Source organism: Colletotrichum aenigma (genome assembly GCF_013390185.1).
Source record: "Colletotrichum aenigma strain Cg56 chromosome Unknown KSG_Cg56_contig01, whole genome shotgun sequence".
Classification (NCBI taxonomy): domain Eukaryota; kingdom Fungi; phylum Ascomycota; class Sordariomycetes; order Glomerellales; family Glomerellaceae; genus Colletotrichum; species Colletotrichum aenigma.
Window position 1 is genome coordinate 6,136,685 of NW_023500907.1, and position 517,945 is coordinate 6,654,629.

A 517,945-nucleotide genomic window follows, 5' to 3' on the forward strand; every position below is an offset into this window, starting at 1 on the left:
GCCTCGGCTGTGCGGAAATCGACCGGAAATCGTGGCAAGGTTCCAGAAATTCATTTTTGGTGTTGTGCACACAAATGTGTTCTCTCTCTCCCCCTCAGTTCTATCGCCACCTCCTTGCAGGTTGTATTAATAACGATACTACCGAATCATCGGGGGGTATCCGCTTTCTCGGGACGTCGCGGTGCGGTTATTGCGATCGTGCGCCCGTCTGCACATGGCCTGTGGCGAAAAAAAGGACGGTCAGACATATGGGAAGGGTGTTGTCTCCGCTGTAATAATTCGAGCGGCGGAATTTTGATTTTGTAATTTAGGTCAGGGTTCACCGTTCACAGCTCAGGTACCCTTTTTCTGCACTGCAGGGTTGGAATTTGTGCGCGCTATTTCCATTTAGGGGTCCAATGCCAGTGGTTCAATTTGTTGTGCGGTTCCATCTTTGGTGATTTGTTGTTTAGGGGTCCTGCCTGCGCGCGTTTGAGGGGAGGATCCTTGTTCGCTGGGGGCTGGGCTGGGAAGGGGTTTTTTTTTTTTTCAGCATTGGTGGTGGTGAGGCTAGGGAAGATTGCGGTGAACCCTGGGTCTTGTCTCCGCCTTAGGGCGAATGGATCCATGTGAGACAGCAGTCAGAGGGCAGAGGTTTGGGGGCTATGAACTCGGGGCGTGCGATTATGATGATGGGATTGTGGATTTGAGTAGACGAGATGGGGATTTTGGTATGGAGATTGGGAGGTGGTTTGGAGTCTAGACGGTTTCTAGAAGGTGTTTTGGATGGTGGTTCTTTTGGGTTGGCGGTTAAGCAGATGGGGGGTTTTGTCTTGTTTTAGAAGGTGGTGAGTTTTCCTCTCTTCCAAGACCGGGGCAAGATGGTTTTTTGGGAAGGAGGGAAGATTTTGAGATTGGGGATGGGCTGTTTACCTCGAGGCCGAGGTATTCGTATGGGAATTTCCCTTTTCGAGGGTATTTCTTTGCTTCTGTGGTGGGTGAGTGGCATCTGGCAACGGGACGGACCGTTTGACTGCTTTTGCGTGGTTTTACGGTGATGCATGTGAGATGTTGGCTGTATGACTTGTCGAAGTTGTATTCCATCTGGAGCTGCGGGCGTTCCTCTGAGGGTTGGATCTCCAGTACAAGCTGGTGAGGTAGTTTTCGCTGAATTATGTCCAAAGTGATTGGTGTACCATACAAGGGGATGTGAAAAGAGAGTTTTGGGGAGCATTAGGGGCCGTTGAGTGGTGTAAGGATGCTAGTCAGATTCCTTGCTGGATGGACGGATGGCTTGGTGTTCTTCTGCCTTTCGGTCTGTTCCGGTGGTGGCGATGTGGAGATGTGGCGGGCGGGATGTTACGGTGAGTTGCGTGCGTCTGGGGATGAGATAAGGTGTGTGAGGTGAGGTGAGGTTGGGGAAGATGGTGTGATGGCTGTGGGAGGGTTAGGTGAGTGAGTTATGGTGTTTCTGGGAGTGTGTGTGTGTGGCTTGATGGCGTGAGGTTGCGAAGGATGGCGTTTGATGGCGACATTTGGGTTGGGGATTGGGGTATAAGAAGGCGTGTCTGCTGTGAATTTGGAGAAGGGAAGTCTTGTTTTCTTCGGTGAGGTTGGAAGGAATGTGATGAGGACTATCGACATGAGGCTTTTGGGGCCGGAGAAAGAGGAGGTATGTCAAGGGGGCTGGCTAGGTCGAGACATATCGACGACTATTACATCCAAAGACGCCCGACTTACATCGACAGACAGATTCAGCGGGTCGACTGAAGGAAGAGGCTCGACCCGATGTACACACGGAACAGGATCCGGAGCGTTGATGGCGGTCGACGTCAAGTCAGCGAGGCCAAGACGACGGTGGAGGCGACCGCTGTGTCGAAGAAAAGATGAAAGAGAGGACGGGGCTCCTTGGTTTCTGACGCCGACAAGGATGAGCCGGGTTGATCTGCGGAATATTACCTGGAAGCATTCTCGCTGTATACATGGTAAATTAAGAGCCATCTACATCAATACTCCAGGTTGTGACGAGATCGTCGTCTTCGTCGGCAGTTCCACCGACAGCTGTGGTGTATTCGACGGGATTATCCAAAGAAGACGGATGGGAGATAGCGCCGGTGTGGACCTCCGGTCGGGGGGGATCTGCCTCGGTGAGGTCTCTGCCATGCGTTCGCACGCGACTTCACGGGTTCCTAAACCTGTCCGCAAGTCAAAGAGGGTACTGCAACAGATCCAATGGGTTACGGAAATTTTGCTTGACGGACTTTGACATCTGTCCTGCTTTATAAGGAAGTCAGCAAATGTGCATGGCGACAGAACTATGGGTTCTGAGCACAGGACGGGAGATACGCATATAAAAAGGATTTCTCGATGCTCAAGCCTGGAAACTCCTCCAGACAGAATCTGAAAGGCTTCCCAAAGTTTTCTTGATTATCCTCAGTCAACTACCCATCTGCTGTTCGACATCATGGTTGTGGTCCGCATGACGAGAAGCTGAGATCTCGGATTGTACGCTGTGACTGACCAGACAATTAAGCAGCGGAAGATCAAGGAAGACGACCAGGTGGGTTGCAGTCGGCGGCGCATTCTCATCAGCGAAGCCTTGGGGGTTATTCCATCCGGGGTTTGTGTTTGACAACGAAGAAGACTGTTTGGTATCGCGAATTCTCGCGACGAGAAAAACAATCCAGTGAGTTGCAGCGATATTGAGGGCTTATCGAAACTGGGAACATACTCATATGGATATGCAACACGGCTAGTAAGCTCTCGATAAGCATCGGCTCAGAAAAGCATGCACGTTAGGGATGTTCACTCCTCGCGTAGATTGAGGAAACGGACTCGGGCCGATGAGAATGGGGCGAGATGAGGCCGGGCTCAGCTTTCAAAAATCGAGGACTTCGATATCTACAACGAAGCGGGCTTCGATGAGAAAGGGGCGTATAAAAAGGACAGAAGACGCGCTTTCGCAGCTGGATCTCACAGCAAGGACAGAATGGAGCCGAATGATAGATAGGCGGTGTTTCTTACATTATGGCCTGAACAGTTGGCCTGACATAGCCGGGAATCGAAAGTCTACACCCGTGGGATCCAAAGCAAAACCCCATAACCCTGATTGCTTCTCCCCGAAAATCGCCACGTATTCGACTGACATTTGGCCAGGATACGCTGGGGGTGCTCGGAGACGACAACAGAAGAGGCCGGAGTCTCTCGCGGGTGACGATGGGTAGATCTGATCGGCTGGAGAACGCATCTCAGTGGATACAACGAACAGCGCATTCTCCCAACAAGGCAGAAAACATGCTGAATTTCGAAGAAGCGATTGCGGGGGAGAGAGAACAAAATCTTTTGGCTTCTTCGCATGTTTATATAGCCTTAGGGGTCCAGCTCTTTGGTTCAAGGAAGGGTGGTCAATCATCGGACAACGGAAGTAGTTATCTTGGTTCTCTCAAGTACCACGATGGGGTACAAACGCCATTCTGTGGCTTGCGTTTAACGAAAGACCTCATTCCGTCTTCAATAAGACGATTGATCAACGTTTGTACATATACGATTGTTATCGAGCGCTTGAAGCGAGACTTGTTGGACCACCGAGAAATTATGCCTGGGTGGTTGCGCCGAGCATAGTGCATTGCCTCTTTCTGTTGTCAATGATGCAGTTACTATAGTTTTAATACGTCGTGATCTTGTTCCGTTTGTTTGCTTATACTACAGAGTCCGTCGTGGATACACAGACGACAGTCACAGACGGCGCTGGAGGCATCTGCACTCGCGCGGTTGAATGCGCTGATACGGACAGGCGTGGTAAGCCGAGTGTGCCCCATCCCGCTTGACTGAAAGCCTCTCACCACCGTGACAGCGTTCCTCGACGCTTCCTATCTCTCCGCGTTTGGTTTCAGAGTGCAAATTCTTCGGCTTTCCTGTATCGTTATATGCCATCACGGGACCGGCGAGACCAGGGACCGCTCCCACCCCTCCACCCCACGCGCCTCGATGACGGAAGGGCCAGGCGCGCCCAACGACTTCGGCAGGACCAAAGCATTGATCCAAGATGCGATCCTACGATGGGTATGAATAGTCACCGGTCTCCCGTCTGTTACCAAATCCAGGCCGTGATAGGAAATATAAAAGCCACTAACGAGAACCACGGGCTTGGCAACGAACAGCCATACAATATAAAGGCTGTTGGCCAACGGCGCTGCCTGCCATGAACCGCAGTGTATGTGATCCATCCCACGTTCGCAGACCATATTTGAGCTTGCCATTCCTTGGTTTTAGATGCCGTCCTCCAACTGTCGCCGCGTATGACAAAGCGTTCGTCGAGGATACATGACTGACACTGACAAACAGCGCCGGCTTGGCCCCTCCATTCGTATAACATATGATCGCCTGATGTCATGCCGTAGGAATGATGAAACCTTAACAAGGCGTTCCAGTCAAGACGCACATGGTTTAGTGGTGCGTTGATCTGTTGCTCTACCAGAATAATTGTCGAAACCATCTCATTCTTATATCAGCACTCAAGGGAGCACACACCGCAGCAGAACCCCACGAGAACGAGACACACCGAATGCAGCTGTTAGGCATCTCAAAGTAGTATAAAAGAGAACCCCACGAGCTAGAGTCGCCCTTTTCCTCCCCAGCGGAATGAACGGGAGCCTGAACAACCCTCACCTTTGGAAGCAACCAGTGTCTCATATCCAAGTCGATCATCCCAATACCATAGATCAACTTCACACGTAACATCAAAGACACCGTCATCGTTTCATAAGACGAGGAATCCTCGACAGCCAAGGACACTAGATAGAACCCAGGCAGGGCCGGAGATTGTCCATACTCCCGGAGGACTTACATGGAATCCGGGACAAATCGCATGCAGAACCCCTTCCCAACTCACCACGAGTCCATCGTCAAAGCTTGGATACCGCCCCATTCCCCTGCCTCAAGATACATACCTTAAGTCACAACCACACCCATATTTATATTCTTCTCCAAAAGGCGACAAGCTTAACAAAACGCTACTTTGTATTTTTCCGCCACCATGAATTGCTCCCCTACTTCTAAGAACGATACAACTTCCCTCCTCTCAAACCAAATCCATATGTACAAAACTTCAGAACGCAAAACGCTGGCTTTGATAAAACTCGCTTTGTCCTGACCTCCACCTTTCTCTCATCCTCTGCTGAACACCCTCCTGCCCATCGAAATTACAGAAAAAGAATCAACGTCAGTTGACGTCATGGTGTTAAAGTAATGTAATGATATATAATACCCTCCCAAACGCCGGGTATAGCGAACGAATCTTGCAGCCTCCCATGTCCACGGGGCCCAGTTCTATCCGGCACGTATGCTCTCGCTCTTTTTGTAAAACCTTCCTATCCTGTTTGACTCCAATGCTTCATGTTGAATAATACTTCCCACTCACAAAGACCCATCCTAACCGGTCTTCACCCGACTACCAAGTCCCCCGAACCTCTTCACCGCCTTGGGACTTTCCTCAGGAGACGCAGTGGCCTCTTCGTCCGGTTCTGGGGTGTCTTCCCTCTGCAGGCGACTTGGTTCTTTGCTGGGCTCCCTCTTACGGTGCGTGAGGGCGTTGAGCTTGTCCCGCAGGAAACCGCTGCCTGCTGACTTGCGACGGCCCTCTGGCTCCGCTCCCGTTCCTGATCTAGACAGAGATCTAATCGTGCCGTTGCCGGGCTGGTAGTCCGGCGCGAGACTGCTTCTAGACGACGGGCGGAGGAGCTCTATGCCCAAGCCTTGAGGGTTTCGGCCGTCTGACGGCGTGGGAGGCGTCATCATCAGGAAGCTGGGAACGGCCGGCCCTTGCATGCTCGATTCGCCCGTTCGACGTGATCTCGAGCTCGCGACGCTAGAACTCCTACTTGTGGATCGCGGGATCGGGATGCTACTAGCTGAACTACCGTGTAAGGACCTTGGTGGAGAGCGCGAGTAGTCGACGGGAGAATTACCATATAAGCTCGAAGAGTCGTCGCTGTTGTTGATGCTATCAGCGTCATGCTGTGACGCGGAGGACGGTGCAATGAGGGACGACCCGCTGGCGAGCTCTCGCAGCTTGCTGGCCTGGGTGTTGCTGGGGCGGTGCTTGAACTTGTTGCCAATGATCGCGCCCGTGTGCGAGATCAAGGCTTTGATGACGGCCTTCTTGAGCGCGAGGGCAAGGTCGAGGTTGGACCAAGTCTTATTGCGCCACTCGACTGCAGGCATGCGGAACACAAAGTCATGCACGTCTTCCACGTTGCGGTTGTCCTTGCCCTTGTAGCTGAGGCAGAGAACCACGGAGGGCATCTTGATGTGTGCGAACGTCATATAACTGCTCGCGCGAGACATCATCTTAGTGAGGTCGTCGGACGGCTTGTTCTCCTCTGCCTTGGACTCCTTGCGCAGGCCGAAACGGGACTTCTTGCTGTCGCCCGCTACCGAGCTTTCCTTGGACGAAAAGCCCGTCGAGGTGCGGCCGATTCCGGGACGAGGAGCATTTGATTTCAGAGATTCATATGACGGCTTCTTGGCGATAGTCTTTCCTGTGCCCACGGACCGGAACAGACGGAAGCTGTGGCCCTCTCCAGTGTTGACTGAGAGATTCTTCTTAGGCGTGCTACCAACAGACTTGGACGGGGAGTCCGAGTTCAAAGTCGGGTGTAGACGCAACTCGAGTGAGCCAGGCCTGGTGTTGAATCCATCCTTGTCACTAGCCGTAAGACGGCCAGATCCAGACATGGAGGAATCGTCCTCGTCTTCCTCATCGGCGGGCGTGTGCTTGAGCATGAAGGGCGAGTCGTTCTTGGCTTGCTTCTCATCGCCGTCAATGCCAGGGAAGATGTATTCGAATATACGCTTTCCGACCTCCCGTTCCAGCTGAACCTTCATAGGGAACAGGTTGACTTCGAAGTGATCCATGACAGGAATGCCGGCAATAGCTTCAAGCATGTACCAGTAGACTCGGATCATCTCCCGGTTGCCCAGCTCGCCTGCGCTCTTCTCATCACCAATGTACGGGGCGATGATCTCTGGGTACATGGCGTCAGGCAAGAGGTTGAAGCCGAATACCTTGCCGACCCGAATCAAGTTGATATGCGAACCATCAGCGTTATCGGTACGGTCGTACTCCACATCCTTGAGCTGCAATTCGACCAGAGGTTCCTTGTTGTCACGAAGCATGTGCCAGACCGTGTCGCGAGCTGTGATGCTCCATCTCAGCAAGGCGTTGCTCTCGGATGCCGTCTCGTATCTGCGCTGCGAAGATGTAATAGCCTTCATCATGAAGAACAATTCGTCCTCGCATGCTGCCAAATCACGCTCCAGGAGAAGTCTGTCCTCCCAACCACGTTCGTCCATGTACTTGGAATAGATCTGGAAGTGTGACTTGATGTCTTGCAGTGATCGAATGCGCTCTTGGAGCTTCTGCACCATTTCGGGCGTGCCACTGAGATCACTGAAATCGGAGGCCAGCATGATCTTCTCCAGACGCTCGCTTCGTGTCTTCTCCAGAGGCTCATTGTACATAAGCAGGTCCAGTACAATGACATACATGGCGTAATAGTCTCCGGAGTTGCAGAGGGCACGGGCTTGGGGAAACTCGACCCAAAGGTTGTCCATCTTCTGTTCTGCATTGGGCTGCGATGAATCACTAGAGCCTTCGGTGTTGACTTCGTCGTTGTACTTCAGACGCAGAGTATTATACTTGTCGTATCGGAGCATCGCGGATGTCTTTTGAACCACACGATTGAACCCGAAAGGATCGGTCTCGAAGTCGAACATGACCTCCATAGGAACCCAGGGAGGCCAAGAGGTCGAGGACGGCGTTCCATAGCGACTTCCGGCATAGGAGGTGACCATCTCCGAGAAGTAGGACTGGTGCGTGACGAAGAACTGGGTGCTATCCATGTTCACAAGGAATCGTCGCTGCACCAAACCACTGACGGAATCTGAAATTCTCATCTTGTCCATGACCTCAACAACCTTGAGTTCCATGCCCTTGGATGTGAGGATGACCACATTCTTCTTGTTCTTGTCGCTCTGCAACTGGATCTGCGGCGCAATGAGGCGGACGTGGTAGCTGTTTTGCGGTGTGAATTCGTCCGAGATACCGCTCGACAAGTCCTCAATGGGGACGTTCGGTACGTTGTCACCGCCTTTGCCGTCTGCGTTGACATACTTCTTGCCGTCTTGGAGGATCTTCTTGATGCGGTCCTCGATGTCTTGCTTGAATTCGCGCTCTGCCTGGTCGAGGTCTGGAGAGGTGCCTGTTGTCGCGCCACCCGTGGGAGTCCGGTTCTTGCTGGCGTTGGGCTTGGGATTCTGTTTGGCCTTGTACTGTTCCTCCACAATATCCAGGATAAACTTGACCGCTGGACGGGACAAGTAGTAGACGAATCCCCGGCGCTGACTGACTTGATGGATGTAGCGAAGAACGATGTTTCGCAGCGTGTTGTTCCACTTGAAATGAAGGTTGTGAATGACGAAACGGTTGTTGAAGTCGCTCTCAAACTCGGCACCAGAGGGGATTGTCAGCGAATCTTCTTGCTCAAGATAGATCGACTCTTCAGACTGGCTGCTGTCGTTTTCGCGCTTGAAGAATTGGGTAGTGTCCGTGGGCTTGTTCATCTGCCGAAGCATGTTTTGAAGGTACACCTTCTTCTTTTGCAGAATGGCGCCTTGTTGTTGCAAGCTCTCGAACGCAGCAACAAGCTTAGGGTCTTTGGCGTCGTCACGTACAACCTTCAGCTCAGCTTCGCCCAAGTTCCGTCCGTAGCTTTCTATTTGGACTTCCAGCTGAGCCAAGCGTTCCTGGATAAGTTGTGTCTGAACTCGGCGAGGATCGTCGTCGTGACTCATAATGCAAAAGTGCGTCGGCTCATCACCAAAGGGGCTCTTGCGATCGGGATCTCCAGAGACAACGCCTCCAATGTCGGTTTGCCGGAAGTACGTAAGGCGAGGTGCATATGCCAAGGGCAGAATCTTCGTATCCGGGTTGGGTTCCGTTGGCAAGATCCAATCCAGCTCGACGAAGTCATCCATGTCAATCCAGCTCAGGTCGTTGTCAGGTATCGTGAAGCGTGACAAATCGGCGCTATCTTCGTGCTGGTTTGTTATCAGCTGTGATATGGATCCTTTCTTGATGGCCTCGGTTGTCGTGCCTTTGATGCTTGCCGACACTGCTCGTACATCAGCGGCTGCCAGGTCAAGCTGAGCCGCATGAATCTTGATCCCGCTAGTCTTGCCTTTCGTCTTTCGGCCCTGATCCCTGGTATTGAATTCTTCACGTCTCTGGTGAAGATCCAACATGAAGCTATCGAAACGGACTTTGAGACCCGTTGCAGAAACGCCGCTGTCAGAAGCATCTTCAACGTCCTTATGCTTGTAGATGTGACTGATAAACAGCGGTGCCAACAGCAAATTATACTTGATGGTCGATAGGTGCTTGCCGAACTTCTTACTGTTCCGCTCTCTTCCCGGCCACAGCGACCCTTGACGGATCGGCAAGGCCATCGCGCCACCAAAGAGAGACCACCATGCGAAGAAGTGGGTGAAGAAACGGGGAGTGCAGTGCACAGTGTTGTAGCTCCGGGACGACTCGGGGTTTGAAGACATCCAATCGCGGTCGACGGGTGCTCGGACAGCAATCGAAAGATGGATATGTGAACTTCGGAATCCACGGAAGGCATCGTACGGCTGGTCTTCAGGTTTGACATGGTGAGGAGCACGCAGCACGACGTCGTAGTGCGGTCTGAAGTCGAAACTTCGTTTGCCCTCCACAATTGCTCGCTCGAACACGAGTCCAGCCATCCACTGCACCTTGCCAGAAAGTTTCATAACGACCTTCTTGAAGGAAGCACCAGACTTATAGCCGTCTTCGCTCATCAAACTGTCGTCTTCGCCCGTGCGCCGGGCAGCCTCTCGGACCTGGTGGCTGTAGTCTGGAATGGCAAGCACATACTCGCCAGAGTCGACAGTCATGAAGCGCTTAGGGTTGTCATCAGCATTGATGTTCCACTTGACGTCGTTGCGCCAGCACATGATAAATCCTGCGCCGTTGCCCGTCACGCAGTAAGGATCGCGCGTGCCCTTCAGTGCCAGGTGCATGTCACCGTCTCCCCTCCAGGCGACGTGTATCCTGGAGTGGAAATTGAGCCGAATCTTGTCCCAAAATCCGACTCTTTCGGACGGGTCAACCTGTGGCTTGGTGAAGGACTCAATGCCCATCATCATATCTTGTATGGCTGGTTGGTATGCTGGACCCCACGTAATTCTGGTTGGCAAAGCCGTGTTGATGTCCACTCTCATGTTCGAGTAGGACTTGACCGGTCCGATAGTCCGTCGGACATCGATGGCAAAACCGCCCTCGCTTGCCACCCCAGGCCCGTGGCTTCGCGGCGGTACAATGTTGACCTTGATACGGCGGGTTGTTTCCATACCACGATACTCTTCCGCGATTACAAAGTTGGTCTTCAATGACATTGCAGGTAACCTCGTGGATTGTCCTGCCTTCAGGCTCGGAATGTGAATGAGTGGGAGCGGGTAATCGCGTAAGGATATCCTCGCCTCACTAAGGTCGATCGAGACATGCATGGGAACCAACAGGCCGTATTTCATGTCCTTAGGCATTCCCTTTCCAACGGAATGGATGAAATCTGGCAGGTCCTTCATAGCGAAGGTAGGTTTATCGATGACGAACTGGAGATCGGTAATGAGGGCGGACATCAGTGCTGGCCTCTGGGGCACCTCGAGGATGTTCTCTGTGTCCTCCAAGTCGTCGGGCAGCTGATCGGGACCCCAGAACATGCCGCGAATCTCCTTCATGCCGTTCTTCGCCATGGAGTAGAATCGGTCGATGCGCTTCTTCCAGCTCTGCGCGTTGTACGCATCCAACTTCTCTCTTGCCTCTTTCTCGGCAATCTTGGATGATCCGGTGATACCCAGACCACCTCCATCGGGGTCGTACCGCGGCGCTCTACCTCGTGACTGGCTTTCGCTCCCACGTCTCCGCCCGTCTGCACTTTGACTTCTTGCCCACGAGGCGCCGTTGTACTGACGCCCTCTGTGGAATAGAGAGCGGGCTCGGAGTTTGCCAGATTCTTTCCTTGACTCTTCCTCGCGAACCTTCTTCCTCTTGACCTCGAAAGCCTCTTCACGAGCAAGACGTTGCATCTGTTCAATTCGGCCAGCACGGTAGATCATTCCCAGCTTCCACTCAAAGGCACCATCTTCCAGTTCAAAGAGCAACGAACGGGTTCGGACCGAGACCTTGGGGACGTTTTTCGGGCCTCCAGGGACCTTGTCAAGAATGTACTCGTTAGTTCCTGTCTTGAAGCGGTGGTGGAGCTGCTTGATCGACTTGAGGGTGTTGATGACATTGTCAGAGATCTTGTTGACCTGAACCTCATGCGGCACTGCAAATCGTATGGCGTCAGAGTTGATGTCGATCATCTTGTCCTCCTGGAATCCGCCGCTGGTAAGCTTGCGCCGGGATGTCCTCCAGTCGATGCGTCCGCCCTTGATGCTGACCATTCTAGCCCATGTTGATCGCATTCTCGGCGGTTGGACGTAAACGCGAATCAGCTTCGAAGCCAGGTATGGGGCTGACCATCTGTGTCGACCAGCTTCCACGCCGTACACCTGAAGCATCACTTGAGGGTCATTTGGAAGCTCGGCCTTGACTTGAACCAGAGCTGCCTTAATGTCAATGGCCACGAGCTCCGGAGTGATGGTCGAAAAGTCACTCATGTCGACAAACGGCGACTCTGGTGACATTGGAGGAGACAGAAGATCGCTCCCCTCTCTTCTTGGCGTCGTTGGCGACATCATTGGCGAAGTAACATCTTGTCCCGATCTCATAAACGCCTTCTTAAGGATCATGATGGCTACTCCGACAGAGTAGTGTCGGAAGAGAGAGTACTGCAAAAGGACTGTGCGCATGCCGGCGTGGATGTGGAAGACTGGGCCCTGCTGATCGCTGAGAGCCTGGAAGGCAACCTCGAAGCGAGGCATGTTGACGAACGGCTCCAGTTCCACCCGGTCCTCTGATTCGACAATGTAGGCTTCCAGACCTCGGACGTGAATGGCGACTCTGCGTCCATCTCCTGGGTTTTGCTGCTTCTTCCTCGGTGCAGGGGAAACCGGATGCTTGAGGAGATCCGAGTCGGGGTGGACGGTACGGCTGTTAGCCCTACGCCTGGATGGCCGCCGTTGAAGTCCGCCGTCAAGTCTTTGCGCCCGGTACTCCGCTGAGAACTCATCGAGCTGGATGCACACGCCGCGCGTGTCATCTGAGATATCCTCGTCGATGCCAGCGACTTCCACGCTAAAATCAGATGCTTGAAGTTGAAATTGCAGCAACCAAGATGGCATTGCGCGAAGGAAGTTTTGTGGTGGCTTGCTTGAAGTTCTGGAAGTAAATCGCTTCTCAGACTCGGCATTCATTCTCAACTGTCGCACAATCTGTCTGAGACCATCGGTGATCTCAGGTCGCACCATCTTGATAGCAAATGTTTGCAGGTTACCTGATGCCACAACGTGAACATCAGGTGTCGCACTGAGCTGCACCTTAAGCTCGAAGGACTCGGTTTGAATGAGGTCGAATCGGTTACTCGATGACGTCTGGTAGTATAACTCGTGTGACTGTATCCTCATCGTTGAGGCTAGTGAGTAATGCAAGTCCTCAACAGTAGAATGGAATGATTCCATGTCAAGTGAAATCGATGAGATTGAAGATATGATTAAGTCAAAATCGTCGGGAGCTGCGTGCTGGTCGACTGCTGGCAGCGCGACTCGAAGAACGGGCTCGTGCATTGTAAACTTGATGTTGGCTTTTGGCAGTAATCGTGATATGAGTACGTGCCGTGGCTGACGGTCGCCGCGGTGCCTTTTGGGTTTTGGTTGAAGCATGGCGACGAGGATTGGAAGGTGACGCGGGTCGAGATCCACCGATGGCGATGTCACTACGGAGTTGGCAAAGAGGATGTTGGCATTCCTCTCCTCGGCGCCCACGTCCTGTGCCATCTCGACTGTCTTGGACGGCAGGGTCGTCTTGACTGTGGTTGTCGCCATAGGAATATACAACAGTCTCTCAGGCTTCCCGTCGCCGTCGTCCAGGCCAATAGATATGGACAGCGCTGCGGCGAGAGCCTCATGGGCGATGTCCTTGGACGGAAAGTACATCCTGTGAGACGGCGATTTGGGATCTAGGCGATGCAGATCGATGCCGACCTCCTTCATAGAGGCATTGAGCAAGATGGGCTTGGCGTTGGGCTTTACCGTCTCCACTTTCTTCGTCATGCCAACAAAGCTCACCGCGAATTGGACCTCCTTAACGCCCCTCAGGATAGAGCTGATGAATTCTTTCGAGTCGGACACGGTCTGAATCAACTCTTGGTGCGTGCTGCCCGGCTGAGCAACCTCGTGGATCACCTTCTCCATGAAAATGTCGGCCGGCTCCTCCAACGACGGCGTGCGGGCCGCCGACTTGCACTCCTTCAGTCGGTCGGCGCATAACCGAACCTCGTCGTAGGGAATGTGGACACGGCCCAGCTTCAGAGCAATGGCTGCATCTCGTAGTCCATCCAGCGCCTCATACAAAAACCCATGAATGTTCAACGTCGCATTATCGAGAATTTCGAGAGAATCCTTGCCCATTGGTGTAAACAAAACGCTGCGTAGCGTCATCATCCACTCTGCCTGTCGTTGCTTGTTCTTGGTCTTGTCATTTCGAGACTGGAAAAAGAAACGAGCGCGGTCGACCATCTTGCGCCGTGTGTCGACAGCCACGGTCAAGCTTCCGAACTGCACATCGCCCACGTCGACTACCTTGATGGTAGAGTTGGTAGCCACGACATCAACCATACGCAGCCAATTCAGCTTGCGGTGCGCCCTCTTTATCCTGTCCTTGAGCTTCATGAGGTGTTTCCAGGTCTCGCTCCGGGGCGGTGGGCCGCCATTCCGTCGTATTAAAGGCACCTTCTGTTGCTCCGCCTGCTGTGTATCGGAATCCTCCTCGGCATCGGTACTATCGGAATCGCCGGGGCTGTCCTCGCTCTTCTTCCCGTCGAGCTCGCGGATGTCGACGGTGACGACCAGCTCGCTGACCACAATGCTCAGCCATGTGGGCTGGGCGAAGGTCGGGCGGTGGACGTTGAGTCCCAACCCCCGAATCTCAATCTTGAATCCATCTCTCGGTGTATAAGCGAGTCGGCGGAGGGAGAAGTAGCCTATCCTCTGAATCGATACTCCGGTAAGGATGCGGACGACGGCGAAGAGAATGAAGGAGGAGAGGTAGAGTAGGACAATGACGCCGAAGATGAAGGTCGGGTTGAGCAGAGCCATAGTGAGCCCGCGGTCGATTCGCGCGATCGAAAGCTCGGTTCAGTATCTGTACCACCACCGCCGCAACGTTAGTCCAACAGCTCCCGGAACGGAGTGGGTATGGAGGGGGCAACGGAGGGACAAGACGGCGGACACGGAGGACAAAAAAGGAGGGTAACGTGCCTGGAGAGAACCAGATCTCTATGGAATCCCGCACGTTTACTTCCGCCTCCAACGATCCGAGCGCGCCATGTCGTGAACCAGTCCTTGTGTGTGGGTATTTGGGGTGCGTCTGCAGGAGTGGTTGATGATGTAAACTCCGCGGTTGCTCTCTTGCAGGAGCAGAGTTCCGGCGCCCAGGCGGTTGCAGTATTTGCCAAGGGATATAACGAGCTAGCTCGATCGTTCGGTCGTTCGGTCGCAGGGCGGGATGGCGGGGAGAAAAGAAGACAATCGGATCCCTTGGGAAGGTCGGAAGGGAGAGGGAGGGTAAAGGTTGCTGACCCCAAAAAATGGCGGCGATGCGATGAGGTGCGGTGCGGTGCGTTGCAGTGCGGAGAGTACTTTCCGTTGGGGAAAAAAAAGACGACGTATCCGTATTGCGGTTTGTGTGGCAGTCCAGTCGGATAGCAGAGGGTTGGCTCAGAAAAGCCCAGCCCGGCGGGATCGGTGATTGATGCAGCTGCTGCAGAACGAGTGACGCAGCGCAGCCAGGAATTGTTGGATGGATTGGATTGGCAAAATGCGAGCGATGCCGTCTAAGCCCTTGTCCTCTGTCTTCTTGGTGACCTGCTCGGCACGACACTGACGCTGCCACACACCAACACGTATTCAGTACGGTAAGCCAAGGAGGTACTTGCTGCTTCAAATCCACCCTTGACAGGGAACCCGTCTGTCCCAGCTGGCTGTCAATGTCTTGTCGATACGATTAAATGATGAACGATAACGGGCGGGTTGCTAGCCAGCAAAACAACGCGGCCTTCTTTTTTCCGTTTCAATAGCAACAAATAGTAGAACCCAAGAGGGGATTGGTAAGGTAAGACAAGACTGACTGACTGTCCAAACTTGGAGAGTTGGAGCCAAGACAAGCAAGGGACAGAACAGGAGAAGCGGCGTCGCGTCGGTGTGGTGCATGCAGTGAGTGCAGGGCGACGGGAACAGGGCGGCCTGGCCTGGTCTGGTTTGGTCTGGTCTGGTCAGGTTCGCTCACTCTCGCAAAGGTTTAAGGAGGCGGACGGAGCGGCGGAATCCAGGAACAGGGCACTTGGGATTGACGGGTGGTGGAAATGAACATCACCAAGTCCACTCTCGCCAGGGGTGCTCCAGTCGCGGTACTTCTGACATCGCCTGTGCATCACCGCGCAGCAAGTACCGCCACGGTGTCACCAGCGAAAGGGACGATGGCATTCACCACTTCTTCTAAAATTCCCACCCCCAGAGATGGTCCTCGCTTGCCGGCTAGTTCCGGCTACTACGGCACCTCATTGGATCGCTGACTGTTCAATGTGGACCCCCAATCCCGGCTCACTGAGTGCGAGAAGTACGTACTCTCTTCACCCGAGGTGCAGCACCACCCGTCCGGCATGGCTTCATGTCGCCGCCTTGGATTTATTATCAAATGCGTGCATCCCATCGCTGCATCAGAGGGCCGTGCATCGCGGACTCAATGCGCTCCTGCATTGGTTGGGACGCCCTGGCGCCGAAGCTAGGGCTGCTCCTCATCCTTAGCACGTGCAGCAAGCGCCTCCAATCTCGAGCGTCCGTCATATCGGACGCCGACTGAGCCAGCCTCGGACGGGGAGCTTCGGACCAGGATAAGCCGTCTGAACCAAGATCTTGCTCTTGTGATTGAGTTGAGATAAGCACTTTACTTAAGAGGGTGCCAAGCCATCTCGATCATCCATGTATTTGACTACGCGTATGCAACTCGGAAGTCATTCCATCCGCTCGTGGTCCACCGGCCCTTCCATCGGAGAATTGAGCGGCAAGGACCAACTGACAGCGAAACACGTGGTGAATCGCAATCCCTCGCCGAGTCATGCTTACTGGTCTTGTAAGTTGTAGGTCCACTGCATCAATTATATGATGTTTTACACATAGGATCTTCGTCGACGACTTGTTCATTGGAGAAAATGCATGGCTCGTCTCATTCGATGTCAACCAGCTACATAGACTGCCACCTTCTTGACACGCCTTGCTGTTTACGCCTCGCAAACTCCTTTTCGGACCACCGCGATCATTCACCCGTTGAAAGACTTCGTCGCAGCTACCCGTTCAATGTTGCTAAATCACTAATGCCATCGTCAATTTGGAAAGAGTAGGGATGAAGAGCGGGTCCCCGGCCAACCCGCCCATCACCAGTTGGTCGCGAACCACGGTTGGCCACCGCGGACAGACTGAGAAATAGAGGAAGCGACAGGCCTCCTGCATCATTCACTACTGAATGATTAAACCCGACATTGAGGTCCAAGTCGCCGTATGAAACGCTTGTCTCCCCGGTAAGAGGCGCAGTCTCCGCGACGCGGTGCAGAACTTCGTCTCCAACGGCATCCTCCAAATGTCCGTTGTAGTCTTTTAAGCAAACATGCCCCCAGTCAAGTTGCGGGGCCCATAGAATAATGAATAGCCATCCTATGTTGCTCTTTCTGTTCCTTGCTATGATGAATTCGGCACGGCTCTCATGAAGGACGTGACGCCGTTCAATATAGACGCGCCGGCTGGGTCCGGTACGCCGCCAAGACATTCTAATCTCCCATGCCTCCAATACTGTGTTCAAAGGAAAAAGTAGGAAAGAGACGCCTTCATACCTAGGTATAAGAAACCTAGGTGGCTGCACATAAAGGGGAGCCTCGGAATATCGTGGGAGGGAAACTAGGTTCGGCTGTGCAGGAAGAAATTGACGCGGAATTGTAATGATATCTCGAGAGTGGTCTCGGTAGAAAGTCGCTCCTGTATCATAAGTTGACAGTGGAACACTTATAAGAACATTCTGCTGTCCTTTATAACTGCAGTTCAGTGCCCCATAACACTCGCCCTGATCTCCAAATAGCAGGGGAAGAGTGATTTTCAGCCCGAAATTTGTCATGGCAAATTCTCTGTGATGCGGTTGGGCGTATGGCTCGTGATCTACGTCCCGCATAACGCGACGACACTTTCCAAAGGCTGATGGGAAAGGCGCTAGTGTTGTAACGGAGTGCTGCCCCTGGGCATGATATCTCGGTGTCGATGAAGGCCAGTTCCAAGCAAAAATGCTTTGATCCGGGGATACCTTGATGATTTCTTCTTGCAGTCTCCGGAATGCGTCGATCTCTTCACCATATAAGAGAGCCATGTTGATGTCGAAGAGCCCCAGGAGACAGTAGGCCATGTCTTCCGCTCGGGTTGTCTGACGTGTGGATACCCACGACATCTTCTTAGCAGCGCATGCAGTATCGATTTTTCTTGGATCGCGAAGCATAGCCGCATCTATGCCAGTAGCATGGCTAATTTTCTTGCAAAGGCTGGTTTTCGTGCCGAAATGTTCCCATGTCGCATTGAAGAACATCACGTCTCGGGGTGCAAGCAGCTCTTGTAACGTCCAGCCTCGGGTGAACCATCGACATTCAAACATGTTTGTGATAGGAGTCATTGCTGAGAGGTCTTCCAGATATGCAAGACAAACCGACGAAGCCTGGTACCATGAGAACATGGAATTAATGGCTTCGAACAACTCGGCGCTGCTTTTCTTGCCAATGTAATTGGTATCGACCCAGATGTACCCATGACCATTTGTCAGAGCGATCCAATAAGCGTATTTAATCTTCTTGAAGCCGCTCTTGGCCTCTATCCGAGCTTTTTGGGCCGAGCCTCCTTCCTCCCATTGCGTCCATTCTTGGTGGCTAACTTCCTCTTTGCCCCATGTATGAGAGAGAATGGCGTACGCGGGGCGTTGTGAGTCAAAAAACTCGTGAAGACGAAGGGTGCTGGCGTTAATGAGTCTCATGGTCAAGATGTCGTCAGGCGATGTAGTGTCAAGTAGCAGAGAGACCAAGATGATGCAAGCTGAGGGGAACAATCAGGCTGCGTCTGGCGTCGCGAAGTTATGCCTTCGTGGCCAAGTGACCGATTACGTCTCATCACCTTTGCCCAATCATGACTGCAGCACACCCTCCTGCACCGGAAAGCTTGGCTAGGAAATTGTCCAAAACTGCCAATGCGGCGCGATTGGGCCGTGCTTCTCGACATGAGGGAAGAAAAAGAGGCTTGTGGTTCAAAATAGCATGCAATTATATCATTTCGGTCGACTGCAAATTTTGATTGCCCCTGAATTTGAAGCCTTTTCCGGGTTTGTTAGCCACAGGATCATTGTCGTCGCTGATAGGATCTTTGACGGTGATGTCTAGCTAGATGATACACTATGTTCAATCATGCGGAAATGTTGCCGAAGATGTTGTACATGTATTGTTACAGTCTAAATCGTTGGGTATTATGTACGCTGATGAACCGATTGCACCTAGGCCTTAGGACTTGATGGCTTCGATAAAGGCTCTGGAGATCGAGGGGGTTCTGCCGCCTTCGCAGCCCGCAGCTCGGCAATCTTGTCGTCGATCAGAGCAATCTCGGCATCAATCTTGAGCATCTTCTCGTCGAGCATATCGCGGTACTCGTCGTCCGACAGCTTCTTCAGCGGGCTCCAACTCGATTCAAAAAAGCTCTTCTTCTCCTTGGCATCTGGGGACACTTGTTGTGTCCTGTTTACGATGGCCTGGCCTGCTCCGCCCACTATTGAGAACACGATGATACCGGGGATGATGTTCTTGGGACCACCTGCTAGCGGTTAGGAAGTTCTTCACAATGACAAGAGATGCCACTCACGGATAAGGCCGCCAACCATGCCAGCAGTGCCTCCAGCAACAGCACTGGCTTTGACCTTGGATGAGTCGGACAGTTGACCCTCACGGCCCAGGTAATTCAAAGCTACTGACCTAGAGACTAAAAGTTGATTAGCATATGGACTCGAGGAATGCGACAGGAATACTCACGCCAGTAACTGGAGCCGAGGGCGAACCATTGGATGCCTGATGCTATCGCAAACAGGGCTGGGGTTGAGTCGCGAATGATACCAGCAGCAATACCACTGAACAGACCAATGGAGCCTTGGAATTACAAGTTAGCGAGTACTTCATAGTGTGATTGACCATTCAGATGATAACCTACCAGTCAGAGCACCAACTTTCAAGGGCGGTCCCATGAGATCAACAAGCTCGGGGGGTAGCAGTCCACGGCGCTGCCGCTGCCGCCGCCTCTCCTTCACATCGTCTTGCGCGTCATCTGCCATATCGATTTTGGCGGCAGGTTGCAGGAAGCCAGGGCCCGGACATCCAGCGACAACGCAATGCAGGGGACGACGCGACGAGTGTTCTGGAAGCTTTCCCCACGCAGATATCGATTATGCAGCAAACGAGGAGATGACAAACAAGCGAGGGGCCGTTTCTAAATGTTTCGGTGCGGCTCAAAACGTTTTTAACCGTGCACTCCGGATAGATGCAAGAGCCGGCCGACGTTGTGGCCCAAGCACTCCCCCAGCAGTGCTACAGCAGACAGCGAAGCGCTGGAGTGAGGTCGACCGCAGGCTTCCCCTCCCCCCCAAGACTCCGGTTGCCCCTCTCGCAGCAGGCGGATTGTTCAATCACGGGTTTGCCCGGCTATGATGGTCCGTGCTATTTGGCGGGGCGCTAGGTAAAAAAGCTGCGCTAAGCCGCAGCGGGGCTAGTGCCTCCCACCTCCTGGCCACTGTCGAGAAAATTGTCCAACCCTCACAAACTTTCGACCACTCTTTCTGCGCGGGTAAAACTTCACCTCTCTCCGGAAGACTACCGCCTCAGCATACCATACAAGCTGGGCCATATCTAGTCTGCCGCGCATTCCTGACGCAAATCGCCAATCGACACTCTCGACTCCGGCGCACGAGATCCTCCCTCCCACGGCGGCATCTCGACCTGCAGAATATCCCTCGGATATCCAGCCTCCGCACCACTACCAACACCCCTTGCGAACAGCCGCCTCGTTCGGCTACCACCATTCCCCCGCCTCGCGCCTCGATCTGAATCGTTGCGCGAAGCCCCCTCAACACCGCAATCATGGGTGAGCTACCCTTCGTCGAGGACCGTCGTGTCGCCTCAGACCCGTGCTGGCGCTAACTCGTCATGTCATCATAGCTCCCAAGAAGAAGGAACAGCAGAAGATGTCGCTTGGCGACTTCCTGCAAGACCAAAGTCAGTCGCAACCCCTCGACAAAATTTTCCCCCGTTCTCCGAACCCCGAAGCAGCCCACAACCCTTCGAACGACAGGATTCGCCGCGCAGATTATGGACACGAAATACTGACATTGTGCAGGCTACGGAGGATCGTGGGCAGATGAGGTCGAGGATACTTTCAGTGAGTTTTTTTTTCCTTCGGGCGCCAACCACATGCAGCAGACAGTCTCGCTAACCTTTATGCAGCCGGTATGCGACAGCTCCCCGTCTCAGCCTTGCACTCTAAGGCTTTCCGTCCACTGACATGTGTTTGCAGGCACTCAGGCACTTCCTCCTCCTGAGCGGGCTGGCTACCGTCCCTCCGGAGGTGGTTGGGGCAGCGGCGGCGGCGATCGCCCTGAGCGCAGTGAGATTTTATTCCAACTACCTCTACGTCATTCAACCCACATGCTAATGATATTGTAGGGGACTACGGCGGCTACTCCTCCATCCGCGAGAACCTCCCCCAGACGCTCCCCGACAAGCCCCCCTTTACCGCTCACCTGGGCAACCTTTCCTACGATGCCACCGTCGAGACCGTCACCGAGTTCTTTGAGGGATGCAACATTGTCAACGTCCGCATCATCGAGGACCGCGAGCAGCAGCGTCCCAAAGGTTTCGCCTACGCCGAGTTCCAGGACCTCGAGGGCTTGAAGCAGGCTTTGACTCTGGACGGCCAGTCTTTCCAGGGCCGTGTCATCAGAATCAAGGTCGCCGATCCTCGTAAGCATGCCCACGCGACGACACAAATATCTCGACCGTTGCTAACACATATTTAGCCCGTGGTGGCGACCGCGGTGAGTCTACTCGCGATTTCGGCGACTGGACCCGCAAGGGCCCCCTCCCTGACCTCCCCGGCCGTGGTGGAAGCGACCGCCGTGGCTCCGAATTTGGCGAGCGCCGTGCCCCGCGTGAGCCCCGCGAGCCCCGCGAGGATGACGGCAAGACCCGTGACTTCGGCAACTGGGAGCGTAGAGGCCCCCTCTCTCCCCTTCCCAAGGAGGAGCGCGGTTCCCGCGAGGGCAGCCGTCCCCGCACCAATGATGGACCCCGCGAGTTCCGTAACCGGCACCAGTCTCCCGCTGCTTGGGGAGAGGGTCAGCAACCCCGCCAGGACTCTCGTCCCCCCCGCCCCGAGCGTACCCCTACCGCCGCCGAGCAGGACAACCAGTGGAGATCCAAGATGCGTCCTGACGCGGCTGTCAAGTCCGGTAGCCAGTCTCGCGATGGCAGCGAGGCCCCGTCCTCCCCCGCCGCTGCCCCTGCTGCCCCTGTTGGCCGCCCCAGGCTGAACCTTGCCAAGCGCACCGTTTCCGAAGCCCCCGATGTTCTCTCCCCTTCCGGCACTGACTCCAAGGCCAGCCCCTTCGGTGCCGCCCGTCCTATCGATACCGCCGCGAAGGAGCGTGAGATCGAGGAGAAGAAGCAGCAGCAGGCGAAGGAGAAGAAGGAAGCCGACGAGAAGGCCAAGGAAGAGCGCCGTCTGGCCAAGGAGGCTGCTGCCAAGGAGGCTGCTGAGAAGGCCGAACAGGAGGCTAAGGCTGCTGAGGAGGCTGCCCAGGCTGCCCAGGCTGCCGAGGAGGCCCCCGAAGCCGCAAAGGAGGATGAGAGCAAGGAGAACGGTGCCTCTGACGAACAGAAGGTTCCTATCCGATCAAAGGAGCCCAAGGAGCCCCGCGAGGCGGCCAAGACCTCCCGTGCCACTGAGGCCAGCAGCTGGAGATCGGCATCTTCCGGAGGTGCCCGTGGTGCTCCCACTGGACCCCGCGGTGGTCGTGGCGGTGCCGGTCCTCGTGGTGGCCGTTTCGACAACGCCCGCCCCCCGCGCTCCAACGGCGGTCCTGCTGCCCGTGAGCCCTCCACCCCCGCCGCCGACGGCGAGGCCCCTGTTGAGGAGGACGGTTGGACTACGGTTCCCAACAAGAACCGGCGCAACGTTGGCCCTCGCGGCACTGCCTAGAGGGCTTATGCGCCTCCCACTATCCTTCAGCGTCCAGTTGGACATGATGGGGCAAAGGCCGCATACATTGCGGATAAGCTGCGCCCAATTGTCTGTATGCCGGGCCTAGACGAGTTTCCTCGTCACATATACCCAGATGACTCGTACGATTCTGACGAACGACTTCACGCCATGAACCGCATCATCGGAGCTTGAGGGGGGCCACGATCTTCCGATTCTTCCTGATATTTTGCTCTTCTCACCCGCGAAGGAAGAAACCTGGCTCATCCGGATTGCTGAAGGAGAAGAAAACCAATCACTTTCCTTTTCACTCTCACACACTCAGCACCCTCGACGGTCCTTGCTCGGATTGCCTCTCCTCGAGGCAACACAAAAGAACAGTCTCCTCGACTCTCAACGACTGGAGAAGGCGCGCAGCTCGCACGCATTCATCGGAGTTTGCGAAGTGGTTACAAAAAATAAGGGCTCATGGATGTTGGAAGGGAAAGGGGTGTCATGACCAAATGTCTTTTTTTTCGTCGTATCTTTTTCTCCTTTGTTGTCTCGTTTCCCCCTTCTTGCTGTCGCGCTCAGAAAAGTTCGGCCTATGGGTTTTTTCCTCTCTCGACTCGCCAGCAAATCCTCGATCCGACAAGGGATTTTCTGCTCCTAGTGACGTTAAAAAAGAAGGAGCATTAGGGAATCACAAATCACAAACACCAGTTAAAACTACTCCTCTCTATCGCCGCCTTCCTCAGATCCTCCGAATATCTCTTGTCTCGGCCCCGAACCCACCTGATGCAGTGCTACGAATAGAGCTTCCTTCGAATTCTTACCAGACACGCACGCTTATGAGTCCTTTCTCCCTGTCTTTTAAAACGGTTGCCCACTCTCCCCTCCACCCCCTTTTTCTTGTCTCCTTCCTTCGATACCACAAATTCATGCAAGCTTGTGTTTTTGAAGCCGGAAACGCTTTTGCCAACTGACGATTTGAGAAAGAGTGCACGAAGAACACGACGATGAGCGCGGGAAAAATCGTTGGTGTGCTTTTCTATTTTTTCCCCTCCTGGTGTGACGAAAGAACGATTGGACGAGGGGGTTCGCGAGAAGGAATACGGGAGGTGGGCTTTTGCTGGATGCGCAATAGATGATAGTGTTGAATGGGAATACAAAAAGTTGCAAATTTTAAACACTGAACTTTGGTGCCTCTGGGGTTGTATACGATGATGCAAAACGCTCGTGAATTCTATCTACTCTCCTTTCTAATCTCTTTTACAATGCCTACAACTTTTTTTTCGCTACCTCTTCAACGTCTTCTGCTTCTCCGCATCACGCGCCACGTTCCTGCCCTCGACCAACAAGCCCTTCTTCCTCCGCACGCCGTCCATGTACCGCTTGGCGACGTTCTCCTTGTCGGCCAGCTCGCCGAGGTCCTCGAGGTCGTCCTCGGTGAAGGGCACCCAGAAGGGGTCCTCGTCGAGGACCTCGTAGCCGGCGAAGATGAGCTGGGGCTGGGCGGCGCCGCTGGTGCGCTTGCGCATCTCGTCGGCAAACCCAAAAGACTCGGCGACGGGGAGGACGGACTGGATGGTGAAGAAGGGGGTGCCCTCCTTCATGGCCTCGGAGAGGACGCGGCCGCGGCGGCGGGTGAGGACGTCGTAGACGCGGCCGAGGACCTCGGTGGAGGCCTGGATCTCGACGGAGTACATGGCGAGCATGAGGCGCGGGGACCAGTCGAGCATGCCGGAGCGGAGGGAGGCGGAGAAGGTCTTGATGATCTCGCCCGTGAGGCGGGGGAGGCGGTCGCGGGCGAGCGGGTTGGGGTCGTCGTCGGTGGTGTGGATGGTCACGTCTTCGAGGAAGACGGCGATGCCCTGGACGGGCTCGTGGCAGAGGGGCCCCTGGGCGGTGGCTAGCTGGAAGGCGTAGGGGATCTTGTCGGCGACGTGGGAGGGGCGCAGGGTCTCGTCTGCGAGCGGGGCGGAGGGAGCGTCGGGGTTTGTTTCGGCGCCGGCGGCGGCGGAGGAGAAGATCGTGGAGAGGAGGCCGTCCTTGGTAGAGTCGATGAGGAGGTTGGGACCGGTGCGGCGGGGTCCGAAGGCTGCGATGCGGTCGATTGTGGCTTTGAAGGGCTCGCGATGGCGGCCTGTCTCGAGGGCCTTTTGGAGCTTCTGCTTGAACTCGTCGAGGGACATAGTCTTTGCTGCGGACAGGTCTGTGTCGGCCTCGATCTTGTCCTCTGCGGCGGCAGCCTCGGCCTCGTCATACGCGGCAGCCTTGCGGTCCGAGTACATGCGCTTGATGACGTCGCTGTTCTTGAGGAGGAAGTCGGTCACGTCGGCGGGGAGGGGGCGGACCTGGATGCGGACGGAGACCTGCTTGGAGGACGTGGTGCCGACGACGATGCCGCGGCCGAGTTCCTTGTTGGCGGGCGGGCGCATCTCCTCGACACGGACGATGGTCTCGCGGTAGGGCACGATGGGGGCGCCGGCCTGGATGTCGCAGCGGGCGAAGCGCTCCTTGAGATCCGTCAGGCAGCGCTCGAGGTGCAACTCGCCGGCGGTAAGGATGACGTGCTCGCCGGAGCTGAGCTGCTCGTACTCGGCGCACGGGTCGGACTGGACGAGCAGGCGCAGGCCGTGGATCATCTTGTCGAGGTCGGCGGGGTTGACGGGCTCGAGGGCGACGCGGACGATGGGCTTGCCGAGGGTGGCCACGCCGGCGAGGTTGACGGCGCCGTCAAGGGTGCTGCAGAGCGTGCCGTTCTTGAGGAGGTGGCCCTCGAGGCCGCCAATACCGAAGACGACGCCAGCGGGGACGGATTCGAGCGCCTCGAGCTGGCGGCCCATGAGCATGTACAGCGCGGTGACGGTTATTTGTACCGGTTTGGGCTCGGCGTCCGGGTTGGCGGGGGAATACTTGGGCGGGATGACCCAGAGGGAGTCGCCGACGGTGAGGGTGCCGGAGTACATGCGAGCGAAGCCGATGAGGTGCTCCGGGTCAACCTCCTTCTCCTCGTTCTCTGGGGTGTAGTCATCGAGGTTGACCTCTTCCAGTGCTTTCGAGAGATCGTTGACGCCGTTTTGGGCGTTTGTGGCCGCAGCCTGTGCGCGTGCTGCTTCTGCGCGCTTCTTGCGGGCGAGCTCGCGTGCTTCGTCGGCGGAGAGCTGGCCGCGGCGCTTGTTCTGAGGCAGTTCGGACTCGGGGATGGAGACCATCTTGGAAACATACGCTACCACAGGGTCCTCCTTGGCAGTCTTGAACGAGACCATGGCGGACTTGATCTTCTCGTTGATGGCCTCGGCGCCGGGGACGTCCTCCAGCATCTCCGGAAGTCTTTCCGCTTGCGCGGCGGGCGGCGAGGGGAGCGACTCGACGACGGAGACCAGCAGAGCGGTGGACAGTGGCAGCCAGGAGGCAAATACCGTTGTCAGGAGCAGTCTCGGGTCTCTGGCACGCATGATGTGCGGCGGGATGCTCAGCCCCAGCGACTTTGTAATCTTCTCCAACAATACCGGATCCCCCTTGCCATGATCGCCGCCGACCGTCGCCTGATAAACCGTCCAGATGGGCTCCAAGACTAGTTGAACGAACATGGGTTTCAAATTTCTCCCCTTAAGATGCTTCTGGCCCAGGATCTTCTTCGTCTTGGGGTCAAGGTAGAAGCTGCCCCACAGGACCTTCTCCATGACGTCCCTCTTGATGCCCAGCTTCTTCTGGTACAGGCCCGCAAATTGTCGGACGGTGAACGCCCAGCCGTCGATGGCGCTGCTGAAGATGACGTTGTTCTTCTCCGGCGCAAAGTACAGATCCTCGTCGTCCCGCTCCTCGAAATGCAGCTCGCCCGACTCAGTCATCTGCTCGGCTCCGGTGTCCTTGGACGACGCCGCCTGCACGCGCTCGTCCATGCGCTCCCTCCAGTTCAGGTCCTCCTCCATGCGCTCGCCCTGGAAGAAGCTGCCGAGCACCGCGTTGACCTGCTCGAGGATCTTGCTGAGGTGGGTGTACGCCTCGCCGGGCGACATCTTGAGCTCCGTGACGAGGCGGTCGATCTTGTTGATGACGAGCAGCGGCTTGAGCTTCTCGGTCCAGGTCTGCCGCAGCACGGTGACGGTCTGGCTGCAGACGCCCTCGACGGCGTCGACGAGCACGACGGCGCCGTCGCACAGGCGCGAGGCCGTGGACACCTCGCTACTGAAGTCGATGTGGCCCGGCGAGTCGATGAGGTTGATGAGGTACTCCTTGGCCTCCGGGTCCGCGTCCGGGGCGGAGCGGCGGAGCATGGAGAAGTAGAGGGAGATAGCGGAAGACTCCATGGTGATGCCACGGAGCTGCTCATCCGGCCGGGAGTCGAGGTAGCGGATCTTGCCGGCGAGCTTGGGTGAGATGATGCCGTTCGTGGCGAGCAGAGCATCTGTGAGAGAGGTTTTGCCGTGGTCTACGTGCGCCAGGATGCAGATCTTTGTTAGGTTAGCCATAAAGAGGTTCGCGAAGACCACGTCCAAGGGGGATCACGTACATTACGGACGTCGGCCGCATGCCTTTGCAGGCTGGCCAGCTTTTCGGGTGTAACTACGGGCATGTTGGGCGGTGGTTATGTGAGAAAAGTGAGGTACGGAAGTGAGGTTGAAGGTGGGGTTGGGGTATCAAAAAAGATCTATAGACAAGAAAGCAATGCCGAGTGAATGAGATGAGACGGTGAAGTAAGAAGAATCGGGCGCCGTATGTATATGCCAACGTCGTGTGTACAAGCACCACGGTGAAAGTCGATGCGACTGGGCGTTGAGCAAGGATAGTCGTCCGGATGGCAGTGATGATGAAATCCAGCGACTAATTGGTCCAGGCCCGTGACTAATAGGCCGCCGCAAAGAAGCACAGCAGACACAGCTGATTCGCCACTTTTGATGCTCTCGAACGTGTGGCTGCACGGCACAGGGCAAGATGACTCTTTTCTATCGTTGCTGCAGGTTAGGTCAGGCAGTTGGTATGTGTGTGATGTGATATTGGAGCGTATCAAGTCAAACTCAGCCCCCCTGCGATGGCCGATGAGTGATGTTGTACAGTGTATGTATCTAATGCAACTTTTTTTCTCGCCCGCCATTGTCCAGGCGGATCTCCCGTCAGCAGCAGCAGCAGAGCACTGGTCACCGTTGGTTGCAATTACCTCAGCGGTGGCCGCCCGAGATTTGCCCCACCGACCCCGCCAAAACACCGGATAAGCATCTTCGCCCCGCCTATGCATCATCCGAGCGCCATCGCTCTACCGAAGCGGTATCATTCGCTTAGGGTTTTTGGCACCTTGTCGTTTTTTCCCGTGAGTGAACGGCCACACACATCCCGCAGAAGGTCACGTATTGAGGGGGCATTTTGCTGAGGTTATCGCGAGCGGACATCAAATTTTGCCCACCCCCACTCCCACCCTCCCTCCTCCCCCCCGAACGAGACAAGCGATCGCTCCGAGAACGACCGCCGCACCGCCTACCTGTCCTCAACCACCACCCCGCGAGCCGACAGACGACGAGCAATTTTGCCGTCCTCCTCTTTTTTTTCTTTCCCCCTTTCTGTTCTGTTCTTTTCCAGGTAACGAACCCGGAGAAGGATCGAACCGACACCGACCACCAAAAAAAATGAGCGGCTACCAGAACGGAGAGCGGCCCGTCCGCACCATGGACGACGACAGCGACGTCGAGGAGGAGGCCCTCGTCAACGACTACAAGGAGCAGGTCCAGTACGAGGATGGCATCATCGGCGAGGACCTCGAGCAGGTCAACAGCCTGACCATGGCCCAGCAGACGGACGACATCCAGTCGCGTCTCGCCGCCGCCGCCCAGCCCCTCGACTTCTCCGCGCCCCTCGAGGTCAAGTTCCAGAGCTACGACAGCTACTGCTCGCTCTTCCACTTCATCCTCAACTCCGAGGGCCCCGTCGACCTCGAGCCGCCCTCTTACTACTGGGCCTGGGACGTCATCGACGAGTTCATCTACCAGTTCAACTCCTTCTCCTCGTACCGCATGCGCATCGCCCGCCAGGCCTCCAACGAGGAGGAGATGCAGGTCCTCAAGGAGAACCCCAACACCTGGGGCTGCTACTCGGTCCTCAACGTCCTCTACTCGCTCATCCAGCGCTCCCAGATCACCGAGCAGCTGGCCGCCATGCGCCGTAACGAGGACCCCATGGCCGTCGCCGGCGAGTACGGCACCAAGAACCTGTACCGCATGCTCGGCTACTTCTCCATCATCGGGCTGCTGCGCGTCCACTGCCTACTCGGCGACTTCAGCCTCGCCCTCAAGACGCTCGACGACATCGAGCTCAACAAGAAGGCCATGTTCGCCCGCGTCATGGCCGCCCACTTCACCACGTACTACTACGTCGGCTTCTCCTACATGATGATGCACCGCTACGCCGACGCCATCCGCATGTTCAACCACATCCTCGTCTACGTCAGCCGCACCAAGAACTTCCAGAAGAACGCCCAGTACGACTCCATCACCAAGAAGAACGACCAGATGTACGCTCTCATCGCCATCTGCGTCGCCTTCCACCCCACCCGCCTCGACGACACCATCCACTCCGCCCTGCGCGAGAAGTACGGCGACCAGCTCCTCAAGCTCCAGCGCGGCGGCCCCGAGTCCCTGCCCATCTTCGAGGAGCTCTTCCGCGCCGCCTGCCCCAAGTTCATCTCCCCCGTGCCCCCCGACTTTGACAACCCGGAGTCCAACATCGACCCCGTCGAGCACCACCTCGCCATCTTCATGGACGAGGTCAAGACCAACATGATGAGCCCCACCGTCAAGTCCTACCTGCGCCTCTACACCACCATGGACCTCAACAAGCTGGCTGGCTTCCTCGAGGTCAAGCCCGACGAGCTCCGCTCCTGGCTCCTCGTCAACAAGCAGCGCACCAAGCAGCTCCGCTGGACCGACGGCAGCCTGTTGGACGGCGACCTGGTCAACGTTAGCGACCTTGACTACGCCATGCAGGGTGTAAGTAGACCCCTCTACGTGCACGATTCTCAAATACAGCAGCAAAGCTAACATGCGATTTTAGGACCTGATCCACATCTCCGAGGCCAAGGTCGGACGCAAGCTGGTGGACTGGTACCTCCGCAACCTCTCCCGCACGTACGCTTGAGCGATGGCAGAGAACTAGGGCCCTATACAACCAGGAGGCAAGAGTGATGTGCAGCTGGCCACATATTGGAAAACAGGGGAGAGAGACAGCTGTGTGTTGAGAGGGGGCCGACCAGGTTTGGGCAGAGAGAGTCCCTATGGTGTCTTTCTACCAGACCTGCCGTCGGGAGGTGAAAACTTTTGATCTCCTCGTCACTGACGACACTTGTGGTCGAGGCAGACGAAGGGGAGAGAGGGGAGAAAAGCAAAATCATGGGATGGTAAAACGAGGGAGGCCCGGAGGATGGGATGCTCGCATTGTTACGGCGTTCAGGCGTCTTTGCTTCCTGGAACACTGGGCCTGGTTGGCTGGGCGGGATGAAGTGAACCAAAGGGAATAATTAGAATTGAAGAGTACGATCGATGTCCATTCCGAATCAATTCGAGGCCTCAGGGAGAAGCGAACGATGTGCGGAAGGCTGAGACGGAGAAAAAAGGTTGCCCCAGGGCCAGGGCTCCCTGGTGAATGGGACAAGATCACTCATGTAGAGCTCGTCGCGCCGATCGAGGCTGCTCCTACTCGGGGAGTTTCACTGGCTGCAGGCGGGCAATGTTCCGTAAAGAAGTCAAGTCAAGAGATTCAGTCAAGATCGGTCTGTGCCGTGTGCCTCGTACCCTCGAAATGAGAAGGCTTTGTGATGAGGTCGTCGAGCGCAACCTATTTTTGTCACCTCGACGTTGTGCCTTAGATTACTTTTCCCGCTTGAAAGCCTCTGATGTGAAACCTGGCGAGAGAAACACGCCAAGGCCTGCGCCTGGGTACGTTTGCAGTTTTGATTCAGTTTTTGTGTCCGCACATGTGCTTCTGGGAATGTGCGGTCATTTTTCAATGCCTCCAGTCGCTGCGGTGTTGAACCTTGACACCCGCGGCGGTTGAACGGGCTGAAGTTGCCACGGGAGGGGGAAAGCCTGCAGCGTCCCCCGAGGCGGGGAGGGTGACGGGAGTGAGGGGCTATCCTGGCTCCTCGTCCGGGAATCTCAAGGCGGAGGCTGAGATCTAACCGTTCAGATAGAAGCGTTTGCCAGATCCCACAGACGACCGCCGGCCCCTTGACCCCGCGGTCTCCATGGATGATGGAACCGCCTCCCGCACTCCCGATGGCCGATTATCTTGCGACGATGAAGCGGAGCCCGCGGGGAATATGCCTTCCCATTCAGGCATTGTGTCCGTCCTCACGCCTGCGTCGGCAGACCGGGGAAATGATCGGGAGGGACGGGCTGATCCGCACAGAAAAATTGGAGGCCTATATTCCCCAAGGAACATTACCTGGTGTGGTTGAACATGTGCCACTTGCGTGAGGCTAGCGGTTTAATGTTGAACGGTGTCTCACGTTATTCGCTCTAGCTGTCCTAGATTCTTGCTCTTATGTCTTGGCTGAGTTTCTGCGAGTCAGATTTGTCCTGCGTGTGTGCGTGTGCTTGTTTCGTTTGTCTCTTGCAGTTGCCAAGAGTTTATCTCGAGGTGTGATCTGGGAATCCGACAGAAATGCAGATCACGGGCGCGCTTGACGTCGTCTTCTGGGTTGACTGGGGTGTTGGCGGAGACTCGACGATGGATGAGGATGTTGTCGCTCGGCTATTACAGGTGCATCGGCATGCAGGATGGCGAGCGCGCAGGATTACGTTTAGACTTACGCAAGCGATCGCGGAATCTAGAATTGAGGTTGCAGATGTGCACAATCTCCGCGCTTGGCTGACAGGAAGCACTGTTGATGGGTGGTTGTCGGCTGTAAGTCAGATAGGAAAGCTGCACGAAGGGAGCAGGTGAGAGGTCGAGCTTAACGAAATGGCTGACTGTGTGCCACACAGCAACGTTAAAGCTGCGTCAGGGCCGCTTTGATAGACCTCACACCGCATCTATTGTCACCGTAAATGCCATCCGAAGATGCGACAGCGTGGCGCGCGATTAGCCCTCCTCAGCCCACGATATGATTTCAATTTCACGCTGACAATTAGCCGGTTTGTTGAACCGTTATCTCTCAAGGCTTGGAAATGTGCCGTCGATCAGCGGCGACAACAGACATAAACGGCGCAAAGACGTCTGAAATTGACATCAATCATGAAGTCGACAGCTCCCACCGGCGGGGTGAAAGTTGATAGATGACAAGCGACGACCGCCCCCGACCAAACCCGTGGCTCAGACAAGCCATTTGGCTGGTCGGTTGATTGCAAGCCGATAGGGGACCTTGCTCGATTTGTTTCGGTGAGCCTGCAAGGAAAAGCGGCACGGATTGTCTCTGCGCACCTTGTCGGTGAGAGGTAACACAGCAAGTGTGAGACGTTATCGATGACAAGGACGTGCAGGCCGGAAAATCGGGACTGATTTCTGGGCAGACCAATGTGCTGCGAATGGCATCATGGGCCATGGCAACCACAGGAATATTCCAGATGGCGAGGAATGAGCGAAGATGGGCACCCTCTTCACTCTCAGCTTGGCATGGGCTGCCTCTTCCCGACCGCTTGTGGGTGCCGGCTTGGTATCTTGGAAACACGTCCCTTTTGGCTTTGCGTGTTTCCCTTCTAGGGCTTGCGGTCTTGTCTCGACAGTGGAGGGCGCCAGGGAGCCAACCCCTCGAGTCGAACCCCAGTGACCAAGACGGCTTCCTGCGACGTCGATGGGTCCTGGCCAAGATATTTGCGCGCCGAAGAAGAGGGTAAGGAAGCGAGCCGCCGCCCACCCAAGCCCATCAAGCCCTGCACGTCGTCGGGTCACAGAAGTGGAAAGAAAACCAGGGCTAGGGGGCACCAAAGCAGCACAAAAGATACAGTTGTCTTGGCTCGGGCCTTGGCGTTGGGCACGAAGTGTGGATTGGCTGGGCCGGCTCGCGAGGTTGGCTGACGGGGCTCTCATCAGAGGCATGCCGGCTCATTAACGAGAATGAAATGAAAAGAAGCAAGGTTGGAGTTGTGAGCCAGAAGAAGCGGTTTAGGGCGGCGCGCACACCGACTCGAGGTTGCTGTGAGGACCGCGGTGGACGACAACCTTCTCATCCATCCTGGATGCTGGGAGCCTGGGACCGACATGGTTGAGTGGTCTGCCAAGACCGTGTTGGAGGTTGACGAGTGGACGAGAAGAACGAGATGGAGGGTCGCGGTCGTGATGAGTCGAGCAAGTGAGCAACGGGGACAATCTTAGCACTCGGAGAGCCGTCTGGGCAGACGTGGGAATGCGTCGGTCCAATGCGATGTTGAGTGTGCTTGTGCAGTAGCTGTGCTTGGTGTTTGGCGATGAAGCCCCCGGAGGACCTAGAGGAACTCGGAGGGGCCCGCTGGCTGCGACAATCCGCTTGGCGCAGCAAGCTGCCGCGTGCCGCCGCCCACGTTGGTGGGATTTTTGGGTTTCGGGGGTTTGTGAGACGGGAAACATGGGAATGTGGGATGATGGTGAGGAGGTTTCGCAGAGAAGATGGCGACAGAGGGCAAGGCGTGCGTAGGCATCATGTATGTCCCAGTCGAGGCGTGCCACGGTGTAGCATTCGCCGAAATGCCTGGTTGAAAGCGTGGTTCTAACGGCGTCTGATGCGCCAGACACTCTGTAAGGTGTCTGTAGTCTAGGTACCGTCCACGTCGGCGTACGTCAAGGAGGGCCACTGACAGAGGCACGCCGGCCCCCAAAGAGCGCCGTCATGCCATGTCATGTCATTGCAGGCGCCGACAGCACCGTGGTAGCAAACACCGGGCAGACTCGAGAGCGCAGCAGGCGCCGGGGTGCGGATGGCGAATGCTTAGGTATCCGTACGGATAGGTATGGGCGAATATCCGAAGATTCGTTCATTCCGTCGGTTGGAGTTGAGTCGAGTCAGTTCTGGTCGAGCCGTGGCCGTCTCGATAGAGGGTGTAAGTGTGCAGCAGTCCGGCGTCGAGAGGACAGGGATGAGGCAGTGGCGGGTGCTTGGAAACGGGTCCCGAGAAGCTTGAAAGGCAGGCAGATGTGTAATGAGAGCCGTTAGAGGCACTGGATGATTGGACTCGGTACTTGGGTGGTCTTGGCGAGTTTTGGGTGGTGTTCTCAGGTTATTTTGGGGCTGGCGACCGGATCCTGGGACTGGGGAGCTGTCTAGGCGGCCAGGGCATGCGGTCCGAAGGTCGTGAGGGATGAGATATGAGATGAGATCGCCGGAGAGTTAACGTGCCTGGCTGATCTTGTGTCGGGCGGGTGCTGTGAATGGTAGGGTTTTCCTTGGAAAGAGGTCCGTTGGGATGGGTGAAAGTGGGAGACGAGAAGGCGATGGGCGATGATGTGGTTCGGTCTCGTTCTGAAGCAAACGGAAAGAGTGTTCATCGGGCCTTCCTCCGTGCTGTCGTCCAGTACCATTCTCCATTCCAGGAGGGCAGGATCAGGTGCAGCAGGTGCAGCTGGACCAGCAGGTGCCTGGCTGTGGCCCTAGCTTCCCCAGCTACACCTCACCTTGCCTTCAGCTGTCTTGGAAGGCACCTACGGGCAGGTACTTGCTGCGATACCTGCCTCGTGGGCAAAGTGGTTTCCTCTTGACTTTCCATGCCCTTCATTCCTAATCAAAGTGAAGTGCTCTTTCCTCCAAAGGCTATTATTTCTTTTTGAAGTCGTAAGTAGAGAAGGTGCCATGTCCCGAGGTAACAGTCGTTCTTTCCAATTACATACCGCAGTACTGCACACATTCCTAAAACACTCTTGCCTCACCTGTATCCTACCTACTTCTAAAGTGTAAGGCAGGTGTAAGGAAGGTAAACCCCTGCCTTCCCTCGAGACACCCAGTGCCTGCTTCCCGGGCCCCTCCCCTCCATCTCGTGCCCCGTCCTCCATTCCCCTCCTCCACCCTTCCGCCGTCATCCTTGGATCCCTCACCTCGCCCTTCCCCTTTCAGCAGCAGCACCACCATCCTGTTTGCATTTGCCAGTGTTGGTGTTCTCCCCTCCCTATTCCCCCTCCCCTGGAACATTCCATCCTCTCCACCATGCAGATGGCAGACTTCACCTCAGCATCAACACTGTGACCCAGGCTCAGGCTGTCTGGGTCTGGCCAAGGGACCGCAGCGCACCCCTCACATATCCTTGCTGCTTGCTGCTACGGCTGCTGCGTTGCTGCTGGTTGCATGCCCTCCACGGCCCACGGCGCTGTGCGTCACATTCAAGATGTGCACCCTCGCTCCGCCTCTTGCAAACGAGGAAAGGGCAGGAAAAAAAAAGTAGAATGCCCTTGTACTTAGATGAGAGAGATCCTCCGCATGCAAGACCTGCTTGCCCTACAGACACAGACACCCGACTTATTCTTTTTTGCACGTCCACCTACCTCATGCCCATCCAGGTGTCTCTGTGACGGACGGCTATTTGCTTTTCCTCTCGCATCATAACGTAACCGACGCATGCCCAGACTTTTACAACACCATTCTCGAGCTTCTTCTTTTCCCAGTTGTCTTATCCTCTCCCCATTCCACGCCGTCCGCGCCGCTGCTCCCCGCAGCCAAGATACTGGACTCCTTCTCCGGCGCATGTCTACCACGAACTCGGGTCCCGAGTGTTGCGTACCTTTCCGCTGCATTCTTCCCGCTTGGGTACTTCTTCGGTGGCTCCATCTCGTTTAGCCAAGCTCATCTCTGCGCGGCGCACCGTCGACTCGACAGCTGCCATCCCGGTCAACGATCACCTGCTCACCCCATCTTGTCGGCCTGGTCTGGTCTGGTCTGCTACCCAAAGTCACAGCAGCAGCAGCAACCCAAACCATATTTCCTGACCCTTGGGACCTAGGAGACGCGCTACCGCCACGCCACACCCCGTCTCGTTAGAACTCCCTCTCCTGTATCGACAACAACACCATCTCCAGGCAAATCTGCGCCTTGTGAGGCCCCGCCAGCCTTGGCATAATCGCCTCTTACATACGCCGAACCGCTTCCATAAAAGAAGACGCTCCGCAGCCAAACCCACGCGCGCCCACGATACCAGCCCTGTTCAGCTTTGCCGAATCGCCAACGCCGGAGTTTTTTTTTCTTTTTCTCTTCGCCCAGTCTTTTTTTTTCGGATCCTCCTCCTTCGAAAATTACCTTTTTGTCGACCAGCCTTATTACACAGAAGGTTTCCCGCACATGGCAAAGCAAAAGTAAAAGCCAATACCACATCAGACTTCACCTGAATCAGCATCGACCCGTGCCAACAACCACAACTACCGCCCTCTGCCTGTATTCGTACCGTCGCACCCGTCCGAGCCATCGTATCTTGCCAGGAGCACACAACGGCCAGAAACGCTCTGACCGTCTCTGTTCGATTCGCAAGCCAGTCGACAGACGCCCCTTTCCTGCTTTAGACCGTGTAGTCAGTCCACCATCAGCCATCTCCGCGCGTAAATCCACACCGTTGGGGCTATTTCTTTCTTTCAGCTGGTCGGTCCACGGAAGACGTCTCGTTTCGCGACTGCGATCCACTCTTTTAGGGGTCCAGCCGAAGTGCGACTTTGCAACCAACATCTGCTGGCCGCGAATTGCTCCCTCAGTCCCTCATGCTGACCGGGTTTCCACAGCTGTCGTGAAGCCTACCGATGCGGCCAACGGACAACTGGCGTAGCGTATTCCTGCTGCCCCAAAGCTCAAAAAAGAAGAACAAGAAATCCACAAAAGACACACCCTCGCCGCCGCTGCCCCCGCCGCCGCGCAAGATATCTTTGCCAAAACCTTCACCGCCACCGCAGACTCAGAACCCTCCCCGACGACACACGATGTCGGGTCCTAGCCCCCGTACGACGCTCCCCGTCCAGAGCCCCGACTCGGCGGACATTTCGCCCAAGACCCCGTTGCAGCCCAAAGACAAGTCCAAGGCCGATTACTTCTCTCTCGAGTCGCAGAAGAAAGAGGAGGATGCCAAGGGTGGAGATGCTGGAGCGTTGAGCCGTGCTACGACACTCTCGAGCTTTGCAAGTCCGTCTTTGGAAAGCGCAAAAGGAAGCTTCTCTGCCGAATCGTCCAGGACCGAGTCGTTCGCCGGAAGGCATAGGGGGTCGTCGATAGGATCGCTGACGTTTGCACCGGTTCGGAACCTATCGCTGCCGCAAGGAGCCAAGAGAACAACAGACAAGGAGCGCATTAGAGCGTCGTCTCCTGCTCATGACAGGTGAGCGCAACAATTTCCTCGCTGTCTCTCGTTTAAAATGCACACTCCACCAGAGACGTTGGACGTTGAGGCTCCGAGTTGGGGCAGCCGAACCTTTTGTAAGGTCGAGCAAAGATGGGCAATGTCGCTGGCAAAGTCGGATGCACAAGCTGCAGTGTGGCTTGGGAGCCAGTCTAGCTCATATGCTTATGCTGCCTTACCTACCGTGATATCTGTATACCTCACGCAGTGCAGCAGCTCTTCCAGTCGATTGGCAACATGGAACGAATGAAGACCCTCCTGGGTCCAGTCACAGCCGACGTTTCCGCGGCATATCTGCAAGCCAACTTGTCCTGGCTGGCACAAACAACAGTACATGAAGGATGGTTTGGACTCGTAGTGTGCGGCCGTCACTCACACGTACCCACCTCTGATGACTTCCCAAAGCAGCAGTTGGGCAGCATGCTTGATGCGGGGGAAAATGCGACTGTCGACTGGCTGCCCATTGAAAGCTGCCAAAGACGGGGGATGCGGGATGCGGGTGCTGACTCCAGTGTCTGACGGTCGTGGAGCTGGCCCGGGAATGGTGGGGTTCGACGACACCGCCGCCGCCGCATCCCAAGTCTAACCTTAGTCATGACGGCGTCTCTGCGGGAAAGGACCCCTTCTTCATGCGAAACAAGCATCAACCGAGTTGCCAATGTTGTTGCTAGGACGAACTGCCTGGGATTGCGCCCACTGCACAAACAACAAACAACAAAAAATATCCAAGAGGCGGAGGAGGAAGGCGTCATCGTCTACGGTGTTGAAGCCTCTCGACCATGGCCGCACGGTTTATCCCCCTCCATCCGAATGCAGCGGCCAGCAGAACGTTGCAATCTCCCACACGATCACACGACACTGCTAGAAGAGGAAGCGCTGCAATTCGCCAGGGCTGTTCATCATTGACCCCACTACCCCGCTGATTGCGCCTGTGCCTCTTCGTTTACCCTTCACAAAGGAGGCCGAGGAGGCGCCAAAGTCGCTCATCCACAGCCACGCTTGGCCCGGAATGAGCCGTACCCAAGCTGGAGGGGGAACGGACGCTGTCAGTGCTGTGTCGCAATCCATCCAGCCAGTTTCCCTGCTTTTGGCGTCGGCTGCCTCCAAGCCTCTGTCTCACCACCAAACGCAACACCCAAGGCGCTTGTCGATTTTTCTTCCCCAATCCTGGCCAGTCGCCGTGTCCATTTTCACACTGCACATCTTTTCTATCGCGTCTTCGTCAAACAAAAACTTCGTCGCACAACTCGTTGCGGGCTTTGCTTCTCGCTGACATCGTTTCTTAATGGCAACGCTAACTCAAACCCCCACGCCGGACAGGTTCCAGACACATGTCGCATTCGACAATCTGCCGCTGGGCGAAGCCACTAAGAACAACACGCCGTCGCTGACGTTGAATGTCAGACATAAGGGGTACCAGGCCCAGAGGAGGTCGCGCACATTCATGGTCGGCGTCGACGAGCACTCCTATTCCGACTATGCGTTGCAATGGCTGCTCGACGAGCTTGTCGATGATGGCGACGAGATTGTGTGCGTGCGCGTCATTGAGAAGGAAGTGCGCACCGATAACGATGCGTACCAAAAGGATGCCAATAAGGTTATGGAGTCGATTCTGAAGCGCAACGGCGCAAACCGAGCCATCAGTGTTGTTTTGGAATACGCCTGCGGAAAACTGCACTCGACCTTCCAGAAGCTGGTGAGTGGCCACGCTGAAATCTCCTGGCGAACTCACTGGAAAGCGCAAAGCTGACGAATATGAACTCAGATCCAAATCTACCAACCTGCTATGCTCATCGTAGGTACCCGTGGTCGATCACTCGGAGGTCTCCAAGGCCTCGTCAACACCCGAAACTCCTTCTCCAAGTACTGTCTGCAGTACTCCCCGGTTCCCGTCGTTGTCGTTCGCCCGACCGAGAAGCGAGAGAAAAAGAAGAATAAGAGACAAAACGACTCGGAGCGACAGACATATGTCAAAATGCTATCGGCAACGGGGGGCAAGCATGAGGCCGATAGCGAGCGCAGCAGCATGTACGAGGTCGAAATCAGGCATACACCGGACGAGGAGGCCCACCAGGTGGCGAAGGCACTTGGATTGCCTGCTTCTTTCGATCCCACCATCAAGCCAATCGACCCCAATTCGTATCTACAGCCAAGAGGGTACAGCAACCTGTCACAGACTACGTCTGCAGCATCGGCCAAAGCACCGCCTAGCACGACTGGCGATAGCGACGACGACGACGATGAGGAGGAAGACGAATTCGAAATCGTGTCCGGCGACCAGCTCATCAACTCGAACCAGAAAGAGAGGCTCCACAAGATGGAGGTCGGTGAGGCTGCCGCTCTGCTCCGCGAGAACCGGAAGTCGAGTCTTGACTCTACCGGAAATGCAGAGGATGATGAGGATGACGACTCGAAGGAGTCGCGCACTAGTAGCACCGGTTGATGCTACGGACGGGAATGCTAGCGAATTGATGCTGGTCTCTAGGGAATGAGATCAAAAGACGTACAGGAATACATCATCTACGGAGAGGCGTTTTGGTTGCCAACGTGGGCAGGGTATTTTTATTCCAGAGGATGCGTTGCAAAGGTCGCCCAAGATGACCAGGTCGCGATAGTGTTTGGCGTAGGTCTCGTTATGAAGAAGCCCACGGGTAGATACCCAATAAAAGAGAGAACTGACCAGGTACCATTTTATGCTTCCCCATATCGTGACGCAATGTAGCACTGCTCAAGCGGCCTCTCAACCAACCTGCATAAGATGCGAAGGACAGCTCCCCATTAAGCTGCAGTGAGTGAGTCTTTCCTCCACGTCGATTGGCCACTTGCAGCAGCCCGGCGGGGCCCTGGGTGGCTTCACCCACCAAATGTGGCTGTAGCTCCAGCTAAGGCCAGGTCATCGTGGCTGGAACAAACTCCGACAAAGCGTGACGAATACGATACCTTGTCCTCCCAACGCCCGTCTCAGCAACGGTTGTCCGAACAGATCGACAACATACCGCAGACAATGTCGACCCCAGCCTTGCGAATCCCGCGTTGAAATCTCACCTCGAAACACACACAAAAAAAAAAAAAAACCACACAGCTCGCCGACACTAAGCGATGCTGCATTTGTCGCAATCCGAGCACGACGACGAATACTACCACCTCCACAGACACATGTCCCACGCCCATTCGATCCCGACAGCGCGCGAAAGCCCCGCCACAAGCTGCCCCAGATGCACTGGTTCCGCTTCTTCTCGTCCGCCTGCGACGAGGACGCATGCGCGGCCGTGGACCCCAACGCCGCCCCCTCAACGCTGGGGCTGATATTCTCGCTGTCGCCGTTCCTCCTCACCTTCGCCGCCGTCGCGACGGTCGCCAACCGCTCCATCTTCCCGCGGCTCGCCCGCGTTCACGACGCGCACGACGGCGAGGACCACTACCTGCCCGCCCACGCGCCGGCGACGCTGCGGCAGGCGCACGCGGAGCACGGGCAGAAGAGCGCGCGGCGGCGGGTCGCGGCGGGGGTGTTCTGCGTGACGGTCGGGCTGGCGACGGTGCTGGGTGAGCTGATCCTGTGCGAGGTCTCGGACGTGGTGGGGACGCGGGCGCGGGAGGTCGGGTTGAGGGTGACGGTGCCGACGCTGCTGGTGCTGCTGGTCGGCGTGATCCCGTTCCTGGAGATCCAGAGCGTGGTGGCGGGGGCGGGGTGGAGTCTCCAGAGGGACGGGAGGGGCCGCGTGCCGAGGGTGGCGTGGGGGGTGCAGGGCGCCGTGTTTGCGGGGTGGCTGTTTGCGTTTTGGAGCCTGGGGAGGATGGTCGGGCTGGAGAAGACGCCGGGAGGGGGCGTGTTGAGGGCGTGTCTGGAGCGGATCGGGGTGATTGGGATCTCGCTGATGGCGATGCTGAGCGGGTTCGCTGCGGTGTCGAGCCCGTGGCACACGCTGGGCGCCGTTAATGACCGGCGCAAGAGGCCTGTGACGGAGACGGATATTACAAGGAAGGAGGCCGGGCTGGAGGCGACGAACGAGATGCTGATTACGAAGAGACACCGGCTGCAGGCGCTGGAGCGGAAGGCGCGCGACGCGGCGGCGGCTGCGGCAAGCAGCTCTTCATCGGGCGGGTTCATGGGCAAGATGCTGGGCGCCGTGAGGGGGATGAATGGCGACGAGGCGGAGATGAAGGCGCTGCGGCTGGAGATTGCCGGGCTCGAGACGATGGAAGCGAACCTGGGCGCGAGCCTGGGCATGATGCGCAGCCGGCGAGAGGCGGACGAGCGGGCCAAGACGGCGTGGGGCAAGGTCCTCGCGGTGCCGCACTTTGTCTTCAGCCTCTACTGCCTGTACCGCATCCTGGCGACGATGATGGCGACGCTGCGGCGGGCGTACTACCCGGCGGCGAGCTTCAGCTCCTCGGACCCGATCAACCGCTTCCTGGGCCTGCTGGCGCGGCACTGGGACCCGAAGCTGGACCAGATCGCGTGGGCGCGGCAGATTTCGTTCCTGTTATCGGGGGTAATTCTCGCGGCGAGCGCCAACAGCGTGCTGCAGACGTTCCGCCTCTTCAGCAAGTGGATGCCGGGCTTGCTGTACCAGGCGCAGGCGAACCTGGCGCTGGTGATCGGGCAGGTGGCGGCGGTGTACGTGATCAGCGCGGCGTTGCTGCTGCGGAGCAACCTGCCGCGGGAGATGGGCAGCGCAGTCGGGGATGCGCTGGAGGGGGCGCTGGAGCCGCGGTTTGTCGACTGGTGGTTTGAGGGGTGGTTCCTGGGAAGCTGCGCGGTGACGGGCGTGGGAGTGTGGATTTCGAGGAAGATTGGGCGGGAGGAGTGGGATGACTTCGGGAGCGAGGAGATGGGGGCGAAGAGGATGTGAGGACATGAGGGATTTTAGAAGAATTGTCTTGATATTAGCTTTATGAGGAGTCGGGCGTGTATTGTTAGCGATTAGGGATATCATGGGACCATTGTAAAGTATCAATGAGCTTTTATCATGAACTTTCTGTTTTTTATTTCGATGACATGCAGCATTATAACCAGGTTCGCCTTTTCCCATCTTACAATCATCTCGCAGACCTACACAGCCATCATATCCACCAACTCAGCAAGCCCCTCGTCCTCACACCCTCCTCCTTCTCCTCCATCCCCATATCCCTCCTCCAAGCCCTCTTCACCTCCTCCAACAACCCCTCCTTCGTAAACACATCCACCGCCACCGCCGCCAGCCCCTTGCCGACCTTCAAACTAATCTCATACGCCTCCCGCGTCCCCGCCGCCGCCGCGAACTCGGGGTTATGCGGGCCCTGCCCGCCCTCCCCCGGCGGAATCGCAAAGCCCACACTCAGACTCGGCATCGCGTAGCTGATATCCCCCTGATCCGTGCTCGCCATCGTCCGTCCGCGGATCTCGTCCACGTCCTCATCCAGGGGAATCTTCCCCTTCCCGTCTTTCGTGGACAGCGCGTTCCACGCGCGTGTGTAGCTGCGCCCCAAGGGCCGGTTCGGCACGTGGTCCTTGTAGCTCCCCGTCTCGGTGACCTTCAGCTTCGCGCCCGTGGCGAGCGCGCCCGCTTCAAAACAGCGCTGCACCTGCGCGCGCAGCTCCCTCAAGCGCGCCTGACTGTCGGCGCGCACGACGAAATCCCCCGCGGCGTACGCGTGGATGATGTTCGGCCGCGCGCCGCCCGAGGTGATGTTGCCCTGGATCACGTCGCCGGGCATGGTCTGCTGGCGCAGCGCGGAGAGCGCGGTGTAGGCGGTGACGAGGGCGTCGAGGGCGTTGATGCCCAGCCAGGGGTTCGCGGCGGCGTGGGCCTCGCGGCCGAAGTACTCCACCGAGAAGGAGGTGTAGGCGGAGGTGCGCATGAGGGAGGTGTCGGCGACGATGCCTGGGTGTGAGATGAGGTTGAGGTCGACGCCGTGGGCGGCGTAGGCGCCGGCGCGGAGGAGGCGAATCTTGCCGCCGCCGCCTTCCTCGGCGGGGGTGCCGTAGAGGACGACTTTGCCTGGGAGGGAGGGGTGGCGGGAGAGGTAGAGGGCGGTGGCGAGGGCGCCGGCGACGGAGGCGGAGGCGATTAGGTTGTGGCCGCAGGCGTGGCCTATGCCGGGGAGGCAGTCTGGGAGGTGTTAGAGGGGATGGAGGGAGTGGAGAGGAGAGGGGCGTACCCATCTCGGCGTTGAAGGAGACCACGGGGCCTTTGCGGCCGGTGTCGTAGACGGCGACCCAGGCGGTCTCGATGCCGTAGGCGGAGGGGGTGACGGACCAGCCCGGGCGGGAGCGCATGAAGGCTGTGAGGGTGTCGTGGGCGATGAACTCTTTGTAGCCTAGTTCAGGGTTGTCGTGGATCTTCTTGTTGACGGGCCAGAGGTCTTCGGCGAAGGAGTCTACGATGGCGGAGATTTCGTCGAGGGGCGTCGAGAAGGAGGTACGTTTGGTGGATGGTTTGCAGTCTGATTGGGAGATGAAAACGAAGTCATCGTCGTCTTCTGCCTCGATGGCATTTGGTGGGATTGGAGTTGCCATTTTGAGATGCGTGCGGTTGCGGTGAGAATCTGAGGGTGCCATCTTGAGACTTGTGCTTGAGGTTGGTGTGAGATGGAAGTGAAGGATGAGAGGTGAGGCTGGTGATAAGAGTTGCGACACGACGCGAATGAGAGGCTGGTGAGGTGAGGTAGCTACCTCGGTGGGTTTGGGTTCCCCGAGCGGAGGGGCTCCGACGCCGGCCGGTTATCTCCCGGGGTCCAGCTTGAATCGCGGGTGGCTTGCGATTGCAAGCTGCCATTCTAGGCTAGCGCTCTCGCTGCTTGTAGGAGGGATTAAGAGGCCTGTGCCGGTGCTGTTGGAGCAGAACTTATGGGTTGCCGACAGGTTGTGAAATTTCCACTCGTTGAATTCGATGCGGTTGTCGGTTCCGACTTACACCATTGGAGGGGCGGGTTTTTTTTTTCTGTCGCAAATGACAAGATTGATGTTATGTAGCCGATCAAAAGTCTTTTCTTTGAGAGACCGAGACGCCTTATGGGTGTATTGGCCGCCAATCAGGACTCAAGATTTGCTTGCATTGAAGGTCGTTCAAGGTTTTGACGAAGATGCAGAGTCAGTTTGCCTTTTCCCATTTTATCAGATACTCAGATTTTCAAAGTGATCCCAAACAGTTCGTTTGGTAATCCATGCTCAGTGTAGATTGAACACCTGCAACTCCTCAACTCCCTGCTCAACCCTCGCCACCGCCTGCCCGTACATCAATTCATGAACGCCAAAATGCGTCTGAAATGGTACCCCCTCCGCGGTATGGCCGGTTGGGGTTCCCGTCGACGTTCAGCATCTCCCACCACTCAAAGAGGTACTCGGGGCCCGTTTCAGCCATGAGAATTCTTTCCAAGCGCCCGGCTTTCTCAATCCTAGCGCAAAGCACCCCTTGTAAGCAGAGAATGTTCTCTTCGAAGTTGGAACAGGGTGTATAAGTAAGCTTCCCGCAGGCATTGTAGACGTCTAGAAAAGCAAGACGATGGGTGGTCAGATAGAAATCACCAGACAGGCCGTCGTTTGGGTGGTATTCGGCCCCCCAATCTGGAACCCAAGAAGGAAGCCCGGCAGTTGTTGTCTCCCGATAAGCTTGATTTGCGCAGTGGCTGAGAATATCCAGGTTCTTGCAGTAGCTCATAATCTCCCGCGTCGTCGCCTCGAAGACTTGAGCAGCAGTGAGGGCGTAGTCGATCGAAGCCGTTCTGACGCCTCGCGATATGCCTAACCACCCAAAGACTTTGTCGCGGGGGTCTGTTGCTCTTCTCGTACGAAATTTCGCAATCACCTCGTCGAACCGCAATTTCTCTTTCTGCAGGTTGGCTCGAATACTGGCCAAGTCCAGCAGCGTTTCCATTCCAACAGTGATGTTGGCGGTGGTAGTAATGAGTGATTTGTTTCTTTCGAGGGCGGAATAGCAGCAACGTCTTACAAATACGTGATTCCTGTAGCTTGCTGCTGCTTTGAGCAGATCGGACTCCGATAGCAGCCGCGGGCCGTACTGGTATGTCACTTGTCTTGCAAGAACAGCCTCTTGGACCGTCCAAACGCGCGACCACCATTCGTTGTGGAGAAAATGATACATCTGAAACAACTGAACGAGATCGTGCTTTAGATCTGGCCAGTGCAACTCGCTGTCGGCGGCATATTTTTCGATAATAGCCATAGCTTTGAATCCCACCGACGTCGCTGGACCGAGCCATACCACGACTTGGGTTGCGCTTGAGTAAATGTCACTCATCCATCGGACTTGCTGATTACGCTCCTGGACATTCTCCTGATCGATGCAGAGAACGTCCACCCAGAGCATGCGTGCTCGGTCAGGATATCGAAGATGGCGCAGCGCCGCCTCGAGGTTCACGGTGACATTTTTGACCGTCTGTTGAACTGTAATGGTGCGTGTGTCGCTCGAGTCACCCCATACATATGAAAGAGCTTCATAGCCATCGGGGCTGTCCAAGGATGTCGTGTGGAGTTTACAGATGATACCGTCCGCCTTGTTACCGGCGAGCAGCCTGAGGAGGCGGACTTCGCGTTTAGTGGGGTCTAGTACAGTGTACATCGGTAATTGTAATTGCGAAAAAAAGTCGGAAGAAAAGCCTCAATGAAGGGATCGACAATCGTGTTTGGTCCAGAATCAAAAGACAATATGTTGAACGCTTGGTTTCTTATCTGGATCGACAGTTCTTCACCGTTGCCTGACTTCAGGGCAAGCCGTCACCGCCCAATATAAATTTGGAAAATTGCCAGGCATCAACGGTGCGGCGCAGACGGGCTGTAATAAATGTATTGGCTGAAAGTAGGCGCAGCTGTTTGGGGCACAGCAAAATCGATTACTACTGGTTGGTAACCGGGTACAACGGGGTGCCTACCAAGGGCGCGTGTTGGCACCGTGTGTTCTTGACATTCTAGTAGGCGAAAGGTGGAAGAACCCAAGCATCCATGGATGTTGTAGAGCTTTTCGAGAAAGGACTGATCCCTAAAATTTCATTCAAAACCTTGGGCTCCGGGTGCAAGTACCTACTTTAATGGTTTCCAAGATCTCAAGTTCATCGCGTAATTGACATTGTAAACCATAGGGACATAGATTCGACACAATTTGCAAGACCGTGTACAGCGGTATTTTATACTGGATTCTGCTGTCTGGGAGCATACCTCTCCATAGCTACACGGACGGAGCTCTACTTGCATTGGACACGGTCTGTTCCATTACCACACATCTTTACCTTTTTAACTCAAATGCCACTGCCATCGTCCTGGGTGTCGTCTCTGTCGTCTTAACGCTCTGCATCGTTCATACCTACATAATAGATGACAGAACTCTCCGGGCCATGCGCTAATGGCTATTGTCTTAAGTCGCGAACCACTTCATAGAACCCTCAGAAAACTTTTCCCAAGGTGATGGGGACAATGCAGGCCTTGGGTGGTTTGAGAAAGAACTTCGAGCACTCCATAGAGTATGCAAGGTCTAATATCGCAACCTCTGGGACTCGCAAAAGCACACGAGCCACCGCGGCCATTAGTTCAAGATGAACGACTTCATGAACTCCAAAATAGAGTGGGTACGAGTGGTTTAGATCATGAAAGTACCTCGGGTGCCCAGAGGAAGTAAAATGAACGCAGTAAATGCAGAAGGCCTTTCGAGCCACGTGCTACACTACAAATCCTTATCCTGTCGCAAATGACAAGATCGCATCGATGCAGCCAAGAGCGAGAGATTCCCCTGTAAGACCAATAGAACTGTACTCCATGTTCTAAAGCAGGTCCTTGATATGCTCATATTGGGGAAAAGAGTGTAGTCCGAATACAGCATCCTCCCAATACGTCGATCGATGTCGTTCCCTCGCACTTTGTACGAGCTTCCTATTTAATCCAGACTGAGCGAGACAAGGGCGCCTGCTACATACCAAACACACGTGCATTGAGGTCCAGTAGTCATGTGTCTCGGTCCAAAAATTGTAATCGTCAGATTCGAGGGAAACATCCGTTCAGCCCCGCGACTGCAGCAGTGTCTGACCTCGGAACGTTTTCCATTGGTTCAAATGCAACCCTGGGTACGTTTACCACCTTTGTTACCAAACTGCACGACATGCGGTTAAGGATGATTATCCCTGTTTTAGTGAGCTCATGCAGAATGGACGGCGCTGCAGCAGCCCCAAACGCCAATGCCGATTGAGAGACACACGTTTGCCTAATCGGGAAGTCAGAGGTATCTCGACGAGACATCGCGGGGGATCGGGCGGCAGCCCCAACGCTTGGCGGGGGAAAGTTATAAAATGGAAGTCGACTGCAATTGACGTTGGGTTGAGAATGAAAGTTTTCTCGGCATCAGTAAAGACAGCTCGCCTTGGTCGTTTCGCAGGAGGGCCGATATCTTCTCAATTGTTTGGTCCCCAAGAATCCCGCTTGTTCTTGTCACCGCAAAATATGCAGATTTTGGGGACGGTCTTGCGAAGTTTGGCGCGGATGGAGACCAAACCGTATCCGCTGGACTTGGTCAAGGGGCTTGAGAAGTAAGTCGGCATTATCCGCCACCGCGGTTTTGCCTCTGACGATTATCAGATACTTTGACAGTCCGGAATACTCCGACGTCACGATACGATGTATCAAAAGAGACTTTTACGCCCATCGCGTCGTGCTCGCCAGCCAGTCCAAATTCTTCGCGGACGCTTTTCCGGATAGCGACATCGATCCCGCCCTGCTGCTCGAGGGATCAACGGTTCTAGGAAACGCGAATGCCCACCAGAATCCCCACTGCCAGCAAATCATCAATTTGCAAGATGAGAACCCGCGGGTTGTGGAAAATGTTTTATGTTTCATGTACCACGCCGACTATCGCGACACTCCATGCCTCAACGTCACGCCTCCGCCTGCTGATCCGATCCTGTTCAACCTTCAAATGTCCGTTGCCGCGGACAAGTTCGAAATGTCTTGTTTGAAGCGCTGTGCGGTGGAGAAGCTGAGGGATGCTTCTGAGAAACTCTGGAACACGGATGCCTTCGTCAAGGCGATAGCGTATGCCTACTCGGAAACCTCGAGGGTGGATGTTATGGCGAGAAGTGTCTTGGCTGAGGTGGCAGCGAGACATGCGTCTGATTTAAGTCAGATCATAGCTTTCAGGAATTTGCTGGATGAGTTCTTGCAGTTCAACGTCGACTTTACAGAGGCGGTTGTTAAGACTGAACCAGACATGAGTCAAGGGATGCCGTGTATGTTTTGTGGGCTGGTTGGAGATGGCTGCAGATGTGTGAGTGGATGGTCTACTTAAGTATGGGGCGTATCTATTGAAATCAGATGTTGATGTTTAGTCTGGTCATCTCGAGAAAATCATGCGTGTCTGAGGCAGACTCGATTCATGGCTCGAAGGGAAGAAGGGGTATTCGGGTGTCAATTTGGCTGCTCCTTGGAATGATCGCTATTACAGGCACTCAGTGGCAGTTGACCATCGAAGCTTAAGTTTACGGGAACAAAAAAATCACATACTGTTCAATGATTATTGTTATTCTTTTGAAAGCTGGCTTCGTTAACTCGGTGGCTGAAGTGGGAACAGGTTATGATGTAACCACGTTGCTTCTCGACTACCGTAGCCGGTCATGGATATGTATCATGAGACCGCAGTATAAATAAATGAACCACCTCGATGTTACAGACATGAACAGAAAGCCGTATAAAAAAGGGCAACTGAATATGTCGATAACAAGAGGCTAAGCTCGAAAGTACCACGGAAGAAAATGGAAATAAAGGACCCTTGCTACATGTACAAGGGTCCCCTGACTTCCTTCAGCTATCGTCTAGATCAACTCTGAACCTAAGGCACCTTAGCTTGAAAGTACCATCTTCCCCTCAACACCTCTCGGCAAAAGACGAAAAGGCCTCTAAAACGAGAAAGACCACCAAGACTGACGATGCCAATAGCACCGCTCCGCAACTTTTCGACATTCAGAAGTGCTGCGGCTCATACCGTATGCGCTGCAGCAAGATTGAAGACCAATGGCCGACAGATGACGACATGAAGCTAGACGTTTGGGCCGGGAAGCACGGACTGCTCAAGGCTGCCTGCGACTTTGGAGCCTTCGAAGGCACGATGATCATGAGTGAATCTGAGGAACTGCTCGACGCCATCTGCGACCTCGACCAACCCGAGGAAGAAAATACTGGACTATCCAAATACAATCAAGATGATTCGTCCGAGAGCAGTGAGGACGATCAGCCCACGAGATCGAAGAAACGAGCGGCACAGGGAAACCTCAGTGGCGCGCCCGCCAAAAAGACCAAGACCGCAACCAAAGCCTGTCATCGGATCTACTACCGCATGAGAGTTGCAGACACGGGCACCGGGGACGTTGATGATGACACCAGGTCGGGATATCTCGACTTTTCCGGGGGCGATCATTCCGGGGCAGGGTACAGCCGCTTTGTCGGGGTTGCCAATGATTTTGGCTGGTTGTCAGGGAAGATGGAGTTCAACGGCAAGAAGGTGGCGAAAACTCCTCAGAAATGGCCTACATCATGGAGCAGGCTGGTCTGTCTCGTCGGCTAGCCCCCGCGGCGTTGGTAGAAACACCTGACGTTCACTTATGGCGGCTACTGGATGGACGGAGATGCGGTTTATACTGAGCTGACCCCGACAGCTGGAATTTAGGGAGGCGAAGCGTAGGAGAGTTTATGTTTTGATACTGTTGCGTGCGCTCCGGGTTTTGATGCTGTCATTTATCTATCTCTAACAATTACATACCTGCGACCTTTTCTCTTCGCACATGAAACTCGATTATGCCTGTTTCAGAGAAATAAACCTCCCAGTCTTGAAGCAACTGCCTCATGATCTCTGGCTGTGAGGCCGCCAGGTCCTTGGTTTCACCTGGGTCACTCTCAATGTCATAAAGCTCCCATGTGCCAGTGCCATGAGGCGGAGGCAACAGCACAGCCTTGTAAGTTCCTCTCCGTATCGCTCGCATGCCGAAAAGCTCCCATCCAGCAACATCCTCACCCTCGCCATATACCTCGCACGTCTCGGAACCAAGCATCGGAACCCCGGACTTGCCTCGTGGAGTGACTACTTTACGACCGCGAAAAGTAGTGCCAGGATGTGACACGCCGGCCAGATCCAACATCGTAGGCAGGATGTCCATGACGTTGGTATAGGAGTGGCTGATGCCTCCCTGCGTCTTCACAAGAGGAGGATACCGCACGATACACGGACACCGTATGCCGCCCTCAGTGGTACAGGCTTTGAAACCTCGCGAAGGTGCCGCGGCCGCAAGAGCCCATTGCGGCCCATACATAATGAAAGAGTTGGCGTTGCCCATATTCTCGTACGAGTTGTCATAGAATTGTCGAAGTATCTCCTGGATGTCAAGTGAGCCCATGATGGGCATGAATTCCATAGTTGAGCCCTCAGCACCGTTATCAGACATGAAGACGATGAATGTGTTGTCGAGCTCGCCACTGGCCTCCAGGTAATCGATGACGCGGCCGATATTGTCATCGAGCTTGTCCACCATGGCGGCATAGATTTCCATGGCTCGAGATGCCACGGCTCTATCCTGTGCACTTTTCTTATGCCATTCGACGGCTCCAAGATCGTCTACGGGGGCTGGAATTACATCTTCCGGGACTAGGTGTAGTTTCTCGAGTTGGCGCAGACGTCGATCTCTGAGAGCCTTTGGTCCATCGTCATACAAACCACGGTATTTGGCATTCTTCTCTCGTGGTGCCTGCAGTGGCCAGTGTGGTACAGTGTATGCTAGATATCCAAAGAAAGGCTTCTGTTTCTCCTCTTCCGTGCGCTCATCTAAAAAGCCGAGCAGGCGGTCGGTGAAATAGTCGCTTGAATGAAAGTTCTCGGGCAAGTCTTTGCTGCGGTCGATGAATTTGTCGTTCTCCATCCAGAAGCCAGAGCTCTTGATGAACGGAGGAAGTTTTGCGTCAAGCTGTGGCTCATAATTGTGGTGGTTCCCAGCGCCAGGGAGAAAGGAAAGACACTTGCTGAAACCACGACTAGAGGGCGAGGTTTCGGCAGTCATGCCTAGATGCCACTTCCCCGAGCACAGAGTGAAGTAGCCGGCATCCTGAAGTATCTCGGGCAAAGCAGCAACTCGAAAGTTGAGATAGCCTTCGTATCCTGGGTGACCGTCGTACTTTTGTCGCGAACCCATCATGAACTCGGCCATCTGGCCTAGTCCAGCAATGTGGTTATCTGTGCCTGATAGAAGCATGGATCTTGTAGGTGAGCATGCCGGGGCAGTATGGAAGTTAGTCATACGCAAACCATCCTTGGCAAGACGCTGCAGGGCCGGGGTGGATATCTCAGAGCCATATGGCTCCGTATCGCTGAACCCCAAATCGTCAGCGACGATGACGAGAAAATTGGGTCGCTTGGCTGGTTACATGGTTGGAGGTTAAAAGAGAATATGTAACATTTTGTGAAGAATTCTTTTGTGAATTTTTGTATAACTAGGGATATATGAGAGGTCCCCCTTACTCTAACTACCCCCTATATATTTAGTAAACTACTTTTATCAACTACTACTACGTTATAGTAATTATATATATATCCTTAAGTTCTTTTAATAAACTACTATATTTTAATAATATAAAATACTTAATTTAATTAACGTTATATAGCTTATTTATTTTAAAGGTTATTTTAATATACTTAATTTTATTTTATTTTAGCTTAATTATATATTATTTTATTAAAATATATTAATAAAACATAGTAATATGTTTAATATATTATTAAATTTTATATTAAGGGATTAAGTTATATATATAAAAATCTATATATTTTATTCTAGGTCTTTTAAGTAATTATAAAGGAGTTATTATTACTTTTAAAATAGTAATAAATAGTATTAATATAATATAGTAATAGTATCTTAATATTAAGAAAGTAATAAGTTATAGTAGTATAAAGAGGGAGATACTTACTCTTTATAATTAAAGCGATTTACATTCTCTTTATATACCCCTATAAGTGTTACGGTCAGCTATCCAACAGTAGGGTCTGCTAACAAAAGCTGGGGATTAACACGTTATAAGAGTACACTAGGGTTATAGTCTGGGTTATAGGTTGTAGGCTGATAGTAGATTAGGTCTTTAGAGGCTAAGGTGATCAGTCTTAGACTTAATAAGTAATTTATAGTGAAGGTAAGCTGAGAGTATCTGTGAGGATAAATACTAAGTTGATTACTGAAGAGCTATAGAAGTCTGACTATAAGCTAGGCTTAAGGTTATACTATATATAAGTCTAATTCTAAACATATTCCTTTATACCTTAGGTCGATCTGGATCATTCCGATCCAGAATGATTGTTTAGCCCCTAAGTTGTGTTGGATCATATTGATCTAATATGATCGTTATCTTATCATCATGTGACTTAGACTATAGTTCTTCTGTTACTGAGTGAGTCCCTGTTGTTCCTGTGATCCTGCAGTATAAATGTCCTGTCCTAGCCGCCCGACGCCCAAGTGGGTCGCTCAACTGTTATCCATGCATAACAGTGTTACGGTCAGCTATCCGACAGTAGGGTCTGCTAACAGAAGCTGGGGATTGATACGTTCTAACAGTACACTGGGTCGTGGTCGTAGGTTGTAGTTCGTAGGCTGTAGTAGATCGGGTCTTTAGAGGCTAAGGTGATCAGTCTTAGACTCAACAAGTGATTCGCAGTGAAGGTAAGCTGAGAGTATCCGTGAGGATGAATACTAAGTTGATTGCTGAAGAGCTATGGAGGTTTGACCATGAGCCAGGCTCAGGGTCATACTATATACAAGTTCTGAACAGTACCCTTTACTTTATCACTGATCCCTTACCAGGTACCAGTGAGCGCTCATTAACTGTTGGTGAGCGCTCAGTAACTTCAACTGAGCGCTCAGTGATCCACACTGCCTGCTCAGTCTTATCTTATTATCACGTGACTTATACTATAGTTCTTCCGTTTCTAAGTGAGTCCCTGTTGTTCCTATGATCCTGCAGTATAAATGTCCTGTCCTAGCCGCCCGACGCCCGAGTGGGTCGTCCAGCTGTTATCCTTGTTTACAGGTCGTAACATCAGGTCCCCTCTCTAAAGGTCTTGCCCTCAAGACCTAACATAAGTAGGTCGTTAGTCCTAGGTTGGGGATCTGTCAATCATGCTTCCTGATTTATGATGCTGACACTATGTCAGGTTGCGTTTCTGAAAATCCTGCGATTTCTACTCTTCGTCGTTATTATCGTTCCCTTAATATTGCGGAGAACGGGTTTGAAGTCATGCCTTATCGTCGCTGTCGGTCTAAGGGGTTACGCTGTAAAATGCTGCCTAGCTCCTTAGTTTGCAGAGAGTGTGTCGCCGTGGGTGGCACTCGTCATTCGTGCAATGCTTCCGACAACGCAATCTGTTAATATTTATGTAGTCCCTGAGGCCTGTTGTGTTTTGTTTATGCTAATTCATATATAGTGGAGCGTTTGATAGTTAAGTCTCAGCGTTTAGACGATGAGGAGGAAGAAACCGAGGAACTGTTTCGAAAGAGAATGGAGGTGCTGCAAAAGGCGCAGGCTGAAGTGAATGAGGCGCTTGCGAAACTGGATCGTGTCCGCAAGGCTAAGCGAATAGTGTTCAAAGAGGGTCGCAAGGAGACTTTGGTGGTGGCTGAAGAGGAGGGGGCATTAATTCCTTCCCCTGTTGAGTCTTCCTTGGTTCTTAAGGCGCGGTCGGTAGGCGCTTTTGGTGCGATAGACCTAGATATCATCCTTAGCGATTAGAACCTAGGCACTCCAAACTTCTTATCGGAGGCGTCTTAGTTGATTTCTGGTGTTCCTAGGCGGATAAATAGTTTTCCTTATTGCAGCTGGTTTACTTCAGTAGGTGGTCTGGTGAAGTGGTGTGGGTGCTTGATCTGCTTATATCTACTGTTCTTTTTAGCTAGTATAATAGGTGTTAGTGTGACTTCTCATTCTTAATGTTATTGCTAGTAGATCGTGAGTTCTTCTGCTGCGTTAGTGATATTTTTAGCTGGTTCCTATATGTTGTCTTTATATCTATATCCTTTCTATTTGACGAGGTATCAATATCCTTCTGGTTCCTTAAGATGATCGATAATTCGTTCGACTTTATATTCTGGTTCGTTATCTTCCACGATGATGATATTATTTATCTGTGATCTGCGTAGTGCTGGTTTAAGAAGTGAGATGTGGAATACTAGGTGACACTTCATAGTTTCTAGGAGTCTGAGTTTATAGTTAACTGGTGAAATTACTCGTGAAATTTTGAAAGGTCTAAGTTTTTTATAGTTGAGTTTGTCGTTTGGTCGCTTTGTTTTGATGTTTCGCCATATGAGATAGGCGCTATCTCCCTCTTTTAAGGTTGGTCCCTCAATCCTTTGTTTGTTGCTGAATTTTGTCATTCTTTGTCGTACGAATTTGAGTTCTTTGCGTGCGTTTTCCTGGATATCCTTGATTTAGCGTATTGAGGCGACAGCTTTCACTGCAGCTAGGCCTGTTCAGGGTTCTCTATAGGCGGTTGGTTTGAATCTATAGTTGAGGTAGAAGGGGGATTCCTTGGTACTTTCTCCTATTGCGCTGTTATAGGCGAACTAGGCTATTAGTAGCAATATAACCTAATTGTCTTAGTTGTAGTTAACATAGGCGTGGAGGTAAGTTTTGAGGATTTAGTTGATTCGTTCCGTTTGTCTGTCGGTCTGCAGGTGGAATGCAGTGGATATTAATTATTTGATGCTAAGGTGTGACATAATTGATTTCCAAAAGTTGGAGGTGAAGATCTTGTCTCTGTCTGATATAATTTCCTTAGGTGTTCTATGGTTGGCGATGATATACTTGAGAAATATGTAGGCGTATTCTTCAGCGTTGCTTGCTTCCTTGTATGGGATGAAGTAGGCATACTTCGTGAGTCGATCCACGATAACGAGAACGCTGTCATAGTGTGTTCCCATAAGAGGTTCTTGAGACTTCAGTAGCTTGATGATGAAGTCGAGGGATATGGATTGCTAGGCGGTTTGCGGTACAGGCAAGGGTTATAGCATGCTGTACAGCTGATGTTAAGCAGGTTTGCTTTTCAGGCAGACCTCACAGTCCTTAATTGCTTTTGCCACTTGTTCTCTGGTGACCTTTTCTCTATATTGTTGTCGTAGTTATTTCTAGGTCTTTATGATTCCTTGGTGACTATGTGCAGGGCGAGCGTGAAACTCCATAATTGCTTCGTCGTCTAGTTTGTTAGGCGGGTGTTACGGTCAGCTATCCGACAGTAGGGTCTGCTAACAGAAGCTGGGGATTAATACGTTCTAACAGTACACTGGGTCGTGGTCGTAGGTCGTAGTTCGTAGGCTGTAGGAGATTAGGTCTTCAGAGGCTAAGGTGATCAGTCTTAGACTCAACAAGTGATTCGCAGTGAAGGTAAGCTGAGAGTATCCGTGAGGATGAATACTAAGTTGATTGCTGAAGAGCTATAGAAGTCTGACCATGAGCCAGGCTCAGGGTCATACTATATATAAGTTCTGAACAGTACCCTTTACTCTATCACTGATCCCTCACCAGGTACCAGTGAGCGCTTATTAACTGTTGGTAAGCGCTCAGTAACTTCGACTGAGCGCTCAGTGATCCACACTGTCTGCTCAGTCTTATCTTATCATCACATGACTTATATTATAGTTCTCCTGTCTCCAAGTGAGTCCCTGTTGTTCCTGTGATCCTGCAGTACAAATATCCTGTCCTAGCCGCCTAACGCCTGAGTGGGTCGTTCAGCTGTTATCCTTGTTTTTTTTTTTTTTTTTTTTTTTTTTTATTAACGCCATGGCGGCAAGGGCGCAGCCGCCCTTGCGGCAGACCTCCCGAAGGGTATGTGGCGTGGAGGGCCGCAGGATCTAGCTATCTACTGTGTAGTACACGCCTCTTCCTAGCGTCCTCCAGATCTTGCCCGAGGGCCACTATGTGTTCTATCCGTCCCTAGTTCCCACTGGTGCCCTAGTTCCGTTATAGCAATCTGCTGTCCTGATAACTATAGGTAGTCTGTTGTTGAGAGGATAGGTTAAGTCCTATCTATTAGTAACGCGGGCAGATCTTCTGGAAGAAGTCTGTCACGTCAAGGAAGGCCTGGAAGCCTTCATAATCGGTGATTAGCCCCTTAAAGTAGCGCTCTAGAGAGCCTATAGGTCCTAGAGGCTCCCTTCGACTATAAGGGTGGAGGATAGGCCACCGTTGCCTCCTCACTAGTGTCTTACGGCAGTAGACCAGGTGGTCTGCCTCTTTAGCCTCCCCGCAGGAGCAGGAAAGCAGTGCTTCTGTGTGGTTAAAGCGTTGATGATACTGTTCGAAGTCTCCGTGGCCTGATCGTGCTGCTAGGAGATGATGAAGGGTAGCTCTTGGTAGAGCTAGTTCAGGAGGGCAGCCAAGGGTGGCCTTAAGCCCCAGCTGGGTATAACAGGGGGGTGCCTCTTTCTTCCACCATTTTCTATGCTGGTGTTGTTTGCGTTCTTGAGCAAGCCGCTTGATCCCTGATAGGGTCGGCAGTAGGCCTCTGGGGACTGGCAGCGTTGTGCCCTCCTTAGCTAAGCTGTCAGCCTCCTCGTTTCCTTTTATCCCTTGGTGCCCTGGGGACCAGTGGGTTTGTATAGTATATATCCTGGCTGCTGCCTGGATCTCTAAGAAGGCAGCTTGTGAGGAGTCTGGGATGTTGCCGCGTATCCCCTGGATGACACTGGTGTTATCAATACAGATATGTATAGGCTGGCCTTGGGAGGTAGGAAGGGCCCTTTGGAGCCCTGCCCTCGCCCCCTCTGCCTCGCCATCAAATACTTCTGCAATGCTGAGACGGCCGCACCCTTGGGCTATCCGTTTGTTTCCGCGGTAGATAACAAAGCCGAATCCCGTAGCCCCATTAGTGGCTTTAGAGCCGTCTGAGTAGATAATCGTATGGTTATCTGGCACAGTCTTAACCCAGTTCTGAAACGCTTTAGCTGCCTTCTCCTTATCCTGGCCAGCTGTAGGGTCTTTTGATCCTGAGAGGTGCTGTGGCTGTAGGAGCATCGGCCTTGGGCACTTAGGTAGGAGGGCTGCTGTTCTTTGAAGCCTTGTTTCCTGCCGCCCTAGCTGTGGAAGCCTAGGGACTAAGGGGTTGTGTTGGTCAACCTTCTGTAGGCGTGTGGCAAAGCGTAGGCGGGCTGCCTCAAGGGCTACTTTTGCTGTAGGCAGGCCAGCATCTCGGAGGAGGCTGCTGGTTGGTGTAGTCCTCCAGACAGGCAGGATAGCCCTTGCTGCTGCTGTGATAACCTTTCTAACACTCCTAACCAGGCCCTTCTGCCTCGTACTGACAGTAGTTACCTGGTTAGTGGTGCTGCTGCTAACTGCAGTGGTGCTGCTGTTCCTAGCTGGCTTACTTAAGCCTGCATACCAGGTCTCAGCTCCGTATAGGACTGTAGGAAGGACACAGGCAATAACAGCTTGGCGTGCTGCAGCTGCTGGGAGCCCTCCTTTTGTGTTTGATAGGTGCTGTAGGAACTGGGCTACCTTCTTTGCTGCCGCTACCTTTGTATCAACATGGTGCCGGAAGGTGAGTTTCCTATCGAACCAGACCCCTAGCCATCGTACAGGCTTAGTTGAGGCCTTGATAGTTAGGTCCCTTGCCTGTATATCTGGTAGGTTATTTGACTGGTTGTGTTTCCTGCTAAAGTGGATTGCTTCACATTTAGCCGGGTCAAATGTAACCTTATTATCAGTGCCCCAGTCTAGGATCTGAGTTATCTCCTGGCTAAGGGCTGCAGTGTTTCCCTCCAGGGAAGGGCCAGTAGCCAGCAGGCCTATATCGTCTGCATAGCTAAACCGTAGCTTCTGATCGTCAGCTAGGATATCGGCTATATATAGCAGAAAAAGGATAGGTGATAGTGGCGAGCCTTGCGGCAGTCCGCAGGATAAAGGGAAGTCCTCTGTGGTAGTATCCTCTAACCTTACCCGGGCTGTGCGGCAAGAGGTGAAGTTGAAGATCAGTCTAATCAGACTACTAGGCCAGCCCTGCTGTCGTAGCTTAATAGTAAGTCGATTTCGTAGGACAGAATCAAACGCCCCCTTGACATCCATTGTCGCTAGAGTTGCAGTAAGCCCTGAGTCTAGAGCTCTTTCGATCTCATGGGTTAGACAGGTTGTCAGGTCGACTGCAGCCCTCCCTGGTAATGCCCCAACCTGCTGTGGGCTAGCAACTCCTTCCAGAATGGTGAGATATGCCATCCTCTTTGCTATCAGCCGCTCTAAGCCCTTGCCTAGGCAGGATAAGAGGGCTATTGGGCGCCAGGATCCAGCCTTTGAGAGGTCTGCTTTTCCCAGCTTCTGGATCATAACTACCTCTGCTTTGCGGAAGGTCCTAGGGAAGTAGCCTATCTGAACGCAGGCCTGAAAGAGCTGCTGTATAGGAACACCTATCAGGCCCCAAATGGATTGTAGTAACTTTGTAGTAATCCCATCAATCCCAGGGGTTGTAGCCTTTGTGAGAGTTGCCTGGCGTACTTCCTCAATGTTGACTATCTGCTGCCAGGGTATTAGACGCCTTGGAACTATAGGAATAGCAAATGGGTTCCCATGGAAGTCGTCTGTAGCGTCAAATCTCTCTAGTAGGGCCTTCCGTAAGGCTTGGGCTTTATCATAGCTGTTGTTAAAAGCCTGTCCATCTACCAATAGAGGTGGGGCTTTAACAGCTAGACCAGACTTACGCCAGCTAAGTATCTGATATAAGTTCTGGTTAGACCCAGCCTCCTCAATCTTAGCAGCCCAATAGGCGCGTTTTGCCTTCCTGACTGTGGTCAGAAAGGCCTTCTGCTCCTCTAGGATGGGCGGTGGTATTATTAGCCCAGGTTCTTGGGCTTGCTGACGCCTAGCCTCAATAGCTGCTTGGTGGGCCTCTGAGCACTCCTCTGTCCACCAGGGGGCTCCCCTGCCCTGGTTAGTCCGTCTCTTCCCTACAGCCTGGATAGCTGTAGAGAGGAGGCTGACTAGTTGGGTAGCTAGGGAGTCTATTTCTGCTGAAGTAGGTGTATCCCCTAAGGTAGGCAGGGCTAGGATCCCTACTTTCACTAGGTCGGCTAGCCGGAGTAGGGATGAGTCTGAGACCACAGGGTGGCTAGTCTGACACCTCAAGTCCTGGGTTTTGCTTATAGGTATGGTCGTTAAAATAGCTTGGTGATCAGCCCCTGGATGTAGGTGTGGGCTGATGCAGGCCTCTGTAAAGGGGATATTTGAGAAGCTGAGGTCGAGTATATGCCCATGGGTATGGGTTGGAGCCCCAGCTACCCCAATAAAGTTAAGATTACAGCCTTCAGCCCACTCTGCAATATCGTCCCCTCGGTTCCGGCTTTGGGAGCCAGGTTCCCAGGAGGAGTGGCGAGCATTGAGATCCCCAGCAATAAGGGCTCTCTCCGGCGGTTGATAGCTTAGGAGGGTATTTGTTGTGTGGTTTGTGGGTTCACCTGGTGGTCTATAGACGTTTGCAATAGTAATGTCGCCCGCTTTGATCCATAGGATATCCCTTGATAGGGTAGGTCTTTGCTGCTGTATTTGTAACCTTAGACTTTTGCGTGTGTAGGTCATAACCCTAGGCCTTGTGTCCCTGCTGTTCCAGAAGTCAACTGGTACGTAAGAGTTATAGCCTGGGTGTGTGTTGATTTGCATCTTATCTCTATAGCCTATCCAGGGCTCCTGGATCAGTACTATATCGATCTGATCTGCCCAGCAGAGCTCTAGGAGAGCTGTATGAGCTGGGCTGATCTTCCCCACGTTACACTGGGCGACCCGTAGTACCCGTGGGGTAGCCATTTTGAGCCTACGGCTCTGAGTCGAGATCGAGGTGGGTATAGGCATTAATAACGTTGTAGTCAGGCTTCTGTGTTACCCTCTGGCTTCTGCTACTGCTTGGGAGCGGGCAGATAGGGCGGTTGGTAAGGGGGAGGGCTTCAGAGTCTTCAGCCTCATCCTCATCCATACTATTGCTGCTTCCAGCTATGCTAGCAGTATCTGCAACAACAATTGAGTCTTGTGTAGGTGTGAGGGGTCGAGGGCGCTTAGATGTAGTGCCCAGCCTGGCCTCTGCTTGCTGTGTGCTGCCTAGGGAGCAGGCCTGGCTAGCTAGGAGGTCATCTGAGGCCTTGCCACCAACCTTCCGGATCCCTCGCAGTTCCTTATAGGTAGGTATAACAAGTTTTCCATTAACTAGTAGCGGTCTGGCTGGGCAGTTGGCATGGCTTGCTGGGAAGGGCCCATAGCAGTTAGCACACTTAGACCTGGCTAGGCAGATCCTATCCTCATGCGAATCTAAGGGCATACTGCAGTTCTCACAGAGGGGTTGCCGGGTGCAGTAGCGGTTTGAGTGGAAGCCCTGGCAGCCAGAGGAGTGTCGTTTAGGGACCTGTTTCCTAGGGGGGAGCAGACGAGCTGGGCCTGACTGGCCGAACAGGCGGAAGCCTTCCTTAACTCCCTGGGGGAGGGCAATAATCAGGCTTTGCGTAGCTGTGGCTAGGTCAGGGCTATCTCGGGTTGGGCGCCAGGAGAGGAGTCTTTGCTTTGTCTGTAGGAAGACCTCTTCCTCTATTTCAGATTCAATACCCATCCTACTTCCATCTAGGCTTGTGAAGTATAGGGGGCAAAAAGGGATGGAATACTGGTACCATCTTGTAGGCACTTCTACCTTCTCAGCTGTGAGACAGTTCTTAATCTCAGGGGCCCTCTGAAGGAGTAGGGCTTGTATCTCTTTGTTCTGGGGCCTCAGCGAGAAGCCAGTAGCAGTATGGCGAACCTCAACTAGGTCTTGTGGTTGTAGGTTGAGCTCTTTTGTAACTACCATTTTTACTGAGTGAGGGGCTAGGGTTCTGGAGGTAGGGATATGTTCGGCAGGAAGCCTAACCAGTAGGCGGAGATCCTGGGTCTGTTTTGGCTTGTTTGCGTAGTTGGTGGCCTGCCGGCCTGTTGTTCGGCTCGGCCGGGGGCCGGGGCCGGGGCTGGGGCCGGAGAGGGATCCACCTTTAGTGGAGCCTCCGGCGGCCAGGGCGTACGTTTTTCCGGGGCTGGTAGGGGTGGGTCCAGAAGTTTCTGTGGTTGCAAATCTGGCAAAAGAGTCGATGAGGTCCTGGGCTGTAGCCTTCAGACGTGCTGGAGCCGTCCCAATAAGGGCATCTAGGCCTTTTGCGAGGAGGTCCAGGGCCTCATCTCGGAGGGCCCGACCTTCCCGGGCTTGCTGAAGAGCGGCAGTGGCCGATTGTGGCCCTCCTCCAAGGGGCCGGATAGGGGGGGGCGTGAGGCCCCTCGGACGCGGGGGTAGGGAGGTAAGGGGGGGAGGGGTCTTCGGCAGGTTATGCATAGAGGATAGGAGGCCGTTAGGGCCCTGCGAGGCGCCCGCGGCTGGCTCTGAGGCCATCGCGGGCGAGAGTAGGTTGTAGGGGTGGATTTGGTGGTGTTAGTGGTAGGGTGACGAGCTCAGCGCGGCACTAACAGTGGGTGCCGGTGGGGTGGTGTCGTGCGGGAGCGAGTGTGTTATCCTTGTTTACAGGTCGTAACATCAGGTCCCCTCTCTAAAGGTCTTATCCTCAAGGCCTAACATAAGTAGGTCGTTAGTCCTAGGTTGGGGATCCGTTAATCGTGCTTCCTGATTTACCTATGATGCTGACACTACGTCAGGTTGCGTTCCTGAAAATCCTGCGATTTCTACTCTTCGTTGTTATCGTCGTTCCCTCAACATTGCGGAGAACGGGTTTGAAGTCATGCCTTATCGTCGCTGTCAGTCTAAGGGGTTATGCTGTAAAATGCTGCCTAGCTCCTTAGTTTGCAGAGAGTGTGTCGCTATAGGTAGCACTCATCGTTCGTGCAATGCTTCTAACGACGCAATCTGTTAATATTTATATAGTCCCTGAGGCCTGTTGTGTTTTGTTTATGCTAATTTATATATAGTGGAGCGTTTAATAGTTAAGTCTCAGCATTTAGACGATGAGGAGGAAGAAACCAAGGAACTGTTTCAAAAGAGAATAGAGGTGCTGCAAAAGGCGCAGGCTGAAGTGAATAAGGCGCTTGTGAAACTGGATTATGTCCGCAAGGCTAAGCAAATAGTGTTTAAAAAGGGTTGCAAGGAGACTTCAGTAGTGGCTGAAGAGGAGGGGGCAGCAAATCCTTCCCCTGTTAAGTCTTCCTTAGTTCTTAAGGCGCGGTTGGTAGGCGCTTTTGGTGCGATAGACCTGGATACCATTCTTAGCGATTGGAACCCAGGCACTCCAAACTTCTTATCGGAGGCATCTTAGTTGATTTCTAGTGTTCCTAGGCGGATAAATAGTTTTCCTTGTTGCAGCTGATCTACTTCAGTAGGTGGTCTGGTGAAGTGATATAGGTGCTTAATCTGCTTATATCCACCGTTCTTTTAGGCTAGTATAACAGGTGCTAGTGTGACTTCTCGTTCTTAGTGTTATTGCCAGTAGATTGTGAGTTCTTCTGCTGCGTTAGTGATGTTTTTAGCTGGTTCCTATATATTATCTTCATGTCTATATCCTTTCTATTTGACGAGGTATTAATACCCTTCTGGTTCTTTAAGGTGGTCGATAATCCGTTTAACTTCATACTCTGGTTTGTTATCTTTGATGATAATAATATCGTTTGTCTGTGATCCACGTGGTGCTAGTTTGAGGAGTAAGACATAGAATACTAAGTGACACTTCATGGTTTCTAGGAGTCCTAGTTCGTAGTTAACTGGTGAGATTACTCGTGAAATTTTGAAAGGTCTGAGTTTTTTATAGTTGAGTTTGTCGTTTGGTCGCTTTGTTTTGATGTTTCGCCGTATAAGATAGGCGCTATCTCCCTCTTTTAAGGTTGGTCCCTCAATCCTTCGTCTGTTGCTGAATTTTGTCATTCTTTATCGTACAAATTTGAGTTCTTTGCGTGCGTTTTCCTGGATATCCTTGATTTAGCGTATTGAGGCGACAGCTTTTACTGCGGCTAGGCCTGTTCGGGGTTCTCTATAGGCGGTTGGTTCGAATCCGTAGTTGAGGTAGAAGGGGGATTCCTTAGTACTTTCTCCTACTGCGCTGTTATAGGCGAACTAGGCTATTAGTAGCAGTACAACCTAATTGTCTTAGTTATAGTTAACATAGGCGTAGAGGTATATTTCGAGGATTTAGTTGATTCGTTCTGTTTGTCTGTCGGTCTGCAGGTGGAATGCAGTGGATATTAATTGTTTGATGCTGAGTTGTGATGTGATTAACTTCCAGAATTTAGAAGTGAAGATCTTATCTCTGTCTGATATAATCTCTCTGGGCGTTCTGTGGTTAGTGATGATATATTTAAGAAATATGTAGGCATATTCTTCGGCGTTACTTGCTTCTTTATATAGGATGAAGTAGGCGTACTTCGTGAGTCGGTCCACAATAATAAGAACGCTGTCAAAGTGTGTTCCCATAAGAGGTTCTCAAGACTTCAGTAGCTTGACGATAAAGTCGAGGGATATGGATTGCTAGGCGGTTTGCGGCACAGGCAAGGGTTGTAGCATACCATAAGGTTGATGTCGAGTGGGTTTGCTTTTGAGGCAAACCTCACAATCCTTAATTGCTTTTGCCACTCGTTCTCTGGTGACTTTTTCTCCATATTGTTGTCGTAGTCGTTTCTAGGTTTTCGTGATTCCTTGGTGACCATATGCAGGGCGAGCGTGAAACTCCATAATTGCTTCGTCGTCTAGTTCGCTAGGCGGGCTAGTACTAGATCGTCCAGCCATCATCAAGAGTTTGGTTGCTGGCACTAGGTCTCCGTCGTTGTTTCCTTTGAGAATCACCTGGGTTTCTTCAGGTACTGGAACGTTATAGTCCGGTCGTCAGCTAAGAGCGTCAGCTCTGCTATTATCTGATCCTTTGCGGTGGATGATTTGGAAGTTGAATTCTGATAGGAATTCTGACCATCTAATCTGTCGTTTATTCAACACTTTTGAAGTCGTGAAGTGTGAAAGGTTCTTATGGTCTGAATACACAAGTACTTTGTGTGTGGTTCCTGAGAGCTTAGGTCTCTATTCCTTGAAGGCTTCGATGATTGCCATAAGTTCCTTATCGTGAACCTGATAGTTGAGTTCAGGTCCGTGGAGCTTGCGAGAAAAGAAGGCACACAGGTGTAGTCGTCCTTCTGAATCTCGTTGAGATAATTATGCTCCTATCGCATAGTCGGATGCGTCAGGTTCTACTTCGAACTGTTTTGTTAGGTCTGGAATGCTTAAGATAGGCTCGCTGGCGATGAGGTCCTTAATCTTCTGGAATGCTGTTTGTTATGGTTCTTCCCATATAAAGGGCGTGTCTTTGCAGCTGAGGCTTGTGAGAGCTGCGTTGATCTTGCCATAGTCCTTGATGAATTTGCGGTAGAAGTTGACGAAACCTAGAAATCCTTGGACTTCCTTGAGGTTGTTAGGTACCAGCCATTCCTTAATAGCTTTGACTTTGTTTTCTGACATACAGACTTTTCCAGGGGTGATAGTGAATCCGAGGTATTCCACCTTCTGTGTGTAGAATTCGCTTTTCTCAGGTTCAACTAATAGCTTAGCTTCTTAGAGGGCTTATAAGACGTGGTGTACGTCTTCCTTATGTTTCTCAGGTGTCGATAAGAAGATAAGGATGTTGTCGAGATAGACTACTACGCAGATGTCGACGTATTTGCGTAAGACTTAGTTGATCATATTTTGGAATGTTGCAGGGGCGTTAGTGAGGCTGAAGGGCATGACGAGGTACTCGAAATATCCTTTTCAGGTTCGGAAAGCGGTTTTCCATTCTTCTCCTTGCTTCATTCTGATCAGGTTATAGGCTCCTTTGAGGTCGAGGGCTGTAAACCAGTTAGCTCCGTAAAGGAGTCGTCTCATTTCGTCGATAAGTGGTAGTGGGTAGCAGTTCTTGATCGTCATTTCGTTTAGCATGCGGTAATCGACGCATAATCGTAGTTTTCCGTTCTTTTTGGGTACGAACAGGATTAGGCTTCCTGCTAGTGACGTTGAGGGTCTGATATATCCCTTCTTAAGATTTTCTTCAAGGTACTTATCTAGGGCTTCTATCTCTGTCTGGTTGAGTCTGTAGATTTTGTTGAAGCGTGGTTCCTTCCCTTTTTTGAGGGGTATTTCGTGGTCGAAACTGGTGTGTTCGGGCAGTCTGGTTTCTAATTCGGCTGCAAAGAGTTTCTCGTAAACTCTGTATTCTTCTGGGATAGACAGAAGTGGATCGTTCTTCTGTTTGAGATCTATCGTTGTTGGTGGTTATGATATGGCTTCTTTTGCCTTGAGGTAACAGAGGTATCGTTTTGCTGTTCCTTGTCGTATTGATTCGTTTGAGGCCTGACTCTTACAGGGCTGCTCAGGGACTGAATTATCGTGGTCCCAATAGAGTTAGCCTTTGCTCCAATCTATCCGTGGGTTGCTTGTTCGTAGCCAGGGTAGTCCTAGCACTATGTCGTATGTTCCTAGATCGGCAATATCGAATTGGATTCTTTCTTTTCGATTCAGGTAGCTCATCTTGAGGGGCGCAGTCTCATTATAGATAGTACCTCCTTCGTACTTGAATTCTTCTCCTTCTGCTGTGTGTAACTGATATGGTCGTTCTTTTCCTCCCTATTGTATTTCTAGCCTATTGATGGCTTGGGGGGCAATAAAGTTTGCTTCGGCTCCGCTGTCGATCAGCGCGAGTGTTGTCTGCTGGTTGATGGTAACTTTGAGTTCGATATTACCCTTATGTCCTTGTGACATTTGATGAATAGATCTTATGTTTGTTGCCTGTTGTGATCTGTCGTCGGTAGGTGAGTCTAGTTTTTTGACTGCTCTGGTTGTCCTAGGTAGGTGATTTGCTTTCCTTCTCGTCGTGCTTTTGCGAGGCTGTTTTCGCAGATTCTGACCTGTAGGGGTCTAGGTCCGTTTTTTGCGATTCTCTAGGTTTATGCCTTTTCTTGGTAGTGAACTTAGCATTCGTCTTATTAGCATTCGTCCTATTTTATGCTGTCGTTATGTTGACATCTTATAGGGAACTGAGGACTAGGTCTGAAGACTGCGAGGTTATCTTCAAATAGTACTATAGTCCATCCGATCATAACGGAGGTTGAGTAGATCTTATGGATAGGTTCGTCGTTATGTCTTCTGGGGTAGAACTGGTAATCGTGTTTTTCTCCTATGTGTTCCTTGCATTTGTCGTGGAAGCACTAGGGCCAGAAGAGGGTTTGGTGAAGCTGGTGGTTGCTTCTCAGTGCGGGATGATCTTTCGTGTGTAGCTGAGGGGTGTAGCCTCGGTCTCGTTAGGCTGCTGAGGTGCTATAGAAGTGGCGTTGTTGCTTGTCTTAAAGCATATTGATTTTTTGGTATCTCAGAAGTCGCTTGATTCTTCCTTCCTGGTCGTCAGGTTCCTCTTTAGAGCTGGAGTCGTCCATACTAGGGGTGAACCTATAGGTTATCTCTGTCTGAGCGCGTTGTCAGGCAACGTCGCGAGGTTTATCTGAGTCATAGGAAGAGCTTTCTCCTTCTCTGAAAGTCCAGTTGTTAGTCATACTGAGGAGTTGTTGTTCCATCAAAGGATTATGTTGGTGTTCTGGTTCTTCTTCTGATTCTTGTTGTTAGTATAGTCTTACTTATCTGTCGTCTTCTTACTGGATTAGCTCTATTTCCTTCTGGATTTGTTGTTCTTCGTAATAGAGCTGCTGGCTAGTCATGCGGGGGATGATTGGTTCTAATCGCTGAATTCGTAGCATCTCGTTGAGTTGTTCAACTGGTTTTCTAGCCACTTTGCTGTTGCTGGAATGCATCATTGCCAGGGTCCTAGGGCGAGTGTCTAGGATGGTCATATCATAACCAGACCGTCTAGGGTTGCTGTCCCTTAGGTAGTGTCCTGATATTTCTTTGTCTTCAAGGTGAATTCAGCAGTTGTCGTCATAGCATCTGGTCTATAATTAGGATGTATATAGGGCTTTTGTAATTGTGTTGACTTGTTGAGGTTGTTCTGCCACTGGTTTCCAGGGAAGCTTCTTAGGCTGTTCGCAGTCTTTAGCGATATGGCCTTGCTTATTGCAGTTGTAGCACTTAGGGTTCCAAGGTTTTTTGTTGTTAGGTTTGGTCATTATGCTGAGATCTATAGGTCCGCTGTGTTGTCTATAGGCGGTGCTCTGGCGGGTGTTATTCCAGTTGTTGCAGGGTCTGTTGTCGTTCTGCTGGCTGTTGAACTTCTGTTGAGGCTGCTATTAGTACTTACGTCCTGAATTTAGGTTTTATCGTTTCTCTCCTCGTTCCTTTTGTCGTTTATAGAGGCGGTTGTCAACCTTAATAGCATGTTCGACGTAGGCGAGGAAGCTAGGAGGTGTCTCCAGTTTGGCTATTTCGTCTTTTACCTCGTCCTTAAGTCCTTGATAAAAGGCAAAAACTTTGCTTTCGTCGGTCATGTGGAGTCTTACAGCTAATCGCCTAAACTCTGCGGCGTAGAGTATAGCTGACTTGGTTTGTCGTAGGTGGGATAGGTCTCATTCAGCCTGTCTTCGTTTATTGGGGTTAAAGAAGAGAGATTCTAAGGCCTTGACGTAGCCTGTGAAGCTGAAGAAGATATCCTTGACTTCTTAGCTGTATTTTTCGACAGGGTTGTTAAGCTATTCCTATTGAAGGGGTTCGAACCAGGCAAGGGCTCGTCCCCGAAGGAAGGTGGCTGCGTGTACAACGCGTTTAGTGTCGTTCTGGAAGGTGTTTATATGGAAGGCCTGGTAGGTTCGAACTTATACCAGGTGTCCTTTGAGTTGTCCTGGGGTCCCATCGAAAGTGGAAGGCGTGTTGAGCTTGAGGCGTTCTCATCCTTCGACTAGGGCGGATATGATGTTGGCGGCAGCTTGGAGGGTGGCGACTTCTTTCTCCAGATCCTGATTCTTGCGGGCTTGTTCCTGGAGTTCGCTAAGGGCCGCAGCGTTCTGGTTGAATATTTCGCGCATTGCCTTGAAGTCGTTGTTGGTCTTGTTGAGCTGGCGCTTAAGTTCTTCAGTGTCGTCCTTGCTGTCTGAGTCGTCCTTCATCTTCTGGTCTCCTAGTTCCTGGGCTAGGTTTTAGGTGGCTCGTCCTCCTGAAGTAGACGAGGATCCCAGGGTAGGCGACTTGACAGAGGCGCGGGAAGACATTGTCGTTTGTTACTGTTAGTAGGAATTAATGGTCAACTTACTGAACAGGAGCAATCAAAGTGTTACAGTCAGCTATCCGACAGTAGGGTCTGCTAACAGAAGCTAGGGATTAATACGTTCTAACAGTATACTAGGTCGTGGTCGTAGGTTGTAGTTCGTAGGCTGTAGTAGATTAGGTCTTTAGAGGCTAAGGTGATCAGTCTTAGACTCAACAAGTGATTCGCAGTGAAGGTAAGCTGAGAGTATCCGTGAGGATGAATACTAAGTTGATTGCTGAAGAGCTATAGAGGTTTGACTATGAGCCAGGCTCAGGGTCATACTATATACAAGTTCTGAACAGTACCCTTTACTTTATCACTGATCCCTTACCAGGTACCAGTGAGCGCTCATTAACTGTTGGTGAGCGCTCAGTAACTTCGACTGAGCGCTCAGTGATCCACACTGCCTGCTCAGTCTTATCTTATCATCACGTGACTTGTACCATAGTTCTTCCGTTTCCGAGTGAGTCCCTGTTGTTCCCGTGATCCCGCAGTACAAATGTCCTGTCCTAGCCGCCCGACGCCCAGGTGGGTCGTCCAGCTGTTATCCTTGTTTACGGGTCGTAACAAACAGGTCGTAACAATAAGTAGCTATAAAGGTTTCTCTATAAGCTATTCTAGCTTTTAAATATTTCCCTATGAGAGTTATATAGTAGTTAATAAAGTGCACCTCTAGGCGGCAAACTGCAGAAGAAAAGTTAGAAGGGAAGAAAGAGAGAACATGCGAAAATAAAATTAGTTGATCTTGTATAGTTCAACTTGTCAAAGAGACTTGAAAACTGAAGTATGACGTAGTTGTTGTACTACTCTGCGAAATTCACGGCGGTCGAATGCTTCCTCAAACACAATGGCGGAGGAAACCGCGCAAGTTGAAGTCAACGATCTCTTCAGAATACAATCTTATCAGCGGGGGTTGAAGTGATGGTATTTGGGTATCAGTATCTTGACTTAGCGGCAGTATTCGTGCCGAAGAGAATACATATGGGCCTGCCGTCTTGGGCAATCCTTGCTGCACGGAGGGCTGCATGATCCTTTGCTGATAAGGATCTTCAGCCAACTACAAGACCTGCCCCTCACATCCGCTGCGACTGGCTGACGACCGACTTCACGGATTTAAGACGACATACTTGCACCGTCCGTTTTAAATTATTCTCTTTTTGATGAGTTGGCATGCAGCCAAGAAACGTCTGGGGGCTTTTCTTGGATCGGAACGCTCTGCATTGTTACAACTCTCCTAGGCATACGGCAGAATCGAACCACGGGGAGATACCCGCACTCGTGATTACAAGCGCGATATGCGCGAGATAATCGCGAGATTCGTACGGTGATTGAAAGCCTGGAGTTCAAAAATGATTCAAACTCAGCATAATCATCATCAGAGCTTCCTCTACATTTCCCTGTCAAATCTGACATCCCGGACAGCAGCTCATCCTACAATCAAGAGTTGTATATAATGAAGAATCGCATTGTTTCCCTCTTTATCTTAGCGGTGCATGCTTCCATATGTGTTGCAGAAGCTATCGTAAGTAATACTCAATTGATGTTTTGGAATCGATCTCATGATCTCCAGTGCCTAAGCATTGTCGTCGAATCGATAGAAAACTTGCAGAATACTTTGATAGATGGGCGGATAAACTCTGTTCAGTTGCTCGCAAAACACCTTCACCGGGTTGCACAGTACGACCGCCGAACCCCTCGTCTTAATCCGATTCCAGTCCTACACACAAACGCCTTCGAAGATGCCGAGGCTTCTGATGACTACCAAAGTGGCAACAACGGCGGCATTCGCTCTCTGCTAGAAGGAATTCCCTTCACTGCAAAGGACAGCTTCATGATGAAGGGACTGCCAGTCGCAGCTGGGTCTCCAGCATTTAGGAATCTTACAGCCGGTGTTGACGCCTTCACGGTCGGAGCAATTCGTTCCGCGGGAGGCATCCCTTTGGGAAAGACGAACATGCCTCCGATGGCTAATGGTGGTATGCAACGAGGTCTTTATGGAAGAGCTGAAAGTCCGTACAACTCCTCTTACCTAGCAGCAGCAATGGGCTCTGGATCGTCAAATGGCTGTGGGGTTTCAACAGCTTCGAGTATGGCCGTCTTTGGCTTGGCTGAAGAGACCGTATCATCTGGAAGATCACCAGCTTCCAATAACGGCCTTGTTGCATACACCCCATCACGAGGTATGCTTTCCATCAGGGGCAACTGGCCCCTGACCTGTTCGGCAGATGTCGTCGTTCCACAAGTGACGAGTGTCAAGGATCTCATGGCTGTCTTGGACGTAATAGCCGTTACCGACGAACATATCGAAGGTGACTTCTGGAGAGGGCAGCCCTTTGTGGACCTTCCCAAAGTTGAAAATATCAGACCTACTTCGTTCACCACTTTGGCGAACGCGAGTGCGTTACGTGGCAAAAGGATCGGTGTCCCTCGAATGTTCATCGGCGGAAATGACCCTGCAGCGCAATCTATCTTTCTTCGAAATTCAATCCGGGCACTGTGGGAAGACGCGCGCGTCACTTTTGAGTCATTGGGTGCTGAAGTTGAAGAGGTGGAGTTTCCTCTTGTTACGAATCATGAGGTAGCCCCAGCAGTCAATGAGGTCAATAGCGAATATCCCTTGCCATCGTACTTCAACGGCAGCGCGAGCCCGGGCGATATGGATGCGTATGCTTGGGATGACTTTCTACATATGGTTAATGACACCAGCAGTGTTACAACACTTGCTGACGTTGATCCGGCGCTCATCTTTCCACAACTTCCTGGAACCATTCCCGACCAATACGGCAACCGCTTCGGCAACAGAACTCAGTCTAATGCACGCGCTGTTGAAGCAGTCAATCGCACAGGCAAAACCATCGACATTCCCGGTCTTGCAGCATGGCTCCAACGTCTAGAAGACCGACGTGAGCGGGACTTGGAGGACTGGATGGACGAGAAGGGGCTAGATGCCGTTGTATGGCCAGCGAATGGCGATGTCGGGCGTGAGAGAGCTGAGGTCGACAACGAAGCAGCTGTTCCCACGTGGAGAAATGGCGTCGCAAGATCAATTGGTAACTTCGCGATTCGGCAGCTTGGCGTTCCTACTGTAACCGTCACCATGGGAGCCATGAACGACACTGGCATGCCTGTCGGCCTCACATTTGCGAATAAATCCTACGACGACATGTCAATCATAAGCTATGCCTACGCCTTCGAGCAAGCTCACGACAAAGTAAGATTTGTCCCACCTCGAACTCCAGGGCTTCAGACAGACCTGATTCCTTTACGACGCGGGAGAAAGATTCGTGGCTTTCATGCTGCCCCTATATTGAGCGCCAGTGCTTTGAGAATCGATGAACAGAAGATTTTGGTCAAGGGCACTGTCAAGCTGGAAAGCTGCTGGGATTCAGATGCCAAGGTGGAAGTTCATGTCGACGGCGTGCCTGTGCTACCTGTGCCATTCGAGGGTAGTGAGTGGAGCGTCACTGCAAACATCACCCTACCGTTTCAAGGGACCTCTCCGTTCGGTGAGGTCAATGTCCCGGATGCAAGTCTTGCTATGGTCGTCGTAGTTGCCACTGCGCCCAACGGTCGGTCTGCGGGCAAAATGCTCTTCGTGTAGGGGTTCGCTGATGGCATGGCGGTGTTGGTGTTGGAGAGTGGCCCGTCTTTTGTACAAGAAATTAGTCTTTGGAGAAGAACTGGAATCGGGGGCGATGATGATATCGGAATACGCAAAATAACGAACAAGCAAACTGCCAGTCTCTGTCCACAGTCCAGCTTAAGGCGGCAACAGATCATACCAAAATGGTTCGTTCCCCGCGGGAGATATCTACCCGATATGCGCATCTCCACTTTCGTTGACTCGGTACAGTTTCCAGCCACCCAGCGCTCCGGTTACGCTGGGGTTGCCATCAGTTCCCCGGAGAAAAGAAAAACTTCAACGGTTCGTTGCCGTGATCCTTGAGGCACGTGGCTACCGGCAGGCAAAGCTGTCAAGCTGATGTCTACTCGTAACACGATGTAACAAAGCTGCGCTGGCAGTTGTGTTCGATCAAGCTCCATGTTTCGACAGTTTCTCCTTACTTAACACCAAAAATCCTCTGCATACACGCTCAGCACGAAACCGATAAGCAAAAGGATAGTGAGTAACAAGAACGGCTTCTGCCAATCCCATCAAGTCGGTTCGCCGCCGGGGATTCTTTAGCGGGGATGTTACGGGGTAGGAAATGACCTGAGATAAGACCATTGGAAAAGACCAATTGCCGATCGTCGGATGTGCCCCGATATCCGGTCTCCACTCCCCTTGCTCATAACAGAGACGTTGACTGATAAAGACTCACGGCTTCCCAAATCTCAAAAAGAGAAAGAATTTTCTCGGGTTCGTGCCTGAGAAAGAAGCCAACCTTCGAAGAAGCCTCTGACGGAGAAGCTTCACTGTCACATACATCGAAATGGCTGCAACCGAAATAGCCTCCGATCCAGAGAAGCGGGCCGCCTCCGACATCAACCCCGCTACCGGCCCCTCTCCCGGAGACGATGATCCGATCTCAAAGCACCACATCACCGATGAGACTGGCGACCTCGCCGCCTCTGCTCTTAGTTCTGCTCCACTATCCGAGGCCGAGTCGAAGGCTGTACTGCGCAAGATCGATTTAAGGTACTTAGTTTGTGTAACAAATGGGTTAATCACGCTTACCCGGGCGTAGGATTTTGCCTTTTCTCTGCATCACATATGCTCTGCAGTTCATCGACAAGACTTCACTTGGGTACAGCTCTGTTTGGGGAATCATTCCAGACAACAAGCTTCATGGTCAACAGTACAGCTGGGCGAGCAGCATCTTTTACTTCGGATACCTGGTTGCGGAATATCCTGGTGTCGCTATTCTCCAGCGCTTCCCGGTCGCAAAGTTCCTAGGTGCCAACATCATTCTTTGGGGAATGATCCTTATGACTACTGCAGCATGCAGCTCCTTCGCCGGTCTCGCAAGTGTGCGCTTCCTTCTGGGTGCCACCGAGGCTACCATCAGCCCCGGATTCGTCGCCGTTACCGGCATGTGGTGGTCCCGTCAAGAGCAAGCCGGTCGCTCGGCGATGTGGGTCTCGTTCCTCGGCGTCGGCAGCTTTATCGGCACCCTGCTTGCGTTTGGAATCGGTCATATCACCGGATCACTGTCTCCGTGGAAGTACATCTTCCTGATCCTCGGTGCCATGACCGTGGTCTGGGGCGTGGTCTTCACAATCTTTGTGCCTGACAGCCCCGCCAAGGTCAAGTGGTTGACGGAGCGGGAGAAGGTCATTGCTGTGCAGCGTGTTGCCGAGAACAAGACAGGCACGGGTCGTAGCCGGAATTTTGTCATGGCCCAAGTTGTGGAGGCGGCCAAGGATCCAGCAGTTATTCTACTTGGCCTCATCTCGTTCGTCAACGCCATTGCTTCGGGAGGACTGGCGTTTGGATCCTTGATCATCCAAGGTTTCGGCTTCAACTCACTGCAGACGACCCTCATGAACCTCCCGCTTTCAACGGTTCAAGTTGTTGCTCAACTTGGCGCTGGCTTCTTGACAAGCAAGATCTCTAAATCTAGGCTGCATATTGGCACAGTTGCCATGATTCCTCCCGTAAGTTCGCTATTTCAAGGACGAGAAATGGAATAGTTGCTAACGTATAAGTTGCTTAGATCATTGGTACATGCCTGATCAACCAGCTCCACCTCGACAATAAATGGGGCCGTCTGGTCGGAGTTTGGCTTCTCGGCGCTTACCCCGTCGGCTTCATGGTCATCCTTGGCCTCCTTTCTACCAACATAGCCGGTAGCACCAAGCGGTCTGTTGCGTCCGGTTGGGTCTTCGTCTGCTACTGTGTTGGCCAAATCGCTGGCCCCCAGTTCTTCAAAAGCACCGAGGCGCCAGCATACCACAACGGAATCGTGGCTATGTTGTGCGGATTCATTCTAAACCTGGTCATGAATCAGATTCTCAGATTCATCTACGTCAGAGAGAACAAGAAGAGAGATCAGATGCTCGAGGGCAAGTCCGAGGAGGAGATTGCTGAAATGCAAAGGGAAGGCGAGGCGCTCGGCTTTGAGGATGTCACCGACAAGCAAAACGTAAGTGCGACTCACAAACTCTGGAGAGCAGGCATACTAACGTCTTGGCCAGCCCATGTTCCGGTATGTTCTGTAATAATGGTCATTGAACCATGCAGTGTGACGCGTCACTGTATGAAAAGTAATGTTAGAGCAAGTAATGTGAACGTTGACAGAATGCCATTTCATGTACGGATCGGCCTAAAGCCCAGACCATGTTATAATAAGTACATATGTGCAAATGAATTTTAGGCAACCAAGCTGATTACAGTACTGTGAATCAGTAGTAGCGAGAGAACTGCCTGACGTGTCTCTTCTTGCCAAAAGCGGTAGACTCGGTTGTGCTGTTGATGCCAGCTGCCAAAGTAGCGTCCAACTCAGTGACAACGCCAGTGTCCACAGGCTTGCCCAAGTTGTTGGAGAAGGGCCTGACAACATCGCACCTCAGAGCCTGAGCAGAGCTCATTCTCTCCATGTGCGTGTTGTTAGTCTGCACAAACAACCTCTCGCGGCCCTCGGGACCAGTGAACGGCCTCCACTCAGCAGCGCCCTTCTCGCGGTCGGTGTTGGGGTCCAGGTTCTTGATGAAGGAGACCCAGTACTTGCGGAACTGCGAGATGATGGGCGCGTTGATGTTGAAGTACGAGTCGGGCGCAGATCCGTCGGTGCGGTTGGGACCCCAGAAAGCGTACGTGTTGACGGTGTGGTACGCACCAAAGCCTTCGGCCTCGTTCTTGGGGTCGAGAACGCCGTATCTGTAGTTATAGGTCGTCACCTCGTCGCGGGCCAGGTAGTTCTGGATGTTGCGGACGATGCAGTGCGTACCGACGTCGCCGATGGCGTTGGCGGCCTGGCGCCACTTGACTCCGGACTCGGGGAAGACAGGCTGGGCAACGTCGATGTAGAGGTCATCCAAGATGGCCAGGGAGCTGTTGGAGAGGGAAGGGTCCTGGCCGAGGAGCCATGTGTTTGCCTCCTCAGTGGAGTTGGTGGACTGCGGCGCGGAGTACATGGTTCCCTCGTTGGCGCAAGAACCCCAGATCGTGGGGACCTTGGTGTACTTGCCGGCCTCGAAGAGGTTGACCATGCTGTCGGAGAAGAGCTCACCATCGATTCCGGGATTGAACCAGCAGCTGGATGAACGGACCTCAGATTGGTTGAGAGCACGCAGGCAGGACAACGAGTCGGTCGCTTCGGTGCAGTTCTTCTCCTTGACGAGGCAGTCGTACTGGCCCTGGCCCTGCTCCATGGTTCTCATCGTGACCCAGCCACCGGACTCGGCAATTCCGCCGGCGAAGAGCTTCTTGCCGCCAGTGTCGGCAGCCATGAGAAGGCCGACGGCAGAGCCACCAGCACTGACTCCATCGAGGACAACCTGCTCGGGGTTTCCGCCGAACTTGTCGATGTTGGTCTGAACCCACTCGAGAGCCTTGATCATGTCCTTGACGCCGGCGTTCAGACCACCGCCAGAGCGAACCTTCTCGCTTTGAAGGAAACCATACATACCAACGCGGTAGTTGGTTTGAACAACGATGACGTTGCCGTCAGAAGCAATCTCGCTGGCGTCCCAGTTGGCGTTAGAGTTGGAACCGAAGCCACCGCCCTGGATGAAGAAGACTACGGGCAACTTGGAGTCGACACTGGCACCGGAAGGGGCAGTGACGGCCAGGTAGAGGCAGTCTTCATCAACCGTGAAGCGCTCATAGGTTCCCGTGACAGTCCAGTCAGTGGGTTGCTGAGGCGGGCAGATGGGGCCGTGGGCCGTGGCATTAACGGTGCCGGTCTGGACCGGATCGGCCGGGGCGGCGAAGCGCAGGTCGCCGACCGGAGGAGCGCCGAACTGGATGCCCTTCCAGGTTGTCACACCCAGATCGGCATTCGTGACGGAACCCTGAAACTTGGCATATCCGACATCGACAAGAGTGTCAACCGCCTGGACACCAGGGACAACGATGTTTGCGGCGGCAAGAAGCCAAGCCAGATGGGATCCTTGCCACATTGTTGTGGGGTGTCAAATGCTGAAAATAGTGAATGAAGATCAAGCAAAGCTTGGACAATGAATGGAACGGTCTGCGATAAGACCTGAAGAAAAGAATGTAAGTAGTGCTAGCACCACGAGTGTCAGAATGCAAGAAGTTGTAAGGTTGAAATGATACCTCCCACCGGCTGACGGTAGATCTGCTCTGGTTATATGTGAATTCATATTGTTGGATTACGGATATTGAAGCTCGTCGGATTCACCCCACCAACCGACCTTTCAGGAGAGTTACCATCGTTAAGGTTCCGTCTACTGTGCTGTTAACCCCTGTCCGAGTCATTGTTTCCCCTTATGTGAAACATTGGTACAGGTTGCAATAGGAAGAATGGGCGATGGAGCTCCGCTGGGTAACGAAATACTCGGGGTGTCGCTCCGCAATCCGGTAGATGATGCTCCGCCAGGAAGGGACCGATGCCTATTAGATGGGACGAACACCTGGGTAGCTCCGGATCTGCAATGAGGAACACCCATAGAACACTGTTTTACGCGGTACGCGGCTTTTTCAGGGGCACAAGACCGGACGCCCGGACAATTGTGAGAGTGCGGTGACTCGCCGATTGAGGCGACAGCGGGCGCGACTCTCGGATTCGCAGTGCGCCTTATGGTTCCCGACAGGGGAGACCCGTGGTAGAACTCTTGCCAAGAGCCTCATATTGAATAACTTTTCTCTAGCTAGTCAGAAGTTTCCTCTGCGCTACTCTACAAATCGCATGCGCCTTTAGGCTGTTATGGGGCCCCGCGCCGTTACACTTTCTTGGTCTTTTGGCGCAGCTCATTCAACCGCCGTGTCGGCGCGCAAAGGGGCCTGCTCCGGTTGTGCCGAATCGCACCGCGAACATTCGGTATCTTTCAATTCTCCATTAACTCCGGACTCGGGCATTCAGCACCTCCCTGGATTGAGTGTGAGCAAGAATTCACTGAATAAATACCAAAGGTCTGCCACTTACAAGAAGAGATCTGGTCATCGTAGTCGCCTGAGTAGCCATCGCTGGCCTCACCCAGGTTGTAGTTGTAAGAAAGGGTTACGCCACGATCATCACCCTTGTTGTTGCAGTCGGTAAACCTGAAGCACCATGTCAGCGATGACTTTGCTTCTGATTGGCTCGGGTTCTTACTTGTAGAATTGGCAAAGACCACCGGTGTTAGTGCTCAGGGAGCTAGTCTGGTTGTCGTACTTGTCCAAGAAGGCCTGGGTCTTGTTGTAGCTAGAGAAGTTGACTAAGAGCATTCCTTCATCAGTTCCGAGCTCATCGCCTCGACGGGTCACGTCTCGTCGAAGACTCATGCTTACCGCACTTGCCGGGAGGGGCTCCCCAGGAAAGGCACTCTCCCCTAAACCCAGCATCAGAGCACTGGAGCACGAAGATGTTCTCAGGCGTGATAATAGGGCGCGTTCCGTTCGGCTGGCCGTCCACAGGGACCGCCTGGCGCTTCTCATTCGCAGTCGCAGGGCCCAGGTCGATGAAAGGTGCAGTCATAAACGCTGCGTAAGCCTCCGGGTGCGAAGACTTGAGCTTCTCGGACAGAGGAACCACGGAGTTCTGCTGCACGGCCGGAGCAGCAATCGCCATGGAGGCGAGGGCGAGCGTTGTGAGAGTTGTGAGCTGCATGATTGATGAGATGAGACTGTAACGAACGGTTGATTGTTATGCACGCCGATTGTCAAAGTTGACAGTAGATTGTCTGGTCTTAAGTTGGGAAAGCGTGCACACATGAGAGGAACTACGGACCGGCCTATTATACTCGTCCGGAGGTTTTTCAAAACGGGAGGCCCTCTTCGAACGACATTGTCTGCCCGGTCATCCCCGTCCAGAAACGGCCCAGGGCGAATTAGGTTTGTACCTTGAAGTGAAGGTTTCCAAGTGACCCGTTGATTGTCCTTTAGCCGATACCATCATATAATTTGATCGGTGCAGACAGCGATGATCTCGGGATTCCAAGGTTGGCTGTGCTCGCTCCCGAGGAGGCGCATAACCCAACATCAACTTCCCAACTCCCTGGAACCTGGGAGAGTTAATGAAGAATATGGAGTTGAGGCCCTTTGTGTCGCACCCGGTTCATCCGAAATATTGTGCTTTGCAGATTGCCTAAACTCTATTTCTCATTGGAAATAATGGTGGTGCGACCCCCTGAATCGTAATCCGAGAGTTCTCTCAGATGCGCGGAGATGTCCTGGATTGTTTCGAGATCATCTGCCAGGCTCATGGTTGCTGCTTAATATGAGCTTAATGATGCTCAATAATATTCTCAATGATGTCGGAGAATATTCCCATCTATTTGAGCATAGGGGAATCATCAATCGTAGCAAGCCACAGGATGATCGTTGCGGCCAGAGTACTGTTCAACGTCTCAGTCTTTGATCTGCCCTGATTATTGGTCAACTAAATTTCCGCTTGCCGTGATCAAAGCCACATTGAGTGTCGACATCACGCGTGGAGATGCATCAAATGACCCAATCCGGCAGTTGCGCCCATTCCTGAGTGGCTGGGATTTAGTGGTGAACAGAGAAAAATCTCATCGGGAGGAAGAAAACGTTTAGTATTCGCCTATGCAAAAAGTCATCAAACAATGCCAGCTGAAATTTAGCACGATTAGTTCTTCGGAAAGATTTGCGTCTCTCAAAAGGTGAAAAGGAAGATGAACTCGGACTCTTAGTAAACGGACACCATCGTCTTGGAAACCAGTTATTTGGATTCCTGATCTTGTCAACCGAGATCATCTGATAAGGTGCATAGAAAATGTTGGTATCCCGCGATTGAGTTTGATAGTCTGCGCCTGTTTCTTTTACCCAGCCACAACACCGCCGTCTTAGGAAGGTTGCTTCACACCACATTCCACATTGACGTCTGACGGGCGGGCGGATTCTTGAGGCCGAACACGGCGAATCGGGCCCAGACCACCCCCGCAATCTCGGCACCTTGACAAAGAGTGGAAACGCCCCCGAAGGCGGGCATCCTTACAACGCACACGCCGGATGCTGCAAGTACTCGGCTTGTGCAAGACTGCCGTTTCTCGCCGTTGGGGCGTGCTTGCTGACAATTGTGGCCTGACGTAAAATCCGATTGGGGAGCGGGCCGCACGCCATATGCGCCCTCTGCCACGAGGTCGTCAACTTTACCGCGGGGCCAGAAGCGGAACGCAATTCCGCCTCATTATTCCCACGGAAAATTAAGAAATGCTGCAGGACTCCAAGCCTTGAGATTCGAGCTTGAACCTGGGGGATCAGCGAAGCGAGACCGCTAGTGAGCAATAGTCGCCCTGTCCGTCTCAGTTGTGATGGGTTGCACTTCTTCGTGGGCCTCCGCAATTTGGGCCCTGGGTTGAACGGATCGATGCTGAGCACAGACCGGGACCGTAGGGCTGGTGTACATAGATCATCCGTTCTTGACGCGGATGGGCTTTCTGTCAACTCGGCACTGCCTGGCAGACAATGAAGCTCATCGTGGAGCCGTCGGGTGTCAATGAAAACACTGCTCAAGGGCGTTTGTTGTTTCGTTGTATGACTCTGTCAGTCGTGTCATTTCGGCATTCCATCACAAATGCCGAAGTCTTCAATGGGTTCTAGCTTCTCTGTTAGGTCTGAAACTAGCAGCCCCTCGCCTGATCAACCAGAAGGATGGGCAGTGGCTGGCCTCGCGAGGCATTCGGAGCATCCGCTAGCACGGTAGCGCCGCATGCGTCCAGAGCCAGGGAGAGTCCGGCAGCCTGGAAACGCGCTCTTGCCTTTGTGCAGCCATGTCGCGTGGGAGGAGCGGGAAAGGCTTACCACATAGAATCAAGAGGCTTTTCGTCGATGAAGAATTTCGCGGCGCCACATACGCTCGGGATCGAATGCTGCGTGTCGGGTGTTCAGGGGGTGCGATGCGATGTTCTGTTTATATCGGACGTGGGCTCCCGCTCTCCTTTGCGGAAGAGCGCGAATGCCGTGAACTCGCTACGCCAACGAAGGCCAACTTGTTGCCAAAGAGTTCCGCAACGACAAGCTCTCCAACATGAGGATTCCCCCGATCAGTGTCATCTTGGCTTGGCCACGACCGAACTACACGAATCCGGAGACGAAAGGGCCAGGGTTGATGATCATTGAGTTGGTGTTCTTGCTCATGGCCTTGACATGTTTGGGATTGCGGATGTACGTCAGACTTTTCATGATCCGCAAGACTTGGTGGGACGATTGGCTTATGGTGGGAGCCATGGTAAGCTCGTACATCTCGAACAACATGCAAAATGAATCATGGCTAATCATGTGGGATAACAGGTTTTTTGCATTGGCGTGACGATCTGCGTTATCCTCGGTTCGAAGCCCTTCACAAAGCGATGAAGAAATATTCAATGCTAATTGCTTTCGATTAGCAACGGAGTTGTACGGCTGGAATTTACACGTATGGGACGTGCCATTGTCTGAAATCAGACAGAGCCGTCAGGTAAGGGGCGTCAGCATACGACGGAACTCCTAGCTCACTGACGCAAACATCACAGATCTCAATGGCGGCGCAGACTCTATTTCTCTTTGCCTCCGGCCTCTCGAAGCTTTCGATTCTCTGCAGCTATCTGAGGATTGCCGCCCCCGGCACCTGGTTCTCCCGCCTCACCTGGGTCACGGGCATCCTTGTATTCCTCTTGACGTGGATCTTTATGATCGTCTTATGGACTCAGTGCGCGTAAGTCACCCGACCTGAATAGCCGCGCTCCATCTAGAAGTTTCTAATGCTGATCTTGGGGCCTGATGCAGACCGATCTGGCACTATTGGACCCTCTTTGCCGACTGGGGCAATTGCATCCCAGAGTGGCCCCCGCTGGCCGGCCAAGGCATCACGACCGTCATGACCGACATCGCTGTCTACCTCCTTCCGATGCCTACACTGTTCAGACTCCAGATGCCAATGATACATCGCATCAGCTTGGCGGCGCTCTTCGGTCTTGGACTGTTAGTGGTTATTGCGGGTATCATGCGTACGTACTGGGTGCTGTACGTCGAGATCACCTACGTCGAGGATCCGAGCTACGACCTTACATGGGATTCGTACAATATCTGGATCTGGACAGCGCTCGAGGCCAATTTTGCCATCATTTGCGGTTGTGCACCTGCCATTCGACGACTGTTCACTAAGGGTGGAAATCAGAGTCAGTTCAAAGTTGGCAGCTCTGTACAGACAATTGGCTCCTCGGGGATGAAGAGAAAGAGGGGCAAAGGGGGCTCAGGAAACGACTTGGAAGGACATGGGCTCTCAGCTGTCGAGTCAAGAGCGGATAATGACAACGATGCGTCTGTGACGGAGCTGGTACATCTGGAGGGGGAGGATAAGAAGATGTGACGCATTGGCCGTTTAGCAGCCAGGAAGACAACTGTTTATGATAGTTATATTCTGTTCATAGTAGAAGCAATCACAAATCATCTGTCATTCTCTCCATGTTCTTGGCTACAGTGGTCATAATAAATCTAAAGGTCGCTGTTGTTTCTTTCAAATCTAGCTTGCTGGACCTGACCCTGTTCAACGCCACTCCCACTACAAAGTGTGAACATATTGTCAAGCCATCAACAATTTCGATAGGTTTCTTTCACAGGGCTTTGCCGTTAAGATATGCGGAAGGCGCGCCGGGAATATCGAACATCTCCCGTAAGTCGTGAAGAGCCTTCTGTTGTGTCGGCCGATGGTCATGAACTACGCAATCTGTAAGGTTGATCCGTCTCAGCTGTCGAAAATGTCCATGCTTAACCGAATCGGCAATTTCTCTCAGACCAACCTGGACAAGTTCCTCAAGAAGGAACTCGCCGACGCGACTAATCTCCAAAGTCTCAAGGCATTGCGGAATCATGCTGCCGATGTTGTTCATAATGAGATGGTTCTGGTTATCGGTTCGAGAGGTAAAGCTGTGCGTATCGATGCCCAGGTTTCGAAGCTTGGAAAAGTCCTGCAAAGAAGTGATTGTTTCGCTCTCGTCCCAGTCAAAGAAAAGTTGAGTGCTGTGGAAATCAATTTTGAGAGTGCGTAGCTGGCGATGGAGATTCGGGAGGTCCAGCTTGGTTGTGTTACTGGGCTGGCTAGCTGCAAGATTGTTCTCGTTCCTGAGGAGATTGCACACCATTTGCGGTTTCAGGAGGGGTTTCCTGGAAGTTACGGTATCCAATTGTTCCCCGCGATACTCAAAATATGTGATGTTTGGAGTCGCTGTGAGAACCTCTGTCATGCTTCTCAAGTCCATCGAGCAATTGGTGAGTTTTAGGCTCCGGAGTTTCACAAGCTGACACTGCGACGGAATCTTATAGGACATTGAGTTGTATATCTCCAAGGTAGAGAGCCTAGGGGCACCTTCAAGGATAATCTGGTGGGCTTTGCATTTTCGTGCTTTAGCGGACCGCATCTGGATCTTGAGGTGTCGAAGATTTAGGAGTAGATCATTACATCCCAATGGTCGCTTCTCAGTCCATTGTTGAAGGAGGTCAAATTTCCAGTTGTGGCACAGGTTCATATCCAACGATGTCAAGGTGGGTAGGTATGTAAGAAACACCTGGCTGATATGCTCCAGGACATGATCGAACTGCATCCCGATACGACACCTGTTCCACCCATCCGGCAAATGCATGCCCAGAGCTCCAGCCAAGCGGTTGATCCAAGGGTCTTTCGTCATATTCTGTTGCTCCTTCGACCAATTGATGTCGTCGCTGCTGCTTTCGTACAAGTTGTGGTGAAGGTCTGCATGGCGCACAAGATCGGGGCGGGAGCTACCTTCATAGGGGTCAAGAGCTTTCAGAAAGGTGACAGCCTTTGAGGGGTGATGATCGTGATAGTAGCCCAAGTATAGCATACAGCCTGCCGCATCATGCAACTTGCGACATGTCCGCATCAATCGAGCAAGAGCGATTCGGCATGCGAGAGAGTTGACCGTCGAGACATCGACTGAGAGGTCGTATACATGTTGCTCTGTCTGTAACGGGAGGACAAGCTGGCGGCAAATTTCGACGATAACCTCTGGCGGGCAATCCGTAAAACGCGCCATGTTTGGTCAAGAAAGGTCAAAATCTGATCTAAGTTTCCGGGCAAAGATCATCATAGACATCTTGATTTTATGAATCATTGTTGGCTGGTACGGGCATCTTTCTTCTAAATATAGCCCGACTCCCGTGAACAAAGGAGCAATAACAGCTTCGACAATCAAATGATTAAACAATACTAAGGTAGCAGAACGTGCTTTCCATTGTTGAAAGACGGCATGCGGTCAATGTTTGTTGTCAAATTGATGACAATCATGAAGAAATGATCCTTCGCTTTGTGCCAGCAGCACCTGAATAGAGGCCCAGGGAGGCAGCTGGAGCTGACGGTTATGTTTCTCAGGAACGAAACTTGAGACCTTCGTATTATAAATGATATTTCAATGGTTATGCTGAGACATGGAGATAGGATCAATAGCACGAAACACCAAAAAGGGAACCCGTGGGATTGTATTATGTCAATCGTGGTGAGGATTTGAGCCTCACGCGGGGGTCGAACCCGCAACCTTGAGATTAAGAGTCTCACGCTCTACCGATTGAGCTAGCAAGGCGGGTCAGATGGTAATGCGTTAGTTCCTGAAGCCAGGCAAGATCATTCGCTAGCGTCAGCTGAGGGCTGGAATCACGCCTGATCTGATTGCGATCTCTCAGATCTACATTCCAGAAACCTGAGGAGTAATATGGAACCTTTCGAAGAACATTATGTAAAGCCCAAATTGGCAGGTGAAATGTGACTGTCAGTTTTCTGACTACACCACTCATTTACTATTGGTGGCTGAGTCTTTCCGTCGAAGTCTGATGACAAGGTTCATGCAGGGGACTTTCTGTATTGTCATACTGACTCTATCAGCACTGGATAATTTCTCTAGAGAATGTCAACCTGCATGGTACTTTTTACGAGACCTGATTGGTTCCCTTCGAATTGAACTGGTGTTTTGACCTTTCCATCCATCACTCAGCTTTTGAACGAGCGGCCTTCTCTCCTTGGTCCTGTCGCCTAGGATTCGCCTGCCTGGGCAGACAAAACGGAACTGGGGCGGCTATTCCGTGTCCTCGCTTATTAGCTGGGGCAACCATGATAAGAGATAGCAAAGCGAGCAGAAATTGCGAAAGTCTTTGGTAATGTGGCGTTTTGGCCGCCGCGCTTGAACGCAGTCATTTCTCATACCGCGAGTCGTTGGAGGTTAGAAACAGTTCGTGTTCTCCGTCGAGACGAGCACCAATCGCTGTCAAGGGAAGTCGGGAATATCCCCGCTGTCCCTGTCCCGTTGGTAAGCTCTACGTCGTAGGCGAGGAATGATAGGATGATCCGCGTACCAATCAGACGCCAAAATCAATTTTCGTCAGCAACCATTGATCCACCCGCTGGTTCCCCCTTCATCTAATTGCTGAAGCCCAAAGCCTCGCACAACGAAACTTGGGCAGGCTTTTTCTGTCTACAGCTGACACGTGCCGAAGTCCTGTTTCGACCCAGGGACACCCCGTCTTGCCTCTGGCACAGGCACAACCCGGTGAGCAGCAAGCAAGCTGTATTTTTCGGCAGTGAGAGACGGACTCGCAGAATGCGAGCCTTGTCCGCTTTCATCCCCCCTTGAAGTGTCTCACTTTGCATGCCCCCATTGGCTCGCCGTCAGCGAGCTGAGCTGACATGACAGGGTCTAGAATCCTGACGCTAATTCCTCTTGTCAATATCCGAGCCCTAACAATTAGGCTCTTTGACAATTTGATGATCTGATTTGATGCGCGCTGACCGCCGGGCAAGCAAGGTATTCTACCCCGTGCTGCGCCGAAACAGGAGTCTTCCCCCCCTCAAGAGAGAGATGCCACAAACGGCTGTCTGCAGCGGTTTTCCCTCTCGCCCACCACGACCCCCTTGCGCCAACCGGCTCGACTCGACACAGCTCGACGAGGGGGAGACTCTTCACCCGCTCTACCGCTCTCAGCAATGAACCCCGGCCCCAACGCCAAGTCGACGGCTGCCCAAAATTAGCGCCATGTTGGATCGGCCACAGAACCAAGGTTGCTGCTGCTCTCAGGTGACATGAGCACGGGATGGCGCGCACAGGGGAGCAGGTTGTTATTTGGTACAGCGACCGGCCCCCAAATTAGCAGCAAAACTGTGACGCAGGGAGCGGAAGTGACACCACCACCACCACCACCATCATTTTGCTGCTCTGCTACTGTCTGCTGCTGCTGCTTGCTGCCCACCGTGTGGTTCCTGGCCGTCTGGCGTAAAACTATTGAGCGGCCAATTCCCACAGCCTCCTCGGTCGCTGCGCCTGGTTCGTCCTTTCGGCCCCTCCAAAACTTGAAACACACCTCTTCATGATCATCAGAGCCTCTCCATAGGCCACCTCGGACTTTTTCTGATTGTCCCTTTTTTGTTTTCCTTTCTCACACAACCCGCGCCCGCACCTCTTGGTTCCTGGCTATATTCAATTAGGGGTGAACGTGGCCTTGGACTGGAGGGTAAAGGCAAAGGTACCTGAGGGCTAGCTGCGGTTGAGACCGGCCCGTTTTGTACCTTTCTTTTCTCTCCTCTCCATGTGCCTGTTCGAGTTGGACAGCGAGCAACAATGACAAGAAAGGGCCAGCCAAAGGTTCGAACCGGCTGTCTGACCTGCAAGTAAGTACCTGCTCTTTCTTCGACTACCCTCGAACTCTCGGCCCTCGACTCGGTTCCGCCCGGCTGCATCTCAATTCCCGGTGCCCCAAAAAGCCCGCATGACGTCGTTTGCCAGACCCGACGGTCTGGAACGGTCCCGCGCCATGACGGAGAGTCTCCGAGACGAGGTCGCGGAGGCCGGACGGGCGACCGGTTCAAGTTGCCTCTCGGTCACTCGGCCTGATCGGGGAGTCCGGCTCACGTGCTCGGTTACTTCATCCGATTACCAATGAACATTCCCATTCTAATTCGTACGCTTGTCTTCCCGTAGGTCGCGCAAGGTGAAGTGCGACGAGGCAAAGCCCGCTTGCCTTCGATGCACCAGCACCGGCCGCAAATGCGATGGCTACGCCGTCGTCGTCCCCAGTAACCGCGCCCTCGCCCGGGCCCGGTCACGGGCGACGAAGTTGAACGCTGCTCTGGCTCAGGCATCGGCTGCTTGGGAGGGCGACATGGACGAGGAGAAGATCATGGAGCACTTCCGACGGAAGATCGCGCCCATGATACCCGGGCATCTGGAGGGAAACCTGTGGACCGACATCATCCCACGCATGAGCAGGACGGAGCCGGCGTTCCGAGAAGCGATGGCTGCCATCTCAACGCTCATGCCTGGCATGCCAGACAACGCCTCTGACGACGGCAATGCACCTGGGGTTCCTGAACCTTACACCCGGCTTCTGGGCATACTCGGGGGAAACACCCGCAAGCAAAAGCCCGGAGTAGACACGCAGGCAATGAGTGGCCAGTCAAGAGCCCCTTTCAACCTAGCAGGTATCGTCGACTCCCCAGCGAGCTCGTCGTCCACCAGTCTACCATCGACAGGCCGCCTCTCGAACACCCCGCTCCCGGATGGAAACCGAGCAGAAACATCATCAAGTTCGTTCACGCCACCGCAACCATACAACGACGAGGGCGAATCAGATCCAAAGGAGAACAGTGAGGTTAATGTCACTCTGTGTGGCTGCCTCCTCTTCATGTCCGTGGACTTCTTGCGAGAAGGCCTTGGAGCGGCGATGGAACAACTTGCTACGGGCATAGAAGTCCTCAATAACGTGGATTATAGCGAACTGTCCCAAATGACCATCGAGGACGTTCTTCCCAAGTTCTATCGATTGAGCATCATCCAGATGTGCTTCTACGACAGACCTTGCTTTCCTAACCTCAACCTAAACCATGGACCCGCATCGAGATATAATCTAGGTCCTTTCGACAAAAGCTTTAGTATATACCGACCGCAGTCCGCGATGGACACAATCATCCTAGATGCCATCAGGTACATCCGCTCAGCAGGCCCCGAATCCTGGACAGATTCACGCCTAAGGGGCCCAGTCATGAGCGACGAACAGACTGCCATGTGCAATGCGTTTGACAAATGGCATGCCGCCTTCACGGCCTTTATCCGCGAACCACGACTCGGATCCGACCAACCCCTACCACCACACGCCGAGATCATCTGCATGGAGACTGAGATGAAGTACTGGGTCGCCAAAATGTGCATCAGCGTGTGCCGGTTCTCGGACGAGTCCGCCTACGACTCGTTCAAGACCCACTTCAGACGGATCACAAGCCTCGCCCAGGAAATCCTCACCAGGTGTCCGGAGCTTCCGCCAGACTCGTCGCTGTACAGCTTCAACTTCGAGATGAGCTATCTCCCACTAATGGAGTTCGTCATCTCTAAGTGTCGCTGGCTCGACATCCGTTATCAGGCCTGGCTCATTGTCTGCGAACTCGCCACCGGACGCAGGGAGCCCGTCACCCTTGGGAACCTGCACCTTGTTGGGCAGCGCATGATAGAGCAGGAGCACAACGTCAAGATACAGGAGGTAAATCGGGAGAACGCACCACTGTTCTCGCTGCCGGCCGAGGAGATGCGCGTAAAGGACTACAGCACCGATCAGCGGTTCGCAGATCTAGCAGGGCCCGTCGACGGCGATGGCTCGAACACAGTGCAAGTACCGTACACGCAGCGGTTGATGCTCCGGTGTGGCAGCTATGAGCTTGACGAGCTAGCAAGATGGGTGTCTAGGGGCGCCCCCTCACAATAGCATTATTCATCAGTAACGAAACGACTCATGAGCAAATAGCCCCTACTCTTTAGCAAAATCAAAAAGCAGTAGACTATCTTGAAAAGACGTGTTATCCTGGATGAGACATCGTCACTTGTTTTTGCAAGGCCAGGCCAAGTCTGAAATCTATCTCTCCAGGTTGTGAACCCGTTGCGCAAACCCTCTTGCGCAGGTCTACCAGGTCATTCAAAGTATACGATCGTTACGGAGAAAGACACCTGATAATCGTTAAAGAAGCGATCTCTCGCAGATGCACGTAGAATATCGCATCCACTTCCATCTTCCCGTACCAACCCGACAACACTGTCTTTGCATCCCAACCTCACAACACCGACATCATGGCGAAATCACAGAAGCATGCAATCACTGGTGTCGAGGACATCGTGGTCTACAAGGGTGACCTGATTAGTGAGCTGAGAAAGGCACAACACATCCTGCGGGATATAGTCCGAGACAGCCGTTGCTGTGTCTGCTGGGATGTTCTGCAAAGGACTTATGTCGGACAATGCGGACATAGCATCTGTATGAAGGTACGTGTTTCTCAAGATAACGTTGGGCTTATATGTTGACTGGTCTCTTCTAGTGCGCATCGCCAATTGTCATGGCCATCAATGAGGAAATCCAATTGGCAAAGTGTCCTCTATGCCAAGAAGTCATAATCCACTTCCACTTACCAGAAAGGGGAGGACCTCCCAAAATTATGCATTCGTACACAGTATGTTTTCTATCTTTGAAACAAGTAGTTCTCGATGTCTTGAGACTCCAGCTGATGCTGTGGTACAGATAGATCACATTTACGAGCCTTTGCGTCTGTGGGCGGCGGAAAACATGTCCACGGAGACTGGAGAGCTTATGACAAGCCCAGAGATTGTTCCGAGAAGACTGGAGCACGGGGATAATTCCCAAGACGACGAGAACGGCGAGTCTACTGGAGATGTTTCGAGAAGGCTGGACCCTGCGAGAAAGTCCCAGGACGACAAGAACTGCGAGTCCACTGACGAGACGATGGAACCGTTCCACTGGGTTGCTCTCCTCCTCATTGTTGGTACATTTATATTGCCGTAGCTCAAGGAGAACCATGAGACTCAAACTCAAAGAGCTAGACGAGACGAAAATGGGTTGAAGACCTCAAGGGTGTCATCGAAATGTTCGAAAAGCTTGATCACTTTTTCAACGAGGTGGCGAGTGAACCTCTATGGCTGTGGACATAATCACCTTGATCACTACTCGATCTTGCTTTTCCCTCACGTGCCGCATCGAGCCCAAACTCTTCTTCAAAAGCCATCAATCAAACATAGGAAATTCTAGACTGCGATAAATAGATTTCCATCTCTTCCACTTGCAATCGGCATCATGGCCACAGTCGGGAAACACCTAGCAGACCTCAAGGCCTCTAACAGTCTCCACGGGCTCTTTGCGGAGCTTGTGGAAGAAAATGATAGGCTCCGCAAGCTACTCGACGAAACGATCGCAAAAACCTCTTGCTACATCTGCCTTGAGGTTCTGCAACCCATGCATACTCCTCACTGTGGACACAGCATCTGTCTACAGGTAGGTGCATCTAATCGGTCCGTCTGTGGCTTACTGGCTGATCGCTCCTAGTGCGCACAAAAGGTTTGCTTTCTATGGCCAGAAGGAAAGCATAGGGCATCATGCCCCCTATGTCGAAAATGCATTCATTATGAGAGTGATGGACAGAATCCCAGCTTAACATCCACAAGTGCGGTATGCTACACATCCAGTGCTCATTAGCCTTTCGGGGTGTATAACGAAACTAAGAAACGGTATAGATAAATGACATTTGCGAACACCTGCGACCATGGTTTGAGGGCGAATCAAGCCAAACTACCGGAGTTGGAACAAGCGTGACAAAAGCTTGCAGTCACAACCTCATATGGCGAGACATCACGAGGCGCTTGGCAATAAGTCTCCTAATTGTTCTTTGTTGCGTTGCTGCAGCAATCATCAAAGTTTTATTTGAAAGTTCAGAGACTTCGTCATGAGCTACCAACACAACCTTTCTCATTGGAAGAACAAATTACGGGAAATGATCCGAAGTAGACTACGCGCGAAACAACAGTGCTAAAGCAATTCATGCGAAGTTGTTTGGTGCTAAATATATACAGCGGATCTATAGGCCAAATAATGTGGTTTCTGAGAATCGAAAATCTAGATAGTCACAAACATAATACGATCCTCCTTTTCAAATCTCCCCCTTCAACGCCTTCAATAAGCCATCAGCGGCATGCTCGCCCAAAGCATCCAAATTTCCCATGCCCAGAAGCTCCAGCATGCTGATATTGAATCCAAATGTAGCTCTCCACCAAGACCTCATCTCAATAGCGACCAAAGAATCCATGCCCAAGTCAGCCAATGAGGCTGATGTCTGAATCTCATCGTCACTACGAAGGACAAGACTGAATAACTTCCTACCAATCTCATATGCCAGAGTTTTAGCTGTATTCGGATCCTTGAGAGCCGCCTCATCGTGCCGAATCGTCGCCAAAAGCGCCTTCATCGTGTCGCTGCCAGCACCCGCCCCGCCGTCGCCGTCGCCGCTGATATTGCGATAAGCCGCCATCCGCATGTCTTTCTTCCACAGGGAGCGGTTGTTGGGGCTGTTCAGAGGTATCGTAGACGCAAGACCAAGGACGAAGTTTCTGTTTACCGATGAGCTTCGGCACATGATCATTGCCGCGCCGACAGCTTCCAAGAGCTCTGTTTCTTTGATCATGTACGCGCCGGTGGCGAGCATGGCTCTTCGGAGATTCTCATTGTTGGAAATGACACCGATGTCATCGACAGCCCCAACGTCGATGGAGACGACGGGAAGGCCCTTGCTGAAGCGGTATTGAGAGAATGCATCCAGAAAAGTGTTGGCGGCGGCATAATTGGCTTGGCCTGGCTGACCGATGACACCTGAGATGGATGAGAAGAGAACGAAAAAGTCAAGGTCGATGCCCTCCGTAGCGTTGTGCAGGTTCCAAGTTCCCTCGACCTTCGGCGATGCTGCTTGTGTCCACTCATCAAGAGTCATCTTGTCCCATGCCTGGTCTCGCAGAACCATAGACATTTGGAGGATGCCCTTGAGGTTCGGCGCGTGCTTGACTGCTTTTTCAACATCCTCGGCTGAAACGACGCTGCCCTTGACCAGGGTAACCTTTCCACCCATGCTTTCCAGTTCACGAATGAAGTGGTTATCCTCATCGTTGCTGCCGGCACTACGAGAGAGATATACCAGGTGTCGTGCATTGTGCTCTACCATCCAACGGGAGACGGCGCGACCAAGGCCCCCTAGACCGCCCACCAAGAGATACGAGGCGGACTCGTCGAGCTTGGCAGAAGTTCTCCTCGTGACAGTGCTGGTGTCCATGTTGAGAGCGGCATCGGATGAGTCGCGAATGGAGATGACAATTTTACCCATGTGCAAACCCTGTTGCATATAGCGGAAAGCCTCCCTAATCTTGGATGCACTGAAGATCTCAATAGGTCGAATGGGAAGAATGTGGCCGGCCTCGTAGGCCTCAACAACGGATTTCAAAAGCCTGAGAAAAAATTAGAAAAACACCCGTCAAATCTGGTCGTTTGACTTACTCTTTGCAGAGGTTTTGCCTCTTGAAGCAGATCTGATCGAGATCAACACAGCAGTAAGACCTATTGGCGAGGAAAACATCCATGTCAAGCTTTCCACAGCCGAGGAGATCTCTCTTTCCGATCTCTACCATCGTGCCGAACTCAGCAACACATCGCCATGTAGCGTGCAGAAGATCGCCAGAGAGCGAGTTAAGCACAACGTCGATTCCCTTGCCTTGGGTGGCACTACTAATTCCTTCAACAAAGGAGGTGTCGCGGGAGTTGAAGATCCGGTCTCGAGGCATGTCGAAAGTCTCTGTTAGGTACTTGACCTTCTCGTCATTGCCGACCGTGACGTAGATGTCGGCACCAGCCATGCGTGCGAGCTGAATGGCAGCGATACCGACTCCACCGCAGGCGCTGTGAATGAGAACAGACTAGATTGTGGTCAGTAGCCGTTTTGTAAGATAATTAATCAGACGAAAACACTTACTTGTCCACGCTGAAGTCGTCCGATGTTGAAGAGTGCGTACATAGCGGTAGCGTACACACAAGGCATTGTCGCAGCATCTTCAAGAGACAGATCATATGGAATTTTCTGGCACAGATTCTCGGGAATTGTGACTGAGGTTGAGAAAGACCCGCGGCTGAAAAGGAAAACCCGATCTCCGACTTTGAGATCTTGGACCTCAGGACCAATTGCGGAGACGATGCCGGCGGCTTCAAGCCCAAACCCCTCTTCGGGAATTTCAACGATGCCATTGGCACTGAGGACATCCTATGTTAATGTTAGAGATCGACACAGAGAGGGTGGAAATGAAGTAACTTACTCTGAAGTTGAGCCCGGCAGAGTATGTCTGAACCTCCACTAGATCACGCTCGAGCTTCTGAGCCTCTCGACGAACCCAAGTGAGCGCAGCCAAAAGGCCCGGCTTCTTAGTTTCCAATACCACGCGGCCGGAGTCATCAGCCGCAAGGAGCTCATCCTCCAATGGGAATGGCGCGAAACGCCCAACGTGGACGACATTGCCGACGATTGAGTACTCATAGTCGGGATCAGGTTCCTCGTCCTCATTGACACAGTCATTCTGGAACTTCTCAAAGACTTCGGCGATACGGCCTGTTGAAGCTTCAAAGTCGTCAACCTCGCAAGTGGCGAAGCGAACAGACAGCTCAGATCTCAGAGTACGAGCGGTCCCGAGGACCTGGCTATATGAAGGGTCTTCGCAAGCCATTTGACACAAAGAAGTGACCCAGAGCAGCCGCGATCCGCTCGTGTTAAGTGTGTCCACAAGCTTCTTGAAAGCGTCGTATCGTTGCTGATCGAGATTGTTGAAGAAAGGCGAGTGCTGGTCGAGAGCAGCAATAACATCTTCACCTGGAGGAACCTCATCTCCCAAAATACGTCGAGTGACCTTGTAACCAGAAGCATCAAGAGCAAAAGCAAGCGGGTCAGATTTGTCGCTTCTCGCGATCTCCAACAGTGTGATGTTGTTGACTGCCGCAGCGACCTCGATGCCCTTGTCGTCAATGGGCTTCACCACCATGAAATTGTTGCGACGCAGCGACTCCTGCTCGGAGTCAGGCAAAACAGCCGATGTACCAAGACCAGCCTTTCTCAGTGCAGACTCCCAGTGTTCAGTGTCTGCATAGGGCTCGTTGACTCGGCTATCCTTCTGAGCGCTCCACCACCATGGAAGGACGCCCAAGATCAGGTTGATCCACTTCGAGCTGGAGAACATTTCCGTGAGAAGAAGACGGCCGCTTGGGCGAAGCAACTTCCGAATGTTGGAAAGCGCATCAGTCAGGGCGGGCGACGCGTGCAGCACATTTGTTGCGATAATGACGTCGTACTGCTCGTCGCCGAAGTTCTGTTCCACCAGATCGCGGCTGATATCCAGTGGCGCGAACTGCATGTTGGGCGTGAGCTTGAACTGCTCCTTGGCTGCATTCACCATGCCGGATGAGGAGTCGCTGAATGTGTAGCTCGAGTACATTACGCGTCCATCTTCGAGCGCTAGAGTCTTCAAAATGTCTGCAGTGTGGGCACCCGTGTCACCGCCGAGTTCCAGGATCTTCAAATTGGGCTTGCTGTGTGAGATCTGCCTGACCAGAGGGGAAAGGTCGAAAGCCAAGTCCCGTAGTAGGTTGACGTGACTGAGGCTGTTGTCCTCAATCAGCAAACCTAGAGGATTGTCCTGGCCTTGGAAGATGGTGGTGATCCGGCTGGCTACTTTGACGATAGCGGAAGCTACTCCAGAAGCCGGGGTATTCTCCAAAGCGAGAGCCTTGTCCGTGATGACCTTCAACAAGTCCTCGCTCTCCGTTCGCGGACCCTTTGAGATCTGTTCATTGACCCAGTCGAGATACAACTTCAAATGCGGAACCGGAGTTTGGAGGCCTTGAAGCTGTGCTTGAATGTAGTTCAAGCAGGCCCAAGTAATCTCGTCCAGAATAGTCATGTAAGCTGTACGGTTGTCATCCGTCTCAGAACGCTTGACGAGAGTGGCTTCATCTTGAAACTCGACGTGAGGAGTCCATTGATATCTGGCGGTGGGATGCGTGTCCTTGGCATCCGCAGACGTCTCTTGGCCAGGAAGAGGAGACAGGCAAGCACCTTTCATCTGCAGAACGGTCTCGCCAGCAGAGTCCATACAATCGGCGCGCCCGACGATGGCGCCAACGCCATTAACGCTAGCTGAAGAAGAGATATCGATGTCGGTCTCGGTTCGGTACACCTTGATCTCCTCGATCAGGGTAGGAATCACCATGCCATGCTTCTTGGTGTAACCCTTGGTGGCGGCTAGACTGAGGATCTGAAGACAGGCATCCACGAGGATCGGGTGAAGATGGTATCGGGCCATTTTGCTGGGGGACTCAGCACAGAACTTGGGGCGGTAAACCTTCGCTGCCGCAGTCGGGTCAACGGTACCCGTCTTGATGTCTTGCAAAGCCTGGAAGTTTGGCCCGTAGCAAAGACCAGCCTGTTGCATCATGTTGTACGCCTTGCGAGACCCAATATTCCGTGCCATGTAGGGAACCTCCCCAGCAGCGTTACCTTCATTGCGCTCGAGAGCTTTGACTTGCCCAACACAATGTTTGGTCCAGGCCAGCCCGTTGTGAGACGAGACTGTAAACTCCCACCACTGTGCGTCGAGAGTGTCCGTCAGACGGTGAGGACGCATAGTTGTGATGAGTTCGACGGGCTTGTCATCAGTGACAACCAGGGCGGTGCTAACAACAACATGACGGAGAGCATAGCCATCGTCAACGCCAGTGACCTGTCGTACTGCTTCAGCAGCCATGGCCATGTAGCCCGCAAAGGGGAATACGATGTCCTCGACGATGACGTGGTCGCGGATCCAGGCCGAATGCTCAAGATGAAACACATTTCGCCACGAGGGTTCAATATCGGTGCTCTCGGCAATTCGTACACCTAGGAGCTCATGGTATGGGAACTTCCGGTGACGCCACTCCTTGGACAACCGGGATTCATACCAATAACTTTCCTCATGATCCCAGACGTACCTCGGCAGGTCAGGGAGATAAGTCGGTGTCTCTTCCCTTGGCATCAAGTTCTTGAAGTCAATGCTCACGTTGAGTTGGTGCAGCTTTCCGATCGCGGAGAGATAGCTTTCAACGCAGTCCTGATTGCGCATCATGGAAGAAATGTACGGATGAGAAACATTATTCTTTGCCATGATTTGGCGCAGAGGACCGCCCATGGCGGCATGGGGACCAACTTCCAGGAATGCTGGCTTACCAAGATCCTTGTTCTGAAGAATCTTGGAGACAGCCGTCGCGAACAGAACGGGGTTCTCTAGGTTGCTCTGCCAGTACCGCGGACCAAGTGTCTGACCCTCCTCAAGTAGATCGCCGCCGACACTGCTGTAGAAAAGACAATCTCTGTTGGGGCTTTGGCTTTGAACACCTTTCAAGAGCGCCATGTACTGCTCGCCGACCTCAGCCATGTGGTGGGAGTGGTAGGCCTTGTCCACCTTCAGCAGCCGGGCAAGAACTTCTTGTCCGTTCGGTGGGGACTCCTTGATCTTCTTGACAACTGTTTCAACAGCATCGGTGTCGCCCGAGATGGTGACACTGCTGGGAGAGTTCTCACATGCAACAGTAGCTGTGGTATTCTCAAGGTAAGGCTTGACGTCGTCCCAACCGAGACCAATCGCCGCCATAGCTCCCGCTTTCTTTTGAAGCTTCGCTACGAAGCCGCGGTAGAAAGCCACGATGATAGCATCTCGAGCCGTCAGAGCATCTGCAGCATAGGCGGCAGCGATCTCACCACTGGAGTGGCCAACAACTGCGGCAGGTTTTACGCCGACCGAAGCGAGACTGTCGACCAAGCCAACCTGGACCGCGGTGCAGAGGGGCTGAGAGACCTCAGCAAGGTCAAGGCGACTCCTCTTGCCCCTCTTGAGGAGCTCTTTCTCAATCGAGAATTCTGAACTACCGAGAGCGTCTTGTAGGTAACCATCGAGCCTGCGAATAGTCGAGCGGAAAACGGAGTTGTCTTGCTGAAGGAGCTCGCTACCCATCGCGGGCCACTGAGCTCCCTGACCAGTGAAGACCATCACAATTTTGGGAGCCTGTTGTGGTGCTCTAGATGAAACAGAAGGAGCAATGCTGCCGCCTTTGCTAGCAATTGCAAAGCTTCGGTATGAGTGGTGTTCTCTTCCGTTCGCCAGCGTGTATGCGATCTGGTCGAGCTTCTCCGCGTTGTTTTGGACGAAGGACTGATACGTTTCCGTCATCTTCTTCAGGGATTCCGAGGAATTGGCGGAGAATAGAAGCAATTGGGGCTCACTGGTGTCAACCGATGGCTTGGTGGCAGCGATTCCCTGTGATCTGGCTGATTCGAGGATAGCGTGAGCGTTGGTTCCCCCAATTCCGAAAGAGTTGACACTAGCTCGTTCGTAGCCATCTTCAGGCCACGCAAGAGGCTCAGCGGCAATCTTGATGTTGCGTTCCTCGAACGGAATATTAGGGTTGAGCGGGGTGAACTTGATATTCGGAGGAATTGTTCGGTTCTCGAGGGCCATTACCGTCTTGATGAGCGAAGTCAGACCAGAAGCTCCCTCGGAATGACCAAGATTAGGCTTGACGGAGCCGATATAGACGCCATTCTGTGAACCGCCGAAAACACGAGCCACAGCGCCCACTTCGATGGGGTCACCAATAGGAGTACCAGTGCCGTGGCACTCGACGAATGTGGTGTCTGAAAAGTCAGTGATACCAGCTCGGGCGTAAGCCTGTCTCATCCTGTACAGATATTGGTCAGCCTTAGAACAAAGTGATACGCGCATTGAATCCAAAGGGTTACTTACAGAGCCTCGTGAGCCTCAGTGCTGGGAAGCGAGATACCATTGGTTCGACCATCGAACTGGAGACAAGGTTAGTCCTCGGAATGATCGCATGACAGTGTTGGAGCTTACATTTGTGGCCGTTCCCTTGATGACCGCACGTATAGGGTTTCCATCTCTAAGCGCGGCGTCCAGGGGCTTCAGATAGACGGCGCAGACCGCCTCGCCACGGGCGTAGCCATTTGCCTCCGATGAGAAAGTCTTACACGAGCCATCTGCAGAGAGGACTCCCTGCTCTGTCATTGCCTGCGTCATACCAGGCGCTAGAATGAGGTTGACACCGCCAACGATGGCAGAGGTGCAGTCGCCTCTCTGTATAGCAGTGACCGCCTCGTGAAGGCCGACGAGAGCAGCAGAACATCCGGTTCGAAGGGTCATGCTTGAAGAATATCAGTAAACCGTCGTGAAGTGTGCAATCTGTCAGCATGAACGCACCTTGGGCCTTTGAGGTCCATCTCGTAGGCGACATTGTTGGAAAGCATGAAGTCACCATAGCCGGCAACTCTGTAGAGACCGTGTTGCTGAGTATCTTTGGCGAACATTTCACACCAATCCTCTCCAAAGCTGCCGACGTAGCATCCGATGAGTTTGCCGCGATAATTGGCCTCGCCGGCATCTTCGATACACTCTCTGGCTACTTCACTCATCTGGCGCTGATGAGGGTCCTCTCTCTCAGTCGCTCCTCGAACGAAGCTGGAGAAGGCCCCATCGCTCTTGCTAATGTCGTAGTCGAGGAAGTAGCCATACTCAGTTTTGACCGTACCAGGTCTGCCCGAGGGATCATAGAATGCATCGACATTGTAACGAGACTCTGGAACACGAGTTCGCGCATCTCCTTTGGCGAGGAGAAAGTCCCACAACTGCTGCGGCGTGTGCAGGCCACCAGGCAGGCGACACGCCATACCGCAGATGGCAATCGGCTGATCATCGCGGCTGGCGGGAGAATTGAGAGGGCGGTTGACGTTGTTGGTCCCATCAACTGCACTGCTGGGAGAGGATCCGAAGTGCGATGCATGGCCGTTCGAGGGCTCAGCTGTGGCGGTTGTACTATAGCCGTCTACATGACCAGTGCAATCGACGCCATGGCCGTGGTTGTCATGACTAGCTGCAGTGGTCCTTTCGGACCCAACCGTGTAGGTTCCGTTGATTGCCATAGGAGCCATTGCGAAAGACTTTGAGTATGCAGGGGACTTTAACCTGTCGCTGAAAGGGTGATGTGGAGCGTGTGAGAGCGAATGTAGAGGCAGATGCTTTGTGTCTAAGGATAAGTCTTCTGGGCCATACGACGCACTCCAAACGTCTTATAACTTCTAGAAGCGTATGTGAAATATCATGAACCGAACGCTCGATACAGTTCGACTTTCTCCGCGATTGCTCCAACATCGTCTATCCGGATCACATCTCCAGTCTGCCGTGATGAACCCGGAACCCTTTTGGTGACCGGTCTATCTTGCCATTCCCCGGCGTGAGACGGTGGAATCCTGCCCAGAATGCGCCTCATATCTCAGACCTGAAGTAAGCAGCATCTTGGCGCAGGCGTCTCCTCTTCAGCCAGGACAGACAACAAGAGAAGTCGAACAGGTACTGTGCAATTTCTCTAGAGACGAGCGCAAACTCCAACAATCGGACCGAGGGGGAAACGGAAACGGAATCCGAAGTGTATAAACCCAAAAGCCCCCAAAGCGTCAAGCGGCGGTGCCGAAACAACGTGAACGGGAAAAGGGCTGTGAGCAGCGGATCCCGTCACCATCAACAGGTAAAGTCTCCGAGAATTAGGCAACAGACATGGAAGGTCGTTGAAAGGAGAATACTAGAAAATGCTTGGAATCGCAAGGTGTTTCTTCAGAAAATGCGGGTTCCGCGGGCCAGTTACGCGGCCGCTGATAAACAAGCTGTGCAAGCGCCAACGTGGGATAGTTTTCTTGGCGGCATGACCGTGAGATGCGCCCAGGCTGAAGGATCATGACGCTCATAATTAGTCAGTCAGCTCGTCGCACTCTCAAAGGTACCTAATTGCGCCTTTTTCTTATGCCCAGACTCAAGGATTGCGAGAGCCAGGTTTTATACGCCTCATTGTGCCATCATGAATCAAACTCTCGTATGTTGCGAGAGGAGTTTAGCCGGTCTGCGACGGACGGACGAAATACATCATATTTCGGGTTCATTTTGGTCTCGAAAACAAGTAGCAACGGGGTTTTCGAATAATCCAAGCATGAGATGTACGATCTCCAGCTGTGTAATTTACATCAAGGGGGCTGGGCATGCTTGGCACGCACTTGATCTGACTGCTGCAACTTCAGATAATCAAGCCTTATCCCCAAAGACACTTGTCTTAACGCCGTTATTTTGGAAATCCCGTGGGGGTTATGTGTGACCAGAAACCAAAGGAGACAGCCTCATGCAAGTCTCAGACAAATTGGGCAATGATCATATTCACTCAGCAAGGGGCAATTGTAGCTATTTTGGTGCTCACTCGATAGTTGTTAGCGACAGGGCTTAGCGCAGTGGGACATGTAGGGCGAGAATTGGCTGGGCACATACCCATCATTACATGACATCTTACTCTGTCGACTCACATACATGTACACCACTCAGCAGTGACGTGTTGGAAGTTGGTCCCATCTCATCGCGAGAAACATGACCCTGTTGGAGCAGCGCGGAGAAAAGGGCGGGGCGTCCCGCCAGTGGCTTTTCTACAAAAGATCCAAATTGTTTGGCGGCCGACAGATCAGGCAGATCAGCAACGACGCCGACTGGGGGCTCGTTCGTCTGAACGGCTCCTTCCTCGCCTACCCCTCCAAATTGGGAATGATGCCCTTCAGAGCGGCAGTCGGTCGATCAAATAGGCATCTGTCGTCTCAACAGTTGGATGATTAGACGCATGCCGCGCCACAGCCGAGACGCTAGCTGGACGTCTTCTTAGGGTGGGCCATCGAGTACTAGAGAGCAACACCAAAGTAAAGGGAATGTTGGTGTGGCCCACAGAAGGATATCTGCAATGCTACCCACGAATGTAGACGGCGACGGCGTGCCCGCCGGAGTTCGCACTGTCACAAAGCCGCCAAGAAGGCAGCCAAGACACCACTGTATGCCCCCAACACAGCCAAAGATCCTGTCTCTTCCTAGAGCTCCGTCTCTGATGCTTCTGCCTCGAAGGATTCAGTAAGTGTTAATCCCTTTGGACACCGAAAGGGCCTACTGTAGTGTGATTTGGTGTGAGCAGACTCCACACGCGGCAGCCAGGAGCTATCTGAGTGGCTAAAGCTCTCTCAAATGTGCCACCTCGTCGGCAGCAGGTCGAGCCGCTGTGCCTACGTCCTTCTGTTGGCCTTAGGGACGAGATGCCGTACAACTTCCAAAGCTTCTCTGATATAAGACGCGGGTTCCAAGTTCCGCGCGGTTCCACAAGAGGTCCACGCAAGCCGCTAGCCATCACCGCGTTGCATTTCACATACAATTAGAAGACGAGCGGTGAATGATAGACGCACTGGACCTTGATACTCGTTGGCTGGTTTACCGCCTGCATCGACCTCGGCTACGTCACCATGTCACAGAAAAAACGATCGAGGGCCGGCTCCGGCCCTGTCGAAGTGAGTTGCTCCTTGAACTTTCTTTGTCGCATTCGCAAAGGCTCAGGCAGAGCGCATTCATGCTACTTCGCATTCGCATGCCATTTCATATTGGCTAACAACAAGCAGGACAACACTTCAGATACCCGAGATCATCTAGGTAAGTGGAACGTTATAGCCCAGTGCTTAGACCTAGGCACACTGGGGATTCGGGAATCGAAGAACAACCACCGACGGGTAAAACATGATTTAGCGTGCGACCAGTGTCGAATCAAGAAAATTCGCTGCGGAAAAGAGCGACCCAATTGCTCCAATTGCACTCGCATGAATCTCGATTGCAATTGGTCTGGTCACGGCAAGAAACCAAATCAAACTGTTATGCTGTAAGTCAATTCTTTTTACCTGCCCCTGTCAGATTGGTGGATCACTACCCTGAGAGCATGGACATGAACCCAAGTTGTAGCCCTGATTCCAGTTGATTGACGCTATGTAGGAACAAATCTATTTCCAATATGGGAGAGCGTCTTCGGCTGATCGAAGGCAACATTTCCGGCATACAACGCTCTCTTCAACGGCTTGACTCAAGCATGACAAGTCGCCTTGGATTAGCCAGCGAAGACGTTGTTGCATTCACAGGTACCGGCTGCAGCCCACCAAGAGGTACATCCAACCATGGCAGCAGCACCATCAGCAGCAGCAGCAGCTCGGTAGTGTCTGACATGTCCTCTCTTGGGTATCATATCGTCCGCGACGCCCAGGGATATGAACGCTGTATTGGGCCGTCTTCTCTATTGTCACTAATCCACAATATTGATGAACTTGCAATACCAGAACCTGAAGGCGCCGGAACCAATGCGGCGGCAGCCCGCGAGATGATCAAGGAACTCGGCTACAGCACGGGCCAGCCACTGTATTCAAGCACACATGACGCCTCAGCAATCAAGGCTCCTCCGATGCTGATCGTCGAGGCCCTGATTGAGCCTTATTTTGAGTCGATCAACTCCCATTTGCCCATCTTCACCCGGGAGGGATTCCGCCGCCTGATGGACGCCTCCCGTGCGGAGACCAACCCCGCATACAACCGGCCGTTTGCCATCTGTGCCAATAACATGGTACTATTGACGCTTTCAGCCAAAGCGTTGCACTCGCGGGCGAAGAGCACCTCACCATCCAACCTAGAACCAATCACGGAATCAATTGATGTCGAGCTTATACAATCTTTCATCGGCAATGCCAATCGCGCCATGGTCCAGGTTGAGCAGCTTCTCAGCCCTCGCCTGGTGAACGTCCAAGCTCTGCTGTCTTTGGTGGGTACAAGGGAGCCCTCTGAAAGCTACTTCGCTGACATTTGAGCATAGTGTTTTGTCGCCCAAATGTGGCTTTCTGAGGATGTTTTCAATCTTGCATTGACTTTGGCAGCCCACGTAGCCAAGTCCATGGGCTTGTACCAGCCACAAGCGTCCTCGTTGACAGCATCCAGCCTAAGTTCTGAAGAAGTTCAAGAACGAAGGAATGTTTTACAGTGTCTGTACTGTCTTGATAAGGCAGTCTGCTGGAACATTGGTTCGTTGCCCAGCGCCTCCACGGACGTGGTCACGACAACAGAGTCGATGAGGCCGTCGGAAGAGCCGCCCTCCCTAATGGACGCCAAGTTTTCTCTTGCGCAAATCGAAGACGACCTGTACACAGTCTTTTACTCCAGGAACGCCGCTATGCAGGACCACATCGCCATAAAAACCAGAGCCATCCGAGAACGACTAGAGGAGTGGAGAACGGCTTATCGTCTTGAAGAGCAAGACAGCTCATTCGACACAGGCTCTCCGTTTTGCTCAAAGCTAGAGCTGGATATTCCCCTTCATTTTGCCCGGATGAGATTGATGTGGCCTTTCGTCAGAGAGCCAGAGGCAAGAGCCTTGCTTCTTGATGACTGTCGCACAAGTCTCCAACTTCTCCAACAACTTTGGAACTCAACGTCGAACCACGATCATTACCCTAGTTTTGCATGGTAAGAGCTCCTTCATACCAAGGTGTTTAAGAGTAGGGGCTAAAGCTTCGCAGGCTGATTGTATCCTTCCCCACAAACGTCATCTTTCATTTTGCTAGCCAGTTCGAAGATCCACAGTTCCCAATGGGTGACCTCGAACTGCTAAACTTTCTCTTAACATCACTCCAAAATGTCTCCATGTTCGCGACAGAGAATTCTTACGTCGTCCGATTTTGCAGCTTCGTCAGAATTCTTACAAGTCTCGCCCATGATATTGTCGACAGTCGAGACGCAACTTCTTCTCCGGAAGTGGTGCTTCACACCATGGAGGCTTCGCCAACACAGACACAGAGTCAAGGGGAATTGGAGAATTCAAGACCCAGAGTCTTCGATGGACAAACAGTCATCAACACACAGGATGCTTTGCATCTGCACGAAGACCTGGATACGCTGATGACTATGTGGGAGAATGGTACCAACGCCTTTGCCGGCTTCTCCAGGACCAATGATCTGATGGTATTTGATGACTTTCCACCAAACGTGGACAAAGGGCTGTGGGATCATTACAATCTTACAGGCGATATTCATGCTGATCGGGTACAAGAGACGGATTTGCTTCACCAAGAAGAGTTATGACTAGTTGCAGATTACCAGAAGCGTGAATTTTGAGGACTGAGCGGGCGCGTCGGTTTGGCTTCGACTAGGGTTCTATGATTGATTGAATAGAATGACATTTATCATCTGATGTATTCATTGTTTTCGCGGAATACCAATTGTACCATTGATCTCAGCAAATGTACGTGAGCTTCCTTCCTCTTAGCGATTAGCTCGGAGCCTGATGCTTCCAATGAGGATTGAACAGGGCCCAGCGCTCATTGCTCAATGGGTGGTGCAAGTTTCAATTGGAACGGGCTCCGTGCTCCGGTCTTGCCTATTTTTAATCCAGGCATATTCCATCACCTGGAAAAGGCCAAGAAACGGACGAAATCCTGCAGCCCAAACCTTCTTTCAGCTGGCTCCTTCGGTTAACCAACATGGGCATGATCTACTGGCTTTGCTCGAAAGCATCGCCCCGAATTGCACATTGTACCTCATTGATTGTCGAGAATACATGTACTGATGACGCATTTCTATTGGGTCATGTTGATTGACCAGCTATTGCAGAAAACTCCCGAAACAAGACTAACACTCAAAGTACGCAAGATGGAGATTAGAAAAACCGGTTGCTGTCGACGCTTCCATAATGATGGCTCCACAGCGCCATCATACCCGGACGCCAACGTTGTCGACCCACGGGTATTCATCCTGCTTCTTACATTTACCTAGAGGGAACTCGCCCGCAGCTACACCCGTGCCAAGTTACTATTTTGCCTTATGCAGTAGGGTGCTCATTGGCCAAACCACCTGGTAGCACGCTCACAGGGAAATGACTGAATCGTAGGTCCTTAACCGGATCAGTCTGAGATAATCAATAGAAGTTGAAACGTTTGAACAATCTAAAGAAACCTAACGAATAAAATCGCGAGTTGACAAACTTCATGCATTCCTCCATAACTCTAAACCAATATCTAAGTTCCTCCCGAAGCCTTGAACGACGTCGGTCTCCTACACCTCAAAAAGACTCTTGTTGAGCATGTTATCGTCAATGGGTCTTGGGGGTTCAAGAGTTGCAATGGTCTCTCTTGTCTGCCGGAAATGAACACTTCCGTAGCGGAGTAAGTCGGCAAAAGTGCCTGGAGCCTGGTCTTTGCCAATATTCTCTGGCAAGTCCCACAGAGTGCCGAGGTGAGGTGAGTGAGTCAACCCTTTCGCGCGTGTAACTTTCTGCAGACTGGCACTTGTCAAGATAGTCCACACCACCTCCTCAGCCAACTTGTACTGCTCAGACTCCAAGTAGCATCGCTCGCCATCGACGGGCATAGCCAAGATGTCCAGTAGCTTTTGGCCACTCCCGGCAAACCCGAGAATCATCTCACCGGGCCAGTCTTCGCAGACGGTATCGAAGACGAGCACTTTGTCGCACCAATAATCGGTCCCAGAGAAACCATCTCCTGCGTCGTTGGTGAGGCACAGCCGAACCCATGCCAGAACCTGCCAGATGTACTCCATGGCAGTCTGAGGAGAGACCTTCCAATCCCAGGTAAGGTTCGCATTGTCTACAACTTCAAAAGTCTCGTCCTTGGCGAACTCGAGCAGAGGATGGCTCAGCATGCCGGAAGACTCCTTGCGCCCGGTCCAAATGTGGATGATCAGGTCATGCCAGAGCTTGATGAAAGGATCTCCTTTCCGCGCAGCAATGAAGTGATTCGCCCACACTTGGTCGTAAATGAGCGGAAGGGCAATCTGGTAAGGTGTGTTGGGGTTGACGAGTTCGTCCCAGCAAATGCGGTCAATGTGACGGATCAATATGCTGCCCACGTCCATGCATACGCCGCCGTAAGTGTACATAGCGGCACCTCGTATGAAGTCTGCACTATGCTGCCCAGCCCATGGTCCTTTCATCGTACGATCGACGAAAGCATTAGGAAAGAGGTCGGCAGGAAGATACTTGAGAACATAGTTCGGCGACTCCGGTACGTTGTCCAAAACACGGACAGTCCAATCCGGCCCGCAGATCCGGACCCAGTCAACCACGTTGCGCCGGGCCCAAAGGGGTGCTGTGTTTGTCTGTCAGCGATTATCCACACGGTAAGAAAGTTGCATCATACTGTTTATCAGACCGGTGTCCCAAAAGGCCCATATGTTTTTCTCAGATGTGACGGGAACATGTTGACTGAGTTGCTTGAGGATCTCGTCTTCGGATCTTGTATCAACGAAATCAAAAATTTCCAGAGAGTCCCGGTACTTCTCTGGGATGGAAAACTTGCGCTCGTTGCTCAGAGACCCCATGATTAACACATTCGCATAGTAGCTAAGACATCAGTTTCAGCATCTTGAGAATCGCTCCCAGCAGAATAGCTATTTATGAAGTCCCGACACGAAATGTTTGATCAAAGCCTTTGCAATCGAAACCCGCCCTCCGTGGTCTCCTCGGACCATTAGGCACTGCCCCTGGTCATCCCGGAAGCCGATGAACATCGTGGCCAGATGAATCCGTGCCGGCCTGAGCCACGGAATGCACCTAAGACAGGCGAAATTTCTTTGACTGATTACTGCGTGAGACATGGACTTGGCGGATCGAAGGCTTGGTGCCGATAGGCATGCCAAGAGCCGGTGGGTGGAATCCGTCATCCGGGTCAGCATTCGCAAGCTCGCACTCGCTTAACCCATTTATCGTCTCTGGGCGCCAATCCAAGTGATCGAATTTCATGGCTTCTTCGCAAGTTTTGTCGGCTGGATTATGACATAATCCGAATGCGAATGCGCGAAGTCGTGTGGGAGGCTGGCTACGAATATTACGGTTTGCAGGGCGAAATGGACGCGGTTTCTTTAACGCTGTCATGGTCTGGTATCTGCATCTACATGAGCTGGAGCTGCAGACCACTTGATAATAATTTGCTCGTGGCAATGAGTACATCATAAAGCTTTTCGTTCGGAAGGTTTCGCTGCACATTAGAGCAGCACAGCCGGTGCATCCCACTCTACCTTAGCAATATTATTCAATCTTTCTTGCCAAAACACTCACTCGAGGGCGGCAAACCACACGAAAAACTCGACTAGGGCGCGATGGGGTCTTCTCATATACGGGAGAACTCAACTTCTTCGGGAGTTCGATTGAAGATGGAAGAACCGAAACCAATGTCGGCGACGAGGGCTTACATCGTGCGTTCTTTCTTCCTCACGACGAGAATATGCCGTACTGACTCACACAGCGCATCTTCACCTACCTGGGGCCCAAGGAGATTGTTCTTGAGGCTATTGCCGTCGCCGCTGCAGCGGTGTCAGGTTCCGGACTTGCCCTTGTGAACCTTGTTCTTGGACGATTGATTACGGTCATCACGAACTATATCTCCGGTCTCTCAACCAAGGAACAATTCATGGAAGATGTCACGAAGCATTGTTTTTACTTCATTTACATCGGTGCAGGACGTCTGGTCTGCACTTACATTTACATGACGCTTTCGACCTACTCGGCCTTCCACATGGTGCGCAATTTGCGCCGTCAGTTCTTGCGGGCGGCGCTCAGCCAGAACATCTCATACTTCGACATGAATTCGAACTCCATCTCAACACAGGCATCGACCAACGGAAACCTCATACAATCGGGCGTTGCTGAGAAGTTAATGATATGCTTTCAAGCCATGAGCACCTTCGTGTCGGCCTTCATCATCGCCTTCACATCGTACTGGAAACTGACGCTGATTTTGCTCTGCGTGCCCCCGGCACTCATGATCGTGATCGGCATTGTGGCCACGCTGGAGGCCAAAATTGAAACAGACATGCTCAGCATCTTCTCTGAGGCTTCTTCGTTTGCGGAGAGCCTGATATCGACTCTTCGTACGGTGCAGGCCTTCGGAAGTCGGGAGACGCTTATGTCCCACTACGAGACGTTTCTCAACAAGGCACAAAAGATGGGCGCGAAGAAGAGTCCGTTGTATGGGGTCTTGTTCAGCATGGAATATTCCATCATGTACTCGGCAATTGGGCTTGCCTTTTGGCAAGGAACCAAGATGATTTCGCGGAATGAGGTGGCTGACTTCGGGACAGTCTTCATGTGAGCCATCTTCAAATCACACTAAACTGTTTATGAATCTAACCTCGGAGCAGTGTCATCATGTCCGTCATAGTCGCAACACTGACTTTCACAATTATTGCGCCCTATATGATTACATTTCAACGAGCTGGGACGGCTGCGACCCAACTATTCTCTCTCATAGACAGAGAAACTCAAATGGATCCCTTCGATCAGTGGTCTGGGGAAAGGCCGGCCGATGTATTTGTGAGCGGAGAGATTGACATGCAAAACATTACCTTCAGTTATCCTACCCGCCCAGAGGTGGCAGTTCTGGACAATTACACTCTCAAGATCCCCGCCGGGAGAGTCACGGCTCTTGTGGTAAGTCCAGGCACTAGTGTTCACTATGGCACATCTTATGCGTGGTCTTCTGACGTTCACTACGACAGGGCGCTAGCGGATCAGGTAAAAGCACCATTGTCGGTCTTCTGGAGCGGTGGTACGAGCCCTCCGCCGGAACAATCACATTAGACGGGATTCCTATTGAGGATTTTAACCTGACATGGTTAAGAACGCATGTCAGACTTGTTCAGCAAGAACCGGTTCTTTTCAATGGGACTGTGTTCGAGAACATCGCCAACGGACTAGTGGGGACTAGATGGGAGTATGCTTCAGCGAAGGAACAGCAAGAACGAGTCGTAAGGATCCAAAGCCAGCCAAATAATTCAATACTTCGGCCACTGACTCGGAGTTGCTGCAGGAAAATGCCGCCAGGCTAGCCTTCGCCCACGATTTCATCACAGAGAAGCTTCCAGAGGGCTACAGCACTATCATTGGTGAGCGAGGGGGTCTTCTTTCGGGCGGCCAGAAGCAAAGAATTGCTATAGCCAGAAGCATCATCTCTGAACCCAAGATTCTTCTCCTTGACGAGGCCACCAGCGCACTGGATCCTCACGCTGAGGGGATTGTCCAAAAGGCCTTAGAGAGTGTTTCAAAGGGTCGCACAACTATTGTCATTGCTCACAAACTGGCAACAATTAGGAAGGCGGATAATATTGTCGTCATGAATAGTGGTCGCATTGTCGAGCAAGGAACTCACCAATGGCTTCTGAAGAAGCGGGGAGTTTATGCGCGGTTGGTCCAAGTCCAGGATCTCACGGTCCATGCGAAGGAATCGTCGAGACAGTCGCAAATCGAGTCCACTGGGGCTATCATCGACAAGGAGACTGCTCTTGAGCCTGGTCTGTTGTTCGAGGCTGGTATCGTTGAGCAGCGGCAGCCATTGGCGTCGGAAAGTCAATACGACTTTGACCAAGTCCGCGAAAGAGGTTTAGTCAGTGGTGTTGTGTCTCTGATGAGAGAAAACCCCGAACTAAAATGGTACTTTGCGGTCATTGGGGTGACATGCATTCTTGGCGGTGAGCTTCTCTCAAATTTACATGTTGGAGTTCATACTAACATTGGTTGCGCTAGCTGGTGCGTTACCTGGCCAGTCGATATTGATGGCTCGAGTTATGGATGTCTTCAGACTCGAGCCTCATAGGTTAGGCGAGCGTGGCGCTTTCTACTCCCTCATGTTCTTCGTCTTGGGTCTAGGGACCTTCGTCAACTACTTCACTCTCGGATACATCACCAACGCAGCCTCTCAAAAGATGCTTGTGAAGTATCGGAAGGACCTGCTTAACGGTCTCCTCAAACAAGACATGGTGTTTTTTGACCGTCCAGAAAATACTATTGGGTCTCTCACAGGAAGGATTGATACCGTCGCCCAGGCCATGTTGGAGCTCATGAGCGTCAACGTCGTGTTGATCGTGATTACGATCATAACGATAATTGCTTGTGCAACTTTGTCTATAGTCACCTCGTGGAAGCTCGGTCTTGTCGGAGTCTTTGCAGGTCTTATTCCTCTTTCGCTGGGGGGATACGCTCGCATTCGTTTGGAGATGAGGATGGACCAAAGTAATCAGAAGCGCTTCTCGGAGAGCGCCGCAATCGCATCCGAGTCGATTCTGGCAATTCGAACGGTTTCCAGTCTCGCCATCGAGGGCCGCGTTCTTGATCGCTACACAGAGGGGCTGGATCAAGCTATTCGCCAATCCATTTTGCCTCTGTTCCACATGATGCTGTGGTTCAGCTTCACACAATCTGTGGAGTACTTCATCCTGGCCCTCGGTTTCTGGTGGGGTTGCACGCTTGTCAAAGACTCGCAAATCTCATTCTATCAATTCTTTGTCAGCTTCATGGGCGTATTTTTCGCTGGCAATCTTGCCAGCACCTTGTTCTCTTATACCAGCAGTAAGTCGGGAGATTCCAATGACATTTGACCAAAGACCGGCGCTGACACTGCAACAGGCATCACCAAAGGGAAGGGGGCCACCCATTTCTACCTGTGGGTGAAGTCATTGCAACCAACAGTTCAAGAGACCCAGGAGAGCCGGGCAATTGTGCCACAGCGGGCGGTCGAGACTATCGACATGGACAGCGTCAAGTTCAGCTATCCTCTACGTCCGGACGTCCAGGTCTTGAAGGGAATCAATCTCAACATTCGGTCAGGAGAGTTCGTGGCTTTGGTCGGGGCTTCTGGCTGTGGCAAGAGCACCATCGTTTCGCTCCTGGAACGTTTTTATGACCCGACTTCCGGCAACATCAGGGTTGATGGGGCTCAACTTATTGATATGAACCCCGATGCTTACCGATCTCATGTCTCTTTGGTGCAGCAGGAACCGACGTTGTACCCGACTAGCATCCGAGAAAATGTGCTTATGGGCTTAAAGTCGGATCCATCAACCACTAAAGAGTCTGAAGACAACGCTGTCGAGAAGGCACTTCGCGCAGCCAACGCTTGGGACTTTGTCAGCTCCCTCCCCGAAGGTGTCAACACCCTATGCGGCACAAACGGATCGCAGCTTTCTGGAGGTCAAAGACAACGCATTGCCATTGCTCGCGCACTCATTCGAAAACCTCGACTTCTGCTCCTGGATGAGGCTACCTCAGCACTTGACACTGAGTCTGAAAAGATTGTGCAGAATGCACTTGCCGAATCAGACGTGGGCAATCGAGCAACAGTGGCAGTTGCACATCGATTGAGTACAATCAAAGATGCTGATCGGATTTATGTTTTCAGTGGTGGGCGCATCTTGGAGCAAGGCACGCACAGTGAACTATTGAGGTATGGAGGGCTTTATAAACGGTTGTGTGAAGCGCAAAGCCTCGGATCATAGTTGTCCATGAACATGACTCTCATCAGCTGGAAATGGCCGCAATCACTTTTAGACAGACTGTAGATATATAATATATTCCCCATTAGACGTTTTAAACTAGATTTTGAAGAAGACGTGTTGCAATTGAAAAACGATAGTACAAACACAGCTTCAGCGATGAGCCTGGATCTCGGCAGCTGTCGGAATGGAAAATTAGTACTTAAGTGACATTTAAATTATTATACTGTACCTTTCTTCGGCATCGGAAGACCGAGTGTTGAAATATCGGTACTAACTTTGTCTGGTTCATCCGTCTCTACTCCATCATACGAGCCTGAATGCAATGTCAACATTCTTTGCACCCATTCAATGTCCTAGTAAGCTCAGAAGACCCCCACGCAGGTGGACGATAAGGCTCACGAAAGATTTACACAAAAACGTTCGTTAGTTGCACAAACTTAGTGAACAGAAGATCAATAGATAACCAGTGTCCCCGCGTGTCTAGGGTAATGCACAGCTGCCCGATAAACATTCTTTCGATGCACGATAATCGAAATTCCCCACCCCCAAGAAACCATCAGCTTACATGTAGGATATCTAATCTGAACAAGATTTGGGTGCTAATGCAAACTTAAGATTCTCTATGCCTTGAGGCTTGGAAGGATGGAGAGCCTTGGCCACTAAACTGATTCATGAATTGCTCGATTCAACTCCTCCTCGGTTGGAAGATTGACGATGACAAGGTACAAGACATCCTACAAGGGTTGTCAGTTAAGTTGCCGAGAGGCCCATGGGGCTCCTCACCTTTTGCAGTAGACTCATCCAGCCGCTTTTTGAACCTGATTTTGCCTTTTTCTTCTGTTTGGTCGTCTCAGAGACAGGCTCCGCCTCGTCAGGCTGTCCATCCATGTCATTAGTTGGCTGACTGTAGTGACCTCTGCCAAACGTCTTGCCCTTGGTAGACCAGTCTCCGCCGGTGACGAATGCGACAATATCTCCGCTAGCAGCCGGGTGAGTCGGGTCAGCGTATCGCGACCGAAACTCGGGCCTTGGAAGGGAACTGGCAACCGTAAACGTGGGGTTCCTTTCGATCCACTTGACCTGCGCGCGTCGGTCCATGAAGTCGTCAAACCAGATCTCGCCACGATCTAGGGCATTCTTCCTTTTTCCATTCGAATGTGTCTTCATCGCTTCGGCTGTCTGTTCGGGGGATGGAAAGAAGAGTGGCGCTGGTTCAGGGGAGTAGAAATCCCCGCTAGAAGGTTGTGTCCTTCTCTTGACCTGTGCTTGCAAACTCTTCATGATGGCGTCCGTTGATGTCTTTTCTTTCAAATTTCTCATTCTCTGGAGGAAGTCGACGTCTGCATTGGGCAACGGAGCACTGATTACTCCCCCGTCAAAGCCCACAGGCGTCATCAGTTCATCGCTTGCATCAGGCTTCCACGTTGTGATTAGGCAAATCAGCCCGCGCGGCATGAAGAAGTCCTTGTTGATATGGTCGAGGAACTTGGCAGACTTGCTACGGCTCTGAATCTCCATGGTAGCGTCCGTGGCGAACGCGACGGCGACGCCCACCAGAAGCATGAACGGTTCAGGCGTGGCCATACCTGCGAGGCCGGCCAGATTCATGGCATAGAGGTACGGATTCGGTTCCAGAGCCTTGTTGAAAGTGTCGACAAAGTCGAGGAATGACCCCTCATCAATGTCTGCATTGGCTAATATGGGTGTATAAGCTCGCACGAAGCCACGAGCACGCTTCTTTGGTCGCCTTTGAGGTACGACAACTGGCAGCTCTATCCTTGTCGAAGTATCCCTCCCTTCTGACGGAGGGGGGTGTCTTTTCAGGAAAGCCTGGGCAAGATCAGCCGGCTCTTTTGATGCCTTGTTCTCCGTCGGTCCTTGAGTCCTTATCTGATTTGTCTGATAATCTTCGTCGTCGCGTCTCCAAATGCTTTCGTTGATTTGCTCTGGCGTAATGATCGATGCATCCTCAAGCTGCCCATTCGAAATTACTATCTGGTTTGCTTCTGATTCCTTCCTGTCGCGTCGATACTGCACAACCTCTGACACAAGACCGACGATAGAAGCTGCGACTCTGATGATGCCGTCCACGGGATCATTCTTGTTACCGATGACTGAGTCCGACTGCTTTTTCTTCTTTGTCTTGTTTTCACTCATTGCATCCTTCACAGCCTGCGTGGCTGCCTTCGTTGCCAGCTTCTTCCCCTGCTTGAGAAGTGCAGCGTGGCCCATGGCTGCGAATGATTGGTAACAACGAATAGCAATCGAGCGCAAAAGGATGAGATGGTTAAAAAACCTTTCGGGGGGTGAAACTTGGAAATTCAGCTCTAAAGGTTTTTCATAATCAACTTGGATCTCAGTCACGTTCAAAGACGGAAGCCCCCGCGGTCGCTGGCCTGAAGACATAAATCCATTGCGGCTGATGTACCCCATGATACATGTCTTACATGGCCGAATGAAATAGGCGCTCTCACATGAAATCCACCTTGGGAGGCTGCATACCCAACCCCAACGGCGCCTGCGTGAAAGCTACATCGGCTATGCTTAAGCGAAAGCGACACCAAACGACAAAGGTTGGGGCTATCACTCTGCCGCCGCAGTAGTACTTTTACATGAGCCCTGATTACGAAGGATCAGCTGCATGTCGATCCCTTGGCGTCTGCCTGTCTGCCTGTCTTATTTTTGCGAATGCGGTCTTGGCGACGTACCATGAATTCCAGAGTGATTCTGGGGGCGCAGCATTTAAGGAAGCGAGTGCGATTGCAAAGCCCTGGAAGGTAAGACATCTTGGCGAGGGAGAAACTTACGGTTTCCGCCAGCCAAGTACGGGCCATTGAGACGCATGGTAAGCAAACATTGGTGAGACAAACAGCCAATGTTGCATTCGGCCACGTCAATCAGCGGCATCCGGACGCCGTCTCCGGGGACGGCGGCAGACGGACAGCTCTGTCCAAATCACAGGAACAGAGGATATGGAAGTACGGCTCACTTCTCATTTACGAAACGTATGATCGGCGACGGGAATCTGCTCAGAGGCCTGAACAACGGGTCCCGGATGTCTAGCACCACAGGAAGGGCCGTCATGGGCCATGATGCGACTCGATTTTGTTCTCGCTTTTACAGCTGTGGTTCATCCAGTCACAGCCTCTAGTCTTGATTCATGCCCTTCCACTTGAGTACGGTCTTGGGTGGACTTCCTGCCAAATAGCTAATGCCACTAAAATCCAAACGCGCTGTCTTTTTTCCCAGAACCCAGTATTCTCCGCGCACATCTGACGCAGCTTGATGCGACCAAGACACATAGCATCTTCAGGTTCTTTCAGCACATGTAGCCTGCGACAGCAGTTAAAAGCTTTCACAAACAAACTTACTGTGCTGGAAGGATTTTCAGCACTTCAACTTAAATATTTGTGTTTTGAAGCCCCTGTAACCTCAGACTGATGGATTGCTGTGGTAATCCAATCGTCTGAAGTTGAGGGAGGAAAACATTTCCGAGAAAACGCACCCAGATAGCTTACCTCGCACGATGTGTTTGTATCCGATATGGTTGGAACCCTGCTACATGGTGCTGTGATAATACAGTCAGACCATCACACAAACCTCATGGCTTTCGTCACTTGGCTATGAGGCTGGATCGTCTGTTCAAACACGTGTTTGTTTTGTCTAGTCTCTCCTGTGGCGAAATAAGGTGATTTGAATAGTTTGAACCTCAAGTTGTGATCATTTTATTCGTCTATAGTTAAAACATTAGGATAGCTGCCCGCCAAGTGCCTCTCTAATTGAAGATCTCTCTGACATATCTTTCCCTGGGCAACTCCTGCTCCCATCTATCTGTGTCTTGCGCCATGCTCTTGCCGCTTTTCTTATCAGCTTCGTACAGCATCGGACCCAAGACATCAAACACGCCGTCCGACATCTTCTTCCCCCCGCAAACATAGACCACAGCGCCTTCGTCCCATCTCTTCATTAACTCACCCCGCTTCGCCTGTATGCTGTCCGTAACGTACTTGAATTCGGCACCCGGATCACGGCTGAAAGCGCGGTGAACCTTGACAACACCGAGGCTCTCATAATGATTGAACTCGGCCCGATACATGTCATCCAAGTTGGCGCCACGGCAACCATAGAACAATAAAGCTGGAGCCAGCAGTCCCTCAGCCTGCGCTCGCTCCTGCACAAACCCACGGAAAGGCGCCAGACCAGCTCCCGCCGCAATCATGATGATGGGCGTTGTTGAGGGGGATGCCGGTAACCGAAACTCGCGGGGTGCCGGGAACAACGAAGCATAAAGAAGTTGTCCGACCGAGACCGCTGTCAGGAAGTTGGTTGCAACACCGCAATCTGCGACGCTAAGCGTGAGGTCGGTGTGATGAGGGTCCTTTACTGGCGAAGACGAGATTGAGTAGGTCCTGGGGCGCATCTGTGGCAGCATGGAGAGGAACCTGGCGAAGGGTAGGTTCACCGAAGGAAATCTTTCGAGGAGATCCAGAACTGATATATGCTTGGCTCGGATTTCCGCTTCATAGAGGTCCTCAGCCAGGCCGAGGAGAAAAGTCTTTGTGGCCTCGTCTAGCACATCACTTCGACTCCCAGAATCACTCGCCTCAGTCGCATCAGCCAACGCTTTGATGTTTCGCTGGCTGGCTGCTTGACCAAGCTCAACGTAAGTACTTAGAAGGTCTCCTGCTGAGACTGGCGTGTCGACTGGTAACCCGAGGGGTCTGGTACTGCTGATGATCAGAACCGCGTCATGATCAAGCTGAAAGCGTGACAGGGCACGGGTCACCATCCTCTGGCCATTCTTGGGAAGTATCTGGAGACGATCGCCAGTCTGAAATCGAATGTCATCCGGCAGTCTGAGGGTCAGATGATGCTTCTGCGGGACATCGGGATGTGAGAGTTGTTGCGTCTGAGTGACTGCGGCTCGAAAGAACCCTCGCCGAGTGGCGAGTCTCCCTGGAATACCAGGCTCGATCTTGACAGTCATGTCTGCTCCCACGGTTTCCACTGGCTGAACGTTATACTTCTCGGCGAGTGCTGGCCAAAGGTTTTCCATCGACCATCTCTCAGCATCTGCAAAGAGATCTGCCGTTGCCATGTCGGAGAAGGTGGCTTCAGTGAGCCGTACTGCTCCAGCCTTCTTCATCATGCCATTGACAAGAATGGGAACCCTGTTGTGCGTGGCTACCCAGTCGCTGTGCCCTGCTTCAAGTCAATGTGGAGCCAAAATAAGGGTCGATGAAGGATATTCATACCTAAGCCAAATACGCTATAGCTCACTCCCTGAAGGTCTCCGGTTGCAAGGCCGCTCAGCCATTTCACAAAGTCGTCGGCGTTGTCAGAGGGGTATCCATTGTAAGAGGCGGCGATGATAATGACTGGCTGATCCTTTGGCAGCTTTCCCACTGCGTTGTTCATTTCTGTCACCGTCAGGGCCTCGAATCCAGCCGCCACCGCATCATCGGCCAACCAGCGGGCGAGTGCCTCGCCGGTGCCAGTATTGGAACCATACAAGATCGTCATTGGATGCGCAGGCTCGGTTCTAAGCTTTGGTCTCTGAGCATTGGGATTGGTCTTCCGTTGAGTGGGTTGGCTTTCCTGTTTGAAAAGATCCCCTGGCTTTTTCTCGTGACGCAGACGTGCCTTCATCCTAAAGCCATCAGGCTTGATGGTAAGCGTTTGAAGGACCTTGAGCTTGTAGTTTGGGTCATCCATCTCGAAGTCGAAGTACTGCAGGAGCATGGCCATGGCCTGGGCGGAGTTTAGCCTGTTAGTTATTGCGTTGATAGACATAAGGGTGGGTTGAAAGGTGTACCATCAAAGCCTCCTGCCAGGCAAAGGCTCTCCCAATACAAGCCCTAGCTCCGTTTCCGAATGGTTTCCACGAGTTTGGCGGCAACTTGTTGAAGCAATCACGCTGCATTCGTTCAGGCTTGAACTCCTCGGCGTCATTACCCCATACGGCGGGATCGCGATGTAGCTGATGCAACACAATAACGATCGGATCCTTCTTGTTGACGACATACTTGCCACCTAGAACCTCGCCATCCTTCAAGGGACGTACATGAAATCCAGGTGCAGGGGCATGCAGCCGTATCGTCTCCTTCAGAACGGCATCCAGGTAAGGAAGCTTCTGGAGGTGTTTCAAGGTCATGGGTTCGCCAGCTTTGAGGATGGAGTCGACTTCCATCCGCGCCTTGGCCATCTTGTCCGGGTTTGCCAGCAAGAAGTGAAAGGCGAACGATAGCAGACCAGATGTTGTGTCATGCCCTGCGATTAAGAACGTGTGCAAGTTCCACATGATTGCGTCGTCGCTAAGCTTGTCGCCAGTCTTTGGGTCCACGCCGTGAATCATCAAGTCAAGTAGAAGCTTGGAGTCGGGGTCTGGACCTGCGGAGCGGCGCTTACGAATGATTTCCTTACAGATGTCAGCCATCGTCTGGATGTCGGCCCTGTACTGCGCGTCGGCTTTGAAGCGCATTGCGTTGATGGCATCCGGGAATTGCGCTTTCTTGTCTGACTCGACGAGGACTCTGGAAAGACTTTTGACGTAAGCGTGCATATCATCATTCAAATAGAAGCTATTCAGTCTGTAATCCATAGCGCAGAGAGTGATCGTGTCTACAGTGAGACGGGTGAAGTCGTCAACCGCATCTATTGAGGCTTCAGGACCATGTCGTGCCCTGTATTTTGTGTCAGCAACAAACCGCAAACAAAAAGACGGTACCCAGGGACGTGCCATTTCAGACACATTTGTTCAATGATGTCTTTCATACCATCAAACATGTCATGAATCTTGAGGGGGCTGAAGTTTGGGAGGAGGATTCGATGTGCGACCCCCCACTCGTGATTTCCGTGTTGAGCTGTGAAAAGCCCGTCGCCGCCAGCGTCTCGAAGGTGGTGTAGGGCTCCGTATACAACTTTACAGAAGCGCTTTTCATCGCTGAGTTCATTGGCGAGCTCTTGAGAGCCGACGATAATCTCTCTTGTTGATCCAGTATAAAGCTGAATGATGGGTCCTGTTATTTGTCAATTCAGAATCGGTCTCACACGTGGTCCCAGGAATGGAAATAATACCATAATCTCTCATAAGATCTATCACAGACTTTAGGGTGTCATTGATGTCGACATCCAGCACACTGCCTATCAGGGGTATGGCTAGAACTTGTCAGTACGGATCATGGCAGATTACCAGAATTGTTCTTACGTGGAGGGCCAGGGATGGGGACGATGCCATTGAGCATCTCCTGATACGTTGGCTTTTTCCTAAATAGAAGCTGAAGTGCCCACTGAAACCAAGACATCTTGGGCTCCTGAAGAATTGCGGATTTGGACACAGATGCAGACTCCATGATGACTTAAATCAGTACTCAGTTGAGGAATTGAATATGATGGACATGATGCAGAACACTCATGCTCCAGGCAAGCCTGCTGGGCCCTTAAAAGACCCCTAAAATGTCAATTGCAAATTAAATCTTTTGACGAGGCACGAATAAACAGTCTGACCATCTTTCGATCGACATTCGAGAGCGGACTGCCCGGGTCCAAGTGGGGTCCGGAATCCGGGCCCCGGTCCGGCCCGGAAACTGCTGTTCAATCCGTCGGAACGCGGACAGCGGACAAGTGTAAGCTATCATGTCGCCGCAGATCAGATGCAAGCAAAACATTGTAGGATTTGATCCTTCTAGCTGTCGGACTCCGAGCCGCTCAAACCAGCTGGCCGCGGGGACGTTCTGCAATAAACCATGAGGTAAACTGGGTATTGTGCCTGGATTCGGGATGCATCCTCCCGGCACGAACACTAGGTTTTGATAAATGTTCCCATCGTAAGATATTTTGGGAGCAGCTTGTAACGGATTTATTTTATCATCTGAACAGACCAACTCACTCGTCATCCCGTCCGCCGGTTCATAAAGTCCCACAAACATGGCAGCTCCCGGAACCAAGACAATCCGCAACTTGAACGGTACTTGGATTGTGGTATGCTAATGCCCATTCAACTGGTACCACGATTATATTCTAACAGGATGCAAAGAACAGATCGCTCTCGGATGATTTGTCAGACACTTTGGCAATGGTAGGCAACTAATGTTCGCGTCCGTCAGAAAGCCCCTCTAACCTTTACCCAACTGCAGCAAGGTCTGAGCTGGATCACTCGCAAGGTCCTCACCAGTGGCGGAATCAGCCTTTCCATCACGCAGAACTCCTTGACATCCGAGGATTCCGGCGACGACCCAATCTTCAGCATCCACCAGGAACAGACAGTGACCCCCGGCAACTTCAAGAGTGAGGATAACTATGTTCTCGACGGCGTGGATCGCGACCAAAAGACGCAGGCTTTTGGAGCTCTGGTCACAAACGTCAAATTCGTTTCGATTGACAAGGTTCAATGCGGCGACCTTGGTGGGCGGCTTCGGGAGTCTGGGGTGACTGAGGTTATTGAGGAGTTTAGCAACAGCAAGAAGGGCGCTTGGTCGACGTTGACCACTTGGGCCTTGGAGGATGTTGATTCTCATAGACGCCTGACTCAGTCTAGCACTACTGAGAAGAACGGGAAGAGTGTTACGGCTCGATTGGTTTATGATTTTGCGAACTAGGGTTTGCGAAGTTGTGCCTGGTCATTCGTACATGCCAGTTTCGGAGCGTCACCCGGTTGCGTCTAAGTCAGGCACTTGATAGGCAAATTCCTCAAAGCTATCGTAAATCAGCGGAACCTGTCATTTCCTGTGAAAATCGTGATCTTGATTTATCATGTCTTTGCTATCACCCTTGGTGTCCTCTTGTTACCATCAATTATCCGCCCGGATAGCCAGCGGTCTCCCCCGAATAGCGAAACTTTGCCTTATTCATCGTGGCAACCCCTCAACCCAATCCGATGCAACTACTAGCAGCCAGTAACACATTGTTCAGGGATGAATTCGCAAATGTCACGCAACATTTAGGTATGATAAGATTCACTTGGAATCATACGCTGAGGATATTAGTATCCTATTGAAAATGGACTTTGCCGCGCTTCTGCTGTTTCACCCAGATCTACCTGTGCAGAAAAGAGAGTCATGATTACCCGGTGCCTCATTCAGCCAAGGTCGAGATAAAGGTCAAGCGGAGATAACACCACCAATACGTTCTGCCCTGGATGTTAAGCATGGCAGAGGTGCAGTCAGCCAAGTGATTACGGCCCGTAGCGCTAACTGCAAGAACGGCGACCCCGACAACTCGGCACAAAATTGCTATCATGGATATCGGAGTCCGGTGAGCGGATTCCAAGCACCAACGCACAGACTGGAGTCTTCCTAGCTCATGGATAAGAAACAGATTGCACCATCTGGCAATCATATAAAGCCAGCCTTTCACAGAGAGTTGAGACGAGAAGCCAACACCATCAGCCATTGCAATCTCATTCCTCTTTGAATTACACTTTACACTTCTTGAGATCGTCGTCTACACAATGAACTCCACAGCAGACGAGTCGGTCTTCACGCAAATTGCGCAATGGAATCAAGCGCAAGAGCTCAGAGCTCCTAAGATGAAGGACGTCTTTTACCGCAACCTTGAAGAAGCTCTCGACATGCGACGAAGCCAGCATAATCTCATAACTTTGCGAAAACGTAAAGATAACATTGACTTTTCTTCAAACGACTTTCTCTCTCTCGCTACATCCGGACAGCTCCGTGAGGCTTTCCTCGAAGAGCTTCATCGGTACCCCAATTTCACTGTTGGCAGCACTGGCTCTCGTCTCCTAGACGGCAACAGCGATTATTTCGAGGATCTCGAGGACGAGATCGCTGCCTTCCACGGTGCTGAGCGTTCTCTTATCGTCAACTCCGGCTTCGAAGGCAATTCGGCAATCTTCTCATCCATTCCCCGGCCAGGCGATGCGATCGTGTTCGACGAGCTCGTGCATGCCAGCGCCCACGAGGGTATGTCGCGCTGCATGGCTAAGGTCAAGGTCTCCTTCAGCCACAACTGCGTCGACTCTTTCCGTGAGGTTTTGGAGATGGTGCATGAGTCCGAGCCACTGATTCAGCGAGGACAGCGCGTTGTACTCATCGCCGTTGAAACGGTCTACAGCATGGACGGTGACGTGTGCCCGTTGAAGGAAATGGTTGAGGCCGCAAAGGAGGTTTTGCCAAAGGGAAACTTCCAATTCATCGTCGATGAGGCGCACGCCACTGGAGTCGTTGGTGATAAGGGAGTTGGACTTGTTTCGGCACTAGGCCTCCAGAGAGAGATTGCCATTCGCCTACATACCTTTTCTAAAGCGTTGGGGGCTTCTGGCGGTAAGTCATCTCCAGCCACCATTCGAAGGCTCATTTCTGATTCTTGATCGTAGCTGCCGTACTCTGCAACGATACCATCCGGACCATGTTGGTGAACCACGCCCGACCCATCTGCTTCACCACAGCCGCATCATTCCCTACCCTGGCTGCTATCAAAGCAGCTTACCGACTCCTCGCAGATGGGAAGACAGAACCGGTAAGTGCTCAAAAGCTCTTGGTATCAGAGCTTTACAACTTGACTAACGGACGAAAGTCTCGTATGCGACTTCAGGAACACATTCGGCTTTTCTACAAGTCGATCACTGACAATCAACACTACAAGGATGTCCGTGACGCTGGAATCATTGACATTCCTCTGGCCGAGGAGTGGGAAGCACAGCCCATTCTTTCCCACATCGTTGCAGTCCTCACAGAGCCGCGTCACAACTACTTCCTCTCAATTCACCTCCAGCTTCTGCGCTTCTGGGCTTTCCCCGTTGACCCCCCTGCAGTGCCAAAGGGAACCAACCGCGTTCGCATTGCATTTCACGCCAGCCTCACCGAAGAACAGGTCGTTGGACTTGCCAATGCTATCTGCGAGTGGGCCAAGGAGATGTTGGACATCAAGAAGAGTGGGAAGGAGGGTGCGCTGCCGACAGCGGCTCAGCAGGTGTACAAGATTACGTCCCTGACTCCTCGCTTTGATCAGTACTCCGTCGAGTGAGGTTTGACATGACGCGCGGTACATCCTTTTCTTTCGCGAGGGTCACTTTATCAGTTTAGAATGTTAGAACGTCTTCTGTTTGGAATTTAGATTCATCAAACCAAACGTATGGTGGTCGCAGCTACTAGTGATCTGCCTTGCGCGCGAATACTCAACGCGAAGAGTGCGAAATTCAATCGAGGACTATAGTGTCAGAGACTCAAGCCGCTCTAAAGGTGACGACAATGCTGTGAGATGAATCGTCCAGTTCTCGAGTCGTTACAGAAAGTATGTCAAGTTTGATCTAAGAAAAGCCTATCTTGGAGTCTGAGGACCGGAGAGTTCCCATCTCAAGGCTATTCATCAACGGTCTGGTGAGGATGAGACTTCGTGGCCAGGCAGTTTCTCATAGCGAATCGACTCCAGTAAATGATTGAGCGAGAATGTGATATTTTGTGAGTTCTTTAGATAAGTCTTTCTTCCGCTGCGATGACCTTCGACCTTTCGCTCGCCGGAAAGTGTATTCTAGTCGTTGACTCGTCCTCCGGAACACTTCACCAATATTATTGGATTTGTTTTATTTGGGAAGGCTTCTGGGCAGTTGTACCATTGACAGACTCACATGAGACGTGAATTTACTTGCTTCTAGTGGAATGCGAGCGCCATGTTGCAAGTTTTGTGTGTTCTAGGTCGTAGTTGCTTGGTGCACGAGTACAGTCTGGTGAATGAACCTGATGCTGTGCTTGCTCAAAAGAGAACTAACCCCTCGGAAAGGAAGATGGAAGCAAAAATCATTCAAATTCTGCATTACTGCCCGGAAAAGCAGCCGCCGGAGTAGGCAATCGTCGCGGAGGATCGGGCCCCATTCCCGGAACGCCGGGGCTGACGCGACCGGATCCCGGTATCCGGCATCACCACTAAGCGTCTAAGAGGACGTGGAAGGGCAACAACAATAAAATACGGTGAAGACCCCATACTTCAACCTGTTATTTCTGATCTATCACCATCGATTCAACAGAGATTACCATGCAGAACTTCACTGGCAAAGTATGTTAAGACTCTTTGGTGGGCTTTCTGACTTCTGACCAATGTTAGGTTGTATTCATCGCGGGAGGATCGACTGGACTCGGCAAGTCGATCGCCGAGATCCTTGTCGCACGCGGTATGGGAATGCCGTAACAACTCGAGTATTTTTCTAATAAGAATTAAGGTGCTCACGTTACGATATTTGGTCGCAGGCTCCAAGTGTTGCAACAGACCCGAGAGGAGCTCTTGCAGCTCGCTATCAGCCCGAAGCAAGAGATCAATGCCGTCGCGCTTGATCTTATGAATGCGGCACAGGAAAGTTGAAAAGTTTTCAAAGATATCAAGGGCCTTTCTTAATACGTCCAGCAGGTCGATAAGGTCTTCAGGGAGCAACCCCGTACTCCCGATGCGCTGTATTGCGTCGCTGGGGGCTGCGTTTCCCAACTTGGCTTCTTCACAGACCTCTCTAGCCAGCAGCTTGAGCAATGCATGCAAAACAACTACCTAACAAGCGCTTTCCCAGCTCATTCGCTTCTCAAACTGTGGATCGACGAAGACAAGAAGAGCTCTGGAAACGAGGGACAGAAGACGCGGCAGCTTATCTTCATTAGCAGTGCAGCTGCCCTCTGCAATGTTCCTGGCTATATTGCTTATGCAGGTGCGCGAGCATTCAATTCGTTAATCTCTTCTTGAGATTGTCAGACTCACATGTGTACCATCAACAGCCCCCAAATGTGCCCAACGGGCACTCGCTGACACCCTCCGCCAAGAAGCCGCCATCTACTCTACTGCAACCTGCCAGTACAAGGTGCACTGCGCTTTCCCGAATACCTTCATGACGGATGCGTTTCTGGACGAGCAGAAGACCAAGCCCGATCTCACCAAGCGGATCGAGTCGTCTGATGGCCCTATTGAGAAGCTTAAGACGAAGATGCTTTCGGCTGAATATGTTGCAGAATACATTGTCAGAGGGGTGGCGAAGGGGGATTTTGCTCTCGTCAGTGACTTCGACACGGAGGTTCTGTGGAGCAACATGGTTGGCTCATCACCCAAGAGGGGCTTTGGCTTCGTCGACTCTATCCTTGGGCTGCTTTCGGGGTTCTTGGTCTGGCCGATTTTGAGATACATCTGGACGCGCATGTGCACCCAAACTCAGAAGAAGAGTGTGTGACGCAAAAGCACAGAAGATCAAGTGATGGAGATTCGGTTTGCAGAATGGCCGGGGTTTGAAGTTTTGTTTAAATTATTATGCAGCTGGTGCAGTGGAATAGGTAGAGCGCTTTGATATTTTTTAATGTCCGTTTTCAAGCTGGTTGCGCAGAAAGTCCCCAAGTATAGTCATATGTTTCCACGTAAACGTGCAGCATGCAAACCGCACAGAGCTGCAGGATAGAACTTAGGCGACGGTAAGCTTGGCCCGCCAAGCTTTCGCCTTCCCAGATGTCACCTGACTAAGCTGGTAGGATCCAAAAGCTAATCTCTGTAGGCGCCGCGGGTGCTGTCGGAATTCCGAAGAGGTAATCCGCTAACACATCCTCACCAAGGATCCAACCGAGTATCCTTAACTATTCGCAGCGGCGTCACTTTCCTGCGTATGCGTCGACCCAACACATAATGACCATGAAGACGACTGCCAAGCTCGCCGTCCTTATCGACGCCGATAATGCCCAGCCTACTGCGGCCCCCGCTCTGCTCGCTGAAGTCGCCAAATATGGCACGGCCTCTGTGCGACGGGCCTATGGTGACTGGACCGGCACCAGCCTCAAGGGCTGGAAAAACCAGCTCCTCACACAGTCGATCCAGCCCATTCAGCAGTTTGCGTACACCCAGGGAAAGAATGCGACGGACTCCGCTATGATAATTGATGCTATGGACCTACTCTATACGAACCGCTTCGATGGTTTCTGTCTCGTTTCCAGCGACAGCGATTTCACACGGCTAGCAGCGCGCATCCGCGAGTCCGGTCTGGTTGTGTACGGCTTCGGGGAGCATAAAACGCCCAAGCCTTTCGTCTCAGCATGCGACAAGTTCATCTACTTCGAGAACCTTGCCTACGATGAGCAGCTTGCAGTGCCACAAGAAAGGGCCGCCATTGTTGAACCACTCAACAAAGAAGCTTCTTCAACGACGGTCAAGAGTGACATCCGCCTGAAGAGACTGCTGCGAATGGCGGTTGAGGCTGCGTCGGACGACGAGGGTTGGGCCAATCTGGCCAACGTGGGCGGACACATCACCAGGCAGTTTCCGGATTTTGATCCACGCAGTTTCGGATATCTCAAGCTTAGCGATTTGGTTATTGCTACCGGTGTGTTCGATATCGATCGTCGGTGTCCTGGAGAGGGAAAGGCGACGGTCGTCTACGCGCGTGCCAAGCGCTCGAAGCATGTAAACGATGCCAGAATGACGAGTCCATCGGAAACCCTCATCTAAGTCACTATGTGGTGGTCAAGAAGACTAGCCTGGGTTGGGGTGGAGGAAAAGAAGGGTCCTCATGTTCCTTTTAGTCATAAAGTCTACCATGAAAATCTTGGTTGACTCTGCCACATCTTCTTGACCAAGACATATTTCGATGCATTCGCGCCGAAATCGTCGGAAAAGGAACCTCATGTCAATGCAGAATTCCGCGAGTATTGAGTAAGATGCTTGATCAAAATGGCAAGCCGTGTTTGCAATGACTTCCAGGAAAGGAAGGCTCGTTCAATCAACTTTGTCCGAGCAAAGCATTGGACGGGCAGGATTGACCCCGTCTACGCAGCAACAATACGACTTTGATGGCGCCTGAATTGCAATCTACTAGAGCGTTGAGAAACAAGTTGAAGACTTGTTAGGATCAAGCGCGCACTAGTACGCCTGAAACCTTTGGTCACCGACCAAGATTCACTAACAATCACGATACACATATGCCACTCAGCTGAATGAAGACATGCATCAGAGTTTCAACAGATGCAATGCATTCTAATCGGAGGACGTATAGCACTTGTAGTAAGGCCATCTGTTAAATTAGACCCCAGATGTTGTTCTGCAATCCCAGTGGTATACCATCACAAATCTCCCTCTCAAAGAATAGGGTCAAACGTCCCGACAATCGACAACACGACGAGGAAAGCCAGAAACACCCCAAGGACACAGATCTTAAGCTCCGAGGCCATATTCTCTTGGATCTCTTGATCATCGAAGTTGTAATCAATGATGGAAAATCCCTCATGAAGAACGGTCAGATTTTGTCCGTTGGTCAACAGGCAGATTTCCCTGAAGATCCATTGGGACAGCATAGGATTTGCCGGGGTGAAGAGGTACTGGGGGGGGGGGTATTTCACACCACTGAGAGCAGTTGTTGTTGACGTGAACTGGGTTTGGGTAGCAACAAGCCACCATTTGAGGATCGGTCGCGCCGGGGCTGGGTGCCAAGAGGGCCGCGGCAGGTGTATTGTTCCGCCATTCAGGTAATGAGGGGATCATCTCCAAAGAGCATGAGCCATTAGGGGAGGCCATTTGACAGAATTATTGCAAAAAGAATGGCGCGTGGATTTCGTAGACTAGAGAAGCAGGCCAAGAGGACGTGTTTTTGTAATGGCTTCCAGTAGAAGATGACCAGCCAAATATGAGTTAGACAATGGCGGGATAGGTGACTGATATAGACCAAGGTGCGAAGGCCCACGGCAACCGTGAAGGTAAGGGAACTGGCGCCCGGGAATGTAGTATGGTTGTGTCTGGGGCTTCGCCAAGATGGATTTCGCAAAACATTGCTACAGATGTTAGCTTTGTTTGGAAGTATGTATGAAATCTGTGGCAGTTGCTTATTCTCCCTACAATGCCTCTCTCCAAAGACGTCTAGAACATGCTATAGATGCGATCGTTTGGTGCCGGTTAGTTATGGTAACAATTCTGTCTTAAACCCTACTTGCAGTGGCAGGCAGAGGCAACTAGCCCCACCAAGACGGCAAAGTCAGATAATAGCATGGCATTCCATTTGAAATGGGAGAGGAAATGCGAGTGGTGACTGTTTGAGTTGCCTTTGAGTTGCCTGACTCCGCTTCTCACAGTGGTGTAAAGGATCACAAGATTAATACTTCAAGCTCACTTTCTCATATGAACATCTTATGGCCTTGAACCAGTGTATTTCCATTTGATGTAGGGTTTCTCTTGTGTTTCTTTGTTTTGCATGTCTGTGTCAGCCTCCATCTTAAGGCGGTAGTGTAGTAGAGATTAGCGGCAACCATGGGAACGAGGTCCGTTATCTTCCAAAGTTTACACGAAGAGTCAAACATTCTAGATCGTTTGGCTACGCTGCCTCCACTGAATTGATGTGGAGACGCTTCGAGGCCCAAAGAGATGAAACAAAAGGGGTAATAAAACGGCAGTAGAAATGACGGCGACAAAGACGACAACGAAGAAGGCAGCGGAAACAAAGAATGGCGAAGCATAGCAAGACCCTGAACTCCCTTCCCAGCCCCTCCCGGGAAGCCGCAAATTAAGAAGCAATCTTGAGCACGGATTCAACAGTGTCTTATTACAGCTGGAACCTATGTGGGCTACGGAAGGGATAATGAAGAGCGCGTGATTGAGTGGGTTTTGGTACATTGCCTTGTCAACTTGATAGATCATGCATCTGACCAAACAATCATGCGCGTAATCTGCTCCTTGTTGAAAACCACAAATTGTCACATGTCGAAAGACCTGAAACCAATCGAAAATACTTCACATGACTATGGATCTTCTCTTCAATGAAATATTTCCCAGAACCTCATCGGCCTGAGCACGCCTTGCGTCAGTTTCAACTCCAACACACTGGTGAACTTTGCAGCAGTCATCAATAAAGTTGGGCCAAACGCAGCACTACAAAAGAAAAGATTAAGACAGTACAAAGAACAGACTTTCGTGATGCCGGAGGTTGGTTTGGTACTGAGGCATGATGATTTTCGTCCGTTCTCAAGCATAGTAAAAATACTTGTGGCAGCCTAGCATATCTACAAGAGATGCCGCGTCCGCATCCCAACTCGTAAACCCTGCTTTGTCGAATGATGCATGGCGCTTTCAGTCACCCCTACTGAGTTTGTCCGCAGGCAATTTTGGAGAGCTCTTGACAGATGGGTCGATCGTAACCTCAGTCGGTCAACTTCCGTCTCCGCCACACTTGGGCACCGCAGAGCCACCGCCAGTCAGCCAATGGCAGCGCTTCAGCCGCCCGGCTAGCTCAATCGGTAGAGCGTGAGACTCTTAATCTCAAGGTTGTGGGTTCGACCCCCACGTCGGGCTCAATTCCCGTCAGCGGTTGACATGCGTGGTCTTTTTTGTTTTTTCGCCTTTTGGCAATTGTTCTTCTATGCAAGCATCTTGCTCATGAATTAGTTTTCATGCGCGTGCGTTGGTTTCTCGTACGACACGGCATTTGATAAAGTTCTATCTGTCGAGTTAACGCTTATCTTCTCTCTCATAATCCTACTTATATTTAATGATCCTTGACCTCTACTGGTGTGTTCTATGTCCCGTGCCGACGCCTTAGATTTGCTGAACTGGGCACCCACTATGAAGATATCCGTGGTCATCGAAATGCGTTGCGTCTCTTCAGAAGGTTTTGTTTTAGAGAAATTATATCCTAGGATGATGCCTTCCGCACAGTGAGGAGTTCGTCGGGCAGCGCTTCGAGCAATATGTCTGGCTAAACGTGGAAGCCGGTCGGCCGTACTTTTCAGAGATAGTACAGTACTCCATGCCGCGAGGCATCCATCTCTCCAGATGCAAACGAAGCTCGCACGCTTCTCGACATATGCGACATGGGTCTGCTGACTGACGCCGTTGCCTCGCGGAAAGAGAAACGGAACCGTGCCGTCTTCTGTGCATCGCATAGAAGTGGTGATTGGTCAGGCCCAAGCAAGTGCTCTCGACTTTATTGAGAAAGTCCAGTATACAAAGATGTATATCAGTTGGAAGGCCGCTGAATGTCAGGGTCGTGCTCATTGAGAGATGGTCGTTATTTTCTGATTTGTCTTCTGATACAAATATGTTCGGAAGCATTGAGATGGGGTGGTTGTGCTGAACACTGAGGGCTCCACTGTTGTGCATGGATTCAGACAACACGCTTCTGCCGCAGTGACTTTCTTTAAGATTCTTTGACCTGTCCAGCCAGGCGAATTGAGACATCAACTAAGTTGGATAAGACGACAGGTGTTACTGAATGACAAAATTTTCAAGTTCGGCAAGTTTGTGAGGCTGCTGTTGTCGTGGCCAAAAAGGTGCCAACTTTGATGTTTGTGAGCAACACAGATATATGGGAAACAATAATCACCTTTTAAAACAATCATGGCCGTAGACCTCGCTGGGCTGCCTTCTACTCACCGAAAACGATTCCGTTACCCCGCATCGTGTAATTCGTGGGTGTATGGCAGGGCAAAGCACACGATGAGGCGTCGAGGGCTCGGCCCAATATGTGGCAGTCACGATAGTTGTACGCCCAACTATCACGTGTGTAAGCCCACGAGACCCATCCAGCTCGCCACCACAATGGCCTAACAGAATGTCTACGTGTAAAATGAGGCTCTGTCGGTATTATCGTGAGCTTTTACAACAATACGTAAAACATCACGACGATTTGCCGGAGATGCCAATGATCAACCAGTAATACTTCGTAAGGCAAAACTATCATTATGTACATACTGCAAGGCTAGTTCCACGAACCAGGAGTAGCCCGCCGCAGGATGAGACAGGCGAGTGGCTGTGCGAGATCGCCACCTTTGTATCTGCCGGAGAAGGCTAGCGGTCCCCGCGCCCGATTGACATCGTGTAACATCAACGGCCAAGCGGAGGGCGAGGCTTCGTCGACACACATGACCTCTTTTTGAGCTAAAGTACCCCACACTGAAAAAGCCTTGGAAGTGCACTTCGAAATGTGAGTTGCGATACACGATTTATCAGCCGCAGCCGTGTTGGTGACTTACCAGTGACGTCTCAGAAGTCTTCCGGGCGATTGTAGAGGCGTCTGCGAGCCTTCATGACTTCATCTTCCGTCATCCGAGACGTGAACACTCCGACAAGCTCGTAGCCAGCCATGTTGATCTCCCTAATGGACTTTCTAGGGTTGTAGATGAACGTTGTTTCCCCAAAGAATCGCACCGCAGATGGCTTGCGGTCTCTCGGGTGACTTCGCGATGACTGGAAGTATCTCCTGTTTGCGTCCTCGGCTGTGACGCGTCGCTCGTACTCGGTGACCTGCCAATTACGCATGTCTTCGAGATATCTTGTGCGCGGCACGCCCTCCTCGGCTTCGCGGGATTCGTGATCTGCAGGACGAAGGGTTAGCTTGTTCAATGGAAGAAGGGGGCGAGGAGACGAAAGACACACAAAATAAGCCGCCGGGCTCGGTACCCCAGTACTTTCGAATTGGAGAAGCCTTGGCCTTGAGACACGAGCGACGCGTTGTCGTGGGTGTATAGACGCGGTAGTATGCCATCGTCGCAGGCAGGGCAAGACGTGGAAAGAAGAAAGATGGTGAATATTTCAGGAAGTTAGAGGCGTAATGAAGCAAATTTGTGCTTTGCGGTGAATTTTAGGACGTAGAACAGTAGTCTTTGATTCAAGGGGGAGAAAGAAGGGTTAATTTCTGAAGTCGTTGTTTTTGCGCAGTTGACAATGACGGGTCGTTGGCACAAACAAATGCTAGCGTGGCGTGGACGGCAACAATTGGATTGTTCCAGAGATCAAAGACACATGAGAGGAACTCTTGGCTCGCTGGAAAGGAAACAGGCGTTTAAGTAATGTTATTTGGCTGACCGCTCTTCCCATGCTTAACAAGTGAATCGCAAATTGCCTCAATCAGATGGAATTGAGTCAGCTGCTCGACTTCCGTCCCAGCTCCCGCAGAACAATGCCATAGTAGTGAATGCTCAACGCTTGAATGCAAATTCTCATACGCTCATATCTTCCTCTCCTGTAACTCCCATCGCTAATCAATCCACGATCACCCGGACATTCCCTTAGAGCCAGCCAGATGATGACAGTCAGACGGTCTCTTCAGTATCTTGATCTGCACCCCAAGCGAACTCTTCATACCCTTAGGCGTCTCTGACAGAGGACCGCTTTCGTTCGTCGCCTTGCGCTCCTTATCCACCGCAGGGAGATCATCAATCCATGCTAGTAAGCGGTCTTCTTCCTCAGGCTGGAAAAATTCGTGACATTGAGGCGTATCCGAGAACCTTACGCGGGTTTCTCTGGGCTTTATTTGAATATCGGTGTACTTGTCGAGGAAGTCTGCATTTGCATCTTCAACAGCACACCGTCGATGGTAGGCCATCACCTGTTGATTCCTTCTGTTTTGAAGCACAAGACGTGGGTTCAGACCAAGCTGCTGCTCTGATGATCCAGCATCTGTATTCCGGTTAGTGAATAACGGCTTTGACTTAGTTTCGAAAGGGGGCTTACAGTAGTAGCCCCATCCCACTGTGGCTACGGGACTCTTCCCCAAGGGAAAGTCGACAGCCGTTGTTTCAAGTGAGTGTGCCATTTGGGCAAGCCTTTTGGCGATGAAAGTTGTGACAATGCCAAGCGACGTAGCAAACACGATGGTATAGATCATACTTGCACAACGGCAAGTCGTCTTTGCGTTTTTGAGGTGTGCGTTGGTGCTGTAGCGACTGGAAAAGTGATTTGGATGGTGATATGAAGATCAATGATAGAAGCAGGATCGTTTGGATTGTTTCGATGGACAGTAAAAGGCTGGAATCCGAGACAAACGATCTTAGGCACCCTTCGACCCAGCGTTGTAATAAAGGTTCATGTTGCGCTTCATTTCTATCTTGCAAAATCTGATTTTAGGAATGTACTAGCGGATCCATGGTCATCGCAGAGGTTAATTGCAGTGCAGCCCAATCATTTGCGGCATGGACACAATGGTGTCGCGCTGAAGAGCCCGCATCCGAGCAGGTCACGGACTTGACGCGTATCGGAAATACGTGGGCGGTGCAAGCATAACTTCGAATCATCGCTCAAATTACGGCTCAAAAGAAGTGATCGGGTGGTTTCCTAGCACAGGATAACTTCCTGCTTGTGTATTCTTGTTGATCAAACTGTCATTATTACTGCGCAAGAGTAGTTTCATTGTTAATCGGAGATTTGGTAGCAAATTGTATCTGTTGAAGGTGACTACTCGTAAGGACCAAGATGGGGTGACCTCTGATGAGCGTGAAACCGCTACGGGTAAGAAATCAATATGTTGAGTTGAATTAGGGCTTCACAGGGTTTTGGTTGAGGTCAAGTCTTCTTGGGTTTTCATTTTTGGAAGAATTCTTTTGTAAATACTTGTTTGAACGGGGATACATGAGAGATTCCCCGTACTCCAACCACCCCCTATATGTCTAGTAAACCATCCTCATCAACTACTGCCCCATCGAGCTACAGTGCTGCCTTGAGTTCCGCCAATAGGCTCTCTTGCTTTGGATGGTTCAACCGGTTTACTTCGCGATATTGGGGCTTCTTGGGTTTTCAATTGTCAGGCTGTTGTTTATCATCAAACTTAGCAGCAGAGGATATGGCAAAACTCTCCATTAGCGTTAGCAATGAAAATGTTTATCTACGCGTTGACTGCAGTCGACTATGAATAGGTTACAGAACTTGAAGACCAAATAAGCTTCTTTCGGAGCCATCAAGCGCTGCCGGTGGGAGCCGTGACCTTCGGCCTCGTTTCTGCCGACCGCCGAATCGCGATCATAAGTTATTGAATACTGAGCACAAACCAGGGCCTGATCGACGCTCACACCATGCACCCCGTCGCGAAACAGAACATGGCCATTTCCCGTTCGGTCCTTGGCCCCCAAGATCAATCACGTTCGCCTTGGCAATTTCTACAACATGGCGGCTTCTGGCGATGGGTTTGCATCGGCTCTGGGATTGAGCTCGTATCTGCCGAATGAGGGGTTCTGGCATGCCAAGGCGGACTAATTCAACACTTTCTTGTCAGGACCGCTCTCCACAATTTGGTCTCGGGAATCTTGTGCTTCAGTCCGAAGTCAATCGGCTTTTTTCAGGCCCAATACCAAATGACAAGGCAGTCAATAAGTTAGACTGCAGAATGTCCCGAGTTTCCAGCGATGCCAGAGGCAACAACGCAGACTCATGAGATTAAAAACCGCGGGGGATGGCGGATCGTGCAGGAGCCCACTTAATAGAGTCTGCCATTCCATACGACTGGTTTAATTGTCTGCCCCTAATAATGCGTGCGGTCAATTAAGAACCGAGAGCCTAGACACCAAACCCGATGCTTCCAGACTCAAGAACCTTGCCTACACTTTGAGTCGAGAGATGAACTTCGGATGGCGTTCTTCTCCTCCCGGGCTAAGAGTGGGACTTTGACTTCGTGAGACAATTGTAGGTGGCTTAGGCCTAAGGTAAAAGATTTTGTCAATTTGAGACGTTTCCCCTGGATGGCGACATATTCACCGTACTGCCAAGGATTCACATTTCGTTGGATAGAGTGTCACGCTTCTCGATCTCTGCGAGGCAACTTGAGAGCCAAGCCACATCCGTCATTTAAAGGCACGAATCGGGGAGTGCAAAAGAAGAAAGAAAACAAGCTTACTCTTTATTCGGCGGACTGGGGTTTCATTCGCATAGAGAGCTGCCAGAAATCAACGACCACGACAGCCAAACAAGCGCTGCTGGACCGCCAATGAGCGATGCCAAGCCCCCAAACTGGTGTAATGCCAAGAGGCAACATGTGAGCCAAGGTACGGAAGTTTCAAAGGCATGAATCAGGAAGGTCAAGAATTTAGAGTAAGCAAGCCACCAAGAACAAACTAGCAGCTCATCTGTCTGTTTGCCCCTGTCAAAGTTCCATTCGTGTAGCACTCGACCGACCTGGGCGCCCTAGACTGGCGTACAGCTCGTGAACACCTGAGTGACCCCGGGTGATCCGGAGCCCACGGTGAGCCGCGCCCAAGCTCGTGGTAAATGAATGCGGAGGGTGCATTACCGGTTCAAGGGGCCGGCCCAATTTCGTCCTCCAACGAAAGTGCTTCTTACGGGCGCATCTGCTGAGACTGGTGCGCATCTGGGGAAGACAATTGTGCGTCTTCGCCGTCTCCACTAGATCGCAAAATGATATAAACAAGCCGCCGTGTCGTCTCCCGGAAGTGGGCAGAAAGACCATCACCCACGATCCTTCACACCCCCTTACCTTTCAGCCGTCTGGAATCACTAATACAATGGCCAAGTTTTCCATTCTCACGGCGGTGCTGGCGCTCGCCTCCTCCGTCACCGCCCAGTGCGGCTCCGGCACCCCGGACGCCCGCGTCATCGGGTCCGGAAGCTCCTTCACGGCCACCAAGGGCTCGAGCAACGTCTACACCGGCTCGGACTACCGCGCCGCCATCCAAGCCGCCCTCGACTCCATCTCCTCGGGCCAGCGCGTCTCCGTCATCGCCTCGGGCTCCATCGGCGCCAACACCATCACCATCGCGAGCGGCAAGATCTTCGAGGGCTGCGGCACCATCAACGTTGCCACTCGCTCCGGCCGCGGCGCTATCGAGTCTACAAACACCCAGGGCGTCCAGATCCCCTACCTCACGATGACGGGCAACCCGTACTTCGGACTGCGCTTCAGCGGAACAAAGGATCTGACCCTTGGCGCAATCACGATGAACCTCAGCGGCGGCCTCGGCATCCGCTTCGACCGTGACTTGGCCGCCAACTCCAACGTCAAGATGGGCGTTATCCGCGTCACCGGCGCCGGCAGCCACGCCGTCGAGACCTGGAACATTGACGGCCTGACCATCGACCAGGTCATCGCCCGCAACGTCGGCGAGTCCGGACTGCTGCTCCAGAAGACGACCAACGCGCGCGTCGGCCTTGTCGACGGCAACAACGTCGGCGCCAGCACCGGCTACGGCACCCTGCGCTTCGCGAACAACAACGGCCAGAACCCCAACGGCAACTACAACACCAACGTCTACATCGACAAGGTAGTCTCCCGCGGCGGCGGCCGTGGCGTCTTCTGCGTCTCGCAGTCCGGCGCCGCCGTCATCACGTCCGTCGACCTCGCCAGCAACGGCAACAACGCCATCCTCATCGAGAACTGCTACAACCTCTCCATCCGCGGCGGCACCGTCAACGGCGGCGGCGAGGTTCGTCTTGCTGCGCGCTCCGAGTTCCCCAACAACCGCGACATCTGGATCACCCTCAAGGTCGACGGCACCACCGTTCGCGAGTCGCCCTGTGGTGAGAACACCAACTGGACCCTAACCGGCAACGGCGCGAGGAACATCTGCTGAGCGTAGGAATACGCGAATCGGACTTTGTCTTCATTTCATTAGTACATTATTCCTTTTTTGGCTTCGAAGCCATTGTCCATATTTCTTTTTAGCTCTTGGTGGTGCTCGGTCGCATGAAGAGGCTACAAAAATACTGAGCGGATCATTCTTTGTGATGGGGAGTAAACGTCTGGCTGGAGATCGAACATGAGTTTTGCTAGTCAGAATAAATGGTTGCTGCCACTGAATCAGCATGCTTCGCTTCCGACTTAGGGTCTCTTTCCTTTGTGGAGGTTTCATGTGTTCTCCAGCGAGTTGCACCAATCATCGTCATCAAGTCTGTGGACATGGTGGACTTAGTGTCGGTCATCTCGGGCCGATGCCTAAATCTCCCACTTGCGGTGGATCCTTGAATCATTTCAAGCTTCACAGCGGTCGCTGAGACCACAGAGTTGCATCTTTCAACAGCCTCCGCGCGGGAAAAGATGTTGGCTAACCTCGTAAATCCACGACTGGCAGAATCTGGCGTCATTCCTGTGCATGCGCTCAACGGAAATGGTGCCGATCACATCTGAACAAGGAAACATTAACCACCTCTCGCGCTCTGCAGCTAGACAAACTGTCAAATCGTCTTAACAAGCTTAGGACTCTCCGCATCTACTCCGCACGGCCACTCAAAAACAACATGGACGTTGCGCCATGTCAACCAACATAGCTCGGGTCTTACCAGCCTCCGGGACCGGGCAAGGTGTTTAATCTTGCCTCATTCGGCAGTTCGAATTTTCGCATCGCTATGAAGGTCGTCTGATAAACCCCAGAAAGCAGCAATCAGCTGGTTTGGGGCCCCGCAATGAGACAGCTGGGGAAGCTGGGTCAGTCCGTGTTGTTCCGACGCAACGTTCAATCCATATAAGACTTCATGATGCCAACTTCCATGATATTTTCTACACGCGCGAGAAGGCTCGTTTGTTTTTTATAGCCTTTGAACTCGACAGGCAAGATGTTGGCCCAAATCAAGAATGATCCCCTCTACCAGGACCTCAACTGGCGCCTGATGCTCATCGGCTGCGTCGCCAACCTCGGCGCGATGGGGTTCGGCTTCGACAATGGTAAGTTGAAACAAGTGTTGATTGAAACCAAGTAGCTGACATTGTCAGGCTGGTGGGGTGGTGCGCTCGGCCTATCGCAGTTCCAAAAGAAGTACGGCGAATATGACGACGCTCTCGGCCGGTACGCGATCCCCGCTACGAAGACGTCTGTCGGAACGGGTACGGGTTCGGCTGGTATCATCATCGGATGCATCCTCGCGCCCTTTGTCACTTCGAGATTTGGTCGCAAGAAGTCCTTCTTGGTCATCTCTGCTCTGATGGGCACCGGCGTTGTGCTTGAGTCGTCTGCAGTTACGTCCTTCTGGCAATTGGTGGTTGGGAGAATTATGGTCTATGCGGGCATGGGCCTAGCATCGAACCTGACGCCCATGTACCTCTCCGAGTGCTCTCCTCCGAGGATTCGAGGTAAGTGAATAGCCAATCAAAGAGAAGGTTGTTGAGCTGACGGTGAATTAGGTGCCTTTCTGGCACTCTACAGCTTCTTCCTCTCTTTCGGTGTCTTCATGGCTGCGATTGCAGTCTATTTGTCGCGCACTAGGAATGATCAATGGCAGTACCTGTTAGTATTCATACGGACTCAACGACTGCCATCAGTTGCTAATTAACAACACAGAATTGTGATCTTGTGCCAGCTCTTCGTCCCATTGGGCTACGTCGTCATGTACCCATTGTTGCCGGAATCTCCCCGGTACCTCATCTAACGCGGAAAATACGAAGAAGCCGAGGAGGTTCTCAGGAAGCTTTCGAACCACCCCGAGACGATCGCACAAGAGGTACAGCTCCTCAAAATCCAAGTCGAGGAGCAGCGCGAGCTGCACAAGGCCACATCTCTGAATGACTGCTTTAAGGGCGTAAATCTGCGTCGCACAATCATTGCTATGAGCGTGCAGATTCTCCAGCAGGCGCAGGGTGTCTCGTTCATCCAGAACCTTCATGCAGCAGCTTGGATTCCCCGACTCCCTGCGAACGAACGTTATGGTCACCGGATGCGGTTTCGCGGTGCATTTCATCACGTTCTTGACTTTTGATAAACTCGGCCGTCGACGATCGCTCTCTCTGGGCGCGGTGCTGCTTGCTGGCATGATGCTTGGTACTGGCGCCGCGACTGCAACTGGGTCTGCTGGTCACTATTCTTCGGCGGTTGCCAAGGCTGCCGCCGCTCTGCTTATCCTTTGGTAAGCGATGATTTCTCTGCCGAAAGTTGCAGAATATTCTGATTGACCGGAAAATAGGTACTCGATCTACGGAATCACCTGGGGCCCTGGCTGCTGGGTTGTCGCCGGAGAAATCGGCACCGGCCAGCTCAGAGAAAAGACTCTGTTCCTGACTTCAATGGGCAGTTTCCTCACATCGGTACCGATCAACTTCGTCAACCCCTACGTTCAGGCCAAGCTTGGCGGCGGTGTCACATTCATTTACGGTGCCTTCTCGGTTGTCGCAGCCATCTGGGTGTTCCTGATGGTTCCCGAGACCAAGAACCGCTCGCTTGAGGACTTGGATGAGATGTTCCAGGCCAACGTTAAGACGAGAGAGTTCAAGAAGTACGTGTCGACTGGCCTGGGTGCCCAGATCACCATGGCGGAGGATAAGGGTGCCAAGAAGATGGAGCTTGAGCAGGAGGAGGATGCGTAGAGCGGGATGTTGTTGTTACAACTAAAGATCAATGCCTGAAGGGAACCACCAAGCTTTGAAGGCATATCATGCGTTGGGAAGTTCTAACAGTTATCATCTTCTAATGAGCGTGTAGGTATGGAAGGTTCCATTATCACCACCCTCAATTCGATGCAGCGCAAGGAATAAAAATGAACCTTTCCATCCCCATAGGTAGAGAAAACAAAGCTTTTCACGGCGATAGGAGGAGTACTGTGTTGAGCTCTCTACTGTCTCTGAACAATTGCATAGTCTATCTCTTAAATGAGGGAGGGCTTGCATCCATGTTCAGCGCGGACATGTTGGTGACACTACAGTTAAGCCTCTTTCAACATTTCAATTGATTAATGGCATGAGTTCTCAGTAGATCGATCAAAATGAACCATTGAACCAGTTGTCCCTTTTTCTACGCAGAGCGACTTTCAATCGACTCCAAATGTGGCCAAGACATTGAATTCCAACTGTCAGATTCTGTATCTCTTGGCTGGCGTTTTTCTTGTTGGTTCCCATTTCAGCGCAGAGACAACCTAACGAAGGCCCCATGCATGAATTTAAGCCCCCAAAGCCCCCTAAAACCAGCTTTGTCTGCAGTGTTCGCTCGGATCCTGTGAGACAAGGGTGGCTATTCCTTCCTGTTTAATATGGGGATTGGCAGGGCTTGCCGAGGGGGCCGGAAATTAGTACGATATCGGCCGCCGCTGACAGTGCCTCGCCCGAGCTTTGTTACAACGTGGTCCCAATTAAAACACACCGCATCTTCAAACGCCGACGACAACGACCATCACCAGCGCAGCCCCCCTTAACTCGGATATCAAGCCACACCACACCCTTCAATAGTATTCAACAGGGGGAATAAAGTGCCAGCCACCCCTCGCTCGCTCTCATTCGCAAAAGCCCGCTGGTTTGCTTTTTTCGCCCCCCTTCTCGCGCCCACAATGCCCGGCCTCCTCGCCACGGCATTACAATCGGCAACCCTCAAAGCGTCCGCCAACTTCACGGCCCAGATCGTCAACCAGCACCGGCAGGGCGGCGCCGTGCCGCTCGATGTCCGGCGCATCTTCGAGTTCGCGACGTTCGGCTTCATCCAGGGACATATGAACTACTGGTGGCAGCACTTCCTCGAGGACCAGTTTCCCAACTCGGCGAGCAAGGCAGCGGCCAAAGCGGCGGCGTCATCATCGTCGTCTATCGAAAAGGGGGAGGAGAAGCCGGACAAGCCGGAACTGCTCGTCGTCGGCGGACAGCAACCACCCGCGGGGAAGAACTACTTCAATGTCGCGCGTAAAGTCGTGGTCGACCAGACGCTGGGTCTGTTCATGATGAACTCGGCCTTCCTCATCATCACGTCGGCGCTGAGAACTGGGAGCGCGACCATCACGTACCAGATTTGGAGCGAGAGGATCTTCGACTTGATCAAGGCGGCGTGGAAGCTGTGGCCACTGGTGGCGTTTTGCAACTTCTGCTTTGTGCCTGTCGGGTACAGGGCGCTGGTGGGGATGACGGTCGGCTTCGCGTGGAACATGTTTCTCACATTTTTCCTGTCATGAAAAAGGCTGGCGGAGGCGGGGCGGTCATCATTTGCATTTGCATGAAAAGGCATAGACTTTTGTTTCTTCTTCTTCAGCTACTGCATAGCCTGTATTACAAGACTTCTGGGGTAACAGCGGCTCTGGTAAATGTATGGTTTCTACGGCAAGATATCCTTTTTCACAATTCATCATGAGCTTCAGTCTTCTCAGCTGCCTTCGCAGACGTCGAAGTCGCGTCGCCAGGCTTGGGCCCCGGGATGGTGAAGACGATGCGGCGATATGAAACCAAGGCACCGTCCGAGACCTCGAGGATGAGATGCAGGTGCTTGTAATCATTGGGGTGGCGATTACGGCCCTCGGCGCGGAGGACTTCCTTCGACGGCATGGTGACGGTGATGATGGGCGAGGTCGTATCGCTAAGTTCAAGCCTGCCAACATCCCGTCCGGGGCTGTTGTTGTTGGAAGAAGGCTCCAGGTACTGCCACCACTTGTAGGTCAGGCCTCCTCCGTCCGGATCGCATGACTCCCTCGCATCTAGCCCAATCTCCTGCTCCTCCTTCACGATCATCTTCACGACCCTGCGGGATTTGTCCCCGTTGAGTACGATAACCGGGGCGTGAGGGGCCTTGGCAAACTCGGAGCTGCCGCTCCACTTCATACGCGCGGCAAAGTCGTTCTGGAACGCCTCGCGCCATCTCCAGACAGTCGCCTGAGCGCTCATGATGGTCTTGCCCGAGTCCTTGATGACGTCCACGCTGTCCGCAAAGTGTCCCTCGCCATATGTCACCGGGCCGTAACGGCCTCCCCATGAACCCCATTCAGGGTGCTCGGGATCCGAGAGGCCGTTGGGGATGAGGTACAACAAAGAAGGCGTGTCTCCCTCGACAATGAAGTCGGCATCGGGGTACTTCCCGCCCAGGGCGCCGACGCTCTGGATATTCTCCTTGATCCAATCGGTCGACACAACATCCTTGCTGGCGAGACTAGGGAAGTTATAGTATTCCTCGCCTGAGATTCCTCCCCAAGCAGCCAGGGCGTAGCGGTTGAAGTGCTGGATGCTGGCGATGAAGAAGAGCTGTGGGAAGTTTCTCCGGATCCAGGAGCCCGTGTCGTCCTGGTCGGAGATGCTGTAGGCGCGCAGCTTCGAGACGAACTTATCAATCTCGTCTTGTGACCTCGTCGCGTTGACATGCCACAGAGCCTGAGCGAGGACAGATGCACCGCCCCAAACCGGAATCCAAAGGGGTTCGTCCGAGGCATCGACCGCCTTCACCAGCCTCTCGGAACCGTCGCTGTCCTTGCCCTCACCGACGCCATCCATACCGTACACAGGCAGTCCAGAAGTGATGAGACCCCTCACATAGCTGACTTCAGGCCACCCGGATGCATGCTTCTCCAGGTTGGGCAGCACCTCCTCGTAGGCGTCGACGATGTCGTGCATCTGATCCGGGCGGGTGGTGTCGTTCAACCACACGCTCGTCGTAGCCACGAGGCCTTCCACGCGGAGCTCATTGGAGTAGACGAGCAGTCTCACCAGAGACTGTGCGTCGTCGGGCTCGTTGGCGATGTCGCTGAGGAGGAAAACGCGGGGCTTGTCGGGAGTTGCGGCCGTGCACTTCTCGGCGGCCAGGGTTGAGCCCACCGAGGACAGCAACACGGCTGCCGTTGTCAAAGTCCGCGGCAAGACCATGATGTTCAATGAAGATGATAGTATCTTCTTGATCTTCTCACTTTAAGTAACTGTAATCGATAATTTTGAAGAGTGAAAGCGTATTCGAATACGACGTGTGCCTTTCACTGTAACCACCGACGACGGAAGCGAGCGCTTCAGATTACCCCTTTCGGCGGGGCGTAACATGCCTGTATGGGTCGATAGAGCCCCTCAGCTTTACGTCACCAGCATATGCCGAGCACGGCACACGGCGAGTTGCTTCTTGGGTGAATCATTTGTTCGAATTCTCTACAATAAACGTCTTCAAGCATAGCCAGGTTCCCAATCGCTGGCGGTAGTGAAGCTCTGGGCACTATTTCCCAACATGTTAACTGAGACTGCGGGAATGACCCATGTCGCGGCGAGGGATTCTGACGCAATGTAAACAAAATTGCCCGGACAGGGAGTTGGTTCCGGAAAGACAACATGACTGCTGTCAGTCTCCCCGAGTCGTTTATCGTAGATTCTAGACTGCTGGACATAAATGTGATTCTCGATACACCACTCGGTGTCCACGGGAAGCGCGCGATCGTGCGGTAGCGTCCCCACAATCATGCTACACCCCGCATCTGCATCTCTGAACTTCAAGAAACTCACTGTAGCGAAACAAACTTCGGTGCAAGCGATCATCGCCCTGCGCTTATTCACTGATAGATCGAATCGCAGTGTTTAGCAGCACGAAGACTTCAGGTAGAGCCTAACATGAGATGAGGATTTAGGAAGCAAAGCATTATTATTGATGAATAATGAGAGGGGTATCACAGCGTCGCTCCAAAAAGTCTAAAAACTCTGCTTTGAAATGTTGAATTTCATCCGTGGCCCATATGAGCCTATACCAGACTCTTCGGAATAATCGGTCCTTGCCGGGAAAGAGGAGGGGATTCTGGCACCATTGCCACTTCCCTGAAATCTAACAAGCTTTGGTGTCCCTGATATCCTCTGAACAGTTCTTCGTGATACAGTTGCTGGGGGCTCGTAACATCTGAATCAGTCGTTCCTGCTCTTGAAGGTTGGCTGGGGTCGGTTACGTGAATCAAGTACGGTTTCCGGGTAGAGATGGAGGAAGTGTCGCTCCGTAGTAACAGTCTAGGAGTGAAGTGCTGGAAGAATTTTCTCAGCGTCGGCATGGAGCCGCAGATGATGAAGAGATTTGTTTCGACAAAGCTGATCATTCCAACGTCAGAATCCATAGGTGATATCAGAAGGAGTGGAAGGACGTACCTCCAGACGTTTGCGGGAGCACTATCCCACGACGGGTCGCTGCTTCTGAGAAGTTGTGGCAGGAGCACTAATTTGATGATGGAAGTCGATATCGTCCTGTGATGTTTGAGCCATCAAATCTAACCAAACGCACCCCTGAAATCCACTCACATGGATCCAACTGCAAACATAGCCATGGCCCCCATCTTCTGGGCCATTCCCATCCGGAGACTGCATATCATCAGGATCGGCAAAACGAACAGCATAATGTCGGTGACAATATTTGCGATGGAGTTCGACATGTAGAGCGGATCGGCGTCGATGCAGGTGCCCCCGGATATCTTGATATCAAACCCCTTTCGTATGGGTTGGCACCGAACGATCATGACGAATGCGACACCCGCTGTGGTGGTGGCAACGAATAAAATCGAGGCCCAGACTGCAGCACGATACTTTTTCTGCGGAGAAAGTTGAAGGTAGAGTACGAGAAGCGACAGTTTGGCGAATCCATTACAAATCACGAATAGAGGGCCAGCGACGTAGGTTATCTGGTGTCGCATCAGCTGCCTTGTTCACATGTAGTTGCAGGTCGTTGCGCGGGCTTTTCTCACCGCGAAGTATGTTTGGAATCGCGGTAACGGCATATCCCATGCGTGGGCACACATGCCGCCGGCAGCTATCGAACCTGACATCGTCATTTGATTAGCAGTTCTGGTCATTAAACAACATCATGACTTACCGACGTATGCCGCCTGAATAGTGACAGATGCCACCTATCGAGTACCATCATCAACCCGAGCTCACAAAACGTCCGCGGAGCACAACTCACCCAAGAAAGACACATGAATGCTGCGTACCTCGTCAGCAATTCATTCTTCATCATGTATCTCATAATGATGCTCTTGATTCGTTCCGCGCGCCAGCTAAACTTTCACATGCGCACATGACCCCACACACACTCACCATCGTCCACCTGGAAGCCGTTCGACAGCCAAATCTTTGTGTAGAGTCTCTGTAACAACGCGATGAGAGCGATCGGACCGCCGATTCCGAACACCAGGTAGTGTTCCAGCACGAGCTGCTGCTGCGGGTGGTCGAAGTCGACCACGTAGCCATCCGGCGGCTTCAAGAGGGTCACGGTGCCATTCGTGACCGGAAATTCGGACATGGTGTTTGCATTGAAAACATGGCCTGCCTTTCCCCAACGCTTCTAAGGTGCGGAGGCGAGCATGAGTCTATATCTTGTGGGATGCGGTTGGCCAGTGCATCCACCATCGGTGAAAGTTTCCTGGGCTGCCCCAAGGCCTCGGTCGAGTCCCCACTTGATGGGCAAGTCGGAGGGTTAAAAGCTGCCATGGGACTGATTCATCCAGTCGTAGCCCCTTGCCCACAACCTTACGAGGAAAACGGCCGAGCAGAAGTTTTCCAATTGTTTAGACGTCAGTTTGGATCCCCATTTGCTACTGATTTTATCCCATGAGCTACCAGACGATTTGCCCTTCGGCACTTGTTTACACCACACAACAAGACACTGCATATGATTCACCATACTTCATTCACTACATAATACCTGATTCAAGACGCCCTGACCCTATCCAAGCTCTGCTTAGAGTTCACAAAACTCAGATCAAAGGTCTTGGCGCACGTGTCGTGGCCCTCGTTGTCCTTCCCAAGAGAGGCTACAGTTTCGTTCACGGACGACAGACTGCCTTCCAGTCTAAACATTGAGTTTCCCAAACAGCTCAATCATTCGTGGAAATTCCAAGGCAAACTCTGTGAGGGTGTCTGATTGGTGCACGAGACCTCTGTGATTGGCTCTGACGATTCTGTCCGGACTCGGGATAAGGTTTGGTGTGTTTCTTCCACCGTTCCGTGTTCTGGGGCTCCCCGGTGAACACGGGCGCGTGTTTTCCTGTGAAGCGAGGGGGAACTATGAGATGAGCTTGTTTGAAGACGAGAGCCAAGTCGAAACTCAAAGGAGGAATCGTGTGCGGTCCCGCAACGCCCGCGCGCGGGGTACGACGGTAAGTCGCCTCGGTGGGAACATGAGCCCAGCGTATTGCTGTACGAACCCGCCGGGCCCTCATACGAAGTTTTAGCCTTCGTTTTGACCGGAGTTCAACGACGGAGGTTAATTCAGATGCGATCGTAGAACATCCCTGCTACTGAGACGAACAATCGACGGGGCAGTTCGAGCAGCATGTCTGCCTGCCACAAATCTTGGCTATTCCTCGCACACATGCAGCACCCGCCTGTCAGTCAGGTTGAGACGAAAGAATGGCGATGTGCCGAGCTGCATGGATACATGAATACCAGCATCAATAGTACCGGCCCGCCACATCACCAATGTCAATATCATCAGTTGGATCAGTCCAAGATCAACGATGGTCACTTCTCAAATGATATCGTCAGTTTTTTCTGGCTGGGGAGCTACTGCTGCGGATTCATCAATCATGTCACCTCTTCCCCTGGCGCAAACACCGTGTCTATTGGATATCGTATTCGCAGCCGACGGGATGTCGCGCCTTCTTACGTCCGCAGTTTTGCACGGACAAAACGGTGTGACCCTGACGAGTCCCCCGGGTATCGACGTGTGACGAAGGCGGTGCGGTGCAACTACCCGGACGCTGGATATGCAACACAAGATCTCCGCGACCAATCCGGTGCGGGCTGGGTGACGAAGCGGCTGATTGCGATTGCCCTGGCGGAGAGTAAGTGCCACGGCCCTCAAAAGAAAGCAGGGTCGCATGGGGGTGGGGGGGTCAAGAAACGATTATCTGACTACCGGCTGGGCATTCCACAGCGATTGGGAGAACCAAAAGCACAAGACGAGACCAGGTTGAAAATGAGAGACACCGCAGTTGCAGATCCTCTTGGAAACTAAAAGAGAGTTTGTCTTTGCAACCCCATCAACGCTAACGGTATTTGGTAGTTGGAGGTATTGAAGAAGTGTTTCAATTAACCAACCTCTCCAAGCATCGGAAGAGTTGTCATTCATGACTCGTCGTCGATCATCAACTGTTCAATCTGACAGTCTGCAAGTCTGTGAAACGGATGTAGGACCTTGCATCGTGCAGTTGCAGTGCTTTCACCGATGCATAGTCCCATGGAGCGATCCATACCAAGCGCCGTCAGCCATGCAGAGTCCCGACTACCATGCACAAGTCGACATTGACAGCGGCCAGGCTTCCCCTCCATGACAGGAAACTAGAGCAAAACGAAGCCTCTTGGATGTCTTGTTTTTTCTTTTCTCCACTTAGAGCGGGAAATCCCTCCACGGGATTTTACAAGCCTAAACAACTCAGCGGACAGACGCCTATCCGTCCGCCCGCATCGTTCGAGAGACACGGCAAATCCCAAGAGGCGGTTTTGAGACTGACAGCCACCCCATATGGGCACGTGCAGATCCTACGGGCGTAGTTCGAGGCGATATTGATAAGATTTGGACTCCAAGTCCTTGGTTCGGGGTCTTTTTGGGGGTGAGGGTGGTCGCACCGCAATTATTGGGGTCTTGTTGGAGCAATTCGGGGCCATGGTGGGTGGCATCGCCTTCGATGGCGACGAGAGAGATAAGTCGTTCAACGCACCAGAAAAGAGATTTGAATTGAATATAAAAGATCACGTACATCTCTTCTGTTTAGCGAAATAGCATTCTGGCCATCCCTTCCCAGACCATCATCTAGACGGCAGAACTTTTCTGGAACACCACACTCTCCCGTCCGATTACTCCGGCCTCCTCCGCAAATCTTCGTCTCCTCCCTGACCCCTGCCCAACCTTATTCCTCCCCAGACCCCTCTTTCACACGTGGCAAGAGTCAGTCCGGCTCGAGCTCGGAAGCCATGAAGTTCACCGTAGGCCAAGCCATCCTGGCCCTGCTCGTCCCAGCGGCATTGAGCGTCGACATCACCGGCGGCCGCAGCCCAAAATGCGTTTGCGTCAGTCTCACCACCACCACACCACACCATCCTACGCTTCAATCTTTCTTTTCACGTGGCATTGTCGGGATTTGACATGTTGCTGACAACCGGAGCAGTGTTCCGCCCTCGCCAAGGACCCTGAACTCGAGGGCAAGGTGCTAATGCCCGACACGGAGACGTACGACCAGCGGCTGCAATCGTACTACTCTGCCAACGCGGCACAAGCTGCTTGGTGCATGGTTCTCCCGACGAGCACATCCGATGTTTCGCGCATTGCCAAGGTTATCTCTGAACACCAGTGTCCGTTTGGTATTCGGAGTGGTGCACATTCTGCCTTCAAGGGGGCCAATGGCGCGAAGGACGGGATCACTGTTGACTTTGGTGAGTACTCAGCTATGCTGGTGATACCCTGGAATTTCACTAATACTGTCTCTAGGCAACCTGAATACGACAAGCTACAATAATGTGACCGAGATTGCTTCGATAAATCCTGGTTCGACTTGGGAAAAGGTCTTCACTCTGCTCAAGGGTGAGAATGTGACTACAGTTGGCGGTCGGGCCTCGGTCGTCGGTGTTGGAGGGTTTGTAACTGGCGGTGGTGTAAGATCTTCCGTTCTTTCGAGGCTTATTGGCTTTTATGTCCGAAGTCTATTGCTAAACACCTTTGCAGTACTCCTTCCACACCAATGCGTATGGCTTCGCATGCGATACGGTGACCAACTTCGAGATCGTCCTCGCCAACGGCACTGTAGTCAACGCCAATGCGACATCCAACCTAGACCTGTTCAAGGCTCAAAAGGGCGGCTCAGGCAACTTGGGTTTCGTCACCAGAATTGACCAAAGTGAGTCCATGAAGAGGCAACACTTGTGATACGCAGACACTGACACCCCTCACAGAAGTTGTCAACTCCACCGATATGTGGGGAGGTCTCCGGGAGTACGACGAGACCAACAGGGACAAGCTCTTCCGCGCCTACCTCAACTTCGCTGACAAGATGGACCAAGATCCCGCAAGCCAGAACATCGTGGGAATGTCGTACGGGACTCATCGGACTGTTGGACTCCGGGCAATTTTGACCAATAGCGCCGGCGTCGACGATGCTCCTGCCTTCAGCGAGTACGAGAAGATCAATGTCACGAGCAACACTTCTCGAGTCGCAGCCGTTGCTGAGATGGTCCCTGAGTTCACTGGACCTACGCCACTGGGCCTGTAGTAAGTACAACGGTTGTCGTTGTTTCAGATCGTATCCATACTGACCTCCTCATCTTAGTGCCAACTGGTTCGTTGGTCAATTCCGCAACGACGTCCGCATGATGAACTTCGTCTACGACGAGCTCCAGATGTTAGGCAAGCACTACTTGGACCCAGTGGCCGAAGAAATGGCAAAGAAGACGAACAAGACCGTAACGTATGACGTTCTCGGACAGTTTCAGCCATTCACGCAGTCCATGGTCAAGCACGGCCAGGCCAACGGGGGGAACATCCTCGGACTCGAGGACGTGGTGGCTGATGGGCCGACGAGCAACTGGCTGCTTGTGCTGACCTGTGACACCCTTGAGCTGCAAGACAAGATGCTCCCATTCATTCTCAAGTTCCGCGAGAGTATTGATGCGTACGCCAAGTTCATCGGCGTGTTCAAGGACTGGAGGTACCTCAACTATGCTTGGGGCGACCAGAACCCGATTGCCACGTACGGTGAGAAGAACGTGGCGTTCCTCAAGGATGTCGCCAAGAGGGTGGATCCGGATGGCGTTTTTCAGAAGCTGAGAACCACGGGTTTCAAGATTCCGGTTGATGCGAAGACTACGCATTGAATCTGGCGACAGTGGTGATAGATTGACGGCCTCTGTTTGATGCTTGTAAATGTTTGTCAGATAGGATGTAGTGTATAATTCTAGTGCACACCTTTGTGCAATCCTAACATTTGAAGAGCCACTCGCAGAAGGAACTCAACTGGCCGCCCTCAATACCCTGCTCACCGGCGTCTGAAGTTCCACCACCTTCTCTCCCCAGCCGAGCTCTCATCCGAAATCTCATTCACTCGAGTATCGATCCCCTCCTCCTTGCTGAACCCACTAGCGGTGGCAGAGTCAGTCGGCACAACACCCAACTTAGCTGCCTCCTCCGCCGTGAACGTCCCATACTTGTCCTCCTCATCAAATTCTCCCAAATTCGGCAACGGGAACGCGAGATTAGCCAGGTAAAACAGCACAAAGGAGATGAAGAACCCCACGAAGAACGCAATGTAGTACAACTCATACACCGCATCGGGCGCGCTCTCGTCCTTCTCCGCACTCACAATCAGCCCCCCGATCGTGGGCGCCCACCCCGCGATCCAGCACGGGATCACGCGCCAGTTGACGCCGTGCCAGTACCAGTAGTCGGAGCCCTGCGGGTGGAACAGGTGCGACAGCTTCACCTTGCGCGCGCGCAGCACGAAGAAGTCGCAGACCATGACGCCCATGATGGGCGCGAGGAAGACGGCAAAGGAGTTGAGCACCGCGACGAAGGTGGCGGCCTGGTTGATCAGCTGCCAGGGCTGGATGATCCAGGCGGCGAAGAAGGTGAGGAGCGCGCCGCGGCGGATGTCGATGTAGCGCGGGAAGAGGCCGGCGAGGTCGATGCCGCCGGCGACGGCGTTGGAGCAGACGTTTTCGAACATGGAGGTGAAGGCGAAGCCGAGGGCGAGGAAGAAGACTGCGGCGCGGGCGGCGGAGGAGCCTTCGCCGTCTGTGGAGGGTTGCAGTTAGTGGATGGAATGGGTTGAGGGCGTTTCCAGGGGGGAGCTTACGATCCATCATGACCATCAACAGGTCGGGAGGGTTCCAGTAGATGGTCCCGTAGATCTTCTGACAGGCTGCGGTGGTGACCAAGCCGCCAAGGCAGACAAGCACGCCCGTGATCCAATAGACGGACACCGTGCCGATGATGTAACCTTTCTTGTCCTTTGCGTAACGCGAGAAGTCGCTGCTGTTCGTCATGCCGGCAGCCTTCTGTCCGATAGCTTGGTTGATGCCCGCCATCATGAGCCACGAGACGCTCCAGCGTGAGCTGGTAGAGACGCTCTGGCCTTGGTAGAATATGGGACCGACACCCTTTGCGACGGTGAGCGACCAGATGAGCAGGGCGATCATGCCGGCACCGCAAGCGACTGATGAGATGAAGAAGGGCTTCTTGAAGCGTTCGGGTCGGATGAAGAGGAACGGAATCGACACGACCCAGAACACGATGAAGCCGATGAGCTCATAGGTTGTCGTCGGTGTGCTGGCGCTGAGGGTGTTGGGAATCTTTGCGAAGGAGGGCCAGATGGCGGTGATACAAACGCTGTTGTGTATTGTCAGTATTTAATGGCCGACGTCTTCGGAGATGATCCTTACGTCACGAGTTTGCCGCCATTCCAACCTAGCCACCAAGTCAGCTTTACTCTCTCTCTTGAACGAGCTGAAAGGTACTCACATTGCAGTGCGTTCCAGATGAAATTCAGCAGAATGCGCTGCATCAACGGGATGTAACTCGCCCGGAAGCCCCACGTGTATCGGTTCTGTACCGTGAATCCAATGTGCCACGTCAGACCGCACCAAGCAACGAGGATTGCGAACAAGCAGCACAGAGCTCGGGAGACGACAATGACGGCCATGGCCTGGCCGACCGAGAGGCCTTGCGTCAAGAACGTGTTCGGGGTCTGCCATGTTGCTACGTTGAGTGAAGACCTGGCCGTCATAGTCAGTTCCGCGCTCAAAGTAGCTTATGTTTTGCGTCGTGACTGATACTCACAGTGACCAGGAACCAAAGAAGTTGAACCAGCCCCAGGTGCGACGAGATGGTGGCAACGGGATCAAATCTCTATTGGACCAGGCGCTGACTTCCTCATGCCGCGACTCGTCGGACTTCAGAATCACGGCCTCCTTAACCCTTTGAACGGTCTTGTTCGCCATGGTTACGCCGAAGGGACTAGGGTACCTGAACCTAAGTCAGTTCGACTGGAGTTGGAGGGCGCCGGCCGCCTGATATACGGTAGGCCGCCATCTTATCTCAGTGCCCAGTTCAAGCACCCCGTAGATCTTCCGATGCTTTCGGCTCTCATCGAAGTCTTGGCGTCGGCTCCATTCGCGATGCAGCGCCGTTGCGTCTTCGTTATCTGTCATGCATATTAAGACCGATGTTCGGTAACAGTTTCCCGGGTATGCGACCCTTATCCCGCCCCAGAACAACCCCGGCGTCGACAACTCGAGCATCAAATATTGGGCCCATGATGTGTTTGAATATGAGTTGGGGTCTTTGAATGGGTCGCATTTTGACCCAGTCGACCGGTCAGAAATCCTGCCCCCCGAGATAAGAACCCGAACATGTGGGTATTCTCGCCCCCCGCCGGCGACATGCCGGTGATAACGATGAAGGATCACTTTAGTTTAACCACAGCTGTCGCAATGCATGGGTCCTTCGAATCAGGAGAGCTATTTCCAATATGTATGATTCAAGTAGCTGACAGTTCTTTTGCTAAGTGGCCCGTTCGGAAGCAGACTCAGGGTGTGGACCAACAAATCCAGTGCCTTTCGGAGGATGGAGTCAGTTGTCGGCCGGGCCCCGATGCCGGCGCCACGTCGGAGAGCGTCCGATACTTTACCTGGGCTCATTCTCATTCGCCCGTCTTATTGATCCCATGTTCTCCCTTCAACCTCTGGCCTGTCACTGTCGTTGCCTTTCAATCGTGATCTTTGTCTTGGCCTAGACTCAAACAACCAACGCAAGACCTCAACCCCGGTCATTTCACTTGTTCTCCCAAAAGAAGATCACCACGTGAAACAACATGTCGCCCCCGACTCTAAGAATAGGAGTTGACGTCGGCGGGTACGCCACCCCCATACCCCAACCCTCACTTCAAACTAACACACCCAAGCACCAACACCGACGGCGTCATCCTCGACCCAACAAGCTCCTCCGCCCCCTCCCGCGGGATCCTCGCCTCCCAAAAGACCAGCACAACCCCCAACCCCAGCGATGGCATCAACGCCGTCATCACCCAGATGTTCGCGCAGTCCGCGCCGCCCCTCGACCCCTCCCGCGTCGCCAGCGTGACCATCGGCACCACGCACTTCATCAACGCCGTCGTCGAGATGGACGCCGCCCGCCTCGCGCGCGTCGCCGTCATTCGCCTCTGCGGGCCCTTCTCCGCCGACATCCCCGTCGGCGTCGACTGGCCGCCGCGGCTGCGCGAGATCGTCTGCGCGCACCGCGGGCTCGTCGACGGCGGGCTCGAGATCGACGGCAGCTTGATCGCGGAGCTGGATGAGGAGGCCGTGCGGCGGGAGGCGGAGATTGTGAAGGCGAAGGGGATTAGGAGTGTTGTTGTGGTTGGGATTTTCAGCCCGGTGGATGTCGTGTATCAGCAGGAGGAAAGGGCGGCCGAGATTGTGAGGGAAGTGTATCCGGAAGCGGACGTGGTGATGTCGAAGGATGTGGCGAATATCGGGTTTCTGGAGAGGGAGAACGCGGCGGTGCTGAATGCGTCGATCTTGCCGTTTGCGAGGCGGACGATTCACTCGTTTCAGGATGCCGTTGCGAGGCTGGGGCTGAAGTGTCCTGTGTTTGTGACGCAGAATGATGGCACGATCTTGCCGGCGAGCGCAGCGGCGAGGTTGCCGATTAGGACGTTCTCGAGCGGTCCTACGAATAGTATGCGCGGCGCGGCGTTCCTGACGCAGAACCTTGAGAAGGAAGCTATGATGGTTGTCGATATCGGTGGAACGACGACCGACGTGGGTCTGCTTCTTGAGAACGGCTTCCCGAGACAGGCAGCGGCGTATAGCGAGATCTCCGGCGTGAGGACAAACTTCTCGTATCCTGATGTCAAGAGTATCGGTCTCGGAGGCGGCTCCATCGTGAGACGGGATGAGAACGGTGCTTTGACAATCGGGCCACAGAGTGTGGGTTACAAGATCCAGGAGAAGGCATTGGTTTTCGGCGGAGATGTGCCGACGACGACGGATTACACTGTCCTCGCAGATCCTGCAGTTCAGATTGGAAACCGTTCTCTCGTCGAGGGGTCCAGCCTGCAAAACGATCTACCCGAGTTCAAGGCCAAAGTCAAGGAGATGCTGGAACGCATCGTGGACACCATGAAGACTTCGCCGGAAGATATCCCAGTGGTCCTTGTCGGCGGTGGCGCAGTGATTGCGCCGGACTCCCTCGTTGGAGCCAGCAGAGTCATCAAGCCCGAGTGGTCCGGCGTCGCCAACGCCATTGGCGCTGCCACCGCGAGAGTCAGCGGTGTGGTTGACTCGATTGAGAGCACGGAGTCAAAGAGCGTTGCGCAGGTCATTGAGGAGTTATCACAGCGCGCGGAGGACAAGGCAGTTGAGAGCGGAGCTCGGAGGGAGACGGTGACGATTGCGGAGATTGAGAGTTTTCCATTGCAGGTGAGATGTATGCTTCAGGTGTTCTTTGCAACCATGCTGACGAATCTTCGTAGTATATCGCGAACAAGTCACGAATCATCATCAAAGCTGTTGGTGATTTCGACTTCTCCGGGACTGACTTCAGAGACGCTGCTCCAATTCTCAATGGGGTCGACGGTTTCGAGAGCGAGCCATCTGGAACCGTTGAGAAAGAGCCAGAGACAAACGGGGATACTCAGGGCTCAGCTGCACAGTCGATCATCTACACAAAGGACTACATCCACTCTTATAAACCAAAGATCGTCAACAAAGAATGGCTCCTTTCCGAAACCGATCTGGATTGGATCACGATAGGCTGTTACATCCTGGGCACGGGCGGCGGAGGATCTCCCTACCAGCACATGCTGAGACTACGGGAGATGATGCGGGCAGGAGCAACCGTCAGGATCATCTCGCCGTGGGACCTCAAGGACAACGACATTGTGGCTTGCGGCGGCGGAAAGGGGTCTCCTCAGGTGTCGATTGAGAAACCATACGGCGACGAGTAAGTAACGCGTGCCGTGGCCGGGACATTGAGCCCTTGCTAATAATCTGTCCAAAGGATCATGGAGTCACAAATAGAGCTGTACAAGTACCTCAACACCAAGCCAACAGCCGTCATCTCCCTCGAAATCGGAGGCGGCAACGGACTCCAGGGTCTCATCCTCGGCGCCAGCACAAACCTCGACATCCCAACCATCGACGGCGACTGGATGGGCCGCGCGTACCCCATCTCACATCAAACGACACCAGTCGTGTTCGAGAAGAAGGCAACCATGATCCCCTCATGTATCTCGGACGGCAACGGCAGGATAATGGTGCATCATCCCCTCCCTCAACACCCCTGTTTCCTCCAGAAGCTAACATTCAGACTTTCACCAGCTCATGACCAAAGCCCGCACCGAACTCGACGCAGAACGCGCCTTCCGCGCTGCCCTCTCGCAGATGGGCTCCCACGTCGGCTGCGCCAAGGGCCCCGTCAGCGGCCGCGACACCAAGTCCTGGGTCGTCGAGAACACGGTCTCGCTGTCGTGGCGGATCGGCCGCGCGGTGGCGCTCTCGCGGTGCAGCAACACAATCGACAGGGTCGCGGAGGCCATCGTCGACGAGGTCGGCGGCGAGGAGTCTGCGCGCGTGCTGTTCCGGGGCAAGATTGTTGGCGTTGAGAGGGTGACGAGGATGGGTCACGCGTATGGCGAGGTCATCATCGAGGGGGCGTCAGCAGATGGGAAGGGGGTTGAGAAGTTGGTGATTCCGTTCAAGAATGAGAATATTCTTGCGAAGAAGGTTGATGCTGAGGGCGAGGAGGAGGTGAGCTTTGGCTTTTGCGGGGAGGCTTTCGGGATGTTGCTGACTTGTTGACAGATTCTCACCATCGTCCCTGATCTTGTGTGTGTTATTGACGCTCAGAATGGTGAGGCCCTGGGCACGCAGGAGTATCGGTACGGTCTTCTCGTGGTCGTCCTCGGCATTACTGCATCCGAGAAGTGGACCTCGACGGCCCGAGGTATCGAGATTGGCGGGCCGAAGGGCTTTGGCATGGATGACTTGGAGTATGTGCCGCTTGGTAAGTTCAAGAAGCCGAGGAGTGTGATTGAAGAGTATTGCGATACTGCATGATAGATCATGGCGATTTAGACCTGTAGTTTGCCATCACCAGGATGAACAATACAGTCTTCTAGGCACAACCCACCGGCTTTGGTTGCAGGTACGGAGTGAAGTGGGATGGATCAATTCACATAGCCTGCCAACGTCGCAATTCAAAGACAGGGACGGCCAACTACCGTTCCAACGGCCCCCATTGATCGGTTGTCGCCTCGGAAATATCTTTTCGGCTCCTGCCTCAGCATCCACACAAGTTGTCTCTCACAAGCACAGATCGAAGAGCAAGTCCACGCGCCGTTGGAGAATCGACAGGGCGCTGGCACGTCGATTCGCAGTGATTCTTACAAGGGTGCGATAACGCCACCGGGCTAGTCCCGCAGGATGGTGTGCTGAGGAGACGTTGGGGTAGGTCGGGAGCTTTCATTCGCACCACGGGCAGCATCCATTGACCCGTGAACAGCTCATCACGGAAGTCGTCGGAGATTTGAAGCGCGGGGCGTCGTAAGCGAAGCAGCAGAGAAGATTGATCGACTCAAGGAGAGATAAAAAGGCGCATGCAATTGGGAGAGAAAAGAAGAAAAAAGTCTAAAACATGACGCCCCGGCTCCGTACTGCCGTCGACCACGGAGCACGACATCGGCGCTGCGGGGCCACCCGATCGGCGAACCCCACTCTCCAATTACACCTGACACTAACAGAATGGTGGTGGTGGTGGTGTTGTCTCGCGTCATCGGACGAGCAGTCGCGATATGGGTCCCTGAGCACGCCATCTGTTGCGTCGAGCTCGACAACCCCCCTCGAAACCCTTCGAATCCCGCCATTCCGGTTGTTTGGTTCGCTGGCGATAAAGGGGCGCAAGGCCCCCGTGCGACATCAGAGAGTTTTTTGTGTCAAAATTTGGGTGAGGGGTAATAAACTCGATCTCCGGCTCTGCTCATATTTATAAGTGTGTTTCCCTTCTCCAAATTGCTGAGTGCATTCACACCAGATACTCAACCTTGCCCCTCACTGTACATCTTCTCTTTCTCTTTTTTTTTTTTTTTGATACCCCAGTACTCAAATTCGCAACCATGGCGCCGGGTATTCTCGTCGACGAGCCTGTTGAGGTCAGCTCCTCCGGCCCTTGGAAGGGCAAGAATGATGACGCCCCCCGTGACATCTTCCCCGACGGCATCAGGACGTCGGGACAGCACAACCCCCTCTACGACGTCCTGCGCCCGTACGGGGAGTTCCCCAAGGAGATCACGGGCCGCACCGTCTGGCACAAGGAGGAGTTCGAGAACAGCCCTGAGAAGTGGACGCACCGCTTCACCCCCGAGGAGGTCGAGGAGCTCGGCCGCACATCCGACGAGTTCATCGCCAGCGGCACCCCTCTGACCGGCATTTCCAAGGTACGTCGATCCAAGCCCGGCAACGCCACTCGGCAGTTCCCTTGATCTCCCTCCGAAAGCCATGCTAACATCTCATCCCCTCAGAGCAACTTCCCCCTCCCCAAACTCAGCAAGGCCCTCACCGACCTGCGCGAAGACCTCATCAACGGCAAGGGCTTCATCCTCTTCAAGGGCTTCCCGGCCCAGGAATGGGGCCCGCACAAGACCGCCGTCGGCTACATGGGCCTCGGCACGTACCTGGGCTACTTCGTGTCCCAGAACGGCCGCGGCCACGTGCTCGGCCACGTCAAGGACGTCGGCGACGACCCGACGCAGATCGACCGTGTGCGCATCTACCGCACCACGGCGCGGCAGTTCTTCCACGCCGACGACGGCGACCTCGTCGGCCTGCTGTGCGTCCACCGCGCCGCCGAGGGCGGCGAGAGCGACCTCGTCAGCATCCACGCCGTCTGGAACGAGCTGCAGCGCGCCCACCCGGACGTCGCCGAGCTGCTGACCAAGCCCGTGTGGTACTTTGACCGCAAGGGCGAGGTCTCCGAGGGCCAGGAGCAGTGGACGCGCCAGCCCGTCTTCTACATCGAGAACGGCGGCCAGCAGCGCGTCTACTGCAAGTGGGATCCCTACTACGTGCGCTCGCTCACGCGGTTTTCCGATGAGGGGGTCATCCCGCCGCTGAGCCCGGAGCAGCTGCACGCGCTGAAGACGCTCGAGGATACGTGCCAGAAGCTCGCGCTGCACATGATTCTGGAGGTGGGCGATATCCAGTTCTTGAGCAATGCGCACTTGTTGCATGCCAGGACGGAGTACAAGGACTTCCCGCCGCCGGCGCCGAGACGCCACTTGCTGCGTTTGTGGTTGTCGACGCCTGAGACGGAGGGCGGATGGGCGCTGCCGTTCCCTGATAGCAAGGAGAAGAAGCGCGGCGGTATCCAGGTGAACAACCAGCCTCCCACGGCGCCGCTTGACGCCGAGTAGATCGTCGTGTTGTGTGGTGTTGCATGAGCGGTCTGTGTCTTGTCAGAATGATGCATTATGTTTTACCGTATCATGGTGTGTGATCATCTTCAAAGAGAGATGAGGGAAAATGTATCTTCGCGCCGCCAACACTTATGGAGTGTTTGAAACAGACAAAATGTTTAGAGCAGCAAATCTTGAATGAACAAAACAGTTAAACACATTTTTTCGGGCCTGCCGAGCAGTTCACTTTGTTCAGTAGTGCATCCTCAAACCTTGATGCTGAGATGTCAATGCTGATGTGAACACGACTTACGAACGAAATGACATGGAGACAAATCGTGCCCCGCGCTGGCCAGTGACAAGAGCAGCGTTCTGGATTCCGTCCGCCGGGCAACTCCTCCGATCCCGTTACTTCGGCGAAGTTCGCCACGGAAAACTGGCGGGAGAGTGAGTTTCCCGCTCAGTTTCCCGGCAATCGCGTGGTTTTCCGGTTGCGCCATCGCGGGGTTCGTCGTGCTGCTGCGACAGCGAGAACCCCGCCGGGAAATTTCGCGAAAGCGGCTGCGGGGCATGTCTGTCACTGTTTTGGAGGGGTAAAGGTCCCCTACAAGCGCTGATGGAGGGGCAGCAGAAACGACCAGTTACACGACGGCATCAACATTTCTGCTCTGCTTTTGCTGCATACCAGGCCGGGCAAATTTCGTTGACTTGGTCTCTTACCAGACAACTCAACAACAATTATCATAAGCTTCTTTCAGAGAAATCGAATGATATAATGGCCATCAGTTCTCTGCTAAAGTCGTTAGCTTTCCTTTATCGATAGCAGCCTGCATGATCCCGTTGCAGATAACGGTGGGCCATCGTTATCCACCCGCCCGCGTTTGCCCCTCGAGTCAGCTCTCACATCTTGGCCTTCAACCATCCGACGTCGCTCTCCTCACGACATCGCGAATGTCTTATTTAAGAGACCACCTCTGGTGCTGTCTCTGATCATGTCTATCTCACTCAGCATCCCCTTTCTCTTTCTCCTTTGATACCCCTTTTCCACAAAAGACACTCACAATGGCCGCCGTCCTCCCTGAGCCGTTCGCCTCCATCCCGAGGGAGAACTTCCTCTTCGGCCCTTCGCCCATCGAGCCCCTCCCCCGCATCTCCAAGGCGCTCGGCGGAAAGGTCAACGTCTACGCCAAACGCGAGGACTGCAACTCCGGCCTGGCCTACGGCGGCAACAAGACCCGCAAGCTCGAGTAAGCCCACCCTCCCCCAATCCTCTCCTCCTTCACATCAACTAACATCCTGCCAAAGGTACCTCGCCTCCGACGCCCTCGCCCAGGGCTGCGACACCCTCGTCTCCATCGGCGGCGTCCAGTCCAACCACACGCGCCAGGTCACCGCCGTCGCGGCCAAGCTCGGCCTCAAGGCCGCCCTCGTCCAGGAGCACTGGGTCGAGTGGGAGGACCCCGTCTACGCCAAGGTCGGCAACATCCAGCTGTCGCGCCTCATGGGCGCCGACGTCCGCCTCGACCCCTCCACCTTCGGGATCGAGCACAAGAACACCCTCGCCAAGCTCAAGGAGGAGCTCACCGCCGCCGGCCGCAAGCCCTACTACATCCCCGCCGGCGCGTCCGACCACCCCCTCGGCGGCCTCGGCTTCGCGCGCTGGGCCTTCGAGGTCGTCGCCCAGGAGAAGGAGACCGGCGTCTTCTACGACACCGTCATCGTCTGCGCCGTCACGGGGTCCACCATGGCCGGCATGGTGGCGGGCTTCAAGCTGGCTGAGAAGACGGGCGCGTCGCCGAAGCGCAAGGTTATTGGTATCGATGCGTCTGCGACGGTGAAGCAGACGTTTGACCAGGTGCTGCGCATTGCGAAGAACACGGGCGCGAAGATTGGGCTTGAGGAGGGCGATATCACGGAGAAGGATATTATCTTGGACGACCGCTTCCACGGCGGCATCTACGGCGTGCCGGACCAGACTACGATTGACGCCATCAAGTTCGGCGCCAGCACGGAGGGCTTCATCACGGACCCCGTCTATGAGGGCAAGAGTCTGGCGGGCATGATGGCGCTGATCAAGAACGAGGAGATTCCCGCGGGAAGCAATGTGTTGTACGCGCACTTGGGCGGACAGCTTGCCCTCAACGCCTACTCTGGCATGTAAATAATGACTTAATGAGAAATACCCCTGAAGTTCAATACTGGTTCGATGCACGTACCTGATAGGATCCCGCTCTTTGCCCTCGCTCCTGACGTAGTACCACAAGTCGCAGATCGGGGACCAGCAGGTGGTTTCCGTCATCTTCTCCCGTGTATGTATTCCAACCTGCGAGGCGAAAGTGACGGAGAAAGGCGAAGTTGTCCGAGGCCCTTCGAGCGGCCTTCTTGTGCTGTTCATCCTCAGGTCGTCTCTCTTTGCCAGCTCCAATACACCCGAGGTTCGATGCTGGCCTGATAGGTACGCAACCCTACAATAGTTCCGGTGCTTTCCCTCTCCCCCATCGTAGCATGGCTAGGTGCCCACCATTCTTTGCTGCGTATACATGTCGACCTGTAGGCTAGAGGTGACGGGGAAAGACCAATTTCGTCGAGAACAGCGGTTTCTTCCCGGTCTCTCTTGTCTTTCTTGACGCTGCTCCTTCATCCGAGGAAGATCTGTAAGCCAGTTCGTTGTCAGCTGCGGCGTATTCTGAATCAATAGGATGGGAGCAGGCAGGACGAACAACGTTTCCTCTTGCAACCTCAAGAAGTTGGCATTCATTGGTCTCCCACGATGCCGTACGTCCTTTGACGATTCAAGACCTTGTCCACAAGCAGTCGTTGCTCCCAGAAAGACCTACGCGAGGCTATTAATGGAATGTCTTTGAACATTGAAGCTGGTGTCCATAAAGGAATCGAGACATTGGCGAGCCCTTTGTCGCGTTAGTCGGAAGAAGCTAGAGATCAAGTCAGCTGAGACGGTAGGCTCGTAGTCGTACCAGGGGAGAGGAGCCAGGCAGCTCGAAACCTCCCACTGAGGTGTTTCAAATTGCGTGGCTGCGATTTCATCTGAGCAATCGTCTTTTCGTCAGCGAATCTCACTTTCCACCGCGGCGTATGCGGATGGAATCACTGGAACGGGGCGGCGACTGGTGTGAACGTGTCATCTTGAGGATTTTCTTCTATGTACATGCGAAAAGACGAAGCAAAGGACAGAGTATAAGAGAGAGAAAAGACAGGAGAAGAGAAAAGGGAAATGAAAAGAGAAAGGAAATGACAGAGGAAAGGGGTATGAAGGCTTGAGTCTTCATTAAGACATAAAAAGCAGAAAAGGAAAGAGAGAAAACGCAGAAACCAAAGACCAAAAACCCCAATAATAATACCAAGCATTTCCCTCGCGTCACCATAAACTGGTGATCATTTCTCGTGAGTCACTCTTGGGCCCCGAACCAAGAGTACACGACGTATCTGGCTTGATGAGTGTGGTGTTGGTGGTAGATGCTGCGGACGACGACAGCGACGGCGACCGCCGACACAGGACGGCCGGGCTGGATGACACCAGCAACAGCACCTTCCTCACGACGGCTTATTCAACGGATCTCTGAGCACCATGCCGCAAAACTTGCTCATTGGGACTTCGGCGTAGGAAGGTGGATTTGCGATCCTCTTGCCCGTGTCGAAGTGAAGGAATTGACCGTCGAGGACCTTCTCAGGCAGGTCCATAGCTTCCTTCCGTCTGAGTGGCAACTTGCAGGAGAGGGCGAGGCATGACTGAACCAAGACCAACCGTCCCTTGTTGTCCTTTTTGGCTACGAACGACTGGACAATATGGTCCAGACGCCGACGCGGATGGGTGGCTTCGGTGGGCGCTTCTTGTCGCTGCGCGCCTTCTCGGTATCATCTTGCTTGACGGACTGCTCCTGCTCTTTCGCCTTCTCTGGGTTCTTCTTCGCGTCCTCTTTCTTCTTGGTCATCTTCCAGGTCTTGCGGACTGTAGACTCCCCGCGCGCTGAAGGCCGGTCCAAACCTGTCGCTCATATGATCTCGCTCTGCTGTCGACATTTCTTTGACCATTTTCTTCCAACCGGGCTCATCGTCTTTGGTGAACGCAATGCGTTGATTACGACGAATGACTCTCACCTCCAGCCAGGAGTCGAGGTCTTCGAGGGTAGCGCCCAGAAACACATAATGGACTTGGCTGCCTCCTGGGCCTGAAACGGTTCGCGCCCCGGAGCAAAAGGACGTCACCGATGGCAGACATGACGATATGCCCGTCGGAACAGTAGGTCGAACGTTGGTTGTGCCTGGGGGGGCGTGCCAGCGATGGACGTCTTGCACCGTCGCTTGGCCTCGGGCCAGGTTTCCGAGGCGGACAAGCTCCGTTGGGATTCTCACTGTATTCCACAGGTTAGTCAAGACAGGGTTCTGGTACTACACGGAGATGGGTTTGAAGCAGTTGACCTTTGGGCCGTCCCGGTGAGCAGCGGCATCCATCTCCTCCAGGATGGCAAGCACGTCTTGGGTGGCGGTTTTCGCTTCGTGGGAGTCGTAGTATTTTTCGATGTTGAACCAGTCGACATATGGCTTTGCTGGACTGCTCGAAAGATTGGTGCTATCGAGCCATATGTTGTAATTGTGCGTCGCGGCCGGGGAAATGTTGGGTCCTATATTGCGTCAGCCCCTTCCTCTGTTGGCCTGCGCCTGTGTCAGAACCTTCAAGTTAGCTGTCTTACCAAGGTGGCATCTCAACGACCGCATGGGACGGCAGAGCACATCGTCCCACCTGTCAGGCGAGCGATCTTCAGACGCGGAAGGAGCAAGCTCCTGCAGGAAGTTTCTGATGTGCACGTCTACCCGTTTCTCGTGCTCTGGGCGGTAGCGTTTGATTTCCTAGTAAAAGAAGAGGAATGTGTCACTCCATCGGAGGGAACTCATTTTGGGCAGAAGATATGCTGCGATCAATAGTGACGAAGGAAGAAGGAGACGAAGGAAGAAGGAGACGAAGGAAGAAGGAGACGAAGGAAGAAGGAGACGAAGGAGACGATGCTCGTCAGGAAGGAAGGGCTAGGTGCATATGTTGCGACAAACTTCTCAACGGACACGTATGATGGATTTATACTGACCGAAGAGGTATCTAGATGGGTGGGCGTTTTTGTGGCGGACACCTTCGCCAACCTTGTTGTCGCGATAGGCAGGCCCGGAGCCCAATCTTGTGACGAGAACAAACTTCGAGTGCAACGAAGACAGCTGGGCGTTTGAGATCTCAAGAACACATAACTTATTCAAATTCTTGCCTCGGCTATCTACGAGCGGAACATGTTGAATGTTTCTTTCCCGTTCTGATCCGTTCCTTGAATCCTTCCCAAAGCTAACCCGTCACCGAGAGAGTCTCAGATGTGGCAGGAATGTCGACCCCATCGCAGAATTCCCCTTTAGTTGAAATGGGTCGCAGGCCAAAGTTCCTGACTGCTTCCCAAAGCTCATAATTCACTCTCAGCGTGTCTTCCGCTTCGGAAAGAGGCCACTGTTCGAATCGGCGATCCAAAATATCGCACAGGGATAGCAATCGGCCCGTGCGACACATCTCGTCCACCCAAAACAGCATGCCAGTGAAGATGCGCTTTCCTAGATTGATTGTGTGTCTCGTGGCGTAGTACTCTGCACAACCAGGCGAGTACCCATGAAGCGGAATACAACACTGATCGAGGTGCTGGAAGGGCCTCAATTGCGCCAAGCTAGCGCCTTTGGACTGTTGAAGCACAATATCGACGGATTCTGCGACTGCGCCATCCAGTAATCCGATGCGTGACAGCGGACGCTGACAGGTAATTGCGCTCCAGCTGTGGTTTCCTTGGCATTTGAGACTTTCTGGTTGATACTTCCAAACGAGCTTCAAGAGGCGGTCGGCTTGCGCTGGTGGGGGCATGGTCCATTGATCGGTGCGGTGAAGTCGTCCAAATTCGTTCAGGAACGGGTTACCTGTCCAAGACTGTATCCAACCCAACCGCTCTGCATTATGGTGTTCATAGACTGTGTTTATGTGTGACATGAGTGTGAACACTTGCTCTCTGGGATTTGCGCTGAGTTGCCGGTAGATGATAGGCTGTAGGTCCAGCCAGTCAACGAAAAGCCAGTCAACGAATGGTTCAGAACGCTGGGGTTCGCCTACTTGGCGCAATAGCCAGTGAAATCTAGTAGGTATCTGCCCCGGGTCGGTTCTGTAGCCTGTGACATATTAGCACATCATCTGATGTAGAGCAATTTGGACATTATACCTACCTAGAAGACATGTCAAGGATCGCATCAGGTGACAGAGTAATGTATCCCATGGCGAGGGGTCCTGGCTCGATGTGATATTAGGTTCTTTGCGTTGGAAATAGTCTATGATCAGGCGATCTATGTTTTCAGCGTCGGCCGGTCGATATCGTCGAATGTCCCAATAGAGGAAGAGAAAGGAGTCCATCCAAATGATCTTACTGAAGGCAGATCGATAGTAATCCATGACGTCGCACCGGTAGTGCTAAACAACTCGATTTGGGTCTTTAAACAGAAGTGATGGAAGCGGGGACGCGTTGCTTTATACACCGAGCGTGAAGGTTATTCTGATAGCGAAAATGGATTCCATAGGCTGAAGCTAGAATATAGTTCAGTTTGTTGAACTCTGCCCCAGAAGCATCGATCGAAACGACTGGTGTCTCCTCCGAGGCTCCAGTGTCGACGAAGCTTTGTACTTGGTACTTCAATGTTGGAGCGATCCTAAAGCACCCGTGGATTTTGTTTCAGACACCTTGACAACAAGGATTGGAAGGACAAGGAAGATGAAAACGCGATGACGATGAAAAAGAGGACTACAATGACGGCGACAAACAGCAAGGACAACAAAGACAAGGACAAATAGCATGAGAATAACAAAAAAAGAGAAAAAGAAAAATTCATCTCACGGATTATTGAGAAGATTTTAAATGAGAAGGCACAGAAATCGACTCCAGAAGCAGTAACAAGCCAAGCTAAGGAACCCGAGTGAATCATGGCGTTGAGGAGAATACAGGTAATTACCAAGTCTTTTAGGCATGGGAGCCAATGTAATCCTCTTAGCAAATAGCTTGGATGAGTCTTTGAACTCGGTCAGCAAACGACAAAACGCATGGTTAAAGACTTTCCTATGAGAGCCAGACCTTCCCTGTGCAACTCATTAAGCGTTCTTTTAGCTTACAGAGGCCATTTCCTACCTACTTTTATGGGGTCTTTCATGACAGAAGAGAGCTTGTGGGAGCATGATTGAGTGTTGTTAATAAACGGCGAAGTGTCTCCCTACCCAAACTTCCAAGTCAGCATCTTGGTGGATCGTCAATCTCATGAGCATGTCGCACGACTTCATCTGAGCTCATTTTTGTCGAAATGTTACGCATTTCTGCGAGAGCAGCCCGTCACATTGATTCTTGTGCCTAGTTTTCTTGATTGCTGATATCCATGAACCTTCACAGGTGTTGAGTGAAACCCTCGGTGATATCTTCCGTCCACGCCATTTCCGAAATAAATGGCTCTGATTACAAACCTCAACTATCAACTCGAACTATGGGAGTGCTTGACCATCGGTCTACTTGCACTCGACCTCATGATCACGCTCTACGGCCTTGGGTCTGAGATGCCCGACGCTGTTCTCCCGCAATCCGAAGCGGAGAGCGTCATGGTAGTTGCCGTCAAAGAGCTTCTTCTCCTCATGCAGCTGCTGCAAATTTTACTTCCTGCCTATCCAGGCAGCGATTCCGAGAATATCACACCTTCGAACATTTTCAGAGAGCGGGCGGCCTGCAAGTGGATCGGCGGCCTTTTCGGAACACACAGCGCAGAGTTCGCAGACTTAGTACCCAAGCTTGGCGACGATGAGCTCAAGACATTTGGATTATTCATCGTTCCGGTGGCAGCTGCTGTGGTTTGGAAGTGGAGGAGATTGCAGCGGCGTTTGCGCGCTGCTACGAGACAGGAGGAAGCGGCTTTGATTGCGAGGGTTTTCCGCGTTTGGGATCGGGGAGATGGCACCGGCGTGTGAAATTGCAACCTCAGTCGTGAGTTCCTTCTGAGAGGCTTCCATCTCGACGAACGTGATTGGAGATAATCGCCTTGAAACTAGCTTACTCTAAGTGAACAGGCCAGAATTACCTTTTCAAATAAGGGAAGTTTGAAAACGCAAGCTCAAACCTGACCCGCTTGAGGGAATTGGGGAGGACATAATATGAACATTGACGACCGGCAACCAAGAATTGGTCTACAAATAAACATTATCACTCTCTACTAGAATAAAATTGGGCAATTCTCAATCTTCCTCGGGTGCTACAGAAAACTGAACATGCCTGATGACCGGTCGAAAGCTCCAGCATCATGTCCAATACTTCCACACTTGGCGATACCTTGCAGGGTCAAAGTGTAGATGCCTTCACTTCTATCAACCTGTCAAAGCCAAATAAGGATTACAACTTTCAACTATCCAGAATTAAGCAAAGATTTGAAGATCACGTGGAATCACCCAGAACTCAACAAGAGATTGTCATCCTTTCATTGGATTTACCACATATAGGTTGTTCACTCTAGGCGCTGGGTTCGTTCCTTCCTCTTTGCGCGCCTCTCCTTCCTGAAAGGCGAGAACCGTCTGAACAGAGATTTCTTTCACCTCACCCCGCCCCACGCAGTGAATTCCAGACTCACCACTCCCTCAATAAAATAATTCGCGTCGCAGTCACCACCCAAAGCTTCTTCCCACAAACCACCACAACAAACAAATCTCTCCCATACAACTCACAAACCACAACCTCAAGACAAAGATATACACCAACATCCACCAACACAATCATGGTCGCCACTATCGCCATTTATACTCTTGGCGGGCTCTGGTAAGTTTCCCCCTCACCTCTTCCGGCGCGCCTTCCCCAGACTCACCTGCTTGTTCACAGGATGTTCTACCTCTTAGAGGAGGACAAGACCAAGCGTCTCGCAGAGGCCTACACGCCCATTCCTCTCCCCGATGAGCCTACCTACAACAGCAGTGATGTCAGCATCATTGTTCCCACCATCAACACTCCTGACGAATTCACAGACTGTCTTCGTCTGTGGCTTGCAAACCAGCCAAAGGAGATCATTATCGTAACCATTGAGCGCGACCTCCAGCGCGTCTACGACCTGGTTCGCCCTGTGGTTACTGAGGGAGATGAGCGCATCAGCCTCATGACTGCCGATGTCGCCAACAAGCGCGAGCAGCTGCTTGTCGGCATCAAGCACGCCAAGGGCAAGATTCTCTCGCTGGTTGACGATGATGCCTTCTGGAAGTACCAAGTCCTTCCCCACCTCCTGGCTCCCTTTGAGGACCCCAAGGTCGGTGGTGCTGTTGGCAAGCAAAGGTATGTCTAACCGCTTCCCAATCTTCTGTCATCTTTTCTCACCGAGTTTCCAGTGCCCATATCCCCGTCGCCCGCCGCAACCCCAACGTCATCACCCCCTGGGAGGTTGCCTCTCTCCGTTCTCTCGAGAACCAGAACAATGTCCAGGCTGTCCGATTCACCGCAGATGGTAGCGTCTTCTGCCTCGTCGGTCGCACCCTCATGATGCGCGCCGAGATCGCCCAGGATCCTCGTTTCCAGTACGAGATCACCCACGAGTACTGGTGCGGCAAGCGTCAGAACACTGGTGACGACGTCTTCATCACCCGCTGGCTGCTCACCGAGGGATGGAAGATGTCCATTCAGAATGCTCCCGAGGCGGAGATTACCACCCTGGTCATGCGCGACAGCGCCCTCCTGCGTCAGATGGTCCGCTGGCAGCGCAACGCCATCCAGTCCTTCCTGGTGACTGTCGTCTACAAGCCTGGTCTGCTCCAGCTCTACAAGTACGTCTCGTCTCCCGCGGTGCCCATGATGTTGTACTGATAGCTTGGTAGGAAGCACCCCTACATGGCTCGCAAGCTCGTCGAGCGTCTTCTTCGCCCCATCATCGCTTGGGTCCATATCATCGCCTTCATCGTTGGCGTTTACCAGAAGTCGCCCGTCGCGTAAGTACCACCGACGTCTCCCAGCATGATCATGTACTGACATACTTTACCAGCTACTTCGTCGGCATGTGGTACCTTTTGTCCATGATCGCCACTTACCGCGACTTTGTTCGCCGCTACCCCTGGGCGAAGGGCCACCTTGGCGCTGCCATTCTTCTCGACATCTGCTACCCGGTTGTCGACGTCTATTCCTGGCTCACCCTGAACACCGAGGCCTGGGGCACCCGCAACGAGAACGCTTGAATGATGACCTTGGGCATTGATGATGATTGGCTTTGATTAGAGACTCTGGGCTTGGGGGGCGACGGACCCTTCAGAATGGCTTTTGGCGTTTGGTACTAGATGGCATCTCGCACGGGAGGAAAGGACAGATACCCTCAAATTGGTAGATACAGATTGATGAATAAAAGTCTTTGACACAGGCATATGCTCATGCAGCACGCGACACGTCTGGCTTCTCAACCACACGGTCAAGCCTCCCCGGCTCAGATTTCCTGGTAATGCCAAGTCCTGAAAGCAGTTCATCCTGAAGTGAAAGCTGACTCCGCAGCAGGTCTATTTATGGTGAGCCTTTGTCATCGCTCGTGGCTACCGTACCCGGTCTACGAGCTCAGGCACGTAAGACGCCGATGGACCGACTCGCTACAATTGTAGTTGCAGCTACGAAGGGCCCAGTCAGAATTTCGGCGCGACCACCCAAGGTCGTTGCAACACCCGATCTAGTCGACGTTGAGGAATGACACCACACTCCAGAGTTACAGTCAAGACTCATCGCTCGTAATCGCGTTTGATGACTACTTGGGCTGAGGCTGACATCCACGGCAGGTTTGATTACTCGAGGAACTTTTGATGTCAGCTGAAGCTGAACTCAGGCCTCACCACCTCATTTAACTACTTCGCCAAGATGGACTGTCGCCTGTATAAGAATGTGTAACCATCACATACCATGCTTGATTGGCCTTCAGTCGCTCTCTATCACTCGTTAAGTTTTTAGGCTGTTGCCTTAGACGAACACAGCAATGTCTCAACTCGCAATCGGGAACCCTGTTCGCTTCCAGGACTGGTTCAGCACCTTCGGCCCCAGACTCCAAAACATATCGACTGGCGTCTGCAATGAGACCCTCAATGCCTACCTCGCGGACTACCGCAACCTGAATACTCGAACCTGCGTCCTCCATCTCGACTGCATCCTCACCGAAACCTCCGAGTCCACAAAGGCCAAAATCGCCTCCGCTGCCATTTTCCTCGGCATCCTTCCTTCAATGCTATCAATGATGGGTCCCTCGATGACCCAACTCACCCTGCTCTCCGCGCTTCGTCCCCTCCTGGCCATTCTCATCGCCTTGGGCAGCACGGCCTTCTGCCTCGATCGCCTGTTCCATATTGAAACCCCGGCCGACATCTTGTCCATGGTGCAGGGCGAACGATAATACCCCGAATCCGCGGCTCAAGATGGGGCATCGTCTTCAGTATTCTGGAATACCTATTCATTGGGGCTGCGGTATTCAATGTCATCAACCTAGCGGTGCGCGTTGGCGATTACACCGTAATGAGCTTCCAATGCAACATCTGGTTCTTCCCCCTCATTTGGGTCCTCTCCGTCACCTTCATCTTCCTCCTTGTCGCAGTACCGTTCCAATTCTCCGCCATCGTAAAGCACATCCGCAACCGCACGGGCCCTGGTAGTGTCAATCGGGTTGACGCGGGTCCGGAGGGCCCCGACGACACGCAGTGGACCCCGCTCCCGCCGCGGGCCGAGTGGGTTTCCCCGTCCGGCACATTTTCTCGGCAGAACAGCGGGACATCCGTCTCCAAATTCATGTTGAGAGAGCTCACCCCGGGACTTCGACACCCGTCGCTGAAAGTCGCCGAGGTACCGCAATTTGAGCCGTGGGTGGCTGTGATGTTCGGCGTCGGCTCGTTTTTCGCTGCGTTTCACATCATTCTGGGCACCGGTTGGTTCTCGTCCATTTTTTTTCCTGTCCCCAGGCGACGCTATCAGGGTGATCGTGAGGTTCTTTGCATCATCCGTGGTATGCAGGCTTGTTGTGATGGTGGAGTTGGCTAGTATGAAGTCGCAGGAGATGCCTCGGGGATAAAAATGATGGAGCGGGGATTGATTGAGTCATGAATACGCCCGCCTTTGAATCAAGTATCTCACTTTCTTCTAAAACAACATCTTGTCAAAAGGACATGAGAGCTTCAAATTTATTGGAGAACCTGGACATGAGAATTTCCGAAGGCATCGAATAGTTGGCTGCAATGGAAGCCTCTTGCTTACGCCCGGGTGACACGGCATGGAGTTGATCTTGGTTCTCCATGCGGGGAGCTATTACAGCGTAGAGCCTCACTATCAACAGGGGATCCGGCCTCACCGTTTAGCGGAAATAGATGTGACGTGTGTCAGGTTGCGCACAGCTCAGAGGGGGCCCTGGTGCCAAATAGCATGATTGAATAACTGTTTACCTGCGAACGACTTCTGAACTCTTAGGCACTGGATAGCTCCAGATCCCTAAGCGAGCCCAAGTACCTGAACCGAGTATCAACGAGAAACTATGGCGAAAGCTTTCGCAGCAGTCGGATGGAAGTAAAACAACAAAACTCTTTCTGTGTTATCTGGCGTATGCATCGTTGTTACGGGACATAAAATCCAATTCTTTCTATTCCTATCGAAGGTCATTGATTCTGTTGTTTGGCGCTGTGGCTTTTTCAGCTTTCGCCTTGCTCTCAGCCGAGCCCGGTCGCTTGGTTCTGGGGGAACACGACGTCGCACCCATGCCGTTGTCGGTTAGAGATGAACCAATCCATACCAATATCATGGAAACCAGTGAATGTCGGAATATCATGGAAACCAGTGAATGTCGGCGGCCTAGCTTGCCTTCGGTATGAAACCACCTCATTATTCGCAGAATATAGCTTCACAAGCCATACGAGGCAGCTCGGTTTCGCTCACGGACTTTGGGGCCGACGTGGCAGTACGAGGCGTTCGTTCCATGAAATTGGAATGGAGCTTAAGGTTTGCGTCACGCCCCTACCCTTCAGCGGTCGCTTGCAGCTTACTACAACCTCATAGTCTCTGAAATATGATCATTGGCGTTGCTCGGCGAGTTGGAATGAATATAAAAGTCACCAGCTTTCTTGATTTTGTGCCAGAAAATCATCAATCCAACCATCAAATCATCCACATAAACAAATTACCAACCGCGCCAGACGCTTCACTTCTATTCATCCGTCCCGGCGACCTTCTTTTGTAAATCACGATGCAGTTCAAGACTTCCTTCCTCGTTGTCCTCGCCTCCATCCTGTCAGTCTCGAGTAAGTTCTACGCCAAACGTTCACCGCAAAGACACGTTCAATGTTGACTTTTCTCAGTGGCCTGCAAGGATGCTCAAGGCAAGGAGGGACAGTGCAAGCCTCCTAACTTCTGCTGCGCCGCCGACGGATTCCAATGCGTCTTCAGGGAGGAGTGCAGCAGCAAATAGAGGGTGGCCACGAATACCTGTGAGGCATATTTTGTACATAAGCGAGCTGTTAAAGTTTATCATATCGTTTTTCTTTCTGTCCAAGGAACCTGCTATGTCTCGTATGCCTCAGCGACCAAATGGAATGGCCCAATGGTGACAGCAGGAACATCACCTATCTCACCTTGCCATGAGAAGAAGGCGCAAAGTACATCTTTAGTGGAACAGGAGTGGTCAAAGTTGAGCACCTTCTAGAGGCCTCAATTCCATGTCTTCCAGCTGACGAGGGAGTGAATATCATGGGTAACGCAAGCGCCAGCCTTCTACCTACAAGCTATGCACTATGTAGGCATGAGTAAATAGCAAGAGGACGTGGATGGAATGGATCGCAGCCTTGCAATGGGACTCACAAACCCGTGAGTCGCGAGAGGTGTTTTCCAAGAAACCTTTGACTACAAAATTAACGCTCATGGGGGGCCACTGGGTGCAAATTCAACGTGAACGGCGAGGCGTTGCAGTCTGAAGTACATGTCGACGTTCATTGGCCCTGGCTGGCGCTTTTGGCAGCTCAGGATCTCTTCTCCATCACCTTCCTTGTCCTGGTTGTTATCGAAACCGCTACATCTAGCATCGCCGTTGTCAAAAGCTCGATGTTGCCGGCCATCTTTGCTATCAATGCTACGGAGAAAGTCGGAATAGAGAGCCATTTTCAACAAGGGGGGTGTGGTGTGGGCAAGGGTGATTATGAATTGGTGCCGTCTGGGATCGGAGGCGAGTTACGGAAGACTGGGGGCAAGTGGGCTCTATGCGGTGGAGTGAAAGACTAAATACTTCAACTTGAGTCTGCCACAAAGCTAGTAGTAAAACTTGAGCCCTCAGAACAGTGGCTCAAAATCTTACTAACTCATGCCTCCCATTTTCCTCATTATTCTTCACCTTGACTCTTTGCCTCAGGCCTGAATCACCAGAAGGTGACTCGATTTCCATAATGACCTTCCTAACCTCGCTATCCAGTCTGCGTGTAGAGTTCTGAATCATTTCCTCCGTCTCCGAGCAAACAATCTGACTTATTGACATCCACATGTTGCTCAAACAGGTTGCGTTGGTGTAACGAACAAAACATATCATTGTTCCGATCAGGAGGATGAAGTGAATGCCGCAGGTGCCTGCCACAATACTGAAACCTATTTGACGTATAGGAATCAATTGTTCTTGCGCAAGCGAGTATGATATCGAGGCGAATTGATCAAAAGAATGGTAGTTCTCGTAGTATTCCACTTGCTGAGCCAATGTTAGGACCGCCTGGAGAGCCTCCGTAACTCTCCCCGTCCTCTTCATAACCCCCTGAAAGAGCACTGCGTAGGATTGGTGAATGTTGCGAGATGATTTGCCGCCAATTTGAAGCGTTGCACGATGCATCATACCACAGGAGGGCAGTCCAACAGGTATCCCTCGGAAGGATATGCTAGGACTCATGGACATATGATCGTCCTCGCTTGTTTCGTTTTCCTTTTCTCTTTCTGCACGTAGCGTCATGATCCCTCGAGCGTTCGCTGAAAGTTTGGCCGAAACTAAGTACTGATTTGGAACGGCTTGCGTATCATAACGAACTGTGAAGTTATTGCGAATGTCTAAGTGAGGGTCAATTCCATTGGTGTTGCTGGAGATGTTGACTTTCCGAATGTGACCTTCGAGATTAGCAAAACAGGCGCTGACTGAGATACTCAAGTTGCGCGTATGTTTGATGCCGTTCGGCAGCTTGGGTGGTTGGATGCTTGCCCATATCCCCTTGCTAGGCCCTCTTAAATCATCGGCATTCCAAGTTCGTGGATCAGGTTGAGAGTCGTTTCCATCCAACCAACTCATATCGTCAGTCCCCATTGCTTCTACCCAGTCCCTGACCGTACCCGCGCTAGTGATCATGAGGAACACATTGGGATATGATGAAGGAAGTGAGAAAGAAAGATTGGCACTGGGTGGTAGGAAAGGACCATCGCTTTGGGTAGAAACAGAACATATTGAGAAATTTTCAATTGGCCTCTCGGCCGTTTCCTTTTCGCTCTCGTTGGAACGATTTCCTGCTGACACAACACAGTCAATGCCCCATGAAAGATCCGGAAACAGCGTGTGTAGCCTCGAAAACGGTCCCTCAAGTTTGAACTCCCCGGTCAAGAAGTATTCGTTCGAATAAGGAGGGTTTTCGACGCCCGATACGTTACCCCCGAGTGGCAACGTGAGCGTAATGTTATGAATAATTCGAGGCGGGACGCAAAAGACTCGTGAGTCAATAAGCGTGGCAGGCCCTTCATATTTTCGTAAAAGGGTGCGACTCGACTGAGCTTCAAAAGGTAGAATTGCCCGTGTAATAGAACCCGTATCTTCGTAGTCAGATGTCAATTGCTTGTCTTCGATGGGTTGCCATCTCTCTGCAAATCTGAAATATGTCCATGGTTGTAAAGTCCATATCGTTGAAGCAAAAGAGACTTGAGTAGGCTCTGATTTGGCGTACGCAATTTTCGAGATTGTCTGGGAGGCAGTGACATTTACCATTGCAAAATCAGATAGAAGAGCAGTCGATGCAAATTGAGAAGTCATTGCCAAAATGACGGAAATCCCAATAGCAACCTTGTACTTCAAACCATCAAGTGAAAAGGTCGAGAATGTTGTCCAGAATAGAGTGAATGGTAACGCAGGCATTGCCCTTAGTATTGAGATTGTTGGAGCCATGTTCAAGGGAACGCCGGCCTTCTCTATCATCAGCGATGCTATCATGGCGGTGAAAACGCCCATCTGTAGGGATAGGGCAATCCGAATTATAGCCGCGGCGACAGTGACGGTTCTGGATGTCCAGTCCGAGAACACAACATGACTCCAAAATGTCCCCTCCATATTGTCTCCAGCCATGGCGCGCATGGAATGGTTCCAAATATAGCCCAAAAAAATTAAGGAAGCGATGATGAGGAAGTCCTAATACCCAAGATACAAATGCTTGTCGGGTCGACAGCTATCCATTTACTGCGACACAAGGAAGGCGGTTTCTCGGTTTTCGTTGACTCGGAAATGGGTATCGGAAGGTACTCATTGGTACCTTCGATGGGAAAATTCTTGCGGGTATCCTTTTTCTTGCCGTGATCGCAGACATCCCTTGGTGAATTTTCGACATCTGAGATCTCGATGTTTTGACATAATGCCGATCGCTCCCCTAGGGTCGAATTCTCAAAGTCTGAACGGCAGCTCAAACTACTAACTTCAGATCTCAAGGTAATATCGGATTGAAAGGACGAGCGAAGTTCATTTCTCATATTGGGTAACTTGACAACAGGACAATGCCTCTAACAAATGAAGGCAAGACTGAAGGGTGAAAGAAGAAAGTCAACACCACAGAATGGAGACAAAGACAACATCAGCAATTTAAAGTAAGCGAGAAGGGATTTTATTGGCTATATTCAAAGCCTCGCCCCCCAGCTGAACCAAGCCTGCCGTAAGACCTTTCGAAGAGAAGATGTGGATAAATATAGCAGACTAAGGCACATTCCCCTCATTGAAACGCTGATACAGACGTGATTGGATGTCGAGGCGGTAGATGATGACGGCATAGTAACATTGCATTTGCAGCCCTGGAACTTGACCAATCATTGCTGCTGATTCTTTCGTACCTTTATTCCGTAAAAGGATCAGGCTGGAGTAAATGCAGAGATGACACAGCCATCCAATTCTACTACCCACCTTCGCCCCAAGAGGTTTAGGTCAAGGCAGAACAACAATACAGTCAACCTAAACTTGTCGATCATTCCCAGATAAGTCTGTTTTCGTGTGCCCGACAAGTGCATGCCTATTCAGAGTGAGCGTGATCGTGGGCTTAAAAGCTGTGACTTTGAAGCTTGCTCAAACAACTACTGAGTGGCGAAATGAGTACTTAGAGCAGGTTTACATCCATTCCCTTTCTGAGAGGCTGTTTGCAAATGAGGATTGAGTTAAAGCAATAGAAGTAGTGGCTGGGGTTGCTATTATTCCTTGAAGCCATTACGAACAATGTATGAAGGAAAGCCCAATGAATTTCAATGGCTTCCATATTGTCAGTTAGCCTCCGTCCTTGCTTCTCAATTCCAGGTGGAGGCTCGTCGCACTCTCTTCGTGCATCGTTCCGTCGAAAATATGCCACTCTTCGCTTTTCTAGCTAACCCGTGAGATGTACAGGCCACCTCCGGAAATCTTCGACGGTGGCAGACCGCCTAGGTAAACCGTCTTTTCGAGAGTATTTCGATCATCATGCCAAGCTTGCTTCCGCTAGCTCCGCAAGAATTGTATTATATTCCTAAAACTAAGACAGCGCAATGTCCCGGCGGCATACATCAGTTAGAATACTGCGAAGCTACTGGACCGGGCACTGACCGAGGGGCTTTTACTGCTTTTTCCCCTACTGTGAAAACCCTTACTGGGTGGGCTCGAAACTTCCTCAACATACATCAGTCAGAAATTCCATGGAGTTACCAGAAACAACAACCATAGAACCCCCCCCCCCCCCCTTTCTAAGAGCGTATTTGACATTGTGATGAGGAAGTTTCGAGCCCACCCTTGTATTTGATATTGTACCGGAGCTCATACTTCCCATTCTCGATTTAGTTCTCTTATCAGAAGCGACGAGTTGTTTCTGCTGCGTTTATCTACCCCTGAGAATCTTTCCTCCTCGTTTTCGTTTTCATTCTCGTTGTCTTCATCGTCTTGGTTGGTCTAGGCGTTGCGATGTGGTGCTGCAAAGACGCTCAAGAACTGACCTCTGTTCATCGTGTCTGCTTATTCTCTACAATAATCTGTATTTTTCATGATTGGGTGAGGGATACCTTGCTCATGAAATCGATTGCCGTCGCGGCTGCATCCTGAACAACCCTCTGCTCTCCCTGCAACTCCCTCAGACGTCCTTCCCACCACGACCATCGTTCCAGACTCAGCGCCTGGTCCCAAGATGCTTTCGAGAGATCCCGCGACGGGGTCGTGGGTGATTCTGTTACATGTGGCTTCAGCGCCCAACTCTCCTCACCATCCTCCGCTCCCTTTCGGAACCGCTGACCACAGACAACGAGCCACTTTGCCGCAGCCGGAACCTCAAAATCAAGCAGTGCGTTGCTGCTCTCCAAGGCGTCGGCGACGACCTCGTAACCCCAGTCAATTGGGATGGCGCCGATGCCAGCCGCGACCAACAGCGCCTCAATCTCTGCCTTCCTGACGTGTGCGTCTCGCAGCACGTCACGCTCGGGGCCCTTCGCCGCCGTGGCAGCCTTCCTCCAACTCCCAGATTGATATGAATCGGCCCATAGGTTGCCGAACCCCGGGAGACCCTTCCATAGCTTTTCAGAGGGCCGCTTCCTCTCATCTAGAGCTGTAAAGTCAGGCTCTGAGAGGTTCTCGATTGCCTTGAGCAGCTCTACCAATGACTCGACGTGGTCTGCTGGTAGTTCCACGAGGGAATCCATCAGGAATGCCCACAGGCGGACAAGGTCTTCTCCAGGGTTGTCGGCAGTCAAGATGGGGTGGACGATGGCTCGAGCGGCATCGGCTGCAGTTGTCTTCTGGTGCAGGTAGTCTTTCATCGCCTGTGCTTCTTGGGTATGGCATCCATCTTCGATGTCGCCGTCCGGGGCGAGCTTGGAAGAAAACCAATCGTCGGACATGATGATGAGTAATACACTTGAGTTGGAGAAAGAAGCTTGTGCTCTGGCGTTCTTTCTGGCAGTACTTGAGACGCATGAGTCTGTGATATAAATGTCTTGGTGTTTCTCCGTCAGCTGCGATGGATCGGGCGCAGCCCCACTATTTATCGCCCCGAGTCACTTGGCCTCACTGACGTCACAAGGCATCCTGCGGTTCACCAAGACATTCTGACCAATGATACATGGACTGATACAATGACGACTCTGAGTAATATTGGGGTCCCAGAGCAATTTGTTCAAAGACACGCGGGGGCCAGCTGACAAGGCTCAGCTCAGATACGGAGGCGGAATCCGAGAATTTGGGGTCGCTTTCTAGGTAACCAACGAAAAAATGACTTACAATGGAAAAGATCTACAACGCAGCCTGATCCGTCAGCGTCAATCAGGCCCCGAGGTTTCATCTAGCCCAGAGGTAGGACTCATGGCATCGGGCGAAGCATTTCCAGCCTCGCGATGTTTTTGTGGTGAACATCGCGATAAAGTGACCTTTCTCAGGGCAAGAGTCTCTTGCATCTTGGCAGAAAGTTGTCAGCGATGAACGATATGATCAGCGAATGTCTTTGATTCAGGATTAAAACTGCCTGGCCCAAGGTCAGCAGTTGTGTACTTGCTGCCTGTTACTGCGCCGCGTCAAGTTAGCGTTCTCAATCTCAGCTCTCACGAACAGCTTTCTCATGTTTCTATCTTTATTCGGGTTACGGAGGCTTCGGGGCGACCTACCTATGCGCTTGAATCGACGATTATCTGCCGAACAACTTGTAATCAGAGAGGGTGATGCATAGCAGTAATTGAATATAAAAGCCTTCGAGCATCTCTCCAAGTTCTCGATCATAAGTACCAACAACTCAAATCAACACAACTTTACTTACTTATCATATACCTCTCACGGACAACAAACTTTTACCTCTTAAATTTATCATCGTCAAAATGAGATTCTCCATCTCCGCGTCTGTTCTCGTCCTCCTCGGTGTGGCCAGTGGGCTTCCAACTGAGCTTGAGGCTCGTGTTCCGTCCAATGCGCCCATCAACGTAAGGCATTCCACAACCTGATGAGACTCTGGAGCGGAATGCTTAAGACTTAACAATCCAGCTTCATAATGGCCCCGATTCCTCTGGCTCATTCAAGTGCGGAGACAAGACTTACAGCGGGCATGAAATTTACCTTGCTGCGCAACGAGGCACCAACCTCCACCTCGTGGGCGAAACTCGCGGCCGTAAGTTCTTTAATCATCTGTTTTCCTTACACTTCTCTATTTACTTCGTTACTTGGTCTCCGAGTCTCTCCCGGCTGTATCCTAACATTACTTTAGGAAACCAATACCCACACCCGTTCCCCAACGACGACTCCAAGGGGGTTAAGCTCAACTTCCCCAAGGACTGTCCCGCGGATGACAGCCGCTATGAGTTTCCACTTATGAATGGAAGCCCGTATGACGGCGGAAAGAACAATGTCAAGCAGGGCGATGAGAGGGTTGTCTTCTACTACGAGGATGGCGAAATCAGCTACGATGGAAACCCCCAGGTTTACTACTGTGGTATCATGACTCATAAGGGGGCTGCCACGGGTGGTTTCTTGATGTGCTAGGTTGGGAGCTTCTCGGGGGATTGAGGACACTTCAGCACATGAATGATAGGTCGGAATAGTTTTTAAATTGCTTGGAGTTGGTAAATCTACACCTCTTTTTAAAATGTCGACCACTACCTGCTCGTATAATGTGCCAGTGCTTGCAGATAGCGAGTTGTGCGATCTTATGAGAGTATGGAGACTATTCAGAATCAAAGTTCAAATAGTGAATATTAAGCTTTGATAAACATCTCGTTACAGAATATCTGGGCGCCGTTGTTCTGTGTCTCCTGTGCCGGAGGCTGCGACGATGTTAGACCTGCACATAAATACGTCGGCACCTAGTCATGAGGCCCTGCGAGCCTGCGACACTGGAGAACTAGTGGGCAGACACTGTCTCCCATCTTGCGAGCAACTCAGGTGAAACATACCTAACCAGGACTCCCATTGCCGAGAGCAATATACTACTTACGAATACATTTTTCCCCTCGTACAAATGCCATTAATTCAAGAAATGCTAGTTTTGGGAAAACCTTGATTCCGATTATACGAAGTTGTCATACCGCATTAAGTTGTACGACGCTGTCGCATCCCGTCTTCTGGACTACTCCGTCTGCTGTGACGGAGCCGCGGCACCGCCTTGCCCCGAGTAGCTGACTAGTCTCACAGCACAGTGAGCAAAATGAGGTGCCCACAATGCATCCCATCGGCCCACGACCGACGACTCCCATATTAGACGACTCCGTACCATGAATCGGTAACGGCCTTAGGAGCCGTTCTACTTGCCACTTTTGAACAGAAACGTACAGACAGGGCCTTCCGACTACAAAGCAAGTTATGATCTACGTCTACGAGTCAGGCTCGGTAAAGCCCCATATATCCCCTAGACCGCCTTGATACATCTGTATGCCTCGAGGCCGCTGACTGATACCACGTCAAGGGGTAAAGAATGAATAGGTAATTTAGAATGGGTGGACGAAGAAATGTTTATAAATATTGCTAGCCTCGAACGCCTTTTGATTTAGAATGACCGTCATTAACAACGCACATCAACTGCAGTCTCTCGTTCCAAAAACTATCAATCTTTCAACGCAACTTGACACATCAACAACAGCAAAAATGCAGTTCGCTACCATCATCGCTCTCTTGGCCCCTCTGGCCCTCGCCGAGACCTGGAACCTCTCCGGAACCTGCAAGAGCGACAACACCTGCGATGTCGACACCCAGTACACCAGCCCTCAGCTCGTCTGCGGCAACAACAACGGCCACTTCTCCGGCGAGGGCAACGAGGGCAAGACCAGCTGCACTCCCGTGGGCACCAAGTGCACCTACGTCTGGACCTGCTAAGCGCACTCACGTACACGAGTGGGGCACAAGGAGACATGCGGAACGATACGGCTTACAGGGCGAGGCCTACCACGATTTTGGGACAAAGGTCGCAATCAAGGGGTAATTTGGGGAAGATATGGAGCGCAGGTAGGGTCGGTTAAGGCTGATTCTGTAACGGGGCTGTGTGAAGTAGACAAAAGCGGAATTAATGCATGAAAAAAAGATTGAAACAACCATTGGACTGCCAGCCACAAGCCAACCCACCACATGAGTCGAATTATATGTTCAGGGGCTAGACATCGTGAGGAGCCACAGTAATCGTCTGATGTCGCCCGTGATAGGCCTCTCACTACACAAGGCCCATCAGCAAAGCAACAGGAAAAACGGTTATCCTGGGCATTTGCTTGTTAGAGAGGATCTCTTAAAAACACCAAGAGACTGATCATCACAACTTAATCATTATCCTTGCCTTGTACTTTACACATGATCGAATAGTTCTCAGCCACGGGTGCCACGCGTCCCCCATAAACCATACAGCTGCTAGTGAAATACACTGTAGACATCGTATGCTCGCCATGCCGTAAAATAACAATGTTTGAAACGTGCCCAACACCGCAGTAACCAGCTCGTAGTCCCCAAATCCATACCAACCATCCCCAAGAAGAACAAAGTAGAAACTCTCATCATTCGCCAAGATGCAAGGGGTTCCGAAAGTTCGAAGATACGGAAACAATGCCCGAGAACCACCTTTGGCAACCCCACTTCCCGGGTCCGCAAATTACTTCCACGCTCACCAAGACCAGCAATCCTAGCCCAAATTGCGCTCGTGCTCCAGCAGCTTCCAGTGCCAAATGACAAAGCGGCCGTCGAACTCGGGGAACTCGGGGGGATATACCAGCGCTTCCTCGGTGTGCACCTTCACCTCGGTGTGCTCGTCACACCGGAACGCCTCGTCGAACACGCTCACGTCAGCCGGGTCTTGCGGGTGGTTCGGCAGCGACGTGTCGTCCGCGTGCATGAGCTCCACCACGACGTGCGTCTCCGCCATCAACCGCTCAAACGTCTCCTTCACGCGCGAGATCGCGAAGCTGCTCGTCGGCTTGCCCCAGAGCACGCGGAACCACAGCGAGTGCCGCCCGTGGTGCCCGACTTCGTCCTGGACGAGATCAAACAGCTGGCCCATGCGCAGCCCAGCTTCGTCGGATCCTGGTTTCAAGGCCGCGCTCCAGACCCTGTGGCCCTCGGTGGGCATCTCCGAGATGTCAAACTTGATGTACCCCATCGACGGCGGCGGCGGCTGCGAGACGAGCATGCGCCGCCAGCTCGCGCCCCGACGCGTGAACCGCCGGCGACACTCCTTCTCGGACTGCTCCGTCTCAGCGTCGAGGTCGGCGGGTCTCAGCTGGCTCCAACCTCCCCAGATCTCCTGGACCGCGCGGATCGGCTGCCGCGACCACGGCATCTCGTAGAAGGAGTTCGCCCGCCGATGGAGCGAGTACGTCTGCCCAAAGTCGAAGAAGCACTTGTCGAACTTTTTCGCCAGCAGCGGGTTGATCCTGGGGCGGGCGCGCTTGCACTTCGCCCCAGCAGCAGCATCTCTTTGTTCTCCACCAGCCCCTTTGTCGTCGTCGTCGAGATCATGGTCAGGATCCCGCGACGGCGCAGCGGCCTCCACCACCGGTTTGAAGAAGAGCGCCTGCTGGATCGCCGGCGAGGCGTCCATCAGCGTCTTCCACGACTTGCTAACGCGCGATGCAGACACGAGCAGCGTGGTCATGTCCAGGTGCACCAGGATGGACTCGAGCAGCTCCGGGATAGCGAGGGCCACCTCCATCGCGCGCTCGGATTGCGTTGAAGACATCGCGGGTTTTTGGGACATGAATTTGAAGATGGCCTATGTGATGACGTGGATTTCAAATCAGGTGAGGTGAAGGAATGAGGAGATGCCCTCTTGGCTTTGCCGCCAGCGCCGGCTGGCGCGGGGTTGATACGCCCTCAGATCTTCCCCCTCATCCGGTTAAGAAGAACCGCGTGCATCATCAAGCCAGTGATGACTAAGCCTACAGAAGCGATGTTGGGGAATGCATGTGATGATGCACTGGGGGTTTGACGACATATGATAATATGGTGATGTTTTGGCCCGGTCGCGAGATGAAATGCGGGTGGTTGTTCTGTGTTACTCCACGTCAGCCTCCATGTTCACGAGATGATGATATTGCAAGCGAAGCGTCCGAAAGCATGCCGATATGTGTGCGAATCAATTGCCTGCGCGATAATTATCCTACAATAACCGTGAAATTACCACGGCGGTCAGATGCGCTCATTCCGGTCCACCATGGGATGCATCGTTCTCCAAGAGGGTATTGGTTCATCCTCAGCCGCCACTGCACCTCCTTGCCCGCCGTCCCTACTCCTCATCATCGCTATCTTCGTCGCTGGTTTCGTCTTGCTCTCCATACGAATTCTTCATCTTTTCTCCTGTCCACTGGATTCCGTTGTAGTCCCCATCTTTCAAGTAGCCTCTGCCGCCTTCCTCGTAAATGGCGGCGCGCTCGTCCCAGCTCGCTTCCATCGCCAAGAGACGAGCTGCTGTATTATCCTGATAAACCATACCGCGCGAAGTCAGGTGGCAGGTCTGATTGGTAGTTGGCAGGGTTCTCTTGACGAGGTTGAGGAGTTTGTGATTGTTTGCCATGAGGCGGTTGGCGTCCCAAAAGATATAGCCCCTCTCCCTCTGTCCTGCGTAGATTGGGTGAAAGAATGGAGGCTGCCCCAGCAGAGTCTGATCAAAGGCCATTTGAGGGCCTTTGTCGTCAAGATCCTCTCCAGCCTGCGGGTATTCTTCTCTGTACCGGATCGCCAGCTGCTGTGAGCTGGGTCGTCGGAGGGGGGAGCGGGAGAACTCCGCAAGCATGATACTAATTAGCACTGCATCTGGGTCATTGTGCTTGGTCCAAAGCATGTCGCGCTTTTTTTGGTAAGAAGGTTCCTGAATTAGCTGGTGAACAAAGTTCACACCACCTGAGACCTAGTTGAGTGCCTTTGTGAGATGAGCTGAACAAACACATAGGCGCGCAAGCTGAAGACTCACCAACATCATCGTGTCTCCGTTATCGCTTCCTCGACGCACGTAATCAAAACTGGACCAGCCAAATTCAATATCGTGAGTGAAGACGTCAAGCGCAACTGTCCACAATTGGCGTGCTGTTAGCAGTTGTGTCTTTGGTGAAAAGCTTTTGGAGTCAACACCTACCCTCAAACAGTCTCTTCTCAAAGAAGTCCAAGACGCAGCCAATGGCCTCGATTTCCCAAGCGGTCTTAGTCGCGAGATAAATATCTCCGTCTGCACCGTAAAAGACGTCCAAGTCTGCTGTTTCCCAGCTCTCGTCGCCAAAAACCGTCGAAAGTAGTCCCGTTTCGTAGATAGCTTTGGTGATTCGATGTTGCTCTCGTCCCGATAGAACCAAGTCTCCTGAAACCACTCCATCCACGTCTCGGAGCATTTTCCAAGCATCTTGTGCCATTGCGTTTGCTAAACTCAGGATAGTTTTGTGCATGTCCCTTATCTTGATGAGAGACTTGAAACCAAGAGTTGGGACCAGTTTCAAGCTGTGAGCAGGGTCGTGGGCCACTTGATAGAGGACCCTCGACATGGCCCTGCCGGCATGCTTGGACGATCGTGGGCGAGGCAAGTTGCCGGCTTCCACGATAGCTATCGCGTAGGCCATCAGGCCCGAAGGGAGTTCCACGAGGAGTTGGCGGCGCAGAATTATGTGGGGGATGGTTGGCCACGCGTGGACGGCTTGGAGGAAGTAACGCGAAGCTCTCATCAGGTTGTCGAGGTCCTGAAGTGTGCTGATCTCGGCCACGATTGCGCCGATGAGCTCTCGAGGCAAGTCGGTAATGGAAGCCATCTTGTCGTCGAAGAGAACGTAGCTTTCTGGTAATCGTCGCTAATATTGTCAATGACGAGAGGGAGGGATACCAGACGGATGACTGACAGTGAACTGGGTGGTCTTTTCGTAACTGACAGTGTCGCTGTCGTCGCAAGTGGAGGGGTAACAGATGGGTGTCTGAGTGTGGGTTTCCGTCGCAGAATCGAAATCGCAGCCCAGAAAGCCTTGCGATTGCGAGTAGGAAAGAGGTTTGCCGGGCCGCGTCGGAGGCGGGGGATTCTCAAGACGGACAGAACGTAAGATCGGAGGGGAAGGTGAAGATCTAGCGATACCGACAAGCAATTCTCTAGCTATCCGTCACCTCTGGTATTGTCAGTTGTGAAGGAGAAGAATAAGAACGGATAACTGACCGAAGGGCTGTTTGTGTTGTCGTTTGCTTTGGAATCGCTATCCAAACACCCGCAAGTAGGAAAGACCTTCGCGTGATTTGGAGAAACCCGCGTCGAGGGTGAAGGCGGAGGTCTCGAAAGAACGATCAGCGTTGCTTCTCGTTGTTGTCGTCGTCGTCGTCGTCGTCGTCGTCGTCTTGTAGTGAAGAGGGAATAACTGGCGAATGGCTGACGACAGAGTCTTTCGCGATGTTGAGGGTGGAAGATCTGTGAGGTTTCTTTCTTGTCCGTGGCATGAGGAGGAACCTGTTGCTTCCGCCGCAGTTCCCGAGTTGAACGACTGCCCGCCTGAAGTCCAGGCCGAGTCGGACGAAACTGCCGTCGAGTCCAGAGACGTCGATGACCTAATGGGCAAGTCCACCGAGCCAGCAGTCAATGCGGCCGTTCTTGAGCCTTTAGAAGGCACAGACGAGGGCTTTAAGCTCTGGGAGAGCGGGAGCGCAAAGGATGACGCGGAAGTAGTTGCCGCTACTTTATTCAAAATGAATTACTGAAACACTACCATATTTCCTGAGTTCATCATGGGTATGATAGAGTCTTTCGCAATGTTGATGGTGGAAGATCTTTCCTGAGCGAAAAGGCGTCGCTGCTTGTAGATGGTAGGAAAGAGATTCCACACGTTCTCTGGTCGAAGTAGGAGAAGGGGGGAGAAAAGCTCGAGACGGGTCGGCCCCAAGTCCGATGCAAAGGTGAAAATCTGGCGGTTGCTTGAGGCAGGTGCGAACTCACCCAAGAGGCAGGAACAACGACGACCCCGAAAAGGATGACGGGCGAAAAAGAATAATGACCCAGTAAAGACGCGGAGTGGGATTAGAAACGTCACGATTGATCAATTACTTGTCGACTCAACAGACCTCACGATCTTTGGGGTTTTCCAGGTTGCCCCGGGTGCCTCCTGCCATTGCCATCGTCCGCTTCTGTCGTCCGCTTCTGTCGTCCGCTTCTGTCGTCCTCCCTGTTGTTCGTAGTTCGACTAGTTTCTTCAGGCTTTTCGAATGAACTCCTGAGATACGAATGGGTCTCGCATATCTGATCAAAAATGTACTGCGGCTAGTTCATGTAAGGCAGCTATCGATGGGCTCGATGATACACTAACAGCTTCTACACCAAATTGGCGATACCTTCCCCGATTCCAAACTCCCATTCGTTGCATTCATCAGTATTCGGGGTATGCGTGAGGAACCCATCTCTCTCCAGCCCACATGATCTTGCTGAGATCGTCGGCTCTCCAGTAGCCGGAGCCTCCCTTGTCCCAGATTTCCTTGCGAGCCTGAATAGACTTCTCCAAATCCTTTTCCGCTCCCACCCCCTGATACTTAGCCGGCACACGAATGGGCTTTGGTTCATCCACGAAGATGTAGAATCTATCCGAGGAGCGAGTGGGCACCGTCCACGCCCAACCCGCCTCAAGCTGGAGGAGACGGTCCATGTCCCACAGTACGTAGGCGCGGTCTCGAGAGCCACAATAGCCCAGATCCTCGATCGGCGTCGGGCCTGCAATTGAACGCGCGAAGGCCTCCCGGGGACCGAGGTCTAGGTCCATTGCATCGACAGCGTCTTTGTCGAGGTGAACAAGGGATCCGTCCTCATTGTGTACCCAAGGGTCGTCCGCCGGTTGCCGATCTGTATCCAGCCAGGTCCGGGACATATCAAGTGATTTCCAGAGGTGGATCAAGTCGCCGGGGCCGTACTTGGAGTACAGAAGATTCTTCTTCTCGTCGTATGACAGGTCGCTGGTAATCTTGACGAGGAAACGCAGTCCTTGGGCCAACTGAGAAAGGACGTTAGCTGACGTCCAAGTCACCAGAATCTCACCAGAAGGATAGTTGGATGACAAGGTATGGGTAATTCGATAAGTCCTGATGATGGAAGGTACTTACCCAGTTCTGAATAACATTGTCATACTGGGGCCTCACGTAGTTGACTCCAATGTGACCCATCGCAACATCGTGTGCAAGGACCTCCCGTACGCCTGACGAAGAAAAGTCAGTTCTGGTAATGATAACGCATTCAATAGCGACTCACTGTTGAGGAAGAGTCTCTCCTGATACTCCAGGACGCACCCAATCTGTTCTCGATCACATGAAGGGAGAGGGTCGAGGTAAATTTCGCCCTCATTCCAGGCACGAGGCCGAAAAGGCCCAACAGGTCCGGGGCGTTCGACAGAATGGAAGATTTCCACGCGGTAGAAAGCCCGGCAGAAACGAAGGTACTCATTTTGCGACAGCTGAAGGGTGCCGGGACTCGGGACGCGCATGTTGGTAGTCTGTATGAAGTCCCAGGCCTCATTAGCATAGTCAAGTGCCATGGTGTGGATGATGTTATGCAAGTCCTCCATTTTGAGGAGATGACCGAGGCTCATTCGTTCGACTTCGGAAATTGCAGTGGCCGTGAAATTGGGCCAGAGGCAATTAATGAGGTTCTGGACCATTGGCTCCGTTCGGGGGATCGGCGAGTGATCAGCATGGAGCGCTACAACTGCATAGGGAAGCAGTCGTTCGGGAATCTGTCGCAGGATGACTCGGCCTGCAAGGCTGGGGTGTTGTAGGAGGCAGTAGCGAATATATCGGCATGACTGGACAGCAGTGAAAATGCTGCGCGCACTGCATTGCTCCAAGATGCTTGTGATGATCTCACACGGAAGCTCCGTGAGCTTGACCATCTTGACTGGTGTCTGACGCTGGTCCGGTCGTGTGTGAAGATGGATCGTGGTGCTTGTTGACAGGGAAAGGAAATCTTTGTTGTGGGCAAACGCGTTGCTTTCCTTGCCTCAGGCGGCTGTCCTGCCAAAGGAACTGAGTGAGGCAGGCGGGTTCATGGAAAGAAGCTTTTCACACAGCTGGGAGGGCCAGGTAAAGGTGAAGTGTCAGCGCCAGAGAATAAAACTTTTTGTCAACACCAGATGTAACAAGAGGAAGGTGCAGACCTGAAGTACCTACCTGAGGTACTCATGTGAATCTTGTTCCCAGCCACACCCTCTGCCCCATCATCATGATACGAATGTTCAACTTCGCTTTAATGAATGAATAGCCACAATATCTGAAACTTTGATATACAAATGCTCCCCCGTTTACCTAAGGTAGGGAGCAGGAGTTACCGGTGGTGTTCCACCATACAACTCAAATCGCTGCTGGTCCGCCGACATTTCCTTGAAGTAAACACCATCACCTGCCCCGGTCACAGAAGCATTTGACCCAGAACCACCAACAAGACCAAGATGAGTCGCCTCAGTGACAGTCTTCTGCTTCCTCCTATGCAGCATGAACGCCACGATGCCTCCAATTAGCAGCAACACGCCCACCGTCCCGCCTACAGCACCTCCTATGATAGCAGCTCGGTTGCTATCCGGGCTGGAGTCGGATGTATCCGCAGATGTATCGGCAATCGTTGTCTCGACTGAAGTCGACGAGTCCGCAGTTGAAGCTGATGTCGTCGCCGACGCTGTAGCAGACGATGTTGTCGATGATGACGCGACCACCTGGCCATTAACGACGCGCACACCCTTCCCCGCCTGGCAGCATTTCCTCGCCGGATCCGCGTTCCCACAACAATATGTCCCGTCGGCGCACTGCGTCACCACGATATCCGTCTGCGCCTGAGTCCTGTTCGCATCCACCTCTGTGAACACACCGTCAGTTGCCGCTCCCCAACCCACGAAACCTGGTTCCTTACTGATTGAGCTGTCGATGCACAGCTTCAGGCACTTTGGCGATTGCCACGTCGGATCGGTGCAGCTCTCGCGCCACAGCACCCTCCCGCTCTCACTCCAGCAGAACCCGTCCCGACACACGTTGCCCGTGTACGTGTTGCAGCACATGCTGTGACCGTTGCCGTCGCATGGCTTGTACGTGTTCTTCCCGACGTCCGAGGTGCTCGCCCGGTTGGTGCCGTTGGGCAGGTAGCACTGCGCGGAGGCGATCGCGGCCAGGTACGCCAGCCCGAGGATTTCGCGATACATCGTGGGGAGCCGGGAGCCGAATCTCTCGTGGAGTTGAAACACAGTCTTAGATAGTCAAGGGATGGAAAGAAGGTTTGATCAGAAATGACAGGTCACAACCGCGAAAGACGACAGAAAATTTTCGAGAAGCGAAAAAAAGGAGAGGGGAAAAAAGAAAAGTTGGAATAAGCAAGTTGAAGCATTGATGTGGCTGGATCCCATTTGTTATTCTGCCTGGGTGGCGGGATGCTCAATCGGGGCATGTTTTGCAGCTGGTTTCAACACAGCCCTATGCCCACCTCTGCCGAAAAAAGCTGAAATGAAGGAGTAGCATTGTCTTTGCGCGACTCTTACCATACGGCACCCTTGCGAAGGATATGCAGTGGCTTGATTGGATCATGAGAACTTCAGACAGACTAAGATGCGCATCGGCGATGATTTGTTGCTAGCTTCACCGGCCACTAAGCCTGATTGGGCGTGGTCAGGACTCACGATGGATGGAAGACTGTTTGCCAGACTAAAACCGCGATAGCGCGGATCATCAGACTTCCTTCTGAAGCCACCACGTCTGGGGCCCAAGCTCTGTGCGTATATTTAGCAGCTCCTGAGGCGACTCGGAATGTCACTGAGCCAACAGGAGGGGGTGGCAGTGGCTGCGGGAGGCTTTCCAATGTCTGATGGCTGGGAGAAGTAAAAGACTACGAAAGAAAGGAGGTCTCCGATCAATGAGCTGTATTTCGTTATTTTGAGACTCTTTGTTATCAACAACTTGTCTATGTAAAAGTCATTGTGTTTACTGGAAAGCTGCCTTGTTCGCCCCCAAGAATTCCTTCCAGGAAGTAGGCTTCAATCCAACACCGCTGACCAGATCCAGACTCTCCTTCAGGTCCTTGCCAGCGTAGTATCCAGGCTCCTCGATTAACAGGTGGTTCTCCAACATCTCATCAGCCATGGGTCCAGGGAGGAAGCTCTTGTACGTCTCCGAGTCAATCTGGACGAAGCGAGCCGTCTTTCCGGTAACCTCCTGGAACTCGGAGACGATGCGCGACGGGGTGTAGTAGTCCGCCGCAGCGAGAATCTGCTTCCCGAGGACTGAGTCACGGTTGCGGATGGCGGCGACGACGAACTTGCCTGAGATCACGCCATTCATCAGCCTCTGTCTCGCAACATCACGTCTAAGGGCCTGGGTGCAAACTTACCAACGTCAGACTCAGTGTCGATGAGCGGGAACTTGGCCCCATCACCAACGGGGTACGTCAAGCTATGCAACCCATCCTCGCCCTTGCGGATCATCTGCAGCGCGGTAAAGTTGCTCATAAAGTATCCCGGCAGAACAAAGGTGCTAGGGATGCCCTTGGCGCGGATGTAGCGCTCGACCTCGGCCTTGTCGTCAAAGTGGACGACGTGCTTGAGGCGGCCGTTGGTCGTGTCCGTGACGTGGAGCAGAGACGAGTAGATCAGATGCTTGACCCCGGCTTCCGAAGCGACGTCGGCAACGTTCTTGCCGTGGAGCTTTTCCTGAGTGCCACCGCCCGACATGAAGTCGGGAGTGGTGACGAGGAAAACGGTGTCGGAGCCCTTGACGGCGTCGGCGATGGACGCCTTGGAGGTCATATCGGCCTAGAACGTTGTTAGCGAACAGGTCGGGAATGGTTTCGGGGAGGATGGCTTACAGCGACGACTTCAACGCCCTTGGCAGCCAAAGCTTGCGCAGCGGGCTTGGACACATTGCGGGTGATGCCCCTGATTTTGAAGTCTTTGGAGAGAACGGGGTCTGCGAGGACTGCCTTGATGACGGAACCGCCCTGGTTTCCAGTGGCTCCGAAAACACTGAGAAGCTTTGACATGGCGAGTGATGTTTGGGTTGGTGTGCGTGGTTGGGATTGATGTCGGTGAAGGTGTTGTGAGATGGTTAGGAACAGCAGTAGATCCAGCACTGGCTCGTTTTACATACCTATTGCATGACTTGCGAAATACATCACTTCGCGTACGAGACGTCTCTGGGCCCAGGCAACAAACAAACGGCGTCACGTAAACACGTTTGCGGAGCATTAGAAACTCATCGAAGTGGAGGACACCCGAGTCAAGACCTCCGATGGATGGAATGATGTCGGTAGGACTTGGACGGGCCAATATGCGTTGTCATAGGCGCAGTGGAGCCGCGAGAATCTTGGCGGCGTCTTTGCGGAGTTTGATATTGCCACCCACAGCTTAAGAGTCAGGTACCTTAGTCTGAGACCGGGCGGGCCGATAAGTTGATGTCGGTGTTCATCGGAGGCCGATGTCGCCAATGTGCCGCCGGCTTGGACCCACCCGGCTCCGTGTCTGCAACGGCGACGGGTGGACAGCATAGCGGACGTCTGTGCATGCTGAGGAAATTTTAAATTCATGGTTTGTCTTGCAGAGCTCATCATGGAATGATTCAATCTCACTCATATTCAACACGACATGGATACCATTCAGAGTACATTGTACTCTCGCAGATTTAGTGATCAAAGCAGGCAGGTAAAGCTAGCAAAGTGTTCGCCATGATCAGCGCCCAACAACATGATTTGCATAAATGATAAACAACTGAAATACGATGAATGTGTTGAACTATTAAACTTGGGCCCGATAGAAATGGTGACAGAAAAAAGAAATAGACACACTGAAGCCATCACCGCCTCATTTGATATACTTTTTAAATTCGCTCTCCGTCCTCAACCACGTCTCCAGATCCTGTAGCTCAGCATACTCCTTCTTCAGTTTCGAAATATCAGCCGCGTACCCCACGTCGTGAAACCACTTAAACATCAACCCAAAGTCCTTCACGAGCGTCATGAACAGCCACGTCAGCACCTTCCAACTCCCCGCCGGCCGCCTGCCCGTGGTCCGCTCAAACACGCCCACCATCTGCTCAAACGTCAGCTCGTCCCCGGCCAGCGAGATGCCCCGCCCCTTGTACTCCTCCGGCTTGACAAACGCCTGCGCGCCAAAGAAGCCAATGTCCGTCGTCGCGATCAACTGCAGCGGCTTGCCGCGCAGCGCCATCTGCCACGCGGTGACGAAGACGCGGCCGGGAAAGTTGTCCGTGAAGTTGTCCATGAAGGCCACGGGGCGCAGGATGGCCCACTCCATGTTGGAGCCCTTGGATTTGGCGATGAGGTGCTGCTCGATCTGGTGCTTGTGGATGAAGTGCGGGATGTTGGTCGGGCTGGTGAGCGAGTCCTCGCCGTGGCGGTCGACGGAGGCGTAGACGAAGAAGGAGACGTTGTTGGCGAGCGCCGCGTCCACGAGGGCCTTGCCCTGCCCGAGCTCGCCGCCGCCGCCTTGGTCCATGCCCATCGGGGTCTAGAACCGGTCAGTGAAACATCATCGGACGCGGCTGTATTCCGCCTACCTGGACACTGAAGACGCCCCAGATCGGGTTCGTCGTGGCCTCGCTTGCCGCCTTGAAGAGCGCCGTCGGGTCGGCCATGTTCCCCTGCACGATCCGGACCTGCTTCGACTTCTTCAGCAGGCGCTGGGCCGAGACGGACTCGGCGTACCGCGTCACGGCGAGGATCTCAAAGTCGGCCTTTTGCCGGAGGAGGTGGTCGATCACGGCGCCGCCCTGCTTGCCGGTGGCACCGCAGATCAACAAAGCTCTCGACATGGCTAGGAGTGAGAGTAGTGCTTAGGTCGCACGAAACAATGGCAGGAAGGTGAATCGATTGTGTGATGGAAAGAAACAATGAGGTCTGAATGGTCGCGTGTGATGAGAGAAGGTCTCCGATGGAATGCTGAGTTAACCTCGGAGTTGCGCTAGCAACACTTGGTAAGGAAAGCCTGATGACGCGACAATGTCTCGGACGATGCGCCCCTCGGTGGCGTCGAACCAAATGGTGCCGATACGATACGGCCTTACCAATCTCGGCGTGCAATTGTCCCGGATGGGCTTGCTGAGCGGAGCGGGGCGAGGTCTGATTAAGCTGCTTGTGTCTTATTTGGGGGACTGCACCGCCCGGCGTCCGACGGCGGCCGAGCTGCGGGGCGCTTCCGAGGTGGGCTTCCCGCGCGGGAATGCCACTGCTGCATATGCAGCCACAAAGTCATCCCGACGCCATGGATACCTTAGTCGAGGATGGAAACGAAAACACTGGAACGAACTGTGGCTGACCAAATCATGCTGACTCTTCACAATCTCACCAGAACATGATCAAAAAAGCGGACCCCCTTCCGATCCGGGTCGGACTCCAGCGGAGCGGGTCACAGAAACCCAATCCCCGGTCCCGGAAGCCATCACCACGAGACCCGGCCCGCCAACCGCTCGGACTCGTTGACATCACCAAATGTTTGGACCAAAACCCAGCCCACCCCCGTCCCATACCCGCACGCATGAATGTCCCGTCACATCTGGGATGCTTCATTGGTCGATTCCGCCAAACAAGCAACCAGATTTAGGTTTTAGGCTTTGCGGGACATCAGCGTAAACCGTACCCGTCTATGTTTAGAATTTCGTTTGATGTCGCACCAGAAATACCAATTCTCCCAGTCATGCGGGGGACTCCTCCCCATGGGGAGGCAGGCGCCATAGCCGATCCTAACTACATCTCATCGACACTCAGCCTTCTTTCTCATCTCCAGCCGACGCAAGCGAAGGGCTTGAGGCAGCAATCACGCTGGACTGAATACCCAACACCGCCGTAGCCGAAGCGTTTCTCAAGATGAGCAGCACAACCACCAACGGGACCAAGCTCCGCATCGCCGTCGTCGGCGGCGGCATCGCCGGCCTCGCCGCCGCAGCCGTCCTGCGCCAGAAGCACGACGTGGTCGTCTACGACCTCAACGCGCCCGACGCGCCCGAGCGCGGCGCGGGCATCGGGCTCGGGCCGAACGGCAGCAAGATGCTCAAGAAGGCGTTCCAGTTCCGCGCGGACAGCGTCAAGGCGACCGTGTGCGCGGGCACGCGCACGTACGACAAGGAGGGCAACCTGCTGCGCGAGATCACGGGCGTAACGGAGCCGTTCGGCAGCGAGTGGCTGCTGATGCACCGCCAAGACCTCAAGGACGAGCTGGCGAGGCTGGCGACGGGGGACGCGGCGAAGCTGGGCATCTCGGGGCCGCCGGCGCGGGTGGTGCAGGGGGTGCGGGTGACGGAGGTGGATGTGGAGCATGGGAGGGTGACGTTGGGCGGCGGGGAGGTTGTGGAGGCCGATGTTATTGTTGGTGAGATTATCTACGTTGCGGTTGACGGAAGGGATGAGTGTTGATGAATTTGCAGGGGCTGATGGGATTCACTCCATCGTTCGGGAGGCGATCCTCGGCACCGAGCCGGAGATGATTTCCAGCGGCGCGTCGCTTTACCGGTTCGTGTACCCGCTGGACAAGGCGAAGGAAACTCTCGACGGGCTACCGGAAGCGATCGACCCGCGGACCGGCGGGTTCCTCAACCTCATGACCGCCGACGACGACCTGCACCGCAACATCATCTTCTACCCGTGCCGGAACAACACGATGCTCAACGTCGTCGCGCGGGTGCCGGACTCCATGTTATCCCAGGAGAGCGAGACATCCTGGAGCGCCGAGGGCAACCGCGACGAGCTGCTGGACAACTTTCGAGATTTCGCGCCGTGGATGCTGAACCTCATGCGGTGAGTTACTCCCCCACCTCGTGAAAACCCGAGCGTGACTGAAGACCGAGAAAAGTACCGTCGACGACGTGAGACTATACAAAGTCAAAGACGCCAACCCGCTGACGCACTACGTCGGCGGCCGCGCCGTCATCATCGGCGACGCGGCGCACCCCATGACGCCCTTCCAAGGCCAGGGCGCAACGCAGGCCATCGAAGACGCGGAGGGCCTGCGGCTGTTGCTGCACGACAACGTGGACGCGAGCAACGTGTTTGGAGCTCTGCAGACCTGGGACTCGGTGAGGCGGCCGCGGGCGTCGCAGGTGCAGCAGAACTCGAGGCACGTGACGGACATGTCGGCGCAGGCGCAGCTGGACAGGATGAGGCTGAACTGGACGTACAACGGGATCCACGCGGCGCTGCGGAACAGATGATGAGCAGGGCGGAGGGTTAACGGATGGGGAAAGGGGGGATTGGACAGTTGAGGATATGTTTGGGTAGTTTCCTGTGACTGGACTCACGGAGCACCATAGTTCAATGGGAGCTAGGATAATTGGAAGGTGGAAGGATTGGATGGTTGAAGGGGTCGTACAGCTGGGTTTGCGATTTTCCACATCACCAAGATGAGTGATTCATTGCCCTGAAAGATTCTATTTCTCTCACCGTCCCTTGCATTTACACAAGTTTTTCATAAGCCCGCTCACATCATACCGTCGTCCATCCCATGTCAGTCGGCACCAATGCGCCGTTGATGGTATTCATCCCATCCGAACACAAGACCAGCACGGTCTTGGCGACCTGCTCCAACGGTGACCATCCAAAGTTCCATCCTTGGTTCGCGGGGTCACCATGGACCGTGTTGAACGTCGACACAACTTTGCTCTGGTTAGTGTTTCCTTTTTCGTTCCCGCATCTTCATCTTCAGACGGTGGAATGGTGGATGGTGGGGGGATGAGAGCTAAGGTACATACCGACAGCCAATCCTTCCTTGTGGAAATCAGCAATGTGGTTCTCATTGCGCGCCATGTTGGTCTTCATGGGACCGGGCATGATGGCCAGGCAGCGAATGCCCTTGGGGCCGTAGAAGGCCGCGGTGCTGCGTGTAAGGCCTACGGTCCCGTGTTTGGAGGCTGTGTATGCGACGCCTTTTGCGTTGTTAGTTTGGTGATTTGATCCATCATTCTTTCCGTCTTTCCTTCACGATGCTGGGGATTCCTCTCCATTTAGGGGTTGAGACGTACCAGCTCTCGCGCCATTCAGACCCGCCGCACTAATCACATTCAAAATCACGCCCCGCTGCCCGCCCTCGCGCGCCTCCTGCTTCAGAAACTGCTGAATCGCCGCCTGGCTCGTGACGAACGGCCCCGTCATGTTCACGAGGATGTTCCTCTCCCACATCGCCATGTCGCACTCGCCGGTGGGGTGCATCTTGTCCGAGATGCCGGCGTTGTTGACGAGCACGTCCAGACGATTACCCGGGTTCGCGGAGAGGTAGGACGCGAAAGCCTCCGCGACCGAGGCCGGGGAGGTGACGTCGCATCTGATGGCGTGCACGCGGGCGCGGTGGGCTTCCGGGACGGCGGCGGGGAGGGCCTCGAGCGCGGCCGGGGAGATGTCGAGCGCGAGCACGGTGGCGTTGGCGGCGAGGAAGGCGTTTGTGAGGGCGAGGCCGAGGCCGGCGGCGCCGCCTGTTATGGCGACTGTTTTGGAGGTGTAGTCTACGGACATTGTTGTTGTTTACTTGAAGGGTGAGGGTGAAGTTGATCCGGGGTTCAGTAGTGCGGATAACGTTGGTGATGGTGGTTGTGAGGTGAGATGAGATGAAAGCTAATAAGGAACGAAATGCAGTTGAAAGATGTGAGCTTGATATATATGAGCTTTCCGCATAGCACTGATAAAAGAAAGCGTTGAAGATGCGTGAAGTCTGATAAAATGTCGCCGGTTATTGCAAGCCGAAAGCGAAAGCGAGAGCGACGACGACGACGCAGAGGGGGGACAGATCCGACGTCCCGCCGCGGGCTGCTCCTGTGCATACTATACCCCAGATTTCCCCCGCATTATTAGCTTCAGGGACGACTTGGAGATGCAGCGGGAAAGAGGGGATTGTTGCATCTTCAGATACGGCGTATACATGCTTGGCAAAACATGGCATTGTTGTCAAGTGAGAAGATCCGAGAACGACCCCGAGATTTTGGGTGGGACCCCCACTCACCCGCGGGACGCACGGGGTGGGCATCCGCCAAAACTCGATTCAGATGAACGTGGTGTTTGTCTTCGCTGCCTGGCCTTTGGCCCGTTGGGGGCCTCGGTTCCTGGATTCCTCTGCGCTCGGGTTCGGATCACGGCCTGCGGTGGCTTGGAGGTGTTTACCTCAATACCCTTCCTTATGGTTGAAGGGATATAAGTAAAGCCTTCGAGAACGATCTGCCGATATTCTTGATTGAAAAAATCCGGTCTTTGGATAGAATCTGCAGATGGGAGATGCGCGCAGGCAGTGTCGGTGACCGGGTACTAGGGCGATTCTCCGGCTTACCGGTGCTTGAACGGACAGGTGGATTTTTTCTCCTTCCGCAGACGCGGCCCGGTCCGGGCCAACATGACATTGATGTGGAGAAGAAGAAGTGGTGCTCTGAATCATGGCCCTAGCATACTGCGAGCCCGTCGCTTCTGCATAGACTCGGATTAGGTTGGTGATTGAAGGAGAATAGTGGGTTTTCTCTCCGCAATCACTAAGTCTTTCACCACGACAGCTCGGAAAAATCAAGTGAAGGAACAAGTGAATTCTGATACTACATAATTATTACCAAGGAAACACGTCATTAAGTTCTCATCGTACCACCTCCCTTCTCATCCGGGTATAAGCCTTTTCGTTTGCCGTAACTCATGATGCAATCTCCATGACAAAAGGAAAAGGTCTATTTCAACCCCTCTAGTAGCCACTGATGACGGCAGGGTTATGGCTGCCGAGGGTGTGCACGGTACCGTTCAGGTCGCCGCCAGGGTTGCCGTTGACAGCGCCATTCTGAGAGGGCAGACCGTGCTTCTTGCGCTCGACGCGAGGGGCCTCGGGGATGTCGGTAGACTTGTTAGCCTTGCCGATAGAGAAGACCGGGCTCTCCCAACGCTCTCCCTTGCGGGCAAGCTCCTTGTACTCGGTAGCCTTGGTGCTGATGCCTCCAGGAAGGTTGATGTTGGGGAAGATAGACTCCTCCTTGGTGATGGCGACGTTGACCTTCTTGTCTGCGACAGCCTCCTCGGCCTTCTGCTTGCCCTGCAGGGTGCGCTTCTGGATGGCAGTGACGTAGCGGTTGTAGATGTTGGGGGTTCTCTCAGGGTCGGAGCGAGCCTCGTCCAGAGCACGGTCAGCCTCCTGCTTGACCTGGAAGAGAAGAGCATCCAATTGGGTGGCCTGGTCCTTGATGGCCTGCTCAACGGCCTTCTGCAGCGCAGGGCGAAGGACCTTCAGCATAATGGGCTTGACGATGCTGAAGAGAAGCTTGTGGTTGGACTTCTTCAGCTTGATGCTCATGTGCTTGATATCCACATCGACCTTGTCAATCTTGAAGAAGTTCTGCTTGTCCTTCTTGTCGGCAGAGGACAGCTTCATCTTGAAGGAGAAGCCGTCGCCGGCGAGAAGGATGTCTGCAACACCAGTGTCGGTGATGGAGGGGAATCCCTGCTTGCGCTTAACGTGGTAGGCGACATCGCGAAGATCAAGCTGAATGCCAGCAACCTTCACTTCAAAGGACTGCTTGTGCTTGTTGGCGATCTTCTTTCGGCCCCAGAGGAAGTAGTTCTCGCTGTTAATCTCCAAGACGTTGGGCATGAAGTTGTCGGACTCGAGGACAAGGTTCTCGATGACGGCGTCGAACTGAGGGTCGCTGTACTCGATGCGGGGAACGGGGATGTAGGCGACGTTCTCGAAGAGAGAGGGGATGATGACCTCAGACAGATCCTTGAGAAGGTGAGGCTTGAAGGTGGGCTTGCCATTCTCATCGTTGCCCAGATCAGTGAAGAGCTTCTGGACAGACTCGGCGAAGCGCTTGTTCTGGGGATCCTGGTCGAACTGGTCGGCCAAGAACTTGATCTCATCCAAAACGCGGTCGGTGTGAGCGCGGTACTTCTCGCGCAGGAGGTAGCGACCATGGTCGTACAGGTGGTTCCACTCCTGGTTGGAATCATCGTCCAGGATGTAGCCCTGCTCCAGAAGGCAGCGACGGACGTAGCGGTCCATGGCCTTGAACCAGTCCTTCAGCTCACGATCCTGGTCGGCATCGCGGTAGATCTGGTTGATGGACTCGAAGAGGTCATCGGTGGAGGTGCCGTTGGCGAAGCGCTCAATGAGAGTCTTGAGGTCAGACTCGGCCTGAGCGAGACCAGCACGGGCGTCCTTGACAGTACCACTTCCGCCCTGTGCAAGTGATCGCGAGTGTCCGGCATACTCCTCGGCGAGGTTGAGGAGGGTCTCGATGGCCTGAGAGTAGTCGGGGTGCTGCTGGCATTCGAGCACCATCTTCTTCAGGCGCCAGATGGTCTGGTCCTTGCGCTCCTGGGGCATCTTCTTGTTGAAGTAATCCTTGGTGCGGCGCTTGTACTCCTCGTTGCGCTGGCGAGCCTTCTCCTTTGTCTCCTCGTCCACGTTCTCATCATACTTCTTCTGGAGAACGTCACGAGCAGCGTTGATGCCACCCTGGGCGTTGACACCCGAGTTGGTACCCTGCGCCTGGTCACGGGCAGCAGTAGCGGCCAGGTCCTGGGGGTTCTGGGAGCCCTGGGGATGAGCCGACTGCGTACCGGCGTTGATGATCTCGCGAGCATCATCAGCGGGCGAGCCCTTGTAGATACCCTGAGCCTGCTTCTTGAAGTTGTCCTTGGAGAAGTCGGGGGCATCATGCCATGTGTTGTCCTCGGCGGGACGATCCATCTGGTCCAAGGCCTCACCCGAAGGCCGGACACGCTGGGCGGCCTCGGTGGCGGCATCACCGGCCATGTCGCGAAGGAGGACACTGGCATCCTTGACTGTGGACAATTAGCATAAACATGTGCGATGGCAGGGATGATGGAACTTACGCAGCTTGCGGAACTGGCCGTTGGTGATCAACAGGGTGCCAAGGGTGCGCAGACCCTGGACGGCCTTGTCGCCATGCTGCTGAGCCACCTCCTTGTTGATGGGGGCACCGGGAACATCGACAGCCTTGGGGTCGAATTCTTGTGTCTGCCAAATGAAGTCTTGGAGCAGGTTGCCCTGGTTCTTGGACAGCAAAAGGTACTTGGCTTGCTGGATAACATCGCGCGTGTCGGTGATCAGCGCCTTGCCCTCGGGAGAAAGCTTCTCGGACGGGCTGGACAGGGCCTTGGAGGCCAGGAAGCTGTTGAGAGCAACATCGATTTGGTCATTCTGTCGCGGGGATCACGTCAGTGTCATGCAACTCTGCAGGGTGCAAAACAAGGTTAGGGCCAGGGATCAGCCCAGCGGAGACGCGTGGGCCAAGAGATGCCGGCAGTGACGTACCGAGGGAACCTTGCCAGCCTGGAAAGCGGAGACGATGCCATAGAGCTGGAGCTTGCGGTTGACGTCGGCCTCCTTCTGCTTGAGGTCGGTCGGTTTGTTAACGTTTGCTGACATGATTGGGTATCGTAGCTATCGCAAAAAACTGAATCGACGGTCTTCGGGGTATAATAATTAATGGTATGGTAGTAGGTTCAAAAAAGGGAGGAACAAAAGCGGCGTGGTTGTTGTGGTATTGTTGTCGTTTGAAGGGGGGTGGGGTATCACAGAGTGGTTGGGTATAGTTGGAATCGTGAGGCTGATGTTCCTGTACCAAAGGAAAAAAACAGCGACAGGTATTGATGAGAGGGAGAGAAGATCAGAGAGAAGAGGGTGCAAGAAAGCGAAGGTTGAGTGACGGGAGGTGTTTATAGGTTTGGATTGGGTTGGAGCAGGTTGTGTGCCCAGGCGCAAAGCAGGCTCATTTGCGTCAGAAGCGAATTTGGAGCTAGCAATTGGCAGGGAGGCCAGGCGAGGCGAGGCGAGACGAAGGCGCGTGGCAGCAGACGGGACGGTTTCGCAGCAAATTTGGAAGGAAAGGGGGGCCCCCAGGTCCTGGTTAGGTAAGGCCTAAAAGTGTCCAGTGCAGGTGCATCACCGATTGCCATTCGGAGCTTGGTCCTGTCTGGTCTGCTGTCCTGTCCAGTCTGCCCCTTCCCTTCGAATGTGTGCGTTTATCAGTGTCGGTGCCAGTGTCTATCCATCACAGCGGACTGGGGGCAATTGGGGGCTGGATCTGGATCTGGATGGACCCGTCCTGCCCGGTCCATCAATTCGTCCAGTGTGTGAGTGTCTGTTCGTTTCCTTCCTTGCCTGCCTGCCTCCTTCCTCGTGGTGCAACTGCGACGGTGACGTTGGTGAAGAAGGAAGGGGGTAGGGAATGTTGATGCAGTACGTCATCGGTTGAATTGGCAGGTACCTGTGCAGCGGTACCTTCCGCGCCAGTGCACCACATAAAAAAATTTCAGACGACGATGTGCAGGCCGGGCAGGAGCATCGCAGCTGGACCGCACCTGCCCTGTTTGCTTGCTTGTTGTGCCTTAGCTCCTGCCACCCGCCGCCCGGGGTCGACACTGGTCTGTTCCAGCTGGCATTGCACTGGCATTTCTCCCCGACTATCTTAGCGCCGCTGCAGGTTGGGGAGATTCGCCCCCATTTCCCTGGTGGTCCCACCGCCCGCATCGCAGCAACGACTTTGCACGCATCGCCGTGACGTGCTGACATCGTCGTCGTCGACAGCTCACAGCTCACAACTCACAGCTTACCCTGTTCGAAAGCGCTAGGGGTAGACGCTCAGGTAGGCGACGCTGGCTGTCTTGCGAGTAGCCCGTAATCGAAACGTGGTCTAGATTTCTGCTGCTAACCCGTAGCACCGATCCCTTCGCTGGTGCATCTGCCGATATGTCAATTTCATTGCGCTCGGACGGTTGCTTTTGCTTCTCAGACAACCGTTTCCCAACCTCCCTCGTGATGAATTCCTGTCGCACTGCAGACATCAGGCCACCGGACAGAGTTTGGCTCGAGGGAAGCTTCCAATTCCAACGGCCTCATCTTTTCAAACTTTGAGACCCCTTTGTGCTGGAAGTAGAGAGTTGAGCTGCCTTTCGGCCATCTCCATTCGGAGGTGTCTGTCCGGGTCGTCTTGTCTCTCCAGGTCCAATGCCAATGAATGATCAGGTCCTCGTGCTTGGCGCACTCCCATTGATCCCCTTTTGGTCCATGCCGCCAGCTGAAAGAGCACCACCAAGGCAGTTGGAGGACGACATGTTGAGACGACTCGGTGATGTGCGCCAGGATCTGGATTCAATGCAGATGCAGCAGGAGGGCGGCACGGCGGCAGGTGGTGTGGATGGCCAGGGGCCCTGTTAGAGAACAAAACACCACCCTCACATCCACCTCAATCGAGTCCAGTCCAGTCTGTGGAATTGTCGTCTGTTGCCGTCGCGCAGGTGCATCGTGCATCTTGCGCGTCTGGCATTAAGGAAGCACCAGCGAGGTACAAAGGCACATGGTGATTGCCATGTTTCGGAATCGGCGACGGCTGCTGCAATGCGCGTCTCCTGTGGCGTGTTTCGACCATGTCGTCATGTCAACCGCCGCACATTCGGGGCACGCGACGGGTATCGTACTATCATTTCGTGAATGCGAGAGGAAGTTGCTGATTCTAGAGGCAGCCACGACACCACACGGGATGGCATCTTGCCTACTCCGTCGCGCACCTAGGTCCCCTGCCTCTAGACCTCGACCTCAACCTCGAAGGGAAGGAAGGAAGCACGGTAGGAGGCAAGGGCAGCCCAAAAAAAGACGGCAAGAACGAGGAAACAGAGACATGTTTCTGCCTCCCGCCGTCGTTTAGCTAACCACCCCAAGATATCCGTTCGTAACTTTGTACCCGACGTCTCTCGTTCCCCCAACGCCTCACCACTTATTTCCTCCGCATTCCCATCCTTCCCGCTCGGTGTAACCACAATCACAATCACCATCACCACCACCACTGCGCCTTTTGCCAGCTTTTTCTTGCAGAGCACAACGCCCCCGGCCACTCGCACAATCGATGGCGTCGCTTCTGGCACGTCTCGCTGCTTTTGCACATCCATCGTCAAGCATCTGCCCCATCCCCGGCCCATGATCCATCCATCCATTCACGACCCATGGATCGCCGCAGCATTCGGGGGAAAAAAAGCTGCAAATGCCTGCATGGCCCTGGCAAGCGCCGCACCCAAATCCAAATCCAACCCAAACCCACGCCGCGCCGGGCTCTGCATTGGCACATTGGCACATTGGCAGCGGCATCACAGCCGTTCATGGGTCCCAAGATGAACGATCACCTCCCTTTCAGTCACTCTATTGCTGTCAATTGCTCCTAATTCGTCACCAAGTGGATGCCACTACGCGATTGACACGTAACCCTCCAGTCCGGCCCTGTCCTAATCGCCGCTGGCCCAACGCTGCACCGGCCTGTCTCGCCCTTTTCTTGTATGCGCATTGCAAATTGTTGTTTTCCTCTACTTTTTTTCTGCCCAAGACGTTGGCGCCAAATCGCGATCGTCCTCCACACAACAACACACCACCACGCGATAGCTTCTCTGCGCGATCCATGACGTCAAGCTACAATCACTAGCGCGTGCTATGCACCTCACGGATATCTCGACTTGCTCTGACGCCATCCGCTGTGCAACATCAAGCCACTGCATCACCAGCCATCAATCAATTTCAATTGCTTATCGCATTTCCAAGTATTGCGCATCCATGGCCATGGACTTTCTCTCGGCTTCCCAACCAGCCATGGGTCAATATCAATAGCACCAGCCCTGTGCTGATTGACCGGCCCGGACGGTGCCATCCAAGTCAATACCCATCATTGTCTCCCTTCCGGCCCCCATCCATCCCGCGGCTGAGAATCTGCCGCTCGGAATCATGAACGCTCAAGGGTGCCTTGGCAAGCACAGCACAATTGCTACCATGTTCCCCGGACCAATATCTCCTTTCGGTCATCCGCAGAGATCTAGCCGCAACCCCTGTCCCCGTCGTTGGCCGCCGTATCCTCGCCGCGACTTTCCCGCGAAGCGTCTGATTGGAGCGTTTCGTTTCCTATTTCACCAATTTCAGCCATATTTAGCGCGTCGTCTGTATTCCTTGGATTCAATGGGAAACTTCTGAATTGCCATGACAAGTGATCACATATACCAAAGAAATACACTGCCTGTTGAAAACGTTTGTCCATCTCATTCCGAAGCATTCCAAAATTTTCTTTGTGCTGTTTCCTATTCCCTGTCCGAAACAGTGTACAAGCGACGCCTCTAAACTTCCAACTTGGTCATGATCCGCTCCAGCAATCCCTTTTTTGGCTCGGGAATTCGAGCCTCGTTTATATCAAAGTGCGTCGAACTGAAGAGATGAGAATCGGGGCAACTATGGATCTTGCCAAAGTCAAGTTTGGGAAAGGGCATGACACCAGAATAGCCCCACCTCCCCATGTAACGAAACGGCCCAAGCATCTCATTGAGGGGGCGATATCTTTCGTCGTGGATGCGCCCAATCGCAACCACCAAGTCCGTGATATGGCCAAACCAGGAACTTGGGAAGGCTAGTGCGTCCTCCCACCCCATGACGGCCTTGATCTTGCCATCCTCATCTACAAGGATATTGCCCTCGTCCAGGTTGAGGTTGTGCACGCAGATTTCCTGCGCTTCTTCCTCCCGTATTCTCTCAAAAAAGTCTCGGTAGTTGAAACCTTGCTTTCCAAGTCGGCGTTCGAGCTCAATCTTCAGGGCATATTTGTTGTCTTCCTCTCTGTCATGGTATGCGACGGAGAACAGCTCGTCAAAGTAGTGTTCGAAGGTTCGAAATGGTCCGCGTTTCGTCACCAGTTTGGACTTCAGCCTGGCGACATCAAACCGCTGGTCCATGAATCTTCCCTTCTTGAAGACAGCATTTACATCACCCCGTTCTATGTCGAGGCCGCCTATGAACTTGCCGAGCTCAGGAACCTCACCACACTTGCGGCCTGAGTCAAGGAAGCTGTCGTACAGGTCCTGAAGCTCGATGTCAGTTCTTCTCTTCTCCTCGGGCCCGTAGACAGGGTACGGCCGGGCCACGGGCTGGAGGCCGTGCAGCCCCGATTGGCAGGTGCAGTAGTCCTGGTCGATGCACTTGCGCAGCACGAAGCCCTCGACGGGCTCCATCACGAGCCACTCGAGCCGCAGCTCGTTCTGCCCCGTGGGATCGTACACAAACACCCGCGGCACCTTGCCCGTCCGGCGGACCCAGCACATGGCGGCGATCTCGTGGTCCAGCCGCGAGTCGAAGTCCTTTTCCGAGTCGTCAGTCTCGTACAGCGGCGCCGAGAAGCGCAGGATGACCTTCTCCGGCACCTCGGCCCGCTCGCCCGGCATGATGTAGAAGCGGACGAGGAAGTAGACGTTCGTGAACCCCGTCCCGAGCAGCTTGACGCTCTTCACGCGCGGGAAGTTGAAGAGCTTCTTGGTGGCGTACCAGTCCAGCATTTTCTTGACGTCGCGCGGCCCCGGGACCTTGTCCGGGTTCCAGCGCGCGTAGTACCACCCGCCTGTCTCCTTGGGCTTCTGCTCGATGAGGAGGTGGCTCTTCCAGAGGGTCTTCAGGTGCTTGTGCTTGTGGTCCCTGATGTATTTGAGGAGGCTTTCCGGGTCGTCTTTCGTGTAGTGGGGGCAGAGGGGGATGCGGACTGGCATTTCGAGACGGTTGTATTTCGGGTTGCGGGGGATGGGAGAGACATCTGGGAGAGATGGCGTGGCGTGGCTGGAGGATGCCATCTTAGTTTTGAGTAGAGGAAGTTTTGACTATGATTGTTGAGATGGAGTTGGTGAGGCTGTTGTGTGAAATGTAGAGTATGTGCAAGTGAATTGAGATGCGTTTGACTTTGTTGGTGTAAGAGATGCTTGTTTCTGAATGGTTCCGAATCTGGATCATCACCCTGAGCCGCGATTATTATACCACTCTCCGACCAGGTGTCTACGATGTCAAACAATCGGTCTTGTTCTGTGTTTCCTCTCATTGTTCATCTCAGGCTCTAAGCGCTGAGTTGGCGTTAGGAAAGACGTGTCAATGAAATTGTGTTTCTTCAAAGGACAAAGTCAAAGGACAGGCTGTTCGCAATTCCTCCGTCTATTAAAAAAGTACTTTTCTATGATTAAATTACGCCAAAGGATTGTTCAGCATTTCTTTTACGGAGATGATGAGCTTTGATAGACTGGCGAGTACAACAGAATTAGTACTTTTGTCTGGTGTCTGGTGAGATATTGGTTTAGACAAAGCTGGCGTGCTGCACGACTTTCCTCGCTGAGATTGAGCTCAGCCATGAGGATTCTCGGTGTTATGTCTCGACGGTATGTCGAGGAAGCTTCAAAGCCCATCCACTTGGAGCTCACACCTGGAGGAAATAACGACATGGGCACTTCAGCCAATGTTCTATCCAGGAAGGCAATGGCAATGTGCGAGTCTTGACGGCCTTCAAGCAGGTCCTAATCAACTACAATACGGAGACTCTCCAGCTCTCTCTAAGTTTACCTAAGCTTCAGCATGGAAACCCATCTGACGATATCAAAAAGTAGTTCTTTCGCATCCTGTCTTACTTAGCTTCATTCTCGCATTGACAGAGAAAGCGAGGGAGCTCTTGAGTGGCATCCAATTGCGCGGAGTGAACACATCCTTATCTTCTTGTTGCAAGATCTTCATCATCCTTATTATCCTGTAGTATGCATGTTTGGCTAGGGGTTTGTTTGAGCTGTGTAATGTTTCCATGCCGGCAGTTGCGTTGACTGGGGTCTTGATGTTGTATTCTCGTATCTCGTATTGTAAGACGATAATGGTCAACGTCCCATCATACGATGAGGATTGCATGCATGCTGGGTGAGCTTGGCGTGGTCTCGTTGCGGAGAAACTGAGTCGCAACTTGTAAATGTCTCTTCTGTCTTTCCTGGTAGACTACGTATTTCCGAATACGAGTTTCATTCTCAACACCTCTTCTGTCCCAATCGGTGATATTCCTGCCATTGGGCCTATTCTCCCCATTGGCTCGCATTCTTGAAGGTATCCCTCCGGCGAAGGAAACTCGTTTCATCTCTGGCTCTTTAGCGGAGCTATCCAGTGCTTGCGTCTTACTCAAGCACACTCCTTTGATCCAATCAAGCTCGTGGGTTATTCCATTGACAACGGATGAACTGCATTACAATGCCGGTGGCATCAACATGGTTTCTGAAGAATACAAAGTGTTTGGGGTTCGGTTGAAATAGAAGAAAATGTAAGTTTTTTGCCGATCCCTAACAGTGTAGCACACTCCCAGTCGGACGGGACAGAGCAGTTCACGATGTTTTGATTAACTACATGCGGTGGCATGAACGTATAACTTAGAAGGGACAAGCTCAATATTGCGGTTAGCAGGGCGTGCCGTTCATTCAAACACGGAAACCTTAACCCTTTTTAGAAAAGGCCCTTGTCGCGATAAACTTGCCGCAGCAGTTGGTTCCGTCGGCAATTTTCGTTTTTCCTGTCGGCAAGCCTTAAACTTTGCCTACTGCTTCCCCCAACTCACTCTCCAACTCTCTCTGGTTCATCAAGCGCCCGCACTCGCTGCCAGATTGAAGCTTCCAGCCCCCCGGTTTGCTCCATGTCTCATCCTACTTTAGACATGCCTCCTTCTGGATGCAACGACAAGACCAGCAGCGACGAGTCGCATCATGTTTGAGTTTCGTTGAAGCTTCAACAGGCACGCGTCTGTTGCGTGTAATTTTCCTATAAACTTCAGTCCTCAGCCTTTTTTAGCTACAAATATTAGCCCCCCGATGCATCTCTGAACCCTTCGAGAACAAGAAACAACCTCTTCTGCCCGGAAGAAATAAGGAGACATCTCATGGACCCAAACTTTGCATCGCTTGGCAAGAGCACCACCACCAATGGCGTTCCCGCAGTCCGCCGCAGCAGCGTCATCCAGCACGACAACGGCTCCCACAGCAGCAGCGGATCGAGGCGGAGCGCCTGCGACCGCTGTCGCGCCCACAAGCTGCGATGCGTGAGGCCGCCCGGCTGCGACTTCCTCAACGAGGGTGCCGGGGGAGGCTTGCCGGCCTGCGAGAGGTGCGTCAAGGCCGGCGCAGAGTGCCTGCATACGGTTCGCACGCGACAGGTGTCGATACGGACCAGCGGCTACGAGCGACGAGGGTCCATGGGTTCGGTGTCGCCCCCTATTGTCTATCAGCGGCCTGTCACCGACGATGCCCTCCCCCCCGGACCGGGCGGCGGCCACATGTACCAGGATACCAGCACGCGATCATCCTACCGCACCACCCCGATGTCACAATGCCCAGGAGAAGTGCGAGCAGCACTTACAGCAGTCGGCAATCAACAGCAGCAGCAGCATGATGGCAGGCCGATCCATGGGCCATCACGGCGGCAGGACAGCTTCCATCGCACCATGGCCGCGGACCCATCCGGTGCGGACCTGTCCGCAATTAGTGGAGGCTTCCCCGGCATGGTCTTTGCGGGCGTCGATGCAGGCGTGAAGTCAAACCCCGGGGGGCGCAACGGCAGCATCCCCTTTGGGATCAGCGATCACGACCTTTCCTCCTTGAGCCACTGGCCGGAGTGCGACCCTGCCCTGACCAACATCTTTGGCCAAGATCTAAGCGAGTTGACTAACACCACCACCACCACCACCACCACCACGGCCCCGGAGAAGAGCACCAGCGCGCCTGTCGTCGAATCAAACGAGAACCCGAAAGCGACGACACGAGGACCAATCACGACTATTACGAGTGATCGATGTGAGACCATGGACGAGTGTCTGCAGCGGCTCACCGAGTTGACATCGCTGCTGCTGAGATGTTTCAGCCTCACAGAAGATCACGCCGTGGAGCTGGAGGATCTGCTTGCTTACTCGCCGGGCGGGAAGACCCGTGCCGCCGCGGAAGCTCATGAGGAAGAGTCCGAGACGGGAAAGAACATGGTCGGCGTGTTGTTGGAAAGCTCCCAGGTCTTTTTGGACACCTTGGAGCGTCTCAAAGGTCTGCAGACCCCGCCACGGCAAGACAAGCAAAGCGACTGCTCGTCCCCCAGCTCGGAATACTCCTATGTTGACTCGCCAGAGGAGATGGACGTGTTCTCAAACGACGGAACGGCAAATACACACGAGTCTCTACCCATGCCTCACAGGCGCCCCGAGGATGAAGATGGTACCAGAGACGGGATGGATGATCTGCTCAAGAGTCCAGGGGCACCTCACTCCCGCAGTCAAGCAGCGCCGGCGGCCCCTTTGCTGCTCTCACCCCAACACAGCGGCTTCTTCAGCATGCCGACGACGTTCACAATCATCAGCTGCTACATGTGGCTCTTCCGCGGCTACGAGGCCGTCTTCGCAGCCATCCACAACGCCCTCCTGACGCAAAAGTACCAACGGCATCAATGTACACCCGAAAGCAGCGGCAGCAGCAGCAGCAGCACGAACCCACGGCACGGCGGCAAGGGCATGGGGCCGGTGATCCTGCCCGACATCAACATTGGCGGGTTCGGCCTTAACTGCCACCCGCACCTGCAGATTGAGATGCTCATCCACGTCAGCTGCCAGATGCTGCAACGCATCGAGGCCGTGCTGGGCATCGACCCCGCATCGCGCGAGAGCTGCACCCTGGCGGAAGCGCAGCAGAATGGCGTGCTCAACCTGACGAGCGCACCGACGCTGCTTCACACGTTTCTGCACGGCGCCAACAGGGGTGGCGGCGGGGAGGGGCCCAACTCGGCGCGGCTGTCACTGGTCCGCGGGATTGTGAAGAGCATCCGGCATACTTTACGAGGTGGACGTGGTTAGGGTGGACGTGTTTAGACACCATTTCATCTCAGAGAGGTAGACAAGATTCAGAGCCATGACTTAGATTACAGCGATTTGTAAGTAGATAGCCTTCATGACATAAACACTCTCAAAGCATCAAATCCGAAACTGGGAATATCATTTGATTCTCTGGTAGTTGCCTAAGATTTCATTGAGCCAGCTAGTCATTGTCTTCATTAGCCACTTAGCGACTCAAAATGAGGTTGCGGACATTGTTCGGACGAATACACTCGCGGGCTTCCCCGTACAGCTAAGCGACGTCCCTGTCAATAAAAGTAAGCACTTATAACGCAGCCACCACCTCGAATTCTGACACGTGAGATAGGAGGGTGTCTTGCCTTGACTCTGCATCAGTACGCCCTACCTGAAAATGCAGAACCCGGGTAACACAACGCTACTGGCCAATGGGCTGATTTGTTTTTCACAGCTCGCTTCGAGCAACATTTGTGATTGCCCTCCTTCCCCACAAAACTGCACTGATGGCGTTCCTGAGTTGTCGGTGATCGATGCTGCGGTTCATCAGAGGTGCCGATCGCTTGGGTGCCGTACGATTCGGTGAGCCACCCCCACACTCGGATTCGGACGTGGAGACGTCGGTATCGGCGTCGGAGGCCGAAACGAACAGGACATGCCTGGCCTAGGGCCTTCCAGAACCTTCCGGAACAATTGTGATGCCCGTGTCCGATGTCCCGATGGCCACATTCTGAGGTATCTTATCCTATTTTTCCGCCGTGGTAAGGCCTCTGAGAGGAAATAGACTTGAGCAGGGCCTAAAGGTTGCATTGCGTGCCTGTCCGGAGTAACGCTGCAACACCTTGTGAACTTGGCAGTTGGTCAGTCGGCCAACTCACAGTGAAAAAGCCGGCACAACGAAAATTACATGTCAGGGTGATGAGGGCTGTACTCTATCGGAGGACAGAGAAAGGTTATGCTGCATAGCACCAACGTGAGAGTATCGCAGCTGCAGTCACATGACATTATTTGCATCATTCAGCTCATCACATAAGATGACCAAGGTGGTATGATTGAAGCTGCCAGTACAGACAGGGATTAGTGACAGAAGGTCTGTGGAAGGTTGGCTGATTTAGGTAGGAACCTACAGTCCTGTGCAATCAGCACCGAACTCCGAATGCATCAGAGGCCAAGCAAACGACACGGAGCAACTGTTCTCCTCATGAAATCGTTTCTAGAGGACCGGAGCCAGAGTATATAAGTCCAAACTGTACAATCGCCGGCGTCCCTCGCGTGCCATGCATATCTCATGTCTCCACGCCTTACACACTTGACAGTATCTAGTTATTCCACTCGCAGGTTACGCACCATCAAACATTAGAGCTGATTACTTCAATATGGCCAACGTGTCTGACTCTTACTCGCCTGCTGGCTCCGAGCCACATAGCTACTGGGCTTCTACTCTAGCAGGTGTTGTCTTCGTCGCGTTTCTGTTATTTTCGCACAGCTGGTTCAAGCCGAATCCACTTGCCAATGTCCCAATCGTGGGGAAGGGTTCGCGATGGGCCCGCAGAAAGCATTTCATGCAGGGCAACGCGACTCAGATGTTCCTTGATGCTTATCGCAACGTCAGTCGTGCCCTGGAAGCCTCGTGTGCCTGGATATCCCTGACGTCTTCTACAGCACAAGGACAGCATCTCTCTCATCACAACTGCCAAGAGTAAGATGGATGAACACCGTGATTAGATACCTTGTAGCTGATCCACTCCCAAGCTAGGGATTCAATCCTGGTTCCTCCCAAGTATCTGCCAGAGTTGAGTAAAGCGCCCGACGATGTCATCAGTGCCCAAAAGGCGGTTGAAGAGGTTTCTGGAACCGCCCTCACCCTGCCTTTCATTTACAAGTACTGACCGAGAAAGTTCATCCAATCCAAATACACAGCCGTTGGCTTCGAACTACCCGTTTTCGTCCACGTATCAAGAGCCAACTTGACCCCCGCGCTAAGTTAGTCAACCCTGGTCTAGTGCAATAACTGGCGAATTAACTCCTCTCCATAACAGACGATCTGAACCCCGCCGTTGCCAAGACAATCGCCAAGACGCTGCAACGCGAACTGGCGCCAACATCCAGTTGGAGCGAAGTTGCCATCAACGCGAAACTCCTGCGCATTATCGCGATTGCGTCAGGGCACGTTTTCGTTGGCCCTGAGCTTTGCGATAATGAGGCGTACCTCAGCACATCGATCGACTTTACTCAACATCTCATGAAAGCCGTCTACGGCATTGCCATGATACCGACCTTCCTGCGGCCTCTAATTGCCCCTTGGCTCCCCATGACGAGGGCGCTACACAAGCGGCTCGCTGAAGCTGATGCGGTCTTCCAACCCATCGTCACTGCCCGGCAGCAGGCGGCAAAGGAGAGCTCACTAAAGCACAATGACATGCTCCAGTGGATGCTCGATTCGCAGACCCGAGTGGGCGAGCTGAGCACCCGAGATCTGGCGCTGGCGCAGATTGGTGCTAGTTTCGCGGCCATTCATACTACGACTATGACGGCCACGAACGCAGTGTACTGGTTGGCGGCGAAGCCCGAACTAGCCCCCATGCTTCTGGAAGAGGTTGAACAGGTTCTGGAGGAATCCAATGGCCAATTCACAACCGCAGCACTCCTGAACATGAAGAAGATGGACAGCTTTCTCAGAGAGGTCATGAGAGTTACTCCCTTGAGTGCGAGTATGTGATCAATTACATGGATTAGGAATCGCTGTGTCCAGACGACTGACACCGTAACAATAGGCGCATACGTCCGCAAGGTCCTGAAACCATTCGAACTCTCGAACGGCCAGGTAATTCCGGAGGGCATGTTCGTAGAGGTCCCAAGCGTCGGCATCAACGAAGACCCAGAGATCTTCCCGAATCCCGACGTATTCGATGCTCTGCGCTTCTACAAGCTCCGCAGAGATGACAACCCAGCCCAACTGAACCAGCTTCAGGCTGCTTACGTTGGACCCACGCACCTCAGCTTCAGCTTCGGCAAGCACGCTTGTCCAGGGCGCGTTTTCGCCGTTAACGAGATCAAGACGGTGATGGCGAATCTTTTGCGCATCTACGACATCAAGTTGCCTGACGGTGTAAACGAGAGATATCCCAGCCTTGTGTTTGGTGATCAGGCAAGTAGACCCATTGCTGTTTATAAGAATGACTAAGGAGATCTAACCGAAATCTGGCGTTAGAATGTCCCTGACCCCACGAAGACTATTTTAATGAAGCAACGAGACATGGAAGTTCTTGTTTGAATGATTGGCACTGTAAACACAGATTATTGTAGTGTAGTGATGGAGTGAATTGCTATTTCGCTGGACCCACGGGGCACAAGGAATGTAGTCTGACAACAACGCAACCCATTTGCACCCGAGTCTTGAAAGAGCGGAACTGCATGTGCATCTAAGCTGCAATTTTTCAATATGAAGAACACAATCATACTTCCGTTACCTAAAAGCTGTCCACACTGGTGATGATGTACATACAGCTCGGGCATGATTTCTCAATACTTGCGATACAGCTCTCAAACCATACTTCTCATTCAGAAGAAGCAACGCAAGTTGCCTGGCAAAGACGTTTTACTTTTTTTTGCAACAGGTCGGGTAGTAGATGGAACGCTTCTAACGCAGGTACTGTGACAATCGAAATTTCCAGACCTCTCAGCATTTGTAAACCTCACTTGCTGACAAAACACTTCCGTTGATAGCCTCATTGTTCTCCCTGGGTTCCCAGTATCTCTTCCGTTTCAATCTAGATGGGTGCAACTGCGGGAGCGTTTTCTCAGGTCCCGAAAGTTATCTGCCCTGCGTTGTTGCGGAAGTCAAAATTTGGCTTTCCCGTTATGTTTGATGGCCCGGCCCACGTTGCACCATCGGAGGGCTCCGACCATGTTGTTCTCCCAATGGCGAAATTCACCGACTCTTGGCGCGAGTCGCTCATGTAACCGTATTATAAATCAGGCAGCATTTGGCTTCCAGACCTGCATGATGCATTCGGACTAGAATTACCACTCCTGTCAGTGGCACCCACCCAAAGTGCGTAGACACGAACCTCTCCTTGGACTTTAGGCTTTCCAATCGGTGGGAATTCGCTGGTTTATTGTCGATCGCACCGATTTCGTCCCATCTTAATACGTTGAATATCTTTACAATAGACAAGGAACTCGTAGATTGTCGTGAGTGCCGCTCCGGCACATTGAGTCGCAACGACACCTTTGGGGGCCATGTAAAGGAATGTCGAGTCAAGAGCCTGCCGCAGAAGCGTATCTCAGCTAGTCCATAAATGGAGTAAATCGATAAGTTCTACGTTCGTTGTGTTCCTTCTATCGACACATTTCTCTTCCGTACCTGATATTCCCTTCCTGTTCAACCAGTCCACATCAACAAAATGTCTCGACCCGAGGATGGCATCAAGTTGGGAGATCGATCTCCAAATCGAGTTGAATCTAATCCAGATAGCCCTGTGACACTCAACGACAAAACACAGGCAGACGCGACAGCCGATCCGACGCCCGACGAAAATGCACCCAAATCCGGTGGTCGTGGATGGGCCTTTTGGGCCATCTTCGCCAGCTTGTCCGTCACAGCTCTCCTAAGCTCCATGGAAGGCGGCATCATGTCTACGGCTCTCCCAGCAATTTCGCGCGCTGTAGATGCCGAAAGGGACTACATCTGGGTTGTGAACGTTTACTTTCTCACCAGGTAAGTCATGTGGTGTTGATATGGAAGCGTCAAGCAAACAAAAAAATGGTCTAGCATGGATAACTGTACTACGCGATCTTGACGCTTACCAACGCGTGTTTCCAGTGCGGCTGTTCAACCTCTCTACGGTCAGCTAGCAGACATCTGGGGCAGACGGTGGCCAATGCTGGCTTCCGTGGTCATCTTCGCCGCAGGATCGGCTGTCTGTGGTGCCGCCAACAACGCGGCGACACTAATCGGCGGGCGAGCAGTACAAGGGCTTGGCGCCGCTGGCATCAACACTCTCGTAGAGATCATCCTTTGCGACCTCCTACCGCTGAGAGAGCGTGGACAATTCATGGGACTCCTCTTCCTCTTCATCGTCATCGGCTCCGTGCTGGGACCCTTCCTCGGTGGGATCATCGTCCAACGGACATCTTGGCGATGGGTCTTCTATCTGAACTTGCCAATTTGCGGAGTCTGCCTGGCCCTCCTCTTCTTTTCCCTGAACCTCAAGCACCGCAGCGACGAGGACTCAACACCACTGGAAAAGCTCAAAAGGATTGACGTTGTCGGTCTCCTTCTTCTGTGCGCATCTGTCACGTCACTTCTATACGGTCTTACGTACGGCGGCGGATCAAAGTACGCGTGGTCCCATCCAGTCATCATAATTACACTGGTGCTGGGTGTCATCGGCCACGGCTTGTTTATCGGCTTTGAGGCATCGCCTTGGTGTCCTCATCCAGCTTTGCCAATATCACTGTTCCAGAATAGAACGTCTGTGGCCGCCTATGTGGTCGAGGCCGTGCAGATCCTGGTATCATACGGCGCACTTTACTTCCTCCCGCTCTATTTCCAGTCAACGCTTCTGGTGTATCCCGAAAGATCTGGAATTCTGCTCCTACCGTTCTCGATATTGTTCTGCTTATCTGCTGCTGTCGGTGGTGCTCTAGTCACAAACATGGGCAAATTCCGTATGGTACATATCGGCAGCTTCGCACTGATGACGATCATGATGGGCGTTTTCACCTTGCTCAACCGTAACACACACCTCGCTGTAATTGCAATCACGGGGATTATCACGGGTATCAGTGTCGGCCTTCCCAATGCCTCCATCTTGACCGCGGTTCAAGCCGCGTTGCCAGACTCGCTCAACGCGGCCAGCACCAGCGCATTCGCCTTCATCAGAAGTATATCTACTGTCTTCGCCATCACGATCCCAGCTGCCATCTTCAACAGTCGATTTGACGAACTGCTCTCGTCCTCCACCCTGGACAGTAATGCGAGAGCAAGCTTGGGCCTTGGCCAGGCGTACCAACAGGCGTCACGAGATTTTGTCCGTTCCTTCCCTGATGCGGTGCAGAACGAAATCATCGGCCTATACGAGGTGAGCCTACAGCGCGTCTGGCAAGTGCTCATCGCGATCGCGGGTCTTGGCGTTATTGCGTCTTTGATAGAGAAAGACCTGGAGTGTCGCACCGAACAAACAACAGAGGAATTTGGTCTGAAAGAGGAAAAGCCGGGCCAGACATCTTTCAATAGTGAGGTATAGACTATCTCGCATGTATGATCAGTCGTTTGAGTTTTCAACCTGGCACTTGCGCATGTCATAAGCATGTGCTAGCGCTTAGAATAGACTTCTGATTGGCTTTTACACAACGTGCCGTGGATGATTTGCTTTGTACTTTGAGTTAAAGTGGCGATAGCTTGTCTGAGTGAGATACCTCGCCGACCGTGTTCTAAGGTTACCACAGGCTTAGTGATGTCGAATTCTTTCACAGGAAGCAACAAATAGACGTGCTTTAAGCAATATTCATGGCTTTTGCGGCAGAGAAGAATATTCAGACTTCTCTCATTAGATCGTATTGAATACTCTCTGTGTTTAAACTGAGCAAACCACGAGGATACAATGTTTCCTAAGCATAATCTTTCCGCTTATAATAAACACGAGCCTTTTTCCCTAGGTTACCTTAGGAACACGGGGGAATGACTGTGATCCGCAACAAAAAGGTTTCTTCGGAGATATGTTGCCATATGAGGAGCATATGCTACAAGAACACCGGCGGTCTATCAATATCAAGCGCACGATCAAGAAACTGCAAACTTCTTTGGCCACACAAGGCCACGGCTCCCATCTTTGCCTGGAGACTCCCCTGCCCCGGACTGGCCGGCACCCACATTTCCTTGTTCTCGAGAGGAACGTTGACCAAGCCGTCATAACATCGCTTGGTGTGCTCGTCCACGTCCAAGTACAGCGAGTTACCGCTACCAGATACGAGAACAGGACAGACCACGCGCGTGAGATAGTCGACACCATCCTTCTGTTGTGAACCAGCCAGCGAAAACTTCTTCATATGAAGCAGGATATCTGAAGGCGACGAGAGCCCAAAAAAGGTCCCTGCAACAGAGATCTCCCACTTGAGTTGGAAAGAGAATGTCTTCAGTGTATTCATCAACTTGTCTATGACGTCCCGGCTCATCCATCCATTCATCCAGGCCGACAGGAACAAGCGGGAGACGTGGGCGGTGCCAAAGTCCCACATGTCAAAGAACGGGTCCTGATTAGAAGAAAGAACCGTGTTAGCACAGGGGTCATAAAGTTCTGATCCTTAATGGAACTTACGATTGAGACGCAAGCTTTGACCCTGGGATCAGCAGCAGCACGAAGCGCATAGTAGCCTCCCATGGACGCACCAGCGACAGCAATGCTATCGACGTCGAGTTCAAGATTGGGATTCTTGGCGGAAAAGTCGACAAGATGATCGATAACTCGCTCCGAAACAATCTCCCAATTTGGTCGCATAACGAGGCCGTGGCGACGGAGCATGACACCCTGGCCAGGCCCATCAAACGTGAGAACGGCGTATCCTTGCCGGTAACCAGAGGAAGGGTACATGAAGAACAGCTCTTCCTGACAGGAATCCGCTCCTCCAAAGTTCACTAAGATGGGCATCTTTCGGCCAGGGATACGGCAGCTGTCAGGTGGCAGATAGAGGTATCCTGGCAAGCGGTGGCCCTCGTAGGGAATAGAAAGCAATTGTACCGGGCAGTCCATAAGATCAATGGCCTTGCGAAAGAGACTGCCCATCCGCTCCGAGACAGATAGCGCACACGGATGCTGTATCATGGCCGTGTCGCCATTGGCGGGCGGGGAAGAAACGAACATGTAGCCGCTGGCACGAGTGTAGTTGGCAGCTCGCAGGTATGCCCTTCTGGCGGCATCTTTGTCGCCGTGCGCGCAGGCCTCTTTGGCTAAAACCTCGGCTCGTGCCGCTTGTTTAGCCCACGCCTTTTCCCATGATATAGGATCGTTGGCTTTGATTTCGCCCACTGCTTCGAGAACCTCGGCTGTCTCAGCACCGCCATAGACGGTAGTCCCGAGTATTCGAACAGTCTCGAAGTCGAAAAACGTGCTACTTGGGAATAGTTTGTGCATTTTTGTGAAGTCTTGAATAGTCGTGACGATGGTTTCTGGTTTATGGGTATAGTGGCCTAAATCTTTTGCGTTAGCTTAAGAGATGGAAATAACTGCCGCATTGGTATTCTCACCAGTACAAGCGAAAGTAGGCTCCTCACAGTGGACTGTGGTTATTGGGCAAAGCAGGTCGTAATGCGTAGCCGCCTCTCCTAGTAAAGGTAATGTAAATCTCCGATGCCACAGCAACGAAGTGAGGGAGCTATGACGGAGAGTATACTTTTACGATATCCTGAGGTGCCCACATTCGGAGTCGGGGATGCTACTTTGTTATCTTAGTTCCCGATGCCCAAACCTTCGACATAGCTCCGAAATTTTGCAGGGGACGAGTCCGACTGGGTTCTGGCCCAAAAGTCACACGACACCTTTCCACTGCTACAAGGCACCTTCTGCTGACCTAAAAGGGAAACCTGCGGGGAATGGGGTATCCCAACCGCCAGATTGATGTGCAAGCGTGCCACTTTTGAAGTTATTTGAATAGTGACCGGCTGTAGATTAAGGATTACTCGCCAGTGATCCTTTGCTTGAATTTTCACACTCTCTTTTCTGGAACCTGAGGCGACTGACGACGTTCTTACAGAAATAGTAGGTGAGCTTTATTTAGATACGTATACGGTCGGTAGCTAAAACCTTGATTTCATCAAACACACACACGTATTCTCTTCCCCTCTTAACGGAGACCTAATGACATAACAACAATGATTCCACTCCCCCATTCGGTGGTGAATTGTCCATCTTCAAAGTCAAGTCAAGCCAACATTACAAAACGGGTTTCTACTCGACATAGTTACTCTGGAAAAGCGGCGAGTTCTTGGGAAATGTCAATGCCTCGCTCATCGAGACGCCCTCGTACTGATCCATCCCAACGTGCCCACCCCTTGCCTTTCCTGAAAAACCACTACCGCCAACACCCTCGCCAAGAATGTACTCGAACGCCAAGTTTGCATGCTCTACGAAGAAGGTGTAGTGGCGTCTATTGCTCGGGGAGACAAGCTCAAGCTGAAAGCCTGTCACCTTGTCCTTGAGAGTGCCCGTGACCGCGCCGCCGTACGTCTTGCTGGCAAGGACGTAGTCTTCCGTGTCGGACTGATTTGGAGATGTTGAACGAAAGACGGGAACACCATCTCTGAACAGGGCGGCAGATTGGTGGACGTGGCCCTGGTCCAGGTTTGACTCAAACCGGAAGAAGCTGAGAACGTAGGGTCCGAGCATTGCTCGCACACCTTGCAGGTTCTTCAAGCATGTAAACCAGCTGAAAGCGGACCAGAACCTCTCATGACCACCAATGCCGCTCCAAGTCACCCTCTTGCCTTTGATCTCGACATCGAAGTCCAACGTGCCGGCAGGAATGGGTTGCGACCAGTGCAAGTGTCGAACGGGTTCCGTCGTCGCGTTCTCATTTGGCCAGACGTGGCCGTCGGCAGCAATAGGCAATGACTTGGATTTTGTGATGATCGTTCCTTTGACCGTGTCTGAGTGAAGAGTGACGATAGCTTCGCTCATGTCTGAGTTCACGAGGAAAGAGAATTGGTATCCTTCCTTCTCACTGTACCACACCCCCCTGACACCTTGCGGACAGGTTTCCATGACAGTTCGCTCGGCGTAGTAGAGCTCGGAAAACCGGGTGCCGTCAGAAAACCCAAACTCGAGCGACAGGCGGAAATTGCCAGCGCCAAGGATAGAGTAGTTCGGGTCGCGGTAGAACCCAAAGATAAACGACTGCATGCCATCCTCAGAGACGCCATCAAAGGCCCACTGCTCACCAGCGGTTGAGTTGAGTGGACGAATCTTAGGCATTTCTATGTTCTCAGTTGCGCCCCTAGCGAAATCGACCAACTTCCTGCCTTTGGCCATGTCGTAGGCTGTCAAATTGCTGATCTGACAGCCTGACGCCTCGATGTTGTCGGTTAAAGGCACCTGCTGCTCTTGTACGGCGAGACCAGCTAGGTTGGGACTTTTCCAATGCAGAGGCCATGGTTCTAGACACACTTTGCTGCCCCAAGCAGAGGAAACAAGCAGTGAAGCCAGGAGAGTGTTGGCAGCAATCATGACTTTTTCGAGATGGCTATTCGAAAAGATACAGAAAGGCTGGAAAGCGAAGTAATCTTGGTGTGAATGGGTGAGTCAATGCTGCAAGCTCGGATGGATGGAGGTGGAATAGAGTGTGTGGGGAATTTCGCAGGCATACTTTATGGCTATCTACTCCAGCTGGAGTCCCCTCTCGGGGCTGGTCCATCCCAATTGAGTTTTCGATGTCCGAAAGATACAACTGACCTCGGAACACAACGGTTCACTGGATAGCATATAACCAGGTCCCGTAGATCAGCGACCGAATTCCTGGTGATACAAACGTTGCTCTCCAATCTGCTTCCATTGTTGACGCTTCAACTCACGATGCATATTCCTACCAAGCGAACGGCTGTCGTTCAAGGCGACGATGGTTGCCTACGGATCGATGAGAATGTACCCATGCCGCAGCCTAGACCCAACGAGCTCTTGGTGCAGGTGAAGGCTGTGGCCATCAACCCATGCGACCACAAAATGTATGAACGATTCCCTTGCCCTGGCGCAGTCGACGGATGCGATTTTGCTGGAATCGTTGTTGGATTGGGATCCAACGTTACGGCCTTCAAAGTCGGCGACAGGGTGTGCGGAGCTGTCCACGGATCCAATCCGAGTCGGCCGGAGTCCGGGACGTTCACCCAGTACACCGTATCCGAGTCCGAGTTTACGCTGAAGCTCCCGCCCAATATGTCATTCCGACAGGCTGTTGGTCTCAGCACGACGGGGCTTAGCACACTGGGGATGGCAATTTACAAGGGTTTGATGTTGCCGGGAACCCCCATGCAACCAGCCGAAAAGCCCCGCATGGTGCTGGTTCATGGGGCCAGCTCGTCGGTCGGGACAATGGCCTTGCAGCTCCTTCGCCTGTGAGTTCGTCTCCGAGCGGGGCAGAGTCCCCCGTTTTGGTGTCGCTTGTCAGGGCACTTCTGGTACTAACGATCTAAAATCCAAATAGGATAGGACACGTTCCCATTGCCACCTGTTCGCCGAGGAACTTCAACTTGGCTAGGAAGTACGGCGCAGAGGAAGTCTTTGATTACAACGATCCGGATTGCGGCAAGAAAATCAAGTCGTACACTCGCGACACGCTGTCCTACATCATCGACCCTTTCACGGACCTCAAAAGTGTTGCTCTGTGCTACGAAGCGATGGGACGAGCAGGGGGCCGCTATGCTTGCCTCGAGATGTATCCAGACTACGCTCTCGAACGGAGGGCCGTTAAATTATTCTTTGTCATGGGGATGGCCATTTTGGGTCATCGTCTGGACTTGGACTACGGCTATGAGAGAGACGAGGATCCGGAGCTCAGAGCGTTTGGCATCCGCTGGTACAAAGACCTACAGAAATTGCTGGATCAAGGGAATCTGAGACCCCATCCACTGAAAGAATTGGATGGGAAATTTGAGGGTATCCTGGAAGGCGTTGAAATGTTGAAGAATAAGGAGGTCTCCGGGCAGAAGCTGATCGTAACTTTGGACGAATCCTAATTAGTAGTTGACAATTATTCCTTTCCTTCGTCTTTCAGTTTATGGACAGCATCGTGGATCAATGACCACAATGTGCAGCTTCATCAGTGTAAAGTGAGCATGCTCAGCTGACCTTCAGGCCTGCCTCCTAAGTCCGAATGATTTCAGATGATAGACAGGCTATAGTCCTTAACAGAAGACCATCTTATGAACCGTGCTGATTGGCCCCAGTAGCCATCAAGGCTTACATGGCAATTTCACATTCTCCACAGACTGGGAACAGGGTTTTGACTCTCGGTTGCGTCGCCAAAACACAGTTTGTGAACGAGGATTAGTGTCTCCGAAGCGACTACCGACCGCCGAACATGCAGGGGTCCTCTGGCTTCAAGGAGTAAAATGATATAACCCTTATTCGCATCAGCCATCGCGCATCTACTGCATGCAGCGTTGTTCTCATTCTTATGTACGAAATCGACAACACCTACCTCCAGGATCGACACCATGCTGCAACTACTTGGATTTGAACTGCTAACTGCAAAAGCGTTCTTGTTATTAGGCGGTAGCATTGGGGTAACTCTTGTATACTTCTTGCATTTTTACAATATCTGGCCATTCGGCAATGATGTTGAACCTGCGACCGCAGATCAGTTACGACACATTCCGTTGCTACGGTTTGACGGATCGAATAATGTGGAGAGATACATGAATGAGACCCGGAGTCTTCTTCGACAAGGCTATGAAAAGTACTTGCGCCAAGGTATTCCATTCCAGATTCGTCACCCCGTCGGCGAACTGGGCTCCCAAGTCCTCCTACCAACGAAGTACTTGGAAGAAGTCAAGAAGGCCCCGACAGACCTCTTCAGCTTCGAGGCCTACTCAGCGAAGTCTTTCCTGTTGGACTACAGTCGAGCCCCCAGACAGACGGAAGCTGCGGCACACGTAATCCGGGTTGACCTTAACAGAAGCTTGGGTAAGCCGTCTATAATATCTTTCCTTTCTCCCCTTCGATTCATGCTGATGGGTTCCCCAGGTCCTCTAGTGACAGACCTCTGGAACGAAGCTGCCCAGCATCTCAGCGAGAACGTCTCCTTTGAGTGGAAGACGGTGTCGGCTTATGAGCTCGTGTGCCGCTTTGTGGCCCGCGTAGCTTCCTTCGCTCTCGTTGGAGCTCCGCTGTGCCGAAATCCAGCCTGGCATCAGATCGTCGTTGAGACAACGTTTGTCGCGTTTGGGGCTGCACAAGCCATCAAAGACAAGTACACACCACGCTGGAGATGGCTGGCTCCGTGGTCAGAGTCAATCCAAAAGGACTTGCGACGGATAAGAAAACAGTCAATTGACCTACTGCGGCCCCTCTACAAAGAGCGGCGCCAGGCGATGTCAAACACGGACAGCTTCCGAGATCCATCTGAAGTTTACAGAGACGTCGTCTTCTGGCTCATGAAGAGCAGCCAGAAGGATCGATCATTGTACGGAATTACTGAATCGCAGCTATTCTTATCTTTGACAGCCATACACACTACCTCGGGGACACTCAACTCATTTGTCTACGACTGGATTGCGCATCCCGAGTACCATGACGACATCTTGTTGGAAGTCACTGAAACCCTAGCTAAAGTCCAGGCTAATAATGGACAATGGACATTGCAACATGTGGCTATGATGCGAAAGCTAGACAGTTTCATGAAAGAGAGTGCCCGATTGAATCCCATAGGCTTTGGTGAGTCCTGTTCCCTGAAGAGGCGAACCAACGTTAAGGGGCAAACTGTTTGCTGACCCAGAGCTTCTAGTTTCTACCCAGCGCTACACTCTAAAACCGTACACGTTCAAGGATGGCTTCCACCTCCCGGCGGGCACGACTATCATGTTTCATTCCGACGGCGCTCATTACGACGCTGATAACTATCCCGACCCAGACAAATTTGATGGTTACAGGTTCTTGCGCCTCCGCGAAACAGTCGATCCTAATCGCTTCCACTACGCTTCGGTTTCGGATAGCGCGCTTGGCTTCGGCGCCGGGATACACGCATGTCCTGGTCGCTTTCTCAGCGCCATCGTAATGAAGTTCTTCCTGATCAACTTTATGACGCAGTACGAGTTCAAGTACGAGCATGGCGGCACAGAGAGACTACCAAATCTCTACAATGATAACACTAGCAGGCCTGCCCCCACTGTCAACCTGCTGGTTAGAAGGAAGTACTAGGAAGGACTTTAGGAAAGCGAGTAGTCTATGACGAAACACTAGGATCCTTTTACTTTGGTTCGGCGGCAACAATTGTATCATGGTTACTACGTGTGGAAGTTGTTGACTGGGACAAACATCTCAATAAAGCTGCACTGAAGAGGTAGGCAGTTAGTAATGGGGCTGCTATAGACAAGAACACGAGTATAGCTTCTATCATCTATCCGATTTCATTGTTCAGTGATGCTGATGCTGTTGCTGAATTCCGACCCGCTACGCGCATGGAATCAGCCTTAATCGATTACAAGGATGTGAGCGAGCCAATGACCTGCCGTTGGCTTCTTCTACCGTCTTAACATGACCGAGTCTATGTGGTGAATGGGGATTTAGAGTTGGAACACTTCCCCTCATCTCCACGCTGCCCACCTGTTCGGACGCGCCAGGGACAACCCCATAACACCCAGGATGCCAGGTTCGATGCCGACTTTGGCGTACAATCCAGCCAATCGGGGTGGGACCTCGGTGTGCGGGTCGCCGAGCCCGATAGCAAAGGCAACTCTGCAGGGATGCCGCAGCCGACAAGCGTGGTGAAGCCATTCTAAGCTACAAGTTATGTGAGAGCTTTGATATTTGCATCGTCGCTGTGCTTTTCAGCCATGTGAACCTAAGACTTCACCTTCAGTCCCTCTACCCAACCTCTTCTCTTCAACACCAAGACCAATCAACCGCACTCAATATGTCATTTTCAATCGAATCCAAGATCATTGAACCATACCTGGTTCTACGCCAAAGTCTGGCACCCCTCCGGCTGTCTAGATGGCAAATGTTCAAATTCATCGCCAGAACTGTCCTCTATTCAGCATTTCCTCGTGTCTTCCTCCTTGGCACGGTTCTGAGCCTTGTCGTGTATGGTCTATATCGCGCAACTTGGGGTCGACACCAACGAGAACCTGATCATGGCTTTCCCATCGTCAAAAGAAATGATTACCATTTCGATACCATTATTGCAGAAGGGAAGAAATTGGTGAGCTGACATGTATATCCACCTAGCGATAGCACAAACAATTAACAAGGGACCACATAGTATCCGGACAAGCCGTTCATGGCCATCAACAAACGATACAGATTCGTCATCTACCCTACCAGCAGCTGGGACGAGCTCAAACGAGTTCCCGAGCAGACAGCATCTATCATGAACTTCCAGCATGTGTGTAACTCTGGCGATTGGAGTCTTATCGGCGGCGAGACACACGAACTCGTCAAAACCATCACTGCCGAACTCACCCGCTCCCTGCCCGCACGTGTCCTCAACCGTCAGCAAGACGCCAAAATGACCTTTGACACCATCATCGGTCACTGTTCCGAGGAAAAGGGCTTCAACCTCCTAATGACGTCTTTGGAGATCATCGCCAAAATCAATGCTTGCACATTTGTTGGCAGAGAACTTGGGCGCAATCAACGCTGGGTCAAAGCCGTTATTTACTCCCCACTCTTCGTCTACATGGCAGTAACGCTCCTGAACGCCACACCGAGTATCCTCAGATCGCTTTTGCGTCCTTTGTACTTCCTGCCCGTTACCAAGAACTACTGGGACATGAAGCGGTTGTTGAAGCCAAAGCTCGACGATGAAATCAAGACATTCAAGGAAACCAAGGACAAGCGCAAACTTCTCGTACCTAAGTCAGACGAAGATCTTCCCTTCACGCAATTCCTGTTGTCACGATACACCGAAGCTGCGGCTACGATTAAGCAACTCGTCACAGACTACATCCAAGTCAGCTACACCTCTACACCAACGACCGCCTCTGCACTGTATCATGCGTTATGGGAGCTGGCGCAGCATCCCGACGCAGCCGATATCTTGCGTCAGGAGCTTAAGGAGGTTATGGTCGACGGCCAGCTACCAAGGACCCACCTCCAGGAATTGAAGCGGATGGACAGCTTCCTCCGCGAGTCTTTCCGACTTCATCCCATTACCCGCTGTAAGTTGCAATCCAAACGCTGAACAAATTTCATTGCCGTCCTCGCAAGCTTCTGGTGTTTTTGGGATTTTTGACGTAACCAAATCGTTCGCAGTCACTCTTCAGCGTTACGTCAAAGAGCCTTTCCAACTTTCTGACGGCTCTACGGTCCCGTCCGGCGTAATGGCTGTGGTGGACGCGCAGGAGATCAACCGATCCCCCGAGCTCTGGGAGAATCCTGACAAGTTTGACATGGACCGGTTTTATCGCCTGCGCGAGTTATCTGGCAACGACAACCGCTATCACTTCGTGACCACTAGCTCAAACTCGCCGGGCTGGGGCGATGGATTGCAGGCCTGCCCTGGTCGCTTCTTCGCCACCAGCACGCTCAAGATCGTCATAGCTCATGTTGTTATGAACTATGACATTCGTCTTAGTAAGGTAGCGCCTCTGAAGAGCAGTCCTTTGGTCAACGGGTCGTATGCACCGGACAATTCGGTTGAGATATTGTTCAAGTCTCGATCTCCCAAGTAACTAAAGCGCTTCATTTCCACCCATTATGTCCAAGTCTGTAGCATCATTGAAATAGGATACACATTTACACTGTCAATGATCATTGTTGACACAGTTTCGCAATGAAATACGTTGTCTACAAATATCCTGCGTGTCAGATTAGTGATAAGTCCCCAAACTGATCAAACTTTTCTTTTGTGATCAAGAGTTTAGTTCTAGGAACCTCTCTTATTTCTTGTATACGAGACGGGACGGCACTCTGTTTGTGAGCCAAACACATTTAGGATCCTTGGTTGGGGAAGAATGATGAAACATATACTATCTATCTCATGCGTTGACATTTCATGTTCGTTCGAGATGACTGTTCTCAGAAGAAATGTCAGTATTTCGCGCTTTACACGAACACAAGATATCCGAAAGTTCAACAAAGCTCTTTCTCTGCGGAGAGAGATGGTGGCGGAATATGCCATGTTGAACTTGCCCTTGCAGCTGGACTTTGGGCTCGGCGTTTCGGGTCCGACTCAAAATCGGCGTCGACTCCCCGGTTCGGCGAACAAAGGTGGGGCAGCAACTGCAGTGGAAGCTGAGTCATTCTGAGGTTGGATGATAAGATCGGAAACTGAGAACATTGGTGCGAAAGCCAGTGGCGGTTGAAGTTAGTTTGGGCCAATGCAAGGTACAGAGCTTCTTGCCATCGGAGTTCGGACCGGTGAGCTTTTGTCGCAGCATTGCAGATGTAATGCAGCGGTTCGTGTAGCATCGGTTTGGTTGACTACGGAGCACATCTTTAAAAGAAGACTCTTGGGAATGAGGTACAATAAGCCGAAGTCAGCTGAGCCCTTTTGCCGTCATTTCCAACAAGTCTCAAACGCTCAACATGAAGACCCAGAATGAGCCTATCGCCATAATTGGCACCGGCTGCCGCTTTCCCGGAAGCTGCGACAGCCCCTCGAAGCTATGGGAGCTGCTGGAGAACCCCCGAGACTTGTTGAAAGAGATTCCAGACGACCGATTCAGCGCCGACGGCTTCTATCATCCCCAAACCTCCCACCATGGAACTAGCAACGTACGACATTCATACCTGCTCGACGAGGATTTGCGCACCTTTGACGCGCAGTTCTTTGGAATCAAAGCTATCGAGGCAAGCTCGATTGACCCACAGCAGCGTCTGCTCATGGAAACTGTGTATGAGGCACTGGAGTCGGCCGGGCTGTCTGTAAAGCGACTGCAAGGTTCCGATACAGCTGTCTATGTTGGAGTGATGAGCGCCGACTTTACCGAGATGCTGGCGCGTGATATCGAAAAATACCCCACGTATTTTGCCACAGGCACAGCGCGTAGCATTCTGAGCAACCGCCTGTCTTATTTCTTTGACTGGCACGGCCCGTCCATGACAATCGACACAGCTTGCTCATCGAGCCTGATTGCTCTACACCAAGCTGTGCAGGTCCTTCGTTCAGGACAATCTAGAGTCGCGGTGGTAAGTTCAGGCTTTGAAACCCCAATCACGAAATCAGATTGGTAGTAAAGCATACGCTGACGTCAAAAGGCTGCCGGGTCAAACCTCATTCTAGGCCCAGAGCAATACATCGCAGAGAGTAAACTCCAGATGCTCTCCCCAGCGGGACGAAGCCGCATGTGGGATGCGGAAGCTGACGGCTATGCCCGTGGGGAGGGAGTTGCTGCTGTCGTTCTCAAGACTCTCAGCCAGGCTTTAGCTGATGGTGATGATATCGAGTGCATCATTCGCGAAACCGGCATCAATCAAGACGGCAAAACTGCCGGTATCACCATGCCGAGCTCCAAAGCACAAGCATCTTTGATTAGGTCTACGTATGCCAGGGCAGGTCTTGATTTGAGTAAAGCAAGCGATCGACCGCAGTTCTTTGAGGCTCATGGTACTGGTGAGTATTTCAAGATGCCTTGCGCGCTATGTGCAACATGATCACTAACAAGACTAGGTACTCCGGCCGGAGACCCCATTGAAGCTGCGGCAATTAGCGACGCTTTCTTCGGCGACGACGTAAAGTCAAAGTCTACGAGCACGCACGACACTCTTTTTGTTGGCTCTATCAAGACAGTCATTGGTCACACTGAAGGCACCGCCGGTCTGGCGGCCATTATCAAGGCCTCGCAAGCGCTGCAATCAGGCACTCTTCCACCGAATCGTCTCTTCAACCGCCTGAACCCCAAGATTGAGCCCTACTACTCAAACCTGAAGATCCTGACCGCGGCTCAACCGTGGCCGACACTACCAGAAAACGGCACGCGGAGAGTCAGTGTCAACAGTTTCGGTTTCGGAGGCGCGAATGCCCACGCCATCGTCGAAAGTGCGGACGCCTACGTAGCCAAGAAGGCATCGGTCCCAAGCCCCCGCTCATTTGCCCCCTGTCTCCTGTCAGCTGCTTCAGACACGGTCCTTACTTCCATGATCGAGCGCCTCAAGAGCTTTTTGAAGAACCAACGATCCACCAGCAGCACCGGGATCAACATGCGCGATCTGGCATGGACGCTGTGTAACCGCCGTTCAACCTTGGGGTCCCGCACTGTCGTGCCCGCAGCCAAAGATACGCAAGATCTCATCGACAAGTTGGACGCTTCCATTCAGTCCCCCGCTGTCTCTTCCGCCAACAGGTCTTCCGATGCCGGCATTCGTGTATTTGGCGTGTTCACCGGCCAGGGCGCGCAGTGGCCGCGGATGGCGGCTGAGTTGATTGAAGACTCTCCCGCTGTTGCGAACATCATCAAACGCCTCGATCAAAGTCTGCAATCGCTGCCACCGCGCGACCGACCGTCATGGACGCTGCGCGATCAATTACTAGCCCCAAAAGAATCCTCCATGGTGGCCAACTCATCTCTGGCTCAACCGCTTTGCACAGCCGTCCAGATCATGCTTGTTGATCTGTTGAGAGTTGCTGGAATACAATTCTCTGCGGTGGTTGGTCACTCTTCGGGCGAAATTGGCGCAGCATACGCCGCCGGCTATCTTTCCGCGACTGATGCAGTCCGGATCGCCTACTACCGCGGTCTTCACCTCCAATTGGTGACGATGAAAGGAGCCATGATAGCTGCGGGGACGACGTTTCAGGATGCTCAAGAGCTTTGCTCACTGCCTGCCTTCGAGGGGCGAGCATGTGTGGCTGCGAGTAACTCTCCAGCCAGCGTCACGTTGTCGGGTGACGCCGATGCCATCGAGGACATCCAGATCGTCCTCGAAGATGAGAAGAAGTTCAATCGCCTGCTCAAGGTGGACCGTGCTTATCATTCTCATCATATGAAGGTCGTGGCCGATCCATACAAGCGTTCGCTAGAGGAGTGTGGGATCAATATCTTGTGTCCTACCAATGGTTGTCGCTGGGTGTCGTCCGTTTTTACGTGTGAGATTTCTGAAATTCCTCCGCATGTGAGCCTTGGCAGTTCGTACTGGGCTTCCAACCTCGTTGAACCAGTTAGGTTTGCTGAGGCCTTGGAGGTGCTCTACTTGGGCAATACAATGGACGGAATGTTCAATCTCGGAATCGAGGTCGGACCCCATCCCGCACTTCAGGGGCCTGTCAAGCAGACTGGTAAGTCATTACAATGTTCCTATACATATGCCTTAACTAAATGATTCCTCACATAGTGCAAGAATACACCGGAGAGTCACCGTTGGCTTACACGGGACCATTGGAGCGTGGGAAGAACGGCACCGAAAGCGTCTCCAAGAGCCTTGGTTACATTTGGCAGACGTTTGGAGAGGGTGTCGTTGATTTCAACGCATATGAGATCTTCTGTTCCGGTGAACTGGTTGACAAGCCAAACTTCTCCGTCACAAAGGGTCTTCCCACCTATCCTTGGGACCACAGTCGGACACTTTGGCAAGAGTCTCGGCTCTCAAAGGCTTTCAGGACGAATAAGAACCGCTCACACGAGCTTCTCGGCCGCCAGATTCTGGACGGCGTACCGGGCCGCATGCGATGGCGTAATGTCATCAAGCGCAGCGAAATCGAGTGGCTCGAGGGTCACCAAGTCCAGGGTCAGATCGTGTTCCCCGCGGCTGCGTACGTTTCGGCTTGTATCGAAGCCTGTATGCGTGCGTTCTCTGAAGATGGCTCTATCCAGTGCATTGAGCTCCGCGACTTCGACATTGGACATGCAATGGTATTTGAGGACGATGACAGCACTGGTGTCGATGCGACAATTGAATTGGGCGAAATCACGAAATCGGACAACACCATCAGCGCCCGATTTGGGTTCCACTCCACCTCAAGCAACGATGCTCTGGCCATGAACACTCATGCCAGCTGTCGAGTTATTGTTGTTCTGGGTGAAAGTGACGCCAATCTCCTGCCGCCGAAGCCGCACGATGAAGACGAATTTTTGCTGCTAGATGTCGAAGAAGACCGATTCTACAACAACCTCGATGGCCTCGGCTTTGGGTACTCGGGGCCTTTCCGCGCCCTCCAGGGACTGAGGCGCCGGCTTGGCTATGCTGAGGGACTCATCCAGAATCCGGCCTCGACAGTCGACATCAACGTTCAACCGCCGTTACTGGTCCATCCAGCTACATTGGACTCGGGCATTCAGTCCATCATGATGGCTTACTCATACCCTGGGGATACCATGCTGCGCTCCGTCTACGTTCCCACGCGATTTGAGCGCATCTTTGTCAACCCGACACTCTGCGCTGATTTCGCCGGCCAACCTGTCAAGGTGCCGTTCGATTCGGTCGCATTCACAGGTGCCGCAAAGAGTGTGACGGGCGACATCAACATCTACTCACCTCGTGGACCGACCTTCAAGGCAGTGCAGCTCGAGGGTCTTCAGACTCGACCACTTTCTGATCCCACTCAGTCTGACGGCATTAACATTTTCACGGAGATGTCCTGGAATGTAGCCAAACCCGATGCAGAGACAGCTATCGCAACGACATCGGTTCCGCCCCTGGATGGCGAGTTCTTCTTCGCACTCGAGCGTGTTGCTTACTATTATCACCGCGTCCTTGGCCGCGCGTTCCCCTCCCACGAGCGCGAGAATTTGGAATGGAACTTCAAGCGGCTGCTCGAGTACAATGACTACGTTCTGAACAGCATCGCCACGGGGACGAACCCATTCGCGAAAAACGAGTGGAAGCATGACACCGAAGAGATTATCAACGGGATCCTCGACAAGTATCCTCAGAGCGCCGACCTAAGGCTCATGCGTGCCGTCGGTGACAATATTGTAGCCGTGGCTCGGAAGGAGACCACGATGCTCGAGCACATGATCCAGGACAACAAACTCAATAACTTCTACGAGTTCGGAGAGGGCTTTCCCCGCTACACTTCGTACCTAGCTACTTTTGCTGGCCAGGTTGCCCACCGGTATCCTCACATGAAGGTTCTCGAGATCGGCGCCGGTACGGGTGGTGCTACGAAGGCCGTTCTCCGGGAAGTGGGTGATCAGTTCTCCAGGTACGACTTCACCGATATCTCAGGCGGATTCTTCGAGAAGGCGTCCGGGGTCTTTTCGTCCCACAAGTCCAAGATGAACTTCAGAGTTTTGGACATAGAGAAAGATCCTTTGGCACAGGGCTTCGAAGAGGGGTCGTACGACCTGATTGTGGCATCACTTGTGCTCCACGCCACCCGCAACCTGACGGAGACTATGGTCAACGTCCGCAAGCTGCTCAAGCCGGGCGGCTACTTGTTACTGCTTGAGATCACCGAAAACGAGCAGATGCGATTCGGTCTTCTCTTTGGCGGTCTTCCTGGATGGTGGCTTGGAGCCGAAGACGGTCGCATCTTGTCTCCATGCATCGGTATTGAGGCATGGGACAATGTTTTCAAACAGACTGGATTTTCCGGAGTTGAGACCGTTGTCCCACATCACGACACTCTCCCAGTTCCGCTGTCCGTTATCGTGGCGCAAGCAGTCGACAGCAAGATCGAGTTCCTGAAACAGCCCTTGAGCCAATTTTCAGAGAATGTGATCCCTCGATTGACAATTATTGGCGGGGGATCTGAAAGCTCAGCGCTGGCTTTCGAAGTGCAAAGACTTCTCTTCACGCACTATGGTGCCATCCGCTTTGTCGAGTCTCTGCATAGTCTCCAGGACGGCGACTTGGATGTTGGTGGCAGCGTTCTGTGTCTGGCCGATATAGACGGTCCCGTGTTGAAATCGATCGATGCGACCAAGCTTCATGGCTTCCAGGAAGTCTTCCAGCAATCTAAGCACGTTCTTTGGGTTACTCGAGGAGTCCGCGACGGAGATCCCTACGCGAGAATGGTTGTAGGATTCGGAAGGACGATTGTGCTCGAGATGCTGCACTTGCGACTCCAGTTCCTTGACCTTGACACTACAGCAATACTCAGCCCCTATGCTATTGCCGAGGCAATGCTCCGGTTCGACGTGGCAGGATCCTGGGATGAGAGCGGCGACATGGCATCCTCTCTGCTGCACTCTCACGAGCCTGAGGTGTTCCTCGATGCTAGTGGTAAACTCTTTGTCCCCCGTTTCAAGCACAACACCGACATGAACAATCGATACAAGTCGGGAAGAGGGACGGTCAAAGAGCTGATCAACGCCGAAACTTCAGCCATCGAGTTCCGTCATCAAAGCGACAGCAAGACATGGGAGCTTATAGAAGTTGATGCTCAACCTACTCATCCATCATGGTTCTCACGAGATCACCTAGTTGAAGTGGATATCACCTACTCTGTTAACCGATCCGTGGCCATAACCAAGGACTGCTTCCTCTTCCCTGTCCTAGGAAAGAACACTCGCACTGGAGACTGTGTCCTGGCCTTGGCTCCGAGCTTGGCGTCCAAGGTCTCAGTTCCAAGGTCATTTGTTGTCTACGGTATCCCCTTCTCAAAGGACCAAGGGTCTGAGATTGTCGAGATTTTCTACTCAGAGCTGATCGCACGCGCGGCCTTGTGCAACGAACGCCTTTCTGGCTCTCAGATTATTCTGATTGAGCCATGGAATCACTTGGCAGAGTCGGTCAACGGGTTGGTAGCTGACCAGGGGGCCAATGTGCTGTATCTGACATCCAAAACCGACACCAAGTGGACTCATGTTGGGCCCCGGACGTCCAAGTTAGCAATTCAGCACCTGGTCAAGCCCGACACCGCGCCTGAAGCCAACTACTGTGTCATGGACATGGCCGATGACGGAAATATCACTATGGCAATCTCCGACTTCTTGCCACCGGCCCAACGCCGCATCGTCCGAAAGGCCGACCTCACTGGCTCTGCTGCCCACCTACCGACGCGCGACTGTTCGAGAGACATTCGGACTGTTCTAGCTGATGCCTCTAATTATGTCTTGGACAGTCGAAGGATGACAAAGAGCATTCGTGGACCAGCCGAGCCAGCTTTCGCTGTCCTGTCACCCACAGACGTGCCCGGCCCGGACTCCCCTGCAGAGTTTGTCGTCTCCTGGAAATCTTTGACGAACATTGTCCCTGTTTCTGTGGAAGCCATTGAAACCAAGGTTCGTTTCCAGAGCGACAAGACGTACTGGCTGGTTGGTCTCACCGGTGGCCTCGGTCTTTCGCTGTGTGCCTGGATGGTACGACAAGGTGCTCGTCACATTGCTATCAGCAGCAGAAACCCCAAGGTCGACGCGGGCTTTCTGTCTAAGATGCGTGGGAAGGGTGTCAACATCGAACTGCTTGCCGTGTAAGTCTCCTCCTTTACCCAGCTTTGTGGATAGACACAGTCCATGGCTGACCTGTGTTTTGAAATCAGCGACGTTATTGATCGCGATTCTGTTCAAAATGCATACAAGACCATTGAAAAAACCATGCCAGCGATTGCCGGAGTTGCTCAAGGCGCCATGGTGCTTCACGATACCATGTTTTCCGAGCTTGATATGGAGCGTGTGGAGAAGGTCACGAAGCCCAAGATTCAGGGCAGCTTGCATCTTGAAGAAATTTTCCATGATGTGGATTTGGAATTTTTTGTCTTCTTCTCTTCGATGGCATCCATCGTCGGCAATCCGGGCCAGTCAGCCTATGCTGCGGCCAACATGTTCATGTCTGGTCTCGCAACCCAACGCAGACGCCGGGGACTCAACGCGTCCGCTGTTCACATCGGCGCCATTTTTGGCAACGGGTACGTCACGAGAGAGCTGACACTCGCCCAGCAGGAATACTTGAAGAGGGTAGGGAACCAGTGGCTCTCGGAGCAGGACTTCCACACCCTCTTTGCCGAGGCTGTCTACGCTGGACAGGTGCATCGCGGCAAGAACCCCGAGCTCGCTACGGGCTTGATGACCATTGATGACAGCGACGATTTCGGGAAGAACGTCACATGGTTCAACAACCCGATGTTCCAGCATTGCGTGAGAACAGCACAGAACCAGGGACAGGCAGTGGACTCCGGCAAGAGCCGTCGCCGAGTCCAAGCCAAGCTTCTGCTTCAAGAGGCCGTCAGCTCAGATGATATCCGCGAGATTATCTACGGTGAGTACCGCCATCGTGATTGAACTACTGATTGAATCAACGTTCCGAAACTAATGATGCTTGACGCGATAGACGCCTTTGCAGCCAAACTGCAGGATGCTCTGCAAGTCGAGGAGGGCCGAGCTGTGGGCAGCTTGACAGCAGACAATCTTGGCATTGACTCTTTGGTCGCGGTTGATATCCGCTCCTGGTTCATCAAGGAGTTCCAGGTCGAGGTTCCAGTCCTCAAGATTCTCAGCGGTGCCACCGTTGACGACATCATCGCCCAAGCCCAGAAGCTGCTGCCGAAGGACCTGATCCCCAAGTTTGATGCGAACGCAACAGGCTTGTCTAAGCCTCGAGAACATGTCACGGCTGCGACGCCAGCAGAAGTGAAGGAAGCCCCGAAGATGACACCGAAAGCAACAGTGGCGGTGCCGAAGGCTGATTCGTTCAAGCCCAAGGCCGTGAACAAAACTGGTTTATCTGATGTTCCGTCGAACAAGATGGAGACGAAGGACGCCAAACCTACAATCTCGTTCAACTTGCCGAAGCAACAGCCACCCAAGGAAGAGGCACATACGCAGGTGATTCCAAAACAGGATCCGGTCCCTCCGCCTCAGCTATCGCCTTCAATGCCTGCGAAGTCCATATGGTCGCCCACCACAGACGTCAGATCTAGTATCGACTCTGTGATGTTCGACAAATCCACAACAATATCTGTTCCTGACTCTCCGGCAAGTTCCATGTCAACTCCGATGTCCAACGTCGACAAGACCGAGGCTGGATGCCAACAACTTTACCACAACACATTCCGTACTCTTGCGGAGCCCGATATTTGCAAGTACCTCGCCCAAAACAATGCGGTTGCCAGCGCGGGTACCCAGGTTACCAAGAGCGTTCCCATCTCCTTTGCTCAGTCAAGATTTTGGTTCCTGCAACATCTCCTGGACAATCCTGCATCGGCTCTCAACATCACCATGGCCATTGACCTTCGGGGCCCGTTGAACATTCAGAAGCTCGAGAGAGCGGTCTCGTCTGTAGGTCAGCGACACGAGGCACTTCGCACCAGGTTCACAGCCAGCAAGAACTCGGAAGGTGTTGTGCAAGAGGTCCTCGCTGGATCGTGCCTGAACCTTGAGGTCTATGAGATAAACGACGCCAGCCATGCTGAGCAATTTTACAAGGCGCTGGCCGAACACAAGTACCGGCTCGACGAGGGTGAGAACATGAGAATCATTCTCCTCAGGATGATGCCAACATCTTACAGCCTCCTCATTGGTTATCACCACATCAACATGGATGGCGTCAGTCTTGAAGTAGTTCTGCGAGAGCTGCAACTCGGTTACGATGGTCAAAACCTATCACCTGCACGAGACATCATGCAGCACCCCGACTTCTCGAAGCGGCAACGATTGGACTACGATTCAGGGAGCTGGTCTGAGGATCTTGCCTTCTGGCGCAACGAGTTCAGAGGTCAACCTCCTCCTGTGCTCCCTCTTCTTCCGTTGGCTAAAGCTCAATCCCGCGTGCCTCTGACCTCGTATTCGACAACCACGACTGAGTTCTACCTCGACGAGGAAACTTCGGGCAGCATCCAGTCAACCTGCAAGATGCTCAAAGTTTCACCCTTCCATTTCCACCTTGCCGTCTTCTACACGCTGTTGGCTCGGCTGGTCGACGTTGACGAGCTTTGTATCGGCGTTAGCTCAGCAAATCGACAAAGCCCCGAGGCCATGGAGAGTGTCGGCTTGTACCTGAATCTTCTTCCCCTTCTCTTCAAAGTCGACCAAAACCACACCTTCGCCAACATCCTCAAGCTAGTCCGGACCAAGGCTTTGAACGCCTTCAGCCACGCAGTGGTACCATTCGATGTCATCGTCAAAGAGCTCGGCGTCGCAGGAACTACTTCGCATAGTCCAATCTTCCAGGCCATGGTCAACTATCGCCCGGGAGTATCGGATGCTCGCCAATTCTGCGACTGCGATAGCGAGATTCTGAGATTCAAGCAGGGCGACGTGGCATATGATCTGACGTTGGACATCATTGAGAATCCTGGTGGTGCGTGCCGTATCATGCTAAGCGGCCAGTCGGTCTTCTATGGCGAGTCAGAAATGGCACATTTGAAGAGCATGTACTTGGAGCTTGCGAACTCCGTCTCTCGCAACCCGGCAACTCGATTGAGCGCTGCTCCTATCTACCGTTCAGACGATATCAAGGCCGCCATTGAGCTTGGACGAGGTAAGTTGAGTTCCCAATACTTGTGCCAGGCATTTCACGATGACTGATCGGTTTTCTGTAGGAACTTTCCAAAAGCCGAAGTGGCCAGCCACCTTGGTGCATCGGATTGACGACATGATCGAGCGCTTCGGCGACAGAATTGCTGTCAAGAACGGACAGGCAACCAGAGTTACCTACCGGGAACTGTCTCGAAGGATCGGTACCATCAGCAATGCTTTGAGCAAACATTGTACCCGCCCCATTGGCATTAACAGCAAAGTGGGAGTTCTCCTCGATCCCGGCTTGGATTGGATTTGCTCAATGCTGGCCATTCTTCGCCTGGGGGCTACCTACGTACCTCTCGACATCACCATCGGCTGGAAAAGGCTATCGTCCATCCTGCGAGATTGCGAACCGGATCTAGTTCTGGTCAATACTCGGACAGAGCCCGAGGCTAAGCATCTGCAGCACACCATTGCATCCGAGCAGCTGGTCAACGTGGAAGCTCTCGCCACGGCTTTGAACCAACGTGCGGGTCCCATCGCAGCCCAGTCAGACCTTGTTGCGGCCCTCATGTACACCAGCGGCTCGACAGGTGTACCCAAAGGGATCGTCATGAAACATGAATCGTTCCGCAACACTGTAGAGGTCTTGACAAAGATGGTGTCCTACCGTGAGGGACAAGAGACATCCCTCCACCAGAGTTCCTACAGCTTCGATATGTCCCTCAGTCAGATCTTCCTGGCTCTTTCCAATGGCGGTACGGTCCACGTCGTTCCGAGGGAACTACGCGGCGATCCGGAAGCCATCTCTTCGATCATCGCCAAAGAGGGCATCACGTTCACGACGGCGACCCCGTCCGAGGCTATCAGCTGGGTCGATTACGGGGATGCCATAACGCTCGGCAAGTCGTCCTGGAGAAAGTTACTGAGTGGCGGCGAGCCAGTCAGGGAAAGTCTGACAAAGAGCTTGCGTAAGGTTGACAATCCTGATCTGGAGCTCGTCGACTGCTATGGCCCTACGGAGATCACCTTTTGCTGCAGTACCAGGGTGGTAGACTACCGCCTTGACACGATACCCAGCACCGAAGCGGAAGGGTTCAAGACTTGGCCCAACTGCTCGATTTATATCCTCGATGCAAACCGCAAGGTTGTTCCTGCCGGAATTCTCGGTGAGATTGCCGTCGGCGGTGCGGGTGTTGTCGCTGGATACAGCCACCGCGAGCTCAACAACGTTGGCTTCGCTCAAGACGCCTGGGCCTCTTCAGAATTTTCACAGAGTGGCTGGAATCGACTGCATGTGACTGGAGATACTGGCAAGCTCAACCCGACCGACGGTACGCTCATTCTCGGTGGAAGAATTGCGGGAGACACCCAGATCAAGCTTCGAGGCATGCGCATCGACGTTCGTGAGATCGAGTTGGCCATCATGCAAGCCGCCGAGGGCAGCATCTCCGACGTGGTGGTGGCCGCCCGAGAGTCCAAGGTCACCGGCGCCAGCTCATTGATTGCATTCGCCCTGACAGCTGGTTCACAAGCTTCCCAGGACCTCAGCCGCGTGCTGGCTCTGCTTCCTTTGCCCGGATACATGCGTCCAGCAGCCATCATTCCTCTCGATGAGTTTCCCAAAAATCCTTCCGGCAAGGTCGATAGGATCGCTTTGAAGAACACCCCGCTGCCTAAGGCGCAAGAGTTGGAGATTCAATCTGTAGGTCATGGTGATGATAAGCTCAACGACATTGAATCAGAGCTGTTGCAGCTCTGGTCACAGCTCATATCACTCGAGGTACTCTCGCAGTACCAGATCACCAAGGAATCCAACTTCTTCCACGTCGGCGGGAGCTCTATTCTGCTCGTCCAGTTACGAGCCCTGATAGAAAGCTCTTTCGGCACAAAGGTCACCCTATTCCAGCTGTTTGAATCGGGTACGTTAGCAGGCATGGCGGCAGTCATCGCCTCACTTTCATCTGCGTCCTCGGAGACGCCAGCAGCACAAGTCCTCACCGCCACCACCGAGATAGACTGGGAGAAGGAAACCAGCATCTCTCCTGACCTTCTCCGTGTGCGCGGTGAGCGATTCCACTTCGGAAATCCGACCGTCGTGGTCCTCACGGGAGCCTCGGGCTTCCTGGGCCGAGCCATCCTGAAACGCCTGCTCGAAGACAGCGTCGTCGAGAAGATCCACTGTATCGCAGTCCGCCGAGACGTCCAGGACGAGATCTTCCGCTCGCCCAAGGTTGTCGTGCACCACGGAGATCTGGCGGCTCCGCACTTTGGTCTGTCGGAGAAGACGCTTTCCGACATCTTCTCCAAAGCACACGCCGTGATCCACAACGGTGCTGACGTTTCCTTCATGAAGTCTTACGCCACCTTGAAGCCGGTCAACTTCGAGACCACGAAGACTCTCGTGCGTCTGAGCTTGCCCCGCCGAGTTTCCTTCCACTACATCTCGTCGGCTAGCATCGTCCAACTCACGGGACAAGAGACCTGGGGTGCCGAGTCCGTCAAGCCGTACCCACCACTTGCAAGCAGAAACATGAGCGGATACATCGCAACCAAGTGGGCCAGTGAACGATACCTCGAGAAGATCAGCGACCAGTGTGACCTGCCCATCTGGATTCACCGTCCCTCTTCCATCAAGGGGGCGGGCGCACCCGCGGGTGACCTGATCTCCAATCTGCTGCATTATTCCAGAGACATCAAAGCCATGCCCGATGTCAGCTCCTGGAACGGTTGGCTGGACTTCATCACGGTGGAGGGCGCGGCTATGCAAGTCGTAGATGAGGTTTACAAGGATTACTCTTGGCCAGGCCGGGTCGCATATCTCTACGAGAGTGGCGAGGAGATTGTTCCGTTAACGGACCTTAAGGCCACGCTTGAGCGCGATACTGGATGTGAATTTGAGGTGCTGGGGATGGATGAATGGGCGACACGAGCTGAGTCCATAGGAATGAGCGTGCTACTTGGCGAGTATCTACGTGGCGCGGCCAATGCCCCAGTTACGCTGACGATGTTGCAAAAGGAGGAAGCCTGGCTTTGAGAGTCTAGCGGTTCTTCCACCAGTTTAATGATGATCATGACATGGAGTTCCAGGAGTTTTGGAAATGGTTCTTCTTTGTAACGATATTTCATTTGTACTTCCTTAGCGTAAAATGATTGAGCACATGTATCTTACTGAAACAATCACGATATGCCTGTGTCGAAGATGATGACGTTCTTCATTGCTTGCCAGCTCAACTCACGCGACAGATACATGTAAGCTCCCCAAAGGATCTTAACACGCAGACAATTGCAAACACCCCCTCATTCTCTCTCATTCAAGGCTCCACGTGCGCTCTATACATGTGATGTGACAGCACCTTATCACCAAAATCACTCGCGGCTCTCGCGTTACTTCCTATTGACGTGTTGCAGTGCGGTCCAGTCAATCACCTCATTGATGTGGTTTTGAAGTCGCTCAATCTCACCTAACGTAACCAGACTCATGCAATAACTTCAAAGTAGAGAGTCAATTCCAGCTTCCCACCTACATCCATGAGATTGATGACACAAGCCTTGGTCAAGTGTGACAGGAGGGTAGGGTTTCCCTCTAGACTAGCCCCTACGCTTTCTGTCTTACCAACTAGATATATCGACAGCGATCACCTCCATGGTGGGTGGGGTAGCTACTCAGCGCCATGCATACAGCCCTCCCCCGATCCAAGGCGCCGAAGTCCAGACCGAACGCCCTTCTTGTTTCAGCCAGGGGCACTCCGATGTCTCCGAGTCCGAAGACCACACAGTCACCAATATGAGAGAGGTATACGGAAAGGCACAAGATGAATCTCAGAACCTTGATGACAAGCTACGTACTCTAGTGACTCTACCAAACATCAAGCTGTGGGTGCAGATGAGATTCTAACCTCTATCATGGTGGTGGCTGATTCCTGTGACCGTTTCACGTCTTTTATGTAAAGCCTCGGATCCGCCTTCACAAATATCTGACGGAACTCTGAGAGTGTACGCTCTTTGCCGTTGAAAAGAGACATCATGTCAACGTCATAAAGAACAGATGCGAGAGACGGCGAGTGGTCTTGGACGATTTGATCGCAGATGAGGATGCGGCTGCGCTTTGCGTCCATAGCCGGAACAATTTGTCGCACAATCTCGACACAAGCGTCATCAGGCCAATCGTGAAGGATGTGGCGAAGATGGTAGACCGCAGCGCCTATGTGTATGAAGACTGGTCAGACCCCATGATACGGCACGTAATTGTGACTGATGATGCGCAATTGAACATACCTTTGATCGGTTGAATGTTGAAGAAGTCGTGCTGTTGTAGAGTCAGATCCACGTCGCCTCGCGGATTTCTCGTAACAGACGACACGGCGTGTTTGTCCTGAACCACACATCGGAGACCTGAATCAGGGAAGGCCTCCAAAATCTTTTGGCTAACCTGACCAAGGCCACCGCCAACGTCAACGATGAGGCCTCCGTCAGCAACCAAACTTTCCCAGGGATATAATCTCGGGATTTCGCCCAAGCTGTTGATGGTGACAGCTTTCATAGCCTGATTGAAGTTGTCACCACGTTCGAGGTCGATGTTAGAAATGTAATCCCAATAACTGCCCTCGTAACCAAAAGCCAAGTTGAATCCGCAGGAGTCGCCAGGCTTGGGATTGCGAAATCCGCTCTGGCGTAGGGCGTCCGGCTCTCGACTGGCAGATCGGAATCCCTCTCCCAGGCGATGGAGAAGGAGGTGATGCATGGCCGGGCCCTGCATTGCCCACGAGATGGATGTGTGGCTGTAGTAACCCGGCTCGGGTTCGTCAAAGACAAAGTTGGACATAACGACACGCATGATGCGAACCAGCAGACTCTCTTCCACGGATAGGGAGTCTGCCAACTCCTTTCTCGAGATTCGGCCATGCTGCGGAATGCTGTCTCCTACTTTCAGGTCCAAGACAACTTTCAGGCATGCGCAAAAGTGAAACTGAAATTCTTGTTAGGCACGAAGATACTGACATCCGGCTGACGTTTTGATGAGAGTGAGGGAGAAAAACATGTGTTTCTTACCTGCAAAGAACTGAGAAACAAACTTGTTCCGGGATCCAAAGTCGTTGCTAGGATCTGGCGTGCAAGCTCGGCAATTCTTGCCTTCTCTTGCACCGCTTTGTTGCTCTTCAGAGCAATGTTTGAAGAGATACTGGGTGATAGAGAAGGCTCGGGCAGGCCCTCCTTCTCCAAGGCTTTGCTGTATGTCGCCATGCATTGCACGAGTTCTGCTCCTAGCTTTTCATATCGGCTGGGAGCGAAACCATCACTCCTGGAAAGGGTGAATGGTTTCGGGACGATCGGATTGATGATAGCGCTTTGGGCCAGCATTGTGTACAGAAGATCTAGAATGAAGTGTTCTAATTGAAGTAGCTTCTAGTGAACTTGATATCGCGGTGTTGACGTGACGCGCATATGGTCACATGGGGGGACAAACGCAATCTGTATGTTAAAGATCCAAGATCTTTTATTTATATATCTACGAATGACGTCTATTCCTCGTACTCCATCGCCAACAGACTTCGGAGCAGGACGATAGTTCGATTTCGGAGCACACCAACAGTACAGCTTCGGAGTACTTCTAAGACTGAGCTTCGGAGAGCGTCCAGGGTTCTCCGTCAATGAGCTTCGGAGGCAGACACTACTCTTGGTGTTGGTTGTTCAATTCAAGAATAAACAAGCCCTGAACAAGGAGTTCCATTCTCTGGGCCCTATCGGCGGCAGGCAATCCTCTTAGACAATGATAACTAAACTTGCGCGAATCAAGGCGCTTCGAAACAGCACTAACGCGGGAGCTATACCCAATTGTGGTGTAATAATTACCAGAGTATTGGGGAGTCCCTATTTCACCCTCCCGTCAGTGCGAGAATGTTTCATCGCTTCGTAATCTTAATTTTCATTGGGCTCTAGTCTTACTCGGGATCGCGTCAGACGCTACGAGCAGGCTGCACTTTACCATATTGGGTAATCTTTGGCCGACCTCTAAATAAGCTTCCAAGCGCCGAACCATCCTCCGAACTCTGAGAGAGTGGAGTCCATCCATAAAATCCTCGTAGAGCGTCGGACGAAGGGTAAATTACAGGGACTATCCCAGCCCACCATGCCAACTGCCTCTCAACGAATGCAGCTCGGAGCTCACGCCGGCACCTTTCAGCGACTCCGAGGCCTATCGGAAACTCAATGCCGCTACGGTAACACTCTTTGGACCGCACCAGGGCTCGCGCATCAGCTGACGGAGCTAGAACAAGGTATTAAGCAGTTCATCCGTGATGTGGAAGACAGCGTTGACAGTCAGCCCGCCGGGCTGGTTGTTATTCGGGTCCTAGAGCCCTGCGAAACTGAATCTTAACGTAGGAGTACCTCGGGGATTGAACTTGTCCGCCAATCTTGGCACCGACAGGCCCCCAGCAAGGTATCACAACATGCACATTACACCGTCGTATTACCACCCACTTCGTCCGGCCCAGCTGTGCGGGATCTGGTTTTAACTCAGGGAGGAGACCGAATCTGCGGCAGGCAGACAAAACATGCCGGACAAGTGAGTCGGAAGCTTCGCGCCATTGCCGAGGGACTCTTCAAGCCAGCCGATAGGCTCGCACTTGCGCAGACCGAGCATGTCAAGACAATGTACAGATTTTCCGTCAATTTCTGACTCAAGGAAGCAAACTCATAGGACTGAGTGGGATGACATGCGTAGTGGCCGCCGAGGAAGTCCGCCGAGCGCGAGGTACAACAAGCGGAGATACATAATGGCGAGATGGCGGCAGAATCCAAGTCGGTAAAGAGCGCCGAATAGCTGCTTCAAACGGCATAAAGCTGCAACTCATCAAACCAGACAATTATTTCTGGCGGAAGCCTAAACCCCAACATGACATTGCTAGGCATTTAGCAAAGCTCAGCCCGGAATAAGAGAGTCTCAAATAATTACCTAAGACCTGTCATACTAGCTCCCACAAGTAGATGGCTAGAGCAAGGGTGAAGCTGCGATGGTAAGGAGCGGCTATGAATGCAGATCTCTAAATGCGTCGTGTGCTTTGGCCATGTCGTGGCTAGTCAGGAGCTGGATCCTTGAGGGCTGATCGCACCGGAAAAGAGCCCCAAGAGCAAATGAGAGAATGCGTGATCTGAGGGTTCACCTCGTGGCGTCAAATGGCAGAAACCCCAATCGGACAATCTGCCCGCGTGGCACGAGTAGTGGCGGGCGTGCTTAACTATCGTCACAAGAAAGACGGCAGTGGCAGATATCGTGGTAAATTACTCCGAACTGATAAGCTAATGCAGGGGACGGCAGTTAAACTTCGTCCAACGGTCCCGGCCATAAGTCTGCCAAGTCCGCCAAGCGTCAGCAAACCTGACGAGCGGACCTTCTTACCGACCAACGAAGACGTAAACAAGAGAGTTGATTGGTATGATATGTCGTCTAGGGTAATTACGCGTTCAGGTGTCAATCAACATCCCTGGACTGCGACAGGTTCATGCTACCCATAATATAAAGCCTCGCGCAACAGACGAGCTGTGACAGAGCGAGTCATTGATCTCAGCAAGAGAAGACGTGCAGTCAATAGAGACATATCATGAATTTGGAAAGAAGCACCTCGTTAGGACATCAGATGGTGTCATCAAGCCCCCCTCAAGGCCAGCGAAACTGTATCTAGATTCGTTGGTAAACCTTTTGCATAAGCTTCTTCCCTTGTCTGGACAGGAGACTTGGGACGTGCGACCCATTCGCAACTACACTCGTTGGCGGGGTATCTGGCATGTATAATAACTCCAGCATTCAACCGCCCGAATATCGAGTCACGAGCAGCATCTCCACCGCTTCCTCATCCCCGGGACCCTCAACCAGTCCCACTCTTACCTCATTATTCAGGATACTGCATGTTTCTTCCGGATCATAGACCAGTTTTCCATGTCAACGGCACCCATGGCCTCTAGATCTCCTACGTTTTTCACAGTCGATAATACGAGCAATTCGTACATCAGGAAGTCCGCCTCTCAAAGCGCTCGCCGAAGTGCTTGCGACCGATGTCGCGCTTACAAACTCCGTTGCGTAAGGCCATCAGATGAGGTCCCGTCGCCCGAGCGCAATGAAGCATCATTGATGCCATGTGCGCGATGTGTCAAAGCAGGCGTCGAGTGTGTTCGCGTGGCGCACGCACGTAGGTCGCCTACTATCCGCCCAAGTGGCTATGAACGTCGTCTGGCTCGGCCTCCTCCCTTGTCACTACCTGGCTTCAACCAACCCGCAAATAATCGCCGTGCTTCTGTCTCCGGAGCAGGAGCCAAATCATATCATGACAGGTCGGCTTCACTCAGCGTGTTCCCTTCACCTTTGTCAGCACACCCTTCCAGGGAGGACTGCACCACTGGACAGATGCCAAGCACGGTTTCTCCAATGGAATACCAGCACAACAATGTCTTCGAGCCAGCATCATCATCAGATGCGCCGGTCATGTCTGCAAATTTCCCGCCACTCCTGCCAATGAACGGCAATGACAGGACCGGACCTGACGTATCTTACGGCCTTGGTGAATTTGACCTTGACATCATGACATCAAACTCGCCGTTGGAAGGCATGCTTGATGACGATCTACAATCGACAAATCGAAATGGTGAAGCCATGGAATCCACTGACGATCAGGCCCGGGATCCTGATCAAAAGATTCATCAAGACAAAAGAAGCATGGGCCCCACGAGATGTTCCAAAACCAAAGGCACTCCCAGAACAAAGCACGAATGCTTGTATCGACTCTCCAGTCTCAACTTGAAACTTTTGGACTGCTTGAGTGCTGCAGAAGATCATCCTGTTACCCTTGAAGACATCTTGGCCTACAAGTCCCCCTGCGATACTTCAGAGACAAAGCCATGCAAGAACATCATAGGATTCCTCCTGGAGAGCTCCCAGGAGTTTTTGGATGCCGTTGAGGGATTGAAAGATTTGATGGAACGACAAGAAAAAGAATCGCCGTACGAATCGTATCATTATTCAGAAGAGCTTTTGGTGGACTCACTTGATACGTCCGTCTTCTTCAATAATGAGACAAGGAACAAACCCCGAAATGATGATGGAGATACTATCTACAGTCATTTCTCGGGAACCACGTTACACCCATCTGGTGGTGAAAATACGCCTGGAAGCACAACTTCTTCACACTCCAAGCGATCCGGTGGCCATTGCAGTGGTCCAACTACACTGACCATCATGACGTGCTGCATCTGGCTATTTCACGGCTACGAGGCCGTCTTTGCAGCCATTCACAACGCCCTGCTATCACAAATCCAGCAGCGCAAAGACAGACGGGCATCGCTGTCAGGGCACGAAGGTCGCATCGGCGACTCACGAGATGCGCAGCAAATGTCAACGCAACCAAAGAGCTGGAAGGTAGACTCGGCACCTTCTCTTCTGCCAAACGTCCGCATAGGAGGTTTCCAGCTGGATGGGCACCCTCAATTGCAGATCGAAATGCTCATCTACATCAGTTGTCGGATCTTGAACCAAATGGAAAGTGTATTGGGCATCGAGCCGAAATCGGCGGAGGTAGATGTAACGGACTCAGCAACGATGCCAGTGGTTGGACACGAAAAAGGCTTTCTAGATCCAAGATGCACGCCTGCATTCCTACGTTCACTTCTGTGCGCCGCAGATGGTGATGAGGACGGGCACACTACCTCGACCCCTACTACTTTGATTGAGGGTATAGTGAATAAAATCAGACGAATGCTAGATGTCATGTAATTAGACAGAATACGAGTTCACTTTTTGCCATTCTAATTGTTGTTTCTCGAGAGGTTTTCTTCGACTGGACTTGGATGTATTGAGCTGAGTCGTTATGTCATAAACCAATGACAACTCCGTGTGATTCTCATCATCTGAGATGTCCTGTCACCGTGGCAGAATCTGATTCCCCTCGACATCCCTCAAAGCTCGAAACCGATCAGTGTGGACATTCAGTGTACTGTCCTTCCTCGATAGACGGACAGCAGACCGTCTATCAACAACATAACAGGAGTTGTGCCCGCCTGACTACTGAGGGCACTGCAGAGAACAGGGATGGGAACAGAGCCATATGTGAAGAGACTGCCCCCCCCCCCCCCTCCGTATGTCCAGACGAGGTCGATCCCTCAAGTGAACGCCGGGCCTAGTTCAAAGCGAACCCAGTTTCAAGCGTTAGGTACATTTAATCTCTGCGTCTTAACGATCGGATATTGTGGCACAGTTCTACCACGAGTTGGGCTGAATCTATGTTTCAATGCGGCTGGCGGCTCGGGCTGCACCGAGTCCGATTTGCGAAGGTAACCGATCACATTGCACTTCTCCAAATACTCACCGCCTCGCGATCACCAGCACAACCCCCTTCTAGCCCACAGCTTGATCTCACTCAGATGGCGTCATTATCACAGGCGTCCACTAAGTAATATACGAGAGCAGCCAGAGGTTCAAGAAGTTCGCAAAGGGAGATGGATTATTTCGACTTAAGATTATCTGGTTTCATTCCGCAAATTGGATAGAGCTCCGTTTGCTGTGCCTACTTCGACATATGCAAGCCCTGCCAAAGTCAAACTTCAAGCCCCATGGCAGTGTATCTACTTTTGCTTCTTCTCAAAGCTGGTACGGTCGTCCTCCGTGACCATCCTGATCAAGCGCATGTACCAGCTCGCCCCAAGAGCAGTAAAGATATGCCACCACCCATGCAACTCCAAAAACCACGCGACCGGCAGTCCGACCGCCTTCCTCGCAGCCCTCAATTCAGCGCAGTACTCCAGATCAATATGCCACAGCGTGAAGCCAAAGATCAACGCAAAGACTGCCTTCCAGAAGTACCGCATGAAGACCTTCTTCTCCGCCTTGGAGTACAGCCCCGTCCAGTAGACCAGGTACAGCGTACGCGGCCAGACGAAGGTGAGCAGCGCGGTGAAGGTCATGACGTGGATGAAGATGTCGCCGGAACGCACGTAGATGACTGCCATGGCGCCGATGCCGCCCCACAGCAGCGCGGTGACGGCGGCGCCGACGAGGGAGGACTGGCGGTAGACGTAGAGCGGCTGCACGAGCGAGCCGGCGAGGATGAGCATGGAGAGGTCGTCGAGGAGCTGGGTTTCCTGGTGCATCGTGCCGTGGAAGACGCCGGAGAAGATGCCGACGAGGAGCAGGCCGACGGATTGGATGTCGAGGGTGCGGTACCAGGGCACCGACGCCTTGGAGTTGGCGCGGGGGTACTTGAGGGCGAAGTAGACTGGCAGGAGGTCAGCAACGTGGTTTCTGGGTATGGTGACGGAAAGACTCACTGTAGGTGGCATTGGATAAGCAGTTGATGAATTCTGCGATATACCTCGTGAAGACGTAGTCCTCCTCGCAGAAGCTGGGGTGCAGTCTGAGGTCAGCATCGCATCTCAAAAGGGACTTTTGGTGAGGTGAGTGGAGCGGTGGCGTACTTGGCTTTGCTCGTGGGGTATCCCCAGATACCGTCCCCGGCAGTCGGGTCATCCACAAAGCGGAGTGTTTGATGCTTGTGACTCATTTTGGGAGTAGATCCTCGATGGTGATGCTGCTCAGGGAGTATTAGGTGGTTGCGTTGACAGTGGAGAGAACGCGCCTGGCTCGACGCGTTGTCAGGTTGAGATTTATCAAGGTCGTCGATCGCGGCGAGCGGGACCAATCGGGATGACTAACCCGACGCAACTTTTATCATGAAATCCGGGGAGATGTTTTCGCGCTCACGATGTCCACAACTTGGTGTAACGAAGGTGATTCAATGACGACGGTTCATCTGGACCTTTTTTAAGGCCACGCAGTCGGATGGCAGGGAGAAAAAATACGACTCCATCCGTTCGGTTGCGCGTACCTAGCTGCAGGGATTACCGCGAGGATCCACTCCACTCGAATGGGTCCGGCCGCGATTCCGCGGAGCCCGGAGCCGGATCCGAAAGCATTCGACGGATCCACTCCCAGGGGTTCAGCCGAGGCTTCTTGGGTTCTTCAGCGGCAAGTCCGGAGGTTCACGGCGGAGCTGCTGAGTACAGGGAGTCCGGACACTACAACTCCGTGTCCGACGTCACAACGGCGAAATCAATTGTTTCTCGGCGTGACATTGTGTTCGATTGAAGTTGATACGTATTTACTCATGAGAGTGTCCTCAAGGATGGTTTCAAGCCTGTGGGATATCAGCACAGCCTCTTTCAGGCTACAATACCGCCGACGTACCTTCAACTGTTTCAAAGCCTCATCTCATGAATCTCCCCTCGTCTCACAGACCTCCGAGATCTTCAAAATTCGCACCTTCTCCCAGTTCAGAAACTGCTCATTATCCTTCTTCAGTCGCTCCATTGCTTCGCCGCTGTTCGTCGCCGCGAAGAACGCCTGCGCGGCCGCTTCGTCCTTGAACGCGACCTCTACAACAGCATCGGCCTCATCTTCTCCCTTTGCTCCTGCGAGCACCATGGCCTTGCCATCGTCTGGCGAGCGCTCGATATAACGGCGCGAGTGCAGCATCGGGAACAACGAGCCGGTGAGTTCCTTTGTGAGGGGTACATGGACGTTTTCATAATGGTCCTTGAATTCGGCGTGGGAAAGACCCTCTTTCCGGTGAAGGAAGATGAGCATGCGGTACGACATATTGGTGGCGGTGATGAATTATGAGCTGCAATAGTGTGAGTTGAGACTCGTTGGGTAGCTTTGTGGGGTACAACGGCTTTTAAAGTACCGGGAAGCTTAAAATCGACTGCAGCGTCGTCGTATTGTGCCACGCCGCAGGGCGCTGCCGTCTCTAACTTCGGACCGAAGTATCTCGGTTCCGGCAAGCCCGGGTCCACCCGGAGTTGCACCAGTGTGCTTCCTGCCGATCACATATTCACGGTCTGACAGATCGCGCAAGGTTATTAGTAGTCCAAATATCAACTTCGGCTTGATGAGAATCAAACGGTTATTTTTTATTTACTCATCAGCTATTTCTGAACCACCCGAGGGGGTGCTCGGTGGATAAAATTCCCAAGGATCACGGCTTGAGTCAGGTAGACCCAACCTGCATCACGAAAATGCAATGAGTTAAGTCGAGCTCAAACTCGTCATGAAGAATCGTAAGATGGATTAAAAGTATGTATCTCGCGTCATCATACCGCGCCAATGTACAAAATCATTTTCAAAGAAAGCCAAGTCAGACCCAAAACTCCGACCGATTATCATCTACCATAGCCCCGGAAGCCGTGCGCCATTGGGATATTTATCTTCAAGAAAAGCACCAGCATCTCACACTCCTCTAGTTGCGGTTGTTGACGGGAGGAACATCGACAGTGACAGTGTCACCGTTCTCAATGTCCTGAGACACCTTCTTGGCGGCGCCCTTGTTGCCCACGCTGTTCAGCCACTTGTCGAGCTTAAACTGATCGAGAATGCGGAAGCCCTTGGTCGCAGGGGGGAGGACCTTGGTGCACTCGGTAAGCTGGTTGATGTTGTTGACACCAAGAAGCGAAAGACGGATGTACTCTCTGGCGTAGTCCTATTGTCACTGTTAGTCACACTATCCCAAACTCCCAGGTTAGAAGCAAACGCACCTCGTTCCAGTGGTTCTGTCCACCAGGCCCAGCAAAATCCCTGAACTCCTTGCTGGTCTCAGGGTGCTGCGAAATAGAGATATCCGAGGGGAACTTGAACACACGCGGAGGCGAGCGGTCGCTCAGCGTCTCCTTGTAGTACAGCACATCCCACACACCCGGCGTGCTGTCCTGCGGATCGCCAGCCCGCGACACGTTGACAAAGTTCTGCTGGCTCGTCGTGTGCGCGCCCAGCAGCGCAACCAGCCCATGGGGCCCGATCGTCTTGTCCTTGAACAGCTGGATCAGCTGGTCCGCGGGCGCAAACGGGCTCGGCAGCAGGCCCGCCGGCGCGGGGTTCGCGCTGTCCTTGCGGCCGACGTACGTCTTGATGCGCGGGCCGAGCGGGCACACGACCGTCGCGACGTTGGCGCCCATCTGGATGAAGTCGCCCATGCCAATGTTCCAGCCCATGGCCTTGTACTTGCCGTGCAGCTCCGCGAAGCGCGCGGCGACCTCCTGCAGCCCGCGGTTCTCGAAGCGACCGATCTCCTCGCCGGCCAGGATGATGCTGCCGTCGGCGCCGCCGCCCTGGGAGGCGGTGGCCTTGGACCAAGTGCCCGCGTCATGGAAGCCGAGACGGACGGCCGCGCGCGCCCACTTTGTGCAGCGGCCCGAGGAGCCGGCCATGAACTGGTACATGTCGTCGGCGACGTAGCGCCAGACGCAGCACGTGTCCTTCTTGCACTGGTCCGAGTTGAGCGCGGGCACGCGGAGGATGTAGCGGTCGTTGGACTCGGGTTCGCCCTTGCCCTGGAGCAGCCTCTTGATGTCCTTGCCAACGGGGGTGAGGTCGCGGTCTTTGAGAGTGATCAGGTCGCCGAGGAGCTCGGTTGAGTCGCCTTTGTTGGAGGTGCGGGACATGATTTCGGACATTTGGTCGCCCATGCCCGGGTAGGCGAGGGTGCCGGAGATGGCGAGGGAGGTTGTGAGGAAGGATGTGAGATGCATCTTGGGTGAGTATGTATGGAGCGAATGTGGGAAAAGAGAAGAATGGAAAGTAGTGACTGAATCAGACCTGTGATGGTCTTTGATGAAGGAGATGAAATGGAAAAGGAGCTTGAACTGCTGAAGAGATAGGAATCATGGTCGAGAAGGGGAAAGACGACAATTCCTTATATCCCTTCTGCCAAGATACAGCCGTCCATCACAACCTAAGCATCTACTTCAGATAACCAGATCCCAGAGGCCTCAGACACCACAAACCAACTCATAACAGCTCGAAAACCGGAACGTGCATGCCTGCTTCCTTCGGGACAAGCCTCTTAGCCTCACCCGTTCCTGAGTCAAAGCCGACGCCAAAACACTCTTGCGTCGAAATAGCTCGACTAAGATCTCCGCCGGACACGAGAGAGTGAGATGGTGGATGGAGCGACAGGCCGCCGCCGCCGCCGGCGCACCGCACCGCACCGCACACCTTCCAGCTGTGCCAAGAAGAACCCGGTCGTATGCCTCAGCCGTCTTCTCGAATAGCAACCCGCTAGCTCCAGGTAAGCAAACGCAAAGGAAGTGACAGCAAAAACCCCCGGACCGCAGGCAAAGGAGCAAGAAGCATATCACTCCGTAGCGCCCCAGCTTAGACCCTAGGCATCAAGCCCGCTGCCCGGGCTGCGCACCTCCCATCATCCGCCTCACCAGCATCAGCAGATATCACTCGGCCGCGATTCGTCGGACAGTAAGAATAACACCACATTCTGACATGTAGAGAGAGAGAGAGAGCAAGTTAAGCAGAGATACATCATGAGCAATCGGAAGGAAGAAAAGAGCCCCACGCGGGCAATAGCCGCATCTGCAATGCAACGCACGCTAAGCCGGGACTTGTCTCCTAACAATAAACTCAGCATTGCATGGGGTACCAAGTATTACCCCCATAAGGCAGAAAGGGCAGAAGAAGCATAACAGCACCGCAGACGTCTCTTCGTTTGGCTTGAGCAGATAATCCCCTTGTCTCACCATGCAGTCGGTCCAAAGTCTCGTATCGCGCACCACTTGGCAGCCACGCCAAGATCGACGGCGCGGGATCGGGGTGGGGATTGGATGAGTGAGAGCGTTTAAGCTTCTTCTGCTTGTCCGGCGCCACCGGCAGGGGTCGTACTTCCAGATGGAAATATACATAACGAGACAGAGAAGAAAAGGGGGCGCACAGCTCCTCCCGTCAGAACAGTCAGACTAAGAAAGTAGGTAGATAAGCCGTCAGACCTCTCTCTCTTCCCACACACCCCCAAGACACACCGTTGCCTAGGCTGCAAAAGGGCTGGTGCGTCCGTGACGGCGGGATGAGCTTATTGGGGAAATAAAGAAAGCGGTGCGTCAGGATCTTGCGGTCTGATTGGCTGAACGAATGCTTATGCTCTCTGTCCCTCTCTCTCTGTGTTTTCCTTCGAGATGCATTTTTGCTTGTTTGTCGGTGTGTCAACTCTCCCGCCTCGACCACCCGCCTGACGCTATTGAACGCCTCCAATGCGCTGGCAGGTGAGTCCGTTGGAAAACTCCCAGTTTCTGACCATTCCCTAACCCCTGATTGGGGCAGCGAAAGCGAAAAAGGTGAGGCATCTGCATCCGAATTTTTACGATTCGATGCTGGGGCGGAGCGGAGCGCCGGGGAGGTGAATACGGACGGCTCACCTCGCTGCCGGCGTGCTTCACATTTCCCGCCGCTCGGATGAACCGAATAAGCTGTCAGACTCCGCAGGTATACGAGCTCTTGTCATTATCTGCTCATTTTACCGCACATCATGGTGTGCCCTGTCCTGTCCTGTTCCTTCTCCCAGGGGTCCGGTAGGGCAGAGACAGGAGGATAAACGGGAGAAAAGGGGCACGGCGGCGGATCAGAGACACGGACCGCAGGCGAAAGGATGGAATGTCTTTGCCCTGTGATGTTGGCTGGTGTACTGGCGCGACCCTGCGCCACGAGGCATCTCAAACTCAGCTGCTTCCTTTTTACGGCGACCCAATTGTTTATTATGCTTTGGCATCCATCCCCACGTCCACAGCATCGGACGAGCCTCCGGTCTGTGGATGCGACGCAGGTACCGCAGGGCTGGTTTGTTTGTCGCCCCTGTTCCTCGGTTGACCGAGTCTTGTTTGCATCTCAATCTTGATTGGTTATTTTGCTGGAGGTTCATCCCGAAGGATTGAAAAGGGCTCAGGCAGTGTGTGCCAGAACTTGGGCTTTGTTCATGCGAACATGAGTAAACTCTCTAGAATGCCATTTTTGGTGGCTGGAAACACAAAGTTCATCGGAAAATAAAATGAACAGTTTGAAGAAAAAGAAAGAATAGAAGATGTGGTAAGCAGAGCCCAACGCTGGCGAGCACGTGTGATGTGGTGTGTTTCCCCAATTGGGCATGACCTATTTTCAGCTGTGGCGCATCGGAATCCCTCCAGCTGCATCGAACCAGCATCGATCTCATTAGTTTACCAGCATCCCGCATCACCGTCGCGCATCCAGTCATCTGGTCCGCCACATGGACAGGGCAGGGCAGGGCAGGCCGGTCAGCATGGCTCAACTCAAGACCGAGGGCTGCAGCTGTCGTGATTTCTGGGCTGATGGAATAGCGCTGGACAGCTGTGAGAATCGGTCATGCTTGTGTTGCCATGCCATGCTGGACAGCCAGATTTTTTTCGCCATGGGCAGAGGAATCACCGGCGCCGTGAACCTCACAATGGAATGATTGGACATGCTCCAGTTTGGATGCCTGATGTTTCCTAGTACCTAACCTAACGTAGGCCGTCGTTCAAGATGGCCAGGCAAGACGGCCTCAGATCTCACATCATCTCAATGCGATTCTGAATGGAAGCTCCCCGAGACTATGGCTCCGCCGGTGCGACGCTGGAACAATAAGGAAAACAATATGGATCCCGGCGTCGATCTCGGGGATTCGCAGACCAGGCAAAGTCCTCACCCAACCCACGGCGCTAAACCTCATGGAGACGGGCTGAGCAGGTTAAAACAAAGCTGTAGGTAGCTGTAGGCGGCGAAGCGGCCAAGAGTCAGCTGCCCTGGTGCTATTGATTTCTTGCAGATGCAATCAAACATGCTTGTAGTAATCATTATGCCGTTGAAAAATGTAAACTGATATTTTTGACACATAAAAAAATACCCCGGTCTAATCCGAGGGTGACAAGGAGGAAGGGACCGACAAGGCTGGCCGAAACCCCCTCATGCATGTTGTTTTTCATTACCGCCCAAAGAACTTTTCCTTTTCAAATCAAAGTATTCTTACTCGTCGTCCTCTTCCTCCTCCGCAGCCGCAGCCGCCGCCGCCGCCTTCTTGGCCGCGACCCACTCCTTCGCCTTGGCCATCACCTTCTCCCGGCCCTTCGGGTCGAGCTTCTCCTCCCAGTCGGCCCACCGCTTGAACCACTTCTCGGCCTTCTTGGCCTTGAGGCCCTTCGCCTTGGTGCCCCTCTCGAAGACATCCCTGATGGCCGTGGCGTCCGGCTCCGCGGCCGAGAGCTCAAGGTCGATGAGCTGGCCCCAGAAGTCGAACCGCTTCGGCCACGTCGCCAAGATTGTCTCGAACGTCGTGCGGCCACGCTCCGCGTCGCCGTTGGGCGACTTGAACTCGAGGGCGGCGAACCGGGCCATCAGTTGCGCGGTGTGGCGCTGCTCGAGGGCCTGCGTCGCACAGGGGAGGAGCGCGCGCGCCCTGTCGGGCTCGTTCATCGTCACGTGCAGGAAGTGGGCGTAGTTCACCCACACGTCGGGGGACTTTGACTTGAACTTGTTGACGAGCGATTGAAAGACATCGTCCGCTTGCTGTTACCCAATGTGTTAGCCTCTGTTCTTGTTGTATTTCTTTGGGGAGTGCTCTTCTTACCTTGAGCTTGCCGGATTGGATGTAGATGCTGGCCAGGCGCTCGTGAACCTCCTGCTCATCGTTGTACTGGCATGCGTGCTTGAAGACCTCGTCGGTGGAAGCCTTGGTGCCGTAGGCAACTTCCAAGTTGAGGTAGGCGATCCATACGTTGAGCTTCTCGGTCTGCTCGCGGATGTTGATGGTCTTGATGGCACGCTCGGCGATCTCGCGAGCCTTGGAGAGCTCGCTGACCTTCATCTGCAGCGCCATGTACTCGATCCAGAGCTGTGACGAGTCAGGCTGACCCAGCAGGAGTCGCTCGTAGTCGGTCGCGGTCTGGGGGCCGTGTGCGTCGAGGTCGCCAGTGCGGTCGACTTGGATCTCGCCTCCCTTCTTCTTCTCCTTCTTCTCAGATGCCTTGGACTTCTTGCCCTCGGCTGGTTCCTCTTCGTCGTCGAAGGCGTCGCCTGTCCAGTCGTACTTGCCGGCGCTGAGACCCTTGCCCTTCGCCGGTGCCTCCTCCATCTCGACATCGCTTTCCTCCGCATCAGACTCCTCCTCCTCATCAGAATCATCCGTATTGTCTGTTCCGGTAATCGTGAACTGAACGCCCTCGCCCATATCAACATCCGAGTCATCGTCGCTGTCGAGCTCCGCGCCTCCGTCAACATCATCCATGTCGCTGTCCTCGTCGAAGTGGCTCGGCTTCAGGCTGAAAGTAATGCGTCGCTTCTCGTCGTCGATGGAGATGACCTTGGCCTTGACGACATCGCCCTCGTTGTAGAGCTTACGGGCGTCCTCCACCGGCTTCTCAGCCATCTCGCTGCGATGGCACAGACCACTGACGTTTGTTGAGTTATCAACGACAATGAAAGCGCCAAACTCCTCCACCTTGCGAACCTTGCCGGTGACGATCTGGCTCTCCTTGATATCCTTCCATGTGATAGGAGGGGTGTAGTCGTTCTCGACGACAGAGGCCTTGAGACTCAACTCGATCTTGTTGATAGCAGTGTCGATGCTGATGACACGACCCTTGACCAGCTGGTCGATCTGGAAGCTGCCCTTCCAGTCCTTGATATAACGGTCAGACAGGTTGGCGATCTTCACCAGAGCAGAGATGCTGCCTCCAAGCTGAACAAAGACGCCGTTGTCTGCGACGTTCTTTACAAACCCGCGGACGATGTCTCCAGAGGTAAGCTGCGCCAGAGATGTGATTTCGCGGTCGGCAACAGGTGACGTGGAGCTCAAGATACGGGAAGGGCGGGTAGATAGCCTGAGCCTCTTGTTGCTCTTGTCAACCTCAACAACGGACACTCTGATGATCTCACCCTTGTTGAACTTGAGGGTGTTGGCCTCATCGTAGTCGTCACAGAGATCAACCAGGTGGACAGGACCGGAAACAGCGTCGCTGAGCTTGATCATCAGCTGACGGTCGTTGACCTTGGTGACTCTTCCAGGAAGGATCTGGTTCTTCTTGAGGGAGTCCCACTTGATCTCGCTGGTACCAGATGATGAACGAGAGGACAAGTCCAGATGGCCCTTCTCAGCATCGACAGACACAACCTTGACCTTCAGGGCGGATCCCACCGGGAAGTACTTTTCCAGGTTGCCGGCGTGAGACAGATCATCAGAAACCTCCATAATGCTGATTCTTCCGCGGACAGTAGGTGACAGGTTGACCCAGAGACAGTTCTTGCCGTGGTTGTTGACGAAAGCAATGTGGGAATCGCCAACCTTCAACTTGTCGTAAGAAAGAAGGTCGACCTCCTTGGCCTCGACGTCGCTCTTCTTGGCGGTGAGCTCGATGATGGAGTGTGTCGAACGGTGAGAGAAAGGCAGGAAGCGGTAGTTCTTGGAGTCGTGGATTCCGATGGCGCGGACGCGGATGATTTCGTCGACCTTGATCTTCTTCAGAGGAATCTTCTTGTCGACGATGTCTTCCCAGCTGTCGAAAAATTGGGAAACATCAATACGGCCCTGGATGTTGTCGGCGACCTTGACGTTGATCTGGGTGGCCTTGACGGAGGCAACCCTCGCGTCCATGGTAGTTCCCAGGGCGACGTCGTTGACGTTGCGGATCTTCTCATCGACGGAATTCAGGGCTGCAGCGGCCGGGACCTTCTCAGGCTCTACTGCAGATGAAGGCGCGACGATGATGCGCTTCTGCTCGGGGTTGGAGGACACGATCTTGACCTCAACAGACTGGTGCTTGCGCATGCCGAATGACGCCTTCTCCTGCACCTCCTTGTCGAGCTTAGACTTGGGCAGAATAGCGGTCAGGTTGCCGCCAAACTGAACGTAAACGGCAAAGGGGCCAATCTCCCTCACGTAGGCAGGCGCAACTGCACCAACAGTGACATCATCGTAGCTGGACAGAAGCTTTCCGTTCTTGCTGGCTTCGATAAAGCTGGGCTTCTGGGTCAGAATGACAGCACGGCGTCGCTCGTTCTTGTCCAGGACCATGAGATCCGTCAGTGTCTGGCCAACGCGAATGCGCTTCAGGGCTGCCTCGGTCTTGCTGGCAGACTTGTCCGTCAGGTGACCAACGCGAATAATGGCCTTGAGTCCGCTCTCCTCGAGGTCAACAAAGACCTCATCCTCAGTCTTTTGGGAGACCTTGGCAGAGACAAGGGCGCCAATCTTGAGGGCCTTCAGCGCGGCCTGCTTGTCGAGACCGAAGGCTGAGGGATCCTTGCAAGAGACAACGAGCCTACGCTCCTCAGGGACGACGCTCAAGACGTGAACGCTAACAACCTGACCAGCGCGGAAGTGTTCCCTTGGGTCCTTGATGTAAGCCTCACTCATCTGTGACACGGGAAGGAAACCCCTGACGTCGCCAAAGAACTCAAGGCGAGCACCATCTGCGCTGACGGAGGTAATAGTACCAGGTGTCTGCATGTCAACCTCGACGTCATCGTAGTTCTTGATGATGGTAGAGTCGGAGCTGACAAGCGATTTCTTGAGGGTGAGACGGAGCTGGTGCTTGCGCAACCTCACAGACAGAACACGCGCCTTGACCTCCATCCCCTCTCTGAACTTCTTCTCGGGGTGCTGGAGCTTGACATCGGCAAAGTGAGACTCATGAACGTAACCGGCAATGTTCTCCGCAAGCTTGACAATCAGACCGCTAACACCGTTCTCGCCAATAATCATCTTCTCAATCTTGCCGGATACAATCCGGCCAATAGGGACATCCTCGAGACGAATGAAAGACTGCTCAAGGACCGACTTCTCAAACGACAGGAGGAACATGCCATCGAGGGGACTGTAGCCAACGACTCTGCCACGGTGGGTCGTGCCGACCTTGAAAGGCCCACTGCTCTCGTAGAGAGCATCGACCTTGCCATCCTTGACGCGAGAAATATGCACAAAACCAGAAATACCGGGCACGCCAGTGTCGACATACAGACCAATGTCGGGCTCGACCTGGCGCACAGTGCAAGTCTCGGCGAAAGCGGCGATGGGAAGCAAGTCGAGAGGGGCCTTCGCTCTGCTGCCCTTGCCCGAAGACTTTGACTGCAGGCTGTTGATGTGAGGCAGCAGCGAGATACCGAGCTTGGGCTCTTTGGCGGCCGGGAAGTTGCAGATGATGCGCGCCTTAACGCGGCCACCGACCTTGTACTTGGCATCAAGATCGACGCCATCGGGGCCAACACCGGAGTGGATCAGGTCGGCAGTGACGGGCAAGTGACCTAAAAGCTTACCCTGGAGACCTCTCTTTGTGACTTCCGTAAGAAGGACATCGGCCAGGGTTCCGGGGAGGAATGAGTTGATCGTGGGGGCATTCGATGCGACGTTGGAGGTGTTGCCGAGCTTCTGGGGGTCGGCGGAGAGCTGGACAACAATACCGGTGACGCCCTTGACAACGCAGAGGCAGACAGCGCCAGGGCGAAGGCTGGCCTCATCCATGTCGGGTCCGACCTCCTTCTTGGACAGGAAGCCCTTCAGGTCTCCATCGATTCCCAAGTTCATCTCGTAGCCGTGATCCTGCACGCTCGCGATAGAGGCCATGAGGGTAACATTGGCCACAACATCATCGCTCGAAAGGCCGGTGTTGGTGTCGACAGGTCTTAAAGAAAGTCCGATGCGTCTCTTGGCCTTTCCGCCGGCTGTGTCGTCGGAGGTCGAAAGAACGTATGCGCGGACGTATTGGCCGATCCTGAACATGGACTTCAGGTCGACATCGTCCTCCTCGTCTTCGTCTTCGCTCTCGTTGTCGGAAGTCTCCATGGCGCCCTCCAGTTTCGCATTGATGGTATCTGAGATTGAGGCGATCGAGACGTGGCCCGTCAGGTTGTTCGGCAGGGCGATCGTGAGCTGGACGGGGTCGATGTGGCTGATCTGACCGAGGACGAGGGAGCCCTTGACCAGGCGCTTGAAGTTCAGACCCTCAATCTTCACGGCATCCTCGTCGCGAGCAGGCTTCGCATCCGTGTCCTTGGCCTCCTTGGCCTTCCTCCTCTTCTCCTTCTTTGCCTTGCTCTTCTCGTTGACGTCGAACTCGGCGTCTTCCTTGGCGGCGTCTGCCTTCGCCTCCATTGTGATCTGCTTCTGCTCGAGGGGCGTCAGGACGCTGCCGCCGCCACGAGGGAACAGAGGCTCTTCATCCTTGAGGAGTCTCGAGACGGTCGGGGCCCTGGGTGCCGGTGCCTCTTCCCTCGACTTCTTGTCTTTACCGTCGTCCTGCTTGCGGTCCTTCGTAGGAGTGTCGCGCTTCGAGGGGCGTGATGCCTTTGTGGACTTGGCGGATTTTGACGGAGGAGTACCCCCGGGGGCATCCTTTCTCTTGAGTGAGCTCATGTTGTGTGTTGCGCCCAAAAACCAGGTGCAATTGCTTGCATCAGTCCTGGACTCGGTGTTTTGCAGAGCGGAACAGAAAAAAAAAAGTAGGGACCTCTCTCTCTCTCTTTGCGATGGCTCCACTTGAATTTTTTTGATTTTTCGGGGCGGGATGCAGGGCGATAAGCAATAACGATAACACACTTCTTATCGAAGCACCGGGTGGGGGGGGATTGGTGGGACTGGACGGCACGCCTCGGCTTGCGCAGCGAACGAACACGCACCTTAGCGTCGCCTCCTCCGCCGCAAGCCACTCCAATGGCCACCGACGGTTATCTAATCAGAAGAGCAGACGCGCAGGCGTGGGCGACTTTCAGTGTCATTTGGGGGTCATTTGGAGGGATCGGTCGGCCCAGGTAGCGCTCACCACGGGATCCTAAGGTAGCCAAACGCAGTGCAAACACGGGCGCACCCCGCTAGGCAGCCTGCCCGAGGTACCTACCTGCCTGCTAAGTACCTCCCGTCAGTGAGAGTAGGTAGGCCCGGAGGGTAATCAACAGCAATAAGGCCAGCAGCTCCTAATTAATGTCATCCCTTCTTCTCACATCTTCCACCATCCCCTCCCAATGACGAATTCTTAAAACGAACATGCGGCAGATTGACTTCCCAGCTGCCGACCAGACTTTTAACCACGATTAAAAGCTGCCCTCCGCGCGAAATGTCTCCCAGAAAGCGCCAGCGACCCAACCCATCAGAGCCAAGTTCATCCAACCCACCTGCCGCAATCGCCCCTGCGACAGCAACATCGGCTACGTCACAGGTCACGGCCGTCTCAGAGCCCGTCCACCGGCCGCCGCGAGAGATTCCGATGGCGAGAGACAGGAGCGGCAGCGAAACGAAGAACACCAAGCCAGACTCCCAGAAACAGGTATTGCTTCACCATTTTTGTTGAGTTGTGACATGCTCTGGCGCAAAAGTCTAAACAGCATGGTGCAGGTCCGCAAAGCGAGGAGTTGGTACGGCTCCTGGCCGCGCGCCCCCAAGTCCTCCGCATCAACGCAGCTTGCCCGCGAAACCATTTTCGGAGGCACCCTGAAGCCATCCAGCACCCCCGATTTCCGACGTTTCGATACGAAAAAGAGCATCGATACGGCGAGCTTCGACGGTCCCGCAGACTCGTCTGTGTCGCTACCCCAGATTCCCGAGAACGGTGCAGTGGCAGAGGAGAGCGCCGCCACAACAACAACAACAACAAACAAGACAGATAACGAGACGACGAACTTGCAGGCTGGAACCGCGGATCCATCACCACCACCGCAGGAAACGCCGGCAAAATCCGACGACGCTGGGAAGGCCGCGACGGACGATCAGAATCCACCACGGTCCGTGACGGCATCAAGTTGGTTTGGTTGGCTGGGGCGCGCGCCGCCGACAGATGCACGAGCTGCAGCACCGGCACCCACTGAGGAGCCACCAAAAGTGGAAGAACCCCCGAAAGAGCCAGAACCGCAGCAACCACCGCCTGCCGAGGTGCCAGCACCCGAGCAAACCCACCAGGCCGCGGCAACTTCACCGACACCGACGACGACATCTTGGTTTGGGTTTTGGTACTCCAGCACGTCTGCAGAGCCGCCTGTGATCGCAGATCCCGCTACCGCTGAGCCGATAGAACCAGATCAGCCAACCAACACCACTGAACCCCCTGCAAAAGAGCCAGAAGACGTAGTAATGGAGGATGCCCCGCCGCCAAAACCGGATGCTCCCAAGCAAGATGCCCAGAAACCGCCATCAGCCGGCTCAACGTGGGCATTTTGGTCGAGAGAAAGCCGGACAAAATCTGACGACGCCAAAAATGCCAAGCCTCAGCCGGAATCTGGTGAACTTGCAGTCATGGGTCAAGGCTCAGAAGCACATCCGGAGAGAACAAGTGTGGATCAATCCGAGCGGGACAGCGTCTTGAAGGATGCCAAGGACGCGAAGGCCTCGAAAGATACGAAACCCGCCAAAAGTATCAAGTCGGGCATTGCATCTGCGCCGTCGACTTTTGGTAGGAAGAGTAAGAGAGTCCGGCCCCAGTCGATGGAGATCGATGTTCAGGCGAGGCCAGAAACGCCTACACGTCCCGATTCGGCTGCGTCTTCAAGAGCCTCAATCACCGACAAGACACCAAAGGAACCGCCCCTCAAGCCGGGAACCCCAAAGAGTACCAGCCAAGAGACCCCATCAAAGTCAACGCCACCCAATCTTTTACTGCCTTCATTTGGCAGCACGTACCGGATGAAGGACAACCCATCGATTATTAAACAGATCACATCCCTGCTTTTACGAAACCAGCAACCTCCCGCAAACCACGTTTATAGAGTAAAAGAAACACCAAAGATCAAGAAAGCTCTCGCCATCGGAGTCCACGGTCTTTTCCCCGCGACGTATCTCCGTCCCATGGTAGGACAGCCTACGGGAACTTCGCTTCGCTTTGCAAGTCTCTGTGCCGAAGCTATCGGCAGATGGGCAGACGCCCACGGGTGCTCCGATTGCGAGATTGAGAAGATTGCCCTGGAAGGCGAGGGCAGAATTGGAGATAGAGTAGACAACTTGTGGAAGCTCCTTCTTAACTGGATCGAGCAGATTCGCAACGCAGACCTCATCATTCTGGCATGCCACTCTCAGGGCGTCCCTGTCGCAACCATGCTTCTGGCAAAGCTCATAGACCTGGGCATCATCACGAACGCCAAGATTGGTGTCTGCGCGATGGGTAAGTCTGCTGTATACTCTGTCGTGACAGTCATGCTAATACTATCGCAGCCGGAGTCTCTCTAGGCCCATTCCCCGACTACAAGTCCAGCATGGGCATTCTAATGGGCTCCGCCAACGAGCTCTGGGAATTCTCCAACCCAGACAGCGAAGTCTCCAAGAAATACGAAAACGCACTTAAAGAAGTCCTCCATTACGGCGTCAGAATGACATATATCGGCAGCATAGACGACCAACTCGTCCCAATGGAATCCGCCATTTACTCCCCCGCCTCTCATCCCTACATCTACCGCGCCGTCTTCATTGACGGTCGTATACACGCCCCAGACTTGTAAGTACCCTCAAACTTTCCCATCCCCGATTCCCCTCAACCAACATACTGGCCAGCATCGCCCACCTCGTCGGCTTCGCCCTCAAACTCCGCAACCTCGGCGTCTCAGACCACGGCCTTGTGCGCGAACTCTCCACCCCGCTCGCCGGCAGCCTCTACTCGGGCGAGGGCCACTCCCGCCTCTACTACGATGACCAGGTCTACGATCTCGCTGTCGCCCACGCCCTCGAGACGGCGGACGTCAAGCCCAACGTCCCCGCCACCGTCGCCCACCGCCGCGACGCCGGCTCCTCCCTCGCGAACCCGAACCCGTACCACCTGCCCTGGATCATGCGCGGCCTGCTGGAGGAGGACTTTGTCCGCACCGAGCTATCGTCCGAGACGGAGGAGCTCCTGAGGCAATTCGACGACTGGAAGCCCGTCACCAAGGCGCTGAAGGATGTGAAGTACCGGCTTGAGGCTATTCGGTCCAAGTTGTAATGTACCACCAACTACCGCCGCGCTCTTTTTCTTTTGTTTTGGTTGCTTTCACCGTATTAGGCGTAATGGGTCATTTGCAGGGAGGATACATCCAGACGGAGAAGGCGTTTTTGATTACTCGCAAGATGTAACAACCTAGAACTTATTACACGACCGAGGGAAGGGGGAATGATGCATGGAGTTCGCGCACTGCTTATTACAGGAGACCAGATACAATATACCAAAGACTTTCATTTTTTCCATCAAACGTCAGCCCACGGATTTTGTTTGATCTCATATACGCTACTATCGTGACTTTGGCCTGGATGTCTTCGTCACTCACTCAACTAACACAGCATTCTCAATAGATGTGATTGTTATAAGTCATGAGATTTCTACAACTAACCGGGCGTCCTCTTAGCCCAATCATGATAACTTTTTCTTTTCGCCTTTTACGAAGAAAACGTCAGCCAACCATTACTTTTACACGGATTCTCCTTTCCCTCTTCATATGGTACAAACAATGGCCTCGCCATTCTAATCGCGTCTAGCAAATCTAGCGCAAGCACTCATCTATCTCCCTGGAACACATCTCATACTTCATTCACCTCTTACCCAGCTGCCAGTCATGAATCGTATTCTGGATAGCCTCCCACGTCAACGAATGCGTGCTCACGCCGTGCGCCTGCGCCTCCTGCAGCACAACCGTCGGCGCGCCGCTGCCCCGGCCCGCGTTCTCCACCATCCCGCCGACCACCACCCGCGCCACGCGCCGCAGGTCCTCGACCGTCAGCGCCTCGATCTTGCGGCACATGTACGTCACGGGGATCTTGCGCCCGTGCACCTGGACCTGCCTTCCCAAATCCTCGAGCTCGACCATGCGGCTCTCGAGGTTCATCAGCAGCGAGGAGCGCAGCTGATTCTTGGCCCGGTCGACCTCGCCCTTCTTGAGCGCCGAGAAGCCCGTGTCGAGCGTGAGCGCGCGCAGCTCGCGGCACATGACGTCGAGCATCGACGCTGTGCGGCCGGGGATGCAACTGGCAGAAATGCCGAAGAGGCCGGAGTCGGTGTAGGAGTGGTTGAAGGCGACGCACGACTCGACCCAGCCGTGCTGGTTGAGCACGTTGGTGTAGAGGCGCGAGTACATGCCCTTGCCCGGGCCGCCGGCGGAGAAGGAGCCGCCGCCGCCGAGGAGGGTTTGGAGCGTCGCGAGGGCGTAGATGTCGTCCGAGTTGATGGGCAGGCCCTCGAAGGCGAGGTGGATGTGGGTGTAGTTGGGGTTGCTGGGGTTGTTGGAGGGGGGCTGGGGCGGGAGGGAGAGGAAGCCGCCGGTGTAGCGGGCGGGGGCGTTGATGTCGTGGGTCAGGGGCGCGGAGGAGGTGAGGACGTCGGCATTGGCGGGGGCGGAGGTGGAGAGGTTTTTGAAGAAGGGGACTTTGGAGAGGAGCTTGGAAGGTTGTTGGACGGTGGAGGGCGAGGAGGAGGTGGATGTTGAGGAAGCGAAGGATGAGGCGTCTGAGATGGAGGTTTCTGAGCCGGTGCGGGAGAGCGTGGGCTCTGAAGCCTTCATGTCGCCAAAGTACTGCTCCGCGAGCTGCACAGCCTCGCCGTGCTCAACACCAGCAAACGCAACCACGATGCGCTCCGGGCGGTAGAACAGATCGCGGTACCGCAGTATCGTCTCCCGCGAAATCGCACCGAGCCTGTCCTCCGGGCACAGCAGCGGGTTGCCCAGCGTATTATCCTTGAACGCCGCCGTGTGCACGAGCTCCGGCAGGATCAGCTCCGGCTTGCTCCAGATCTCGTTGATCTCGTACTCCGCCGTGAGCAGCTGCTCCGCAATCTCCTCCTCGGTCAGGTCCGGGTCGCGGATCGTCTCGGCCAGCAGCCCAATCGTCGTCGGCACGGCGCCGTTGAAGCTGGCCGCCTGGTACATCATGCTCTCGCGCGAGCTCGCGCACTGGATGCTCCCCCCCAAGGCCTCGACTTGCTCGATCATGTCGTCGGCGGAGCGGCCCGACGTGCTCTTGAAGGCCAGGCGGTCCATGATGTGGCTGACGCCGCGCAGGCCGGCGTCCTCGTACCGCGAGCCGGCGTCGACGTACACGCCCACGCCCGAGAAGGAGCCCGGCAGCGCCTCCGAGGCGACGCGCAGGCCGTTGGGCAGCGTCGTGATCGCGTCGAGGTCCGTCGGTTCCTTGGGGATGGCGTCGATCTTGACGTTTTTCGGGCCGCGGGGAGCGGACTTTAGTGTTGGTGGTGTTGTTGATAGTGCCCGGACGGTAGTGGTGCGGAGTGCGGAAGTGGTGAGTCTTGAGGCCGGAGCCGCGGCCGTGGCGACGGTGCGCCGCGGGAGGCGCGTCGCTAATGTTCGAAGCATCGCGATGTGTGTTGTGTATTTGGGTGGGAGTATTCGAATTCGTCAACCCGGGGCGGCGGGGGGAGGAGAGTTGAGGTTAAGATGGCGGGTTGGGGTGGGTTTTCCGCGATGGCGAGGGCCTGGGAAAAGTTCGCTGCTCTCGGAAAGCTGGTTTGCTGCCGCCCGGGAATTCTTGATCTTCCTTATCGGTCTTATCGCCATCGGAGGTATCGGGACCCTGGCCAGCCGTGTGAGCCAATCAGCGACGAGCCGTTGCATGCAGCTGGAAGACGTCATCCGGACCCTTCTCCTCGTCCTGCTGACAGCCTCTCGCGAAGGAGCGAACCTCGAGACATACTAGACGAAATAAGCATCTTGGCCGTCTTTTTGAGATATGACTGATCTCTAGGATGGGTTCCTCAGCAGCACCCCATTAAGGCTCGACCACAGATGCGGCCATGAACACCTTTCAGCTGTACATCGGATGGCACGAATAAGTAATGGGAGTGACGAATTTTGAAAATCTGGTGGCTTATGCCGCGTTCTCGCTGTATTAGTGTGATGCTATAAATGACCTCCGGAATGCCAACGCTCCATGGTCACGTAAAGCCGTCGCTGTTGTATGAACCATTCTCTGCCGCCCAACATTCCTTGCCCCAGCCAGCGCCACAATGAAAAACAACTCTGTTCCGGTTTAGCGAGCAGAGTTCGCTCCACAATGCATCAAAACGCCTTACACCATCCTACGCGTCGCTCATGCAGCCGGTCTCTTCCTAGACTCCGTTGATGAAGCCCTTTCAATATCCGTTAACATCAAACTTGAATCCCGCTTTCGGCAGCCCGTGACGGGCTCATCATGCCGGGACCGGTTCTACCGGTCAACGTCCATCTCTGCAGCCTCGTCAAGACTTCTCATCCCGTTGGCAGCTTCCGCAGCACGGCGACCGGCGCTTCCATCAAATACCCATGGCCCGGCGTCGTTACGCGGGGTGATGGGACCTTCAGTACCGTTCGTCAGGTGGTTTCCAATGGGGGAAGGCGTCCGGGTGTCACGGCCAGTACGTGGAGCGGCCGCTTGTGATGGCCCGACCGAAGGAATCGGGACAGGTTCAATAGTGGCGTGGGGAGCAACCGATTGCGGTGGAGGCATCTCAGCCATGGTGCGGGCCCGATCCAAGGCCACGGTGAAATCCATAGCATCAGGCTCGGTGCCAATCTCAGGCAACACAGGCCGCGAGCTTTCTGCCGAAACCGCGACGGGGGCGGGGAGAGGGTCGCTTGGAACCACGGCCTTGTCCTTGGCCTCCTCCTTCTGCTCAAGCTCCTCGTCTTCGTCCATTTGCTCCCAGTCTTCTGCAGGATCCTCAATGTCCGCCTCGAGGTCGGCAGCCATGCGGCAGTTCGGACACACGAAAATGGGATATTGTGGGGAATTCAATAGAGAGCGGATGCACTTGAAATGCCAGGTGTGCGAGCAAGGCGCCACGAACAGGCACTGGCATGGCTGAAAGATCATTAGTCTCTATGCTGGCACGCGATGTGGGGAATTCATGCATGCATGCCGGCTACATACCGCGATTGAGTTGAGACAAATGGAACAGTCCTGGGTCGATGAAGAATTTGCCGAGTTGGCAGAAGTCATATTTCGTAGACGCTTGTGTGTTGCCATGCTATACCACGTTAGTGCACGAAATCGACTACATATGGCGGAAAACATACTTGAAAGTGTTGAGCTTGTTTTGCCAGCCACGGTTGAGCTCCAGCCTCATTTTCACGCAGCGAAAAATCATTTCCTCACCGCCCTTGAAGTCGATACCCAACTGCACGATGTCGCCATCGTTAACAGGGAACGGCTTCGACTCCGTGCCGGGAGGGCTGAGGCGGATGTGGTTGAGGAAAGTGCCCGAGGAACTTTTGACGTCTTTGATGTACCATTTCCCATCCTCGTACCAAAATTCGCAGTGTCGTCGACTGACAACCTTGCTCTTAAAGCCCACGGGGGCGGCCGAAGGGGTGTTGGCAGGCACGGGCGGCTGGTTGTCTCGCTCCGAGTAGCGGCCAACCCGAATGATCTCGTTGCCGCCAGGCAAAGTTCGCGATACGGGCGGGAACGTCAGGCTCGGGCGCGTTGCGCGGGGGTCGTAGTAGGCCGAGAAGCGGATCGAGGGAAGGCTGTCGGGCACAGGGGACGATGCCTTGGGCACGGCGTCGCCCGTCGTGGAAGCGCGTGCTCTCGTCATGTTGGCCGATTCGGTATCAACGTGAGGCTGAGATGGCTGCCCAACTTGCGGCGCGGATTGAACACTGCTGCTACTGCTGCTGCTCGCGATGGGGTCGTCGAGGAGGGGCGGGAGCGCATCAACTTGCGGTCGCTCCACGGCTGGCGAGGAGGGTGTGGTCGAAGATCTGTTTGCGGCAGAGACTGAGGGCTCCTGCAGCGAGGCGACAAGGGAGAGCGGGTTGAGGTTTGGATCGGTGTCAGCACGACGAGGGGCCGATGTGGGCGAGTAACTGAGGGAGCGGTGCAGACTCGGGGTCGGACGAGCAGCAGAGGTGCGGGAGTTCTGGGTTTGGCTTTGAGTTTGAGTTTGGGTCTGAGAGTGTGAGTGAGAGTTGGTGTTGGTGTTGTGGTGAAAGTGGGAGTGGGCGTGGGAATTCGAAGTTGGAGAACTGGAACCCTGACTGCTGTGCTCCCTGGAGAGCAGGTGATTTTGGGTGTAATTGCGGAGATAACTAAGGCCTCGCAAGCGACTGGACCGCACCGAGGGCGAGGTGGGATTATTGACAGACGTCGGCACGGGGCCCACGGTTGGTGGCGATGAGACTGGTTGTGTAAACATTTGAGCCTTCGAGGGGGGTGAGAAGTGGGCGGCGGGCTGTATTGGTGCTGGTCCTTTTTTCTCGCCAAAGGGCCCAAAGGGTTATGGCAATGTAATCAGAATCAGGTAGTGGCAGCAGGGCCGAAATGGCAGGTAAGCAGGCCAAGTTGGTAGTGTGATGCAATGGTGCCGACTCGACTCGTGGGTTTCGGGTGCGGGCTGGCTGAGTGACTAGCAGGCAGTAGGCGGTTTGCTTGAACCACTGTGATGCGAGTGCTTGCGCCTAAAGCAAGATGGACAGGCAGCGGTCTGTCTGGTGGTATGCCGTTGGTGCTGGCGCTGGTGCTTCCCTGGACTCAGAACAACAGCCAAGACACGATGCTGGACAGTGGACTTGTTTGAATTCCCTTGGGGGTCTTTTTCGGTATCCGGGTAGGGTTGAGAAAGAGAGTAGGGGTATCAAAAAAAAGAAATAAGAAACCCCAGGGCGACGGGCGACTTGACGTGTGACGAAAGGGGGAGGGCAGCGGGTGGCAGCGAGGGAGTGAGCCAAAAGCTAAACAGGCTACGCTGCAAGCATACAGCAGAGGCGGTTGCTTGGAATGTCGCGGATTGTCCCCAGAAGCAGGGCGGTCACCTTAATTCGCAAGCGTAAGGCGCAAGGTAACACGGGCGAGGGCGAGACGGGGGGAGGTTGGACGAAGGGACGAAGGAGAAATCGTCGAAGAGATGAGAGGGAGGGAGGTCCGAGAGACTCTGGGAGGAGGTGGTGGTGACGGGCGGTAGACGATATTATGGACCAGAACCAAGGACCTGCTACCGTAGACGGACCTAGGTCGGTAGACGGGCGAGCAGAGCAGGTGGCGGCCGGGATTGGCGAGACTGGGGAAAGGCGGTTTTCTTAGTCTGGGTCGCCGCTGCACGCCTTTTTAGAATTGGATGTGCCTGGTGCCGGTCCAGCTTGTTTGCTGCTTCAGGTTCCGAGCAGAGTTGAACCTGGGAGACGCAGAGGCAAGAAGCAGAAATGCTGCTTCCTCGAGATGCAGCTGGAGCTGGATGTCTGTGATAATATGGGCTGGATTGGGGAAGGGGCCAGTACTTTGGTCGATGGCCAAGAAGACGGGCGTCGAGTGCTTTTTTTCTCCTCTCTCACTCTCTTCTGCTCTGTCGTTGCAGGCGTCAGAGGCAGTCCCTGTCGGGGCAAGTGCGTGTGCGTAGGGAAGGGCCCGGACAGCAGGATGGACTGGGCGTGCAGGCGCTGTCGGTGAGGTTACCTCGAGAGCGGGCGAGGACTGCTCTGAATCGAGGTACCTTTTGGCGGGAGGCGGGAGACGTCTGGCGGATGCAAAGAGCTAGGAGGGTGTTTCTCGCGTGCGTGCTTGACTTGGCAGGGCAGCGAGCGGTCTTGGGTTGCTTGCAGGAGAAGGAAGGGTGATGCAAATCGAATGCTCGGGTGTGTTGTTGTTGTTGATGTGATGTCGATGTTGCTGTCCTGCCGGCCGTCGATGAAGCAACAGCATTTGCAAGGGCCTGAACAGGACGGGATGGGTATTCGTTCAGAAGGAACAGAACACGAGTGGCCGGGTTGGGTCCAGCCCAGTCGGTCAGGTTTTCTTTGGCGCGCGTGCCACTCTTTTGCCCGGCGCAGAGGGGGGCGTCGATGGAGACAATGACGACGGTCGAGGCAAGCAGGAGGAGATGCAATGAGGGCCAGGACTCCAGGGTTGTCTCCCAGGCTCCCAGAGAGGGTGCAGCCTCTGAATAATTGCAGGGAAGCCTGGCACCCTGGGAGGAAGGTCGCTTTCTTTGCCTTGGGTTTAGCCCGGTAAACAGAGGCCGGGCTAGGGCGAATTGGTTTTTGATGAGCAGGGGTTAAGGTTGCGGCCGCGATGGGATTGGACGCTGGCGGCGGGCAGCCCTGGTCGGGGGTGGTTGACTGCTGCTGCGGTGGTCGCTCGCCGGTTCGGTGGGTGGTGGTGAGGAGAGGGGAGGAGATGCCGTGACCGAGGGCGACGGTGACGGTGATGTTGATGATGATGGTGGTGGTGGTGACTCCCGATGATGGCAGACGTCCGGAGGGTGGCCGTCTGTCTGTCTCTTGTGTCGACGACCACTAACGAATTCCCAAGCCTGAGCAAGGACCCTGGAACCGACGGGAAGGTCTGGGTGGAAGTGGCAGCCGTGTGGCATGTACCTGCGTACCTTGCACTAGGACGCACCTCAGTATCCGTAAGAGCACAGAGCCTCCAACAGGTAAGGTAGGTACTTTGAATATCTACTGCATGGCATCTACTACGGAACCCGTCCTGCGCGTGAGATTTGTTGCGCGTGCACCGGTGCACCAGGGCATCAGTGCTCCAGACGAGCCGCTGCCATCGAGCTGTACAGAATACCCGAAGAAGCAACGGGAACAGAGCAGCTGGGTGCGGGATACAGGGCATGGCCTGGTCATGTGCGTCAAAGGTCTCAGTCTCAGCCCGCTCCGGGAGGCTGGGAGAAAAGAAAAGAAAGCTCTGGTTCTGGTTGTTGACGGAGAGAAGGCGCCGCAAGCGGACGGTACCTTCCTTACCTTAGGCACGAATAGAAACCTCAGGCTGTCAGTGTCAAGTCAAGTCAAGTTGAGTCTTTTTTTTTTTCTTTTTTTTTCTGAATAGGCAGGGAGACGAAATAAGGTATCCCAGGTAATCCTGAGCCGTGCGTGCATAGGCAGGTAGGTATCTACGAGGAGATGGAAAGAAGCTCCGAGCAGGCATCGGAGGTACACCGGCCCATCGGTGAGGGATCACGGAAAGATCTCAGATGGAGCGAGGCAGGGCCGAGCATCATGCACCGCTGCACCTTCCTGCGCGGCAATCTGGGACTTTGCTTCGCGCTTCTTTCTTGTCTCGCCTGTTGCGATTCGACAGAGAGCACCGAGCACGGGGATGCAACACGAGACGACGAGAAACGTCCATCATGTCGAGGCATGCAGTTGCACCTGTCGCTTCTTCACAAAACCCACGATACTTTCCTTCCCGTGCCTCCCGTCACCCGTGGAATGCGGCAGTCTCCGAACCTCTCTCTCCTCCTCTCGTGCAACCAACCAACCCTTTTTCCCTGTTTTAGATGTCGTCAGATGCAGGAATCGGCAGAGGCGAAAGAAGGGTTCAATTCGTCTCACCTCACTGGCCGTTATTTCCGGCTCTGCCGTTGCCCATCTCAGTCTCCACCGTCACCAGCACCAGCACCACCCCCAACCTCCATGCCCCCACGACAACCGCGGAACAAGATTCCCATCATCAGCTCATCTTCAACCTCATCCTTCCGCCCATCAGTCATCCAGTGTCCACCCATCGCGCCAATGGCGGCGTCAAGACTCAACCGCACCGCTGTCACGGACGGGAATGATTGTGACATGCGGCCAACCATTCCCAGGGCACCAGCATCACCGGCCGGTTCGTTGGATCTGCACCTGCATGTCCGTGGGCCATGCTGACCTCTTCTGGCGGGGCTCCCGTGGACGCTTTGCCGTTGACACCACTCCCACATGAACTGCCCGCCTCCCAACGCTTGCGCTGCGACGACAGGGACGACGGCGACGAGGATTGCCCTCGTGAGGTGGTGGATGGCTGCTGCCCTTGAAGCATGAGGCCCTCCCACTTCCACTCCCACCTCAGGCACGCACCCGAGGGACCTACCTAAATCTCCAGGGGGGTTCACGCTAGCGCACTCGCCCTCCTAGCGCCCTTTTCCCAGCGAGCTAGCTCCCTGATAGCGACCAACCCTCTCGCTGGAGCGCAGCGAGTGCAATCGCCCAGGCCTGTCCAGACGTCCGAGACCCCACCACTCCCGTCCCTCACCACGACGTCCAGTCCCTCACCTGACAAGTCGAATCTTGCTGGTGCTTGACACCCATTGGACGCTCCTCAGATCCCCGCCGGAGGTCCAGCAAATGGCTAGGAATCACCACTTGGCCGCCTCATGCAGCTTCCACGACATCGTGGCTCCCTTTTTTTGCCCCTTTCATTTGAGATGTTTACGGTATCTCTTCGTCTCAACACCACCGTCGGAACGCTGCATGACTAAGGCAGATCCCCCTTCCTGTTCATCTACCACAATGACATGGCAGCCAGCCGCCATGGGGAATTCAAACGTCGCTTCTCGAGCGTCCAGTCCACCATGACTCGTCCGGTCCGTCGTCCACTCTCCCGAAGCATCCTCCGGCTTTCCACGGCGGCTTGATACACCACAAAGGACAAAAGACCAGCAAACTCTGGAACGCGTCCGTTCCGCCGTGCCTCTGGCCCTCCACACTGGCATACCGAGCCCCGTCTTGGCGGAACAGAGCCATAGCCAGGAAAAAATTCTAGAAAGCGTGGAGCACACTCAGAAACACGGGTCCGAACCCGACCCGGCACACCCGGCTTGCTGGCTCTCTCTGTCTCTTTAGGAAGTTAGCAGAGTGTTCCTCGTCAACTGGCGGGGAATCTTCGCCTTCCGCCTCGCCTTGCCTCGCCACTGCACCCACTCGCCGCGAACAAACAAGACGCCAAGACTGCCCAACAACACACCTTCATGCGTCCTCTGATTCTTCTCCGGGGCCGCGCCCGACGCGATGGACCCTTCGACTCCGTCCGCATCCCACTCTCGCTTCTTTGTGCGGACTTACCTCCGGAACCCTCTCGACCTTTTCACCCCTCGCTTTCGTCTGATGTCTGCTAACCCGATCCGTTGCCCAGAGTCAGTCAGAACTAAACTCGTCTTTGTCCCAGCGAACCGGTCTGCCGGTTCAAGTCGAGATCTCTCTTGTCTGCCACGTCTGCTGCCGTTGCCGAACAAGCAGATGAGATGTTGCATTCGGAAGTCTCCATCACGCGGGCCCAGCACCGCGGCCGGCTATCTTTCACCTCCGGCCAAGATTGGTGCGGTGGCCGTCTTGCCCTCCATCGCAGCCGCCCTGGGGCGTCGCAGAACCTGAACCTTCTGCCAGGTCTGCCATCCGCAAGCATCTGTGCAAACTATATCTGCACAAAAGGACGAACTTGCGTCGACCGATTTGGCGTCGTCCCCGGACAAACATGTTCAGAGCCCAGCGCACACCATGTATATCCGGACCGTCAACTCCAAAGCTTTAGAGCCTTCACCCAGGGGCCGTCCCCAGAAACCTACCTGATTCGTGACGTCCTCCCGTCTATCCCGCCCTGGGTCCAACCTGGGACCCTCCGTCAATGCTCTCTGTCAGAGGACGCACTTCATTCACCCAAGTGGCCTGATATCCTCCGCGTCAAACGTGCCAAACGGGAGGATCGTCGCCCATCGATCTGCCTTACCTCGAGCGCTTGCCCATGTTCTGGCGTGGACAAAACGATCCACGACGCTAGCCTCACGAGTCCGATCTTGGAGGTTGTTGCTTGTCTCGTGTGGCGTGCCCACGTGTGGCCGGCCCCCTCACGCGACCTTCAGTTCTCTGTTTCTCTTTCGCTCTCACTTAGATGGAGCTGCATTTACATGAACCCCGCGGGCGATGTAAGACACTTTCAAAGGCAGACAAGTATCAAACCGCAAGGAGAAACACAGCCCGCGTGCTTGTGCATGCACATCGTGAACTTGCAATTAATTTTGGAGGCGAGACCGAAGCTAAAAAGCCCTGCGTCTCCGACAACTTTGTGCCCGCCTCATCTCGGGCCCGAGTCCTGTTCGGGTATAACGTTTTGCAGAACCAACAACCACCTCGGAGGTAGGTCAGGACGTGGAGTGCACCACCAAATATCCGCGGGATGACCCTGGTCAACGCCCAACGTGCCCAGCTTACCCCGGATTGACCCCGGACAACAGCCTCAATGCGACGCCAACACCACCCAGAGAAATCTTGGAGCAACCACACCACCAAACATCACAGCCAGCGACCTCCCATCACTGCAGTAGCATCATCATCATCATCATCATCGTTGTTGTTGCACCTCTCCAGATCCTCAGATTACGTATGTATATCGAGATTAGCGAACCACACCACCACCCAACCGCTACCGCCCGTCCCATGTGCCATTCTAAACGTAGAAGTTGAATGAAAATAAAGCAATGCTTGCTTGTAGCCTTCATCCGATCTCTCTCTCGATCGACATCATCCACCGTCACCAACACCCCTGAACACAATGCAAACGCGCCTCGTCGTGTGAAAACGCTAGCCATGATGATGTCTGCTGCGGGTGCGGATGCTACCTCCTGAACACGGCAGCCCCGAGCCTCTCAATCTCCCGGCCCTCCTGCGAGGTTCGGCCCGCGGCCTCGAGCAGCCGCGCCCACGCCTCGGCGTCCTTGAGCTTGACCGCCTCCTCGGCGGCCTTGACGCGCATCCCGCACTTTTCGTACATGGTGATGGTCGTGCCCGGCTCGAGGCCGGTGCACTTGGCCACGAAGACGGAGGCGAGGCGGGGGTTGCCTGCTTGTAGCGTGAGGTTGTAGAACGGCTGTTTGTCAGAAGTCAGCGTCATGAACATGAAATTGTAGATTTACTAGTGATGAAGGAATGAACAGAGAAAAGACTCACCTCCCATCCGATCGGACTCCTCCTCGTCTTCGCCAGCTCCTCGATCTCAGCCCAGTCCCTCTTCGCGACCAGCGCCCGCAGCCGGATCCACCAGGCCACCTTCTCCGGCACCTTGAACTCGCTCTGGATGTTCTTGGCGCGCTTGTGGTACCCCAGCCGGATGAGCTTGAACATGGTCTCGTTGACGCTGAGCCCCGTGAAGGTGTCGGTCAGGTCGCGGTCAAAGGCCTCCTGCATCTTGAGCAGGGTCTGCGCCTCCTTGAGGGCGTGCACCTCGGCGGCGGCCTCGCGCGAGTCGGCGAGCAGCTTGGCGGCGAGGGCGAGCTTGTCCGACGCGGTGCGCGCGTCGGGCTGGCGGAGGGCCTCGCGGAGGAAGACGGCGGCGCCGTCGACGCGGCGGTCGTCTTGGTAATACAGATCCTTGAGGAGGGCGTTGTCGCCGTCGTGGGCGGCGGCGGCCTCGACGAGGGCGGTGGCGGTGGGGCGGGCGTTGATGACGCGGAAGAAGGCGGCGAGGGGGAGCTTCTTCTTGAGCTGGAGGAGGACGCCGTACATGAGGTCGGTGTCGCCGCTCTCGACGGCCTTGTCGAGGGCGAGCTCGTCCTCCTCCATGGAGAGGAGCAGGGGCACCTGGCGGCCGCCGCGGGGCTCGTGGTTGAGGAGCTCGGTGGCGAGGCGGGAGCGGCCCTCGTCGTAGGCGGCGCGGGCGATTTCCTCGAAGGAGATGCCGGGCTTGCCGGCGAGGCGCTCGACGACGAGGCGGCAGATTATGTCGTCGTCCTCTGCGCCGGAGCGGACTTTCGCGCAGGCCCAGTGGACGTAGATGCGGTCGGTGGGGAGGCGGAGGTAGGCGGCGACCTTGAGGGCGAGGAGGTACTCGTGGCGGGAGACGAGGCGCTTGAGGAGCCCCTCGGGGGTGAGGCGCTGGTACTGCTCGAAGGAGAGGGGCAGGCCGACCTCGAAGAAGCGGACGGCGTTGAGGACGCGGAGGGTCTCGCACATGTCGACGAAGTCGTCGCTGTTGTAGATGTCGAGGACGGACTTGCCGAAGGAGGCGGCCTTGAGGAGCTGCTTCTGCCAGTGGACGGAGAACTCGCGGCCGGCGGCGTTGACGCAGGTGTCGACGGCCTCGGTGAGGTTGGCGCGGATGAGCTGGATGTAGTCGTCGGCCTTGGGGGACTGCAGCTCGAGCTGGCCGACGGCGTCGAGGAGGATGGAGGCCGGGGAGGACTCGGCGCGGGTGCCGAAGACCTGTTCCGTGGCGGAGGGGACGCGCTCGAGGAAGTCGCAGACGTCGTTTGTGATGAGCCTTGCGCCGTCGTGTTCTGTGTACGTGTTAGTGATCATGAGTCTGTGATGAGAGAGTGTGAGGATGAAGTTGACCTGAGATGACATGTACCCTGCCGTCGTAAAAGAACTCCGCCGAGGCGTTGTCGGCCCCGATGATGTGCACCTCGTCCTCCCACGCAATCAGCGCGTCGGAGCCGCACCACGCCACATACTTTGGCGGGATCTTGCTCTCCGAGTCGTGCTCGATCATGCGCTCCTGGAAGTCGCTCGAGATGACGTGCGCCTTGCCCGTCTTGGTGTACAGCACAATCAGCCGTCCGTCGGGCGACACGCTGATGTGGCTGAACGGCCCGATGTCCAGGAAGCGGTCCTCGTACTCGGCCGCGTCGACGATGTACACCGTCTCGCCGATGCTCAGCAGCACCTCGACGGAGCGCGAGAGCGTGTGGTCCGGCGCGACGACGGCCCAGCTGTGGATCTCGCCCTGGCCCTCGGGCGGCTGGGCCAGCAGCCGCGGGCGCGGCTCGGCGTACGAGGTGACGGAGACGAGCGCGTTGGAGGCGAGCAGGGCGACCATGCCCGTCTCGTAGAAGCGGCAGCTCACGACGCCGAAGTCGTCGGCGCCGTTGCCGAGGGAGAACTGGGTGAACTCGCCGAGCAGGTCGTAGACGCGCACGACGCCGTCGGCGGTGACGACGAGCAGGCGCTCCTCGCCACCGCCGAGGGAGGCCCAGCCCAGGCCTTTGATGGCGCCGGAGCCCTGGTCCCAGGGGATGTGGCGGAGGAGCTTGCCGGCGTACGAGTAGATGTCGATGCCGGGCTTGTTGGAGGCGGCGGAGCCCCCTTTGGGGCGGTAGGCCTGGAGTTTCGTGTCATCGCGCAGGAGGGCAAGGGCGCCGGCGTAGGGGGCGCCCACGACGAGGTGGTTATCGAGGTCGAGGTCCTGGTCGAAGACTTCGGTGTAGAGCTGGATCTTGCGGTACCACTTGTCGCCGACGTTTTCCCATCCGGCTGAGGGGTGGGCGGTTTCCATCATGTCATTGTATTCATTTGCACCCGTTCCCCAGTGTTTCGTCTGATACTGTCACGTGAGACCCTCTTGAAGCTGAGTTTGGAACTGGTCGATGTTGTGGTGGATGAGTGAGATGGGATATTAGATGAGCAAGTGTGTCCTGAGTTGAGCTCAGGAAGCTCACCGGAGCTCGACTGTCGTTGCTGGAGCTCCAACCCCCAGCGAACTGGAGCTTGCGCCACGAATCAGTCGCCCGAGCCTCAAACTGGAGCCTGCCTGCCCGGGGAAAGGCGGCTAATCTCCGGGTCTGAGGAGACAGCTCCTGCTGCGTCATCATCCCCCACCAACCACCGATAAGACAATCAGCAGCAGCCCAAGCAAAGCAATGTCCCCTCCTCCGCCTTGCTTGAATCAGCCCGTCGCATCACCCGCATGTTCAGGCCGTCCCGGGAACAGGTCTGGCTGTGGAATGCAGCACTTCTGATGCACCAAGCCGTCCATCGCACCGATTTGTTTGACCAAACTCCAAGTGATTCACCCTCTTTGCGGGACTTTACCCTCCCATAAATCGGGAGACCAGGCCTGTTCTGTTTGCGTCCAGCAAAAGCGACAGATGAAACTCTGAACCTCCAAAGCCCCCCTGACATCCCATCGCCCAAAATCCTCCATCAATACCACCACAAAATGCCTGACTGGCGCACTGAATACCTAGCCTCCTTCAGGGAGCAAGAGAAGAACAACCCAGTCAACCTCGAGATCGTCCAGCTCTGTACCTCTCCCTTGAACGCCCTCCCTGCCTTCCCGCGCTAACCATGCCCTCTCCCTTCCCACCAGGCTCCCAACTCTCCGACCGCATCGCAGCCCTCGAAGCCGAAAAGGAGCTCCTCAAATCCAAAGTCGCCCCGAAAGCCTCTACCACATCATCCGCAGGCAAAGAAGCGCTGCAGCAAATAGACACAATCAGCTCCGACCCGACCGTCACGCAGCTCCAGCTCAACCTCGCCGAGGCGCTGCGCTCCAACGGCACGCTGCAGAGCCGCGCAAAGACGGCCGAGGACGAGGCGCAGACGCTGCGCCGCAAGAACAGGGAGAACACGAAGCAGATCAAGCAGCTGAGCGCCGAGAAGACGGCGCTGGCGACGAAGCTGCAGGACCGCGAGCACGAGCTGCGCGAGAAGAGGAAGCTGGTCGAGGTGAGCAAGACTCGCACGATTTATGACAAGCGGATGGGGAGCGAGACAGGGGGAAATTGCTGACTCGCGGCGCAGAATGTGCAAGACGAAATGATCACGTTGAACCTCCAAGTGGCCATGGCGGAGAAGGAGAGGGACAAGGTCAAGTCGGAAAACAAGGAGCTGGTCGACCGGTGGATGAAGAGAATGGCCCAGGAGGCTGACGCCATGAACCTCGCAAACGAGCGCTGACGATGCGGTCTATTTTTTCTTGTTTGAATACCCGATGATAACCACAACCTCACGCCCATACGAACCTCTGTGTCTCTGCGCCTGTCTGCTCTCGCTCTATGGGAGTATCAAAAAAAAGAAGATTCTACAGGTAATGAACCCAACGCTATTTCCTCACCCTATGCCAATAATGTTTTCTGCTTTCGCCGCCTTCAATGTACAAATGCATCATGCATCCAGCAAATGCCGTTCCCCTCCTTTTCTAGAAGACAAGTCCCGTAGGACATCATACAGCGCTTCGATGTATGCTGACAAGGAATGCCTGGTAGTCTACTTCTTGGTCGAGATGCAGTACGAACCTCCGGCGTTCGTCCACGAAACGTAGCCTTGGCCGTACGTGAGGTGCTCGACCTCGAGGATGTTGTTGGCGACATCATTCTGGTTCCGCGTGCCCTGGTCGTTCACGAAGGACTTGAGCGAGATGATCTTGCAGCCGGTCTTGAGGTCGAGGAACATGTTGACGAGCGCGCTGTTGAGCTGGGGCGTGAACGCCTGGTTGTTCACCAACAAGACGTCGGCGCGCTTGAGCGCGTCATGTATCCTAGTATTCTTAGTGAAGTCGCCCCGCTCGAGTCTGACTCGGCCGGGCAGGAGACCCCACATCTTGCAGCGGGCGCCAAACTCCTTCTCCTGGGCTTCGGCGAAGTCGCATGGGTTCTCCATCATCTCGCAGCCCCAGCTCTCGCAGCCGATCTCGAGGGCGGCCTGGAAGACGACGTTGCCCACGCCGGAGCCGAGGTCGATGAAGACCTGGTCCGATGTCATGCGGGTCTTTTCTTGCAAGACCTCGGAGATGAATAGCTCTCCTAGCTCGCCGTACACGTTGTCGGTGCCGTTTTTGTATTGCTTGAGCTTCTCCACGTTTGGTGAGACGGTGCGCTCGTATACCTGGCGAAGAATAAAGTGTACCATATCGCGCGGCAGTCCATGCATGTTGTCCAAGTTCTTGCGTATTGTGCCGTCAGCGGCGAGGGCACGGATCCTCCTGTTGGCATCTTGAAGAGCTGTCTTGAATCCACGCAAGTCGTTGGTATTTCTCGCCCTCGTCAGCCTGCGAATGATGCCGGTGTCTGGGTCGCGAAATTCCTCCGCCTGCTTTTCGGTGAGGTACACATCAGCGACGTGCTGCACCACCTTCAAAATGTCCTCGATCGAATTGATTTTGTCCGCCTCCCATATCAGTTCGTAGCTAATGACTCGTCAGCAAAACGCAAAAGTAGCCGGTTTGGCGCAAAGCTTGTAACTCACTTCTCCGGCCCGTACATGCTCGGATATTGCAGCCTGACTCTGACGTCGTCCTGCTCCGTGGCCCCGAGCACGCGCATGGCCTTGGGGCAGGTCTTGAGGTTCGTGAGGTCGGCGGCGTGGATCAGCCTGCTCAGGTCCCGCAGGCCCTCCTTGAAGGCGCTGGCGCGGGTGAGCACGCGCTTGGTGTCGACGAGCTGGCCATCGGCGAGACGCTGCCGCTTGTGGGGCACCTCGAGGTTCGTGAAGTCGCCCTCGACGTCGCTGTCGGAGTCGCTGTCGAATTTTGGCTGCGAGGGCCCCGCGCTGTCGACCTTGCGCTTGCGCTCGACGGAGCGCTTCTCGTCGGATGAGGACGGGTACGGCGAGGCGCTCTTCTTACGGGCGAGGAGGGCCTTGTTGACGGGGGGGTTCGGGGAGGCGCGCGGGGAGGCCTTCGCGGAGGAGGCGGCGGAGAGGGAGTGCGGGAGCTTGGGACGGGGCTTCGGCGGCGCGGCCCTCGTTTCGACGCGGATGTTGGGGGGTTTGGCGGCCTTGCGGCCGAGGATCGGCATGGCGACGGAGGTTGGCTGCGACGGGCGAGCGTCGGCTTGCTGGACGGGGGAAGGAGGTTTGCGCGTGACCTTTGGTCGGGGGAGGCAGACCGGGTCGTGTGCAGTTTTCAGGCTGGCGCTAGGCAGAGGCGGGGGTTAAAATGCATGCGATGGTGGAATGGAATCGCTGTCGAGAAAATATGCAGTCGTAGCGAGCGGATGCTCTCTCACAAGGCCAGTTCCTTGGTGTCAAGGGCCTCGGAGCATGGCAGCTGGGAGGCGACGGCGGTTGTGGTGATTGATGATCGGTGGAGAGGGTTCGGGACGGAGGGAGAGGTTGAAGGTTGAGTGAGACGAGACGGACACGAGGCGATTTTTCGGGCGAGGACGTGGACCTGCCGCCCGGGACGTGACTGTGGGAAAAGTGGAGCGCGCACCTGGGACCGTGGGCCTTCGTGACCCAGGACCCCGAAACTCTGGGAATTGCCCGGCTGAACGGGGACGGGTTACATAAGGCGGGTTAGGTGAAATGACAGGCAAGACTACCAGCAAGAGGAAGCGAGGAACTGCACCAGTGACCAGGACTAGAGAAGCAAGAGTCATCCAGCCCACCCCTTTTTCCCTCTCGCTGAATCAAGGCAAAAGACGAGAGGCAGAAAGCAGGCGAACAGCGGCGCAGGCAACCAGGAAGGTCCTGGGTCGCCGGGGGTGGCCACCTCACTGCGCAGCGAACTCGCCTCGATGCAGCCTTGAAGCCTCGCATTGCAGCAGCCCGCGTGCCCCGGCTCCAGTCACTGGTTCCCTCCAGTTGGGGTCCGTCTCGCCAGTCCAGTTCAATCGCTGCCCTCCGAACCGCCGGCTGCACCTGCTGAGTTCCGTCTCCACTTCAAGGACCCACTGCGGGTGCCGCATCAGCCGACCTCGTTGGACCAGATGCGTTCGTTTTGATTGGCTGCAGGTAGCGGGTCCCATCGCTGGAGGGGCCTGAAAGGCGCGCTGCAACTTCCAAGCTCTGGGTCCTGGCGGCTGTCATCCAGTGTCACCTTCCCGCTTGCTGACACATACACACTCCTTCGGGGAGACCGTTGTGCATCTCAAAAGTCTTTGATTTAAGCTTGTCTCAAAGTGACATTCGCGCAACCATCATCTGTCATCAATGGTCTCAAACCCTCGTCATCGTCGGATGGGATACGAGATTGACATGCAGGAAAAAGAAATCCGCCGACATATAGCGAGAGATCGGGGAAAATGCACATCCGTCGAGGGCTCGCAACATCTCACTTAGAGATCACCTACTTTTCCTATACTAGAGCGACTACCTTTTCTGTGTGCTCGCTATTTTGTTGCCGTTAATGTCGCTGTTATCGTTACTGCTATCGTTCTTATTAGTGTTGCTGTTGTTGCTGTTGTCGCCGTCGTCGTCTGTCGCCGTCGTTTCTATCGTCGTCGTTTCTATCGTCATCGTCGTTTCTATCGTCATCGTCGTTTCTATCGTCATCGTCGTTTCTATCGTCATCGTCGTTTCTATCGTCATCGTCGTTTCTATCGTCATCGTCGTTTCTATCGTCATCGTCGTTTCTATCGTCATCGTCGTTTCTATCGTCATCGTCGTTTCTATCGTCATCGTCGTTTCTATCGTCATCGTCGTTGCAATTGTCGTCGTCGTTATTTTTATAGTCGCTACTGTAGTCTTCAGTAGGAGCACTCAAGTGCACAGGAAAGATAGCCGCGCGGACACCGGAAAATTAGGCGGTCTATTCTATCTGCACATATCTACCCAATACATATGTCTCTCCAACCTTATCCCAATACAGCTTGCAGAATCGGATAATATCCCTGGTAAAGCGCGCAACGTGCATCAAGAAGCGTGCTATTATAAGGCGTCACAACCGTCTTGTCGTTGCCAACATCGCCCAGAACGACCACGTCAAGGGGAGCAGCATCCGACCCAACAGCCGCCCACCCGGGACCGTTCGTCGGCTCCTTGACGAACCTCGCAAACGCGTCGCGCAGGTACTCGTATACCGCAAACTGCTGCGGCGTGTAGTTCGACCTGCCGGGAATGCTCAGCAGCAGGAACAGGTCCGACCCGTGGAACACGCCGAGAAAGCCGAGATTGTCGGGCACCATGTTCAGGATGGTCGTGTTGAAGTAGTACCGCCACGTCGGGATGTCGAGCGAGACAGCCCTCTGCGCGAGCAACGCGGCCGGCTGAGACCATCATTTTAGCACCTATCCATCTTACACCTGAGTCTCGAGGATGAGGGCAGAAACTTACACACTGAAAAACGTAGTCGGTGTAAATCGCAGCCGCGATGTCGAAGTCGGTAGTCAGACTCGAGTCCGCCCGGTACGACGCCACAATCCTCTCCCTTGCCGCCGCCGTCACGAGCGTGGGCGGCAAGTACGTGTTGAAGAACAGATCGAGCGTGATCCCGTCGTTAATCAGCCCGCGCCCCTCCTGCGCCACCGTCCCCATGAGCAGCGGCACCTGCGCGACCTGCCCGCTCTCCCACGCCTCCACGGGCAGCGACGGCAGCGTGACGTTGTCGCGCTCGGGGCCGGTCAGGATGCCCGTCGCGCGCTGTGCGTCGACGAGGGTCTGCGCGGGTACGCGCCGCATGCACTCCAGCACGTCCGTCGCGTTGGCGCAGCCGACCGCCGCGGCGATACCCGTCCACATCGGCCCGTTGGTGGGGTAGCTGGCGGCGGCGAGGCCGAAGGTACTCTGGCCGCTGAGCATGATGGCCCCGCGGAAGGGGACCGGGGCTGTGTGGTTTTCGCCGTAGGGGCGGAGGAGGTAGTCGACGGAGGTGGCGCCGGCGGAGTGGCCCCAGATCGTGACTTTTGAGGGATCGCCACCGAAAGCGGCGATGTTCTTCTGGACCCAGTCGAGGGCGAGCCGTTGGTCGTAGAGGCCGAGGTTGCGCTCTGTGACGGGGATCTGGGAGGAGGCGGGGAAGCCGAAGACTGTGTGTGGTCAGCATACGCAGAAGTCGGTCCTGATATGGTGATACAAACTGTTGTTTCTGTAGTTGAAAGCAACGGCGACGATGTTCTCGTACGCCGCAAAGGCGGACAGGTCAGCTCTGCCGTTGCCAATCTGGAACGCCCCGCCAGGGATGAAGACCAGCACCGCACGCGAGCTATTATTCCTACGAGATCTATTGGCAGGGGCGAAGACGTTGATCTTCAAGCAATCTTCGCTCTCCGGCACAGGCGGGTTGTTGTAGAGCGCCTCCGTGACTTCGGGTCGAGTAGCAACGGCTGCAATATTGTCAGCACATGTGTTTCCAATACAAGCGAGAGAATTCGGTTTCCTTACAGTTGTTGACAAAGTTCTGGTAGCACGACGCCCCGAAGGCAGTTGCATTAAAGGGGCTCATCCATGGCTCCGGCGCTTGAGGCAGGGCGAAGCGCACCGGCGGCGCGGCATACGGGATTCCGAGGAACTTGCTCACAACGTGCGGCGCATCGGGGAGGGACGTCGCCAACCCTTGCACTACGCCGGAGGACATCGTGGCTACCGGGAAAGGCGACGGGAACGGTGCCGGGAACTTTGGCGAGTTCGTGTCGTTGCCATGTTTTGCTGTTGCCGTGGCAGCGGCGGCGAAGAGGAGAAAGTGGTGCCGCATGGTGTTGAGTATCGCTCAGACCTTTACCACAAGTCAGGAAAACCGTTCTCGTTGAAAGTGTGACAATATGAGGAGACTGAAAGCGTGCGGAAGACCTCATGACTTATAAGCACCGAACCACAAATGCAAGATGCCAAATCAACTAAGACATGATCTATCCAGACTACCACTGCCGGCAGGTAGCAACGCAATAGCGCAGCGCATGACGAAAAGGACTCACAACTTCGTGTTGTGTGTTGTTTTTGCCGAGAGGAGGGCCGTCTCTCCTGCGGCCCGCTCGGCTGCGTGGACTGACCCCTACACGCGAGGATCGGCACCAGGGAATCGGGGGCGGGTTGGGAGGCCCGGTCTAAAGTAGCGTGCCTTCCAACGCAGCAGCGCTTACACGTATGCGCACTTGGCGTTATTTACGACCCGTTTGCGCTAACGACAAGTTGTCTCTTCTTTTCTTCTTTTCTCCTTGACAGATCTTTCGCAGGGTGTCAGGCGTAAAGATGAGGTGTGGTTCTGGCTGGGTGCGAGGAGGCCTTGCGTTGAGGCTGAGAAGCTGACATGAGACATTGGTTTTTAAAGGCAACTCGCGCCTTTGCCCTTGGTAAAAGAAGCTTCATGGTTTCCGAGTACTCGGTTACACAAATTAGAGTAATTGGCGTCATGAAGGAGAAATATTGCCTGTGCTGGAGATTTCGAGAAATCCGAATCCGACGATGAGGGGAATTGAGTTTCCATTTTGCTCTCGGGTGCATTGGTGCGGGATGGTTGCCGAAGCTACACACCCATTATAGTCGTAGTTCCTGGAAGTCTCGCATTGACCTCTGTGCGATTCGAGCTCCTTATGTTGGGAGAGGGAAGAGGATGAAGAGTAGGATTAACCACGAATCCTTACTTGTGAAAAGCCTCTGATCCATTATCAACGCTGGTGGCTGTTACATGAAGGAAGGGGCCGCGTGCTAGAAAACGTGGAAACTTTGCGGCTAGGAATGAAAAGGATTGGGATCGTGCAGTTTTTTGGTCCCGAGATATTGAGGCTGTTGATTGGATTTGTAATTAGATTGTGAGGCTTTTAACTGACATTCCTGGTCATATTTGCAATAATTTCAAACTCTAGGTGGATAATAGCTTTGGACTGTGGAACACTACCATGGCTGAGAATGGCGACGAACACATTCAAGAGACGGAAACGAATCAAGTCCGAGTCTTCGACATTTTGGAGTGACACGGTCATCCCTCATTGAGATTCAGTTGCGGGTGAAGGACTGCGTATGCTATTGTTGGGGAGCTATCATTTCGTTGATGCAATCCACATCTACTATTGCTCTCACCATCACTGGCATCTCTATCATTGCCGCTGTCGCCGCTATCACATACTGACAACTGTTCTCATCCATAGACAGCTCAACTCTTATCATTTGAGTGAGTATGTATGTCTCATAGGAGAGGGAGCACGTCCCGAAGTGGGCACAGCAAGCGTAGTTCTATTGAGTTGCGAAATGAAACTAGATGATCTTCAATCGAAACGATTCCTCTAAACTTCGACTCTTTTTAAACCTGACTCAGAGGACGCCTGTGGTTTAGGTGACGCACCTTGCCATCCTGTTTCTATAGATCACATGACGATTAACACTACTGTCTTGGAGCAGACCGAGGGCAAGGAAGACTTACAGCCAAAGCACTTGAAAGAGCGGATTTTGCCCCATTCATAAGCCCTGAAGTCCCTGCATCCATTGACCGCGCCGTTAGTGTCGATAAACCTACCCTGGCACCCAGGCTGGTCCCAGATGATGCACCTTCCGGCGCGCAAGATCACGGACATCGGAAGCAGCGACCCCGAGACGCATCCGCCGTTGGTGGCGCCGCCGTTCTGGTACTCGCGGCAGCCTGTGCCGGGCATGTCACTGTCGAACGTCTGGCATCCGTTGAGGTTGGAGGCGCCCGTGATAGAGCGGTACCTCGTATTGCCGTTGGCATTGCAGCCGTAGACGTTGTCGTATGCAACGACTGATGCAATTGGAAGCTTTGGGTCAGCAAGAGAGTACTAGCAGGCAGAACGCGAAAACGGGAAGAAAGGCCGAGGGGAGGGAGAGGGTTGTCTTACCTTCCCATGCCTGAGAACTGGCGCACAGGGTGGCCAGAATGACTGCGCCAACAGTGGAGAAATGCATCTTGGGTTTTGAGACTTGGAAGCAAGATTGGGGAAGCTGTCTGGAGTCTTGATGACAGGAATCGATGCTCTTCGAGGAGAAGGAGCCTCGTATTTGTAGTTCCGAGGACTGAAGTCAAGGCCCTTGATCTTAGTGAAATTGGTTCAACTGCAGTGAGCTAGGATGGAAAAGATGAACCCATCTTATCCACAGCTATGCAGGCTAGAAAGCCCCATATCAAAGCGAGGGAACCAATGTGAACCCAGACCGTCTTTTTCTGCAACTATACAGCCATGACACGAGCTCAAAGCGAGCCATCCAATCACAACTCTGAGATGCGTTGCAAACCTTTCCCTAAACGCCCGCCCTGCTGTAAAGGCAACTCCAAAGTTGGCTAGTGAAATGCAAATGTCTGATGTATATTTGATCAACTAACTAACTATGTCATTTTTCAGCGTCTAGGTCGCGGCTATCACTGACTTTGACCTTGCATCCCTTGTTTTAGGCTGAAAGTATTGCTGGCCTTTTGTAAAACTCACATTACTGCCCCTGCCGTTATGGCTCGACTATGCACTTGCGCCCAAGCCGTTTCGAGAAGGTCCGTAACTTCCACCCACATCGTAGGTTTGCCTCAGACATCAACACATTAGTCCCTGGGGTATGCCAGGCAGCAGTTCCTGGTCGCTCAGTGCACAGATGATGACAAAACGAGGGATGGGGCCGACGAACTATGGTCTCGACTAGGATATTCTCTCATCCTTTGAGGCGATGCTCAGATGTGGTAGCAAAACCAAGCTTACAACGCAGCAACACGCAGTCCGCTCGAGATTGATATCTGAACAGTGAATATCCGTAAGATTGGTATATGTAGTCTATCTAAAGCGCGTAGTAGTGATGGTGAAGTTACTCGCTTGTCAGCATTTCGTGTCCGTAGCATCGAATCTTTCATATGCTTCGCGGACTGAACCCGGGACGTGATACAACGAGGGACCTCCCGCTTCATTATTTCTGTCGGTACGTACGTGCACCCTCCAATCTAGGTTTTCAGGAGACGCATACGACCCAAAGTCTTGCGAAAGTTGAAGCCGTAATTTGTCATCATCATCGTCCACCGTGACGAAGTAGTCAGTAGGGCAACGGCTAAACGAGCCGGAGAAAGTTGCTGCTGAATTAGAAGATGCTGCGGTAGCACTTTGCTCAGAGTTAGCAACCTCATTGGATATTGCGCGCGACCAGTAGCTGCGAACATCCATGCTAGGACGGATGTCATTCTGGTAGATTGACAGTGCACCTGTGTGAGGACAGAGTTTGTTCGCAGCCAACCCGTAGACAGAGAATGTTGACTGGAAGTCACAGCTCGCGAATTTCCACTCCATGTACAGAAGAAATCTTCCGTCAACAATTCTCGGGGCCGTTTCGTAGGTTCGTGACCGTTCGTTGACTGCTTCCCCACGAATTCGACCAACTGTAAGGCACCATGATTTCCACGAAGCGCTTACCATAGGGCGGCCCTCTCATCTGATGCTTCAAGGCAATCTGGATGTGTGAGTGATGAATATCGTACACAAGTCCGAGCCCGCGCCCTTGTTCATGACGACAGCCTGGCAGTAGTCTTTTGTAAGGTAAATCCAGTGACTCAGGAAGACGGTGGAGGCAGCAACAGACCTCGCATACCCAATGGTTCGGCAAGGACCATGCCACTCCCGTCCAGAATTCAAGCTGTTGAGGTTTCGGGAGCATGGAGACTTCGGTTGCCCAATGTCTATGAGCGAGGTATCGCAAGACGGGATTGATTGCGACAGAATGAAAAGATCCTGTAGTTCGAGTTGATCCGTGATGAGGAATAAGACGTCGCGAGGAAGGCTGAAAATATTTGAATACTTCGCTTTGTCTCGGGTGCGAACTCGTTGTTCCCCACCCCGACATTTCACGCGTCCGATCAAATTGAGACAGCCCATGATAGCTAGTCAGTACCGAACTAAGCAGTTCAGTATGGGTCAGGCAAATGGGGACTGCAGAAAGAACACGTCGCCGAGTACTATGGTGGTAAATGGTTAGGTTTTGGCGATTTCGTCCGCCAAGGCTAGTTGTATAGGGTCAGTGTGCTGGGCTCCAAAAGACGTAAAGGTCATTCAAACGTCCGGTTGCGTCCATATTACCATTGAGGTAAAGCCCATAAGGGTTGTCGCTCAGGGCTCTCGGAACCTTGATCTCCGTGAGCGATTCGCAAGTGCATGCATCACATTGCAAAGTGTCATGCCAGAGGCATTCATAAAGCCTTGAGAGGGAATGAAACCAAACTTCCAAACTATCTCAACTGGACGCAGATGGACACTGCAAGCAATTTGTGCGGTTTGTCTAGTTCGTGGAAAACTTCGACCCCGACTCCACCGGAACGCTTCTTCAGACGGCACATTCTCCGTTATTTGGCACTGTTACGTGGAATTTGATGCAACTTAAGGTTGACTTTTGGGATGGGACGAAGAACTTAGTGCGGTCGCTAACAATAGACCTCCAGCGCTTACAGTCCATACCCGAACACACATAACGGCGATGACTCCTTTGATGCCCTGAACCTTCCACCAAGGTCATTGGGAACCTTCCCAGAAGGCATAAAAGCCGGCTGCTGCCTCGCCAACATCCCTCTAGCAGGCAACTTCTACGAGAAAGACTCTGCCTCGAAACAGTAAGTATCCCCAACATTCGAAGACAAGCACCTGTACCACCAGGAAACTGAAACCCGTATTTAGGATAAAAGCTACTCTTTCCTCTCTTTCGGGCGCTAGGCAACGACGAGCTTAAAACTCCATTGGATAGCTACCTCCAGCTGGATAGTAAGCACGCAACACGTCCACGACGTCCGCGCTTTCAACACGTCTCAAAACCTTAAGTTTACCAGGCGCACGTGGCAGAACTGCTACAACTCCACTATCTATCTCCTTCGCCGACCTCGAGCAGATATCACCGGACGCTAGACTTAGCTACACGATACGACCCCGAAGTATTTGTCAAAGCAGTATATACCCACCAGCTCATGATCTACCTTATCAAGCAATAGTACTTGAACGTTATTAGTGATTACCCTTGGCTAACCTATGAACACCAACAAGGGCAAATTTACGACCACACATGGAATCGTTCTCAGATCTGCCAGAAGTCATCCAACCTCACATTGAGAATATGATGAGCAGGGTAAGCCAGTGGAATTCATACACGCAAAAGTGAACAACATCTCCATCCTTCTCGGCCGAGTTACCGGTCTCCGACGCCGGAAAAGTCCCACAACGCACCGGCCCCTAAAGCACGGCCTCGTCCGATCTGAGCGGGGCTGACTAACCCCGCAATTCCCGGACATCCCTCGCGCCCGCGCTTCACCAAGTCGCGAATGCGAATCGTGCTACGTCAGCCACCGCCTCCAATCTCATCTCCCCCAAAGCGCCGCCTCCGAACCCCTTCAACATCAACTTGTGATCTCGTCCTCATATCAAACCGCTCATCTCTCCGTCAACTCCACAAACGGCCGCCATTCCCAGCTCAATCATCGTCATTCAAGATCTTGCCCTCGCACTTTTACCATCACAATGTCATCCCAAACCCTCACAAATCTCACAACAACCCTCTCCCGCCGGCCGGCCCTCACATCCGTCACCGCCGCCCTCACCACCTCCCTCCTGATCTGGGCCGTCCGCGACTACCGCGCCTACATCGCCCTCGGCCCGGGCGGCGTGCCGCACAACTTCGCCGGCTGGCTCATGGTCACCATCGGCATCCGCCCCTTTGCGCTCTCGAAGAGCTCCGCGACATGGACGGGCGACTACCCCAGCGAAGGATATCACCAGGACATGAAGGACCTGCCCAGAAGGAAGGGCGAGAGGGCGGCGTTGGGAGGGATCGTGCCGCATAGGCAGCTGAGCCAACATGCGCCAGAGAACATGAGAGAGGTAACACGCGCTCATCACCCATATCCTTGCTGTGAAGCTAACAACGACGCAGTTCATCCAAAATCTGTTTACAAACGCAGCAACCCAGAACCCGTCCCTCCTTGAAACGAAAAAGTCGCTCTACGAACGGCTCAACCCGGCCCTCTTCGTCGCGCCCCAAGTCCTTGCCAAATCCGCCCCGGAAGCAGCGCGTACCGCCCGTGGAGAGATAGGCCACCACCACGGCGACCTGTCGATCCACATGTATCTCTCCCCGGCAGACGCGAAGCTCGCCATCGAAAAGGGCTGGGCCGAGCGCCACCGCCTCTCCGTCCCGCGCACCTCGTTCTTCGCGAACCGGTTCCACATGGCGGACTCGTACATCATGGTGTACGGACCGCGGGACGAGGAGGAGATGGAAGTTCTCGCGACGATTCTGAGGAACGGGATCCGGTTCATGACGGGCAAGGAGGATGTTGGGGAGATTGAGTGGAGGCAGATGCTTGTCTAGATCGGGGCATGGGTGAGCCTGTCATGATGTACGATGAGATGGTCTTAACATCGTTGATGTTATTAGTCAATATCTAATTACATTAGTTTCCAGATTAAGTCTCTTCAGAGGACCCTGTAGATGGGGTACTCGTCACCCTCCTCGACGGGCACGATGTTGAAGCTTGCGTAGGAGTCAATGTTCTCGGGCTCGAGTGCAACGAACGCCAGCGCGGCGTTTTTCTGCTTCGTGCTGACGAGGAAGCTACCGGCAGGCAGATTAACTTCTCTTGTGAGAGGCTCAGTGGTGACGGTGGCGCGGACGACGCCCTCGTAGTATCCAGTCTCGAACTCCGCAGAGGTGATGGTGTAAGCCTCGACGGTGCCCTTGTACGGCTCGCCGAGGGTCTCAACCTCAAGTCCGCCGACGCACAGGCGCTCGGCGAGGTCGGCCCATGATGCGGGGATGAGGTAGGCTTCGGGACGCGCGCGGGTGATGTTGGCAGTCACGGGGGTCGTTGAGCCAAAGTTGATGGGGACCTGCACGACGGAGCCGTTGTTGATGTTCACCATGGTAAAGGTGCGCTGGACAGTGGGCGAGGAGTCGGTGACGATGATCTCGGCGTCGTTAGTCTTGAAGTCGGCGATGGAGGACTCGATGGTGGTGTACACCTTGTCCGCGTTGTCGGCAGCAGTCTGCAGCACGCTCGAGGCCATGGTGAGACCCGCGACGGTGCGGCGTTGGAATTCCTGATCAGCGAGGTAAATGCCGCGCATCTCGATCAGGAAAGTCACGCACTGAGTGAGGCCCATGGCGTTGCGGCCGATCTTGGCGTCGGAACCGGCCTCGGCGAAGGTGGGCTTGAACTCGGGGTTGGTGCTGGTGGATCCCGTCACGTAGGGCTCCCAGCGCAGGCCGCGAGACTCCATTGCGGAACCGATGTTCTTGGCAAACAGCTCCTCGGACAGAGAGCGAATGTCGGGGTGGATGTTGAGGTTCTTCGCGGCGGAGAAGAGGCCGTCGGCGGCGTGGTAGTAGCTGCCGTAGCGGGCGGTGGCGCTGTACTCGTGCATGTCAACGGCCACGTGGGGGTTGAACTCGTTGAAGAGGGACTTGATGTCGCGCGTCTGCTTGCGGGCGAGCTTCACATGGTCGCGGTTCGGGTCGTAGTTGGTGGCCAGGGTGCGCTGGAAGTAGAAGACGCCGTCGGGGTTGTAGCGAGGCAGAATGACGATGTCAAGCTTCTCGAGGAGCGAGGCCGTCCAGGTCTGGTTCGCGTCAAGTGCGCCCAAGAGGGCCAGCATAGATTGATCGCCGGCAGGCTCGTTGCCGTGGACGGCGCCCTGAAGCCAGACGCGCACCTTGCCGGTCGAGTTGGCTGCCCTTCGAGACTTGGCGGATCCTGAGGTGAGGTGGAGGTAGGGGAACGGGCGGCCCTCCTCCGAGGTGAAGTTCGCTTTGTTGTAGGTCAACCAGCTGTTCTTGTCGGCGAGATCTTGAACAAAGGTGTCTTTGAGGTGGTCAGCTTTGCACGATTACGATGGCATCGTCTAGTTATCTTACCAAGAACATCATCCGCAGTAGGTCCCTGCGTGCCTTCAGCGAAGCCGGTTGGGATCGTCTCCGGGCTCAGAAACGCGGGCGACAGCAAGTCTACACCCTCGATGGCTTGGAAGTTGGCTGCGATGGCATCGCTGTCTTGGCGGACGGTAACGTGGTTGTATCCGTACTTGGCGGCCTCCGCTGAGGCGAGCAGTGAGAGGCCAATGAGGCCAAGGCGAGACGTCGGCAACATGCTGTCAATTTCGCACGGCGTCTGAAGTTCCAGTAGCTTACGTGCTAATGAAAGTTGACGGTCCGAATCCGCGGCGGCTGGCAATGGCTTTTACGCAACTTTATACATCCCCCGCCGTCACATCGCGGCGTTGCCGGCGGCGCAAAATGGCTCACCGACGCATGGCAAAAGGCTGTTCCTGGCATGACCGGGGCTTGGCTGAGATCATTCGGAGGCTTTTCAATTGGTCATTTGAGATATGTGAACATAACGCCCGATAACAGGAGCGTCAATGGTCAGCAAGGTGCGAGGTGGAGATTCATCGCGGCGAGCGTGAACATTGGCAACGAAACTGGATGAGGCAGCTCGGTGGCAGGTGTGAGGGGAAATCGGGGGAGCCCCGTGGGCAAGATAACAGCGACCCATGGTGCCAAGACCTCGGGCCCCGTAGCGAAATAATTCATTTGCCATTGACGTATGAGACGTCTTCATTGAATCTCAATTGCTCCACGCTCCGATACTGCAGTGCCGATGGTCGGGACTTGACCTCCAGACCGCGCTCGCCAAGAGTCCGGCTGTGCTGGTTGGGGATGGGTCAGCAGATATGCATCTGGCCATGCCCGCGGAGAGTGACCACAGTCCGGGCCGGTCGTCAACAACTTCACCCGCTGCTATATCGCTGCGGCCGACGACCGGACGCGTTTGCTTGTTGAGCCAGATATCCGGGTAAGCTGTTTGCTCCGCAGCGCATTGTACCACTCAGCCTGCAAAGCGCAGCTCGAAAGTCGCATTTCTACCGGTCTCTATGATGTCCCAGTATGATCAGAAAACAACTATCGCAACCCGCTTCAATCACAAAGCGGCCTTGCCTCTGGACTCGAAGGGCATGAAGAGCACCAAAAGTCCGGCTGCGATAAACAGGGCACCACTGGTGTAGACTGGAGCGGAGGTCTTGAGGTTGGCGAACATGGCGACAATGGGCTGTTGTCATCAGCATCACGATCGCACCATAGGCCAATCTCATCTACTTACTGCCATGATACCGAAGATTCGGTTGCAAGTGGCCGTCAACGCGTTGCCAGTTCCGCGCTGCGGTGTCGGGAACAGCTCGGGCGTGAACCCATAGAGGACGGCATACATGACGTTGCTAGAGAAGTTGAAGGCGCAGTTCCAACCCAGAAGCGCGTTGCTTGTCAGCGCAGTCGTTGAACAGTAGAGAAAGACTCCTGTTAAAACCGTACTGAGGGACAAGGTGCCTTTCCGCCCCAGTCGAGGTAGCTCAACTAGCCAACCACCCAATAATGCGCCTGGTACACCAACGACCGCGATGATCAAGCTGTTGCGATATGTCACATACGTGCTTCCATCGCCGATTTCGGCGCCGCGGGTTGCTTGGATGTAGGGAATAAATGCATTGTACAGAGGATACCCAAGTCCGATCAGAGCCCATACAGCCATGATCAAACCTGTGCTCAGTGCAAGTCGCGGTGTCGAGAAGAGGACGCGTACGTGGCTGAGATCCAACTTTTCGAGGTTTCGTTTCACCGCGGCGGTAGCATCAGTTCGAGCGACGTATCCCTCTGGCTCGCAAGCCTTCAGATCCTCCACCGATAGAGATGTCATCTTGCCGTTTCGCCTCGCGACTTCATGGACTATTCGGACGGCATCTTCGTCGCGACCCTTTCCCATAAGATATTTTGGTGATTCGTAGATCGTAAAGAGAGCAAAACGGACGAGAAACATGACAAGGGTCAAGCCGCCAATGGTGACGATGAAGTATCGCCAGCCCATATTGTTCGATTTGGTGCAGGTCTGGCCCTGTTGGCATGTGAGATTCCCCAGAAGAGGCCATGCAATCAACGTCGCGATAACCTGAGCAATAGCCCAATCAATGGATAAAACCGTCAGCAGGTACTGATGAGTGCCTGGCAAGAACTCTAGGAAGATGGCGGAATCGACAGGGAGGTTGCCTCCCACCCCAAAAGACCAGAAAGCCGCAAAGATGCCGATGCCTGCGAAGTTGGGAGCCCCCGCGGCGATCATTCCCCAAACTGCAGTCAGGCCTAAGGTGAGATTGAAGGCTATCTTGCGACCGAAGATATCGCAGCCGAACCCCCAGAACATGGCTCCAGCCAGCAGACCTATGTTTTGAGAGAGACTCAGAAGCGGGGGACGGGTCGGCTTGAACTCGTTTGCGATGGGAGTGAATATGAGCGAGGTGACGATGGGCCATAGATTGTCACTTGCCCAACCAAAGCCGACGACGACGAATAGCTGCCACTGATACCATCCCATGCCAATATCTTGGATCTGCAAATCACCAGTCAGTGGCAATCCTCTCCAAGGTAGCCAAGTCGCGCTTCGCGCTGAGGTGTCACACGTACCGCACGATTGAGAACTCGAGCTTTCGCCTCGTAGACAGGGTCGAGAGCGCCCTTGGGGATGATGGCGGCGTCATCAATGCCATGGACTTCGAGGATGGTCGCGCGCCCATGTGGCGGAGGCGACTCCTCCTTCCGCGCCTTATCTGGTTCGGTGCCCATCTAGATCGTCCGTCTCGCGTGCGTTCCCAATAGCTCAATTCAATTCCCAAGACCGAAGCAGCGCCACAGTAACGTTTTCTTCCAGAAAGCAATCGAGAACGTGTGTTTGGAATGCACAAGGTAAGCAAGCCGGGAACGCGGGTCATGAAGTACGACCGGCCGATGACCAAACTTCGCGTACCGCCGCGGGCTCCCCAGGTCTTCACGTCGTACGCCATTTCAATGGCGCAATCCATCCGGTCTGCGACTCTTCCGGCTGTTGATTGGCCATGCCGGCATTGAGGCGGTCGGAACGCATGCCGATCTGCACTCTGTTTCTGCCCCGACGCGGGAGGGAGGGGTGGGAGAGGGGCCCTAGCGATCAACCGTGTGGGGAGATCTTCCCATACCCCATCGACATTCGCTCTGTCTCATCCGATTTGACGCATGTGTTGGTCACAGTTTGGGGTTGTGAATCACCAGGGTGATGATGTTTCTCGAGGGATGGACGTCATCGTTGGGTAGATGTTTTTGGTGGTGTAATCTTCCGCTCCTTGTGGAGTCTTTGCGACAACATCGAGTTTTACTCGCTGAAGAAAATAAATGCTGATACAGAAACTCCCACACGCCTAAAAGGTAGCGCCTCCGATCGAGGATGGGCACTGTTCGAAAGTTTGTTCCTGACAGTTGATGTGTCGAAGACAGCGTTTGCCGGCCCGGCTGTTTAAGGCACAAGGAAGCGCACAGGTTCCCGCCCCAAGCGAGACCCACCAAGCGGATCGGAGCTGGGTGGTGCTTCCTTTTGGTCGCGACTGATGCCAGCCGGTGGCAGACGGCCTCCAAAATCGTCCCTCTTTTCACCCTCCCCTCGTCGCCATCGCCATCGTCATCTCAACCACGCAGACATCGGACGGCAAGGTGAGGGCTCTACAGAAAACGAAGTGATTTGTTCCCAGTCATTCAATCACAGCCAGGTTTTGGAGAATGCTCAGCCAGAGGCCGTTCATCTTGATCCTCTCTTTATTTTGTATTGTGACGTCAGCCCGCAAGAATTTGATCGTGGACACCGACTTATTCAGTGATTGCGAGTAAGACTCCTTTCTCAACTATTGAGTACTTTCTGTCTTAATATTACAGAATTATCTGACACTCTTCAAGTGATGCCGGTGCACTGTTGCTCGCGGCAACCTCGCAAGAGGTGAACCTCCTCGGAGTCAACATCAACTCTCAGTCGTCGTACTCAGTCCTGGCTGCCTCCGCCATATTGAACCACTACGGCCACTCTGAAGTACCCATCGGCGCTCGCCGTCCTCTAAACAACATTCCATTCTTTGACAGCTGGACAAAACTGCTCGGCGAGTTCGCCAGCAAAATCGCCACTCACTGGACCAAAAGCATGTCGGATGCAGACGAAGCCTGGGACCCCATCAAACTCTACCGCATACTCCTCGCCGAAGCCGAAGACGACTCTGTCACCATCGCGTCGATCGGCTTCCTCCACAATCTCTCAGCGCTTCTCAACTCAACGGCCGATTCCTACTCCGAACTCACCGGGCCTGAGCTCGTAGCGGCAAAGGTGAAGGAGCTTGTGGTTATGGGCGGCGACTACCCAAGCGGGTACGAGTTCAACTTCTGGTACGATGACCCGCCCGAGACTGCCCACGTCATACACAACTGGAAGAGTCCCATCGTCTACGTGGGATTCGACCTCGGGAGCTCGATCCGTTCAGGCGGCCCGCTGATGGTGGATGGCCCGAAGACGGACCCGGTGAGGGCGGCGTACATCTTGTATACTTATTATCAACCGAGATGGTCGTTTGACCCGGTAGCAATGCTGTATGCTATCAAGGGCCTGGATAAGTACTTCAGATATGGAAATGCGTACGGTTACAACACCATCAAGCTGGAGGGGGAGGCAGGTTGCAATGGCTGCAATGAGTGGGTTTTTGACGAGAACGTAACGAATCAGCACTGGCTCAACACGAAAATCAGCCATGAAGAGATTGGGAACGAGCTAGATGAGCTATTCCTGAGAGGCGCGCGGTCTTCTCCCCGTAGCTCCGACCCTGTAGGTGCGTCGCCTAGATTTGGTGAATGTAGGATGGAAACCTCTACGAGAACAGAAGGGAGGTCACTTGATAAATTGGAGTTGTGATACGATGAAATAGTAATCCTCACATTGCTGCGACAATGTCTCTAGATCTAATGGACGGGCTCTGTTACAAGTTACAACGGATCAAATCGTGATTCTTGGCAATGGGAAAGCAGGCGCGGGGGAGGTGACGACGTTTTCGCATTTTTAAAGCTCCGGAAGGAAGCATCAACTTGTTTTCCTTAAACAGTCACATCAACTATTTTTCTTTCTTCAAGGAAATAAAACCATTAACTAAAAAAAATGACGTCCCAGAGAGCTGTTTTCTTTCGTCTAACTTACTCCATTGTTTCAAAAAAAGAAAAAGAAAAAAGTTAGCTAAATAGCAAAAGGCAGGGTTGAACCCATAACCATATTAAACCCCAGCGGACAGAGTCCCAAGGACTTCAGGGCGCAAGCACATTGGCCAGACCTAACCAACTGAGCAATCAACTCCTCTATCCGCTGTTGCCATAAGCAAGTACGTATTGCCAATATATTTCATGCATTCTCAGATGGGTTCGTTCTGCGTGGACAAGCGGCTGTGGCGGCTGTCATCAAGCAGGATGATTGTGATTCTAGACCCGACTGGACTTCTCGGATTTCCCCCACCTCTCCGCTACCGCCATTCCGTCAGATTTGTCAACTTAGTTGCATTACATGATAGATTTCTACTCAGGCGTTACTTCAGAGTCTTTATACAAACCTTGCCAATTCGTTTGAGGACACACTTGCACAGTCACACTCCAGCTCGGGCAGAGTTGCATAGAACAACCCGCGCCCTAGCACCAAGGCGACCTCGAGGCAGAGGGTGAGACGTTACACTTGTACGTGATTGTCACCCGCATGAGCACTTAAACCAGCAACTGGCAGGCCGATTATGGATGCCTTATCAATCTCAGCTGGAGTTGTGGCAACGCCAAGTTCTGGCGTCTTTAAGTGTGGTCCAGGACATCCCTGCCTCGAATCACGAGAGCGCCTTCACCCCCTCCACCCCTGACCCGGGAACAGCAGACCAAGATGCAAAAGTTCCTGCGCCGAGACATCCCTGTGAGAGAAGTCCGTTGTCAACCGCAGAGTGCGCCGGGACGGGGGACAACACAGGACGGTCAATGCCACGAGCCCGAGATGTGTTGGCTCTACTCACAGAACGCACAAGCCCATTCCAAACTCGAACGATAGTAGACTTGTCTCCCGCTTGTCAACTCATTTTATCTCAGACATGTATTATGCCTTACCTACCATCGCGACTCTCAAGTAAACTGAAGCCGAGACGTGAACAGTCCGACTAGTGGGTGGCAGCAGCTCGTGTTTCGTGACTCTGATTCTGCGATGAAGCATCAAGTAAGCTTAGCAAGGATGTAAACAAGTTGTAGCACAGACCAAGAGTTTAAGAAGGTCCAGTGGGAGCCGGGATCCCGAAGGTCAGGCATGAGGCCGCGGGCTGCCGAGAGAGCCGTGCCTGCAGCAGGATGGGATTTCCTTGAAAGGAAGCGAAGTCCACCAGTCAAGTGCGACATACACTGGGCACCGACAAAGAAGGTGTCTTTTCCGAGCAAGTGTCCGTAGGCCAAAGAACAGAGCTGAGGGCATCAAGACCCACGAACAAGGTCTTTGTTGGGCGTGCCGGTGCTGGCTCTTTTAGCGCCGCCGCCGTGACGGTTATGATGGCGGAAACCTGTGGTAGACTTGGGTGGGAATTTTGGAGCCGTCACGAGGGCATGAAGAGCCTTGACTAAGAGCTGAACGTCAATGAACCAACACGATCTGGCCGACGAACGACGGCCTAGTTGACCCGGAAGTGACTTCTCAGAAAAGCTGTGCCGCCTTTCTGGACCTCAACTCAGAGCCTGAGCCGACACGGTCAATGTCGGAATACCTCCGACCACCACAAGCGCCACTCCGAAAACCCTCGTTCGTTCACATGCTGAACATCCCACCTGGACCGAGAGAAGCGAAGCGTGCCTGCCGCTCTCCACAAGATCGAGAGCTTGGATTTTCGCCCTCCACCCAGGCAACTGGAGACCCGGAAAGCCTGGACCGAGCCCGATCCAAGCGCGCCTTTTTGACTCATGGCCATCCATCGAAGGAGTACGGGGATGGCGGGCGATGGCGGCTCAATTTCCGGTGTCGCAAACGGCCCTGGTGGAATGGAGCATCGCGAGACCTTTTGTGTTGCCGGACTATCGCCGACGTTCGCGGAGAAGTGGCCTCGGACACCGAGTTCGAGTTCGCGGCTGTAACGCTGATTCGCCGTTGCGCTTGACAGCTTCTCGAAACGGATGATCGCCAAGCCAACTCAAACTAGATTGACTGGCACCTCGTGCGGCGGCCGTTGCCTATTAGAACCCAGCGAAACCTCACCCAAGAGTCAGAGAAACAAAAATTCCGTCAGGGCCGGGGCAAATACGAGATCGGGGGACTCGACCCGAGAAGAGCAGCTCGCCGTTGCAGCGCGTGTGTGAAGAGAAGGAAAAAACGGGGACCCCCGGCCACCGCGCCGAGAATGCGCTAGTGATGCAGAGGTGATGTCTCCAGCCAATGGCCGTCTGGGGATCCATCTTATCTGATGATCAGATATGATGCGATTCCGCTCCTGATGGAGCGCCGTCCAACCCCATCAGGCCCTTGTATGCGCCAATGTGCGGACAAGACCAAACAGCGCAGTGAAACCCCAGCCAGGGCGATTTCATCAGATAACTCTCTCGGGTGGGGAACCACACTACGGTGGGGACCGTAGCAGCACCTGCAAACATTGGAGAGAGACCGGGACAGGGTCGTGATCGGTGCCAGGGGTTGGCGCCGGTTTTGTCGGCCCAACTGAACCTTGGCGGGTTAACCCGCCGGCGGATGCGCCCTTTGCCTTCTGCTGCAGACTGCAATTGTGTGTTGTTTTCTCGGCATGGGAAGCGGTTGGCTGACGCTCGGCGCCCAGGTTGCAGCCAGACCACGCGCGCGGGAGAAGCATATATGGACGCCCGCATATCCCTTCCATGTCTGTCTCGGACTCTTCTGCTCTCCAAGTCAACTCCCCCCATCACAACTTCAATCTTGTGATCCTTCGAGCCTTGAATCTTGCTCATCGCTTCCCATTGCCTGAGACCTGCTCTCCCCTTCTCAGACTCTTGTCAAGTCCAACCTCCCTCCAAGATTCATACCGTCAAAATGGTTTCTTCCAAGTCGGTCGCTCTGTTCGGCAGCATGCTGCTGGGCAACGTCATGGGCGCTGATAACATGGGGCCGGCTGCTTTCCTCTGGCCCCCTGACCGTGAGTGGAACGCCGATGCCGACAACACGGCGCCCTGCGGATCCACCGCCGGTGTTGGCACCCGCACCGAGTTCCCTCTGGGTAAGTTAAACCAACACTGAGGCCCTCTGGCTGCTGTCAAGAACAGCTCGGAGGTGACCACAACCCATCACAGGCATATCATGCTGACCCCGTTACAGTCAACGGCAAGCTCGCTCTTGTCACCCAGGACCAGACTCGTGCCGTCCACCTGAGTGTCTCCTACGAGAACGGTTAGTAGACCATCCCATCCAAGCATCTTGTAATCGGCAGAGCACCTGAACTGACACTCTCACAGATCCAAAGTCCGTCTCCGACTTCGAGACCTTCCTCGGCCCCAGCGAAGTCGGCAGCCTCGACCTCGGCCACACCTGCGTCACCGTCCCCTCCGCCCCTTCGGGCGTCGCCGCCGGTTCCAACGCCACCTACCGCATGCTCTACGTCTCCAACTTCGACCAGGACGAGTCCAAGCGCGAGACCTTCTACGCCTGCGCCGACGTCACCTTCGTCGACGTCTTCACCATGTCCATCCCCTGCTTCAACGCCACCGTCTCCGACCCCGAGGTCGAGTCGGACCCCAGCGTCAACGTCACCACCACCGACTCCGGCGGCAACACTCCCCACACCGCCGCCGACTTCACCGCCGCCGACAACAAGTCCTCCGGTCTTTCCCGCGGTGCCATCGCCGGCGCCGTCGTTGGTTCCATCGCTGGTGTCTCCATGCTCGGTCTCGTCGCTTTCTTCCTGTGGCGCCGCAAGTCTGCCAAGAAGACCGTCACCGAGCCCATGCAGCAGCGCTGGGATGCCGAGAAGGCCGTCAGCGAGACGTCTTCTCAGCACACCGGTCGCAACTGAGCGATTTCGCGATTGTCCATTCCTAACCCGCCCGGGGTTGGGTCATCACACGACGAAAGTGTTTCTGGATTGCAAACGAGACATGAAATGATAATGTAGATCATGATTGTAGGATTAGTTAATTAAGAAGGGCGCCGCCAGGTTCCCGACTTCACTCCAGATACTGTTTGTGCAGTTTGAAAGTTTGGGTTTGATGCATAAAAGCCGTTGGATGTCCCTGCATGCACTTAAGCCTCTTAGCGCCATCTTGGTAGCGAGGCCCCACCTGCACCTTTTTGCTGCAACCACTCCAGGCAGCATCACCCGAGGCAACCAATCCACTGTGAGCTACAGGCACCCGGCCTCCGTGAACTCAAGCCAACGACATGCGACGACGACCTTTAAAGTCGTGACACGACCCGGATGATTCAGAGTTACTTGTGGCGTTTTTCTTTCATTCATCCACATTTGCGCAGAAGCCAACGGGGTCAAGTCCAGCCCTATAGCAAAGTCAATTTTACCGTTGCGACTTCAACGCCGTGCAGCACCTCGCATCAGCCACCATGAGCCAACGCAGACGGCAACGCTCGCCAGATGCGATGGCGATCGACGAAGAGGAAAAGCAGTACGCGGTCGGCGGCATGACATTGGCAGAACTCGATGAGAAGTAGGCAATCTCCCAAGCACTTTTCTGTGATCCGCTCACACCATCTCAGGTACCCCAACCGCCCGCGCAATCATTCTCAAACCATGCGCTTCTCAGAGCTCTTCCAGAGTTTGTTCAATCCTTTGAATGAGAACAAAAAACAGCCTCCTGGAAGAGGTCCTCCCCGCTCCAAGAGAGGTCCGCAGGCGACCAAGCTCTCGCCGCAGGAGCAACGCCGCCACATTATTGAGCGCTTCATCTCTAGATGGAGAAATGAAGTCGGAAACGACGTCTATCCCGCCTTCCGGCTGATTCTTCCCGACAAGGATCGCGATCGCGGAGTCTACGGTCTCAAGGAGAACGCCATCGGTAAGCTTCTCGTCAAGCTGATGAAAATTGACAAGAACTCCGAAGACGGCTACAATCTGCTACACTGGAAGCTTCCTGGCCATACCACACAATCTCGTCTCGCAGGAGACTTTGCAGGAAGATGTTTCGAGGTCCTGTCGAAGCGCCCCATGCGCACCGAGGTCGGCGACATGGCGATTGCCGAGGTTAACGAGCTGCTGGACAAGCTGGCCGCGTCTTCAGGAGAATTGGAGAATCTCGAGGTCTTTGAAACCTTCTACGAGCGCATGAATGCGGAGGAGCTTATGTGGCTCATTCGCATCGTTCTCAAGCAGATGAAGGTTGGCGCGACAGAGAGAACGCTGCTGAACCTATGGCATCCTGACGGCGAAGCTCTCTTCAGCGTATCCTCGAGCCTGCGGCGTGTGTGCTGGGAGTTGCATAACCCTACAGTTCGATTGGAGTCCCAGGACACCGGTGTATCTCTGATGGAGTGCTTCCAGCCCCAGCTCGCGCAGTTCCAAATGCCATCGTCCTTTCAGAAGATGGTTGACTACCTTCGGCCCACGGAAGACGATCCCGAATTCTGGATTGAAGAGAAACTTGATGGTGAGCGCATGCAGATGCACATGATGGAAGACTCGAGCTCGCCAGGTGGCTTTCGGTTCTGCTATTGGTCGCGAAAGGCCAAAGACTACACTTACCTCTATGGCAAGGACCTTCGAGAAGGTGCATTGAGCCGTCACCTGAGCGAAGCCTTCACACCAGGCGTACGCAATCTCATCTTGGACGGCGAAATGATCACATGGGACCCGGAGGTCGACAAGATAATGCCTTTCGGAACGTTGAAGACGGCAGCACTGGCGAACCAGGAGATCAACAACACCACTGGTCCTCGCCCTCTCTTCCGAGTGTTTGACATCCTCCTTCTGAATGATCAGCCGTTGACGCAGTACACCCTCCGGGATCGCCACAGAGCGTTGGAGAAGGCCGTCAAGGGAGTGCATCGCCGACTTGAGATCCATCAGTATGAAACTGCTACATCGCCAGACGCCATTGAGCCACTCCTCCGGAAGGTCGTCGCCGAGGCATCTGAAGGACTGGTCCTCAAGAACCCGAGATCCATGTATCGTCTCAACAGCCGCAACGACGACTGGCTAAAGGTCAAGCCCGAGTACATGTCTGAGTTCGGAGAGTCGCTGGACTGCGTCGTCATTGGCGGTTACTACGGCTCCGGACGCCGTGGCGGTGCTTTGTCCAGCTTCCTTTGCGGGCTCCGTGTCAGCGAGAACCACATCCAGGCAGGCGCAAACCCAGAGAAGTGTTTCAGCTTCTTCAAAGTAGGAGGCGGTTTCAAAGCTGAGGACTACGCTGAGATCCGTCACCGAACAGAAGGCAAATGGAACAACTGGGACTCGAGAAAGCCACCAGTGGAGTACATTGAGCTGGCAGGAGATAGCCGCCAGTTCGAGAAGCCAGATGTCTGGATCCGACCCAGAGACTCATTCGTCCTCGAGGCGAAAGCAGCGAGTATTGGCTGTTCAGACCAATTCGCCCTTGGGTTCACCCTCCGATTCCCGCGCTTCCGCAAGCTGCGACTTGACAAGAACTGGAACGAAGGGCTTAGTGTGCAAGAGTTCCAGGATCTTCGAAAGCGCGTCGAGGCGGAGGCCAAAGAGAAGACAATGAGCGTTGAGAATCGCAAGCGGAGAGCGCCCAAGCGGATCAAGCGGGAGTTGACCATCGCCGGAACGGAAAACGCGCCTGTGCAGTTTGCGGGCGAGAAGACCAAGGTGTTTGAAGGACTCGAGTTCTGCGTGCTCTCAGAGTCGCTGAAGCCGTTCAAGAAGACCAAGGCGCAGCTCGAGACGTTGATCAAGGAGAATGGCGGGCAGATTTCCCAGCGGGCGGTACCACAGTCAGACATGATCCTGCTTGCTGACAAGAATGTGGTCAAGGTCGCCAGTCTGGTGAAGGAGGGACAGAAGCTGGGCGGTGTGGATATTATCCGGCCTAGGTGGCTGCAGGATTGCCTTTCACAATCACAAGAAGACGACTACCTCCTGCCATACGAAGAGCGGCATATCCTGCACGCCACCGAGGCTCTGAAGACTGCCGCTATCCAAAATACGGACATGTACGGTGATAGTTATGCTCGAGACATAAGTGTCGATGAGCTCCGGCAAGTGTTCAAAGAAGTGCCGAAGAAGGAGCCGGATATGGAGCCGTTCAATAAGGCGCACTTCCTGGAGCAGCTGGAGGAGCGGGGCCACGGCGTTGGTGAGATGAAGGGGGCAATGTTCCACCGCTGCTTGGTGCACCTGCACGACGCGAATGACGCTCGAGAAGACGACATCAAAGTCCTAAGGTTAAGAAACTTTCTTCGGTTTGGCGGGGCTCGGTTGACACCTGACGTGGACGATGAACAAGCAACGCACATCGTGGTCGTGGGTGATGGAGACCAGCGAAGACAGGCAGCGGAAGACCTGAGAAAGGAAGTCAGCTCAAGGCGGAAGATCCCCCACATCGTCACTGGCGACTGGATTGAGGACTGCTGGAGAGAGAAGACTTTGGTCGATGAAGAGAAGTACACGCAGATATAACGGGGGGTTGGCTCAAGGCATGCAATTCAAATCATGATAAGACTCGGATACCCAGGATAAAATGACATTATATTCAACTCCAGCACCCCAAGATTCCTTTCTAAAATGCCATGTCCGGTGCCAAGAAACTCACCAAAAGCAATCCAGCACGCACTCTTCCCTCATCTACCGTCTCTTACTTCCCGATGGTCAAGAACAAGCGGTCACCCACGTCGCCCACGCCGGGCTTCAGCATGCCGTTAGGCGTCAGCTCCTCATCAACGCCCGCGATCCAGATGTCGGTGGCGTCGGCCCACTCGCCCGCGGCGCGCTTCACGCCCTCCGCGGCGCCGATGACGGACATGACGATGATGCGCTGGACGCCCCACTCGCGCAGCGTCTGGATAGCGGCGGCGCAGGTGCCGCCGGTGGCGATGACGGGGTCGAGGATGATGGCGAGCGAGCTGACGTCCGGGTTGGAGCCGTCGGCGGAGATGTGGTTGGGCAGGTTGTTGTAGTACTCGACGGGCTCGAGGGTGGAGGGCTCGCGGTAGAGGCCGAGGTGGTGGACGGGGACGGGGCCTGGGAGGATCGTCTGCACGGCTGCGCGCGGGTCGGTTAGTTTACCTTGTGATGGATGCCGTAGAGGAGGAATATACTACGTACCTTCGACCATGCCGAGACCTGAGCGGAGAATTGGGACGAGGCAGAGGCGGGAGGGGGAGATTTCGGTCGAAGTGAACTCGAAGCCTAGCGGTGTCGCATCCTGGAGGGGTAATCAGCCCTGCACCCGGTGATACTGGGACAACGCCAGAAAGAAAGGGAACATACCTTGGGGCCATCTGTCGCCTTGGTGGAAGCAGCAAGAGCTTCCGTCGCTACGATCAGACCGATCTCGTGGACGAGCGTCTTCACGTCCTTCGCAGCGGTCGATTTGGATCGCAGCTGGGAGAGCTTCGCCCGCAGACAGGGGTGCTGGGAGACGTGCACGTTTGAAGGGAGCGACATCGTTGTTGGATATGCTTTTCTTGTTCAATACTACCAAACGCAATAAACCCGAAGCAATCCACGAGAACAAAGTACAGATGGAATTGAAGAAAGAGAGAACGAAGTCAAAAGAAGAGGCCGACAGAAATAGACCGCCAGAAGCAAGTCTCGGAGGCTGGGAGCGACGGACTTACCTAAGGAACCTACCTGCCTAGCTCCCAATGGAAGGTGGGGTGTTCGCGCGCCGCCCGCCCCCGGGCTCGACGTCCGTCCCTTGTCCTCCTGATCAGCGCCGGTACCTTATTTGGGGCATCGTGCATGGATTGGAGGGGCAGCTTGGGGCTTGATAAGATAAGGTAAGCTCACGTTGGCGCCCGCCCGCCCGCGGCCAGCTGGACTGGCTGGTGCAGCCCCTCCTATCCGTAGGTCCTCACTGGAGGTAAACTCCGGCGTCCGGTGAGGCGTCGGAGGTCGCCGCCCTGCAGGCGCTGGCTTGCAGATAGAACACGATGCAGGGGGGAGGTTGGAGGGGCTGGAGAAGGAGGCTCGATAGGAATCGTAGATATTAGAAACGTGTTCTTCTTGAGTTGGTGTGTTCAATCTTTGTGGTATCGTCTGAGGGAGATGCCATTTCCTTCCTCCAAGCCCGGATGGAGCCCCAAATCCCATTATTGATGTCACACCTCGGTGTACTCCGCCTTTTCGGTGAAGAGCACCCCACAGCGACGCTCTGACCATCGGTGAGCACTGAGCATTACCAGTGCCCTGTTTCCCAGCCGCCCATGCCGACGTAGCCGTTCTACCCGTCCATGAGGGCTCCAAAATTGTGACGTCCACGCAGCAACGTGCCAGCATTCCATCCACCCTAATTTGGCGCAACATTTTCCTCCTCTGGTTCTTTTCTCTTCTCTCGCAGAGATGCTCCTCTTGCCGATCACAAGTCTTTGCGAAGGCTGAAGACGAAACGACTCGCCGCGCGAAAAAAACGACGCGACGAAAACGGATAGACAATCTCGAACCCGGGCCGTTATGCATCGCTCCGAAGCGAATGCCACGCAGGATGGAAAACGGCAATACCCGCGAACTCACGCGCGCACATGATGCTGAGCGAGGACCAGGCCAGCTCTACAATGTGGAGGAGGGGGAGGAGGTCAACCCCGAGCGGAGGGGCACGTTTGGCAGGCCCTTGCTGATGGGCTCGACAAGCGACGACGATGCGCGGGACGAGGACGTCGAGTACGACGCGCCGGCGGGATATGGCAACCTCGACGAGCTCGTCGCGGACCCCGTGGGCCACAAGTTGTCGGGAAGCCGCGCCGGCAAGCCCAGTCTCGAGCAGATACGGAGCGGAGAGCGGCGGACGAACGACATTGAGATGCAAGATGGCCACGCAGCGCCAAATGGGTCGGTTGAGACCTCACCGACGCTGTCGGAGGACAAACCCGTCAAGAAGCACGTTTCCAAGCTCGCCACGGAGATCTACACCGTCTCGTACCTCGTCTTCTTCGCCATTGTCGGCACGCTCGCGCGGCTTGGGCTGCAGGCGCTGACGACGTACCCCGACGCGCCGGTGTCTTTCGGCGTCCTCTGGGCCAACGTCGGCGGGAGCCTCGTCATGGGATTCTTGGCCGAGGACCGCAAGCTGTTCCGTCACGAGTGGGGCACGCCCACCTACGACGAGCAGATCCGCAAAGCGCGCCGGGAGAGGGATGCTGGGGGAAACACCGTGTCGGTGGATCTGGCGGCGGCAAAGAAGGCGCATCTGGCGACGAAAAAGACGATTCCGCTGTACATCGGCCTCGCGACGGGGTTCTGCGGGTCGTTCACTTCCTTTTCATCGTTCATACGGGACGTGTTCCTCGCCATGAGCAACGATCTGCCTGGCGCCGGTGGCGTGAGCCCCGTGCCGAGGAACGGCGGGTACTCCTTCATGGCCATGATGGCTGTGATTATCAGCACCGTCGGGCTATCACTATGCGGGCTGTTCGTGGGCGCCCACCTCGGCGCCGCGCTGGAGCCGATCACCCCCTCGATCTCATACTCACTCGGCCGCAAGGTCTTTGACCGCGTCGCCGTGGTCCTGGGCTGGGGATGCTGGATCGGCGCCGTGCTGATGTCCATCTGGCCCCCCCACGACGCCTGGCGCGGGCAGGCGCTGTTCTCGCTCGTCTTTGCGCCGTTGGGGTGTCTGGGGCGGTTCTATGTCAGCATGCTGCTCAACTCGCGCATCCCGGCGTTCCCGCTCGGGACGTTTGCGGTCAACATCAGCGGCGTCGCCGTGCTTGGCATGTGCTGGGATCTTGGGCATGCAGAGCTCGGGGGCCTGGTGGGATGTCAGGTGTTGCAGGGCATCGAGGACGGGTTCTGCGGGTGTCTGACTACGGTGTCGACGTGGGTCGCTGAGCTCTCGGTGTTGAGGAGACGGCATGCGTACATCTATGGTATGGCGAGCGTCGTGGTGGGCTTTGCGATCATGGTGATTATCATGGGAGGCATGAGGTGGTCGGATGGGTTTGGGCCGTTGATATGTACCCACTGACGGGCCCGATTCCGGCAATACTGCACTTGCTATACTGGAGAATTAGACTGATTTAGACCTGAGCGAAACCTAGACTCGATATTAATGCTCAGAATCCGTTACACCCATCACGCCTTGTTGACGTGTCGCAGCGCATCAACCAGCTCGACCTTGCCCCAAATCGTATCCTCATCCCCGCCAAACTTGCCTTCCATAATCCCGCCCGGCAGACCAGCAGTCGTGAACTCCACCATCTCCGGCACCAAACCCGCGGGGATGCCCTCCTGGGCGTAGAACTCCGCCAGTTGGCCCACCTCAATCGCAACGATACCAACCTTCTTGCCGGTGATCTCCTCGACCGCGTCCCGGACATCCTCGGTGCTGTAGTGTCGGGGCCCATACAGCTCGAAGGCGTGAGTGCGCTGGGGCAACGGGGTTGCGAGGTCGAGCAGGATGCGGGCGCAGGTTTCGCGGATGTCGATGAGGCTGACCTGCGACACAGTCAATATCAATTCATTGTGAGTGGCAGGCGAAGAAGAGAGCAAATTACCATCGGAACTTTGTGGCCGACTGGAGTCATGGGTGAGTACAGCACGGGCGGCTCAGCCTTGGCCGTCTCAAACGCCGCAGCCCAGTTTTCCGCGAAGTAGCCAGGCCTGACGATGGCTACCTCCGGCGCGGCGGTCTGGAGGATCTTGTCGGAGATGTGGTTGATCTTGAGGATGCCCTGAACGCGCCGTCAGTCAAATCTCACTCGCAAATCCTTCAAAGTTTGAGATGCTCACGATGCCGTGGTCGTTCTCTGCCCCCAAGGCTGAGAACACCAAAAGCCTCTTAACCGAGCCCGCTTTCTCGATGGCGTCTTTGATGTTGTTGGCTGCATCAGTAGCGAACTCGACCAGGTCGACATCGCCAGAGTGAAATGGAGGCGGAGGGATGTAGAACACGGCGTCTGAACCGGTGAAGTCCATGGGGCTGGCGGACACGTCGCCTTGGACTGCGGTGAAGTTCGGGCTGGCGGTGAATTCGGGAGGTGCCTTGGTCGGGTCGCGATAGATCCCACGAACAACGGGGTTGGAACCATCATTGAGGAGGGTCCTGACGGTTTCCCGTCCGGCCTGAGTCGATGCGGGGACAACGGTGATGATGTAAGTCATGGTGGATTTGATGTTGAGAGGCTTTTGTTGGGTACGTTTTCTTGTTTGATCTGAATCTCAAACATCGTAAACGCCACATAACTTATATACACCAGATTTCGCGTCATGAAGACATCCAGATGTCCCTTTGTAAGCCCCGGGCCCCGCGGCTTGCGAAGTCCGCCGCGGTGGTCGCGCCGGGGCTCAAACTCCGCTGCTCGGCCCCACTCGGGATTGCTCCGGCTCCGCGAAGGCAGCTCAAGTTTGACCGTCGGTCTGCGCCAGTTCGTCCGAGTGGCCGCTCTATGCGTTGCTTCGGGTCGCATCGAGTTCTGGAGTGCATTGCAGGTGGTGTCCCCTCAAGGCGTGCTCCAGCCACATTCCGTCGAGACACTCATACTATTAAAGCAGGGCACGTCTAAAACGTAAAGTTGAGGCACCCGAGACATCAGACCGAAGTTCCAAGATACCTTGAGATGTAATATTTTGACGACTGATGGCACCCTCTATCATGAGAGGGCACGAAATAGACCACACTGCAGAACCATCTTTCTCACAAACTGCTTAAAAAGGTTCAACCTCTCGCTCGCAATCCAACTCTGACTATTCGCGTTCGAATCCTCCGCACCATGCTGGCCACTACGTCTTCTTCTCTATCTTCTTCGTTGCTGTTGTCGCCGCTTCTGCTGTTGTTGCCATTTCGACTGTCGCTGTCAGCTCTGCTGCTGTCATTCACTGTCGTCGTCTGCTATCGTCGTCTAATGTGGTGGGGGGCTGTGCATCAGGACGTCCAAGATCACGATCGAGTGTTGGATCGACTGATTGGGTGATTGTCGAAGGAGGCTGTGTTTTCGCTCCAATGCTTGTTCGGCAGTCTAATGATGTCGTCGTTCGCTGAGGGACATGATGGCAGTTCAATGTCTTGGCAAATGCTGCGCTCTTGGCAAGCCGGGCGAGGGCGAGATGGCTGCTTCTTATGCTTCTGGCGTGGCTTGGCATTTAGCAAAATGGCGCAAAACCCCAGAGTTCTTGAGAAGCTGCCATCCAACCGTTCGAGCACATGGCAGTTTGCTTTTCTCGTCAGTTGTGTCGTGGTCTTGGTGTCCCTCGTCGCCTTTGCTGTCGCCTCAACTATCGTCGTCGGCCACTATCGCTGCCCACTATCATTGTCTACCATCGTCGTCTGCTTTTCTGACGAAGATCTATGAATGTGACCAATAAGCAAGCCCCAACAAAGTCACCTTATCTATGTTGGTTGATCCCAAGGTTCCTCAAGTTGCGCCACCAGCAACCTTGTGAGGCAGCTTCACACGCATTCTTTGAGCACAACGCACGTTGCCGAAGCGAAACTTTCAAGTGGCTCACCGGGTTCTCATCTGTCTTGCTCCTTCCAGGCACAAAGTCTTGGGACGAAGAGGCCGCCCGATTCTTGGCAACGTGAGGAGATGTATGATGGTGAATCTTGGCCAGGTACGGATGCCAAGAAAACGTGAGGGATGAACACTACTGAACACCTAGTAGATGAACATTGACCGATACCGACGGTTGTGATTTCGATATACCCGAAATGGAGACGTTCGGATCAGCGTCACGCACCGCATTGTCATGCACACCTGGCGGGAAACACCCAATTACCCTGCTGGTTTCCAAAGAAGCTGGGAATAAGACCGCGACATATCCTTCCTACTTCTCATCCTCTCCGCAGCCCTTAACAATCAGCACATGGCGAGGAGCTCCCATCACGATTCCTCGGTCTGTTAACATTCGTCACTGTTACCAGTCGCCACCATCGTCCGCGTCACTGTTACCCTCGACCGTCCTCGTCGCCACTGCCCACCATGGTCTTCAACGGGTTTCGCGACAGGCTCCGGTCCTTTTCGCCCCAAGAACGCAAGGCGATCTTCTTCTACATCTATGGCATCATGCTCTATAAATTCGGCTTAGAGGCATTCAACGGCTCCATCACTGCCCTGGTCACCAACAGATACGACTACGAGAGCACCACCGCCGGAACCCCGTCGCGAACGTTCGAGCGACTGGGCCTGATCCAAGGACTGAACCAGGCCACGCAGTGCGTTGGTTCTATCCTCATCGGACCCCTCATCAAGCACTATAAAACCAAAAACGTGCTTTCGGCAGCCATCCTTTTGTTTGGCCTGATGACGGCAATCCTGCTCATCCTCGACGCCGCTACAGGAGGAACCTTCATCCCTTCAGAATATCGAAAGAACCACCCGGAAGACTACTGGCCATACTACGGCAACTACCCCAACGACACCATCATCCCTATCTACGCCATTGCAGGCATCACCTACGGCATGGTCGAGCTCATCCGCCGCGTCATCCCGCGAGACATCGTCGGCGGCAACGTCCAGAAGCTCCGCCAGATGGACGCCATGGTGCACATATTCTACGAAGTTGCAGGCACCACCGGCGCCTTCGTGACTGCCCTGGTTCTGATTCCGAACCTGGGCAACAACCGCTCCTTCGTCATCACGCCGATCTGCTTCGCCCTCGCTGCCATCCTCTGGTTCTTTGTTGTCGACGCCAGCGCGGAGCGTAACGCACTCGCACGCACGCAGGCCCAGAGCTCCAACTACTTTGTGGCCGTCGGCAAGGGCTTTTTCACCTTCTTCGAGTCCATCTGGGTCGGCGCGAAGATTATTTTCAGCTCCCGCCGCTTTGTGTGGCTCCTGCCTGCTTACGGCGTCGCGCTGTACGCCCACAGATACCTCGAGAACGGCATCGCGCCGCAGGTTGCCCGACGATACCTCGACGAATCGGCTTGGTCGCAGATCATGGTCGGCGGTTCGAACTTCGGAGAGCTACTGGGTGCGCTGTTCGTATTTTTATTCACCAACGTGATCAAGACTCCCATCCCGTGGCTCCGGTTGGACGCTCTGCTCTTGCTTATTGTCTGGTACATCCCCTACTGGAATCCTCCACCCAGACAAGTCGGCCAGGCTTGGATCGTTGCCGCCACGTTCCTCCCCATTAGCTTCGGTTGGGCGGCTGGCGACGTGTCTCTTGCCGCGTACATCCAGGCGTCACTGGCTCGCCTTGAGAACAAGGAGCACAACGTGTCGCCCTTGGCAGCTGTCATGGCGTTCCTGTACTCATTTTACGTCGTGTCTTACGCCATTTCCAGCACCTTCCTCGGACGATATATCGACGCGATGTACAACAGCCTGGGGGAAGTCAGCACAGCCCTGACTTACACTGCCGGCGTGCAGTTTACTGTAACTTTCTGCATCGTCCTGATCGCCACGTTCATTCCGAAGGGCTCCAGGGCGATTAATCCAGAGATGCTGGACAACACGATGCTGGACGACGAGGAGCTTGGAGGAGAAGGAACCGAGACTGTTGGCGGGAAGGATATTTCAAAAGAGGCTGTGTTGGATTCGAAGAATCCTGCAATCGTGATGTGAACTTGGGGGTTTGAGAAGGGTCGGTGACAGCCCACACTGCAATGTCTTATTCGTTAGTTATAGAGCAGGCCAATATCATTGTTAGCACTGTGCTTTCTGCTGTTTCATTGAGCGTTGCTACTCTGGCGGATAGTGACGATACATCACGGCGACGATAGCAGAGCCGACAGGCAACGACGACAATAGACGATCCTCGGGTTGTGATCGATTTCCACATCAGCAGGACCACAAACGCCTAACAAAGGGGTATACCGAGAATTGGTAGCTCTCGAAACTTTCGCGCGAGCGAAAATACTCGGTGAGAGTTAGGGTACGATGTTGACGGCTGCGAAGCTGCTGGGCATTTGAGGCGAACAGCATCGATGACTTGGACTTGGTAATCGCAGATTCGCAAATATTTTCCATCATAATAAGTTCGCATGAAAGCAGAACAACGACCTGAAAGAGTCGTATGGTGCGACTATCCTGCTACCACAACAATTACTTTGTATCATTCTTGCGTAGACGAGATCTCGAGTAACACAACAGCATTCTCCCCCAACCTAACATCCTCGACTGTCGAATAGTTTCCTCACGCCAGAAGCTTCCAGACACTCTTCGTAATCATAAGCTGCGCATTCCAGCACTTTAAACGTCTGCAGGCTATGATCCATCAAGGCGCCATGAGCATTCGAAGTCTCGACCGGCGTCTCTGTGTAGCCGTGCGGGGCGTGTAGCGCAGACCGAGCTGGTTGAGGTAGATGAGGAGGCCGTCCTTTGTCTTGACATGCTCAGGGAGGCTGAAGTTGCTTCGGCGGCGCGCAATCGCACTGTCGGACTCCTCATTCTTGGTGAGTAGGTCGCCGCGTCTTCTCATCTCCTGCTTCACGGCGCGATACAGAGTGGCTCGCTCCTTCATCTCGATTTTCTTCCGACGAAGGGGCTGGATGACTCCGGATGAGCCTCCATCGTCTGCATCGGCATCGTAGTCCACGTCCTCCTGCTCTTGGCGCGCAGCCTCCCACCACTCCTCTTGCGACGTTGAGGCCCGGCGGCGCTCGCGCTCCTAGCGCCGGCGCTGGGATTGCTCATCGCAAAGGTAACGCTTCTCTTGGACGAACTTTGCCCAAGCCTCGGTCGCGGAGGTGAGAGTGTTCTGGTAGTCTCTGAAAAGGATCGTTGTGGGGTGAGAAGCCGGAAAGGAAGCTGTCGGGGTAGGGAAGGCGACGAAGTTGTGGAAGAGGGCGAGACGGATTTCGTGGATGCGCAGGTTAAGGGTTCCTCGGATCATGGCCAGTTCGATCTCTCGGGAGGACTGAGAACAAGAGCACTGTCAGCAACAGAATCGACGACGCCGGTGATGAGCAGTCAATTGTATGTCGGGAAGGGACGGGGGTGAGGCAAAGGGAGAAAATCCAACGTACCGCATTGTCTGGGACTTTGTATCCCTCCTTTTGGTACGACCGCTGGAAAACTTCGATTTGACAATGAAGGGCGACGGCGTCGTCGTATGTGAAAGGCTCGGCATCGACCGCGGCTTTGTTGGCAGGGCCCAAAAGGCGCTGATTCGACGAAGGAGATGGGAGAACAAGAGCCTCAACGGGTTTGAGGAGGTTGGCATCCCCCATCTTGACCTCGAGCAGAGACAGCAAGGTTTGGAGAGAAATGGTGTTGGTTGCTTGCGTCCCTCGCTGGCCGTCGACCGTTATTGTGGCTGAAGAAGGCGCTCCTGGCCGGTGGTTGCATTTGGGAAGGAAGTCATTTTGCCCCACTGGTTCCCTCCAATGGAATGCAGAAGCCTTCGCACCATGAGCTCACAGCTTCGATCAGTGTACCGGGCAGCCATGTGACTGCAGTGTCAACATTGTGGTCATAGTATGTGGGGCCACACCGGGCAAGCTGGCGGCTGAAGAAACCGGTCTGGGCTGCCATGCATCACACAGCTGGTCACCGTTGCGGCCACACCTTATTGAATTCTATCTGCGATATATGAAGGCCATGGTGGACCTAGAAAACTCTAGTGAAACCTTTATGGCTAAAGCATAAGTATATGAAGGGGGTGCGAGTCGCCAGGGGCGGCGTTCTCCCCCCCGTAACACCACAACCAATTTTCCCTCTCTCTAACGTAACGATGGCGAGACTCAACCTATTTAACCGTTCCAAGAGCGGTTTAAAGGGCGGCGTCAAGGGCAGTGTCAAGAGCATTCCGAGACTCAGCACATTCGCCCGGTCGAAGGAGGCTCTTATCCACATGTTTGTTCGTGAGCATGCAAACTGGTACGTTGCCTTGGGCGAATCCATTCGCCTCAACCTCTAGCTCCCAATCCCTGCCATTTTCTTCCCACTGGGCTTCCTATCCGCGTGAGCCGCAAGGGCATCTGTCTGCATCTTACACAAACAACAGAGCTTCTGTCTTGTCCGATATGGCTCTAGGGGGGACAGTGAACGTACAAACGGCACTGACTTCCATGCTTTCTGCTTTGCTGACTTTTCAAAACCTCAGCGCCCTACGGCCACGTGAGCAGCCTACCGACGACGCGGTTTCCCCGGTCTACGCGGACCTTCCCCCCTACACCGTAAGTAATGATACAGTTTTGCCGCCTCATTCCCTTGCTAACGCACCCGAAGGCCGTGGAGAGCAAGAAGGCCGAGGTTGTGACGGAGTTCGCTTTGCGCACGGCACGTGCCAAGCACCAGTTTTCCAAAGACAGAGCTCAGATGTGGCAAGAGCTCATCGCACGAGTCGCGAAGGAAATCTTCGATGATTTGGAGTTGCTCCAGCAGAGTGCGACTGCCAATGGCTGGGAAGCCGCCGTCGAGCGTGCGGGAGCTCTCTTGGATGACAAGCCTTTTGGAGAAGAGAATCTGATCGAGGAAGTTGAGGCGATCATGCGCTACTTGGAGACCATGCGATATGGTGCGAGCAAGGAGTAAAGGGGGGCTTCCGTAAAAGCACCTCAAACAGGTTAGATGATAACCAGATCTTTATCGCAGATGGGAACGCCATAGAAGCGCAGCGGCAGCATCAGAGCTCTTTGACAGTTAGCCAGGCAATATCACAGCTCCACTCGGCAGCCATACTACCTACCTGCCTTCCCGATCCAGCTTTCTCCCTACTAAAGAAACTTTCGTCGCATCCCTTTCAACCAGTTCAACAGCGACGGCGTGACCCAGTTGGTAACTAATCATCTAGCTTCAAACAAATTCCTCGGGTGGATTTCTGGTTATCCTGGAGGGGCGCTAAGTTCGAATCTCGTCACGCGATTTTCTTACAAGAAAAGGGCCTAGAGGTGGGGACGAGTGTCCCATCTTTTGCTTTTGCTGCTATCTGAAGTTTGAAGTTTTATTTTACTTTTTGCCCTTGTGAAATACTTGCCCTTACGTGGAGTTGTTTTCTCATGAAACTAACTTGATGCGATGGCTGAAAGTAATGAAAGCGTGTTGAAGTAGCTGTTTATTATATGGATGGAATTCTTTGGAAATACTGGTGCACTTTTGTGGTTATCCACTTAAAGCTCACTGGTCACATTCACCTTTATCTCTGAGGGAAAGGAAGGAGAGGCCAAGTCCGGGCGCATGAGACTTTCTATCTTTGGCAATACTCCCACTACACCTGCTTGTAGGTTGTCTGCAGAATTCCAGGCTCCACTTGGGTTGCTGCCATTTCGAATCTCTCAACTCGACTGCAACAGCCCACACAGCCTTTTGTCAATACACCACAGCAACAGAAGGCAAATCTTCCTTCCTTCACAAAGCGCATCACCACTGAGCTTGCTTCTTCCATAGGTACTTGACTCAAGGTAATGACCATCATCTTGTCACTTCCCTCTTCTACTGCTGGATTTGCTTTTACCGCAGCACTACTCAAGATGCAGGAGCACTTTACGCAGCAAGAGGCCGCCTCGTCGCCCATGGCCCAGAAGAATGCAGCAGAGAAGGTCTCCGGGGCTTTCATGGTGAGTGCATTCACTCCAGTCAGCTGGAAGACAGCTCTATGGAACCGAGTATTATTGATACTAACTTGTCTATCTCATAGTCGCTCAACATTGCTGGCGATGGCACAGCCAATCAGGCATTCAAGTCATTGCCTGCTTCTGATGCCACGACTCTTGAGCACGACCTCAAAACCGCTACCCATGACGGCGCCTCTGTCGACAACGCTGACGGCAAATTCACCCTGGAAGAGCTGTTGGATGAAGATGAAGGGCTTCTGGACGATTTTCTTTTTTTTTTTTTACTTTGAAGCAGAGGATCGGATGACGCCGTCAGTCCACCCTGTCATACGGGCTGCCCTCATGGAGGAAAGAGCAGCAAGAAGAGAGGAGGACCACAAGGACTGGACTATCAGACGCGACTCCTTCTTCGCTCGCGGTGAGGCATTCATCAGGAGCAAGAAGAATACCGCCCAGAAGAACAGCACCAACGAGAATAGGGCTGTTGGCCTCTTGAAGGAGTATCTTCTCATGAAGACCATCGTCCTCTAGGAACATGGCAGTACGTTCAGGAGTGGCATCTTTGCAAGGGAATTCCCGCGAAAGCTTGAGATACTACAAGGCAGTGGTAGATGATGAGTCTGGCACAATCGAAATAGAGTAGCATCCCATCATACAGCATCAATTCATTGCTAGTTCTGCCCGCAGTCTTCCTTCCGTTGTTGACCTCTGAGCGCCTCTTCTCGGGAAAGAATTGAAGAAGAGTCCTTCCCTGAGCGGGCCACAAGCGGCAAATTGGGTCAGGCGGCCGATTGATACCTGTGCCTTCCGGTTCCGAGTCAACCCGCGATTGCCAACATTCATCTCCTGGCGTTCATCCCTTCTCTTCCTGGTGACCCTGTCGTCCCTGCAGTCCTGGGTATCGTTGGCGTCCGTCCTTCCTCTACCAATGTTCTCCAGCCAGCCATAAATGCCCCCACCTGTCTTTCAACCTCTCGACTGGAACCGCCGTCGTTTATACCACATCTCTCTATTCATCAACATCATCAGAAGCATCGCCAGCACGCACGAAGGATCTGCACGTTGCATCAATACGCACTTCAAGTAATCAAGCAAGTTTCGCCTTGTTCATCTCCACGCACGTTGCTAACAGGACCCCAGTCAAAATGAAGCAAGCTCCGATGACTTCCGCACCCAACAGCTCCCGGAAGAGAGCGGGATCTCTTTCCTACTTCGAGATACCCCACAAGCGCCAGAAGCTTTAGCAAAGTGGTACCGGCGAGAAGGAAGATCATCTCATCAGAGTCGGGTGCTGCAAGAAGTCTCTTTCCGACAGCGAGACGCCCCAGAGGCGCTGGAGGCGAATCCACCCAGTCATGAAGAGACAAACCCCTCTCGCCTCTGAGGCCAACAGCGTGCCAGCGCAGCATACAACGCCTCTCAACGAAGACTCTGATGAGGAGAGTTTGACTTTGCTTCAAAAGTGGCACGAAATATTTGAAACGAAGCACAAAGCTTCTATCTCTGCTGCTGCCGATGCTGCACGATCTGCTGCTTCACCAATGAACATCTCCGACTCCGACGGAACTTCGACCGATGATGACCGGGACACGCATGACGACGATTTGATACCGTTACGCTATCGTAGCGGACGAGGTGTATGCGGCTCAATGTATAATTATGGTCTCAAACCTTGGTACGATCTTGTGACTGAAACCCAGCTCAGCGAAAGAATGGAGAGGTTGAATCTGGTAGGGGGCGGTTCTAAGTCAACTGCAAGGCCATCCGGCGCGAGCAGTCGCTCGAAAAGAGTAGGATCGAATCGTGTTTGAGGAAACCATCATTTATTGGAGGACCCCTTTGGAACGAGATTGATATTCAAGAGCCTGGAGCGGCGACTTCCGCCCTGCTTTGTAATGGACCAAGAGGTGGACTTGGCTGGAAGCGAGAAATGGATACGTTCACTGTTACTAATAGCGACTTTGAGGTTCAGTGAGATTTGAGAGACGTACAGACTTTGCTTTTGTGCTGCGTCGAGATTTTCGTGAAGCTGGAACCACTCTCAAGATAGCAGATGTCGAGATTTTGATTTGGTATGGTGAAGGTGACTTGAATATCTTGTTGGAGGAACGAAGTATTGGTTTTGATGCGATGTGGAGGAAGAGGTGCCCTTGGAACTTGTGCTCTCTTCATACATCCTGAAGTTGAGCTGTAGAGGTGTTTATGAAGTATCGTGGGCATTGTTGGCTCTGTCAGGTCAGGGTCATCAAGCCATCCAATGTGGCCGCAGGCGGCAGCATGCTCGAAAGCATGAATCAAAGGTCAAAGTTAGGGGGCACAGGAAGATTGTTCTTTATTAATGCCAAGCTAGGATGTTTGTGCGCCTCAAAAACCATGTTATCAACCCACAAAGCCACTCCTTTCACGGTTGTCTTTCAAAGCTCACTGGCCATTCTTCTCCGGCATTCTAGAATGGACATGCTCAATCTTTGCAGCAATCTCCTCAAGAGCCAAAAACGCGTCCATTTGCAGAGAAAGAGCATCATACATGGGGTTCTCGCGGTCCAAGGCCTGGGTGGGCAAAGTCAGCATCTCCCGTTAGGATCATGGGGTACTGTCGATCTCACCAGCTTCAGTGTGCCGGGGTAGGCCGGTACTTTGCTTCTCTTACGCATGCCACCGGCGTCGAAGATCATACCCTTGCTGGACGCCATGAGCTCGTTGATACTGTCGCCAATCTGGCGGGCCTCGGGCCAGTTCGACTGGGAAGAGCGCAGGGCGTTGAAGCGAGTCGAGATGCGGGTGAGTTGGGCCTGGAGCTTGGCTTCGTCCTCGAGGCGTTTGATGAACTCGTTCATATCCTGACAATTGGTTAGTAATCTGACGATATCAGCTGAGGTGGGGTTGAATGAGTGACCTTACCTTCTCGCCGCCCATGATGACGCGCAGCTTCCGGCCCTTGTCGTCGACGGAGACCCTTTCCTTCACGAGATCGGACATGCGGAGGTTGGTGGAGAGCTTGCTGACGGCGCTGTAGTTGGCGACGTCGAGGGTGCTCTTCTCGGGGGTGGACTCGGGGTCGGTGTCGGTGCCGTCTGGGGAGGACGACGAGGCGTTGGTGGGGACGAGGCTGTGGTTCTTTTGCTTCTTGAGGCGGTCGCGCTGGTTTTTGCCCATGTTCTTCTTCTTGGAGGCCATTGTGGTTGAAGAATGAGACGAGGCTCGGATAAGATGCAACGGTGGGTGGGATGAGAGGCGATGAGGTGACGCGTTGGAAGGAGGTAAGGATGTTGTGGATGGAGCGGTGGTTGGTGACAACGACCGCTTTATGAGGGCTTGGGGCTGGTTAGGCAGCCGCAGTGTTCATCTCAGGTCTTGCTGCTACCAGAATACACGCGACGGTATCGCTGAAATCAACGGAGTGAAAATGTTCTTGTCGTTTTGAAAGACGGCTGGCCCCTTTTAGTTCTCATTATTGCTAATCTTCAAGGAGCGGCGTTTGCTGCTGTGGCGACGTCGGGTCGGAACTGACTCCGTTTGTCGACGCGGGTAGCTGCATGGCTGCCTGGGTAAGCACCTCTCGGCGCGATCTTGATCGAAAAGATGTGAATTTGTCTTATTTCAGGGATAGAGAGCTAGTCTATCGTACAACTTCTAGCATGTCTGGAAATCGACGTAGGCACATCACGTAGTAATTCCTGATAAAAATATTTGCGTGATAATCATTGTTGTTCACTCAGAAGAATCCACCGTTGCAATGCCTCACTCATTCTGTCATCCATTTCCGAGGTCGGAGCGGTTCCCTTCTTCTTGAAATCAATCCGAGCCCTCAGCACGTCGCATATGGCCTTGAGATCGTCGCGTTCCTTCTGCAAGCGTTCAAGCTCCTCCGTCAGGGATTTGATCTTGCTCTGGTTGAGTTCCTTTACAGTGCGCGTGTCGGGGGCCTGCCACTCAAGTCAGCAAAGAAATACAGGCTGAGCAAGTCCGCATCTGATGTGCCCTGATCAAGACGCCTCTCGTCCGTGCTGCGGTCGTCCTTGGACCACGATGAACGTGGTCCAGCGCCGCGAGACAGCTCCGGGATAGCACCGCCGCGTTGTGATACCCGAGCATCGCCAGCTTGCGACTACGACGATTGGGGCTACAGTGATTTCACCGGAACGTAAGATAGCTGAGCTTTCCTGTGGTAGCGAGAGATGTGTCGCAGAAGGCCTCAACGCGTCCCAGTGCAGCAGAGACCTATAGCCCCCCCACATTGCGACGAGTTGGTACGGACTTGAAGCAGAGAAAGTCAGTCGGAGTTGGATGAAAAATGTGCTTACCGTCTCGGTGACTGAGGAGACTTTGGTCTTGTCGCTGTCGCTTACGGGTTTCTCCGGAGTGTCCGTCTTCGATAATATGTCGGTAACTGAGGAGACCTTAGTCTTGACGCTGACGCTGGCGGGTTGGCACGGAGTGTCCATCTTCAATGAAGGTGCGTCAGTATGATTGAGGATGATTGCAATGGACTTCAGAAACAGCCCAGGTCAGGCGGGGTTTGAGGAAGGGAAGTTTGTGTGTAAGCAGAAGAGGGTGGCCTTGGAGAGCCGGTCGACGGGAAGAGAGAGTGATCTTGCAGAAATGGTAGCTTTTGAAGGAGGACGGCAAGAGGAAAGATCAAAAGGAGGATGCTGGATCAGAGGGAAGGGATGGGAGAAAGACGGAAAAGTCGAGCGAGCAAGGTAAATCGCTTACTGTTGCAAATATCGTGATGCGATCAGAGCTAGTATTCATCTTTCCCACTGTAAACAAGCTGCGGAGGCTTTGGAGATATGAGAAGACTCTAGATACCTTTAGGTGGAAAGTCGCTGTCGCGGTCGAAAGAAGCAGACTTGGTTCATTTTGAGGGAGAGCCACGTTTGAAGAAAAGGTAGGGCTGCGAATTTAATGACGGCAAAAGCCCAAAAGGGTCGCTCAGTTGCTGTGGCAGAGTTCAGCCGATGGAGATTACAACTCTCGTGGCGTGGTCTGGGCCGTTGCTCCTGCAGCGGGCGGTGTCCCGTTGGGGCGTCTCTCGCAAGTGGGTCCTTCTCAACTTCCACCCCGTGACGTCAAAACAACAACACCTCTCATCGACAGGTGTGTTTACTAGACTCGGAGGGCTTTGAGTGCAGTTGTCGATTCAACCTTTGGTAGGGAAGCACTCTGCTGGAACTACGATGCCATCATCCTCCCGCCTCAGACCTAACCTGGCCACTCTCGTCCTTCCTACCTACTTGAACCGTTGACGTTGATTTTATTTCGTCTGGTGCCATGTTTCTGCCCATTAGCAGGCTAATCCTTTGTTTTGATTTTTTCCATCTCATCCTTGTTTGTTGACAAAGCCCTTATGCCTGTCCATCGAAACTTCTCCATTCCTTTCACTCCCGTCTCAAATAATCTGCACCACGCAAAGATTTTCGCCGATCTTCTTCCCGTCTCTCCTTCCACCCAAGGAAGGTGTGGCGACCGCCTCGCCAACCTAAGCGCAGTGCCAGCTTCACCCCAAGCCCCATTTTTTATTTTCTATTTAATCACATCCCTTCGCCCACCCCGTTCGCGATCCTTCTTCCTCCACAACCCACCCTCCTGTCTTCGTTGACTTTCACATTTCTTTTCTTTTTTTCGTCCTCTTCCCACTTTCACCTTTTTCCATCTTGCACCCCAGAACCCCTCCGCGTCTGCCGCTCTTTCACAGCTACTCCGTCTCGACTCCTTACGAATTTCTCTCATCCGCATCCCCCACCCAGCTAGGATGGCTTTTTTACAAGGTAAGTCTATTTCATCCACATTTTTTTGCTTTCTTGGCTTCGAGCTCGCCTGTGCGACCGCGATCCGGCAAAAACGTCGCGTGCCAAAGTCGGAGTTTTGAGACAGCGTCTGGGATGAGATCTTCTCGCTTGTCCCAGACCAGTTCTCTTTCTCTGGTATCAACACGACACCTCTCGTGACCTTGGTTCTTCGAGCCCAGCGGGAACGAGAGGCTGCCTTTCGCGGTGGGCGTTTTCCCCCAGAATTGACGACTCCATCTTGGCGCCTCCACGATGCCAGGAAGGGGAAGTCGCGCCTCGTCCATATCGGGTTGGCACCTGTGACGGAAGCGAATTTCAGAGAACACGCCGATGGTTTTACCGGGGAGGGTACTTGGCCGGGTTAAATTCCCTGGCCGTTCTGGGGGACGCGAGCAAGCAGCCGCCTCAAGCATAGCATTTGCAGACTTACTCAGTTGTGTTCGCTCAACTGACTGGATGAAGACAGGTTTCATTCTCGCATCAGACTTTCAGCAGAGACTTCACGACATGGGCGTTTTCGGGTTGGGCTACGGGTGCTCGAATGTAGTGAGATGGGCTGGACTAGATAGATTCGTGCGGTTGTAGCCAATTGATACTTTCTTCGGTCTAATGCGTCGTCTCTGCACATGTGATACATCGTCCATTCCAGATTTCTCTTGTTTCGGCGTACTCAATGGGCTCGAGAGAGTGATCAGATACGGGACGATGGAAGAGGACAGTGACGAAACTCAACGACGACAATCAAGGCAGCGACAGCATAGACGACAGTCTATCTCAAAAGAGCCTACGAAAAGGACAATCATTCTGGCATTGGAAAATTGGTGGTCTCAGTACCTCTGTTTGTGAGTACATGATGTAGTGAATGAAGCTTTGCAAGGCCAGGCCAGAATTGAGACAGCATGAACGTTTTAGGCATCCGGGCGAACAGGCTGTATTTTGGTCGTGTTTCTCATGTATCTAGCTGCGTAGAATTTCAACCTACGTACCTGCCCGTTTTCGTTCCCCGTTCGTTTGTTGACTTTTTCCACCACCACAACACCATCACCAACACCTCAAGATGAGCAAGAACCACCCCGGCAAGAACGCCCGCCTCCGCGCCAAGAAGCGCATGCTTCGGGCAACTCAAGCCCTCCTGAATGGCACCGCCGCCACCACCGACGACGATCCCCTCGCCGGCCTCACCAACACCCAGCGCGTCAAGGCAAGTACCATCACACTCGCTCCTACCCCTCAAGCCCAGCTAACACCTGCCCCAACAGACCAAAAAGCGCGTGAGACAGGCCACCCAGCAGCGCCTCAACGGCATCGAGATCCGCACCCAAGCCGACGCCGCCGTCATGAAGCACACGATGGACCAGGCCATCGAGGAGAATAAGGACTGGCGTCTGCGCGTCGAGACCGTCAACGCCGGTTTTCAAGAGAACCAGAGGGTCGGTCTGAGGCTGGGCCTCGAGAACATGCAGAGAGTTGCGGCGCGCCACAATGCCCTCCAAGACCATGTCAGACGGGAGGGGACGAAGGTGGAGATCGTTGGCGCCAAGATGGAGATGGTCAACGAGGATGTGGGAGATCTGCGCCAGGAGGGCAAGGCTCTGCGCGAGAAGATCGTCGAGTTAGAGGCGCAGCTGCAGGAGGTGCGCGATGCTGGCTCCGTCCTTCGAGCGGAGTTCCAGCAGCTCCGCGATTCCGTTGGATGCAAGGGCGGCAGTCGGCAGGGAGGCGCCAACGAGGAGGGATGGAAGGGGCGCCTGCGGTCTCGCAAGAAGGCTTGAGCGGGCGTCTCCCATATCAATAAAGATCCCATACACACTGCCAAGTTTGTTTCGTTAGAGAGCTCTGTCCTTCGTCATGTCTGGCCTCGCTTGCTTATTTGCTGCCCCACGTACCTGATAAACGCAGTGCCCGCAAGATACTCACGCGAAGCTTCATCTCATGTTTCGAGTGAGGCGCTTTTCGAGTTAAGACTACCTTTTGAACAAGGCACATTCTTGTGATTGAAGTTCGTGCTGCACATCTTGAGTTGGGACATTGGCCCTTTTGTCAGAACAATGACAAGCTACTCTTTGTGCAATGATCCGCTTCGAACAATTGAGCCCTTTATACTTCGAGTCTTCCGTCTACAAATAATAAAGTTTGCCTCGAAATGCCCCTGTCCCATACCAAAACCCTCCAGGTTAATCATACAAAACCTTGCGCAAACCCACCTCGCCCTGCCGCAACGCCAAACCTCACCCCCATTATCGACACAATGCCGCCAATTTCGCAGGCCCCCAAAAGCGGCTTTCAGGTGCGTCACTTCATCTGGACTTTCCCACAAGATTTGCGCTGACAATAAACAGAGCTACGAAGAAGAAGAGGCCGAGTTCGCCCGCGACGAGCAATACATCCTACGAACGAAACGCGACATCATCCGCAAGGCCGAAGACGTCGCAAGAATGCTGGAGGACACTGGACGAGTGATGGGTGAGGAGTCTGATGCATTCAGGAAGATCTGGGATCAGTTTCAGGAATTGGCGCAAATGTACCTGCGCGTCGATAAGTCGCTGGAGAACATGCAGAAAATTCGAAGGCAGCTTCAGCAGCTTCGGGAGAGGTCCGGGTAAACATCGGCTCGGATGGCAGCAAGGCGGTCGATCATTTTAAAAGTAGGTGATGATGAGAAGGTAAACTCGGCTTGAGGTAGAGGAAGGCTTCAAGAATGAATGCAGTCATTTTTACCCTCATTTTCAACTGATTTGAGGCTTCGATCGGGCTTTTCACCTGCGAGACATGTCGTCGTGGATGGTCAACCGTTATGTGGGGCTGGCTGGATGGGAATTTTGGGGCTTTCGGAGTTATCATCCGTCGGCGTTAAGGCTCGCTTCGTCCCATCGCCAGCGGACACACTCTAAGACTCTTCACGCCCATCCCCTGTCAACCGTCGTGAACCACCTACTCCAGCCCCCAAGTCCGGGGCGAGCTAGGCTAGAATGGGCCCTGCAGCCCCTTCCGTTTTTGAGCCAGCCGCAACTTTATACCGACCTCATCTTTCCATTTCCAGAGATCCACTCCTTCCCGGTTTCACTTGGTGCACCTTCATTTTCTATCCACCCTCACTGCCACGACACCTCGCCTTCTGCGAAACAGCACTTCTGAAAATTTCAATCTCTCACCTCAAATTCCGCCAATAAAAAAAAATCAGTCTCGGTACGTACTGCAGTGATCGCACAATCAATCCCATCCCGCACCCACCTTGCCGCGAGCAGGAACGCCCGGGCCAACCTCGACTTCTATTTAATCCACCCTCTTCTCCGGCTCTCTCAACTTTTTCTTCTTCTTTCCTCCATCACAACCTTCCTCCATCGCAACCTTTCTTCTTCTTCCTTCACTTTCACATTTTCCCATCCCAGCCGCGATCATCGCTCCCCTTCTCATTTGGTATGTTCATCCCATCCACTCTTGTCTGCTTTCTTTTGGCCCAACGCTCGATGCGCAATCTGGTTGGCTCAAGGAACCTTCGCCAAGGACCAGGAAGGCCTGGCAGCATCAGGAAGCAGGATCTTTCGCCTGCTTCTTGCTTGTCCGCCTCACTTCCAGGAACTCCAGTAAGGGAACCCGCTTTCCGCGTTCTTGTCTTTCGCCCTTGGGTGTTTGGCTTGGACATGGAAAGCGGCTGCCGTCTTCACTTTGCGCAGTTCTCTCACGCGAGCCGCCTCTCTTTCCTTCCTTGCCTTCCCACGGGATCGAGCTTGGATACAAGGGGGAAAGGTGCGCCCCGCTTCTGGGTGGGTTGGCAACCCATGGGGAGATATGCCATTGCAACGGGGGTACGCGGTGCGGTTCATGCGGTAGAACCGGCCGCTCCTTGAGGGCGAGCTCGTGGCCATTCTCACGCAATGTCAAGTGGTGACTTACTTAGTTGTTCGCTCGACTAACTGGATGAAGACAGGTACTTTCTCTTTTTTCTTCGCTTGCGCTCTTTGGATGCGTGGGAGTGTTTTGGGAGTTTGTCTTGGCAGGCGCGCGGAGGCTGGGCTTTTCTTTTTGCGTTCTATGTATTTCTTCGATTAGTTTCAATTTCAGCTGCTGTAATTGTCACTTGTAATTTGTACTTTCTTGCAATGTGTTGCTCTGCAGTGTGCCTTGATTGATACTTTTGACCACACCTACTGCCACCTTCTTGTCGTACCTTGCCGTCTATCATGGTCTCTTTATGAATTGCGGGTGTCTGTGGTTCAACCCTGCATTCGTCGCCAAGAAGCTTCGAGTGGCTGGCAGAGATCTGCTTGCAGATTTCACATGTCACTAGTAGTCAGGCGGTCACGATACGAGAAATTGAAGGCCAGCTGCGGAGCGAACATCTGGAATTCTCAATCAATCTACTGCAGTCCCTCTCAAACAATCATTCTATCCCTCGAACACAAGCTGCAGCGAACTCAAAGACCTGAACATCTGTGACCCCCAAGAACATCTAACCACGCATGTTCATCAACGCCTCGATCTTGGCCTCGAGAGCCTTCATCTTCTTGTCCTGTGCCTCCTTCTCCTCCTTCTCCTCCTTCTTCTTCTTGGCGAACTTCTCCTCGACACGCTGCTCGACGTGAGCAATCTCGCGCTGGACATAGGTCTCGACATTCTGAGCCTGGTTGGCAAGGTCCTGGCGAAGGCTGTTCTCGAGAGCCTGGACCCGCTCGGCGAGCTCTCTCATGTTGGCATCGACAGTGGTAGTGCCGGCGGCCTGGTTGGCGAACTGCTCACGGAGATGGGCCTCGAAGATCGGCATGCGTCGGTTGAACATCTCTTCGAGTTCTTCCTGGACGCTCTTGTCCCAATACTTGAAGGAGTCCCGGGCCATGTTGGCGACCTTGAGAGCCATGCTGCCCTGCTCTTCGGCCCTGCGGCAGCGGTTGTCAACGCCGTTGTTGGCCTCGTTGAGACGATCCGTCGCCTTGACGTAGTTCTCGTGGGACTCGGTGTTGTCAATGGCTTGCTTGGTGGCGAACTCATGAGTGTTGAGGACCTGGGCGTTGAGCTCGTCCATGTGCTCGTGGACATCGCGGATGTCCTGCTTGCTCTCGTTGCGGCCAAGCAGAGAGAAGGCGAGCGCGATGATGAGCTGCTGGCACGCCTCAGGGCTGGCGTTGCGCAAGATCATGTTGGCCTCCGAGAGAATCTCAGCGTGGGTGCGGCCAGAGATCAAGGTCTCAAGGTGATCCCGCAGGGTCGCGGACATGGAGACGGTCTGAGAGCATGAGGTTAGCGACCTGATGACACGAGCGAGGAGGACCTAGCAGAATTTGGCGTCACGTACGGTCTGGCTGGGACCAGTGCCGGCCATCTGCTGCGCGCAAGTTAGCGATTTCCATGGACACGTCGGAACGGAGTCAGCAGCTTACAGAGTCTTGAGAATGGTTCATCTTGAACTGTTAGACGTTGGTCTGGTGCGGCGTGGTGTTGATTGCGAGGTTGCAAGACGGACTTGGGATGCGCAGATGCCATGAGAGCCAACCTGGAAGTTCGTCTGGTCCAATCTTGCAATTTTTCAGCCCGCATCCCTCCCACCAACCCTTCGCGTTGCAGCGCCATCACAAACATCATCGCCCACCATGTCAAAGAAAGCCCGTCCCGGCCAAGGCGCCCGTCGCCGCGCAAAGAAACGCGCCGAAGCTGCGAAAGCCAACCCCGACGCCATCGACTCCGCCAAGACCAGCACTCACGCGCCGCCAGCGCATCACCGTGAGTCATCCTCAAACAGCCATATTGACCCCAATAAGTCACGATGCCAAAGCTAACAGTTGAATCCTACAGAATGCGAACGAAAGACGCAGGATGACCAATGCGCGCCTGGACCAAATCGAGCAGACGGTCCAGCAGACACACCGCGAGGCGGCCGAGTCGAAGAAGGAGGCGGACTCGTGGCGTTTCCGCACCGATCTAGACGCCGTCGACTTCAAACTCAGTGCAAGCAACGTGGTGGCCAAGCTGGCCAAGTTGGAGGCTGAGAAGGAGGACACGAAGAAGCAGTTGGGGGACATGGCGGCCACAATCGCACGCATGGAGGAGGAGTTGAAGAAGAGGGAGAAGGAATGAGGGCGGGGCTGTCCCGGGCTGCAGCATCATGCAGAGGAGTCTTTGTGATTGTTTGAGCACAGTTTCTTCCCTTTAGTCTTGTTCTATGAATTTGAGGGACAATTGACCAGGACCTCGTTTGTTCTTGCGACTGATGTCGTTGTTCTCCACCCCAAGGCGTTGGTCCGAGCTTGGTCGACCAAAGTCCGGCAGCACAAAAGGAAAGATTGAAGATCAGAAAAAGGTTTTCCAAGTGGAAGTCTGTTCATGCAAATACTTAAAGGGGATCATCGACCTTTTCCCACCTCATTATCTGCGATGAAAAAGTCGGCCATCGGGTGGCTCCCCTGTCCTGTCGCTGGTACCAGTAGGCACGATTGGAATCTGTACACAGTAAACGCAAGCACAGTGACCGAATTGGGATTTTATGTGGGGCTATAGCACAGTGACCTCTGCACCGTGAGGTACATCGAGCCGTGCTCCGGTACGTACCTGCAAAAGGTGGAGTTGATTCAATTAAGTGTAAGCGCGGGTACCACGCCCCTCACCTGGTCGATCGATCTGATCTTGCGTCTACAGGGGAGCCTCCCCTGTCGAAGGCCTGCAGCGGGCCGTCCCGCTGAACTTTCAGCTCCAAAAAAGCCGATGTACACTGGGGTACAGCGAGGTACGAGAGACCAAGCAACTAATGGCCACTGAACTGCAGGACCAAGGAAAGTGCCCCACCTGCCACACTTTGATTTAACCACACACTCTTCCCGACGACCTCAGCTTTTTTATCGATGGTAAATGTCGAGCGCCGCAACGGGCCATCCAATCTCACCTTTTTTTCCGTCGCCAGTTTTATGGGATCTTGCTGTGCGTGCGGGCGGTCGGCTCGGTTATCCCGATTGACTCAGGGCTGAAGTTCGTAGGTTGTCGGGCCGCTAGCTTTTCTCTCCCTCAGAGAATTCAGTTCCACTGACTTTTGCTTTTCCTCTCCCTTCTTCTCTCACATCATTCCGAGTTCATCTCATCCTTACACTCAACATGGTATGCGCCAATTTCCTTCAGAGAGAGACCTTCACTCACGACTTTGCAGACGGACGCTCCCAACGTTGCCTCCGAGAGCTTGGCTCCGTCCTCAGACACCAACATGGTACTGTTCACCCTTCTCCTTCCTCTCATCCGTATCCGCTCCCACCCCAGAACAAATGATCGTCATTTCATGTCTTCTCCCGCCACTGCCCAAATTCCTTTTTCATCCACAATGGAAACTCATCTCTCGTTCGCAATAGAAGGACGCTTCGGCCGACATCAGCACCGCTGCCAACCCCTCTTCGACCACAAACACCGTAAGTCCATTTCATTCACATTCGACTGCTTTCTTTTGCTCCGAGTCTGCACGCATTGTTGCAAGGAGATCACCTCTTACGGGCCCACGCCATGATGGAGGATGGAATGGCTGTCTGCTAGCGGATCTTCTCGCCGCCTGCAGGCAAGCGCTGTTCCGTCTTCCAACAGGGTTTCCGTTTGACGCAGGGTGTTCTCTTTGAGACGATCAATCACCCGGAGCGTGTCCCGGCTGGTGGGCCTCCCCCTCACGCGGGGGTTGAACATGCAGCTGGGGGGCGCGCCCAGGGTCTAAGGCACGGCTGGCAGCTGGCCTCAGAAAGCAGGATGTTTGGGTACATTTCCCCTCCCTGCAGAAGGATTTTGTCTGGAGGGGTACACGTGGTAGAGGGCCGAGCTACGGCTAAGACACCCTGCCGCTCTGGGGAGAAGGCGGACAAGGAGCAAATCTTCTCGAGCACATCGAATGCGGACTTACTCAGTTGAGGATCTCTTAGCTGACTTGAATGAAGGCAGATTCACAGCATCCCGGCGGGTTCTCTGTCGCGGCGGTCTATATCATAGGCGAAGAGCTCACTCAAGCCATCCGCAATGCTTCAATAGCCTTGTACAAGATCGAGCTCACGGAACTTCAGCAAGATCAGCTTCGCTCCCTGCGCTCCCTGGTTGGTCAAATGGACGATTCAATCACTACATGCGACGGCATTGCGAAGGAAATTGAGATCGATCGTGTTCTTGCTGAGAACAGCCTTGCCAGAATCAAGGCAGCCACTCCTGAGGGATTTTCAGACATCAACCAATGCACCAAGGCGAAGCTGGAGGATCTCAAGAACCGGCTTTACGACTACATCCAGGATATGAGGGATTTGGAGCGCCAGGTAGACAAACGCAAGCGAATTGCCAAGGAGATGCAGGACGTTGCCAAGAAGAGTCTTCTCTAGATGTCTCCAAATGCCGGCATTGAGGTTACTCAGTTGCAATTGGCTGCGACTGCCACACACCATAAATACCATGATACAGATCAATCAGTACCCATTTTGCTCATTTTGTGTTTGTGTCCGTGGCCTGGTAGTCCGAAACGATCTGTTTCCGTTCACATTGAATCGAAATGTTCCCAGGCGAATGAATGCAAATGTGTAATTTCAAGTGCATGCCGGGCAGATATATCTCCGTCACTCGCAAGCGAAGAGCCACGAGCTTCATGGTTTTCATGTGTCCAACAGTAGGTCAAATCTGGCATCAACCTCTGACCCCTCGCCGAAGACGTCCATTCCAGCCTCCCTCATCGCCCTGAGCCTTCTTTATCGACCCTCGCGTACGATCCTTCGGATTCTCCGTCATCATCTTCATTGCAGCCTCGCTATCCTTCAACGACTTGTCCACGTCATGTCTCAGCTCGTTTCTCATAGCTTCCCTGTTCTCCCGCTCCTTCTCCAGCTCCGGTCGCAGCTCATAGTTGTCTGAGCGTAGTTTGTCCATTTCCCTCGCCTGCCGGCACATGTGTGCCTCTTGCGAGGCCATGAACCTTTTCATGTCGTCGATGCTCCACTCCTGTCGCATCTTGGCATCGAAGAATGAGTAGAGTTGCACCCTCATCTTCTCCTCAAAGTCGGCGAACTTTTCTTTGATCTCGGATGACGTGGTGTCCTTGAACTGCCTGACGTCTCGACGCAGGAAGGACATGTTGAGATTGATGTTCTTCCTCGCTCTGTTCGCGACCTGATTTTCGTCAGCATCGTGCCATCGCACTGCGTCTTGGGATGGATGTACCTTGAGACGGGCCAGACGGTTCATTTTGACTGGAAAGGACGACGCGTCTTGAGAATGCAGGCCATTTTCGTGAATCTCGTTGGGTTCCACGCTCTTGCTCAAGTGCAGATCGCGTTCGGAAAGAGCTTTCATTTCGAGCCGCTCAAGACGCTTCGCATGGCGTCTAGCCTGTTGGGACTTCTTGTTCTTGGGCATGGCGACGTGGGATGCTGTTGGGCATAGGGTCATGTGTAATAAGGGCGGAGGCTACAAAACACACATCACCTCGGAGACGAGTTTGCAGAGGACTTTTGAGGGACTGCTCGATAAGCAAGTCTTTCCTGGCGCGTGGGGCGCCGGCACTGCAGGTGGTCCACGTCCTACCTCATCATCCCCAGAACAGTTTCTTTCGCACCTAAGTAACACCCGCCTTGCAAGTACCCAATTTTCGGCAGGGAAGGCACGCTCTCTGCTCTTTCCTCATCTTCAAATTACGTTGGGTGAAATCTCATCGGGTCGCCTCGACTGCGAAAAGTCTTTTCTTTTTCTCAAGCGACGAAAGTGTGCGCCTGTCTCGTCCAAACCCTAGGTCCTTTTTCCATCTCAACTCGTTCAACTTGAGCATCTACATCTCCTTTTTTTCATCCTCCTTCCCATCCAACCGAAAACGTCTTTTTCGTCCATCCAAAAAAGTCAATCCACGACCAAAATCCGCACATCATCACAAAGATGCGTACGATCATCGACATGAAGACCGTCAACGGGGCGGTGAGTCTCTTTACTATTATTCTTCACTTTTGATTCTCATCTAACTCAATCCAGGCCCCGGCTGCTCCCCCGGTCACCAATGGTACCACTACCGCCTCTCGCGGCCTAGCTGCCCCTCCTCAGTCTCCGACTGCCTCTCGTCAGGCCACTGCTTCTGTCGACGCTCGTCCTTGCCAGAGCCCTACTCAGACCGTAAGTCCAATCTTTCATACATCCACACTCGTCTGTTTTCTCTGCCGCGAGCCTGCCTTCAAGGACATGAGGGAGGGAAAAGTTCCGAGTCTGCCACGCAGGGAAGCAGTTCGCGTCGGGCACGAGATCTTTCGCTTGTGTCAGAATTTCCGACTGCCCCTTGAGGGCTTGGTCCCTCCTCAACGCCGGCTGGCCGGCTGCGAGGAGGCCATCTCCCTCGCGACCTTCTCGACCCACCGGGCCACTGCTCTTCACCAAGGTCTGCCTTCGGGACGGCCGAGGTGGAGCGCTATGCGACCTCGCTTCGAATGGTTTGGCAACCGCACAGGAGAGCTTTATGCCGACGGGTACTGCACCCAGGGGGACGTGGCCATTCAACCGCGTGAGAGTGACATACGGGAGTGCTCGTCATTCGGTTATGCCGCCTGGTAGGGTGCGGGCGAGCGGCTTCTTCACACGGAACGAGTGTTTTTGGACTTACTCAGTTTGTGTTCGACATCAACTGACTTTGGATGTAGCAGACTGCCTCTCACATCTCGGCCACTGCTACCGGTGGCTATTACATGCGCGATCTGATCCAGATTGATGTGAACTTCAAGGTAGGTCCATCTTTAGCCTTCAATCTGTACGTGTTGGTGTTTTGTCTCAGCTGACTTTTGGATGTCTAAGGCTCGCGCCCCCCGCCGCATGGCCACTAAGCAGAGCGACAACATGCCAAAGGTCAACCAAACCGCATTGGAGCTGGCGGTCATGCTCAAGGGGCAGGTCCAGATCTCCAGAGACTTGAAGATGGAGCTCCTGGACCTCCGTGTCAAGTATGAGGCCGTTGAGAAAGAGCTGCAGCAAGTCAGACAGGAGTCTGAGCAGCACCGCCAGGAGGCCAAGGCCAGAGCCAAGGCCAACAATGCCTGGGACAAGGAATGCACTGAACAGCTGCAAGGTTGGAGTGCTGCGCAGACTGCCTATGAGGTGCAGATGATTGAGAATGCTGCTCAGGAGTGGTAGGCAGAGGTGGCTCATCTGAACATGGCACGTCCGCGCAGGATTATTGAAGAGTCTGATCGAAGAGCGCTTTATGCCAACGACTGAGATTCAGGATTCTGCGCAAACATACTCCTTTGACGATGATGAATAACTCCTTCTTTAATGGCTTTGTACTTCTTCGCCTTTACCATGGTTCATTCTTTGTTGTGACTATCATGCGACTTTGATCTCATTGTGACACTCCCCAAAGCCAAGACTCATCCCATACTTGGTCAACATAATGTACTTCAGCCACCAACTTCGTAATCATCCCTTTCTGCCAGACCGAAGTCGTCCCTTCCACACCTCCTGAGCTCGACCATCCTTGGGCAAGTCGGCGGGCTGTTGAGCTGCGCTCGTCGAGGCGCCCTTCACCAGCTGCTCGACTTGGCTCTCGATCGCAGAAATCCGCTCCTCCATGGTCTTGACCGCGGCATCGAACTTCTCCCTCTTCGGCGCCATCTCTGCCTGGTGACTTTCTCGGATTTTCTCGATGCTCTGAGCTTGCTTTGCGGAGGCAGCCGTAAGGTCCTCCACGTCAGCCGTCAGATCCTTCAGGCTGGCTTCCAGGTTCCCCATGCCAGCCTCGAGATTCTTCACGGAAGTCTCGAGACGGTTCACACCAGCCAGCGCATCATTCGCCGTGCTTCGAATCGCTCTTCCGTCGGCACAGGGAGCCGAAAAGTTTCTGATGAGGTTCTTGACGTCCTTGGCGATGTGGTCGGTATTCATCTTGTTGAAGATGTTGGCGGCAGCTTCGACATGGAGCTCCAGAAGCTTCAGACGTCGCCGAAGATCGTCAAACTGGCCTCTAGTGATCTTCTGCTTGAGCTTCTTGGCCCTCTGAGGAAGGGATTGTCAGCTGGTGCTGGGGGCGGCCAACTGATGGCCATGGGCGAAAGGCCTACTTTCTTTCTGAGGCTCCAAGGCGACATTCAGTCCATCGGTCTGTTCGTTCTGGCTGACGCCGAATGCCTTTGCTGCCTCGGATACGGACGAGGGAAAGTAGGTATTCATCGCTGAGAGCTTCGTGCCAGCTTCAGCAGCGGCCTGGGTATCACGGCGTCTTGCTTCCTTTCTCCCCAGACGCTGCTTCTTTCCAGGTTTCTTCAGATGGGCTCCCATTATCAGAGATTGAGAAAAGACTGCGAGTTGTACGGATGGTGAATTGACGCTTGACGTTGCCGAATTTGCTGGGCTCTGATCGCAGCTGATGAGAACGCAGACCTCCGCAAGACTTCAGCGTGACTCGGACTCTTGCTCTTGCTGAAGTTCTAGATATGCAGCTCCTCCTTATCTGGACGACCCAGGCAGATAAGCTACCTAGGCACCATACCTACCTACCGAGTATGGGCCAGGTTCGTCTCACCTTCACGCACGCTCTCCCAACCTGAGATCTCACCTGGCAACCCGCCGTATCCACTTTTGGTCTGCTCTCGCCGCGACCTTCAGCTTCAACCGTCTCCTGCCTTCGTTCACCACGAGCGGCCGCCTCATCTCGATTTTTTTATTGGCTGGTCTAAAAGAGGCCCGATACGTACCGTCGGCTGGCGCACAATCAGTAAATCGTCTCGTCTGCCCTCAGCCCTGCTTTCAAGTATTTAAACCCCCCCTGCCTCCCCTCTTCCTCTTCTTCACCTCCTCCTCCGCCTTATGCTTTTCTCCAAACCACGACTCTCTCCCTCATTTCTCATCTCTTTCTCTCTTTGGGCCCTTTACCCATACCAAGGTGTTTTTCTTCCCTCCGATCCCAGCTTTCGCAAACATTTCTCCCACTCCTGGACAAATGGACTTCGAGCCATCTCATGCAAGCGGCGTTGCTGCGAATGAGGCTCCCATGGTACGTGTTTTTCCTCTCATCCATCCCACACTTCTCATCCCTCTGGACGTCATTCCATCTCACACTTGCCTTCCCGCTCCTTCCTTTACCACCCACTGACGCGCCTTCTGGAACAGCTCAGCTCCTCCGCCAGCACCACCAATGCCCAAGATACCGTCGATGGCAACAATCACCTTATGGTAAGTCCATTCATTCTCATTTGTGTGCTTTCTTTTGCCTTGAGTCTGCACGTGTCATGGCGAAGGGCGTAAAAGTTACAGGCCTTACCACTTCGTGAGCTGCTTGGGCTTCTCGGGGCGGATCTTTCGCCGCCTCGAGAAATCGCCTGAGCGCCTCTTGAAAAGGATCCTTGTTTGACCCTCGCTGGCGCTCGTGCCGGCTTGGTTGCCCTTCGCAGTGATCGCTCCCCCATGCCGTCTCCCGCTCCCATCTGAACACCTGCTCGCGCGGGGTCTCAGCACAGTGGGAGGCACGCCCAGGTCTGATCCGGGTGGGAAACGGTGAAGAGGGCAGCTTGAAGGTGTCTCGCGCGCGCTTCGCTGCAGAAGGACTTTGTCTGGAGGGGTACACGTGGTTGCATTGCCAGCCGGCGTGGGGAGAAGGCAGACAAGCGGCAGCACTTCGAGCATATCAAATGCGGACTTACTCAGTTGGGATTCCCTTGCTGACTTGAATGTAGACAGGAACACCTCCTCCTTCCAGCGAGCTCTCGATTGCGACCTTTGAGAGCGATGCTTCCGAAATCGTCCGGATAGCTCGCCAAGCTCAGCTAACCCGAGTGCAGCAGGAGCAGGTGCGCGATCTTTTCACGCTTGCTTCCAACATTGTCAACGGTCAGGGCTACAGTAAGGTGTCTGGGGATCAGCTCCGCCTCAAGGAGAAGGCTGAGGAGCTTCGGGACGAGTTGGATGCTACGAAGAAGACCTTGGCAGCCACTGGTCGTGAGCTTGGCATCGTCAAGATGCAGATAGAGGACGTGTTTACAATGCGGCGCATCGCCTTTCGGCAGATAATGTCCACTTGATTGATTCTGAGTTCCCAGTGAGCCGACTGGCTCGCCTTTTGATACCCCGAATACAAAAACACTTTTTTGCTCTTGCAACTTTTGTCCTGATGGTTGTGTGCGCCTTCCTTCTTTTGACTTGTTGCCATCCTTTGACAAATTTTCCCTCTCCCTCCGACCTCACCAGGGCTCTCATTGTGCTCAACCTCCTATTGTTATTGTTGGTTGTCCAAAGGTGGGTGCACGTACCACATTTTCACATCTTCACGCGCGCCTGCTGCTGAAGAACAACTCTTGTGATTTTCAATCCACCCTCCTCCTCTTTCCAACTTTGTTGTCGACTTTGCAACTTCGCCGGCAACAAAACACCACACCAATTCTTCTTTCATCCACAAAATCTGCTGCGATGAACGTGAGTATGACTTCGCGCTCATTCCAAATTTTATGCTAATAATATATCAGGGAGATAACATGGACACCGACCATGGCGGCCAAATGGCAGATCAGATGCCTCACCAGGGCAGAGTCACCACCATAGGGCAGGTGTCGCGCGTTGTTGAGAACGGCCTCAATGAGAATGGCCAGATGGTTCCTGAGCACGAGATTGAGACTGAGGCTCTCAACCTCCAATCTCTCGCTCAGGCTCTGCCTACCTCCAACCAGCTGCGTACCACTAACCGGCCGGCCGTTACCATCACTCAGGTCTGTTTCCCTTGTCACACTCCAGTTTGTTTTGTCACGCTTCTAACAGAAATTCATTCCAGCACCAGCGTTACAGCCGCCGCCGCATCGCTCTTCGCCAGCGTGTTCACAGGTTCATCCCCAATGTTGCTCCTCCGGAGGACTTCGACACCTACTTCATGCCTGCCGTAGCCGCTTTCTTGGCTGGAGATTTTCCAAGGACTGCCCTTAAGACCTTTGAGGCCTTCATCTTCGCCATGTCGCTCTACAACCAGGAGATTGTCGCTGACTACCATCGCGAGGATAATGAGGACCCTCAGATGCGGGATATCCAGGCCAAGAGACGCCTCCAAGAGAACGTCTTCCGCGTCCAGACCATGGTCACTGACCTTGAGAGAGAGCTGAACAGACGTCAGATGCTCGGCGCTGAGACCGCTGAGGAGCTTCGCTACAAGGGAGATGTCGTCCGCAAGCTCAGAGAGGACGTCATTCCTGAGATCACTGAGCTTTTGGTTAGGTAAGTGGAAGCCAATGCAACGAATTTGATTATCTCTTCAGTTGGCTGACTTTTTTGATTATGTTTTAGTTCTACCTAAGCGCTATCCGTCGCGCGTCTCCAACGCCGACATTTGCTAGCTACCACGGTTCTTGGCTCGGGGAGGGTTTTGGAGTCTTCTGCGATTGGACTGCAGGCCCAGGCATCATCATCCTCGACGTCAGAACGTGAAGCTGCAGCTTCCCAGTCGTGCTTTTCATATCGTTACTCAGCACTGGCCTACCGCCCCTGCCGATTTCTTCAATCATGAGGCCGAGCCTCCGGCAGAGCATTCTGCCAGCTTGGTCCAGCGCTCGTCTTTGTGCTGAAAGCTCGACGATGGTACATGTTTGGATTTGGACGCGAGACTAGGATAGGGCAGAAGGATCAGCTGGAGTTTCAATCAATTCGATACGAGGAATTTTCAAACGGGAGGTTGGATGGCAACGTACGTCAGAGCTTGGCTTGGGGATATCTGGGAGGTCTTTGAACTCTGCGAGGAGTCCTAGGATCTCTGCGCATTGGCTCAAGGAACAGTCGACTTGGGTGTCGCTGGATGTCTTCTCGGATTTGCTATTAGCTCGTATCGCCCGTACACAGAACGAAGACTTACATTACTTGCAGTGCTGGCTCCCATCATTTCCGATATGGTTTGGTGATCCTTTCGTCGAGAGTAGGTCAATCGTGTGATGGATGTGAACTCACGCAGGTGAGAAAGGCGGTCTGGGCATTCTTCATATACCTGTCAGTCCTATTCGCTGAATCAAGACGTCGACATCGGACGATCACACCCCGACAGATGATCAGGCTCTAGGCTCAAATCCTACGAAGCATCACAGATACGCCATGAGATAAACATTGCTTGTGGTTAACTGTGATTCCATTCCTGAACTATTCGATCGTATTGTGGGCGTACTCCAACAGTTCTTCGTGTCTCTCCTTCAACGTGTGTTGTGATGTACCGTCGCATGCGTCTCACGTCTCCTGTCTGCCACTCTCAAATGCTGCGGCGCTCACTGACAGCAATCACGTATCCCCAAACCCCTCCCTTAGCCGCTTCCCTCTTAGCCTCCTCAATCTTCACCTTCTCCTGAGCAATCTTCTTCTCCTTATGCAAAATAACCTTCTCCTTCGCCTCGATCTTCACTCTCAACTTATCCAGCCGCTCCTTCTCCCTCACCAAGCAGGCCTCCAGCTGCTGCGCGCTATCAGCAGCAACCCTGCGCGCCTCCCGGAGCTCCTTCGCCTCCCTGACGACCGCCTCACGCTGCTCCATCAGCACGTCGCGGATGTGTCCGACCTCGAGGTGCGTGGCCATCAGCTCGCGGCGCTCGGTGGTGTACTTCTGGCGCACATCGTCGCAGCGCTTCTTGGCGGCGAGGAAGTCGGCGTACTGCAAGTCAGCGAGCTCGAGCATGGCGTGCGCCTCGTGGAGGGCGGCGTCGGCGCGGTCCTGGAGCTGCTGGAGGCGCGTCTCGCGGATGCTGTGCTCGGTGGTAGAGCGGAGCTTGAGGGTTTGCATCTCGGTGATGGCGCGGCGGTAGTCTGCCGCGGCTTGCTGGGAGCGGTTCATAATGTTAGTTTGTGGAAGATGATGGAAGTTTTCGAATGAGGGGATTTGGGGGTGAGATTGGAGGAAGGAAGGGAGGGGGAGGGAGAGAAGAAGTTGTGTACCTCGATGTCGCTCTGTTCCATGTGGAGATACGGGTCAGGCGTGGGCTGGAGCATCTTGTCTCCTTTGGCGAGCAGGAGAGGAGGATTGTGGTGGTAGTGGTCGCCTTGAGTAGGAACAGCGCGCTGAAGGGGAGAGGTCAAGCGGTGGGTGTCTGTTCTGACGATGTCTGTTCCACGCATGAAGTCGTCGTGATACAGGTAACAGTTGGCTGGTGGTCTATCAAAGGTCGTCGTGAAAATTCCCATCAGCCTTCCTCCCAGTGTTCAAACACAGAGGCGCTCAGGTAGACGGATAAAGAAATATTTCTGCTTTGCTTCAAATTTCAAGCACTTGCAGGCACTGGTCAATAGGTCCCTGAGCAAGCTTGACTTGTGGCTCTTTGGCAGAATTTTCAGAAGGTGAAGCGAGTTTCCCCAAATCTCCAAGAATGGGAAGGAACGATCAAATGTGAGAAAGAATCAAATTTACTATCAAGTGCCCAATCTGTGGAGGCAGCAGTCTTATGAAGCGACGGCAATTCCACCCTCTCTCTGCCTTGCCTCTATCTGCCCAAAATTCAGCAGCAGCAAGTGTCCAGCGGCTCATCTCGTCATCCACCCAAGTCGTAGATGAAGCCAATGCCCAAAGTGTAGTATCCTCAAAACGAAGTAACCAAACAGCCCGGATCAGCAGCGTCAGTATCGGTCCTCAAAGAACCAATCCTTCGTCTCCTCGTCCTTGATGTAGTCGCTGTCGGTGTCCTCTTCCTTGATGGGGACTTCCTCCATATCCATGCCGTCCGAGTCTTCCTCCTTGATGTAAAAGTCGTCTCCATCCGTGTCCTCTTCCTTGATGAAGGCATCCTCGACGTCGTTCTCCTCGGCGTAGGTTTCGTCAAAGTCCTCTGCAACCATGTAGTCCGCAGCGTCGCCGGGAAAGTTAAGTCTCTCCATTATTTCCCCTTCGGATGGCATACCGTCCTGTGCTACTAGCCTGCCAAGTAATTCCATCAAAGGGTCCTCAGGAAAGACCTCGTACTGGGCCCCAGTGAAGGCATCAGCCGTAGAGGACGATCCCATCGGCTGGTTGGACTCCTGCGTCGTCGTCGGGGGGTACGGGGGGTTCGAGGTGTAGTCTCTGGCCGGGTACCTCTCCAGAGAATAGAGGGTTCGCAGGTCAGGCGAGGACCGCGTGATGGAGTTGATCTGCGGCGGGGTGTTGTCCTGAAGCCACGCGAGGGGGTCAGCCGCGGGCGAGGCCATGGCTTGAAGGGGATCATTTGGCGGAAGCCCACGCATCCAATTACCACGCATCCAATTACCACGGTACGAGCTTGCATCAAGTCCCTCCTGTCGCTGGGAGACATCGAAGCCGTAGTATCCAGGGTGGCCCTCGATACGCCTGCGGCCCGTGGGATTGGGACTGATGCCTCCATAGTTCTCGTAGATTTGGGCCTGCTCAGCGGGTTGAGCGGCCTGAGGAACCTGCACAGCCTCGGCGGCCTGGGCCAGAGGAACTTCAACAGCCTCAGCAACTTGAACGCTCTCGCCGTCGTCGTTGTAGGCGTGAGCGGCGGCATGGGCGTGGGCGCGCTCGTGGATGTCAGTGAGAGTGGCAGGAGGGCTCTGCGACTGGTTCTCGTAGAGGGCGGTGAGGCGGTCAACCTCATCGCGAGGCATCTCGTGTGCGAAGACTCGGGCGCGAGGGAGGCTGCCACTGCGGGCGCGCTGGGTCTGTCCCACGTTGGGGTGGCCGTGGGGACCAGCCAGAGTCAAGTTGCCGCTCTCATCCTGGTTGATGTCGGCGTTGAGCACGTAAACCTCATAGTCGACCGATCCTGCCGTGCGAACTTGGAGCTCTCTCTCTCCACGGAAGTGAAGATCTTCAGGAATAGAGATGCCAGGGTTCTGTCGGACGTATCGCTGGAAAATGCCATGGAGCTTCTGCAGCTTGGAGTACTTGGCTTCGAGAGCCAACTGCATCTGTTTGAGGTTGTCCTTGGCTGCCGTCATCTCAGCCGTGTGGTATTGGAACATGTCCATGATGTACTGCACGAGGAACGCGGTTAGCGGAAAGCTCCGGTGCGAGTATACAAAACAACTTACGCGCAAGTCATCCTGGTCGTCAACTTGCATGCGGTTATTAGGAGGTTGCAGCATTGTGTCTGAATGCGACTGGGGCAAGCGCGTGGATAAGCGTTGTTTTGTTGATGCTTTGACGAGGGTTCTGAAAGTGGCGCGCGATTGCAAGAGAACAAATTCGAAACAATGCCACAGTCTGATTTGTGAAGGAGCAAAGGCTTTTGTGAGGGATGGTGAGTAAGAGAAGTGCAATATTGCTATTGTTTTTGTTGTGTAGGAGGAGATTGTGTGAAAGGTGGTTGCTGAAAGGAAGGTCTGTTGTTGTGGTGAGGGCAGCGAGGACGAAACAGGTGCGCACACAAAGGGCTTGTCTGATTTTACTGCAATCCCAGTCTGAGTCCCTCCAGCTCATTGCTGTGGTCTGGTTTTTAATCTACTTTCAGGAAGGTACAGAACACCTTTGGGATTTTCTTCAAGCGTATCGCCCCTCATGCTTGAGTTGGTGCTGCGTTCACAAAGGCAAACTCTCCCTCCGCCTTAGCCTTCCGCCCCGTGAAAACATGATCTCTTTCCTTAGCATAGACTGTGATTGACATCTTCCCCTCTGGTTTCATCAACTTGCTCTCTGAAAGCCCGCTCTCCGCAGTCCACGGGTCACGCGCGGTGTACCTCCGCCTATCTGCAGAACTTCTTGCATGTCTGGATGCCTGAAAGGTGACGAGCCTCCCAAACCACAAAAATACCAACTATAGCGAGGCCGATGACGGCAAGAGCTATAAGATTGATCATGACCTCAGTCTTCGCCCCGTACGGCACCATCTCCAGAATTCGCTGCCAACGCGACTTAGGCCGCATCCAGATCGGAAGGCGGACCCCATAGCGGCCCCGCATCATCTCGTTGGATCGTTCCCACGCCTTCACAAACGCGGGTCTGAGTCGATCGCCAGATTCGATGGGTGTGATGCCAAGAACGATCATCTCTGGGACTTGCACATAAACTAACTCATAGAAGCCGTTTTGAAGTGGAATTGGTCGAGCGAATATCTCGAAGCGCGGCCAAGTGGTGGGCAAGACGATGGGCGGTGGGTTGCCGGGGAGGAAGGGAGGAGGGACCGGGGTCGGGATCTCCTGAGGCCGGCGGGTTTGAAACTGGAAGGAGTTAGATGGATCGCGAGATTTTGAGATGAATCCGTACCTTCCCGGCTTTCTTGTGAGCATCGTAGGCCCAGCTGGGCTTGTTGCCTCGTCTGGGAGGCATATCTTCTAACCTCGGAATAGGCGGCAGAGAGGGATGATGAGGGACGACGGCGACAAGAACGACAGAGCCAGCCGGGGACGAGAGAGCCGGCGGGAATCAGAGGCGCAGGGCGGTGAGAGATAATAAAAGTGAACGAAACCGACAGAGATAGAGACCCAGGACGAGAGAGACCCAGAATGACAGTGTGGGACGAGGATGGAAGACATCAGTGAGAGATAGGAAAGGCAGGAAGGGAAGGTAGTACTAGCACCTGCCTGCTCTTGTATTGACAAGGACGACAACAAAATACACTGACAGTTTAGGGCGCGGATCGACTTAACTGTCAGCTTTGTCTGACTCTACTAATGGCAAACGCAAAAACGCTTGTGACCATGTCTGCTAAGGGTTCATAAATTCTATCCAGTGTGAAAGTGCACCTGTAACTTGGAAATTTTGGATATCCATTGGAAACTGGACCCGACCATACCAGAACCCGAGGCAGACATTAAGACTCAACTGGCACCACACCTTCATCAACACACTTCTCCCATTTGATCGCTCTCATATACGCAGCCTGCACACATATGATGATCCAAAACCCAACCGGCAGCCCAACCCAAAACCCAAGAAGTCCCCAATGAGGACTACCCAGCATTAACCAGATCGAAAGTGGTACAACCGCAAGGTAATTCACTCCAAACACAGCATACGCCGCAAACGACTGACGCCCGAGGCCCCTCAGCATCACATTCGTCCCGCACAGCATCGCCTCAGCCATCTGAAAAAAGCACACTGCGACGATAGTCTCCGCGCAAATTCTCAAAACATCAGCATCGTCAGTAAATACCCTCGGCAACTCCCGCCGGAACAGAAACGTCACGGCCCCACTCAGACAACTCAGGCACCCGGCCGCAAGCCAGGCAACCCCATGCACAACCGCCGCCCTCCGCGCCGCCCCAACAAGCCCCGCCCCGACAAGGTGTCCGATACGATTACTGAACACGCTGATGGAGAAGGGCACATGCCAGACAAAGATCGTCGTCGTGGTGAGAATCGACTGCGCAGCCAGGCGTTTCGTGCTCAAATACGACGTCGAGAAGCACAGAGTCTCAAACGCAGCGTACTCGCTCAGCGTCGCCACGGACCCGGCAACCGACAACCGGGCCATCAGACCCCATCCGCGCAGCGCGTCGCGCGAGAAGCCGCCCCAGCAGCGACGGAACCACCTGCCGCGCGCGGAGGCGATGTTGAGCAGAAGCAGCGCCGCGCGTAGGATCTGGCTCGGCGAGGAGCCGAGGGCCGCCCCGTCGAGACCCATTCCCAGCGAGAATGCCAAGGTCCAGCTGAGGAGCGCGTTGACGGGCGTGCAGAGCGCGATCATGAGCATGGCGGTGTGGAAGTCGCCCTGGACCTGCAGGAACCGCCTCGCGGCCTCGAAGAGGGCCTGGGCTGGGAGGCCGATGGCGCTCATGCGGAGGAAGGTGCCGGCTTTGAGGGCAAGATGGGGCTGCTTGACGAAGAAGGAGAGGAGGAACGGTGAGGCGATCCAGAACGCGGCGATGGGGACGCAAACAAGCTCCATGAGGAGGACCATTCTCTGCACGTGCATGCCGACGGTGTGGATGTCGCCGGAGCCGTAGCTTTGGGGCGGCCATGCCTGAGACGAAGGCGGAGCCGAAGATGGCGATGAGCGTGGCGAGGACGCTGGGAAAGAATTGCAGGAGGTAGGTGACTACCAGAGGCGGACATTGCTTGAGGAGGAGTCGGACCTCCAGCCAGATGTCTTTTGCCTGCGGTTTGAACGGTTCATCATGTGCATGCAGCAGGGGCGTATTGTCTTGATGGGACATGACGTCCTGGTCTACATCTTCGTGAGCCTCGACTGCCATCTGTGGGTATGTACCGCCGAACTAAGATCACGAACTATGTGCCATGGATTTCTCAGCTGTCGTGATGATGATAAAGAGTAATCACGGGTGGTTGAGGACTGAATGAAATACGACTGGCGTCCGATAGCACCGAGTTAAACCACGTGATGTTTGGGAACTCTCCGGTCGTCGATCCCGGAGCCTCGTTTCAATACGAGATATTCAAGCCAACAGGAACTACAATGGGACAGCGGGACGAGTTCTTATCACTCGGAAGAAAAGTGAAACGAGTTTCACTGCGGCCAGTCCTTACACAACCTCACGATTTTGACATGCATTCCCCGTAGTTTACCATCATCTCTGTTGCGTATCCGTTGCGTAAGGAATGAAGTAGGGAAATATGATATATCTTGTATTTCATCGTGTTTGTACCCGTGGGAAGCAGGCGGCTCAGGTGACCAGCAAACACTGCGGTGCGAAAGTGCTTAACCCGCGCAAACTTCACCCCACGGGCGTTAGACATTGTCCGGGAACAATATCTAATCAGATGATCTGATAAACTAATTATACGAGCGACCCAGAAGATGCTATCGCGGAGGCTATCGTGAGATCGTCAAGTCGAAAAGAAATCTCGTTGAAAGTACAAATAGCGCCACGAATCCTCCAGTGTCTCCTTCGCAACTCACCCACGTTTACAAATATCCCGCCAGACCACCACACCCAGACCCCTCTCCGAGCCACTCCTGCCATCAAGATGAAGTTCTCCATCCTCGCCGCCCTCCTCGTCAACGCCGCCGCCGTCATGGCCGGCGAGCTCCAGGACCGCCAGGCCGGCGCTTGCGTCACAGCCGGAGGTAATTGACCCCCCCAGTCCCGTCCAAGACAACGCGTGAAGAGTATGGCATAGATTGCTGACACCTTTTGAACAACCCAGGTGGCTGCGCGACTACGCCCACCAACCCGATGTACATGCGGTGCTGCTCGGGCTTGACCTGCTCCAACCACGTCTGCGTCTAGGAGGACCGCGAGTCAACACAGACACCCCGCAGAAAGGCTGAACGCCGACTACTAGAGTATTCGCGATGAGCACGTGCGGCATTTGGATATCTGGGCGCTGCCTTGTCAACTGCTATTTATGTGCAGAAATAAGATGAAGGAAATTCATGAAGGTGTCTGTATATAGACTAGCGACGTCGTTCACAGGGGTTGGATTTGGCAGTCGATGCAGCTTTGGCATGTCAATCAGATAGAGACAGCCAATCAACCACTTGGAGGAGCTCAGCTGGAATAGCGTCTGGAATAGCGTGGCGACGTGAACGTCAACTACTACAATCGGTCGTTCACATATCGCACCTCGTGCACTGAGACTTGACGTTAGGCTGGACGGAGTCTCCGCAGCGGTGTACACCTGTCTTCAGGACCAGGCTCAGGAACGTCTTCGCGGGGTCACGTAGTGGTAAAAGTATCGTGAATGCTTTGAATTATGCTGGACGTGCAGCATCACAAACGTCTCGCGGTCATCTCTTGACTAGACAACAAGCCTCCCCATCACCAGGACCGCCAGCGCGGGACCCTCCCGCAACTCTGAGCCATCCTTCCTCTCCATGATTAGCATCTGTCCCTATCACGGGACATCAGCACGGTTGTGCCATGATGAAATTTGTACATGGTGCCCATGGTGGCGATTCATCCTCTCCCCGCCCAGACTTCTCCTATCCAACGCGGCGCATGTCCAAGCCAGGCCCCCGAATGAGTTGGTTCAGCGACACGCAAGACCATGGAATTCGTAACGGGCCCTACAACCTTCCCTCTCCTCCCATCGGCGGAACAGAATGGTACGAAACGACGCAACGCCATGCTCGCAAAATGTAGTTGATCAAATCAAAGTCGTCAGAGGCCCCCCAGAGCAGCAGACCAGCAGAGTGAACTGCATGACTTGTGCAACGTAGGCCCCTCCAAAAGACAGAACAGTCCCACGCAATCCCTTCGATGCCATCCCAATAAACGACACATTACTAACGCCAGGAGACGCGGAAGCCCCATTTACGGGAGCTCAGCCGCGTGCGCCTGGTTCCGTCGCGGCGGCTCGAAGGGATTCTCCTGCGGCTGCTGGTGCGGCTGCGGCTCGAAGGGGTTCTCTTGCGGTCTCTGGTTATTACGTTGCCACGAGGCGGGGGGCTTGCCCATCGTCGGGTGGTCGTCGACGTCACCGTCGAGCTCGAAGTCGACCGCGTCCTCCTTTCGCTCGATGCGTTGCCTCCTCATGTGGAGGAAGGTCAACATTCCTACGGTGCCGATGATGAGGACGGCTCTGCAACGTCATGGGTTAGCCTCCAATCTCTCGACTTCGGACGGAAAGTTTGGACGGTCGCGGGAACGTTGCATTTTGACGGAGGGTGGTGCTCGGGCAGTGCCAAAATCCCGGTTTTGGTCAATGCATGACGCGGGTAGCCAGGGGAAGAAAGGCAAAAAGGGATGGTTCGTCAGGGAGAGGAGAGGGGGAGAACGTACGCGGTGATACCGATGGTGATGCCGATGATCTTGGACGAGGCGAAGGGCTTCTCGCAGCGGGAGCTGGTGTCGCCGGGTTCGCAGCTGTCGCGCGCGGCGAGGTGCTGGAGAGTGCGGGCGACGGGAGCCAGGAGGCTGTCGGCGCGGCGCGCGAATGAGGATGTCGAAAAGCTCATGGTGGGTGAGTAAGGAGGTATTCGTTGGTGATGCGATCGTTATTCCGTGATTCGGTGATTGCTCGGGTTGCGTGGATGGGGTCGACCTCCTTTTCTCAGGCTCCAGGCCAATTCGATACCCTTGCGTCGCGTGTTGTAGTTTATGTTGCTTTTTTGTTCCGTCCCTTTCGTGTATGACCCTTTCCGTTTGCTGTCGCGAAGAAAAAAAAAAAAAATTGTCTGTCGCTGCGTGCGTGCTGCTGCTTCCCTCTCGAATTCCTCAGATCAGCTGCGACGGAGGCGGACGGCGGACGGCAAGCGGTGGGCGACCGCTTTCGTTCTGCAAAGAGTGGATGTTTCCCCCCTGGATTCGCTTGTGGTGAAACTGATTCGGAGCGACCCTGCAATCGTAATCCCTCTCTCTCTCTCAAGTGTCAACGGTTTATGCAAGGAGCGACGATGAAGAATAAAAGGGCTGTGAAAAAGGAAGGAAGACGCAAAAGGTGGCCAGCGAGCGCCAAGAGGGGGGAAGGGGAGCGAGGCACTGGGGAGGTAGAAATGGATTGAATGAGTGACGAAGAAGGATTTTGAGTTTTGTGCAGGAGAAAGATTGGGCGGAAGGGACGAAGGCAAATGGAATGGAAGGAAGGAGTGGAATTTTGGGCAAAGCCAAACGCTGTTGCTGCTGCTGCTGCTGCTGCTGAAAACACGGGGAAGGAGAGGAGGCGGACACCGGGAAAGAAGCAAGGGGATGGGTCGAGGTGAAGGAAGGTGAGGCAATCTATCCAGGGGAGGGGCCGCCGTCTCAGGCAATCAGGGTCCGAGAAGGGGGCACACCGCGCCCCAGCTGCCACAGCATGCACCAACAAAGCCTCACTCTCTCCCCCAGGGTCCCCAATAATACAAGACACAAGGCATAAGCAGTGCCACTTGTTCCCTATTTTCCATGTCTCAGAGCACCTCACTCGCTACTGCACTTCGTAGGTATTCAGAGACACAGAAAACGGGGGTGAATTGTGGCTGTGTTTCACTCGTTTTCCCATGCCGAACAACCGGAATTGGCTGCTGTGATTGGCCGCAACGCCCTCCCCCCTTGGGGCCATCCCGCCGTAAAAGAGCATCCAGCGATCCGAGTCAACCGGAGGGAAGGGTTCATCGTCACCGAGAATTTCCCATTTTCATTTACGACCCAGGCGTCGCTTTCACTAGTCTGCCGCAACACGAGGTGGGAGAGGGGCTATGCCTCCATGTAACCATTCATTCATACGAAAACCTCACAGGTGCCAGACTGCAGTTCGTCGCCAGACATCTAGCTGCTGCAGAATCGCCGAATCATGACTGACACACATTCTCCCTCCCTCAGTGCACGCGCAACCAGGCTTGCACCCTGGAATTAATTTAAAGTGACTGCCAGAATAGCGGCTTGCGGGGAAATGCTTGTCTCGTGTTTCACATTCCGAACGCCTCCTCGTCGAATGAGGTGCCACCCATCCGTCTCCAATCCGTGCTGCTGACACTCGCTGAGCCTCTCTCTCCCACTCTCCTTCGCGGCGGGACGGCGCTGTTCCTGCTTCAGCCTCTGAAAACCGGCAGTTCCCTCCCACTCGTTCCTTGAAATCCCTCTGCTTGCTTGCAATGTCATCGCGGGACCGAGGTGACAGACACGGCGGGTGTTCGTCCCTTGCAGAAACTCAACGCAACCAGAGGTGTGAGTAAGCAGCATTTAATCTTGTTTAAACTTTGCGAGCGGCGACGCCCAGCTTTGTTTATCTCTCGTACCTGCATTGCGCTCCGAGAGAGGCGAAAAGCCAATCTCTCGATTGAGATGTTTCTTCACCGAGGCCCATCTAGTGACACTCCAGCAACGGCGATTGTTCTGGAGATGAGGGAGGTGAAGAATGTGCAGCGGCCCTGCCAATGGGGCCCGCCCCTTTTTCGCATGATCCACTTTATCCAGAACATTCACAGAGAATTGCAAGGCACACGCGCGCGGAGTGCACTGACCAGATGCGCCGGGCCTGTTAATAATAGACCTGGGCTCCTCCCCTCCTACGCCGGCCCCGTTTCTTTTTTCGGAATGTCCTCGCCTGTTGCCGATTGTCCGGGCGCTGCGCCCAAATCACCCGGGTCATTTACCTGCGGGGGGGATTCGGAGGTTATTAGGAGCTAGGGTGGGCGGGAGCGACGATTGATGGGCGATCTATTCAGAGCATCGCAGGATGCGTCCAAGGAACGACACTAGAAGGTGCCAATGGTGTTCCACCAGGCTGCCATCATGGATTGATTCCTCCTCGGGCCTCTGGAGAACTGTGAAGCGACCGAGCCGATGAGAAAGAGCGTGTCCTCTCGGCCCGAGTAATGTCATCCCGCCCAGGACCCACAACGCCGAGTCTCACCCGCCCTGCAAGGCCGACGATCGGCCGGGCCCGGCGCCAAGGACGGGGTGGGCAGTGGGGACCAGCACCTGCCGCCCCCCGCCGTGCCGCATCCCGTGGAGCTTTCAGCGAACGCGAGAAATGGAAACCATAAACACATGGAAACTACACAAAAACGTGGCCACGACAGGCCGGGAAGGATGATCGTCATGGCACATGAGACGGGGGTGGATCACGATGGTCCGCCCCCCTCGTCTCTGCCCTTCCCCCTCCTCTCCTCTCACCGCTCAAAATAGGAGACTTTACTTGGCCGACCGAGCTGAGAACACAGGCTCAGAGCTTGGCTGTGCTGAGAATAATGCGAGAAGCCAAAACTTCTCGTTATCTCAAACGTCTCTGCAGAGTCCGAGCTGAATCGCTGCAAGGAAGGAGTCTAGAAGGACAGAAGAACCGGAAGTCAGGATATCGGACGGGGTCGAGGGAGGATGGCCGTCCACGGACCGCGGCTTGTCGTGTTCCAGGAGACGGGACGACGAGACTGCGGCGTGCGGCCTGGCGAAAGAAGCTTTCTTGGACTCTGTCATTTGAAGGGTCAAAGACCTGCGGCCCGGATCGCACGTGGATGGGACCGCTACCTTTTTCGTGGTTGTTCGCCACCATCGTGAGCGCTCGAAACAACGCAAGTTATGTTTCCAATCAAGAACCAGGCCAAGACGACGTGCGAGGCTGCCAAGGAGGGATAATTCGGAGCACGTGGACCGGTCTGGAAGCCCAAGGGGAACGAGCGGTCCCCAGAGATGCAGGTCTTGACGATGGGGGAGGGCACTTCTCTGCCCCAGTGATCCTCGCTGCAGATGGAGACGGAATGTGCGGGTGCCAGATGGGCCCTGAGGTCATGATCACCTTCATTTGGCATGTCACCGTCCGTCCTTCACATGCTCCTCTCGTTATCGGGACTTGATGGATACCGCACCCTGCCAGACAGAGCCAAGAATCCCGTCGCGGGAACGAACAGCACGCATCCATGAAGGCACCATCCCCCTGCGGCTCCTTCTCTCAGCCGCGCAGCAAGACCGAAGTCATACTGAGGGGAAACCCAAAGCAACCTCATGCCTGTCGCCTGTGCGGGCAATTTACGCTATTAGGTAACAGCAACATCAACGTGTGGTCCAGAACGTCCCGGGTCCAGCCTCCGATGGAGTTTAACCCTCAATCGCGGCAGATGAGGCTCTTTTGACGACATGCCTTAAATCAGAGGCGGTGGGCGTTGGGCTGGACAACGGCGGGAATGGTGACATTTGTGGCATCAATGGTTGCGCATTCCTGGCCGGGCTGGAGCCTCGGAAATGTCTCGGGCGCTCTGCAAAGATAATGTCACATTCTCCGACCGCTTGATGCCGAGGCCTTGTCGCGAATTAGAGAATGAAGAGCGGTGAAGTTGAGCGGCTGAGAAGGCCCGGCCGGGTGGAACGGAAAACCGGAGCCGATGGATGGCAGGATCGCACGTCAGTATTGTCCCATTTAGCCCATACGGGAATTTTGTCCTCCTTATTTTTCGGGGTGGCCCGATAATTGGTCTGGGACAGACGGCATGGGCCGGTTTTACCGAGCGCCTGATTATGACGACGACAACCCAGACAGACGACTCTTCCTTCATCATCTCTTCCCTGGAACCAAACCCCGTCTGAATGTAGCCCAGAGCGAAACTGTTCACATGATGCCGACATGCCAACGTCTCATGCCGCGGAGATCCAGCGATCCTTTGGAGGCGGGGTAGGATGTTCGGTCTGGGGGACGGGATCTACGGCGCAGCGCGATTACCAGAATGCTATCTATTCGGTGAGAGCAGGCCAGCTGATAAGAACGAAAAGGAGGCTTGCATGCGTTGCGGGGTAAATCGACGCCAACACCAAAACCTGGGGAAGATGATGAGGAGGTCTGGCAGGCCCGATTGATTCGCTGCTGGGGTGGCGCGAGGGTTTCACGACATATCTGGGGAGGAAAAAGCCACTTGGTCGAGGAAGGCGGGGGATCGTAACGTCGCGATGTTTGACGACGGCACGGCGGCGGTGGTGTTGCGCGCGCACGCCCTATTGGGGGTTGCTTGGGCGTTCGTCGACCGCCATTCCGCTTCGTGTTCGTTAACAAGTCTTCTTGTATATAGAGGAAGAAGAGGCATGCCGCGAACAGATGGCCAACGACGACGATCGTCTGTGAGGCGGTTTAGGTTGGACGAATGGCGGCCATCCCGAGTGTGCTCTCGCGATACATTCGAGACGCAGCGGCAGGTGTTGCCGTCCTGTGTAAGTCAGTCGTTGCGTCTGTGTTTGGTACAGGAGAGGACAGAGCGTAGGGCAGGTCAGAATTTTGGCTTCCTGGCGGTGATGTTGCTGCTGCTGAGAGTTTGGTCGTGACGATGTAAACAAACTTGCCACGCCTTTTGGCGCGTTTGATAAACGGGCTTGGGGGGCCGCCCAAGTCAGTCGATTTAAGATTTCTTGGGGGGTCGGGCGGTGCAAGTTCGGATTGCTTGCGGGTGTTTCGATCATGCCGTCCTGCCACTGGGCACTGGTAGATGGGACGACTCCGTCCATCCAAAGGGGGCATGTGACTTCTAACGGCTGACGAGGAAAGTCATGGCGAGGTTGGGCTGGTCTATCAGCCGCCAGACGCGCCAAGATGGAGAGTGCCTCATGAATAACACATCATGCCAGGATGGGAATTCGCCTTGCCATGCGCAAAAGTGAATCGACGACAAATTGATCGTCCCGGTGCGCCGAAGCCGAAGCCGAAGGCACCAAGGTCCTCAGTAATATCGGCGTGCGAGCGAGCAGGGCCGGCTGACGATGTCCGACGCTGGTATGACTCTTTCCCCCCCTCACTGCGAGGTCGGCGTCGCCAGCGTTGGGGGGTGGGTTGCGGGAGTGCGGACGGCGAGGTTGCGTCGGGATGGTTCCCGGGTCACCGACAAAAAGGGGTCGGCGTCTGGTCTGAGCTGAGGGAGGAAGTTCATCACGGCGTAGTCAGCTCGAAACGCCGTTCCGGCGGTGACTTGCACGAGTTGCCTTTGGCTGGCAAGGACTTCTCCGTGGCCGGAGCAGGTACACCGAGACATTCAGGAACGAGATGGCGGGGGGGGGGAGGAAGACCCAAGCCAGGCCGGGAAGGGCAGGCCAAGAGAGAGCGGCAGGACCCTGATGTTCGATGTTGACATCATGTCGGCTGCGATCCCGTACGATGCTAAATTTTCACAATCCCCGTTTTTGGAGACAAAGCGAAGTGCCAGGAAGAGAAGGGGGAAAAAAAGGTCTGCAAAGTACCCATACCCACAGCCGTAAAAAAGGATCCTCCCCAGGCGTAGCAGGGCTGCAGGAACTGTGGTCCGTTGCCCAAATGCAGCATAGCGCCGAGATCGGGGACATGTACACGACGGCCTGGATCGTGATGGAACGGTGGGATCTGACTTCTTTGGGAGCTTGGAGCCTTGGAAGGGGGGGGAAGGGGAAAACTTTTCTCAGAGCTGCTGGCAGCTGGAGGGAAAGACTCCAACTTGCGACTTGCTCCCCTCCTGCAGCGTTGGCAGCGACATGTGGTGGAATCGAGTGGATGGGGGTTGGGCAGTTACCCACGGGGAAGTGCAAAATTTTCAGCTTGTTGGCCCAGGATTCTTTCGTTTCTGGGTTCGTCTGCATGGGCTACGCAGTAGCATGTTTGCGGGAGGAGCTCTTTTTTGGCGCGGCATCGTGGGTTGCGTGGATGTGTGGATGGGAATGACTCCAACTGGAGTTCCACACTCACGATGAATGAGGCAGGCTGGGAAAGAGGAACAGCAGCCAGCCAGCCAGCACTTCAGTTGGAGTTGGAGGTGTGTGTGAGGAAACGTGCAGGGGGAAAAGAAGTCGAAAAAAAAAAAAAAAAAAGACATGAGAAATACTCGAAAATGGGATGGGCAGGTGACCCCGTCCATACGTAAGAGAAACCACATGACTGGCCGGCTGGCCTTGGAAGCGGGTCTGGGCCCGTGATCCGTCCCCCTGTTTCCCGCTTCCCGTTTGCTGCACCTGCACCTGCAACACCCCTGTCAGCTACTGTCCACGTTCCCTGAGCGCTTGGCCTGGATGGCGTCGAGTCCAGGCTTTTTTCTCAGAGAAAAAGTGACTCTTTCTTGCGCATGGGGCTCTGATGAAAATTTCAAAGGAGAAGGAAAAAGAGCCCCATCGTGAGATTGAGGCTATTGCTTGGCGGGTCCCAACCTCTATGGGTACCTTAGGTAGTCGTCCCCTTTCCCGGTGACATTTAGTACGGGACGGATGAGCACCGGGATGCTGTTCCGTTTTTCTGACAAACGCTGTGGTGGGTGTGTGAGGTGTCGGCTCGAAACCGAGGCGAAGAGAAACATTACGGTATGCGCCACCGTTTTCTTTTCTGGAATTTCGCCAAGTTGGGAAATGTTCTCGATCGTTCTTGGCTATTTCCGCACCGAACCATGGAAGGTGGCATGATGGGATCTAAGATCAGAACACTTAGATTGCACGCCCGCACTGTTACTGTGGCGGGGGATCGGGGGGAGTAGGATACGGGGTCACCGCTACTGTGATTGCGTTTCGGAACTTCGGTATTTGCGAGAGGAGGAGAGACGTGATGAGAATTTGGATCACGTCTTCAAAGTGCGTGCGGTGCGCCGGAGAAGGGAGGCTGTCGTCAGCTTACAACGCGAACCTGTCATGCCAAAACGGCCCGGCGCCACCATGCAAGTCATGAAGAAAACGATTGCAGCGAACACGAGAGAGAGAAGTAAACTGACTAGTGTGGCATCCTGCAAGCGCTATGTCCGGCACGGCCTCGAGGTCGAAGGAACAGACAAACTGCATGAATTGGGGGGGGGCAGACGAACAGCTCGCCCGTGTGTCGTTCTGCCCGTCGTCAAGGGGGACACCAAAAAGAAGTGTCACGATGAATATGTCACCAGCGGAGCCGTGTGCACGCATGTGTGCTGTGTGTGTGCTGGCCTCCGCCAACAAACCGCCCTCTCCCGCGCCCTTCCCCGTCCGGAGCATTTAGGCCTGATTCTGTTCTTGGCTGGAGAAGACAGCCTGCTTCTCCCGGGCAGGTGCATTGGGATGGCCTCACGTACAAGTCACGATGGCACCGGTCGTCGTGGAGTTGGCTCCGTCCGCGAAGAAACGCACCTGCCTCCACAATTGACGACCGAAAAAAAGTATCCGTATCCCTCTCGGCAGACCAGCATCGGAGCCGAGAATCGTACCACATGGCATTTTGTGACACCGCAACATTGGGAGAAAGACGCCGTGTGTGTGGGAGAGAAAGTACCTGACGGCGGCGGGCGGCAACAACTCATGTTTTCCATCTGATGTGCTACCGGTTTCTGTCGCCAACGGTGCATCGCATCATTTTCCGCAGGGCGATGCCGGGCGGCTGCCATACCGATCGCCGGCCGTTCGTGTGCGTGTATGTGCATGTGTGCGTGCTGGGCCTCAGAAGCTTCTGGGCCGTCTTGGGCCTGGCATCACTCTGTGAGATACTGGCGTCATACCTACATACAGCACAAATCAAGGGAAAAGGGTACCGGAGCATGTACCCTTCTGTTTTACTAACCGCCAAACGGATGACAACCAGACCGCCTGCGTGCGTACTCGACCCCCAAGGAAGGGAAAACGTAAGGCAGGGATGGGTCTGATGCGATGGCACGAGACGGAGATCTTCTTCTCTCTCGCGCATTCTCACAATAGAAACTCATAAAGTGGGCAAAAGGATGGATGGCATCCCATGGCAATAGCATGGCCAAGCACACCCAACAAGGTACCTGGATGGGTTGATGGAATGAATGGGATGGATTTGGTGATGGGACGCGGCTCCGTGGTGGCTGCGACCGGGACTGTTGCGACGACGGCGGGAAACATGATGCCATAACCTTTGAACTAAGTACGGTACCTTTCTACTGCGTACTATGTAGACACAACTTGTTTTGTTAGAGTGGTAGCGGGGTATCCATCAATGCTGTTTCTGGTTTCTGAAGCTTTTTCGGTTTTTGGCAGTACGTGTCGTGGTCTCGTCCAGTCAGTCTGCGGCGCGTCTCCATTCACGTTTCCTCGCTGTTCTGTAACCGGGCGTGGGCTGCTCTGCGTCCCGTCCGGCGCCCCTCCGTTCCCATTGCGACGCCGTGCCCCTGGCGTTGCGCAATTGTGGGCGACCGGGCACTAGTTTTAGGGTGCGCGAATCCGCCCATCGAGGTTTAAAACGACACAGGCGGCGCGAAAGGTGGTTGTTCCCTGGAGCGGTCAGGTACATCACGATGTTACTTTTTTCGGTTGTTTCTTTCATGTGGCCGGCCAGTCTCCGTACCTTGGGTGTGAATGTGAGGACGGTGAGAGAGAGGTGCAGTACTTGCCGCCAGTGAGTCTGTGGGCAAAGGCGGAAGAGGTACCGAGGGAAGGGAATTGGATGCTGTCTTGGCTGACCGCCGCCGCGCTGGGCTGCCCGCTACCGACAAGGGGCGCGATCAGGCGGGAGCATCTCCGGGCCTCCTCTAGGAGAGTGACAGGTCTGGAAACTGAGATGGGAATCTAACGGAACGCCGTAGGAGGTTGTGGCAGCCGCTGGTGATGAACTGGGACTGGTTTCCGGCCCGGTACGTATTACCTTAGAACTTGGTGTACCTCAGTACGGATACTCTTCTGAGCATACACACGTGGGCCCTATTACCCATTGTAAGTGTCATGGCTCAGGAGAGTGAACCAAGGAAGGTCAGGAGGGCAGTCCCCTCGACCCATGGGCAGGCTGTGCCATGCCATGCCATGCCCTGGCCAGTGGACAGCGGACAGCGGACAGTGGACTCGGTCCTTGCTTGGTTCGAGCAAGTGGTTGCGTTGAAGGGCGCTGTTGGCTGGGCGGTCCGGTCATGTCGGCCCCAAAACCTAGCAAAGTACAGTACATTGTACTTTGTGGTGTGCAGTGTGTGCTCACGCCCTCAATTGACGAGCCTGGTAGGGTACTTTGTGCTGCAGTCGTGGTGTTTGCTGGATCCTCAGTGGAGACTGGCTGGCTGGACTCACACTTCTGCCCCTCCATGGATCGCAGTTTTTTTTTTCCTTCCACGGGCTTCACACCAGGCAAATTGACCAGCTCTACAGCGGGCTCCAGGGAGCGATGCGCGCTGGGCTGGGCCGTGTCAAACGCTAGAGCGGAGCTGTCTCGTCAGGTACCCTCCCTTTCCATGACACATAATTACTCGATGAAAAGCTTGACCATCACGAGCTGGCGAGACATAATAACGCGACGTCCTGCTTTGACGGAGGGAGCTTTATTAGAAGAGCTGAGCTGTGACCACTTTTTGTTCAAGTGATCTGCTATTGCCTTTTGCTCTTCACGATACCCTCATCCATCAACGACACAGCTGTCTACGTCTACCAACAAAGACACGAACAACACACACACAACACCGCACTAATACGGAAAAGAGCCTTCCTTCCCCACCTCCACTTTCGCTCGCTGCATCTCATCTGAAGCCGCCGTTAAGCGCTGCAGCTGCACCCCAGTCACAGTCACTCCCATCACCGCCGTTGACTTACACGGGCCAAAGAAGAACTTTTTCCTTTCCACGAGGAAGAGAAAACGAAGTCTTTTCACGAGAGATCTTTCTTTGTCCGTCCTCGACCGTCTCGACTCAGACCACCCACCTCGTTTCGAACGTTTCGTTTCTTCTCCCTCGTGGCAAGCAAAAAGGTCATTGCGAGCGAGAACGAACAACACCACCAACCAGCCAGAAACGACAACGAAGACAGCCTGAATAGGCCAACAAGAGACGACATCATCTGCGCGCCACATCACACACACACACACACACACACACACACACACACACACACGCCCAAGCGAACCAAACACAACTCTACCCATCCCACACCCCGCATCTTCCAACATCGCTTTGGCCCTTCCAGCTTGAGCAACGCAAGGAGCAGATCTCTCATCTGCCCTCCTCCTCCACCACCACCACTACCTAGCCCCAAACAAGCTTCCCTCTTGGCTTGCACGAAGCCCCAAAGGCAGAAACCCAAACGGGAACAGGACATCAGAGACCACAGACCTTGCGCCTCGTCCTTTCCCATCCGGCAAGGGTTCGAGAAGACCCAAAGAGAAGACGACAAAGCGACCCCTCCATCCGTCACTTGGACTTGAGCAACAAAAAGTACAAAGGGACTCGACCCCCCTTCCACCCACCAGACTCATAGGTCAAGGAGACAAGACCAGCAGAAAAGAACATCAGCAGACCTCGACCTCGCGTCCCTCCTTGCATTGCAGGCTCCTCTTTTTCTCCATTACCTGCCCATATCCCGCAATATCCATCTCAGGTCATCATCACCTGTGTGTTTGTTATTGCCTTTTCCACTTACACACTCGCCTTACTCACCGCCCTAACCGTACCGGGCGGCCCTTCGCCTCACCTCGACTCACGAAAAGCGCGAGGTACCTCCTCCGCCGAGTTTACTGCGCCCAGGCGCCCCCGTCTACCTCGCCCGTCCTTCGGGATCCGGCGAATCGTCTATTTTTTTTTATCTTCTCTCTCTTGTTCCCTTCTCCGCTCCCTGAGCCTGGGAGCCCTACTCCGGCGACGGGCCCTGCGCCCAACGTCACACCACATCATCGTCCCAGACACCACCAGCCCCCCCTGGTCGTCACTCTCGTTTTTTTTTTCTCTTCTTGAGTCGGTGGTTCCAATACCCATCTTAGGCCCGGCCAAGAATTAAATAGAAGCGCCCTGGAAGCCGCATCGAACCGAACTACAGCCAGATCCAGCACCACCTAAACGGCCAAATAGGCAATCCGGGGAAACCCTTTCCAACAACCATAACCATGCCCCACCGAGTCGCCAATTTCCTGCGCAATTCCACTGAGAACTTCAGTGTTTCTGCAATTGCAAACCTCAAGACAAAGACTATCCGCCACCAGTCATCGACACAACAACACGACAGCACAACAAACGTGCAAGACCAGGGCTTGCTGCGCAGGCTACCGCTCGACCGCCACTCGTCCTACTCCTCCGATGACGGCGAGCATATCCCCTACAACAAGATGTTCGCCGCAGAGCCCCCCGCCGTCGAGCACCTCAAGGAGAAGAAGCACCACCACCACCGCATCTCGCTGCCGTTTGGCCGCTCCGCCAAGGACTCCCACGACAACCCGCACGCGAAGCTAGACTGGAAGATCGAGAGCCCGCCCATCGTCTTCTTCGGCGATGCCGAGTCCTCCACCGGCGCCCTCGTCTCGGGCCAGATGTTCCTCGACGTCAAGGACGAGCACCTCGAGGTCGAGGCCTTCGAGGCCCGCCTCAACATCCACGTCCACCACAAGCGCCCCTTCACCAACCACTGCAACGAGTGCCAGAACCAGTACACCGAGCTCAAGCGCTGGACCTTCCTCGCCCACCCCACGACGCTGAAGAAGGGCGTCCACCCCTTCCCCTTCTCCATCCTGCTCGAGGGCCACCTCCCCGCCTCCATGGACACCCCGCTCACCTCCATCACCTACGAGTTCAAGGCCGAGGCCGTCCTCCCCAAGAGCGGCTCTTCTCAGGCCAACCACCCCATCAAGTTCGAGCAGAACTTCGACGTCAAGCGCTCCCTCACCCAGCCCGAGTTCCCCCACCACTCCGTCCGCGTCTTCCCCCCGACCAACATCAAGGCCAGCGCCCACTACAACCAGGTCATCCACCCCGCCGGCACCCACAACGTCTCCTTCCGCCTCGACGGCCTCACCACCGCCAACCAGACCAACAAGACGGTCGAGTTCTGGAAGCTCAAGAAGGTCACCTGGAAGCTCGAGGAGACCATCAAGACCGTCGCGCCCGCCTGCGACAAGCACACCCCCGCCGGCACCGCCACCACGCCGCCGACGCAGCAGAAGGGCGCGCCCCGCACCGAGACCCGCGTCCTCGGCGAGAAGTACATGCACGACGGCTGGAAGAGCGACTACACCTCGACCGACGGCCACGTCGAGTTCGAGTTCGACTACGGCGTCATCGCCGGCAGCAGCAAGCACTCCCACGGCCCGCGCTACGCGTGCGACGCAAAGTCCCACGACGGCACCGAGGTCTCGCACGCCCTCATGATCGAGATGGTCGTCTCCAAGGAGTGGGCGCCCATCGGCAAGCCGCACCTCGCGACGCAGACCGGCACCGGCCGCATCCTGCGCATGCACTACCACGTCATGCTCACCGAGTGCCCCGGCCTCGGCGTGAGCTGGGACAACGAGGCGCCGCCCGTCTATCAGGACGTGCCGCCCTCGCCGCCCGCGTACCCCGAGGAGCTGCAGCGGCAGCTGGGCCATGGCGCGGAGGTGCCCCCCGTGGAGTACGAGAGCCTCGAGTCCCTGGACGGGCAGACGCACAGCACCGAGGGGTCCGTCAACGGATCTACGTCATGACACACCCACCAATCTACGAATGCGGCATGAAATCTTATTTTTATAGAGTGGAGGAAAGCATAATGTATTAAGAGGTGGAAAACTATTTGGGAAAGCGAAACTGGGAAAGGAAAACAAAAAGTTATTTGATCTGGAAAGATTTATCATTTTGGATTTTACGCACATTATACCCCTCGGACAACGACCGGGCGCCATTTACACCTTCAGTTTACTGTCGATATTTGTTGGATACTTTGGAGAGAAATATTTTGGACTTTTTTTTTTTTTTAACTTGAAGAATCACGTTGAAAGGACCAGTGGAAGAGAAAGAGATGATTTGAAGCATTGCATTGCATGGCGTTGTTAGTTTCGGTTGTGATGGGGCGGGCGAAGAATACTTCCCCGAATGGGCTTCTCAGCAGCCACTCTTGATGTTTCGTTTCCAACAGCGAATATAGACATGGTAATTACATCATCATTCTCAGCTATGATTACGCTCTTCAACCAGTGAATACACGCTTGTAAACTATGATGATTGAATCCCGCAAGTTGCGCAAGTAATTACGACAGACACAGAGTGCGCAACGCAAGCAGCAACTTAGAGCGTTGCATAGGCGGACAAGTGCAGTTACAAAGCCTATGTGGAGACTTTTCGGATACCTAGGCACCTTTTTTACTTTTTGCGCTTCATCGCGATGGATGAGCGTGCTGCGATTCATTGGCAACGAGACAACTACAACAACGCCCGCTCATCGAAACAGCAGACCCCGAAGGAAAAATTCAAACATACAAAAGAAGTTGCCCCTCCTTGAGTCAAGTGGGATGACATGTGAAGAGAGCGCGCGAATCGGGGATGAACCCTCTACTGGGACATGGGCGGCGAGTTCTAGCCTGCCTGCCTAGTCCCCTGTTGTGCGGCTCAAAAGGACGCATTGTCCACGTTGTCTGGTGTGTTTGCATTGAAATTCTAGCGGGAAAGAGGGACGGCTAACGGGAACGGCTACGGGTGCTGCATGAGACGACGGTGACGGTTGGGCTGGCGGTGACGGTTGGGCTGGGTTGGCGGTTGAGGTGTCAAGGGAGTGAGAGAGTTCGGAGGGGAGGGGTTGATCTTATGAAATTGTTACTTGATGGAAACTGGGCAGAGTTCTGGAACGCAGCGGCAAGCACCTTAAGGCTTGGGAACGCCGGCGCGGTTAGGTGTTGTCGCCCCTTGGTCTGAGCTTTTTTCTTTTTTTTTCTGCTCAAGCACATAATGGTGAAGGTAAGGTACTTTGCATCGAATCGTCACGATGACCGCGGCGGTGGATTACGTTTTGGATTTCTGTTTGGAGGTTTGCTCCGAGACGGCGGTTAGCCTTTTCTGTAGTACGAGTCTCTGGGGCCGCGGTTTGAGTGGCAGAGGCGGGTTTGCGGTTGAAGACAAGAAGGTAGCGCTGACTACTGGGAACTTGGCAGTGTGGTCTGGAACGTTTTGTGGATGAACGGGAGGTCACAGCTCGGTGGGCGTGAGAATGTTTTGGCGGTGGAGCTTCGTCATGTCACGGCTTGGAAGTTGTCGTGGGTAGTTGCAGTTTCGAGAATGGAAATCCATGCATTCACAGGTTAAGTAAGTTTAGGCGGGAATTGAGCGCCGAGACTTGAGTGCATTTGCGTTTGTGTGTGTCCTGGTCGATGGAAACCCAGGCAGAGAGAAAACGAAAACGTTGCGCCCAGATGAGGCAGTTGCACCCGCTTGGCTTTTGGATTGCGCCATTGCTACCTCGCGGGATGCGTTCACGATGGCGCGGTGTAAGCTTCAATTGGCGGGGTGGGTGCGGCCTCGTCTTCGGCCAGCCGACGGTACGCCGCCGGGCACATTTTCGCGCGGTGTGTCTGCTGTGGGACGTTGGAAAGGGATGGGCAAAGGCCGGCGGCAGGTGCAGACGCTGTAACCGGCGCACCGGGCCGGTGTGAGTGTGCCTTCCAGCACCAGGCCGCAAGGCCGCACGCAGGCATCGGGTGGCATTCCGGGAGGAGGGGTGCGTCGTCGGGAGTTGAGTTGAGTTGGGTGTCGGATGTTTTTGGAGGCGGGGCGGCGCCCGCCAGGGAAAGCAAAGCATCGTGAACTTCCGTCGAGTCACAAAAGTCAGGCCGAAGTGATGCCAGAAGGCCGAGAAGGTATGCGCCCTGTGACAAATCGGAGCCGGCCGTGACCACCGCATTGTTGGCAAGACTCAGCACATGCGCCGGGCAGGCGGCGGTGACGGCGGCGGAAGGTCCAAGGAGGAGGACCTGAAGGCGTTTTCTGTTACGTGAGAGGATGCGACGGGAGACGTGCCGGGGAGACCTTCCGAAACCTACCTTACCTTACCTGACGTGCCTTACCTAATGCACCTTTTAGAGGGTACTGGCGGTACGCCGGCGTTGGTACCGCGACGGCGAGCGAGCGAGCGAAACGAACCACGACCCGGCTTGGAGCGGGCTGTCGTTTGATGATGCAATACCATCGTGGTGGACCTCCGTTGTGAAGAACTATTCTACTTTTCCTTTTTTTTTTTTTTTTTTTTTTTTTTGGGATGAAATGGAGTCTTTGCTGGGTTGTCCTTCTTCTTTTGACTCAAGCTGGAGCGACGCTTTTCGCGCGGTTTTAAACGGAACGGAGGCTCCGCTCCAGGTCCCCTTTGCTTCCGTTTCCCCTGCGCCAGGCAGACCGCAGGCAAGCACTTTAAACCTACCGTCCGGGGAAATGCGAAATTTTGCTAAAGAATTTTTCTTCCCTCCCCCCACCGGCGGTTCTCTTTCTTGGTTGATTGATGAAATCGATCGGAACGTGCCCACTTGGTGCCGTCTCGTCAAATGTCCGCATTGGATCGGTTCAAACTTTCCGATGGGATCTTCGCCGCGGTGTCCTTCTCTCAGTCTCAGCGTCACGGATCTCCATTTGCCAAGGATTTCTTCCGCCTTGTAAGATGCAAACGCAATCAGCGAAGATGACGGCGAGGGAAAGGACAAACGCTCGGCGTGCCCAGGAAAACGGAGAGAGCGAAACGCAAAATAAGTTGAGCAAGTTGCAGATTAACAGAGAGGTTTCTGGTTCCCTGGCGATGGGCCACCATCTCGATCGTTAGTTACGTCAGGAGGGGCGGCGCAACATCTGCAAAGTTGGTTGTGGAATCCACATGCAATCCCACTTCTTGGTAACACACGTAAAAAGGTACCGTATCCTTGTGGATTGTTCGATGGGTACGGTGAGTCAGAAGATCCACCGTCGACAAAGACCTCTGGGGCAAACACGCACACAAACTACGAGAAAAAAGCAAACAGAATCATCAGAAAGAAAGGGAAGCTACATAGTATTACATCTGAGGTCCGGCAGCAACGATCTCCACCACCGAAGATGGGTCTCGTCGGGATCGTCCTAGGACACACAACAAACATGGCCGGCTGGCGCAATGGTAGCGCGTCAGACTTCTAATCAGCTTCATGTGCAGTGAAGCGGGTCAGTTGTTCATCTGAAGGCTGCGGGTTCGAGCCCCGCGCTGGTCACTTTTCTTTTGCGTGTTGTAATTTCTGTTATAGATTTTGACTCGAAATCTTCATCAAGTCGTGGGCTTGCAGAAAAGAAGAAAAAGCAAAAGGGCTGAGCAACTTTCTTTTTATTAACAGTTCGTTCGGGTGTGGGGAACCTACGGGCTGAGTTGTCAACCCGTTTGTGAGCTTACAAGTCTCTACCGAGAGAGCATCAACGCTGTTGCTTTTTAGCCTTGTTCAAACCTCAGGTCAAACAGGGACAGCTTAAGTGGTCTCTTGTTGTGACATCTCCTGTGTTGTAGGCACCCTATATGGCATATCCAAGGCAAGAGCTTGCTTCCTCACCCAAAGTCGCCAGATCAAGTGTTCATCCACCATTGCACTGCTTCAGTACACCGACGAGACTTCCTCTCTGTCTTGAAGTCCTGTCTCTGCTTTGAACCTGCAAGCACACGCCTGGACCGGAGCCTTGCTCTCACCACTTGCTCGTCATAACCGCATCCTCACCCAAACACAACCACATTCTTCCCCTCCCCCTTGCCCCCAAGATACTCCTGCCTCATCTCCTCCGCCTGCTCAATCCGCCACTCCTTCATCTTCACCTCGACCCCGTGCTCCGCCACCAGCCCCAGCAGCTCCTCCGTGTCCTCCCTGCTCGCGACCAGCGAGCCCACGAGCGTCAGGTCGCGGAAGATGACGTCCTTGTACGACATGGTGATGCCCGCGTCCGGCTGGCCCAGCAGCACCAGCGTGCCGTGCTTCCGCGTCACTGCGGCGGCAAACCTGAACGCCGCCGGCGCGTCGGTTGCGAGCACCGTGGCGTCGAGGCCCGGGTACGCGCCGCCCACGACCTGCGCGATTTGCGAGACGGCGTCGGGGGCGGGCGTGGTTGCGAGGATGGCGAGGTCTGGTTTCAGGGGGTACGAGGCGGCGAGGTCCAGCGCGGACTGCTTCACGTCGATGGCGACGACTTTGTAGCCCTGGGGACGCGGTTAGTTGACGAAGAGAGAGAGAGAGAGAGAGAGAGAGAGAGAGAGTGAGAGAGGCGTGGGTGCGGACCATGGCCTTGGCGAGCTGCGTCCCGATGTGGCCCAGCCCGCCGATGCCGACGATGCCGACGGAGCCGCCGGGCGGGACGGCGGCGCGCTTGATGCCGCCGTAGATGCTTATGCCGGCGCACATGAGGCAGGCGGCCACCGGGTAGGACATGGCATAGGGTATCTTGACGGTGAAGCGCCAGTCTCTGGATAGATTGTCAGTATGTTTGTGTGTGTGTGTGTGTGTGATGCCGCCAGTCAGCAGTCTCAAGCAATGGGAGAATGGAGAATGGAAAAGAGAATAGAGGAGGACAGGAGGGGGCGGGCTGCTGAGGAATGGTTTGTGCGTACGCAACCATGTACTCCGCCCAGGCACCGTCAGTGGTGATCCCCTTCATGAGCATGTTGTCGCAGTAGACCGGCCTCCCGGCCTTGCAGTCGGGGCATTTCCCTTCGGGACAAAAGTCAGCGTCGGCGGTTCTGCATTGATCGGCGAAGTGAGTGTGGTCATGACGACGGGCTGTCTCTCTCTCTCTCTCTCTCTCACTCACCACAAGCACCCTCAAAGTTGATGCACCCCACGCAGTCACCCTCCTTGAAGCCCTGCACCTCGGCGCCGACCTCGATGACGACGCCGGCGGGCTCGTGGGACCCGATGACGGGCAGCGGGGAATCGAAGGCGCCGTCGTTGACCATGCAGTCCGTGTGGCAGAAGCCGGCGGCGCGGACGCGGATGAGGAGCTGGTGGGGCTCCGGCCGCGGGACGGGCACGCGGGAGACGGCATACGGCGCGTTGAAGCTCTTGAGCTGGATGGCCTTCATCGTTTTCGGGAGGGGAGCCATCGTTCTGGTTGCGGTTCGGCCCCGTGGGAGAATGGAAACTGCCTGCCTTTCTGTAGTGAATTTCCAAGCCTATAATGCTCTCTGTCTTTCTGTGAAGTGAGACTGTTGAAGTTGCACCTGGGTTGTATGTGACGTGATTTTCCGTGGATCGCGGGGTAAAAAGGTGGGTTAAGGCAGGCAGGACGACGTGGTGGTAGGTGCTTTTGTTTGGGCAGGGGAGAGCTTTGATTGTCAACGTCATGGCCGGCGACCCGGGCGAATCCGCTAAACGCGAAGAAACATGGCTGCGCTTGCGGTTGCGGTTGCCTGTTGTCCACAATCGATTGCTGATACCCTAAGAGCGAGAGGATACAACAAAACGGCGCCGAAGCGAGGCAATACGACGGCCGAACGACGCTCGGTTGTTCAGAGGTGGAAGCCGGTTTGCGCGGCGCTTACACGTATCGCGACGATGCCTCGCTGAACTTGATCAATTTTTTTTTTTTTTTTTTATTTTTTTTTTCCCCCGGCTCACCTATGCTCACTCACTCATAAGCCCAGAACCTTGAACCACGAGCAGCTGGGCACAGATGTGGCTCATGTGGCGTTGCTGGTGCACCAAGCGAGCGTCTTCCGTTCAGCCGCCTCCGCCGCGCAACGGGCATGGATGACGGGCAATTGAATATTCAGCGCGGGCTGGCCGACTCTTCATTCAGTGCCTGGCTGTCGACAGGACCGCTTTGACGGAATACATGTCGCGGCATCAAATAAGCAACTGAGAACGGGATATGGATCCCGATATGATGGTGATCCAGATTTACAAAATCGCGGGAAAGTCACCCGGCGCCTTAGGGCGTCGTCCCACCCCGATCACGCGACCGGGAGAAAAATCGGCGTCCAAAGAGCACGGCGGGGCCCCGCCGGCGATTTCCATTTCAAATCACGCCCGCATTTGCAGCCGGCCCCGGAAGTGGGTCCGCCGAAGCCAGCCGAAGGGAAAAAAAAAAGGCTTAGAAATACAGCACCGCCTGACTAATGCCCCTCTTCACTGGTTAACGGTGATGCAATCACGAAAGGATGGTGTCACTCACTCCCGGCCCGCACTCCGATCTGTTTTAAAAAGGGGGGCGGCCTTCTTCACCCCGCACAGCTCTTCTGCAGATACCGCCATTGGCATCATTGCATCCTGACGTCGGCTCTTTCCGAGACCTGTCCTCTGTTGTGCTGCGAAAGCCGTATTATGAGCACGATCCTCCGACGAGCACCCCAACTGACAAGACGCATACTTCCCCGCATCACCCACACCACAACGCAACCCCGCCACCAGCACGTCGCAGCCATGACCACCGGCGTCTTCCGCTACGTCGACCCGGCGACCCTCGCCGGCGACAACAGCAAGCCCTGGACCAAGGTCGACACGGACGTGACCTCCTTCAGCCGCACCGAGCGCCGGCGCTCCGTGACCAACATCCGCGACGCGGGCGCCTCCACCTTCGGCACCGACGTCTCGGGCTTCGCCGTCTACCACGCGCCCGCCGCCGAGAAGGCCTTCACGGACGAGAAGGCCGTGCGCGAGGGCTACTACGCCGAGGTCGAGGCGCTGCTGCGCGCGAAGCTGCCGGGCGTGAAGAAGGTCGTCATCTTCGACCACACGGTGCGCCGCCGCGCGAAGTCGAGCCCGCGCCAGCCGGTGCAGCAGGTGCACGTCGACCAGACGCCGCGCGCGGCCGAGGTGCGCGTGCGCCGGCATGTGGAGGATGCGGCGGTGGCGGAGGAGCTGCTGAAGGGGCGGTACCAGATTATCAACGTGTGGCGGCCGATCGGGCACCCGGCGACGGATTTCCCGCTGGCAGTGATTGACTGGCGGACGACGGTGCCGGAGGACTTGGTTGCGGTGGACTTGTTGTATCCGAAGAGGACGGATGGGGATGACGATGATCGCGGGAAGGAGGTTTTGCCGGATGAGACGCTCGCGAAGTCGATTGAGGGGTATGAGGTCAAGGGTGAGTTTTGTCACCTCTTTTGTGAGAGGTTGATGAGGATGTGCTGACACTTTGACGGCAGGCGAGACGTATGCTATCGCGCCGAATGACAACCACAAGCTGTACTACATGAAGGATATGACGCCCGACGAGGCCATGTTTATCAAGTGTTTCGACTCGAGGAGCCAGGGCCTGCCGGGAGGCAGACACGGCATTGCGGGGTTGACGCCGCATACTGCTTTTGAGGATCCTGCGACGCCTGCTGATGCCAAGGGCCGGCAGAGTATTGAGGTCAGATGTTTGGTATTTTATGACGATATGTCGCCGAGGGAGGGTGCGTTTAGAAAGTAAAGATTTGGAAGAGCAGCATGAAGTTCAGCCCCGTATGAGTAAAGAACATGACAAAACAATGAGAACATAATTCAATAAGAATACCAGCATACATCCGCTTGTACTGAAAATGAGTTGTGTGCGTATGGAGGTGTTATTCAAAGAGTGCAATTTGTAAGCAACATTGACAAGGGGTATATAAATATGTTGATGACATATGTACAGCGACCGACGTAGTTGCAGGAGCAGCAACTTGACAATATCCAGAGTCATATCTTTCAAAATTGTGACGATGGATCATCATCCCTCCTAGTTCGACTGGTAGACGGCCACGTAGGCGGTCTCCATCATGCTTCCGTAACCACCCAACGTGTTGCCGTCGGTGTTGCCGGGCTATAAACAATCAGCAAAACTCACTTTCCATCAGACCATTCGAGGAAACTCACCCAGTTGCCTCCCACAGCAACATTCAAGATAAAAAAGAGCGGCGCGCGCGCAAGCGTGTTCCAGATTCCCTCGCTCCCGATGCGCGCGCCGGTAATCTGGTGAAACTGCACCCCGTCGCGGAACCACGTAATGCTCTCCGTCTGCCAGTAGTTAGACCTCCGGTCGATCTGCACCCGCCACGTGTGCCAACCCTGGTCCGGAATCCCCGTCGCCGCCCCGATTCCGTTGGGCTCGTTGCACGCGCCGCCGGGGTTGACATCGCAGTGCACCGTGCCGTACCCCGTCAGCGCGCCGTTCACCGTCTCGAGGATATCCAGCTCGCCGCAGCGCGGCCACCCGACGCCGTTGCGGATCGCGTCGCCGAGCATCCAGAAGGCGGGCCACATGCCTCTCTTGTTGGAAATCGCGTTGTCGCCGAAGCGGATGTAGCCCTCGGCGAGCGTCAGGCGGCCCGCGGCGGGCGTGAAGGTGTACCTGGACTCGATGCGCGCGGAGGTCCAGCCGTTGGAGGCGGAGGCGTCGCGCCAGGGCACGATCTGCACGGTGCTGCCGCCCGAGAGCTGCAGGTTGGCGCGCGAGGTGGTGTAGTCCTGCAGCTCGTTGTTGACGCGCAGGTTGGTGATGATGTTCCAGTTCCCGGTGTTGATGGCGGCGCCGGCGGCGCCGGCGAAGTTGTCCTGCCAGATGCGGGTGAAGCCGGAGTAGGAGGGGGCGTCCCAGGCCGCGACGAGGGCGGCCGGGAGGAGGAGGAGGAGGTGATGGAGATGCATGTTTGGTACAGGACTTGGGTAAGGAATGTGTGCGTTTGTTTGCGAGCCTTTGTGTCAGAAGGAATGTGTTTACGATGGACCTCAAGAAACAGGAAAGGACAGTGAGAGACCAAGAGGCTTTTTAAAAGAGGGAATGAAACGAGGCTATCGTGAAGAGAATGACATGTCTTGGAAACCAAGATCACGATGGTGAGGACAGTCGCGGGGCCAAGCGCGGTGGTGGGTTGAAGGAGTTATCATGAGAACAGGATGACAGCGGTCATCATGGGACTCGACTGTTATATACAACAACCCTGTATTGAGAGCACCCCATATCGAGGGATAGCCTCCGGCATAGAAAAGAAGATGCCGTGCCGGCCAAGGGCAGCTTCGGCCCCTGCGACGGAACAGTTTGCTGGAACAACACCTGCAGGACCGAGTCCAGACCGCAGCTGCAAGGTGCCTAAATACTCGGGGGATGAGGAAAGACACTCGTCTTTCCTTTTCCAAGTTGACAACAGACCCCCCTCCCCCGAGTCTCAGGAGATCCGTCCAATCTTCAGCAGCGATGCTGATTCGAAAGGAAGGGCGGATGGCAGTCTGGCTCATATATCCTTGGCCCCTCTGCTTCTGGGCACCCGGTTCTGGGGTTGCACAAAGGTCCATGCAACATCAGATGGACACACGCTGCTGGCCCCTTCTTCGGACCCCACGAGAATAAGATGGCACGCGGCCGAGGCAGCGGCGCGCTGCCTCGAGGACAACTCATCGAAGCCGACTGATGGTGGCAGACCTATATGTCGTAATGTGTTTCCCTTGCTTGTTGCGCCGAGGGCTCGGCCACGCAGGACACATGTCTGTGGCGGTCATCGTTCCCGAAACAGGCATGGGGACGTCTCGACAAACGTGCATGGCCTGGAAAAGAAATGACAAAGGGCTTTACTGGGTAACCAATGAAGACGCTCATAAGTCAACAGCCCAGATCTGGACTTTCTGTTCTCCCAAGACGGCTTGCCCCCCCGCCCTGGGGAGGATGTGTCGGCAAAGGCGTTGTTTCAATCTCGAGCATCTGCCAATCACTGACGAAGGGCGCGAGTCCTTTAAAGAGGCGCGCCGCCCCCGGGAAAGTGTGGATGATTTGCGCTCGCTCGGTACCAGCGGCGCGGCCCATCTCTGGGCGATCTGGTTGGTGGGAATGGGATGGGCTGCATCGCTCTTTTCCAACACCCTTGGACTGCCCACGCGGGAAGTGGCATTCGGCCCAACAAGCCCTTCCGGGTGACCCCTGAAGAATGAAAAAGGCAATCCATACTTTATTCGCCTGGCTGGGGCCGCTCTTCCTTCCCGCCTCTCACCAAGCGGAGGGGACGCTGGTGTGTTTTCGTCATGGCCAGTCACGTTCGAGATGGTGACCAAGCTTGGGTGTTGGCGAGACCACAAATCAGGCGCGGAGAGATATTGGACGGGCTTGCGTGCGACCGGGGGCCAGTCAGAAGAGAGAACGGTACCTGAGCGCCACCGCGCTAGCGGCAGTTGTGTAACTAGCGCCACTGTGTGGCAGCTGCGAGATCTAGACAAGAGCGAGTGCGGTACTTTTGTGGTAGGTGAACAAACTAGCCTCGTCTGTCCCCTTGGGTCCTTGGAGGGGTAGGGGTTGCAGTTCTCGTGGTTTGGGATGAATCATGGGAAAACATGCAGGTCAGCGACAACAACATGAAAAATGCACGAGGGGGCCAAACGGGGGCCAGCTACGTCTTTGACAGGTGTCTTGGGAGGTCTCGGCAGGGAGTTTTATGTGTTTGCTGCCCTCTCTTGGTATTGCGCCAGTGGGCAGCTGATGTTGGTGCGGACCAAGCAGAGCGAGGTTTCAAGCAAAGGTTGGCAAATAACGGGTATTTGTCCAAGTTGGAAAAGAATAGTAGACTTCCAAGTAGCAGTGCATGTGAAAGTGCTCGATGGCACCTTGCCAACATCGGGATTAGGGCGGGTGAGAGGCGGCTAAAGCGACGTGGGCGGCATCCCTCAGTTGGCGGCGATCCGGGCTGTGATTGGCCGGTTGTTTAAGTGCAAGGGGGTCGTGATCCTGAAGGGGAGCTGTCCCAGTGGTGCTGCTGCTGATTGCTAGGTCGTAGCCATGCGATAGCCCCTGGGTCGCTAACAAGAAAACGCCCAATAAGGGAAGCACAAATCTCCAGAGCGGAGGAAAAGATCCCATGGTGAATTTTTTTTTTTCTCGTCGTGCGTCATGAGAAACCGTCATGATTCATGGAGGTCTTCCCATCGAGTAAGAGGTGTCCGGCGTCATGACATGCTGCAGTCACCAGCGCCGGGTCACTGGGGCGGCACCTGGTGGCCCCTCTTTTTTTGGTGTCTCCCGACCGGTGCGCCGGCGCTTACCCCACACTTTTCCCCGTCTCAGATTCGGCGCTGTCGGGCCCATTTGGGGGTGATTGTCGCATCGGACGGGTCAGGCGACCGCGTCACGAATCTCACTCGTCTCTCGGCAAATGCAATGTTCTAGAATTTTTCGACGGCATTCCTGTTTGTGCTCCCTGCTAAGCCGAGGCTGCGCTCGCAGCGCCGCATCCGCGAATACCCTCACTGATGTTATCAATTGTGGGCCAGAATTGCTTTTTTGCGATGCAGATTCCAGGCTTTTGAAGGCCCACGTGACGTCTCATCGTTGCGATCGATCTCCAACCCCCTCTTTTGATGCTTTGGCTAAAACCCAGCATGTCTGTTCAGGTCTAGAATATGTTTCCGCGGGAATACTATTACTTTTGATAATTCATCTGTCTTCTCTCGCTACCTTACCGTGCACCGCATCTGGAACTGAAAAATCAAAATGTCATACGCTGGAGTTGGTCCGGTGGTCGAGATCGACTCCATCGGCGAAGAACCGCATGTTAACGGCAGCCAAAAACGCACTCGATCAGACGCAGACGACAAGACGGACTCGAAAAAAACCAGAGACCACATATCGCAAGAGTTGGATGAACTGGGCGATTTGACCCTCCGCGTTGGACCGGAGCAGTCAACCTTCAAAGTCTGCTCCAGAACCGTCGCGCGCGCATCTCCGGTCTTCATGAAAATGCTCCACGGACGCTTCAAGGAGTCTCGCCCAGAGTCAAGCGACTGGATCGTGGACCTGCCCGACGACGACACCGAATCCATGCAGATCATGCTGAACATGATGCACGCGCGCTTCGATTGGGTGCCGCAGGGTATCTCCATACAAGAACTCTATGAAATGCTGGTTCTCGTTGATAAGTACGACGCCCTCGACGTCGTTCGGCCGTGGGCTCGAGGATGGGTCGATGCTGTGAGCGACGACCTGGATCAGCCAGCGCTACTTTGGGTCGCGTCGGAGTTGGGCGATTCTGAGATTTTTGGGAAGGTGGTCATGGATATTGCGACAAAGTGGACGGTTGACTTGGACGGCGCCATCATCCCTCGTCCTCCTCCTTTTGTTTGGGAACGGGCAGCTTACATACAGAAAAATGAGAAAACTGAGCCGCTGTGGATACCCGAGCATGGATGGATACCAGGAGAGAACAAGTCCTGTGACTCTGGACTTTATGAGAATTCTGAAGGCATCAGAGCTGGCTGGTAAGTGAGGCCACCATGCGAAGAAGAACATTTACTGATGCACCGCCTCGATAGAAATCATCAATCATGCTCGCAAAGAACTGCTGATGTTGGAACTTCTTCCATATTGGTCTGTTATTCAGGAAATCCACACCGGTGGTTACACGCAAAGACTCATTGATCCAGAAATGATGGATGGAGAAATGTGTCTCGAATATGCCAACGACCACTACGATTGTGGCGCAACCCTACTATCCCGCCTATTGAATGGTTTCCATAGACTCGATAGGCAGGAGCAACTTCCAGTTGGCAACGGCTTACAAGGCTCAGGTTTCGCCCACCACTACCGAAAGACGGTTCCAGATCTAGTTATTCCAAGTGAGTTATGTGTTCGGGCTTATGCCGATCCAGCACTGACTCGCCCTTAGTTGGTCAAACCCCCTACAATTCTTCCATCACGAAGCATGTTGAGAACTTGCCAGTCACCGTCAATCTGATAGCCGCTGCTGGTTGTGAAAACATGCTTTTAAGTCTCGTCACTGAGCTAGCAGGGGCTAGCTTGCTGGCCCCCGCGGCAGTCGGAGCAAGCTCAGTAGACGGCGGAGAGATTCTGCGGAGATTCTAGGCTTGGAGGAAATCTCTTCCAGGGTCACTGGTTGTATGATCACGCAAGATCAGACTCACCGAGAAAGGCAAGTGGTGTTTCTGCCAAGAAGCACAGGGTAGTATCAACTCGGTACCCCTGGCGGCCCACATTGTCGGTATTGGTGTCGTAGATCCATCAACACGAGGTCTTGAAGATTGTCTACTGGAGTGACCCAATGTCGCAATCAGTCCAATTCATTGTCAAAGTTATTGGAGATAGCCTGTTCATAGGCCTGAAAGATCAAGCGACAGCGCATGTAACATCACTGATAGCATGTCAAAGACTTCTATTTATTTGACAAGGCATCATTCACTGATAGCATCCATTCTTGACTGTAACTACCTTAGCTGCAATGGCATCACTATCCCAGCCCGAAGTCGAATCCATCCTCGCCGTTCTTCGACAATTTTCCCAGCATGAGGCACAGCCCGCTTCCAATGAGCGCCCCGCATATGAAGCAGTGGTAGCAAACAGACTGCGAGAGTTTGATGAGGCTGGGGAGTCGATATCTCTGCTTCTTCCGGCGTTTCCTTGGGAGAACCCCAACACTGACAAGGTGTTGGGCCCAAGTCCAGATTTGGGAGAAGAGCTAGGATTGGCTAGACTGAACCATCTCTGCAAAGAGGTTGGGAAGATTTACCCGCGCGGAGCACGTCTGATCCTGGTTGCGGATGGCCCCGTTTACAATGGTCTGTCCACTTCTCACCGACGCCACCGACGTATGACTCGTGCTGGAGGAATGACAAGCTTACATGGGGATGTCTAGATCTTCTCGGTATCCCGGACGCAGACTACTTCGATTATGGAGTTCAGCTTCGGGAATTGGCAAGACGAGAGGGGTTCTCACACATCCAGTTTGTTAGCTTAGTCGACGTGCTTGGCCTCGAAAACGGCGATGCCATGTCCAAGGATGAACATCTCGCCGCAGCTGATGCTTGTCGGCGAGAGATGGAGCAGAGGTTTCTCGGTTCAGACCTCAGCGTCCAGGGCGAGGTTCGGGCCCACCCCGACACAGCACTCACGTACCAGAAGTACGTGAGATCTGCGCGAGAGGATCTGCGCTGGGGTCCCGAGGTTGAGCCTGATATCACATCAGACGCAGCCAAGTATGCAGCTGAGACGGAGCGGATCGCTGAGCGGATGACACAGAGACTGATTGTAAGCACCTTGGACCGAGTTCATGCGCGTACCCTTTACTGAGCACATTTTGACAGGCATACGAAAGAGCCCTTGAGCACAAGTTCCCACCAGTGATCAGGCTATCCATCCACCGATCAACGGGGGAAAATAAGATCTCGATTCCACTAGTACCCCAGCCGGTAGGGTTCGGACTCACACCTTGGCACTCCACTCTCCTGGTGACAGCCGATGGAGAATTCCGCACAGAGTTGTCCAAGGATCTACAAGACACGCAAAAGTACGAGATTGTTAAGCGTGATGGACAACCATACTTTGTGCGCGAGAAGCATTTGGCTTTTGACTGGCCGAGTCATGTCACGATCCATCACAAGTATGGAGGACTAATTGTACTGGAAAACACTTCAGACGTCGAGAGCGACAAGCTATTGACTCATGAGCTCGAGCTGAAGCTTGCGAGTTTAGCCCTTAGACGGGGTGGCGTAAAGGTTCGAGGATTCAAGACGTTGCATGCCTAAAGTGTAAATCCGCATGACCTTATCATTTGTCACGATAATTATGAAGTAACTCTCTTTGAATGAAGAGCTGTTCCGGCATTCTTCCGATGCCTGAAGTGCGAATATTTCATGATACTGGGAAAGCTGCGTGAGTTTGCCGTTGCGCGGAGTCTCGGAGTTTTCCCGTTAGCGATGAGCCAGGGGCAGGCCATGCCTCCGGTACAAATGGTGACAACAGGCCGAGATACAGCATTGTGGATTACAGGATTGGAATGATCGCCGCCAAGTTGGAGGTGTCACTTCGACCAAAGACGCAACCGCAAGTTACATACGATCCTTCTGGTGGACTTGGCAGTAGTTTGTTACGGACTTCAATTCATATTGGGACATTTATCACACCCCTGGGAACAGATTCAAGGCATGTTATTCCAGTAAACATGACAGAATCTCCCAAATTTCCGATCACCTACAATGGCCATCGGAGTAGACTTCCTTTTGGGACCGCACCTGTGTATCCCCGATTTCAAAGACAAAGTTACATTGAAATGGAGACGTTACTGCAATTGAACAAGCTTGAGGTGGTGCAAGCTGCAATGCCACATGGCGTGCTCTTCAAAGCAGAAGCATGCCACTTTTCGGGTATGCACTGAGTTTGTGCGAGGTGATTGGTCCGAAACCATTCAAGCTGTGAGGATTCGAAAACCATAATTAGACGACAGTTATCACGACTAAGTGCATGCCACTCTTGACATCTAGTCACATTTGTTACTGATGTAGGTCAGCTCGGATCAACCTCGCTCTTATGAGTTCATCCCACAATGTCGACGACAGAAGTAATAACGACAGACCTGGCGTCTCTCTCATTAGAGACTTACATCAAACTCGCTGGCTCGCGTCACCTGGCTCACACAGCCGCCATCCACGTCCCCAAGCCAAGACAAGCACCTCGGCCTTCCAATACCCATTCCAGAGAACATTACATTAATGATGAACACGGGAAAGCATATCAAGACATTGTCTCTTCCATCACGGATATTCTTGAGAAATTCAGTCTTCAGCAACACGGAAATGCGCACTTCCTTGGCCGAGACGTTTTCTCACCATGTGTCAATCGCCATGTTGTTGCAGGGAGACGAATTCCCATGGTGCTACCAGCGTTTCCTGCCAAGAGCATCAATCGCGTCGACAAGGTGTTGGGGCCTCATCCAGACCTGGGTGAGGAACTGGCACTGGACAGATTGAACGATCTTTGCTCCCAGATACAGAATGTCTACGCTCCGGGGGCGACTGTGCTGATTGCGACCGACGGCGCATGTTACAACGGTAGGCATCAGCCACCTTACAGTGCTCTTCTCATGGGGGTATTAAGCGACGAGTTTACTGACTATGAACAGATCTTACCGGCGTCACAGACGATGACCTCTGGGACTACGGCGTCACTTTACGTGAGATGGTCGCAAGCAAGGGATACCGATGCATAGAGTTCGTGCGCATCATGAATCTTTTAGGATTGCATAATGATTCTACGATTACGAAAGAAAGATTCATCACTCTGCTCGAGCCACCACGACAGGAATTGATGAGGAGATATGTTGATCCTGACTTTGACGCGAATCTGTTCATCAAGACGGACCCCGACTACAAAATGACTTTCGATGGCTACGCCAAGTTTTTGAAGAAGGGTCTGGCCTACGGCCCGATCAGAAACTCTGCCATTAGTGGGAAGAAGTACAAAGCAAAGGTCCACGAAACTGCCAAGGCGATGATTGCACGAGGTGTGGTGAGTAATAGTCCATCTCTGAGCGCATGCTCAACTTAGCTAAAACCATCTCTAGGCGTTTGCGGAGCTTATTCGGGAGAAGCTACCTGAGCACGTCAGACTCTCCATTCATCCATCAACAGGCTTGACCAAAATATCAATGCCACTGATTCCACAGTCGGACACGTTCTCCATGACGCCCTGGCATTGCGCAGTAGCTGTTGAAGTTGAAGTAAATTTCAGAACTGGACACCTTCCCACGTGGAGAGATACTCACGAACTTGTGTATCGAAACGGGCTACCGTACTTTTTCAGAGAGAGGTCGACGCTGTACTCTTGGGACGCAAAGGTGGACTTTGAGCATGTGTATGGCGGCGGAATTGTCATACATAACGTGGGAGGCGCAGAGCAGACCAAGGCATCTCTGTCAGTCTCAGATCAAAAGAAGGCTGCTTCGCTCGCGGTACTCCAAGGAAGGATTCTATTTCGTGGCTTTGTATAGTTACAGCGTCTTTTCTCACTGGATATTCTATGATACAGGTTGATGAGATAGCTACTACATACCATTTTCAACGAAGCTTCAAGCGCACATAGTACTGAACAGGCTTCCGTGTGAGGCTTGTAATGCTCTTGTAACTCGACAAGTTCTCCGGGCACTTTTGGAACTCAAATGACCACGCCAGAGTGGTGACCAACAGCTTTATCTCCATGTATGCCAACTTCCGTCCAAAACAGCCTCGAAGTCCAAGACCAAAGGGTAGAGTTGGACCAGCAGCAGCATTGAACTCATCCTCGCCGTTCTCATTCCGTATAAGCCTGCGCTCCGGTCTGAACTTCTCCATCCCGTGGCTGTCCCAGACTCTCAGACCAAAGTCCTTGGCTGCTTTTTGGCAAGATGGACTACGTAGGCGTTCATCGATCTCATAGCCTGGCTCGGTGAAACTGGGACCCTTGTTCGGGACCATCACGAGGGTACCCTTGGGGATGGCATGGCCTAGAATGATAGTGCCCTCTTTGCAATCTCTATCCTGGCTGGCTGCTGTGTGGGCAAGTCGAAGCATCTCTTCAATGACTGCGTCTAGATACGGTATCTTTGCGTCGCAAATCTCGGAATGTGTAGGGAGTCGATTTTCGGTCGCAGCAGCTGAGTGGAAGCTTCGGAGACTGTCGAAGAGTCTTTGCTGAACTGATTGATCATCCGCCATGTACTTCAGACCCCAGCACAGAGTCGTGCTCGTCGTGTCGTGCCCGGCAACAATGAAGCCGGAAGTCTAGATCAATGGAAGGTCAGCATGTGATCTTGAGTGGTCACTTGAGCGTTCTTCTTACCTCGTCCCTCATGGTCTCGATCCAGTTGGGGAGAGGGCGGCCTTCTTTCTCCACAACACCGTTCAGTCGTCGAACCATCAAGTCAATTGCGGACTTTACATGTTTTTCTTCGTCGCCAGCATTCTGAACTTGGAGTTTGAATCTCTCCGACGCCTGCAAGACCTGATCCACAAGGAAATTGTCTCGTACAGCTCTTGTCCGACGGACACTAGGCATAAGCCCAATGATTGACCATGCAAGCCTTGGAAACCCAGTCTCGGCTACTCCACCAATGTTATCTGCACCCTGTAGGGTTGCTTCGAGCGCAGGATGGATTGGAGCAGTTGGAAAGCTCAACACCTCTTTGTCGAGTGCTGCATTTCGCAAGGCTTCGACGTTGGTAGTTGCTAACGCCTCAAGTTGAGGAATAAGCGCCCTCATCTCGGCAGCGTCGCCGAATCCGAAGTCAAAGACGGCATCTAGGGCAGCGTAGAAGACATCATGCTCTGCTGAAAATGACTTCCCATCGGCAAGATGCGCTTTCTTTCTCCAGAGATCTACGAGGCGCAAGGCACTCTTGTAGATATTCGGAGCCGCGACTCAGTGGAGAAATGCCGGAGTCATCAAGTCCTGAAGTAAGCGACGTTGAGCCTTCCACTGTGGGCCTGTCTTCAAGGTAATATGGAAAGAGTTTGCCTCGCCGGACAAGACACTACTCATAAAGTTAGAGCGGTCAAACTTCTTTCGGCGCAGAAGAATATCCTGGCCCTCGCGGAAATCGGCAACGACGACAGCAGGTTTCGTAAAAGGGCCCAGCCAGATTTGGAAGATGGGGCTGTTATGGCGACGAGACTGGGCTGAGATCCAGTTAAAGATATTGCCGGGAGATTCCTTCTTGCTCTGAGGGATATCGCCGAGGAGAATCTTCGTGGCGTCTTTATTATAAGGGATTCCAGGAATGGGCTTCGGCAGGAGGTATCGATAAAGGGAATAAAGAAGCGGCAATACCGCAATGAAAGGGCCTAGAACGCCCATCCATGGCACGGACGTATTGGGTTCCAACATGTCTGCCATGGCTGCGGACCTTGGCCAGAGCTTGTTGGAAAACGAAGAGTGCTGGCCTGAGACTATTAATCAAATGACTGGAAAGTCTTCATCGCGTTGCGGAATGGAGTCAAGCAATCTTCATGAAATATCCTTTCGTTAGAAAACCAAGCCGACGGCTTTCAGTTGGGGTCCGCTGGAGCTGGAGCGTACAGTAGCCGACGGAGCATAGAGTAGTCCCGACGGATACGGAGAATAGTAGGCGTTTTGCTGCCCGGACGCTAGTTTCCGGCAACCGGGCAGTACCCCACTATGTTACCGGCAATGAAGTCGGCCGGCCGCCGCAGGCTAGCTACCGCACCGCGCGCGTAATCGACTACAATTAGTTACGACCGCGCTTCTGGAAATACACTGAATCTCAATTTTGTCATCCTTTCGTCTTCCTTGCACTATTATTCCACGATTGATGAGAAGTACCACAAAGATCTATCTATGACTATAAGGCTAATGGGAACGCTGTCGTCGCTATCGATTCAACGACGTGCAATTGACTCTTCAGAGGTGTTTACAGCAGTAGCTACGTTGGCAGTTGCCACTTTGCCCGATGCCACCTCGCGTTGAGATGAATTCCCGTAGCTTCCTTCCTGGCTGCGATCGTCCTCCAAATGTGTAAGCTTTGCCTTCCTGTTTGCAGACGTCAGTATTGATTTTCACCAAATATGCGGCGTAGATTGACTCACTCTTTGCGTTTGATGTAAACGTCCAAAATGTGGGTGGCGATAATGAGTGATATCGCGCATCCCAGACAGAACGAGAAACCCTTCGGATATCGTGGGGACTCAACGGTGGGGAAGGTAAGAAGAGGCGTCCAAGCAGTTGAAGACTGTGCTATGATGGTGATCATCACGAGCGTGAAAGACCGCTGTTCGGGAGAGTCTCGGAGGATGGTGTTGACCCAGCCGTGCAACACACTGGAAAGTGCGTTGGACCAGTACATCGTCGCGAAAGCAAACCATTTTGCGCCTTCGGGTGCATCCCAAATGACCAAGATAATCAACCCCGTGACGTTCCACAACGATGAGAACGTAATAGCCCACGCCGGCCCCAGCACCAAATCGGACAGGAAGCATGCCACGATGTTGTAGAGGATGCCAAGGGCAGGGGCGATAGTCCCCATCTCATTGACCTCTGCAGACGTGTAGCGTCCCAAGCTCTTGATCCAAAGAAGGAAGCTGCCAGTGCTCTTGTGAATACCGGCATTCCAAAACAGCACATCGACGAGGACGACGGTCCAGAATTGCGGGCTGAGGAAGATCTTTTTGATGTGCCCCAGCTTGAACTTGCCACGCGTAACATGGCCACCTCTTTCGAGTCGGGCCTTAGCCACCTTGATATCATGGTCGTTCAAAACCCAGCGATTCGGCTGGTCGACGGTGCCGGGGAGGAGGAAATAGCCGAGGATTCCGACGGGAATGGTGATGATGGCGCAGATGATGTACATCCACCGCCACCCAGCCATGCCATGGACGCCTTCCAAGCGACGCGTTGCACCGGCGGCGATCAAGCCAGCCGTTAGCGTTCCGAGATTGAGTCCTGTGTAAAATATGCCACCCCTGCGAGCGATTTCATGGCCGCGGTACCACGAGCCAAAGACATAATGCATAGCCGGGAAGAATGCAGCCTGGCGGCGTCGTCAGTTTCAGTACGATAAACCACGAGGTCATGATATTCCACACACCTCAAAGAAGCCAACCATGAACCTGTAAGCAGCCATTTCTCCAAAGGTCTGTCCGCGGTACTGTAGAAGGGTAAAAAGACCCCACAGAATATCCAACGCTGGAATTGTCCAGTACATGGGAACGTAGGTGAAGAGAAACATGAAAGGCACCATGCCAACAACAGCGCCGACGGTGTACATGGTCTGTAGCTCAACCAACTCGTTGCCTTGAAATCCGAGCTCCTCTTTCATGCCTCCAACATAGGCATTGTCTGATCGTGTCAGCGTTTGCCTGGAACAGCGAAAAAAGCTGTTTCACCTACTCAGATTCGCCTGATCGATGTACTTGACCCAGTAGCTCAAGACCGCATACGGAACGACAATCATGTCAAGCTTGACAATGAGCTTGCGCTCCTCGGGCGTGTCATCGTCAGAGTACCATTGAATCTTCCACCACTTCTTCCTCGGAATAGTGTCGGCGGTAGGCATTTTCGGCAATCAGCACAAAGATGACCGTTGGAAAGTCCTAAACAAAGACGAAATGTGGTAGAAGGCCTTGCAATCCAAGAGCTTCCCAGCACCAGGGAGCTGGGACAATTGATTGATAACTGCTTCCCACCCGCCCCTGCACGTCAAAGTTCTCCCACCTTATCGATTGCGCCAGAGTCCCTGGGCCTTGTGCCATGTGAACCACCCACTGCCCAGGCCTGCATTTGTGGGAAGCGTCCCGCTTCCGCGCATCCCCGGAAGTCGGACGGTGCCCGACCCTGGACAACCAACGAACCGTTCTGAGAGGTGCCTCGTGGCATCTGCGAAGCCTGCCGGGAGTTGACCGACAATTTGGACGCTGAGTGCGCGGCTTGAACGGTCGTCGGCTGAAAAGGGATGTGGGTGGGGCGTGTGGCTGAACGACACACGAGGGGACTGCGCAAGAAAACGGAATCTCGTTGGTGCTCAACTCGGTGGCCGACGGGCCCAAACATGCTTAAAGTCGGAGATAAAGCCTGAAAGCGACTTTAAGATGGATTGTGGTGGCACGTTGCGGAGGATTCCGTTGCGTGCGCGGGGTTGGGTTGACTGGCTGGGAATGACGTGCTTGACGCTGGTGATGGTGCCAGACGCGCAGATTGGTAGCTCGATCACCGAGACTGTCCCGGTCTTCGGGTCATCTTGCACCAACTATAGAGCATGCAGATTTTGAGGACTTTCGCATTGGTTTCTATGATCGTTTGTTGACGCCGGTGTAGAGTCAGCGACAGGATTGCGGCGAACTCTGACAGAGCGGTCAACCTGGACCGCAACAGGTGATCTAGAGATGCACTGGAGCCAATCATGTTTCCTGGGTTTCCTCTTGGTAAGTCAAAGCACCCACTTTCCGGCCACCCCTGCATTCCGGCCACCCAAAAATGATGCATTCATAACAACCACCACTTTATTAATCAACTATCGACTGGGTATCGCTGCCACTATTATACAGCTTTCGGCCTCACTAGGGTAATCAGAGGCGCTGGATTCATGTGTATCATCGAGGGCATCGCCAGCCTCAATCTGGGCCTGCCGTACGTCGCTAATGGTCGCGAACTTTGTGTTTGGGTCGATGTGAACAGCCTTCCTCTTCCTAGTGATGCTATTGTTGACTTGGGCCTGGAGGAGCTGTATTTGATGCTGGGCGGTAGCCAACTCCATGGACTGCTCTTGGAAGCCTTTCTTCACCTTTCTAAAGAGCTGGCGTTGTGTGGCGATACTTTGTTCCAGTTGACTATACAGATGTAGTTGGTCGCCAAGGTCCTTCATCTTCCTTGGCGTAGACCACTTAACAGCAGAGGAACCAGATACCTATTCCTCGTTATCCTGGGAATTCTGGGCATCATAAGCACCTTTAGCCTTCTTGTTGAGTGGTGTTGATAGTGCTAGTGATGCTGATGATGCCTTGGGTAGTAGTAGGGAGCTTATAAGTGGCTTTGCAGCAGCAACAGGCCATAACCCAGTGTATTTCCAGCCACTCTTTATATTGCTTTCTGTTAGACCAGCAAGGCGAGCCTTCTGATAGCATGTTATGAAGTTCCTCTTGCCTATGATAGTCGAATCGTTCCACTGGGTGAGGTAACTAAGCTCCTTACGATAGGCTGCCTTGACAGGGCTGAAGACTGACTGATCAAGTGGCTGGAGGACATGGGAGGTATGTGGTGGTAGGAATAATAGATGGATGTTGTTGGTATAGCATTCCCACATAAAATCTGTTGTCGTATGGCTCCCATGCCTATCTAGGATAAGCAGTCTGACCTGGTCAGGTTGAGAGGGCCTAGTCTGAGGGAGGAAGACTCTTTGCAGCCACTCAACAGCAGTATCATCAGTAGTCCATCCATTTTCTGTTGCTGTGAATTCCCATCCATTGTATGGGTCAAGGTCTAGAGGAAACCACTGCTGTTAGACCTTCTTGCCCTTATATATAACCAGTGGATGCAGTGCCTTGCCAACAGCAGAGATACACTCGATGATAGATACCCAGGCTTGTGATCCAGGCTGCTTTTTCCTAACTGACTTCGTGGCAGCCCTTCCCAGCACCAGCCCATTATCCCCCTTGCCCTCAAGGATGCCAGTCTCATCCATGTTATATCGATTAGCTGGTTTGATGGCTGTGATGCGAGGCATCGCGAGATATTTGAACCATTGCCTAATAACCTCAGTAGATGCCCCATTAACACGCCTAGAATCAATAGAGCGACTTCTCTGGACCTTGATAGATGGGTTTCTTCGCAGGAATCCATCCATCCATCGCTTGCCTAGGGGTTGGGTATCCCCCATGGCATGGAGGATGCGCTGGGCGAAGTCCTTCACTTGTTGATGGGTTGGTGGCAGCCCGAGGTCAGCCTGGATTTGCACCCAGCTGGCCAGCTTAGCCTCCTGGGTATAGGATAGTCGCTGGAGGTCCTCAAAGGCAGCTGCTCTCTGTTAGGCGCCTTTAGTCCGGTCTTGAAGTGTTGATCGTGGTACTCCCCATCGCCTGGAGGCATTGCGGGCCGATATGCCATTTGCCATATCGGCAAGGGCTTGGTTAATCTCATTTTCGGTATACTGAACCATTAAGTAATCAAAAAGGTATCCTGAAAAAATGATGGAGTTTGGATAAAAACAGAAAATGTTGTAGTAGTTAGAAGTAGGAGGTTATCTAGAAAGTGGGTGGCTGGGCGGCATTTTTTGGGTGGCCGGAATGCAGGGGTGGCCGGAAAGTGGGTGCTTTGACTTAGCCCAGTCGTGCGGCAAACACCTTCACTAAAAATCAACTTCATCGAAATGGCGACATAAAGATTTCCACTTTGTGCTAAATGTTTTGTGCCGTTGAGACAGAATATCTGCCTGTAGTCGAAACATCGCTGAAGTAAGGTTTTGGATGTGAGCAAACTCATGGTTTGAGTTATCACGTCAGCGCCTAGTGGTTGCAACCAGCCCAGAGCGTTCGGTTGACCTTGTCTATCGAGCTTCCGAACACTCGAATAGGGTTGGCGCTCATCCCACAACCGTTGAGTGCTGCCAAATCCTGAAAGACTCAGCAGAAGATGGTTTTCATGTTAACAAACGGCAGACAAATTGCACCCAAGGTCTAGACTAGGCTCGGAGCTTAGCTTTTATTCGTTGCAACATCGTTGGTTCCGAGAAAAAAATCGATGGACCGGCTCTCGTGAAGTTTTTCAAGAGTTTGTTTGTGCCAAGACGCTGAACATAGTCAAACTTTTGACTTCGTAGTGGTTGAGCCAAACCACACCTTCAACAAAACTCTTGTCTCGTGGGTGTGCGACAAGATGTGGGTTCTTGAGCTTGTTGAGAGTTCGGACTGATGATGGGGGTGTAGGAGACAGTGGTGTCGACGTGTCTGCAACTGTCAGATTATGCGACCGCGACGTGTAACGTCCCGCACCCACTTTCCGGACACCCCCTCATTCCGGACACCTAAAAATGCCTCAATAAAATCTTTCTCTTACAACTTTGATCCTGAATAGCTTCACCACCTTAATCTCACTTATTTCCATCTTTATCTAACATCTTCTTCTAGACCATATGAGTCAATATACAGAGTATGAGATTAATCAGGCTCTTAATGCGATCTCTAATGGGCTTAGCGTGCGAAAAGCTGCATTGCAGTATGGGGTCCCAAAGTCTACTCTTTATGATCGTATCCAAGGCACCCAATCAAGAGATATTGCCTTCTCAGATCTACAGAGGCTCTCTCCAACCCAAGAAAGCCATTTGGCTGAATGGATTCGAATCCAGGCTGCCCTAGGCCTACCACCAACCCATCAACAACTCAAGGAATTCGCTGAGCGTATCCTACAGATCCATGGAGACGCCAAGCCTCTAGGGAAGAACTGGGTTCAGGCTTTTATCAAGAGAAACCCATCTGTAAGGGTCCAGAGAAGCAGAGCAATTGATTCCCAGCGCATCAACGGAGCCTCAACTAATGTCATCAGGCAATGGTTCAAGCACCTCGCCATCCCTGAGATCATAGCCATTAAAGCCTCCAATCGATACAATATGGATGAGTCTGGTATTCTGGAAGGCAGAGGATCAAATGGGCTTGTTCTTGGATCATCATAAACTCGTTCTATCCGCAAGAAACAGCCTGGATCGCGTGCTTGGACATCTCTGATTGAGTGTATCTCTGCAACTGGCAAGGCACTGCCTCCACTTGTTATATATAAGGGCAAGAGTGTCCAGCAGCAGTGGTTTCCTCTAGATCTGACGCCATACGAATCCTGGAAGTTCACAGCAACAGAAAACGGGTGGACTTCAGACTCTACAGCTGTTAAGTGGTTGACAGAGGTCTTTATACCTTCTACCCAGCCAGCAGACCCCTCAGAGGTCAGATTGTTGATCTTGGATGGTCATGGAAGCCATGAGACTACTGCTTTCATGTATACATGCTTCAGAAACAAGATACACTTGCTGTTCTTGCCAGCACACACGTCACACGTCCTTCAGCCACTTGATCAGTCGGTTTTTGGGCCCCTCAAGGCAGCATACAAGAAGGAGCTTGGATTACTTGCTGAATGGGATGCTGGTACAGTTGTGGGCAAGAGAAATTTCGTTGTATGCTATGGCAAGGCGCGTAAGGCAGCCCTGACAAGCAAGAATATCATCAGTGGCTGGAAATGGACTGGTTTGTGGCCTATCAGTATGGCTAGACCCCTCATGAGCCCTCTGCTGCTTGAGAACACTTCAACCCCTGCCAAACCAGCTGGTCAGGTCTGCAAAGGGCTCTCTGATGGCAAAGCAAGCGAAAAATGGGCGGCAGATACATCAGCAGTCCCTTGGTCAACCCCCAAGAAGAGGGATGAGCTTCAGGATCAGTTCAGCCTGTTCAGCAAGCTGGATAACGATGAGCATACGCAACGCCTGCTTTTTCGGAAGGTTCAGAAGGGCTTTGATGAGAAGGCATACCAACTGGCAGTAGCCCAGCGAAAGATTGAGGCACTACAAGCAGAGGTTGATGCCAGTAGGGCCAGGAAACGCAAGAAGGTCAAAATGAGCCCAAATTCGAAGTTTGCTGATATTGAGGCTATTCGGAGGGCTCAAATCGAGGCGGGAGAACTTGAAAATAGTATAAATGAATCCAGCGAGTCTGAAAACCCTAGTGATAGCGAAAGTTGTATTGTAGTTGCATCAGAATAGCAGAAGTCCTAGGTTTAAGTTACTGCGTTGATATATGGGGGCATAATTTTTGGGTGTCCGGAATGAGGGGGTGTCCGGAAAGTGGGTGCGGGACGTTATTTGTTTTCACTCACAGATAACAATCAACTTGCAATATTGTCAAAACAGCAGCTTTTTTTTGTAAAACTGCGCCACCACTTGCCCATCGAGAGTCAATCAACTTACCGGACCCAAGACGACTGCCGATTGCCGACTTCTTAATCTCTCGACTTCCTCCCGAGCGGATCCCGCGGATGCAACACTGCCACTGAATCGTCGTCCCATCTTTTCCTCTCCGGACTGGAAAGCCGACGCAGCCTCCGTGTTCGCAACACCTCCATCGACCGGGCCCTAAATGACGCTACGTGGGGTCCCTCGGACGTTTCTGTCTGAGCAGAAAAGAAACCTTGGTACACCGGACGACTCCAGCGGTTCCCCCGCGCCAGCCACTCCGATGGCGTGCACGAACCTTACTGGCTGGATCGTCATCCCAACGTCGAACACGGAATACGCAAACCGCCTCAAGACAGTTTCACGCCGTGGCCCAATCTGCCATTGTTGCTTACCAACATCATGACCTGACTTGTCCGTACGATTCTTCAGTTGGGGGTTTCCGAAGGACACGAAGCAAGTGACGAGAAGAGCGAATGTATAGTTATAAGATGGATGCATTTCCAAAGGACATTGAGCCCTTGGTGGTGAAGGTTGAGCGACTAATGCTGGTGTTTCATTGCGCTTAAAATGGACTTTCTCAAAACAAACCCCCTCTATCTCGGAGGCGCACTTGTGTGCGTCGCCCTAGCTACGGTAACTTCTTCAACAGCATAGAGGAACGACGAACGAAACTAATGGCGCACGATAGTACATATATCAAGGTCTCACAAACCCTTTATCAAACATACCAGGCCCGTGGTACACACGGTTCACAACCCTCGTATCAACATATTTCGTCGTCACCGCTCATCACCCTGACTGGGTGCACGCTCTGCACGCAAAATACGGCCCCGTGGTGCGAATTAGTCCACACGAAGTCGACGTCTCTGACCCGCAAACATGCCAGCGCATCCACAGTGTCAAGGGGGGCTTTTTGAAGTCTCCCTTCTACTCGCTCCTCATCACGGATTCGTCCAGCGTCTTCAACGAAATTCGGCCAGAAATCCACCGCAAGTACAAACGCCTGCTGTCGAACCCAATGTCAGAGACTGGGCTGAAGACGTTTTTGCCACGCATTGACGGCAAAGTACGCATGGCCATCGAGCGTATCCGGGACGAGAATAAGACTCGTGGAGCTGCGGACATTGCCAAGTGGTTCATGTTTCTATCATTCGACGTCATTGGTGACCTGACCTTCGGCGAGGGCTTCGGTCAGCTTGAAAGCGGCGTTGTAAGTACCACAATCAACATACCCTTGCTGGACCTTGAATCTCACACAACCCAGAAAAACAGATCCGTCAACGACTTCATCAGCCTCGGGTTCGTCGGCGGCCTGCGCTCCATGTTCCCCACCATCGCTTGGTTCTCCCTCTACCTCCCGATCCCCGTCTTCCGCGACGCCACCAAGATCCAGTACCGCACCTTCGACTACGCGCAGGGCGCGCTCGACCGGCACGCCGCGCGCGTCGAGGAGACCGGCGACGACCCCAAGCCGACCGTCTTCTCGAAGCTCTACACCGCCGGCGAGGAGGACAGCTGGTCGCCGATCGAGATCCGCGACAACGCGCAGGTCTTCATCGTCGGCGGCAGCGACACCACGGCCAACTCCATGATCTACCTCATCTGGGCCGTCTGCAAGCTGCCCGACGTCAAGAAGAAGCTGCTCGCCGAGCTGGCGACGCTGCCCGAGGACTTTGGGTACGAGGACCTCCGCGAGATGCCGTACCTGAACTGGATCGTCAACGAGACGCTGCGGCTGTATACGGCGCTGCCGTGCGGGCTGCCGCGGATCGTGCCGGCGGGCGGGTCGGAGCTTGCGGGGCATTTTATTCCTGAGGGCGCGACGGTGACTACGCAGGCGTATAGTTTGCATCGTGACGATCACGCGTTCCCGGATCCGTACCGGTTCTATCCCGACAGGTGGGAGCATACGACCCAGGAGATGAAGGATTGCACCATGCCTTTTGGTGGTGGATCGAGGAGTGAGTCTTGTTGACACCGTTATACTTTTCTGATCGCCGTGCTAACCAATGCAATAGCCTGTCTCGGACGTCACTTGGCTCGTATCGAACTTCGCCTGATCACCGCTCGATTCTTCCGCAACTTCCCCAATGCGACTGTGTCTGAGTTGGAGGGCATGTGCGACAAGGACATGGAGCCTGCATTGCACTTCCTGATGGTTCCGAGCGGCCATAGATGTCTGATCAAGCTCAATGGCAATGCATAAGCTGCGATGTCAATGTTGCTACTTGCCACGCTACTTCCGTGAGTCGCGTGTCCAAAGCATCGAGGGGTATGACACCTAGCTTCATGAATAAAATTCATAGAATTGAATTCTCCCAGAAAATGAACTACCTCGTATCTCAATTTTGAAGTCATGCACGTCAAGCAACACTACCAAGCACCACCTCCCCGCCGGCCTTGATTTGGTATCAACTCAATGCTCCCTACTATCACTTACTCAACTCCTGGAGCCATGAAAAGTTTCCACCATGCTGAAAGTAGAGATTTTGTGTAACGGAGAAGAATAGAAAAAGCATTTGCCACGTTTAGTCCACGTCGATGACGACTTTGAGAGCACCGTGCTGCGCTGCTGCCCCGAAGGTCTCATACGCCTTCTCCATCTCGTTGAGCTTGAAATCTGCATCTTTCGTAAGTCACACGTCCAAGTGAAAAGAGGAAGAGGTACTCTTACGGTGGGTAATCAGTTGAGAAGGCTGCAGCTTCCCAGACTGCACCAGCTTCAGAAGCATCGGCGTCGTCGTGGTGTCTACAAGCCTAGTGGTGATTGCTAAGGTATCAAGTCAGTCGTATGCTCAGTGTCTCACTCAACCCCAGTCAATGCTTACCAATGTTCTTGTCCCAAAGATTCTGGAGGTGAAGGTCAACCTTTGTTCCATGAACACCAACGTTCGCCAACACGCCACCGGGAGCCAGTAGCTCCTGGCAGAGGTCAAACGTAGCCGGAATGCCAACAGCCTCGATCACCGAGTCGCACCCCTTGCCCTCCGTCATCGCCTTGACGTCAGCGACAGCAGTTCCCTTGGAGCTATCCACAACATCAGTAGCGCCAAACTTCTTGGCCACCTCCAACCGGTTCGGGTCCGTATCAATCGCGATAATCTTCGACGGCGCATACATCTGCGCCGTGATAATCGACGCCAACCCAATCGGCCCGGACCCCACGACAGCGACCGTCCCGCCGGGCTGCACCTTTCCGCAGAGCACGCCGCACTCGTACCCCGTCGGGAAGATGTCACTCAACATAACCAGCGCCGCCTCGTCGGCGCCCTCGGGGACGGGGTGCAGGCTGCTCTCGGCGTGCGGGATGCGCACGTACTCGGCCTGCGTGCCATCAATCGTGTTGCCGAGGATCCAGCCGCCGGTGGTGCAGTGGCTGTACATGCCGCGGCGGCAGTACTCGCAGGTGCCGCAGTTGGAGATGGCCGAGATGAGGACCTTGTCGCCCTCCTTGTAGCGCGCGACGGAGGCGCCCGTCTTGTGGACGACGCCGACGCCCTCGTGGCCGAGGACGCGGCCCGGGGAGCAGGTGGCGACGTCGCCCTTGCGAATGTGCAGGTCCGTGCCGCAAATGGTGGTCTTGGAGACCTTGACGATCACGTCGGACGGGTTGACGATGTCCGGGAGGGGCTTGTCCTGGAGGGTAACGGAGTTGTTGCCGTTGTAGACGAGGGCTTTCATTGTGGAGAGGTAGCGCAGGGTGAGGGGGCTTGCTGAGAAGGCTTTGCCGGGGAGGGTTGAGGAGATGCCGGTGAGCGCTGGGAGATGGGATCTCGAGGCGCGTAGCAGGAATGATTTGGCTGCTCGCGAGGTGGCTGCCATTGTGAGGACCAGGCGAGCGAGTTGTGCGGGGTTGTTCGGCTGACCGGATGGTTTTCAGTAATGGTTCCAATGGCTACTACACAAACTGCGGAGAGGGCGGAAATTCAATTGCAGAGTTGGAGAATGAGAGTGCTTCATGTGTAATTTCAAGCGTAGATGTGGGTGGTAACAGACAGGTTATAGCGTCACTCGTGAGCCTACTGATCGAGGTAAGATGGCGAGATGGGCCTCGGACTACGGTATCCTGCAAAGTCTATCATTTTATCAGATCATTTGACTGCCAAAAGTGCGCTGGATCCGTGGTCTGATCTTCCATGTTGGTTCGGCGACGTCAGGGACATTGGTGGGGGTATTGACCCGCATGTGGGGGAAGCAGCTGATTTTGGGTCCGGGGTTGGCTCCAGCTTACTTGGTGACAGGTGAGTCGTCTCCTCAAATGAGGATACTTTACAGAAGAAGTTGGGTGACTTTTAGTTGCAACTGATCATGGGGATTAATTCCTTTGGCAGGCGGGGTTCGCCCGGGGTTATGTCAAGTTTGGTCGACGATGCACCGCCCGATGGGTATCGTAACAGCCCCGCGCTCTGTCACTTTTCACAAATCCAGCTGACTTGATAGGGCAATGTCCGAGATGCGCTGTTGCGGTCTTCCCGCAGGCCACGCTGGCTATTCGTCTGCTATGATGGTCGATATTACAGTGGGTTCAAGCCATGTTGCTGCCTCAGCTGGACCTGGATAGGGGCATGGGAAGGCATTGATCAATTGCTCGGTGGGGGCGGCATACATGCGGAGCCGCAGGTGCGGTTCCGCGAAGTGGATATCTCGGTGTGCGGATTACGAACCGAGGCGGAGCCGGCGCCATGAGTGGCCATTGGCCCCGCCTTACCGGTGCATCCGGGGGATTCGGCGCATTAGGATCTCATTGACGAGCACCCCTTCTCCGATGTTCCGGCGTCACAAAATACAACAAGGTATTTTAATAAACTCTGTCGTTCTCACTTCCAAACAAGATCTTTCTTTGTTCCACGTAAACCAAGTTGGATCGTTTGCTGCTGCAACACGGCCATGGCCCCGTCACGCCCTCACAGGCAATGCTCATGACGGACCCAGGCAGGCGACTCGGATCGGATCGGAACCTTGTCAGATCCACAGCGGAAGCAGAAAGAGTCCGTAGTTTCGCGGCACGCGGGCGGCGGGCTCTCGCTTGAGGAACTCAGTAAGCCAACCCGAAACGGACCAAAAGTCAAGCCACGCCGGGATCTGAGACACGTTGGCTATTTCCGGCTGAACAGCAAATCCGACCTGTGCATTCCAAGACATGCACAGGTGAACTCTGTCCGAGTCGTGTTTCTCCGGGCGGGACTCATCGCGAAAAGCGGGGCATTCTCAGTAAGCTGACAGAAGGGCGTTGCACGACGTATGCAGGCAATCAGCACAGGTCGTTTTCTTTAGTGCTTCAATTGGACCAAGTCATGCTTCTGTAACTAAATTAAGAGATTGAGTTGTCAGTAGCACTTTGGAAACAAATTCCATTCCGAATTGGCAAGCGCCTGCCCGTACTCAGCGCTCAAGTCACGGACAGCGGGGGCGGGTGAGCCGTTCGTCATTCTGCCGTATGGCCCCGCCATCGGCTGCACAGGCCCCGCTACCCCGCCGTCGCCCCTGGCGGCAAGCTGACCCGACTGCGCCATGACTTCATGCTCAACCTCCCGTCGTACGTAACAACGTGTACCTGCCTTTCGTTACATTAACTCAATCTCACCGCCATCTTACGCTCGTCTCGCCTTCCTTCCCTCTTTCAACTCACGAACGCCTCTTCCACACCGAGCCCTCTTCCATCGTCTTGACCTACAACTCTGATCCCTCGTATCTATTATAATTAATCTCAGTAATCATGGCCACTTCTCCCAGCGCCAAGCGTCAAAGGTCCTCCAAGGACGTCCCGTACGAGCTTATCTACTGGCCTGGTCTTCCCGGCCGCGGCGAGCACATCCGTCTCGCTCTCGAGGAGGCCGGCGCCGAGTACACCGACACCGCGCACATCGAGGACGGCGTGAAGTCGGTCCTGGCTCAAATCGACGCCAAGAACACCGGAGACGCCCACAACCCGCCTCCTCTGGCCCCTCCGATCCTCAAGCACGGCGACCTCGTCATCAGCCAAACACCCAACATCCTGCTGTACCTGGGCCCCCGCACCGGCCTGGCCCCCAAGCCCGATGGCGAGGACGCGGACGGCATCTACCGCATCAACGCGCTTGTGCTGACCGCATTGGACGGGCTGAGCAACGAGGTTCACGACACTCATCACCCGATTGCGACGGGGCTTTACTACGACGATCAGAAGGAGGAAAGCAAGAGGAAGGCGAAAGATTACCTTGAGAACCGCCTGCCGAAGTTCCTGGGCTACTTTGAGAGGGTTCTGAAGGGCAAAGCCAGCGGTGAGGGCCGGTGGCTGTACGGAGGCTCCTTGACGTATGCCGACCTGGTTCTGTTCCAGGTGAGTTCATTTCGACGCACGCAGGTTGAAGGGTGGTGCTGACATAAGCAGTGTGTCGATGGCGTCAAGTTCGCGTTCCCCAACGCGCTGAAGCGAATCGAGGGAAGCGGCGAGTATAAGGCGGTTTTCGAACTCTACGAAGCCGTCAAGGAGCGCCCCAAGATCAAGCAGTACCTTGCCAGCGATCGTAGACAGAAGTATAGCGATGGTATCTACCGCCACTACCCGGAACTGGATGAGGAGGCATCTGCGTAGGGTTATTTTTCAGCAGAGTGGACAAATGATGAAAAGGGGAAGAAAACAAAAGTATTGTTTATTTGGCTTGCTCTTGAGCCGCACCCGCTAAAAGAAGTTTTCCTTGAAAGAAATCAGTGAGCTCTTGACTTGCCCATCCATTGCTGTGATTGGTCAGTGTCAGTTGCAACAAACGGAAGGAGCTGCTCTCAACACCTCCTTCCCAAGTAACACTCAGCTGCTTGATGGACTGCCACCACTGAATCTTGAACTTCACCTTCGCCGCGTCAACTCTCAAACTTTTCAACCTTCACCTCAACAACACTAACCCTAAACAAACCATCACAACATGGCGCGCTCCCACTTGGAGGTGAGTTTTGCCAGCAGTGAAAGTTCCCGTCGGCGCATCTCTCACACACATATCCAGACCATCAACGCCCGCTTTCGATCAGCTGCAAATTCAGGCACCCTGAAGCCAAGAGGAGTCTTCAATAACAGAGACAATCAGTTCATCAGGGACATCAAAGATTTCTACAAGAACTTGAAGAAGCGTGTCAAGGCCCATTCGGACAAGGTCGATGATTATGAGTCGCTTCCGGAGGATTCGCCTGACGAACAAGACCAGACAAGCGACGCCACAGCTCACAAGGAGGACCAAACTGTCGCCCGTGGAGGCTCCATTGACCCCAGCAACGAGGTATGTGATCTGTTCGCACCTACCTCACTCACAAAGACCACGCGCTCTTTGACAATGTTACTGACACTGAACAGGACTACCAGCGTCAGAAGGCCCGCGAATACTTCAATGGCCTCATGTCGAGAGATCCTTCTGCCTCTGAGCCCATCCTGAAAGTTGCTCGGGATCTTCTTCAGGAAAGACCGCTTCCACCTCCTTCCCAATCGATCCTCAACTTTGATCCCATCCAAATGGAGACACTCCGTCATCTCCATCTTCTCAACTCAGTCCGACATGCGAACGAGATGGTCTCACCCAAGCGCCCAGCCGCTGCCGTCCAGCATCCTCGCCCGGTACCTCGCCCAGTAGTACCCAACAAAGCCATGCCTCCTGCGAACAGTAGCGCCGCGATAACTGGCTTCAGCTGGCAATCCAAGTTCCTCGAGATGGACTCGATACCGGGGGGGCCGAGCCAGGTAGTCATTGTGCCCGTTCATCGCGCAAAGGATCGGCCGGAGCAACAACAGAGAGGTGGGCAACGCAAATGAGGCATCGAACGAGATCGATCAAGAGAACGAGAGCAAGTGTGTCTGATTAAACTACCGAGAGAGGTTTGTCCCCCAAAACTCACTGCCTCAAATTCCTCGTTCAAGTCACTGACAGAGGCATTTTACAGGGTACCAGTTTGTCCGCCGGCAGTGCAAGTATCCACGGTCTTGCCTTGGTTGAGGACGGAGACCTCGTTGGGAGGAATTTCCTGAACGCAACGGCCGAAACGGTCGCATTCGCCATCCTTGCTGCCGACGCTGCATGCGGTTCCAACGTTGCCGAAGAGAGCGCTTCCCTTGCCGTCGATGAAGTTACGGGGAACAGATGCTATACGAAAGATCAGTGTCAGCGAGGGTTTGAACTTGCGCTAGGCTTGGAGTTGCGAGAAGACGGAAGTTCCGTACCTGCGGCAGCATGGCCCATGGCGAAGGCAGCAACGGTGAGGAAGACGGCGGTGATCTGCATGATGGCGGTTGTTGGAATGTTGAGTAACTCAAAAACGATGAGACGAGGGTATTAAAAGTAGATGCTCCGGGCACTAAGAGAATTGAAAAAATCGAAACAAGTCTATTGCGACGAAAGGACTGATGAGTTGGATGATGGGCACAATGTTGATGGTGTTCTTCATGATGCTTTATATCTCCCATTTCACCAACACCTCGCCATCCTATAGTCGCCCATTCTAAGCTTCAATTCTAGCTTATTTCTGCCCACTACGAGGGGACCCGGGGCAGCGCACCTCCCTCAAACAGTCTGAGACGCGTGATGATCGTTACAGTGGGTGTCAGCTCGACGCCTAATAAGACGTCGCATTATGGGTGGGGTCGAACGCTGAAAGAAAGTTCACTATCGGTAAATCATGCTGATCATCCCGCAAAATCTGGGCGACTTTAAACGCTCCCGCGGCAGATCACCGTGAATTCTTTCCCTCAATGTCAATTTCCCTCTTGTGTGTTTTGTAACGATAGCGTTGACTTGCAGAAATCAGCAACGTCGGTAACCGGCATCGACGGCCAAGATCTCGCAGCACATCCACATACGTAACAGCGTCCCATCCTGGACTTTCCGCCGCCATGACCGCACCGTCAACTGATCCGTGCCACCAAGCTACCAGACGCCAGCTGGAGGCGAGAACACTGCTGACTCAGGCCCCTCCGGTGGGATTTACCTGGTAAGCAGGTAGCGAGACGGAGAAGCCTAGCGGTCATAAGCTTGCATCACGGCGTTTCATGTCCCTTACAGCGACCTGTGAAACATCAGACGATGGCCTTATTGCTCTCAGCCCTGACAGCTGCCATCCAATGGCACACTGCTTAAAACCATCCCGTCCCCACCCCGCGGCTCCCGTGGTATGGTGTCGCGTGTCTCGACCGGCAGCGTTACCGGCTGGGCTTTGTGTGGTTTGTGGTACTTGCCCAAGATGAGCGGGTAAGACGTCCGCCGTGGGCGTGATGGCGCACCCAAAGTCCGCTTATGTCAGGAACTGATCGTGTGTTTTGCCCCCGGTGAAGCACAGGTCATTTCTGTTCAACCCAGAATAGTTGTCTTTGGCAGCACTCCTAACGCTCAGCGATCTTGTTTGCATATGAGGAGTTTTGAGACATGAGACTTAGCCTAGCTCGACGTATCTTGACACGCTCGGAAGTATTGTTGCCTCGGTGACGCTTAAAATCTGCATAGATACAACCTTACTATAGCTACCTTGTCGAAGTCGTCGAGTGACTTGTATTCACACAAGCCACATACACCCCAAGGAGCGCAGCCTGGCAAGAGCCCAAGAGGTGGCTGGTCTCGTCAGAGTTCTAGTACTCTACTTTTGTGACTACATGCACATGGCTAGCTGGCATGTGATAATAACAGAAAACCAAAGACCAATCATTGGCGATGCTAAGCACTGGCCTAGTCATGAACACAGATGTTGTAAAACTTGTAGACGATAGTCATGAGATAGGCTGGCATCCCCGAAGTTTCCGCTTCATGCCTCTAGAAAATTTGACAATGGATCTTACCGTTCAGTAGGGGCTAGATTGCACCTTTACATATGAGAGTTAAGAAAGCCAGTTCTCCTGGCAGATCTTCAGCGGATCTTTAGAAGCGCGATGACGGAGACGCCGATTTGGTCACATCCACATTGTTCGGATTTGCGAAACAGAGAGTTTGCGGCATCTGTAGCCAAATTTTCTCTCGGGCCTTTACTTGTAACTTCTTTGTTGAGAATCAACGTGCGTTGGTCTGCATCCCATTCAGAGTGGCAGACCTCTGCTGCAAAGCCGGTATCGAGGGTTTCCCCAACCTCAAGGTTGCCTTCTCATATCCTCCAGACGCCCTAATCACGGCTGAAGTATCACGTCCTCACTCGGCAATTCTAGCATAGAATGCGGCGTTGTGAATCTATCCGACACCTCTCATCGCATCTCTCCAGCAACAAAAGCTTACTGGCCATGAACGCATGACGAGCCCATCTTTCAACCATTGCATCACATCATCTGCGAGATCGGGCGAACAGTACCCCGCTGTCCGCGAACTTTTTGAGATAGATTGCCCACTGCACTGACTCGTCGTAGTGCGACTGCATCCAATGAGTGGTTGACTCGTCCCCGAAAGGGGAAAAATTGAAATATCACGAGAGCCATACAGCAGACGCTAGCCTTATGGTTTGGGCGATCCATCCGCTCTGTAATTTGTCTCCTCTCCAATCCCAGGCCCTCGCGGACTCTGCGAAAACTTTATTCTTTGTCTGTACGACATACGAGCAGTTGGATAATCCACTTTACGGACACTTTGGCCGCCTGCGCGAAGAGACACAAGCTGCGACGGGGGAATTATCCGGCGGGATAGTCAGTAATCGATGGCTTCCCGGCAAAGTTTTGATGGCACTGCGCTGTATGTTTGGTTGATAGAAGCAGGTAGTTTAGCACACGTTCAGTCAATTGCTGCTATTAACTCACAGCGCAGTACTATCAATTTTAGGTGCCATCATGAGGATGGTCCGGCGGGCCGAGGAACGCTTGGACATGCGTAACCCATACACCGGGATCTACCCGAGTTCGGAGCATTGGACGGACACCGTCACTTCAACTCACCTCTGGGCCGTGACAACAGACGAACGGCGTTGATCATGGACGGGAGCCCGGGTTCCCGTTTTTGAAGACCCCCGGGGACAAAATTCCCAAGGAAATCTTACGCTAGCAGCATAGGTACTGTATCTTTTAGTTACCACGGTACTTATCGAGTACCCCTTGAAGTCGATGGAGCTGCCGGGAGGACAATTACGTGAACAACAGCAACCGGTCTCAGGCACGATGTGGTGAAAATTTAGGCCACAGGCGGTAGTCGCCTGGTTTCGGCATGGACAGTTGCGGCAGAAGCCTACGATTGTAAGCCTCTGGTGCTGTTTTCCCGCGGTTCCGGATACGATGTACGAGTAATCCGTTATTCTCGGCCGATTACTGATTTAGATGCAACACCTGTGATTATTTCCGGGCTGGCTGTGTGGTGGTGCTAGGTTATGAAACAGTGGGGTGTTCTGGGCCTGAGCTTCCTGTTCTGGCATAGCCCTCTTGTTCGACATGGGAATCGAACATCGGCGTAATAATAGCATCAGAAAGTATCCCATCGGCTCCCGACATGACACCAAAAAGCAAATTCTTCACAAGCCTCTAGATACAGAACAAGTAGAGTTGAATGTCAGGAAAAAAAAAAAGAAAGAAAGCAAACGTTCTTGAGTGCAGTGGTTTTAAGTGTTCAACTGTCCTGTTCTGGGTCACGTGGTAGTACGGGATGACGTACTCATCAGGGGCCGGTTAGCCGCAAGTTGCTATAACAGATTAAAGAGGGAAAAAGATGAGTGGATCTGCAGATTGTGATGCCTTTCCATCCACCACGGTCCGCTTCTTAAGGTTGCGGTTTGTCCGATTGCCTGCCGCCTTGACATGCGCTTCTGCGGGATAGAACAAGGTTTGAGCAAGGCTTGACAGAGCTTGAGCAGGCGCTTCTTTAATTTTCCTATTCGGTGTTCCAAAAGTCTTGACAGCCCGAAGGGAATCAAGTCAATCCGCAACCCGGAGCAGCCTAAATCACAGTCTTCCTTTGATCTTTTGTGTAGATAACGACAACATCATCGTGTTCTGTGAATAGCTGCATGCCGCTATTGAGGGAAATCTTTCAAGGGCATCTGCTCTAAGTCTCAGCCATATTGATTGAGGCGGGCATTGAACTTAAGTATTGCGGTGAGTGGTCTCTGACTCGTCATAAACCCTACGGGCCTAACCAGGAGGAGACGCCCGTTAATCAATGCATTCAAGCGAGACTACCATGCTTGAGTCATGAGTCAAGATCTACAACATACATATACAAACCAATAAGAACTACTCACCTGTGCAGTCGTCACTAGTTGTAGTAACCAACCGCTCCGTCTTTCATTTTCCAACTATCGCTCGCATATCTGGCCAACATGAAGCTCGCTACTGTTGTTTCCGTCGGTTCTCTCTTGCTTGGATCCGCCAATGCGTGGTGGTGCACCTCCTACGGCAAGGAAGCGAACCATCTGAGCTGCAAGGCCTTGTACCCTGTATGTTTGTACAAGAACGAGATGTACACCTGATTGGATCTGAATTCACTGACATGTGGTTTTCTAATAGGACCGCAACACTTTCTGTTGTAGCGAGGCAGAGGGCGGTGACCGTCACACCTGGCGAGGCGACTGCTTAATGTCCTATGACGAAGGCTCCGCTTGCGGCGATGGCGGATTTGAGGGTTGCGTAAGTCATGTGTCTTCTCAGATCCCAAGTCTGCAGCATTACTGACGTTTTTGAACAGTGTTATTAGGAGTAGGCAAGGCGGATGTTCATGAAGCAATTGATCGAGCGGGGCAACATGTACATAATGAGATACCAGCCAGACACAAGCCATCCTCGTTTAATCTACCACCTCGCTATAGAGAATTCCGTTCAGCTCGGCAACAGCCATGTCTTCTCATAGATCGACAGAATCCATTTTGATCTCTGTGGGAGGTGCGGTCCCGATGACGCGCAGTTCACTGCTCCCATTGACATTGCTGTGATTTGTAACCTCTGCGACGATCAACCACAGCAATATGCCTTATAGAACAATGCATCCGCTGACAGTGGAGATTTAGTTTGTTCTAGCACTTCGAGACTTAGTTCCTGCCTCATTGAAGCCTCCAGCATCCTTGATCAGTATCCCTCAAATACAAAGCCGTTTTGAGAAGTTTTGTGTAAGGAAGGTATGAGCTGTCCACGTTTTTGATAACTCTCAGCGGTGGTGGGCAGCTCTTGGAAGCCGGGAGATACCCGAAACAAAACGGCTCTGACTGGTGGTGATGTGTGGGCCTGGGCAAAGACCTTCCGGTACGGAGGAGAGGCAAGGTGAAGATGTCCAATTTCAAAGGCGACAACAGTGTACTTCATCTGAGTTTCGATATCGCCCTGCACCACAGATTCTCAGGGGAGAAATCGTAGACCTCTTCTCTGACGTTGTCCCATGGAACATTATGACTACCACTACCACTCCCTTACTCAACTGTGATATTCAAGTTTCGCTGAACATAGCCGTTGTCCATTGGTTCATTTGGACGTTTGGTATCAACTGATTCATGTCCTCTTCCATCTAACGCTTGAATGAACTCCTCATAGTAGTCTCTCTCTGGGTCTTCATCAACATTTGGGTACGTGTCGAAATTCCTCAGATTGAATGACCCAAGACGACAAAAACGACCCCCATCACCAGTGTTTTGACCACAGGCTCGGAGAACAAGGCCACAGATCGTCAGCTGATCTTCCCATTCTTCTTCCAGGTCATCTGATGCGTTTTCCTCGTCCAATTCGTGCTCCTTCATATTGCCATTTGGTTCTCCCTCGCTCTGAGGTCGCGTCCGTGCCCGCCTGGAACCCCATGATCCACCGTAAATCGGGAGCAAGTAGACCTCACCGTAAATCGGGAGCAAGTAGACCTCATCGCAGTCCCCTTCGTCGCTCAATGCGTCTATAAAGACAGGGAATCTTTCTTTCGCTCCATTGACGCTGACAAATTGGTAGTGATACGTCTCGTCTTCGTCGGATATTTCCTCGAGTTTGGTAGCCCCAAGAAGGCGGGCTTGCATAAGAACGGAGCACGCTAGCGAAAGCAAGCCGTCACTCACTTTGCCGAAACAATCCGGGCTAGACAGCGTAGTATATGCATCAGTTACGCTGATGTACTGTTCCATGTCGACGCGATGATCCTTAAAGTCGATGTCCCATCCCCATGCCAATATTGGGCTGTCGACGGACATCCATGACCAAGAGGGGGCTCTCCAAGCTGGCCTTCTTCGACGTCCAATAACTGCCCACACAAGTTCGGTGACAAGAGACTCTCTCCACATGCCTGCGAGGTATTGGTGACCAGTGACCTCGTGTTGACGTCTAGCAATACCGGCCAAAGCGGGTAGATGATCCTCAGGATCTGTAAGTTGAGCGCGAGAATACTGGGAGACAATGTCACGCCACCTCCAAGCTCGGTCTTCCGGACAGACGAGGTGTGATCTGGCTAGACCTCGAATCCCAGGCGGAAGGAATTCTGATCGGAAGCCGGACCTGCATTCCCAGAAAATACCAGTGTTGCCAAAGTAAATTGTACGGGCGGGGAGAAGCCTCTCCTGTAGAGTCCAGGCTCGAGTGGCCAAATGCGTGTACGTGAAGGATTCATCATACACGGTATCACCATAGAAATTGCGAACTGCACTAAACTTGCTCGTGCTGACTCGAGCATAGAGTCCCCCACTGTAGTACTTGTAGCGCTCTGTTTTCGAGAAGAAGCCCTCGTCTACGTTGGTCGCGGAGGATGCGGCGAGGTTGACATAGCTATTGCCGTAGACAGATCTCATGCGGCTGGATTCAATGGACCAATCTTCGGGATCATGTTGAATTATGCAAAGAGCGTCGATCCAGATGTACGAAAGTCCTAGTTGCTTCGCCACATGAATAGCATCTCGGAACGTTTGTGGCAGATCGCTGACAGAAACACCTTCCAGAAACGACTTCATCGTATTCTGAGTCAGGCTCAGAAATGGCCTGAGACCCCAGCAATAGCTCAGTGTAGCGTATTGGGGCATGGTATTGAGGGCTTCAGTGTGCACCACTCTGGCATAATCGCAGTCAAAAAAGAGTAGCCTTGCAGGGCAATCATACTTTTTTTGACTGACACAGATTTCGTGAGAGGCATTGCATTCACGCAGCCACATTCTAGCAAGGTCATATGCGTCACGGTTCTCTTGCCAGGACGAATCTATATGTATTAGCCCAAGCACGCATTAATGGATTCTCGAGTAAGGCAATACATGTATTGTGCGCTTACATGATGGTTGTATCAAATCAGAGTAGAAACAAGTAGGTTGAGCGCCAGGATTATTGCAGTGAGTGGCCTCCTTCCCTGGGAAGTTTAACCATATAATATGCGGTTTGAGTGGCCCTTCGCCCCAGTTCTGAATGGCCAAGGATGTGAAGCCATTGTGACCGAACGCTCTGAGCCGCCGTTCGATCCTCTGAAAGGTAAGCAATAGTCCCGCGTAGACTAATCTCCAATGTATCAAGGCACACAATTCGCATCCAGCACTGGCTGCCGCTTCGATCTCGCAAACGCTACTGAAGGAGCGTCCTCGCGTCAAAGCCCAACCTCCGATCGATAGGTCTGGCCAGTGTTGCAACAGATCTCGACACTTGCCGCAAAATCCGTCCACGATGGTCATCGCATGTGCGAGCCTCTGTATCTCCTCTGATGGTCGATTTCATCCTTCTCAACCTCTTGAACAAGATCTGAATCGGCTCCGACATCATCGCCATCAGCTGCGAGATATCTTTCAGCCCACGTATCGGGTACGTCGTCATTGGTCGTGGCGGTAGTTTCGCCGAAGGAGACGGAGGATTCTCGAGTAACAATATCCATCTCATTTGGTGAGCTGACGAGAGGCTGGTGGACAGGTTGTAGTTCACGAGTTGAGTGAGGATTTAAGGAGTGCCAGCCTGATCAGTTCAATGAAGATGCAGTAAGCACTTGGCGAACGGGCGTGTCGTTGATTGATTGGCTCGCTTTCTCGATGGAATGCAGCAAAGTGGAATGCTACGTGTAATTACAGACCAATGAAAATCATTCGGGAAGTTTGATAAGCGCTCGAAGTGCTTTTTGTTAGAAACTTCATCATCAAGCCCGGGGTCAATCTCACGGGTTGAGGGTTTCATCACGAGAACGATGAAACCGCGAGTTTCTTCACAGACATCATTTAGATATGTAAAATACTGTAGTACAGGATCGCTAAACTCAGCTTGAAAGCTAAGCGGTGACCCCGTTGAGAGCTATCGAGGAGTTAGAGGTGGTTGAACAGCAACCAAGAACAAGTAGGCTAAGAATAGGTATGTTGCGGTTTCGCGTGAGTTAGACGACCTGGAAACTCTGTCAAGAGGCATTCACTAGGCTTATTATAGACGGGAACTGGCAAGGTAAAGACGTCTTGCTGGGTGGCGATGTTCAAGCCACATGGTTCAAATGCACTCAAGCTATGAACTCAGCCACCCAGCCACGGTTCAGCCACACTAAATGCCTCTGAATCTTTTGGCTCTTACTATTGATTCTCGCGCAATTCGAAAATCTGCCCCTTGAAGCGATTCAATAGTTGTTGTCTATTCAAAGGTATACACCATGGGAAACCTGTGCTTACCCAGCAACGATATTCCAATACACGAAAGACATCGAAACAATGTTTTTCCGAGCAAACGTCATCAGCTCATCTCACGTGTCTTGGTCAATTCTTGATTACATCTCCTCAGACCCGAGGATCCGGTTCGCCTTTCCCACGTGCGAAGTGGAGATGCCTCGCCGGTAGTTCGCGTCGGGTCGCGTCGGGTTGCGTCGGGTCGCATGTCGGAAGCGCCGTCACGCCCGTGGAATCATCGTCAGTCCAGCGCAGTGGGGCCGCGCATAACATGATCGAATGTCGGGAACCATCAGCGCAATCACCTGACATTGATCGTGGCTGAAATCCCTTTTCACGGCTTGTAGTTGCTGATGATGGCTGTGGCCAGAGTCAGGAGTCAGCACTAACAAAGACTACCTCGGTCCATGACCGCTTTGTGCCAGAACTTAGCTCCAGGCAAAACCCCACTTACTCGGCTGCAAAAACCCGTTCGTGGCATCGTCGACGGACGACTTCCGAAGGCCGGTCCCTGGGATTCTGGGCTGTCAGTTGGTCACGGCGGCCACTGACGCGAGTCAAACCCACCCCCAAATTTATCGTTGGCGCCGTCCGACGCGACCTGGGAGACAACTCCAAAGTCCTCCATGTTTTCTCCACCCGAGTACCCCGTGGGGATGGGATCCGACTGGTTACGTCGGACGGAGGGCAGGATAAATACTCTTTGACAGCCAAACTGCCCCCGGAAAAAGTGTGATCCCCGTGCGTGTGTTGAAGTCTAGATAATCAATCGGACGGCTCCCAACGTCTTCGACAAATCTCACACCCGCTACGACCACCTCTTCGCACCGCAGCAACGAAATCATGGGTGGTTTCAAGGCTGTCGAGGATCGGCCGACGCCGAAGGAGGTCTACAACTGGCGTCTCTACATTGAGGCTTCCATTATCGCAACCGGATCTTTGCTGTATGATGCGACGAGACTTGATTTAGAAGGTGACATAACTAACAGTCCTTAGGTTCGGTTACGACTCCGCCTTCATCGGAACCACAATCGCACGAACTGGTTTCAAGAGAGACTTTGGAATCACCTCGGAGAACTCCAACAACATCTCGAGTAACATCACCTCGGCGTTCCAGGCTGGCGCTCTCGGCGGCGCGTTGCTCTGCTTCTTCAGTATGATGACCTCCTTCTAGCCAAACAGACAAGAGCTGACATGTCCCAGTCACTGAGCGTCTGGGCAGAAAATGGACTTTGCAGGCCAACGTCGTCATCTTCCTCGTCGGCGCCATTCTCATGGTTGCCGCGACAAATCAGCTGTCTTACATCTGTACGTTAATACTTACATCCGTGCTCTTTCAACAGTGACTAACATTATGAGTTAAGATGCGGGTCGCGCGCTGACAGGAATCGGATGCGGTGGCATCACGGCCACCGTTCCCTCCTACATCGGTGAACTCTCGATCCCCTCGATCCGCGGCATCCTCACCGGTCTCTTCGAAGTTGCCTACCAAGTCGGTTCCGTCATCGGCTTCTGGATCAACTACGGCATCACCCAGAACATCAACCCGAACTCGGCAACCAGCTGGAGAATCCCGATGGCTTTCCAGCTTGTACCCTCCGGCATTCTCTTCATCGGCTGCTTCTTCATCCACGAGAGTCCCCTCTGGCTGATGCGCAAGGGCAAGACTGAGCAGGCGCACAAGGTTCTCGAGTCGATTAGACATCTCCCGATTGATCACAAGTGTAAGTTCCTGTGTGCTTCAGATCCACGATCAACTGCTGACAGAATCGACAAACAGACATGCAAGAGGAAGTCGACATGCTCCAAAAGAAGATGGACGAAGAAGCCGCCGTCGCAAGCGCCTACGGCACCGGCCAGTGGGCCTACTTCCGCGGCGTCGCCAGCACGCTCTGCCGCAAGGGCATGTGGAACCGCCTCGTCCTCGTCTTCTGCGCCTTCGCCCTCAACAACCTCTCCGGCGCCGCCGCCATCAACTACTACTCCCCGACCCTCTTCGCGTCCATCGGCATCACGGACGTCGCGCTCTACACCGGCATCTACGGCCTCATCAAGGCCATCGCCTCCATCATCTATTTCATCTTCCTCATCGATCTGCTCGGCCGCCGCTGGCCCGCCATCATCTCGTCCTTCGTCTGCTCGCTCTGCCTGTGGGTCGTCGGCACGTACGTCAAGATCGGTCACCCGGCGGACATCATCGCCGCTGGCAAGGAGCTCAGCACCTCGACCGCCGCGGGTGGCAGGGCGGCCACGGGCATGATCATGATCTACTCCATCTGCTGGTCTTTCGGGCTCAACGGTATTCCGTGGATTGTCTCGGCTGAGATCTTCCCCGGCGCTCTGCGCAACTTCACCGGAACCTATGCCGCCCTGGTTGTTTGGGCGACCCAGTTTGCCATCACAAAGGCGCTTCCGTACATCTTCAGCTCGTTCGGCTACGCGACGTGGTTCTTCTTCGCCGCGTGGATGATTGTGGCGACCTTGTGGGCCTTCTTCTTCCTGCCTGAGACCAAGGGTCTCACCATGGACCAGATGGATGTTATCTTGTACGTTTGTTCTTTTCTCTCTAAAGCCAACCGATTTGTCCTGACTCCTTTCCCTACAGTGGCTACGCACACGACGCCCGTCCGGAACCATCGACCAAGGTCGTCGACACTGCTTTCGACGATATCGACAAGGCGAAGCGAAGTGAGCACACCGAAGATGTGTAGATGTTTATTGAATGATTAGGATTTGCAACGCCAGTTCATGGTCGGAAATGAGGCCCAAACAATGATGGGAGGAAAGTGTAGTTAATAATGAGATACCACCATGATGAAATAAACCACATCACGAAGTATTCGATCCGACGTTTCGTGATAAGAATTGAGGAAGTTCTTACTTGCTTTGAATAGCTGCGTGCGAGCCTACATCATGGTCGCATTGGCTTCATCACATTTCCTTGGCATCACAATCAAGCCCAACGTCCGATGACGAGCACTTCATATCCAAGTCACTATCACGAAAAGAGGCATCGGCGCTGGATGCCTGATGCATCATCAATTCTCAATCTCATCCAACGTTGGGTGATACGGAACGATATTCCAATAACGAACAAATGGAAAATCAGTCAGTTCCCTTCCGGTAAGGCCACACTCAGAGAACTGAGTCCCAACAAGAACCTAACGCAATCCTGGAAGTTTACGAACCCAAGTACATTGTCTCATAGCAGCGTCTATTCATTATCTCTTTGCTGTAAGTCTAACGACAATATCCCAAAAACGCCATTGCATGCCATTATTTTTTGTTTCTTCCCTCTCCCGTCTCAAACTCAAGCACGGGCGTTGATCTTAGCCTCCTCCTCCGCCAACGGCGCAACCAGGTCCGCGATCCATGCCTGCTTCTCCGCATCGGTGTACTGCGGGTACGGCCGTCTGCAATGGCAGCTCGCAAGCGGGTAGCCCAGCGACTTGGCCACAACCCACTTAGTACCATTAATCCCGCCCTTGCCAAACGCCCACTCCATCTGCGCAAGCTTCAGCTGCGCCGCCGTCGCCTCCTGAATCTTGCCCGCGTTGTACAGATCGAAGATCTCGATGCAGTACTTGGGGTAAAGGTTCGCTACACCGGTGATCGTACCCGTGCTGCCGACGGCCATCGCGGGGACGAGCCAGTCGCTCTGGCCCGCGAGCGCGAAGAACTCGCTCGGGTCGAACTCGGCGCGCACGCGCGCGACCTTGGCGATGCCGCCGCAGGTGAGCTTGACGCCGACGATGTTGGGGTGCTTGCCGAGGCGGGAGAGCATGTCCGAGTTGACGTCGAGGCCGGCGGCGACGCCTGGGAAGTTGTAGATGATGATGGGCACGGGGGACGCGGCGGCGAGCTCCTCGAAGAAGCCGACGATGGCGGCCTCGTTCATGGCGAAGTGGAAGTAGGAGGGGACGAGGACGAGAGCGTAGTCGGCGCCGGCGGCCTTGGCGAGGTGCGTCTCGGCGATGACGGCGCGCGTGGACTGGCCGCCGCAGCCGAGGGTGATTGTGAGGTCGGGGCGGCCGGAGGCGACGGCGATTTCGCGCGTCTTCTGGACGAGGGCGGTCTTTTCGTCGGCGGTCAGGGTGACGGCCTCGCCGTTGGTGCCGGCCAGGACGACTATGGACTGTTAGATATGTGGCTCCATGGTAACAGAACTGAGGTTGACTTACCACCGTGGAGGCCAGACTTGACGAGGAACTCAAGGTGCTTTGTCTGGACGGCCCAGTCGATCTCCTGGTTGGAGTCGTCGGCGAACCAGGTCAAGCTGGGGACGTGGATGCCGGGGGGGAAGGACTTGGCGGCCATTGTGGAAGATTGGATAGACGAGCAAGGGTGGAGATGATGGGGAACGAATCAAAACTTGGCCGAAAAAGAAACGGAATTTGCAGGATCGTTAGAAGAGGAGAAGAAGTTTTTGCAGATTTGGCTGGAGATGCTCGATACAAGTACGCCTCAAGCTCCGTTACTCGGGGGCCTTTGAACCCCCCAACCCCGCGCGCCTTCGTGTCACCATCGCGGGGCTCTCGAAAAAGTGGACGACTTTCCGACAAGCCGACAATTCGTTTTTCCCCACGGGCATGACCCGATCGAATTGAGCGAGGGTCGCGTGGAGCGTGGAGGCGGCAGAAGTTGGTCTGGGGCCACAACATGGCGTGAGAACTGCTCCGCCGTTTCGAAGACCCTGGCTACCATCGGTCATCTGCCCGGGCAAGTTTGAGACCGTCAAATTCATGGTGTCGGATGCCGCCTGGGCATGGCCTCTGAGTAAAGTACCCGAGAGAGTGGAGCCGTCGCGGGGCCGGGTGGGTCTTCCGATCGGCATCGCGTCGGGTACCTGGGCTAGCGTCCGAGGGGATCACAACGACGGAACCGACGCGGCGGGGCGGAAGAACACCAGGATTCGTCACCTGCGCGTGTCTGGGGAAGAGCTTGGGGAAAGCAGTCGAGAAAATACAGACAAATGCAATGATCAAAACAAACAATACATACATAGAAACAGCATACTGGGTATCTAACAGAAGATAGCTAATGTCCACTCCGGCTGGGCTCTTCTTGCGTGCTCCCATTCCTTTATCTCGCAGTGCACCATGATCTCCCCCATCTCGCCGTAAAAGGGCCGATTCCATAAGTGAACTGCCCCTCAAACAATCGCGAAGCAAGAGTTAAAAATGGCGTGCATCACCGACCGAATATCAACCCGCACCTTCTCGCTGTCCTGCCTGGCCTGCACCTCCTCCAGCACCTGCGCCGTGATCTTGGCATTCCCGGCCACCTTCTCCATCCGCAGGATCTGCGTCTTGATCCACAGCCTCTCCGCCGGGTCCTGCTCCTCGGACCCCAGCATCAGCAGCGGCCACAGCATGTTCACCGGCAGCGAGTTGTCCGCGTCCAGCGAGTCCACCAGCAGCCGCGCCAGCCGCCGGATCTGGCTCAGCGCCTCCTGCGCCTCCTTGGTCAGGGGGAACGTCTTGTACGCCACCCGGTGCAGGTGCACCTTGCTGGCGTGGTAGTTGGCGAGGTACGTCCGGAACGCGCGCGTGATCACGAAGGCGAGGTGCGCGGAGACATGCGGCTCCGTGAGTTTGCCGGCCACGGCGTAGTCCATCAGCGGCGGCCGCTGCTCGTACAGCGTTCGTAGGTCCGCGGCGATAGCCGCGCCGATGTTCATGACCTCCGTCTCGTCCTCGACGGTACCGCGCGAGCGGTGCCACGGGTCGATCTTGGATATGCGGCCCATGAAGCTCTGCACCTTCTGGAAGAAGACGATGCCGGGCTGGTACATCACCTGGAAGAGGACGTCTTCGATGTCGCCCTCGGCCAGGTCTTCCTTAGACGAGTCGGCGACACCGCCGTCGAAGCTGGCCGGCGACGCCTCCACCAGCAAGAGCTCGTCGTCCTTGGACAAGAGAAGGCCTTGGCCGCCAGCTGAAACGGCGCGTGCGTCGAGAAGGCGCATCCACTGCAGGAATTGCTTCTCGATAGCCGCAAAGCTGCTCTTCTCGCCCTGCTGGAAGAGCCCGTACGCCCGCTTCAGAAACGAATCCGCCGCCTTGATTGAGCCGCGTAGAATGTCGACGTAGCTGAGGAAGAAGAGCGTCGCGAGCAAGTGCTCTCTGCGGGAGCTGCGGCTGTCGTCGCGCGGTGACGAGTCTTCCCCGTACGCGGCCACCTCGGCGACGGCCTTCTGGTAATGGTCCTCGGGACTGGCGAGCCATGCGCCCTCGCGGCGCGAGAGCATGAGGTTGGAGAAGGCGAGGACGGCCCACTTGACCATCTGCGAGGCGCCGGCCATGTCGACGACGACCTGGCGGATGGCGAGCCACTTCTTCTGGGTCTCGACATCGGCGAGGATGGGCGGGACCACGACGCGGCTGAAGTAGTCCATGAGCCTGTCGTCCTCGGTCGGGACCTGCAGGGCCATGGCCTGCTGCTCCGACTGGCTGCTGGCGTCGGGGATGGGCGACGGGTCCGGGAGGTCGTCCATGGTGGTCCGGTCCGGGAAGGTAAGATCGGGAGGGCTGCTCATGAGCGCCGTTGGTCTGCCGATCACTGGCTGGGCGGCATATTGAGGTCGCTGTAATGGTTCAGTGACATGTTTCGTTAAGTGTCGAGTGATCTTCATCCAGAGTAAGACGTGAAGTGAACTTACAAGAACCTGGCCATCAAGGCTCATCTGCTGCCCCGGCTCGGGAACCTGCTGCCAGACATCGCCAGTATCCCACATGAAGCTGGCATAGTCGAAGATCTCGTCGACGGCCTGCATGGGCTGGAACATGGAGGCGGCGGGCGAGACGGAGGCATCGGTGGCGTGGGACCGCATGGCCGGGCTGCGGGTGCCGGCAGGGACGGCGGCGGCCAGGGTTGCGTGCGCGGCGGTGCTGTTGGACTGCGGCCGCCACTTGCATTCCAGATTCAAGCGCTCGCAATGGCTGCATCGGGGCCGCGACTCATCGCATTTCACTTTGCGGCGTCTATGGGGGGTTGGTTGATGCGACGTTAGCAAGGGGTGGTGGATGGAAAGTTTCCAAGTGATCCCACAAGTAGAGATGTGTGGTGACAGGAGTACTCACTTGCAGGTCAAGCACCCTTCCCGGGACCTCACTGATCTCCTCGGTGGTCGGGAGTAACTTGGCAGAGCCGAGGACGGCCCGCTAGTCTCCTGCATGCTTGGAATTGCGGTCGTCGCGGGCGGGCTCCTCGTTGGCGGCGACGGCGGACATTCTCTTTTCCCTCTTCCTCCTCAGTCCCACAGCCCGTTGGATCAACTGAGGTGTATGCCGTCCTGCCTCCCTCGGGCCTGGGGCTCTTCTCAGTGCTCACAGCGCTGGTTCAAAGTCAAATTCTGTCTGGTAGGTAGGCAGTGTAGGTAGTGTGAGGTAGTTCAGTGGGTGAAGCAAGGCAACAAAGCTGGGGAAAGGAGCGCGGGGGGGGATGGAGGCGGGACCATTCCATTCGATGTTTTCCGCCGGTTCCCCCTTTCGGTGGGCAGCCCCCTCTCTCCGAACCAGACTCCACGATGTGGGGATGAACTGCGGAGAGCGAAAATTTTCAGGGGGCCCTTTTTGGGGGTTTGCGGTGTGTGTGCACTGACTCGCGGGCGCACCCCCGCGTTGGAGGTTCCTTGAAGCAGGTTAGTCATGCCAACCTGTTGAACTTGGCCAGGGGCTGTCATCCATCGCACCGCCACAAGCCACATCTTGAACAACGTATATGTTCATGAGAGACGTTGATGGAGAAGGGACTGATAACAGCCATCTCTCATGATTGGTGGTGCAGGTGTTTGCCAGCTTGCCATGATTCGGCAACAAATCCCGAGGGTTCTAGGGGCATCCTCTGAAGAACATCGGTCAGACGACGCCGCCCTCTGTCCTACACTGGCCGAAAGTTGAGTCTTTCGAGATCTGCATTTGTTTGTCTTATGGCGGCAAAATGTAGCCGTGTTCCCCAACAACCATACTCCATCGGTGAACTTCCGTGGGGAAGTGGGAAGGGAGGCTTACCCCAACTGTCCAACACCATCTTGAGCAAACCCTGGGCGTCGCTTCGTCGCCAAGGCAATCCTCCGCACCTAAGATTACGGCAGTGGCGTTTCTCGGGTGCGCGTGATGATATCTCTTCGCAGCTTTTCACAGCGAGGAAACTTCGGAACGAATCGCAATTGTGGTATAAGTTGTCGCTGTTTATCCTGGTTTGGTCACCGAAGATGGGTTTACTCTGATTGGTCCTGAGGGGAACATCGCTTTTTAAACTTGATTTCTACCCCGAGCGCCACTTTATTTCGGGCTTCTTGAGTCTGAGATTCGTATCAAAGTCAAGAAAGTCGTGTGCGGGCGTACTCGTGCTGGTGGGCAGCTTCCCCTTAGCCAAATCGGTGGACATGTCCGGAGACGAGCCCCACAAATCCGGCGTGCATCTGGCCTCCGAAAATCAGAATTGGCTTCCGAGACGGACCGCCGTCTCCGCCAGAGATCCTCCGGAAATATGGACCCTAGCAGATCAAATAATGCCGTGTATTTGCTTCCAACGCTCTGAGCTGCTCCTGCCTACTGGAGCAACTTTCGGCTACTCTATCCCTCTAGGGTAGAACTTATTTCTGTTTGATTCAGGAAACAATTGTTTTCAGCCAATTCGCACAATCTTCGGCGACAAGATGGCAGAGGAACTTGCTGCGGTCCAACGGAAAAGCAGCCCCAACGAACCGTCGCAAATCCGTGCCAAGTCGCCAAGTCACGCTTGCAAGTGAGGGGGAACCAACCCCAGACCGGGGGTGGCTGAGCACACTGCCTGCAATGAAAATCAAGAAGGAAACACATTCAACTGATGGCATCCGACAGTCTGGCAGGAATAACCGATGCAACATAAGAACCGCCAGTCAAGGTCACAATTCGCCAGACGACATGTCAAGTGATTGTAGTTCCGGGGTAAGGGAGCCAGAAGAACTTGGGGTCGCGGTGGTATTGATTGGTGCAACAGGAAGCTTGAATCCACCATGGCGGTTAGCGAGGAGGTTCAAAAAGCCCTGCATGCCCGCCGCAAGCCAGATCTGAACGAGATGGACAAGCAGCCAAGAGAACACCAAGACAGCGCCATCACCAGCTTTGGAATCCTCCGCCGAGGTGTTCGGGATTTATGATAGGTTGTGGAGAGCCGCGTTCTTGACAGCGCAGCGGCGTCGCGTGGTCTCGGAAGTCAAACTTGACTACCGAGGAGGGAGGTTGGGGCGGGACGGATCCAGGCCCCGGGGGATGCATGCCCCCGGCGCTGGGCCAACCCCGGCTTCCGCTCGCGGCCCTGCTGTCGCGCCCGCACACTTTTCATCCGACGTCGAGCCAGAACCGAGAACCGACCACCTCTTGTCACCATCTTCCTCCCCCGAAAGCTGTCTCCCGAATCCTTGGGCCCGGACGCCCGTGAGGGTCACGCTCGGGAATCACACCTCAGATTTGAGATCCGGGCGTTGGGAATCTTAAGTTGAGCGTTGCGCCCGACGTCTGAAGTCCCCGAGTTCCTCCGGCGCTTTTCGTCTCGGCGTTCTATCATGGTTTAGCGCTGCCATCAGCCTGCATCCCACGATCCACGAACTGGAGTGAAGCCCAACGACAGGACATATATCTGGTCTCCGTCCCATGCAGAAGACAACGCGCGGGTTCTACTTTTGCGACATATTCTCGACGCCGCCAGAATCGGTGACTAAACATTTTCTCTCAGTGCGAGACCTCTGCGTTTCCGCGGATATGTTCTTCATTTCCTCGTAAAACATTGCTTCTCACTGACACCTCAACGTATGTTTTGTGAGAGATCTCGGTCTTGGCTGCCCCGCCACCATCCGTGCGAATCGCCTCACAAAACTTCATGAGAGATCGCTCTCGGGTTTCTGGTCAAGTCTTCTGCAAATCTCGTAAAATGGGGCTGTGCAGTCCCAGATGTTACGGAAGCGTGACTTGGCGCTTCATCTGTTGACAGCGGCGAATAATGGTGCATGGTGCAATGTCCGTGGAGATAACGTCCACGAGGCCCAAGCGAGTCCGCGCTTCGGGACGTGAAAATAACCTTCTGTCTTGTCGAACTCTATTTTGTAGGCCCCCCGGCTCTCTAGTGAATTCAGACGAAGTTCTGCAGGCCGTTGAGGTTCTCGACGATATTCTTGCTGGATCAAAAATTTTCTGATTATCAAAAACAGCATTACGATTCTTTTTAGGTATTTAATTCTCAAACTATGAATAGATCATTTCAATATTGTGGCGCCGTGCAAACCTCCACAAATTGAATATGGCTCGGCTCAAAAGGTACAAGATGAATTCAGACGAAATAAAACGGATGTCTGCTTCTCTCCCTCCCCCCCTCTCGTCTTCCTCGGCGTTCTTCTTGGCTGATCCACACATCTGCTGACGCCAAGTCTGCGGAGGTGTGTGTCTGCCAACCCAACTGTGCAGGGGTCTAATTGCCAACATGATTGTTTGGTTGGAAGCACCTCTCTTCTCATTCTTCTCTCCATTTCTCCCTTCTTGCCTGCCAGCAGCTGCAGCGCGCCCAATTCGGGTGGATGTCCTCTGCCCTACCAACGGCAGGTTTTGACGACCAGGCCATGCACCCAAATTTTTCCCCATGGGGGTCATCGCGGGGTAGACGACGCTGATCCTGATCATTCCACAATAATGTCGCAAAAAATGTCCTTTCATTCGACGGAGCGCACTTCAAGCTTATTTTGGGTGGGCACGTCGCAGTTGGCATAGATAAAGCTTGCGTCCCCTCCACTCCCCGCCGTCCGTGGGTTCGGGTCCCGTTTGTGTTTAGTTACGCAACCACGTTCCACGTTTCTGGGGGCTTGCCGAGTCTTCTCTTCCTTACGTACTTCTTCCAAAAGAGACCCACGAAACCAGCTGTTCTTGCACCGCTCCCGCGCCACTTGCGCCTCGATCGCCCAAGATGGGCTTCTTCAGCACCCACGCGGCAGGGACGCTTGATCCCCCCGAGGTGCGCAATTGGCGCATTCACTTGATTGCGTTGGTTGCCAGCATGTCTGCTCTGGCCAGTATGTCATCGATATCCCTTTTCTTTGAGGTTGCGGACAGCCTGCGTCGCGGTGTTCTAGATTACTTCAGCTCTGCGCTTCTTGCCTGAGATAAGGTTTGAGGCTTGCGACCGGCCCGCGCCGCCGTGTTTCGGGAGCCACACCGTTAGAAATCGGTCATTCGGACCCGAAGCACGGCGTTCATCGGACCTGGGGGACAAATCGCTAACTCCGGATTTCAGTGGGATACGACACGGCCGTCATCGGCGGAACCATGGCTTTGGACTCCTTTCGACGCGACTTCCACCTCGACGAGGTCAGCACGACCGCAAGAGATACCATCCAAGGCAACATCGTTTCAACTTTCCAGGTACAAACCACCGTTTCTGCCCCTCAAAACCTCAACCTAATCGCTACCTCCAGGCCGGCTGCTTCTTCGGCGCCCTTCTCACGTTCCCCATCGCCGAGAAATTCGGCCGCCGCAAAACCGTCATGCTCGCCGGCACCGTCTTCCTCCTCGGCGGCACCCTCATGACCGCCGCCCGCGGCTCCCTCAACATGATCTACGCCGGCCGCGCCATCGCGGGCCTCGGCATCGGCGCCTCCTCGCTCACCGTCCCCGTCTACATCGCCGAGACGGCGCCGCCCTCCATCCGCGGCCGCCTCGTCGGCATCTTCGAGATCGCCTCCCAGGGCGGCGGCATGCTCGGCTTCTGGATCAACTACGCCACCGACCGCACCATCAATGTCAACAACCACGCACAGTGGGTCGTCCCGCTCGGCATCCAGCTCGTTCCCGGCCTAGGGCTCGCGCTTGGCATGATCTGGTGCCCCGAGTCCCCGCGCTGGCTGGCGAGAGGCGACCATTTTGACGCTGCGGAGAGGATTCTGGTGAAGCTGAGGGGCTTGCCTGCGGACCACGAGTACGTCCGCCGCGAGATGAATGATATCCGCACGCAGGTTGAGCAGCGCACGAACAATCGCTTGACGAAGAAGCAGATGTTCCAGAAGTTGTTCCAGAAGGGTATTCGCAACAGAATGGGTCTCGGAATGGCGCTCATGTTCCTGCAGAGTTTCACTGGAGTCAACATTATTACCTACTGTAAGTATCCTCGAAGTCGTTCCTTCAAAGTTCGCCTGCTAACACGTACGCTCAGACGCCCCTCGCATCTTTGAGAGTCTTGGTATCACGGGAACCTCGACGAAGCTCTTCTCCACCGGTTTCTACGGCATCGCAAAAACTTTTGGCATGTTCCTGTTCACTTTCTGGGTTGCTGAGCGGGTTGGCCGACGGAAGGGGCTTATCTGGGGCTCGGCCCTTGGATGCATTCCGATGTGGTACATTGGTGGCTACGTCATGCGTAAGTTCACAATAGGTCTGTTGGATCTCAACGAAGCTGATTTGGAATTCAAGGCGCGGATCCTGCCGCCAGAGCAGCTGCTGGAGTCATCATTCGGGATGGCTGGTCATATCTGGCCATGGTTTGCGTGTACATCAACGGTAAGACTTTGCGCATTCCGCATTTTGTCCCTTAAGTTCGCTGACGCATCTCACAGGTGTCATCATCTGCGCCACCTGGCAAGGTATCACCTGGCTCTACGCCTCGGAAGTGCAAACCCTCGAGATCAGAATGCTTGCCGTCTCCATTACCACCGCCACAACCTGGCTCGGTTCCTTTATCATCGCGCGCTCCACTCCGTACATGATCTCAGATCTAGGCTACGGCGCCTACTTCTTCTTCAGCAGTATCCTCATGCTCATGGGCATTTGGGCCTTCTTCTTCGTTCCGGAGACCAAGGGTACGTTTCTTCTCTTTCTCGCCTGTGTCATAAACCCCCGCCACCGTTGCTTCGTCACTAACACTAGATACCACAGGCCTGACCCTCGAAGACATGGATGCCCTCTTCATGCAGCCCACGCACAAGACCGTGTGGGCGCAGATGCGCGGCCGCGACGTCGTCACGGCTGGACGCGCGAGGTCCCCGAGCATCATCGACGAGAAGCTTGAGGCCAACATCCAGGCGGCGCAGATCGAGGAGCGCACCAAGTCATGAGACTTATGGACGCCTTGTTGCGGCCTGACAACCGGAGCCGAGGCGCATGCAATACTGCTTACCTTTCTGTCAACCCTTGTTTCGAACTGTACCCGCAAATCTGGGGTGATACATTGAGTTGAGGTGTTGGACGGTGGATGGGGAGAGAAGATTGGGTTTGGGTTGGGTGAGAGAATGTCAACATGAGATTGTGAAATTGAATAGCGAACTGCCATGTCTCTGTTTGCCTATGGCAAGTAGAACATTGAATTGAAGAAACGAAGAACGTGATCATTTGATCCGCTAAATTTGCGCACCTATCGAAGGAGCCTCTATTCCTGTCCTTTTCCTGTGATTTTGCAAGATTGTTGTACAAACCACATAAGCTGCTCCGTCTCTTGAGCCCGATCTTAAGCTGTTGGATTTCCCTAAGTCGCTGGATGACCGATCTTAAGCTCAGCTGTACGCCGCCCAGCTTGTATGTGCACTGGAAAGCCTGTAAGACTTGGGCATTGTCGCCATGCTGAGCTCTGAGAATGGTTTCTTGCACATATTTGGTAACATCCATATTGTCATCCCGAAGCTGTTCACGACCGACTAGAGGGGTGACCTCAGCCAGTCGACATATATCGCTTCCGAGACTCTTATTGACGACGCGCTACTCCGATGCAGCGCTTTAGAGAAGTGCGCCGTACATCAGAGATCAAATATCACGGCTTCTTCACGGGTGTCGATTGGCAACATCTCGGTAACCCGATTGGTTCACTACCACGTCGTTTCAGGTTTCACTGCCAAGAAAGATTCGTGTTGCACGAATAATACCACGTATGCCTTTAGCTCAAGGGTCCTAAATTCGAACGTGTGATCAGACAGCCGCGACTCTCGGCCGAAATCGTCTACCCAGCTCGCTCTGAGGCCATGCATCAAGTGTCTTTAAGCCCAGAACAGGCTGCTGCCAGAGCTCTTCTGGTGGATTCAGAGTGGAAAAGCCAAGGGCTCGAGGCAATCATAGCGCGGCTCAAGGCGGCGTTGTAGACGAAGCAACGCACGGAGAAAGTGGCCTGTATCCTCGGCGGATGAGCCTGCGACGTGCTGCTCATCGTTCTCAAATCTCCCATTCTCTTCGTCAACAGCACGCCCATCATCGAGATTGCGCCCACGACCCCTTCGTGAAACATTCCGATCAAAGCGCTGAAACAGGCAGTGGAGCTCGACCGTGTCGATCTGGTCCTTCTCAACGAACGTGGCGCGGATCCCAACTGCATCTTCGACGACACGTACAGCCTTCCTCTGACATCCGCTTTGCCTGGCCTTTGAGCAAAGGCAAGTACCTACCATCACATACCTCCTTTCCCGCTGAGGTCGTATCTTCGGGCAATAGCTTGGCTGCTGGAGGAAATGGTGGGTACTAGGTAAGGGGACGTTTCAAGCTGATAATGAAGTCTCCAGGGTTGGGCACATAAGCAGACTGGTTCAAAAGAGAAGTTCGTTCTTCCGTAAACAGCTAATCAGTCTTTGAAAAGATTTGATAAGCATGGGACGACGCCGTCCTTCAGGAATGACTGTTCTTCTATTTGCCGTCAGTGAATATGCATGTGTCTGGACTCTGGTCTCCTTGACCAACTGAGTTTTCAGCCATCAAACACTTCTCCATCTCCGTTTTAATTCAACTGATAGTTTCTTCTTGTATTATTCAACATCCCTCTTTGGGCACAAGGCGTACTGACACGTGGTAGCATGAAGAAGAAAAGGTACGTGTAAGCTGGCCCTTAGCATGTTCTGGCACCTCCACTCACATCCTATGATCGCCGCCCTTTGAGAAAAAGCAGCCTCGCATTAAATCATCTTCTATCGTCATCCAAAACTGGACCACGTGTTATAAACCATCGTAAACGTCGAATCATGGACAAGTGTTTCCCCGCGAGATTCGATCGTAGATTCCAACCATTCTTTACTAGCCTGGTTCAGCTGGCGGACGGTGCTGTCTCGAGAGGTGCGGGCTTTGCGAAAGTAGGCAGCAAGATTGCCATCGAGGATATGCATGACCACTAGCTCTGCCGAGTCTTTGATCAAGAGTGGCAGACATGCAAGAATATGCACTGGATCTCCTTCCCTGAAGAGGCCGACAATATCCGCGACGACATCGACGGTAAGCCTAGTGACTAAAGCATGGGGGCTAAAAGCAATCCCAAACAACGTATTGATAAGAAGGCCGCTGTCGTCTACGGCTCCTTTGGATGCAGCCCAATGGCTGAAGTGGTCAAAGAAACCGCGCTTCAAGTCGGCATCGAGGGCCAGAGTCTCCTCGTAAGTCCACAACAGACATCGAAGTCGTATAACGGAAGCAACATCCCGCGCATTTGCGTCACGAGCACACCAAATGTATTCCTCCAGAGACGAGAAGAATGCCGCTGGGGGCATCCACAGAGTCTGACGGGCAGAAAACGCGTCTACAATCGACTTGAAGAATGCTTTCATCTCGAGATCTCTGCGGGCATCCAAAATTCTAGAGTTGAGAAGGGATGCAAAAACATCCATGGGAAAGCACGCTGATCTGGCTTCTGAATAACGTTTCAAGCCCTGAATGGCTGCGCGGAGCCTTTTGACGCTCGAACGGGCGACCTCAGTTGCTTTGGCGAGATCGGGCCACTGGTCGCTGCAAAAAGTGATTCTTCGAAAGTCCTTGATTCCTGATCTGTTGTTGCGGGAAGGTGCCACTGGGCGAGAACCAAGCTCGTCCCTACACTTGATCAAGGCGTTTATGGTCTGTTCATAGGGCATCTCCTGATTCTTCATCTTTGGGGGTCCTCTCGCACCAATGCCTAGCATAGTTTCTTCGAAGAATACTCGCAAGCCTGTTCTCCGGATGTCCTTAAGTGCCAAAGAAGTGACTGGGTCTGGCTCATTGTCGAAGAAATCGAGAAATCGTGCGGAGAGGCCACACTTGGTGCTATAGTGCGGTTGGACTCAGCCCTCAAGGCACCTCTCGAAGTAATGTACATACCAGAACATTTCCACGCTGAGTGGACTTGACCAAGGCTTTTTGCACTTGGGACAGAAGCTGTTGTAGTCCGTGTGGTCCGGAAAAAGCATGCTCATTTCCAGTTCATGTCCATCTTTAACCGAGTCTTCCCAGGGAGGAATACAGGGGCTGTTGAGAAGGACCATCTCTTCTGTTGTGTTGTTTCGTAAAATGTAGCTTCTGTTCTTCACGGCCAGGCACGATTGGCTGTCGACACAGAACACCCTATCAATAAAAGTCGCCAAATCCTAGACGCATTAGTCACGGCCTCGGCAATAGATTTCAGGAAATCGCATCATCTACGTTTGAAAGAATGGAAGGTTGGTGATTAATATACTACTTACATCCCAGGATTTCACGCCTGCCATTGACAGGCCATGATACTCGGACCGAGCATCCACGAGGACGAATTTGGGCCCGAGATCTGGGGGCCTGGATAATCCGGCCGGAGGGCAGAGGTTCATCAAACGAACGGACGATCTATTGGACTGCCAGACCGGCCGGTTAGCAGCTTTCTAATCGGGCGGGTACTACTCACCTGTTATCCAGGTCTACAATGAATTTGATCATGTCGAACTTGAAGCTGAGCTTTTGACAAAGCCCGCTCAGGATCTTGTCGTAAAGGGGCCATCGCATCTTTTGAACGATCCTCCCAAACCCTTTCTTTTCACATTCTTCGCCTAAGGACGATTGGAGTTTTTTGATGCGTGCGAGGAAGTCCTTCAGCAGGCGATTCAGAGACGTTATTTCCTCGTCAAGATGTGGCTCCAGTTCTCTCCCCTCGGCTTTCAGATATCTGCGCAAGGAACGAGCTCCGTTGCAAAAGGACTTGTAGGCTTCTGCGTGCTCCGCAACGCCGTTGACGGCCTCGCCGCGGAGGAGGCTCCAACACTTCACAAGCCCTCGCAGAATCAGGACGCAATCTCCGATGCCAATGCCGAACGACATGTTTCTGGATGTATTCTTCGTGGCGAACTCTGGCAATTGGCTCTGTTGTAGTCGTGTGATGGATTGAAGAGATATTCAAGAAATGAGGCAGGGAGAGACTCGAGAATTGAGATGAGAGACTCAAGAAAGGAAATGAGAAGAGGCTTCTTCTGGGCGATATTCTTGCGAGGAGAATCTGCCCCCTTTAGTGTCCCATTTTTCAATTGTAATTTCGGAAGCTGCGAGGATTCTCCTGCAATGCCAACTCAGAACCTGACCGGCGCCCGCACTATTCTGCATGGTCCTGCTTCCGGGTAGGCGGTGATTGGCTGTCCAGTGCTGATCAATTAATGCAGCATGTGTGGCCGATCAACGTGCTGCGCATGAAAATCAGGCTCTCATGCAGTCGTGGTCTTATGACAACTCTGGGGTCCAATAGAGCATACAGGGCTCACATGGAACGCTGCAGGGTGGGATGTCTGGCCCCGAGGCAGATTTCAAACTTTAGCCATCAAGCAGACTGGTAACTAATGGTCGCGTCCAAACGAGGAGGACCATTTCTTGCGGGCGATTAATGAGACATCTCTACACATGACTTCTAGATCAATTCCAGTGCCTGTAAAGTGTCTAGAAAAGTTAGGATCCTATTAGTTACAAACAACGGGGAAGCGTCGTGACGCCGCATTGCGATACCTCTGTAGTGTGGACCTGAAAGGTATATTGCTGCGTCAGTATTCGTCTGGCTGTTCAACCTAATTCAAAAATTCCCAACCCAAAGACATACAAGATTACACGTGTCTGAAGTGTGTAACTGACAGCTATTACCTCCTGATTCGGAATAAGCCAGCAATTGATCCATGCTGAACCTAATATGCTCGATGTACTCGGTACACCCGACATGCTCGATATACTCGTTATACTCGGTACACATGGTGCACTTACATACTCGAAAATCTCTTCCCTATCCCTTCCTAAACTCAGCTGCCCATGTTCAATGGACTGAGCAGATCAAACTCACAGCTTGAGATGACATCCGGATACACAATCTCAGTCCCGCGCAAAACCTCATCCATCGTCTCCATCACCAGCACACTCTCCGCCCACGGCATAATCTCACTCTCCAGCCTCCCATCCCGAATGCACCTCGCACTCTCATCCGCCTCCCAAAACGTCCCATTCCCCCACCCTCGCTCACCATCCTGCGGCTGCGGACACTCAACCACCTCTTCCACCCTTTCCCCATCATCCTTATGTTTGATGATCTTGAACGAGGCCGGCTTGTACGCGGGATGCGCCACCTGTAGCTCCCCTCGAGAGCCCTGAATCCGCACCGCCGGGTTCCCTGTCTCTCCAGGATCCGTCGCCACGCGCAGCGACGCAGTAGCCACCCCGACCGTCCCGTGGCGCGGAAAGCTGAGCAGCATCGCGACGGACTCGTCGATGCCCGTGTGATACTTCTGCACGGCGGCCTTCACCTCCGGCGCCTCCTTCTCCGCCTCGGATTGTAGGTGGTAGAGGATCTGAAACACCCACGTGAGCGCGTATACACCCAGACCAAGTAGCACACCCCCCGCCAGATCGGGGTTCACCATGCGATGCCTGTCCTCGTAATCCAACCTCTTGCCCGTCACATCGTCGCCGTCGCCATTCGCGCGCGAGAGGTCCGCTGAAACACGATAGACTGTCCCAATCTCGCCTCGGCTAACCAACTCACAAATCCGTCTACTGAGCGGGAAAAAGCGCGTCCATACGCCCTCCATGAAGAACAGCTTCTTCTCCTTTGCAGTGCGCACCAAGCAACGCGCCTGCGCCGCGGTGACGCACAGCGCCTTCTCACAGAGGACGTGTTTCCCCGCGGTTAGTGCGAGCATAGCGTTTTGGAAGTGGTGGCTGTGCGGTGTGGCGATATACACGATGTCGACGGACAAGTCGTTTACCAGGGCTTGATATGAGCCGTAGGTGTTGACAGTGGACGGAGCCGGGTGGGCGATGCGGGACAGAAAGGCGGTGGCTTTGGAGGGGTCGTTGGAGGAGGAGGAGGCGGCGGCGATGGAATGGGATACGTCGGTGACGCCACGGGTTGACGGGTTGGTGAGGAGGTCTTTGCAGAAGTCTTGTTAGTGTTAGAGCCGTTCATGGAAGGGGGATGGGGAGCTGACATTCGGACATGGCGCCGGTGGCCATGATGCCCCATCTTAGGACGAAGGGGTCCGTCATCTTCCCGGCGGTGACTTTGACCTCAAGACGTCGAAGTTTATGGCTCGAGATTGAAATTCAGGACGCAATCGTAAGTGTAAATTCATCCTATTTTCAACACACACCCGTTCACCCTCTGAGAGACATAACGGAGACGTCGGAGGACTCGGGCTTAGTCATCGCCGAGATGCGGACGCTATGTAGCGGGAAGTTTCCCCGCGCATCACGGACGCTCGGCCTATTCACCACCGAACAGCTTCGGCTCACTCACACCCGAGCATTATCAGAGTTGTGCCAACATTATCTTTTTGGTATTCGTAACTATAACCATCATAAATCATCAAACATATCCCTCAAACTCCACGAGTCCCCAAGTTACTAATTAAAAGTACAAACTTCCAGCATTGTTCAAGATCCAGTCGGAGCTGCTCTTCCTGAAATCGTCCTTGAGCGTGCTCGCCGAGTTGGCAAAGAACTGCATCATGTTCTGCCCCTGGCCCCACTGCGCCCATGTCGGGTACGCCCCGTTCAGCCCGACGTTGGGGTCGAGTGCGTACACGAAGTTGGTGTAGTACGTGCGGATGCTGCGCGCCGCGTAGTTGTCCTTGACGCCGTAGAACACCTGCAGCAGGTCCGAGCCGTGGAACGTGCCGAGAATCGGCGTGCCGTAGTCGTACGACGCGAGGTACGACCACGCGGGGACGCTCGGGTTGACCACCGCGGCCAGCTGCAGGAACACGCGGCGGGTCAGCGTGAAGACGAGGTCGCCGAGGACCGCGGCGCGCAGCTTGAAGCCCGGGAAGATCTCGTTGAGCAGGCCGGTGCGGTGCGGGCTGCCGTTGATGATGGCGTTGATGCCGGTGTCGTAGGTGGCGACGTAGGCCTTGATCTGGTCGGTGGTCGCGGTCGCGAAGTAATAGTCCTTGAGGTACTGCACGAACTTGTCGGTGGTGGTGAGGTTCGCCTGGAAGAGGCCGAAGAGCGTGCCCTCGTCCTCCTGGTCGCCGATGATCATGGGGACGGCGGCGTACCTGCCCTCCTTGGCGAGGACGTCCGGGCTGGCGGGGAGGGCGGTGCCGTCGGGGCGCGGGAGGTACGACAGCGCGAGGGAGTTGTAGGACAGAATGCCCGGGACGGAGGTGGCGGCGTTGAGGAAGGTGGTGTAGTCGACCTCGCGCAGGCAGGCGAGGGTGTCTGCCTTGCCGGCGCAGCCGGCGTTCTTGACGACGGTGTCGTAGATGGCCTGGCCCTTGGGGCAGTCGACGGGGTCGGTGGGGGTGATGCTGCCCGAGTTCATGATGGCGCCGCGGAAGAGCGGCTTGCCCTTGTACTTGTTATCGCCGCCGTAGAGGGCCATCTGGTCAAAGACGGAGATGGCGCCGGCGGACTCGCCCCAGATGGTGACCTTGTCAGGGTCGCCGCCGAAGGCGGCGATGTTGTCGGCAACCCATTCGAGGCCCATGCGCTGGTCGAGGAGGCCGAGGTTTGCGGAGCCGTCGGCGAGGATCTCCTTGCCGGGGAGGAAGCCGAAGCCGGCGACGCGGTAGTTGACGGCGACGAAGACGAAGGGCTTGCTGATGTCGACGCCGTGCTGGACGAGGCCGGTGCCGTCGTACATGGAGGACCATCCGAGCTGTTGGGATGAAGGTTAGCCACACGGGATGAACGCGCAGGTCGGACAAGCGACGTACCTCGAAACCACCTCCAAAGATCCAGTAGAGCACGGGCAGCTTCGCATCTGCCGTGGTGCCCTGGGGACGGGCCACGGTGATCGTGAGGCAGTCCTCGCTCTGCCCGGTGGCCGTCTGGATGAAGGGCAGGTTCGCAATGTCTCCGAGAATGTCAATGAGGGCGTTCGTGCTGGCGGAAGAGGCCACCATCTGGGGACAGGCCCCGGCAGGGCCGGTGGCGTCGAAGGTGCCGATGTTGTCGGTCAGGCGCACGGGAGGCTTCAGGCGCAGCGAGCCGGTGGGCGGCTTCGCGTAGGGGATGCCGCCGAAGGATTCGACATTGTTCATGACGTTGCCAATGACGGTGGCCGTGTCGAGGACGACGGTCGCGGTGGCGGCCCTGTCTTCCAAGGGCTGCGTGTGCTCTGAAACCGCCAAGGCGGCCCCCAGGAGGGAGAATGACGAGACGAGGGCGGGAAGCTGCATGGTGGACGGGACGGGGACTGTCGTCTGGAAATCTGGAGGAGGTAGGGACGGGGGATGGAGCTGGGGATGCACCTAGTCGGTGATTGCTTGGCCGTAGTCGATCCCGGTGAGCTGTCTCGAACGCCTCAGCACAAGAGAGGCCATCGTCGAGAACGGGGACGATTGCGGGCTATTTAAGTCCAACTGGGTCTTGGAGACTCTCGACTGTCTTGTTTCTGCTTTGCTTGTCCAGTTCCCACAAATGGGAGAGCAATTGGCTCTAGGGCGGATGGATCGGTGGGAACACCCAAGACAAACCGCACCCACCACGAGTCCAAGACATGATCCCGGGAGGGTGTGTGCGCGCGGATGGTGGATGGTGGATGGTGGTGCGCGCGTGGTGCAAGTGGCCCGTCCATCGTGCTAGCGGGAATGGAGGGTCAATTGGGAGGAGAAGGCTTCACGTCCCCGCCAATCCCTGAGTCGTGATGATCCTCCATCGGGCGGGTATCTCTGTCGTGCTGGACCTTGTCTAGCAGGTGGAATAAGACGGGGCAGAATGAGAGTGAGTAAGAAGGAAAAAAAAAAAAACGCAAAAAAATTGGAAATGCAACGTTCCCCATGGGGTAGTGGGGCCTTCGGTGCCGGGGGTGCGAGATGCGATGCATCTGCTGCGAATACGTGCCCGGTAGAGGGCAGCCGAATGACCACGGCAGTTCAAAAGGCCAGCATCTCTCGGGAGCGTCAGGAAACCCGCAACGGGAACCCAGCCTTGTGACGTAGCAACTTCACATGGGAATATGCGCGCGTTGACAGGGCCATCGCATTGTGTTTTTGCCCACCTCGGTATGTCGGGCGGCAGAATCTGGGGTGGGTTGCATTGTTCATTGTCAGCGCGAAGCTGCAGATGCGAAAAGACTGACTATACGCGGTCAGCACAGGAACCAGGGGTGGTAAGGTAGACATGCGCAAGGCGGTCAACAGAGACGGCGTGGAAATTCATGCATTTTGCGTCCCGTCTCTGCGCCGTGAGCATGTGATTGTGAGACCGTTCCGCCGACGGCGACACCAGGAACCAGGAACTCCGTCCGAATGAGGAACTGATGTTCCTCTGATCTCTCGAGATGTTGGTGTGTTCGTGTCGCGCGACTCAGCGTGTGTGTCTCCAAACGTGTCGTGGTGGTTGCGAGCGGGTGAGCTTGGGGAAGCATAGGCGCCCTGGATCTTAGCACCTCCCACCTCCAAAGGCAAAAGCATTGCTGCGCGGCACACAATAGCGTTGTGCTACAGACGCGGGCCAAGAGGGGAGGTCTCAATAGTGTCCGCCCAAATCTACATAGTAGGTGAGATGCATGGATGCATGGGTTGGCCGTGGTGGGGGTGGAATGCGGGGTGATGGAGATGGAGATGGGCCTCACACTCCCATTCACAGTTCCATCTGCGCATCCAGAAGCCCCATCCGAAAGAAGGTCGGCTGACGCAGATCGACGACCTGGATCCCTGTACCGGCACTAGCGCGCCCATCCACGAGGCGCAACGACTTCGGATTTGGTATCCAACCACGGTAATGCGCTCCGAAAGGCTGTGGGGTTCTGGATCGGATTCACTGCGAAAGAATCGAATCCCCCCTCCACTCCCTCTCTTCGTTGTCGCCAACTTTTTTGCTTGACCAGGCTGCCAGCTGCTCGTAAATTGAATCGGGGCCGCCCAAAACCGTTGGGGATGCGCGCGGATGAGGCGGGAAAATTCCACCAGTGTACTAGCTCCAAAGCAGAACATCCACAGAAAAAAGAAGCCGGGCCAGGGGGAAACGAATGAAATCTCCATCTCAAAAGTGCACCACGCTGCACTAGCAGTAGCACCTCGGCGGGGAGCATTAGTGCCAGCCTCCCAAGTCTGCGCGCACCTCGTACCCAGAACCTCACTGGCCGGCGGACAACGAGGACGTTCCCGAAAGCGAGGACCGGGCTCGCGATCTGCGAAGCACCACATCTCGCCCGCTGGCCAATGAAGAGGGCCATCGACGAGGCCCTCCGGCTACGACGGGTCGTGCATATCTCCAAAAAGGACTGTCAGCTTTTTCTTTCTCGTATGTTTGGCAGTCCGAATTGAGCTTCCAGCTCGTGCGGGACATTCAATCTGTCCGAACACCTCGGTCCGAATAGTCCTGCCAACTAATCACTTGAAGAACAAGACACGCGACTGCTTTGACGACGTTCCGGAAGCATGTGTCTGGCATGTCCGAGAGTTCAGGTAGTTCGTCTGCGCGCAGCCGCCTGTCAAATGTCGAAAAAAAGAAACGCTGTCTGCAGACTCCCTTTCTTCTTCCTCTTTTCCCATGCAAGCTTGTTCAGTGGGAATCTTGGATTTCTCGGTAGACCCAGGGAAATCCGAGCCCCGGTACCTGCCGGGGGCCTTTTTGCGGCTTTTCCACACCGCTCCCGGGAGTCGTTAATATAATGTTGCGGAGTCGAAGTTGGAAGGTGCGTCACAGTTCGCTTCTCAACGCGTGTGGAGCCGATAGAAGCGCTTGCAGGATCCGTTTGTGGATTGTTTCTTTCCAGCATCCCTTGGGTCAATTTGTGTGACCTGGGACCCGGGACCTCCAATTTTCCTTCTTGTCAATGTGAATTCCTGCCCGTCTGAGCGATTTCGAGCGTGCCAAGCAACAGCTTGGAGGGTCTCTGCAAGCATTCGTATCCGCAATTGTTGAGGAACTAAAGGCTTTAGATTCCTCTCAAAACAAGTGCGCTAGGAGCCAAGATTGAACAAAATTTTCTCCCTGGCCGTTGAATTCCGTCCGCAACTGGCATGTCGTCGTCTAAACTCTTTCCAGACAACGTTGCGAAACCGCTCTTCGAAAAAAGCCGTAAATAATCTGGATTGGGGGATCGAATTCCGCGTGCAGTGCCACGTGCGGGACGTTGGCCCTAGCTCCCGTCCGTTAGTTTAGGGTTCAGGTGTGTGTTCAGTGGATGCACGTGCTGAGCGCATTGTTTTTGACTGTCATCTGTAATGTCGCCAGCCGTACGAACCCAACTAGTAGAGTCCTGCATCGACAGATTGGCCGGATTCGTACCTGCACTAGGTCATCCAGTAAGCTCATTGAGGCGATTGTCGCGATACAGAAGATCACTAGATATTCAGTTATCCGCTCCATTCTGAGTCAGAAGAGACATTCTCGGAAGAGACCCAGAGTGGAGCCCAGTGCTTCTCCCCGCACAAGAAGGGTGTTCTTGCATCGGTGTTCGCTCTCTTTTAACCCATCTCACGATATGCGCAACACGCTGGAGTGGCAGTGAGGCATGTAAGGGAGGCATGTCAAATTTGAGCCGGTGTCACGGGGTCGATTGGCACCTTTTCATTGCTACGCAAGCAGGTTGGACCTCGTGGACCGCTGTTGATTGACACATAGCACAATGCACAGCACGTGGCGAGTGAAAGGTGTTTGTTGTGACAGGAGCATTGACGCTGTGACCGGAGAACATTTCGTAGAATGTTCCAACCGGCGCTCTGTCCCGTCCGGGCTGCGCGAAGCGACCGATCGCAATGGCGGGGCCGATCGGCCGAGTCGGCTGCAGGCCGGCTGGCTTACCGAGACCGACCGAGCCGGTCGGAAACCCATCTGGCTCACCTGGGCGACACCGAAAAAAGAACCAAAAACACGCGGAAAACAATGCACAGAGCACGGATCGCTCGGGACCCTTGGACCCCCTTTTAAGGTTCCTCTAAACTGAATAAGGGCAGTTCAGCGGGTCTGCATTGACGGTCCAGCGAATGGTAAGCGCCAATTAAGCGAGATTGGCTGCTCGAGCTGCGGCAATCTCGAGGGGTAAGGTGAGTCCAGTGTCGCGCCCGACATCGCGATCCAATTTTTCCCCTTCTCTCTCTTCTCACAATCCACACACCACACCAGCACAAGCTGCAGATCCAATCCATGACCCTCCTTTAGACTTGCATATCGGCCGCAACCGCGGCTGGTCCATTCCTTATCTCTTATACCAGCCAGAAATAGGCCCTCAAACAACGTCATTCCTTACGTATCTATCCAAAGGGGAACGGCCGGTTGAACCCAGGCCCCCATGCCCCCCTGCTCACTCTTTTGAAATCACCATGCGCGGCGCCTCTCCTTCATCGCCGCCGCATCTTCTCCTCCTGCTCGCCGCTGCCGCAGCGTCCCTCTCCTCCCTCGTCCTCGCCGACGGCACCGTCTGGGCCACGCCCCACGACAGCTACTCCTCCTCCGTCGGCGTCCTCGGCTGCAAGATCAACACCGACCGCGTCGCCTACTGGCCCGGCTCCGTCGACTGCAACAACATCTGCATCTCCCTCAGCTACGCCGACCGCAACCTCAAGCTGCTGCGCATCGACCAGTCCCAGGGCGCCTACGACATCTCCTACGATGCCTGGAACTACCTCTACACCGGCAACTCCGCCAAGAAGCTGCCCGTCTCGGGCGGCCCGCTCGCCATGGAGTACAAGGAGCTGCCCGCCGACGACTGCAAGGACCTCATCAAGACCAAGACCAAGAAGCTGCCCCTCAGCGCGTCCAACAGCATGAACTTCCTCGCGAGCTGCCTCGGCCAGGCCGACAGCTGGGTCGGCAGCAACTACGCGCTGTACAACATGCTCGACTCCGTGTGCTCGTGGGGCTACGACGAGAGCTGCGAGCTCGAGGACTGGCCGAACGCGAACCAGCCGACGTGCAAGCACTCGCTCGGCATGCCCGTGGAGCTGAAGGACGCGCCGGTGTACAATGTGCAGTACCCGTCTGGTGACGTCGTCGAGGCCTCGACTGGCGAGGTGGTGTCCACGCCTGGGGACAGCACGAGCGCCGCGGTGCCGTCGCCGACCACGTACAACAGCATGCAGAACGGCGCCTCGACGCTGGGGATGTTGACCATGTTGGCGTTTAGTTCCTTCTTCTGGACGTGTTTTGTGTTGGGGTCATGTTGATGTGTTGTTTTGTGAATGATTTTTGTGTGAAATGAAGTTGGGAAGCGAAAGATGATACCACAAAGATACCACTTACTGATGTCATACGACGTTAATGTCAAATTCTATTACCACATCAAACTGGCGTGCCATTGTCTGCGTGAATGTCTCGGGCGTTTCTTTACTGGTGACGATCTCAACGGTCCCGACCGAGACATTGGAAATTGGACTGACACAGACGGATCGACGCCGTTGAGAAGTCAAATGTCTCATTAACAATCTCGGTAAGCTCTATGGTACCGCTCGGTAAGACAAACGCAAATGTGATCATGGTCATCTTGCGGTTCCAAGATTCAACCTCAAGGAGTCTGTCAGTCACGCCGATCAGAGCATCGGAGCAGTCGATTAAATGGGGGTTGGTTTTCAGTATAACTCGCCAAGTGGGACGCTTGTTACTAATCAAAAATGTGAAGTAAAATGGCAAGAACAGATCTGAGCTGCACAGGCTCCATCCAGTACTAGAGGCGCTCTGAACACAGGTGGCCGGTCTAATCAACATACATCTCAGCACTCGTCTTGAAAAACATCAGCCTGTCTGTAATCCGTTGAAGTGAGGGGCCGCTCTTCCTTTCCGTCCATATCAAACGGATTCCGTCCTAGAACCATCTCCAAAATGATGCAAAAAGCCACAAACCCTAACACCATCGTAAACAATCCCAGTAGTTGCGTGATCAACCATCCCCAGTCCCCGTTGATAGCAACCCAGACGGGGAAGCAGATGAACCCGTATATGGCGCCAACTGACATTGGCGTCAAGAACATGACACCAACAACCTTCCAGCCGACAAGGACAGACCGGTAGCGATAGGCAAGTGCCGTCGCAAGGAAAACGCCAATGGAGTTGGGTGCCATCCACCACCAAGGAAACATGTTCAGAATGACCAACGGCTGGTTCCCGTAGTAGTGATAAACGCCCATCGGCAGCAGGATCTCCTCCACGACGAGGTCCGAAATCATCATCAGGCCCAGGAACCACCACAGCGTCTTCGTAGAAGCGTTGTTGACGAGGAGCTGGAGATTGATCTGCATCAACGAGCCGTAGCCGAACCAAATCGGAATCCAGGGCGGCATCTCGCGACCGATCAGGTGGAAGGAGGCGTTTTCTGCTGGCCATGGATAGTATATGCAGCCGAGGACATCGATGAACGTCTCTGGAAAGGCGATCATGGCGCCGCTGAGTGGTAAGATCAGCGGGAGGAGGCTGCGCTGTTTCTGGGCGTCGCGTGCGCCGAGGACGACGGCTGAGAGCCCGATGAGTGTCATCACCACCATACAGATGATGTTGTTGGTTTTAGAGTATAAGAGATCGGTTGGTGGAGTGGGAAGGTCGATTTTGGCGTCAACATCGTAGTCGGGACTTCCTTTCTTGGGCAAGGGGTGATGAAACGCGCCGGTAAACACCAGCGCTGCTGCAATAACGATTCCGACAGCTAACGCTGAAGTTCGGCGAGTATTCAGCATGATAAAGTAGTTGCAGGCAAAAGACTGTGTTTAGAGAAGTCCGAGCGAGAGGGAGGTGTTGACGTGGTGTTCACCTGGGTGTAGTTACGTTGGCAGACAGGACCGTTTCAAAGCATTTTCTGCCCCTGAGTAATTGGACGATGCATTTCCATCGTTTATATAGTAGATTCCGAGCGATAGGCGGAGACCTCGGTAAGTGGAATGATTTTGAAATGGAGAAATCGCCACCAAGAAAGCATGAGGTTGAGTAAACATCGCATTGGAACAGGCAGCTCGGCGCCGACAGGCGGATCGTGACCCACAACACGCCGTCATTCCGGATCCACCTCGCGTCCGCAAAGATCCGTGATCCGGACGACAGAGAGCATTTCAAATTTTACTTATTCATTCATTTAGTCGAATTCTTTGCTATAAATTGCGTCGATTCGCACTGCTAGCCAAACTTTCGATTCCCGACTACCACGAACTATTCCTCAAGACAGATGGTGGACCATACTCATTGAGTAGATGCCGTTTCACTTTCTATTTCAGATTTTCCGGGCGTATCAATAGCTATAAATGAGCTGGTCAGAAGCATGTCTTCATTTGAGCGATAAGAGATGCAAAAGGGATGTGAGCCCATGCAGGAATACCGCCTGAGGTTTGATCACTTTTGGGGAAGATTAGTAAACCTCAGGAGGAAAGAGAGCAAACTGGCTAAAGAGAAACATGTACTCACGATCAATGCTAGAAGAGGCGGCACTGATAGTTGGAGTTGTTTGGTGGTTATCAACTCCTTCCAGGGACCGTACACATTTTTCGAGAAGCGCGCATTCCTTTTCTGACGCATCCCGCAACCTCACTCCCTCCCTCCACCCATCGCTATACATATAATGTTCCTTAACAGCGCTCACCGCATTTTCGTATTGCGTTCTGAATCTGGCAAGCTTCTGTTCCACCTTTTGTCGGATGCCCACAATGCTACATGTAGCACAGATAGCACCATGTTCGAACTGAGACTGGATGTGATCGCGAAAGTGGGTGCTGAGGGAACCAGAGACTACCCGTGGCATCCACGAGCCAAAGATAGAGGGGAAATACTTGTGAAGGATAGATATTGCGACGGAACTTCCAGTCTCCTCCAGCAAGTTGCCACCCTAGTTTGAAAGTATGACCTCGGCAGACATTCGAAGTCACCGCTACGACCTGCTCAGCGTCCTCGAGACTCAAGGTTGGGCGAACGACGAAAACAGCCATCGTTCGGTCCCCGCCTCCATTGAGATTTTCACTAAGAATACCGTTGATCATTGAACTTCTTAGAGTTGGCAGATCGTCGTAGGCGACTAAGGTGACGCTGCGAGGACTTCGTGCGTGGGCGAGTAGCCGGGCTTTGCGGTGGTGGTAGCTTGGGTTGACTCCATCGGAGGGAGGCAATTTGGGACAAATCAAAAGGACCAGTGGTTTCAGACTTTCATGTTGAATCTGAACTCTAAGGATGCCTTGAATAGTGACGTTCCCAATCTCATTCAATTCCACGATGGTTCTGCCGATGAGAAACTCCAGTAGCGGGCGCCAATACCAATCGGCGGACACCAAGTCGTCTCTGAGAGCACTCATTTTCATCTTGTCGTACTCGGTCCTGTCTGATGCTGGAAGAACTGATACTTTGATGGAGGCCCTCTCTGATGGCGGCTCTGGCCGATTAATGATGAATTCAAAAAAACAAAAACGATGATTAAAATACTCTGGAGGTGGGGAGATACCAGTCAAGGCTTGAACGACGGTGCGCTTCGCTGAATCTTTGTCGCCGCACAGCACTAACATCGGTACGCTGACGTGCTCGCCCAAGCCCTCGACAAAGAGATCTTGTAGGGTATGGGTTACTCGCTGTTCATTTGATGGTTGAAAGACATTATGAGGCGCTGATGGTAGCGAATAACTGACTGCCTGGGACTTTGCCTGGAATAGTGGGATTGTGTCTTCGATGTGTCGCCAGCGTGTGTGGTTGTTTTGGGTGATGTTGAACAAACCCCGAGAGATTTTGGTCTAAAGCTCAGTAAACAGGAATGCCGATACGGCTAATGAGATGGAAAATCATATGGAGCGGCGGTACATCTCGAGGCTTCAAAGCTCTAACCGAAACAATACGTTAGGACCAACAATACCAGAGTACATGTCGTAGGTAAGCAAGTAGTGTCATTATAGTTTCTCCCCTCTCAATCTGAGACGAATCGCAAGCCAAGGATAGGACGATAGGCGGGAGGCCCTCCAAACTGTATGTGGAGAGTTTCTGCCCGAGTTTAATCACAACTGCAGGGTGCACTCGAAAGTTCTTTGATATGCGACTCCGAGCCGCAGGATGCTATGCTGTTTACCGTGCATCGGAGGTGAAAGCCATGGCTTCCCGCAATATTAAAGAATGATGTAGATACGCGCTTCCCGGTGCTAACCAGCATGGATAGTTTGCTCGCTCCTGCCGAACGCCAGGTCCCACCACGACGGATCGATGGCTACACCTGCCTACACATGCGGGAATCAGCGGCGCACCAACGAAAGCTTGCAAGAAAATCGCTTTGGCCGGCGTCGAATGTTTCAAGGTATTTCACTTATCAGGCGAGCAACCCTTGTCACCAGTGGAAACAAGGACAGACTCACTAGTTGAGATTCTGTGAATGAATTCGCCAAAGGTCAGTGGGCACGGACCATCGGTGAAATGCCGGCCGGGCTCGCCGCGAGCAGCAATGCACGAGATAGGTTGCGTACAATCTCTTCTCATAGCCCAACAGGGTAAGCAGATGGCCCAAGGAACGACAAATTTAAGGTACGTTTACATAATCTTCCCATGGTTTCTTCTTAGAGCAGAGTCCATTGGCCGGCCATCGCTCTTACACTGCCCGTGGTTTATCCGAGTTTCCAACGGGGTATCTCCGCTCTTCGGCTATTCTTCGGCATGAAGGAAGTGGTATCTACAGTCTTTGTTCGGGCACAACTGACGATGAAATCAAGTCCTGACATCATTTGACTCTCGTCTTGTTCACAGAACGCTCTCGGATCAATAAATGAATCAGTCGGGGTGAGAAGTTTCGCGATACGGCAAACCAGAGGCCTTAATCATCACCAGCAGAAAGCTGATTAAACAGAAGCCTTGACTGTCCAAGCAAATGACCCCATAAGCTTCCATAGGGGGTTGCACAATGTCCATTCATGTATGCAAATAAGCTTCAAACTTATTTGCGGCGAACTTGAAGGCGCCGAACCGGGCGTTCCTGACCATGGCCCGCATTCTGCGCTCTTGATTGTTCCGAAACAAAATTCATGTTAGCATCCATACTGATTCTCCGGATTGGACGTGGTGGGCCTCCCGCTGTGGGGCCGGAACTCAATTCATTGAGCACGAGTCTCAAAATACTTTCCGATCTGGTAGGCCTCCCGCTGGAGGTAGACGACTTGCTGTATTTTTTGGACATTCACCGAAAGCTTAGTCTACAAAAGCAGAACCATGATCATCCTTTCTACACTGCACTCTAGCATTGAAGTCGTTCAATGGCTCTGGCTTTGGTTCTAGCTTCCCAGTGAGATTCCTTTTAAGGATGCAGTGCAAGATCGCATTTCGAATCTTTCCATCCGCGTCACATACAATCCTCTTGCCTGCTTTCCCCCAAAGTTGAGTCATCATCTCATATCTCGTTTTCAGTCACTTCTGAAGTGCATGTAGTCCCTCATGGGAACTTGTTGTTGAGGTCTTGCTCTGGAATCTATTGGCGCCCAAGCGCTTACGCGTCAGGACCTTCGCTACCGGTGAGAGTTGATGCATGACGTCAACTGTTGACCTTAAAGAGGAAATTATTTCGCGGTTTCCGTACCCCTCCTCCTTCATTCCTCAAAAACGCTCTTTAGACATGTCATTTGCTTCCCCAAAGTCGTCTGCTAGCTTAACATTATCTGATATCAGCTAACCAAAGCACATCACAATGCCATCATCAGGGGAAGAAAAGAATGATCTGTTCAAGACGCTGGTTGGCCTTCATGTTCAAGGGCTGAGTCAGCACATCGACCTCCCAAGGGTGGTTCTTCTTGGAAGCAGCGACTCAGCAAAACAGACGGTAATCATGGCGCTGACTGGCCTTCCACTGCCGAAAGAGTACTTAGGCAACGAATTCACCATGGAGTTTATTCTGACACCTTCGAAGAGAACCTCTATCAAAATGCCAATCATTCCTGCATACAGAGGGTGCATAGATGAGCAAGTGTTCATACCTGCTCTCGAAGACGAAGTAGGTGACGAAGACTCGGACGGGGACGCCCTATTCGAGTTTCTACTCGGTCGACTGATTCTTCAACTAAGGGAACTTGGAGAAGACAGCCTCACAATAAAAGATGTCATTAGAGTCGAGATTCAACGGCCTTGCCCCGGATCAATGGTCATTCTGGACTTTCCTCAATGGCCCGATCGTAACGCCAGCGACCGGTTCGTTCATCAATTGACGAAGTCTCGCAACACAATTCTGGTCGCCCATGACGATATTTCCACTCTCAAGTCGTCCAAGCTGAGCAGACTACTTGAAGAAAGGAAGAATTTTCGTGATGGCGGCAATCGAACAATGGCAGTTTTTGTGGCACGCGCAGCATATTTGACAACACGTGATGCTCTTCAACTCAGAGCAGTTGTTCAAAACCGCTGTCGTGGTCATGATTTCAGCTTCGGTTGGTTTATCTTGGAAGACAAAGAAGAAAAAGAGACATGCGTTCAGAGACCCTACGCGCTAGACGAATTCAACTTTCGCTGCAGGCACCCAGAAACTGAGGACGTGCGCCGTTTGTCTCAGAGTCTAGGTTTCTTTAGCCACGTCAAGTCGAAACTGGAACTCGACGGAATTCTTGACGTTTCGAAGATTCTTGGAGAAATTGAAATGGCGCTGCATAGCGGAAGAGAGAAACGTATGACAGGTGGGTAAACACCTGGCTAGACCTTTCTGGCGATACATTACTTACTAAACGTGCTTTTAGCGAAGAAGATGAGACTTCTTCAGGAGGCTTTGCGATCCCTGAAGAAATTTGACCATCAAGATACCAATCCGTCTCCAAGTTCCGCTTCCTCAACTGCAGAGAGTAAGCTAGTTCTTAGTTTTTAATCTGGATAATGCCCCTACAGTACGAGATAGGGAGTCACGTCTGATGTGACAGCTAACACGTCAATAAGCAGTAATATACACCCCCGAAGAAAGTTTGTCGGGTGATATGGAAGTGCGTGATGCCAGCCCAAGAATGTTGGCACCGATACCAACGCGAAGGGGAAAGGGTGAGTGGTGATGGAGATATTTCTAATTTTTCATTCATGCTTGTTAACCGTGATAAGTTGTGACAGGGGTGCTATCGACTTTTATGAAGTGGTTTTATTAAGAGATCTCTTTCCGAATTTCTTCGACTCGCTGGCAGTCATGCCTTTTTGGTTTTTTGTCAATCGAGTATCTAAGCTGCTCTGCTTCACGTTCATTCCAAATTTGCCTTATGATTGTGTTTGGTCATTGCTGAGTTGAATATCCACGTTTGATCCTGCACGGGTTTGGATACAGTTGGCGCTGAGGTACAGGCGTACCTCTGTGAAGTATGCTCAGTCAACATTTTGAGCACTAAAACCACTACCATACTTCGTAAGTGTACTTCTAACATGCCAATCAAGACCACATTCTTTGCTCAACTTCCCATAAGCAACTCTTTCTCTCTGACAAGTTTCCTAATATTCTTCGCCGTCATAAATGCCAGCGGATGATCCTTTGTGTCCTGATCCCCATCAACCTGAGCGGCGACACTGGTGTCTACCACAGCTGATCGTCCCGGTAGCACAGGCAGATGAGTGTGTGGATCGTAAGTTGTACCCTTAGGCAGAGGCTTGGTCTGAACCGTCGCCATCCCTTCTTTGAGCAGACTTTCCGGTGGTCCCTTCGTGATCAAATTCTTCCCGAACACCATCGGCATTGTTCCAGTCGCGATATCCACCCCTTTGATTACGCGTTCTTGTATTCGGCGCGCGGCTTCAGGCTGGCTAAATGCAGAGACGTGCCCCGCAAAGTAAAGTCGCGTAAAAGAAAATCCATCAGCTTGCTTCACCTGGCCAGGAACCTGCCCGTCGCTGTTCGCTGACAAGTCCACAAACCCCGCAGAACCCCAGTTCGCGGCTCCAACTTCAGCAGCGACCATTTGGGCGCCAATGATGTTGCTGTCATAGTCAGCGTCACCGACAAAGAGCGCGACGGTGACACCTTGTTGGAGGAGATTCTTCATTGACTGGATGACGAGCGCGCCTGTGCGGCTGTCATCGCCGGTCGAGCTGAAGGCGATGCTGGTCTGCACTGAGGCGGCGGTGAAGTTGTTCGAGGCCCCGATGGCTGCTTGGATGTCGGCTCGGTTGAGATATGCGATGAAATCCCGTGCCGGGTAGGGAGCTGGTGCCAGCAATCGTATGTCGTTCTCGAAGCGACCAGTGTTGACGTCCCAGAACTCCTCAACCTCCTTGATGCAAAAGGCGTCCGCGTCCGCACACACCTTGTCTGTAGGGTTACTGTTACATGCTGTCTGTTTTTCCTGGCAGCCTCCGGCGCCAAACATGTTGGCGAAAAGCTTTTGACGGAGGGTATCGTTGAATGGCATGATATCGTACGGGTTTCCTGGCGATACTGAGTAGTTGAAGTATGCACCAAATTGCACGCGACTATCCATGAACCCATCTTCAATAGAAATGGATCTTAAGGGTACGTTGACGGTATCGGGTACGCCGAGCTGGTTTTGCAGCATGATGTGGTCAGCAAAGATCGGTGCGTAATGACCGCCGTAGGATTGGCCTGTGATATGCACGCCGTTTGCTGTGTATTGAGGAAAGGCGCCCATGATTCCTTGCATAACCTGATAGAACACCTTGGCAGCCTCTTCCGTTGAGTTCGGCGTCAGAGAGAGATCCATGGAGGAGTACGTGCCACACATCGGATCCGCTAACGTGCACTGCTGTGGAATAATCTCTGCGGTCTTGGGGTTGATAGTGCCGTTGACCAGTTTGGTGAACGAGAAGCCGACAGTTGCTGGCTGGTCGACGAACAGCATGTTGCTAATGGCTGACCAGGAGTTTGGATTATTCACCACCTTTCCACTCGCATCAATGGTACAAGGCCCGAGCTCGAGGAAGAGTCCTCCCATTGACGAAGCCCCCGGGCCCCCATCCAGTCTGATCGTCATAGGTGTGGAGGTCGCATTCTGCTTCGCTTCAATTAGGTAGAAGTAGATGTGTTGAGTCGGGCTGACATCCACGTAGCCGGCAAAGGTCTTGACATTCGGGTCGGTCTCGCATATTCCGTTGGGTACTTCTTTAAATCGAACAGTGGTTCCTGCCGCTCCTTTGACCGTCTTGAGGTCCGCTGGCTGGGCGACAAATTGCCCGCGAGCAGAAAGAATCAGCAAAACAACGCCGAAAAGTATTGATACGAACATTTCGCAGCGATGTTCTATAAGAACTTTTCAGTGATCGACAAATTGGATGGCTGGAGTTGGGTTAATAGCATCTACATGAATGCAAGGCCATGGCCGTGGAAGTAAGTGGGATGCTGTGTCTATGTCGCATCTCGTTCGATTCTAGACTCGGAGTTAGATACCTTGAGTCATTTCAATCTATCTCGGTTTCGATTCAGCTCATTTTCTCCGAGGTGGAGCGACGGACTTGATTGGGTTGGTTCCAAACGAACCAGAAACACTAGGCTACTTTCTAACAATTGCAGTATGTTTAATCGAACTGCAGGCGCGTTTCTCCGCGAATTTTCTTCCACTTACTTGACAATCTCTTAAGACAAAGTTTTTCTTTCGTCTTCACGGATGACTCCTTAGTTTGACGGCCTCTTATTGGAGTCCGATCCAGAATTTGCTCATAATCTTACTGCCATCCGAGCCGGATTTCGATTGACGTGACCCCACCTTCTTTGAAGACTTCAAATTCTGAACAAGGCTGATGCCCGCACTCTAGCTGCAAGTCTTGTGCAGGGGACGGTGCTTTAAGGCTAAGTATCGGATCTTACGGCACACTTTAAACGCATTAAGCAATCGGGACCCGGCACATCTTTTGTGGTTCTTATCGTGCCTATTGTGTCTGGCCGTGTGGGACCAGTCCCGCTGGCAATGCGGAAAGAAACGGTTCTAATTGCATAATCACGAATATTTCCCCGGGTCGCGAACTCAATGTGAGTGTTAACGCTCGCTAGGCGAAAGCTTTTAATTTACTCAGACTTTCAGGTGATATAACAACCAGCAGTTGCCTGTGAGATTTCTGTGTAGTGAGTGAAGAGCCCTACTTTCAGGTCAAGTAGGTTTGGTACAAGGTTGCGGATCATCATTGCTTCAAGAAGAAGGTTCTCGGAAGCACCGCACGGTGTGTATGATGGCGCCGACACCATGAGACTGAAACGACACACCTGATTCGGAATCTGAAACTCGGACACAAACTCCGATTTTGAAGGCACAAAATGAAGAACCTCTTTTCCTCGGAGCACTCCATGTTTGTGCCTGCTCATATTCGCTTCCCGTAATGCCGCACTTCGAACTGCGACTGCAGGATTGTTATCCACACGATGCAGTCTTGAGTACCTAAATTGAAATTATACATGAAGACTTCTTGTGAATGACTTACAAGTTTACTTGGGTTCTTAAGAGGATCATTGGCATGGTCTGTTTCCTCTGCGACCGCATTGCTCCAATCGATGATCTCATGTTTCTCGGGACCCGCCGAGGTCTTGGCATGCCTTTTCCGTCGGATGAACTTAAGCACTCGAAGGCTCTTGGCGATGTGACGCGGAACCATTACATCAGCAGCTCAACCAATGATCCGATGAACTCCACATCTCCAAAGCTCGCAGATAGATGAGCCGACTGAAGCAAGTCGGGCCACTCCCGATCACCGATGGACTTTGACTTACACACACCACTGCATCGGAGTCTGAATGGCCCGATGGACGGTCACACCACAACCACTGCCTGTCGCCTTATTTCCCGCTCTCGTGTCGATCGCGGGGGTACCGGGACCGGACACAGACAACGACGGTCCACCGATTGTGGGGAAACAACGGAAATATGCATATTTTGACCCAGACTTTGCTTCTTCTCCCCCGCTGCCCAGCTTTTCGATTCCAAGCATCACCGCATAAACGAGGACTTTTGCATCGCCGATGCTACTCAGAGTCGTCATATCCGCCCACGTGAACCCCGCGATTGAGGAACACTCCGCTGTCAGGTTGGACGACCGGTGCAAATGAGGGGCAGTTGGGATTCTTTTGATTCTTGGCGCAGCGACATGATCGTGACATGCGCCCAGCCGGAGTCGTGAGAATGCCCGGGAATGCTGATCCTTTACGTCAAGATTCTCTGCCGAGGCGTTAGTAGTAAGAGTTCCTCTTTCTAGAACACTAAAGAACTGGGCAATGGAAACTAGAGAGGTTATGGAGCGCGGTATAAAGGTCGTGCGGCGGTTGTCGGCGGCAGCCAGGTCCTAGGAGAGCCACGGCACCAGCAGGTCTTCCAAGTCGCTCACCAGAGTTCGTTTGTGATCACCATGGACCTCATCTCGGGTCTAAGCTTCCCGGGTGCTTTGCCGGACTGGACGAATCTGAACGTCTTGCACCGCAACACTCTTGCTCCGCGTGCACACTTCTACTCCTACGCCAGCGAGGACGCCGCTCTCTCTTTTGACCGCTACCAGAGCGAGTATCTCAGTCTCAATGGCACCTGGAAGTTCCACTACGACCAGAGCCCCTTCGAGGCTCCCATCTGGGAAACCGCGAACACAACCTCATGGGACGACATCGAGGTCCCCGGAATGTGGCAGCGCCAGGGCTACGGCTACCCTCACTACACCAACATCGACTACCCCTTCCCGGTGACCCCGCCCAACGTCTCTTACGTGAACCCCACCGGATCGTACTGGAGAGAGTTTGAGATCCCCGAGAACTGGGACGAGGACCAGCAGATCCGTCTCCGCTTTGAAGGCGTCGACAGCGCGTTCCATGTCTGGGTCAACGGCGAGGAGGTCGGCTACAGCCAAGGAAGCCGCAACTCCCACGAATTTGACATCACGGACTATCTCACCCCTGGCGAAGCCAACACCCTCGCTGCTCGCGTGTACCAATGGTCCGATGGATCCTACATCGAAGATCAAGACCAATGGTGGCTGTCTGGTATCTTCAGAGACGTCTACCTCATCCCATTCCCTCGCTCCTCTATTGTGGATTACCAAGTCAATACCTACATCGATGACACCTTTTCAAGCGGCACCATCAAGCTCAACACGACAATCCAGGGTGAGCCAGGCAACTTGACCGTCAAACTCCTTTCCCCGACAGGCGACACCCTAGACGAATGGGCCGGTGCATCGTCCGCCATTTACGAGCACACCCTCGCGGGCCAAGACTTCCACCTCTGGTCCGCCGAGACGCCCACCCTCTACACCCTCCTGGTCACCTTCAAGGGCCGCACCATTAGCCAGCGCATCGGCCTCCGCCGCGTCGAGATCGTCGGCTCCAACTTCCGCGTCAACGGCAAGCCCATCACCATCTACGGCGTCAACCGCCACGAGCACAACGCCCTCTCGGGCCGCACCGTGCCGTACGCCAACATGCGCGCCGACCTCATACGTATGAAGCGCTCCAACATCAACACCATCCGCACCTCCCACCAGCCGCCGCACCCGGACTTCTTCGACGTCGCCGACGAGCTCGGCTTCTACCTCATCTCCGAAGCGGACCTCGAGTGCCACGGCTTCGGCAAGGTCGAGGAGACAGACGAGAAGGCGGCCGATTGGACGTCGGATAACCCCGAATGGGAGGCCGCGTACATCGACAGGGCGCACGCGCTCGTTGAGAGATTCAAGAACCACGCGTCGGTTATTATCTGGTCGCTGGGTAATGAGTGCTTCTACGGGAGGAACTTGGATGCTATGACGACGTGGATCAGGCAGCGCGATCCCAGCAGGATCATCCACTACGAGCAGGACCGGAATGCCACGTCCGTGGATATGTACAGCCAAATGTACAAGTCGCCGACGAGTGTTCGTGAGTGGGTTGGTAACCACACGGATAAGCCCTTCATTCTATGTGAATTCGCACAGTAAGTACCTTCTTTGTATCACTTGAACTCTGCTGACAGCCCTAGTGCAATGGGCAACGGTCCCGGCGGCCTGAAGGAGTACATCGAGCTCTTCCGCTCAGAGCCCCTCGTTCAGGGCGGTCTCGTCTGGGAATGGAGCAACCACGGCCTTCTGAAGAAAGAAGGTGACATTGAGTACTACGCCTACGGCGGAGACTTTGGCGACGAACCCAACGACGCCGACTTCATCATGGACGGCCTCACTCTCTCCGACCACACCCCCATGCCCTCCTTGATCGAGTACGCCAAGGCCATCCAGCCCATTACCGTGATTCTGTCAGAAGACGGTCACCAAATAGTTGTCACAAACCACTACGACTTCCTCGACGTCAACTGGCTCGACGCCTCGTGGCACATCATCCAAGACGGCCAGGACCCGACATCCTCGCGTCCCCTCGACCTGGGAAGCATCCCCGCCGGCGAGCAGCGCACCCTCACCCTCCCAACCAGCAACTCGACACTGTCGGGCGAGGCCTGGATCACCGTCGAGTTCGCGCTCAAGAACGACACAATCTGGGCTGAAAAGGGGCACATCATCGCCTGGGACCAACTCCACGTCAACGCCCCAGCCGCAACCGCAAACCGCACCGCGCGCGCCGCCCTCACCAGCCGCCAATCCTCCTCCGCACTCAACTTCACCCAAGAAAGAACCCACCTCAAAGCCTTCACGTCCTCCTCCGCCTTCGACTTCGACCTCCTCCAGGGCAACGTATCCTGGACCGTCAACGACACCCCCGTCTTCACCCGCGGCCCGGAGCTCTACTTCTACCGCGCCCAGACCCAAAACGACGCCTCGCAATGGGGCGACGGGCCCCTCGTCTGGGACGACGCGCGCCTTGGCAGCATGCACACCCAAGTCCGCGACGTCTCCTGGCAAGACACCGCCGCCGGGTTAGTCGTCCACTACCGCGTCCGCGTCGCGCCCAAGGCGCTCGAATGGGGCGTCGAGGCATCCCTGACCTACACCGTCTCCCCCGCCGGCAGCCTCAGCGTGCACGCGCGCGGCGACTTCGTCGGCAACAACACGCCCGAGGTCGTCCCGCGCATCGGCCTCATGGCGGTGCTCCCTACCGACTTCGACGCGGTGTCGTGGTTCGGCCGCGGGCCGGGCGAGAATTACAAGGACACGAAGCAGGGCTGCCGCGTGGGCCGGTACGAGGCGAGCGTGGACGAGCTGTTTACGTACTATGACTACCCGCAGGAGAACGGCAACCGCGAGGACCTGCGGTGGGTGAGGCTCGGCAACGGGGACGTGACGCTCGATGCGCGGAGGGCGGAGGGGGAGGATGTGTTTAGTTTTACGGCGAGGCGGTACATGCCGTTCGATCTGGACGACGCGAAGCACCCGCATGACCTGGAGCCGTTGGACATGACGATTTTGAATCTGGACTATGATAATCATGGGATTGGGTCTGCGACGGTTGGTCCGAGGCCGTTTGAGGAGTATAAGTGCTACTCGGAGGCTTTCGACTTTACGTTTGAGCTGAGTGTTGAGTAGACACAAGAATGTCTGTGGTACATAATTTGGAGGTCTTAATTTTCATGAACGAAAGGTAGGCATTGCCACATGGACGGACAGCGGGTATAGCCATGGTGTTCGATCTCTCTTCTAATGCAATTCTATGAACCTTAGCGGCGATACTCCTCTTAGGCCTTGTGCGTAGGCACCCGCGAAACACGAGCCCTACCAAATCCCAGTTCCGTAACTCCAAATGAACGTGCAGTCCCAAACCAAAAGGTGTAACCAGACACATTCTCGTGCCTATCAGAGTCCGCTAATGTACCAATCCATCCCAGATAAGAAGCCTTCATGCGAGGTTAGAAGCCAATTTGCTGACTCGAGTGAGCTAAAGCCCCGAGACGACTTGCGAAAACAGATCCTCCTACTCCAATAGCTCATTAGTAATCATCACTGTCCGAATCTTGGCTCGATTAAGTACCTTGTGTGGACATGCCGTTTGGTCTGGAAGCTGCGGCAGCAGCACTCTTCGCGCGTCTCTTTTGCCTACGCTTCTCCTTCCTCTGACGATTCTTCTTGGAGCGGCGTTGCTCATGTTCTTCGGGCTCAGACGCGGGGCCCGTGTCTTCAAAGAAATAGCTCGTCGAGTCCTGACTTGAGGCCAGGTAAGGGTCTCTCAACAGCTGCATTTCTTCCTCCGTAACAGGCGTAGCCGGCAGAGGCTTCAGGACTTCTTCGCGTGGGCGCTTGAACTGGAGGACGCGATCTCCGAACTTGCGGATGGTCTCGTCGGAGATGCGGAGAGGAGGGAGGGGGTTGGAGTTGGCCTCGTCGGGGAGCGTGTCAGCCACCTCACGTGCCGGGAAGACGTGCTCATCGGGATCAACCTCCTCGAAACCGTTCCGGACAATAGCTTCCCAGTCGTCTGGATATTGTTCTGCCAGTGTCAAGTCCAAATCTTCACCTTCGGAATCGTAGTCCTCTGCGTCTGTGTCTTCGCCTCCGCCGTCTGCACGACTCTTCTTGAACATCTCCTTCTTCTTTTGTCGTGCAGGTACCGTCCCGTCTAGGATGACGTTGTCTTCCCAGTGGTGTATCGTAAAGTCGATGCCTGTGAGGTAGGCCAGCCGTTGAACGAAAGGAACGCACTTTCCGGGCTTGTGAGGCACTCCACACGGTTCATGGGTAAGGTGAATTTCGAAGCGAGGCGCCAGACCCTTCATTCGAAGACAGGTTTTGAGGTCCTTGAGATCTGTCATGGTGATGCGCTTGATCTTCCGGTCGCCGAAGACATGCAGCTGCATCATGGTGTATATCGTATACGCCGACAGCTTCTTCTCGGTATGGCCCGCAGCCCAGTTGCCGACATCGTCCTCCGTAGGTCTCTTGCTGGCACCGTCGTATGGGGAGCCCATCTTGAGGCCCAGCAGCTCCGCAAGATGTTTGACGCGCTTGATCCATTTCGTATGATGAACGATGAATGTATGATCCTCGGGCCGGGCCAGGTCGAACATGTTGCCGGATAGCGCCAGCTTCAACACCTGAAGGTCCCCATGTATGTCGCGGTTGGCCAGGAAGGCACAAGTCTTGAGACTGAACAGGTGCTTGACTCGATGAAAGGACCGCTCTGGGGATGTGTACTCGGCAACACCCACGGACTGCAAGACTTTGAAAGAAAGTCCGGCTTGACGGTACAGGTAAAGACCGTCGATGACTTCCCACACTGCGTTTTCCGTGCCGGCTTCCACCGCATCTGGGCGCAATTCCCCATCGCCTACTTGTATCATCGCGTCGAATCTGGCGTTGCTTCCCTCCATCCTCTTGAAGAAGAAAACCTTCTCTTGTGGTTTTTCGATGGGAATGATGGGGAGGTTGTCGAAAATGACAGGCTCGTCGAATTCCTTGGTCTTGATGATGCGGTCGGGAGTATCAAGCTCCATCGGGTCGACCTGCTGAGACTCGGTCTGCTGGTTCATCTTGTCGGATTGAATTGATAATTTGAATAATGAGAACTGGCTGAGTGGTTGTGCTTTGAGAGTTGCTGAGGTTTGCGGAGACGAGTTGAGTTGGTAACTGGTGGTTTGGAGCGGGACGTTGTGAACAAAGAAAAGAGCCACCGGCGCGAGAAGAACCAGAGGATATCGGCGATCTCAATGACGGAAGGAGCGCGTATAGCAGTATAGCCTGGACGAAAGAGGGAGAGCAGTGGAAGGTGGTGAGGGCTTCAAACTTGAGAATGTGGGGTCGAACATGTGAAACGCAGAAAGGGTAAAAAATGACACCAGGGACCAGAAAGTTGATGTTTCTCGGCGAAGGAGCTGATTGTTGTGAGGCGGTGGGTGAGAACGGAGAAAAAAGATAGAGAGGTTGAGGTCGTGGAGATGTCGCCGAGAAAGTAGACGTCCAGATCGCAGTAGTGGCCCAATCCAATGAGGAAGTCGCTGTGCAGAGAGAACAGGGGGAAGTCCCAGGAAGAAGAGAGCGCCTGCGTCTGTCAGATGTATACTAGTCTCGAGTTGCGTTGAGGATAGTTGATTGAGAAGAGAATATGGGTAGGTGAAGACGAGGTGCTGTCACCGAGAAAGCAGGAAACCCACAACTCAACTAGGAAGTCGTGACGTGAGAGGCTGGAAGAGAAGGAAGCGAAGAATGAGAAAGAGGCGAGAGGGCGTCCGTCAGGCTTCAGTAGGCTGGTGTGATGCGTTGCTCTCCGTTGAAGGTTGACTGAGTCGAGAGGAGAGTGTGGGAGAGAAGAGGTCGGGGTGGAAGTAGTATCGCCGGAAGAGCTCAGACATCGAGATCGCAGGAAGGGCAGGTCCAATCAGGAAGTCGCGACCTGCCAAGATGAGGTAGAGGAAGTAGAGTAAGAGTTGCGAGAGGTCAGAGAGCGTCCGCCGGGCACAAGTAGGCTGGCGTGATGGCCCAACTGAGAGGAGAGTGCGGGAGAGATGGGGGTCGTGGCCAAGGTGCTGCCAAGAGATCACAGACTTCGGTATCGCAAGGACCAGTTCGAGCAGGAAGGTGCCTCAGACAGGGAGTTCCACGAGTTGATGATGCAGGCGAAGAGATGGTGTACCATCAGATGGAGATCCGATGAAAACAGACAGCTCTCGAGAACTGGTGGTGAGTTAGAGTCGGCGTAGCTGACCTGGGGTTCAACGGAATGGATCGCCTCAGGTGTGCGCCTCGCCATTGGCATCAAGGAGGGGGCGTGAACCACAACGGCAATCAGCAGATGACAGACGCTGGTGACAACACGCCCACACTCGCCGACAGTAAGAAACCGAAAGGCCAGCAGGAACAGAAGCAACAGGCATGGAAGGCGCCATTCGCATCAAACACCGCACGATAAGAACACCAACACACCGAGAAGACAACGAGACCTGCAGGATGGAAAGGCAAGCGAGCGGGTGGGACTTGAATTTGGGATATCCGGAAGGAAAGGCATTTTCCAACCAAGCAGAATAAAGTCATTACTCTCTTCTCAATCGTGAAAACATCCATTTTCAGACGCCTAAAACCCCCAGTGAAATGCCCATTTTTGATTGTCCGTGAAAGCCCAGAAAAGCCCTTGCCCTTGATTTTTATTGCGACAGTACTTCGTCTAGAGGAATAATCTACTCGTCATCCTCCTCATCATCCTCAGCCTCGGCGGTGGTCTGGGCGATACCTGGTGAAGCAAGTCAGTATAAACAAGGCCAGGATGTTTTGAGTCAAGAGAGGGGACAAGACGTACGGTCCAAGTCACGCTGGCCGGACTGGGTGATGCGGCGGCCACCCTTCTCCTCGTCCTGCTCAAGGACGCCAATCTTCTCGAGGGCCTGGCAGATCTTGCGGTCGACGGAGCCGGAGGCGTCGACGTGGTGGCTGGGGCGGACGCCGCGGTTCTTGGCGGAGCCGTGGACCTTGCGGAGGCGGCCGACACCGACGGTCTTGCGGAGGTAGATGTGGCGGGCGACGGAGGCGGCGCGCACGTAGAACCAGTCAATGTCCTGGGGAGGGAGCTCCTTGGCGGGACCGGTCTTGACAATGTCGACCCAACCTGGCAAGACATGTGTGGTTAGCCAGCTGTCGTACTTTGTTGTCCCATGCATGGGATGAGATGGAGGGGAAGGGGACAGGAACATACCGGGAATGGGCAGCTTGCCCTGACGCTTCAGGAACGCAGCGTAGGCGTTGATGAACTTTTGCGCCTGTCGCGGGAGAAAAAGGACCAATTAGCAATGATTCCGTCATCAGAAGTCTTTCGACTCCCTCACGCCTGCTCCATTGTTCCTCTCATATGTTGTAGTTGGCCGTCTTCCTCCTTCGTTTCCGTGATGCGCAAGTTCCTCGCCGCGCAGACTGCCTCTTCGAACGACCAGGTCTTCCTCTCACTCATCACTCCATCAAACATACCCACCATCGTGGTCAGCGTCTCCGCGACACCCCGAAGGAGGCATGGCGAGAGGATCAGGTCGGGAGCCCGTCGTAATCGGCCGTCTTTTCAGATGCGGCAGTGGCAGTCGTACGCGGCGTCATCGAAACACACACATCTCGGTCGGAAGGATGGAACAACGGTTGATATTTTTTCGAGGTTCGGAAATCGGGCTTTTCTTCAAGGGTAGCGGTTGGAACCTACATCGACATCGCGGACAGAGACACCACCGGCCATTTTTGCGGTATTGATTGGGTTGGGTTGGGTGGGGGAGGGACTGGTACGGCGCTGGGCGTTTGGGAAAAAAGTTGGGCGATGAAGTCGGTCGGGTCAGCAAGCTAGATTTCGCGATCACGGAAAAAAAGTTTGGTGGTTTGGAAAATTGCGATTCGGCAGGGTTGGAAAGCCCTTGTGGTCCGTGCGTGGAATCACGTGGACATGGCTGCCAAGGATTAGGTAAGATGGCTCGCGCTAACCGCAATTGGATGCGGCTTCGAGGTGGGGTAAGTTCTGCAGCTGCAGATTCGGGGCCGGCATGAGAGATTGCAGATTCATGTAGTCAAGACCAGGGACTTGAATTTGATGTTGAGAGCCTTCTCACTAACGCTTTCATTATCACATGTTACTCCTGCATAGTTGAGACCTGGATGGACACCTTCAATGCCACTCCTCACTCAAAGCTCAGCACGGCATCACCAGTCACAATAGTTGAACGGATGCATCAAGTCTCGAATCAATGATCATTATTACGTGCCCTGAAGGCAGGATGCAGAACTCCTGCCCATGCAAAAAATCCAAAATGCCTACGACGGGAATCCCTCAAACCATACAGCAGAGCAGGCTCACAAGACCCAGGTATCATTCTCAATCCCAATCCCATACATATCCCATGTCCCATATCTAACCATTTTCAACGTCTAGTTCAGTTCATTTCAGTGCAACGGCTTCCGCCACCAGTTATGCTCCTAAGCCCAGTTGGCCAGGACGGCCATCACGCCGGCACCGAGGGCAACGCAGCCGAAAGCAAAGAGCTGGATCTTGAGCGGAGAGTTGCGCATCTGGGGGTTGAACATGAACTCGTGCGCCAGCAGCTCAACGAGACCCGTGTACATGAGAATTCCGGCGCTGATAGAGTCGAAGATGCCGTTGACGAGAGTCTGCGTCTCGGCGCTGCTGGGCCTGGCGGCAAGACCGACGGCGATGGCAACGGGGGTCGAGAGTCCGTACAGGCAGGCGAGGATGTGCGGCCACCACTTTCCATGCGAGGGCCACTGGGCGACAGCAAGACGGGAGCCGAGACCGAGACCCTCGAAAAACTGGTGGAAGGTCAAGACGATGAGGAGGACGACGAGCTCATCGCTGGTGGCGAGGACGAGACCGATGAAAATGGAGTGGAACACAACACCGAACTCGAGGATGAAGATGGCCGTGAGCTGACCTGTGAGACCGGAGTGGCTGTCTCCCTCGACGTGGTCGCGGGCGTGGCCGAGGTGGTCGCGTCCGCCGGGAGGGTAGCTGACGTCGTCCGGAAGTCCGGGCACCTTTCTGGGGTCGACGAAGCCGTTACCTCTCTCGGCGTCGCCGTTGTCGTGGGGGCAAACCTCGCTGGCGCTACCGTCGGTGGCCTGGTCCTTGGACTTGACAGCGACAGCACCAGTGCCGTTCATCTCGTGGTCGTGGCTGTGGGAGAAAGCGCTGCCGTTGGTCATGTTGGAGGCAACCATCTCGATGAGGAACATGACCATGACGGTCATCAGGCCGATGGCAAAGGCCCAGTCGTAGTCTCCGAGCCTGGGAGCCAAGCACTCGTTGTGAAGAGCCTCGACACCGGGGGCGAGCAGGTGCATCCACGCAGTGGCGATGATGACACCGGTACCGACATACTTGAAGATGAAGAAGGTCATCTTGGGGACGTGCATCCTGGTGGTCCTGGCGAGGAAGATGGGCAGGAAACCGCCGAGAAGCGAGGCGACGAGGATGATGAAGATGGAGGCGATGCGCAGAGGCATGTTGCTCACGTCGACGGCGGCGGCGCCGCAGGCATTCGTGGTAGCATCGGTGGCATCAGAGCCAGCGTCCTGGCGGGCAGCGAGAAGCCTCGCCGCAGAAATCTGGAGAGGGTTCATGTTGGTTGTTGTTGGAGGTGAATGCTATGAAATAGCAAGGGAGACAAGCGTCTTCTCCGAGCAGGTAGAAACCCGTAAGGCGATGGCGGCTCAAAGGTTACACGCGTTCAAGCCTTGGATGACGGGAGCTTCGAACTGTGCGTTCCCGGGGGAATGGGTCAAGTGCCGGCAGGGTGCGTCTGGCTTTGTGGTGACACAGAATGCTGAGCTTGTCGGGGAGCTGGTTGGCGGGGGTGAGAAGCAGCAAGGGACGATGAAGATCGTGTGGTGATGGATCCTCGCCTGTCTTGGCTTGCAGCTTGGCGTCTTGGTAAAGAGAAGATGAGGCTCTGAGGCGGACCTGGGCAGTATATAAAATGCGCCTTGAGCAGGGGGTCGTCCTCGAAAAGGTTGAAGAAGGCGAGTTCGAGGTTTTCCTGGGCGGGGTGGGCGACAGACAAGAGGGTGGGTGGTGCGGCGCTGGTGGTGGGAAGAGAGATGTCGAGAACCCGGATGGTCGTCGGTCGCGGGGGTTCGTCGGTTTAGATGGACATAAGAGGACGGACACACCCCCCCCCCCGCTAACGGCAATGGACTCGACGAGGGAACGGGAGAACCACAAAAGGTCGGGAAACCCGGCACCCTGCAGGACAGGAGCAGGATCTTATTTCGTCGACTTGTCCGGTTTATTTCTTGTGATTCTTCTGTCGGAGGGGACGCGCGAGAAGGACGAGACGCAGACGACGTCAAGATGCACGCAGGCGAGGCGCTTCTGTGTGTCCCGGGTAAAGTGGACAAGGTAGAACAGATGCAGACAACTGGAGCCGTCTTGGGGGAAGGACGAGCCGAAGTTGCTTTTTTACAGTTTGGAGATGTTTCCTGAAATGCTCAAGAATAAAGAATCGTCTCAAGATAGAGTTTCGATGGTTGGGATGTCGTCGCTCGTGGTCGGGAAAAAAAAAAAAGGGCAGAGAGAGAGGAAAGGGTGCAGGAAGCTGAGCTCCATGGTAGACGGCAGCGGCGCATGCGGCTGCTGCCATGCGCGCAAAATCGTACACAAAAGTGAGGACCTTGATGGCCCGACGTTGGAGGGTCCACTTTAGCAGCTGGGTCCCGTCGCTACCTCACAGGCGCGCTTCCCTTATCAGCAGAGAAGCGAAGCGCAGCGCAGCGCAAACGCATGGAACAGGACCAAGACACTGGTCGAGACACCGCTCCCTGCAGCGCATGCCCGAAAACAGCAGGACATTGTTTATTTTTCTTACTGATGCTCTAAATTACGTCCTCGGCCCTATCACCACATTCAGTAGAAAAACAGGGGAAATCGAACAATTAGATAAACTCTCTTTTCATCAGCGCATCCCCCAACTTCCTCGTTGGCCCCCTCAAAAACTGGACAACACGGTTCGAGTCTCCACGAGTCCCAGCAGCTGTGCAGCTGTATCCTGTGCTGCACCCGTGTGGTAGGAGCGTCAGCTTTGAAACTGGCTCCATCCCTGCTCCCAGGCGCTAGCTCCGCCGCGCCCGCCCCACCGTCCGTCGCCATTCAGATTTTTTGCACCAGAATATGCCCGCTCTGATTGGCCCGAGAGCTTGGCCATCAAGGTTCTCCGCACTAGCTTAACCATCAAGGTCCTCACTCTACTCACTATTTCCCGCGCAAGGTGTGTGTCATGCCCGGGTCACTCGCCCGACGACAGACAACCTACCTCCCCTCATGACTTCACACTCTGACTGGTGGTGTCTCTGCTGATTGCGACTTGACGCTGCTACTGACTGGCTGCATGAAGGATAGAGCTGAGATGGCGGCGCACTAGATGTCAAGTGTGTTCGTGTCGGTCACTCCGCGGACTTGTGGTATTACGGGATGTTATGTTCAGATGCTTTCTTTATCGTTGCGATGGACGATTCAGGAGCTGTGGTGCTTTTGACTCGACGCGGGTCTTTATTATCTATACGCAAAATATCATTCGCCCGGTTCGGCAAACGTTCCTTGTACTTGTCAGGCCAGGTACATGGTCCTGCCGGACTGAGGCAGTCTTAGCAGTCCAAGACCACCGTCCACGACCCTGTCAAGCATTACCCAATGCACGCAACGACCCCCGACAGTGTCCAAGCCCTCTCTATCCAGAACCAACAAGCCATCCTCAAGTCGTAGAACCAACTCATCGCCAAGGAAGCTTGGCAGTCAGCTTCATCAACGAACCAAGCTTTAGCCAAGCCGGTCGCCTCCTCCACTGAAGGGCCTCCCATGCATGGCTTGGCTGAGGACATGGGAGGAGGAATCTCGAGAAATGAGCCCTCCATATTGCTGCGCAAAACAAATGGAGACTCTGTTGATGAGGAACTTTTGACCCTGGTCTCTGGGCGTAGCCAGCCAACCAACCATATGCACACCCCCTAACCGTGAGGCACGGCGTGGGCGACGACTGTCGTATCCGTTTCCATTCCAGTTCATGCAACCACAATATTTCCTCCCGCACGCCGTCTGCTGCAGCGGCGTCACTTCGGTTTGCGCCCTGCAAGTCCATACTGCTGGATTGGTAGACCGAGGTCGTGTCGGGGGTTGAGACCGCTGCGTCGGAGCTCACGTCGTATCGGGCAAAAACCTCATCTCGTCGTTACATCTCATCAGTTCAAGCTGCATACTGAGTGGGCGCCGCTCTCATGATGAAAACTGGATTTCCACGCCCAGGGTCCTGAACGGCGAGTCCAGCTTGCGCAGGTCGATCGCGCTGCCGAGGCTGAACAGCAGCGACTTCACCCTGCCCTCCCACAGCACCCCAATCTTCATGTGCTGATCGATCCGCGCCTTGATGACGCTGGTATACTCGTCATCCACGGCACCCGCACCCGGTGCCGTCGCCGTCGTCGTCCCATCATCCACCGTCGCAGGATCGTCCAATCTCCACTCCATCTTCGCCTGAAAGCTGCGTTCCCTCGGCTTCTCCTTCCGCTTCTCCTCCACAACCAGCCTCGGCTTCACCTCGGGCGCCGGCGGCGGCGAAAGGTCATCCAGCCGCCACTCCATCTTCGCCTGAAAACTCCGCTCCTTCTTCAGGAAATTTTCCGCCGAAAGCGCGGGGTGCTGCTGCTGCTGCTGCTGGTCGAGATCGCTGCGCAGCAGGTTCTTGCGCCACAGCTCCATGCCCACGGACCAGTCGCTCTCGTAGCTGTACACGTTAAAGTCCATCCTTGTCGCGAGGCTGCAGTGCCGGCCCGCCACGACGGCGTAGCTCGCGCTGATGTTGCCCATGAGCGGGTTCAGCGTCAGCGTCGCCGTGAGCGGCGTCCCGCGATGCTCCGGCAGCGTCGCGAAGCGCCCGCCGAGGCTGACGCCGCCCGACTTGTTCAGCGTGCCGTAGTAGATCTCCCCGCCGGCGCTGAAGCGGCCGTAGATGCGCTCCTTGGCATCCTCGGCCCCGGGCTTGCCGTTCGCAGGCCGTGTCGCCGGTGTCGGAGGCGGCGGTGGTGGTACGTCCTCCGCGTCGCCTCCAAAGTTGTACACGCCCCTGAAGCCCAGCAGCCCGCCGTCGGACGAGGCCAGGCCTTCCACCGCGTACCGCCCGACGTCGTACTGCGCCAGGCCCAGCAGCGTGCCGCCGTTGCGCAGGTTCTTGCTCGAGACGGCGCTGAGCTGGAGCTGCAGCGCGGGGGACACGCGCTTGACGACGAGGGCTTCGAGGAGCGACTCGGGCAGGTAGAGGCGGCCGTAGAGCAGCGACGCGGCGGCGGGGCTGAGGAGCGGGTATGGGGTGGCTGCAGGCAGGCGTCGGGGGAGGTCGGCGAGCGGACGGTAGGAGCGGAGGAGCGCCGGCAGAGGGACCGCGTCGGACTGCGGAGTGAGGCTTGCGCGGAGGGGCACGGAGGAGTAGAGGTAGGAGATGGAGCCGTCGACGACGCCCACGGAGCCGAGCTGGTACGAGGTCGCGTAGTGGGGGGTTGCGAGGGACGAGAGGGTAAGGCGCAGGCCTTGTGGTGTCGGGAAGTTGAGGAGAGCTGGAGATTGGGGGCTCAAGTCAGCCTGGTTGAAGTCGAAAGTAGAAGCAGCGGGCAGGCTGGTGGGGGAGACGCACCGTCGGCGGTCGAGTTGAGCGATGAGTAGGAGTTGTCGCGGTTCCAGCCGGTAGCCTCGTAGAAGGCACCCTGGACGTAGTTCATGAACTCGCGCATGGTGGGCGGGTGTGCCGTGTTGCCTCGCGGAGCAACGTGCTCTTTGGTACTATTGCGTCTGTGACATTTGCTGTGTTGCGTGGGTGAGTTGCGAGGGTTGAGATACCGAGGAGCTGGAAGGCTGTGATGATTTTACTTTGCCAATTGCAGTGTTGTCATGGGTGGGGCTGGCTTGTGACGGCATTGGGAGATTATGTAATCCACGTCGCCGACGAATGCCGCCTCACGAGTCTTGAACAGTTGAAGTCGTTTGGCCGTGATTTGGGTATTTCGTTGCCCACGATTGTCTGGTTCAACTGAAATTATATCTGAATGAGATTAGTATGAATTCTGATTAAATTTATGTAAAAATTGGTCATTTCTGTCCATCCTTCAATGTTGTGTGATTTTAGACATTCATTATTTTTCCAACTCAACTTCACAACGTACCATGCCTCCACGGAAGTTATCAACATTCTCTCGAAGATTCAGCACATATCCGAGGGTACGAAACGCTTGTGAAACCGATTTACACATAATTATTGAAGACGACACCATGGAATGATCATTACACTGCTTCAGATAAGACCATCGTGGCCAGCGACGCTCACAGCCATGCTGCTAAGCATGCAACCCCAAAACTCACATGAGCCCAACGAATGTAATGTCAAAGTCGTGCTGTGTTCCGACAATTATTGACTACTGAATGATAATCTACAATGCTCTAACCACAAAGAAAATCCGAAGAGAAGGCTTCCAAAAATGCTGCTTTTTTCTTTGTTTCATCGAAGAGATGGGGATATCACCAAACCACCCTCCTAGGCTCCTCACTCCACTCCGCCTCGCCCTCGCGCCTCACCCATAACTCGTTATACCTCTGCCCGCTGTCGTCCCGGTAGCACTCCGACCACACCTTGCCCGATATCCGCGCGTGGCGGGGCACGTCGCCCTCGCTGCGCACCACCACCTCCTCCGCCGCCTCCGCCTCCGCCGCCGCCGCCGCCTCCCTCAACGCGCCCTCCTCAATCTTGACAATCTCCTCCGCGAGCGCCGCGCACGCGAGGCTATCATACACGGCCTCCCGGCGCGGCCACCGCTTCAGCAGCGCGATCGCCCTTCGTCGGATGTCCGGGTTGCGGCACTTGACGGCCGTGTGATACAGGCACGAGATGGCGCCCATGTCCACGCTGAACCGCCACTGCGGGATCTCCGTCGTCTCGATCAGCCGCTCCGCGAGGCCGATCTGGTACTCGAACTGCGGCACCATCGTGTCGTAGAAGTTCTCGCCCTCGGTGGTGTTGTTCTCGCCGAGGAAGAGCAGCGTCGCGCCAATGTGCCACAGCCGCAAAATGTCCGCGCGCGGGTCCGCCGACTCCTCGGGGTGCCGCGCGAGGTACTCGTTCAGCGCGTCCTCCCAGCGCCGCAGCGAGCCGAGCGGGTCCTTCTGCATCGTCGTCGTGTCGCCGTAGAAGTCCGTCGTGTAGTACGTGATGAACTCGGGGAAGATGTACGCCAGCAGCAGCACCAGCCCGTCGCGCGCCTCGGTCAGCGTCGCGAAGGGGCCAAAGTGCCCGTCGTCCGCGGAGACGACCTGCACGGGGATCGTCGGCGGCGACGGCAGCGAGCGCGTGTGCAGCGCCATGGTGATGAAGATGGGCTTGAGCGCCTTCTGGATGAAGCGGCCCTCGGGCGAGTCGACGGGGGTCATGCCGGCGCGCTCGGCGGGGGCGAGCGGGGCCGTGTCGGAGAGCCACATGGCCATGGTGTTGAGGCTCGTCTGCAGGTGGATGTTGGCGTCGGCCTCGGTGCCGCGCAGCCAGTCGAAGGCGATGCACAGCGCGGCGCAGGTGAGGGTGACGTGCAGGTCGGTCCACTGGCGGGCGTGGATGTGGCGCTTGAAGAGGTGCAGGGCCTTGGTGTACTCCTCGTCGGCGCGGCGGCACAGCATGACGGCGTCCGGGTCGGGCTGCCTGGCGACGACGTCGTTGCGGTAGCCCTCGTGGCGGGCGCCGAGGGCGACGAGGATCTGGGCGACGCACGGCTCGGCGTGCGCCAGCTGGAGGACGGTGACGGCCCAGAAGTCGTTGTCGAAGTACCCGGCGAACTGCCGCGCGGACTCGGTCTGGAAGTACTTGAAGGCGCGCTCCGTCTTCTGGGTGAGCTTGACGGCGGAGGTGGTGAGGGCCGGGCGCAGGGCGACGGTGAGGTGCTGCTGCTGCTCGGCCGCCGGTCTCAGGGGCACGTTTGCCGCTGCTGCGCCGGCGCCGCCGCGGCGAGGCGGGTCGGGCCAGGTGCAGCCCGATTGATGTCTGATGCAGTTGTTGCACTTTGGCTTGGTCTCGTCACATTTCACACGCCGCGTGCTGTTGGTCGCGAGAACGTCACAAAGTCAGCCTTTGCCATTGCTGAAGTGTCTGCGCGCTCCATGTCTTTTCTCTTCTCTCTTTTTCTGTCATTCTCACACACGTGTCGCGTTGCCCAGAATTCCCGCTCATCGCGACTCAGAAACATGAAAAAGTGATGAAAATGCAGCCGCAGCGGGGCCGTCGGGGGAAAACACCACAGAGAAATGAGAGAAAAAGTTAAAAGGTACACGGCGCGCGCGCGCGTGGGCGGGCGCGATGTGGCGACTCGACAGAAAGGAGCTTACCGGCAGGTCAAGCAGCCCTCTCGAGAGCGCGGAGTCGACTTCCTCTTCCTCGGGGGCGGCTTCTGCTGGAGCGATGCGGCGGCATCACGGGCGTTGTTCGTGGTGATGGTGATGGTGGTGGTGGAGGACGTAGCGGGCGGTTGGCTGTTGGCCATGATGGTAGCCGGCTGCGGTGCGCGCGCGCAGGAGGGGGGGGACCGTGCAGTGAAACATGAAAACCCACTGGGACTACCATAGATAGAGATCTCGCACTACCTAGGTACGGACACGCAGCCAGATCTGTCTCTCCCCTCTTTCAGCTTCGGGCGTGGCTAGCTTGTGAGAAAGGATCGAGGAGGGGGCCGGGCGAGATGTGACAGGAGCACCGCCGCTCCACTAATGACGCGGGAGAAAAGAAAAGAAAAGAGGAAAGGGGGATTCTTGCTTAAATTGTCAAGGGGGACAGGTTGGTTGCGAGCGGCGGGCGACTAGTAGGCGAGACCCTCTGAAGGCGTGGGAAGGGGGGGAACGGGCAGTTTTGGGGGTTTGAGGGGGGAAACGAGAGCCCGGATTGCGGATGACCCCGGGCTGCCGGCCAAGCCATTCCCCGGCCCCGCACTCCGTGCCATGCGGACCAATTAACGGCGCCCGCTGCCCTCGACCCGGCCCACAGTCGCCTGAGGAGGACAGGGTTGTCATTGGCCCGTTGCCCGCGCGGTGCGCCAGTTTTTGCAGCGCTCGGCCACCAACGGCGCTCATGACAATTTCCCCTTATTGGGAGTCTTTCTGCAGAGACTGCGAAAGATATCGCGCGGGCTGGCGGGCGGCCCGCTTGCTGCACGGGTCTGTTGGTTCTTGTCGCGTGTCACTTGTCAGTTGTCGGGCAGCAAACATCAGATGCAGTGTTTCGATCTCGGGAGGGTGGGGGCCGGCAGTCGACGGTAGTGTGCGTCTGCGGCGTCGACTGGAGACGGCGCCTGTCAGGTTACCTATTACCTAACCCTCGCGATGCAAGCTTCGTGGGGTCCTTTTCGTGAGATTGTTGACACGGAAACCAGCCAACACTCAGAATTCTCCAGCAATGAAAACGGCTTTCACTATATACACGTGTTCGGTTCGATTTGGACTCGCAACAGTGGTTCTGTACGCATTGGGTATGTGATCGAGTCGTTCAAGTCTCTGAACGGCAACTCGGCGGGGCCGTTGACATGCTTGCTCGGAAGCCAGGCGGATCTCCAGAGCCCTACCAGCCCAGCGATGGACTCCTCCCACACGATTCAGGAGACGTTACATGAATCCGCTCTGGATCGTGTTTGAATCGTCAACAATGGTGGTTCGACTATTGCAACTACGTCGCTTCAACGGCAGAGCATAATACTGTTAATATTATAGAGGTTCGATTCAGACATTGTGGTCCGGGTTATGAAGACAAGGAAACTGAGTTGACAAAAGAAACACTGAGAGAAAAGTCTCTAGCACGACCCCCAATCAATCTTACTCCCTCTCACCACCCTCGACCGCAAAGTCCAACGAGTCAACATCCAACTCCTCCTTCCTCCTGCGAAACATAATCACAGTCTTCGGGTTGATCTGCCTCGCGACCCCCACCACGAACGGGTCCGCGGTGTTGCCGGGCGCCAGCTTCCAGTCGTACTTGAGCAGCAGATGGCACAGCGCCACCTTGACCTCGTTCGACGCGAAGAACCGCCCCGGGCACGCGTGCTGCCCGTGGCCGAACGCCAGGTGCTCGGGGCTCGTCGTCACCAACTGCGCCTTGTGCATCTTGCCGGGCTCCTCGCGCATGCGCCGGAATCGATAGATGTCGTACATGTCCACGTCCTCGCCGTGGATCTTGGGGTCTTTCATTGCGGACGCGTCGACGACGACCCGCTCGCCGCGCCGGATCGTGATGCCTTCGTCGAGGGTGATGTCCTTGGTTGCGAGGCGGCGCATTTGGACTAGAGATAATCGTCAGTCGGGACACTGCGTTCTCGTCTCCGGGAGCACGAGAGCTTACACATTGAGTTCGGCTTCATCCGCTGCGTCTCCTTCAGCGCGCTATCCATCAGCTTCATGTTATACAGCGCCGTCTTCCTCCACCCCTCCGCTTTCAACACCTGCACAACCTCCTCGCGCAGCGGCGCAATCAGCTCCGGCTGGTTCGCAAGGAACAGCATCGTCTGCGCCAATAGATCAGTCGTCGTGTGTATAGCGGCGAAGCTCAATGTAAGCTGGAACACAGCCGCGTCGTACGCCTGCCCCTTGCACTCCATCTCCGCCCACTCGATCGCGTCGTTGTAGCTCGGCGCCTCCTCCCCCTTGGCCGCGGCCTCGCGCTTGGCGGCGTGCCGCTGCTCGATCACGCCGCTGATGAGCGCGCGCGCTTGTGCCAGGTGCTGCCGCACGAGGCGGCAGTCCGGGAGGAACCAGTGCACCAGGGGCCGCAGGGGCCGGGGCACGAAGGTGAGCTTCATCGCGGCCATGAAGGAGATGACGGTGTAGTCCTTGGTGACGCGCAGCCAGGCCCCGTTGCGGCAGAGCTCGTCGCCGAGGAAGACGCGCGAGGAGAGGCGCGCGACGAGGTCGAGGATCGCGTCTTTGGCGGGGACTGAGCGCCATTCTTTCGGGGGATGTTAGTTTGAGAGCGTCGGAAGGGAATGGAGACTCTTGCGGTGAAGGCATACCGGGGGACTCGCCAAAGATTTGGCTTGCCGCAAAGGCTGTTTCGAGTGATAGTGGTTCGGTAACTGTGTCTGAAAGTCCGTCTAGTCAGCTTGAGTGCATGTCCGACAGTTAAAGTCCACTTACTGAGGTGCTTCGTAAGCTGCTTCCTCGCCACATTCTGCAAGATCTGAGAGTCGTGGTCAACGAAGCCAAAGGGCTCGAAACCCGCAATTCCATAATGAAAGTCCTACGCAACATGCGTGAGTCTACCAAAATGTTTCACAATCAACCAACAACGCATCTTGAAATAGCTGTATGATGCACAACGACCCGAAAAGTACGTACCGCCTTAATGAACGCCCCAAAGTTCAAGTCATCCTCATTCCTGATACTATGAGCAAACCGCGGAGGCAACACCGTCAAATCGCCCTTCTCCGACAACACCCTAAACGGCTTGTCCGCAACCGCGGACTTCGCCTTGACAAGGACGCTCATCCCCGTTTTCAAGAAGTCCATTCTTGCCAGCGGCCGGGGGCGGAGCCATGTCGGCGGATCGACGAAGGGAATGTTATTGTCCCTTTTCGCAAGTTTGATAGCGACGGATGTAAGGAGGATCACTAGGAAAGCGGTGATGATGTAGCCGTGCGGTTGCAGCTCGAGGCCCAGCGGGAGGGCGGTGTCTGCCCACGAGGACGGATGGGCTACGGGCGATGAGGATGCCATCTTTCGTGCTTGATGGAGGTGTTGATATGAGTAAGTGATGCTGGGATTGATGAAGGTGGAAAGGCTGTTGAATGGATTATGTGAGGGATGAGTAAGAAGACCTTGGCTGTTTGAGAGGGGTTTCCTGCTTTTTAAGGATGCTGAAGTCGACTTCAGTTCTCGCTGGCGTGCACAACCGTGATGGGCCTCATTCTCACGGAAGCCTTTCACTCCGAGATATGCTGACAATGCTGCATTAACAGACGGATTTCGGGCAGTAGAACTAGCAACGCTTTCTGTGGGTAGCATCATCGACAGTAAGACCCCGTTTGTGATGCGCCACTCGCGAGCAGCTGCATCACAGTGCAGCGGCATCCCCACCACTGCAAGACCAAGTTCGGATGACAGGCATTGACATGAACAATATCTTTGAAATGATTGGCTACGCCTCTCAGAGTCTACCAAATCAGGCATGTGGACGTTCAACGGCCTTGATGGAACGTGCGTGCTCCCGAGCCATGGAAGCCCTCAGATGTCATGGTTGAGGGCGAAGGATGAACGGAGTGCGGCCCCAAACCAACTGCCGGCGGGAGATCACCTACGATGCTGCGTCATCCGTCAAATCGATTGGATGCTTTGACTGCAAAGTATCACCGCGTTTCACGAAAAAAGCAAATCCGATGGATTTCGGCCTTTCAACCGCGTCGGGTTTTCGCTTCTCATGCGTCGGATTTTCGTCGTCAAGATATCGGGCTTTCAACCGTCACACATCGGGCTTTCAACTCCCATCCCTCGGATTTTCAACCACCCCCCAACATCGGGATTCCGAAGTTCATTTGAGCACCGGTGTGGAGAGCATGCACAAACGCGCCAAGCCAAGGCAGATCTGAGGCGCTGCGGTTGCCCCTAACCTATCTGCGGGCTGCGGATCTCGTTATCGTATAAGATTTACGAGCCTGGATTTGCACAAGATCGAGTCAGGCGCAGAACTGTAAAAACCCCCCAATCCCTCCCGCATATATTTACCCAGCGTTGATGAGCTTGTGGCTATGAAACTCAGCCTAGTGGAGAAACCTCCGGCTTCGCGGTGAACAATGTCTCAACACACTTCTTGGTACGCGCTGCTGTCGTTTCTATTGGTTAAGTAGCAGGTACTTCCGTCAACGGGACGGCAATTAAGACCGTCCCGGGGTGCGGCAAGGAGCCGTCGGAAAGTTTGTCTTAACGTCGCGCACCGGGGGAGGAGGGGATAAGTAATGGACGCGGTCATCAGTACCTACGAGTCTACATTCTACTTGCTATCAAAATCAGCACCGCGACAACAACTTTCTTTTCGTTGACAATCTATAATCACGGCAGGGAATTTATCTGGAATTGAAGAGAACTGCGTTTGGCAAGAGAGAAATTCGGATTCCTCCGCGGAAAGGGCGGGCTATTGACTTCCGGAATGGCGAAGTGCACAGAACACCCGCTTAACGTGCCCAGTAAGCTACCCACAGAGGATGATGTCTTCACAGAAGGAGCATATCTAACGCGTCGCCCTCAAAGTCGTCGAGCAGAAGCTCACGAGCGGCATCCGCGTCCACGGCCTCCTCCTCTCCCTCTCAACTTCCGCAACCATTGTAGCATGCTGCCTCACAGCCTGGCATGTCTTCCAACACGCCAGACACTACACGAAACGAAGCGAACAGAAACAGTAAGATCCCCAGGCAGTTGCGTCAAAACTCGCAGCTGACACCAATCGCCCTCCCAGAATCATCCGCATCCTGTTGATGGTCCCAATCTACACCATCGCCTGCATCCTCAGCATCGAGTTCTACAAGCAGCACGTCTACCTCGCCAGCATCTACGAATTCTACGAGTCTCTTGTCATCGCGGCCTTCTTCCTGCTGCTGTGCCAGCTCCTACACCCGGATCCCACCACGCTCCGAAGGGCGTTCTCCCTGGTCGAGCCGAAGCCGTGGATCCATCCGATATGTTTCCTGGTGGTACATATTGGGCGCCGAAAAGATCGGAGCGTGGACGGGTTGAAACGGTTCAACGACGTTTCCAGATGTTCTCTATGGTGGGAGGCACAGCTGACTTAACAAGACCATCTGGTTCTGCGTCTTCCAATTCTGTATAGTCAAGTTCCTCGGCGCTCTTGTCAAGTGCATGACTGAGGCCGCGGACGTGTACTGTGAGGAGTCGAGCAGTGCCAGTCATGCTAAAATTTGGGTACGTTGACGTCCTCCGCGGAAACACAATGTGACTAAAATGCTAACTGTTAAGCAAAGGTTATGGTCATTGAAATTTTGTCACTGGTGACTGCCATGATGTGTGTCCTGCAATTCTACCAGCAGACCAAAAAGGAGCTTGAGACCCACCAACCTCTGTTGAAATTCCTCGCCATCAAGTTAGTGGTGTTTCTCTTCTACGTCCAGACCGTGAGTCAAACACCTTCAAACAGCTCCGCGCTACATCCGCCCAATGATCGTCGCTGACCGCCCTGATTGTTCATCTTCAGCTTCCTAATGCAAGAAGACGGCCCAATCAAACCCACCCCGACAATATCCTATCCCTCATGGGCCGTCGGGATCCCCAACACAATCCTCTGTTTCGTAATGGCAGCCGTCTCCATCCTGCACATCTTCGCATACCCCTACGAACCATACCGTGCTCGAATCGACACGAAAGACGACTCCCGCAGCAACGACAGCGCGGTACGCGAAAACGACCAGCACCCCCTCCACCAAGTCCTGGTGACGCGCAGCCACGACGGCTGGTCCCGCCAGCACGATGAGTCCGTATGGGACGGGACGCAGAGTTCACCAGACACACGCGCCCCCGCTGCCGGATTCAAGAGGAAGGCGCTGGTGGACGCGCTCAACTTTGTCGAAGTGGTGTTTGCCGTGGTGACTGCGTCGCGGTGGCTGGTGGCGGAGCGACGGAAGGATGCGGCGCGGGCTGCGGCGGCGTTGGAGGACGGGCGTGACTACCCGTACGGCGCTGGGGATGTCAGGAGACAGAAGACGGGAGATCTCTCGCAGGCGTTGGATAGAGCTCAGGCGCAAACGTCCTCTACGCGGTTGGGATGACAACGTTCTCATGAATCGACAAGAGCAAGTCAGAGAACCTAAAACCAGGACTTTTCACAACAAGCGAACAGTCGCCAACTGAACCGAAAGAAGAAACGCTTTTTATTTTGAACCATGTGCCTAGAATCGAACTTTTCTCCTCCCGCCGAGGTGCCCTTCATGAAGCAGCCCACGCCGCGACCTTTTTGAAAATGAGCTCGCCGTCCTCCTTGCTGTCGTTCATCTGCGCAAAGTAGCGCTGCAGGTCCTCCTCCGTCGGCAGCGTCTGCCGGTAATACGCCACGTCGTGGTCGAACAGCTGCCGCGCGAGCTCGCCCTGGATCTCCGGGTGGCCCTGCATGGAGAGCACGAGCCCCGAGTCCGCGAAGAGGATCTCGTTGTCGGGGGCCAGTGGCCTGAAGCCCGCGGGGACGTCTTTGACGAAGCGCTTGTGGAACTTTGTGATTTTCTGGAGGGGTGGGGGTGGGGGTTAGCGCGTTCGTGCGTGGAGGGTGCTTGGGGTTGGTGGTGACTTACGATGGAGTTTTTGCCGAAGAGGGCTTGTCCGTCTTGGTTGAGAGGGAGTTCTTCCACGCCGACCTGTCAGAGACACATTGTTAGTCCCGGGTCCAAAAGTTTTACGTTTTGAACATGGAGAATGGCGTGAACGTACCCTGGGGAACTCGAAGCTGCCAATAGACCCAGACAACGCGGTAGCAATAGCCTGATGCCCCCAACACACCCCCATGAGCTTCGTCCTGGTGATGGGCTGCGTCGAGACGACCCCGCGGATCCACTCGAGCACGGCGTTGACCCAGGGCTCGTAGCACGAGGGGGCCTGGCACAGGTTGCTCAGGCCGCCGGTGATGATGATGAGGTCGTAGTTGGCGGGCTCGGGGAGGTCTCGGATGTCTGCCATGGGCTGGTAGGCGTCGACGAGGGCGTCCGGGACGTGGCGGCGGATGTTGTCGCGGAAGGACTGGACCATGCCCCTGTGCTTGGGCTCCTCCAGGTCGTACGCCTTGACGATGGCGACGCGCAGGGGAGTTGGCATGGAACCCATTGTGAAGATGGCTGGTGGAAGGGGGGTGATCTTTGGTGAAGGGTTGTTGTTGTGTAAGTGGTTTGTAACAGCAGCTTTAACAGGAGATTCCAAGACTTGACGAGAGGTTGAAACAAGGAAGAGAGATGAGCAGAGCCACGGTGACTGAACGATGGTGGTGTGCAGACGCCGTCTCTTATGCCACACGGACGAGGTGGGTCTCACGGTGGCAGATAACCTGAGAGCTGTCTCCGCAACGGCCTCCGGCTAACATCGGGGCGTCCACATTATCTCCGGCAATCGGTCACTTGGGTTGAGGCTAGTCATGAGGCCCCCGGGGAGCACCGTCCCCCTTGGAAATATTACTAATGAAATCGCAGCGTTGCGAGAGTTGCTGGCAGCCCGAAGCCCCGTCCACCGCTCCGGGCGATTTCGGAGTGCGAGGGGGAGAGGCAGGTTGAGGGGAAAATGGATCGCGGCAGCCAGGAAGACAGCCAACCTCCTGCTGCAACTTTCAAACACGGATGTTTCCACGTGAATCCATGGTCATGCTGACCGTCTCTCATCCCCTCTTGCGGACGTGGATCTTGACTGCTCGCCCCCGGGGTTGGGCACCTCACCTGGTGCATCCGTCAATCACGCCCTGTATAAAACTCACGCCTCCCCCCTGCTCTATCTGCCCCCCCAAAAAGCATCATCAGCCGCCGGGAGCCAAACAAAATGTCAGCAAACGCGGTTATCTTATCTCTCGATATCAGATTCCGCCAGTGGTGGACCTGGGCAGCCGTTTCCCCAGACTTTCTTATACGTACCTTTAACACGGGCGCGGCTGGACCGCGAATCACAGTCCGCACTCCGATAAGGGCCGCCCGATGGCCCGTCCGAACCTCAGTATTGGGCGCACGACCCGCCGGAAATGGCGGCGGCCGCGTGAGCGTGTAGGGTCTTATTTCCTGATCCGGAAGGGTTTGCCTGCGCGCCGCCCCGCTCCGAGCGCACTGAAGAGACCGGGGGCGGGAGGGCGTCTGCCCACGTGTGAGTGCAGTAACCGGCCGATGTTGCCATTGCAAGTTGCGATCGCGAGAGATAAAATCAAATAGAAATTGCAGCTCACCCCTCCCCTTCGCACTCGCAATTTCGAGGTGGCTTGCATCCGAGGGGACACAGGACTCCATCTGAGGTGCTTTCTCCGACTCAGGAGCACCAGGGCGCTCGGATGGCCCCCTTTCGCCCACACAGTGCTGGCAGAACACTGAAGCCCCCCCCCGGACAACGCTTGGAGGCTTATTCTTGTTACCCCCATTTTACCTAAGGGATTCCAGCGCACACAGCGAAAAAGCCGCCGACAGAGGCCACATGATGCTTCAAACCCGTCCACGACATCAGGACATGAGTTGCGTCCGCCATGAGAAAATTTTTTCTTCTCTGCTCCTCCTCTTCCTCACCGTCCTGCCGCATCATCCCTTTAATTTATGACTCTTCCATGAGTTTCCGAATGATCCCCCAGCTCCATACGCAGCACTGCCCCTCAGCCAACTGGACGAAGCATACGAATCTATGTGCTGCCTCGGTGTTCTCTCCATGAGCTAGCCGTGAATAAAGTCGTCGTCAGTTGAGAAACACTGACAACCTTTCGACGACCGGGGCCCCATCTGCGCACCCATGCACATGCTACACTGCTGCAGAACCTGAAAGCTTCTTCCAAGCTTTTTTTCTTCGGCAAGCCGTCTCAACGCAACAGCCTCTCTGCTGACCCCAACCACGTTGCATGGGTCCTATTCGAAGCCCCCCCCCCACATCCCCCGCAACCTCTCGCAGAGCCGCTCGTCATTGGATTTCCCGCAACGCGCAACTGCGGTGTGTTCAATTGGGCGAGCTGGGGGACAGAGTTGACCAGCCAATCACGTCATCGCTTCCGTGGCTCAGTTGGAAGAGCGTTGGTCTCATAGAAACTGTCTATAACTCTGCCCCAGGTGGAGACATCCAAAGGTCGCAAGTTCGAGCCTTGCCGGGAGCACTGCGATCCCTTTTTGATGTGCATCTTCGTCTGTTTACTTTCGAGGACGAAGCCAAGTCGTACTGAAGAGCCCAATAGGACCAGTCAAGGCAATCGACTTGGATTGATGAGACTTTCGTGATTGGCTCTTCCAGTGAAATTGAAACTGCGGCTCTAACGACGGATGCTCCCGAGTCTTTGCGAAAGATTCATTAACAATAATCGCGACATCAATCTCACATACGCAGACTGAGAATAAAACCCAATTGCTTAGTGAACAGTCAGGGGTCCTTTTGCGATTGAGTTGCACGTAGACTTTGAGGCTTCAAGACTTCATTTGCTCAGCAGGTCCGATCTTGCTTCTTCCACCACGATTAACAGATGGTAGTGGCAGGCTTGAACACGCTACTGACCGTGGGACAGAAATCTCTCTATGCCGCAGATTCGATGTGGACTACCGCTTTTCAACATCGCTCGCTTCTGTGCTCAACAGCTCGGAAGTTGGGCCAGGACGCCAATCACCATGAAACTCTTTCTCGACTGAGCATTCAATGACTACAAAAAGATCACAACCCAAAATGTTCGTCCTCATACCCACAACAGTCCCAGCAATAGCATCATTCGTTGGCACTCTGCTTGATGTATTGATGTTGGGTTGAGACCAAGTGATCCACGCCTGGCGCGGGTGTCAACAAATGTTGTGATTACCGCTCTATACGTCCCTGGACCATTGATAAATCAAAAATCATAACGTTCTTGTAGATCTAGAAACGTAATTGAGGATGATCGCAACGAGAAAGAACTTGTCTGTTGTCCCTAGTCTAAAACCAGTATCTCAGAGACCTTTCAATAAGTGGAAGAAGAGCTTGACAGTTTCAGATGAATATTCTTCATCATAAGACTCCACTGAAACAACGGCTCAACCTTTTAGGCAACCTCGCGAGTGCCTTCCCCTTAAGCCATAGGTGCGCATTCAATATCATTCGTCGAATTTCCTAGTACCTCAACAAGCTATCATCTTTAGAAGAGCCTATCGTGTTTAGGGAGGCCGAGGGTGGTAAAAGTCGACTCCAGCCATTGGAATTGTTTCCCGCTCATATGATCTAGGCTGGTCCGCCTCCTTCAGCACATGAAACCAAACGTGCCGCTCACATGTCAATATGCAATTAAAAACTAGCAGAGTTTAGCCTTTAATAGATTCCTTCAAGAGTTTATAGACATATAGGGTCAAGTTTAATTCAGTAATACATACATCTGAGTTAGAATTCGACTCTCTACCACGCATGTGCTCAAACTCAAAATAAGCGTTAAAATAACTAGCGCATAAATGTCACCCCTGGGAGTAGATTGCCCGCTCTCATGGGGAACAGATTGATAAGGATGCTGATGAAACCGTGAGGGCACCTGTCACTTGGCTGAGCATGAGCGAGAGCATACTCTTCACTTGATTTAAACTGCATTCCACGATATTCAAGCATGTCTTATGAACAAGGTTGATGAGACTTTCGCGTTTCGAATATCACCGCAGGCTTTGACCGGTTTTTTTTTTTTTTTTTTTTTTTTTTTTTTTTTTTGATCCTTTACTTTCAGACAAAGTTCAAAAGATTGAGTTCGTGCGGAGGTTCGTATGAGTGTCAACGCTGCGCGTAGAAGTGTCGCAAAAACTATAGTGTCAAGCCGCGTGGCGGGTCTTCATTAAGCTCGTATCGAAACCCCTTCAAGAGACTTATATCGAGAGACGTGCGAGTTGGTCGTTGAAAATATGGAAGCACCCTGAGAGATCGAGTTCCAATTCAACCCGAAGCACTCGGTACTTCTTCTGATAAATTGCGTAGTTGACCCTTCACAAGCTGACTTTCGACTTCAGCATCGCCATTGAAAACGACTTGTTGCAAAGAACCCCTGGAACTTTCCAAACCAGGGACGGATTTCCAGATGACCGACAGGAAAACTAACGAACAATGAATATGATTGAACTTTCAATGGCTGGACTGCATGCCGTGGAGGAAAAGACTGAGCTAGACTGTCTGAAGCAGCTGGCTCCTTTCGGCGCGATCTCGGGCTCTGAGACGTCTCGCACAGATTTTTGCATTGCCGAAGGCTAGTCATGTCTTCGAAGACTCTCAAGACCGCAAGCCGAGTCTGCTACAGGAATCCTGTCTGCATCCTGACCTATTTGGCGCTGTTCTATCACCTTGTTAAACTGACGGAGTTGATACGATAGTCATATACACGCCGGAAGACAGCTTGATCAGCGGTCACGCGTCTTTGACTATAGATGAGTAGCCGGAGGTTGCCCACACCCAGCACTGGTGCCTCAAGCTGAAAGTTTACACCATCCGCAAGACGACCTGGACACAAAACTACACGCTGCGCAACGCGATAATTGGAACCCGGTCAGGACGAGAACCCCCCCTAAAAAGCTTTGACCCTTGATGCAGTCGCATCGGACAAGCTTTACATGGGAAAAGTCCAAACGGCCAAATCTGCCGGGGCAGTCGGGGGATTCCTGGAACAGATAGCCTCAATATAATGACCGTGAATTTCTTGTGTATGTACTGGAGCAGAGATTGTGACATCAAATGTTGTTCTTTAACTGTTGTCTTTGACTTTACCTGAGTGCGGGTGGATCAAGTACCTTGCCGGATTTTCCGTTCGTTTGAATGCTCAAATCACTTGCATGTTTGTCTAGAACTCAATGAATTGAATGGCTATGCTTCTTATATCGAGAGATCTTCCACAACAGGTAGATCCTAGATCCAGAAAAAGATCATTGTCTTTTGAGCATACAATATACCGCATACAGATAGCTGGCCTGTTGAGAAAAGCACCCGACAACCTAGGTGGGGTCAGGTGCTCTTTGGTCTGGGCGCGAACAGGAGTAATTAGTAGAGAACTCTAGCCCCGTGATCCTAGATGTGATAAGTGACCTTCACATCGTGTATCATAGCGTTCAATAGGCAGATATACTAATGTTATGAGATGTTTTGATGCTACTTTACTTAAAGTCTACCAAGAAACTGTTACAAAAGCTTGACATCTCCATGCTCAAACTCTCTCCTTTCACGTACAAATTCCACTTATACACATATACTTCCACCTTTTTGCCCCTTGATCAATTGACGTCAAATCACTTGTACAGTATCTAGAAGTAATCGTTATAATCGAAGGGCAAGTCGGATTGGTAACTGTTGTCGCATAAAAGGTCAATCCAGCTACCCGAATCCGGCCGGAAAGACTCAAATTTGTGACCCCACCAACCCTCCTTCCAATCATCCATTTTCCAGTATCTGCGCTCTCTGACCAATGCCTCTGGGTCTACCATCTTTCCGACATCGAAGTTGCATTTGACGATGGAGTTGCCAGATGTAATGTCGCGTATTGCTTGCGGAAAGTCCTCAAACAAGTACCACATATTATCTTTGCCGGCGTACTCCCCGAGCGCCGTTGACCGCCAGTTGTGTCTTGGATCGCTCCGCCTCTCACTCCAAGACAGTGCCGGGAGAATCTTGCGCTCCAAACAGAGATCAACGGCCGCCTGACATGCGGCATCCCGTTGAACGACGTCCTGAAAAATTCGCGGACAAACCGAGTCTCCGTCTAAAACCAAAGAAAATGAGCCGGCCGGCATGCCGGCGCGTTCGAGCTCTAGCGCTTCAAGGACCCATACCGCCACACAATCCGAAATTGATGCCGCATAGAGACATTCATTTCCTTGTCGTTTCTCTGGCACGGTATGCGGAGGCGGCCTATTTCCAGTCATAGATTGAAGAACAGTCCGCCACATACTGGCTCGGCGCTCCACACGAAGGCGCGGGTTTTCCTGACAGTATGGGATGAGACCCAAACCATGGCTTTCAGCACGACCAACGGCGTATCGGTCTTCATCCAGGATGATAGTCCGTATGCTCATGCGACAAACCAAGGGCAGGGATGCCAGGAAACGTATGGCAACAGCCGCGGCGGAGTAATGGTACTTGATCTGACTCTTGTCAGGCGGGCCGCTATGAATCAGGTCCCATTCCTGAGAAAAGTATTCTTCAAAGGGGTTTCCCAAACTTTGTATCAAATCATTGACTCTTTGAGGAGGGGACGGAATCTCCCAAGGGTCGGGATTGACGTTGACAAGACTTGCGATTTGGTTTTCCATGAAGCGGTATTCACTCCAGCCTATTTCGAAGAGAGTGAACTGTTCCTCCCCAAAGTGATGCCTATGCTCTAGAAGCGTCTGCAGGACAGAACGGACCCACTCGCGTGAAATCGATGGTGTTTCGCCGCAGGACCCTGGAGGCCCTATTGTTGGCATAGCTTTTGGGGCACGTTCTCGACGACCGTCCTCCGTAATTTGCCAACCGTTGGATCGACGCTTGAGCAAACCCAGATACGGTGTAAATTTCGGATCAATTTCCGACAGTTCTTTCCAGATATCTTCGGTGATGCTGAGGACATCCGGGAAGATTTCGTCTATCTTGCAATCTCGACGACAGTGTAGGAGATTCAGGAATGTATCAAAGCGTCCGGCTGTGATTCGATGCTCCTCAGAACAGACAGACGAAAAATTGAGAATATTGGTTGACAGAGCTATGCCCCTAGCTTCCCTTGCCACACGTTTGCAGGTGAGCATAAACGTCAGATCAATCGAATCCCCATTAGCGCACTTGAGCCTGTTACTATCAAAGTCTAAGATGTAGCCGCCATCGGAGTAGACGCATTGCGCGTAAATCAAGTCCCGTACTTCGCGGAGAAGATCGAAAAATTGAATCATGATAATGAGCGTCTATTGGATGAATGTTGTCAATGGGAGTCGGAGTGTACGTGGTGTATGGATTGGAGCAAAACCAGACAAGGGTGAATGGACCACGGAGAAGGCGGCCTAGGTAAGCTTCTAAAGACAGGAGATGGGGCGGATAAAGCTATCTCCGAAGAACCCGGAGGCCCCTCAAATAGCCTGTGAGTCACAACCCAAAGTCTGCGACTGACGAAGGTTGCACGCATAAAGGCAGCCACAGCGTCACTAAAAATATGATGGGAATCGTTTTGGGGACCAAACAATCCCTTCATATTGAGAGAGTTTCGATGGCACACCCTGTAAGGAGTTACAAATGAGATGAATTCAATTAGAGCACTTTGGCCGGTGCCTTGTCCAGTAAGAAGATCGCAGTATACGTACCTAGAGGCTCGAAATAACTGTTCGCGCCGAACCAGACTGTAGCCGCTCTAGAGGAAGAACTTAGCTCCAGTTGTCACAAATCCCAGGAGGGGGCCTGACCGCAAGCGAATACATCCGGGCTGGACTTGTATACCATTATGGCTCTCGGTCTCGTTTTGACTGATAGAGATTAGTCCACGCACATAGTTTAAGGTATGTGTAATATACCGAAGGCTTCGTTGCCAACAAGGTCGACGGCATCGTCCGCGTGACTCACTGCGCTGACGAACATCAATCACTTCCCATGAGCAGACCCAAAAGAAAGAAAAAAGCGAGAGGAGAGAGAGGAAAAAGAGAAAAAATAGAAAACGGAGAGGGAAAAAGAAGAAAAAAAGAGAGAGAGAAAAAAAAAAGATGTTCCCAGTGACACATACTAGAGATGGCTTCGCAAGGTCTCCAGCCACGGAAAAGCTTATCTTGGACACGTACTTAACGCCGCTGCCTGGAGAACATCGACGCCCTTCAACATACAAAGCCCTGAGGATAGTATGACTACCATTCGAGAGTCAGGGAATTACAAAGACCTAAGACCATATCTCATACTTGTAGCAATGTTCTGCGTCGCAGCAATGAAGGCCAACGTGTGGGCCGCGACCCACGCCCATCTGCGTCGCCAAATCTCACCGGAAGAGGTGGCTGCTTTTACCGCTAAGCCTGGCCATTGCTCTTGAAGTACTCTGACGACGTCTGTCGTAGGGCGGTGTAGCCAGTCAGTTGGCCAGTTCCAACTTCTGCAGTGTCAGTCAGCCAAAGACCATCTTCTCACTGCGAACTGTGGCTCACTGACATTTTGGGAGTTGCTGACGACCGTAGAACTGCTTCGAAACCAATTAGTTTCGGGTCACTCTCTCAGGAGTTGGACGAACAGTTCATACCGAAGACTTAAGCCTAGTCGCTAGAAGGCTTGGACTGCTTCCGTCGGCCAGTGGAGTCCGAACACATCAACATCGAAGGAGTTGCTCACTAGCGACGGAACACTACCAGAACTAGCCATACGCAGAAGATGAAAGATCTCCTTGGTTCTCCATGACGGCGAAGAGCTCTCGCCATCCTCCTCCTCCTCCTGCAAGTCGTCAAATAATGGGCTCAGCACGTGTTTCGTGGTCCATTGGAACTGTGGAATACCAAAGTAAGGGATAGCCAAGTCTGAAGCAAGCATGACGGGATTTCCGACCGTTCACTCGAACAAAGCCTCCCGGAGGTGCTTGTGGGCATCCTCCAACAGTTTGCCGTGGAGGAACAAGTGCTTCGCATTGTGCGCACCTTTGCCACGTGGGCACATGTGAGACGGGGCCAACTAAGATTCAGAAGTTATCAAGAGGAAGCCGGTGGGTTGAGGAACAGGCATAGAAAGAAGAACAACTTACCCCCATGAAGTGTAGTGTTGCGTTCAACCCATTGAAGCCCGTCCGTATGTGGAGCAAGATTGTGCTCTGAGCCTTGGGCATGTCCACCCAGATCTTGAGATTGTGCTGCCCCCAAATTCCTTGAATGGCCGGGCAGTTTTCGTTGAAGGCAGCAGCTTGGCTCAGGTAACGGATGACGAACTTTTGCCAGAGGTCCTGCGACTTGAAATGTGACATCTTCTTCACGACGTCCCTGATGAGCTGTTTCCGCCTCAGCCGTCGCAGGGCAGGATTCTTGGCGAGCTTCGGGTCCGCTCTGATCCGCAGCTGGAGCTCGTCATCCGCCACCATCCAGACCAGAGCCTTGGCCTCGCGGTAGGCGACACTCAGCGGATGCGCTTCCATAACCTCAGCCGTGAGGCCACGGCGGTTGGCCACAAACAAGCCAGGTCCGCAACAGCGCTTGGCCCTCGGGCGTGTCAACGTTCGTCGCCCGGTGCTTCATCGCACATCCAGCGAGAAACACGCAGAGCTTCTCGACGAAGAACTCCTTGCAAAGGATGTCGCCCGATACGCGTTGGTACGCACCAAAAAATTGCTTCAGACACTGGGTTTGCTCAGTCTCCGGCTTGTTGACTAGGGCCTGGCATAGTGACCACTTGCACCTAGTTCCTTTGGTCCTGCGGCACCACGTACCAGAGGGCGCAGGCGTAGGCAAAAATAGGCCTCACGCTGGTGATGTATTGGTGTCGAAGCTTCAAGACATCCGGACCCCAGGTTGATCCACAGACGCGCCACATCTGATACATCATTTGCCTGACCTTGGCAAGGGTCTGTAAACAGTGAGTTAGTGATAGAACAGGAATCTGGTTCGAAAGGGCGAACTTACATGTGCGATGTGGACGTTCCACTTAAGCTGATAATCCAGATGCAAACCGAGTACTTTTATTGCATCGTCCTTAGCCTCTGTAGGAAACCCCGAAACATTCGGCATGACGTTGACGATGGGCGGGGCTTTGCGCGACTGGCACAAGTGAATGACCTGCGTCTTGTCGGCACTAAATCCGGTGCCATGCAGCGACGTAAATCTCGTCAATCGACGGTACACCTGTGCCAGTGCCTCGCAATTCAACTCATAGGAAGAGGAAGCAAGCAGAATGGTGATGTCATCGACGTAGCCTGTGATGACCAGGTCGAAAAGTTGGAAGATGGTCATATCGGCCCTGCTCTCTAAAATCCGGCTCTCCCTCAATCTCCTGAGAATGGGTATCGTGAAGAACGCGAAGAGGATTGGAGAGAGAGGGCTACCCTAGGGAACACCGATCTTGATCCAAAACTTCTTCGAAAGCTTGCCATGTAGGCGAACAGTGGTGCTGCGTCGAGAAAGGAACTCCCAGATAAACTGGATCATCCAAATCGGAACTCCGTACTCAACAAGGAGACACAGCAAGTGGCAGTGAACAACACGATTAAAAGCGCCAGTCATGTCGAGGGCAGCGACTGTAAAACAGATACTCTTGACAGACCAGTTTCTGTATATGGCGTTGATGATGAACTCAAGGGCCTGTGTAGTGGCCTTTCGTCGGAAACCAAATTGCTCGAACGGCACGAGTCCGGATGCGTCCAGCTAATCCGTCAGTCATTTCGTAAATCGAGATACCGCACTTGCCCTTGGCCTTGTGAACAGGCATTCTCGTATAACGCCGCCAACTCTCCAGGCTTCGACCTCTTTTCCGCCGAATTGTCTGCACAGGGATCATCAGGGGATGTGGCGAAACACAGGGGAGCATAGCCAGCGAACGCATGGTCCGTGCAGATCTCAGGGCCGCGAACCTTCGTCGAAAGTATCGCGCACAGTACGAAGACTGCGGGGTGACGAGGCGCATCCGACCCACCGTCTCCTCCGCACTGTCAAGATTCCTCAGCAGCGCTCCATCCACAAAACGAACCCGCAGGATTTCGTCGCTCGACACAGCTGCGTAACATACCAACCATCTCGCTCGCGGCGACAGCCCCCGTCACAACGGAGAAGATCCGACTGTTCCGCCTGGCGCGAGGATGACGGGGAAACTTCGGCCAAGTCCACCTTACCTGGTTGCACACCCTGCCCAGACCTCCAAAATGCGACCCATGCCTGCAAACCTCCACTAGCCACGTGGGACCGTAGGGTAGCGGCCCACTACCCGCGCTTTACCAGCGAGCCCCAGGCGCGCCGGAGGTCGCCAGGTACGGACGGATACGCAATTGTACTATCGCCAAAGTACCTGCAACAAGCACGATCCTTCGCGTGATCGAGCACGCCATATTCAGCCCCAAAATCAACGATGAGGTCGCGCACCCGTCAGCTCTCCGAGGAGGGCACCATCCCACTACACAGAGACTGATCCAGACAAGTGAGCCGAAGACAGCCCAGATATCTCCCGGAGTTTAACCGACTTGCTCAACGCCAGAAAAAAAGGCCACATCCCAGTCCGCTTTCAAGCGCTGAACGGCTCAACCACGGCAAGATAATACGCATGAAGAAGCTGGTCAACCGATGAGAAGCAAGAGCTTGCCCGAAGTTTAACCGAGTTGCCCCACAGAAAAAAAAAAAAGCAGCATCTCAGTCGGCCAAGGTCGACGAGCTCGTCTCGCCAACTGGCATGCTCCTTCACAACGCTCAGAGGCAGAGTCACCATGAGACAGAGCTGGATCAGTAAACCGGAAAGAAGCCAGAGGTTCCCCGAGGTTTAACCGAGTTGCCCGCCTGAAAAAAATCCGACATCTCAGTCGGCTAAGGTCGGCGGCGGTGGCTGGGATCCTGAGGATAGATGTTGGAGTAGACTATGTTTTCTGACAACAGATGCGCACCTCCGACTCTAAAACACCGCCACCATTGCAGATTGCTGTTGCCACGCTTTCTGCCCTTCCAAACCGCTTCTTTGGTTTCCTGCATTGTGCCTTGCTGTCACCGGCCCCAACCGGATGGGCTGCGCAGCACTGACCTACACTGCCGAGCGGTGTCTCTTGCAAGAAGAACCGAGAGACCTCGGCCCACTCAAGTGTCCTTGTGTGACTGCTCCGCATCTGCATTCAGGGTTCCAGGGCGATTCGGCCAGCCAACCCGAGTACAAGTCAACTCCTAAACTCCACGCCTGGGACGCCGCCTCATCCCGTACAACAAACTATGCAGCCCTGCCTCCGTCAACCTTGCCCGTCTCATATAGACAGATTCACGGTAACCATTAGACCACTAAATAGATGGCTGCCAAGGTTCCTTGCCCTCTATTTCGCCAAATGCCACATCGAGATCTCCAGCCAAGTTTCCCGCTAACGGGCACCTCACATCCTCAATATTTGAAGACACCCAGCAGTTCCATTGTACTCATGAGGTCGCGTCTTGCGGCGCACCCCTTCTTGGCTGGATTGCGGCTTTAGAGTCGTGTGCCAAGCTCGCTGCCCATTTGATTTACGTCACGCCAGACCCTATAAATGCGTTGAACTTGATCTAGCTTCCAAAATCCGTTTCCTCTATACTGTCTGATTGTCTGTTGGTTTTCTCCTTGCTCCCTCTTTCCACGGGCGTGGGCTTTGAGTGAAGAGTAAAGAAAAGGCTAGACAGTCAGCAAAGCAGGAAGAGAGCAGAGAGCACAAGCAGTATAGCATCTTCAGTGTAACAGAATATCGCGGATTCCCAGCAGTTGAGGGTCACTTTGAATGCCCCTGCGTCAAGCCACGAAGAAGTGCGCCGCATAAGTTCAAAAGTGCAGCCCATTTGCAATGTTTCATCGCCGGTCGCTAGAATCATGCCGAAACGCCATCATACTCATGAATGAGACGGGCCGGACTGGGCAAAACACCAGCTAATTCGATCATCTCGTTGTCATTTCCATCTTCATCGCGAGAAGTCAAAAGTCAGATCCCAAAAGTGCACGTAAAGCCTGCGTGGGAATAGTAACGGGCGGCCTGAGACACTCGAAGGTTCTCGCAGGTGTCAGGCTTGCGATGGAGAGCGGATCTGGGTCTTCGCAAGAAGAATGCGCCGCGGAGCTTGGTTCATGTCATGCTGCACAGCCCCGCTGTCTGGCATCCACAGCCATCCATAGAGAAACCAACTCGAAAAGATGTCCAGTGTTGAAACCTTGCTTGCTATTATGTCATGATCTATCTAGTCATGCGCTCTCATTACTTTATACAGGTGAAGTGTTGAATATTGTCTACAGTGTAAATGGCCGTTGAGATCTCTCATCAACCTATCTCAATCCCAAATCCAGCTGACGAAGCGAATGGGCCCCGTCTTCTTGACCTCGGGCTCCTCGGGGTACGCGTCGGCCTGGTCGAAGGCATCGTGCAGCGCGATGCTCTCCAGAGGCACGATCTTGGTCTTCTTGACGAACTTATAAATAAGGTAGGCGCCGAGGACCAAGGGGATGTCACTGGCAGGTGGGTCAGCAAGTCTCCCACAGAAGAGCGGCAGTACAAATACTCACAGGTACGAAGACACGAAGCCGCTGGCGCTCCAGTTACCCTTGGTAAACACCTCGAAGCCGCTGGTGAGAAGGATGGTGATGCACATGAAGAGCGCCACCGTCGAGGTGTAGACTGAAACGCAATGTTGTTAGCAAGGATACAGTCCAAAACCAACAGATGTCTTACCTGTCCACGAGTTGTGCCAAGGCAGCCTCTCCATGGCGATGTTCTGCTTCCTCATCGCAGACTTGAGGCGCAGGTGGTTCAGGAGGATCGCCGACCACGACACCAACACACCCGCCGCCGTCAGGTCCACCAGCCACCAGAACACAGTCAGCGCGCCGTTCGACAGGCTCATGAAGCTGAGGAACATGAAGGCCGTGAACAGCAGCACGCACATGTACGGCGTGCCCCACGCCGTCGTGCGCAGAAAGATCTTGGGCGCCTGGCCCTTGAGCGCGAGACCGAAGAGCACACGGGTGCCCGCGAGCAGACTCTGGTTGGACGCGGACCATGCGGAGGTGATGACGACGGCGTTGACGACGCTGGGGATGGCGGGGATGCCCGCGGCGGAGGCGGCGATGACGAAGGGGCTCTGCGCGGCGGTGCCGTACGCGTCGTCGAGGCGGGTGTCGTTGCTGGCGACGAGCATGCCGACGACGAGCACGGCGAGCATGTAGAAGAGCACGATGCGGGCGAAGACGCGCTTGCAGGCGCGGGGGATGGCGCGGCGCGGGTTCTGCGTCTCGGCGGCGGCCATGGCGAGCGACTCGACGCCGGCGAAGGAGAAGACGGCGCTCGTCATGACGCCCCAGTAGCCGAGGAACTTGCCCCAGTTACCCGTGGCGATGTGCTCGACGAAGGGCCCCGGGTCCTGCCAGTAGCGGAAGCCGATGCGCGGGGTGCCGGGGACGCCGCCGAGGTCGATGACGAGGCCGAGGATGATGAGGAAGATGACGAGGAGGATCTTGAGGAGGGCGAAGACGAACTCGACCTCGCCGAAGACGCGGACGAAGGCGATGCCGACGACGAAGGTGAGGATGATGAAGATGACGATGAATACGGAGGGGTTGAGGTCGGTCCAGAACTCGAAGAGGACGCAGATGGCGGTGATCTCGGAGGGGATGGAGAGGATGTTGCCGTAGACGAGGTTCCAGCCGATGGCGAAGCCGAGAGCCGGGTCGACGAGGAACTCGGCGTGGCGGACGAAGGAGCCGGTGACGGGGAGCAGGGCGGAGACCTCGCCGAGGGCGAACTGCACGGCGCAGACGATGAGGCCGACGGTGGCGTAGCCGAGGAGGGCGCCGAGCGGGCCGCCGGTCTGGATGGCGCCGCCGAGGCCGAGGAAGAGGCCCGTGCCGATGGCGCCGGCGATGCCCAGCATGGACAGGTGGCGCTGCTCGAGGCCGCGCTTCAGGTCGCGGTCCTCGGTGGCGGTGACGAGGTCGCCGTTGTGGTCCTCGCGCGGCTCAAACGGCCCGCCGCGCGGCGTTGAGGACGCCGCCTCGATGTCGTCCGAGGTGATCCAGGCATGGCGGGTGACATCGGTGATGCCCGGGGACTTGGCGCCCGGGAATGGGATGGTCTCGGTGCTGCGGCTCATCGCGGCTGTGATTTGCTGCACACCGCAAGCCAAGGGAATCCTTCACCTCTCTCACCGAGGTCTGCAAGGCAGTGAGACGCGAGGGGAGGGAAGCAAAGATTGACCGCGTCCGACAATGATTCGCGCTGTTCAGCTGTGTCGCAATAACACTGGCTTACGTAACTTGAAACGCCGCGATCGGAAAAGGCCTGAAGGACGGGATTTGGGCGTGGAGGAAGAGAGGTTGGTTCACCGCACCGAGCAAAAGAGGAAAAAACCTACGTCCTACGCCGATCTCTGGTTCATGCGGCTCTGGGCCATGGCGGGCGTGAAAGGGGATCAAACAAAGGTGGACGACGTCGCAGACAGAAGAAAGAGGCGGCGCGAGTGAGAAGAAATTTCGGCGTCCTGTCTTATCGCGACTCCATTTCGGAAGGTGAGATTTCCCATTTGATGGTGCCATCTGCGCTAAGCGGGGCCCGTCCCACACCCTCTGCTGCAGTGCTGCAGGAACGATACCGCAATCGTCCAAAGTGGTACGTACATCCCTGTCTTATCAGCTTATCGGTTGTTTCGAAACCGAGGCTTCTTGGGAACTTTTGGGACGGGACTGACTCGAGTTCGCAGGTTTCGGCTCCCGCAGTCTGCCCATCTGGAAGAATTCAGGTTCCGTTGCGATGGCTCCTCTGCGTCGGAAGAGAGTGCGAACAGTGTGGGCATGCGGCATGTTGGAAGCTATTGCTACCCCGCGGATGTATTGGTGCGAAGGCGCGAATAATCGGGGCATCATTGCCGCCACTCGGACCATTTTTTAGCTAATCGCTACCGGCGCAATGCGTTTAATCCCAGACTCGCAGAGCGGCACCGCAACTGGCTCCGTCCTGTGTTTCCGAAACCCGGAGGACCGGGTCCGTCTGTGGAGGGTGTCGGCCCCACACTGCCGAGTCCGTCGTCACGAAATTCGGTCGGTTTGGTCTGGCGGATTTCTTCATCTCTATCGGAACAACAGTGGAAGTAATAAAATAGTTTTTCTACTTGGATTTATAGATCATACTTCAAGGCTTCTTAGCCGCAAGTTTATTGGATTTCATCGTAGCTAAATTCTCATGGGACTCAGCAAAACACTCCTCCCGTGTAATCACGTGACCTGTCGTGTGTAGGGCGTAGATAACGACACGCGAGATCTGAAGGATTCAAGAACCCCTGCAAATGACTAATTTCGGCCAAGTTGCGTCCAATAACGTATTTCAATGTCTGATTCTGCCTTCCACGCAGCATCTCATCAAGGTCACATCCATTACCAGCCAGCGCCCTCTCCGACCAACACCCGCCTCACCAACAGTCATGGCAACACAGACAAGCACGGAGCTGACAACGTTCGAGCCCGCAGCTTTGCCGCCACGTACTGCTCTAAGGAAGGACCATGAAGCTCCCGCGAGCGTTAATGTGCCGCTGGTCGCCCACGGCCCTGCCGAGCCCACGACGGCGCCGGCGGAGGCCGTGGTCCTCTCGAAAGCGAGAGCTGCCATGGTCATCGCACAAGTCTGCGGCCAGCTGTTCTTCAGCAGCTTCTGCAACGGCATCATCGTCGTCGCGCTACCGTCCATGCAGGCCACCCTTGGTCTGGCGGAGGGCCTGCTCGTCTGGCCCAGCTCCAGCTACTTCCTCACGGCGGGTTCATGCCTACTACTGGCGGGCTCTGTCGCGGACGTCGTCGGGAACAAGCGGGTGAATCTGGTCGGGTCCTTCTTCAGCGCCGCGTTCGCCATGGCCTGCGGGTTGGCGCGGTCGGGGGGCGAGATCATTGCCTTCCGTGCGCTACAGGGCGTCACGAACGCCATCATCACCCCGTCGTCCATATCGATCATCTCGAACAATGTGGAGGAGGGCCGGCCGCGCAACATGGGGTTCGCATTCATGGGATTCGCCCAGCCTCTCGGGTTTTGTTTTGGTCTGGTGCTGGGCGGAGTCTTTACTGATACCGTCGGGTGGCGGCCGGCGTTTTACCTCGCTGCGGCTGCGAGTGGAACACTGTTTTTGCTGAGCATCTGGGCTTTGCCGCAGGATTCTAGGTCAAAGACAGGTCCATCCATCCGGAAGAGACTGGTGCACGAGATTGACTGCGTCGGTGTCGTATTGGCCAGCACGGGACTGGCATCTTTGTCTTATGTATTGGCGTGAGTGTCTAGTCCATCGCAGGTGCCACACTCTGACTGACGATTCCCAGGTCGCTATCAGCCGACATTAACAACATTCATAAACCATCTAGCATTGCCCTCTTGGCCATAGCAGGCTGCTCGATCCCAACCTTCGTTGGCTGGATGCACCGCCAAGTCACAACGCATCGCACAGCTCTGATTCCCAACTCGCTGTGGAAAAGCCACGTCTTCACCAGTTGCTGCGTCATGGTTCTTCTCACCAACGCTTTGACCAACTGCATGGAGCTGTACAGCAGTCTCTTGTAGGTTCACGTGTTCATCACACCTCACATGTCAGCGTCGCTGACGAAAGACCCCAGTTTCCAGCAAGTCCAGGAAGCCTCCGCCATCAAGGCATCGTTGCAAGTCGTACCGTCCCTCGTCGCCGGCGCTCTCACCAGCATCGCTACCGGGATCTTCGTGCACCGCATGCCGGTCCTGTGGATGCTGTTGATCTCATCGGCGATGAGCACCGTTGCGCCACTCCTCATGGCTCTGGTCCGGACCAACCAATTGTATTGGGAGAACGCATTCTTCGCGCAGGTGAGCACGAGGAACCGCCGCTAATTGTCATTTCTGCTGCCGTATCTGCGAAGCGACTGACATGCCTCTAATCTAGATCCTCACGCCGATCAGCTGCGATCTCCTCTTCACCGTCGGCCTTCTCATCATCTCGGACGTCTTCCCGCGACACATGCAGGCTCTGGGTGGCGCCGTGTTCAACACCTGCGCACAGCTCGGTGCGGCGATCGGCATGAGCGTGACGCAAGTCATTGCTTCGTCTGTGACCAGGCAGTCTTCGTATGCGGACAAGTCGTCGCCCGATGCTCTGATGACGGGATACCGGGTTGCGTTTTGGACGATGTTTGGATGGATGATGGCGGTCTGTCTTGTATGTGTACTAGGTATGCGACGAGTTGGGGTTCTGGGCGTCAAGAGGGATTAATCTGTGAGGTTCTATTTTGTAATCTCGCATATCTCGCTCCGCTGGCCTTTGTCTTGCTCTCAGACAAGTTCCACGGTCGAAGGTTAATTATTGATGTAAGCGACTTATCAACCATCATAATTGCCCATCTTACGGATCTCTCCATAAACAATGTTTCACCAACATCTGGCGAGCCAGGTTGTTAAACTGGATAGACCTGGAAAAATAAAAGACAAAAAGATTTCGGACCGTGCTAGGTCAACAGCCCATCGGAGTGAATGGGAATTCAACGACTCGCATTTCGAGCTATCTAAGCACCGATTAATTCGCGATAGCAGTTTATGAACTCGGAAAACTACATTTGATCCTGTCTCACAAGTTCCGATCCGATGCAGCGTAGGGGTCTAGGGCAGCGCGGAGAGATAATGAGCATAAGTTCAAGATGTCGCAGATCAACTCGAACCTCTAGAAGGAGGCAGTGACTAACCAAGCAGAGGCATCAACTCGTCGTTGAGTCTCTTCCCGATGTTCTCAGTTCCACGAACTCAGGACTTTTCCTCATTTCTCTCGGGTAGTGGCACAATGACGACATCCAGTTCAGTAGTAAGGATGGAATGTTGTTAGCAGAGTCTCTCACTGCGGGTCCAATAAGATGCTGCGAACGCTTGCCTGCCAGAGTGACACCCTTGTAGCTATTCCCGAGGGTTGCGATCTATCTACTCCCTTCGTTCATAGAGTTCACCACGGTGATCCAGTCTGCAGAATGCAAAGCAACCACAGGGAATGTCTGCGGGTCTATTGACGTCGCCGCTAGAGCGATGCGCGAAAGGGAGATGAGACAAGGCGACGCAGAAGTTCGATGACTTCTCCTTACTCATGGATGCCTTCAGGTCTTGATGGGTCATAAAGGTTCAAGCCGTCAGTGCTCAACTAAGGGCTCCATGACCAGATAGAGACAATGACCGTGCACGACAGCAAGAGTTGATGTCTGGTCGAAGCCTACATCTTCAAGTTGAACTATGTTTGGCATGTAATGCTAGGATGTTGTGGACAGGATGAATGTGGCAAAGGGACTAGACTAGCTCTTTATGTCTTGGAATGCGATAAAGGCTCGGCAATCCAAAACAGCCGTTTCAGCCACGAGAAGGAGACGATGCAAACAATCAATTATTGTCTGTCTCTGAAATTCGCAAGGGAGAGGCTGAAACTAGACTATACGTGGTGGCGGTTTTCTGGATAGCCGAGGATAACGACCTGAGAAATCGACGGAGTTATGAAGTCGTCACCGTCACAAGGGCCGATATCAAAGTACAAATTGTGCTTAGTTCGGTGCCGACGTCAGTGCTGACAGCTCCGTCGCATGCACTTGAAGATGCATTGAAAAAAGTCTTTCGGCGAGCGTCGCCATTGACTTCATGGGGATCAAGCTATTAAAAGCCTCTACTTTCTTCACCAACACAGACAATCCGTCCAGGACAATCCGCCGAGAAGGCAGGCTGCGAACCGGAGATACTGGAATGACGGTTGGTAACTCATTTTAAAGAAATGGGTTCCTGCAGGGAGCCATGGTTGAACCCTGCACCTATAGGGCGGCTTCTCCCAAAGTGGTGCGTGGGCCGTCGACGGTGAGAGAAGAAAAGTCAAACTAATAAACTACTCAAACCCGAAACATCTCGGAAGACCGGCTCGTGGGGACCCACCGGGCCCCTTCGGATCCGGCACGGCCTGGCGGCACGCAGGCCTGGCCAGACTCTGCCCCAGAATGATCGTCCTCGGCAGCAGAAGCCAAGACTTTTGACCGATCAGCCAACAGAAAACAAAAGCGATGTGACAGGTGAAGACAATTTTGACGTTTCGGCGTCGGTGCGGGTGGTGAGACAGGCTGAGATCGTGCACACAGTCACGTCAGATTGAGACGCTTAACCTTAACTCAAAAAGACATGTGTGCCGGAAAGTCTGCTCGGGAACCTTCAGGAGTTGCGCTGATTTGAAAGCAACGCGCTCATTTTGGCGCATGGTAGACCCAGTATTGCCCCATCCGCAACTTCGATCCCTCCACCCGCTCCGGATGTCAACCCGACGAGCCAACACATCGGACGAGCCACCAGAACACTCCAGAACGCCAGATGGAAATGAAGGAGCGCAAACCAAATGAAGGGCGAGCAGGCAATATCCCAGTCTCACCACAAGATCGCGCACCGCGAGCCCACAATCTGACTGTGGTGTCTCTCACGTCACCCATGGGGCGATTAGCCCGAGGGAGTGGCCCCACGAATCACATCCGCACGACAGGGATCTCGATACGCACTGTTCCGGCCAGACGGCACCGCGGTTACATTGCGAGATTGTGGAAGAGCAATCTCGAGTTCAGGAGTCAACCTGGATATAAAGTCCTCAGACCGTGATCCCTCAGCGGTAGTCTTGACTCTTTCGCCCCCATCGTCTCAAGCTTCTTTTTCTCCCCGACACTCTTTCACGGCTTTACGCCACCACACTCATTTGAATTAAGTCACTCATTTCCAACCTACTTGTACGCTCCCTCTCGTTTCGTGAATCAGGCATTCATCATGAAGGGACTCATTCTCAGCGCCGCCCTCGTCGGCGGAGCCATGGCCCAGGCCGGCCCCTACATGCCCTGCGGAGGCAAGGGATGGACCGGAGCAACGACCTGCGTCTCTGGATACACCTGCGTGAAGCAGAACGACTACTACAGCCAGTGCGTCCAAGGCAGCGCCGGCGCCGGTGCCGTCAGCGCCCAGCAGGTCACCACCCTGAAGACATCGACGAGACGCAGCTGTAAGTCGAAGACCGCCGGATCCGCCGCCGCCAGCGTCGTCGTGCCGCAGGCGCCCACCTCGAGCGCTGCCGGAATCTCGACGACCTCTGCCGGTGCCGCCGTCAAGCCGTCAGCCCAGCCCGTTGACACCAAGACAGCTCCTTCGACTTCTTCCAAGGCCGCCAGCAGCCAGGTACCAGTCAAGTCCGTTGCCGCCGAAGCCGTCTCCTCTTCCGCTCCCATGATCAAGCCTACCACCACTGCCGCCGCTCCCGTGACGACTTCCAAGGCTGCCGTCACCTCGGCCGCTCCTGCCACGTCCGCCAAGGCCTCTTCAGGCCCCGCCGCGTCGGCGTCAGCCACCCCTGGAAAGACTGGCAAGTTCAAGTGGTTCGGTTCCAACCAGTCCGGTGCCGAGTTCGGCCAGGGCACACTCCCTGGTACGGTCGGAAAGGACTACACCTTCCCGGACACCACCAAGGTTGATGTAAGGTGGCACATGACTTGATATCTGGAATTCACGCTGACACCAAAGCAGACTCTGATCAGTCAGGGATACAACACCTTCCGCCTCAACTTCCTCATGGAGCGTCTCGCCCCTAACGGCCTCACCGGCAGCTTCGACGCCGACTACCTCGCGGGGCTGACCAAAGCCATCACCCACATCACCACCGCTGGCGCCAGCGTCGTCCTCGACCCCCACAACTACGGCCGCTTCAACAACAACATCATCACCGATACCGCCGCCTTCAAGACCTTTTTCACCAACTGGGCTACGCTCTTCAAGTCTAACGATAAGGTCATCTTCGACACCAACAACGAGTACAACTCCATGGACCAGGACCTGGTCCTGAAACTGAACCAGGCCGCTATCGATGGCATCCGCGCCTCCGGCGCTACGAACTACATCTGGGTTGAGGGCAATTCCTGGACTGGCGCGCACTCCTGGGTGAGCACCAACGACAACATGAAGGCCCTCACCGACCCTCTTAACAAGATTGCCTACGAGATGCACCAGTACCTCGACAGCGACTCCAGCGGCACATCCGAGACGTGCGTCTCCGCCACCATCGGCGTCGAACGCGTCAAGGACGCCACTGAGTGGCTGCGTAGCAACGGCAAGGTCGGTGTCCTCGGCGAGTTCGCCGGCGGTGCCAACGACGTCTGCAAGGAGGCCGTCACCGGTCTTCTCAACTACCTTCAGCAGAACAGCGACGTATGGATCGGCGCTACGACATGGGCCGCCGGCCCCATGTGGGGATCCTACATGTACTCCTTTGAGCCCGAAACGGGCGTTGCGTACAACTACTACAACGACTTGTTGAAGACATACCAGTAGAGGCGTCCTGGGTGATACGGCAGCGTTGGAGTGGGACCAGGGCTCGGAGCCTCGTCTGCAATGCATATTGATGCTCTACAGCTTTGGATAAGCGTAGAAAATTTCTTTCTCTTGTATATAATAGTAGTAGGAGGGTTTTGGTAGTCGGCGTCCTATGTCGGCTCATCGCGGATTGCACCTCTTGGATCTATTCTTCAGCAACACTTCATCTTGAATGAGGCAAATTCTCTTGGATACGTGCATCATTTTGATTGATTTGCTGTGGCGAGACGTTGCTGTGATGGTTCTTGTTGTCAACTCAACCGGCAGACATCCGGATGATCCGGGATTGCTCCGATGGAGACCCACACCACCGCGCCGACTCCGGTGTCAACTCCGATATGCACGGTCATCGAAGGTCTGCGCATTGATATTCCCGAATTCTCTTTGGGCTAGGGCCCAATGGCAAATTTCTGAAAGTGCAAATTCCGTTGACAACATTGACCCTGAACCCGTGACAGACTCTAAACAAGAGCCGCCCTGATCTCAAAATTCTTCGCTTCCGGCTTTCTCGGTATTTGACCACCAAGTTCTTCGAATCATGTGACACCGTGGCTGTGTGGGGTGCGTTGTTCCTGCATCAGTCCCACCGAAGCCACAATCAAGCTTCGCCGCCTGCGCCGCTATGCACGGTACTAACGTAACCTAGGACTGTGGCACGACGCAATCTCGCTCCTGCCTGTTGGCATTCCTACGAACCGGCGTACTGGGAGTTCAGGACGAGTGAAGTTCGCTTTAACAATTGGACACCGTTGCAAGTGGGCCGATTCCTGTTGGTGCGCTGCAGCTGCCTGATGTAGTGGCTGAGGATCCCTGTCGAAGCCTCTCGAAACTATCTAGCTGGAAGCAGAAGGATCTGGTACAGTTACTCAGGCGATGAGTGTCACGGCGAGGCAGCAGCCAGCCTGGCTAACAGAGGCACAGCTGTAGCCAACAAACATAAATACTGCGTCAGCCCTCGGATTGCAGTGAGTCCTGTTTGAGAGGTTCGCAGCTCACGTTCCTGTCGTAGTGTAGAGGTCGAAGTTTCTAGTTCGCCATTTGCGCGAACCCAAATCATTTGCATCCTAGCAACGCCCAAAGTTCCTCTGCATCTCCAAATTCGAGACGCAAAATTGTGAAGAAAAGGTCACCAGAAAAAAAGAATCAACAGGCCCTTCAATCTTCCTTCCAGTCCGACAACATGTCCAAGTTCGACGGAGCCACGTCCTCCGCCCCGCGATCCCCGCGCACCCCGCCTTCCGCTCCGGGCCCGGACCCACAGCCGGCACCTTACAGCACCTGGTCCGGCCCACCCAGCACAGCAAACATCCTGACTCGCCAATTGGCTGCCGTCGCGCTCATCGTCCTCCTCTACACCGCATCCATCCCCTTCACGCCCGTCGTCTGGGTCTTGAACGTGGAGGGGAGCTCCTTCATCGACCGCCTCTGCGCCGGCATCGTCATGCTCTCGGCCTGCTACTTCCAATGGCAGATTGCGGGCCTGACTCGCCCTCTCGCCATTGTCTTTCCCGGAAGCAGTGGCAATGTCATTCGGAATGGTCGCATTGAGAGAGGCTCGACCTTGGGATTTGTATGGCATCCGTCAAATTACTGGCCGTACATCATCTGCGAGGCGATGCTTCTGGCTCTGGCTGAATTCGGAACCAGCGAGATGCTGAGGAGGAGCATTGTCTGTGGGGTTGTTGCTGGGCTGTGGGCTGTTGGATACAGCGCGACGCCAGAGTCGACGAAGAGGTGGGCTTACGAGCACCTCAAAGCGTGGATGTTCTGGATGGTCTTGGACGAGATCATGCGAGTTGGTCGAAGCAGTGTCAGTGGCCGTCGTCGTCGGTATTAAAGGTTACAGAGCCTATCTCCCAGCACGTGTTGCATGCATGTTGATATCATGAAGGCTCGTGTCATGGGGCAACTGCCAGGGCACGGTGGAACTTCACGTATTGTGGGAGACGCGGAGTAATCCTGCCAACAAAAAGACCTGATCACATAACCGATCTCAGTTTTTAAAAGTCTCAATAAACAACATTCAACCTCCCAATGAGAATTATTGTCAACTCAACCACTTTGCCCAATGCCAACGCAGTCCGTCCACTGTCAGAATGCCTTTCCATCCTGTGCCATCGTCTTAACGCGTATCAGCCCAGCAACTGTCGGCTGCCGTGTCATGACGTCGTGTAAATACTGGGGTCTTCTTCGGACTACAGGGAAATCCGACGCCGGTGTTCCCAGCGGTTGCCACCTCTAAGGCGGTCGCGCGCCATCAGCCCCATTGAAGCGCTTGTGCACGCGACGAAAATTCGTTCCCATGTTCCAGATTCAGTGCATCAAGCTGATTGCAAGTGGTCGTTACTTTAGACGGAGAACACCTCGATGGAAACCCCCTTGTCAATTCAACGGCCAATGCGTCATCGCAGCGCCGAAAGCTGGCTTGACCACAAACTTCCGGCACCAGCCGCTCTCTGCGAAAGTCAAAAGTATTGCCGAAACCGCGCGGTAAAGAGCGTGTTTATTGCCAAGTCTCTCAATTCTGCATTTCTCGAGCCAAAAGGGAAAGTTGCTCAATCGGTTTGTTGTCTCAACCGACGACAACTGACTCAAGGAAGTGGTACCAAGTGCAGCTCTTTTTCCTCTTTCGGCGCAACACCAGAATTATACTTTCTGCGCAAATGCGCGACTCTCCACAGTATGGGACGAACATGCTGGGACTACGTACGCCTCATGGGCCGGAGATCAAGCTGGGCGGGTTCCGCATACCAGAGGGAGGCCTTCCAAAGGGGCGGTGGTGTCGCAACTCCTAGGGTCCATGCTTCCATTTGCGAAGATCGCTGTTTCCAGATGTTAAATGATCCCTGCAATGCTATGCTCCCCGACAGTCTCGAGGTGGGTACCAAGGGGTAAGGCGCATGACGATGTGGGCGGTCCATACCGACAGTCTGGATATAAAGGAGACCACATACGGCTTGCAAGTCTTGCATCATCTTCTATCGATATCGCAACTTCGTTTGGAACCTGCGCCTTATTCAAACCTCGTCAAGAATCTCTTCGAAAAAACACCAACATCGTCAAAATGAAGTCCTCCGCCATTGTCGCCTTCCTGTCTCTCTGCCTGGCGCAGACTGCCTTTGCTGCTTGCAGGACCCGCACCAACGAATGCGTAAGCACAAAACCCCCGATGTCTGACATGTTTGCTGATGGGCCAAACTTCACAGTCTCCTCAATCCGTCTGCGATGCCATCGGCAAGCCTGGCGCTTTCCCCTGCGCCTCTACCGAGACCCAGAGCCCTGCCCAGTGCTCCCAGGCCGCCTCCCCCGGTGGTCCCACCTCCGTCAGCGTATGTCTCTCCTCCTATATCGACAATTCATACACGATTCTAATACTATACATAGTGCGAGTGCTGCGATCTGTAATCGGCAATAGCAGGACTCTTGCCGAGTTGGCGACGGTTTGATGTTACTTTGATAGATACCATTCTCGCTTCCTCATCATGCAGGACTTGGGATTTCGATAGTGTAATGTGCAACTAGCATGATAATGAACGAACTTATCGAGCCCGTTTTTTTATTCGCAGCAGTGAATGGAGTGAGACAAAGCGTAAGACTTGTGAGCGACGCAATCTGCAATCAGCCTATCGAATGGACTTCAAACGAAGAGGGCAGATAGAAAACCTATGCTCCCTTTCTCTACCGACCATGCAGAGTATTTCACCGATACACAAGACGCTACCATTTTGAATTGTCGAATGCAATGTCTGTATTCTGACCATCGGCTTCGACGTCTCTCGAATTAGTCCTAGTGCAAGGTCTATGAAGTAGGCTCCAAAAGAAGAGAGGATTACAAGCATTGAGATCAAGGAGGCCTTGAGGGTAACGAACGTTACGGTAGCTTCACAGATCCAACCGTGCTCACTTCACTTTTCAGTTGACTTTTGCTATCCCTGCGGATGTCCCTAGGCTCTTGAGCTAACCGGACGGACTACTGCCTTACCTATGAACTATGTTAAAAAAGGATTCCCTTTATGATTATACTCATCGTTACTATCATAATCGTTATCATCGTCGCTGCTATCTTCATGCTTATTACTGCATGTGCTGTCATGCTGTTATAACTTATCGTCATTTGCTCGCAAAGCAAAAGTCTTTCAGTGATGCCTTAAAAGTGGTGTATTTTCACAGCAATGATCCGAACCAACGGTCAGCTCATTGTTGCGAGAGCATGAATGGAACGTCAGGGATCTCGCTATCCAGGCCGTAATTAAAACGAGGGAACCTGGCCTGACGTTCGTGGCGTGCAGGGGCGAGCGGCCCCAGCGGCCGCGTCGGGATATTATCTGGAGAGCTCTGTGAAGCTTTCAATTACTAGTATTTGGGAATAGTGCTAGGTCTTTCAATGATGAGCTCTGCCGAATCTATTGATCGATAGACAAAAGCATGATACTACTAGTTGATGTGCCATGCTTGCTGAAAGCACGACCGGCCACTACGAAGGAGTATTCTTGATTGCCAATGTTCAATGATCGAGTTTCGTGAATATTCAATCTGACGCGTGCGGTGTGATGAGTCCATACCGCAGAAGACTGCCAGCAACACTGGTCTCCCATGAAACCCATGTCTCGTGTAGTGGCGCCGCCTGTACGCCTTCATTCTTCCTACTCTTCGACAAAATCTTCACTGAAATAGTCGTCCATGATGAAAATCGGAGACCGGCTAGTCGACTAACGGGGCTCTTCATCAGACTTTGGATAAATCTCAGATGACGCACCTCAACAGTCTCATGCCGTCGATTTCTGAGTATGGGAAACTTGCCTTTAAGGGAGATTTCGTATTAATCGCGCAGAGCACTCGCCTCCGCTCGAGTAAACCTTCGCAAAATGAGACCAATATACTTAGTGCTTACAGCATCGAACCGAGCGGCAGACACAGCGTGACATCGCTCTGGCAATTGACAGAACAGCTACCCAATCAGCGTAGTCGCTGACATGGATATAAACCACTATCCGGCAGCTCCCTTGCGGCCGTCAACCGAAACCCATGTGTCCTACGGGGTTAATGACAGGGGTCCACTGGGTGCTGACAGGGTTCAACACCACTTATCCGAGGTGCCCTATGAGAAGCTCCAGAGACGCGGAAGAACAGCCATCTCTGCATCGGACGGGTAGCCATATCTGCCGTGCGCCCGTGACTTGGCGGTAAGGTCGATATATCCCTGGACGCACGCCACGATGAATCGTGCCGTGCGATTGGACAATGGGTTTCGTTCCCGATTTTTGCTTGCGCAGTCTGAAGAATTGGCTGCCGGTAACTTCCCACTAGACGATGTTCGTTCTATGGACCGTAGGCTGCATGCCGTGAGGGAGGGGTTCAAGTGATGCGCGGAAATGAAGTCTTGGTCTAGACTGGCGCGCCACTCAGTCAGGCCACGACTCTTAAAAGATCAAGTGCCGCCACTGTTTGGCTTTTCTCTCCTCTCCGGCTCGTCCAGGCAGATCTCTCGGTCCTACACTCCCGGCAATCATGGACGTCACACGAAGCTTCAAAGCCGCGGCCTTGGCTGCGCTCATCTCAAGCCAACTGACAATCGCTGATCCAGTCTCTGCCAAGTTCGCAAAGCGGAGCGCTGCAGAACTTGCGGGCGCTTACGACTATGTCATTGTCGGCGGAGGTTTAAGTGGCCTGGTTGTGGCCAACCGCTTGACCGAAGATCCAGATGGTAAGTTGTTTGAATGAAGGAAGCCGAAAGCTCCCGACAACTGACTGCGCTAGTCTCGGTTCTGGTCGTGGAGTACGGCGAGTTCGACGGAAGTTGGGACGTCATGATTCCCTATTATGCTTCCAATACCCACCCCAACGACATGAGACAACTTCTGTCCATCCCGCAGCCCGGTCTCAACAACCGAACATCGGGAGTCCAGACAGGTACCGTTGTCGGAGGTGGCTCGACGGTCAATGGCATGGCTTTTGATCGAGGGTCGAAGGCGGATTACGATGCTTGGGAAGAGCTTGGCAACCCTGGTTGGAACTGGGAAAGCCTTTTTGAATACTTCAAGAAAGTAAGCACACCTCAAACTTGACTTCGCACGAGACTTACAGCTGACGAGCGCCAATTTTAGTCCACGACGTTCCACCTCCCCGCCCAAGAATATGTCGACAAGTACAACTTCTCCTACGACCCGAGCACATACGGCGACGGCCCCATCCAGGTCGGCTTCCCGTCCTGGCAGTGGCCTGACGTAGGTTTGTTACATGCTGAATGCGGGATATGCGAGGATCGAAAGTGCTGACGGGGTGACAGGAATCCAAAGAGACGCGTGGATCAAGGACCTTGGAATCCCTGTTCTCAATGACCACGGAGCTGGCGGCAACAATGTTGGAGTTGCTCAACTGCCCCAAAACTCCGAAGGAAAGAATGTCACGCGTTCCACTGCCCGAACGGGCTACTACGATCCTATCGCAGGAACTCGTGCGAACATGAACCTACTCATCAAGCACTACGCTTCCAAGGTGGAGTTCGAAGACAAGAAGGCGATTGGCGTCAACGTTGTCTCCCGAGATACCGGAGAAACATCCCTTATCAAAGCCAACAGAGAGGTCCTGCTTGCTGCTGGCGGAGTGCAAACCCCACGAATCCTTCAGCAGAGCGGTGTAGGGCCCGCTGCGTTGCTTGAATCCCTCAACATCGAGGTGGTTGCCGATCTTCCTGGAGTTGGTGCCAACTACCAAGATCATCCCTGGATGCTGATGTTGTACAACTGTGAGTATTGGAGTATCTTGCTGCTGGAGCGAAAAGACTGACTCTTCTCTAGACGGCAATCCCCCTGAGCTTGGTAGCGATGCAATGAACGATCCCGCTTTCTTCAATGCCTCCGAGGCCGAATACTTTGCCAATCGCACTGGACCATTCACCCACGCACGTGGCAACAACATCGTCTTTTTGTCGCTCCAAGATCTCACTCCCGAGTATGAGAACCTCACCGCCAGTATCGAAGCCCAAAATGCCGGGGACTTCCTCCCCGATATCTACAGCAAGCATCCTGAACTCGTTGAAGGCTTCCTTGCGCAACGAAAAGCTCTTGCTAAGCTCTACCGCAACCCCGAGGCAGGCGTTCTCGAAGTACCCTTCGGAGGCTTTGCTGGAGCAGGCATCGCCTTCCAGAAGCCTGTTTCGCGTGGCACGGTCTCGATCAACACCACAGATCCAGACCCTGCGACGACACCGATCATCGACTTCGGCGTCCTCCAGAACCCTGCCGATCTTGAGATGCTTGTGTTGAGTATCAAGGCCATGCGGAAGTTCATGGGCAGCAAGTCAATTGCCGTGCGCCAACCTCTGGAGATTCTTCCTGGCGCGAACATTACCAGTGATGCAGCTATCGCCGAGGCAGTGAGAAACTCTTTGTACGCCAGCTTTGCTCATCCAAGCGGTACCGCCAGCTTGCAACCCCTGGAGCATGGCGGAGTGGTAGATCCCACGCTTTGCGTCTATGGTCTTGAGGGGCTAAGAGTGGTGGACGCCAGTGTCATCCCGTTGATCCCCGCTTGCCATCTGCAATCCACCGTATACGCCGTGGCTGAGAAGGCTGCGGATCTTATCAAGACTACTTAAACGTGGCTGTGGGAAACGCATGTTCACCACCGTCATGTGTTTTGGCGCCCGGCGGATGAGGCAGTCATGGCAAAACATGATTCAGGGGAGGTATCGGTGCAAAGGCAAGTCTTTGTGTAAAAGTTGAAAATAATAAAATCACCTACTTTGCTCCCTAAACTTCGTTCCAAAGAACCCAGAAAGGGTTGGCTGATGCGCTGCTGAGCGAATGGCTTGAAGGCCTGTTCGACTTCACAGTAAGCCACATGAAGTCATGGCTAATGCAAGAGCTCGGCAGATCGAAAGGTTCGAGATGATTTAAGTGATAAAGCCGAATTAGACTCATCTTCATGTAGACAAGCTCTGTAAATATTTACATTGGACGCCCCAGACGGATCTGTATGTCGTCTGTCTTTCTGTGAATGGATTCCAACATCCTTTGGGGCATTGGCTGCAGGATAATTCACGACCAAGGTGAGATGTGCACGTCACCAGGAGCCAGGTTAGCCGCATGTCTCACGGAATCTTCAACAGTGGAGGTGAGACAAAGTAGTGAGACACTGGACAAGCCGAGTACCGGTGCCCGAGTCTGTTCTCCGCATTGGTGACAGCCTTCCGTTTCCGGAGGTCTGGTCCCAGATCTAGGCGTTCCTAGCCTAGATCCTCCATAATTCTTTCACATTCATTGGGTGTCGCTGAATCGTCCGGTGACCATTTGTGATCTTTGAACGGATGCGGACATCCTTCCTTCGGCGGCTTCCCCTTCCCAGCATCTTAACACCGATGAAAATCTCACGCAGAAGAAGCGCTTTGTTCATTCCATGGATGATCTGAGGCTCGCGCCGGTGCGCCTATGCTTTTACTGTTTCGTTTTCTCCGGCGTAAGCCAGCGAGGCAGTGTCTCGGTCGCCACTTTTGCCAGAAACTTAATCCTCGCATAGATATTGGGAGTGAGCCCCGCAACCCTGTCTTGAAATCTGAACGTCATTTTGTTCGTACACGACTCCCGGAGCCGAAGGAATCATGAGGAAATCCCACCTCCTCGCGGCGTTGGCTGCCAGCGCGAGAATGGTGACCGGGTTTGGCTATTCGAGCTATCCAAACTGCGCAGTAGGTTCCGAGGTTCTCTGATTACGTACCAATACGAATATGGCTCACATTTTGCCAGGTTATCTGTGTGATGGACGCATTACCAAGGTCGCCATGCCGCGCGCTCGACGCCGCTTGCCTCTGCGCCGACACCACTTTCACGGATCTAGTCGCGCCTTGTATCAAGGCGAACTGCACAATGGCAGAGCTTTTGGGTGAGAGCCTTTCAGCCTAGCAGGGGCGGAGTTGTTGCTAATGTTGGACGCAGATTCCGTGAGAGTTTCGGCAAATGCCTGTGGAGTGACGGTTGCGGACAACACAGCCCTTCCGCGATATCTCACTGGCATACTGTTTGCATTGCCAACTTTGTTCATCGGCATCAGAATACTTAACAAAGTCTTAAATCCTCTCCCTTGGGGTGCAGATGATTTCATGGCGATCACTGGATACGTCAGTTGGGCCGCCATTATGAGCTCCGGGACCTTGCTGATGCGGACAGCGCAGGTTTGCACTATTCCTTTGGTGCCCTTGATTTATCGATGTGATTGATTCAAAACCCCTCGCTGTTGTACATTTGGCTGACCGTTTTAAAGCCTTGAACATCGGTCTCGGAAATCCTGTATGGACAGTCACGCCCACCAAGATGGTTGAATTCCTTCAGGTAAGCAACCGCTTGATAAGACAATCACTGTAAGGTTTATGTTAGAACAGCGCAATGGCTAATATTTGAAAACCTCAAGATGTTGTTTGCGACACAAATCCTCTACGTTGTAGGGCTCATGACCCTCAAAGCATCAGTGCTGTTCTTCTTTCTTCGAATTTTCCCAACACGCGGCTTCCGAACAATCATTTGGGCCACCCATGGTCTCAACTTTCTTGTCGGACTCATTTACATAATCCTGACCTTTGCACAGTGCCGACCCTTGTCGCTGTATTGGACAGGCTGGGATAAGAATGAGAGCTACAAGAACGAGAGATGCCTCGACTTTAACAGATTCATCTTGTCAAACGCCATCATCAACATCATCCTGGACGTCTGGATGCTGATTTTGCCGTTGACGCAGCTTTACAAGCTGAATTTGATTTTGCGGAAAAAGATTGGAGTCATGCTGATGTTTAGTGTGGGATTGTTGTGAGTTAACATCCATCAAACACGTCACTTCATCACTAACAAAATCCAGCCTTACTGCCGTCAGCGCCATTCGGATCCACACAATGGTCCGCTTCATGACAGATAGCAACGTAACATGTGAGTCCGAGTCCGCGAGTCCGCGACATGTCCATCATTTCAAGATGCTGACCGAAGTCTTAGCTCAAGCACTTTGGGTCTATGTCTGGACGTTCACCGAGCTCTGCGTTGGCGTATTTGTTGCGTGCATGCCAAACGCCGGTCAACTGTGGAGAACACTGTTCATGAAGCCAAAGGAAAAGGCGATTGGAGAGTCCAAATCCAGACGACACTCTGCGTATGGAGCAGAGATGGTCTCGTTACCGGAACAGAGTCAGAAGCATAGAGAAATTTCGGTCGCGTCATGTAGTGAGGGATCAGAAAACGCTGTTCCACAGTCTACTCACTCGCCGGTCTGACACCTTCCGGCGCATAGCGTTGTACATACTCATCATCAACTGCCAGTACATACTCATCGATTGATGATCCCAGATATTGATACTTATAGATAATCTAATTAGGAGCTTTCCTCGTCATCGCTACGCTTCTTGTTCAAGTCACGATCCACGACATCGTCGAGAACTGCCAATCCTTCCCTCTCGGCGCGAACTCTTGCTCTCTTCAACCGACGAGTATCCGACTCCGTCTTCCTCGTAACCCACCACGTTATGCAGGTGATGATGGCACAACAGCCGACTAACGCCATCGCAGCAGCAAAGCTGGTCTGATACCGCGGCGCGTATTTCGATCTGAAAATCTGAGGGCCGATGGCGCCGCCAATCTGGCCGTAACTATTCACAAACCCAATACTGAACGCAGATCCTGTAGCTCTAGAAGTAGTTTGCACACGCCAGGGCCACATCAGCGGGAAGAAGGCGGCGGTGAAGGCATTGCCGATGAGGGTCGCAGCATAGACGGCGCCGTTGGAGGGGTACGCAACGAGAACTCCATAACAGGCAAGAATAACGGCGAAAACTCCAAGAGGGTATAGAGGTCTCGGAATGAGACCTTTGTCTGCGAAGAAACCGGTGACGCCAATGACAAAGATTGCTAGTATTGAGATGGGCAGGTTGAGCAGCTGAGCCCTGGCAATCGTGGTGAATCCGAGGTTTGCGATAACGGTTGGCTGGTAGAAGCGGACTCCAGAAGTGCCGACGGTGAAAGTAGCCCAAATGGCAGTGAAAAGCCAGAGTCGACGATCCTTAAGCGAGTCAACGATTTCACTCCAATTGAAGTTCATCTCCTCGGCCCTTGGTGCGTTTGCTGGTAGTCGGGCTTGGATGAAGGCCTTTTCCTTGTCGCTCAACCATTTGGCGGTCGGTGGGACTAGTTGTGTCAGTAGGTACCCTTTGATGTCAAGGCAGTCAACGGAACCTACAATCAGGAAGTAAGAAGTAGACAGCTGTTCCTAGTACGATGGTGATAAGGCCTTCCACCAGAAATAGCCTGGAGATGCTGTTGGTGCTCTAACCACTTTCGTTGGATTACTGATAACAAGACTTACCACTGCCATCCTGAAAGCCCTCTGCTACCGGAAACCGTGTCAAAAGCAAAGGCCAGAATACCGCTGAAGATCCCAGACAGATTTCCTAGAACATCTCCAGTAATGGTGAGTCTCAAGTTCAGCTACTTGTTCTAGGGTCTGGTGCTCACAGAAATAAAGCAGACGGATGGACATTTCATCGGGTCTGTACCAATATGTCATCTGAAGAATGACTCCCGGGAACATTCCGGCCTCAAACTAAAGGTTGGGAAAAATTAGCATCAAACTAATTTGGAAGTTTCATGGGTTACACACTGCTCCAAGTATGAACCGTGTTGCATAAATGCCGCCCTTGTTGCTGACGGGCACATGGCAAAGCAGAGCAATGCCCCACGAGATCATGATTCTTGACTGCCAAGCACTCGGTCTGAACTTCTTCAACAACAGGTTCGAAGGCGCTTCGAGAACGATGTATGGTACCTTTCTGCGTCAGTAAGTTCGCACCTTTCACGTCCCGGGATGCATCTTACATAGTACAAAACGTTGAGCAAATTGTACTCATCCGACGTCATGTCCAACTGCGTCATGATGTTCCTAGAAGTCCCCTTGTTCATGATTCGCGCGTTTGATATATTATCGGCGTCAATGTTTTTCATCAGAAACAACAGCGAGCAAATTGTCATGATGCGGAAGTCGACGCGCCTCATGAGGGCCTTCTCCTCCGCGGCAGTGAGAAGTGACCGCGCCCGCATGCGTTCAGCGTGGAAGCCGGAGACATCGCTGACTGCCGTGGTCTCGTCCACTTGCTCTCCGCGCCTGGCAAACGTCAGTCCGTCGGCTTTGCTGGGCTCGCCGTGGTCTGGCAATGACTGGGTCGGCGTCGATATGTCCTTTGAGTCGGCCATATTGGGTCAATACGATGACTCTGGTATCAAGAAAGCTTCAACGTAGAATGCAAAGGTCGGGTCATGGAAGCGGGAAAAACATTGCCGTTGAGTTTTAATGGCATCGATGCCCACCTCGTCGATTTGGCGATAACCGACGTGCCAAGACATGCATCATCCTCAAAATTACAATGACCAACGGACATCAGCCGAGCTCAGACAAAAATCCCGATCATGTCATCGAATGCTAGAATCGCGAGCAAGGTATATGCGAAGGGATGATTCGCTGCCGCTTCTTCAGCGTGGGATGCAGCAGGCGTTCGGGCTGCAACTCCGCGATAAATCCTCCGTTTCCCTCATGAACAATCCTTTCGTGGGGGCCGTTCAACCAGGGCAATGGGTATCCAAACCGCAGCTGTTGTCATTGAGTGAGGTTGGTTGCAATGAGCGGGCGACGTCCGACGATAATCCTTGCATTCGCAATCGGACCCCGCGATGACGAGATGCGGATGCCGTACCCCATGCACACCCATTCCCACGACAGCGGGCCGAGTACGGGAAATGTGTATCTGTCGGGCATTAGATAGTGAACGGCTCAACGATGCTTTTGTGGGGTTATGAAGAGGCCGAACGGCGAATCGCATGAAATCATCTCGTGGAACAATTCCAATACTCAAAGCTCTAGTAATCTATTGTAAATCATGATCAGAAAGCCAGACATGGCGGCTGCAGTCCAACGAGCACCAGCTAGCGAGCACAAGACCTCACTGCCTGTGTATTATCAAGTCCCCGAAACAAAACATGAACGTGAGTATGCATGGAGATGGCTTCAAATTCTGAGTCCTTCGCTCACACCTCGGCTTGCAGTGGAATGGGCAGACCTTGTAACTTTGGATCTTTCCAAGTTCGACCAACCGGGCGGCAAGGAGGCGTTATCCAAACAGCTATTTGATGCGATTCAAAATATTGGATTTTTTCTATATCGTCAATTTTGGACTCAGTCAAGAAGAGGTGGACCGTCAATTTGCCATCGGCAAGTCTGTCTTTGAGCTGCCAACGGAAGACAAGCTCAAGTACCGAGCTGACCTCGAGAATGGGGGTTACAACGGCTACAAACCGCTGGGTCTAAGGGTATGTTTGCTATGCTCAGAATGATTGACGTGTCACTCACAGGAGTGCCTCCAGGAAGTCCGTCCAGGAGTGTTTGACAACACCGAGATCTTCAACATCCCCAAGTTCATCCCAGCCTTTGAGCGTCCTCAGCCAAACGTGATCAACGAGAACAAGAAGGAGATCGAACACTTCGCTCGCCACATTCACAACAATATTGTGCAGAAACTTCTCACTCTCTTCGCAATCATATTGGAACTTCCGGAAGATTACTTCGCGGGCCGACACAGATACGACGACGCCCTGTCAGACTGCCACCTGCGATACATGAAGTATCACGCGCGCGATGATGAGACGAATGCAAAGCTCGAGAACGTCTGGGTCAAGGGCCACACTGACTTCGGAAGCCTGACCCTTCTGTTCCGACAACCCGTCGCAGCGTTGCAAGTTCGTGGGAACGATGGCGGTTGGAAGTGGTAAGTTTCCGGCCTATGCACTTCTTCGAAGACATAACTAATCTGATGCGACAGGGTCAAGCCGTATGATGGAAGCATCACGGTCAACGTGGCAGATGCTCTGGAGTTCCTCACAAATGGCTTCCTCAAGAGCAGCATCCACCGAGTCGTGGTGCCGCCTCCTGACCAAGCTGGTATTGATCGCTTGGGCGTTCTCTACTTTGTTCGTCCCGAGGATAGTCTTGAGCTGAGACCGGTGCAAAGTAAAGTCCTTGAGCGACTGGGATATGACTCGAATGCCAACTCGGAGTTGGCTGGTATCACCGCAGGGGAGTGGGTCAAGGCTAGAGTTCGGGCGGGCGTCAACAAGAACAAGCAAGCGAGAAGCGAGATCTCTGAGCAGGAGATTGTGAAAGGCGTCAAGGCCAAATATTACGACTAGCTAAAGGTTTGACTGTCGCAAAGGGTGTGAAGTGGAATCCTTATTGGTCATCGTTGAGGTACTTATCAAACACATCTGCGTAAAACTTTTGTCCGACATCCCGATGACTCCGAATCTTCGTCCGCAATTGATTCTCACCCCACGTGTCATACTTGCCTTTCAGGAAGGCCGAGTCGATCTCCCTTCCTTCATCGGACTCTAGTGATAGACCTCTGATCTCGGGCTTCTCGAAGTGCTCCTTCAACGTCCCTACTGCCTCTTCTTTTGTCAAGTCCCGCCTGACACCTTGGAAGAAGGGCACGCTGAACCTCTCTAAAGAGCCAGAAAGCACGCGATGCGTCGTTGCCTTGCAGACTCCATTCGTGACAACCTCGAAGGCCTGGCCAGTGTTCACGACGAACGACCCTGGTAAAACAGGCACGTCGATCCAGTCGCCGTTCTTGTTGAGCACCTGTAGACCCTTGATATGTGGCGGCGAAGCCTGCAGTAAGAAAGTCCACCACCCTGAAGAATCTTTGTGAGGCCCAACGCCTTGGCCTCCAGCCTCGCTCTCTGGTAACCCTGGGTAGTGAACCAGTTTCAGCCGATGCTGGTCCGATAGGAACGGCAGAAAGGTATCTGGTGGCAGCGAGAGCGCCTTTGCGACCAGGTGTAAGAATCTCTGGCCGAGCCCTGTCATCTCAGCAATGTAGGCCTCGATGATTGGGCGTAGCTCGGGGAAACCAGAAGGCCACTGCACTCATCAGCCAAGCTCAATCCTCATCGCAGCGATAACCTACCTGGTTAGGGCCCCTCAGTCTTTCTCGCAGAGGCACACCCTCCCTCCACACATTTTCCAACTCAGTCGCGAACTCGACCTGCTCTCTACGATCACTCTTCCCAGCAGTAGTCTCTGATCCATCCCCGCTGTATCCCAAGAAGTGCGGGGAATTCCTCAGCGCAATTTCATCCTTCACTTCGGCGGGCAGGCCGAACAATGTTGGCAGGGCTTCGACGACATTTGATATCGTTACTTCGGGAACGCCATGATTGATAACATACAAGAAGCCGACGTTGATGAGCGCATCCCGGAGTTGATCGAGAAGAATCGGCTCAGTCGCGGGGTCAGACGCGAGGGAAAGGTCTATGCGGGGTATCTCGGTGAAGGTGTGTGCTTGCGACATGGTCGTCTCATTTGAACGCTGTCATTAGATGTCATAAAGTTAGATCAATTTTTCCGGGACTAAGAGATGCATGGTCAAGATATCCCCGGCCACCCGCCCGTCCGAGCGGCGTGTCTGTCGAAGGGTCCGTTGCCGGCGCCGAACCCCGGCAGCGCGGGGTATGGCGCGACCTCGAAGGAAGCGCACGTCATCTGCGAAGCCAGAAGCAACCGGCGAATCAGCGCATTCTAGAGTTCGTCTGACAGCACGTAGTTCAATAGAAGCATCTGATGAACACCGTCCCATGTGAGGCTTACCGCACAAGGGCCGGCCGGTCGCGTCCGGCTCCGTGCGATCTTAAAGGCCTGGGCTACTACAGTGAAGCTTGGCTCTACAGTCGAGGGCTTTGAAGAGTTCAATTCCCCCCTTCATGCAAAAATGCTCCGCGTTAAGACGTGCGATGTGAGTGCCGAGTCATGCCACTGAAGCGTAATGACGACTGTGGGAGTTTGCATGAAGTGAAAATCTTCAAGCGAGTTGACGACAATAGGAACAAACCCCAAAAAGGATTGCGATGCTCAGAGGCGGATTCGAACCGCCGTCAACACGGTATCGCTGAGTGATGGAGACCACAACGTATCATCCTAACCAACTAGACGATCTGAGCCACTGGATCTCTCTGTGAGGGACCTGGCAGGGTGACCTGATTCCGAGTTTGTGATCCCTAGCGGGACCCACAGCGGATTCAATCCCCTGGAGCAGAGCTCGACCCGCCGTCTCGCTCAATGTGAGCTTGCCCAAGTCGAGATTCAGTAGTTGAGCAGTATGTTCCGACGGCAACTTGATGATGCAATGTAAAGACTCTTCGCCAAAGGCGTGGTATCTCATTTCACCTGCAAGAGGTGTGTACCCACCTTCGGTGCTGGATAGTGTTGCATCGCAGGTTTCCAGCGCGGTCTCCTAGCGGTGGAACAACCGAATCGTTTGTTCGATGTGTTCATGAACCGCAAGCACCCCGCATGTTGCTTTTGGTGAGACAGTTGCCAGCAATACTATTGTAAATTGCATAAATTCCGCTGATCTGTTGAGGCTCGTTGAAGAATCATAGAGGGAAAGCTCCCTCACTGTGCATCGTGTGACGTGATATGAAGCTCATGCGAGCTTTGAACCGTCCGCTGGCTTTTGGATGATCTGAAAGACAAGTTTCCATGTTTAGATAGCATGTGTTCGTCGTATCCAAGACGTCCTTCCAGGCATAGTCAGCTGGCGGCAAGCCTACCGGCGCCACGCTCATCCTCCAAGGCGGCTCCTCGGAGGTTTCGAATCGGCCAAGCCGATCCGCGAGCTTGATTCAACCACCATGTGTCATGGAAAGTGTTCCGTCGAGACCGCATCCAATCACAACTCACATAATCATTTATGCCTCACTCACAAGATTGCGATTTAATATCCAGGGACATGAGCTTCATGATGTCACCACCCTGGACCGTTCTACAAAAGAACCCTCACTCGATAAGATAACACCGCAAGCTAGGTTATGCCTAGCTGACGTGCCAGAACCTAATTTCCTGAACAGGCAGGTCGGGGTAGCGCTGCACTACCATGAAATGGCGGTTCACAATTTCGCGCGCAGAGGCCGTTCCTCGCGAAAACCCTGGAATACGGGGGACTTTTGTTCCCGCACCGTGTCTTCGATCGGCACTTCGCATGAGCTCTTGCGCCCGACGCTATCCGTACGCAAATTCACCTGCCCCAACTGCCCCGGACCAACCTCGCGCAATAAGCAAAGGGACCATGGCCCCCAATGCCGACATTGCCGATGCGGGGAAGTGTCCGGTAGACAAGCGAATAAACAGCGGTTCACCGTTGAGATCTCCACGTCCACAACGTGTGCCGTGATCCGGTCACCTACTGTTGTGACATCAACGCGAAAGATGGCGCGAGTCTTATCAACAGAGTGGATGATGATGATGATGGCGACGATAATGCTGCCTTTTGATTGCGACCTTGGAGGAGCCCGCTATATAAAGACCTAGCGCCAAGCCTGTTGGTTCTTGGCGCATCCATCGCGACCAACAACGGGATCATTGAAGCTACCATCGCCATGCATCTCAAGTTCGTCAGCGCACTGTTGGCGTTCGGGACACTGTCCCAGGCGACCTTCAACCAGGGCGCCCTCAATGCCTTCAACCGCGAGCACCCGCGACGACAGGGCCACACGCGCATCCCCTCTCCCGCGCAGCAGCCCGTCGAGAAGCGCGACACGTCCAAGTTCTTGACTGAGAAGTCCAAGAAGTTTGTCGTGAACGGCACCGCGATTCCGGACGTCAACTTTGATGTTGGAGAGTCCTATGCCGGCCTGCTGCCCATCTCTCAGGACCCCAATGAGGAGAGACAATTGTACTTTTGGTTCTTCCCGAGCACGAACCCCGATGCGGGCAAGGAAGTTCTTATATGGTGAGTTATGTCGCGTGAGATACGAAAAGAAGCTTCTGACATGAACCCTCAGGTTAAACGGCGGACCGGGATGCAGCTCCCTCAGCGGTCTGATTACCGAGAACGGCCCGTTTCTGTGGCAGGATGGCACCCTTGCGCCCACACCGAACTCCTACAGCTGGACCAACTTGTAAGACAGACCCACGATGCATCACATCCGCTCGTTAAGCTGACCTGCAACCCCAGGACCAACGTGATCTGGGTCGAACAGCCCGTCGGCGTCGGCTACAGCCAGGGCACGCCCAACATCACCAACGAAGTCGAGCTCGGCCTCCAGTTCATCGGCTTCTGGCGCAACTTCATCGACACGTTCAGCCTCGAGGGCGCCACGACCTACATCACCGGCGAGTCCTACGCCGGCTACTACGTGCCCTACATCGCCGACGCCTTCATCACCGCCGAGGATGACAAGTACTACAAGCTCGGCGGCGTCGCCATCAACGACCCCATCATCGGCGACGGCACCCTGCAGCAGCAGGCCGTAATCTACCCCTTCATCGAGTCCTGGCAGAACATCTTCAACCTCAACCAGACCTACATGAACGCCCTGCGCTGGACCCACGAGTACTGCAACTACTCGAGCTACCTCGACGAGTACGCCACCTTCCCGCCCAAGGGGCCCTGGCCCGTCCTGCCCGACCCGTACAGCGACCCCTCCGGCAACTACACGTGTGACATGTTTGACTGGGCTTACGAGGGTGCCCTCGACGCGAACCCGTGCTTCAACATCTACCACATCACCGACACGTGTCCCTTCACGTACTCCCAGCTTGGCATCGTGAACCAGGTACGTCATCCACTTACCCACCAGTTTGTCCAGCAAAGTTACTAACTATGGTCTTACAGGGTGACTACAGCCCCAAGGGCGCGCAGGTCTACTTCAACCGCACCGACGTCCAAGACGCAATCAACGCGCCCCATGTCGCGTGGTACCAGTGCACCCCCAAGAACGTCTTCGGCGGCGGCGACCCCAACTCGAACTCGAGCGACACCTCCCCTGCCGCCGCGCAAAACGAGGTCCTGCAGCGCGTCATCGAGCACACCAACAACACCATCATCGGCGTCGGCCGCCTCGACTACATCCTCCCGCCCAACGGCACGCTCTTCGCGCTCCAGAACACGACCTGGAACGGCCTCCAGGGCTTCCAGAAGTACCCGCAGGACCAGGAGTTCTACGTGCCCTTCCACCCCGAGTACAACGACGGCCGTCTGAGCGAGGCCGGCGTAGTGGGCGCGTTCGGCTACGAGAGAGGCCTGACGTACTACGAGGTCCAGCTGGCCGGCCACGAGTTGCCTGGGTACACGGCTGGGTCTGGGTACCGTGTGGTTGAGCTGTTGCTGGGCAGAATCAAGTCTCTGGGTACCGTTGAGGACTTCACTACCCAGAAGGGTGATTACCAAGGGAACGCGACGATTCCCAGCCTCTGAGCTGTTCAAAAGTAATGGCCTGTGATATACATTTCTATGTAGATATTAGTACCATATGTACGAAAGAGAGATACCTTTCAGAGCATGCTTGCGCGACCAGTCACCGACGAACAGAAACAAGTGATGCACAAGGTTTAGTATTATCAATACTAGTTCTAGGTATTAGTAGACTGCAGTCGTAATACTGCAAGAAAGAGCCATTGCCCTTTCAAGCTTTCGACACCTTGCACTGAGCCGTTGCAGCAACAGAAGGATCCGACTCCGAGGTGGCCTTTAGCGTCACCAAAGCTGCGTCGGCAGCATCTGCACTTGCACCAACCGACACAAACGCCGTCTTAGCTTCACCAAACTTGGCCGTGACCAAGGCGTTAGGAACCTCAACCCGCCAGCCAGCTCCCTTGACTTCGGCGCTCAACCTGTAGACATCCGATGCGAGGAACGCAGAAACATCCTCAGGGTGTTGTGCGTCATTCGGGTCTACCGCCACGTATGCGCCGCTGTTGCTAAGCTGGAAGGAACACGAGACGCCTTGGGTCGTGGCCGTGTTCTGTTCAAGAGCCGTCACCTGGCCCTCCTCAAGGGATATGTCGTGAACGCTAGCACCCCCCTCGCCGCCGATTGAACGGACTGCAACGGTGTAATATAGAACGCCGTCGTCGTTCCGGTGGCGGTCAATGATGTAAAAGTGAAGATCGTTGGCCTCGTCAATGAACTCGAACTCGCTGCCGGAGTCGGTGCCCGCGTGGAACAGCGCGTCCGCGAGCTGCCGGTAGTCGCCCATGGTGATCATCGCGATGGAGCCGTTGGGCCGGTGGAAGTCGACAAGCTCAATGTCTTCGGGGTGCGCGTCGATGACCCACTGGAAAGGCTGGTTATCTTCGTTCTTGGACTTGCTGATCAGGACGCCGGAGTCGGGCGTGAAGCTGTCCGATCCCATGCGGTCGACAACCTCGATGTCGTAGTTGTCCCAGCTTCCGCCGTCGCAGAGTGGCTCAGTTTGGATATCGCAGGCCGGCGACCGGTCAGAATCCATGATGATGCGGATTCCCATCAGGCCGTCAGCAGGATCCACGGATCGTGCTGTCAAATCTGCGACAGCGATTCCCGAGGTAGCCAGTGCCTCTCGAGACAGCCAGAGGATATCGGATCGTTCGATGAGTCCCAGTTGGAACTTGTCCCGGAGGGTGTGGAGCGAACCCATCGAAGAGCCTTGTAAGGCGGGGATCTGCCACCTAGTGTGAGGTCCGCCTGGGCCATTGAAGGAACCTCGAGACATCATGGACCAAATTCCAGTGTAGGCTCTGCGCAACGGGGTGCCGTATGGGTTGTTGTAGTTGTCGCCAATGTCGAGCAGGTGACTCAGCTCGTGAGCATAGACAGCCATGCCGGAGTTCTCGCCCTGAGTAGACGAGCCACCACCGGCGTTGGGCCACAGTGTGGAAGCCGCGGCCCAGGATGTCCAAGGAACGTAGCGAGTACGCGCCCAGTTTGGAAGAGATGTGTTACCAGTCTTGGGAGGACCGAATTCATCAGGAACATCCTCAGGCCCGTCGAACTTCATCTCACCGAACTCCTGCCATGTCGAAGACTCGTCTTGACCCGCAGAGAGAATGAAAACCAGCTCAAAAGCATCGGCCGTGTCGTTACCAACGTCGTTGCGCCAGGCTGACAGCGCATCCGTCCGGATGTTGAGGTTGCACGTCTCTCCCGTCGGACAGGCGCCAGGATTCATGTCATCAGACACACCATACTGATATCCGTTCGCAGGCAGCTGATATGCGCCAAAGGCAGTGAGATCGACACCGAAGCGCCCAGCCGAGTCCTCCATCCAGTATTCGTGGAGCGTGTGTCCCTGGTTGAGGTCATTCGGCGTGTTGAGCAGGTCGCGATAGAAAGTTGGAACCTTCTCCCGGGCAACGTCAGCGGCAGCGGGTTGCGGGTTGCTGAAGATGGTCGAATGCGCCGGCTGACTGATCGTGAAGTTGCGGTCCGGGTAGTCCACGACGACAAGCGCGATGTTGAAGTTGCGGTTCGAGCCCTTGCGAGCCGGGTTCGACCAGTCCGTGCCGGGCGGCTTCACCCAGTCGTCCCACGTCATGTTGTCGGGGTTCACCCAATTCTGGGGGTCAATTGGCTCGAACGGCGTGTATGGGCCGGATGAAGCCAAGGCCACAGGCCCGGCGAAGAAGGCCCCGACCGCGGCTGTGAGGACGGCCGAGAGGCCGCTGCGGCCGTCGTTGAGCTTCATCTCGTCGGTGATGAGGCGGAAATTGACGGGCGATGCGCGAACGATCCACCACCAAACACTGGCGCAGGTCAACAGAGAGAGGATGAAGACGCGAATGCGACGGAAACTGGATGACGAATAAGTATGTTTACTGCGGATGGACGCCAAGACAATACTGCGGACCTTCTTTCTCTGACCTCATGATGGTTCGTTCCCTGCTCCAACGTTATCTCCTTCTCCTTCCATGACCCCGGTTCCTGCATCTTGGTCGCACATGGCGGTTCACCAGGCGGGGAGGTGCGTGTTGAGTGCCAAGAGATGCTATCCTGCTCGCCGTCCTTGTGCGATGGCACCTGCTGCTTCAGGAAAGCATCCATGTCCACTTGGACGCGTCGATCGGCGTGCACATGGGGCTGCTTGCCAAGAGTGATCGGATGAGTCGGTTGCAACACCGGAAAAGACTCAACAAGAGATTTTGAGGAGAAGAACGTTGCTTTTATGTTTCTAAATCTCGGTTGAGGAAGTCAGTGATATGAAGGGAGCAGCCCTGGACGCATCGGAAGGGAGGCCCGGAGTCATGATAAGCCAATCGTTTCAGACTGTAGAACGGGTGGCTGGGGAAATGGGCCTGCCAAAGTGGGGTATTGCGAGAGTGGGTCCCGTCGGGTCCGAGTCCGACCCCGGTGCCGTTTCGGTCTCGCTTCGCCGCCTAGGTGTATTGTCTTCCGCCGGCCTACCACCTCCTCCTGGCTTGAGAGACACCTGTCGTGGCGATTCTAAGAATCTAATTGAGTTCATCAAGAAGAATGTATTGGTTTTATCAATCCATCACCCTTGTAATTAGCAGACTAGGACTTATACAAGCCACATTTTCACTCCGTCCTGAGCATCAAGCTCCCGATCAACACTAGCACCGCAAGCCAAACGAAAGTGAATCCAGTCGCGCAAACATACTTGCCGGAAAGCAACCGCCCCAAATCTCATCAACTGGTCAACCCCAACTCGCTTCACTAAGATCCCCACTCCTGAATAATGGATGTCGCCGTCATTCCCAGCGACGAATCTGTCGTCATCTTTCAGTTCGTCATCATCCAGTTCGTCTTCCTTTTCATCATCGTCTTCCGCGTCATCAGCATCTTCAGCATCGCCAATCTCGCCAATCTCGCATCCCAGCTCGTCGAACTTTACACCAGACGCCGCCAGAACAAGAAACTCGCACGAAATCTCGTTATGAGATGGTTGAATGTCCGGAAAAGCCTCAATCAGCGCATTACCCCGGATACCATCAATGGCAATCACCCAGCCTTCCTTTCCGGATATCGAAATCAGAGTGCCTCGAAAAATATGTCCCTGGACGGGGATCTTGTCAGATATCAGCTTCGACCTTTCATCTGGTCTCCATGTACTGGCCAGCTGAGCCTTTCGATACTTGTCACCGTTGTCCGGCCCTATAGCCATGTTCTCAAGCTTCTCGCTCAGAGGCACAGTCTCTTTCGGTAACCAACCACGGTATGGGTTCTCAAACTGGAAGCCGATGCTGCCCCCGACATGATCAGTCACCTTGTAGAACCGATGGCGTTCGCGAAATCTCGGTACAACTTGAATCGGTACGTCCAAATAAGTCCAGGACCAACTTGGAAAGGAGGTCTCCTCCTTCTGGGGTGTCTTCTGAGTCATAGTTGATGTTTCGTTTTGCTTCTCGTCTGTCTCCTCAGTCTGATAGTCCACCACTTTGGGACCACCAGCAACCCGCCATGCAAGCTGTTCTTCCAGGGAGCTCGACCACAACCCGTGGGCGTACTCCTGACATAGTATGTCTCGCGAGAGCTTCGCGATACCCCATAAAGCATTGGACTTGTCGGAGTGCTTGGTGAGGTTACAGGAGGTGTAGGTCCTAACCACGTTCTTCCATAGCTTCTCGAGAGAGCCTTCGGAGACTTTTACATGCGAGCGCACGGAAATGTCGGCCTCTTGCAGGCGTTGACGCCAGTATCGGTCTGTGGCAGCCTTTTCGTCGATGGAAAGCGGGAACCCTGCAGGAAGAGCTTCACACGCGGAGATGGCTGCACAGTCCCAGAACAGTTGGTCCCGGCCGAATTGGAGAAGGCGGGGAGAAAGCATTCGTTCTATTTACATCAGAAACCGCAAACAGCGAAACAAAGAATGAGGAAGGCAATACCTTGGAAAACCCAGCCACGGGTATAGAGAGGGCTTCCAAGGAGCTCTCTGTCCCACAGATCGGAGGAGACTATTCTCCAGCTGCGGTTGCTGAATCTGCGGGAGAAGCGTTCAGACACAAATTTGGTGGGCAGCACGTCGTTGGCGCGAACTCGGAATAGTCCGCCATGGCAGTCTTTCGAATCAGCAGCAGCGAGGTTGCAATAGGAATTCCGGTACACCTTGTGCATGAGCTTCGCCTCAGCCTCCCAATCGTCCGTATCGTTTTGGATGATACAAACAGAGTCAATCCAGATCTAACGTGTTCCGAGGTCCCGAGCGATTATAATAGCCTCGGAGAAGTTCTTATTGCTGCAGATAGCCTTTTTGGTAGTCTCGGAAAAAGGGTTTTCCCACGGGATCCTGGTCGATGTGAAGCTGGCTAAATTCTCTGCCGTGAGCTGAACAAACTCCGATCTGCCCCAGCAATGACTTAAAGTCATATAGCGTCTGTTATGGTCTTCGATCGTCTCTTCTTTAGTTTGGACTACGCGAATATGTGATGGTGACACAGCGCCGGGGACGCCAATGTCCAGAACGCGAGTCGGCATGAAGCTGCGGTCGGGATGGCGGGCCTTGCACTTCGGGTGATTATCCTTGCAGTCGTGTAGCCAAGTATTCATCTGTCTCCGAGACGCTTCCGAATCGGTTCTATCACCAAATGATTCCGCACTCGGAATGGGACCTAAGTCTAAAAGACGTCAGGATCTTGGCTTGATACGAAGAAGCCAAAACGCAAACCTTCTTCGGGTTACATATCAAAGCGTACTTCTGGAAGCCGGTCGCCCATATATGCTTCGTGGTCCAGACTAGATACCGGACGGAAAGTGATAGAGATGTAGCTCTTGGTCTCCCTGATTTGGGCAGTCTCACGCATGGCCCACCGATAGAATGGGTCAACACGAGGCTTCAATCTGAGGGCCTTGATAAACCCGCCTAGCTTTCGACAAAAAGTGCAGTTTGAGTCTGCGGCATCATTGAAGGTATCGGTGTTGATGTGATGATGGTCCCATGTCTTTTTTGACTCGAGGACGTTCTTCCGGCAGAGTTCGCAGATGGCCATCGTGCGTTAACGTCTGCTTTGATGCAAGACGTCGCCTGAGGTGTAATGGGGAGATGAGAAACTAAATAAAGATGACATACGAGGCTCTGGCTTGTTTCCTTAGAGGTGTCAGCAAGGAGTGTGCCCTGCAGGGGCCCGGAGTGGCCAGGGTGCTGAGGGGCCGAGGAGCCAACCCTGGCAGGCTACGAGAAGCAGGTATTTGTACATTAGATCAGACATGGTTTCAGGGGCGGGAGCCGCATTTCACATCCGTCGCTTACTCCTTTCTCACGATTAGAGTTATGGGCATTTTGGGTGACTGGATTATCTCTTTCTTCTAACCTGGTACATACATGACGGCGTGCAACCCTCGGCCTCCGCAGATTGCTGACCTGCTACCTACCGGACTCAACTAAGCGACCAAGACCAGAAGCATCGAACTGTATCCTTCGGAAATCAAGACCCTCTCGAGCCTGTATCAAAGCCTCATTGTAGTTCTCCTTCGCGTACATATGAAATGTTTTACAGTAAGCAACCATCGGATAGTCTGCGAAGGGCTTAACCACCACAAAACCGCGCGTAGCATGTAGCATTTCTCTGAGTCTTGGACCTAGCACATGAGCGTCTTCATCCTCTCCGTCGCTTTTGGGAAGCGCAGTCGTCGACATGACTGGTGCTGAATGCGTTCTGTTTGCTTCATGTCTAGCATTTGGTCGCTCTGCGTTGCGGAGAACCTCATCCAGGACCTCAAAACCCAGGCCACGTTGATCGAAGTCAAAGTTCGTTACTGCAGCAGTAACGCGGAGGCCTAGCGCACGCTGAGGTGGTGCCTGCTCTTCGATACGCTTCATACCGGCATCAAAGAAAGCTACGATATTGGCTGGTAAAACATCCGCCACCGTTGGGTTGATAACGTCTGCAGGATGTGCTCGATGAAGGTTTTCGAGGCGTAAACGGGCAAGACTGATGTTCAACTCGGCCTGTTCCACAATTCTCCCCGGGAGTTCCTTCAGTGCCTCGTGGTTTTGCGGTTCCGTAATCCGTTTGCCTAGCTCGGAATGTGGAGGCAGGCTTTGGACACCGCTGCCAAGGCCGAGGTCTCTGTGCTCTCTCTCCAGGTCCCAGTCAATGTATCGATTGAATTGATTATGGTAATAAAGATTCACCTCGACGTAGTCGAACGGTTGGACGAAGTTTGACGGATCACAGCTTGATGTTTGGGAAAGGTGTCAGCATTATTTCTTCCCAATATTTGTCAAAAAGCAGGCGAGATGAAAGTGCAGAATCGCCAAGTAGAGAACTTGCACGTAATGGTGTTAGTTGGGTATGGAATTGAGAGAAAGATGTCGAGGCAAAAGGAATGAGTTCCAAAACGACTCACCCAGAATTACACGGCTTCTTGCCATCTCTGCAAACTTGACACAGTACATGTGCATTCTTCGGCTCGATGCCTCTTTCCACACAACCCTTGCATTTCCAATACACAATGATCTCCGTTCCATTCTTTGGGCATGAGTCGCACTTGACTTTTGGTGGAAGTCTCCTGAGGCTAGGAACGCGTGATGTGAGGAAAACCTTCAAGCCGTGTGCTGCCATATCAGAGAGCTCCTTTTCAAGTAACAGGCTGGCGGTGGCGCTGCATCTGTCAACATCATCAATGACCAGAAAGGCTCGAGACAGCTGGTCAAGACGCAAGTAAATGGCCTCTCGCAAGAGCTGGGCTCGAAGTCTTTCGGAACTGTTTCCCCTCCTAGCATCAAGGTAATGTTGGTGCTTTGTCAAGTGGCTCTCGCTTGCATCTTTCTGTGTACGCCTGGCTTGTAATTGTCGAAATATGCTAAAAAGAAAGTTCTCTAGGAAGCCTCCAGCGGTAACATCGTCTCGCAGAAAAACGGCCATGACGGCATTCATCTCGCCACTGTAAATACGGCGGAGCGCTTTCGTCGCCATTGCTGACAGTGTTGTCTAGAAGTAACGAGAAAGATCGTTGTGATTAGCATAGAATACTCAGTGGAACAATGCGTGGCCGTCTCTAACGTAGGAGTAAAGAATCATGAGGAGATCTGAAGATCCCTGGCCTGACATTGCCGATTCAAGAATCATGGATGTAATTAGGGAGAGAAAGAAGTATCTCTTCTACCTTCCCAGAGCCCGGAGCCCCGAAAAACCATATCATCCAATTTTCGTTAGGATGGCTGTGCCAACACTGGAAGGTAGCACCGCTCGAGATTTCATTCTCAAGTGGCGGCCATGTATCCACGGTGGGTTCCTGCCATTCGCTCAATGCAAGGTGCATTTTTTGTTCATCTGTGGATGTGTCTCTCCCGGGTGAGCAGAGACTTTCCTCAATGTCGTTCATACCCGGGATGGTAGAGTTTGAAGAACGGGCGATACACGGGCTCCATGAAAGATTCAACAGAACGGCGGCGTCGAACATCAATATCCGGAATGAATCATCCGAGTTGAGATAGAAAGGGAACAGGGGACCAGCGCTTCGGAGGTCTGCAGAGAGAGCTGGGTGTCTCATGGGCGCGAAGATCCTTCCAATCAAAACTGCGAGCCAAACATAGCCTGCACGGAGGATGTAAGCAGTGTGGATTCACACAACAAGAGCCCTAGAGGCAAGGGTCTTCGGCTTTCGTGACACCACACTCGACGGTTAGGTGCAGGTCACACATGTAGGCAGCAAGCAGCCTGATTCGGCTGATTGCTTGTCTATGCTCATCCAGATGAATCATGGGTGGCTGTTACGACGCGCTGCTTCCGGAAAGGCGGTGGTCAAGCCATGCACCTACAAGGGCCTGCGCCTTGCAGCACCTTCCACTCATCGGGTGCCCACGTAGTTGGTCTTTCCACCCAGGACTGAGTGCATCAGCAGGTGATTTCATTCTTTATGTTCTATATCAACTTCTACGCTACAACGCAGAGATTCTGTATTTACTCCAGACTTCAGAGAAACCCGGGAGTTTTCACAATAAAGCCATGAGAACACTACGTAGTCTCAAACTGCTTGTTCTGCCACTCTCAAATGATCAGGCTGGGCCAGTCTTTTGCCGGCCCTCGTGTCTGACCGACTCTAATTTCTGGGCATCATGCAGGTCATGTGTGGTAGTTCCACTTAAAAAAGAAGATGTCTTGTTGGGTAAGTGAGTCGGCGGCCGCCAGCCTTACGCAACTTTGACTGCCAAGCCGGAGCATACCCATACCCCTGAAATATTGTAAGCGCGGTGCTTTTTTCCCCCGGTAGATGCCATACACAGGCGGGCCTGGATTTGATGATGAATGAAGGATGTCAGTGTGCTTGGTTCTGTGAGGGGCTTCTTTTTTACCAAGGTACTAGACGTTACGGTCCATCCAGCTGTGAGAATTTGCGTGGTAGGATTCTGAGCTGGGATAATGTTGCAATAGAACTGGAACATCCAGGGCCAAATGACAGGCCTCGGAGGGTCACGTCCTACCAGGGCCTAATTTCGAGAAGTACCAAGCAACAACTGCGCTGAAGATGAACGGGAAGCGTACCCGGAACCCAGAGTCAGCAACAAACGCTGTCTCTGATCAGGCTGCGACAGTCAACTGAATAGACATGAAAAAGTAACATTGTCCACCACTTGGAATTGAGGTTTGTGGGAGACCTTGTGGTACAGTTCCTTTTCAACCCAGTCAGTCTTTCGTTTGGTTACGTAGAGCTCTCGACACAAATGATGCTTCTCCAATATTTCACAGTGCTACTGAGCACATGCTGCGGCCTTGCTCTCGCACGACCGTCTGTCCGCTCGCCAAGAGAGCTTCCACGTCGTCAAGAGGCCCCCGTCGACGAGGTCGAGCACTTGTCAGTATGCGGAGTCATCATTGACGAAGTCAACCAAGGTGAGACCAACTTAAGTATTCAGGGTATGTATTGAACGAGGAGAGCTGACACCAACAGAATTCAACGCCTTTTATGCGATCGATGCATACGACTGCCTGATCAGCGTTCCATTCCATCAGGCCCCAGCGCTCCGTTTTATCGAATACTACAACACGACGATGCAGTTCCAAAGCACTCTGGCGCACTTGAAGAACCCACCTCCGGGATACCAGCAGCCCGCCTTCGACTTTATGGGTGGCCTTGAAGAGCTCAAGCGTAACGTCACAGCGGGGTACTTCATAAGACAGTACGACTTTGAAGTTGCTCTGCAATACCTGGTTTATGCTGTGAATGATGCCTATGTCGACCTGTACGCGGGTATTTTATCTGTGTTCTCATTCGCAAGCCTGGTTTCTCTGGTTTCGGCATTGGTTGATGGGAAAGAGACGCCCAAAATATATTTTGCAGGTATGCAGGATCTCGCATGTAGGGATATGGACCTTGGCGGGCTTGCTAACCTCTGACGCGCAGATGACATCCTCAATCGCCAGGAGAACAATCTCGAGACCCCGATATCCGCTATATCGCACATCAATGACGAGCCAGTCGCTGAGTATCTGGCAAGATTTGGGTCGCTGCAGTCAGTTGGCATGCTCGAACCCCACGCCGACTGGAACGAACTTATGGATAGCCCTGTCGAAGACATTCAGGGGATATTCAGCATCTTCGCCGGCGCAAGCACTTTCTTTCCGGGCGAAACCATCACCTTTTCGTTCGAGGACACAAGCTTGGAAAAGGTGGAGTTATATTGGCTTGCGTCTACAACATCGCAGAGTTTACAGGCCCTTTGGAGACTCCAGGCGACTTCTACAACTTCTTCGTCCTCGGTCTGCTGCCTGCTTCATACTACAATGTTTCGCTCCCGGAAGTTTTCGGGGGCTCATCTGGTACAGAAGACGTGATCGCGGATGGTGCAACGGACGATGCCCCAGCGGATGGTGCAGCCGAAGACGGAGCGTCAGGCAGTAGCTGGTATGAGGCGAGCTTTCATGCCTTTCCAGCAAATCCAGATGTTGCCCAGAAGGATCTCGGTCTTTACGAAGGCGGGATTCTTACCGGATACTTCTATGAAGACATGTCTACAGGTGTACTGAGTATACCCCACTTCAACCAGTATGGGCTCGAGGTGGAGAGCTTTGCCCAGTCGCTTGCAAAGTTCATTACTGGAGCAAAGGAAAGAAAACTGTCGCATATTATCATCGACCTTCAGAAGAATGTTGGCGGGTCGACAGGTATTGCGCTTCTGCTCTTTCGCGAATTCTTTCCTGGTGTCGATCCTTTCGCAGGTAGCCAGCGACGCAGCCATGAGCTCGGCAATACGTTAGGTTCGGCCACGACGCGATACTGGCAAAGCCTCGCAGCCAATACCGATGAGAGGTCGGAGCTTGTGGCAAACGAGTGGGTGGTTGCGACGCGGATCAATGACGAGACTGAAAATAATTTCACTTCATGGGAGGAGTATGAGGGGCCCAGACGACAGGTTGATGACGATTTTTCACTCGTGGTAGGTCATGCGCATTTTCTACTGAAGTTTCTGCGCTGACTATTGCACCTTTCAGGAGCGATACGACCTGAAGAATCCAAGCTTTCATATTGCCGCATTTGACGGGTGGCTCCTCGATCGGTATCTGAACGACAATGATGAAAACACTAGAGTGATGTGGAAGCCTGAAAGCGTAGTCATCGTAAGTGCAGGCCAAGATTTCCAGAATACAACGGCACCGTCTAAAATCATGCGATGCGCAGCTCACCGACGGGACTTGTTCCTCAGCCTGTGCCTTGTTTCTTGAGCTGGCAAATAACCAAGCCGGCGCCCGCACCGTCGTCGTAGGAGGTGCTCCGACGTCTGGTCCAATGCAAGCAGCCAGTGGAAGCCGCGGCGCACGCGTTTATACTGGCAGCTTACTCGATGATGAAATGAGCTGGATCGCGCAAAGGACGAAGCTGTCCAGCCCCTGCTTCCTCCCAATAGGAACGACACACGCATCTTTATTGATCACGTTTCATTCAACCTTCGTGATCAGCTGCGCAAAGACGACACCTCTATGCCCCTCCAGTTTCGCTACGACCCAGCCGACTGCAGGCTGTATTTTACTCTCGACAATGTTTACAACATGACCGCTCTCTGGCATGACTTTTTCCGCGCTGCATTTGAGGACTCGAGTATCTGTGTGGAGGGCTCGACGGAGTACGCTTTGCAAGGTGGCAGAGACAAGCTCCCGCCAGACTCGTCTGCAGTTGCGGCCCCAGCCCCAGGGCCTGGAGTAACCTTCACTGTCGATCACGATCCATCCACCGACAACGGCCTCCCAGCTGGCGAGGTTCTAGCCAAGCACAGCCCTAGAAGCCCAGACACTTGGGGACCATGCCCAGCGGGAACAAGCACATGCTCATCAGACGGCCGACGTTGCCGAACCATCAGATATACTTGCGATGAGGGAGTGTTTGACGAGACAGCTTGCGCCCCGTCCTGTCAAGTCCAGCCTGGCAAGCCTTGTATCGCTTTCAAGGCTGATAACATTGAGAATTCATCCCAGTCATCGTCAAAGCTGAAGAGAGCTGCGGTCGCTCAAAAGAATCACATGACTCCTCGTCCATCAGATCATCTGAAAGGCTCCAAAGCGCCTGCCAAAAACCGCATCCCCAAGACTGGATACAAGAGGCCCAAGCATAACGAACCGAACTTGTGCTCTGGTAGGACCCAATTTCCCGGCGTCGGTCGAAAGAAAGTGGGGGTGTGGCCTCCACGGACGGGGTCTTCTTGATGAAATGACTTGCCAGGGAACTGGACGTGTAGACCGTAGGTCGACTACAATGTATCAGGGGAGGGAGGACGGCGGTGGTCACAAAATGCACTGATGATCAGTTTTGATCTCACTGAGCTCATAATTCATGATCGTTAGTCGACAGTGTCGAGATACAAGAAGCTAGTAATGAAACACGTCGCTGATCACAGGGTACATATCTATTACCCTGATTCAAGGTGCTCAATGTATTGACGCGTTGTTCCCGTAGCTTAGAGGCGTATTAAAGTGCTCACAGCGCCCACGCCCCTTCCAATTCTAGCGAGAACGATTTTCTGTGCCATAGCTCGTGTGATCCTGCCCTCAAGCCAAGCTACTGCTTCTTCCAGGTCTTGCTGGTGTTGCGGCCAGCACTAGCCGGCCAGTCGGTTCCCTCATATTGTCTGCCTCTGAACCGTCGGCCGAACCAGGGCCACGCAGATGCGCCAGCTCAACCTCCTCTTGGCATCTCGCATCTTCTTTGATGCGTACTTCAATGTTCCCAGCAGAACCCTTTGGTATCTTTGCTCTCAGACGTTGGGAAACCTTTTGCATCGACTCCACGGAGTTGAGTGATTCAAAACCAACATCTACGAGAGCTTGCCGTTCTTCGTGACTAATACGTGCATGAAAAAAGAGCGTGAGTGGGCTTGACAACCACAGGCCGACACCGCTTCTGTGTGTTTCTAGGAAGGCAGCGACTAGAAATAGCGTGGATAACAGAAGCAAGACTGTAGGCAAGGCAAGCCACGCCCAGCGCACGATGACAAGCTGCTGCTGAACCCAGACGTTACCCCGCACGGATTGGTCGGGTGACAGTACTGGGTCCTTGTTTCGAATTACAATAGACCTGTTCATCCGCATTTGAGTTGTGACTGAATCCGCCATGTTCTGTATCGCAAGAACTGTATCGTTGGCGTTGTAAAGAATAGCTGGAATACTATCGCCCATGAGTTGATCGGCGGCACTGGCTATCCCTGCCGTGCCTTTTAAGAAGTCTGGATCGATGCCAAATTGACTTGGCATAGCGACAAATCCATTGTGAGGCACGACAAAGGTACTATTCGCGTTCGACGAAGTCTGTTTGAGGCGATATATCAAGCCAGCAAGGCGCCAGGATTCAATGTGTGGATCCGCAATAGTCGTTCCGTTGCTCTTGAATTTGGTCACGTTCTGAGCGTTCTCAGCGCGCACGACTTCTTCAAGAGTTTCCTCCGAGTATACTCCATTCGTGACGCTTGGCCGCACATTTCTTAGGCAAAAGTATATAGCGCATCTGAAAGCCTCAATCGTTGGATTAAACTGCTTGGGATTAATATGCAAAGGGGTTTCCTTTACCCACTGAACCAGTTTGTGAAGAAATCTTTTGTGAATTTTTGTATAACTAAAGGGAATATAAGGACCTTTTTTTCCTCTACCCTAACCTAAGCTAGTCTCTTTAATATTACGGTCAGCTATCCGACAGTAGGGTCTGCTAACAGAAGCTGGGGATTGATACGCTCTAACAGTACACTGGGTCGTGGTCGTAGGTCGTAGTTCGTAGGCTGTAGTAGATTGGGTCTTTAGAGGCTAAGGTGATCAGTCTTAGACTTAATAAGTGATTTGTAGTGAAGGTAAGCTGAGAGTATCTGTGAGGATAAATACTAAGTTGATTGCTGAAGAGCTATGGAAGTCTGACCATAAGCCAGGCTCAGGGTCATACTATATACAGTCTAAGGTAATCTCCTTATTCTGAGGACTGATGTCTTTCTGAGCGGTCCCTAGGTGTGGACCGCTTTCTTCATGTCGGTCCTAGGTCAGGACCGCTTATCTCTTGTTGGTCCTTCTTATCATCACGTGACTTATACTATAGTTCTTCTATTCTAAGTGAGTCCCTGTTGTTCCCATGATCCTACAGAGTATAAATGTCCTGTCCTAGCCGCCCGACGCCTAAGTGGGTGTTACGAGCGGGTCAGGGCAACCAACTGTGGCACAAAGCAAAAGCTTCGATAATAACAAATCTGTTGTCATTGTCCCCTGTTCTGCACTATATAGTTACGAGCCTACAGTGACCAACTGCATCGGTCGTAACAGTGGGGTCGGTCAACTGTTATCCATGCATAACGGGTTGTAATATTAACTACTATATTATAACTTAGATAAGGGTAATAATAGCGATCAACTTTTAGAGCTATTCGCTATACTTTTTATTAAATATCCTATTAATCTCTTTTATATGATTCTTATTTTTTAGGTTTTTAGCGATCTTTTTAAATCTCTATTTAACTTAATAGAGAACTTAGTTCTAAAAGTTTTCTAAGAACTTAATATATATGATAAAGAAGTATAGAGATATTATATCGTTATTTTTAGTTATAAAGATATAACTAAGCTATTACGACCCGACAAGCATGACACGTTGGAACAGCCCCGCCTGGCATCTCGGCGGCTAAACGCAGAACATATGTAAGCAGTAACACAGGTGTAACCAGGAACCATCGGGAAAGGAAGAACTATGGTACAGGTCACGTGACTTCGGGATTAGCACGGATACAGGGCAAAGATGGATATGTTGGATAGCACGGATATCCTACATAGCCACCACAGGAGATACTGTGCAGGACTTATATATAGTATGACCTGAGCCTGGCTCATGGTCAGACTTCCATAGCTCTTCAGCAATCAACTTAGTATTCATCCTCACGGATACTCTCAGCTTACCTTCACTGCGAATTACTTGTTGAGTCTAAGACTGATCACCTTAGCCTCTGAAGACCTGATCTACTATCAGCCTACGACCTACGACCCAGACCACGACCCCGTGTACTGTTATAACGTGTCAATCCCCAGCTTCTGTTAGCAGACCCTACTGTCGGATAGCTGACCGTAACATAATATCGCTAATAATAAGGGCTATATTAATTAAATAGGGAGTATATATAAAATTTGTCTTAGAGGGTTTAAAATTTAAGCTATAGTATAATAGGGGGTTATTTCTATTTAGTTAAATAGCTTAAAAGTCTTTTTTATATATTTTATAAATTAGCTATAGAGGTTACGCTCCCTCTATATATTTCCCCGTTAGAGTTATACAGCAGTTAATAAGGTACGCCTCTAGGCGGCAAACTGCGAAGAAGAAAAGTTAGAAGGGAAGAAAGGGGGTTACCCACTGAACTATAGCTGTTGTTGCGGTCATTTCCGCGAATGGCTCCAGTAGTTCCGACACCGATCTAGGCAAGGTTGAATCGATACCGAATCTTAAAGTATACGATCCGTTCAGCAAATCATCAATGATCTTATCGTTCGGTGCAGAGAAGAGACGAGTTTCTGGATCCAGGTGTACACTAGAGGAGATATTGTGGTACGTTGAGCTGATAGCAAGAGTACCAA

At 53.8% G+C, this 517,945-nt stretch overlaps 154 protein-coding genes across 154 annotated transcripts; 72 read left to right on the forward strand and 82 right to left on the reverse strand.

The window, feature by feature from the left end:
- Positions 1-5,409: 5,409 nt before the first annotated feature.
- On the reverse strand, positions 5,410-14,316 carry CGCA056_v001617 (UPF0648 protein; the record flags this gene model as incomplete). Its single annotated transcript, XM_037316877.1, has 1 exon — positions 5,410-14,316. One exon carries the CDS (start codon positions 14,314-14,316, stop codon positions 5,410-5,412), a length of 8,907 nt encoding a protein of 2,968 aa, XP_037185369.1.
- Positions 14,317-17,294: 2,978 nt separating this feature from the next.
- On the reverse strand, positions 17,295-18,277 carry HET-E1-8 (Vegetative incompatibility protein HET-E-1; the record flags this gene model as incomplete). The annotated part of the gene is made up of 2 exons (XM_037316878.1): positions 17,295-17,300; positions 17,564-18,277. 2 exons carry the CDS (start codon positions 18,275-18,277, stop codon positions 17,295-17,297), a joined length of 720 nt encoding a protein of 239 aa, XP_037185372.1.
- A 510-nt stretch (positions 18,278-18,787) lies between these two features.
- On the reverse strand, positions 18,788-19,612 carry CGCA056_v001619 (uncharacterized protein; the record flags this gene model as incomplete). Its single annotated transcript, XM_037316879.1, has 4 exons — positions 18,788-19,101; positions 19,150-19,266; positions 19,317-19,430; positions 19,492-19,612. 4 exons carry the CDS (start codon positions 19,610-19,612, stop codon positions 18,788-18,790), a joined length of 666 nt encoding a protein of 221 aa, XP_037185371.1.
- Positions 19,613-20,414: 802 nt separating this feature from the next.
- sce3 (putative RNA-binding protein sce3) lies at positions 20,415-22,530 on the forward strand (the record flags this gene model as incomplete). The annotated part of the gene is made up of 6 exons (XM_037316880.1): positions 20,415-20,418; positions 20,493-20,549; positions 20,671-20,712; positions 20,848-20,937; positions 20,997-21,293; positions 21,350-22,530. 6 exons carry the CDS (start codon positions 20,415-20,417, stop codon positions 22,528-22,530), a joined length of 1,671 nt encoding a protein of 556 aa, XP_037184385.1.
- Positions 22,531-23,807: 1,277 nt separating this feature from the next.
- ria1 (Ribosome assembly protein 1) lies at positions 23,808-27,091 on the reverse strand (the record flags this gene model as incomplete). The annotated part of the gene is made up of 2 exons (XM_037316881.1): positions 23,808-26,969; positions 27,029-27,091. 2 exons carry the CDS (start codon positions 27,089-27,091, stop codon positions 23,808-23,810), a joined length of 3,225 nt encoding a protein of 1,074 aa, XP_037184334.1.
- Positions 27,092-28,136: 1,045 nt separating this feature from the next.
- On the forward strand, positions 28,137-29,640 carry CGCA056_v001622 (Eukaryotic translation initiation factor 3 subunit L; the record flags this gene model as incomplete). Its single annotated transcript, XM_037316882.1, has 2 exons — positions 28,137-29,492; positions 29,557-29,640. The coding sequence occupies 2 exons, from the start codon at positions 28,137-28,139 to the stop codon at positions 29,638-29,640; spliced, it is 1,440 nt and encodes a 479-aa protein (XP_037184387.1).
- A 6,723-nt stretch (positions 29,641-36,363) lies between these two features.
- CGCA056_v001623 (Universal stress protein A family protein) lies at positions 36,364-39,219 on the forward strand (the record flags this gene model as incomplete). Its single annotated transcript, XM_037316883.1, has 3 exons — positions 36,364-36,755; positions 38,097-38,472; positions 38,542-39,219. The coding sequence occupies 3 exons, from the start codon at positions 36,364-36,366 to the stop codon at positions 39,217-39,219; spliced, it is 1,446 nt and encodes a 481-aa protein (XP_037184388.1).
- A 772-nt stretch (positions 39,220-39,991) lies between these two features.
- Positions 39,992-41,629, forward strand: gpr89 (Golgi pH regulator; the record flags this gene model as incomplete). The annotated part of the gene is made up of 1 exon (XM_037316884.1): positions 39,992-41,629. One exon carries the CDS (start codon positions 39,992-39,994, stop codon positions 41,627-41,629), a length of 1,638 nt encoding a protein of 545 aa, XP_037184381.1.
- A 211-nt stretch (positions 41,630-41,840) lies between these two features.
- Pm20d2-0 (Peptidase M20 domain-containing protein 2) lies at positions 41,841-43,275 on the reverse strand (the record flags this gene model as incomplete). The annotated part of the gene is made up of 2 exons (XM_037316885.1): positions 41,841-42,868; positions 42,918-43,275. The coding sequence occupies 2 exons, from the start codon at positions 43,273-43,275 to the stop codon at positions 41,841-41,843; spliced, it is 1,386 nt and encodes a 461-aa protein (XP_037184382.1).
- A 724-nt stretch (positions 43,276-43,999) lies between these two features.
- On the reverse strand, positions 44,000-45,337 carry CGCA056_v001626 (Heterokaryon incompatibility protein 6, OR allele; the record flags this gene model as incomplete). The annotated part of the gene is made up of 1 exon (XM_037316886.1): positions 44,000-45,337. One exon carries the CDS (start codon positions 45,335-45,337, stop codon positions 44,000-44,002), a length of 1,338 nt encoding a protein of 445 aa, XP_037184383.1.
- Positions 45,338-47,241: 1,904 nt separating this feature from the next.
- CGCA056_v001627 (uncharacterized protein) lies at positions 47,242-49,315 on the forward strand (the record flags this gene model as incomplete). Its single annotated transcript, XM_037316887.1, has 3 exons — positions 47,242-47,288; positions 47,338-47,790; positions 48,691-49,315. 3 exons carry the CDS (start codon positions 47,242-47,244, stop codon positions 49,313-49,315), a joined length of 1,125 nt encoding a protein of 374 aa, XP_037184384.1.
- Positions 49,316-49,502: 187 nt separating this feature from the next.
- On the reverse strand, positions 49,503-50,945 carry atsA (Arylsulfatase; the record flags this gene model as incomplete). Its single annotated transcript, XM_037316888.1, has 1 exon — positions 49,503-50,945. One exon carries the CDS (start codon positions 50,943-50,945, stop codon positions 49,503-49,505), a length of 1,443 nt encoding a protein of 480 aa, XP_037184337.1.
- Positions 50,946-69,954: 19,009 nt separating this feature from the next.
- gatA-3 (Glutamyl-tRNA(Gln) amidotransferase subunit A) lies at positions 69,955-71,514 on the forward strand (the record flags this gene model as incomplete). The annotated part of the gene is made up of 1 exon (XM_037316889.1): positions 69,955-71,514. The coding sequence occupies one exon, from the start codon at positions 69,955-69,957 to the stop codon at positions 71,512-71,514; it is 1,560 nt and encodes a 519-aa protein (XP_037184338.1).
- An 832-nt stretch (positions 71,515-72,346) lies between these two features.
- Positions 72,347-74,075, forward strand: CGCA056_v001630 (putative transporter; the record flags this gene model as incomplete). The annotated part of the gene is made up of 4 exons (XM_037316890.1): positions 72,347-72,552; positions 72,602-73,511; positions 73,571-73,999; positions 74,052-74,075. The coding sequence occupies 4 exons, from the start codon at positions 72,347-72,349 to the stop codon at positions 74,073-74,075; spliced, it is 1,569 nt and encodes a 522-aa protein (XP_037185297.1).
- Positions 74,076-74,258: 183 nt separating this feature from the next.
- On the reverse strand, positions 74,259-75,977 carry CGCA056_v001631 (putative secreted lipase; the record flags this gene model as incomplete). The annotated part of the gene is made up of 1 exon (XM_037316891.1): positions 74,259-75,977. One exon carries the CDS (start codon positions 75,975-75,977, stop codon positions 74,259-74,261), a length of 1,719 nt encoding a protein of 572 aa, XP_037185296.1.
- A 919-nt stretch (positions 75,978-76,896) lies between these two features.
- On the reverse strand, positions 76,897-77,626 carry CGCA056_v001632 (uncharacterized protein; the record flags this gene model as incomplete). Its single annotated transcript, XM_037316892.1, has 4 exons — positions 76,897-76,907; positions 76,964-77,079; positions 77,132-77,234; positions 77,308-77,626. The coding sequence occupies 4 exons, from the start codon at positions 77,624-77,626 to the stop codon at positions 76,897-76,899; spliced, it is 549 nt and encodes a 182-aa protein (XP_037185295.1).
- Positions 77,627-80,008: 2,382 nt separating this feature from the next.
- SAT4-5 (Satratoxin biosynthesis SC1 cluster protein 4) lies at positions 80,009-81,328 on the forward strand (the record flags this gene model as incomplete). The annotated part of the gene is made up of 5 exons (XM_037316893.1): positions 80,009-80,209; positions 80,272-80,308; positions 80,367-80,437; positions 80,493-80,674; positions 80,746-81,328. The coding sequence occupies 5 exons, from the start codon at positions 80,009-80,011 to the stop codon at positions 81,326-81,328; spliced, it is 1,074 nt and encodes a 357-aa protein (XP_037185294.1).
- A 244-nt stretch (positions 81,329-81,572) lies between these two features.
- On the reverse strand, positions 81,573-82,202 carry CGCA056_v001634 (uncharacterized protein; the record flags this gene model as incomplete). The annotated part of the gene is made up of 1 exon (XM_037316894.1): positions 81,573-82,202. The coding sequence occupies one exon, from the start codon at positions 82,200-82,202 to the stop codon at positions 81,573-81,575; it is 630 nt and encodes a 209-aa protein (XP_037185293.1).
- Positions 82,203-85,580: 3,378 nt separating this feature from the next.
- Positions 85,581-87,714, forward strand: atnN-0 (Aspercryptin biosynthesis cluster-specific transcription regulator atnN; the record flags this gene model as incomplete). Its single annotated transcript, XM_037316895.1, has 2 exons — positions 85,581-85,630; positions 85,941-87,714. The coding sequence occupies 2 exons, from the start codon at positions 85,581-85,583 to the stop codon at positions 87,712-87,714; spliced, it is 1,824 nt and encodes a 607-aa protein (XP_037185292.1).
- Positions 87,715-88,073: 359 nt separating this feature from the next.
- Positions 88,074-88,946, forward strand: CGCA056_v001636 (uncharacterized protein; the record flags this gene model as incomplete). Its single annotated transcript, XM_037316896.1, has 4 exons — positions 88,074-88,265; positions 88,319-88,450; positions 88,519-88,776; positions 88,839-88,946. The coding sequence occupies 4 exons, from the start codon at positions 88,074-88,076 to the stop codon at positions 88,944-88,946; spliced, it is 690 nt and encodes a 229-aa protein (XP_037185291.1).
- Positions 88,947-89,938: 992 nt separating this feature from the next.
- On the reverse strand, positions 89,939-97,843 carry FUM1-0 (Highly reducing polyketide synthase FUM1; the record flags this gene model as incomplete). The annotated part of the gene is made up of 7 exons (XM_037316897.1): positions 89,939-91,280; positions 91,330-91,745; positions 91,802-92,086; positions 92,139-96,579; positions 96,645-96,700; positions 96,753-97,059; positions 97,116-97,843. The coding sequence occupies 7 exons, from the start codon at positions 97,841-97,843 to the stop codon at positions 89,939-89,941; spliced, it is 7,575 nt and encodes a 2,524-aa protein (XP_037185290.1).
- Positions 97,844-100,225: 2,382 nt separating this feature from the next.
- On the forward strand, positions 100,226-102,869 carry CGCA056_v001638 (uncharacterized protein; the record flags this gene model as incomplete). The annotated part of the gene is made up of 5 exons (XM_037316898.1): positions 100,226-100,270; positions 100,379-100,409; positions 101,081-101,556; positions 101,608-102,254; positions 102,308-102,869. 5 exons carry the CDS (start codon positions 100,226-100,228, stop codon positions 102,867-102,869), a joined length of 1,761 nt encoding a protein of 586 aa, XP_037185305.1.
- A 969-nt stretch (positions 102,870-103,838) lies between these two features.
- FCK3-0 (putative glycosyl transferase FCK3) lies at positions 103,839-105,122 on the reverse strand (the record flags this gene model as incomplete). Its single annotated transcript, XM_037316899.1, has 2 exons — positions 103,839-104,890; positions 104,942-105,122. 2 exons carry the CDS (start codon positions 105,120-105,122, stop codon positions 103,839-103,841), a joined length of 1,233 nt encoding a protein of 410 aa, XP_037185304.1.
- An 831-nt stretch (positions 105,123-105,953) lies between these two features.
- On the forward strand, positions 105,954-110,008 carry pmd1-1 (Leptomycin B resistance protein pmd1; the record flags this gene model as incomplete). Its single annotated transcript, XM_037316900.1, has 8 exons — positions 105,954-105,995; positions 106,046-106,887; positions 106,941-107,229; positions 107,298-107,546; positions 107,609-108,266; positions 108,322-109,143; positions 109,201-109,895; positions 109,973-110,008. 8 exons carry the CDS (start codon positions 105,954-105,956, stop codon positions 110,006-110,008), a joined length of 3,633 nt encoding a protein of 1,210 aa, XP_037185631.1.
- Positions 110,009-110,819: 811 nt separating this feature from the next.
- Positions 110,820-112,301, reverse strand: CGCA056_v001641 (uncharacterized protein; the record flags this gene model as incomplete). The annotated part of the gene is made up of 1 exon (XM_037316901.1): positions 110,820-112,301. One exon carries the CDS (start codon positions 112,299-112,301, stop codon positions 110,820-110,822), a length of 1,482 nt encoding a protein of 493 aa, XP_037184544.1.
- Positions 112,302-113,844: 1,543 nt separating this feature from the next.
- Positions 113,845-117,421, reverse strand: FUM6-0 (Bifunctional cytochrome P450/NADPH--P450 reductase; the record flags this gene model as incomplete). Its single annotated transcript, XM_037316902.1, has 6 exons — positions 113,845-115,271; positions 115,325-115,820; positions 115,885-116,752; positions 116,797-117,088; positions 117,147-117,227; positions 117,277-117,421. 6 exons carry the CDS (start codon positions 117,419-117,421, stop codon positions 113,845-113,847), a joined length of 3,309 nt encoding a protein of 1,102 aa, XP_037185629.1.
- Positions 117,422-117,995: 574 nt separating this feature from the next.
- On the forward strand, positions 117,996-118,666 carry CGCA056_v001643 (uncharacterized protein; the record flags this gene model as incomplete). The annotated part of the gene is made up of 3 exons (XM_037316903.1): positions 117,996-118,049; positions 118,105-118,146; positions 118,205-118,666. The coding sequence occupies 3 exons, from the start codon at positions 117,996-117,998 to the stop codon at positions 118,664-118,666; spliced, it is 558 nt and encodes a 185-aa protein (XP_037185630.1).
- Positions 118,667-119,517: 851 nt separating this feature from the next.
- Positions 119,518-121,052, forward strand: bioF-1 (putative 8-amino-7-oxononanoate synthase; the record flags this gene model as incomplete). Its single annotated transcript, XM_037316904.1, has 3 exons — positions 119,518-120,349; positions 120,403-120,545; positions 120,603-121,052. The coding sequence occupies 3 exons, from the start codon at positions 119,518-119,520 to the stop codon at positions 121,050-121,052; spliced, it is 1,425 nt and encodes a 474-aa protein (XP_037185635.1).
- Positions 121,053-122,057: 1,005 nt separating this feature from the next.
- Positions 122,058-123,228, forward strand: tsc10 (3-ketodihydrosphingosine reductase tsc10; the record flags this gene model as incomplete). Its single annotated transcript, XM_037316905.1, has 4 exons — positions 122,058-122,078; positions 122,127-122,193; positions 122,581-122,715; positions 122,783-123,228. 4 exons carry the CDS (start codon positions 122,058-122,060, stop codon positions 123,226-123,228), a joined length of 669 nt encoding a protein of 222 aa, XP_037184924.1.
- Positions 123,229-123,677: 449 nt separating this feature from the next.
- CGCA056_v001646 (uncharacterized protein) lies at positions 123,678-124,487 on the forward strand (the record flags this gene model as incomplete). The annotated part of the gene is made up of 1 exon (XM_037316906.1): positions 123,678-124,487. One exon carries the CDS (start codon positions 123,678-123,680, stop codon positions 124,485-124,487), a length of 810 nt encoding a protein of 269 aa, XP_037185633.1.
- Positions 124,488-129,002: 4,515 nt separating this feature from the next.
- CGCA056_v001647 (uncharacterized protein) lies at positions 129,003-129,504 on the reverse strand (the record flags this gene model as incomplete). Its single annotated transcript, XM_037316907.1, has 2 exons — positions 129,003-129,334; positions 129,396-129,504. The coding sequence occupies 2 exons, from the start codon at positions 129,502-129,504 to the stop codon at positions 129,003-129,005; spliced, it is 441 nt and encodes a 146-aa protein (XP_037184546.1).
- Positions 129,505-130,011: 507 nt separating this feature from the next.
- Positions 130,012-130,626, reverse strand: CGCA056_v001648 (uncharacterized protein; the record flags this gene model as incomplete). Its single annotated transcript, XM_037316908.1, has 2 exons — positions 130,012-130,418; positions 130,473-130,626. 2 exons carry the CDS (start codon positions 130,624-130,626, stop codon positions 130,012-130,014), a joined length of 561 nt encoding a protein of 186 aa, XP_037184548.1.
- A 2,623-nt stretch (positions 130,627-133,249) lies between these two features.
- Positions 133,250-134,314, forward strand: CGCA056_v001649 (uncharacterized protein; the record flags this gene model as incomplete). Its single annotated transcript, XM_037316909.1, has 1 exon — positions 133,250-134,314. One exon carries the CDS (start codon positions 133,250-133,252, stop codon positions 134,312-134,314), a length of 1,065 nt encoding a protein of 354 aa, XP_037184549.1.
- Positions 134,315-135,293: 979 nt separating this feature from the next.
- Positions 135,294-137,034, forward strand: ght2-0 (High-affinity glucose transporter ght2; the record flags this gene model as incomplete). Its single annotated transcript, XM_037316910.1, has 7 exons — positions 135,294-135,402; positions 135,451-135,807; positions 135,859-135,961; positions 136,016-136,063; positions 136,139-136,286; positions 136,342-136,577; positions 136,635-137,034. 7 exons carry the CDS (start codon positions 135,294-135,296, stop codon positions 137,032-137,034), a joined length of 1,401 nt encoding a protein of 466 aa, XP_037185504.1.
- A 953-nt stretch (positions 137,035-137,987) lies between these two features.
- CGCA056_v001651 (PXMP2/4 family protein 3) lies at positions 137,988-138,599 on the forward strand (the record flags this gene model as incomplete). Its single annotated transcript, XM_037316911.1, has 1 exon — positions 137,988-138,599. One exon carries the CDS (start codon positions 137,988-137,990, stop codon positions 138,597-138,599), a length of 612 nt encoding a protein of 203 aa, XP_037185421.1.
- Positions 138,600-138,759: 160 nt separating this feature from the next.
- CGCA056_v001652 (uncharacterized protein) lies at positions 138,760-140,271 on the reverse strand (the record flags this gene model as incomplete). Its single annotated transcript, XM_037316912.1, has 1 exon — positions 138,760-140,271. One exon carries the CDS (start codon positions 140,269-140,271, stop codon positions 138,760-138,762), a length of 1,512 nt encoding a protein of 503 aa, XP_037185506.1.
- Positions 140,272-141,122: 851 nt separating this feature from the next.
- CGCA056_v001653 (Satratoxin biosynthesis SC1 cluster protein 4) lies at positions 141,123-142,660 on the reverse strand (the record flags this gene model as incomplete). Its single annotated transcript, XM_037316913.1, has 7 exons — positions 141,123-141,456; positions 141,514-141,609; positions 141,664-142,040; positions 142,104-142,177; positions 142,232-142,265; positions 142,322-142,341; positions 142,456-142,660. The coding sequence occupies 7 exons, from the start codon at positions 142,658-142,660 to the stop codon at positions 141,123-141,125; spliced, it is 1,140 nt and encodes a 379-aa protein (XP_037185425.1).
- Positions 142,661-145,332: 2,672 nt separating this feature from the next.
- Positions 145,333-147,225, forward strand: yanF-1 (FAD-dependent monooxygenase yanF; the record flags this gene model as incomplete). The annotated part of the gene is made up of 6 exons (XM_037316914.1): positions 145,333-145,428; positions 145,527-145,791; positions 145,847-146,010; positions 146,081-146,252; positions 146,308-146,623; positions 146,682-147,225. 6 exons carry the CDS (start codon positions 145,333-145,335, stop codon positions 147,223-147,225), a joined length of 1,557 nt encoding a protein of 518 aa, XP_037185411.1.
- Positions 147,226-147,386: 161 nt separating this feature from the next.
- aclS-0 (Transporter aclS) lies at positions 147,387-149,346 on the reverse strand (the record flags this gene model as incomplete). The annotated part of the gene is made up of 5 exons (XM_037316915.1): positions 147,387-148,141; positions 148,203-148,735; positions 148,789-148,813; positions 148,868-149,121; positions 149,186-149,346. The coding sequence occupies 5 exons, from the start codon at positions 149,344-149,346 to the stop codon at positions 147,387-147,389; spliced, it is 1,728 nt and encodes a 575-aa protein (XP_037185499.1).
- An 872-nt stretch (positions 149,347-150,218) lies between these two features.
- hyuA-0 (putative D-/L-hydantoinase subunit A) lies at positions 150,219-153,465 on the forward strand (the record flags this gene model as incomplete). The annotated part of the gene is made up of 6 exons (XM_037316916.1): positions 150,219-150,259; positions 150,309-151,827; positions 151,881-152,350; positions 152,408-152,663; positions 152,728-153,156; positions 153,211-153,465. 6 exons carry the CDS (start codon positions 150,219-150,221, stop codon positions 153,463-153,465), a joined length of 2,970 nt encoding a protein of 989 aa, XP_037185996.1.
- A 1,055-nt stretch (positions 153,466-154,520) lies between these two features.
- Positions 154,521-155,816, forward strand: CGCA056_v001657 (Taurine hydroxylase-like protein SAT17; the record flags this gene model as incomplete). Its single annotated transcript, XM_037316917.1, has 2 exons — positions 154,521-154,841; positions 154,926-155,816. The coding sequence occupies 2 exons, from the start codon at positions 154,521-154,523 to the stop codon at positions 155,814-155,816; spliced, it is 1,212 nt and encodes a 403-aa protein (XP_037185501.1).
- Positions 155,817-156,860: 1,044 nt separating this feature from the next.
- Positions 156,861-157,959, forward strand: CGCA056_v001658 (putative 1-aminocyclopropane-1-carboxylate deaminase; the record flags this gene model as incomplete). The annotated part of the gene is made up of 2 exons (XM_037316918.1): positions 156,861-157,045; positions 157,104-157,959. 2 exons carry the CDS (start codon positions 156,861-156,863, stop codon positions 157,957-157,959), a joined length of 1,041 nt encoding a protein of 346 aa, XP_037185508.1.
- Positions 157,960-163,389: 5,430 nt separating this feature from the next.
- CGCA056_v001659 (uncharacterized protein) lies at positions 163,390-163,824 on the forward strand (the record flags this gene model as incomplete). The annotated part of the gene is made up of 1 exon (XM_037316919.1): positions 163,390-163,824. The coding sequence occupies one exon, from the start codon at positions 163,390-163,392 to the stop codon at positions 163,822-163,824; it is 435 nt and encodes a 144-aa protein (XP_037185507.1).
- Positions 163,825-164,621: 797 nt separating this feature from the next.
- Positions 164,622-166,056, forward strand: nodC-0 (N-acetylglucosaminyltransferase; the record flags this gene model as incomplete). Its single annotated transcript, XM_037316920.1, has 5 exons — positions 164,622-164,662; positions 164,723-165,166; positions 165,220-165,651; positions 165,703-165,813; positions 165,867-166,056. 5 exons carry the CDS (start codon positions 164,622-164,624, stop codon positions 166,054-166,056), a joined length of 1,218 nt encoding a protein of 405 aa, XP_037184477.1.
- An 8,038-nt stretch (positions 166,057-174,094) lies between these two features.
- On the reverse strand, positions 174,095-174,943 carry CGCA056_v001661 (uncharacterized protein; the record flags this gene model as incomplete). Its single annotated transcript, XM_037316921.1, has 1 exon — positions 174,095-174,943. One exon carries the CDS (start codon positions 174,941-174,943, stop codon positions 174,095-174,097), a length of 849 nt encoding a protein of 282 aa, XP_037184478.1.
- A 966-nt stretch (positions 174,944-175,909) lies between these two features.
- RNA1-1 (Guanyl-specific ribonuclease Ap1) lies at positions 175,910-176,567 on the forward strand (the record flags this gene model as incomplete). The annotated part of the gene is made up of 3 exons (XM_037316922.1): positions 175,910-176,011; positions 176,073-176,196; positions 176,293-176,567. The coding sequence occupies 3 exons, from the start codon at positions 175,910-175,912 to the stop codon at positions 176,565-176,567; spliced, it is 501 nt and encodes a 166-aa protein (XP_037184479.1).
- A 1,098-nt stretch (positions 176,568-177,665) lies between these two features.
- CGCA056_v001663 (uncharacterized protein) lies at positions 177,666-177,893 on the forward strand (the record flags this gene model as incomplete). The annotated part of the gene is made up of 1 exon (XM_037316923.1): positions 177,666-177,893. The coding sequence occupies one exon, from the start codon at positions 177,666-177,668 to the stop codon at positions 177,891-177,893; it is 228 nt and encodes a 75-aa protein (XP_037184480.1).
- A 790-nt stretch (positions 177,894-178,683) lies between these two features.
- CGCA056_v001664 (uncharacterized protein) lies at positions 178,684-179,736 on the reverse strand (the record flags this gene model as incomplete). Its single annotated transcript, XM_037316924.1, has 1 exon — positions 178,684-179,736. One exon carries the CDS (start codon positions 179,734-179,736, stop codon positions 178,684-178,686), a length of 1,053 nt encoding a protein of 350 aa, XP_037184481.1.
- A 546-nt stretch (positions 179,737-180,282) lies between these two features.
- On the reverse strand, positions 180,283-181,789 carry CGCA056_v001665 (uncharacterized protein; the record flags this gene model as incomplete). Its single annotated transcript, XM_037316925.1, has 3 exons — positions 180,283-180,903; positions 180,967-181,061; positions 181,129-181,789. 3 exons carry the CDS (start codon positions 181,787-181,789, stop codon positions 180,283-180,285), a joined length of 1,377 nt encoding a protein of 458 aa, XP_037184482.1.
- Positions 181,790-185,290: 3,501 nt separating this feature from the next.
- CGCA056_v001666 (uncharacterized protein) lies at positions 185,291-186,178 on the reverse strand (the record flags this gene model as incomplete). The annotated part of the gene is made up of 2 exons (XM_037316926.1): positions 185,291-185,838; positions 185,893-186,178. The coding sequence occupies 2 exons, from the start codon at positions 186,176-186,178 to the stop codon at positions 185,291-185,293; spliced, it is 834 nt and encodes a 277-aa protein (XP_037184483.1).
- A 772-nt stretch (positions 186,179-186,950) lies between these two features.
- NMRAL1-2 (NmrA-like family domain-containing protein 1) lies at positions 186,951-188,004 on the reverse strand (the record flags this gene model as incomplete). Its single annotated transcript, XM_037316927.1, has 3 exons — positions 186,951-187,288; positions 187,357-187,777; positions 187,831-188,004. The coding sequence occupies 3 exons, from the start codon at positions 188,002-188,004 to the stop codon at positions 186,951-186,953; spliced, it is 933 nt and encodes a 310-aa protein (XP_037184484.1).
- An 817-nt stretch (positions 188,005-188,821) lies between these two features.
- On the reverse strand, positions 188,822-189,791 carry CGCA056_v001668 (NmrA-like family domain-containing protein; the record flags this gene model as incomplete). The annotated part of the gene is made up of 2 exons (XM_037316928.1): positions 188,822-189,487; positions 189,537-189,791. The coding sequence occupies 2 exons, from the start codon at positions 189,789-189,791 to the stop codon at positions 188,822-188,824; spliced, it is 921 nt and encodes a 306-aa protein (XP_037184475.1).
- Positions 189,792-190,842: 1,051 nt separating this feature from the next.
- nahG-0 (Salicylate hydroxylase) lies at positions 190,843-192,182 on the forward strand (the record flags this gene model as incomplete). Its single annotated transcript, XM_037316929.1, has 3 exons — positions 190,843-191,344; positions 191,400-191,769; positions 191,825-192,182. 3 exons carry the CDS (start codon positions 190,843-190,845, stop codon positions 192,180-192,182), a joined length of 1,230 nt encoding a protein of 409 aa, XP_037184476.1.
- A 271-nt stretch (positions 192,183-192,453) lies between these two features.
- On the reverse strand, positions 192,454-193,476 carry CGCA056_v001670 (3-beta-hydroxycholanate 3-dehydrogenase (NAD(+)) 2; the record flags this gene model as incomplete). Its single annotated transcript, XM_037316930.1, has 3 exons — positions 192,454-192,623; positions 192,720-192,893; positions 192,990-193,476. 3 exons carry the CDS (start codon positions 193,474-193,476, stop codon positions 192,454-192,456), a joined length of 831 nt encoding a protein of 276 aa, XP_037185442.1.
- A 1,201-nt stretch (positions 193,477-194,677) lies between these two features.
- Positions 194,678-197,374, reverse strand: CGCA056_v001671 (Uncharacterized protein; the record flags this gene model as incomplete). The annotated part of the gene is made up of 3 exons (XM_037316931.1): positions 194,678-196,767; positions 196,819-197,146; positions 197,261-197,374. 3 exons carry the CDS (start codon positions 197,372-197,374, stop codon positions 194,678-194,680), a joined length of 2,532 nt encoding a protein of 843 aa, XP_037185441.1.
- A 3,722-nt stretch (positions 197,375-201,096) lies between these two features.
- CGCA056_v001672 (uncharacterized protein) lies at positions 201,097-202,590 on the reverse strand (the record flags this gene model as incomplete). Its single annotated transcript, XM_037316932.1, has 1 exon — positions 201,097-202,590. The coding sequence occupies one exon, from the start codon at positions 202,588-202,590 to the stop codon at positions 201,097-201,099; it is 1,494 nt and encodes a 497-aa protein (XP_037185440.1).
- A 2,096-nt stretch (positions 202,591-204,686) lies between these two features.
- ccsR (Cytochalasin cluster regulator ccsR) lies at positions 204,687-206,636 on the forward strand (the record flags this gene model as incomplete). The annotated part of the gene is made up of 1 exon (XM_037316933.1): positions 204,687-206,636. The coding sequence occupies one exon, from the start codon at positions 204,687-204,689 to the stop codon at positions 206,634-206,636; it is 1,950 nt and encodes a 649-aa protein (XP_037185439.1).
- Positions 206,637-208,006: 1,370 nt separating this feature from the next.
- On the forward strand, positions 208,007-209,814 carry ATR2-2 (Cytochrome P450 monooxygenase ATR2; the record flags this gene model as incomplete). Its single annotated transcript, XM_037316934.1, has 6 exons — positions 208,007-208,237; positions 208,293-208,329; positions 208,383-208,474; positions 208,529-208,613; positions 208,670-209,341; positions 209,405-209,814. 6 exons carry the CDS (start codon positions 208,007-208,009, stop codon positions 209,812-209,814), a joined length of 1,527 nt encoding a protein of 508 aa, XP_037185446.1.
- Positions 209,815-211,036: 1,222 nt separating this feature from the next.
- On the forward strand, positions 211,037-212,881 carry FUS6-2 (Efflux pump FUS6; the record flags this gene model as incomplete). The annotated part of the gene is made up of 2 exons (XM_037316935.1): positions 211,037-211,350; positions 211,456-212,881. 2 exons carry the CDS (start codon positions 211,037-211,039, stop codon positions 212,879-212,881), a joined length of 1,740 nt encoding a protein of 579 aa, XP_037185445.1.
- Positions 212,882-213,377: 496 nt separating this feature from the next.
- Positions 213,378-214,765, reverse strand: ccsE-1 (Hydrolyase ccsE; the record flags this gene model as incomplete). Its single annotated transcript, XM_037316936.1, has 2 exons — positions 213,378-213,887; positions 213,953-214,765. 2 exons carry the CDS (start codon positions 214,763-214,765, stop codon positions 213,378-213,380), a joined length of 1,323 nt encoding a protein of 440 aa, XP_037185444.1.
- Positions 214,766-215,578: 813 nt separating this feature from the next.
- ccsF-1 (Diels-Alderase ccsF) lies at positions 215,579-216,853 on the reverse strand (the record flags this gene model as incomplete). Its single annotated transcript, XM_037316937.1, has 1 exon — positions 215,579-216,853. The coding sequence occupies one exon, from the start codon at positions 216,851-216,853 to the stop codon at positions 215,579-215,581; it is 1,275 nt and encodes a 424-aa protein (XP_037185443.1).
- A 345-nt stretch (positions 216,854-217,198) lies between these two features.
- Positions 217,199-218,355, forward strand: ccsC-1 (Trans-enoyl reductase ccsC; the record flags this gene model as incomplete). Its single annotated transcript, XM_037316938.1, has 2 exons — positions 217,199-217,734; positions 217,824-218,355. The coding sequence occupies 2 exons, from the start codon at positions 217,199-217,201 to the stop codon at positions 218,353-218,355; spliced, it is 1,068 nt and encodes a 355-aa protein (XP_037185438.1).
- Positions 218,356-219,036: 681 nt separating this feature from the next.
- ccsG (Cytochrome P450 monooxygenase ccsG) lies at positions 219,037-220,537 on the forward strand (the record flags this gene model as incomplete). The annotated part of the gene is made up of 3 exons (XM_037316939.1): positions 219,037-219,304; positions 219,365-220,054; positions 220,125-220,537. 3 exons carry the CDS (start codon positions 219,037-219,039, stop codon positions 220,535-220,537), a joined length of 1,371 nt encoding a protein of 456 aa, XP_037185437.1.
- A 715-nt stretch (positions 220,538-221,252) lies between these two features.
- ccsD (Cytochrome P450 monooxygenase ccsD) lies at positions 221,253-223,011 on the forward strand (the record flags this gene model as incomplete). The annotated part of the gene is made up of 3 exons (XM_037316940.1): positions 221,253-221,540; positions 221,601-222,498; positions 222,593-223,011. The coding sequence occupies 3 exons, from the start codon at positions 221,253-221,255 to the stop codon at positions 223,009-223,011; spliced, it is 1,605 nt and encodes a 534-aa protein (XP_037186134.1).
- Positions 223,012-223,867: 856 nt separating this feature from the next.
- On the forward strand, positions 223,868-236,656 carry ccsA-2 (Polyketide synthase-nonribosomal peptide synthetase; the record flags this gene model as incomplete). Its single annotated transcript, XM_037316941.1, has 7 exons — positions 223,868-224,470; positions 224,540-224,894; positions 224,952-226,556; positions 226,613-230,633; positions 230,703-231,418; positions 231,491-233,638; positions 233,700-236,656. 7 exons carry the CDS (start codon positions 223,868-223,870, stop codon positions 236,654-236,656), a joined length of 12,405 nt encoding a protein of 4,134 aa, XP_037186135.1.
- Positions 236,657-237,488: 832 nt separating this feature from the next.
- asqN (O-methyltransferase asqN) lies at positions 237,489-238,980 on the reverse strand (the record flags this gene model as incomplete). Its single annotated transcript, XM_037316942.1, has 3 exons — positions 237,489-237,823; positions 237,898-238,588; positions 238,672-238,980. 3 exons carry the CDS (start codon positions 238,978-238,980, stop codon positions 237,489-237,491), a joined length of 1,335 nt encoding a protein of 444 aa, XP_037186132.1.
- A 5,253-nt stretch (positions 238,981-244,233) lies between these two features.
- Positions 244,234-245,168, reverse strand: YDC1 (Alkaline ceramidase YDC1; the record flags this gene model as incomplete). The annotated part of the gene is made up of 3 exons (XM_037316943.1): positions 244,234-244,883; positions 244,936-245,009; positions 245,083-245,168. 3 exons carry the CDS (start codon positions 245,166-245,168, stop codon positions 244,234-244,236), a joined length of 810 nt encoding a protein of 269 aa, XP_037186133.1.
- A 707-nt stretch (positions 245,169-245,875) lies between these two features.
- On the reverse strand, positions 245,876-246,262 carry CGCA056_v001684 (uncharacterized protein; the record flags this gene model as incomplete). Its single annotated transcript, XM_037316944.1, has 1 exon — positions 245,876-246,262. One exon carries the CDS (start codon positions 246,260-246,262, stop codon positions 245,876-245,878), a length of 387 nt encoding a protein of 128 aa, XP_037186130.1.
- Positions 246,263-246,902: 640 nt separating this feature from the next.
- On the reverse strand, positions 246,903-248,187 carry GLG5-1 (Ligninase LG5; the record flags this gene model as incomplete). The annotated part of the gene is made up of 2 exons (XM_037316945.1): positions 246,903-247,142; positions 247,198-248,187. 2 exons carry the CDS (start codon positions 248,185-248,187, stop codon positions 246,903-246,905), a joined length of 1,230 nt encoding a protein of 409 aa, XP_037186131.1.
- A 3,271-nt stretch (positions 248,188-251,458) lies between these two features.
- On the reverse strand, positions 251,459-256,838 carry rrp5 (rRNA biogenesis protein rrp5; the record flags this gene model as incomplete). The annotated part of the gene is made up of 2 exons (XM_037316946.1): positions 251,459-251,998; positions 252,060-256,838. The coding sequence occupies 2 exons, from the start codon at positions 256,836-256,838 to the stop codon at positions 251,459-251,461; spliced, it is 5,319 nt and encodes a 1,772-aa protein (XP_037186128.1).
- A 697-nt stretch (positions 256,839-257,535) lies between these two features.
- Positions 257,536-260,379, forward strand: CGCA056_v001687 (Uncharacterized protein; the record flags this gene model as incomplete). The annotated part of the gene is made up of 4 exons (XM_037316947.1): positions 257,536-257,745; positions 257,814-259,569; positions 259,620-259,899; positions 259,956-260,379. The coding sequence occupies 4 exons, from the start codon at positions 257,536-257,538 to the stop codon at positions 260,377-260,379; spliced, it is 2,670 nt and encodes an 889-aa protein (XP_037186129.1).
- Positions 260,380-260,962: 583 nt separating this feature from the next.
- On the reverse strand, positions 260,963-262,738 carry mpp (Mitochondrial-processing peptidase subunit alpha; the record flags this gene model as incomplete). Its single annotated transcript, XM_037316948.1, has 1 exon — positions 260,963-262,738. One exon carries the CDS (start codon positions 262,736-262,738, stop codon positions 260,963-260,965), a length of 1,776 nt encoding a protein of 591 aa, XP_037186136.1.
- An 850-nt stretch (positions 262,739-263,588) lies between these two features.
- On the reverse strand, positions 263,589-264,957 carry DMA2 (E3 ubiquitin-protein ligase DMA2; the record flags this gene model as incomplete). The annotated part of the gene is made up of 3 exons (XM_037316949.1): positions 263,589-264,221; positions 264,291-264,387; positions 264,437-264,957. The coding sequence occupies 3 exons, from the start codon at positions 264,955-264,957 to the stop codon at positions 263,589-263,591; spliced, it is 1,251 nt and encodes a 416-aa protein (XP_037186137.1).
- Positions 264,958-271,730: 6,773 nt separating this feature from the next.
- On the reverse strand, positions 271,731-274,385 carry CGCA056_v001690 (putative vacuolar protein sorting-associated protein 16-like protein; the record flags this gene model as incomplete). The annotated part of the gene is made up of 3 exons (XM_037316950.1): positions 271,731-271,982; positions 272,063-273,387; positions 273,446-274,385. The coding sequence occupies 3 exons, from the start codon at positions 274,383-274,385 to the stop codon at positions 271,731-271,733; spliced, it is 2,517 nt and encodes an 838-aa protein (XP_037185098.1).
- Positions 274,386-275,048: 663 nt separating this feature from the next.
- On the forward strand, positions 275,049-275,788 carry ATG16 (Autophagy-related protein 16; the record flags this gene model as incomplete). The annotated part of the gene is made up of 3 exons (XM_037316951.1): positions 275,049-275,133; positions 275,199-275,557; positions 275,633-275,788. 3 exons carry the CDS (start codon positions 275,049-275,051, stop codon positions 275,786-275,788), a joined length of 600 nt encoding a protein of 199 aa, XP_037185097.1.
- Positions 275,789-276,097: 309 nt separating this feature from the next.
- DOT1 (Histone-lysine N-methyltransferase, H3 lysine-79 specific) lies at positions 276,098-277,626 on the reverse strand (the record flags this gene model as incomplete). The annotated part of the gene is made up of 2 exons (XM_037316952.1): positions 276,098-277,016; positions 277,076-277,626. 2 exons carry the CDS (start codon positions 277,624-277,626, stop codon positions 276,098-276,100), a joined length of 1,470 nt encoding a protein of 489 aa, XP_037185100.1.
- A 1,779-nt stretch (positions 277,627-279,405) lies between these two features.
- Positions 279,406-281,240, reverse strand: BCHE-3 (Cholinesterase; the record flags this gene model as incomplete). The annotated part of the gene is made up of 4 exons (XM_037316953.1): positions 279,406-279,816; positions 279,884-280,575; positions 280,627-280,872; positions 280,931-281,240. The coding sequence occupies 4 exons, from the start codon at positions 281,238-281,240 to the stop codon at positions 279,406-279,408; spliced, it is 1,659 nt and encodes a 552-aa protein (XP_037185099.1).
- Positions 281,241-282,765: 1,525 nt separating this feature from the next.
- On the reverse strand, positions 282,766-283,402 carry CGCA056_v001694 (uncharacterized protein; the record flags this gene model as incomplete). The annotated part of the gene is made up of 3 exons (XM_037316954.1): positions 282,766-282,770; positions 282,903-283,238; positions 283,336-283,402. The coding sequence occupies 3 exons, from the start codon at positions 283,400-283,402 to the stop codon at positions 282,766-282,768; spliced, it is 408 nt and encodes a 135-aa protein (XP_037185102.1).
- A 3,560-nt stretch (positions 283,403-286,962) lies between these two features.
- On the forward strand, positions 286,963-287,812 carry CGCA056_v001695 (uncharacterized protein; the record flags this gene model as incomplete). Its single annotated transcript, XM_037316955.1, has 2 exons — positions 286,963-287,322; positions 287,375-287,812. The coding sequence occupies 2 exons, from the start codon at positions 286,963-286,965 to the stop codon at positions 287,810-287,812; spliced, it is 798 nt and encodes a 265-aa protein (XP_037185101.1).
- Positions 287,813-287,916: 104 nt separating this feature from the next.
- MCPB-2 (Carboxypeptidase 2) lies at positions 287,917-289,586 on the reverse strand (the record flags this gene model as incomplete). Its single annotated transcript, XM_037316956.1, has 2 exons — positions 287,917-289,301; positions 289,355-289,586. 2 exons carry the CDS (start codon positions 289,584-289,586, stop codon positions 287,917-287,919), a joined length of 1,617 nt encoding a protein of 538 aa, XP_037185104.1.
- Positions 289,587-290,417: 831 nt separating this feature from the next.
- On the reverse strand, positions 290,418-292,108 carry mfs1-8 (MFS siderochrome iron transporter 1; the record flags this gene model as incomplete). Its single annotated transcript, XM_037316957.1, has 3 exons — positions 290,418-290,546; positions 290,598-291,875; positions 291,950-292,108. 3 exons carry the CDS (start codon positions 292,106-292,108, stop codon positions 290,418-290,420), a joined length of 1,566 nt encoding a protein of 521 aa, XP_037185103.1.
- Positions 292,109-293,071: 963 nt separating this feature from the next.
- On the forward strand, positions 293,072-294,293 carry IUNH (Inosine-uridine preferring nucleoside hydrolase; the record flags this gene model as incomplete). Its single annotated transcript, XM_037316958.1, has 3 exons — positions 293,072-293,175; positions 293,246-294,155; positions 294,288-294,293. The coding sequence occupies 3 exons, from the start codon at positions 293,072-293,074 to the stop codon at positions 294,291-294,293; spliced, it is 1,020 nt and encodes a 339-aa protein (XP_037185096.1).
- Positions 294,294-297,383: 3,090 nt separating this feature from the next.
- On the forward strand, positions 297,384-298,359 carry CGCA056_v001699 (uncharacterized protein; the record flags this gene model as incomplete). The annotated part of the gene is made up of 3 exons (XM_037316959.1): positions 297,384-297,567; positions 297,666-297,737; positions 297,803-298,359. 3 exons carry the CDS (start codon positions 297,384-297,386, stop codon positions 298,357-298,359), a joined length of 813 nt encoding a protein of 270 aa, XP_037185095.1.
- A 542-nt stretch (positions 298,360-298,901) lies between these two features.
- mus-53 (DNA ligase 4) lies at positions 298,902-301,935 on the forward strand (the record flags this gene model as incomplete). Its single annotated transcript, XM_037316960.1, has 2 exons — positions 298,902-299,005; positions 299,055-301,935. 2 exons carry the CDS (start codon positions 298,902-298,904, stop codon positions 301,933-301,935), a joined length of 2,985 nt encoding a protein of 994 aa, XP_037185978.1.
- A 175-nt stretch (positions 301,936-302,110) lies between these two features.
- On the reverse strand, positions 302,111-302,922 carry upp-0 (Uracil phosphoribosyltransferase; the record flags this gene model as incomplete). The annotated part of the gene is made up of 3 exons (XM_037316961.1): positions 302,111-302,517; positions 302,581-302,680; positions 302,746-302,922. The coding sequence occupies 3 exons, from the start codon at positions 302,920-302,922 to the stop codon at positions 302,111-302,113; spliced, it is 684 nt and encodes a 227-aa protein (XP_037185977.1).
- A 1,039-nt stretch (positions 302,923-303,961) lies between these two features.
- On the forward strand, positions 303,962-305,440 carry fex-1 (Fluoride export protein 1; the record flags this gene model as incomplete). Its single annotated transcript, XM_037316962.1, has 1 exon — positions 303,962-305,440. One exon carries the CDS (start codon positions 303,962-303,964, stop codon positions 305,438-305,440), a length of 1,479 nt encoding a protein of 492 aa, XP_037185976.1.
- A 107-nt stretch (positions 305,441-305,547) lies between these two features.
- Positions 305,548-306,576, reverse strand: CGCA056_v001703 (uncharacterized protein; the record flags this gene model as incomplete). Its single annotated transcript, XM_037316963.1, has 3 exons — positions 305,548-305,910; positions 305,970-306,146; positions 306,205-306,576. 3 exons carry the CDS (start codon positions 306,574-306,576, stop codon positions 305,548-305,550), a joined length of 912 nt encoding a protein of 303 aa, XP_037185975.1.
- Positions 306,577-308,393: 1,817 nt separating this feature from the next.
- Positions 308,394-309,983, forward strand: CGCA056_v001704 (uncharacterized protein; the record flags this gene model as incomplete). The annotated part of the gene is made up of 1 exon (XM_037316964.1): positions 308,394-309,983. One exon carries the CDS (start codon positions 308,394-308,396, stop codon positions 309,981-309,983), a length of 1,590 nt encoding a protein of 529 aa, XP_037185974.1.
- A 652-nt stretch (positions 309,984-310,635) lies between these two features.
- On the reverse strand, positions 310,636-311,590 carry CGCA056_v001705 (uncharacterized protein; the record flags this gene model as incomplete). Its single annotated transcript, XM_037316965.1, has 3 exons — positions 310,636-311,028; positions 311,080-311,277; positions 311,387-311,590. 3 exons carry the CDS (start codon positions 311,588-311,590, stop codon positions 310,636-310,638), a joined length of 795 nt encoding a protein of 264 aa, XP_037185973.1.
- A 503-nt stretch (positions 311,591-312,093) lies between these two features.
- Positions 312,094-312,896, forward strand: CGCA056_v001706 (uncharacterized protein; the record flags this gene model as incomplete). Its single annotated transcript, XM_037316966.1, has 3 exons — positions 312,094-312,239; positions 312,466-312,538; positions 312,591-312,896. The coding sequence occupies 3 exons, from the start codon at positions 312,094-312,096 to the stop codon at positions 312,894-312,896; spliced, it is 525 nt and encodes a 174-aa protein (XP_037186045.1).
- Positions 312,897-316,336: 3,440 nt separating this feature from the next.
- CGCA056_v001707 (uncharacterized protein) lies at positions 316,337-317,092 on the reverse strand (the record flags this gene model as incomplete). The annotated part of the gene is made up of 3 exons (XM_037316967.1): positions 316,337-316,465; positions 316,522-316,755; positions 316,817-317,092. The coding sequence occupies 3 exons, from the start codon at positions 317,090-317,092 to the stop codon at positions 316,337-316,339; spliced, it is 639 nt and encodes a 212-aa protein (XP_037186044.1).
- A 3,672-nt stretch (positions 317,093-320,764) lies between these two features.
- CGCA056_v001708 (uncharacterized protein) lies at positions 320,765-321,479 on the forward strand (the record flags this gene model as incomplete). The annotated part of the gene is made up of 2 exons (XM_037316968.1): positions 320,765-320,902; positions 320,967-321,479. The coding sequence occupies 2 exons, from the start codon at positions 320,765-320,767 to the stop codon at positions 321,477-321,479; spliced, it is 651 nt and encodes a 216-aa protein (XP_037186047.1).
- Positions 321,480-321,955: 476 nt separating this feature from the next.
- On the forward strand, positions 321,956-322,310 carry CGCA056_v001709 (uncharacterized protein; the record flags this gene model as incomplete). The annotated part of the gene is made up of 2 exons (XM_037316969.1): positions 321,956-321,994; positions 322,047-322,310. The coding sequence occupies 2 exons, from the start codon at positions 321,956-321,958 to the stop codon at positions 322,308-322,310; spliced, it is 303 nt and encodes a 100-aa protein (XP_037186046.1).
- A 7,255-nt stretch (positions 322,311-329,565) lies between these two features.
- CGCA056_v001710 (uncharacterized protein) lies at positions 329,566-330,801 on the forward strand (the record flags this gene model as incomplete). Its single annotated transcript, XM_037316970.1, has 4 exons — positions 329,566-329,604; positions 329,659-329,796; positions 330,315-330,395; positions 330,466-330,801. The coding sequence occupies 4 exons, from the start codon at positions 329,566-329,568 to the stop codon at positions 330,799-330,801; spliced, it is 594 nt and encodes a 197-aa protein (XP_037186260.1).
- A 285-nt stretch (positions 330,802-331,086) lies between these two features.
- CGCA056_v001711 (uncharacterized protein) lies at positions 331,087-331,754 on the reverse strand (the record flags this gene model as incomplete). The annotated part of the gene is made up of 2 exons (XM_037316971.1): positions 331,087-331,662; positions 331,728-331,754. 2 exons carry the CDS (start codon positions 331,752-331,754, stop codon positions 331,087-331,089), a joined length of 603 nt encoding a protein of 200 aa, XP_037186261.1.
- An 851-nt stretch (positions 331,755-332,605) lies between these two features.
- On the forward strand, positions 332,606-334,939 carry CGCA056_v001712 (uncharacterized protein; the record flags this gene model as incomplete). Its single annotated transcript, XM_037316972.1, has 6 exons — positions 332,606-332,659; positions 332,776-332,838; positions 333,339-333,635; positions 334,125-334,364; positions 334,427-334,860; positions 334,930-334,939. The coding sequence occupies 6 exons, from the start codon at positions 332,606-332,608 to the stop codon at positions 334,937-334,939; spliced, it is 1,098 nt and encodes a 365-aa protein (XP_037186262.1).
- Positions 334,940-335,875: 936 nt separating this feature from the next.
- CGCA056_v001713 (uncharacterized protein) lies at positions 335,876-336,451 on the reverse strand (the record flags this gene model as incomplete). The annotated part of the gene is made up of 1 exon (XM_037316973.1): positions 335,876-336,451. One exon carries the CDS (start codon positions 336,449-336,451, stop codon positions 335,876-335,878), a length of 576 nt encoding a protein of 191 aa, XP_037186225.1.
- A 776-nt stretch (positions 336,452-337,227) lies between these two features.
- On the reverse strand, positions 337,228-338,691 carry CGCA056_v001714 (uncharacterized protein; the record flags this gene model as incomplete). The annotated part of the gene is made up of 2 exons (XM_037316974.1): positions 337,228-338,580; positions 338,638-338,691. The coding sequence occupies 2 exons, from the start codon at positions 338,689-338,691 to the stop codon at positions 337,228-337,230; spliced, it is 1,407 nt and encodes a 468-aa protein (XP_037186256.1).
- A 597-nt stretch (positions 338,692-339,288) lies between these two features.
- Positions 339,289-339,871, reverse strand: CGCA056_v001715 (uncharacterized protein; the record flags this gene model as incomplete). Its single annotated transcript, XM_037316975.1, has 2 exons — positions 339,289-339,762; positions 339,809-339,871. 2 exons carry the CDS (start codon positions 339,869-339,871, stop codon positions 339,289-339,291), a joined length of 537 nt encoding a protein of 178 aa, XP_037186257.1.
- An 867-nt stretch (positions 339,872-340,738) lies between these two features.
- On the reverse strand, positions 340,739-341,739 carry CGCA056_v001716 (putative transporter; the record flags this gene model as incomplete). The annotated part of the gene is made up of 3 exons (XM_037316976.1): positions 340,739-340,746; positions 340,847-341,507; positions 341,587-341,739. The coding sequence occupies 3 exons, from the start codon at positions 341,737-341,739 to the stop codon at positions 340,739-340,741; spliced, it is 822 nt and encodes a 273-aa protein (XP_037186258.1).
- Positions 341,740-343,761: 2,022 nt separating this feature from the next.
- On the reverse strand, positions 343,762-344,405 carry CGCA056_v001717 (uncharacterized protein; the record flags this gene model as incomplete). The annotated part of the gene is made up of 2 exons (XM_037316977.1): positions 343,762-344,029; positions 344,230-344,405. The coding sequence occupies 2 exons, from the start codon at positions 344,403-344,405 to the stop codon at positions 343,762-343,764; spliced, it is 444 nt and encodes a 147-aa protein (XP_037186259.1).
- Positions 344,406-355,630: 11,225 nt separating this feature from the next.
- CGCA056_v001718 (Uncharacterized protein) lies at positions 355,631-357,199 on the forward strand (the record flags this gene model as incomplete). The annotated part of the gene is made up of 1 exon (XM_037316978.1): positions 355,631-357,199. The coding sequence occupies one exon, from the start codon at positions 355,631-355,633 to the stop codon at positions 357,197-357,199; it is 1,569 nt and encodes a 522-aa protein (XP_037185007.1).
- A 3,995-nt stretch (positions 357,200-361,194) lies between these two features.
- On the reverse strand, positions 361,195-362,571 carry adhA-3 (alcohol dehydrogenase; the record flags this gene model as incomplete). Its single annotated transcript, XM_037316979.1, has 4 exons — positions 361,195-361,671; positions 361,751-361,934; positions 362,080-362,179; positions 362,280-362,571. The coding sequence occupies 4 exons, from the start codon at positions 362,569-362,571 to the stop codon at positions 361,195-361,197; spliced, it is 1,053 nt and encodes a 350-aa protein (XP_037185008.1).
- Positions 362,572-363,889: 1,318 nt separating this feature from the next.
- On the forward strand, positions 363,890-364,883 carry aclN-1 (Aspirochlorine biosynthesis protein N; the record flags this gene model as incomplete). The annotated part of the gene is made up of 2 exons (XM_037316980.1): positions 363,890-364,553; positions 364,615-364,883. 2 exons carry the CDS (start codon positions 363,890-363,892, stop codon positions 364,881-364,883), a joined length of 933 nt encoding a protein of 310 aa, XP_037186049.1.
- A 288-nt stretch (positions 364,884-365,171) lies between these two features.
- glcA-4 (Glucan endo-1,3-beta-glucosidase A1) lies at positions 365,172-366,079 on the reverse strand (the record flags this gene model as incomplete). The annotated part of the gene is made up of 2 exons (XM_037316981.1): positions 365,172-365,255; positions 365,309-366,079. 2 exons carry the CDS (start codon positions 366,077-366,079, stop codon positions 365,172-365,174), a joined length of 855 nt encoding a protein of 284 aa, XP_037186048.1.
- A 2,824-nt stretch (positions 366,080-368,903) lies between these two features.
- On the forward strand, positions 368,904-370,271 carry CGCA056_v001722 (uncharacterized protein; the record flags this gene model as incomplete). Its single annotated transcript, XM_037316982.1, has 4 exons — positions 368,904-369,527; positions 369,607-369,667; positions 369,722-370,024; positions 370,075-370,271. 4 exons carry the CDS (start codon positions 368,904-368,906, stop codon positions 370,269-370,271), a joined length of 1,185 nt encoding a protein of 394 aa, XP_037184461.1.
- A 373-nt stretch (positions 370,272-370,644) lies between these two features.
- Positions 370,645-371,947, forward strand: DIT1-1 (Spore wall maturation protein DIT1; the record flags this gene model as incomplete). Its single annotated transcript, XM_037316983.1, has 3 exons — positions 370,645-370,981; positions 371,059-371,450; positions 371,507-371,947. 3 exons carry the CDS (start codon positions 370,645-370,647, stop codon positions 371,945-371,947), a joined length of 1,170 nt encoding a protein of 389 aa, XP_037185130.1.
- Positions 371,948-373,068: 1,121 nt separating this feature from the next.
- Positions 373,069-374,187, forward strand: DIT1-2 (Spore wall maturation protein DIT1; the record flags this gene model as incomplete). The annotated part of the gene is made up of 4 exons (XM_037316984.1): positions 373,069-373,249; positions 373,321-373,706; positions 373,762-373,800; positions 373,864-374,187. 4 exons carry the CDS (start codon positions 373,069-373,071, stop codon positions 374,185-374,187), a joined length of 930 nt encoding a protein of 309 aa, XP_037186053.1.
- Positions 374,188-374,254: 67 nt separating this feature from the next.
- Positions 374,255-376,067, reverse strand: CGCA056_v001725 (Cytochrome P450 monooxygenase TRI13; the record flags this gene model as incomplete). The annotated part of the gene is made up of 3 exons (XM_037316985.1): positions 374,255-374,956; positions 375,015-375,592; positions 375,710-376,067. 3 exons carry the CDS (start codon positions 376,065-376,067, stop codon positions 374,255-374,257), a joined length of 1,638 nt encoding a protein of 545 aa, XP_037185143.1.
- A 460-nt stretch (positions 376,068-376,527) lies between these two features.
- On the reverse strand, positions 376,528-378,243 carry SEO1-2 (putative transporter SEO1; the record flags this gene model as incomplete). Its single annotated transcript, XM_037316986.1, has 5 exons — positions 376,528-376,533; positions 376,607-376,721; positions 376,778-377,718; positions 377,776-378,026; positions 378,078-378,243. The coding sequence occupies 5 exons, from the start codon at positions 378,241-378,243 to the stop codon at positions 376,528-376,530; spliced, it is 1,479 nt and encodes a 492-aa protein (XP_037186055.1).
- A 954-nt stretch (positions 378,244-379,197) lies between these two features.
- CGCA056_v001727 (uncharacterized protein) lies at positions 379,198-379,548 on the reverse strand (the record flags this gene model as incomplete). The annotated part of the gene is made up of 1 exon (XM_037316987.1): positions 379,198-379,548. The coding sequence occupies one exon, from the start codon at positions 379,546-379,548 to the stop codon at positions 379,198-379,200; it is 351 nt and encodes a 116-aa protein (XP_037186054.1).
- A 4,632-nt stretch (positions 379,549-384,180) lies between these two features.
- Positions 384,181-385,819, forward strand: azaI (Cytochrome P450 monooxygenase azaI; the record flags this gene model as incomplete). The annotated part of the gene is made up of 4 exons (XM_037316988.1): positions 384,181-384,246; positions 384,302-384,823; positions 384,878-385,574; positions 385,632-385,819. 4 exons carry the CDS (start codon positions 384,181-384,183, stop codon positions 385,817-385,819), a joined length of 1,473 nt encoding a protein of 490 aa, XP_037186057.1.
- Positions 385,820-386,141: 322 nt separating this feature from the next.
- adh-10 (Alcohol dehydrogenase 1) lies at positions 386,142-387,435 on the reverse strand (the record flags this gene model as incomplete). The annotated part of the gene is made up of 3 exons (XM_037316989.1): positions 386,142-386,233; positions 386,288-386,383; positions 386,442-387,435. The coding sequence occupies 3 exons, from the start codon at positions 387,433-387,435 to the stop codon at positions 386,142-386,144; spliced, it is 1,182 nt and encodes a 393-aa protein (XP_037186056.1).
- A 1,894-nt stretch (positions 387,436-389,329) lies between these two features.
- On the forward strand, positions 389,330-390,187 carry GST (Glutathione S-transferase; the record flags this gene model as incomplete). Its single annotated transcript, XM_037316990.1, has 2 exons — positions 389,330-389,932; positions 389,984-390,187. The coding sequence occupies 2 exons, from the start codon at positions 389,330-389,332 to the stop codon at positions 390,185-390,187; spliced, it is 807 nt and encodes a 268-aa protein (XP_037185056.1).
- A 328-nt stretch (positions 390,188-390,515) lies between these two features.
- On the forward strand, positions 390,516-391,390 carry CGCA056_v001731 (uncharacterized protein; the record flags this gene model as incomplete). Its single annotated transcript, XM_037316991.1, has 3 exons — positions 390,516-390,536; positions 390,594-390,863; positions 390,938-391,390. The coding sequence occupies 3 exons, from the start codon at positions 390,516-390,518 to the stop codon at positions 391,388-391,390; spliced, it is 744 nt and encodes a 247-aa protein (XP_037185057.1).
- Positions 391,391-391,512: 122 nt separating this feature from the next.
- On the reverse strand, positions 391,513-391,856 carry CGCA056_v001732 (uncharacterized protein; the record flags this gene model as incomplete). Its single annotated transcript, XM_037316992.1, has 2 exons — positions 391,513-391,718; positions 391,796-391,856. The coding sequence occupies 2 exons, from the start codon at positions 391,854-391,856 to the stop codon at positions 391,513-391,515; spliced, it is 267 nt and encodes an 88-aa protein (XP_037185054.1).
- A 3,988-nt stretch (positions 391,857-395,844) lies between these two features.
- CGCA056_v001733 (uncharacterized protein) lies at positions 395,845-396,218 on the forward strand (the record flags this gene model as incomplete). Its single annotated transcript, XM_037316993.1, has 3 exons — positions 395,845-395,961; positions 396,032-396,151; positions 396,210-396,218. 3 exons carry the CDS (start codon positions 395,845-395,847, stop codon positions 396,216-396,218), a joined length of 246 nt encoding a protein of 81 aa, XP_037185055.1.
- Positions 396,219-396,924: 706 nt separating this feature from the next.
- On the reverse strand, positions 396,925-398,502 carry CGCA056_v001734 (uncharacterized protein; the record flags this gene model as incomplete). The annotated part of the gene is made up of 1 exon (XM_037316994.1): positions 396,925-398,502. One exon carries the CDS (start codon positions 398,500-398,502, stop codon positions 396,925-396,927), a length of 1,578 nt encoding a protein of 525 aa, XP_037185052.1.
- A 2,436-nt stretch (positions 398,503-400,938) lies between these two features.
- qutD-18 (Quinate permease) lies at positions 400,939-402,806 on the forward strand (the record flags this gene model as incomplete). Its single annotated transcript, XM_037316995.1, has 6 exons — positions 400,939-401,039; positions 401,092-401,249; positions 401,299-401,403; positions 401,460-401,819; positions 401,876-402,641; positions 402,701-402,806. 6 exons carry the CDS (start codon positions 400,939-400,941, stop codon positions 402,804-402,806), a joined length of 1,596 nt encoding a protein of 531 aa, XP_037185053.1.
- A 599-nt stretch (positions 402,807-403,405) lies between these two features.
- Positions 403,406-404,412, reverse strand: CGCA056_v001736 (putative 4-hydroxy-2-oxoglutarate aldolase; the record flags this gene model as incomplete). The annotated part of the gene is made up of 2 exons (XM_037316996.1): positions 403,406-404,223; positions 404,277-404,412. 2 exons carry the CDS (start codon positions 404,410-404,412, stop codon positions 403,406-403,408), a joined length of 954 nt encoding a protein of 317 aa, XP_037185050.1.
- Positions 404,413-405,247: 835 nt separating this feature from the next.
- Positions 405,248-406,927, reverse strand: CGCA056_v001737 (uncharacterized protein; the record flags this gene model as incomplete). The annotated part of the gene is made up of 2 exons (XM_037316997.1): positions 405,248-406,681; positions 406,757-406,927. 2 exons carry the CDS (start codon positions 406,925-406,927, stop codon positions 405,248-405,250), a joined length of 1,605 nt encoding a protein of 534 aa, XP_037185051.1.
- A 4,106-nt stretch (positions 406,928-411,033) lies between these two features.
- On the forward strand, positions 411,034-413,173 carry qutD-17 (Quinate permease; the record flags this gene model as incomplete). Its single annotated transcript, XM_037316998.1, has 7 exons — positions 411,034-411,139; positions 411,361-411,488; positions 411,542-412,220; positions 412,276-412,479; positions 412,533-412,619; positions 412,676-412,918; positions 412,995-413,173. 7 exons carry the CDS (start codon positions 411,034-411,036, stop codon positions 413,171-413,173), a joined length of 1,626 nt encoding a protein of 541 aa, XP_037185048.1.
- A 1,833-nt stretch (positions 413,174-415,006) lies between these two features.
- CGCA056_v001739 (uncharacterized protein) lies at positions 415,007-417,122 on the reverse strand (the record flags this gene model as incomplete). The annotated part of the gene is made up of 4 exons (XM_037316999.1): positions 415,007-416,102; positions 416,157-416,422; positions 416,519-416,654; positions 416,713-417,122. The coding sequence occupies 4 exons, from the start codon at positions 417,120-417,122 to the stop codon at positions 415,007-415,009; spliced, it is 1,908 nt and encodes a 635-aa protein (XP_037185049.1).
- Positions 417,123-418,253: 1,131 nt separating this feature from the next.
- CGCA056_v001740 (D-xylose 1-dehydrogenase) lies at positions 418,254-419,318 on the reverse strand (the record flags this gene model as incomplete). Its single annotated transcript, XM_037317000.1, has 4 exons — positions 418,254-418,261; positions 418,297-418,767; positions 418,816-419,202; positions 419,261-419,318. 4 exons carry the CDS (start codon positions 419,316-419,318, stop codon positions 418,254-418,256), a joined length of 924 nt encoding a protein of 307 aa, XP_037184857.1.
- A 361-nt stretch (positions 419,319-419,679) lies between these two features.
- CGCA056_v001741 (putative secreted lipase) lies at positions 419,680-421,453 on the reverse strand (the record flags this gene model as incomplete). The annotated part of the gene is made up of 2 exons (XM_037317001.1): positions 419,680-420,930; positions 420,989-421,453. 2 exons carry the CDS (start codon positions 421,451-421,453, stop codon positions 419,680-419,682), a joined length of 1,716 nt encoding a protein of 571 aa, XP_037186101.1.
- A 4,092-nt stretch (positions 421,454-425,545) lies between these two features.
- Positions 425,546-426,388, forward strand: CGCA056_v001742 (uncharacterized protein; the record flags this gene model as incomplete). Its single annotated transcript, XM_037317002.1, has 1 exon — positions 425,546-426,388. One exon carries the CDS (start codon positions 425,546-425,548, stop codon positions 426,386-426,388), a length of 843 nt encoding a protein of 280 aa, XP_037186100.1.
- A 543-nt stretch (positions 426,389-426,931) lies between these two features.
- On the reverse strand, positions 426,932-427,888 carry CGCA056_v001743 (uncharacterized protein; the record flags this gene model as incomplete). Its single annotated transcript, XM_037317003.1, has 1 exon — positions 426,932-427,888. The coding sequence occupies one exon, from the start codon at positions 427,886-427,888 to the stop codon at positions 426,932-426,934; it is 957 nt and encodes a 318-aa protein (XP_037186099.1).
- Positions 427,889-432,777: 4,889 nt separating this feature from the next.
- Positions 432,778-433,177, forward strand: CGCA056_v001744 (uncharacterized protein; the record flags this gene model as incomplete). The annotated part of the gene is made up of 3 exons (XM_037317004.1): positions 432,778-432,814; positions 432,875-432,976; positions 433,071-433,177. 3 exons carry the CDS (start codon positions 432,778-432,780, stop codon positions 433,175-433,177), a joined length of 246 nt encoding a protein of 81 aa, XP_037186106.1.
- A 384-nt stretch (positions 433,178-433,561) lies between these two features.
- CGCA056_v001745 (Carboxypeptidase S1-like protein B) lies at positions 433,562-435,346 on the reverse strand (the record flags this gene model as incomplete). Its single annotated transcript, XM_037317005.1, has 1 exon — positions 433,562-435,346. One exon carries the CDS (start codon positions 435,344-435,346, stop codon positions 433,562-433,564), a length of 1,785 nt encoding a protein of 594 aa, XP_037186105.1.
- Positions 435,347-437,450: 2,104 nt separating this feature from the next.
- On the forward strand, positions 437,451-440,537 carry lacZ-1 (Beta-galactosidase; the record flags this gene model as incomplete). Its single annotated transcript, XM_037317006.1, has 2 exons — positions 437,451-439,000; positions 439,046-440,537. The coding sequence occupies 2 exons, from the start codon at positions 437,451-437,453 to the stop codon at positions 440,535-440,537; spliced, it is 3,042 nt and encodes a 1,013-aa protein (XP_037184859.1).
- Positions 440,538-440,971: 434 nt separating this feature from the next.
- Positions 440,972-442,474, reverse strand: CGCA056_v001747 (uncharacterized protein; the record flags this gene model as incomplete). Its single annotated transcript, XM_037317007.1, has 1 exon — positions 440,972-442,474. One exon carries the CDS (start codon positions 442,472-442,474, stop codon positions 440,972-440,974), a length of 1,503 nt encoding a protein of 500 aa, XP_037184858.1.
- Positions 442,475-444,115: 1,641 nt separating this feature from the next.
- Positions 444,116-445,152, reverse strand: rps19 (40S ribosomal protein S19; the record flags this gene model as incomplete). The annotated part of the gene is made up of 4 exons (XM_037317008.1): positions 444,116-444,168; positions 444,235-444,540; positions 444,628-444,691; positions 445,120-445,152. 4 exons carry the CDS (start codon positions 445,150-445,152, stop codon positions 444,116-444,118), a joined length of 456 nt encoding a protein of 151 aa, XP_037186096.1.
- A 728-nt stretch (positions 445,153-445,880) lies between these two features.
- On the reverse strand, positions 445,881-447,041 carry ZRT2-0 (Zinc-regulated transporter 2; the record flags this gene model as incomplete). Its single annotated transcript, XM_037317009.1, has 1 exon — positions 445,881-447,041. The coding sequence occupies one exon, from the start codon at positions 447,039-447,041 to the stop codon at positions 445,881-445,883; it is 1,161 nt and encodes a 386-aa protein (XP_037186095.1).
- A 2,644-nt stretch (positions 447,042-449,685) lies between these two features.
- mdm10 (Mitochondrial distribution and morphology protein 10) lies at positions 449,686-451,193 on the reverse strand (the record flags this gene model as incomplete). The annotated part of the gene is made up of 2 exons (XM_037317010.1): positions 449,686-451,019; positions 451,097-451,193. 2 exons carry the CDS (start codon positions 451,191-451,193, stop codon positions 449,686-449,688), a joined length of 1,431 nt encoding a protein of 476 aa, XP_037185067.1.
- Positions 451,194-451,974: 781 nt separating this feature from the next.
- Positions 451,975-453,977, reverse strand: CGCA056_v001751 (putative transcriptional regulatory protein; the record flags this gene model as incomplete). Its single annotated transcript, XM_037317011.1, has 2 exons — positions 451,975-453,535; positions 453,823-453,977. The coding sequence occupies 2 exons, from the start codon at positions 453,975-453,977 to the stop codon at positions 451,975-451,977; spliced, it is 1,716 nt and encodes a 571-aa protein (XP_037185069.1).
- A 1,318-nt stretch (positions 453,978-455,295) lies between these two features.
- Positions 455,296-457,188, reverse strand: P450-2-1 (Cytochrome P450 monooygenase 2; the record flags this gene model as incomplete). Its single annotated transcript, XM_037317012.1, has 5 exons — positions 455,296-455,759; positions 455,819-456,421; positions 456,486-456,554; positions 456,610-456,712; positions 456,811-457,188. The coding sequence occupies 5 exons, from the start codon at positions 457,186-457,188 to the stop codon at positions 455,296-455,298; spliced, it is 1,617 nt and encodes a 538-aa protein (XP_037185137.1).
- A 1,426-nt stretch (positions 457,189-458,614) lies between these two features.
- Positions 458,615-460,244, forward strand: CGCA056_v001753 (Transmembrane protein 184-like protein; the record flags this gene model as incomplete). The annotated part of the gene is made up of 6 exons (XM_037317013.1): positions 458,615-458,651; positions 458,716-458,863; positions 458,921-459,155; positions 459,259-459,384; positions 459,444-459,562; positions 459,674-460,244. 6 exons carry the CDS (start codon positions 458,615-458,617, stop codon positions 460,242-460,244), a joined length of 1,236 nt encoding a protein of 411 aa, XP_037185078.1.
- Positions 460,245-460,401: 157 nt separating this feature from the next.
- chyE-2 (Glutamine amidotransferase-like protein chyE) lies at positions 460,402-461,286 on the reverse strand (the record flags this gene model as incomplete). The annotated part of the gene is made up of 3 exons (XM_037317014.1): positions 460,402-460,692; positions 460,761-460,823; positions 460,897-461,286. The coding sequence occupies 3 exons, from the start codon at positions 461,284-461,286 to the stop codon at positions 460,402-460,404; spliced, it is 744 nt and encodes a 247-aa protein (XP_037185079.1).
- A 5,120-nt stretch (positions 461,287-466,406) lies between these two features.
- Positions 466,407-468,026, reverse strand: CGCA056_v001755 (uncharacterized protein; the record flags this gene model as incomplete). Its single annotated transcript, XM_037317015.1, has 1 exon — positions 466,407-468,026. The coding sequence occupies one exon, from the start codon at positions 468,024-468,026 to the stop codon at positions 466,407-466,409; it is 1,620 nt and encodes a 539-aa protein (XP_037185140.1).
- A 6,027-nt stretch (positions 468,027-474,053) lies between these two features.
- On the reverse strand, positions 474,054-475,868 carry DIP5-2 (Dicarboxylic amino acid permease; the record flags this gene model as incomplete). Its single annotated transcript, XM_037317016.1, has 3 exons — positions 474,054-474,231; positions 474,286-474,397; positions 474,452-475,868. The coding sequence occupies 3 exons, from the start codon at positions 475,866-475,868 to the stop codon at positions 474,054-474,056; spliced, it is 1,707 nt and encodes a 568-aa protein (XP_037185141.1).
- Positions 475,869-477,191: 1,323 nt separating this feature from the next.
- On the forward strand, positions 477,192-478,991 carry CGCA056_v001757 (Drug resistance protein; the record flags this gene model as incomplete). The annotated part of the gene is made up of 4 exons (XM_037317017.1): positions 477,192-478,024; positions 478,075-478,308; positions 478,366-478,588; positions 478,665-478,991. 4 exons carry the CDS (start codon positions 477,192-477,194, stop codon positions 478,989-478,991), a joined length of 1,617 nt encoding a protein of 538 aa, XP_037185082.1.
- A 2,546-nt stretch (positions 478,992-481,537) lies between these two features.
- gh5-1-1 (Endoglucanase gh5-1) lies at positions 481,538-483,085 on the forward strand (the record flags this gene model as incomplete). The annotated part of the gene is made up of 2 exons (XM_037317018.1): positions 481,538-482,233; positions 482,285-483,085. 2 exons carry the CDS (start codon positions 481,538-481,540, stop codon positions 483,083-483,085), a joined length of 1,497 nt encoding a protein of 498 aa, XP_037185131.1.
- A 1,222-nt stretch (positions 483,086-484,307) lies between these two features.
- CGCA056_v001759 (uncharacterized protein) lies at positions 484,308-484,964 on the forward strand (the record flags this gene model as incomplete). The annotated part of the gene is made up of 1 exon (XM_037317019.1): positions 484,308-484,964. The coding sequence occupies one exon, from the start codon at positions 484,308-484,310 to the stop codon at positions 484,962-484,964; it is 657 nt and encodes a 218-aa protein (XP_037185132.1).
- Positions 484,965-486,191: 1,227 nt separating this feature from the next.
- CGCA056_v001760 (uncharacterized protein) lies at positions 486,192-486,532 on the forward strand (the record flags this gene model as incomplete). The annotated part of the gene is made up of 3 exons (XM_037317020.1): positions 486,192-486,278; positions 486,334-486,456; positions 486,512-486,532. The coding sequence occupies 3 exons, from the start codon at positions 486,192-486,194 to the stop codon at positions 486,530-486,532; spliced, it is 231 nt and encodes a 76-aa protein (XP_037186196.1).
- Positions 486,533-488,635: 2,103 nt separating this feature from the next.
- Positions 488,636-490,724, forward strand: xptC-1 (Dehydrogenase xptC; the record flags this gene model as incomplete). The annotated part of the gene is made up of 5 exons (XM_037317021.1): positions 488,636-488,831; positions 488,885-489,171; positions 489,232-489,355; positions 489,414-489,872; positions 489,925-490,724. 5 exons carry the CDS (start codon positions 488,636-488,638, stop codon positions 490,722-490,724), a joined length of 1,866 nt encoding a protein of 621 aa, XP_037186195.1.
- Positions 490,725-491,726: 1,002 nt separating this feature from the next.
- Positions 491,727-493,396, forward strand: CGCA056_v001762 (uncharacterized protein; the record flags this gene model as incomplete). The annotated part of the gene is made up of 9 exons (XM_037317022.1): positions 491,727-491,813; positions 491,872-492,007; positions 492,061-492,242; positions 492,297-492,333; positions 492,386-492,453; positions 492,533-492,924; positions 492,974-493,041; positions 493,105-493,293; positions 493,359-493,396. The coding sequence occupies 9 exons, from the start codon at positions 491,727-491,729 to the stop codon at positions 493,394-493,396; spliced, it is 1,197 nt and encodes a 398-aa protein (XP_037186198.1).
- An 81-nt stretch (positions 493,397-493,477) lies between these two features.
- Positions 493,478-495,348, reverse strand: prlL-14 (MFS transporter prlL; the record flags this gene model as incomplete). The annotated part of the gene is made up of 6 exons (XM_037317023.1): positions 493,478-494,286; positions 494,339-494,406; positions 494,465-494,558; positions 494,614-494,701; positions 494,759-494,923; positions 494,974-495,348. The coding sequence occupies 6 exons, from the start codon at positions 495,346-495,348 to the stop codon at positions 493,478-493,480; spliced, it is 1,599 nt and encodes a 532-aa protein (XP_037186197.1).
- Positions 495,349-496,046: 698 nt separating this feature from the next.
- CGCA056_v001764 (UPF0676 protein) lies at positions 496,047-497,334 on the forward strand (the record flags this gene model as incomplete). Its single annotated transcript, XM_037317024.1, has 5 exons — positions 496,047-496,134; positions 496,195-496,258; positions 496,329-496,458; positions 496,513-496,913; positions 496,968-497,334. The coding sequence occupies 5 exons, from the start codon at positions 496,047-496,049 to the stop codon at positions 497,332-497,334; spliced, it is 1,050 nt and encodes a 349-aa protein (XP_037186192.1).
- A 40-nt stretch (positions 497,335-497,374) lies between these two features.
- On the reverse strand, positions 497,375-498,497 carry CGCA056_v001765 (putative 2-oxoglutarate-dependent dioxygenase; the record flags this gene model as incomplete). Its single annotated transcript, XM_037317025.1, has 2 exons — positions 497,375-498,067; positions 498,114-498,497. The coding sequence occupies 2 exons, from the start codon at positions 498,495-498,497 to the stop codon at positions 497,375-497,377; spliced, it is 1,077 nt and encodes a 358-aa protein (XP_037186191.1).
- Positions 498,498-500,580: 2,083 nt separating this feature from the next.
- On the forward strand, positions 500,581-502,400 carry CGCA056_v001766 (putative serine carboxypeptidase; the record flags this gene model as incomplete). The annotated part of the gene is made up of 4 exons (XM_037317026.1): positions 500,581-500,933; positions 500,986-501,102; positions 501,159-501,759; positions 501,819-502,400. The coding sequence occupies 4 exons, from the start codon at positions 500,581-500,583 to the stop codon at positions 502,398-502,400; spliced, it is 1,653 nt and encodes a 550-aa protein (XP_037186194.1).
- A 208-nt stretch (positions 502,401-502,608) lies between these two features.
- Positions 502,609-504,890, reverse strand: CGCA056_v001767 (putative secreted metallopeptidase; the record flags this gene model as incomplete). Its single annotated transcript, XM_037317027.1, has 2 exons — positions 502,609-504,754; positions 504,811-504,890. The coding sequence occupies 2 exons, from the start codon at positions 504,888-504,890 to the stop codon at positions 502,609-502,611; spliced, it is 2,226 nt and encodes a 741-aa protein (XP_037186193.1).
- Positions 504,891-505,528: 638 nt separating this feature from the next.
- CGCA056_v001768 (uncharacterized protein) lies at positions 505,529-507,907 on the reverse strand (the record flags this gene model as incomplete). Its single annotated transcript, XM_037317028.1, has 4 exons — positions 505,529-505,534; positions 505,582-506,753; positions 506,807-507,101; positions 507,614-507,907. 4 exons carry the CDS (start codon positions 507,905-507,907, stop codon positions 505,529-505,531), a joined length of 1,767 nt encoding a protein of 588 aa, XP_037186200.1.
- A 374-nt stretch (positions 507,908-508,281) lies between these two features.
- On the reverse strand, positions 508,282-509,836 carry CGCA056_v001769 (uncharacterized protein; the record flags this gene model as incomplete). The annotated part of the gene is made up of 2 exons (XM_037317029.1): positions 508,282-509,095; positions 509,268-509,836. The coding sequence occupies 2 exons, from the start codon at positions 509,834-509,836 to the stop codon at positions 508,282-508,284; spliced, it is 1,383 nt and encodes a 460-aa protein (XP_037186199.1).
- Positions 509,837-511,587: 1,751 nt separating this feature from the next.
- On the forward strand, positions 511,588-514,558 carry CGCA056_v001770 (uncharacterized protein; the record flags this gene model as incomplete). Its single annotated transcript, XM_037317030.1, has 6 exons — positions 511,588-511,753; positions 511,812-512,201; positions 512,265-512,530; positions 512,587-513,297; positions 513,353-513,478; positions 513,716-514,558. The coding sequence occupies 6 exons, from the start codon at positions 511,588-511,590 to the stop codon at positions 514,556-514,558; spliced, it is 2,502 nt and encodes an 833-aa protein (XP_037185212.1).
- Positions 514,559-517,945: the final 3,387 nt, after the last annotated feature.